Here is a 576,716-nt window from a genome sequence, read left to right on the forward strand (position 1 = left end):
GTTTTGGGTATGAATGATTTCGCAAAAGATGAAGTGCGGCAAATGATGCGTTTGATCTTGAAAGGATGGTCACGGCGTGGAAAGACCGCCGATGGTGATTGAAAGAAATCATCATGAAGCAAGGGATGATGGTAAATTTTGTGAAAAAGTGTTAAGCGAGCAAGTTTGCGACGATGGGAAAGGTTATCAAGACCAGCACGAGCCTTTAACACTGTGACACTAGTGAAACGTGAGTAATCTGAAAAAATGAAACGAGCAGCACGGTTCTGCAGGGATTCGATGTTATCTATGAGGTAGGCTTGATCCGGGTCCCATATGGCTAAAGCGTACTCGATTTTAGGTCGGATTAGGGTGGTATAAGCAAGTTTACGCACAGGCGCCGGAGCGTGTCGAAGGTTACGTTTTAAGAGGCCAAGAGAACGGTTAGCAGCTGCTGGAATCAGATCAATGTGATAATTCCAGGTTAAGTCGGACTGAAGGTGAACTCCTAAATATTTGTAAGTAGAAGCTGTCTCAACTGTTACGTGATTAATAGTGTATGCTGTTGGGATGCGGGAAGAGCTTCTTGTAAAGGAGACCAGCTTTGTCTTAAAGTGGTTTAGGATCATTAGCCACGATGAACACCAAGTGTTAATTGAATCGAGGTCAGTTTGTAAAAATTGGTGGTCAGTTTCACATTTAATGGCTCGGTACACAACACAGTCGTCCGCGAACAGTCTAATTTGGGAAGACACACAAGTGGGTAAATCATTAATAAATATTAGAAAGAGCAGGGGACCAAGCACGCTCCCCTGGGGTACACCGGATGTGACTTGAGCCATTGAAGAGTTAGAACCATTAACAGCTGTGAACTGACCGCGAGATGAGAGGAAGTCTTTAATCCATGCTAAAACCTGGGGGTGAACATTGAGATGAGATAACTTGAGTAGTAGTCTATGGTGGGGGACCCGATCAAAGGCCTTAGAAAAATCGAGAAACAAAGCGTCGACTTGAAACCCGGCGTCTACTAAAGTAAATAAGTTGTTAGTGAACCCAGCAAGCTGAGTGTCGCAAGAAAATCCCTTGCGAAAACCGTGCTGATATTTAAATATGATGTTGTGATCTTCAAGATAACTAATGATATGGGTGTGTATGACATGTTCAAGGAGCTTTGAGAAGGTGCAAGTCAATGAAATTGGTCTATAGTTTAGGGGATCAGAGCGGCTGCCAGATTTGAAAATTGGCATTACTTTAGCTACTCGCCAGTCATGAGGGATGCAGCCAGATGATAAAGACTGAGAAAAAAGTGCAGATAGGACTTGAAAACAACTCTGAGATATATTTCGAAGTATTTTGTAGTTAAAGCCAAGCGGGTCCGTGCTAGTAGTATCTTTAAGGTTTTTTAATAAAGAAAGAATACCATCATCACTTATGACTATAGAGGGCATGGAATAATCGTGAAGTGAGCTGAGTGCTAGAGAAGGGGTAATGACTTCATGAGTGAAAACAGACGAAAAAGCGTTGTTAAAGAGTTGAGCACAATGGGCATCGTCCAGCTGATCACCATTAGAATTTGTTAAGGATGAATCGGGACGTGAATGTGGGTTAATTACGCTCCAAAACCTTTGGGGATTATTAGATAGCATAGTGGGTAAGACGTCACTGTAAAATTGGTGCAGCTTTCAGCATTCTTTGATAATCCGTGTCGCTTTTCCTGTAGGTTTCCCACGTAATTAATAGGTTGTTATCAACTGCCTGCCTATACAAACGCTTTTTCTTTTTATTGGCTCTTCGCAGCCGCTCATTGAACCAAGGCGCTCTTTTACTGCACCTAATTGAGATAACCGGTATGAATTTTGTAATGAGGTTAAGTAGGGTTGTTATGAACAGCGTCCAGTTCTGTTCAATGGAGCGGAAAGTACATTCAGCTAAGAACCGCCCAGAAAAAGTGGTTAATTTGAGATTCATCTGGTCAAAATTAGCCCTGTTATAACACCTGATCAGCTTTGAGGTAGTTTTTTTGTCAAGCATACGGTGATTGATGCACCCGGTAATGATGTCATGGTCAGAAAGACCACCAAGGTGAAATATTTTAGAAACAGCATCGGGATTATTGGTTAGAATCAGGTCGAGAATGTTGGCAGTGGTACCTGCGGATCGCGTGGGCTTTGTAATGAGCTGAGTTAGGTGAAAATCTAGACAAGACTGCAGAAAAGCGTGCGCATCTTTATCACTTGATGAGACAGATAGAGTGTCCCAATTGATACTGGGGAAATTAAAATCACCAAAGATAATTAGGACGGAATTAGGAAAACGCGTACACACATCAGTCAGTAGGCGACAAAATTTGTCAGCAAAACCATCGTACAGGTCGGGTGGACGGTACAACACACCGGCAATATTTGTAGAAATGCACTTTATCGAGATGAATATACATTCCAGAAAAGAGGAAACAACAACTGGTACCGTAATCAGTTCTTGCTTCGTCGCAATAAGGACGCCACCTCCTCTCCTGTCCTTTCTGTCACATCGAAAAATATTGAAACCTGATTCGCATGAAAGGATGTTATCGTCGGCAATATAATCGTTCAGCCACGTTTCCGTCAGTGCTAATATCGAGGCCCCAGTGGAGTCGATAAGGGAGGAGAGGGCAACACTTTTCGCCGTAACGCTTCTGATGTTAGTGTATAGGAAACACATCTTATCTAAACACTTAGGTCCCGACAATGATGGTGTTGCACGATCGGAAGCATCATGATGACTTTGATAGTGTCATTCGGTAGACGACTCGGACACACGCACAGCCCGATTGCCAGTAGTATCCCAGAGATAAACATCATTGTTCACACGAAGTTTATTGAACGAAAGACGAATGCGGTCCCCCTCCCTCCTTATCGTTTTAGAATACTGCCACAGTCCACGGCGTTTCAGACGAACTGCATCAGAGTAATCGCGTGATATACTTAAATTGGTGTTCTTTAGTTTGTAGCCAAGACTAAGGACAGATTCTACTTCTTTTTCATTATAAAATTTTGCAATGATGGGTCGCTTCTTGTCTGTCGAAAAACGTCCTAAGCGGTGAGCTCTGGCAATGGAGGTAACAGCAATGCCAAGCTTTTGAGAGCGAAATTCCCTCACATGCCGCTCTGAGTTTTCTCAAGGCTCAGCTGCATCGCTGTCATTAATGCCAAAAAACAACACGTTTGAACGCATTGAGTGATTTTCCAGGTCGTCCACCTTGTCCTGAATTTTAGAGATGTCAGTATTTTCATTACAAACGGGCTGATTAGAAGGTAGAGTTTCAAGTTTGGATTCCAATTCCGCAACCCTCTTAGTTAACAGTTCAAGGTCGTTCTCGAGGGTGACGTGGATGTGCAGGACCTTATTTATAGACTCAGAAAGGCTTATGTTGTTCGCTTCAAGACGCTGAACTCTTGCTGCCACGGCATCAAGCTTGTCTCCTTGCGCCTTAGTCATAGGGCCCGGGTTTGCTCTCGCGTTCCACTTTTAAAGGCGAAACTTAAGCGCACTCCAAATATTTTCATGCAGGCTATTACGTCCGCAACCTCACATGGCAGCAACGTCAGCAGTCATTCTCGCTACGTGTCTTTCAGAAATCCAGCATTCTCACATGTACGCTTAAAGTTCACCAAGAAGAGGCCCACATTCTCTCCGATTCGGTATGACTGCATCAAGTCCTTCATTTTCCGCTCGCCTTCTCTCGAGATTGCAGCCGCTTCTCCGATATTTTGCGCCCTCAATACCTTAAGCTCAAGGCGCTTCGTTTCAAACGCTTGACGTGCTACACGTGCGCTTTCCTCTTTGGCCTACCGTGCTGAGCGCTCTTCTCTGGCCTGGCGTGCTACACGCTCGTGCTCCTCTTTTTATTGCGATAGCAAATGTAAGACGTCTCAGGCACATTTCTAGCGTCGGCGTCGCCGTCGCCATCACCGTGAGGTTCTGTATGAAGTCCAATGGCGATAAGACCGTCGCCAGGTGCCTTAGGACGTATGTCTTGCGAGGGTGAGCCAGGCGAACGCGATTTAATCTCGCCTGCGCGAGCGAGCAAGGCGGGCCGGAAGCGGGGCCTCTCCGGTCGCGCGCGAAGCACAGCGGTCAGGCGAAGGAGGAGGAGGCGTTGTTCTCTGGCGGTTGTTATAGGGTGCCTTGATGTCCTCCTCGCAAGCCACTTCGCAGAGAGTGGAGACAACCGTGGCGTCTTCTATGGCGTTGGCCACGCGAATTGCGGACACCTTAGTAGGCGCCTTTGGCCTACGCCGTAGGGACGCGTTGCCGGCGCTCGTGTGTCTTGAAAGCGGTCTGCAACGTGGTCAAAGTGCGCGCCTGTGCGGGCTTCACCTTCAATGCGATCTGCGATGTTTGCAGAGTGTGCGTAGTGCCAGTAGCTTCGTATGTGCTGTGCTTTCGACGTTTCGTTGGCGTTAAAGCTAGAGATTCACGAAGGTCAGTTTGTTGCCTGCTGCCGCGATTCCTCACTCCAGCATTTTGACAGCGAGTTTCCGCGAGATGTGTTCATCTTTGCCTGTATGTGCGTGACACCGTGCTTGTTAATTTAGTTAGAAACCGTTGTAGGGATAGTTGGTTTGTATTCATGGTGGAATGTGCAAGCGCGACTGCACAAAGACGTAGGAAGAAGCAAACACACAAAGGCAGCGCTGTCTCTGTGTGTCTGTTCCTTTCTACGTCCTCGTTCAGTCACGCTTACATATTCTAGCATTGTAAATTTATTTAGCAAGCAAATGTTTACAAGCTAATGCGGCCGGTAAAACTCCTATCCTTACTTCCTACAGCTATCTACTAATTAGCTATCGCAATCGGTGCTTCGCCTTTCAGGAGGAACTGCGACTTCTTGTTCTTCTTCCTTTTCTTCTTGTTCTTGTTCCTCGTCCTCTGCCCCGATTGCATCGACTGCCTCAATTATCTCTCTCTTTCTCTTTCTCTCTGAAATTTTTATGTTCATGCCACTGGCCAGATCCAGCAATTCCGGGGTCTTTAACGCCTTGATGTCCATGGCTGTCCCTAGTGCTTCTATTTATTCACTACTACACGGTCGTGACGTGCTCTAAGAACACTCCTCAGCGGTTACATACTATCACTGCTCTCTACTTCTCCCCCAAAAAACGCAAAGAGAGGTGATATCTCAGCGAGGAAAAGTCGTGTACTCACCAACTGCAGTCATGAATCCTGCGACAATCTTTCAGGAGTTGCTGTCCGGAGAAGTTGGTTCTTGCCAGGATAAAGCGTGGTCGATCCAATGATCTACAACCAATTGTTGCGACGCAGGTTACTTGCACCTCGATCGGCCTTATTACAGGGTAGCTTGGCGTTGTCGCCAGGCCGCAGGCGTCCGAAAGATCATCGCGACCAAGCAGGGGCGAAATTTGTTCTAGTGCGAAAGTTGCACTGTTTATTCCATGATAGCGAACTAGGAAAAAAAGAAGAGAATACAAAAAAGTTGCATTGCTAACGACTTAACTATGCCCGCTGAAATCGTAGGCGCGGATTTTCTTGAAATGGTATGTACTGAGTCCGGTCGGTGATTGGCGGCTGTTCTCTTTCTCCTAGGGGATGTTGCACGTGCTTGCCTCCGCTAGCGTTAACCCATGGGTCCCATTTGGTTCCAGGAAAGAGGGCTTCCCCGCCCCCTCCTTGTCCAACCTACACACACAGAGAGGGGCCCGTAATCACTGCGAGGCGCCAACCAGACCGAGAAGCATCTGAGACACCCACATGAGTGTGGGATACACCTGCGCTTTCTAATTACGCATGGTTTTTCGATAATTCTATTTGCACTCGGTGCTTCATGCCGACCGTAAGAGCGCTGATAATCCTAGTTGCACTGGTTGCTTCCCGCTATTCGTAAAAGTATGAATACAGTCCCATCGCGATGCATTTTGTAAAGCGAAAGATGGCTGAACGCGTCTTCTGCCAGGCTACGTACATTACAATAGCTTCCTTATTTAGAGGACCGCAGCTTTGACACTGTGGAGTGTTTGACATACAGTGGTAACTAAATAGGGGGTATAGTTGGCAAACCACTGTCATGTTGTCAAGGTTGCCATGCCAGTCGATGTTCAAAGCAAAATCTGCCTGTACTTCAAAATCTGCCAGTACGAAGTGTCTGGCAATATCTACCAGAAACTTCCACAGTGCGCCATCGTGGTCCTCTGTTGTTAAATGCCTGGATTCTAGCACCGAAACCACACACGAATACAAACGCACGCACATACACACGCATGCATACGCACACAAATGCACACTCATGTTTGTATGCGCGCGTGTGCGCGTGTGTACCTGCGCAGCCTACGTAATGGGCGCTTGTACACTTCACGGTGCCATGCATCGTGTGGTGGTTTTTGGCAAACTGGAAGTCCTACAGATCATTTTGCCCCGCATTGATTATAATATAAATGTCAAAGGCTCAGACAGGGATGACAAACACTACACAATACAACCAGCTAACGCTATTCAGCGTGTGGACGTGGGGGACTTGTTGACCAAGCCGTGACTATGGCCCAACCACAGAAGGACTACCGGGTGTGGTAAACAGCATGGTTCACGCAAGGGCGTGGTATGTTTTACAGCACTGGGACAGCAACAGCACGGGAATTTGTTTGTCCACTACATTAAACAAACAAATTTTTTGTACACCTTTGCTGAATGTGATGCATCCTGTGCTCACTAATTATATGGCGCTTAACGCAAACATCAAATCATAGAGCACTTGATGCGCCTGTCTTTCCTGCCTTTCGTTATAATATTTTTTTGCTTGACTATATGTGAGCACCTCAAAGAATACAGAAAGCCCAATGCAATGTCTGGCATTATTGGGTAACACGGTCGTAAGCACTAACTAAAGTATTTCGATTACTTGTTATTTCTGTGAAGAAACGCTGTCGTTTCTTTACGTTGGTGACAGCATTTGTGCTTTTCTATTAATATATTTTTAAATATTGCTCTAAGAAGCCAGCGGGAGCAAGTAAATAGCGCCTAAATTAATAGCCAAAGTTAACTAACGCACCATTTTCGGACAGCGAAACTTACGTCTGACATCCGGTATAATGGCCATATCATTATCGCCCAGGTCACCTTCTTTCGTGAAGGACCCAGTTTATTAAGACGCAATAAAGGCACGCCACTAGAAAATAAACATAACAAAATTGCCGTTGGGGCCATTACGACACCTCTGACAAGTAAAGATTGGCGTACACTGCAAAGCTTTATGAATACTTCTCCTTCATTTTCCTTTATAAGATTCTTGCGTGCACGAAGCCATCAAGATAGTGATGCCGATCGGTCCATTTGTGTCTGCGCGTAGGTCACGCCGCAGAAGGTCCAACTTGCGCATTTGTTTGTATTCCTACACTGACGTGGCTCTCTGGCGCTGTACGTCTGTTTGTCCTCGGCCACGTGTTTTTTGTTTAGTATTTTTTTTATTTCCGCCTTATACCGCCTTATTCTAAGCGTAAGTGTTCGCAACGTTTGTTAGCCGTGAAAGTCATTAGAGGAAACGAGATGAAGAATAGTGGCCGCAAAGCAAACAGGGTTTAGAGGAGAAAGAGTTGCATACGATGGAATAAAAGAGGGACTAGCGGAGGGAATCTGCGATATCGAGCAGGCGTAGAATGAGATCGAAAGGGCCGATGTGAGATGCGTTCTGAATGCGCGCGCGTTGTGCATGCAGCTTCGATTCTAAAGAGGGCGATGCAGTTGCGCCTTATATCGCCGGGAAAAGACACCGCGGACAAAGCGTAGAAACAGGGACAAACAAGAGTAAAACGACGTTACCTGCGTGCCAGGAGACGAGTGGAACGCGCTCCTCGGCAGCGTGTATCAGCACCATTAAGAACGGCGAATCACGTTAATGTTTGCTGCCGGACGCGCTGGCGTGCGCGCGCGCCCCGCTGTTTCGACGGCACCGCAGAAACAGTAGCAGAAAAGTGTTTCGCAGCTGCTCGACTATTTTGCGTCGTTTGGCCTCGACGGTCGCTCTCTGCGTCAACCAGCGTCGGCTCACGTCTGACGCTATCGCAAGGCAAACAAAAGGGGCAGGTCCGAAATACGCTAGCGTAAACGCTAGCATTGCAAGCGGAGAGGCGCCTAGTGCCTCGCTACGCGCATTGGAAGAATGCTGATGCCGCATCGAGGGTGCAGTTACTAAGCTCCGCTCTGGTCTTTTTCAGCCTCAACTACGGGGAACACGGTTGGTTCAACGCTAGAGCAGTCACTTTTACACGAAGCTGTATACCTCTACCATCTAAAGAAATTAAATAAATTTTCTCGTCGTTGGCGGGGTAAGCAAAAGAACTCCCCATACGTGGGCCTAAAACCCCTCCATCTACGCGCCACCGCCGCTCTTTTAAGTAGCGACAACCTTTATGTGCGCCGCCTTTTCCCCTCACACCAAATCCGGTTCCGGCATTTCCGGTTTCAAAATGTCCGGTTCCGGCGTTTCCGCTTCCTGAAGTTGCGCTGCGGGAATTTCCGCTTTGACTGCCGATGGTGAGACACCCGCGCGTGCTTAGCAGCCGGCGCTGATCTGAGTAGCTCGAGCTCTAGCCCATGGTCTTACACCATGCTCTAGCCACTCCACCGAGCGTCATCCGTGTGCATCTGCACGCTTGTGCATACGCTGCGCCCGCACGCTTTGCCTGTCGTCCCCTTTCGCTGTGCTTGCAGCTTCTAGAGCTGTGGCGGTCACCATAAGAAGAATGCAAAGGGGACAAGCTGTTGTATTCCGCTGAAGTAGTAGTTCGCGGTTGCTGTTTTCCAAATGCACGAAAAGCGGCAGTAGTCTCCGAGCACCCAGGCACTACATTCCACTGCACGTTGTCTCTCGTGGCAAAACCCGTCGCACGTTGACGCGAAGCAGCGAACACGACCAGATCGCCGTTTACGATAGGCGGTGGTTTTTGGATGGAATCGCATTAACAGTTTAAACCGCAGCTGGTGCAATTAAAGCCTCTCCATCGACGCGAAAGTAAACAACGCTAAAAAACAGCGTCACTTCCAATCGGAACAGGAAGCTGAAGGTACGTAAGTTCCGCTTGATGCCGGAAGCTAACGGGGTGAGTATATAGGAGAGAAGCGTGGCGCAGGAGGGTAGGTTGGCGGTACTTAACCTGGTCGGCGGTGGCGCGTGAATGGAGGGCCCATCCCGAAGATAGTACAATGGCGGCCCGGCGCGCGGCGGAGGTGAAGCAGGCGTTAAGCATTGCCCATACGTGGGCCAATCCCGAAGATAGTACAATGCTGGGCCGACCCGCGGCGGAGGTGCAGTTCGCCATTAAGGGGCCCAAATACACAGCTTCGCTGCTCATCCTTCTTCACAGAGCGGAAGGGCACTGAGTTTCTTTTACGCTAAGTTTTAGTTCTCTGTAAAAACTGCGGGGTTTAACCTTTCGAAACTGCACAATCCGTCATCAGGAATGACGTTGTGGAGAGCTCCGGAATTTGACGAGAGCTCCACGGTCAGAGTCGGTCTGAATCTTTTCGCGAGCACCACGATTCGAATTTGTTGCGTTGTGGGCTGCAAACGTAGCGACTGGCAGTATGTCAAGCTGCGACATCGTGTCCTTCTGCAAGGCAGCAGATGAGCGGACTGGCTGTAGCGCATTGGAATGCCGCTATCCGATCGGCACCAGGATTTACGCGTTTGAGGCTGTCACTTTACACCGGAGGATTACTACCGCAATAGCGTTTCGTGAGTCCGGTATTCGGGTAAAGGAAGGAAGGAAGGAAGGAAGGAAGGAAGGAAGGAAAAAGTGGAGAAGGGAAGGCAAGGAGGTTAACCAGTTTAGCTTAACCGGTTTGCTACCTTACACATGGGAGAGGGATGGGGCGATAAAAGATGGGGAAGGGAGAGAGAGAGAGAGAGAACATAGCACAGCACACACACATCGTCCGCTAGAGTCTATCAATCTGGCATGGTACGTGATATTACTGTCACAGCCGCTTGTCCAATCCCGTCTCTTTCAAAAACCGTAGTCCCTTCGTCGCCTTCACCTGCGATGTCTTCTGTCGGCGGCATGTGAAAATCGTGTCGAGGGACAATGGTCTAGTGTCAAGGTGCGCTAAAACGGATGCCAGGGACTGTCGCTGAGAATTATATTCAGGACAGTCGCACAGAATGTGTTCCAGCGTCTCCTCGCAAAGACAGGCATTGCAGAGAGCGTTGTCGGCAATTCCAATGCGGAATGAGTAAGATTTCGTGAAAGCCACCCCTAGCCATAAGCGATAAAGCAGAGTCGCCTCTCTTCGGCGGAGTCCAGTTGGCATATAGAGATGCATCAAAGAGGGCAGGTGGTATTGACGGTTGCTCCGGTTGGTCTGGCTGTTTGGTGTGCACCATAGAGAGAGCGTGATCTCCTGTGAAAGCACTCGAAGTCTGCTAGCTGCGTCGGATCGTGAAAGCAGGGCCTGGCCGTTTGACCGTGCCATTTCATGGGATGAGCAGAAGCGCAAATGTGAATGGTCTGCACGGTGCGGCCGCCTGGTGGCACAGAGCTCAACTACACACAGTAGCAGTAATGAAATGTATTCGTCTTTGCTGCTGGTGTAAAGTTTTCGCAGAAGTGTAATCGTTACCACGTTTTTGTAAATGTTTAAAATATTTTACACTTGGTTAGAGCAATATTAGTGCGTCGTTTGGCTGGTTGAGCTCTGCGCCAATAGGTGGCTGGACCGTGCAAGCCAATCAGGCCACTCACGTACGTCTACGCTAAAGTTCCTTCATCAGCTTGAGTTTATGCCTCCAGCCGTCCGTCGAAACGCCCAGCTCGCCTGGGGTTCTCGGAATACCAGACATGTTCGGCGCTGCGACAGAATATTGGCAGCGCACGCTGCTTCGATAGCCCTCGCTTGGGGTCGACTGCCAAGCAGCTGGCGGAGCGTTTCGAGAGGCTTGGCGCGCTCGTTCCTAGACAACCGGAAGTCGACGACACGACGTGCCATCATGAGGCAGAGCTAGTGTAGGCGGAGCTCAGCCCTGATCATTCGGCGAACGAGTTGAGCAGACAATGTATGACTATGGAGGAGGGTAAATTGTAATCGTCCGTAGCTTTGTTAACATGAGACGCTCCACACAAATTGTGGTGCAAAAGATGAGCTTTAGCTGTACCCTACGCGTCTACAAAACTTGTCCGAACCGTTTCAGGGGCCCTTTAACGCTCAGCAATAGTACGATGCAGGAACCTTTTTGGATTTCGGATCCATCTGAATACGACGGCTTTGACCGGCAATTGAACTCACGACCTCGATTTCAGCAGCGCAACGCCATAGCCGCTGATCCACCGCGGCGGGTGTCCATTGCCATTTCTGTATCACTATTCTTTTTGTTGCGTTTTGTATTTGTAGAAGCGTTATGTGCGTAGCTCTCTCTTTTTTATTTTTCTGAATTGGAGGTCCATAAATCGCCATCTTAGATTATATTACTCCGCAGGGATATCGAACCATTAGGCATATCAGCACTTGCCTGTTGAGCATGAGCAACAGAAAAAAATATTACTACAGAACCCATCTCACGATGACCATCGATGGTAAGGCGATTAGCAATTGAGCAATGTAGCGAGACAACGTATTGGTGAAGTCAAGTTTGTTTAAATCTGTGGTTAGTCATTCTGAGACTTCCGTTGCTTTGGTTATATGTGGCATGATCGGGCATCCTACCACGCTGCTGTGGCACTCGCTTACCATTGTAACAGTTGAGCATAGAGGTACGACGACGACGACTGTACGACGCGGAATCCCTAACGAGGAAGAAATGACAAAGAAGGAATGACGTCGATGTAACCACAAAGGCGAGCGAGATGACAACAACGGCACGGTTACAATAGGTGACCATTTTTGAATGATGTTTTTGCTATAACGACGACAGCGTCACGAAGTCGACATAAGCACAATTAGATGACGACGAGTGTGTGACCACAATGGCGTGATGACGACGGTATGATGACGATAGCACAACGAGGACAGCAGGGTGATTCCAGTATGACAATGGATGCAGGACAGCGAATGTCTGAAGACTACGCCACGACGATGATGACGTGACAACGGCGACATAATCACGGTTAAAAGACGACATCGTAATTACGATAGAATGACGAAGAACGACTTATATTGACAGAAGACGAAGCATTATGACGACGACAGCAGGATGACCATGGGATGACGATACTGAAGTGATGACAATGGTAAAGCGGCAGGCTGACGACGACTGCATGACGAGAGCTGGGCGACGAAGTTAGAATGAAGACAGAACGACTGCGACGGCACCACGAGAACGATCTGACGACGAATGCATGACAACTGTCTGACGACGACCGTCGGTCGATAACGGTATGGCAAGAGTTGGATGACGAAGTTGGATTGACGATGACAGAGCGACCGCGACGGCATCACGACTGTATTACGAGGATTGTATGACGACGACAGAATGACAGAGATGGCATGAAAACGGTATGAGCACAATCGTTTGACGACCAGTGTATGGAGACAATTTCCTAATGAGGATGAGGTGATGACGACGGCATGACGAGAGACCATCGACGAAGCGGTAATGACGATTTTGCAATGACCGCGACTCGCCACCACGAGCATATACCTAGTGACCCAAACCATTAGTTACCCAAACCAACTTGGCCCGCGGTGTCGGCTTAGAAGGCGTGACGACGACGGCATGACGAGAGACATGCGACAAAACTGAAATGACGACGACGAACAAACATGAAGGCATGACGATCATGAGTACATACCTAGTAGGCCAAGCTGGTAGACGACTTGGACAACTGTGTTGGTACAGGAGGAGGAGGAGGAGGAAAGAGTGGGAGAAGGCACCTCTACACAGATAGGATAGGAAGATCATGTCAAAACTCCTGAAGTAGGCAAATAATGCTAATCGCATTAAAATATATTCCAGACTGACACTCTTTTCTACCTTCAATTCTTGCTTTCTAGGTGTATGCATTGACAGGTTTGTACTCAAACCACGCCATATCGACCACTTGGCCGCGTTCTATAGCACAAAAAAGCTGCATAAATAGACCCATATTAACCAGGCATAGAAATGGTCAGTAGAGGTAGGAAAGAAAATAGCGTAGGACGGGGTTGTGCTGCCCTTTAGAAACCAACGCGCAAGCATCAGTACTTAGGATGGGAGATATGTTGTAATATTTGTCACATCACACTTGCTATTGAAATTTGTATACGAAAACTCTTCTTCTACCAGTGCAGTTGCAGGGCAATAGTTGTTAAACCAAAGCGCTATTGAAGTACTGGCTACAACACTTGATGAAACGAGCAATTATTCATTCAGGCATGCACTTGCGTTTGAGGATCACCTAACTTCTGCAGTTGTGCTTTCTAATATGCGACCGGAGCTGCCACTCAGAAACCAAAATGGCTGAAAGAGCATTCGCATCTGCTTCCTCAGTACCTCCCAGTAGAAACCGATCCTGATTTTCTCGGTAATAGAGCAAAATTATGAGTTCCTTTCTCTCTCAGGGATGGAGTTAAATATTGTGAACTGCTGAATTAAAATGAAGCGGCGCTGCTATCACTCATAATTCGCGCAAGGGACTTGAAGGATTCCAAATGGTACTGTCGCTTTCCTACCCTCTCCGCTAAGTCGTGGTGGAAGAGATGCACAATTGTAACATGCCGGTGACTCAGCGCCTACTAGCCACCATTCAATCAGGTCACATCATCACTTTTTCCAGTCAACGAAACGAGATGCTATACTGTGGGAATACGAAACATCTGGTGCAATATCTTCTGTGTGCATGTGTGTCTAGCCTGCACGAAACACACGTCTTCGGTGAGTGGAGAAGAGTGAACAGGAACGCCACTGTATTTCCCCTCTACTTTGCGGTTTCCTGCAGTTTGAGAGTTCCAGATGGGCTGTGTCGTGTCTTGAGCGCGCATTCGAGTTTTATTTGTTTTGTGTTTCTTTCCTCCTTTGGTGCGGTGGTCCTCGCTGAAATCTGAAAGCGACTGGGTAACTTTGTGGTCAGGCCGGGCGGACTTGTCAACAAAGTTGTTACCGACGATAGCACAGTGACCCATATGTCACAGAAATATGGTGCTGTGCCTATTTTATAGAAAATTTACAATTGATTTTAAAATCAACGTCACATCCTTATATCATCGGCCCCGAAACGCATTAAATGGCCAAAGCCGGTGTTTACTTTTCGCAGACCACGACTAATTTCCGCGATAGCTCATCGGCGACTTTGTTCACTGCACCGCGGAAAGCTGCAAGTCCTGTCGCTGAGGTCTATGTACGTATAATTTATATATAGGTTGAGTCAACTCGTTTCGCTTAAATTAAGATCGCAGCTGTAGTACTAGTACGCGAAAGTGAACCGTCGGCATTTTTATGCATGCTTTTTTTATCGTTTTCATACATCTGGAGCAATTGCAGTAGTGATCTTCGTCAGAGCCGGCGATGAGTGATCAGCCTTCTTTGTAACTACATAAACACTTGAGGCTGTTGTTGCACTTGAGGCTCACCAAAGCACCGCAGACAGAAAAAACCTTAAGATTTGGTTCATAATTTGAGGGCGTGGAGTCATGATAAGGGGCAGTGATCAGCCTGGAAAATGTACTTCGAGGTCTCTGCGCCAGCAGAGAAGGTAGGCGATATTCACGCACCATTAATATAGTGTATAACGTACACTCTGAGAGAGTGAGTGCAGCAAGAAGATTTGTATTCAGATTGTTTCCGGTGTTGGCAATTGTCGATGAAGTTCAGTGGGCGGGGCATGACCCTGTGTTTTCTCTCGAGAGTGTGAAAAGATGGTTTTGTATGTATTTAATAATATTGGCAGTCCGCATGAAACGCAGGAAACCCCGGAATAGCGTTATACAACTATTAGCCATGTGCATCCCATATATTCCTTTCGGAGGATTTCAGCACGTGAGCTATGGCAGAAAGATTCTTCTTGAAACAGGCGCAGTGGTTACTGCATGAGAGGCCGCGGTCAGTGACAACAGCCAGTGAGCGATGTGTCATAATGTAAGAAATACTTGAACTGTGTTAGAAAGTGGTGTACGGGGACATAGCCCTGCGTGTGGAGGTAACCAGCGAGCAGTTATCGATTGGTTCACTGAGGCCTCGCGCTTGAGGGTGGGATCCCATCATGGTTTCTCCTTGCTTAAACCACGCATGTACCTCAGGGCGAGTCACCGCACAGCCCCAAAGGCAAATGCCACTGGCATGTATTGGTAGGTGAATGATCCGGAGTAAGCAGACCCGGAGCAAGTCTGATGAGTGTGATGTTAAACAAAGTAGGACTCAAGTATCAACGCACCACCTTGCTAGACGAAGTGGGAACTATAGTACTGTTCTCAATCTTGGCCATCCTTATTCTGCACAGTCAAACACTGCTTATTTTAGTGGCGGTGTATCCCTTACTGTATCCGCAACACCTATTCCAAGACAATCTAGTTAACTTAAAGTATAGCTTCATAAAAGGCAATGTCGGATGTGAATGACGCCAAGCAAAAAATTTTAATAGCTAGCTTGTTCTTTGTTCTTAAACACACGTAGCGATTACATTAATGTTGTTGATAAAATAGTGATCTGGAAGCCTGCCATGGCTTCATAGCAGATGCTAAAAAGCTCAACAATGCTACAAGCGGCCTGCACATGTAGTGTCCAATGCTTCTCAGATCTCCCTCTCTAAGACATCAAATTTGTTGTTCGTTAAGCTGCATTTGCATCGCAGCACCGGGCAGGTGTCAATAACGAACGTGGTCTTTACATAATTCGCATTCACGCAATACGCAAACCGACTTGTGCGAGACGCCGGCGACAAACGACTTCGACGCCCCTTCGAATGGCGCATGTGTGCTTCAAGATCACTAAGGCGTTCCAAAGATGGATGAAGGCGTTTTCGTGCCAACAACCATTCTTTGAGCATTGAATTTTTTTTTCATGCGCCGCACCTCAGAAGACCCCACAAAAAACTCAATGAAGGAGTGCTCCAGAAGATTTCGCGAGCGTTGAGAATGCCAGCAATGAATGCAAATATATCACAATAAAACCTCCCTTGAGCGAACCCCAGCGCAAATTCTTTCTGTATATTTTTTTACTTTTTTCCCCAAGCAGTGAAGTGTATGCGCGCTTTCTCAAAGAACTCTTTCAGGCGGAATTTATCCTCGCACTTAATAGCCAACTTCGGGTCGTAATCAGTATTAGAATCACCGTCGAGCACAGCGGCAGTCGCCTGTGTCAAGTTCAGCGCGTGCACGGTCTCTCGAGGCAATATGTGAAAGCGGCTCTCGCTCTGCTCCAGTGTCGCAAGAACGCCTAATCTTCTTTAGAAAGAGTCGCAACAATGAGCTCTCCCAGCGGTTACAAAGAAAAACATGCAAAGGTTGGAACGGCAAGAAACCAGGAGCAAGGGAAAACAGGTAAGCAAGAGAAAGAAAAAAGAGCTGAGGAGAAGGGGGAGGAGGGGGATGCCCCGCAATGTTGAAGCTCTTCGAAGCAGCCCTGATAAATGATCGACCTGAATAGATAGGCCTCCGCAGTGCCCAGTGGAAAAATAAAAATCTGGAATGGGGAAATCATGAAGCCAGATTAATCCAAAGGACAAAATGTACAATATACAGCATGAACGAGGAGAAAAAAAAAGTAGTACATGTCTAGAACGTAGAGACAAGGGATTCGCGCTCTTGCAGGGCAGCGTATGTCGAAGGAACGGTGGGGGCTGAAAAGAAAAGAGAAATGCAAAGAAAGGAAGCATAATCGTGGCACAAATTGATCTCGGCCCGAAAACAGGCACCAACCGAAGTCCGCACAATTCGCGTAAACATGCGCCGGGCAGGGATCCAGACCCCCAGAGCCGCGGGGCAGGAGAAATATCTAATGGAAACGACACCGCTGCCTCCTCTCCAGCTCCTGCAGCCTCCTCACCACATCCCTACGTTCCCTAGTTGCGCGGGTGGTTTCCTTCGCACTGTTCTATTTTTTTGGATGTCGACTGAGAGCGGGGGTTGCCTGTGCTATTCGATGGCCCAGAGTGAGGGTCTCTGAGCTGGGTATGATAGCAAAAACAATCTTGAACCGGATGCTCCACATCTCGGAGGAAAAGCCTGCGCAAAGCGTCGGGGACCGGCGCTTGCAGACAGGACCCAACAAAATAGAGCGTGGATAAATAATTCCTAAGACCATCATCCTGCTTGAAAAAATAGCCACGAGTTTACCGTTGAACCCCGACCCCATTTATTGGTAGCGCCAATCACCTATCATGGCACCCCACTTTGTGGCAGTTCGCTTTTTTTTTTTCTTTTTGCTGTATATATTTTTGTTGCAGTATCTCTGTTGAACTTTTTTTTTTCAGTCTTTCTTGCTTTTTGAGGTCTCCTATGATGCCAGGGGTACTTTTTAAGGCGAATGCCTTAGATGGCTCATGGGTCGAAAAATCCTATGGTCGGCGTTATGGCTCCAAAATTCATGGCACCAAAACTCATAGGGAGTATAGCCCTCAACCTATGGTGGGAGTCGAACCCAGTGCCTGTGTCGTTAATTAAGGCGAAATTAATTAAGTTCATTAGGACCCCCCCATCCGCCTTTGGTGGGAGTCGAACCCTTGACCTTTGGTGGGCGTCGAATCTGGGACATTTGGTATTAATTAAGGCAATGTAATCAAAGCACTCGAATCCATGACCCAACAGGGAGATATGGGCGAACCGGCGATATGTCTCAGTTGGATTCCAATTGACATCGCGAAGGTCGATAGTCAAACCCACAATCTTTGGTGTTAATTAAGGCGAAGTTAACTAAGGCACTCGAACCTATGGCCTATGGTGGCAGGCTAACCCTCGACTTTTGGTAGGAGTCGAACCCGCGACCTTTGGTGTTAATTAGGGCGAAATTAATTAGGATATCGTTAATTTAGGGAGCGTTAATTACGGCACTGGAACACATGACCTTTGGTGAGAGAAAACAGGCAATAGGAAGTAACAACGCATTCGAATGAAAATGCGCGCACACTTCATCCTCTTGAGCGTATGCTAAAGTGACTCAACTTTTTTCATGCTCTGTTACGTGCTTTGGCACTTTCACCAGAAGCTTTGGACGAGTACTCATCTTACGTACCCGGCAAATTTATTGTTTTGTTAATGTGCTATATGACGCCACAGACCGATGCCACGTACCACAACACACTCCTTTAATACTTGGCACTAATCTGCATCGTCCACCTTTCGAGATTCATAGTTCGCTAGAACAGACACTTTTGTCACGTTTACGGGCTCCCAGTATTAAAAAGGCAAGTATCGCTTGCGTCAGAGAAGTTCACCGACATATCCCCCACTCGAATGCCACATCACACCTACTCCCGTTCATGAAGCTTCCAGAACGCATTAATCTGGTGTCGTTGTTGCCACCGGTACAAAGATCACTATTAAAAAGATTATATTAGTTATAATAAAGCAACCAATCTCCAAAGCATGCGGGTGAAGACAACTATAACTTAAGCGACGCTTACTGTTAGCTACATACCCAACGTAGGTTCGATTGAAGTAAACAATAACACAGTTAGGACATCCTCCCTATGCCTAATTTTTCAACAGTTGTGACAGAAAAAAGGAACAGTAAGTAACGTGCGACCCACGTCAACAAACAAAAAAGAAATACAGGAAAATTTCCGGTTTAGGGTTCAACCTTCGAAACAGCACGACTGGATATATTAAACGCAACCATTTCAGCGTGTAAAATAACTTTTAGTACAGTACAACAATGCACGAAAGAAGGAATGGCTTAAAAGATGTGCTTGCCGGACCCTTTCTTCCCGGGCACGTCCAGCCTTTCTTTATCTAGCTTTTCTGCGCTAATGCTGCGGATCCAGACGTTTAGAAAGCACAGAATCCAGGCATGTGAACGTTTAAGTAAACGATTTTATTTGCAAACGTCCCAGAGTTTGCGATATTGTGAGAACGACCGAGTTACAGAAATTGCAATGGAGTAACACACACAATAAAGGACCAAAACGCAAAAAAAATGAGAGAGAAAGAAACGAATAATCCAAAGATTCATCTTTTGGTCGCGCTTCATCGCGAGAGACGATTCAGTGGTGCGGGGAAACGCTGGCCCGTACGAGCGCATCTTGAGGCGTAGAAGCTGGCCGCTGCAGCAGCCGCTGCTGCTGCTGCTGCTGCTTCCGCTTTTGCAAACTGTGCATTCAGCAAGAGGTCGAGGAATCAAAGGAAAGGAGGGGGCTGAAAGAAAGAGGAGAAAGGAACAGAAATGCAGCGTGCGCGTGAATAAGATGGTGAATAAGATGGGATCAGAAGGTGTGCGGGGGGTAGGTGCCATGCTTTATGCTGTTCATATTTTCCTACAATGATCGCGCTTTTCAAACAGAGAACGCGAGAGTTGAAAATTCAGGCGTTCTGAAGAGTTACGCCGAAAAAAAAGGGAAGAAAATCGTTTCTGACCATCCCTCTAGTTTGTTGCGTTTTTGTCCCTTCTTTTTATTTCTTCCGTTTGAAGGCCGACGAAACCTGGCTATGAATGAGGAGGTTTTAGAAAGACGAGAACGAAGGAGGACCAGGTGTAGTATGTTTGCAAAAGAAGATGTGGTAGGGCAAAAAGGAAGGCGTGAGTGGGGGGGAGGGGGGAAGAGGAACGGTACGATGCAGAAAGCACTCACGGATAAGCCGGAAACGGCATCCCGAACGTCACACTCACACGAAACGTAAGCGGCTTATCGCTGGAACTGCGGATGAGGCGGAACGCGCCATAGGTAATTCGTTTTCAATAATCGCGTTTTAATAGCATCCACTTCTGCAGTCAGCAGCCCACGCCGTCTGCCTTTTTCCCGAGTTTGGATGATCAAGCAAAAAAATAAGAAAATAAAACTTTTAGAGAGGGATAAAGAAATGTACCGCATAACGCGATATATATATATATATATATATATATATATATATATATATATATATATATATTGCTTCTCGTGTGCAAGCGTCACCATATGTTTACTCTCATCAGAAGTGGTCTGAAGTGGATGGCGACAATGGAAATTCTTTTTCAGCAGGCGAAACCGGCCAGATGTTACGGCACAGATTGATAAGGAACCTTACAGAGACAGGCGGCCGCCGACGACATGAATCCCAATCCGCTTGCTCCTTAGAAGGTGCCGCATACTTCTGCGTGCTTTTCTACGTCCCGCTTGCTTCACAGAGGTAATCGCTTCACTGCCAAGCATGCCTAGAAATCATGGCCTCGAGCTGAAGTCATGGCTTCGAAAGAAAAGCCGAAAGGGTTTACTCGGGCTGTGGAAAACGAAATTACAGAGGGAGGAATAATGTGTTCTAAAAGATCACGGCAGAACTCATTTCATTATGGTTGTTGACGGTATAACGATTAGCATTCGAGCAATGTAGCGACAAACCATATTTCAGAAGTTGCGTTTAATTAACAACTGCAGTGGTGATTCTGAGATTTCTGTTACTTCGGCTATATACGACATACTTCCGTAGCGCCCCACATCGCTATGACATTCTCTCGCCAAGGTCACTCAAGGGCTGGCAGCATGACGACGGCTATAAGAGGCTGACGCAGTGACGGCGATGGAATTACGGAAAAGGAATGACGTCGATGGCATGACAAAGGTGGTATAACAATGGCGGCATGACGACAATGAGATGCCGATTCTTAACTGATGACGAGGACATAATGACAACAGCGTGACGACGCCTATATGAGGAACAATGGCATGACGACTATGGCAGGACGAAGCAGTGCTGGAAACTACGGCACGAGCATGACGGCATGACAACGACGGTATGACAGCGGATGCATGGTGCAGGGAGTGTCTGGTGACGACGCACTGATCATGGTGGCATCACAACGGTTGCATAATAACTTTTGTATAGCGGCAGAATAATTATGGTAGATTAACGAAGAACGAATGACGTCGATGAAACGGACGAGTGCAGAGAGGACTACGGCATGACGACAATGGGATGACGGTACTGAAGAGACGAAGGTGGTAAATCGACAGCGTGACTACGACGGCATGACGGCAATAGTATGAAGATGACTTTGGGATCATTCTCCTCTTTCAATCACCTTTACTTCTTTCCCAGCGCAGGGTAGCCTGCCGGGCTCAGCCTGGTTAACTCCCTGCCTTTTCCTTATGATTTCTCTCTCTTTCTCTTTGGGCGACAATGGCACGATGACTGCTCTATCACGAAGCATGTTTGGCGACCATGTTGTGACAACGATGGCGTGACGACGACGGTATGCCAATGGATAAATTATAGTGACTGTCCGACAACGACTCAGCGGTGACGATTGCGTGTCAATGGTGGCACAATCACGATTGAATGATGACCGGATGATTGCGATAGAAACACGAAGAAGGACTGACGGCGACGCAATGAAGAACACGGTGTGACGACTATGGAATGACGACAATGGAATGATGTTGTTACAGTGATCATAATGGTAAAACAACAACGTGATGACAATATCATGACGAAAAGCGCATAACGACGACATGACGAGTGTCATGTGAAGCTAAAATGACGATGATGGGACGACCGCGACGGCATCACTCACGACGGCATGAAGACGTAAGCAGGACGACAGCTGTATGACGACGATAGCGCGATCACGATGGCGTGACGATGGCAGTATGATGACAGTCGGATGACAAAGCTGGAATAACGGCGACGCAACAACCATGAAGGGATCACGACTACGAGCACTTTCCTGGTGGTCCAAGCTATTGCACAACTTGGGTCACTGGGTCGGCGTAAGAGACTAGATGAATGGACGGACAGACAGATGGACTGACTGACTGAGAACAGCTGAAAGAGGCAAAGAATGCTAGTCGCCTTAAAACTGAGATCCCTTCTATGCCCTACAGTTACGCACACACTTACGCACACACTTACGCTCCTGAGCATATGGAGAAAGAAAAGATGGTTGCGGGGATGAGCAGGTCCTCGCGCTCCCATGGCGCATAGCTGCTGACGTCAGAGCTGCAGACAAGCTGTAAATACCCCTACGCACATTGATAAAATGAGCGTGGCATGTTGAGGAGTTAAAGGGGACTGGTAAAATTTATGTTTAAATAAAACAGCAACTTTCAAAACAGAGGATATATATACTATACAGTTATATGGAAAACTTCAAGCATGCTGGCACGTGTTACGATTTCGAACAGAGCCACCCTCCCGGAGTTTTATTTAACTTCCAGGTACCTATGAGCTTGAAACGCTGTAAAAGATTACTCGTGAAAAACAGCAGCGCGAGTTTCAGTATTATAGAAAAAAGGAGGCTTTGCAGACATAGACACATGACGCAAAAGTAGCCAACTTTTCTGACTCATTGCTCACATTGTCAAGTTTTCCATGTAGACTTCTGCAGACTAAATATGTGCTAGCGTGACGAAATGCAAAATCGTATTGCTCACCTACACCGGAGTTTCAGTCTCCGACAGTGCTAAACTCAAACAGACTTATAGTCATACGCATATCTTTACAAAATAGGTCGAGTTCACGTTCCCATTATCTTTCCTTCAGTGAGCCGTCAATCCTCCTATTGGCTTACGTTAAAACGCAGTGACTCTCTTTGGGGTGAGCTATATAACGCACACGCGCACGCACGCACGCACGCTAAGTATTCGCTGCCCCCGGGCTTGTCTTCAGCCTTTTAGGGCATCTGATCACTCCCGAAGCAAATACTGCTCACAATATCTGTTGTGAAACGACGTGACTTGCTGCTGAGTCTAAAAAGCTGCGTTCTTTGAGCGTGTTTGTATGTAAGCGATTCCAGTACGTTCTTTCTTATTGAATGTTCTGAACGTGAAAGAAAAGTTGTTGCGTTCTTCTTGTTTTACGGCAGTGAAAAGCGAGATAATTTCAATTTTATGGGCACTCGCACTTTCGCAAGCGTTGCAGCTTTTGGCACGGCCCGCGTTTTCAGGCTCTCGCAAGCACTCTCACCGTTCTGCGCAGTCTAGCATTTGTTACGAAAGCAAAGCCGCTGCACAGGGCTACTTCGGCGAAGCAGCTCCGCTGCGGCCTGCGTGATCCGAGACCAGATTACATCGACAGAGTTTGGTCTGTGATGTTGCCCTCGTCTATCGGTGACTGCAAGCTACACAGCCGTGAAACGTTATTCTTTGTCTCGCACGTAAGCCCATCTTACGCCCGTTAAAGACTTTCTCTTGAGCAACGCGTGGACTTCAACAAAGTAGATATCTTTTTTTTATATGAAAGAAAAGAAACCGATAAAAAGAGCGCCGGGGACTTATAAGTGACAGGTTTGGCTCTGGTAGGCTAAAGCATTCTCAAGTACTCTCAGTGATACGACTCCCTTGCGCCCATTGTGTGCTATGTAAGCAGCTTGAAAGGATTAAAGTGCAACCTTTTGTCGTTCTTCTCTATCAACTAGGGTATTCTACTGTGACGAAGGCGTCGTAGTGTGTTCTTATATCAGTGATTCTTTCGCCTGTTATGCAGCACCACATAGAGAAACTTGATGTACTTTGCATAAAGGAAACAGTGTACCGTAAAGCCACGTCACCACTCCAGTACCACAAGTGCAACGAATGATGCCTACTGGGGGATTTCAAAGAAGTTGTGCGAATATTTGAAGGGGGAGATTCAAGGCGCTATGTGGATCAATATGCGTTTCAAGTGCTTTTCATTTGCAAAAGAACGACCCTCAACTAAGTTTTTGCTTGTCTCTCTCAGTGTACGTATCTATCTATGTCTTTGTGTGTGCGTCCGTTTGAGTGTGTGTGCGTACGTGCGTGAGAGAGAGGTTGTATGCGTCTTTGTGCGTTGTGTCTATGCGTGTGTGCGTGCGTGTGAGAGAGAGAGCGTATGTGCGTGTTTGTGCGGGTTTGTGCATGTTTGTGTGTTGTGCGTATACGTGCGTAAGACAACTAGAGTGCTTGTGTTAATGTATGTGTATGAGAGTGCGCGTGCATAAGGCAATATGAGTGTGTGTATGTGTGTGTTAATTTGTGCGCGCGTGCGTGCGCGCATCTGAGAGAGGGTGTTTTATGCGTGTGTATGCGTTCTGTGTATGTGCGCGATGCGTGAGAGCGAGGTAGTAGTGTATTTGTGCGTTGTGTTTTTGCGTGCGTGCGTGAGAGAGGGGCATGTGTATGTTTGTTCGTGTGTGTGTGTGTGTGTGTGTGTGTGTGTGTGTGTGTGTGTGTGTGTGTGTGTGTGTGTGTGTGTGTGTGTGTGTGTGTGCGTGTGCGCGCGCGCGTGCGTGCGCGTTACGTTTTTTCTGTGATCTGCTTGCAACATACTACTTACAGGATGATTGCGCGTTTCTGTATGCCTAAAAATGCAGCCCGAGATTGTTAATTCAATTCTAACTCGATTACTCCAGAAGACATACTTTCATAGCGCCATATTCTTACTAGTGGTTTTGCGAGCACACGGTGAGCTACTGTCACTCGTTTCTTGAACTTTACAATTATTAGTCATGCGTAGCACCAGTTCTTAAACAACACTGGCATTGTAACAAATGATGGACGCACGCTTGTTGCGCGTTGCCCTTTCTTCCACTGTTGATCTTGTTCTTGTTTCTCCTGACGTATAATAATGGTACACTTCGAGAACACTTTAGAATTAAACTGAAGGGTGCCCTGTAAATTGTGAAACGACGTCAGAATCGGCTCGATACAAGTACAAGACTAGACCAGTGCATCCGATACATCAACATGCAACGCTTTGTGTCAATGACAAGAAATCGCCCGCCTTGTTTTTGAGAAAGCAAACACAGAAACTAGGACGAGTGCTTAAAATATTGCATGCGTGAGCATGCGGATGCTCGCGACGTGCGGAAATCCGCTTACGTGATTGGACAGAGAGGGTATGGGAGCGCTTAGAAAAGCGTGCGTATGTAATACATACATGTGTGTGTGTGTGTGTGTGTGTGTGTGTGTGTGTGTGTGTGCGTGCGTGCGTGCGTGCGTGCGTGCGTGCGTGCGTGCGTGCGTGCGTGCGTGCGTGCGTGCGTGCGTGCGCGCGCGCGCTCCGGAACACCGTCAATGGCCCTTCGCTCCTGAACGCCCTTTACGATGTGGTGAACGCGGTTGAAAGCAGGGATACGCGATCTCAAAAATGTGCGAATGACGCTAACACATTTCTCTCGCATTTACCGCTAAATCTCGGCTGTATGTTACTGACACAGGATCAATAGAAGCTGTTTTCTTGTAGATTGCAGCAAAGCAATTTGAATGAACCCAGCAGCCATCCCGGTACAAGCGAAATATTACCGCGTTTATAGATTCATTATCCTACTGTCTTGATGAACCGTTGTTCCATCGCGGCTTCGTTACCCGTTTTCGCACTAACCACCTATTAGACTGGCCGCTTCCGTGCAGTCTAGAGCGCTCTCGCTGTGTAGTTAATATTCGTTTGGTGGAAGCGAAACGCTCGGAACAAGTCCACCTGGATCGTTGAGAGCGCAGCGCTCCAGTTCAGAGCGCTCAGAGGCGCTCTCACCAACCGATATCCTCTCGGCAACTCTCGGCAAACGATATCCGATAGAATCTCGATGATGTGCGTGTCTTCTGTGATTGGTCTGGCAACAGTTCAAGGTTCTGCTGGAACATACTTTTTCTGGCACCAATCTCGAGAGCTCCGCATTATCGTGAACCGAGTTAGAGTGCGGTAGCAACCAGTCGAATGTGACATAAGATGGAACGGTGCTCAGCAAGTTGAAGTCGGACTTGAAGCTGCAATTTCTGTGACGTATGTGGTGGTCGCGAATGCTGCGAATTTAGACAGACCGTCATTTTGTTACAGCGCCCACACAATTTCCATGGCACCAAGGGAACATTACAATAGAGTCAGTCATTCTATGACCGTTACCAGCAGTGAAAAGCACACTTCCCCAGGTCTCTGGTTAGGCGAACTGAAGGGACGAGTAGAATACCCTCTCGTCAAGTTGAAAACAGCATGAAATACAACCTATGTTTGCGGTTGTAAGCGCAGCTTTTGCTATTTTCACCAGCTTCGTTTCTTTATTATTATTAACAGTGAGCAGGGGAACCACTAGCATTCAATCTAAAGGGAATAGGGAGAAAGCCGTCTGATAGGCGTAATATAATATATGGCACAAGAGTGGGTTTGATTATTCAGAGGAGCTAAGTTAGCAGATCCGGTCAAGCTGATCGCCTGTTCAAGCCACGGCTACTTCTATTGTTCTCCTAATTATTTTCTTTCTATAATAGCTGCTGGCAGCGGTTGACGGCAGTTGTTCCACAGCCTTATACCTTGAAAGCAAGGTTACACGTTGCACATGTACAGTACTTGCATCCGTTCTATTCCTCATCCGCCTTCCGTTCTGCTTCGTTGTTCGGAACTCGTGGCCGGTCGCTTGATCGGTCACGCACATGCAACGTACGCATGCACGAACTCGCAACATCCACGCACAGCATACATAGGCACGCACGCACGCACGCACGCACGTGGAAGCAAAGTTAACGCTCGAACCCCTATAGGTTTATCAAGCACTAACATCACAAACATGGAACGTGGCTGGAACAGTTGTTGATGGCACGACGTTATGTCATGATATGGCTAGGCTTGCTGTAGAATGCATAATACAATAAATATACGACTACCCAAGCTGCTAACTGAAATACTTTTCTAATTCAATTTTCAAGGGCATCTGTTGTAAATCTCTTTAAAGAACACAATTGACTAAACCCCGTATTGATACGAACATACGCGTATCATATGTGCTTATTTTACTTGACCTATATTTCCTTACTTATATTTCATTAGTCATTAAAACAAGCGCACTGAGATACCACCGTAGTAAGATGGTGTAGCCTACATAAAAAAGCTGCCTTCCTCGCGATCGTTCAAAGCCGTTTTTCCAGGAGAAGGGAAAGAAGCGGCGAGGTCGCTGCACTGCACCTTAAGCAACAGCCACGCTGTTGCTCAACAACGGAGGATCGAAGACCAGCCAAGCGTCCTGGGGCATCGAAAGGCGGTGTTCACGCTGAGGACAGCAGTTCGCATTGCAGGGGTGCAAGCCCTCCGATGACACCTGTATACACAAAAGTGGATACCTTGGATAGACGGCTTTCAGCGAAGCCATAACAGCAGCGACGCCTCGGCAGAGCAACTGGTCCGCGATGGCGGACAACGTTTGCTGCGTCAGCTTAGCCGCGTCATTCCCGCAATGAGGTCGAGACGAGGCTGAAGAAAGGGGAAGGCTTGGATGGCTGAAGGATAGAGAGGGTGCGTCCTTTACGACGAGCAACGCTCTGATGCCAATCCGAGCTTCACTTGCGAGAAACGAGTGCGGCTTTGTCTGGGATTGTGCCGCTTCGTAAGTCTTCAGGGCCGAGACTGGAAAACCAAACAAAAGAGAAGTACTAACAGAAGGGAAAAATAACAAAGATGGCACCACCTTCGCTCAGATTGGATGATGTCCTTTGATCGCGCTGGATACGTAACGTGAAAGTACCGTTGCTTCACGTTTTTTTTCTCGCTATACTCGAAGGAAAGGATGAAGAAGACGGCACTCTGCCTTATTGGATACTTGCTAGGTGGCGGGACCCGGCGGGAGTTACGGCTCGGCGAGGCAGTAGTGACGCCTGCAGGATCTCTGGAGAGCACTTTGCATAAAATTCTGGCTCCATGAAGGTGTGTCTGACTCCCCTATTTTCTCTGTGCCTGATATGTGGGAAAGCAGCTGTCAATTGTCACCATTGTAACCAACTCGCGGTTTTAGTTTCACTTGAAGGAGTTATCGTCTTAAAGAAAGGTGCGCGCGACGAGCACTTGGAAAAGGAACGCGAAGAGATTATTTTAGCAATCCGTTTTTTCTTTCTTTCTTTCTTGAACGGCGAGATTAAAGGAATTTCTCTGAACTAACAATATGCAAACGTGTAACTAACGGCACAGACTGAGCATGCAATGAAGAAACCACAAGTGCTAACGCTAACTAACGACTATTTCGCTCAACGACAACCTGGAAATGATAGCCTGACCTACTTGAGATTTTTTTTTACCTTTTTTTTTTATTTGGGCAACATAAATACAAGGTCTGCCAGCAAGGTAAGGCAAAAGGAGGGCGTAATCCTCCTGACTAAGGCCTTTACCTCGCTGGAGCAGCAGAAGTAGCAGTCAACTGATAACAAAGTACAACTAATATGACACAAAACTTCAAAACTATTTACAGCAAAATTTTAAACACAATGAAAAGTATAAACCGTTTGCCAAATAGCAAGTAACTGAATAAATACAGCACAGGAAAAATAAGAACATTCTGTTATTAAAAAAAAATTTTACATTCAGAATAGAACATTAATAACATTACTATTGATATTAAACAAAGAAACTTTATTAACATTCGTTAAACACACAGTGATCAGACAATATTATGTTTTGTATTGCATGTTTAAATTTGTGAATTGTTCTAGAATTTATAGCTTCGTCAACAATGTTAGGGTACATATTACATAAAGAAATGGTTTCATATTCGATCGTTTGCGTGCCATATTTTGTCCTTGGTTTCTTTATTACTAATGATGTGTGACGTAGGTTGTATCCCGTGTCTCTACTCAGGTAAAGGGTTGAAAATAGTTCCCTGTTGCTGGAGATCTGCTTAAATAGCCGTATACAGATCTTTGTTTTGTAAGAGTCTCTAATATTAGGAATGTTGTAGCGCATCATTAGTATAGAAGATCCTATGTATTGTTTCGAGAAGTTCAGCAACCGGACAGCTCGCCGTTGCAAAACTGCCAATTTTTCTATATCTGTTTTATTACCGTTTCCCCATACTAAGAGGCAGTAGCTAAGATGCGAGTGCACAAACGAAAAGTACAATTGTATGAGAAGCCCGATAGGCACAATGCATCGTATCCGTTGTAGCAAGCCAACAGATCGTGCAACCTTAGTGCGTACCTTATTTATGTGTTCTGTCCAGCTTAGGTTTTTGTGAAATGTAACACCCAGAAACGAATGGCTTGAGACATGTTCAAGTTGCGATCCAGAATAAAAAAGCTTTACGTCGTAATCTGTTTGCTTATTCTTGGAATAAAAAACTGTGAATTTCGTTTTTTTTTTTTGCATTTAAGTCAAGTTTATTTAGATAGAACCACTCGCTAAGTTCTTGTAACCAATGGGTTGCGGTAACTTCTAGTTCGTGAAGGTTTGCTCCGGAAAAAAAGACATTAGTGTCATCAGCATACAGTATGATTTCCTCTGTCAATGGAATGTTAGTTAGGTCATTTATGTAAATAATAAATAATAATGGCCCTAAAATGGAGCCTTGTGGTACCCCATATTTAATCATGCTCTTTTCAGAACTGTAACCTTTCAAGGAAGTGTACTGAAATCTAGATTCAAGGTAGCTATGCATAAGTTCTAATGCTATGCCTCTAATGCCATAAACTTGGAGTTTCTCTAGTAATATATTATGTTTAATGCTATCAAAAGCCTTGCGAAAGTCTAGGAATATACCAATGGTAAAGTTTCTTTCTTCGATGTTATTTATTATTGTATCTCGAACTTTTAATAATGCCATTTCGGTCGATTTATTCTTCTGAAAACCATACTTCTTATCCGATATAACGCCTTTATCCAGAAAAAAACTATTTAGACGCTTATATATAATACGTTCAGCCACTTTGGAAAATACCGGCAATACCGAAATTGGTCTATAATTATTCAAGTCATTGTGTTTTCCACCCTTAAAGATTACAACGACACGAGCTATTTTAATTGTATTAGGAAAAATTCCACTTGATAATATACTGTTACAAATGTGTACCATGGGGCCACAGATTATGTGAGCAACTGCTTTAATAGGCTGGGCTTTAATGTCATCCTCGCCAGCAGCTGATTTGTTACTCAAGGAATTAAGAACAGAAAGAATCTCAGTTTCAGACGTAGGCATAAGAAATATGGTCTCTTTGACGCGATGTTTTATATAAGTTCGAATATTACGTTCAGTGCAAAAAGCAGACGTAGAAGTTGAAGCACCGGCATTAACAAAATGATTATTAAATAAATTAGCTGCATCGTTACCATAGTACGTGTCTCCATTTACAACAATTTCGTGTGGCACATTTGGTGAAGATGACCCTATTAGTTTGCGGTATATGTTCCACGTTTTATGACCATGACTCATAGAGGCTTCAAATCTATGCGCGTAATACTGCAATTTAGCTTTCTTGAGATCACTGCTCAGCTTGTTTCTAACTTGTTTAAACTCTTTAAGCATGTCAGGGTCGCGAGTCTTTAAGAAGTTATTGAATAATTTGTCTTTGTGTTGTATGCGCTTGTATAATTGTTGATTTACCCATTCCTTTCTAGCTTTTTTATGCTTGACGACAGGCACGGAGGGAAATGCTACATTGTATACTTGTTTCACTTTGGATGCAAATGCATCATAAGATGCTGTAGGATTTTCTTCAGCATAAACATCAGACCAATTTACACTGGAAAGTAACGTTTGAAATATCCCTATAGTGCGATTATTTATGACCCGCTTGAAGTGATGTTTGTTATCTGTGCGCACACGAAATAGCAATGTCGCCGTTCTTGCGACAGAGGTATTCCTGTGCAGGGAGCCCGGTGTCAAATAAAAAAAAATTAAGTAACAAACAGTAAATGCTGGAAAGAGATCACGAGAATGAAAATGTTTCGTTTATCAGAAGTAGAAATCATGTTCGAGACAGAGAAAGCTTTGCAGTGAAGTATCATGAAAATAGCTACATGCCGATGCGGTATGTAATTAACTCATGGTTTCGATGACAACATTGACGCTGATAATATTTCAAACATTTCATTTTGTTCCTGGCCAACGCAGAGCTTTCTGGCAAGGAAACAATCAGCTGAAAGGAAAGTTAACTGGAATATGGCTTGTATTTTAGTAATTCCGCTTTGGGAAGCATTCTTTGAAACACAGCTGTTTGATATCTAGTTCATTTGCTTTAGTGCAAACTGTACTTACCTAGAAACACTTTGTATTAGTAATTTATCTAGTAAGACGGACTTCCATTAAACACACCTCGTGATTTCCTTGGAGCTATATAGATTCAACCCCTCAATCTCTCTTATAGTTTGTTGATGCCTAAGAAAGAACTCGCTTGATCCAGAGATCTCACGTGCATAATTACGAATAATTTATTTTCACGTCACAACAGTCTCCCCTTTAACGTCAAACATGAACTTATTTAAACGCAAGCCACGTTCTCACGGCCGTTTGGGTGTGGCTTGAGCTCCTTAATGGATAATACAGGAAACGGCGAACCATCGGCTAGCGTCGCCTAGCTTTTGCGCCTTCTCGGTTTCCGCCCCACCTACTTGCACGCTAACCTACACGCTAACAATCAAGTAGGCTTAATTTGGACTTTGTGCTCGGCACTGGGAAAAACGGTGGTGGTAAGCATCGGAGGTGGTGACGTGAACTTTTGAAGCGAGGTTAAACATCCGGCTTCGGATACTATTGAGAGCTCCTAAAGGTCAACTCAGTCATTTCACTTTCACTACTTGAAACTGATAATTGTCAAGAGTTCACTGCTTTTTCGCGATAGGTAAGCATCAGCTGCTTAACACTGATGCTGATTTGCATCGGCACTATAGCCGCGCTTTCGTAACTGCATAGACGTTACGCAGACAAGCGAACCTACGTGAGACAAATCTACGTCAAACACATGTGATGACCACGAAGACTTACAGAGTGTTAGGATGAGGTGCGACAGGAAGGGCGAGTGAAGTAGCTTAATAGTATCTGTTGTCGATAGAGGTGTTTGTTTTCTTTCGTGAAAAGAGATGAGCTTCTTAACACACCAAAACATCTTTAACACACCAAAGAATTCTGCTCTTTCTTTCTTTCTTTCTTTTTATTTCTCTCTTTATTTATTTATTTATTTATTTATTTATTTATTTATTTATTTATTTATTTATTTATTTATTTATTTTTGCAGCTGCTGCACTACCTACCCTGGAAGACTTAACGTTATAACTTTGAGGTTTTTAGCGCACAAAAAGGGACAAGAGACTGGGGCCAGACGCGGACACAGCGCTAACTTCCTCCAATTGTTTTATTCTACAAAGAGAGAGAGAGAGAGGAAAGGGGAAAGGCAGGGAGGTTAACCAGAGAAAAAGATCCGGTTTGCTACCCTACGCTGGGGAGAGAGGGAAGGGGGAGGTAAAGTGGTAACAAAGTAGAGATAAGGAAAGGAAGGAGCATAGACACACAATCACAATCGGTCACTGTCACCGAGTACTGTCATCGCACAGCACAGTGACACTTGCAGCACTATCAACATCTGTTCAGGCTACAGCCGCTTGTCCAATTCTGTCGCCCTCAAAAACCGCAACAGTGCCCTCGTCGCCCTCTGCTGCGATGGCTTGTGATGGCGGTATTTTAATATAAGTTCCTCTGTGAGAGGTCTTCGGTCAAAGCGCGCTATCGCGATTGCGAGTGATTGTCTCTGTAAATTATAGCGAGGACAGTCACAAAGAAGGTGTTGAAAAGTCTCCTCGTTACCACAGTCCTCACACGAGGCGTCGTCGGCCCATCCAATTCGGTAAGCAAAAGACTTGGTGAAAGCCACCCCTAGCCATATTCGACAAAGCAGGGTAGCTTCGCGACGGCAGAGTCCAGGTGGAATACAGAGGCGTAGAGAGGAGTCAAGATTGTGGAGTCGGTAGTCGTGAAAACTTCCAGCGTTCCACAAGGAGAACGTGATGTCACGGCTGATCATTCGAAGTTTTCGAGCGGCATCTGTCCTTGATAACGGTACCGGCTCCTCTTCGTCCCCTTGAAGAGCCGACCGAGCAGCGTTATCAGCGTGTTCGTTCCATATGACTCCGCAGTGACTTGGAAGCCACTGAAATGTCACGTGGTGTCCTTTCTCAGTTAAGGTATGAATTAGTTCTCTAATCTCAAATACCAGTTGTTCGTGTGTTCCGCGCCGCAGGGCCGGTCGCAAAGATTGCAGTGCTGCCTTCTACAAAGCGCTACACATATATATAGGTAACTGACAACAGCGTACGCATGCGCATAGGTACTGGTATCTAATCAAATGAGAAAGCAACGAGACATGTGTAATGGAAAGTTAAGATGATATCGAAGATGAAAAAGCGACCATGCATAGGCAAAAAATTTTTTTTTTTTTGTAATTGCAAGATTAAAATGTCATCTCCATCAAGCCACCCTCTGTGTCACGTTTAAAAAACCGAATTCTTTTTTTTGAAAGATCGATTGAAGGCGCACTAACACACACACACACACAGACACACACACACACACACACACACACACACACACATATATATATATATATATATATGTGTGTGTACCGCTTTGTAGAATAAAACTATTGTTGGAAGTTAGCTCTGTGTCCGCGTCCTACCCCTGGCTCTTGTCCCTTTTGTGCTCTAAAAACCCCAAAGTTATGGAATACCAACACGCCCTAACCTACGCTCTTTCAAATTAACATTATAGGCAGAAAAAACAACGAATCTCATAAACGTAGATATTTCAGGGTTTACTTTTCTCGAAAAAGAATGGCATGCAATGTAATAATGTTTCTAACCCACGGAGGTCGAAGCTAATGCCTCAAGACGTAACCGGCAATGTTATCGTTCCCCGTTGTGTGATACACCGATCTTGCTGGAATGATATGACGCATACGTGAGGTTCAAATTATTTACAACGGCATTATCACATGTACGGTATAAGTTAAAACAGTTTAGCAAACGTATGAAGAAACGCATATATTTGCGAAATTAATACAACGAGAACAGATAAAATAAAGGAAATATACGAGTAAAGTCCATACTTACAGCAAGGTAGTTTACAGCTTTTATTTACAGCTTCCTTCGTCAGTGTTATGATGAAAAAGTTATTATTATTATTATTATTATTATTATTATTACTATTATTATTATTATTATTATTATTATTATTATTATTATTATTATTATTATTATTATTATTATTATTATTATTATTATTATACATTCTCACAAATTGCTCGGTTGGCTGGCGGCTGAACTCCACACTTGGTGCACCTTTTCATTCTCAGTATGGACTCACTGATTCATGTTCATATCTGAGGACAGCCGTCAAATCTTGAAGTTACCGTTGTTTTGTAAGCAGTCATGCGGCACCCGTCTAATATAATAACTATGGCATAAGCAATATACAGGGCGTACCAACTGAAACCCACCAAGATTTAAGAATATGCAAATGCCACGTAACGAGATCGATTCAAGGTAATGATGTTTGTCGTCGTTTCAAGATACTCAAATTATTTTTTTGCATGCCGCTAATTACACAATTAGTCGCATTTGATTAATGAACTTCTCAAATATTATAATTAGATACAATGTGTCAATGAAAAAAATTGTAGAGCAACATGAAAAACTCCCAATACAGCTCTCTGTTGCTCATTACGTGCTACATAAAAGTTTTTTTAAGCATTATATAAGCCCGCGAATAAGAGAAAAAATTACCGCGCCACTGGCCACTCGAGGCACTTTGGCAATGCGACCCTTTGGGCATTGGGCACCACTGCATGCCTTTTTGATTTGAGGACGCTCTCAGGTTTCTTTTTTTTTTTTTTACCCATTCAGCTTTTCAGGAAGGTCTCGGACATTATTGCGAATATTGAGCAGGGAAAACCAGTTGACTGGAGGTGCGCAATCTGGCCATTCAAACTAGCCTGCACCAAATAAACACAATACTTTACTAGCAACGATTCGAGGCACAAAGAAACAATCGCTCATGTCACAGTTTTGCGCGCAGTCAAAAGATAAAAAGCTTTTTATGAGCACATGCAGAGTACATCAAGCGAAATCGTTGCTGGATGGATAGACGTCCAGCAAATATGTCGGTGCAAGTCAAACATACGGAATGCTAAACCTTGTGTCAAACAAATCGCGCAGCCACGTGCTTTCTGGGGGCGCAGTTGCAGAGAATGCAGCTGCGTGACAGAGCAAATCCGCCGCAATGAAACCGTCGCTTGTCCCAGAATGAGGCAACACGCCAGTGATGAACGCAAAATGCCCACTTACACCATTAGTCTTGGCGGAGAAATGGCACCGTGCATAACAACCTGCACTGCTCGGAGTCGTAGATCACTCCACAGCGCTTCATGGTGTGTACGGGTGCGTCCCACAGGTCCTCTATACCACAAACCACCAGACTAAGGCGCGCGCCATACTGCAGTGGAGGCCAGGCCGGTTCGGCACTGCTGTTCGTGTTGCTTGGTTTATTCACTCGTCCCGCCCACTGGTCCTAATGTAGTGCAATGATGTGGCCGATTAAATATATGTACGGAGACTGCATAGGAGACTGCTTGCGGCAGCGGAGGTATAGCTACCGCTGGCAACGATTCTCGGCTTGTTCGTGGGCAAACACGCACCCAAAAGACCTTGGCAGTTGCACCATCCCGTGCTCGACCTGGAGAAAAACGAGCACCCGGTAATCGAGTCATCAGTCCGCGGGAAAGCTCTTTTCTCGCCGTAGCCACTTTTGCGACAGTCTCTCGGCTTAATATTTGGTTCGCGCGCTGTTTGCTTAGCTAAACAGTGAAACACGACACTCACTCTTTAACCTTCAATGTATAGAAAAATGGCATGGTAGGCCGCTTTAGGGCTGGCTATCTACAGAGAGAGGAGTGATAAGAGAACTACAAGGAGACTAACCACGCTGAGAGAGAGAGTCACCGTTTTTACTCCTCAGACACGGTTGGTTGCCCTTCAGGCCCTTGACACGGGCAATCTTCATGCATTTATGACACTGAAGTGACCTAGGAACGAATGATGAATAGCGTGCCGGAAATGTCCAACCTTGACATGCGAAGAGCTGGAATCATCCTTGAATATCAACTTTACGCAGCGGGTGTTACCAAGCAAAGCACATGCGTTATAATAATTCATTAGGTAGCTGGTTTCATGAGAATAGGCAAATCCGAGTTCATTATGGCCAAATCAATGTCGTAGGTGACGCCCACCATGCCGGCTCCGTCCAATGGTACCATCGCTCCCACTTTGATTCCGTCCAAATATGGTATTTTTCGAAGCTTGTCCAACGCACTACCCTTTGTTGCGTCCACAACGAGACTATTTTTGCGTGGGTTTAATCGGACTTCGCTTATTTTATTCGGCGCGACCTCCTCGAGAAACACGGAAAGAGTTTGCTTGTTCAGAGTTCGAAGGATGATGGAGGACTCCTCAGGTATGAAGAAGATGGTGTGTCCGGCGTTCAAATTTTGCCTTCGTAGCTATGTCATCGCTGGTGAAGACACGTCGAGGATCCTTCTGTTTGCCTTCCTGTTCATCACAGACTCAAAGCTGTCATTGACGAGTCGTCACCTGTGACCGACTGCAGTTCGGTGTGCTCGCTGGTGCTGGACCAGGTACTTCGTTTCCTGGACCGTCTCGCGATAGTTGACTTCTAGCCGGGCGGTACGGCAGCTGACTCCGGGACCATAGCCACAAGGCAGTGAGCCTTGCTGATGACCTCGCTGGTACTGGACCAGGTGAGCTGATTCCCCTGGGAGCTTGCCATAGCAGACCTCATGTTAGGTGGGCCTATGGAAGGCTCCACTTGGTCGCCATGAGGGAGGGAGCAGCATCCCCTAAAACGTGGAAAATTTGATCAAATTGCAAGGAACAAAGACAGCAGCTGTATGTAGATGTAGAGAGAGAGAGAAAAAATCATAAATGAAAGGTAGGGAGGTTAACCAGGACTGAGCCCGATTAGCTACCCTACACTATGGAAAGGGAAAGGGGGACGGAAAGACTAAAAGAAGATGATGTAAATGTAGATACTTGTCAAGCACGTACCCCAGGGGGGCGGGGGCGGGGGCCCTGCCCCCCACCCCCCCGAATTTAAGACGCATACCAGCACCCCTCCCCGCCCACGCAACCACTTCTCACACACATTCATAGAGCGTCGCCAAATAAATGTTGACACTTGACAGCTATTCGGCGGTCAACATTTTGCTGCCTTTTTCACTCCTTTTGGATGGCGGTAGTTATTGGCATCTCCTGGGATGTGAATTCCAGTTTCCTCATCGATTCGATGCCCGCGCGTATAACTCGAGATGCATTTAGTTGTCACCGTCTTTTCTATGGTCACGGGCAACGCTGTGGCTTCGTTAGTTCAACCTTCTTTGTTTTCAATGATCCAGGGACCAGGAAAGGGACTTGCATCGTGGTCAGCTGGTCTATATGCACGTGGAATGAGTTTCGGCCGGAGAAAACGCCAGTTGCGTTTAACTTTTTCTTTTGCTTCATTATTTCCTCGAGTAACAGCTCGCCGCGACGCTGACAGATCCTCGGAATCATATACCTGTGATATGGGTTAGATAAGGTATAAAATAAAATAATGCGAGATAGCATCCTTCATTGAACCCTGCAATAACCCTTAAACTCTTAGGCAACATGACTCTCACCCATTAACTCGTCTGATTTCTCCCTAATTGTACAGCTCTTTTCGTGGAAAATTGCCAGCTGGAAACAAAAGTCGCAAGGAGTTCAGAAATTAAGCGATATACTGAAGGAGAGAGCCAAGGCAACAGCCAAACAGGAACGAAAAGCAAAAATTAACAAATTGAACCATTGAGTATGAAAATATTTAAGGATCAACATCTTTTTATTTAAAAAGGAAGTAGACCAGAAAAAGGAAGGAAGAACAAGGAAGGAAAAAGGAAGAAAAATTCCGTGTGTTCTGAATGACGCTTCTACAGCTATCATTTGAGCCGTCTAACGTCGCCACTTTTCTGTTGTACTTACGTAGGTGTTTTTCTAACCTTCCGCGTTGGGCGCAGTACGTCTAGAATCGCAGCGTCTTGCACCCTACGCAGTAGTACGCGACTGGCTGCCACGCATCGTTACGTAACCTCCAACATAACGATACGAGTCGGTGGTGGTACTTGGTAGAGCAGTAAACGAGGGAACCATAAGAACCCCTGTGATAGTTCCGCAAGTATATATTTCTCTATAATTCTTCCAGAGCTAATTAAAAAAGAAACGCTACTATAGTCGGATACAAATTAAGTCTGCGGTGAAGCCCCGCCCATGCCTTCATAACCACCAGCCAGTGTTCCTTCACGAGGCTGAAAATAATTCGTACTTCAAACTTTTCCCGTTACCCAAATAAGGTGGTAACCACAAAAATAATATTATTAGCGCGTAATTTTTTACTTTTTCCCTCGCCTATTATAGTAGAATGGTGAAAGCCTAATTATTTATTGAACTGAAATAACATGCTTGCTTCGCTGCAACTATTTATTGTCAAGTTTCACTTCAGTTGGCAGTGAAGTTTCATTAGTAAAATGGCTTCAGCAGTGAAATGAACTGCACCGCAGACTTCTCTATAGTAAAATGCTCAGACTCCATACATTTTGTCCATGTCTGTTGCCCACCTCATTGCTTCCGCCGATGAAAAGACTCTTCAAGAACAGCAGACGCTGCGGAGGTATCAAGTACGACGCCATTTTGAAAAGGCCGCATGACGACGATTTTGTTTGCTTCTGTGATTGGTTGGCGGAGTAACACAACGCCGCACACGGAGGAAGGAAACTAAGGAGAGGCCCTGACGTCACTCTTTGTGAAGCAAAAGTGAAGCCGGAAGTTGGCGTTGCTCATGGCGATGCTCCGCCTTTTGTGCCACCCTCCTCTCTTGTTTACATCTTTCGCGAAACCATGCCGCGCTGCGCGTGGTTTCGCACGCGGAGCGCGCGCGCTCGCGCAACATCCGGCAGAGCACGGTGCAGGTAACACAGCGCAACAAGACACGGTGACTAACGCAAACCCGCCCACACAGCGCCTTTGCCACGGCACGAAACCTACCAGAGCAACACGTGTGCGCGCTCAAAAAATCAGAACAACGCCGCCATTGTGGCCCAAAAGGCGTGGCCGTGCAGCAAAAAAAATAAAAAAGCAGCAAAAGAAATGAGAACCTATACGTCATTTCCGCCACACTTTTCTCCTAGCGCGCGGAGGGGGTAGGGCCTCTCCTTAGTTTCCTTCCTCCGTGACGCCGCATGGTTTGTGTGCCTTGGTTGCCAACCGCTGTTTCTTTTTAAGTTGTATTCTACTAAAGTAAACTTTATTTTACACTTTGGCTTTTTTTCCTGTCCTTGACGGTGTTCTTCCTGCGCTTCGTTCCTGTGCAAGTTCATTTGACGTGGTTCCTTGTTTGTCAAGTAAAGGAGAGGTGTATCGCACAGGCGTACTTGTTAAAAACACCTTATTTCATTTCTCCTTTGTGGGTTTCCACGTTTTATTGGCGAATGGTGGACGTTATTCACATTTGTACTAGTAAAGGTACCCCTCCTCATTTGCATAGAAGTTACCTTGGGTTGCCCCCCCCCCTCGAAAGAATATCCTGGGTACGTGCCTGATACCTTGATATACTGGCACGTGCCTACTTTGGGGGATTGGCCAGGAATCGGGTAGATTATAGTAAAATGTAAAATAAGTCAAAATTTTAGAAGCGTTCTACAAAGAGGTACTTCATCATCTTCCATCAAGGAAAACAGCTGTGTTTGGAATTGAAATGTACAAAATAATGAAGAAGAAAATGGAAATGAAAGTGGACGAAAAGATAGCTAGTCGCCGGTGTCAACCGAGCCCGCAATCTTTCGCATTGCGCGTGCATTGCAATACCTATTCTATCTATCTATCTATCTATCTATCTATCTATCTATCTATCTATCTATCTATCTATCTATCTATCTATCTATCTATCTATCTATCTATCTATCTATCTATCTATCTATCTATCTATCTATCTATCTATCTATCTATCTATCTATCTATCTATCTATCTATCTATCTATCTATCTCATTTTCTTACCCCAAACTTTTGCCAAGTTGTCTAGTTCATTGGTCGCGATGCCGTCATGGTCGTTGTATCATTGTCATTCCAGCTTTGTGACCAGACACTCGCCACGCCATCGTCGTCATACGGTCATCATGCATTCCTTCTCTCAACGCCATCGTGATGCCATCGTGGTCGTTAAACGTCGTCATTTCAGTAATGTGGAAAGTTTGGCCAGTTGGTGATTAATCATCATACCTTGCTGGTGAAGCAGCGCCCTGGCACCATATGGTTCTATCGCACCATAAAGATCAGCTGTCCAGGGAAATAATCGAAGCTTTTCACATTCACAAGAGAGGAGAGGGTTGTATCAGTCAGCCATCTGTACTTCTAAGCCATGGTGAGGTTGCCTTTTCGGAAGAACGCTAAAGCACTAAAGAAAAAAATAATGTGTAATAAAAGAATGTTTGTTAGGGGGGCAACAAATAGGATAGGATTGCACGCCATGATAGACAGGTGCCTATCTTTGATGCCCGAGTATTCGCGGGCAAATGAATTTGAAAAATGCCTTTAATCTTGCCTTGATTATCTTTTACGCCTGAGAATGCGCTGGTATATACATGTGAAGTATGTGTTTTGAAATAAAATAGTTGCGAGTGCAGCGACTGTCGTGTATTCTTGTGTGTCTTCGCCGTGCCCAGGTCAGTGCGCTGCTTCACCAGCAAGGTGTGATAGTCGTCATTTCAGCTTTGTGATCCGACTCTCGTCAAGCTGTCGTCGTTATGATTCAACTCCAACCCAATGACACAAGTTGTCGAATTGCTCGGGCCCCTAGGTACGTGTTCGTGGCCATGATACCGTCGTGGTCATTGAAACTTCGTCATTCTAGCTTTGTCATTATACTCTCATCATGTAGTCGTCATCACACCATCATCGTTACACATTCGTCGTCATACCGTCGTTGTCACGATCTCGTTTTTTTATTGTAATCGCTTTTGTAACGTTATCCCACGGTCGTCATGCCATAGTCGTCATATATCACTTTCTTCGTTCCATTGACGTCAATATTTCTTCGTCATTCTATTGTAATCATGCTGCCATCATTCAATCGTGAATATGCCGCTCTTCTCATGCCGTCATCGTCAGACAGTCGCGATCATGCATCCGCTGTCAGACCCTCTTCGTGATGCCGTCATGGGCACGCAATCGTTGTCACACCAGCTTCATCATCCGTCATACTGGCTTCACGACATAGTCATCGTCATTGTCGTCATCCATTCGTCGTCATCCTATTCTCATCAAGCCTTTGTCACGCCATCGTCACCATACAGTCGTCATGATATAATTTCCTCATGATGTTTGGGTCACAATATTGTTAGACGATCGTCATAATTTAAAATTCGACATCTCATTGTTGTCATGCCGTGGTGGTTATACCCCCTTTGCCGTCCCATTGATATGATTCCTTCTTCGTCATTCCATCTTCAACGCAGCGGTGTCATACAGTTGTTTTCATGCCGCTATGCTAATGCGTGATCTTGGCAGGCGAGCGCCATAGCAAAGTGGGACGATATCGGAGTATGTGGCTATAGCCTAAGCAACGTAAGTCTCAGAATTATCACTACACGATTTAAATGAACGCCACTTCAGGGATATGGTCTCGCTCTACATTTCTCGAATGCTATTCGCATTACCACCGACATTCATTCGTAAGATGAATTTTGCCGTAATTTGTATGTATACAAGATTCAGCTCTGGAAGTCGTGTTAACCAGCACCCCTCAGAAGTAGGGCGGGCGGATTCAGAATACCAGTTTTTTTTTTCTTCCACCTAATGGCGTCAAGTAATATGAGGACTTGGGAGAGCGGGCACGTGGCTAATAAACCCTCGTTGGCTGCCTAATTGCATCAAGGCTGCCAGATTCGAGAACCTCGCTATGAATGAACGAGAAGAAAGGAAACAGAGGGGCTCGATTTTCCGTTAATCACAACCACATAAAGCCAACAGGCAATGAAATCAACGAAAACATAGCGGTAAATTAGCTGTGTTTAGAATTAAAATGTAGAACATAACGAAGAAGAAAAGGGAAATGAAAGCGGACGAAGAGATAACTTGTCGCTTTAGTTCCCACCTCCGACAAGTTATCTTTAGTCCACTTTCTTTTACCATGTGTTTTTCATTATTTTCGGCATTTCAATTCCAAACACAGCTAATTACCGCTTTGCTTTTGTTGATTTCATTGCTTGTTGGCTTTATATGGACACGATTTCTACAAAATTAGCTCCTTATATATATAGAAACAACTTTCTAGCGTTCTATAGACTTCTTGTATATAGCGGGATGATCTTCTGAGAAACTGATAGGAGACTAGCCGCAACAGCCCAAAGGGACATTCTTTGCAGATGTGGCGCATTGTGGGGCGCCCTAGAGACTCAACACGTTCGCTCTGAGCTCCAAATTATAACAACGCTGTTGGTGCTTTACAAGGTATGCTGAGGTGTCTTAGAGTTAGATTGCACTCTCCGTAGCAAACCTAGCATAGCACACCGAATACGGGCGAAACTGGAAACAGAGGCAGCAGTAGCAACAAAGATGGTCGGTAACTTTATTACAGCCAGATAGATATAGCGTATGTGTCAGCTGTTAGCGGTTGATCGGTTTTGACGGTTTTAACGATTGACTGACCGTTTAACATATTGTATCACAGCGAAGTGTTTTTTAACAAGATATAAGTGCATGATCAAAGAGATATAGTATGAAACGTAGTAGATTCTTTACAACAGTTTGCAGCGCTTCAATAGCGATGGCATATTAAACGAATTAAGTCACGGTAATGTTGAAAGCTAACGCATGCAATTAAGCATTGAATGTGAGATTTGCCCTTTGTTATAGCTGTGCCGAATTACGCTTTTTTGTGCGCGCGGCATGCATCTTTAGGTCGAGCGCAATCTGACGCAGCGTAAAATGCAATCAAACAAACCTACCTACTCCTGAAGCCGTGCCAGATCGAAACGTTCGCAGAAACAAACGTGCCATGGCCTCACAAAAGGTTCAATGCCACAATGAACGCATTTTCCTGAAAATTCACATAATTGGAGGAGCTTTTCCTTTTCTTTTCTTTTTTCACGGTTTTAAAGCACTCCCAGGCTTTCCTGGCCGTGGCTGCTGCTGCTGTATTGCCCGATGGTGGCATCTCACCTCGGTACGCCAGCATAATGTTATAATCACTAGGCCGCAGTCGCTCGCATACACTGCCATCGTGCCAACGCTATATAGCTATTTGAGATGATCGCGGCGTGTGTCACAATGCGTTGTACGGGTACCAGAGAGCGCATGTGCTGGTGCCAGTTTTCTTCACGCCAAAAGCCGCAGGAGTAAAATCGGCAATTTTATAGCATTTGATCGCTACCCATATTTTCTGAAATGTACGTTGATTTGAATAGTACAGTTCGTGACTTACCAACTTTACCATACTTCCACTAGGAATTCACGTTGCATTTGCATCGTCTATTCATTTGCGCGATATGTTTGCACCTTGAAGTAGCGCAGTTAATCGTGCGCTCCCAAGATTCCCATTACCTGATACAGTCTACGCTCGTTACAACGGACCCGTGTACAACAGACTTTCGGATAAAACGGACCATATTTCAACCTTAGTTTGCTCTACCTACCTTATTAATGCAACGAAGTTCGCTTTTAACGGAACGCACTACAACGGACTATCGGCTACAGCGGAGGAAATTCGCGGCAATTTTTGTCACAATGGGGCGTATAAAACGGACTTTCACCTTGTCTACACGAGCTGACAACTGACTTGCGAGGGTCAGCCTGCGATCCGGGCTCAAAATCACGCGCACGAGGGAGGGAGGCGGGGCGGCAGCGCGCCGTCTTCTTTCGCGCGTCAGGCACGGGGGGGGGGGGGGGGGAGCGAGGGGAAGTGGGGGGGTTCTACTCGGGTGGCTGCGGCCTCGCGGGCGCCGTATTTTGAAAGCGACCTGTGATGTGGACAAAGTGCGCCCAGTGCAGGTAGCTTAGCATGCGCTCGGCTTTCGACGCTTAGTTCGCGTTGAAACGAGAGACAGCACGAAGGTCAATTCGCTTGCTGTGCTACCGCGCTTCGTCACTCCAACGTTCTGACAGCAACTTTCCGCGGTCATCGAGCAAGATGTGGTCATGTTTACCTGTGCGTGCGTAGCACCGTGCTTGTTAACTTAGTTAGTAAATGAATGTTTACAACTTTGTACGGCCGATAAATCTACTATCCTTACTTCGCATAGCTGTCTACTAATTTTCTATCGCAATCGATGCTTCGGCTCTCGGGTGAAACTGCGACTCTTTTTTTTTTTACTTTAGACGTTCGTCACTCACTCTTTGCAATAACTTTGTTATACATCGCGACCAAAGTTTCGTAAGTGAGGCGTTTCGGATATTAAGGACTTCGGATAGAGCGGACATTTATTGGAGGATTATCAGGGTCTGTTGCAAGGAGAGTCGACTATACCTGGTATTTATGAAATTTCAACTGATTCAGTCATCTTGTTCCATTCCTAACACTTCGAATATATAACCCGTGGAGGCCCACTGCATTTCGCTCTCCTTCGCAAACATATGAAATGTAGCATGGCGTAGACAGCGGCAGTCAAAGCTTCGCTCCAGTACGTCATTGCTTGCCCTCGGTATGCTTCACCATCTAAATAGTTGAGTGATAAAGACTTGAGTGAGTTGAGTGAACTGCGTCAGTATTGAACAAAGAACAAGCCAAAGAACAAAGAACAAGTTTTGAATATAACACCGGTCCGACCAACTATGCCCGTGTGCACGGTAGCGTACGCACATCGCACGGGCAAATGGAAGTCCGCACACCCACTGTGCAACGTGCCGCGTGTTTCGAGCCCAAAGCGCATGCCGCCCTGGTGCAGACCAAATGCCCATATGACGTCGCGAATGTGGAGCGCTGCAACTTTTGTTATGCGTGTGCACGTCATCGACGCATTTTGTCGCATTTGAACTCGAGGCTTTATTCATGACGGGGAGCGTACGACTGCATAGACCTCCCTCCCCTACCTTAGTACAATGTGAAGGCGACGACCAATGTTCCATTCCAAGAATGAGAGCCGTCATCGAGACGAAGATCGGAAAAAAAAATAGGGGATCACCCAAGAAAATGATGCGGGCACGGCCACAGCATGACAAGGACGATGAACGGCGGAGGGAACAGGGATCAAGAATAGGGGGAAGCCTGTTATGTGCTTTTGTAAAGGTGCTGGCAGCCGAGGCTGCTGCTGGCCGCAATAAAGCGCGTTTTTCATGCTCGTTTACTCTTGACTCAGGATATATGCTGGCTTGGCTCGGGACAAGCGAAAAAAAAAGGGAGCGCGAAAAAGCGAGGACGAGATGAGGATACCGCGCAGGATATGGTCGCGAAATAGGCAGAAGGACAACAGAATCCGTGAGGGGGACGACGTGCCGCATGTGGCCCTTTGCTGTGTCAGAAAGAAGCCTTCCGGCAAAACAGAGGCAACGAGGGAGGACATTTTTGAGAGGACGAAAGTCTACAGATGCGTGCAGAGTTTGAGGGAAGAGCGAATGAAAGAAGGCCGCTAGCTCAATGTCCGAGCACCCAGGCGGCAGGCGGGCCGAGACCGGCGGACCTGCCGTTCCTTTTACGAGGTACGACAGGACGAATGTGGGCGATAAAAACCATGAAAAAAAGAAAACAAGCAAGTGAACGAACAGATCTATTTGTGTGGCGTACTACGTGTCAGAGTGGCGAGCACAAAATGAATGCAGCGGACGCTTTGAACCGCGGTCACTGTCCACCACTGCTGTTGCGAAAAAATATATATAAACGACGATCGCGCGTGAAGTACCTCGGCAGCGACGGCTGGGGTTACAAAGAGCCGCGGCTTATAAAGCTTACAGTAAAAGAATTTATAAACATCCACCGACGACGTTTTTGCCCTGTGTGTCACGCTTTATTCGTGAGCGCCTCTTCTTCGTCCCCTTCCACCATTCCTCTCTGCCTGCGCATTATTATAATATTTTTTCTTTTCAGTGTATCTTTGCTCTAACCAGAAATCTGTTACAGCCTTATGTCGCCGCTGTAAGAAGGCCGCGGGGGTACGTCGAAATATATAAAATCTACTCTTTGTCGTCAAAGTGGTGATTCGGGCGAATTGGTTATGCATTTGGAAATGTCTTTTTTTTTTTTTGCGCTAGAAGACGTGGACAAAATACTGAGGTACAGAGCACGCCAAGCGCCTTGTGCGTCCTGTACCCCCCATTTTCCTTGTCCGCATCTTCTAGCACACACACGCACACACAAAATAGAAACATTTGGAAATGTTCTTTCTTCTATACTTGCGGTTGTTCTGCTTTCTTATGAGTCATTCGCTCGTACTGAGAACAGTTATCCCACGTGCACGGGAATTTAAGAAAGAAGAAAACAAAACTGGAGAAAACCTTCGGCACTCTGGCACGTGCCTTTGACATAAGTATGGGTGCAGCTTTACATTGGGTCATAAGCGGTTAACTGAATGCCGGGGTTTTACGTGCCGAAACCACCATTTGATTATGAGGCATGCCGCAGGGGGGGGATGGGGGTTGTAGTCCGGAATAATTTTGACCACCAGGGGAACATTAACGTGCCCCCAATGCACGGGACGCGGATGGTTTGACAGTTCTACCCATCAAACGTGGCCGACTAGGCTGGGATTCGATCCCGTGACCTTGGCGTTGGGCTGCTGAGCACGAGGTCGCGGGATCGAATCCCGGCCATGGCCGCCGCGTTTCGATGGAGGCGAAATGCGAAAACACCCCTGTACTTAGATTTAGGTGCACGTTAAAGATCTCTAGGTGGTCAAAACTTCCGTAGTCCTCCACTACAGGGTGCCTCATGATGAGAAAGTAGTTTTGGCACGTAAAACTCCATTATTTCATTTTTGACCCCGTGGCCTCGTTGTTAGCGGCGCAACTCCACAGCCGCTAAGCCACCGTGGGAACCGTTTCCACATACCTATCGCAAGCCAGTTAACTATGTGCTGCGTAATGTAGACCACGTTGAGTTGAATGCAGCTATAGCACGCGCGCTCGTTTACTTTGACGTTTACTTTGCATGGCCGCAAGCATGCCCGCTGTGAGTGCGGGCGTGCTTGCGCGCGTGTATGTATTACTTCCTTGTAGTAGCATGCCTAGCGACCGAGTTTAAGAAAACCTCAAGATTGCAGTTTTTCCTATTCAACAATCGCGACAATATTTAAAGCAAAATATCTTAGCGACGGTTATGCCTACTGTACAGCCTAAATACTTTGACTACTTTCCTTCTTTTCTGCGTGAGAGCCTCAATGCGTGCGGCTGTACGTATTCCGCAACATTAATTAGCGCAGACATGCGAACTATTGGAAACCGCTAACGCGACAGGCGGAGAGCTTTCATTTTTCCGGGGGGGGGGGGGGGGGGGGCTACAAGCTCACGCACGCACGCACGCACGCACGCACGCACGCACGCACGCGCACACACACACACACACACACACACACACACACACACACACACACACACACACACACACACACACACACACACACGCACGCACGCTAGCATGAGGGTTTGAGGCCATAAATGTTAGAACATCCGTGCGTAGCCTAGGACTCAAAGGTGGAGACCTCCGCCGCTGTTTCTTGAAGCTGCCGGTTTGTCTCAGGTGTTCATAATTTCTGATGATAGTCGAAGCCTTTGGACTGCCTCCACACTTCCGAGACTGATATATATATTTGCGACCTTCCCCTTACTGCCATTTGCAGATCTCAAGGCAAAGATCATGTTTACCTTTTTCTCATTAGAGAAAGACATGGGGACTAAGACGAAAATAAACGCAACTTTAAACCTGTGCGTTGTCAATTCGCTTTCGTGGTGATAGATTTTGCGACAAAAAAAAAAACAACCGTGCACTTTATCTATGCTAAGGCAACAGCTATGACAGCTTGTCTCCAACTACTTCAGCCGGGACGCGGCAGATAGGGCACTACCTCGATCACGATGTTTTTTCTTTATTTCCTTTATTTCGTCCGGATAACTCAGAGGGAGCCTGTTCGAGGGCGCTGCTTTATGATACGGGTGGTAGCGCAGGCACCTGGTATTCTTCATATTTCGCGGGGCCTATTTCACAGTCAGAAAAAAAATTGTATGCAATTAGTACTTCGCTGAAAATACCGCAGTTAGATGTCCCTTGGCTGTGTTTTCAGATGCCTCTTTGACGCTTTGATAATCAAGATAGTACGTCTCGAGTTAGATAATGAAAATCTAATTAAATCTCATTAACAAAAAATTACTGGTAGCTACTCCACTGTACTGTAAACAATATCCACTAGGTTTTCTTCGAATAACGCATTGCTCCTTTCTTTTAAATCTTAGTGAATGATAGTTAATTGGGACACCCTGTATATATTTATGACCTTTGCATGCAAGTGACGATGTTTCCATCCTTAATAAATATTGTAAATTATTAAAAATATTTTTTTTTTCATGAGTCGTTAGCAATGTTTACTGGAAAGAGAAGCGATACTGAAACACACAACATTCACATGCATTTTACACGCTATTGATAAAACTCTGCAGAAGGGGTCACTGAAGTCTATTGGTTTCTTTCATGGTCAAAAATGCACGCAAAGCCATTTGAAGCGTGGTGAAGATAGAGCAACATATTCGTTCTCTAGGCATAGGCTATCCGTACTTTTAGAAATAATTTTTAATTGGCTGCCTTCATCTCTTTGAAAAATGTAATAAGCTTTGTCCTTTGTGTATATTTAAATATATTGTGTACGCGCATGGTGTCCACGTTGAAAATTTAAAACAATGTCGAAGTGAGAAAATACGGATGAGGCAGCCGCTTCTGGTGCTTCTAATGCGCGTGTCCTCCTATTGTCAGGATTTGCAGAAATAAAGCGAAAGTATGAATTAAAAGTCTTGCACGTCCGCGCCAATAATGATGCAGTGAGCTATAAATCCCAGTAAAATTTCAAGTGAGAAGGTCAAGGAAAGTCAAAAGAAACCTCAAATGATGTGACAAAGCTCTGGTAATGGCACTTCAGGTGTGTGTGTCTGGGGGGCGGCATCGCCCGGGGGAGTGGGGGGGAGGGGCCTCAGCCCCCCTTCCGGAAAACTCCGGAGGGGGCTCAGGCCCTGGAGCCTCCCCGTAGTCATTAATTATGACTGAAATTGTGGCCACCATCTAGAGCGTGAAGGAGAGAGTCCATCATGCTCTAGAAAGGGGCCATAGTGTTTTCTAGGCGAAACGGCACTGCTGTAAATTGGTAAAGCCGATGAGGACCAAGTGAGCAAAAGATGTAAAGTGCTGTGAAATAAAAGGCAAGGAGGTTATACCAGACTGAGCACCGGTTGGCTATACGAGGGAAGCAGAAGCAGAAGAAAAAGATAAATACATTTAAGTAGAGGAAAGAGCCTAATGAAGTACGCTGAAAGAGCAGACGAAATTACGTGTTTCTTCGCTGTCTCAAAACGGCCACTTTAGATAAGTCAGGTGTCATAAATGTTGTCTTTTCACGGCCCAAGTCATCCACGGTTCTGTTTCAGTAGCCGGCGGTAAGGCGAGTTCAAGGAGAGAAAGAGAGATAGCTTGCGTAGCGGAACAAGTCAAGTACATGATCAATTTGAAGTGAGATTCACCGTCAACTTTTGTCCGTCATTCAGTAAAACTACCGCAGAGGATATGCGTATGTTCTTTCTCTCTCTATTTATATATATATATATATATATATATATATATATATATATATATATATATATATATATATATATATATATATATATATATATATATATATATATATATATTGATATAGGCGCCGCTTCAAGCTCTCACACAGTAACGCAGCAGCTCTGCGCATTGCTAACCTCGCATAATTTTAAGACCTGACAAATGGTGTGAAATATACATGCACAAAATACCTATGAATATTGAAAGCAGCACATAGTAAATCGCAAATATCCATTAACCCAAGTTGGCGCCAAATCCTGGTTCACTAAACAGCGGCGCACACACAGCGGCACAATGCCAGTGCCCAAGGTGTGCCTGAAAGAGGATCATTGAAGACGAAGAGATATCTGGTAGAACGTGCACATTAACCCAAATTGGCATCGAAAAGATTGATTGAAGAGCACCGCATACCCAGAGTTAGGTACGCAGTGACCGAAGTTGGTCCTAACGGTTGGTTTTCAACCCGGTTCCCCAAGCACCGGAGCCCAATTCTCTGCCGATTAGACCATGGACTACCTGGTGACCCAAGTATAGGCGGGAAAGAGTGTAGGCGCGGACATACTGACATAGAGACGTAGATGTGTTCCGCAAACTGGGGTAAGTTCCCGAAGAGTGCAAATAGGATTAAAGAAGAAAAAAAGGAATCAGGCTGTAGACACAAGCCACTTTTTTACGCTATGGCTATTAAACAAGTCGACTGATGCGTCTGCCGCTCGCACAGTATTGCGCAGAACCGCCTTTATTACACTACTTAGAAAATTTTAAGAGCTACTTAGGGCATTGTTCTGGCTCTTCTCCTCCCCCTTATATGCGCTAATTATATGCACTGTTCGATCAACTGGTGACTCATTGCTTCAGGTGAGGCTTAACATGGCAAAGCGCTTACCATATATATTTGCATAGAGCTGTCGTGTTCTCGTAATGTAACGGTAAGTTGATTCAAGTGGCATGTAACACAGTTTATGACCTACTTTGAGATGCACTAACTGGCATTTAGCTTTGGATTAAGATATCGAAATCCCTACTTTCACGAAGGCAAGTGCAGTAACAAATGTCGGCACCACCATCTGGCTTCCTTAGCCTTTCTTCAATAATTTTACAACCACGAGCATATCTCGTCGTCCACATTACGAATCACATTATAGTGACCTGTTTCTAAGTGATCAATTTCGTACATGCTTAAGTGACAATCTGAAGGGTTGTTTGTAGCACGAAACCATGCCGAGAAACATTCATATTGCTTGTGCCAGTTTAACGGAATGGAAATGCACAGAGGCAGCGAAGAAGGTGAAGTCGAAAAGTGAGCAAATTAAAATGAAGTTTAACACGTATAGAACGCTGCCTTCAGCACTCTGGACTCGGCCGCAGCCTCGGCTCATCTAGTCAAATATGGGAAACTAAACTTTGAGTAGTAGCTAAGAAATTGTGACTAAGTGACCTTGAAGAGTTCAAACGGTTCAAATTGTCTTCGAAAGGGTGAATCGACCGCCGCACGCGAGAGAAGATTTTAAAAATCCATTAGTTGAACTCGAGTTTGAAGTGATGTGATTTTAAGATCGCTTCCGCATCGTGCACATATTGCGCTAGGATCGTTAGGAAACGCGGGAAGTTATGCGGAAACGATGTGCTCGTTACGCCTGCAGAGTTCGCACGCTAAAGGTGTGATTGATTGAAAACACGTTTTGTTGTCGCCCTAACAAAATTGTACGGTAACGGAAAGATTGCTCACTGTAATGTAACTTTGGAAAGAAAACCTCAGAGGTTCGCATTCACCGCACTGTTTAACAGTGGAAGACAGCGCACTGCCCACGTTAAGTTTGCGGCTAAATTTTAGGCGTATCGCGATACTGATAAACTTATTCGACGCAGTTTCAACTTCGTCATTGTAAGCATTAGGGGCAAGATTCATCTGCAACTTGAAGACACCGTCAATGTTATAGGCATACCTTCAATCCCAATAGACCACTGCTGCTGCAATCTGACTAAATAATCACTAGACAAAGTTGTCTAAAATTGTCTGAAGAAAATGTTATGACTCGATCATCTTAATTGGAACATGAATACTAAGTAAAAACCATTCGTGTTTATCACATCGAATCTATACATTAACTTGGAGAGTCCAGAAACTGCATGGCTCCTTTATAATTTTCATCTCCTGATTCTTCATGTTCTAGTAGATGCGCCTAGTTTTTCTTTTTCTTTCATCCCGTTTTCTTTTTCTTATTTACAGACTTCCATCGTTAGTGTTTCGGCTTGTTGTCTTCTGTCGTTGCTTGGTTCTATCAACATAGGAAAAAACTGCTCTTAATTCAACATCAAGACTGCCCATTGATCCGTAGCTAATAAATGATCCGCGACACCAATGTGCCATCATTTAGCGTAAGTTTGATTCTGTGTACACCGGCGTCCTTGAATTCCAAACATTGTAAACATCCCTCAGCTTAACTTCCATTACCAGTGATGCGATTTTAAAACCATTTCCGGGCTGTGTTTCGCGGCGGTCTTGAGGAACGCAGCAAGTTATCCGGAAACGATGTGCTCGTTACACTTGTAGAGTTGGCACTCTAACGGATTGATTGATTGAAAACACGTTTTCTTGTTGCACTACCGGAATTGTTCGGTAACGCAAAGATAATTGCTCACTGTCCTGCAGCTTCGCAAACAGGACGTCAGGGTCATCCTTCTTCGCCATTCTGAAGAATTGAAGACAGAGCACTGGCCACATTTTATTTGCCGATTGACGTTTTGGCCTATGGCGATTATTATCAGTTTATTCTACACAATCTGTTATCTGTTACACAATCTTTGCTGTTATCGGCATTAGGGGTGAAATTCGTCTGCAACTTGAAGAAAACGTCAAAGCTATACGCATGTCGCCATCCCTATACTAGCCCACGGCTGCAGCACTCTGACCAAATATTCTCCAAGTAAGATTATCTAAAATAGTCTAAATAAGGCATAATGGTGTTAATATCTTAATTGACAAATGAATAGTTAGTGATACATTCGTACCTATTGCCTTCAACCTATAGTTTTTTGTGCCCCCGCGTATCGATGAATTTTGAACTTCTGCATCTTTTATTTCTACTCGACGTTCGTAACTTTCTTCCCTTTTAAGCCCAGACCACACGTACGCTTGCGGACGCGCGCAAGCTCGCGTTCACGCGCCCACGCATGCGCAGACGGCCCGGCATGGCTCGTACGCTTCGAAACGCGGCGTGTTCTCGGGGAACAGCTCCTGTCTGTTATCGCGCGCTTCGGTTGCCTCGCGTCGGCGCGCCTGGTTACGCAGCTACGGCGCGGAACATTCAACTGTCAGTGAAGCAGATTTATATCATGCAAGAAAGTATTTCTTCTTTCTTTTTTGTGCTGAGCTAACAGCTATCACAATATAACAACTACGTTTATAGATATCGAAGCATTTTGAAACACTGTCGGTAACAAAGTACGAAGCAGTGCTTACCAAGGCGTCTGTGAGCGAGCCAAGTGAACGCGCGCTGTCGCGCGTCTTTGTGCATGCAAACCGCTATTACTCGCGAGGCGCGGCAGGCGCTAGGCGCGCGGGCGGGAGCTTGCGAACGTTCGCGAGCGTACGTGTGGTCTCGGCTTTAGAGTGCATCTCTTAGGGGCACCCGTTCCTGCTGCGGGTGGCGGCGTCGGCAGCGTCGGCGGTGTAACCGAGCGAACGAGCACAGCGAAAGGTGAAAGAGCGAACACAGAACGGGATAAGAAAGACGCGAGCGGCGAATGGCGGATACCAATGAGAGCGGCTCCTTCAGTGGCATGCGCGCGGGAAACTGGTGTCATGCGGATCCACCCAGCCTCTCGATGCGTACTCGTGACTGGTTTCAGCTGGACCGCTTGTTTCCTACTATCATCTGCTCGCGCCAGCGCTCGCTCGCGCTTGTCTGGTTTGCTTGATTTGGTCTCGTTCGCGTTTGTTTCGATTGTCATGGTTTGCGATTGTTTCATAATCTGATTGTATGCGCGACGCCAATTGTGAGTACTTGCTGGAAGCCACGCAGCATAAGTGATTGTACTGGAACCATCGACGAGTCATACAGCCGACGCGCTTGACCCGTCGATCAGATTTTCGACCGTCGCTCACTCTTCTGCATGCCGCTCTCAAATGACTTGCCTGAATATATCGCGAATTGCGAATGCGTATAGAGCTGCGTTCAAATTTCGCTTTATTGAGTATCGTAATTGTCAGTGAATTGTTGTTTCCATCCCATTCATTTTCTTGGTTTACAGGCTTATATTGTCAGTGTTTCACCTTGTTTTTCCATCATTGCTTGCGTCTCTCAACATAAAGAAAGCCCTCTCTTCAGCAGCGGGACAGCCCATTCATCTGACGCTAACAAACATCTCATGTCATCAACCGGCAGTGGTTTCGCGTGCATCTTAATCTGGATACGTCGGCGTCTATGAATTCCACAGTAGCCGGGGTGCAGTCCAATGAAGTCCCGGTAAATGATTTCTACCAATGCGTACTTCCTAGAAGGCATGAATATCATGCTCGACAATCTGAGGAGGCACAGTCAACCACGCCTCCTCACAGGAGGTGATTCTGGCTGGGCTGAACGAACTAAAGAAGGGGCTTTAGGAAACACGTGCGTTTCCTGTAATGTAATGTAATGCGTGTACATGTAATGTAATGACATGTAATGCATGTACAGTACCTGTAGACAAGGCGCTACTCATTAGCGAATGGTGGCCATAGTGCGAATGAGTACTGTGATTTATGCTTTCTGTTGGTAATGATTACGCATGTTGGATTGGTTTCCGTGGTTCGGATTGTTTGTCTAGGCTTTAGGTAAGGTTATGCGCTTTTGGCGCTATTGCAGGCCGCTCACGTCCTCACGCGCATGAACCAAGTTCACAGCATCTACCACATTTCGTATGTTGCTCGAATGCAGTCATTCCAGTGCTTATATCTAGCTTTGCCAGAGACCAAGCAAGGTTGTAGGTCCACCTCCAGCTAGCCGCCACTCATCTCATCTTCCTCCTCCACCTCATCCTCTTTCTTGTCTTTATTCGCTGCTGCGTTCGGGTGTTGCAGACGCCATGATTTCGATCCGTGTCGCCGGCGGGGAATTGACCAGTGAAAGTCATACGCTTGACTTAATCTAGCATAGGTTCCCAAACATGCCCCGATTCTTGAACTCCGTTGAAACGATTAAGAAGGAACGTTAATTTCAGCGGCGCACACACAGTATTTTGTTTGCGTATGTGTGTGCGCACGTGTGTGTGTTTAGTGCAGTGCATAGCATGGTTATGTAAAGCGGAGGCTATCCTTAAGTAATGCAAAAAAAAAAAAAAAAACACGGAATAGTTAGTGTCCTCGGAATGTGTTTCCCCGCTTGCAATAATGTACCACGTTTAAAATATCAGTAAGAGTTACAGCAGACAATGCTTTTTAGGGTTTTATAAACACCGGTATTCGTGATGCAGAATCTTTTGGAATGTCACAAATGCGGCATCATGCGCAACTCACACGACACACACACAAAAAAGACAGAAAAAATTGTGGCCGAGGACATCTAACGATAGATCTCGGCATTATTCAAATTAGCGTTGAAGCAATGTAGCGACACACCGTAATACCATCGCCTAAACGCATCATTATGTAATTTATTAGGCTTAAAATCACATCAGTAAAGTTTCACTTCTTTCCATATTGATTTTCTTTCGAACGTTGAGGAAACGGCCTCGGTGAGAGGAAAAACGAGACCAAGTATCACCTGACCAAGCTTCCTCTTCGCGCTGCTCTTCGGACAGGTACAGCAAAGCAGAACAGGAAACAAACAATATGCTATGTACAGACAAGATTTGGTACATCTAATAATCAACAGCAAAATAACTAATCCAGCCCACAAAGCATTTTTTTCTTAAGTAGCGCACAATGTATGCGTTAGTTATACATGTGTCAAAAGCCTGACTTATTTATATAAAAGCAAATAATGACCAAAAATAACGCAATCACCACATATTTGGCAATACGCATTAATAGTAAATTTGATACATACGTTATCAGAAAGTTCATTGTAGTACGCGTTCTATTTACATGCTGTGGCCATATCACTGTCATTCTGATAGCGCCCAGACTGTTAACATGTGACGCCTACGTCACCCCTTTCCAAGTGTACTTATATCGCTCCCTCCCACGAATAAACGCTTTTCGTTACCGGATCACCGGCTTGCCTACATGGTGGCAGCGGAGCCCAGTTGAGATGTCGACGACACCACCCCCGCCTACGACGCTGCCAGTTCCATCGACTCTACTACCGGCGCCGAAACCCCTGGATACGTCAGACGACGCCTGGCTTGGTTGGAGAACATGGAAGAGTGAGTTCGAACTGTTTGCCACTGCTACTCAATTGACTAAGCAGCCAACCGATGTGCAGGCAGCAACATTTCTCGTGAGCATAGGCGAAGAAGGCAGGAAAGCATTCAGCACTTTCAAGTTTGACGCGGACGAGGACAGAAATGACGTCAAAGTTTTGATCAAGAAATTCGAGGACTACTACAAGCCAGCAAACAACTTAACCCTCCACGAATTCCGCTTTGGTTCAAGGGACCAGAAAGAAGGCGAACCATTTAATGACTGGTTGATCGAACTGAAAATTTTAGCCAAGAACTGTGAATTCGGACTTCTAGAAGACCGTATGCTACGCAGCCGTATCGTTCTAGGCGTCCAAGACAAGCGTTTGCAGCAGAAACTATTAGCGGAAAACCCTTCTTACCAAAAAACGGTAGAAATTTGCCGCATTGAAGAGCAAGGGAAGCAGCACTTCCAAGAGATAAGCGCAGCAACAGGCGGAGCGCAAACTACGATAGTGAACTCGGTTGCGAGGGAAAAGAAGCTGTGCAGTAGGTGTGGCTACCAGATGCATCTTGGTGGAAATTGTCCAGCGAGAGGAAAGAATTGCAGGAAGTGCGGTGCACAGAACCATTTTGCCCAGGTTTGCAAATCAGTCGGCGCCACGCATAACGCCAGCCGTCCAGGAAAAGAGCTACGGGAGGTACGGGCCGAGACAGACTATTTTTTTTTCTTGCGGGGCTAGCGATAAACTCGCTTGAAGTTGATAAATGGACAGCAACAGTTTACATCGAAGGCCAACCTGTCACGTGCAAACTGGACACAGGAGCGAACTGTTGCGTTATCTCCAAAAACGAGCTGGAAAGGTTACCTGCTAAGCCAAAGGAAGCCTGCAAGGTGACTCTAACAGCGTTCTTTGGTCACAGGACTACGGCACAAGCAAAAGTCAAGCTTCTGCTTTACGCTAACAACAAAAAATGCGAAGAACAATTTTTCGTCGTCGAGCACGATGTTCCAGTCACGCTCAGCGGGGCAGTCGCAGAACGCCTGGGGTTTATATACCGCATACAGAAAGTCTCCAGTGAAGAACTATATCGCCCAGCCCAACCTTTCGCAGATGTTTTCAGCGGGCTAGGACAACTGAAAGGCGTGGAGTACTCGATGAAGCTGAAACCCGGCAGCGCGGGAACCGTCGTGCCTGCTAGGAGGGTCCCCATCGCCCTGCAAGACAAAGTTCTGGCAGAACTGCAGCGCATGGAGCAGCAGGGCGTCATTACAAAGGTAAATGAACCAACCGAATGGTCTAGCCACATGGTGACCGTGGTGAAAAAAGAAAGTGCGTATTTGCCTCGATCCAACCGCCCTAAACAAACAGTTGCTTCGAGAAAATTACCCCATGCCCACTTTAGAAGACATAGTTCCGCGGCTGTCCGGGGCAAGATTTTTTTCTACGCTTGATGCAGCATCGGGATTTTGGCAGATTAAGCTAACGGAAGAAAGTTCAAAAATCTGCACTATGAGTACGCCATACGGGCGCTATCGCTTCCTGCGAATGCCCTTTGGAATATCGTCAGCCCCAGAAATTTTTCAAGCTGCAATGCATCGCTTGTTAGACGGTCTACCCGGTGTCGCAGTTGTAATGGATGATATACTAGTCTGGGGCAAGACAAAGGATGAGCATGACTGCAACCTGACACTCGTACTGACGCGCTGCCGTGAGCACAATCTGCGACTCAACCTCAAAAAATGCACCTTCCTGCAGGCGGAGGTTCGCTACTTGGGACACATCCTCACTACGCAAGGCCTGCGGATCGACCCGGAGCGTGTTCAGGACATTCTGGAAATACCCGAGCCTAAGACCAGTAAGCAACTGCAAATTTTTCTCGGCACAATGAACTATGTACAGCGTTTCATTCCCAACATGTCTGTCTTGACGGAACCGCTAAGAGAACTACTGAGAAAAGATAACGCATGGGTCTGGACAGAAAAACAGGCACAGTTTTGAAGCACTGTGCCAGGCACTGATAACAGCGCCGATTCTTTCCTACTTCGACCCGAAGAAGGCAGTCACGCTTTCTGTCGATGCTAGCCAGTCGGGCGTAGGGGCTGTTTTGATGCAAGACGGCCATCCCGTAGCCTTCTCGTCCAGATCTCTAACAGAGGCACAACAGCGTTATGCGCAGATTGAAAAAGAAACGCTTGCGATAGTAGATGGGTGCACGAAGTTCCATGATTATATTTTCGGCCAAGCAGACGTGATCGTCGAAACGGATCACCGGCCTTTGATACCGATCTTCACCAAGCCCCTGCATCAGTGCCCGCTTCGTTTGCAGCGAATGCGCCTCAGCTTGCAGCGTTACGCAATAACTTTGCAATACAAACCGGGTAAAGAGCTATTCCTAGCGGACGCGTTATCGCGGTTTCCTAATAAGATGGCACTGCAAGAAGCCGAGCAGTTTCAAGTGAATGTGCTTGACTATGTTTCAGCGTCGGAACACCGCTTGAAAACCTTGCGGGATGCGACAAACGAGGATCCGGCACTGATCATCATCCGTGAATACGCAGAGACGGCGTGGCCGGAGCACAAGCATGGTGTCCCAGAGCCGGGAAGGCCATACTGGACCTACAGGGAAGAAGTTCACGCACAAGATGGGCTAGTCTTCCGAAGCAACAAGGTAATTATACCGAAATCGAAACGGGCAGAGATCATGCAGCTCCTCCACGCAGCGCATGCTGGAGCAGATAAGATGAAAGCGAGGGCCAGCAGTGTAATGTTTTGGCCAAATATGTCCGCAGATATTAATCAGTTTTGCAAGACCTGCAAGGTATGCCAAATGCACCAGCCACGAAACCAGAAAATGCCCCTTTTGGGGCATTTGTTCCGGCCATGATGTTCCGACCCTGCCATGGGAGTCCGTAGGCGTGGATCTGTTTCACTATGGCGGTCGGGAGTTCGCCGTCATGGTTGACTTCTATTCCTTCGAAGTCCGAGAACTTCGCCACACCACGTCTAATGCGCTCAAGACTTGGTGTGCACAAGTTTTTTCGGTGCATGGGCTGCCACAGAAGCTGTATAGTGACAATGGGCCCCCCTTCAGTAGCTCAGATTTCAAAGATTTTTTGAGAAAACTAGACGTTGTGCATGTCACGTCAAGTCCATATCACCCGCGTTCTAATGGCATGGCGGAAAGAGCTGTTCAGGAGGCCAAAAAGCTGCTCAAAAAGTGCTCTTTTCGCACACCAGATTTTGAAATTGCTCTGCTTCAGTGGCGTAATACCCCCAGGGACCCAGTTCTGAAGTCTCCTGTGCAGAGGCTCACGGGGCGGCGGACCCGGACCCTCCTGCCGGTACCAACAATTCACCTGGAGCCAGAGGCCATACCCAGCAAGGAGGTCCACGACAGTCTCCAGACGATCCGGCGCCGGCAAAAGATCCACTACGACCGCAGCGCCAGGAACCTTTCCCCGCTGACTCCGGGACAACGCGTAACGACGTACGACACTCTCCAGAGAACCTGGGCTCCAGCTATTGTTCTAAGGCCAGCCGCAACGCAAAGATCTACGATTGTGAAGACCGAAGACGGCCATGAAATCCGTCGCACAAGAGAACACCTGCGGGAGGCAGCACCTCAACCGGAGCCAGAATCAACCTCGCAGGGGCCTTCAGAAGACGACCTCCAGTCTGGACAACAGCAGTTACGCAGGAGCACAAGATTGCGTCGGGAACCCTGTCGATACCCGTTGCCAGATGAAACTTCTAGACCTTATCATCATTAAAGGGGAGATGTGGCCATATCACTGTCATTCTGATAGCGCCCAGACTGTTAACATGTGACGCCTACGTCACCCCTTTCCAAGTGTACTTATATCGCTCCCTCCCATGAATAAACGCTTTTCGTTACCGGATCACCGGCTTGCCTACACATGCAAATGATAGCTATATTTTAACACGTGGTCAAATTTCTTTCTAAATTTCAATATGTTAGTGATATCTGTACACTCTCGTTCCATCATTCGTTCATTTGCGCATAAATCTGGAACTGACATGTAAGACAGAGCTCATCACGCCTAATACACGTAAAAATGATATTATCGATGATAACATTGAAATAATTTGTAGAAACAATTTCCAACGACATGTGAAAAAGAAACTACGAGAGCAGTATTTTCATGCCCCGAAAATGGGGCGCGCTGCGGTGGTTCGTTTAATTGCCGCCCAGAAAAGAAGGAAAAAGTAAGGAAAAGCCACGCAATCACAATAAGCCTACACTTATTAACCCAGTTTCATTCAACTTCTTACAAATTAAATGGTTCAACAAGAAGTGGTCATGGCCCATAGGAGATAAAGGGTGCTGCGAAACTGTTAGCTGCAGATGTCGTCAGTGGAACAAATATGGAAAGGGAAAGAAAAGGGGTGTGGGGGAGAAAGAACTGTATTAGCAATAGCATCAAAGGAAAGTGGGCGGCATGAAAGATTTTAACCAATGGAAACAAAGCGCAGATGTAGGCTCATAATGACAAGGCCAGAAGTCGTGACCGCAGCTTTCTGCCCCAGCACCGGAAACCAGCACACACTTTCCTGGGAGTATAGGCAAGAAAAAAAAAAAGAAAAAAAAGAGGGGGGAGGTGCTGCAGGAGCCAGCCCTGTGCACCGCAGCGGCAGTGCCGAGTTCCGCGTCTTTCTATCTGCTCTTTTGTTTTCGCTTGTCGACGCCACTCCTGGAGGGCGCTAGGGAGGCGCGCGCGCCGTGCTCAATGCCGGCGGCCGGGGTTGAAGCGGCGGCGGACCAGCGCGCGCCCGCGAGTTGCTGTGTTGAGCGGGCGCTGATCCGGCCGCGCCTCTGCGCTCGTGCCGCTCCTCCTCATCTTCTTCTCGAGGATTTTTTCTCCCGTACCGCTCGCTTCGAGGCGCAAAGGAGCGGCCCCTGTACGGGAGCGTAGCCTGCCTGGGGTTCGGCTGAGCGCGAGTCGGCTTCGCACTGGCTCGACTCGCCAACAACAACCGTCGGCAAGGTCGCGGAAATGCCCTGACTGTCTTGTCTCTCTTTGGCTCCGAGCACACCGGATGAAGCCGCATGCGGTCGGGGCAACGACTTCGCAGTGCAGCCGACCTGCTTGCACAGTCATTTAGAAAGCCTCAAACGGCGCCAGCTGTGGTGTGAGGAAGCTGCGTTTAGAAACCGGAACACTTAAAGTGACTTCGTGTTCCGTACTAGGTGTCATCGCAGTCCTTAACCGTCGTTCGGGGTCTGGTTCCCTGAGGCCAACAGTGGGTGTGGACCAAGTTCCCGGCGAAGTTGTAGACTCGGCTTGAGCGAAATTCCGGCGCGGAAGTCGCTCCCGATGTGTTCGGCGGTTGGCCGTCGCGCCGTTTTCGTGGCCAGTGGAAGAGACTGGATTTCTGCTGCTTCTGTTGCTTCTACGGTTACTGTTCTTGCATCCCCTTCTGTTGACTCGCCTGTTGCTCTCCTGCGCCGTGACTTTGGTGCGGTGGCTGACCCCGACTTTGAGTCACGATGGTTCCTGGTCTGAGCGTGAATTCCGTTTCGCAGTCGACTTTAGCCGCTGACGTGCGACGAGGCATGTGTTTCGGTGGTGATGGACACGTGTGCGCGACCCGGCAGCCACGCCATCGGAGCGCCGTACTGTTTGGAGTAGTACTGCTGCTTGGATGCTGGTCCCGACAGGTCGGTGCCCGGTACCAGGCGGTCACAGGTCAGTGGCGAAGTTCAATGTTTCTAGTTTGTGAGGTAGATCGCCTTTCGCTTTCACATTCAGTCGTCGTTTTCTTTTTTTTTTTTGCGTGTAGTGGCTATTAGCCAAGGAATGGTCTGAATGTGTGCGTCTGTCAGTTTACGATAATTTCAAACATTTCTAATAAAAATAAAAAAATGCACGTTGATGTAGAGAATCGTACCATTGCGTATACAGTCTCAAAGCTGGCGCTCTCATCGTTATTTCATACCCACCTTCTACTGCGATCGGCCGTTATCAGCTAGAAGACGAGCTTAACGCCTCCGTGCCCGGCTGTGCAGATTTAGTGAGTTGCCCAGAATGATGCGCACTGGCAATGAAAAGGCTTCGGCAGGCTGGTTGTGAGAACGGTGATGATTGTTTTTTTTTTTTTAAGGAAATAGCCTTGATTGAGCAAGTTGAGCAAGATAAAAATACGTTCATTAAAATATTTTTCTGCATACTTGTCCGACGCGAAGTTGCTACGTGGGGTAATACGAAGAATCCTGTTCCACCTATTGCGAAGAGTTGCAACGGATGCAACGCATCTTTGGAACGTTTGCATCAAACTCAGGGAAAAGTTTTATATCGTGATGCTGGTAGTATTGGTGGTGAGTATGGTCCAGTGTTCGCAGCAACGGGCGCATTTTTCATTGGGTGTTTCATTAATAACCAGTTTGCGAGAGTGTGCGATGCTTGTCGTCGCCTTTGGCTCCAGAAAAGCGTGGCACCGGCTCCTAGCTGTTCACCGCAATCGCCTTAAGGGCACGTAGGCCTAGGGTCCAGCACTTTAATGGTGGTCTGCACCAGCTTCTATAGCGGAGATTTGTCAGTTCTTGGGGGCCGAGTGCTACTCGAGAGAATATTCTTAGAACCGCCAAGCTATGAAACAAGTCAAACAAGCAGTTATAGGCATTGGCTAATGGATGATTGGCTCGCTAAGTCCCTAGTAGAATTCGTGCATGAGGAAGGCCTCCACACTTTTCTTTAAATGTCTCACCCGCAGGGCAAGCTGCTCAACAAAAAAGGAAAAGAAAGAAAAAGGGAATGATATTGTAACTAAACTCAGTGGAGCGATTTTCTTGTTCTTTTATTATTTCATCCATCACCTCTTATATTCTTCAGCATTCCTGTTGCTTTTATATTTAATTATTATTTATTGTATTTCTCACTCGTTTTGCTAAGGAATCTGTTTGGACAAGCTCACCTCATGATTTCCTTTTCGTGTTTCCTTCATGTAATTCTTTTAAATAAGTAAGTACTTCTATGCCCACTTAAGGAGGAAACCTGTCCGTCCGTTTGTCACGTAAGACGAATTGCTATAATGAAATTAATGTATCCAACAAAATAAATTCGAAAGAAGGAACATTTTCGGCGTCTAGTTTCGAAAACTTAGAGCGCTACAAATACGAAGGATGAGTTCATGAGTCTTGAGAACTTTTTTTCTACCAAACGCAACTTTTCTTGTATTGCTGCGAAGGACCCATTACCGTTCCCCCATTCATGTTTAGCTCCACTGTATCTTTTGTAAGTCAGTATCTGGTCAGCCTTCTTTATTTCTTTATTAGTGCCTTAACGGTTAAATCAAGTGATTGGTATTTCAAATATGTTGTTACGGATGCAGAATAGATTTATTTGCAGTGAAAAGGGTAGAGAAGGCATGGGAACGTCCGAAACAGCCGATCACACAAAAACTTCGTGCCGCTTCGTCTTCCTCTTCTACGCTCCTCCGCTACGGCGTTACTATAAGAACATATGAAGCAGGGCTGGCATTAGTAAAGTCCACTGCTGATCAGTGTCGATAACCATAAGTGCACCACATTTCTATCGTGCGTCAATTGACTTCCGTCATATGCCTACAAGCATCCTAATGTGAACACTTAATGTAATCGATGTCTGCTATATAATCTAGACTTTCGAGCGGCTCACAGTAGCTTGATTACTAATTTCTGTTGTGCTATTTATGAATAAGTGACGTCTGAAAGTTGTCATTCTTTGCGTTGCGCATTAATTGGGGGGGGGGCTCTGCCAGTGAACCAACTACTTCTTCATACGCCTACACTCTTCTTGAAATCGTAACATCCTGAATATGTGAATGAAAAGTAGAAAACAAGAAGATATCTCTCTCAAAGCTGAATTCGGACACAGCACACATTTCTCTAAGTATGCTCATAATCCCGAAAACCATTACTGATGCAAATTTTGTGTAACGAAAAGGTGACATAAAGTAAGATGCATCGCGTTCGAATGCAAAAAAGAAAAAAACAACGATAAAAATAGAAATAAATAGAAAATTTAAGAAGAATAGGAGAGCGCGAAAGTTTTTTTATTGATGATTGTGCAGTCAGAAATTTACTTGTTTGTTGCTGATACAATTTATATAGGGGTGTCATACACCTTCTAAGCAAAAACAGTCTTCCGCCGTGTACAGTGGAAACAGGTGAGAAAGCTAGTCTCCGGACAACCTGTATGACAAATTACTCCATCGAGTTCGTGACGAAGTGAACAGTTAAAAATGCACAAGCTAACTACCATTTTGAGCCGAACTTGCTTGCAGGCAGTTCATGCAACGCTGAGGCCCCATCAATCCACCAGTATTCTTTTTCTGTTTCGTTTTCCAACGTTCCATTTACACAGTCCGCGCGCCCACTAAGGCTTGTAGAATGCACACACACTTCTATGTCCGTGGTTCTATCTAAACAAAGTGAGACGGTTATGTGATTATTCCAAAACACAAAACAAGAAAGTTATCTCAGGCAAATAAAAGGAACTAAATAGTTAATAATAGCTTCGACAGGGTGTACTATGGTGATCTGTGCGAGAGCTCATGGTAAAACGACAAATACGGCAGTGCAGGTAGACATAGGTTGGGCCTTTCTTGAAATCGGAGAAGCACAGACCAAAATTAGTCGTAAAGGACTCAGAAACATGAATCGAAAGAAATGGGCGGCTAAAGTACAGAAGTATCTGCACCTGAAAAGCGTGGACACAGAATGAAGGAAGAGGTCAAGAAAGTTGGCAACCATATACAGAGTAATTGAAAGTGTAAATAGAAATCAGGAATTCTCAGAAAGAAAGGGAGAGAAACGTATAATAATATATAAAGCATGGGGTTTTACGCGCCAAAACCAAGATCTGATTATGAAGCACGACGTAGTGAGGGACTTCGGAATATTTCGGACCACCTGGGGTTCCTTAACGTGCACCTAACTCTAAGAACACGGGCGCTTTCGCATTTGGCCCCCCATTGAAATGTGACCGCCGTGGCCGGGATTTGATCCTGCGAACCACAGCCACTAAGCTACCACGGCGGGTGTGAGAGAAAAAGAGACAGCGAGTTGGATGCAAAACATTGAAAAAAAAAAAAGGCCATGTATAGAACGGGAAGAAAAAAATTAGAAGGGTAAATCTGTACGATCACACAAATAGCAGTGCCTTGCTATAGGAGGCTCGAGCTGGTTGCCTGAGGACAAGAACATACCACAGCAAATATTTGCAACAACATGAGACATATGTGTTTGCTGCAGCAAGGATCATGAGACCACTCAGCACATCCTAATCAAATGCGAAGAGATTCACCCAGTGAGGCGCGTAGGTAACGTACACTGTCCAGACGCGCTTGGGTTTAAAGTGGGCGGAAGCATCAACAGGCCATCGGGCGAGGTAGGCAAGATACGTTTAGAGTATTGCCGCAAAAAATGCAGGCAAGAATTTCATACGATCGGATGCATTAAAAGCTAAGGTAGCGGTACAAGGTGGGTAGAGATATCTTGATGAAGAAAAAAATATTAACGAGATGCATACAAAGATGCTACAATTAAAAAAGTACATAGCGTACCTGCATAATTTAAGCGGGCTAGGTGAACGTTTGTTACCGCCCCGTTTCAAAGAGGATTCCGAGAAATCATCATTATCGTCATCATCATAATCATCATTGGCACAGCGCTTCATTGAAGTTTTTCGCGAATTGCGCGCTGCCGTTGATTCAACAGACTTATATGAACCGGTAGACGCAAGCATTGGTGTTCATTTTTGATCAGACGCTAGATTTCGCAATTTTCATGGCAGATGCTGACCAATGAAGAATCAAAGAGTAGGAGTCCTATTTTCCTGGGCGAGAAATGAAAACAAAACAAAAAAACAAAAAAAAAGCAAGATGAAACAAGTAAAATGCAAAACTAGGACACGGAGAGGAGTTGTGGCGGTTGTCTTAACGAGCGAACACAGTAAGGACGGATGAACGCTTATGAACATTAGGCAGCTATTCGCTGTCCTTATCACAGTTTTCATGCTTTCCCCTCATGAGCTTTTCACTCTTCTCTGTTTTTCATCAACTCGCCTGCGCATTGTACATTCTCCGAGGCGAGTCCGAGCCGCGACTACATCCGCGGCGTAATTGCGAATTATGCAACCCACCATTGGCTCCGACTCACTTTTATCTCGCAGTCAGCGCCACTGATGGCGTGCGCAGATGTCATTTATGGCTGCCGAACGGCAAATGATGCATGTTTGGGAAAGAAAAAAAAATGACAACCGCACTTTATTTCAGTCTTTCTTTTTTTTTCTGCTGCGCCTCAGACAGGTGGTGTGTTTCAAGAGTGTGTATTTATACATCATTCTCGGAAAACTTGCATGGAGGAATGCCTGCTTTCTGAACTTTGTGCCCGCGTGCAGCAGTAATGGGAAGCAACAAAAGAATTGGCAGGGACACAAGGGAGATGAGATGAAATAGAAATGCAGTGAAATAAGAAAGGGTGAACGCCGGAGAAATAATAAAAAAGAGTGAATCAAAAGGAAGGCCCCGATCGTCCCTCCCTTACTAAGACGTTCAGACGATGACGGCATTCTGGCGACATTAGTGACAGATGTCACGCTATCAACGGATGCTCGTTTCTGGATGGAAGAAAAAAAAGAAAAAAAGGAAGGAAGTGAGGAGTGGGGAGGGGGTGGAGGAACCAGAGAGAATGATCTTGTCGTCCAAGGCGACTTCATCCGCAGGGATCTTTCGGAGGTAGCTAGGAATGCCGAAGAGCGTCGCAAAGGCTTGTCAGTAAATGGCGAAGAGAAAAACCAGTTGTGAATGAAGTTTTCCCACATGACCAGCGCACATCGCTAAATCCTGTACACGCGTGTCACGCCTTGTCACCGTTCGTCGCCGGCGCGAAGTCGTCGACGGGGTATACAAGCCGGTTGGTCGTTCTGTAGTCAAGCGAACGCAGCGAAGGAGTCAGAGTCGGGAGAAAAAGAAAAAAAAATTATAGACTGACAACGACACACAATTTAGATGAAACACAAAAAAAGCACAAGAAAACTAGCACACATGCACTTAATCTAGATCAATGATGAAGGCAAAAGAAATAAAACGAACAGATAACAGTAAATATAGATATTAACACTACACAAAACATACTTAACGGTGGTCAACTAAACAAAGTTGAAAAGAAAAAGAATGATGACATATACGTGGCCGGGCAGCAGCAGCAAGTCCATAAAGCGTGGAGTCGACGGCAGTGCTTTCCCGAAGAATGCTGGCAAGCCGATCTCGTTGCGGTGGATGCGATTGCTGGGCAGGGTTTCCCGGAAGTCTAGGTCTGGCGTCTTCCCTCGAGCAGGTTGAGCAATCTTGAGGAGAACCACCGTGAGCTTCGTTGTAGACGTTGGTTTGTTGTCTCTTACGCCAACTAGTAACTAGCAGTTCAGACGTGGCTAGGCGGCCCAGGCGATACTGGATGGCACTAGCTCCTTGACGCTCCTCAGCAGATTGTAGGCTTAGCTTCTAGACTGCTTAGCTCAGTTTAAACCTGCGTTTAAAGAACTTCTCCTTTCTCTAATTCTCTGGGTTCGGGAACGGCATATATTGGTGATGATCCAATCATGTTCACCCAATCGTATCCCGGCTCCTCCCAAGGCCTTGGCCGTGCCCCTTTTAATTAGGGGCGAGGGAACAGGTGATTCCCCCTGCTTCTAGAGGTCTCGCACTTGTATTGCACCAGACACGCACACCTTCAAGTCCGTGGCGGGCCTCTATTGTTCATTCATAAACACAGGAGAAATGACGGCCGCCGGTCATATGGCGCTGTCGGCACACGTACGCCGTCAGCAATACGTGGACACAGGATTGCCCAGAGACACCACATATTTCGAAGTATTCGCATCGCTGCCTCCTTAGAAGGTTTTCAATGCACGCGATATGGGGCAGAGGATACACATGGATTCCTACAAAAAGCTGTCGGGGCGTCCCGGTCGCGCCGATGACAAAAAGACAATAACATTTAAACCTGCTTTCGTATTCTTTCGGCCGCTTGCCCGAGTGGCCGGCAGTAACCGTCTTGCTCGCCGGTCCATATTTCCACGAACTTCTGGCACCCGTTGATCGGTGCTTCGCCGAATCAAATAATGCCGCACCGTGACAATGTGCGTGGTTTCATGCTGACTCATGAAACGGTGTAATGCTATGAACTTTGGCCGCGAATCACACGATGGTGTCCTCAGATACATACTTACTGCTTTAGCTCATGAAAGTAATACTTCTGTCTCGCTTCTAGAGTGCTCTTCATAGACGCCATCTTTGAGGCATGGAAGCGAGGCGAGGAATGAAATGCGCTGGAGACGTGATAACGTAGTCGAGTTTCGAGCGTGGCTCATTCTCGTTTCACCGATATTCGTAATAGTTGGGAAACTTTCAAACAACTCGTTATTGTTGTTACTAGGTTTTGCCTGGTGGATAACATAAGGGCTATGATAGCTTCTAAGCCACTTTGCTGGCGTCATTATATATGCCGACTTGTAGTCGCTGTTGTTGTTGTTGTTGCTTCTATTTTACTAAATTAGGTATTAACTTGGCTTCCTGGATAAAGTGTCGACAACGGCATAGACTAGAAAGTTGCCCGTCTGCAGGAGAAGGAACTGGTACATGTTTGTTGTACAGCGTTTCTAAACGTTTCTCGTTGGTGAGACTGCTCAAACTGCACAGTGCTGTGACGTAACAAGTGAATGTTCGGCATTCCGTGGCGTTTTAACAATTGCGGCTGGTTAGCTGAAGCGTTTCACTAAAGTGCATGCGATTGTTATGGCCAAGCACTATGAAGTTTAAAATATCGTTGAGACTTTAGCGCTACCTTGATTGGTGCAGCAGTAGTGAGTGAGCGATTTGATGACTGCAGAGAACAGCCAAGAATATGAGCTTACTTACGAACTAACTATAGCTCGACAAAGGGATACATATGAGACAACAAATAATAAAACCACAAGATCTTCGTGTTGCCCACGACAATGAGGCCACGATAGGTGGTGAACGCTGCAGCCGTCGTACAACTGCGGCTCATGAAAATTACAAAGACTTACAAGGGCGGCACAAAGGCTGCACCCTTCTGAACAATATGTCCTCAAGACTATACCAGACGTTCTCTTCAACCTAATGCCGTCGAAATTTTAATATTTTTGCGTAGGTAAATTAGCGTACACCAATATCCTCTAAAGCGTACAGAATACGACAAGCGTTAAGACTCACCAGCGAATTTAGGCCAGGACTAGAGAAAGGAAGATAGATGAAAAAGCGGACAAAAAAAAACTGCTATCCAAGAACAGCTAGAGAGCCGGACAACGTTAGCACTAAGCTCTTAGCACACTTCGAGTTTGGTTGTTTTGTTGAGCGTTGAAACACTCTACCACGAGCTGCCTACGCGCACGCAAGGACACAGTTCACCGAAAGGCGTTCTCGGAAGCGAAAACAAAGTTTGAAAAGCCCAGGCACTGAGCAACACTACCAGGCAAGCGAAGGAGACGACGCGAAGAAAGCGAGCGAGCGAGAAACCATGTTTGCTTTCTACGTGTTAGAGTGAAAAAACAACGAAACCATCGTGGAAAACAAGACGATAATTACTAGGCTGGCTCAGCGCGACTTTAAGCTGGCTCTTGCATTTGTTTTTGTTTTTTTATTTTTACAGTTTTCTCCTAAAGGCTTACTTTTCTTCGCCCTTTTTATGCATCAGTCAGATCTCGTGTTCTCCCACTTTTCGAGTGTTGGCGGTGCGACAGCAATAGTAAGTGGCCGCCAGACGACGAAGGCGTACGTAACGCATGAACCGACGACTTCTGCTCTGCGTCGTCTGCGCGAGCGGAAACAAACACTCCCATGGAGGGCAGAACGGTGGAAAGGTTGTTGGGGCTGGCAATAATAAAACTAGGGAGAAAGTGGAGATTGTGAAAACCGGAGAAGCACTCTAAAAGCGGCCTGCCACCACCGTTCTCAGCCCTCTCCCATTTGGGAACAAATGCGCTTTCGGAAACAGGCTCCGAGATTCGAGCGCCTGCCGCGTCGCATTGATTTCTCTTTCCTGTCCTTTTCAGAATGATCTTTTCATTTCGTTGCAGTTTATGCTTTTTTTTTCTGCCTTCTTTTTCGCGGGTTCGTGATTATTCGCCATTCCCTTCTTCCGATATCCGTATTGCCTTCTCTCAGCCATTACACCTTCGCTTCTGTTTTCGTGTCCCCCGTTATTTTTACGTCCTTCGCGTGGACGTTGGCTGTCCAAAAGCAAAGTGGAAACACTAGACGACAACAAAATCCAAAAAGCGCGGCGCAAAAAGTGTTTCTGAATCCACTCACACAAGTGCAGCCGATGTATAAAAACAAGCCACAGCACAAAAGGAGACAGAAATTTACGTCGACTGGGGTCCTGTTTGGCGTTGAAGCTCTGCGCGACTGGTTTGACCCTAGCGGCAATTTCCCAGTCAACCCGTCTTTTAGTGATTCGCCACCGGCGTGCGACGCCGAGCTGGCTTTTCACGGACAACCTGCCGTCGATGCGGACGCGAACAAGCGAGGGCTCCAACAAAAAGCAATATGCTAGAGTAACTGGTACGAGGAATGTATGTGTGTGAGCGGGTGTGTCTGCTTAAGAGGGACAGAAAAGTAAGACGCAAAGAGCCACAACCAATGACGTCGTAAAAAAGTAGACCACTGCAGCTTTGCTTTTTGATTGTCTTTACGTGCGTTTATTTTTCTTCTTCCAGAGCCCTCGTAACTCTCGCGGTCGACAGGAGCAGTCGGCCGCTAAGAGACGTGGCAGCCGAGGGCTCGCTGTTTATGTATATGTATAGGATCAGCGACTGCTACCAGATTTTCCGGGTGTTCGTAGCGAATTCGTTTTATGTTCTTTTATACGCGGCTCTATCGGCGCCCACTGTTTTTATGGGTGCATCAGAAATCCCGTATAAGGTGTGCACTGGTGGCGGCAATTGATTCGGCAATAACCATTTTGAGGTCTCGAACTTTGGCTCGGCAGGTGACTTTTGCTTTGAAACTTTTATCAGTATGAGCTTACTGTCTCACCCTGAAATTTACGTTGCTAAATATTCTTTCTTTATGCGTATATTTTGAGTGTGTTGTGGGATAACTAGAATGTTCTTTTTATGTACGAACGTGATGCACATTATGATATAAGATTGAGCGTATGCATGCCATCTGTTATATACACACACACACATATATATATATATATATATATATATATACTATGCATGAGAATTAAAACCGTGCCATGAGACATTTGTTGTTCTTTTTTACCTCTGATTGCTCCTAACAAGCCAGACAATTTGCGCCAGGAAATATGCGGTTTCATGTAATTTCTACTATCAGAAAGAAGGAAAAATTCGTGTTGCTTGCTTGTGTTGCCCACGGAACGCTTCCCTTTCGATGGTAGTGTTTCTACGGAGGTATAATACTGCGAACACTGTCTTTTATTTTTTTTCTTGCGGCAGCGGCGATGAACGCGTGTGTGTGCATAAAATAGCTTTGTAAGAATAAATTGCACATAGTCAGTGAGGATCATACAGAGGTGATACCCGTATATGAGCAAATACTTCCGACTAACCTTAAAGGTTATTGGACAGTGTTTTGTTAAAGTTGGCTTCTCCCTAATAAGGGTCTTTTGAAGGAGAAGCCGCATCTGTGTTCGCCTGTTACAGCTTCTAGTCTTCCTGCGTGTGGGTGGGCGTGTATACGCGTATCTCTGTTTGTCCGGGAACGTCACTATAGCAACAGTTTTCCTGGTTAGATGGATGTTACACGAATGAAGGATTTTTTTAAATCTATGTGGTAGAGCTTGGCATCGAAAATGACATCAAAACCGAACAAAGAACAATAAATAAATAAATAAATAAATAAATAAATAAATAAATAAATAAATAAATAAATAAATAAATAAATACAAGGGAATCACTCAAATTGACCCATATCATCAGCAAAAAACAGTAGTTCCATCAACATTTAACCAAATTGTGTGGCTAAGGTAAAGTTGCTGTACTTAGCAAAACTGAACTCTTGTTCATGAACTTGAGTTAATAGACATAGGAACTGGACCTAAGAACAGCGCAGAGGCTAACGGTAAAAACGTATTTCAAAAAACATCAAATGGAACAAGAAGGAGTGGGTCACAAGCGCATTCTACGGAGGGGGCAGCGGGCCTCGTCAAGCTGCCTCTACTGGAGCAGCTTTTATTTGCAGCCTCCTCCATCAAGTAGATGGAAATAAAGCTATTCTATTCTATTCTATTCAAGTACTCTGGGGCCCGCTGCCAGCTTTCGCGAGAACACGCTTGCAACCCTGCAGAGTCTTCCTATTTGCTCACTCAAACTTCAAACTTCAAAGCAGCACTAACATTTTGTGCTGACCGATGGTGACTCTGATGCTTGGGCGATGAGGGTATCAATGTTTTGGGTAATTACGCCTAATTGCAGACGCCTGTGTAGTTTTGCTTATTTCGAAGGGAGCGCCTAGGACCTGCAAAAAAAATGCAAGAAAGAAAAAGAAATACTTGTTATTGCATATACCTATTTGAAGCTAGCCAAATAATTCAGCACGTTACTACGAATGTCGCATTCTTCTCATATTCTCGGAGGGATTTGTCTTACCTATAATCATGTGTGTCTTAATGCATATGGATGTACTTGTCGATGGTGAGAGCAAGCCTGTTCCCATCTGATGTCTGTAACTTCTGTAGGTTTCCTTTCTTGTATGACTGCCTTTGTTTGAGATAGGACACCGGACAAACCGGCAGACAAACCTCTCCAAGCTTCAATAAACAGCCTTTCTCTATTCCTCTCAATGCGTGTGTTTGTAAATATAGTCCCTTTTTGGTTTTGTGTACGTTACCTTATTAGTATTGGGTCTGCAGAGCCATACGTCTGTTTATACAGGTTGCTGTGCTTGAGCGGACTACCATTCGATAGTACACCGGCGCCTTTATATGTTGTTAAAATTTTCTGAACATGCATATATCTATAGCTAGTGCCTCCACCAGAGAGGTAATATCGTGCCTATATTCACATCTTTTTTACAGGATAACTCACGCCTTTTCTGCATCACTCTTTATTTGATTAATATCGGGCCAAGCGGACGCAAGTCTGATAGACTTCACGTATTCAGACGCAGAAGCTGACAGTTCTTCTCAAAATTCGTGCAAGAAAGCTGCGCTAGATCCACCATAAAAATGGTCTCGCGAGAATTGGCAGTTTTTAGTGAGCTTTGGAGAATATTCTGATGCAATGCGTGACTTAAGGTTTCAATACCGACTGAAAATTTAGATGTTAATTTCAAGCGAATTTTAGCGCATCTTTCGATGAAGTTCATGACCTAGGATTCGATGCCAACCGCAAGCGAACATCGGAGCACATTGGAATGAAATGCGTGACTTAGGTTTTGATACCAGCTGCACGAAATTACACTTGCGGTGAGTAGCGAAAAATTCGCCGACGATTACAATACTCACTAATGGAAAATTTCAAAAATTTGAAATTTGAGCTCAGCTGTATACGTGATTTCAGTTCGCGATACGTTGGCCGGCGCGGACAATCTGCGCAGTGCGGCACATTCCAAACGGAGCGAACTGTAGCGCGACTGCCTCGCTCATTACGAGATCGTGAAAGGCGGGGTGTGGGTGTCGCGTGGGCGCGATTCACAGTAGCCAACGCAGAATGACCTCAGCTCACGCAGCGATTAGTTTCCACACAGATGAACCGCGCTACTCTGGCGCCATCTCGTAGTCATCGATGCCGCAAAGCCCCGTCTTGCGCGGCTCTACATTTTTCTTCTCACGCGTTCGCCCTACCCTCCTCCTCCGCTTTCTGCCACATGGTTCCACTGCACTCTCCTCGCGCCCTCTTCGCTATCGCCGCCTTTCATCTCCCGCTGCGCTCCGCGTTCGCTTTCGTCCTTCGCTGTGTTTGTCTGCTCAGTTACGAGCGCTCGCTGCAGAAACGGGAGCCAAGCAGCTGCGCTATAAAACATTTTGCCTACTGAAAACGAGAATCTCGCGTGAAGCTTGACTCGCGGAGTGGGCCTCAGACACGAGTAGGCAGCAGAATTCACGAACGGAAAAAGGCCTGGTGCTAAAATAATCATAATAATAAATGAAACCGAGAATAAAGCTTCTGAAGCGAAGCGCTCCCCATTAGCAGCGTGCACTACGCAGGTTCAGAGAGCAGCTAGTGTATGCATCGATTGCCGTTGTCTCGTGGGAGCACATGCAGGGTGTCGATCAAAGGAGCAGATGTAAAAGCATAGAAAAAAAAAACCTTAGAAGCGAGATAAAATTAAAAAGAAAAAAGAACCCTTAAAATAAAGAATCTGGGTGGAGAGAAGAGAGCCGTCATTTCGGCAGTTTCTTCCCGATACGCTTCGCGAAGCGTAAGGACACTAATTAAAATAGTCTGACTATAGAGCAATAAGAGCCGCAGCAGCTGCGGTTTCCCTCTAAAAGCGTTCCTGGCCGGTGAGCTACAGTTCGCAACTTGTTTTGTTCTTTTTCCAACAAACCACCTGCAACGAGGACACCGCACTCGGTCGTTATTATAGTGCCGTGCGCAGCGCCCTCTCAACGCGTGGAAGGGTCCGTATTTTTACTGTGCGCTAGACTTATCAATCCGAAAATGGTGCCGTGACGTGACACTCGGCGCCCACGACTACCCATAAAACGCTGCAATCTTGGCAACAGCAATAAAAAAAAAGAAAGAAAGCAAAGAGGAAAGAGAAAAATAATGCCATTGAGAGAGAGTAATAGACAGTGACATTTACGGCAATGTTCTACACTTATGGAACAGCACGTGGGTCATTTCTGGAATATACGTAAAAACATTTATTTAATGCAACGTTTACATGTTCACGCTTTAGCTGGCTTTACGAACACTTTCGCTCTTTATGTGAATGAAAGATAAGGTCGACATCCAGCTGAACGTGTCACGGCGCTACAAGGAAAATAGCTATTGTATCTGCAATAACCAATGTTTTGCAATTGAACAAAATTTCACTCTGCTGCAGGGATCCAGCCCAGCTAAAGCGTCCTCCCTGTACACTCCCTATTACCATCACAACTCACAATAAAGCTAGCAAATGGCACTACGACGTCAAATAAATCGACAAGTCGAAGGCGTTCCTTGTCCTTCTTGTTTTATTTTTAAGTTATTGTTTGCTTTCTTGTTTTTTCTTTCTTTTCTTTTTCTTTCTTCTTTTCTTTTTTGCGCAACATAAAAGAATGTAGCTGCCGAGGGACGTTGCTTGAGGACGGCAAATAAAATTGAATTATTTACCTACCACTGAGAGTAAAAAAATAATACTTATCTAACTTTTACCATACGTATCCTCTTCCATTGATGAATTTCCACGGCAGAGATAGGGAAGAGAAAAATACGGTCGATATTGTGCACGAGGAATTATATCCTCAAGTAAAGCTTCTTCCTTTTAATTTTTATATAATACCATAACGCGAAGAAGATAAGCCCGACAGTGGCCGGGCTAGCGTCTAATTGCACAAGAAGCTGCTGTGAAATGCTAATCGCGCTGCAGAAAGCAGTGCCCGCATACGCGCCAAACACCACTACGTGGTCCAGATGCAGAGATATCGTGCTGGAACAACGGCGCATGCTGCAGCTCAACGCCGGGGGTGCCCAGACGTGGCGCTGCGGGAACAGGAGGCCCATTAAGCAGGCCTAGAGTTACTCTGTGTGGCTCCTACTCCCTGCGGGAGCCATACGGAGGAACTCTGAGGGGGCCGAGGCCACGCGACAACGCCGACAGAACCCTGCTGTTCAAAAGCGCGAATTGGACGCACATCGTGCCCGCCGTGAACGTGCCGCAGAACAGGAACGACAGGCCGACGCAAGGCGACAACGCCGACAAGACCCTGCAGCTCTAACCGATGCTGCTCGCGGTCATCGAGATCTTTCGGTCCGAACATGCCTGCTCGTGTCACTCTACGCGTGTTTACTTGAGCAGATTGTGCTTACTGCAGTTCCATAACGCCATTAAGGCATTACTTCGTGTAATATTCGAGCGTGTTGCTATCGCACCAACTGTTTCGCCATTGTGGAAACACGTTGTGATTGCTTAAATAATGAATTCCAATAAAATTGTCCAACAGCCGGATTCGACGAGAGGACGTCTAGCCCAGAAGCCTGATATTGTAAACCATCACACCACGGCCGCTGTTCCCCCCATAACAGCGTGCCTCGTAATCGGATCGTAGTTTTGGCACTTCAATTCCCGGAAATTGTTTAAAATTTATTGACACGTCCTCATGCATCAAAATGTCGGCTTATGCCGTAAAGATTGCGCAGTAAAGAAAATTTGAGTTCTAGACTCTCCTCCTGCTGCCCTCGCGCGATAGGGTGCGGCGAGCAGTGATGCTACCCCTATCTCCGCCCAAACTGGCTCAGCAAGACTTTGTCTTTCATCAACTTCAACTGGAGATAGGATCGCGTTATAACTTGTTAAAATTTTGTTTGTGTACTCACGCTTGCAACTCGTGAACTTTGGTGAGCCCTGGCGATTATATTTTTAATAGGTTTTACTCTCCTACAGAGGCAATAAAGTGGTGGTGGAATGCGCTACCCTCAGGCGAGCCGTGAATCACGCGGCAGTGATGGCGGCGGTTTGAAAACATTACGGAGCACTAAAGCACGCCATTAATTTAGCGTAGCCTATTAGCTCGAGGCATGCCTGGGTGCTCGTAGCTACAATGCTCTTCCCTCGTCCCTCGTGGCCCACAAGGGGCGCCACCATTTGCCCCGCAATAAAGGTCGAAGGCGAAGGGAGAGGAGGGTTTAGGACATAACGTTAGGACATACAGGGAAAGGACGCGGTGGCTTGGGAAAGCACAAAGAAACCATGAGCACGAAAATGTCGTTGCGTCGCGCGAGTTTAGGGACGAAGTATTAGCATCGTTTGTATTCGTTGGGACCTCGCTTCGTGGTGTCTTCGACAGAGACGTCATTCTGAGTGGTAAATTTTCGCTCCTCCCTTGTGTCCGCCTGTCGAAAATCGTTCACTGCCATTGCGGCGCTCGACCGTGTCGCCTTAGAGTTAGCGACCAAGCTTGCGCGTTATAGTGATAATGATAAGCGAGCATCGTTCGTCCCGTGAACGCCTAGCCGTAGAGAAGCTATAGTGCATTAGCATTGTGTAAGCGTGGATAAGGGCGGGAGCGTAATAAATTATGGCAATAATAGCAACATTGGTGCACGTTACGACAGAAAAGAGATGCAGTAAATGAGAAGACAGCGTAAACGAAATCCACAGCAACGAAACACTATCGTCATATTACTTTGGGGTTATGATTTCACCTGTCAAATAGGACAGGACAGTGAAACAAGGTTTTTCTCCATATTAACGCGCATTATTCAGCAGAACACAGCTAGAATAAACAGGTTTTTCTGAAATACAGCGTCATTAATCACCCTGTCTTTCAAGTGAACCGCGCCGCATGTTTAGAGCAATATTATTCAAATTATCTAGAAAGGAGTGGTTTCAAAGAAATTCCAAGAGCTCCGGTCTATTTTAGACCGATTGCTTATTGAATATAACATTTCATTGCCTTTAGATAAGAACAAAGAAAACCTTGTACATCGCCTATGGCGAAGCCCTGCCTGCACAAAACAGTTTTTACACACAATTGGTCGCGCTCAAATCCGTCAATGTGATTGCGAATTTGTTGACGAAGACATATATCAGCGTCTTCTAGAATGTCTACACCAAAACACACCAAGACGCGAACTTAAATCGTCATACATGGCATTAGGCTGTAGACCTCCCAGTTAGAAGAAATTATTAGAACCGTGGCAAACAAGAGCAAAGCAAGAGTGTTGTTCAATAGCATTAAAAAAATTCTGGAAGAGAGTGGTATTATTGGCCGTTATTAACGTAGGGAAAAACATTCTTATAAGACAATTCTTTATTTTTATTGTGAAGGTGTATAGGTGCATATGTGATACTGTTGTGGTTGGCATCGTTGCTTGAGTGATTATTTTTTATCTGACGGGGGGGGGGGGCGGGGGGGCGGAGAGGACCCGTGTGACGGCAGAGGGGCTTGGCCTCTCTGTCCCGACGTGGGAGGGGCCCGCATCAGTCCCAGACTGATCCCTCATGACCTAAATAAAGTACTTCATGCCATACCGTTGTTCACATCACCGCTTTAAGCACATCGATGTTCTCATCTTCGTATTTTGACTTAAGTGGCAAAGAAACTTTGTTGTAACTATGTTTTATATTGCAATATATCTTATGTCGCTACTGCATTTCGCATTTACCTATTATTCAAGAGCGAAGGAGCAGCCGGCGCCGAATTTGTGCGCCAAAAACACCTTATATCATTTCATTTAAAGAACGTCCAATCTGATAAAAGCAAACCTAAGGCGGCAAGTGCTTGGCGTAAATTAAGCGCTTTGATGATTACTTCTTATGTGGGGCAAGGCCAAGTTCTAATTCACAGATAATGTTAAGCGGCATATTGGGAAAACAACAGCTACGTCAGAGAAAGACACTTAGCGCTCAAGTAAAATATACAGCCAGATGCAAGGTGATACGAACAAATCAGTGCATCCTTATTTGCTTTTTCTCAAAAAGCACACTTCTAGAGAAACAGTATACTTTTCCTCTCCTTGAGGAAAAGTATACTCTCTCACCCTTCAAACATGTGCGCATACGTTGGTTCATCTTGTTGTCGCTCACGTTACTGTGACAGAAGTACACGGAAAGAGGCGGTGGATTGCGCCATGCTCGAGCTTCTCTTAGCTACGAGAGGGAATCCTCGAGCACAGGGGCTCTTTCCCCGCTGTCCCGTTCCCGCTCGTTCGCAGACGGCACACTCAAACACGACGCGCGGGTTCAGCGAGACGAGGGCGTTGCGTGCGGCATCGGGGCTTCGGCGAGCACGAACAACAGAGCCGCCAGGAGTGCAACACCGCTGTGCAGCCACTCGCGCCGGTGTCAGCGGCCAGGGCGCCGCTGCGAGCAATGAAATGAGACCGCACGCAGAGCGCTCTAGCGAACGCAAGCGTGCACGCGCGCGAGGGTTCAACACGACGTTTGCGTTGGCGGCGAAGTCGGAGCGACATGCTTTCGCATTGCCGGCACCGGTCATGCGCGATCGGTCGAGGGGAGCGTCCTTCTAGCCATCACTTTGCCCAGTGATTCGCGGCACGCGCTTGGCGTATGGAAAACCTCCGAGGAAAGGCTTTCATTGGACATGAGTAGGCGTCGCTAGTGGTTGCGCCGTACGCCACTTGCGTGTGTACTGCATACGCGCTGACGTGGCGGGCCTCCGTTGAGCCATTGCAATTAGGGATTATCTCCTACGTCTGATTGCCCTATTGATTGAACCTCCGCAGGAAGCCGCTGAAAAATTCGTTTGCAGCATGGGCTGAGGCACGGTCGCACTTGCTTGGCTCGGCACTTGGTTCTCTGATTCATTGGAAGAGTGGGAGGACAAGAGTTCTCTGGTAACTGCCGCCGGCGCCTTGTAGAAACACAGATCTCAGCTCCACAGTGTAGTTGAGACACCTGCATGCGAAAGCGATTAATTGCTGTCCCCTTTACGGGTGGCACAGTAGTGTGATCACGCCCACGCACTGTCAACTGATGCGATTCCGTAGAGCAGAAGTTGAGCTGTGACAGGTGAAATGCAGAGCCTCTGTTAAGACAATCGGTGTTGAACCTAGCTGTCAGGCCCTCCTCTTTCCTGTGCGAACCAAGGACCTCGAACACATGTGCAGGCATTCTTCTAATGAGAGAACAGTCGACATGGCGTGACGGGCAGTCATAGCAACGCTCAACCGTATATGTGACCGAATTATCCTACAGAGTTTAGCGTGTTGTCCTGTATTTCCGATGTGTTGTCCCTAAACGGCACAGACGTACCTATAAAATTACGCAGGTTACCATCAACGGTGGACAAGCGTACGTGAATTCACAGTAGTGTATTTATTGTTGAGCTCAAGATAGTCATCCCAACTCCTGGTGGCCAGCGCTAGGCAGTAGCTGAAGATGAAGAAAAGGAAGTGGAAGGTTGTGCACCTTTAAATGCGAACTCCTGGCCAGCACTGCAACTACAAAGGGGTGAGACAGAGACGATAACTCACTATATATATATATATATATATATATATATATATATACATCTTGATAAAGCACCACACGCGTAATGCGGAGACGTGGGCACGTTCCCCGCCTGCGGCAAGTTGTTTTTTCAACCGCTTTCATTTCCATTAATGTGTTGGGCTGCTAAGCACGAGGTCGCGGGATTGAATCCCGGCCACGGCGGCCGCATTTAGATGGGGGCGAAATGCGAAAACACCCGTGTACTTAGATTTAAGTGCACGTTAAAGAAGCCCAGGTGGTCGAAATTTACGGAGTCCCCCACTACGGCGTGCCTCATAATCAGAAAGTGGTTTTGGCACGTAAAACCCCATAATTTTTATTTTCATTTCCATTAGTGTCTCATTTCTTTAATTCACTTAGTAAGTGCAAGGTATTTCCCCTGTGTTGTCTTTGTTTGCTGGCTTCTTATGATATATATATATATATATATATATATATATATATATATATATATATATATATATATATATATATATATATATATATTTATATATATATATATATATATATATATATATATATATATATATATATATATATATATATCATAATGTGTATGTGTGAAAAGAGGTTTGCAGCCACTGACCAAATCAAACCAAAAGAAACACGTTTCAGAACCCATACGGGTTCCTTGTTCCCAATGAGGCGGACAAGACGAGTAGTGGCATAATAAAGGCTAAGTTTGTGACGTAATCACTGAGTGTAGATGATTGGCATGCCTCCTGCTGCTCGGATCATGGTCCCGGATATATATATACATAAATATATATATATATATATATATATATATATATATATATATATATATATATATATATATATATATATATATATTATTAAACAAATAGATGTCCGTTGCTCTAACCACCATGCCTGCAGAGGTCGAATTAGGCATCCTTATGAATATCCAGCAGGCAAGCGAGCCCGTGGAGACGTTTGGCACGTTTTTCGAACGCCGACGGTTTCCCGATATTTCCCGTCTTTGTCAGCTCGTGCACCATCGATATGCGACAGTGCAACAGCACTGGCGCCGCTCTTCATCGCGCCAACGTTGTCAGCCATTCTTTAGCTGACAGGGCGCTGTTAGTTCTATCCAGTAGGAGTCGCCTTAAGTGTGGCCTCGCGCCAAGATGTAGTACGTGCGTATATGCGCCGTCCGAGCAGCCCAAGCACAACGCTCAATCTTGCTATCGGTTGTTAGTGGTTCGCCCTACGAGCTAAAATGCCAGTTTCTTAAATAAATAAAATTGTCCGACGGCCAAACTCGAACAAAGAACCTCTGGCACAGAGGCCCCATGTTCTAACCATTACGCCACGGCTGCTACTCACGTACAACGGCGTACTTCACAATCATATCGTAGTTTTGACATGCCAGGCCCTGGAAGTTACTTTAAATTAATTTACAAGTTGTCCATCAAAATACAGGCTGGTCCGAAAATAGTGCAGTGTGAAATGGAAGCCGCTCCCACAAATCTAAAAATATGTGCCGATGCTTAAGATTGCTCAGTAAAAAAAAATTTATAGAGCTCGAGACTCCTTCTGCTACCATCATGAGAAGCGCGACGCCATAGGAGGCCCGTGCGCAGGGTCTCAGTCTCCTCTCACCCCCAACTCGGTCAGGAAGACTACCTTTCATCAACTTCAACTAGAGGTTAAATCGCCTTCCAATTTTTTACTCAACCTTGCGATGTTCTCGTTTGTTTCACAGCGACGGCGCATACCCAATACGAGTCATTGGACATTATTCAGGCGGTTTTAAAAGTGTTCCTAAATGTTGCTTGTGGGCGCTTTCATCCTCAGCGCACTTCTTTTTCTCCATCTTCAGCCACCACCTACGTGTTGCCACTACAAATGTTCTCTTCATGCCGAAGGAAGTCATCAGGTTTTCTTAGCTGTTTTTTTTTTTTTTTCGTGAGACACTGTTTTGATGTTTCCTCAAGGATTCCAGGCGGAAACTAGGTTGCTCAGCCTAGAAAAATAATAACAACGAAGCTCTCGCTCTAAGTGCCTCACTGAGAACTCTCCGCAACTTTTGAAGGAGTTCCCAATTCCTGATAGCATTAAAATTGTCGCTTTCCCGTTTGTGGTGCGTAAAATGCATGTATGTACATTGATACATGTAGATGAAAGAAAGCCTGTTCTAGACTTTCTGAAACTGGTACTTAGTTTTATCTTTCGTAAGGAGCATTTAGTACAGTCTTTAACGAATAAATGTGAATAAAACAAAATACTGGCGATGTCAATGTACCTTGGTCACTACTTTTACCATGAAAGTGAGCGTCTCTGAGTATTACTTAACATTGTTCTTTGAATCTCCATAAGAGAACAAGAAAGAAAGAAAAAGGTCAATATTTACTGTGGCGTTGCGATCGAAAGTTCAGAGGAAAAGAACACAGTATACTGCTATATACTTTCTTCGTTGTTTCGCATCTCATAATTTGGTGTACTGTATGGCGAGAAATTCACCGCAAACGGTGGACTTTCGCGCGCAAATGTGGCATCACAAGCGAGTAAGACCCCTAACTAAGCGGGCGCGAATGCGACCCAATTAAGCGACGTTAATGAATGCGACCCTCCATGGTGGCAAAATAGCGTTGTGCTACTGAGAAGCAGCTCGCGGGTGCGTATACCAGTCGCAGTAGCCGCATTCTGAAAGGAGATGGGGGTGGGGGGGGGGGGGGGGGTTCGATCAGAAAAACACACGTGTATTGTACTTCCCTCGCCGCTAACACAACGTCAGTCGTTAACTCGTCGACCCGCCTTACCTTCTTTCCCCTTTAGAAGAACTGTCCCTATATATACTGTGCCGAGGACAGTGTATACATCACGTTGAAAAGGGCAAGTCCACTTGTCGAAGCATTGACTCCTGCTTTAATCTTGTTCGCGCTTTGCTCATCGTCGTGAATTTCCATCTCCCGCATTTCCCATGTTTGCTTTGGATTTCTTAAATGTGAGTAATTTCGCCGTCCCTGACGGCACTGATGCGTACAACATACCCATGCGCGCGCGTACACACACAGGCACACACACACACACACACACACACACACACACACACACACACACACACACACACACACACACACACACACACACACACACACACACACACACACACACACGCACACGCACACGCACACGCACGAACACGCGCGCTTGTGCGCACGAACGCACAAAAGAAAACAAAGGAAGGCAGATAGCTAGAAGAAACACGAAAGCGCTGTCGAAACACCTTGCTCTCGCACCACCACGGAGAGAAAAGAAAGAAAAAAGAACTAAATGCAAAGAAAATTATTCATACCGAAACACAATGAAAGCTCCTTTTGACTGCTTTCGAGGATCGGGCGAGATGATTGATGACCGCGATATCCTTGTCTCACTGACGCAACAAGGCAGCGGCGCTTTCGCTTTGTGCGACACGTTTTAGCCATCTCCTCGGCCGATTCGCACTCGCCCTTGCGGCATGGTCAACGCTTTCTTTGTGTGAAGGTGGCCACCGATATTGGCGGGCGAGTCAGTGAGGCACGTTTGCGACAACGGATGGGACGCAGCAGACCAGCCGGTGATAGGTAGGTCGGGGTCTCTTTGAGGCGATAAATCGATGGGTATTTGGAAACGAGGCTGAGAAAACTGTCACCGCGTTCAGTGAGCGAAGAGGCCAAGAGGGCCAATGGTGCCGTGAGGAAAGTTGTGTAAGCTCACTGTCTCGCCGTTGAGAACTTCTTTTCGGCGCACTAATAAATTGCGGCCCTGTTATCTTTGTCTGCGGGTTATACTAGGACAGATCTACCAGATGAATCAGTGGTATATGAATTGCGTAATACTCGAACATTGCGTTAGTGGCCTCCAAAAACAAGAATTTTAGGTCTCGTGAGCCACGCCTTTGTGTTTGCCACTGTCGTAAAATGTGGAAACCAGCAGGCTTATACTGGATGCCTCGCCAGCGTTGCTAAAGGTTTGCGCACTGTCTGTGTTGCTGAAAGAGCACCGGATGTGTGCGACACTCAAGGGAGCTTCGCTAAGCAGCGATTCATTTACGGCTGGTTCTGACCATGAACACCACAATTGTTTATTTTTTGTGAATTCTTGTTTCACGTTCCTGGCACGCTTTGTTTTGAAGCATCGTTGACTTCGGTCGACTTCTTAGGTTCGTGTGTCGAGAGTTGATAATTTTCATAGAAAAGCACAGTCCTGCGTTCTGTCACTTGGAACGTAAGCTGGAAAATTCTGCACAATGCATTACAACTTACTTGTGACAGGAAGAAAAATGAGGTGCCGCAGCAACAATCCCGCATCAATATTCATGGGAGTTGAAACAGTGGTGTAACATAGCATAAAACACATTCATTGAATTCGTAATGATGTCAGTAATAGTTTTAAAAACATTAACAGGCTCTATTTGTCCCGCTATATGTTCGTTGCGACATTGTCTTGCTGCTCAAGTACAGCAAAAGAAGAGAAAATGTTGGCCTTTGTTTTCTATTTCAAACAATATTGAATCCTTCCCGTGCGAGGAGCCGGTTTATCGACATTGCTTTGCTGCGGACCAGGCTCTCGCGAGTGCAAGACACACTGCGACGTCCAGGAAAGCGACCCTCCATGGCGGCATAGCAACTATGGCGTTGTGCTTCTGAGACGCAGGTCGCAGGTTCGCTGTCGCGGCTGCCACATGATAAAGGGGTAAAGAGGGAGGGGGTGGTAGGGGATCAGATTACAAAAACGCACGTGTACCGTGCTATGGGTGCATGTTAAAAAAAAAAAAAAAAAAACTCAGGTAGTCAGAATGATTCTGAAGCGCTCCAGGAAGGCCATGCCGGAAAACCGACTATGCAGTTTCTGAGTGTTAAACCTCATAATTCTGCTGAGGAAGACATCTTAGCTTCAAGTGAACGCTTCAGCGGGGACTGTGTAATGTCCCCCGCTTGTTTGCTGGCCTAAGAGACACCCACAAAAACCGCTGCCGAATACGCTTAGCATCAAATCGGGGAAGGAACGTGGGCACGGAACGCTGTATGCCAGGAAGCTGCCTCGAAATCACTCATGAAGCACGTGGGCAGTTCCAGGAGCCGAAGCGTGTTTGTGCAGCATCGATTTGTTGCTGTAGGGCTATTTATTAACGCGGTAGTGTTAAGGGCCCTTTGTCGCAGAAAATCCGGGGTTGGCGTCGGCGAAGTTGTCCGTGAGCGAATATTTCCGCGTATATTTAGGTGTATGCATATGCCACGCGTTGCTATATAACGTGCGATATATGCTGGTTGTATTTCCACACCATTCTATCCCTAAAGTTGCTCATACCTTGTCTTGTATTCTTTACAGAGTGATTGTTGGCAATTTTGAGAATGACAGCCAGCAAACAAATCTCGTGAACCAAAACACCAACAGCGCATGCCTTTTGCATGAAATCTTCTCAGACCTAAATATTAAAATTGCGAAACAATGACAGAGAACTGAAAATTATGGAATTTGTTGGCGGGGCCGTGTACAACCTCCTGGATCGGCCCAAGCAGGAGGCCGAGTTTCTACAAGAAAGCTCCTCTTCGTGCATAGCGTTCACCGCCAGCATTTCCCGCTAAATATTGCGGTTACATAAACAGCAGTAACCGGGAAGCGTGAGAATCAATCAGGGATATTTAATGATATATCGTATTCCACCTCCGCCGCGGTTCGGCCTGGCATTTCAATATATTCGGGATCGGCCCACGTATGGGGAGTGCTTAACGTCTGCTTCACCACCGCCGCGGGTCGGGCTGCTTTTGCGCTATCTTCGGGATCGGCCCAAGTGTGGGGTGTGCTTAACGCCTTATTCACCTCCGCCGCGTGTCGGCCCGGCATTGTACTATCTCCGGGATCGGCCCACGTATGGGGAGGTATTTTCTTACCACGCCAACGACACGAAAATTACCTTGGACGGTATACGTATTCAGCTTCGCTGTCAAAATAATACTCTCAAGTGTATACCCAATAATCAGCAGTTACGTCCGGAACTATATACCGCTGCGCAAGGATATTGCCTGCGCACACCTTGTACCTTGGGCAATACTACAAACAGCTTCTGAGATAGGAGCGGTGAAGGAAAGTGCTGCATCCTGGCACTAACGAGCACCGACAGGGAGCGCTTCGGTAGTCATAGTGCAGCGAAGGCTCCAATGCGGCATAACCTGGTGTTGACACTTTGCCCACATGGTTTGTTTACTCGCGTCGGGTTAGCCTCTGACACCTCGTCGCCCACTGAATGCAGCTTCAACATGCTTCAGCAGTGCTTACACGCCGCCTTCCGCTTCGCTTGCGATGACACCAAAAGAAAACTGCTGCACTAAGCGGCACAGAAAGGCAACGGCTTCAACGGGCGAATATCACTTTGGTCCCGCGGGAGACACACCAGCTTGGAGCGGTACGTCAGTGTGAAGCACAACGCCTTCGCCAGTTCGCGGCGCACGCTACGAACTATTCCCCTCGCATTTCTGACGCTGAGCGCGTCGCAACTCAACCGGCTACCCAAGACACTACGGAGTCGGACCCAAATTGTGCATACCATCGCCGAAGCGATTGGCTAACAGGGCGCCGCACGCCAAGCAAGCCTGCAACACGGTCGCCAACCCGCAAATCGTGCACCTTTCGCTGCAGTCGACCGAGAGTACACGAAGCAAACAAGCAACAGCTTCTGTGAAGACACGTTTCACTTTCGCGTTCTATATCGATTCCTATTAAAGAGGGATCAACCAAATTTTCTTTTAATGCGTGCTAGCAGTGGGAAACGCTGCGGCGAAAAAGCGCCACGGCACGGCAACGCCTGTTACTGCAGCGCAGTGCAGTGCGGAACTGGTCAAATGTGTCTGCGAGTGGTATCTTCCTCGGCTTGCGAAACGAGCCGTGTCTACTCTGGGTCTGTTCACTCCACGCATCGACGACGTCTGCGCATTGTCCGTGAAGCCAGTCTTGTTCTGCGCTCATTTCTTCTATGGCAATTCTATGCTTTGAGTAACGGGACTCGCGATATCTGGTTGAGCAGTTTTTTGTTGCTCTAAGCACAGAAGAAAGGGATGAGACGGTACATTTGCTCTCTCACAGTGAAAGGACTTCGCTTTGACATTAGCTCCTCACTGAGAAGCGAAACCGAGGAGACTGTCTTTGATGCTTTTCAAAGGGAAACGAATGGCCGCAGTCGTTGTGAAATCAGTGTAGATTCGTTGTGAAAGTCATCCGGTGATAGAGAGAGCCACTAGGCCAACCCATGCTTTGTATTACACAAATGAATTAATTTCAACATTTTTTTCTATCAAGTAAGCATGCGTAGTGTACTTCGTCAAGTACACTACGCATGCGGTTACGACAGAAAATTGTAATACAACTTTTTGCGGCTATTCAACTTAGTATGGTTATATGTTATAGGGTGAAACGTGATATTTCTGACAATGTTATAGAGGTTGTATTATGGTTTACTTTTCCTTTTCTGGCAACTTTTGCATAAAGGAAAGCTTTTCAACATGTAATTTTTACTGATGAGTTGTAGTTTGGCTTCTTCGTAAACATTCTTTAAAGATTTGCGAATCATGAGAACCCGTCTAAGTTACACATGAACCGTGATCAAGATGAAGGATACACACAAAGAAAGTAAAATACGCTTTACAACATGAAACAATGCCATAAATAATAAATAGGAGCACAATTCACGAACTGGCTAGAACATTCTTATAACGAACTGGCAAGCAGATCATGCTGAGGTAGAAAATATCTATGGTGTGAGTAATTCATGTACAGTATCTGAGTATTTGTTTATATATTCGATATCTTTTCGATTGGGTATTGCGGGTTTTCTCCACACACCCTCTTTTTACGTTCATATACAAAATATTCTAAACGTTTGGTTTTCTTGTACTATGACCTTTATGTGCATTGAGGTAACTGAATACTTGTATTGTATATGAACATTGCTGCACTTCTCCTAAACGACACGAATTCAACGGCAGGAGGCTGAATAAACTGCCTGGCCTTGGGTGTTTGTTTTTTCTTCAGTTTGTTATAAATATTACAGACAGACAGGCGGACGGACGGACGGACGGACGGACGGACGGACGGACGGACAGACAGACAGACAGACAGACAGACAGACAGACAGACAGACAGACAGACAGACAGACGGACGGACGGACGGACGGACGGACGGACGGACGGACGGACGGACGGACGGACGGACGGACGGACGGACGGACGGACGGACGGACGGGCGGGCCGGCGGGCGGGCGGGCGGACGGACGGGCGGGCGGACGGACGGACGGTCGGACGGACGGACGGGCGGGAAACATTTGATGTGCGGCTTACAGGCGAAACAACCTTTGCGGGCACCGTCTGACAGCCGGCTATTAGCGGCTCCATTACCCCCAAGGCCGCAGCCCATAAGCCACGCACACCCGCAGCGAAGCGTGCGTTCCCTGTGGACGATCTGCGGTAATACCCTGGGGGGAAGCACGCAGCAAAGATGAAAGAAAGGAAATATGGGAGACCGCCGCACCATATCGGAGAAATGTGAACTTCCAAGACACGACTGAAATGATCGCTGAGTCAGTCACGCGCGTTGCGATGCAGCCTCACGTTTTCGTCGAAGCTTCTTTTTTTTCCCCCGCTTTGAGAACACGAACACGTCGGCTGGTCGGATGTTCTTGTTGTTTGGCGTGGGCTTTCACGTTGAAGCTGAGGTTGTATAACGTCTGAGAAGATTATCCGGCCTCTCATTTAGCTGCGGCGAGTTGCCAGGAGTAGCGTGTGCAAAAGAGGCGTGGGCTGCATTTATATAAATCCCGCTTCCATTTCTTCCGGTTTACTCTTCGGTTTTTATGTCTATGGTTATTTTCCAGAACACCTCATCGTAATTACTTCTCGGTTTGCTCGCGTCCTTTACGCGCACATTTTCTTCGACACGAGTGGCTAATGAAAAATATACAAGGTTCTCCGGCAGATTTTACGTGAATTGTACACACGGTACCGTTCCATATGCCTGTAGCCTTACAAATTATAAAAAAGAGAAATTGTCCTTTGGAAGAGCTGTGAGAGCCAGTTGGCGTCATAGTAAATAGAATTTCAGCGCCACATGAACCGTGAAAGTGCGCTTTTTTCGGTTTGGTGACGCGAAGCAGGCCTAGAAACCGAAAGTGTGTGACTCGCTTTAATAAGCCAGGAACAGTGTAACACGGAAGCTTTCCCGCATCCTCAAAATAATAGACAGTAAATCCTTGTCATTATCTTCACAGAAAGTGCGCCGCCTGTAAGAGACTTCACTCAATAGCGCTCGATATAATCGCAACATGTAAAGAAGCAATCTTGGATAACCCTTCGCACCAGCGCGATTCCCGTTCTAAACGCAAAAAGAACGCTGCTGCGGCCCAGCTTCAATATTTTGTACAGAGCTAGAAACAATTCAGTGAGAAAGAAAATAAAGCGAGGGAAGGGAAAGAGAACGAAAGCAGAGAAAAATAAAAGCTCGATTTAGGCTTACATTGTGTTTCGGTGCCTGCTATGGTTGCCACTCATAGATTAAAAGGAGAGAAAGTTTAGGCTATGAAGACAGAAAACTCGAGCCTGCTTGAACGTGCAAGATATTAGGATCGAAGGAGAAGAGAAAGAGAGATTTATGAGATAGAGTAGTATAGAGCTGAACTTTATTTGGAAAGCTAAATATTAAGGGCATTCAGGATACTCATAAGTAGGGCTACAGGACGGTGAGGGAAAATATTTAGAGGCATGGTAGACAGCCCATCTAGTGACCGTTTGCACCGCGTTGTCTTTTATGGCTGCCCAAGCAGGCGTGAGATTAAAAAAAAAGGATTCGTTTTCCAAAAAAAGACTGAAACGGCCATGCGGGCGTCCAGAGAGCCAGGCCTTCTGCCTGTGCTTTTGTGTCTTTGCAAGATAAAACCACGCTTGTTGAATATTTACACCATCTTCCTTTCAAACAGGCCCTCCAATGTCCTTTGCTGTCTCTCTCACCTCGTACATTTGCTTGTATTCTGACACTGCTGGGTTTTTCCAAACCTCTGGCTTTCCTTTATTTTTTTCTTTGCTTTCCTCTTCTGCCCAATAATGAGGTGGACGGGTAGCTTTTAGGAAAGCATCGGTATCCCACCTTTCATCGATGCTTCTATGACTCTACTCGTCTATCCGTTAATCTATCTAGAAGACGGAGTGCCCTAAATAGGCCTCGCTGCTGCATGCGTAAAAAAAGAACAAGCGTGTGACCATCTGAGCGCCGAAAAATAACCAAAGAGGAGATATGCCGGTATAGCGGAGGATGCAGCGAGTGTTCCTGTTATGTGAGCGAACGCTGAGAAAGTGAAAGATGTGCAGTTCGCTTTGATACCGATATGTAGGATGAAGCATGGAATCTATCCTCTCGTCTTCTCTTCAAAGCCGCTTTCCCTATCGATAGTATCAAAGATGTGCCTCCCTTCCTCTTTGTCAATCTGTCCATCTTTCATTCCCCATGGAAGCTAGTTTTCGATGAAGTTTCCGCTCCAGGGCAGCGTCCCTATTTCGCTTTTGAATGGACGGGATCGAGAGGATGAGGGGACGAGGTTCGGTAAGTCCCTGTGGACAGCGATAGATGGACGAAAAGTCTCATAGAAAGCGCGAAGGCGACGTTGGTAGCGTCGTTACTCTGTTTGGCTCAAGTCCTTTCCCCTGGAGATCTCTGTGATGAGGGCCGAAGGGGAAGGAGATATTTTCTTCTTTCCTTTTATGTCACCTAAGACCAGCTTTTCAGCTGCCTATAGCTCAATCACGCGCATTTTTCTGCTTTAATCTTGTCCTTGTGTGTTCTCCTTGAACGTTGCAAACTAATTGCGTTCGTTTTTTAATGCATAAAAATTTAACATATCCTCCTTCTTCATTGTCTTGCAACGCGAGTTGTTAAGTGAACGTAGCAATATCTGCTAGTGATATCTCAATGTTTGGAGAGTTAAATATGACGCCCAAATGTGTACGGCCCTTGCAAATGGCTATCTGATACAATGACACAGAGTGTTGCAATTACGCGCTCCCTGATAATTGATTTCTGCGTTTAGACGTTACCTGCCCATTGTCGCTTCACCAGTTCACGCCTTCATCAAGACCTCTCGATTTTGTAGCAACTTCTTCATCTTTTGTCATCCCCCGTTTATGACCGACTGATCCCATTCAGAACGCGCGCGAAGCGTTGTTGTGACTAGTGACGAAGCATGAAAAGGAATAGGATTGGAAGGAAATCGTTACATTATAGCCTTTCTTCGCATTTACAAAGCCTTTATTGTATAAGTGTGATTTTTAATAGCCTACAACAACATCAATTGTCTCACTGTGATGCAGCATGACGTACGGTGAGGAAACAGTTTTACATAAAATACGCTTTTTGAATATGCATCTCGCTTCGTTGGGACACTTTTTTTTGTTTCCCCTTTCTTACATGGAACAAGTAGGTACAAATTGCTTTTACAGAGTAATGACATAAAAAGAATGAAGTTAGATCTCATTTGCAAGTTACTTACGTCATTTGACGTTAACTTATTTAAAAAAAGATGATAACAATTTTTTCACCACCCGATTCGCAGCCGATTGGCCAGAGTGGGCTCCACCATTTCTCTAGGAGACAAAAACACGAAGTTAGTATATCTCAGTCTTCATCGAGCAAGCACAGCTTTCGCACACCTCCGCCTAGTGGCTGCTTTCCGCACTTTTCCTGCGCTTGATTTAATCGCAGTGGAGGCACACAGAATAGGCGCGCATCATTAACAGTCATCCGCAAGACAATTGACCCCACAGTGTTTAAGTTTATGGTTGTGATGGTGGTAATAAATTCTTCCTGTACACAGGGCTTATCACAGGGATCCTATCACCGGCTGGGTGGGAAAGGCAGCAAGCGGAAATGGTTACTAGGGGCTTAGAGGCGTAGAGACACGAGTACACGGACTTTTATTGGAGAGCAAGATTTTGAGACAAATAAAAAAACATGGAGGAGAACCAGAAGAAAATTCCGGTTGTCCATCCTGCACGACGAAATTGTGACGTGGCACACGCCACTATTAGCGCATATTTCACAGGCAGTTAGACGTGCGTGTGCGTGCGCGCGCGCGCGCGTGTGTGTGTGTGTGTGTGTGTGTGTGTGTGTGTGTGTGTGTGTGTGTGTGTGTGTGTGTGTGTGCGTGCGTGCGTGCGTGCGTGCGTGCGTGTGCGTGTGCGTGTGTGTGTGTGTGTTTGTGTGTGTGTGTGTGTGTGTGTGTGTGTGTGTGTGTGTGTGTCGAATCAATATCTGTTAAATTGAGTGATCACTGTTTTTCTGGTTCTTTTTGGGCTGCCTCTTTCACCTTCATCGAATTGATGCGATCTTTCTCACGTACTCCATTCATATCTAAAAACAAAGGTTACGTCACTAAGCGGACGAGGACGAAGTGAGACACAAACGACATATACGGGCGTCAGTATGTGTCCTTTGTGTCTCACTTCGTCCTCGTCTGATTAGCGCCGTGACTTTTGTTTTTAATTCATGAAACAACTAGCTCAGCCACTAGTTTTGTTAAGCCATGGAAATGTTTTTGCTGGTTTTGCGCTGCAGTGGTCAGTTACAGAGATAGCTTATTTATATTTGTGAATTCGTGCACGTGGCTTATAACGAAAAATGCCCTGAGCTGCTGAACGGAAGAGTGAGGAACTGTACATGGGTTGAGCTCGCGTATGCGTGACCTGCCCTTACTCAAAACTCGACACAGGTGAGCTGAAAGACATTGTATGATAGAGAGACGACATATGTTTACTTTTGTGAAAAGTTGGTCTACATAAAAAAACATAAACGTGTAATGTAGACATGCAGGTAAATAGGTATACATCCAATAAAATCTAAGAAAAAAACATAATAGAGACAGAACAGGCATTCCTGAATATACCGCAATTTTCGAATGCTCAATTGGGCTTCTGGCTCCTTCATATATGCAAAGTTTGATAATTTATGTGATAAACATGTTTATTTTTTTCCTTCTTTTTTCGTGCTTGTAGTGTGTAGCTTGTTAATTTACACTGCATTGCGACCCCTGCACCCATTCAGCAGCTCAATTTAATCTCAATATGTAACTGTGGAGAAGGAAGCGTTTTTGTTCTTGTACAGCTAACAATGTGTTCTTTTTTTACATCAAATCTTTTGTTTTACATCATAGAAAAACACGCCGGCCCGCAGTGGTGGAGAACAGAGATCAACCGACCACATACAACGAAATTGCGCAGCACTTTTATCTCGGCAGGAGAGACTTTCCCCTTCCACACAAGAAGTTAAACAGAGCGCAGGCATTGACCCTCAGATTATTGCAAACAGGCTCATATCCCAACCCGGCTTTATTTCACAAAATTTATCCCGACACCTATGCCACTAGTTCTTGCAGGCACTGCAATGACATCGCTAGCCTAGACCATATGCTCTGGCGTTGCCCCTCGTTACGAGGCACAGAACAAATCAATGAAGACAAGTGGCTCTCCGCTATCAAGAGCCCCGATGCCGGGGCGCAACTATGGGCTGTCCAGAGGGCCCACGATGCGGCGGTCGGGCAAGGCCTGACTGTCCCAACGTGGGAGCGGCCCGCAGCGCGCTGAGTCGCGTACCTCAGGACCTTATTAAAGTTCTGCATCCATCCATCCATAGAAAAACACACAAAATATCTCTGGACTTATAGCCAGAGGCTAGTATAGGGGTCAATTGCATGAAAGTTCTTTTAGTGGAACTAAGAAAAGCTATTTCAAGGCAGGTCTTTGTAGTGGAAAAAAATCCGATTACAATTATTTCATGATACCATAGATTCAACATGTGTTTTAGTAGCATATGAAAGAGAAAAAAAACAGCGCCTGTAAGCAAACTTCACGGCACAAAATATATAGAAACGGTTATTTTACCGTTCTAATTTTGCCGACGAACACGTACACACATTCTTTGTCACATTGCGGGTGCAGATATTTCATTTAGAAATCATTAGAAAAGTCAATCTGTCGAAACGTTACGCACGATATGCCTCCTTATGGCCGAGCGAAATTGAAAATCTATTTTGATCTGAAGCGCTCCAGTGACTGTTATAGGCTTTGGCTCATGAACGATAAGTTCGCTAAGCATTTGCTGCAACTACTGCACAAACATAACTTTCACGCTTTCATTTAAACACGCATATACAGTACAAGGCAAGCTGAACGCAAAATAAAGAGTAGCCCAGGTATCACACTTTTAGCTACCACATTTAAATACTTTGGCCATTGCCTAGTGCCGCCTATGCGTCCAGCGCTACAAAGGCGCCTTTAATTTTCATCCGAGACAGCCGCTTCAATGCCATCAGTGCTTCAGGCTAGGACACGTAAAGGGCGTGTGTCCCAACTCGCTTCTGTGTCCCCGTTGCGCTGAACCTCATGCAGAAGTGACCTGCGGTGCCACAGTTCTGAAAGGCGCCAACTGTAGCGGCCCTCACGCAGCCTCGTCGAAAGACTGTCCCCGCATCAAGAGGGAGCGCGCGGTTCTGAAGCAAATGGCCAGAGACAATTCGGCCCACAGGGAGGCAGCCGAAGTAGTCCGGCGTCGGCGTCGAAATCGGCACCGTCGTACGTCTTCAAAGAAGGCGCATGAGCGAAGCGATAGCACCCGCTCCACTACGCTACCACCTAGTCGCGACGCGAAAGGGCCCACCACTTCCACGAGGGCATCAGATAAGACTCTTTCTTTAGAGGAATGGCCTATGCTACCGAGCCGCTCCCTTGCTAAGGAACCTCAGAAGGTCATGGCGCCACCGGAGCCTTCTCCGGCCATTGATGATTCACCTAAAACAGATCAAGTCATCTCGGTGCTACGTTCCCTCATGGAGGCCATCCGCACGATTTTAGTTGAGATGGGGACACCGTCTGCTCGAAGCGCACTTAAAGTGCTGGACGCCTTAAGCCCAGTGCTTGAATCCCTCAACTAGAAAGATGGCTACCCATACCCCATCCTTCCGAAAAGAAGTCAAGGCAGCGTCCGTCATGCAGTGGAACGCCAGAGGGCTAAAATCACGAATTTCAGATTTCCGTCAGTATGTGTACACCAATGTGTTTCCACTCATCGTCATTTGTGAGCCCAACTTGTCGAAACCAATCAGACTGTCAGGGTACGAATGTTTCATGTCATCAACAAATAGTGCATGCAGCAAAATCATCATTTTTGTTCGTCGGGAACTCACCTATGTTTTGCAACCGATTGCGCCCCACGACGACAATCAGTATATATGCGTCGCAGTTAAAAAGAACAAACTCTTGTTTACTCTCATAGGCGTGTATATATCGCCTTCCAACAATTTCGACACTAAAAGATTAGCGGATATCTTGAGTGTTTGCCCCGCCCCATGGGCCATCATAGGAGATTTCAATGCACACCATCCAGCACGGGGAAGTACAAAGACAAATGCAAGAGGACGAAGATTATCAAGCATCGCCTACAACTATGGCCTTACTCTCTTGAACGATGGTAGCCCCACCTTTCTTCGAGGCGTGACATACGGCAGCTGCCTCGACCTTGCTTTTGTCTCCAACTGTCTCGCCAGATATGTGAAGTGGTTTCCAGATATTGAGACACATGGGAGTGATCACATTCCCACCTATCTGAACATCAAAGGCTTGTCGTCTAGATCTGGCCCACGGAATACCATTCGGACGATTCAATGGGCCAACTTCAAATCTGATATGGAAGATGCCTGCAGCGAGGGCCTACCCTCTGGGTTAGAACAAACAATTAAAAATACGATGCGGAACGCCACTCGCATACTGACCATCTCTCACACGCGAAACGACTTCGACATAGAATTAGAGCGACTTCGCGCACTTCGTCGCCGGGCGGAACGTCGATATCGGCGTACAAGATCAATCCATGACCTTAGGGCAGCCAGGAGGATACAAAAGAAGATTCAGCGTCGAATGGATAGATTAGCGTCGGAATTTTGGGCAACGTTTTGCCAGACACTCGACCCCCGCAAGCCGCTGTCTCACATTTGGAAAACGGTGCAACGTCTGCGTTGCCTTCCGGAACAGCGTTTTCCATTCAAGGCGCTCGCGCTTTTCCAAGGGCGGCAAGACATCGATGTCGCAGAAGACTTTTGTGCGCGAATGGCAGACCAAGCGACACGTCCAGATCCTCCAGCCCGAGATGATGTCCCCCATTCCCGAGATTGCCGCATGGACCTTCCTTTTACAATGGAGGAGCTCGAGGCGGCACTAGCTCTCTGCAGGCGCTCATCATCTCCGGGTCCAGATGGTATATCATACCGAGCCTTGTGCTATCTCGGAGAATCCGCACGGATAGCACTATTGAGTCTCTACAACACCTCATGGCAGGAGGGACATGTTCCTGACGAATGGAAAGTAAGCCGCTTGGAGCCAATCTTGAAGCAGGGCAAATCCCCGCTAGAGCTCACCTCTTACCGCCCTATAGCGTTGGCCAGCTGTGTAGGAAAGATAATGGAACGGATGATCCTTGGCCGCCTGGAATGGTATCTTGAACACTACAAGATTTATCCGAGTTCCATGGCTGGTTTCCGACGTGACCGCTCTTCCATCGACAATGTAGTTGATCTCGTTTCATATGTCCAGCACGAAAGGTCCCGTAAACGTTTATCTGCAGCTTTATTCTTAGATGTGAAAGGGGCATACGATAACGTATTACATGAGGCTATTCTCGACGCTCTTGTGACGGTTGGCCTAGGTGGTCGAGTATTTTTATGGATTGCAAGTTACCTATCTGCAAGATCATTCTATGTATTAACTGACGATGGCCCAACTACGCGACGCTATACCAGCAAGGGCGTTCCTCAAGGCGGTGCTCTCAGCCCGACGCTATTCAACCTCGCTCTTATTGGGCTTGCTGAACACTTGCCAACTACCACCAAAATTTCAGTATACGCAGACGACATCTGTCTCTGGACTTCGGCAGTCACACGTCCTCAGATACGTGCACGGCTTCAGAGAGCGGCTACTTTGACAGCGAGCTACTTGCGTGAACAAGGTCTCAGCATATCGCCAGAAAAATGCGCCCTAGTGGCGTTTACTCGCAAACCAATGACGCCTTATGTCATTTCAATCAATGGGCGGACCATTTCCTATGTCAGAACCTACAGATTTCTTGGCGTAATTATCGACCGAGACCTCTGTTGGAGCCCGCACGTGGCTTACATGAAACGACGCCTAACAGCAACCTCCCAGGTGTTTAAATACCTGACAGGGAAGACGTGGGGGATGTCAGTAGACGCAATGCTGAGACTCTACAGAGCTCTCTTTCTCGGTTTTTTAAGATACAGACTACCTGTACTGAACAACACCTGCAAGACAAATATTCGTGTTCTGCAAGCAGCGCAAGCTCAAGCACTCAGAGTTTGTCTTGGTTTGCCGAGATGCACCTCAACTGAGGCAACTATTGCGATTTCTCGGGACCATCCAATGCAGACTCACATCACGGTGGAAACCCTGAGAACGCATATCAGACATTTGGCACGGGCCCCCTATCACCACCTTGCAACACTACCTTCAGACAGGCACCAAGCATCATTCTCAACAACTATCGTCAAGTACAACGACAAACTTCCCTCGGGCTTCACCGCTGCATCTAAACCATCGATACCCCCTTGGTGCCTTGTCAGCCCCACAGTCCATCTCAGCGTACCAGGAATCGGGAAAAAGTCTGAGCTGTCGTCGCCTGTGCTGAAACAACTGTCTCTGCTTCTTCTGCACGAGAGGTACGCAGACAGTGCACATATTTATACTGACGGTTCCACAAACATCCAGTGTTCGTCCGGTGCTGTAGTTGTCCCAGAAAGAGGTATTACCATCAGCTTTAGGACTGACCACCCAACGACATCTACATCTGCGGAACAAGCTGCTCTTCGAGCTGCACTTTGTTTTGTCAATCGGGAACCACCTCGACAATGGTCAATTTTCAGCGACTCAAAGGCACCCTACAATCTGTACTATCAGCTCTGCGTCGCGGGCCATTCGAACAGCTCGTATTCGATATTAGATGCCTACTCCATACATCACATGAGAAAGGACATCACGTGACGTTTCAGTGGCTGCCAAGTCACTGCGGCGTCATCGGAAATGAAGACGCCGATAAAGCCGCTCGGACAGCTCTTGAAGACACACAGGAAGAGGCCATACCACTTTCACGGTCCGACGCAGCCAGCAGACTTCAAGTGCTTGCACGGGAGATCACGCTCTCTCTATGGTGCACACCAAGCAGCCAGACCAACCGCAGCAATCATCAACACGACCTGCCCTCCTTGATGCATCTGTGTATGCCAACTGGACTCCGCCGAAGTGAGGCCACCCTGCTTTATCGCTTATGGCTAGGGGTGGCCTTCACGAAATCGTACTCGTTTCGCATTGGAATGGCCGACAACGCTCTCCGCAATGCCTGTCTTTGCGAGGAGACGCTGGAACACATTCTGTGCGACTGTCCTGAATATAATGTTCAGAGACAGTCCATGGCGTCCGTTCTAGCGCACCTTGACAATAGACCATTGTCAGTTGCAACCATTTTCACATATCGCCGACTGAAGACATCGCAGCTGAAGGCGACGAAGGGACTACTTCGGTTTATGAAGGATACGGGCTTGGACAAGCGGCTGTGACAGTGATGTCACGTACCGCACAAGAGTGACAGACTGTAACCAACGATGTGTGTGCCGTATTATGTGCCCTCTATCTCTTCTCCCCCTCTTTCATCCCCTCCATCCCTTTCCCATGTGTAGGGTAGCAAACCGGTTAGGCTAAACTGGTTAACCTCCCTGCCTTCCTTCTCCACTTTTTCCTTCCTTCCTTCCTTCATCCGAGACAGTGGTTTCAACTAGATACTGTAATTCCTTTTGTGCATATAATGTGTCTGCCGTATGCCTTGTATGTATTTTTTTTATTTATCATCGCATTCAAATAAACTATCACGGTAGGCGTGCCTGGCACACGCATGGCTGAGTACTTTACATGGCAGGCGTGCCACTAGACGTGCCTATCATGTCATGCAACTGAATTCGCACCTGATGGACAGTTTCCTACCAAAATTTTCGGAATACATAAAGTGCAGAAAAAGCTTAAATGTATCGCGCCCTAAGCAGCAGCTTAAATTTGAGATTTGCGTTCAACACCCGTTTTCGGAGCATGCAAATTACACCTACTATTTCAAGGCGGTGAACTAATCCAATGTTCCTCTGGTTTTCATTTCCGACAGGTTTTGTGGGTAAGTAAGCATGGAGCACAAATACCTCGGGAGTGCACAGTGTACAGTGGTCGCTAGAGAGAGAGAGATAAAAGGAAGGCAGGGATATTAACCAATCAAGAGTCCGGTTGGTTACCTTGCGCCGGCGGAAAGGAGATGGGGAATAGAAAGAAGGGAGCGAAAGAGAGAGATGGGGTTGGAGAGATGTAGACGAACAGGAGTAGAGAGGTCGAAGGCGCTCGCACAAGTCAGACGTTCTCAGAAAGCACAAAAGTGTCTTTAGTGCCTTCTGAGCCGTTGATCTGTGGGGACGGTGTTCTAGTATTGTCTGTTCACTCAGACGACGATCATCTAGTTTCCTGAATGCGTTGGCCATAGATTGTCTTAGTGCTTCAAACTGAGGACAGTGGCACAATAGGTTGTCAATCTTTTCCTCGCAGCCACAGAGATCGTGTGCAGGACTGTCAGCCATTCAAATTACTGCTGAATAAGCTTTCGTGAAGGCAACTCCCAACCACAACTGACACAGAAGACACGCTTCGCGTCGGTGCAGTCCGGCTGGATGTCTGAGTTGCTGCGAAGGGTCTGTGCAGTCTGGTGCAACTTCTATGTGCGATGTTCCACTCAGCTAACGAGAGTGTGCGTGCTAGAAGACAAAGCTATGACTAAGTGTAGCCAAGTGGCAGTTTCTTGCTAATGAAGGTAAAATAATTGTGGACATGTTTTCTATGGCTGATTTGACTCGGGTGCTGCACGGAAAGAGAAGGTGTATTCAGAAAAGCATTTACTATACTTTTTTTTCTACTTCTGGCGCGGTGGAGCATATTTAGAGTATATTGTTCTGGCTGTTGTTACTAATGAGAGAAACGAAAACATAGAGCGGTAGCGATTACAAACGAAAGCATGTTATCTGAGGACAAGGGATGGTTATTTTTTTTACCACACGAAACCTTCTTGAAGGACGATCGACAAAAAATATTTTTAGAATGAATGAACAATGGAATTTTACCAGCGTTTGGCTGAGGAATGTACAGTCAAAAGTACTTCAAACGTAGAAATGTCTGTTCATGTTAGCATAAATGAACAAAAATACATCAAAAATTTGGCAGCAACGCCATACAATATCTCCACACTTTGGTGTTATGAGCTTCATTATATCAAACTAAGTGCAGCTAAAGCAATGCCAAATGAGGTTTTGAAAGTCCTAAAGGAAGCACTAAATAATAGTCCTATCTACATATCGACTAGCATGACTCATGTTCTTGAACTTCTAAGCTGTAACGAGGTTTAAAAGTTTATCCTTGTTAGAATTTAGTTTGACAACAAGTTTTGCGCAGAAGTTTTCTCGAATTCAAAGGGTCGCCTATATTTTTTCTTCGACACCACCTCCTCGCAACCCGCCGCGTTGTTTTGCTAAATATGGTATCTAAATTGTTGATTCGAGTTCCTCAATACCAGTGCACTCTATAGGTGTTTTATTTTCACTTCTTATGCTGCTCGCACGCCTATCCTTAGGATAGAATAACAACGCCAGTGCAGTGGAAATGCGACTAAACACCAGTTGTGTTAGGTAGATATAATACATATCTTTTTCTTCAGTAAACTCCACCATACGGCAAAGCGTTCACTCATTCTTGTTACGTGGAATCGTAAAAGCGTTGAATACACTTATCCACGGGAAATGCTATAGTATGAACTTCAACGTGTTGATGCAATATCTTCAAGACCTAAGAATACAAAGTGCCTCAAAAGTCTGGTCACCATATTCAATAACTTCCGGAAGGCGCTTCGTGTTTTTGATAGATGGTTTCCGAAGAAGCCGCTGAAGTCCGTGCTAAAAACGTCTGTAAAAGATTTCAGCTGCTCCTGACGTTATCGCAAATGCTGTAACTCTCACAAGCTGTCGGTCGTCCCGCAAGCTGCTCACATAGAACAACACGCACGCTAAGCTCTCCGTGCAGCTAAGAAACGCCTTCCCAAGAAAATAACACTCTACCATGGTGACTTCCTATATAAATGCCCTGGAAGCTTCGAGGCACGTTGTTCTTTTGTATGCTTAGTACTGCGAATTGTGTACTTTTGCTACTGTGCAAAGATGAAAGCGTGCGTACATCCAGTAACAAAAATGCTTTTTTATCAGCGACGCGCATACTTGTTTTTGTTTTCGGATCAGAATCTTTCATCCTTACTTTAAAGCCTTCCTCGCCTTGTATGCACGGTCGACGGAACATAAGTTTGCACGGTAAACATTGACGAGGCACTGGAGAGCGAAGGCCATGTTCTTCAGCTCGGGCCTTGCTTTTCTCACATCCTCTGCATTTTGTTTCTTCGTTTGCTATTATTAACGTAGATTTTCTGTTATCTCCGCATTTCTTTTTGCTTGTTCGCGAAATGGCTGTAGATTTTAGTCAAACTGCAGGGTGGCACGGCCTCGCAGAAGTTGTAGCTGGCTGCAGGACGATGACGGAGTTTAACTACGAGCTCGTGTAAGCACGTGAGGATCAAAAAGGGCTTGGTTTCGCCAGAAGGGTGGAGCATCGATTGCGATAGCAAACTAGCAGACAGCTATACGAAGTAAGGATAGTAGTTTGATCGTCTTTATAAGCTCGTAAACAATCACTTACTAACGAAATTACCAAGCTTGGTGCCACGCGTGCGCAGCCGAACATGAACGCATCTCACTAGATAAGCGCGGACATGCTGTCAAAACACTGGCGTGAGGAAGAGCGGCAGCAGCAGAGAGCGAATTGACCTTTGTGCTGCCTCTCGGCTTCAACGCGAACTAAGCTCCGACAACAAAGCGAACACAAAGCTATCAGCCTCGGCGCACACATCTGTACTCATCGCAGATCGCTTTCAAAATACGGCCCGCGCAGCAGCGCCCAGCCACGTCATACACAGCAACCGCCGGAGTGAACCCCACCTCCGATGTCTTGCGCGCGGTGGGAAACGGCACGCGTCCTCGCCGCCTTCCTCCCTTGCGCACGCGAAATCAAGCCACCAGCCTCGGCTCATCTTCAAACGCTTTCACTCGTGCCTACAGCATACGGCGTGCGGTCACGGTGTTGTTGCACTTAGGCTTTATACAGAAGATCACGGCGATGCCGACCGCGATATCGGTGGCGGAAATGCGCCTGGGGTGTCCATGCATTGCTATCGCAATAGAAAGAAAAAGAATGCTGTGCAGTTGCCGAGCTTTATAACGGTGTTTCTCTCCGTTCTTGTTTCTGGGCTCGACATTCATTGGTACATATTTTGTGTTTCGTTCACTATGACACTTCACGGTGAAATACAAGTTTCTTGTTTCCTTCTCTCTGACAATTCATACATGCCTTTTAATGAAACGTGCCGCAACTGTGGAAAGTAGGACTTGAATCAGATGCAGCCTTTCAGCTGTTATATTAATTGCGCGCAACGAATTGGTCGATGGGAGTAAAAAAAAGTTACAGTGACGTTCCACTTCGTGAACGTAGGGTATGCGCAAGCGTATGGACGCGGCGAACATGCAAGCGAGCACCACGGCGTTGAAGCAGAAACAGAAAGGGCACGAGCGCGGTCCCGGACGCTACATTGATATCCACGGTACGACGCCCGGTGTGCCACAAGGAAAGCTCAAGAGCTACACATGCAAAGAAGCGATACCGCGAACATGCACAGCATAGAGTTTCCTACAATAATTATTGTATGAAACTCTATGATGCACAGCGAGCACCGCAGCGTCAATGCACAAACGGTAAGAGCGCGAACGCGGCGATTCCGTTCTCCACTTTCAGGTAAGGCTCCTCAATACCTCCAGGCGCCTTCCTCCTCCGGCGCTTGCTTCCCTCGCGGCATCAAACATATTCTCACCGATTTCATAGACGGGCTACCTAGTGCTTACGCGTAAAATAATAGGCGTAGCATTAGGAGAAGGGAAACAGCTAAAACACTTGATGATCATAAATCAAAAAGTAGCCGGCATCATATTAGCATGTCAATATCTCCTTCCTATCCCGTGAAAAATATACACGCAGAATCTCCTGTGGAAATTATCTAAATAATCTGTAATGATTTGCTATATATCACTTTCTGTTTCGTCGTCGTATGCTGCTGTGTTTGCTATAATGGCGAGAACCTCCGTGAAAGAATCGGGAAATGGAGACGCGCGGTTGCAACACCAAAGTGTTAGCTCAGACCAGTATGAGACGATGGAGAAAAGGCGGGTAGTAACAATGTTCTCTCATGTTATATGATGGTGCGCTTGGATGATGCCGCTACTTCCTGGAAGGTAAGCACGAAGCTATCAGCGCTCAGCGAACTCTGTCCCCATCGCAGATAGCCTTCAAGATAGGGCTCGAGCCATCACCGAAGTACGGTTGATCACGACTGATAATGGTTCGCGTCGGCAGGAGCCAGGACCACGTCTACGTACGAGGTCAACCGAACGTGACGCGGTTCAATTACGGGAAGTACTTGAGCATGCATCGGCCACTGCTCACCTTCCACGTAGCAGCGGCCTCATCCAAAGGCACCATCATATTTATTTACAGGATACTGCCGGCCTTAGTCTTAGGCATTGGTCAGGAGCGGACAATGCGATATACAGATGAAAGAAAAAGTATAACAAAGTAAACAAAAATATAACATGACTGAACATTGCTAACACTCGCCTCCTCCTAGTCGCAAGCTGACCTCAGTTAAATTTTCCATGTTGCAACCGCGCTGCTTTGTTTCAAGAGTCTTTCGCGGTGTTTCTCGCCGTTATACTAAGCACATGCATGACGACGAAACAGCAGGTGATTCGTGGCTATTATTGATAACTCCCAGAGGCGATTCTGCATGCAATTTTTTGTTGTTGTTGAGATTAAGAGGAAGATGTTGACTTCGGCGAGTAATGCAATGCGTAGGGCAGACAACTTGTGATATTAGATTAATAAAATGAGTCCAAAAATAAAGGAAATGACACTGAGCTAGCCGGCTGTGTAAATTGAGGAATTTCTAGTTCTAAGATGCAGTTGATTGACGGAAGACAAGGGTAACTGTACATCGCTAGCAGAAGGCCTTGCTCTGCAGTTTTCAATAAATATTAAAATGATGATTCACGACGATGATGATCATTTTAGTCACCTTCATGTTAACGCGATATTTACCAACGAGAGGATTCTGAATAACTACGTGTCTCTTCTTTAGAAGCGTTTACTCTTTCGCTTCAATATGCATGCAGTATACACCTATCCCATTGGATACACCTATCTCACCAATACGCTTCGGCGATGAAAAAAAAACATAAATGTGTCCTGGTATTGAATGAAAATGTTTACAGTCGTATTTCGAGACTTATATACCATTGCCACGTACAAAGTAGGGGGCAAGCAGTATTCATCTAATACATACTACACAATACCGCGCGTGTGGTGTTCGTTTCTTTCTCTACAACCTTCATGTTTTTAGCACTCTAAGTTTTTATTAATAGGCGTTGCCAACTAGCCCACCTATCCATCCTTTTACAATACCGTAATACACCGGCACTGTTGCGCTGAAAAATAAAAAAAACACTGTTCCTTCATTGCAATCTTAACGTAACTCCAAAGTTCCTTGGAGAAAAATCGAAAAAAACTGAACCTAACTGAACATGAATTACTGTGAACTCATGCAACTGCTTCGCGTATTGCACATTTAGAGTCCGTGTTGTGAGTAATTTTTTTCGAATGAGAAGTGTCCCGAATTTTGCATCGTTTGTTTTCTGACGCAGATTTTGTTTTATCACTTTATTCTTACATCATCCGCCTTTCTAGCTTATCTTTTATTTTTGCGCGTCGTAAAAATTAATAAATTACGCTTTGCGAACACGAATTATAAAAAAGAATCCTTGCGAACCAACCAGTCGAGTCCCGACCTTTTGGCACCTGAGTACTAAATCTATCGAATTGTGAAGCTGTGCCGATTCAACTTCTGCCGTGTTTGACCCGTATTTCTCTGATTCAATTTTTTTCTTGAGGATAGGAATAGGCATGGAGAAAACATGTGTTTATTAATAATCTGAACATAGGATACCGTACCATCCACTAGTTTCTACCGTCTAGACGGAATGCCAGCTGCATGCAATGGCTAATGGTTGACGTGTAAGAACTGGGAAGCATGAACACCCGCAGAATCTTTCGCATTATGTATAAACCAAGTTAGTGCCTCGTGGGAATATGTGGGACACACATGCGATGCTTGAAAATACTCTTCCTGGATGCCGCCGCGAGGCAAGAGATTGAGAGAGGCAGAAGAGAGGAAACGAAAGGAACGTGCCCGTTTTTTTAAGCCTGCACTGGAGGAGAGCAATCAAGGAACGAAAAGAGAGGAAGAAGGGGGGAGATAGCACTATTAATATGGCGAGGCAAGTCACAAATTAGCGCAAGCGTGTGAAAAAGATGCTGCAATAGACATCAAGAATATCGTGTGATGGGGAGCTGGCAGAGACGAAGGAAAGGAAGGAAGGAAACAGGAAGGGTGCGATGGAACGAGTGGGGGAGGTCAGTTCTGACATAGTCGCTGCAGGCGGGAAAAGCGGGCTGCGACGGGAAGAATGGCTGGCGAGCTATCGTTTGAATTTCCGGCTGTCTTTGCGGGGTATTTGTGTGAAATACTTTCCAGACATAATCGTCGCTGCGTAATCTGTGCACCGCAGTACTCTATATGAAATGGCCGTACTTAGTGAAGGGCCCTTACAATGCAACCGCGAGGTCGAAGTTTCGTATAGGAATGAAAGAAAACAGACACTGAAATTTATTTGTAGGCTGCGGCAGCTATGCGTTCAAAGTATGTATGTATGTATTCGTCCTCTCAGACAGCGGTCAAGCTTGACAAGGGACGCTGAAATGGTGCTAAGGATAAAAACCTTACGCATAAAGAATAACACTCTGAACGAAATTAAATTTGTTCATATAGAACCTTCAGTTGCGACTGAAATGACTGAACTATGACTGAAATGAGTTGGTGAACCTGATGGTTTTTATTCGCATAGTCGCCTCAACACTTCAACTTCTTCAGAGTCCTTTAAGTATATCTTGGGTTTTTGTAATTTAGCCTTCTCTAACTATGAGAAGAAAAGAAACAACATGCTTTGAACATGACTTTTCAGTCAACAGCATCAAAACGTGACATTGGCATAAGATTTGACCATAGACACACAGGCATATATATATATATATATATATAGCACCCAGAAGGAGTGTTTATTTCGGCATACGCTGTTGTGTGCTTTATATTGTAATTCTAGGTTGTGCTCAACTTGAGTTGGGTGCGTGTGCTTCCTAGTAAAACATAGTACCCGTGGCTGTCCGGGAGACGAGCGGCTTCCATTGGAGAAGTTAAAACTGCGAAAGATGTCTAATGTTAATGCTACAGAGTAGACAGCTTTTAGGTACACAGTAATGCTTCCGTTTCCCGTCGCCGTAGCTTAGTGGTTACTACGTGGCGTTGCTGAGCTTGAGGATACGGGCTTGATCCCAACCACATCCGCATTTCGATAGGGGGACAAATACAAGGATGTTCGTGTAGGTAAATTTAGATATACATTAAGAAATCATCAAGTGATCAAAATTAAACTGCACTCTACTACTACGGCGTGCCTAAGGATCGGATCGTGGTTATAGCATGTCTAAAGCCGGACTGTTATTTTGTTGTTTGCGTTCTGAGAGCAGTTCTTTTACTTCATTCTTTTTCGTTTACAATTGCGTTTCTTTTATGTTACAACAGCTAAGATACAATTTTCCTCAGTTTCCCTACAACGCCCGTTTTACGACAAGGCAAATGCGACTACAGGGTGTCAGTACATTCCTTACAAATTAATTTTGTTTATCTCTCTAATGCGCATTAAATCGTTTAAGCTGAACGAAAAAAGTACGGTCGTAAGAAGATTTCCGCGCCATTTACATGCATATTGTCGCAAAGACCGATTTCCTAGAACGTCTTTACTTTATACTTTCCTTCGTCGTGATGGACTCGGTTATTATTTCACGGCTCAGAAATGTTTAGGATAGTTCAAAAGCTTCTGCTGCCGGGCTAGTTGGTACATGGCTTTAGAAAAGGTTTTAGCCGTAGAAAAAAAAAACAATATATATATATATATATATATATATATATATATATATATATATACATATATATATATATATATATATATATATATATATATATATATATATATATAACACACGTGTCTTGTTTTTTGCGCTTAAAACCATTTCTTAATGCTTAGAATAAAAGGGACCAACAGAAAAATGGCATGCGTGGTTATGGAAATGGAGCCAATAATTATTGCACAAGCAAGAAAACTTGCATTATGTACAGCGGTCTCTTTGTACGCATTTTAATTCTAGCTACAAAAAGGAAGATTCACCTGAACGCTACTTCCCTGCCACTGCGGATAGTCATTTAGGTGCACACTTTCTTCCGAAAGTTTCGCAAGCTGCAACTCTATTATTTCTATGTGTATACTTTCTCTATTTTTCTTTTTTCACTTTTATATATTATTTACTGTCCAAGGACAACAAAAGAAACCGTGTTCCATAAAAGAGACTGCCGCAGAAACTTCCATTGCGTCAGTTCCGAAACAAGGAAACTGTCGAAAAAGAACTGCAATAATGTAGAAAGAAAAAATGTTTCCGGAAACTGCACGACCACCTCGGCGCGGAAAACAGAATGGGGTGGGACTACTACCACGTAGCTAACCAACATTTTTCAGGAAAGATTGTGCAAACGCATATCAGTGAGATAGAAAGCGAGAGAAACAATTTGAAATGCAGAATATGATAAAATCAAACACTCTAAAGACGGAAAGAAACGCGTGCAGATGAGACCACTGTTTAGGGGGTGCGGGTGGGGGGGAGAGCGATGTTATGCTTTTATAGGCTTCGTTTGGTTCGCGTGACGGCATTCTATCCTCTTCGTCTTTGCTGCGGAGCCAATCAGGGCATTCCCCCAACCCCCCTCCAATGTGTCACATATGAAAACACAATTACACGGGGCAAAAACAGCTCCACGTAATACGGGAAGTATAGATAAGAGTAAAATAAAAAAGAAAGTAACAATGGCCAAGCAATGCTAACAGGAAAAAAAGGTGTGGGGCTCACCGCGCGAGACGAGACAGGCATTCAGGACCCATCTATCGTAGCACCGCGGGAACGTCGGCCGCGGTGGCGAGAAAAGGCCCTCGTCGCTGCTTTGCAATGCAGAGTGCCTTTCGACCGGACCACCGGAAAGTATTTGTGGCGTCCGCCTCCCTTCATTTCATGGAGATCGACGAAGACGAAGGATGGAAATTCCAGGACGGGGGAAAAAATCGGAAAGGAAGGAGTGTGTTCTGCGAGCACGATGTCGAAGGAAGGCGGCCGAACGCGAACATCAGCGGGATAAAGCAAACTATGAAACGACAGGAGGAGCTCGACAGAAATTGCGTTCGAGGGTGAACCGGGATGGACGACGCAGTGCCCCTGCCTTCTGCAGTGAGTGAGAAGCAGCCAGGGGTTTCTTAGAGGCACCGGTGTCGCGAAGCCGTCGCGGGTGTGGGGGACGAAGGACCGGCAGTTTTGAGGCAGAAGAAATTAGACCTAGCACCCAAGGCCACATGAACCCCGCGTTTGGAGTTAAGGGATTCGCGGTCCCTTTCCGAGGTTTCTCGTATCAGGGCACCGGCAGTATAACTTTAGAGATTTGGTCGGCGTGGACTGAGGCTTTAGGTTGAAATTGGAAGTAGCGGTGTGCGTACAAAGCTATCTATCGTTGTGCGAAAGCGGTGTAAGCACAAAGTTTGCCGAGTATTCAAGTAAGTGTTCCATTCGGGTTTGTCAACATTATTTTTCAGATTTGTTTGCCTGTTAGTAAGACAATATTAGTTGAACAAAAGCTGCCAAGAACAGGAAATGTAGTAGAACATGCGTCCCCTTATTGCTTTGCGTAAATGCTACCCAGACGCAACACCACTTTGCATTGTCGTTGCCAGCCTCGACGAAAATACCTTGCCGGCTCTGTAGGTGAGCCGAAAGGACAGGTCCTCTTGCCTCTCTCCAATGCTCAAGCATGATTTCTGTTAGCGATATGAGTTCAAGGATATACCATGTCACGGAGTTTGAGACACCTTCAACTAATTAACAAAACAATAAGCACAACAGAAGTTGTAGTCCGACGCGAACATTGCTCCGTGTTAGAGGTTTCCGTTTATAGAGATCTTCCAGATTGCGGGCATATTCTTAGCTACAGTGGAACGACCTGTAGACTCAGAAATTGATACTAGCCACGTGACGGTCGACCACGGTCACTGGACATCCCACTAAGACATACAGCGACCACAAGCTCTACTCGTGGCGTTTTCTTGAAAAAACCTTGTATTCCTATACAATCACAAAAGAAAGGGAAAAACAAAATATATACTGCAGTTCTAAAATACAAGAAAATCACGAACGAGGATGTATCAAACCTTTTAAAAATAAATATTATCAGTCTTTATTTATTTTGCACTCTTTCTGCCGCTTGCAAAATAGTGAAAACCCATGAACACCATGCCCAACGGGTTTTAAATGTGGAGCCTTCCGTGAATGGAGAATTTAGGTGACAGTTGCTGTTGGTTACTTTTGCCAGTTTTGTTGTTTTCTTTATACACCTTATGAGCATTCCGTCTTAAAGACATCTATACTCGTCCTTCATGAAAACTATACAGGTATATAACGAACTGCAGCGGCAAGCTTTGGAAAATTCATTATTCCATCTTCCGTGCAGCCTTTAGTGATTGCGATACTAGGCCCTTCCTATAACAGGGCGCGCTTCTTTCTCTTCAAGCATTCAAATATGTGAATATGTTTTACATTGTATTCTGCTGCAAAAATAACCCGGACACACTGCCAGCGAAATGATGGCTTTGTGGTTAAACGCAGGCACACAGGGCATATATTATTCACAGAAGCAAATCGACGATCGAGCGTCGTTGCGAAGTGTAATAAATGGTGCGGCCTAAACGTTTATTCAATAAAAATTACGCACCGATAGTTAGCAGAAAAAGTAGTTAAGGAAGTTAGAAAATATGCCGTAGTTTAGCCCAAAAGGCGAAGCAGCGATTGCGATAGCAAATTAGTAGAGATCTATACGAAGTAAGGATAGTAGTTTTATCGACCGTGTCAACTTATAAACATTCGCTTACTAACTAAATCAACAAGCATGGTGCCACCCGCGCACAAGCAAACATGAACACATCTCTTTCGATGACCGCGGGAACTCGCTGTCAAAACGCTGGAGTGAGGAAGCGGGGCAGCAGCAGCAAGCAAATTGGCATGCGTGCTGCATTTTGCATCAACGCGACCTAAGCGGCGAAAACACAGCACACGCGAACACAGCCTGCGCAGCCACGCGGGGCCGTGCTATACGCAACAGCTGCCAGAGTAGAACACTCCTCCTCCCTCCCCTCCTCCCGGTGCCTTGCGCGAGACGCAATGCGGCGCGCTTCCTTCCCACTTTCCTCCCTTGCGCGCGCGAGATTGAGCCGCCATCACTGGATCACCCTCGCACGCTTTTACTCGCACATACAGCATACGGCGCTAGGCGGCGATGTTATTGCACTTGAAATTCATACGGAACACCTACGGTGACGGCAACGGCGATGGCAAAAATACCGCTGGAGTGGTCATATAGCTGTTATCGCAATAAAACACAAGCAACATTAACACATCTCACTCGATGACCGCGGAAACTCGCTGTCACAACGCCGGGGTGAGGAAGCGCGGCAGCAGCAGTGATCCAATTGACCTTTGTGCTGCCTCTCTCTTCAACGCGTACTTAGCAGGGAAAACACAGCGCACATAATGTTATCAGCACTCGGCCCACTGTCGCCATCGCAGATCGCTTTGAAGATTAGGCCCGCGCCAGCGCGCGTGGCTGCACCATACGCAGCAGCCGCCAGACTAGAAAATCCCCTCCCTCCCCTCCGCCTGGTGCCTTGCGCGCGACTGAAGACGGTGCGCTTCCTCCCCACTTTCACTCGCGCATGCAGCATACGGCGTGCGGCGGCGAGATTATAGCCCTTCGACTTTATGTAGAACATCATGGTGACGCCGACGTTGCAGACTTCGGCAGAAATGCGCCTGGAGTCTCCATATAATTGTTATCGCAATAAAATATGTAAGCAGTTTCACACATCGTATCTGCGGTTCCAGCTACGCAGGAACCAAGACGAGACAGGCATTTGCATTTACTTTGCATTTACTTTGCATTAGACAATTATTGCATTTTATACGCAGATGACAAAACCATATCTTCATCTGACAAATATGTTACTACTCTTACTTCTAAGTTAAATATTGCATTAGGTAACATTATAAAATGGTGTATCAACAACTACTTAGTTCTTAATCCTCTAAAAACTAAATTTATGTTATTCAAATGTGCTCAAAGGGCTTTAACTTATATTCCTGAAGTAAAGCTTGGAATTCACTCAATTCCCGTTAGCACCGATGTCACTTTTCTTGGCATACATCTTGACCCTAACCTTACATTTCACTCTCACTTCCAACATCTCAAGCACAAGACTGCGTTTGGTATACGTGCATTAATCAAAGCTCGCTTTTTTTTTCTCGTGATGCTCTGCTAGCGTTGTATTATGCGTTCATTCATAGTAACATTAATTACGGCATTGTTTCATGGGGCAACACGTACGCTTGTCACTTATCATCAATTCAACATATCCAAAATCAGTCAGTACGCATTATCCTTCTAGCTCCATGCAATCCAATGTCTCTTTGCTACTTCGCGCGTATAATATCTTGCCTATTAATAATTTGTTCCAGTTTAACAGACTCGTCTTACTCCACAAGTTGCTTCATAATAACCTTACGTTTCCGTTCATTGCAGTTGGTCTTTTGCAGAATAAAAATGTGACGAGATTTGCAGCTAACAACAATTTCTTGTTACCCATGGTTCATACCAATTACGGCAAAAAAAAAAAAACATATTCCTTCGCTGCAATTTTTCTTTGGAATGAATTACCATCAGCTATAAAATTTTGCACTTCTCTTGGAATTTTAAAAAATTACCTTAAGCATCATTTCCTGCAATAACTTAACTACGATCTGGCGGTGTACCTTTGACTTTTCTCTCACATATCATTTCTTGTATTTCATCCATGCTTTTTCCCGATTTTCTTTTATAACATGCTTTTTCGTGTTTGAATGTAAATGACATGTCTAATGATGTATTTGATCTGTAGATTTTGTTTATAATAACGCTAATTTGATGGCTATTGATATCACCATCAATGTTGTTATTATTAACCAAGGGTGCCACTACAGTTCTTTCAGTTTGGGACCCTCGTAGGTATATTTGTCATGTTGTAATTGCTTCTTTTTTTGAAACCAATAAAATTGGATCTGACTCTGAATCTGAACATATACCTACACTCTTCAAAAAGTTTGCACTCGTTGGGGTTTATCGTCTCCCACAACAAGAATCGTCATGGCCTTGCATGCGTTTCCTTTCCTGTCAAGAATGCTATCTCACGCTGATAACGCGCATGTAGCTCGTGACCTGGACGTACCGGACTCTCACCTTTAAAGAAAGAAGACGCAAACAAGGCAGATGACGATTATTGTTAGACCACATACGCCACTAAAGGTGCAAATTTTTGAAAAGTGTGCCGTATAACCAATTATGCAGGATGGACCAGAACGTTCAACACTTTGTTAGTGCCGTATATTAATTTGCTTTGAATAATGATGCAGCAGTGGGCCGGTTAAGAGTGAGATGCCTGTAGGTCAAACCAACAAACCAACTTAGCGAGGTGGCTTCATTAACCATGCAACGATCGTTCCGGCATCCTCCATTAAATATATTCCGGGATATGCACGGACGTAATGGGATGATTGTTGAGCAATGATTCGCCAACAAAAACGCTACAAGAAACCAGAAAGAATGAAAACGAGGAAGGGCGACCAGCGAAGCAAACTAACGAGCTTGCAGGGCGAAACTGAGTATGTCTTACAGAACTGCCTCGTAAAAGCCAATTCCCAAATATGCACATCGTCTTCGGCACTCATTTGCTACTGGGAAGAAACGGCGAAAACGGTTCCCTTATGTTAACCATTTCTGGTCTTATTTTTATTTGATAAGTGAAACCTTTATATTATATGAATCTGAGCGACAAAAGTCTGAAAAAATTAAGCACAAATCACATTAGACTTTTGGCCAAGAACTTAAGGCTTTTCTCGTGAACTGGCCAAAAACACATTGTGTTTTAAGGAGCAAGTGGCTCTTCAAAATTCTCATTAATGATTATGCTATTATAATGGATGATCATAGATTATCTGAAGACCATTTTTGTGCTATCCTAGACTGGTATATACATTAGGTATCATACTCCAAACGTACACAGCAGTGGCATAACCTGAGCGTGATGTGACGCATCTGCGAAGTTTCAGAGAGTGTCATATATTTACGTGCACCAGAATGCCGACAAATTAAGCAATTAACATTGCTGACTCTACCTTTCTAAAAATAGTTTTGCTGCTGAATTGTTTCCTGCATTATATCGTCTCGCAAGAGAGAAGGACAAACAAATCGGTAAAGGTAGGGAGGTTAACCAAGTACGTAACCAGTTGGCTACCTTACACGGTGACAATGTTAGGAAAAGTTGCGCCTAAGAAAGAACAAACACAGGAAAAAAAATGGGGTACGCTTTCCGTGTTTCCGTCTACCTCGATTTTTTCCTGTGCCCAGCAAAATGTTCTTCTAAGCACTTGGGCAAGGGGAAAGAGAAGAATAGATAAGAAGGAAAGAGATGAATAATAAAGAGTCAGTCATTGTAAACACACTTGCAGAGAAATAGCCGCTGTCAGAATAGCTTGTGCAGTCCACTGGCCTTCAAAGAGTGAAGAATGGCTTTTGCGGCCTTTTGCATACAAGAATGCATTGTCCATGGTCCCAGGATCTTTTCCCCCGAGAGCGTTCTATTATCTAACAGGATGAGTCTAGCTTTTAGAGCACGTCGTTGAGGTTCCAAGGAAGGGCAGTGACACAGAAGGTACTCTAGAATCTCATCCCACGCGCAAAAATGGCACGCTGTACTGCTGGCCATTACTATTAGGAATTATTAGGCATTTAATAAATGCGACACCCAACCACGTGCGACACAATAAAATTGTTTCACGGCGGGAGAGTACAGTTGGCAGGCGAAATCGCTATTTAGGGTTTAGAGAGTTCAAGCGTGAGTAATAAAACCCGGTGAATTCCATCGCAGAAGTGTGACGTGGCGAGCAAGTGATTGACGTTGCCCTGCAGCATCGATTCTTGAGGGTGATATAGGCACCCTCTGATGTTTTTGATGAGGCCAGTGCCCAGCTTCATCTGCGCTTTGATTACCGCCAATTCCGCAGTGGCTTGGTAACCACCGAAATACGATGGCGTGTCCTTTCTCAGTCGCGCGGTGATGAGCACACCTTATTTCATGCACTAGCTGCTCGCGTAACCCATGGCGTAGGCCAAACTGCAGAGTAAGAATTTTTCTTACTTTATTTTTTTACTTGTATCTTCTATGGCCTTTTATTCTCTTTACCCCTTCACCTTGGACAGGGCAGCCAACCGATACTTACACTGGCTAACCTCCCTGTTTTTCCTTCCTTTATTTTTCTCTCTCTTGTAATGCCGTTCTCCAATTGCAGAGAATGACACAGTGATTTGGTGGCTGCTGGAGGACGTAATTGAGTACAGGTTGAAGAGCCGCAGGTTCTGTGGCTGTAGACATGGTATTGTGAGAGTACTTAAATTGCGTAGAGTCCGATGGAGCAGCCACAGCTCTGGTAGAGCTGTTAGAATTGGCGGAACCGACCGCATAAATGTGAGTATCTCACAGGAAACTCCGAAAAGAAAAAGTTAAGAGGCACAAGTTCATAGTCAATTTTTTTGAAGCCGCTCTGCAATTGAGAAATTATGTTTCTGGGCCCTGTTCCAGGGCTCCTGCACCATAAATTTTGGGGAAGGGATGTCCGCAGTACCTCCATATTTATACTGCCTTGATGCAATCGAAGTGTGAATTGGGCGCAATACGGGTTCGAACAACAGGCCATGTTGCGAATTCTGCTGTTTCTTTTGACAAAGACCGTGAATATGTTGGCATGTCGACAGCATGACTCCTGTACCGCAGCTGACCTACGTTATCACAGTTCACTGTTTTGTACATTTCAATCTGGAGGTGGTGTTGTGTGATAAGGTGAAATCGACGGGCGGTCGCGTGGCCGCGCAGGCTGTGTTCGCGTGTGCTGTGTTTCCGCCGCTTAGGTCGCGCTGATGCAAGAGGCAGCACGAAGGTCAATTCACTTGCTGCTGCTGCCACGCTTCCTCACTCCAACGTTTTGACAGCGAGTTCCCGCGGTCGTCGAGAGAGATGTGTTCATGTCTGTTTGTGCGCAGGTGGCACCATGCTTGTTTATTTAGTTAGTAAGCGAATGTTTATAAGTTGACACAGTCGATAAAACTACTATCCTTACTTCGTATAGTTGCCTACTAATTTGCAATCGCAATCGCTGCTTCGTTTTTTGGGAGAAACTACGGCTTTTTATAACTTCCTGAACTACCTTTTCTGCTAACTATTGGTGCGTAATTTTTTATCGAATAAACGTTTAGGCGCCACCATCTGAGGAGGTGAAGGGCCATGCCTCCTCCTGGTGTTTTGTTGTAGCAGCAAAACGCTCGGTTTCATAATCTCGCGCCCGGCGCTGTCAATAGATTTCATGGCTATTGCCAGAAGCAGCCAACAGCTTGTAGCCATTTATGTTTAGACCCTTAATTTACTGACAGCATCACAAGGCTTTCGTTGTACCGCCATTTAGGAGTTGGTTGCCAGAAGAGAGATATAGTCTGATGGTCTATGGTGTACTCAATAAAATGGCTATGGGTTTTGCATAACTTACAACTTTCACCTAACAATGTTTTTAACTTATCACTTATCAGTTTAAGCCTCATAGTTTGAACGCCAACAGTGTCTCACTTTTGGTGTTACATTGTAAGAGCAGATTACTGAGCATCGAGGTGAAGCAGAAGCGTTCTCCCTATTATTGAGACAGACATGACGACCAAAACTCTTTCCACAGAAAGACAGTTAAGCAGTGAAAAACAAAAGAAAGTAAGAGAAAGGTGAGGTAGGCTGAAAGAAATAAAGCCTTTTTCTATGTTTTCTTTTTTGGGTGCTTTTATTTATAGTATTCTTTTTCTGCGAATGTCATTCAACTTGACTTATAACGGATACTAACACATACTACCAACATTGTGAATTTTATGATCGATTGTTTTATGATCGAATAAACAATCGATTCCTCGCGGTTAGAATGAAACGTGATTTTTACGGAACGGTGCGAGCATTACAATTCCGACAATACCGGGGGTGCTGCTGAATCAAGCCGAGCATGAAGAAAGACAGAAGGAACAAGCATTCGTGAGGCGTCTGAGTCTCGCCACAAAGAAAGAAAAATAAATAAACGCTAGTAGAAAGAAAAAAGAAGAGGGAACACGGCATCATTGCAGTCGATACGACCGCAGGAGGTCACCTCTCTATTCAGACACAGAGCGCACTGCAATATGCTCGAGTCCAAAGGCAACGGGGACGAGAAGGAGGATATCCAACGGCTTTCCGATCTCGGGGCGTTGTGTTGCTGTTGCTTCGCCTGTTTGCGCCGGCACTGCGCGGTGGCTAGGCTAAGGCAATCGGCCGAGGAGAGCGCCTCGTGCAAATGAAGCGAACGAGATGGGAATACGAGGAGACCGCCGGTGGTGTGCGTTCGCCAGGAGTTGTGGGGGCAGAGCGGACAGCGGCTGAAGTCGGCTCGGCCATTTCTCTCCTCACCGAGCTATCCACGCCGACAGCGAGGAAGGCCGCAGGCCGTGTTTAGCAGCCATCCGGTCGAATTCGTTTGGTACCGTTGTTTCTCTTATCGTTGCTACGAGGCCGCCGTGTCCTGTGGCTCTCCTCGCCGTGCTGCGCGCTGAGTTGGTGCGCGCTTATCGCGCAGCTGTCTGTTACCGTGTAGGCTCGTGGTGTCTGGCACGTCGGCTGAAGGCGTGACAGGAGCGGTCTCAGCGTTCGTGATGCAGGGTCGAATGTAAAAGGAAGCAACAAAGAGGATAGGGTGACATAGAAAGTACTTCGCTATCGGACGAAACAAATGGACCGTGTAGGAGAAAATGAAAGGGCTCTCGGGATTTGTTGGAGGCGAGACGCTGCTTCTTTTCACAGAAGGTGCTGGGGTGAGATATTCGTAAGAGTCAGCTCTTTCTTTTTGTGTTCTTTTAGGGGTCAAAGATTGACGACGCCTCAACCAACCGGTGCAATAAATTTGGATCGTAGGCGGATTTCGTCAATTATCGAGGAGCTGTTGGCACGTCAGACAACGAGGTTGGGCAAATAACATAGTTAACGGTGGTGCTAAGCATTCTGTTCTCGCGTATACAGAGGTGCGGTATTAAACATGGATAACATTTGATTCCCTAGCTAAGTCTATCTCAACACAGTGAAACGCATAAGCAATTCTGTGGTAAAAAATGTTGCTAGATTTGACATCACAAAGCAACACACGGGATATATGATAATCGCTGTACTGGGGCGCTCGGAATGAGCTTTGACTACTTGGGTGTCTTTCTCAAGGTCCATCACAAACTACTTGTTCCGGAAAGAAGGAGCAAACATCCTGCTGATACCCCAGCCTAAGAAGCGACTTCACTTAACTAGAGTAAACGTCGCTTAAAGGTTTCTTAAGTACATGATTACCTAATCAGTTTTCTGTGACCAGCACATTTGTTAGCAAGAAATCCGATTGTAATTAAAAAGAAGGTCGTGCTGTATACGGGCATCGCTGCCTCTTCTCCTGCCGTCTATGCGGCTTCATTTAAATTAGGCGCTGCAGTTCACTTCACGTATGTAAAGTGTGCTCACTCTGTACATTCTGAAAAACGCAGTTCTGTTTCTCGTCTAGACACAGCTGATCCCGTGTCCAACTCGCTCCAGCAACAACACAACATAACAAGAAGGAGAGAAGAAACCCGTATGAAGGTTTGGACAACAGAAGGTGACTTTCCCAGTCGAGAATATTGCTGAAGCCGTTTTTAGAGTGCATGATATTGCGCTAGGAACATTGTTGCGATGCTAATCTCAGGTCGCTTTTGCATGCACGACTACGCTCTGTTTGACGTAGCGGCAGCATACTTGGGGTCGTTTGTTTTTACTGGGCTGTTTCTCCACGGCTCAACTACGTCGCAAGACCTGAACCACAGAATAGGAAATATACAAAGCTGTTTAACCAGATCAGTGAAACCAGTTCAATGAAACTGTTCAACAATTTAGAAGTAATATGAGCAGAATAAGCGATACGTGTTGTGCATAGATGTTTGCCTCGTTAAAGCGACTGAAAGGAGCGGAAGAGGCAAATAGTTTAACAGAGCCGGCACGGCAGTGTGACTCAATTGAATTTAGTTTCTTCTCGAGAACCTTCCCAGGAATGGGCGCATTGTATTTTTCTGTGGCAACATCAACACTGACCAAAGAAAAGTGGGAAAGTAAACTGAAGGAAAGAAAGGCGAGGGAGCAAGCAAATGAATTAGCGTCTGAAAAAAAAACAACAGAAAAACAAAAATAGGATTGCTGGACATAATACAGCACCATCGGGAAAAAAAAAGAGACACGCAAAAAGTAACCCCAATAGTGCGTGATGTCTCTTTCTCCATCTTGTTTGAGGAACAAAAATTTCTATGCGAGATGAAAGGCGTTTATCTTCCTTAAAGAATCGTATAAAGAGAAGCACATTCCGTGACCAGTTTTCGAGCATGGTGGATCCACGTATCCTGTACAAAGAACTTGCTTTCTCAGAAAGACAGGCGCAGGAATCGAGAAAGAAGAACTACAAATAAACTAACAGCGAAGGGAAAAGAAATAATCCAGTAGGCAGGTGACTGGAACAATGCTTGCAGTATACTTGATATAGAATGCCTGCTCCAGTCTCGCGTCCTGCGAGCTGTTTAGAACTCGAAAGTATAAAAACACACACGTGAAAAATATCGGAAAACGATGTTGGGTGGTAGTAACACGACGAGAACGTGCCGTAGGCAAGGCAGTGATTTGTAAAGCAGACTGTAGCTAAACCCACGAGGTCCTGCGTTCTTGTGGAAATGTTCAAATAATCTCTGTCGTTCCATGAAGTACGCTACGCAAGTCAATTATAAAGGAGGTATAGCAACGAAGTCCGACACGGCTGTGGACGACACGAAGGACGCGGACAAGAAGACGCAACAGCGTAGGCTTAGCCAGTCACACCAGGAACAGCATCTAGCCCGAGCCCCACTTCAGTAGCGCTGGCGATCCGACTGCGGAGCTCGGCACGGCGCACTTCTTCTTTCTTACAACTTCCCCCCTCGCTGAAGACGGAGCCGCACAGGAGGCCTAAGGCGTCGTGAGGACGAAGGGCTCGTGATACGGCTTGAGCCGATCTACGTGCACAATTTCGCGGCCTCGGCGACGCAGGTCCGTAGGGGGCGTCAGAGGTTCGATAACGTAGTTCACCGGGGAAGTCTGGCGTAAAACCCGGTAAGGTCCATGGTATCGGGATACAAACTTGGAGGAGACACCTTGTGTCGAAGTAGGAGGCACCCACAACCAAACAAGAGCGTCAGGCGAAAACTGGTGGTGTGGGCGCCCGTCGTCATGACGAAATTTCTGTAGCGCTTGGTCTTGCGTTGTAAGGGAGCGAGCTAGTTGCCGACATTCTTCTGCATACCGGGCGGCTTCGGAAACCGGTGTACCCTCTGATAAGTCGGGACGGTAAGGGAGAATAGTGTCAATGGGAAATGATGGTTCGCGGCCATATAGAAGAAAGAAGGGAGAAAAGCCCGTCGTTGACTGGGGTGCCGTGTTGTAGGCGTACGTGACATAGGGAAGGATGAGGTCCCAGTTGGTGTGGTTGGAGGCGACATACATCGAAAGCATGTCGCCAAGAGTTCGGTTAAAGCGCTCTGTCAATCCGTTTGTTTGCGGGTGATATGCGGTGGTACAACGATGAATAATTCGGCATTCAGCGAGAAGTTCTTGAATGACATCGGCGAGAAAGACGCGGCCACGGTCGCTCAGGAGTTCGCCGGGAGCGCCGTGACGTAGAACGAAGCGTTGAAGGAGGAAGGAGGCAACGTCACGAGCCGTCGCGGATGGCAGAGCGGCCGTTTCTGCATACCTCGTGAGATGGTCTACAGCTACAATGACCCAGCGATTGCCAGCAGCTGTGTATGGCAGGGGCCCGTAGAGGTCTATCCCAACCCGGTCGAAGGGGCGCGAAGGGCACGGCAAAGGTTGCATTGGTCCAGAAGGGCGGCAAGGATCAGGCTTCCGGCGTTGACATTCTGTGCAAGAGCGAATGTACTTTTGCACAAATGTGTACATACCACGCCAATAAAACCTATGACGTAGTCTGGTGTAGGTCTTGAAGAGACCAGCGTGTGCGCACTGAGGGTCAGCGTGGAAAGCGGCGCATACATCAGTGCGGAGCTGCCGAGGTATTACAATGAGCCATTTGCGGCCGTCGGAACTGTAGTTACGGCGATAGACAATTCCGTCGCGGATGGCGAAGTGCGAAGCTTGTCGGCGTAACGCTCGGGATGGTGGGCGTGTAGGTGAATTAGAGATGTAATCTATCAAAGATGAAATCCAGGAGTCTTTGCGCTGCTCCAAAGCCATGTCGACAGAAGCGAATGGGAGAAGTGGGTCGTCTAGGACGGACACACTGACAATGTCGGCGTGGACAGGCGAGCGCGAAAGAGCATCGGCATCGGCGTACTTCTTGCCTGAGTGGTAGACAACCCGGATATCGTACTCTTGGAGCCTCAGTGCCCACCGGGCTAGGCGGCCGCAGGGATCCTTGAGAGACGACAACCAACAAAGTGAGTGGTGATCGGTAACGACATCGAAGGACCGGCCGTACAGATATGGGCGAAATTTTGTGATGGCCCAGATGATCGCGAGACATTCTTTTTCCGTGACGGAATAGTTGGCTTCAGCTTTCGTCAGAGTGCGGCTCGCGTAAGCAACAACATATTCTTGGCAGCCGGGCTTTCGCTGGGCGAGCACAGCGCCAAGACCAACACCGCTAGCATCCGTGTGGATTTCCGTGGGAGCAGTTGGATCGAAATGGCGTAGTATCGGTGGTGTTGTGAGCAGGCGACGTAGCGTTGCAAAGGCATCATCGCAAGCCGGGGACCATGAGGAAAGATTGGGGTCTCCTCGAAGAAGCTCTGTCAGTGGTGCCATAATGGAAGCGAAATTTCGAACAAAGCGTCGGAAGTACGAGCAGAGGCCAATGAAACTGCGCAAGTCTTTTAGTGACGTTGGCCTAGGGAATTCTGTAACAGCACGGAGCTTAGCGGCATCAGGGAGAACGCCGTCCTTCGACGCGACATGTCCGAGAATTGTCAGCTTGCGTGCGCCAAAGTGACATTTTTTCAGGTTTAGTTGGAGGCCAGCGTCACTGAGACAGCGTAAAACCTGCTCCAAGCGATGAAGGTGAGTAGGAAAATCTGGTGCAAACACTACTACATCATCCAAATAACACAAGCACGTGTTCCATTTGAGGCCTCGGAGAATAGTGTCCATCATCCGCTCAAAAGCCGCGGGCGCGTTGCAAAGTCCGAATGGCATCACGCGAAATTCGTACAGGCCATCTGGTGTGGTGAAAGCAGTTTTAGGCTTATCGTCTGCAGCCATAGGTACCTGCCAATAACCAGAGCGCAGATCGAGGGAGGAAAAGAACTCTGCGCCTTGTAAGCAGTCTAGGGCGTCGTCGATCCGCGGCAATGGATAAACATCCTTTCGGGTTATCTTGTTTAGGCGACGGTAATCCACACAAAAGCGGATCGAGCCATCTTTCTTTTTAACTAAACCTACTAGCGATGCCCATGGGCTGTCGGATGGTTCAATGACACAACGCTTTAGCATGTCACCTACTTGCTCATCAATGACGCGCCGTTCGGTCGACGATACGCGGTATGGTCGCTGCCGTAGCGGTGAGTGAGAACCGGTGTCAATCAGGTGACATGCAGTCGTCGTTCGGCCCAGAGAAGAGGTATGGCTGTCAAAAGCAGGGCGAAATTTCTCGAGGAGACGAAGAAGGTCATGGCGTTGCTTGGGGTTTAAGGCACAGTCGATGACATGGTTGAAAACGTCTTCAGGCGATGTGGCGGTCACGGGACTACAGTAGAGGGTGTTGACCTCTGACGATCCAATAGGAAGTTGCAACGTGGGAATGGTGTCGTAAGGCTCCACAGTGCCGAGAGATTCACCGCGAAGCAACGTAATCGGGAATGGGAAGTAATTGTATACAGGAAGGTGAGTCGCGCCAGCTTGAAGGCCAAGCAGCGCAGTTGGCAGTGGTGAGAGGTGGCGATGAACGAAAGCAGTCGAAGGTGTGAAGAGTACGGTAGCGTCGGAGGCAACGGAACAGGATACAGGTGCCAGAACGGATGCGTGTGGAGGTATTTGGTTGTCGTCAGTGAGGGACAACTTGGTGCAGGAAAGCGAAACGTCATCAGATATGGCATTGCCAAGCGAAGAGAAGGCGACTTCTGCACAGCTTGGTGACGGGAGAGAAAATCCCAACCTAAAATAATATCGTGGGAACAGTGGGGAAGAACGACGAACTCGACTGCGTAGAGCACTCCTTGAATTTCAAGTCTGGCGGTGCACGCAGCCACCGGCTGAACGTGCTGTGCTGTGGCCATGCGGAGTAAAGGACCGAAGAAAGGCGTCGTGACTTTTCGTATTGAGCGGCAAAGTTTTTCGGCAATTACAGATATGGCGGCACCTGTGTCAATGAGGGCAAGCACCGAGACTCCTTCAACAGCGACATCAATAACGTTAGGCGGCGAAAGAAGAGGGCTTAAGCGTTGCGGCGATGACGCAGTTCTTGCCTCAGGAACTTCGCCACTTAGTTTTCCGTGTCAGCAGGAGAGGGACGTCGACGCTTCTTCTTCCTTACAGAGGGAACGGAGGACAAGTAGGCGACGGGAAAGCGATAAGTTAAAATCACGACTATCTAATCACGACCTCATTCTATTTAAATGTGTTTTCATGTAGCTGATGTTGCGCTATGTTTCGCTTTGTTTGCGTGCCTGTCTTAATCTTTGAGAAAGAAGAAAAGGTGTTGGCAAATTATAACATGGAATTTTAATTCTCTCTGTTTTTGCGTGTCCTGAAGGCCACAGGCGATATCTAGTTTGGTGTCAATGAAATGTCTAGCAATTTGTATCGATCGAGAAAAGAAGAATAAGCGCAATAAGACAACCGAAACTTTCTTTTGATTCTTATGAAGAAACCAAAATGTCGGTTGGCTTCTTTGAAACAATACCGAGAACCAGAAAGCTGAAGACCAAAATCGAATCATCGTCGAGAACCAACGGAGCCTTTCTGTTAGAAACACCGAGGAAAAGTGCGGAAAAAAACGACGATAGAAGAGAATGCCGAGACTTTCAAGAAGCAGAGTTAACTGCCTCACAGGCTAGGTAAAACTGAAGCTCTCAACGCAAGAAAAGAGTCACGCGAATTTGTCGTCGCCGTCTTTGCCGCAATGAACCAAGCCGCCCTTTTCATGTCCGACGCACGTGGCCGCTGGTGCTGGTGTCATTGTGAGCGCAGTCGAGCCCGAAGAGAATATACAAAGCGGCTGCTACTCCTGCAACTGCTGCTGCTCTTGCGGGTACACTGCTTGCACCAGGAGCTCGCGTCTTCCAGCTCCCCTACCTTCTATGTCCTCACGCTAGTGTCTCGAGTCGTCTAGTCGTTGCTGTATCGCGAGCTCGCTGCGCTGACGACATCTCCTTTTTCGAGAAACAATTCGGTTCGACTGTTTCTTTTTTGTTTTTATTCATCTGAGTGCGCGATGAACTCGGAAGTAGAAAGAAAAATGACCATGCGCGGAGAAAGCCGAGTGCGTATAGGCGTATGTCGAAAAACAGTATGGCCCAAAATAACCGAGCACGTGAGCGCAAGGTGCTCTGAGAAGCGGAACAGTACGAAACGCGCTCATGGGAGCTACCGCTGTTGAGAATCCGAGAACAGCTCCTGCTTTAAAGCGGGCTCAAAAAAAAAAAAAAAATAAAGCGATGCCGTCGGTAGGAGGTAAAGAAGCCTGAACAGGCGACGAGAAGAGTATTCAGGGAACCATTGCAGATTGTGCTATTGTTACTTCTTTCATTTCTTTCTGGCTGTTTGTGCATGGCACAGACTGCATCTTTTTGTGCTCCCTCCGCGAACATCTGAAGCATGAGAATAGACTACGCCGCTACCTGCGAAACGAGAAATCAATGCGCGAGCGAGCTTACCTTTCCAGCCTAAAATGCGTGAACGATGAGCTAAGTCTCGATGGCAGAAAAAGTAGAAAGAGGGGGGTTCGATTTTCATTGGGAACTAGATCTGGCATTCTCTGTGCAGCCTGTGGAAACGTCGTGATTGTATACATAGCTATGATTTCAGTAAAACTTAAGCAAGTTGGCGCATTCTTTTTTCGCGGCTTGTGAGTTCACTGAAGTTACCCCAGGAATGACAAGGAACGAGCACGAGTGCATGATTGCATAGTCACGTATTCATGATGTAATTGGAAAAGAATTGCAGTAAGCCGATTCACAGCGGTTAATAGAGACGCACATCAAAGCAATAGCAGCCTGATATAGCTGATGCCTGGTTGATGTGATCCTACATTTCAGTTAATATTACCATACCTAGCAAACTACCGCTCTCGAAGCGTGAATGGAATGCTTCACCAGGTCTGTGTGTTATGCAAGAAGTGGGCACTGTCCGATAGAACCGAAGCTTTAAGTTATTAAGAGCTAGAGAAACGTTTAGCTGTTTCTCAATCCCACCAAAAATCAGCGCCATGTTTAGAGCCTCGAATGAGAATACACAGCTGCATCCTTCCAGTCACAATGTGCGGATGAAAGGGGGTCGGTATACTTGAGCGCTGGACGCGAGCTGTCCATATTATTAGCGGTGCATTAGAATCGTGCTTCATCGCGAATTGCGTTGAGATTCGGAAGACTAATGGGCGCATCCAACCTCGCAGCCAAAGTGTGGGAACCATTAGTCAAAGCCCGCACGCCGAGGCCGACTGACTGAATAAAGTCAGCTCGGGAACACCCGATGGTGTGCATGCAAGGCAGTTTGCTTCCAAGAAGACCTCATTAGCACGTGTACGTTTTTGTACCAAATGAGAGTCTCTGCTCAGTCACGTGCTGCTGACATGCGCACCCCCCCCCCACTTCCCTCCCCAGAAAAAGATACACAAATCCGGAATGATGCGCGAACAATCGCGGATGAGAGGAAGTGCGCAACATGGCATACAAGGTACAGTAACTAGTTGATGAGCTAAAGGAGCAACGTTAGACATTCACAGGTGATACCAAAGCTTTTGTATTTTTATTTTGCAATTATCTTTATTGCAATATCAATTATAGGGACACTCCAAGTGAAATTTCGCCGTCTTTTCCGTGAGATTACAGATATATTTAGGCATCCGTGTGCTCTATGTTTACGCATTCCGTACACGCATGCCGTGTACGCAAGGTAGATGCTATACTACTCTATCGCTAAAGTTGCTCGAAATAGGTCTTATGTTCTTGACTGAATTATTCCTGATAATATTGAGAATGGCCGCCCCCAAACACCTGCCATGAAACTTAACACTCACAGCGCATGAAGTTTACCTTAAATCCTCTCAGGCTATAAAATACTGAAGCTGCAAACACTATCAGTGCACAAACCTGAAAGGGATGCAATAACACTGGTGCGGCTCTTTACGGGCAGCGTAGATACGCCTATGCGATGCGAATGCGGGTTCTACACGGTGTGTTAAAACTTTTATGGTTGCCAGAAATATTGGCGCACTCGCGTATCTCTCATCCGTGTTAGTCCGGCCCGAGTATAGTTAGAACACCGTCGGTAAAATCGAAGCGCAACACTAAGCCTCGCAATCGCAGTTGGTGATTCGCCCTTCGGGTGAAACGTACTTTTTTTCAGCTATTGTTCTAGGTTGCCTAAGGTGCGTAAGTAGATGTGTACAGAAGATTAGGGCAGTTACTTTTTCGGAGAGAAAAAGTTAAAATTTCCTATATGGTGTCCGTCTAGACACCACGTGGAGGTACGTGGAGCTTGTGTTGAAGAAAATGCGACATGCAATGTAAGAACCCAAAAAGAGTGAAAGCTTGTAACTAAAGTAGTAAAACGAACGATCCCGAGCTCGTAGAATTAACGTGCGAAATACTGCCGCTCACGAATTTGTACTCGCAAGTTTCTGGTTTCCTCAGGTGCGTTATGTACGATGACTGCCACACTTCAATTTTACTCAAATTGCGAGCTTCTTTTCCTTTTTGGGAAAGGGGGGGGGGGGGGCGGGCGGAGGGGGGGGGACGTGACGTACTGGGAAATGTTGGCGCCTACAGAAAGATATTGTCGCAGAATTTGCAACAAAATGCGGCACAACACTTTCGCGAAAGAACAGTTGGTCAGCCGAGTGCACTTACCGCATGTGAGCTTCCTGTTATTGGCTTCAAGTCCATCGATTCGACATTGCACACTATGTCGCATGTACTCTTTTTCTTTTTTTCACGGAAAGTAAACGAGAAGACGAAAAGAAATTGGACTTTTAAAATTAAGGAAAATAAACCAAGCCATGTTGATCAGCGTTTTGTTTTCTTTCCTAGCAATAGGAATCTACTTCTCAACCAGGTGATGCGTTGTCTAATTATCGATTTCATCCAGCGCATGGCTTTGCCGTAAAGGGGAACATAATAGATTTTTCCTCGTGATGGTCAAATTCGTTTTGCGAGCTCTGGTTTCACGTTGTATGTGATGGTGTAGTCGCTTTCAGATACGACTACGTACCTTGTACAGCGCGAGCGGACTTTCGGTGAAGAATACAACGAGTGCCATCGTCTTGGTTTATTGTTTGTATACGCCCTATGCGAGGTTACGTGATCATATCAAACCAACTAGCCAACCAACATATATTTATGAAGTGCAGCTCTTTGAGATAGTCGGTGCTTGCAAACTCCAGATACGTCTAATGTACAGCATGAAGACATGATTGACGTGCGCTCCAGAAATAGCACGGACGCTATGGCCGACGGCTGCTATCCCGTACAAAGCTAGGAGTAGAATAGTTTAAGCCCAGTTCATACAGAAATGGTGCGATTTATCGCTCGCGTCTTGCCTTCTTGTTTTTCATTAATTCACGGACATTTCGAGGACAGTTCTGCTCCCGCATAAAATGTGGGTATGGAAAGAAGCGTTGCAAAATTTCACTTTAAAAGATGGGCAAAAGAGCAATGGCTTGATGTATTGCGGCCTGTCCCGCACTGATTTGCTTAAATAAAGGTGCACTGCAGTCAAAGGTGGCAGACTGTACACGATGGCCGCTGGGGAATGGAGCAGGAAGCTTCCGGTTACCCCAAGCTGCAGTCGTAAACTGGAAGCCGGCTGCAGTGATCGCTACAACACGACGCAGGTGGCTCGGCACTTCATTATTCTGTCTTGTTTGCTTGGGTGTTTATTTGAGCCGGCTTTATCTTTGCTATGCACTGTTTGTGTTGCTTGTTTCAGCCGGCTCATATTCTCTATGTAGTTTTTGCCTAAGAGCCCCCTTGGTGTCTTATCAGCCCCACAGTACATCTCAGTGTACCAGGAATCGGAAAAAAGTCTGAACTGTCGTCGCCTGTCCTCAAACAACTGTCTCTGCTTCTTCTGCACGAGAGGTACGCGGACAGTGAACACATTTATACTGATGGTTCCACAAACACCCAGTGTTCGTCCGGTGCTGTGGTTGTCCCAGCAAAAGCTATTACCATCAGCTTCAGGACTGACCACCCGACAACGTCGACATCTGCTGAACTAGCTGCTCTTCGCGCTGCACTCCGTTTCGTCAGTCGGGAGCCACCTCGACAATGGTCCATCTTCAGCGACTCAAAGGCAGCCCTACAATCTGTACTATCAGCTCTGCGTCGCGGGCCATTCGAACAGCTCGTATTCGATATTAGATGCCTACTCCATACATCACAGGAGAAAGGACACCACGTGACGTTTCAGTGGCTGCCAAGTCACTGCGGCGTCACTGGAAACGAAGACGCCGATAATGCCGCTCGGGCAGCTCTTGAAGACGCACAAGAAGAGGCCATACCGCTTTCACGATCCGACGCAGCTAGCAGACTTCGAGTGCTTGCACAGGAGATGACGCTCTCTTCATGGTGCACACCAAACAGCCAGACCAACCAGAGCAACCGTCAATACCACCTGCCCTCTTTGATGCATCTCTATATGCCAACTGGACTCCGCCGAAGCGAGGCGACTCTGCTTTATCGCTTATGGTTAGGGGTGGCTTTCACGAAATCTTACTCATTCCGCATTGGAATGGCCGACAACGCTCTCTGCAATGCCTGTCTTTGCGAGGAGACGCTGCAACACATTCTGTGCGACTGTCCTGAATATAATGTTCAGCGACAGTCCCTGGCATCCGTTCTCGCGCACCTTGACACTAGACCATTGTCCCTCGACACGATTTTCACATGCCGCCGACAGAAGACATCGCAGGTGAAGGCGACGAAGGGACTACTTCAGTTTTTGAAAGAGACGGGATTGGACAAGCGGCTCTGACAGTGTTATCACGTACAATGCCAGATTGATGGACTCTACCGGACGAGAGAGAGAGAGAATGAAGAGGAAAGGCAGGGAGGTTAACCAGATATGAGTCTCCGGTTTGCTACCCTACACTGGGGATGGGGGATAGGGGTTAGAAAGATGACAGAGAGGAAAACGAAAAAAAAAGGAATAAAAAAAAAAAAGGGAACGCGCACACATGGAGACACACACACAAAAGGCGTTCCAGTTAAAGTCGTTCACACAGGCCGGTAGTTCGCAAGAAGCGCAAAAGCGCTTGCACGGCCTTCTTCTGTGAAGGTAGGTCCTTTCGATGTTTTAGAATTCTTTTTTCGGATAGCGGTCGATGTTTGTGTGCTGTGCTATGTGCTCTCTCTCTCTCTCTCCCCCTTCCCCATCTTTCATCGCCCCCATCCCTCTCCCATTTGTAGGGTAGCAAGCCGGTTGCGCTAAACTGGTTAACCTCCCTGCCTTTCCTTCTCTACTTTTTCCTTCCTTGCCTAAGAGAGCAGGAGCGGGTCATCACTTAATGTCATGCTCTGCTACACACACATTTAGTAATAAAAGACGTTTTCAATAACGCAACGGTAAGAAGTTAGAGGATAAACTAAAAGTACATAATAGCTCTGCGTCCTGTCTGCGCCTCAAGATGACACCAATAACGTGGCTGCTCAAGTAAACGCCTCCGCTAACCCAGTGTTCCTCAAAGACTTCCCCATTTACGGACGAGATAAATCTCACTATTACGCTCCTTATCTACGCGGCACTGTGTAGGTACGTCAAGAGCACATTAGCTTCAATGTGACAAGAACTTCAAACTGCTGGTACGAGAATAAAGGAAAACTGCTTTGCTGGTGAGAGCGCCAAAACCGCTGTCTTCTTCATTCTTTCAATCGCACCCAGTCGATACAGCTGACGCCGCATTTTCGCTCTATTTCGGCCACGAAGAACGAAAATTGGTATTAAAAAGATCTACTGCACTCTTGTGACGACATATGGATCTCAGTTACCGAAAGAAAAAAAATAAAGTTAACATGTTTGTTGTGAAAAAAATAACTGAACTTAGGTAACTGAAATTTGAATAAATCTGACAGCGAAGACAAAAACTTCAGAAGTAGCGGATTACGAAGGCGAAAAAAGACAAACAACCAGGAATAAGAACAAAATGTTCTTACTCCAATATTATTAAAAAAGAAAAACTAGATAATAGGGAAAATGTCGAGAGTTAAAAAGAGAAGACCGCCTGGTTCTCTTCAGGCGTGGTTTGTGCGGTAGCAGGGTGAGACACGATGCTAGGTCCGTGCGAGGAAGAGCACTGGCGGGGGAAGGAGATGGTGAAGAAAATAAAACGAGAAAAAAATAACGCAGTTTTTGCGGGGAACATAATCGCCGATCGAACGCGAAACCAGGGCGTCGCTGAGCTGCGATCAATGACGCGTGCGCAGCGCCGGGTCTCCGGCGCATTTACTCGGCGATGTGCCGTCGGGTACGCGAGATGGGTAAATCCCAACCGCACCACGCCTCCGAACTGTCTCCCTTCGCGCGCTTCCTTTTCCGCGCTTTCCTCAACTCCCACTACGCGTGCCGCTTCCTCCCTCACTTCCTTATTTCTTGCACCCTTTCTTTCCCATAGCGTCCCGATTACCCTAGCAAGCCTTTCATTTCTCTTGCACCCTCCCTTGTGGACATACTTTCCCTCGCCATTTTTTTCAGCGCCGGAGCTTGATTAAAATGGGTTCGGGTTTCAGGGAAGGGAAAGAAACACGCGAAACAAGGCGAATACACAGACAGAAGAACGTGGGATTGCCGCAAGCAGAGATTTGGCTCCGATCTTTGTGCAGCGCGCAGCAGCGTTCTTCCGTGCTCAAATTGCTCGGAAGTGCAATGGAAAGACTTGCAGAGAAAGAAGGCAGTGAGGGAAGGGGGGAAAGGAACAATTCTTCGAAAATAGGGGGTGCTCAGATAGATACTGAACTCCAACCAGCTTGTGCGCGTAGGTCTGAACAAGTAAGCGTGAGGGAAGTGCTCGGTTAATTGCTCGGGGCCTTGTTCACATGGAGCTAGCCGCGAGCTGCTCTAATGAAAGATTAGATGGATCAAGTGCTACGAGAGTGCGTCAAATGCGCGAAACAAAACATGGAAACCGGAAGCTTTTTTTCTTCTTTAGAACGCGCTCTGTTACAGAAAGACCCCTAACGCTGCACAGCCAATTTAGCGATTATACAGGCAGGTGTATTTGCTTATTTCAATCACGTTTGCAAAGCTCACCCTCCTATTGTATAAAAAGAAATAAAGGTAACACAACCAACAGTAGGTATAGAAACGACAAGAGTAAAATAAAAGCAAGGAAAAAAATCAAATAACGACAGTTTAAGCGTGCCGAACGATGCTAAATTGTTTAATCCTGTCCAAAAAAATACGCAACATAGTCACTCGCACTTTCAACTGAATAATAGTGGTGTCCTCTTATTTATTTTCATGGTAAGCATATTGCTTTGTGCAATCATAGTAAAGAAATTTTGGCAGCCATCCGAAACCGCGGTGATGGTCACATCGCGGTATTGACCGTACCCCTCACTTGCGTGCCTTCGGTAAATCATTGAGTTGGGATGGCGGTCAATTCTGAAACGCTTCACACGCTGTATATGCTAGGGACATGGGTCAGTTTCAATGTTTCATTTTTTTGTAAGGTTGAAAGCTTAAAACAGGAAAAATACTGATGTAATAAGGAAATCTATACATTAATTAATTAGTGACAAATTGACGTAATTGCGCTTCTACAAAATAATTATTTATGTGCCGACTGCGTGCTTCTTCTTCTGTTTCTTTTTTTTCCTGATCTCACACAAATATCTTTTTCTTATTGAGGACAAGCGAAGGGGCATTAATTAGTGCTAATAAATGACTGAAGTGACACCTGACATGCGATAGGAATAAAAATCAAAGAATTTAACCATGCGTTCAAAATAAAACCGTCGGCTACACGGCACCGCTTCTTGTAAGGGATGATTTATGAATGAAGCACTCCAGTACAATTTACGCAACCACTACTGTGAGCACAGGAAACTAAAATTGAGTGATATATGCGCAACTATAGTTAGGTGCGCACAAAGAAGTGCATGCTATGCTTTCGAGGACATCGAAATGGTTTCCTTTTGCTTTACTCTAACAGCTTCTTCGCAGTCACCGGCTTTTCGTGGGCGATTTCTTGGGCCTAATATATCTAGCAACGTAGATTCACAGTATGAAAAACGACTCTAAATGCGCAGGACCAAGCCATGCAAGTAGGAGCCAGAATTCTGGATGAATTGCCCGCTCACCATCCCTGAAGGTTCTTACAGTCATGTTAGCAGAGGGCAAAGCTCTGTCACCTCCATCCTCAAATTGGTAAGTCTCGCGTCAGCTGTTACAGCGTAAGCTGATATGGGCTCATTCTGACAGCCGTTTTGGTGGCGATGGTGTCCGCCACTGGTGTCTGGTGTCTGTAGCAGCTGTCGCCATGAATGAGGAAAAAATAAGACCCAATTCCTGGCGGGATTGAATCCGTGCTCGCTGCTTGTGAGTCAGCTATTCTACCACTGGGCCACGCCAGCTCTTGCTAGCATGCAGCATGAAAATGCCCTACAAACTCGTCCTAGCTAGCGAGGAGGGAGGGAAGAGAAAAGTAGAAGGCAGGGAGGTTAACCAGAATAACGTCCGGTTGGCTACCCTACACAGGGGGAATTGGAAAGGGGAAAACAAAGATCACCGGGAGAGAGAGGAGGGAAGGAAAGTGGGAAGGGAAGGAAATTGCGGCGAGTTCGCTGACGCGTGTGGTCTTACAGAAATTGCATTAAAAGTCACAGATGGTCGCACAAACCCGTCGTCCTTAAGAAACACAAAAGCGCCTTCACCGCTTTATGGGCCGACGGGCGATGGGGGCGGTGTTCCAGCAGCACTTGCACAGAAAGCGGCCGATTGTCCAGTTTTTGAAAAGCTTTGGCAAGTTCTTGTCTCTCAGGGGTGTATCGTGGACAATGGCACAGCAGGTGGTCGATGTTTTCTTCAGTGCCACAGACCTCGCATGCTCCACTGTCAGTCACTCCAATTAATGTAGAGTATGCCTTTGTGAAGGCAACCAAAGGCGACAGAGAAGCGTAGCTTCACGTCGAGGAAGTCCGAGTGGAGGTCGGAGTTGCAGGGAAGGGTTTAGTCGATGCTGTCGCGTAAGTCGTAAGTTTGGCGAGTTCCACTCGGTCAGTGTGAGACTGCGTGCCAGGTGTCTAAGCTGCCTTGCAGCGTCAGTCCTCGAAAGCGGAATTGGAACGCTGTGTTCTTCTTGATGTGCTGTGCGAGCAGCGTTATCGGCAGAATCATTGCCACTGATGCCACAATGACCAGGTACCCATTGAAAAACGACCTCGTGACCTTTTTGTTGGACATCATGGTAAAGTTTCACGACTTCGTATGTCAATTGGTCATGACATCCGTGTCGGAGAGCTGACTGCGTGCACTGTAATGCCGGTTTTGAATCGCAGAACACAGCCCATTTTCTAGGTCTTTCAGAATCAATGAATTCCAGTGCTCGACGCAGGGCTGTTAGTTCTGCCGCCGTTGAGGTCGTGACATGCGATGTCTTGAACCGCAGTGTCATTCCTCGCGTTGGTATAACCACGGCACCAGAAGAACTGCACGACGCAGTCGATCCATCGGTATAGATGTGCACGTGGTTGCTGTACTTTTTCATGCAGAAGAAGTAAGCTCAGCTGTTTTAGAGCAGGGGCCGGTAGATCTGTCTTCTTCTGTAGTCCCGGAATCATGATATGTACTTGTGGACAGCTCAAACACCACGGAGGAAACGCTGGCTTGGCCGCAGGTGCCTACCCTGAAGTAAACGACGCACGATGTGCGCTGACAATGCCACTAAATGTAGAGCAGGGCCTTGCAGCAGTGAGGCTCGCCAAGTGGTTGGAAGGGGTCCTAGCATAATGCCTGAGATGCATACGCATTGTCTCAACGGTAATGTGCGTCGTGATTGGGTAATCCTGCGCAAGGACAATGGTTTCAGCCATTGATGCACTGCGTGGTAAGCCAAGACATTTCTTAAGGGCTTGGGCTTGAATACTCTGAATCGTACGCAGGTTAGTCTTGCAGGTGTTGGATATTGCAGGCAGGCTGTATCGCAGGAATCCAACGAACAACGCCATGTACAGCTGTAACATAGCGTGTATAGATACTCCCCAACTTTTTCCTGCAAGGAACCTGAACAGGTGACAGGTAGCAGTCAGCCGCTTTTTCACGTAATTGACGTGCGGAGTCCAAGACAGATCTCTGTCAATTACGACTCCCAAGAATCTGTGACATCTGCTGTACGGTATAAGTTGTCCGTTAATAGATACGCCGTAACCAGACATTGGCTTCCTCGTGAATGCCACCATTGCGCACTTTCCGCATGAAATTTCAAGTCCTTGTTCACGAAGGTAGCAAGATGTCATTGTGGCTGCCTTCTGAAGCCGAGCACGAAGCTGAAGTCGTGTCACACCTGATGCCCAAATGCAGATGTCGTCCGCATAGATGGAAAGTCGTACGGTGCTTGGCAGGTTGTAAACTAATCCACTGAGGGTGAGATTGAAAAGAGTCGGGCTAAGCACTCCTCCTTGAGGGACTCTTCGGCTACCGTAATGCTCGGACGTCGGGCCATTTTCTGTGAGCACGTAGAATGGTCTCCTCTGTAAGTAGTTGCACACCCACATATGCATCTTACCACCAAGTCCGACGGCTTCTAACGTGCTAAGGATGGCTTCATGGGTGACATTATCATAAGCTCCTTTAACGTCTAGAAACAGAGCAGCAGATAGTCGCTTACAGGTCTTTTGGTGTTGCACAAATGTTATCAAGTCAACAACGCTGTCTGTTGACGAACGGCCCCGTCTAAATCCGGTCATAGCATGTGGATAGATTTCATAGTACTCCAAGTACCTAAGTACTCTAAGTACTAAGTGCCTAAGTACTCTAAGCTAGCGAGGAGAGACGCGACGTGACATGTGAGCTGCGTACCGTCGATACGTGCACATCTTGCAGTGCACTTGCATATTATTACTCCAAGTAGAACGCCATGTAGCAGATGCACACGTAGCGGTACAAGGCAGTTCAAGAAGATTTGAGGGAAAAAGACTCTTAGGAGTTGTATACAAGAATGCTAGATAAATATGCATCGTGTAGCCGAGTAAATCAAGCTGGCTAGGTGACTATGTCACCGCCGCGTTTCAAAGGGGATGCCTAACAAATCATCATCATCATTAGCATCTTATCGTGCCACATGCCTTGCAAGGTGGGATTCGCGCTGCGTAGCGTCTGTACGTGCGCCCTTTGCATTGCAGTTGCAGTTGCAGTTGCAGTTGCAGTTCAGATTGTTCTCCTTTGCATTACGGAGATATTTTGCATTGCGGACAGTTCAGGTTGTTCTCGTGAAAACGACTTGAAGAGCTGTACTGTGTGGCGTCGAAAATGCAGCTCCTATGCAGCCGCTCGTCCAGCTTACGCGGAGACTGTGCTGCGTGTACTGCGCAGGCCTACGACTTTTTTCTTTATTCTTTTTCAATTTAAGAGTTCGAATAAATGCACCTGCATCGCATACTTCTGCCCTTTTTTTATCCCTTGTTCACTTTCACATAATGTGAAAGTCATTGCTTCACAGTCTACTGTATCATTTGTTTCCCTTTTACGTCTTATTATCATCATTACTTCGTAGATTCTCCTACGATATTTTTTTTTCATAAAAAGTTATTTTTTCTTTTGTGTTCTGCGTGTAGAAAGTGACGCGTGTGTGTCCTCTTCTACTTTTCTTTTATTGGGGGGTTTTGTGCACTGAGATCGTATTACGTTCAGCATCAACAGCAATAAGCTCGCCCGTAATTTCTCGCCATTCGTTGTAGCCAGTGTAGCACGTTGGTAGCCTAAAGTGTTGCCAGCGCCGTCGGGACATGCAATCAAGAAGATTGAAGATGGCGGATCTTTTCTCACGCTGCATACCAGGGCTGGCAGAGCAGGTAGACAGATGGCGGGCATTCTCTAGGCTACATCCAGCGGCAGCTCCATGTAGAGAAAAAAGTTGTGCAATATAGAAACAAAAAAGAAAGAGCCACGCTGTAAAAGGAATAAAGGGGATCGAGTCTTGGTAGGGGCAGAAATAAACGATCGAGTCTAATTAAACCGACAGGCAGAAGCGAATCATGTGGCTCTTTGTTTCCCGTCTCGTTGACCCTAAACCGGTGACGTGAAAATTTGTCGTCCCACACCTCACTGCAGCGCCGTACAGACGCCCACTCACAAACACACACAATTCCGCACAGGCGCCAATTGAATCCGCACTGCACGTATGTTACGCCTGAGCTTCTTGATTTCCTTTCATTACCCGACCGGCAACAGTCGTTCGACTTTAATCTTGAGTGCGGCATCGTACGTTGGCTCCGGGAACGAGCAAGAGATGTCGGATTTTAATTGCGCCGACTTTAATTAGTGGATGCTGGCGGGGCTGCAGGCGTGGAAGGAAACAAGAAACAGAGAACTGAGGGCCAGTGCCACAACAAATGTCGAAGCCCAGAGATGAAAAAAATAAAAAGCATGGGCGAAGACGCGACAAAAACCGCGGCTCGTAATGAAAGCTGCGTATATTTATGCTGTGCATTCCTAATACTATTCAAATTTAAAACACACACACACACACAGTGGAGAACATTGTTGGCGAATGTTACTGACAGCTTACTGTACGCAAGTGTGGAGCCACTCAGAACTTTTTTTTTTAAATATGGGTTTGGCTGATTTCTTAGGGTCAATTGTTACACTGTTTTAGTGTTCGTTTTATGCGCATTCTGTATCCGTTCTATAAGAACGCGGCTGAGATTGTTGGTATCCAGGGGCACACGCTCAACGTGAAGATTGTTTTTTAAATCTGTATTGCGGGTTTTCTCCAGAGCCCATAGAAAGTAACCATATGAAGGATGAGATTATACAAGTGACCAGGTGTCTGTTTCTGAGCGCGGCCCTACGACTTAACAATTTTAAATTGTGCCCTGAAATAATGCGGAAAGTTTTAGGTAATTAAATTACCGCGTTAACAAAGCGCATTTCACAAACTGTCTGGGTAATTAAAGGCGACAAAGAACAATATGCCTTTGCTCACATTTGACTAAAATGCGTTGTCGCCATTTTCCTCCAAGAAAACTTTGCCAGGCTATACAGTCGTCAGAATTAGTATAAGAAAGGACCAAAATTGTAGTGCACATGTATTTTTCAGCAAATTTTTATAGGTATAAGAATGCTATCCGTAACAATTGCTGCAAGTTAATAGTGCGTTGACATTTCTGCACATTCACAACTTCATAAATAAAAATTTCGAGCAGTTGCCGGACACGAGATGTTATCTCAAGGATAATCAGACTGACCCCGTCACTGTTGGTAGACGCACTACAAATACGATGAACATTTTACTTCTCCGAACTTTATGGTCAAATATAGCTTCTACTTAACAACTGTGCAGTGACGTTGAAGACAACGTTTCTTTGAATTTGATCTATGCAGTATCAAAAAAAAGAGAAGAAAGGAAAAAGAAGGCGGAAATAAATCTCATACGATGAGATAAGCAAGTACCATAGAGTCTCAAACTTTGTCCTAATTTATCGCCTCCTCGTAGCCCAGCGCCGACGTTAATTGTCCACTTTATCACGGCGTCCTCGATGCATTGTTCGTTAGTGGTGTACACGTGCGCCCTGCTAAGTACGGGAACACAAATTAAAATATTTACCACGGGCCACACACTTAGTTACACGGCGTCTCATGCAGGCCTCCTAAACGGTTCCACACAGCAATGAGGCCAGCGAGGAAATCGTGAAACAACGCGGTGAGAGCGCGAAAGAGATACGTGGTGTGATGATAGCGTGGGCAGAACACGTAGCAACGCTGTCCCTCAGTAATTTGGGGCCCATGTACGAGCAGTCGCAAATTGGAACTGCATGCATCCAACGCAAAGCGAGAATAAAAGAGAAAGGAGTGGCTGCAATCATTTGAAGGATTTTTCGAGGAAAGAAAGAAAAGGGAAATGCTATTGAACGAGTATTTCGCCTTCGATTCCTGGCTGTCGTTCAACGTTTTCTTCGAGACGCATTAAACGAGATTAAGAAATAAAGAAAAAAAACTTAAGGTATATAGTTAATGCGCAGTGGAATGGAAAAAGAAAGGAAACAAGACTCCACATGGCAGAATATGAAGAAACAACTGTTCTTCTCGTGGAATCCATTTTCAAAGACAGGGGGGAAAATTATTCTGAGTGTCGCGTTTTTCGTGCGGCTCCGTTTTCCTTAACGACATGGCGGAAAATAAGAGAATGTGTGACCCAGAAATTTCCCCGCTGGCTCCCACGCATGCTAGCGCTGTGCTCACTGGGGCTCGGCCGGCTATGCAGCGGGGAAGCGGATAATGAGTGAAAATACGAATGACTGGCTGGGTAACGTTCGCAATTAAAGAACGCTAAGAAGGGAGGAATAATTTATGTTTCCTCTCTGTGCCTCGATCGTTAAGACGAATGGAATTACTACCAACGCCAGTCCATGATGCTGTCCGTATACGCGGGCGTGTGTGCGTGGGCGTGTGAATGTTTGTTCGCCTGGGAATGAACTAATCATGAGCGGATCTTGTCACTGGTAGTGGCAGTTCACGTTAGAATGCGGTAGCATCCCTAATTAAATTGGACGTTTCTGCTTTTCTGGTGTGTGTTTGCGTGTGCGTCTTGCTTTATTATGACGCTGTCTTTTACCCGTCACACAAAGTTTAAAAAAAAAGAATGATAGCTCGCTGCACAGTTCACAGCAAAATTTCGTCAGTTATCGCTAACATGGTTATCGCTAACCTTAGAGGGGCGTGCTCCAATAATTAGGCATTGTGGCATAGACATTAGGTGCTCTCTCCAGGTGTTCCGTAGAACGACGTCGAACGTTGCCGTAGGTGATCCTGTCCACCGACGCGTATCGCAATTAGTTCGCGGCTTTTGGAGCCGAAGATGCCACAAATCAAACATCAATTGAGATTGTTTCAACAATTCTTCATAATATTCTAGAGAATACGCGTTCAGTGTAAAGACAGGCAAGCAATGTTAATAAGTGAGATAAATAACACAGAGATAAGCACTGAAACTCTAGAAGTAGTCGGTACTCTTGCAAAGGAATATAAACTGCGTATATGGACAGTGCGTGGCAATGAAAATGTCCGGATGTTGTTTTTGTGCGCATTTTTTCCCATACGTGTTGCGTGTGGTGGTCACTGTCCGGGCCGGCCTATGTTGACTAGGAAACTATGGGCGTGCCTATGTTGCCTATGTTGCCTAGGAAAGCTTGCCACGGCATGTCACAGAGAGATGTGAATGTGCTCTCTATCCTCCTTAATAGGAGAGAACAAGTGAAACACATGCGAACAGGGTATGCGAGTTGAGTACTTCGTCTGTTTATGAAGCCACATGCATGCAATTCTGCTTCAGATGTGTTAGTCCCGCGTGCGAACCCTCAAGCGAGGATAACGTCCGACTAGGCGCACGCTTGCTGAAATCTCGATGTGACAACCCGATTTTCGTTTTTCCTGCCTGACATGCTAAGGTGGCGTGGTGTTTCTCCTACCCTTTCGCTCCTTGTTTTCTCTCTATTTCGCTCTGTCCCCTGCTTCCTGCTTTTATTGGAACAACGGCACAATACACATGTGCTGAGTAGCACCAGAATTTGCTTCATCTTTCTGAATCACCGAAAGTCGAGAATCAGACAGACAAAAATTCGTTTTCGTTTTCTTTTTCTTTTTTTTTTTGCTACCTGAAAACAATACATTTTTGACGGCGTTGCGTAATATGTGGTTCGCAATACACAGAATGCGAAGCGGAGGGCGAGAAGCGAAATTTACGACGGGAATTCTTGCGTCGTAGCCAGACGCCAGTATTCAAGACAAATGCGTTCAGTCCTTTCAGTAGCGCACGCTGTGCAATATCTTAGTCATTCTAGGAATCATTTGTTTTGCTTGAGGGGATCGCGAAAAGCTTACGCATTGATTTTTTTATTGATAAAAAAATACGAACGCGCGCCATTATTTACTGTCTACTTCATTCCACAGACTACCTCTGGAACAAAAGACAAACAAAAAACAATGAATCCTAAAGCTGCCACAGGCTCCGTGGCGTCCATTCGTTATCGCTCGTTTACAATTCAAAAAGCGAGCGAATTTCAACACAGCGCAAATCGCGTATATTATAGCACAACGAGCTGGATGAGCTTTGCAGGTCGTCCGCGTGCTACCAGATGTCGACGATGGCGCATGGCGATTGTCTGGCGCAACAGATCACGTTGACGACATGGCGCAAGTCTGCTCTGAATGTGAGCACTGTCTGAGCGTAAGAAACCAAGAATTCACGCAGTCTGCGTTCTTCAGTGACCTGGACTTCTGTGTGTTTTAATACTGCACCAAATAGCCTTTCAAATCAAGGCAACCTACGACAAAAATGCACTATTGTCGTGACGTTAAGCTAGCACTGTCTTCATTTGATTGCTCAATTATTTTCTGAGTGAGGATGAAACAACGATGGTTAAGGAGGCGAGAGAAGCCACCTGGCGATGATAAATACGCTTCTCCTATTGATGTTGTTTTGCAATTTAGCGTACGATGCGCGCAGAAATCTCAATTTGGCGAACAGTCGACGAGTGTTGCTCAACAGCCACTCCACACTCCGGAATTACCTCTCTGCGTCTCGCGAGGCACTTGTTTCTGCCAACGTTTATTCTCCTTGAGTTCGATCCCATCTAAAGGCAAACATCATATGAAAAACCAAGATTGTAGTTTCTTTCTGTAGCAGATGGCCGTATTTGTTCGGTGTACTCCAAGATAATAGTGACATACACACTGATGTCTTATGCATTGAGTCAAAGCATTGTCAAAAAAAAAAAAGGTGTTTGAGCATGAACTTGGCGTCCGCTTCAAGTAGCGAAGGAAGCGAGCAACGCTTGAGTGAGTTTCACGTAAGCGACAGCCAAGAGACCAGTAACACGATCTCCAGTGAAATAATTTGCCAGGTGTTCCAGATACACTTCAGTCACGGACGCCATCTGGCAACGTTGCTGCTTTTATCAGTATTGCGACTTCGGCACAGCAAGATTCTTCTAGGAGGTGGAAGAAACAAATTGCCTCGAGGCAATTCACGACCTCACTCCAAGGCGGCAGTCACTCCAAGGCGATTTTTACTCATTATTAAGGAATGACAGTGATCGGAAGGGTATATACTGGATAGATCGCCGACCGCCCTGGATGAAGCAATGTGTGGAGATCGAAAGACAGTCGACCTGCGTGGATATTTTTGTCCCCAGAATTGCTTTAATGTGTCTCGGCATTTATGGTAAGGTTTGCACCGTGCAATGAATTTCTTTACTGTGTAAAATGTTATCTAGGGAGAAATGGACTACTTTTAATCGGGTGAATGCAGCTGGACGTTCAAGATGTGCCAAAACTGAGGTCACAATTCACATTTACCAAGGCATTGACTGTCATTAACAACAGATGCGGGAGCGCCTAGGCTCAACTACTTGCCTGACGGATAAAGACTACTTTTTTATGTCCTCGTTCATGTCTTCGCCGTTATCGCTTTTTAGTTTCTGTCATTGTTGCTCAATATCTCACAGTATGAATGATCAACTATCATCCGACTATACTTTCTTCACTAAAAAAGAAGAACACTAAATAAATAAATAAATTAGGCAGAACCCCTGTCACGATGGATGTCAACGTTAATGAGATTAACACTGAACCAATGGAGCGATACACCTCATTGCCAACGCCGAAACGTGAATGCAGCCGGGCTTTTCTCATGTCTTCTTACTGCACACGTGGCACCATCTAGAGGCGCCCAGATAGCATTCTATTCCGCCGAGCATCACAGAAATTTAAAGGATCAATTTTTGCCAATGTAGAGTGGCAGATACACAGCTGTACAGTTACCCATGTTAACATCAAAGAGGTTCCTTGAAGAGCAGCATAGACCGAGTGACACATACTCCATGTCACGTACGAGTGCTTCAAGTTGGCATCAGGGAGGTTCATTGAAGAGTGGTACATAGCCAGGGCCACGTGCTAAGTGCTGCTTACCCAGTCGCCCATGTCGGCCTCAAAGAGGTTCGTTGCAGAGTGTACATAGGTAAACATTGCCACATACCCAGGAACTCAAGTTGGTCCAACAGTTGCTTTTGAACCCTGCTCCCTCTGCACAGCAGCCCGACGCGTTACCTATTCGACCATGGACTGCCTAGTGAACCAGGTTGACGGGAAAGTGGCTTGAGAGCGGTATAGGCAAACTGCGCAAAATCCGTGAAGCACCCTATGAATGCTAATCGCATTAATAAATAAATAAGTGGCAGGGTCAAAGAAAGCTCAGTTGGTTTCTATTGTTTCATGATACATTCTGCATGCATAAAATGGCTCGCAAATCGGGGCACTAACAAGTATACAAAGCTGCATACGCTTTCGTCTTCATATATGCTTTTCCATGCGTGGGGAAGCAAACCAAGTTAGCTCTCAGGTTAACATCCCTACGCTTTTCTGTTATCTCTCTAGGAAGCAAGCACATACCGCCCGAATAATTTATGCCAAAATATCAAGATAAGGCGTAAGAGCTATCTACCATTTTTGCGAATTCAAACGTAGTCTCGACAAAAGAAAAAAGCGGTCCGACTTTTCAACTTAGCGTGAATTCTTCACATAATTATTCGTCGCCTCTAAGCTCGGCAGTGAAGGACGTCTATGAACTCTTTCTTACTGTGGATGCCATAAAATTCGCTATAAAAAGACTGACCATTCAGTGCACTTAGTCTGGTAATTCACTCATTTGCATATGTTCTTAAACCGAAATTTTTGCAAGAAGATGAGAGAAACCAAGATGCTTTGTTAGGTGTTCATTTTGAAAGAACTTCATCCTCTGTATATGCTGTCCCCTGTCAGGATTGGGGGCTCAATCCCGTCGTCGTGATCCGTTGTCAAGATTGGAGTCCGGCATGAATTAAAAGGTAGCTGGCCCATGCCGTCGTCCAACGTATCCGCGCTGAGGACGTTGATGAAGGGAAGGACTGCTTCTCATCGAGAACGAGGAATATGGGTTTATTTACAATATTTATATCAGTCTAACATGACTGTTCGAGAAAGTACATCAGTCTAACATGACTGCTTGAGAGAAGTGTGTCGGTCGAACCTGACTGCTCGAGAGAAGTGTGTCGAGCGTCCGCACAACAGCAGTTTTTAAACACTCGGTCCTCCGGCGATACAAGGCGGCGAACGTTCGTTTCGTCGGCGCAAACTAACCACCTCCCGCAGGACGGCCTACGCACACAAAGGCACACACGTTCGAATGTCCGGAGCCGACGTCAGAGGGGCCCCGTAGCACTCGGAGCCGTTCCGAGTAGCGCGTCGGGGAGTTTAGGAGCAACAGTTGGCCCGCCGAACTCATTCCGTCACAAAGTCGATTTAGTCACGCTGTGGCTAGAAGTTGGCGGCGAAGCTCCCGGTATGTTGCCCTCATAGTCGTAAGCGGGTGGCAATCTTGCACGGCAGCTGGCCATTCTTAACAGCACCGGGAGGTTGCCTTCATAGTCGTAAGTGGGTGGCAATCCTGCACTGCAGCTGGCCATTCTTAACAGCGCCTCCATGGCCCGAAAAATCTCGACTGTCTAGCGCTGACAACCGCTGGGCAGGAAGAGAATGGCTGGTGGTCAGGGGGTGATTGACGCCTTGGCTTGCAACGACCACTTGTGTATTGATGTCACCGCCCCAAAACATCCAACAAGGACAGGCACCTGCAAAATGAACCTCACAACACGGCTCTGCGCCATAGATTACGTACATTGGCTCTCACTTTAGACCCACTAGGCTTCAAAAAAAAAAAAAAAAGCATAAGTGCAGAAACAAAAAAAAAATGCTGCATTTCGCTATGCCAATTTCTGAAGCAGTTTTGTGCTGACAAATTCAGCAATCATGGAGGGAATCCTGCTAAATGAGAGGAGATCTTCTTGGCTTAAAAAAAATTAACACTAGTAACCCTAAAATTTAGGCGGGACCCCCAAACGCAGAATTCAAATTAGCCTGCTCAAACCATCCGCATTGCTATGCAACTTTCCCTGCTTATATCTAACGGAGAAGTTGTACTCTTGGAGAGTGACGCTCCATCGGAGAAAGCGGCCATTTTTGTGCGACATTTGATTGAGCCACGTCAGAGGACAGTGGTCGGTCTCATTGATGAACTTCGCTCCGTACAAGTAACACGACAACTTCTGGGCGGCCCAAACTAAACAAGCGCATTCCTTCTCTGAAGCGATGTAGGCTTCCTCCCTTACATTTAGTTTACGGCTGGCATAGAGGATAGGATGCTGCTCGTTATCGTCGCCGACCTGACTAAGTACCACGCCCATACCTCTGTCGCTTGCGTCGCATTGAACTATGAATTCCTTTGTGTAGTCTGGCGCGCGAAGCACAGTACGAGAAACCAATAGCGTTCTCAAACTTTGGAAAGCGTTCTCTTTGTCCTTATCCCAGTGTACGTTACTCGGTGCTCCCTTTCGGAGGGCATCCGTTAATGGACTTGCCATTTGCGAGTAATTCGGAATGTACCGTTGATAGTACCCCACAAGTCTCAAAAATGAACGAAGGTCTGTTTTCGTGCGCGGCTGAGAAAATTCTCCAATCGTAGCTATTTTCAGCTCGGCCGGCCGTCTCATGCCCTGACCGACAACATGGCCCAGATAAGTAACCTGCGAACAACCAAACGTACACTTTTCCGCTTTCATCGTTAAGCCGGCTTCCCTCAACCGTGAGAACACCTGTTTGAGGTGCGATACGTGTTGTTCCCAGCTGTCCGAAAAAATTGCTACATCATCAAGATAGGGCAAGGCGAACTCCTGCAAGTCTTTTAGGAAAATATCCATTAACTTAGAGAAGCTAAACGGCGCGTTCTTCAGCCCGAAGCTGAGTGCGAGAGGGCGAAAAGTGCCTACAGGTGAGATGAATGCGGCATAGCGGCTGGCACTTTCTGAAAGGGGAACTTGCCAGTACCCCCGCACGAGATCTATAGTTGAAATGTATTTAGCAGCGCTAAATCTTTCAATTCGTTCCTCAATGTTGGGTATTGGGTGCAGCTGATCCCTAGTGATGGCATTTAACTTCCTGTAGTCAACACACGGACGAGGGTCCTTGTTAGGGGTTTCTACGAGTATTAGCGGTGACGTGTAGTCACTCTCAGCGGGCTCAATAACTCCCAACTCTAGCATGCGCTGTATCTCTGCCTCCATAATCTCTCTCTGTCTTGGAGACACCCTGTAAGGCTTTGATCTTACTGGTTCGGTTGATGTCAGCTCAATTTCAAGCGTTATTAGTTCGGTTCTGCCCGGCCGGTCGCTGAATCTGTCGAGATATTCCCCTAACACCTCTTTTAGCTCATCTAGCTGCTCGGGTCTTAGAGCGTGCGAGCTTACCGAGTGTTCTACTACTTCTTCTAGGCCGATTTAGGAGTTGGAGGTCGCCCTATACTCCTTAAACTTGGTACTAGTGCCATCCTGCTCTTTGATGGTATAGTTAACGACTCCGCTCCGCTCTATATACGGCTTCATCAAATTGCAGTTATATATCCTTACCTCCTTCCTGCGACCGGACATTTTCAGAGCATAGTTAGTATCTGAAAGTTTGTGCAACACTTTAACGGGCCCGTCCAAGTGAACTTCAAGCTTGTTCTTTTTTGAAGGTTTCAGGATCATTACCTGGTCTCCAGCGTTAAACGTACGAAGCCTCGCATTCTTGTCGTAATAGAATTTGGCGTTCTTTTGAGCTACTCCCACGTTCTTTCCGACTAGTTCTTGGGTTGCGCTTAGCCGTTCCAGCAGTTTTAGCACGTATTCAACCACTGTTGGACTCTCCCCTCTTTCCTCCCACATCTCTCTTAACATTCTTAGGGGAGAACGCAGTGTCCTCCCATACACTAGTTCTGCTGGCGAGAACCCTGTCGCTTCATGTGGAACCGTTCGCAAAGCGAACATAGTTGCCGGCAGACAGTTCTCCCAGTCCTCTTTTTGCTCGTAACAGAGCGCACGCAAAACTCGCTTAAGCACCGAATGCCACTCTCTACACTGTTTGACTGAGGGTGATAGACCGAACTGTGTATTAACTTTACTCCGCACTTCTGCAAGAATGTGGAAGTCAGTGCGCTCGTGAATACTGACCCTTGATCTGCCTGAATTTCGGCTGGAAACCCAACTCGTGCAAACACTGTCAAAAGCGCGTCTACTACTTCGGTGGAGCTGAGCTCTTTGAAAGGGATTGCTTCTGGAAACTTGGTAGCCGGACACAGCATGGTAAACAAGTACCTGTAGCCCGATTTTGTTTTTGGAAGAGGCCCTACCGTGTCTATTACAAGTCGTCTGAAAGGCTCTGTTATTAAGGGCACTATCTTCAGTGGAGCTTTCCATGTTTCTCCTGGTTTACCAGAACGCTGGCAGGCGTCGCATGATCTTACAAAGCTTTCTACGTCTTTGAAACAGCCTGGCCAGTACTATTCCATAAGCAATATTTCCTTTGATTTGTTTATGCCTAGGTGGCCGGACCACCCATTTCCATGACAGACACTCAAAAGGTCCTCCCTGTACTTAGTAGGTACGACTAACTGATCTAAAATTCTACCCTTTCGATCTCTGTAGTTCCGGTACAACAATCCTCCTCTCTCATGTATCGTCACGTTGCGCCTAGCAATGCCTTCTTTAGCTGTGTCATGTAATTTAGCTAAGCTCTCATCATTCTTTTGCTCGGCTGCCAGTGATTCTCTATCCACACGTAAGAGCTGATCAAAGTTCTTTGAGGCCGGTGATAATAACGACCCTGTCTCGCTTGTGAGTGCGTCAGCTTGCTCAATTCCTGCAGGCTAGAACTTTGACAGTCTAGTGCTACGCTCTCATTGAGCTGGTCAGCTGGCAGGCTCTCCTCAACTGTTCTTTTGTCCCTCGGGCCTAGCTCGGATTCGGGTATTGAAGTTATCCCCTTTTCTGCTTCCGCTGGAGGAGCTTGTGCATTTTCAGCCGAAAGCGCCGCGATCTTGCGAGCTTGGCCTCGGGTCAATGCTTGTACTATGTCCTCTCCGAGTTTGAGCCCTTTGTCACGCAGTAATTGATTCGAACCATTCGAAAAGATGTAAGGATACTGCAGCGACAAAAATTTGGAAACTGCAGCCTCAGTCTCTAGCTCCCCGAATGGTCCATTGATTTTGACTTTGGCCATGGGCAGACACACGCTGTGTTCTTCTACAACCTGTTTTATCCATGCTACTTATCCGGTGAAGTCATCTACCGTAACGTAAGATGGATGGACAATGTCCATCGTGGCGGCACTGTCTCTTAGCACTCGGCATGGTTTTCCATTAACTTGCTGGTCGTGAAGATATGGACTTAAAAGTTCCATATTCTCATATTTTTCCTCCACGTAGGAGAAAACTACGCTAGGCTTCCCGCAGTTTAAAGCTATATGTCCCAGTTTGTGGCATTTGTAACAGCGAATTGGTCTAAAAGATTCGAATTTTCTTTTCTGTTCTTTTTGTGCGGTTTCTCCGTTAAGCTTCTCCTCGCTCTTTTCTGCGGGCTTTTCCGCCATGTCTACAGGCTCCGATCGTCTAGTCTGCGCACTCCTTTTGAACGGAAATGGTTTCCGCGGTCCATTTCGACCGTCCAAGTTTCCGTCCTCGGCGTTCAACTTTCTACGGGTTGCGTACTCTTCGGCTAATTCGGCCGCCCTTTCCACAGTGTTTACATTCCCTCTGTCTTGCACCCACAGTTTCACAGCTTGGGGGATGGTTTTGTAAAACTGCTCTAGACACATGCATTCAATGATCATGTCTCTGCTGTCGTACGATTCCGCGCTTTTAAGCCACTCGACTAGGTTGGCCTTTAAGCTATATGCGAACTCCGGATATCCCTCGCTATCTTTCTAGCCTGTGCTCCTAAACCTTTGCCAAAAAGCTTCGGCTGAAAGGCGGTATTTCTTCAGAAGACTAGCCTTAACTTTTGCATAATCATATGCATCCTGTGCACTCAATCTGGCAATTACTTCCGCCGCCTCACACGGCAACATAGACAGCAACCGCTGTGGCCATGTACTCGGGCCGAAGTTCATCTTTTCGCAAGTCCTTTCAAAATTGCTTAGGAACAAGCCTATGTCGGTCCCGACCTCAAATGGCTTTAATAGCCTGTCCATGCGGTACGATTCTGCCTCACTTGATCATGCCAGAGCACCTTCACTTCATTGAGACAACTCCAAACGTTTGCTTTCAAGTTCAAGTTGCATTTTTCTTAACTCGCGATCTTTATCGCGTTCCTCTCTCTCTCTGTCCCGTTCTTCTCTTTCCCGTTCTTCTCTTTCTCTGTCCCGTTTCTCTCTTTTTTTTAGACGTTCAAACCCCATTTCAATTTCTTCCTCACTTGCCTTTTCGGAAATTAGCTCCAATAATTCCAATTTTAGCATTTCCTTGCGTACATCTAGGCCAAGTTCCTCACCAACAATCAACAATTCGTCTCTCAGCAGTGTCTTTAACTCCATGATTGCTGCTTTACTGCCTTGATCCTGCTCTCTAAATCTAGCTAGGAAAACACAACCTAGCTAACACTCAACAATCTAGCTTCCCTACTGTTCTAAACAGAACAACCACAAAATGAAGCCTAGAGAGTCAAAGCAAGAACCAAGCACTCACCGCAGTCACAGCACCACGTCGCAAAGTCCATCTCACCGCTGTCAGCCAGTTGTCAGGATTGGGGGCTCAATCCCGTCGCTCGTTATCCGTTGTCAAGATTGGAGTCTGGCATGAATTAGAAGGTAGCTGGCCCATGCCGTCGTCCAACGTATCCACGCTGAGGACGTTGATGAAGGGAAGGACTGCTTCTCATCGAGAACGAGGAATATGGGTTTATTTAGAATATTTATATCAGTCTAACATGACTGTTCGAGAAAGTACATCAGTCTAACATGACTGCTTGAGAGAAGTGTGTCGGTCGAACCTGACTGCTCGAGAGAAGTGTGTCGAGCATCCGCACAACAGCAGTTTTTAAACACTCGGTCCTCCGGCGATACAAGGCGGCGAACGTTCGTTTCGTCGGCGCAAACTAACCGCCTCCCGCAGGACGGCCTACGCACACAAAGGCACACACGTTCGAATGTCCGGAGCCGACGTCAGAGGGGCCTCGTAGCACTCGGAGCCGTTCCGAGTAGCGCGTTGGGGAGTTTGGGAACAATAGTTGGCCCGCCGAACTCATTCCGTCACAAAGTCGATTTAGTCACGCTGTGGCTAGAAGTTGGCGGCGAAGCTCCCGGTATGTTGCTCTCATAGTCGTAAGCGGGTGGCAATCTTGCACGGCAGCTGGCCATTCTTAACAGCACCGGGAGGTTGCTTTCATAGTCGTAAGTGGGTGGTGATCCTGCACGGCAGCTGGCCATTCTTAACAGCGCCGGGATGTTGCCTTCATAGTCGTAAGTGGGTGGCAATCCTGCACTGCAGCTGGCCATTCTTAACACCGCATACGTTGCTACATCTTCTTCCAGTCTCTTTCTTTCACTCACCCGTCCCCTCCCCACGTGTGACGTAGCAAACTGGACTCAGTCTGGTTAACCCCCCGGCCTTTCCTTCGCCCCTTCTCTCTCTCTCTCTTTCCTTTAATTTCTAGATATCCAATATGCCCTCATCCTAGACTCTTTTAACTGATTATATAAATTTGTTAGCGCAATGCAAATGTAATAAAACTCTTTACCTGGTGACGATAGGACGTATATATTACACCCAAAGCCTCCTGGGCATCGTACAAACTGCCGGCTTATCCGCCCTGTCCAAATCCTTCTGTATTCCTGAGCCTGCCCCCGCCCCGTGCCTATTAGGAATAAATAATAACAATTCTTGCATCGCTTTACATCGGGGCTCTTTTATGGACACGAGTTCGGTGGCCTATAACTCGCATTTGCTTCTCACCACTGCTCAGCCGTTATATGAGGCAACAGCTGGTTATAGGTAACGATAACTGGTTTCGTCTTAATGTTTTCTTACTATACCTCAGTTTTGTTTTAACTAAAAGAAGAAACGTTGCAGGTTCTAATGCCTCTCTAGTGTGACCGCAATGCGATAGCTTATCCAAACATTAGGTTATTATCCTTCCACGTCCACATAATTTTATAGGGTTAAGGGTATTGCATTACTACGGTTGCGAGGACTCATATCGACGCTTCCGTCATGACCGGACCATCCATTGCTTTCAATCCAAAGGATCCGGCGTAAGCCCACGCTAAATTCCCGAGGATACAACGAAGGCTCCGCTATTCTAATTTATGCGATGCTATCAGATTAAAGACGTATATTTTTGTTTACTGCAAACAGCTTTCTTTACCGTGTTCTCGAATAAGTTTTATATCTATATGTGCACTTAGAAAAAGAGAAACATCTTTTTTTATAGAGAAACGAATGAATTCTAAGCTTACGATGGCTCAGGTGTACAACTTGTTCCTTAGAAAGCACGCCTGTACCATTGCGCAAGACGCTTACTTAAAATACGCATTATGAAACAATGAGAAGGACACCATCAGAAAAAGGAGATGGAAAGCAAAATCGAATTTACAACCATGTTACGACCATGGCGACAAATAAAGGCATAGCGAAAAATTATGCGAAAAAAGAAAGAAAGGATGATAACCAAGTTGGGAGAGCGGAATTGCGGCTTCTTTGTAGCAACCACTCTGGCGCTGAGTCGCAGTGAGAAAGAATCGTCTCACTCGAGGGGTAAAATGAACAATAGTGAAAAGGAAGTGGAAGAGTAAAAAAGGTCCAGTAGTGAAGTAGAGTTGGAAAATAAAAATAAATTAGCAGATAGTCAGCCTTGGTGCAGCTAAAGGTTGTGGTTGACTAAACCTTAACTCAGGACAGAGAATTAGGTGGTCACGCAGAAGGTGTAGAAGAAAAATTATCACACACTGCGTCTTTTAGTTATGGTTGGGAACTGCGAGAACCAAATTTAATTTTTTTTTTCGTCAAGCGTAATCACATGAAGCATGGCGCGGGCAACAAAAGAATTTGAACACGTGGGAAGATGTAAGACGAAAATTAATATCACATGTGTAAAAGAGTGCAAAAGATAACAAAATGATGGGGAGGGGACGAACGAGGAGGTTCCAAAATTAAAAGCGAGGACAACCATGGGGTGAATAAACGGCCGAGGCGAGCAGGGAAATTAGCTAAAACCATTTATGCAGAGCCTAAGTACAAGTAGGTCGAATTTGCTCTTAACCTTTTATTTTGCGGGGGCTGCTGCAGGAACCTGCTTCTTCTGCAGAAGGAAGAGCGTGTACTGGGGTACTAATGGAGGCGCAATGACTCTCGATCCGGTGAAAGATAAACTGTCTGCGCGCGTCAAGAGGACTGTGTAGTTCTGCGTGGTAGAGTAGCAAACAGAAATCTGAATTCTACTTACATGGGTGAAATGCTGCGTTGAGCTACGTTACTGATTCTTTTCAGATCCTCATTTCTTTCATGCTTCTTTGGTCGTGTGAGTGCTCTACATACGTTATCAAAAATATAGGCCGGTCATTAGGGCCGGAAAATAAAAAATACAACGGAAATAAGTCAAAATATTTTTTTTTTACATTATAGCAGGCCAGGAATTGCATTCACTAAACGGTTTGTAACTCTCACCCGCGACTAAATTTTTCCACGGCGCTTCTCTTTTTATCCCATCTTGATTAGTATACCGTAGTAGGCTCCAAACGCTGGTAATGGTTTGCCGCTTTTCGGTGGTAAGAGAAGTTTCTAGAAAAGGAACCCATTAATAAAGCCCTTTAGTTTACTAACAACCTCTCTCTGTGTACCATAAGAGCATATCCTCATTTGCTGGTGTCCTGGCAGCTGCCACTGATGATTAGCGATCAGCGTGAAAACGAATCCAACCTATGATGGCCAATCGAGAAAGGCACTCAGGCTACGTTAACAGAAATTTGGCGAATACAAATTTCTGAAGCAGAACTTTTTCTCTTTAAGAACCTTCGTTCTTTCGATAACATTACGCTCGCGTACATGATTGGCCACTCCGCTTTCAGTGGCTATGTCTCGCGCAATTATTTTTTTCCGCGTTATAAAGAAAATGAGCGAAATATGAAAATAGCTGCATGATTACGCATCCGGAGCGGACACGATAAAGAATGGAAACGAAAGTGGAGCAAAAAATTTAGAGGACGCTAAAGCTTCGCCTTTAAGAGAGGAACGCGATAGCATTCAAAGATCGCTAATTGCTTCTCACGCTTCCCGGCAACTGGAGCCTTTGTTACCGTAATATTTACCGGGAAATGCTCGCGGCGAACGCTATGCACAAAGGCGGGTTTTCTGGTAGAAACGTGGCTTCTTGCGTGGGCCACGATGCGTCGGAAATGAACACCATCTTAAATGTTGGAAGGAAGCGGGCGCGCCGCTCCCTGGACTATGGCGGACGCCGTGGCTGGTCTGTGAATGCTACAAACGCTGGAAAAGGGGTTTGTTTGAGTTTTAGCGTAACAGAATTATGTTTTCTCGTATATTAAAATTACAATTCGACGCTATCATGTCTGACGATTGTGTGTAAGTCGTACTTTACGATATTTCTGCGTATTTTAGCTTGACAAGTACAATAATTCAGTAAATTTTGTGCGCCACGTGCAGGGTCTTGGTATGGGTGTTATGAACATGGTTTTGCCGAAACGACACCCGGCGCTGGACGCCGAGTGCCGACGCGCGATGCTGGTGCCGGATTTTCTAGGACACGGGGCCCTTAACGCTATCTCGTTAAAACGGACTGGCGGGTCACACATTGTGTCCCCGCGACCTGTCGGCTGTGGAAAAACAGCGCACCATGCTCCCTCTCTTGCCCGTTTCTTTTACGTTTTATTGCATCGTTGAATTTATTCACTATTGCAACATAAAAGCTTCCAGTGAAGCATTGCCAAGGCGAGGAAATCACAAATACAGAAGAAGCTATACGAAAGAGGGGAATAGCGGATAGACAGAATACAATTATTCCTTCTTTCTCGCCCATATTTAGTGCGTACTTCGTTATGCCTGAATAAATTTTTCATTTTATCTTTAATGGCCTATTTAGGTGGCGTACATCAGGCTTGAGAATGAAATGAGAGGATAATGAGCAGAAACGGCGCACTAGCTTTTGCAGCAGCCACGCGAAGTTGTTCACTCCAGTGCACTTACAAATCGTAATTGTATCCCGCTAAGTGCCAGTCGACTTTCGCGAAAGGAACAAAGCAGGAAAAAGAATGTCATAAAAAGGAGTAAAAAGGCAGGAAAGCAGTGAAAAATCTGTGGAAACTCGAAATCAACAAAATGCGTGGGGGAAACCGAGTCGTCGGTACGAGCAAAGCAGCCTTTGGAAACGAGGCCGTAATGAGGCGGCATCACGCCACGAGATAATGTAATTGCCTCATTTTAAGGAAACGGCCCCGCGTTTGCACTCTGTGCAGACCCATGTAGGGTGTGACCGGTCATCAAATACACGTCAGGTTTACCGCACGCATTCAACGCACGCGATGGCTAATAGCAGTCGTTCGTGGGTGGGCATTGTCCAAGAAATTATGTCCAATGATGAACATGAAACGCGTGGCTACAGCTAGGCAACGTCGTGCTCAGCAGACCGCTGTGCCCAGACCAGCACAAGTCGCAGTTCGCCGTCGACGCCGGGTGGACAGTTCAGTTCGTTCTCGTGAAAACGACGCATGGATGTCCTTTGCCACTTACTTTTTGGATTATATTGCAAAGCTGAGCGTGTTTCAATAAATGTGTGCAAATTAAAACACTACTTTCCGTACATTCAGTGCTTGCAGTTACCTTCTTCAAGGAGTACACGATGGTCTCCTATAGAAGCGCCCCTCGAGCTTACGCTGTGAGTGTGCTGCATGTGGCGTGCAGGCGTGGGAAATTTTTTTACATTTCTTTTTATTTACAGCTACAGAATAGAGACCGCATATAGAGTAACTCAGGTAAGTTTTTTTCGTCAACCTCTTCACGGCAAACTATTTATACCTCCCTCCCTCCACAAAAGAAGGAAACAAAAGCGGCTCTCTCCTCATGAATTGAGTTATTTTTGGTCATTGGGAAGCAAAAGACGTTGTCAACTCCTTTAGTGTGAGAAAGTTGGAGATGGCTGCTCGCAGGAGGCACAGCAAAAGTTGACTTGTCTTTGAAGTTTAGCATAAACATGAAGAAGTGTTTATTCGTTTATATACTGTCAACATTTCGTGTCTTTGAAAGTTGGTGTCCCTGCTGTGAGTTAGTTGCGCTGAGAAGCTCAGAAGTGTGTATTTTTATGAAACTGCGACTGTCTGCATGGTTACGGTGCTCCCGTGAATGCGTGTGCACACGCTTGCTTTCGTGTGTGTGTGTGTGTTTTCCTGACCCTTTCTTTCGGATTCTTCTTTCTTATATCCTCTACAACAGAAAACTCTGACTTTTCGTAGCTGCCATGTTCGGGATGCTTATCGCACCACCATGTGGGGATTAAAACATATCTTTTTCCGCAAGGACAGTGTTTCATCCCAACAAAATTTTCAAATCTTTCATTTTAACGCTATTAAAAACAATATTAGCGAGCTGCCACCACTTTTCCGTACCCACCGGGGTGGCTTAGCAGCTATGGTGTTGCGCTGCTAAGCACGAAGCCACGGGACCCAATCCAATCCCGGTCACGGCGGCCACGTTCCGATGTGGGCGAAGTGCAAGAATACTCGCGTCTCGTGCCTTGGGGGCAGGTTAATATCACTTGGTGGCCTCATAATAAAAGCTTCGTTCTGGCACTTAAAACCGCAGAATTCAATTCTACTTTTCCGTGTCGGGTTTCTCTCTAATCTCTTACAGAGGGCCGATCCCGGAGATTGTGCACCCTAATTATGTGGACCGAGATGTGCTGTGGGTATGTGCCCTTGGTCCCACTGGTCATGACCATGTTCCAGATATATATATATACACTCGTTCATTCTCCAATCCATCTAGAACCTCGACCTGGGCTCGTCCTTTCACTCCTTCGTCTGGTCCTTCCTGGAAGGGCGACGTGCCCTGCTCAAGGCCTGAGAGATCGAATCAGATCAGATCAAACTAAGCCAGAGGGGCACCCCGCAGGGGTCCGTTGTATCTCCGCTATTATTCAACATCGCGATGGTCGCATTGTCCGAGAATCGGACGAATATTCACAACAACGAACACACCATATATGCTGACGGTCTAACAATATGGTGCACTTGGGGCAGCAATGGGAAGGATGAAACTGCCTTCCGGGAGGCCATCGATTGCACAGAATCTTTACTAAACGCGACGGGCCTCAAATGCTAACTGAACAAATCGGAGTTACTTCTATACAGGCCCAACAGGTGGGGTCTCAAGCCAAAGAGCTGGGGACGCCTAGCAGAGAGCAGCATATTGCTGTACACAAAGAACGGTGACCCCCTTCCCAGGGTTGCGTCGATCCGCATCATCGGCGGGACCGTGGAGTCGTCTGGCTCAGACAAAAGGTCCTCCGGCTAACCAAGAAGACGGATAGCGCCATCGGCCTGATCAGAACCTGGTCAGGCTCATTCATGCCTTCCTACTCTGCTACTTTACATACGTCGCAGCAATGCATAACTGGCAAAGATTAGAACGAGCAAAACTGAATGGTTTAATTCGGACTAGTATCAAAAGCGCCCTGGGGCTCCCGCTCTTTACGCACACAAAGTGGCTCCTCCAGCTGGGTATGCACAACTCGATAAGGGAGATCGCGGACGCCGAAGAGATCGCGCAGACCACCAGACTCTCGAAAACGGCGGCTGGCCGCCAATTACTCGTTGACATGGGCATTCCACCAATGACTATCGAGAGCAACTTCCGCGCCCTCCCCAGGAATCAACCAGAACAAATTACCATCTCCCCCATTCCGCGCAATGTACACCCGCAGTGCAACATCGGAAGAAAACGAGCCGCAGCGCTGGCCCTTTTTCGCGAGGCCAAATAGAACCATAAAGAGAACTCTTTTGTCAATGCCGCCCGCTACGAAGACAATCAAAGACATGCGGCCCTTTCCGTTGACCACGCGGGAACAATCATCCACGCGGCCTCGGTCGAATGCGCCTCCTCAGGGGCGGCCGAGCAAGTTGCCGTAGCCATCGCGTTACTTGACGTACAAAATCCAAACGTGTTTAGCGACTTCCTAGCTGCCGTCCGAGCCGACCATAGGCTCCATCACGTAGAAAGCCCACTTTATTCTCAAGGGCAAAGTGATCACCCCACATACGCTAACGTGGTGTCCAGCCCACATCGGGTCTTTGAAGAGGGGCTCACCAACCTAAATGAGCTGGCACACTAAAGGCACGAGGTCTCACGTTCCGTGCCCATGGAGAATCCTCCCAGCCCGCGACACCCTATATTAGAGATTCTTCCACCATGTACAACGAGGTCACCAACACATTTAACTTATCCGCTCCCACACAAGGATTTAACCAAAGCGCAGACAATCACCCTCCGGCTTTTGCGGATGGGTATATACCCCAACCCATTTTTATTACACTCGATCTATCCAGACACGTATACTATCAATACCTACCCCTAGTGCGGCGATTCAGCTAACTTAAAACACACGCTTTGGCGATGCCTCTCGTTACGAGGTACAGATCAAGCAGACCAGTCAAAGTGGAATACTTCACTGCGAAGCCCCGATTACGGGGATCAAACCTAGGCCGTTCTCAGAGCCCACGATGCGGCGGCCAGCTCGGCCTGCCCGTCCCAACGTGTGAGTGGCCCGCTGCGCGAAAATCGCGTATCTCCGGACTCGCAATAAAGATTTTCAATATATATATATATATATATATAAATATATATATATATATATATGGCATGCTCGATTAGGAAGAATAGAGCAGCCGTAAACGTTTCCCGCGTGCTGGCCAGCATGTTAACGCGCCTTGTGCGTTTTATTGCAATATAAGTAATATAAAAACTTCATGCAATGTTTCACCATCATTGTTAATAACACGTAAAACTTTTATTTCTTCAGTTTTAATTCGTTTTCTGGAGAACATCACTCAAATTAACTTGCCGCTTTCCCTTTGTGTCAGAATTTGAACGTTAGGTTACGCAATATGTCTAGGCGTGTTCTTGTTTCAATTGCACATACTGGTGCAGAAAACCAGCTGTATTCTACGACATCAGGTTGGACAGCCTTGTTTGCTCGAATGAATTGTAACAACAGCTATGCAGACGCTGTCGGCTTGTACCATCGTTTTCCCACACGTAGTAGTCATGGCGGTACCTGTCGGTGCGGTTTTTTTTTTTTTTTTTGCAGCACAGCATCACGACCCTCACATCATGCAACTATGCCCCCGCGTGTTATTTGTGATAACGCCAGCCGAAGAAGCTCCTGTGAAACACTAAACGCACTGAAACAAGGAGGGCCCGCCTACCCACCAAGACAAATCCGTAGTCCAGACGCAAGAACCACCTGCTACTGCGTGTGCGGCGCACGGTACAGCTCAATGCCGGGAGCGCGCACAGAGACGGCGCTGGCGGAAACAAGAGGCCGAGACTAAGCGGCAACGTCGACAACAGCCTGAGTTAAAGAAATGCCGTGCGCCTGCCTGCAGCAGAGTTGCAACGCGAAGCCGACGCATGACGACAAAGCCGACGATGCCGTGTAGTTCTAGACGATGCATTCACAGTCATCGAGTTCCTTCTGTCCATGTGTTTCGGAGCACGTCACGACAAGCGGGTTTTCATGGCCACCTCACGTTTACTGCTATTCACACATCCACTAAAGCTGCGAGCCTTACTTCGTGTAATATTCTAACATGTTGCTATCGTACTCGTTGGTTCACTCTTAGGCAGAAATTGTGGTTTTTTGAAATAAGTGAATAAAATGGTTCAATAGCCAGATTTGAACAGAGGACATCTATCGCAGAAGCCTGATACTGTAATTATGATGGCACGGGCACTTTTTTCCCTAAACGGTGTACCTCATAATCATATCTTCGTTTTGACGTAGTAAATTCCAGAAATTATTTAAAATTAATTAACACGTCATCATACGCCAAAATGTGAGCCAATCATGAAAATATCGCAGGAAAGTTGACAGTCACTTAAGTATCGTTACGTGATTTGATGGCAAAGCATAATTACTTCTCTAACTTATCACTATTAGATGTGAACTATAGATTAATGCACCTTAATCCACCTTAATCCACCTCGCTCTATTTTGTAAAAACCGTAATCCACTTTAATTCATCTTAATCCATTTCTAGTCCACCTTAATCGAATTTGGGAATCGGCCAGGTCGGCTCTTTGAGTGACGACCAGGATATACATCCGACGCCATGCATGGCTGTTAACCGTGGCATTTTTCAGTGAGAGACGTAGCGCGGCCAACGCCGGGAACGGGACGTCATCGCTTGGTGACATGTGCCTTGGTATCATCGGATGATAACAATAGACGGCGCATTTTTTCCTTCATGGGGCGTGTAAGGCTTTCTCCATAATAAAAAATATGTGCGAATCCAACGCTCCTACTACTCCCCGATAAAGTGACGCGATAAAGTGCGACGCGCTGTGACCGCGCCCCTATCTAACGCACAAACATGAAGACTTTATCTTTTATCGACTTCAACTGGAGGTTGAGTCGCCTTACAAATTTTGTCACATCATGTCACGAAGGATGGTGTGGCTTCTGTTTGCACGATGTCGTTCTGGAGCGCCCGAAGGGCAGCGCGAGAAGTTCAAGTCACTGCAGCATAGAACTGTCCTTGCTCCGCAGCGGAGAGCCAGTTTCTCTCGCTTATCGTTTCCTCGCGAAGACAACGTCCTGTGGAAGTGATCGCTGCGTGAATCTGTGCACCCATCATACACGAACTTCCGGCGCCGAATGGGCGAGAAATCTGTCTCGTTTTGTGGAGATGCCATGCTTCCAAGACAACCTGGAGGGCCTGCATCGAGAGAAAGAGAGAGACAGTTGGAAGGGGGCTAAGTATAGAAAGGTGGCAGCAAGGAAGACGCTGAAAGGAAACACGCGCCGACAGTGTTAAATGGTCGCCGAGCAATGGCAATGCGCCACTCGGCTGAGGCCACTGGCGGAAAGGAAGCGTGTTTTCTCTGATTGGCGTCGACATTCCCATGGACTGTTGTCGCTGTAGAGTGGATTCGGTTTCTTTTGTTGCTACCGCGTCTTTGAGCGGCTTGCTGCCACTTCTGGGCAAACACTCTTAGCGGATGCTCCATTGCCAGCTAGCGGAGGAGCCCATTAGCAGCGCCGCCGGACCGGTAATTGCAGCCTATATCTGGCTTCTTCGTCGTTTTCGCCTTATCGCCTTCAGCCTCCGAAAGCGTCACTTTGCTTCCCTGTCCGTGTTTGTCATGTTTCGTTATTTCTTGTTACCGGCAACAGTAGCGGCTTCTGTTTCCGTCACACTGTGCTGCGCTTGCACCTCTTCGGCGCTCATCCGTGAACGGCGCGCACTTCAGCCTGTCCGGTCCAGGTTAGAATTTGTGAGCTCCCGGCTCAACGTCTTGCGACGGCGGGGACCCAGGCGCAATGGCTCCCGGTGTGAAAACTCGTCCCGTCGAGATAAATATAAAAAAAACAGGAAACATGTTGCTTCTGAGTGCGCAGCACACTCTTCCTGGCAGAGACAGTATCCACAAGTTTTTCTGACTGCTACACTAGGTCCATTACCCACCTCCCACCTCCGTTACACGATTCGCCGTTTTCAGCACTCACGCTTTCATTTCATTACGTCCATTACACGCACTACACCGATGTCAGCAAGAAAGAAAGAGGTGCATTTACTTACAAGTGGCGTGCAAGTTTGCGCCGGACCACCAGATTAGGAATTACGTGGCTTTATGTACTGCATAAATGCAAAGCTTGAATGTATATTTTTTATCTTCTAATGTTGTTGCTATACTTTGAATGTGATGTTACGTTATCGGAAACTTCAACATGGTGCTGGCCGATAGCCCAACAGGCGACTCCTGTAAAGGTGCGAGGAAGTCATCGAGCGCTTTTTGTGTATGTGTGCTCACTGCGAAGTCCAACGCCTCTCTCTCCGCACAACCGTTAACCGATTGGATTCGATACCATTCTCTCAGTCAAGGATATTCGGACTGTGGCCAATACATCAATGGCATAAAAAAGAACGGTTCATGCACTAGTAGTGTATTTGAAGTGCATGGGTTTGAGAGACCGTTTATAGTGCTCTTGTGCATCCTCTCCCGTCCACTTAGTGCTCACGCTCTTCTTCTTCTCCTCTTTCTATTCTCTATTTCCCTCACCCGAAGCGTAAGGCAGCAAACCATACGCTCGTACCTTTCTGTCTTTCCGCTCTTTGCTTTCTTTGTCTCTCCCAATATTGGATGCCCAAATTAAATGGAGTCGTGCTCGTCCTCCAGCCGTCGACGCACGAGTACTGGCAGTGTCCATATATACTTAGAATGCCTGGAACGATAGTCCGAACAAAGCGACATGCTGTCAGCGTCTTGCTTTAAGGAGTAGGAAAATGCCATAGCAGCAAAACAAAGCAAGCCTTTTTAGTTCACAGGTTGTGCTTCATATCCGTAAATCGCAAGGTTTGACCTCTAAACTGTCAAAGCAAGTGACATCAATAAATATTCGATGAAAAACCACAGATCGTGAGTTGGGAACACAAGTTGATACAGCCTGTTTCAAATGAAAACAAATTATAAGTTAACAAATACGCCGCTTAAGTAGAAAAAAAATGATTGAATAAAAAAATTAGAGTAGAGCGTAACACTTTTAGACCGTTTCGTCGAAGGTGCCGCCATTTCTCGATTGCAGCACCGTCTATTTTCCGGCACATTACACCGCCATGCTGGTATGTGGGATCACACTGGACACTGCGCACCGTACGTACTGTTGACAGTGAGTTCCAAGTTTCCGCGTCTGCCTGAGAGGTCTTTCCCCATCGCAAAAACCAACAGGTTTTTGCGATGGGGAAAGTTATTAGCCAGTCGTTGCTAAGCTGTGAGCTTCGTTTTTGTCCAATATCTAGCGGTGACGGGTCCCGAGGCCCTGCCCAAGCTCTGCCCATGACCCAAATAACAGGAGAGTCAAATCAGAACATTCTCGATACATACCATGTGTGCAAGGCGTTATTATCGTATTTCTGTCCTTGAACTCCATTATGGTCTCACTCAGGTGACAACAATCAGTGGTCTCTCCGTGTGTCATGATGTGTACCAGACCAGCGTACTTCCCATCCAGGCAACTAGCGAAGCTCCAAAAATAAATTTTTAGGGGATTTCGTGCTCCTGAAATTTTTGCGGTACGATTTGCTATGCGTTGTTCACCTGACACAGGGGCATTCAGCTCTTTATAAAAAAATAACTGTAACATAACTCCTCTGGAACTGCCGTTAACACGAAACACCATGAAACGGCCAGGTGACAGTGGCGGCGAACATGCCATGGTTAATCAGACGCACGCGAAGCGTTGAAAGAATTTACGCACTCTTACCCGAGCGGCACCTGTACAATAGCACCTCACCAACGCGGGAGAGCAGAAAAACAATCTATTTTCGACAACATCAACTTTATTCCCTTAATTATGAGGGCGAATCAGAAAGCGTTTGCCTCAATTTTTTTAGCCAAATCACGGCTGTAAATGTAAAGCCAACATATCCGTTCCCAGGGGCTGACCTTGCTTGGACCGGCCCGGTCATATCTGCCGGTAGCTCCGCGGCGCGGCGCTCCTGTCAGTTGTTTAATATGGATGTTGTGTTTCACACGTCCACTGCGTACGAGCAACTAAGTGTGATTCGTTTGCCATGGAGCAAGCGACGAACTCCCCTCGAAATTCATAACAAAATGTGGCCCACGTATGGGGAAAGACCTCTCGCTTTGAGAAGAATGTGGAGGTGATGTTGTGTGTTCGTAAAAGGCCGTGAAGGCTCGCATGACAATAGGCGTTATTAGAGGCTGCGTGCGTCGCTGACTTACGGCAGCATTTCACGCGTGGATGCAATGGAGAAAGCGGATGGGCGTGTACACCTCAAGGACATTTCTTGGGAGCTTGGCATATTGTATGGGAATGTTTACGACGTCGTTCACGGGTCCTTAGGGTACCGGGAGGTTCCATGTTGGTGGGTGTCTAAGCAGTTGGATGACTTGATAAAAGGCAAGCTAATGATTACTTTACGGAGTCATCTGCAACGGTATACCGAGGAGGATGAAAGATTCCTGGGCCGCATTGTCACGGGCGATGAAATGTGGATACTACATTTCACGCCGGAATCGAAGCAACAGAGCGTGGTGTGGAAACATGCGGATTCGCCTGTGACAAAAAAGAAATTCCGTTCAGTGCCATCTGATGGGAAGGTGATGTTGACCATCTTCTGGGTTCCCGAGGAACCACTCCTGCTAGATTTAATGCCACAAGGTGCAAGCATCAATGCCGACAGTTATTGTTCCACACTGTCACCTCTGCTGGCTGCCATCAGGAGAAAATGCCGAGGGATTCTCCATGTGCACAACGCGGTTATCCTCTACGACAATGCAAGGCCAAACATGGAAATAACAGCCACTGACAAGCTCCGGTAATTTCACTTGGAGAGTCCGGACCACCCACCATACAGTCCGGACCTAGCTCCTAGTGCTTTCCACGTTTTCGGTCCGCCGAAGAAGTTCTTGGCGGGAAAGCCATTCACGTGCAACTATGAAGCCAAAACAGCAGTTGGATGGTGGTTCCACAGTCAGCCGGATGAATTCTACGACAGCGGCATCTCAAATTTAATGCTGCGATGAGACTGATGTCTGAACCGGTGTGGGGACTATGTGGAAGAATGGTGTAATGGACGTAGAATAGTAGCTATATTTGTAATCACCGGTATGCGCCCTATTTTGGCTAATAAAAAAATCAGGGCAACGACGTTCTGATTCACCCTCGTAATACAGCTAGAGATGAGCGGTGTCGGCCAGGTGGCTTACCGGCGAGGTGCGGCAACACGGGAGAATCCAAGTGAACAATGGGTGGCCGGAACACGACAGCCATGGCTTTGCTTACAGAACGATAAAGAATACATTTCGTTTGCTTCGTCGGCACGTACTCTGTTTTCATAGCACGTCACCGGCCAACATCCACCAGAACGTTGGTTGCCTGGCGCGATAATATTAGAACACATTGGAACAGGTTTGCTTAAATGTGTGTGGGCGAAGAAATAGTTCGGCTCGGCCCATTCGCACTAGTTGAACGACTCGAATACACACCTCTCGCTCGTATTTCAGGCTGATCACGGGTGCCGCGTTCGTCGCCATGCGCTGACCAGAAACGAAATGTTCTGAACATACACGCAACAAAGCAGATGGCGTGAAGTGCTTTTCAATTTATGCTGGCATTTCAAAGCCGATGCTTGCCTGCCACCGCAGTGACGGAGACGAGCAGCCTTGGAACCAATAATAATTTTCAGAGGTAAAAGTGAAGGACTACAATCCATTCACATTTACCTCGTAAAGTCATTTTTTAACGAAATATGGTACATTGGTAGCCCGCTGAGCTTGAGTTATCTGACATCCCACCAATTACACACGAAAAACGTTAGCATCACTGTTATTAGCAGTCACACCGCTGAGGGTTCAAACTGCTGTTGAGAGTAACTGAACTTCGCACATACCAGTGTGAGGAGTAGAGTGGCGGTGCGGCGAAATTCTGCTTGCTTAACCTTATCCAGGTTTAGGATTCCTTAGGACAACTTTTAATTCTTGCGAGAATTCTAACGAAAGTGTCTATTTCTCAAAAAAAAAAAAAAAAAGAACGCTAGTACAAATGGGAATTGCATCACATATTAGAGGCTCGAGTGCGGAATATTTGAGCGACACACATGGAAGAGAAACACACACCACCAGAGCGCTACTTGCAACTATCGTTTTATTCCCTTGTCAATAGAATAAATACTGGGAGATACTAGGGGGGGGGGGTAACAACAAAAACAAAAAGATTTTTACAAACATGGCCATCCACCAATGCCAAGCAAGCTTTGTCATGTGATCATTTTTGACATCGCTAAAAAGGAACCACGACACAAAATTCCAGATTAGCGCGTGAGCAAATCTATTTTCTTTGCACTAAGGGAGACTGATGGCATGCTCACGCACATACTTCCCAAACATGCAATCTGCACGTGCAAAACTTGCACGTTTGGGAAGTATGTGCGTGAGCACGCCATCAGTCTCCCTTAGTGCAAAGGAAATATATTTCTCACGCGCTAATCTGGAATTTTGTATCGCGGTTCCTTTTTTGCGATGACAAAAATGATCACATGACAAAGCCGGCTTGGCATTGGTCGATGGCCATGTTTGTAACAATCTTTTTGTTTTTGTTGTTACCCCCCCCCCCTCCCCTAGTATCTCCCAGTATTTATTCTATTGACAAGGGAATAAAACGATAGTTGCAAGTAGCGCTCTGGTGGTGTGTGTTTCTCTTCTGTGTGTGTCGTCCAAATGTTGCGCAATCGAGCCTCTAATATGCTATACCAACACGCCCAGTCCTCAACCTTGGCCAATTACTTGACATTGTACAAATCTGCAGCAATTGGACCATTCTTGCTGCTTCATCACAAAATATTCGCAGGAACTACAACTATATGTGAACCTTGCAATAATCTGTGCTGCAATCTTCTCACGTATTCATTGAGAGCCGAGTGACAGCGGCGCTATAGCCTAAGCAACTCCATGCTGTTTATTTGACGCGATGTGAGAAAATCATCACGTTTCAGTGTCAGCAGGATGGCGGGAATATGGAGATGCAGGCGTTTACATCGTCTTCTCAAGTCATAAATCACGTCGGCTCGAGAAAATGGGCTGTCTTATCAGGCACACAAGAGAACTCGTGAAAAACTAAAAGGCTAGACAGAAGCTCGCAAAGAGAGAGAGAGAGAGTCGTAGCGAAAAAGTAAAGGCGAGGAAAGGTGTTAGACCTATTTAGTTCAACGTTCGCGGAAGTAACTTGGCTTCTTCGCCATCGCAAAGTATAAGGTCCGGTGGGCGAGGCCAGCCGCGGAGTTTCTACATTAGCGCAGCTGTTGGCTATCTCGTACGCCGGCCGTAGAGAGACAGGCCCTGGCGGGCCCGGCGGTGGCCGACAACATCTAGCGCTCTCCGGAACCTGGCAGTGGGAGGGAGCGGAGGGCTGAGGAAACCGGCGAGACCATTACCGTAACGACCCGCTCGGCAGCCATACCATCTTACCGGCCACTGGCACTAGAGCCGGTGGTCTGCGGATGCCTAGAAGGCGACACAAAGCAAGAAAAGTGGGGCAGAGAAGTTCCGAGAGAGAAGGAGCGAGTGAGGCGAGGAGTGCACGGAATCCCGCCCGCGCTTGGCGCTAGGGCTGGTCGCTGCACCGTTTACAACGGCGGTTGGTACTTGTTCGCAGCGAGAGAGGGGGGCATCAGAAGCTCGTTAGGCTGGAAACAAGCTTTCAAATCGGTGACATGCAATTAGCACGGCGCCTGTTCTTAGCTTGCCCAGCGGTTCTTCGTCGCTCGGTCCGTGCTTTGCGTCTTCCGCTTATCCATTCCTCTTAAACACGGGCTAAATGCGCGAACGAATGCGCTGAGAAGGAAAGGTTACGACGCGCAGAGTGAGTGTGTCTATCGGCGCTCAAGCAACGCCGTAGATCGGGGTGGACGCTGCGAGGGCCGTCAGCCACTTTATTGCGAGGTCGCCCGAAGGGATCGTCTACGGAATTCCAATAAAGGAGTGGCGAATAACAAAGTGCGCGTGTTCGATAGTGGAGATTTACTTGACGGTGTCCGCTGAGAGCTGAGAGCCCCACTGTGGACTGTGGGTGAACACTCACCACGTGACCCGCAAATGCTTTTGGCAAGCTCGTCTACGTGGCATGCACCTCCTGAACGGTTTTTCAACGTAAACAGATCTTGAGGCTACCCCAGAATTCGCACATAATTTATTTATTTATTTACTCATTTATTTATTTATTTGTTTATTTTGCGAACAGCAGTGGTTTCTGGCCTGGCGCTGCGTGAAATTTCAAAACTTCTCTTTAATTTCAGAGCACTTATGAGAGCTTTATTTGTAATATTACTTTTCGAGATCTCTGCCCTGATCTTTATTAACTAGGATTTCGTATTTCGTGAGGCAGATGAGTTGTTAACAAGAACGCACAAGATAATAATTATAGTACGAGCATAGCTGGTATTTGATTGGTTCTTTAAACATAAGCAGCGTGATACAGCGTGCAGGGTGATTGAATTATTAAGTGAGTGAATGTGTGATTGAGTGAGTGAGTGAACAGAAATAAAAATGTTGGTGTAGGAGATGCGTTACGACGCGAAGCATGTATGAGATGCGTTAGGTTATCCGTAGGTATATGGTTAGTTCTAGAGAATGCAGTTTGCTTTGGAAACGAGAATATTTTTTAAATTTTTTATATTTCGCTCAAGGTATCCTTTGATAAGCATGCGCCACTTTAAAGCCTTGTTGCACATTAACTGCTTGAAATGGACAATGCAGTGCACTGAAACACAGTTGTGCTGTCCAACCATAATTTTGTGGCCTTGGTAAGATACTTGCAGCTATTCGTGGAGCTTGAAAGTTTCCCCTTCGACATAAAGCGTGCAAAGCATTCAAGTTATTTGCACATGCATAATTTGCTGTGTTCGATGAAGTCCATGAGGGATCTATGGTGCGGACCACAATTCCACAGCTCGTAGTCGGCTGTTTTGCCATGCGTTCATACCAACTTGCCCATTTTTGACTTTTGAGTGAGTTGTTTCATTTTTTCGCCTCTGCTTGCACTGAAAGAAATTGCTTGATATAGAATCGAAGTAACGATCAACAGTGAGAACACGCTAGAGGTATTTAATACTTCTGTTTGACTATTTTCTTACTTGGTCGGTAGTTTCTTTCCATGGTATTTACACCTCTTCAAGTAAAAAGTTTATTCTCATTGATGACGAAATAGGAACAGACACATATGTGACCTAAAACGTGGTGTTTCTCTGCCTCTTTCGGTGCTCTGGAGTCATTCATAAACAAATTAAAGAAAACAACGAACCACCAAGATTGAGAAAGAAAGCAATGAATTCTCCAACGCACAGCAACAAACTTTGCATTCTTTCTCAATCGCTATTCCTCCTTTCTGCTATATCGAAAGAGATGCCGCAACATAGAAACAAAAGCGAAAGGGACTAAGTTCCACTAAATGTAGTCAGTGATCGCTGTTGAGATCGTAAGCCGCTTGTGTCTAACATTGGAGAAAAACAGTTACAGCGGATATCTCGTGGGAAGCGCCTTAATAAAAAAAAAAGCGTACGTTTGAGTATGTTTTCGAGGAGATATGGCAATGACCGAAATCACTACTGGTATTGACGGGACCAGAAGCAAGAAAAGAAGTATAAACATTGACGCCTTTCTCGTTTGCGCAGCTTCCGCTACTGAGCCAGTGCGTAAATTCGGCAAAGAAAAGATGGAGGGAGCTGTAAGCTCGATGAAAGAAAGGCTTTTGGTCTACTACAAGAACGTGTTTCATTGAAGAAACTTACTTATATGAAGAGTGTAAATAAGCAAAATAATACGATCACCTGGTTCTAGAACAAGGATGAAAGATTACTTCTGCCATCGTCATAGGTGGAGAGAAAAAATCATCTTGCAATACAGGGGTTACTGCGCTAAGACACACGGACAACACAAGGAGAAAAGGACAGGACGCGCGCGGTCCTGTCCTTTTCTTTTTCTGTTGTCCGTGTGTCTTAGCGCAGTTACTCCAATATTAGAAGCTGAGCTTCCACCAACTAGCCTAACTTGCCGCTTTACTGCGAGAGAAACGTGCTCAACACTCGTCAACATTTTTGTTGACGAAATAATGATAGCTATTGTTTTCATTGTTGGTCAAAGTGATCATAAACAATTTTGTCTAACTTTCAATGTAAAAAGAAAAAAAATTAAACGCGCTCCTTTGCAGTTTCTCCCAAAGGCGTACCATTGAAAGCAATTGCAAAATTCAGTCGCTGCGCGGAAGGCGTCTTGGAACGGTGGTGTGATGGGAAGCACCGCCAGTTACCTTGCGAGCGTCGCATCTCAAAACTGCATGAGACGGGGCCAAATGAGAACCGTGGGCGTTTGTCAGCTTTCAAAGACAGTATTACTTAGATGCATCTTGACGTTCACAGTTTTCTACGTTCAGACCGGTGTATTCGCATGGTGCGGTATGCTCACAGCGGCTCGGGAGGAACGCTTATGTAATAGCATACAACGCTCTAGCCAGCAGCAGAGCCAACTGAGCGCAGCGTGATGGTGGGGATCCAATCAAGTTCGTCGCTTTTGCAGCTAAACTTTACACTGCAGCTCTCTAGAGGCCTTCTAATCGATCACGCATGCCCCGCGCATGCGGGGTTGATAAAAGAACAGCACGACGAAGCCGACGGCGACGGCGTGAATGCGTCTCGAGCGTCCGTATGATTGCTTTCGCAAGAAACGGAAAGTAAACTCGCACCCAGGCGCGATAACAATTCTTCGGCAACGAACGCTCATCCTAGTCCTTAGTAAATGGTTGCGGTTCATGCCGAAGGACTGGGTATGTGCAATAAGACAAGCCGCATTTCCATTTGCAGTGTCATTTATTTACTGTCCGGTGCAGTTGCTTTGCAATTCGAGTTTTAAACCACACCTTCTCATTTCGACAGCTAATTCGTGCCTTCGCACGCCGTCGACATCGCATGCAGAGCCCGTTCAGGGGCTTTGCAATGGAAGTGGGAACCCCGCTAGCGCAAGACTTGAGCGTCATCCATTCCCAGCCGCATTGTTGGGTCCACTTTCCCAATGGGACTACAGATCCCCAGAAATGTGTGCACACCGGCATTCATCGCCGTAATTGAACGCACGGGGAGGCACGCGTGACGCCGAAACCACCAATACCCCTGCTTCTCACACGACCGCGCTGGAACGCTAGGAGTTTGTGCAAGCGTTCCAGCGCGGCCGTGCTTCTCGCCACCTTCGGACGCCAAGCCACTCCAGGAGTGCCCGGTGCAAGCTCGGTGCTTTGAACGAAAACGGTCTTAGCGACATCCTCTCCAACCGGCCCGCCGTAGCTATTAGTGCAACTCTCCTCCTCTGCCCCTTGCAACTGGAAAGCTCAGCCCTATAGTGGGGCGTTGGGCCGGCGAAATGGGGATGGCTGTTGTGCGTGGGCTGTCACGCGACGGGCAGGCAAGCAACTCTCGCGGGACGCAATTTATATGGAAATTTCGCAAATGAAAAACTGGGACATGCGTGACAGAGAGGAGAAAGGAGAGGAACGTGCCTGTGTGTTAGTTTGGCATATATTTGCCGTCATCCTCTTTTATGAGCCCAGCTACGGAATAATGCGCCGTGGCGGCCTTCTCCCATAACCAGGTGGGCAGCACCATCGATTTATTTCAGGTTTCTTGAGGGTCACCATGAAGCCGTATTGTTGCATGCTGGCATTGCGTTCGTTCTCCTCTCTCCTTTAGTAAAAAAAGTACAGGTGACAAACAAGTCTTGTTGGAGCCACCGTCGAATTTGACGCCGATTGTGGGGTAGAGGGGCAAAAGGGGCAAGGGCAGAAGACTGCCTTTTCTTCCAACACTCGTCTTGTGTGTGCTTCCTTCATAGCCTTTATTTCATCTTTGTTTATGTCCATTGTACAGCCCATTAACCATCGGCATAATTTTATCTTGTATAAGTTTTATGCACTTTAGAGCAAATGTTTTTAGGTCCCTTTACAGCCACCGTAACATCTGCCCTTCGTTATTCATAGCTCCATTGCGAACGCATTACCACCGGCCTGGCGCTCTTTGGCCACACTTGGCACTTGCGCCACAAAACACTACATTCATCATTGTTTACAAGCGTACGCGTAACAATATTCGCTTTCTTGAAAGGCCGGTGTGTCATGAAGGTGAGGCGGAGGCTGCTCAGATGGTGATTGTGTTATCGCACGCACGCTTAATATTTTCCATTTGTTCCCTAATATGCCACGGTGAAACCGACTGGAAAATACAATCAATTTGTGCAGGAGAGAATTAGTCCTGCGTGCTGTTGAATAATGCGAGCAGTTCGATTGCTCTCACTCTCTTTTCTTTTCCCGGATTTTGTATACGCATTCGTTTCCTTGGTCTTAGCTAAGCAAGCGCCGCAATAATTGCGTCACCTTTTCCAATGGTAAGGTTAATTTCATGTATGAGAGCGGATATACGGATAAATGATGAAATAAACAAACAATATAAACAAGCAAAAGCCAAACGAAGGTTTATCAACGCAGTTCTCGTTAGTATGTTTTTCGCCTCTTTGCTACCCCTACGAACAACTGCATGGCACCATCTAATGATATCGTTTTTCTCCCTGTGAGCGCGCCAGATCCAAATATATTTCTCTATTTCTATGAAGCGCCAGTGTTGAGTATGTCGATAGGTAAACTTGCTGCAATTTTACAATAGAGCTGTATATGTCTATCCTCCGATAGATTTATCAATGTTCGTGCCTCAGAACATCCACACCATCTATAAGGCAAAAAAAAAGTAAGGCATGTGCTGACACTTGGCGTAGCAGGAGGAAAACTAAGGAACCACCTAAAACTACATAACGCCGCCCAATATGAGGAGGCGGAGCAAACCGGTGAGGCATGAGTTGTAAGGTAGAAAGATGGCCTAGTTGGAAAGGGTGCATACTTATTAATCAGCGTGGAAACGACGGAAGACAGAGTTAGAACACAATGTTCGCCCTGCATCCATCTAACTTTGTGTCTTCCTTGTTTTTCCGCTGATTAATATCTAGGTATCTATTGAAACCTTGTGTAGCAAAAGAAAAGCTAGGAAACAAGTGGTGAGTATTAACGAAGATCATGCCCGAGTAGCTGTCCGTAAGAGGCGGGCTCGACAAGAAGACGGCTGCCGCGAAGCGAAGCCGTCTTCTTCGCCGGCGAAGCCGTCGCTTCGCCGCGAAGCGACGCAGGTACCACGCCAGAAAATTAGACGAGCACAAGGGTGCGTATGCGAAATTTAGGAGGAACTTTCTGAACAGGCATTTCGGATTCAGTCATGCGGTGTGCGACAGACTGTGGTTAAAGAACAATTTGATGGGGATTGGCAACCTTCGAGATGTCGTGAAGCGTGTGAGGCGGTTTTGACTGCTACGATGATGTAACCAGCGCAAGAGGGGACACAAAACACCAGAAAGGCGACAAGGACAAGCGCTTGTCCTTGTCCTTGTTGGTATAGGGACGCCACGTGTAGTGCGTACTGCCGAAGGACAAGCTGCTCACGAGGCCCAACTTTGGAACGGCAGACGTTAGCGAGAGCGGCGGGCGGCACGAACCAGTGAGGAGCGTGCCGAGGAGGCTGCCCGTAAGTGACGGGCTCGCACGGAATTCCCTCCAGATGGCAAAACGATTAATGCTACGCCACGACGGAGGTACCACAATCGGAAGTCTGATACAGTGGTGCGGATGCGCGATTGCGCCGAGACTTTGTGGACAGAGCGTTTGGCTTGAGTTGTGTGTGTGTGTGTGTGACCGATTGTGGTTTGAAAACGAACTATCGGTGATCGCAAACTTTTCTTACCGGTATGTTTACAGCTTCATTGGTCATTCACTTTCGCAGGATGGAACGGCCTTGAGCTTTTTCTTTATTTCTTGCATGCGTGTGAATATTGCAAGAAATACAAGATTCGCAGCACGATCAAACGTCCTACGGCTCAGGCCTAGCAAGGCGCGTGCTAGCCACGGCCTTGTTTCGTGAAGAGGCATGACCAGTATAATTAAAGTACAATGGTCCTCGTCAGTGCTATGAGACCTCTAAATTTGCCTCCTAGATTTTTAAATTTTTTTCTACATGCCAAGTTAGATGCGCCGTTGTCAATGCTACGTCAATAAACATGCGCTATTTCGTTGTAAGCACTAGCAACTATGTCGTGACGGGTGCTCGAAAGGCTACTGCCCATTCCACGTCACGTACTAAGAGAAAGAACAAAAAAGTAATTTGGCAGCAAACGGAGGGAGGGATCGTGATAGATGAGTTCGTAAATAAGGTTATCTTGTTTGCACTGGGGATCATGTTGGGACTTGGCCAAGCGAAGCCGAGTCTGTGTTCATATTAAGATTGCTGTTCTTCCTGGACCACTATAACGGAGATCACGCCTTGAGCGACGAGAGAAATCTCTTGTACAGAAACATGCATTGTCTGAATCGCGCTCTAGTCTACATATAGTAGGCAATATTTGTGAAGTTGGATTTCATCTGTGATGGAGCAGCGAAACACACGCGCGCGCCCATGCACGCACACACGCTCCCACACACGCTCACATGCACACACACACAAATGATAATGTGTGCACTTCCGCAAACACTGGCGTTCACCACACCTTGGTACTAAAAACAGCCTTCCTTCCTCATACATACAAACATAGACGTTTTGCCCCACTCCACCGGCATAAGAAAAGTTGTGGGAATGAGCATTAGGAAAACATTTCATTCGGTACTGCACGAGATAGCAAAATCGACAAGTTAAGGTAGAGTGGATTGGATTTACAATAAATTGATGTTATGTGACCCTCTGGAGCAACCTACCGAGCGTTACAGAACAAAAAATGCGCCTTCGAGAAGCCATCGACATAATCAACGCCCACCTTAGGAGGATTGGTTTGGAGATGCCGAGTCAGAAAACGTCTATGCGATTCGCCAGGAATAAGATTCGCATTCGCCCAGCCTCTTTATGAATGCAACGAATTGAAATGGTTAGGCGTTCCGCTCTCGTAAAATGGGGGTGCTATCCTGTGGGTTCAGCGAACAAGAGCATCATTTCTAAAGACCGTACACTTTACGAGGAGGATTTCTCCCATAGGTGGTGGTGCCCGAACAGCAGTAACAACTCGGTTAATCAAAGAAGTGAAGAACCACGCATAACCTATGAAATGCAGCACCTAAGGTTCACTCAAATGCGACACGGTTTACAGGAAAATATTAAAACAGAAACAATGAGAGCAATGACAAGTCTCCCTAGAATAACACGGATACCGGTCCCTCAGCAACAGGCCCAGACAAACATTCTTCATGAGCTCGTCGACTAGTCGAATCGCAACAGACATCACAGGTGGAAACTCACGAGGCATTACATGCGTGGAATGTAACAGACACCCGAAGAGACCACCTCATAGTGGCCGCACCTGCTTTGGAAATACAGCAATATAGGGAGCAAAATATCTACGTGCCGTCATAGGCCGTAAACTGGACCCCATCAATGTTTTACCATGAGAAGATTCCAAGAGGACATTCAGCGTATCCAGAGTACTTATCACGTCGTATCTGCAGATGTGACATGTACAGGGGACGCCATCGTCACAGCTTGGTGCCACTCAAGTGAACATGTTAATGGAACACTAGGACGTTGCCGACGACTAGACGACAATCAGGCCGTAGCAGATTTTTGTGCAATCCTGGATGCATTCCAGGCACTAAAGGAAGTCCCACCTGACAAGCGTCTCAACGTATGCGTCTACACGGACACCTAAAGGACACAGTTAATTAAGAAAGGTGCCTCACATGTTATTCCTAGCCAGGCGCAGAGTGTACGTTAACGTAAATTGGCAGTCCGAGGAAATAGTGGTACCTGGGAATGAACATGCTCGCAAGCTTGCTAATCACAGTCAAGAAAGGAAACAATACTGCACGAACATAAAAGGGACAAAAAAATATCACATTGTCCTTTAAGGTAGCGCGGGAGCGAGAAGAACGAGGAGCTTGCTGCCTAATTGCACCGTGTTCCGTCACCATGCCAGCCCCCTTGACGAGAAAGGAGGAAGTGAGTTTACGGCGCCTCCGACTTAGGGGTCGCATCCACATCGAACACAGTGGAACGTTAGCGAAAACGCCCCCACGACTCCGAGGAAAAAGACAGAATTGCCCAAAATGCCTCACTTAAGAAGCGGTGGATACGCTACATCTCATAAGTAAGTGCACTGCCACCGAAAAAAATCGAAGACGGCATCTTTGAGGTGAATAATATCACCTACAGACCCGCATGGCGTCCGGGCGTGGGTTCACGTACGGCCGCCATTTTGATTCACTCCTCTCCTACAGTAGGGATTCCGCCTTGGATTTGCTGATACTGGAGATGCGAGACCGACCTGGGTCCGGAGGCCGCTATGTTATTTTTAAAGTAAAGGTGTTTTCAGCAGCGATGGCTCCCTCGAGGCCAATGTAGAATACCATGCATTTGTGCACTGCGAGCGCCGGACACAAGTGCTGGAGCCGAAAACACGTCATAGCCGTCATGTTTCAGACGCCATCTATATGTATCTCAGTTACTTGCTTACTCGAGACGAATATGAATAGCTAAAGTTTCTCCTGCACCATTTAGACTGCAAATTTATGTTCCCTGCACACGCACGCACACCCCTTATAATGAGCCTTTAATTCCGATAATTATTTTTTGTAACTTAATTATTATGATTATTTTTTGTCTGCGAACGCCAATATTAAGTCCATGCGTTTCCCTGATAAGAAGCGCTTGGATGGAGAAGCCAACCAGTCGGAACGAAGAGAGGTGAAAGCGAATATGAGCGCTTCTAGAGTTTGCAAAGTTTTCAACGCCGATCACATGGCCGACTCGTACACAAAGGTGTGAGCCTATGTATTGTTTTTCCTGCAAACTCCCTTCTATCCTGAATATTACCCAAGCGAAAGGCTGTTTCGCAGACACAGAATCTATGGTGAGCTGGCTCGTTCCCTTTTCTTTCATTATGTTTGTCACGGCTTTCAGGCGCTCCAAGTTTCAAACAAGATCAGCAACGCGAGAAGGAAAATTCCAATGCGAAACAGGAGGAAATACAACACACATGCTGAGCGACGAAGAATGAGCGCAGCGTTTCGTCGGTGCGAGATTATCAAGAACGTGACGAGGAAAATTCAATTTGCATTTAAACCAGACGCCGCTGAGGTCAGCAGGTCGGGAATGTAAGGCAGAGAAAAAAAAATCTCTCAGCAAGAAGACGCAAACGCAATACCGGGAGAGAAAGCAAGAACCAAGTCATTTTCACTTACGCTGCCGCTTCTTTAATCTGCTCGTTTCTTTTTGAAACATCCTCTTCAATCCCGGCCTGATTTACATTTTATTTCCGTTTTTTTTTCCCCTGACGCAATCACGTCACATCTGCCGTTTATCATGGACAACAGCCTGATTATTGCATGAGTGTTCGTTGCTTTTGGACGGCGAGCCAAGTTTGCAGCTTAATTTACACGCCTCGTCTGCGCGCTTCTTCCTGCATCAATATTTCTGTACTCCCCTTTTTCCCAGTCATGCATACTGGGCCCCATACGCTTCCTAAAGTGCTGCTGTCTTGCTAAAAACAACACGCGAAGAGCGCGCTACTCTTTCATGACTCGCTGTATATAAGGAAGCGCCGTCTTAGATATCTTACGTCTTATTTCTTCTTAAGCTTTTTGCAGTCTGCACAGCAGATCTGTGGCGAATGCTCGCGTCCACACTTCATAGCGAATCCTTCACGGGCGAGTGAAGGTTGTTACCGGGTGAATCTGATTTCTGCGTTGTGAACACCGGCGCTTGTTGAAAAGGCAGCATGCAGTGACACGAGGGCATTCTTTCTTCAGCGTAAGGCCGCCGGAAGTGGCCGCAACTAAACCCTACGCATTTCAGAAGCTTCTTCAAGCCCACCTTTCCGTTCGTTCTGCCCGTGCGCTGTGCCACATCACAAACACGCCCTTTTTGAGAACATAGTGAGCGTCGCCGTGATTGCACGTCGGATACAGCTTGTGCATAGCAAGTGCTTCTGTTTAGAAGACGCCACAAGAAACGAGATTTGTTAGTGTCCTTTGTGTTCTCTTCTGCTCTTTGGTGTTTATTTAACAAAGCTTATTTAACACGAATAGTTCATTCATCCCATTCATTGGGATTCGCCTGAACGATGAATTCCTTCGGGGACAACAGGACGCCATCTGGACAGTGTCCCGTGTTTTCTGAATGCATAGCTATGCAGAGAAGACACGCGATAAACAAAACATTTCTATGTTATTGCAGCGCCCCTGCCTTGTACCGATGAGTGAGCAAATGGTGTTTACGCAAGGCTCTCCATGAAGCATGAACTTTCTTTCACGGATGGGTGCAAAGAACGTAATAGAAACAAACGTGTCGGTGGTACTTAATTTTTATGCTGAAATACAATAGAAGCCTTTTTAATTTAATCTTTATTTACCAGTAGTTTCTGTACTTCTTTTATGCGATGTCCATAGCTACGGGCCCTATGCTTGCTTATCTCGCCCGGGTTGCTTAGTTCAGATATTCTAGCGCTCAGCATCGGGGAGCTACTCCTTACACACGAGACCTTTCTAATTAAATTAAAATGCACTGCATGATATCCAGACTGTTAGAAAAATGTAGTAATTGCAACCTGTCGTATGTTTTTCGACGGTACGCTCGTTGACAGAGAGGACACAAACCATGATCAATGAATACTACTTGCTTAAGTAGCATAAACATTGAGCTTGAGGCTGTACACTATGCACGTGAGTAAATCTAATGCAGTAGAAATAGTATCAGACACCATTATGTTAGGCCCATTCTCAGAAGAAATTTATCAAAGTGGCCCGAATACTTCTGCATCCGTGAAGGAAAATAATGACTCAAGTGCTTTCTCTTACGGGACCATGTGCTTTAACTGCCCCATGAACACAAAAAAAAGTCACTAAGAGCGAAGGTGCCTCAAAACAACTTTTACTTCGTTGCCTGCGAAACGCGCAAGCAATCCTGTTTTCCGCAGTTACCGTGGTTTCCAATCTCCAGGAGAACTGAGGATGAAGAAGTCATGGGGAAGGACAAATATTTCTTGGTGGCGTATTCTCCTTTCTTGCAGAACACAGAACCGACTATTGCCTTTTGCTTTCGTAAAGCGAGTCGCACGCAACATTTCGCGGCGGGTGCAATCACTTATCACCAGCTGAAAGCCAGAGTGCCATAAATCAAACGGGCTTGTCGCGACTATGACCACAGCCTTGTGCCCAAGCCATCTCCTTCCGGCCTAGCGAACGCTACGAGGTTTTGAGCGCGGACACAGCGTAGCGACTAAAATATATATATATATATATATATATATAAGACATTAAGAAAACGAAATGCTTCCGCATGAGCGTATGCATTAGGTGGAACGCACCAGACCCTGGTACGTCCTGCCTGGTGTACACCAAGTTCGACGTACACCCTTGGGAGGAGGCGAAAAAGATGCAGTGCAGTGTTGCTAGAAAAGCACAGCAAGTGGCTCGAAACATCGGGTCATGCTGATGCGGAGTGGTGTAAGGGGTTGTTGAGGTTAAGCCGAGCCGAGGTGAATATGCTTGGGGTGCCCCCAGAGAAGCTCGGCGACACGTGCGAGTGAGTGCGGGCGAAATAACGATCACGTCGGCACTAGAGCACTGTTCTTCACCACTGTGTACGACCCACGAAGCGTTAGACTAATAAGGCAGCGAAAACCGCGACGAAGCGTGTGAGCTTCGACGGCCAAAGTAATGGCGCAGTGGGCAACGCGTAGAGAAACACGTTCTTATTTACTTCCCTCCTTTACTCTGCGTCCGGTTCAGCTCTTTCTCCTGACCGTCGCGGCAGCTTTTATGCCTCACGCACGCGTGCACGCTCTTTCGCGGTCGTTACTTGGCGTCAGTATTAGGGGCACCAAGCGTACCGTTTACCTGAGAGGAGACCTGTGAACTTGCAGCCTGTCCTTTTTTATGGCGACCGACTCACCTAGCTGCCCCGCCATCAATCTCTGTAGCACGTACCTTGCGAGCGCGTTGCGTTGGAGCACAGCGCGCCGCTGTTCAACTATGCGCACTCGTCCTCTACGCATGTCTTTTTTATGCGCAGAATATCATAAAGAACCCCCAAACAACTAAACCTACATCCATTATTCTCTCGGCACTCTCCCGCAGGTTTTTACGAGCGTCGAATCTATCCAATTACGTCGGATGGAGTGTGCAAGGTTTCGTTCTATTCTTCTTCCCGTTGTTTCCCTTGTTTTGCTGAATGCCGCGAAAAACGAACACATTGTTTCGAACCAGACAGCCGTATACGTCAGTGACCTCTCATGAATACGGCTTCTAGGCGACGCAAAATCGATCTATGATGGAGACTCCTAATAGCAAGCGCCCCGCCAATAGATTCTAGTGCTGTCCTCATGAAAACAGCCTACAACAGAAAAATGTGAGTGGAAGGGAAGTCACGTGCGCAGTTCTTGCGGGACCATGATGTTGTAACAAAGCGGATCACGCATTCGTATTACGAGCGAATTGCGGATACCGCTGCGTCACAGTGGATGCGCCTACGAGAATGTGCGTGGTCTATGCTCGACGTGTAGGCATGGAGCCCGTCCAGGCGGAGTAATGGCCGCTGTTTCCATTAGAATTGCTCATGCATTGCTTGTTCCTTGTCTTTACGACAATTCAAATCACAGCCCATTGCACTTCGGGCGTGTCGCGAAATTTTTTGCGGCATTCTTCTACAAGGCGGCTCCAACCCGAGTCCGTTTGTCAGGGACTGGGATTGGAAAAGGCGTGTGTTCTCGGTCGCTTACATACATACCCAATTTGCAGGAGAGGGACTCAAAGCTTCTTTTTGCTTTATCAGGCAGGCCTGGTTATGCTGATTGTATATGTGTATGTATGTATGTATGTATGTATGTATGTATGTATGTATGCATGCATGTATGTATGTATGTATGTATGTATGTATGTATGTATGTATGTATGTATGTATGTATGTATGTATGTATGTATGTATGCTACATACATGTGTATATACATGCACCATTTCCTCAAAGAAGAATTGCTTATCTGCTGCAACAGCTAACACAAATTTCTCGTTTATGATGGGAAACACTGAAAAGAAAGAAAATTGGTAAACAAGCCACGGACGCGAGATCTTATTTGTTTGTTTTTTATCTCCTTGGCAACGTTCGCAATTATTTAGCAGCAGGCTACTTGGCAAGCTGCATATTATCCATGGTTAGATGGCAGCAATGTGACGTGCAATGATAGAACTCCAGCAGCGAAGCAGTATTTTCAGACGTGTGTGACTACTTGATTGAGGATAGCCGAATAGTAAGAAAAAGACACATACCGCAGTTTGTGCGACGAGTCATAAGCCATTAAATTCACTCCCAATAGAAGGCAAAACACTTGAGGTTAACCATTCGTAGTCCTTACGCGAACGCCGTCTAATAGGTACGTCGCTTCTGCACTTTCCTGGTGCTCTACAGTGTTGCAAAATAGTTTGTTAACGGTATGTGTATAGCATCTTTTCTTCCTGAAATGGTGACAAGGCAATAGAAACTTATATACTTTTGCTGACCACTCTGCTGAGACCCTGATGATGATGACAAAATGTTTATTCAGAAGGCCCTTTAAAACTTTTGTCGTCGTCGTCATCATGCTATCAGCGTTGCCGACACCCGAATAATAGCGGTAATAACTGCCAAACTTGTGCCAGTGAATCACTGAACGTTTCAAAGCGCTGATAGCTTTCTACCAGAATTACAGTTCACTTCGGCAGCTGTTACCGAAAATCAGTCTTATCTTCTCTTCGGTGTGGCCGCCTAAAATAGAGAGTATCACATCTGATTCCGAATTGACTGCCCGAGCATCTCTCAAAAGAGAAGTTGAGTTAGGCAATGCGACCAAAGGTGATGGAGCACGAGCAATCGTGTTTGAGGGAGGCTTAACGAAATGTGTGCAACTTTGTGGAAGTCTCGAAGAAATCGCCGTAAGCTTAGCAGAGCGGCTGATAAAACGATTCCTCTTCTTTGTGGATGTATAGAGAGCACTTGTGTGAAGTCTCTTGCTCGAAGCACGTACTGAAATCACATGGTAAGCGAATCCGCCAAAAGGCAGTGCATGTCATGCAAATGATGGAAAACGAAGCGCATGTGATTGAATTAGCCTGATATCTATTATTTGTGTTTTCTGATTCACATATTTCTTTTCTGTAATATTTAGTTATTCTACTTTTGTGTCTGTAACAGTTATCATCATCATCATCATCATCATCACCATCATCTTCATCATCATCATCATCATTTATTGGTCCTTAAGGACCCCTGGAAGGGGCATTACATAAGGGGGGGGGAACATATGTTAATGTCACAATATTGGGACAATTTTTTTCCATTCATCTTGCCTAATATGTCTATTTTACGTAAAACATCCACCCGATTCACGAGTGACCCATCAGAGTGTGTTGGGCCCATTTCTCTGAACAATAGCAAGAACAACCGCAGCGAACACTACTTCCCGATTATTTCGGGCATTCTTATGCACCACTGCTACCGATGTCATGTGTTCATTGACCACACCTCAGTGTGCCAAGAGAGGTTTCTGATTGTGTAGCACTGTTCAGTTGGAGTTCACATCACATAGTTTTCCTCCGAAATGACGGACGCGCGAGCTTAAGGTTCATAGCGCACATCGTCAACGCTTTGCAGCTCCTCAAAATTATTCAGAGGATTGTGACGTCGCCCCCGGGTGCAGTCAAGTTGCAGTTAGAAAGCAGGAGGGATCGACGACCTAATTAGCACGCGCCATAACACATAGGCACAATAAATTTACGCGAGTGTGTGTGTGAGTGAATCAAGGAATCTACGGAGCACACACGATTGTCATTAAACAGACCATTGGCTTCTCCGATACTGCATGAGGCACTAGGATGATTTATGCCCGCTGTGGCACGACAATTATCACTGTCCCCGCTTGAAATTTCGGGCGAAACTTTGTTTTCTTTGTATTTTAGGCTACCAAAGTACCCGATTCATTCTAGCGCGTCGCTTGGGGCCCACCATTCCCTGACGAGCGTTAAGACTCCTCGTTGTCCACCGCCGTGCTTCCTGTTTCATTGGTTGGAGGTCAGTGCGACGCGGAGCTACGGCATGCGCACTTTGTCGGCGAAAAATGCTCGAGGTCGTTTCATAGTCCAATGAATTGTAATGGTTCCGGCGCCGTCGCCGCAAAGAACGCGGTTCCCCTCGACGGCACTCATTATTTTGAGCCGGAAGAAGGTAAAAATAATAAAAACGCAACAAATATACAATTTATTCTTGAGACACGAAATATGTGATAGTTACTGCAAGCACGAAGGAAGAGAAGAAACACAAAGAAAGGTCAGAGGAACAAAACCCTAAGAGGTCGTGCTATTTAGAGCGGCTGGGACAAACAAGAAACGGTTTACTTAAATTTTAACCAACTGATGACACACAAGCCAAAGTGTTCATTAAAATCAATATGGACTTTTCTTTTAAATGGAAGCAAAGAGAATGAAGAGTGATTAAAGGTCATGTCAGTTATCAAGTTCTTTAAAGCTTTTACATAGCGGTAAGCATAGTCGATGATGTTATGGTGATCACTTGGCTCTCAAACAGTTGAAAGCGTGATATCTCGAATAGGATAGATGCACATCCGTGGAATAATTGTATTCGCCGCATCAAAATAGTAGAAGTCGTGCAGTTTAAACTTCGCATCAGTTTCCTAGAGAAGAACGTGCAGTGGGATCCTGTCTTGATCTCACGTGTGCGCAAGATGAACTAGTAGAAACCGCGAAATGAAATAAATATTGCAAACAGAACAGAAATGTTGCAGCGGAAGTCTACTGTCAAATTTGCAACAAGACAACAAGGCCAAAATTAAGAAGAACGAAAGTATCCTGCTAGGATTTTCGTGGAGGGTGGGGTCTCTTTCTTTATCGTCCAGCTCTTTTAGTAAGCGTCATCTTGTGCGATTATAGAATCCCTCTCCATTGACAATGACTGCGCAAACACGCTTCTTAATGACTGCTTGGCAAGCGCTGTAGTTAACAGCGCTCAGAGGGAAATAATACTATTAGAAGTTCTAATGGAAGGGGGGGGGGGGGGGTAGGGGTGATGTTGTAATCACAATATCATGTGAGATATCCTCTGTAAGGGCGTGATATTGCAATCATAACATGCAAAATGTAAAGTAAACTTGTAAGTTCCTTGCACCCTATAAACTCATAGCTTCACTGGACAGCGTGAAAAAGGTGTTTTCACGGAGAAACACTACACAAGGCAGGACGGACGCTGTTTTGTGCTTTTGTCGTTTCCACAACGGTTTTTATTCCTAAGTATACTATTTGCCATTGGTCGACCGCCATCGGCGATATCATATCGAGCAACTGTATTGGCTAGAATGTTATCCTACGGATGACTCTATAGCGGAAGAACATTTTCGGAATATGGGCAGTGAAGTCGAACAAACTCTTCCGCATTTCTGCTCTCGTACACGGCTACTCTTTGTTATCATCTGCACAGACGCCTTTTTCTCATATTAGCGAACCTTTCGGAACATTTACAGCGTGTCGTTCAAAGAATATTGTTGTCGTTAAATGATAGCTTTCCGGAACAGTGCGCCCCATTGATGATGAATAAAGGAAACGAGATCTCCGGGAAAAGACGGAACGACGGAAATCCACAGATTAGCAGCGCGCCTGGAACGTCGGAGTAATCGCATGCCCACACTCAGGGCAGAATTCAGTATAATCGAGAGAGGGCGATAAAAAGAATCTCAGAAGTGCGACCAATTAAGGTTGTGCACTGAGCTCGACGGAGCGCAAAACGAGCCAGAACCAATCGACGCACAAATGGTAACGACGCCGACACAGGAAGTGTGCAAAGACAGCGGGCGTGCGGATTAAACCAGAGTCGTCATTGTCTCCCCGATATTAAACCATCGCTTGGTCTGCCCATCCGAGAGTCGAGTGTCCTCCTATGTACACACAGACACGAAGGCACTAAATTATGCTTCAGGACTCAGATTTGCCCCATTCTCTCCTTCGTGTTCCGGATACCCCTCTCCATTTCCGCGTTCTGCACTGAACAGACAGCGGGCGAGAACAGGTGCTATCGTCCAGCCGTCTCCCTCGTTCTCCCTAATCATCCGCTGATTCGTCTTCATTAGAAAGGCAGTCGGCAGCAAGCCCAGCAACTCTTCCACCCCCAACTCAGCTCTTTCGCTGGCGAAAGGAGAGAGAAAATACTCGCGTTCGGCGGTGGAATTGCTGGGAACGCTCGGCAGGCCCCATCTCATTTCGCTAAGCTAGGCACCAGGCATATCTTCTGGACCTTGGGCAGGAATCCGGGGCACCTGCTCCTTTCCCAAACCCCTCCCCAATTGCTTCCCCGTTCACGCGAAAGCACGCGTATTCATTCCGCGTCCAAGATTACCGGTAAAGAGAAGTGTGCGTGCACGAACGAAAAAATAAACACATAGAGAAAAGATACACGGGTTACTGAAGGAACTAGAATTAGTGCTGGCAAAACATGCGAGTTTGCGAGAACGCAAACACGTGAGCCAGCCAACAAACGTTCTATGGCAGTAATATGGCGTTCTCGATAAAACACAAGATTATTGCGCTGTTCGAAACGCGGAAAAAAGAGGGAGATTGAGTTAAGGGTTAGCAAGTATCGGTGCCTTTTTCTTTGTGTTTCTGTTTCCTACTTTGATAACAATGACCTGTTCCGATCGGTGGCTGACCAAGTTCACGAAGTATCAGCAGTTGAGTGCGATAAACACATATGGAGAGGGAAGCAATGGGGAGAAGAAGGCGGAACGGGTAAAATTTGGAATAAGGCTCTAGTGAAGAAAAAAAAACGACACATCATCGTGCAAGGCAATTAAAACGATTAATGAAAGGTAACAAGGGGGAAGCACAATAAGATGTTCAATCAGCGTTACGCACCACACAGAGTGGCAGGCCTATACGATCTGTTCCATTCGCCTTAGGTATCCTCTCCATTTTCCTTTCTCGTGCCCTGTGCAGTGTTTATTATTGCTTCTGTACTATCAATCGCGTTGTCCTGCGCCTGCGACGGACGTCTTACTTTGAGTTCTCATTGTTATCGGCACAATGCCCTCCCGTACCGGCCGTCGTGTCCATCGCTATTGTGCCAGTTCACTCTGCTCTTGTGAGACGAAGAAAAACCGAAGCAATGCAGAACTACAAAATATTACTTTGAGACATTCTTATAGGACAGTCACTTGTCTCCTGCTTTCCGTGAAGAAGATGTCTCCATATGCAAAAGAGAAACAACAAAGACAAGCACAAGCGTAAGACATTCAAGGAAACGAAAGAACAAACAGACGCCGATAATTAGGATTCCTTGGACGCGCTTAAGGAAGCCGCTAGGAGCGGGGACAAAAAATATATTAAACTTGGAAGAATATATATCTAAGCAGAAGTATTTTAGATTATGCTGTTGTTGGCGATGCGGAAAGCAATTCCTCTTCGAAGATCGGTTTTATTTTGTAGAATGAATTCGCTAGTGAGCGAGCGCATTGACCAGAAAAGGATGAGTGAGCTGAAAGGGGCGAAGGAGTACGGGCAGAAGTTGTAACGACTCTGGACTCAAACTGGCCGAGAACGCAAAACGGGACAATATTCCGCCACTAATAAGGGCGCTGTTGAGAGACGTTCTACGTTCACAAAGTTATGTGTTCGTAAGAACTGCTCGTGAACAATTGGCACTTTCGATAGAATTTATCACGCAGAATTGGCCTCGGGCTGTTTTATGAATTCACCCCCTACGGTATATTCCATTAAGAATGTACACATTTGACTAACCTGAATAAACTGAAGCTGAAGCTGAAACTGAACAGTCTATGTGGATGAAAAACGTAACGAAGTTGCGTGCAGTTTCAAACAATTGCACGGCTCCCTTTCAGGCATGCATTCGTGGTGCTTGACTAACGGAACTCAGAGTATTTGTTAGACCTGTCTCATTCGTGATAACACCCGAGAGAGAGAAAAAAGGAGGGTGGGAAAAGTAGAGGTTGACCGCAAGGGTTTCTGGTTTGCTACCCTGCATTGGGGAAAGTGTAAGGGGAAATGAACAACGTAAAGAATAGCGATAAAGCAAATACACGAAAAAAAAAAATAAAGGTGGTGGGGAACGTCCGTGAGAACCATGGTCTCTCTATAGGTCACTCGAACTCAAAAACTTCAAAAGTGCCTTGGCCGACTTTTGGTGGGACGACTGTATAGACCGGCTTTCCAGGACTGTCTGGTCCGAAAGCGGCCTGGTCCTAAAGCGGCCGGTCTTCAAGACTAGTGAACTGCCTGTGTGCGCTGTATCGGGGACAACGGCAAAGAACATGTTCAATAGTTTCCTTTCTGCCGCAGTAGTCACACGTAGCTCGGTCTTTCCTTCTGATGCGGAAAGCGAATGACCTGGTAAAAGTGAGGCCAAACCACAGTAAGCAAAATACTGTTGTCTCAGGTCGGAATAGTCCACTTGGAGGACCAAGTCGAAGGCAGAGGCCCAGTCGATGTAGACGTGTGTGCTGGAAGCTAAGTGTGTTCCACTACAATTGTGTGGCATCATTTGCTAGCACTCGAAGCTTCGGTGCTGCATCTGTTCTTGACAGCGGGATTGGTTCGTGCACGCCGTCTTCATGAGCAGATCGAGCAGCTTCATCGGCATGTTCGCGGCCCATTATACCACAGTGACTAGGCAGGCAGCGATATGGGACGTCGGGTCCTCGCTCGACGAGGTGATGAAAGAGCTCTCAGGTTTCTAGAACTAGTTGTCCTTAAGGTCCATGGCACAATGCGGAAAGCAAGAAATGTAGAGCTGCCTTGGCATCACTGAAAATATTCCATATTTGAGATGGTTCCTCACGAATAATGCGAAGTGCGTTACGAAGAGTAGCAAGCTCCATGGCTGTCGATGTCGCGTAGTTCGAAGTCTTCAACTTCAAGTTGGTGACTTCAGCAGGAAAAATAACTGATCCTGCAGACCCGCCCCCAGTGGTTGAGCCATGAGTGTGCAGATGGCTATGATGGTATGATCTACAATAGCTGCGAAAGTTTCTGGAGAGTTGTTGAGGAGAGTTGTGCCTTCGTTCGATTTCTTGATACAGGCAGTCGAACTTGTGGCTGAACCAAGCACCAAGGGGGAAACAGAGCTCTCGCTGCGTCTGTGTAATTTGATGGCGGGTATAGATGATAAAGCACTATAGTCTGACAGAGACGTATTGTCGGTCTTCTAGTAGTGGAAAGGGGAGCCAGCAAGACGCCGAACGTGTACTCTCTGAGCGCAACCATAACAATGTGAATCGTGGCTGGGCAGTCATGCGCAATAGCAATGGTTTCAGCCGTTGATGTACATCGTGGTAACCCTAGACAAACTCTAAGCGCCTGGGCCTGAATACTTTCGATTGTGTGGGTTTTAGTTCTGCAGGTATTGGTCAGCACTGGCAAGTTGTACCTAATATACCCGAGAAAGTGTGTCCTGTACAACTGAATCACCCCGCGTACTCAAGTACCCCAGGTTTTTCCGCCAAGAAACTTGAACAGGTGATAAATGGCTGTCAGCGTCTTTCTTTAGGTAGGCCATTTGAGTACTCCAACTCAGGTCACCGTCGATGATTGCCCCTAAGAATCCTTGCGTCCTAAGATAAGAGATATTTTGTCCATCGATATATACGGCGTACCAAGCTATTGGTTTCCGACTAAACGTGACCAATGCACATTTTTCTGGAGTAATCTTGAGGTTTTGTTCGCTAAAGTATGTCGATATCAATTTTGCATATTTATGGCTCCTTGCACGTACCTGAAGACGTGTGACGCCAAATCCCCAGACGCAGATGTCATTGGCATAGATTAACTTCACCGCATTCGGTAGATGTTCTTCGATACCACTGAGCACAAGGTTGAAGTGTGTGGAGCTCAAGACACCACCCTAGCGAATTCCAGGGTGCCTGAAGTACTGAGAGGTCGAGCCGTCTACTGTGTTCACAAAGAGAGACCGCTTATGTTAATAACTGCGTGTCCAACAATAGAGTCGACCGCAGAAGCCAACTATTTCCAGAGCTTCATATATAGGCTCATGAAAAGCATTGTCCCGTGCTCCTTTTATATTGAGGAACATGGCCACAGATAACTGCTTACACATCTTTTTATGGTGAAAGTGATGGTGAGCTTGACACAGCACTTGCGATAGCACCAGTCGCACGTTGCTGTTCGCAGAGAATAACACTCGAAGTAAATAACTGCGTTTTAACAGCACAATATCTGCGTGTAGCTGGCGGCAGACCCCATTGGTGCTTTACAAAATTATGAAATGCCAGGCCCAATACACCAACAAGCTTGCAGTCGAAACTGAATAATTAGGAAAAGAAAGTGAACCAAACGTTGAGGCACGTGCCGTTTTCCAAGTGGAGAACACATCGTGCTCTGTATTCTCTATAGCAAAAACTCGCCTTCCGCTCACTTTTACATTGAAAATCGTCGTGCCCCGTTCTACGTAATATGTCTTATGGCATAACGCTTTTAGAGCTTTCTCTTTACGAATCAACGCCTTCATTCTAAGCCTAGAGCATTTACAGACCATCCCAGTCCCTGCCATAACATCACATCGTGACCTTTTACGGCAGAGATATATTACTTCATTCACAGACGAGCTTTCTGCTTTTCCTTGTCTAAACACCGCTTCTGACTAAGAATAACCGGGAGATCGGGGTACAGCGCTGCGCTTCTGGCACTGATATCGAAAAGCTTTTTTCGCTAAGAAATCGCTGTCGCTGGCCGGCCACCTTTACAATAGCGTGTTAGGAATCTAAATTGGCCAGCGCACTTATTACCAGCCGCTATATAATCAAAAGCTTTGTGAATGTGGGCGCAAAGGTACGTTCCTCTCCGATTTAGCGTCGCTATTTTGTACGTATAAATAGTGGATGTTTTTTTTGTGCGTCCTCTAAACAATGAAACAGAACGTCCTCCAAATTACTGAATAGATGCTCTCTGATTTTCAAGCAAATAAGGAGCCATACTCTCCCACGACTGGCAGCGTCAAGCAGCGTTTTGGCATAACTGAACCGTAGGAGAAGCAAACAGACGATACTTGTGATATCTCAAAAATAACAAGACGCCCTTCGCTGGTACATGAGCCAAGAAAAATGGTTGGGCGAGTTTTATAGTGTGCTCAGGTAAGCAGTATAGCAAGAATAATACCCTCGAAAAGCCCGATGTATCATGATGTATTGGTGAGATTCGAGCCAGAAGTCAGCTAGAGCTTCGGGGAAGAGTACGTCAGCCAGCATAATGATTTCGAAGCGCGCGTGCTTCCTTCGGACTTTCTGGATTGGGACTTTTTTTGCACACATTTTTAGTGACTTCTTTTTAACGTGGTCATTCAGTGAAGCCACTATAAGTCCTTTCTGAGTGGATTTGTTATTCCGGCTCCTTGATCTCCGAGAGTACCTCGAGCATCTACACTTGCCTTTAGGGCTTTTTCCTAATCAGGCGGTGGCAGGACCTGGAAGCGCACCTTGTTCTCTTTCATCGACCGATTTTTTGAAGGGCCAGTTGAGAAAAATTTCATTGTTTAGCCTGGTCTCTGAAGTGTGCTAATCCGTTGGTGGGAAAGAGAATGGCGTGGTCATAATTGGCGGGTTCTTTTTCTTCCATGCGTGTTTGCGTATTACCGGGTAAAAAAAATAGCGACGATAAGAAAGTCGCAAGATGGGGAAGGAAGGGCCGAATTCACAACGTTTTTCCTTTGTAAGTGCACCTTGTCATTTGCTCACCGCCTTCACTAATCATTTGTCCAACATCAGGATTGGGTGGCATTTGCTCTTGCAAACAAATCAAGTGTGTAAAAGCTTTCTGGGAGCGTTGGTCCATGTTTTCGAATTTTCCAAACTTGGTGTACAAATCTGGGTGTATAAAACTATCTAGAGCAGCGGTGCATACGCATAGGAGGTACGGTTCGCGCAGCGCGGCAGCAACGTTAGCACTCTGTGCAATCGTCTACGCGACAAAATAGCCCAGACGGCCAGATTATGTAACCAATAGTAGAGCATTTTGTAAACGCAGATCGCTGGTTCATTCGTCTTTATAACTTATAAGTGGCCCTGTTAAGTTGCTTCAAAATGCTCCAACGCGTGTTTCTGTCCATGCAATGAAATCTAACCATTGTAATGTTGCCCGTTACCTATAAGTAAAATCTCGCTGGCAAGGATTGATCCCGCCCTTGAAAAGTATTTGTATGATCAGAGATTCGCGTAATCCGTAAGAAACCGCAGCCACAGAGTAAGCTTCATTTTTGGTGGTTACTTTTGGTTGAAGAAGTTACTGATGGCTTTCTGGAAATTTATTCCGTCTATGTCGTCAAGTATATACTTTCCGAATTTCAGGTAGATGCTTCCGGAATTCCTGAAATTTCACGCTAGCACTCAGTGTTCGTCGCAGAGAGCGTCTTTTCGAGTGCAAATGTATTCAGGGTCACGGAAAACCAGGATTCAACACGCCGGCTTCGCAATTGTGTGCCGCAGTCGTAATCTTCTTTAAATAAGCATCGTGTCGCCTCAGACATTCGCATTATTCATCGCCAGCCTAATAAAGCATGCAAACCTTCCCGAACACGAGTATTCTTCTTTTTTAGAATCTAGAAAAAAATTTAAGCCAACCTGTGGAAAACAAAGTACTAATCCTTGAACTGGATTACTCAAAGATACGGAAATTACCTACACGAGATATCAATATCAGTATACAACTAATGAATAAAAGTACACTAATTATACTTTACGGCAGTCATTTGAATTTACGAAATGTAGCCAGTGAGTGCCAAGGACGGCAGAAAACATATTCTCAGGAAGACACGTCTTGAGATGCGCATTTGCGTTTTGATATTTGCAGTGCCCGAAGAAATAAGTTCGCCTTTCAGTTACTTTTATGCTTAAATGTATACAACAGCGTCATCTTAAGAAAGTAAGTGGAACAACACTGCGTCTTTACCGCCAGTCTTACGGCGCATATTTCTAAACCAGTGCTATCCTCAGAATTCATCCTATGTCGATAAGGCTTGCAAACCTACTGGCTATAATTCTCGAATGGCAATATGTGCGACAAGTAGTAAGTATAAACTGAATCAGTGAAATTTTGCTATTAGCTGATTACATACTTTGACTTTTTGTGGATGTAACGACCGTTTCTTCCTGTAATTCAGTTCAAGCAGTAGAATTATGCTAGCTACCACAGGCTATTTTTTAAGATTCTGTAGAATGAAAATATGCTATAATGAATAAATTATGTTTGCAACTTTTCGAAAATTTGTGTCATGCGGCAATTAGAATAAAGCGTGATCGTGTAAATGAGAATCCGTGGTATTATAAACGATCGCAGGGTCCAAAAGAAAGAAGCTGCGGAGATAATTGTCTGACTACATTATATCCGATCATGACAGCCCATTTAGGAGTGCACAGACCGCCTGCTCATCCAGGTTTTCTCTGTGCTTCCATCTATGTTACTGTCCTTCACCCGCGCCGCATTGTATTACTTTTCTGCTTGTTGGCTTCGCACCAGGAATGTCTGAGCGCGCCTACGTTTATGTTGCCATCACTGTGTCTCTGGGCATGCCATTTCTCTGTCGCCGTAGCGTAGAAACGAAGAATAACTGCACTCGAATCGGGTTTCATAGGCCGCTGCGGGAACGCCACAATCGTCGACGCAGCGCGCGCACAAAAGGTGAAGACGGCAGCGAAAGCGACATCTTACACGACGGCGGAGGAAATGAAGTGGGCGCGAATGGAAAAAAACGATGGCCTCGTTGTCTGCGCAAACGACGTTGGGGCGTTATTTTGTACAACCTTCTTCTTTATGGCACCAAAAGAAATTGAAACCTAGGCTGCCGGAGCCGGGATTAGCTTGGGTGATATGTGACAGAGGCAATGACGGTATAAACAAGGTCCGCCACATTGTATTGCCAGTCGTATGACTTCTAGAATGGATGCGCGGTGTGTAGACAAAGAAACCGAAACGTTGTTGTCATAGTCGTTCTGCGAGAAAGCATTGCCCACAGTACCGGTAACAAGCAGTCCTTTTTAAGAGAAAAATACCCGGTTTCGCTTCGGTTCTTCTTTTTCCTCTTTTCGCCTCTTTTTGCTTCTTATTGTTTATTCTAACGTTGTTTCTTTTCTATCGTCCTCCAGTGCGGATCATTAGTGAGCATTACGTTCTGTCACCTACGTGGAATTTTTAAGAAGACACATATTCCCACGTTGTTCAATTTGCAAAAATGGAATTGTATGCTCAGCATAAAGTTTCAATAAAGCGGGGATATATAAATCCGTATAAATTAATTGTGAGAATATAAATAATACAGGTCAGTTAAATTGAATGTTAGGAGGAATAACGATGATGTTGCATTTTTTTGAATGCGAAATGGCATCAGAGCTCTTGTAGTATCATTAGAAGTGTTCGTGAGGAAGGCAGAGGAAGAAATGCAGGCTGATTAAGATGGCCAGGAAACAAAGTAAATGTGCAAGTACAATGTAGGGCAGTGGGATTTCGAGCCGGAATTTACAGACTCAATATAATCAGGAAATAAAGAGAAGGATTAAGAATACTTTCCGTGAGCGTTATTTTCGTGTCGGGTGTTAGAGGATGAAAGGACGGGAAAAAAAGAATGTCGTGACGTCAACGAAAGCCTCTTTCAGCCATGGGCCGTAGCGTTGGACATTGCTCCACGAGACCACAAGAGATGTCGTTCTTCAACTTGACTTCGACCTTTCATTATTTCTTGCTTGGTAGGATTATTTGATCTCCGGCACTGAATAGAAAGAAATTTACATCATTTCGGTCAGTGATTATTAGTGGAAAGAACACTATCTTCTGGTGTGTACTGATACCTTTGGTGATGCCGTGGCTTAGTGGGCTCTGAAGAACGAGCAAGGGTACGGCCACCGCCGCTCACAGCACGCGCAACCAAATGGGAGGTTCAGGACCCGCGCGCAAGGCGGTGGCCTTGTAGCAAGCCTTTAACGCAGCTGAGGCATAACTGATGCTACAGGAGTGCACCGGTGTCAAAAGGGGAGGGGAATTGGGACTTTCACAGAGACAGCTTTAGCACAACCAGGAGGCGAATGCTACGACTGCCACGTGACGCGGACGCGGAAAGGTCGCTGATGCATTGGCGAGGGGCCATCGGCCAAAGCGCTTGTCGTAAACTGCACTCTGCGTGCACATGCACCACCCGCGCTTCCCGATTCGCTCGCGCTCGCCGCAGCTGCCTGATCCGGGCGACATTTGCCTTTGCAAACCATTAATATGGGCGTAACAGCCTTCGCCTCGGTGGTTTGTTTTCATTGGGCTCCCAGTGAGAAGGGATGCAGAAGAAGGGGGAAGAGGTGGTTATAGCATACGCGTACCATAACAGAAGAGGAAGACTATAGAAGAGGTGCAAACATCGCAGAAGCGAGCGTGGCGCGGAGGATAACTGTTGTTAATAAATCGCCACGCCACACCCCTACCTGTTCCTCTGGAAGACTCATAACACGAGTGTTTTTGCATTCTGCCTTTCCATGATGCTACTGGTATGGACAGGAACCTTGATCTAACAAACAGACAACTACCGGACCTGTCTACCCCTCTTCCTCCCAAACCGACGTGTAGGAATATTTTACGAGCGCACAAATATTTTAATCAAAATATTGTAATAGGTTAGCATATATATGTTTCAGGGCAACATTGCCCATTCATGTGAGAATCTCATTACGTTTGCTGAAATGTATCGCGCGCACTTATAAACTAAATGTCAATTACCGACTGCTCCAAATAGAATGGGAACACTGAAGGAAGCATGTTAAAACAAAGAACATGGGCGGTACATAGAAAAAGTTTCTTTCGTAGGAACTTATTCCCACTGGCTAAGCCGTAGGCAAGTACGTTCACCTTTGTCATGTTTCTAAGACAAGTACATAAATTGAGGTGAACTTCGATACTTTTCTGGATGATTAAAATAAGGATGAAAAGGTAGGTCGTTTTATCAGCACTGAACTCATGCAACTGAATGTACCTGAAGAATAGCGTCAGTGGCGTTGCACATCACCAGTACACAAGCGTGGCTTCAATTAATTTCTACGCAGTGTTGGCGATGTCCGCTAATTTTCAGTCGGTAATGTCTGTAATTCTTGCTTCGACATATGCAACAGAAATTTCTGTATCTATTTAAGTATATGTATTTACCATGCCTTTCTGTATGACATGCGGTATATGCGGGTTATATTACAACATCATTATATCACTGAAAGTTGCTCACACCTTGTCTTAGATTCTTTACAAAGTTATTCCTCAGGATATTGAGGATGACAGCCCACAAGCAAATGTCATGAAACAAAACAACAACAGCGTCTGGATTTTATGTTAACCCTGCTAAGACTTTGATAGTAAAAGTGCGAAAGAATAACAGAAACCTCATACCGCCGTTGCTGGGAAGCATCAGAAACAGTCGGGGATTTTTGTGTGCTATAATGTTCCATTCTTAAAACGAAGCTTAAGCGTACTCCAATTTTCTTTTGTGTTCACCAATGTGGTCAAAGCACATAAAAATTGATGAACCGAATAATAATGTGCTACACTTAGTCATCCGTCAGTTAAGCCTTAAAAGAGGTAGCTAGATAGATATTAAGATCACGCTTTACGGTTGTGCCGTCACCTTCCCTTCAAATTACTCATTAAAAGGGAAGCACAAAGCCCTCAGACAGCAGTTCTTGTTCCTTCCTTCTTCTGTTCCTTCTGTTTTGCTTTGTTTTGGAATCGAAGCCATTCTTAAAGAATAACTGTAATGATAAGGGCAAAACGAACCCACGTCTACGTCATTCGTTGCCGAGCGATATTAACCTCTATCGACAGGCTTTAAGCCAAGGCGGTATTTTGGGCACTGTGACAGTTGTGATAGAGCTGACGTCTTTGTCGGCACGAGCTCATGTTACTACGCGGCGCTTAGCAATCCAGAAGATATCATCGTTGGACGGTATTTTCTACTTTATGAAGCATTTGGCTACTTTTTGAGATACCGTACCGAGGTTTTGGAAGGGACATCTATCTGCGTACTTCCGGGTTCAATTTTATTATGTGCCAACAGCCTCTGGAGCTTCAAATCTCGAACGGACAGTATGAGTCCTTTCTTTTCTTTGAGAGGAATGAAAGGACATTTTCTTCTTCAAAGCAGGTTTCTGCTTTTCGGCAATATGAGCTTCTCGAGGCTTCGACTGGTTGTGGAACAGCAGCTACCTCAGCATCCTTTCTTTTCAGTTATTTTCGATTGAGGTTTCTGAGAAAAGCCTCCCCGTATGAGTTCATCCTTCTTCACATATTAGCCCACCGAACCATTGCGTAGAGAGTAAATGAGGATGAGGAAAAATGGATGAGCAAATTACAGACTCTTTAAAGAGATGGATATTAGAGTGACCAACCAGCATCAAGTAATCTTGCTGCAGCTGTAGACTTCATAATCCGACTTGTCAAACAAGCAAGTCGGAAAACCATCCGCTGACATTCGTTCGAGAGCAAACTGATCAGCTGGACGTACTACACTTAAAAGGTTGGGCATGTTTGGGTGTTCGAATAGTACTGGTACAGAATTCTAGCTCGGGATGATTTGATACTTTTTTTCTCTACGCCTAGCAAAGCATTGGTTTGAGCAGAGAGCCATGCATTTTTTTTCCTGGAGAACTGACGGCATCAGAGGTTGAATTTATAGAGGCAAAGAAGTTTATCGGGTAATGTCCAGAGAAATTACAGGGATGCATTCAATGTCAACTGCTTCCGGAAACTGGTTACCTATAGTACCTGTTATGTGATGAAGAAAAAAAATGAGTGCAAGGTCATGATACAGAATAATGTGGACGATTGATATCCTTTTCATCTATTTTTCTTGCTGTACGCTCGTTACATAAACCGAGGAATGAAGAAAAAGTAAGAATTAAAAAGTAAAAAATGGCCATTAAGATTCTCTGCCTCAACTCCACAGGCACCCGCAACATTTCATACTAATTAACGGTGAAATTGCTTCTGCAGTCTGCTAAGTAAATGAGAGTGACGATGTATCCAGCTTGTTATTGGTGTGAAAGTAGGTTGTGATCGCGCGGCTTCTTCTTCATTGCTCATCCTACTGATTGTTGCTTCTATCTTAACATACCACAGTTCGCCTCACTCCGTCCACTTAGTTCGCGGTACTGTCGGTGACAGTGGCCCACCGGGCAAGTCTGCTTTTGCTGGTAAATAGTACTGCGCGCCTCCGCCAGCCATAAATCTAGCAAGCGTGAATGCCGAGTCAGTCAATTTTCCTCTTCTACGAGAACCGGAGGGGCACATAGCCCAGGGGCAAAATAGCTTTCACTCGAGTTCGTTCACTTAGGGCAACGACAGCAAATTTTTGAAAAAAGAAACAAACAGAAAAAAAAAGAAATGCTAAGAAGTAGCAGAAATCTCACTCAGGGGTGGTGGCAAAGGGATGTGGGTTTCATTTATCGTCGCCTGCGGGTGCGCGATTTCACTCGGGCTGTCTCTCACGTTCAAGTGTTGCGGAAGCCTGATGCTCAATCTCGAACATTGTTTGTTTGTTTGTTTTCTTTTTTGCTCTCCCATTCAGAGTGTGGAAATCACCTGCCTTGCAAAGGAGATCGGAGATCGCGGTTTGCAACTGTAAATTTGCGAGGAGCGAGGAGGACGATAAGGAACTTGACAAGATAAGAGAAAAGACGTGTAGCGAGGAATGAACAGACATCAGTTTTCATTTCGGTGGAAAGCTCTCCATGACCGTTCGACTCCTTAGTAAATTTTTCGGCACTCTCCTTCATAACAATGATCAAAACATATATAATCAAGTACAGAATCTCTTTCCGGTATACATGGAGGTAACTGGAGAGACTGACAGCAAATGAGTAAAGACAATGATAAAAAGAAAGTTCACGTATTGTGGTTTAATCTACATGTCATCGTGTCGTTTTAAACGTAAGGCTGTATTAGCGTATTGAAATCGCCTGCGTTGAGCTAAGAGGCGCAAAGAAAAAAAAAGAAAATGCAGCGGATCCAACCAGTCGCAAAGTATATGCAACAAAGCTTTGCGTCAGTGCATAAAGAGTCAAAACATGAGTATACGCACACACACACGCATGCACAGAAGCGCACGCGCACAAACACATGGACTGTTGCATGTAGCACACTTATCTCCTTCAATGAAAAAAGCACTTTTGTATATCTCTCTACGTGAATGTGAGGCATGCCATTCCTTTAGCTGCCTCGTTATATTAGTTGCGATAGTGCAACGGATACCTGAAAGCGGCCGTTTATACATGCAAGCTGCTTACTTGAGCATGACGTACAGTTGGAAATGGCATTACGAGCAGGTTCGAAATATAAACATAACCTGTTTTTCTGAGCAATAAGACTCCAAAATATATTCATTTTCTTTAAACCCCAAGAAAAAAGCCGAGGGACACAGCTACCATATTTTTATTGCGATAGCAACTATATGGGCACTCCGGGCGCATTTATGTCGTCACCGTCGCCGTCAGGTTCCGTATGAGTGAAAGCATAGTGAAAGCGTGTGAGGTTGAGCCGGCGAACGCGGTTCAATCCAGGGTGAGCGAGCGAGAAACGCGGCCCGGTTGCGCGCCGCGTTCTCCTGTGGCGCGCAAGGCAGGGGGGTGAGGCGAGGGAGGAGGGGTGTTCTTCTCCGGTGTTCTCCTCGCCCGCCGCTCCGTACAGAGTGGATAGAACCGCGGCGTCTACTACAGCGTTGGCCAGCCGAATCGCGGACGCCGTAGTAAGCACCTTTGGCGGACGCTGGAGGGACGCGTTGCCGGCGCTCGTGCGTCGTGAAGGCGGCGTGCGACGTGGCTAAAGTGCGCGCCCATGTGGGCCTCATCTCAAAGCGAACTGTGATGCTTGGAGGCTGCGCATAGTGCCGGTAGCTTCGTATGCGATGTGCTCTCGACGTTTCGTTCGTGCTGACGCGAGATAAACATGAAGGCCAATTCGCTTGCTGCTGCCGCGATTCCAAAACTCCAGAATTTTCACTGCGAGTTTCCGCCATCATCGAGCGAGATGTGTTCATGTTTATCTGTGCACGCGTGACACCGTGCTAGTTAATTTAGTTAAAACACGTTGACGGGCTAGTTGGTTTGAGTCCATAATAGAATGGGTGTAATCGCGACTGAACAAGGACGTAGAAAGAAGCAGACACACAAAGACAGCGCTGTGTCCGTGTGTCTGTGTCTTTCTACGTTCTCATTCAGTCACGCTTATACATTCTATCATTCTTAATTTAATTAGAAAGCGAATGTTTAAAAGGTTATAAGGCCGATAAAGCTACTATCCTTACTCCGTACAGCTATCTGTTAATTTGCTATCGCAATGGTGCTTTGCCTTTCGGGTGGAACTGCGACTTTTTTCGCATGAACTTGATTTGCCATGGAACGTGACACTCTAAACTTACGTCTCCATAACAGTTGATGTTGAGCAGAAACTATGATTGTTATTTTGTAACTAAACGAGTTCTGGGGTTTTACGTAGCAAAACAACGATATACGATTGTGAGGCACCCGCGGCATTTGAGTTTTCACTAAGGGTTCTTTAACATGCACCTGTATATAAGTACACGAGCATTCTTCCATTTCGTCACCATTGAATTCCGCTGCCTGGATTGAACCCATGAGCTCCAAATTAGGAGCCCAATGCCATAGCCACTATCGTCACTGATTAAGCTATCACGCCGGCTTCTTTTCTGTTAAGCATCGACTGGCAAAGAGAGAGAGAAAGACAGAGGAAAGGGGAAAGGCAGGGAGGTTAACCAGAGGAGAAGTTCCGGTTTGCTACCCTACGCTGGGGAGAGAAGGGAGGGGTAGGTAATGTGAACACAGCTTACGGGCCAACGGTGAGTACATATAATAGTTAAGTAAAACTATTTTCGGCACCGTTGGTCCTACCAAATAAAAGACCCCGTACCAATTACTCCACATTCTATTACTGCAGGAAGACGCAAAAACGAACGGAATATTGCACTGAATTTTTTTCCCTCTAAGTATACTTAACGTAAATCTGAGAACAGGGCACCGGGGTGCTGTATGAGGCCGATATATTTTATTTGTTAAAGCGGCAAGCAGCAAGCTTAGTTTCCTGCTTTTTTCTTCTGCATTTCGCAAGGACTACTTGTGGAAAACTATATGTGCAAGAATACACACCAGAGACACATGCTACTTGTAGAACAAGCAAAATAATTCTCCTCCAAGGCAGCTCAATAACATAGCGGAATGAAAGCCGGCACTGTGGCCGCAATGCACGCGCAATCACTGTACGGCATAAAACCTCAGAAAGGAATTTATATTTAAGACATAAAAGCACGTCACATGTAGTTACGAACACAATTTGAAGCTCCGATCGCAAACAGCAGCGCGCGAAGCAGTTCGAACGACCCTGCCGTGCAGAAGTGGCAGCAGTCTCTATCGGCGCGACCTTGATGCGGCCCAATCGACTTCGATCGCAGCGCCACTGCAGTATTTTTCGTCGTCGGGCTCCTCACTGCAAATCATGCGCTGCTCCGGCCACTCGCCCCCACTGAACCGTATTCTAGTACACTATAGCGCTGCCACTTCGTCGGATGCGTGGAGGGGAGTGCCATCTGGTGATGGTGCAAGGAGCCTAGCGGCGCGCGCAGCAAGCGGGCTCCACTGCCATTGGTTGGCCTACTCGCAATAGAACAGACGGACCGCAGCCATGGTCACGAAACCCGGCGAGGTTTGCTGCGCTTTGCTTCTCTACAGCTGCCTCTAATTGGCATGTAAGCAGAGAAACGAGGACCCTTGTCAGCTCCACTTGTTGGCCACACTGCTACGACTGAGGTAAGTAGCGTGAATAAGAGTACAGGGGAAGCGTGGAATGGCTATGCACGCATCGAATGTGTTGCCGTCGTCGTTGAGGAAGTAGGAGGCGGAGCTGGCGGCATCGGCGACTCGGGGAGCAGAGAGCGTCGCCATCGGAACGCCACTCGCACGCGCAACTTCGTTGCGTTCTGTATGTATCTGGCCAAACGGGTGTGCCAAGAAGGATACGAAGAAGAGAGGAACGGAAGAAGCAAGACGAGAAGGCCGAAGACAGGAAGCGAGAGAGTCGCTTGAATTGTTGGCATCCGCGTGCTACGCTTCTGCTTTGCTCTGCGTTCATGGATTATACAGTAAGCTTGGGATGCTTCTATACTTTACTCTGGAAAGCATCCCTTGCTGCCGGAATACGCTCAGTCGCTGGCTGCGTACGAGGCGGGGTTGGAGTATGGAGGTGGTGGAAGGGAAGTTCGAGCAAGATTGCTGAGTTAGGTGGGTGTCGGTGGCGATGGGGCGTCGGGCATGAGGAGAATGAAAGGAAGGGTAATACGAGAAGAACAGGGTGATTGTTATAAGGGCCGCAAAAAATGACGCCATCCGGCACCTCCGGAGTTTCCAATTCCGGCAGGCGCTCCCTCCAAAAGAAAGTACGCTAAAACGAGACACAAATCGCAAACGGGACAGAAACAGCAATGGAGAAAAACCGCAGGAAACCAGGAGAGAGCGAGAAAACAAACCCGCACGTGAATAGAACGGGAACGTATGAAATCGGGATCTACTACACATATGTGAGAGTAATAATGTGGAGTTATAATAGGTGCGGAAGTTAGGATGAAGAAATGCTTTACAGAAACGCAGTGGAAGGCCAGGCCAGATAAAAAAAAGATGCTCAATACATACATGATACAAAAGAGGACTTCTTTAAAATTTGTGTACCGGGCCAGGTATACCTTTGGGTATGACATATATGGTACTTGCAGTTACCCATAGTAGTCTCCTGTCATCGTTATCCGCGTGCGTGAAGGAAGACCACTACTTAAAGTTATTGTGCAGTAATTTATGCGGGATTTGCCTGTTCTGAATATTGCCTACCATGTTGCTGTTCCGCGTTTATAATGTAGCCGTAATGTAGACTAGCAGGTATCGAATGCCATAAAGGCCACCCGCATACTCAAAGGCCTCGCGCGCAACTCCTGACACTTGTACTCAAGAGTTCTGCGACTGCCAAGGACATCCTTAACGAACGTTACATAATAAATTATGGCATTTTACGAGCCAAAACCACGATCTGTTTATGAGGCACGCCGTAGTGGGGACTCCCGCATAATTTGAACACCGTGGAATTTTTTAACATGCGCCTCAATGTAAGTACACGGCTGTTTTCTTACTTCGGATTCGTTCCAGGATTCGATCCTGCGACCTCATGCTTAGCAGCCGAACGCCATAGCCACTAAGCAACCACGGCGTGTCTGGACTTTTTTGCATCTTCTTATATTATTTTGTTCTGGAGAATAAAATATATATATCAATGCCTCCACATGGCTAAATTATACGCTTGATACGCTCATGAACGTCTACACGAGACGCTGCGTATATAGATCTTTTTTGTGCATGAAATACGTTTCATAATCACCGTAGTACTTCTTGATGCTATGAGATTAATGAGCTTCCGTATGGTGAAGAAATGTGTGGAATTTTCTCACCAAGGTGTCGCCAGGTGTGAAAGCAAGGCGCAACATTTTCGCGATCATGTGAAAGCATGTCTTTGACAGGGGAATTATATACAGTTGCGGTTGTATTTTTCTTCCATGGTTGCACTGTCTGAAAAGAGACCTTTGGCGTTTGTTGGAGCAGGCATGTTACAACTGAAAAAAAAAATGAAATGCGTGATGAATTTGCCATGAAAAATGACAAGATGTGTGTTATTCAAAATGACTTGCATCCGCGAAACGAACTTGGAACACAACCAGCGCATTAAATTTGTGAGAACGAATAATATACAGAGCTCAGAGGAAACAGATACTCACCGCCAGCGAAGCTGAGCCAACACAGACGAAGTCGAGCCGGGTAATACCTAAGCATCTTCAACAAAGAATGATGGCGATGTGAGGAAAAGTCAAAAGAGATACTGAGAAGAAATGATAAAGGAAGGGGAATGTCAAACCCGTAGACAGGGCACGGCGGCAAACATAACAACAGTTTAGGAGAGCCCAAGAAAAAACGAACGAGGGAGAGCAGTTGGCCGATATAGCTGCCCAGGACCATGGCGTTGACGAGCGACACTCCAAGCCCGCCCGTTCTCACGCATGGTTCCGCAAAGAAGTGCCTTTTCCCGTTCATTCTCTTCGTCACCTGCTTTCTGATCGTCGTCTAGGTGCGCCAACGCGTGCACCATCCGATACGGTCCAGAGCACAGCAATCCCAAAACCCCCCGTCTGTGTGACTTGTCTTTCCAATCAGTGGGGCCGACCAGTGGGTCGTGAACGACAGACGTCCTGTGCGAGACAAACAAAAGCTTGGCACCGCTTTTCTCCCTGGAGAGATTTGTATCTAGTTGCGGAACTGCAAAACACCTTTGCTCCAAATTTCTTTTTTATTTGGCTGAGTAATTGTGACCACTTGCGCTTCTTAATGATCGGCATGGAGCGCGAAAAAAAGAACTCAGAGCAAAGGAGACGAGATAACTATGTAGAAAGGTTCAAAATAAAGGTATCTCATAACAACGAAGCGACTGCAACAAAAAACGCTGGATTAAAGGTGCAATGGTAAAGAGTGCGCTGCATGTAAATCATTGCAAGAAAGGGAAAAGAACGGAATAAGAGAAGCACATGATTAACACTGGACCTGCAGCATGGATGTGACGTCGTCGTCACAAAAATGAAGAAAAAACCAGGCGATAGCTGTGGCATCTGCAAGAATTAGGGCTATTTATGTTTCTTGAGCTGCCGCAACATAACGTGGATTGAGGGGAAAAACGTTGTGGAAAAATAGCCGCACCTTACAGAAAACAACGCATAAGGGATGAATACAAGGAAAGAATAAGAATGGTGAACAGGCACCCTTATCACAATACCAACCAGCCGCAAACCTTAGTTTTGTGTTGCCTCTTTTACGCCTGTTCGCACAGGATGCCATGAGTGAAGAACCACTCAGCCTTGATCACATGGCTGTCTGCATCTGAACGTTCACCTTCACTGTCTTGCAGGACTCTTCCAAACGCTCAAGAAAAAAAAGAAGGGGGAGAAGGAAGGAATTCCAAACATAATTTTTGTTCGTTTCTTTTGCTTTCTTTTTATATGTGAGCGTCAAGTATCCTTGCGCCTTACGATGTAGTCACAAGAGACGAGTGTTGCACCATTGCTCAGTGAAATACGAAAGCTGAAAACACATAGTCACAGCAGAAATAAAATTACAATTTAAAAAACTAAATATAAAACTAAGCACTCGAAGATCGAAAAGGAAAGCCGAATGCAGAAGACAGAAAACGACCGCTGGCGCTGACAGCCCGTTTCAAAGAGATAAAAGGGGAACCTTTCTGTGGCTCGAAACGCCGACAGTATGAAAAGGCGAGTGGAGGGTAAGGAGGAACGGAAGGAGAGAGGGGGGGCGCAGGATAGGGAACAAGAAATGGAAGAAAGGTGAGGGGAGAGATGGAAAAGAAGAGGGGTTAGTTGTAGTTTGAGGCACGCGCTGGCACGAGGAAAAAGCACCGTCGTTGTCGTGGTCGTCACCGCGGGTTCTGTAAAGAGGCCGTGAATACTGCGACATTTTCTTCACATTTACTTTAGTTGTATGGAATGTAGAAACTCTCGCAAAGCTTTTTTTCGAGAGGTAGCTCTCGTTTGCGAATGGAACGAAATTATTTTCTGTCGTTTACGTCCCACCATCCACACACCTTCCAAGAAACGTCGGAGAAATCACTGTGATGTGATCACAGTGGGAGAGAGGGAGCGTAGATTGTGCGTAACTATAGCATCAATATATATTTTAGAATTAAATACCTAAGGAACTATAGCGGTAATATAGCTATTCAAATCCCGCGACATCTTTTTTCTTTCGTCTTCTGGTCATGTTTTTCTATCTGTGCAGTGTAGTTTCAGTCTCGTCATTCAAGCCTTTAAGCACGGTTTACCAGAAGTTAAGTGGTCATTAAGTGTCTAGAGTGACACGAAAGAATTGCATGTACTGAGAATAGGTAGTTACCGAAGTGCGATATCCCGGCTTTGTGGTCACCAATGTCGCCCAAGTGCTGAAGGCAGCGAAGGTGCGAGGCTAAGCTGAATCTTGCCTCCCGGTAACACTGGCGTATTCTGCCTCGGAAATAAGGGTGTCCTGATCATAAATTAAATAAACATTCGACTGGAAATCGTCGATGCTCATGTGGCCAAAGAGGATCATCATTTGCGTGCATACTTGTGCCATGGAGACCCCTCTATAGTGATGTTGTCTTCAGCGCTGCCATAGTGTAAAAGGACGTTGAACATACGCCTCTTAACACTTGTAAGGGAAACAAGAAACACTGGTTATTTCATAGTCTTCGGGATGACAGTTCTTTATCAGAAATTTCCTTCCACATCAAGGCATTTTTGTCGGATAATTCGCTTTAGGGGAGCTAAACATACGCTGCGTGCGTGAAGGATGCGGTATCTCTAGCCGAGGATAAGCATCAAAAGTTGTAGCTTCTAGGTTATGAATAGCCTGATTTAGTCCACGTGTGATCACGAATTTGCTGAAAAATTATGGCCTTTGTCGTTCCTTGGAGTGACGTATTGGAATGAAAGGCAATGAGGAAGTGGATATGTTTGCGCGCGACGCTCTTTAATGTGCCCCAACACTGCGAGCCTCGAAAAACGCCCAGCACATGAAGCGCGCAATCTGCAAACATTTTCGGACGCTCCCAAAAGCTACGCATCAGACCTGTATCCTGAAAGTAGTTACTTGCGAGGAGGCAACCATGCTGTATCGCGCTAGAACTGGATCAGCATACACAAAGATATGGCTATTTAATACTGGACGATCCCCTTCCCCGTTCTGTACCTTATGTGGTTGCATTGGTGTTGCTGTAAACTTCGCCTAGGTAATGAGAATGAGAAACAACTTGAAACCATGCAGACTTAATATAAGCAGGACCACAACTGAAGAAGACCCAACTGTACTCGTTTGCTAAAACTATCTCTGTTGTTTAAAATTCAGCGTCCTTTCTTTTTATAAATTGGCAGCAGAACAATGCATTCCGCTGATTAAACAACCTAATATCCAACCAGTAAGTTGAAATTCTAACGTGAAAATGGCAATGGTAAAATTGTTTGATCATATGAGCTTTTCCATTGATTTCGTGAATCGCGTATCTATTACTTTGCCACGCAATTAAAAAAAAATATTGGTCTTATTGGTCTCCGTGGTTCTTGTCATATTTGCAATGTGCCGAAGACACTGACTTCTGGTGCTTGTAAAGCAGATCACATGCATTTCACTGATAACGGATCCGACTGGGGGATAGAAATATTCTTGCGAAAGAAAAATATTCAAACCGTACTAATTTGTTCTTTCCCATTATCGCAGCAATGACTCAGCGAACAATGAGCCTGCCGTCGTTTCTCATCTCGGTCGGCAGATCCCAGTCGAGACAAAGCCACTTCAGGCACTGCAGGCTCTACATAGTACACTAGGCTGCGACGCACCAGTGGTGTTTGTGGAGCAGATTGACTTCCCATTTCGCCACTGGTCAAGACTGTCCAAACAGTTGAAGTGAAACAAGCAAGATGGAGAAGATGGAGTTCTATCGGAATCGGTACACGTGGTTAACCCGAGGAGAGTTAGCGTGGTGTGGGGAGGAGTGTGGTTAGAGAGAAGTGATGGGGCATTTTTACCATTGGAAAAAATAGAAGGCAGCGTTTTAATGTTAACAGTGCAAGACACGAATTAAGTCTGAGGGTTTACGTGCCAAAACCACGATTTGATTATGAGGCACGCCGGGGTGAGACACTCCAGATTAATTTTGACCAGGAAATTTTTAACGTGCCCCCAATGCATGGCACACGGGCGTTTTTGCATTTCGCCTACATCAAAATGCGGCCGCTGCGGCCGGGGTTTGATTCTATTGCTTGACAGCGGAACACCATAGTCGCTAAGCCATAGTGTTGGGAGGCACTAAAAGGCAGCAAGTCCAAGAGGAGTCGCACGCTAGCTAGTTGAAGACATTTTGTTCGTAAGCGTATGTTTCCGACAAGCTTAAATTCAATACTGCGACCTAAAGATTGGGACAGGAAATGGCGCAGGCTGTCTCTGTTTTTTGTCTACCCGGGTCGTTTTCTTTTGAGTATAATCATCTAGCCCAGTGGGAGCTGCGAGACCACAGCAGTAAGTAGTATAGGAATCAATACACGCACTCTGACCAATAATGTTTGACAGTATGCTCACCAAACAGAACTGCTGTCGAGGACTCGAGTGATCAGCGATATCAGAAGAGGCGCGATGTGTCGGTGGCAGCGGTTGAGCTCAAGCGCAGATGTTCGGTCAATATGCTCGTCCTCGATGCAATAACCACGTCTGTACTTTAAGTGACTGCAGTGCACTGCTTTTCGAATCACCAATTGTGCCTGTGCATTGGTGCTTTGACCAAATTCTCCTGATAGCCAAGTCACTTCTGCAGCTTTCTTCTTCTGCTGTTGATGCTGCGGCTAAAAAGAAACAAGTAACAGATTCATCGTGATGCGCACCTTCTCAGTAGCGTTAGTTCTGGTCAGGACATGACAAAGATATATACTTAAACCTTACTATCTATAAAATCATAGAATTGCAGCGACAAATTGATCAATTGCGAATCATTTAACAATCTTGAGAAGCCCCCTAAACACTTGATGTAGGAGTACAACATAATATCGTTAGCTTTACCCCGCCTGCTTAGAGCTTTACATAATACGACTGCGTCAAACCTATTCGTCGTAGACATCTTGTTTCTAGTTACAGACATCTGTTAAGATACTGCAGTGCTCGCCCTAAAGTACTACTTTCGCAAGCATGGAGAAGGTAAAATGAAAACTATCAAATGTTGCTTTGTTGAGGACGGCATAACTGTCTGTAACTGATCTCCCCATTCTTGAACGGGAAAATTCAGTTATGTACGTAGCCGAATGGGGGATTCTATCAAGTGAATGTTTGTCGTGAGAAGAAAATACGTCTGCATGGTTAAAAAGTTTAATGCTCGTGGATGCACCATTTAATTACGCTAAATGTTGTGCCAATGAAACCAATACAAATTAGTGTTTTTATCAGCGCAAATACGGTATATATGTACATATATAGCATGTGCTCTTATGTCGCAGTTTAGGTGTACAACCCGGCGGCAGTAACGTGCGCACAGTGCAAACGCACAACTCGTTCTTTCTGAGCTATAAAGTCTCGCAACGTGAAATGCTCATGACGATTTCTATATTCTCTTTGCAGCCGAGGCTCAAACAGTGACGGCGCTGGAAGGCAGCCAGGTGCAATTGAGCTGCGACATAAGCGCTCCGGGCATCGGTGACTTCCCGGTGCGCATCCGCTGGTTCAAGGACTCCAGTGAAAACTCTGTGTATAGCGTAGATGTCAATCCGAGAACGGGGAGCCTGTCACAGATCCGCCAGAGCGCGCAGCGTAGCAGCTTGCAAGGTCGTGCGTACTTTTCGGTGATCCAGACACCCGCCGTGCTCAGCATCGACCGTCTTCGGCAGGCCGACAACGGATCCTACACGTGTGCGGTGGACTTCAAGAAAGACTGGACTCGAAAACTCACAACGCATCTCATAGTTATAGGTAAGTGAAGGCGGTCATCCTACGAGAGAGATGACTTATGAACCTATTAGGCACGAGAGAGAGATCAGCATATAAATCATAAGGGAAAGGTCAGGACGGTTAACCAGGCTGAGCTGCCCAGTAGGCCACCCTTCACTGCGGGAGGAGGAAGGGGGATTGAAAAAGGAGAAGGAAGAGATAAGCTCATAGTTTGCACTGTTACACACTCACTCGTTGATTACTGAGTCAGTCACAGGCGGTCATACAGGCTGGTGCACACATAGGCCAAGCGGAAGGATTCCGGATGAACTCGTGATTGTGAAGGATAAACTAAGGAATTAGAAGTTGAAGTTTATTTTTCACCACCGACAGTACAGTGTGTTTTACAGCAGAACGTATTGTGGCGTGGAAAGTGGGAAAAAAGCTGCGCTGATGCAGCTTGACTAGCCCCACCTCCCATTAAGCATTTATCTACGCTGAACATCCAATTATGTGAATAGCATTGTATCAGACCAAAATGAATTCGGAGAAATTTTAAAAAGCGTCACTGCGGCCTATCTCATGATAAAATTGTGGTTCTGGCACGCGTAGAATCCCTGAATTAGATTGAAATTTCTGAGGTGTGGTTTATGCGATGGCAAGCGACAGCGTCCGTATGTCTACATTTATGAAAGTGGGAGTTTCATGAGACGGCTCAAGCAGCTCGGACAAGATGACCGGTAACAACACGTGTCATCGAGCACACTTGTTCAACATTGTGTTTCGTCAGATCGCGATATGATATTAACTGGGGTCAGGCACGGGTAATTGCGAACGAATAAAAGAAAAAGAAATGAGTCATGCGTATTTATTCTGATTCGCATCCCATAAAAACTATAGCGTCCACATTGAACTGAAACGCTGGTAATTTGTCACCTGTATACCGTAGGTTTCTTCGTCATGCTGTAAGACACACTGAAGCGATTGCTTTATCCGATATTGTATCATAGTGAACAAGGCACGCCTGTTGGAACCGAAACGATAACTTTAGAAAATATCTTGTGGTGGGTGTGTGCCTTCGTTGGCCATTATGGCCCGTATTCAGAAAAGTCTCTCATGCTAGAATTGTTCGTAAGAGAAAATTCTAGCTAATTCTGATGCTATACTTATTATTAGCTAATGCGAATGACCAATGGCAAAGAACACTTACGAACGAACGGGTACGGGACTTTACGTAAATATGTTTATCCCTTCATTGCTCGTGCTTATATTAAAAAAGCTACTACTGACTATGAGAATAGACACAATGGCGATGCCTCATGTATAATATATGCGGTTCCTTAAAGGGCCCCTCACTAGGCCCCACATCAAATTTTGGTTATATGCTGGAAGTTGTTACATGCCCTCTAGGGAGCGTTCTGCCGCAAAAATTTTTCAGATTGGTCTGTAATAGCCGAGATAGAAATATTTCATTGCTGCGAACCCGTGATTTCAGCACGCTGGCTCCACGGCCAAGCAAGGCGTTCTCTCCACTCGCCCCGCCTAGCCTCCGCAAGTGAAATTCCTTTCCTGCGATCTACCATACCGCACCACGGTGATCGCGAGGTCCGGTGTGGGTCCAGTATGGGCTCGAGGGTTCATAGGGCCCATGTTCATTTTTTTTTCTTCTCGCTTTTTTTTTTCTGCCCGACGCACTTCTGCTGACAGCGTCACGCGCGAGCTGTTGTCTCGTTCGCGCAGGGTACGATTTTGCGCACTGTGCACAAGGAAACATGACTCGTGGCATAATTCAGTGCTTCACGTATACTGAGGCACAACAAGCGAATCGCAGAGCATGACCACGCGCAGGAACACGGTAGAAAATGGCATAGTTTCGGTACCTGTGCACGTGACCGCACGACCGTGGGAACAAGCCGACGAAGCGGAAGTACATCTCGCGCTTCGGTCCGAAATAAAACAAAAAACATGCAGACATTCCGTTTGTGTTTTTTATTATTTCTCTGAACTTCAATTCGTCGATTCGAGCAACAGACCACACAGATAAACATGTTGTCTGGAATAATTCTTGAAGTCGCATGTCACCACGAGCGACGTCATACTGGGACACCAGTACGTAGGCGCAGGCACACGAGTACGTCATCCTCCGGCTTGGAGCGCGGCGGCCCCGAGAAGAAGGAAAAACGGCGTTCGGTTTTAAATTTCAGATCGTTCTGCGGCCCGTAGCGATGTAACACTTTGCAGACACGATCGTTATCGCGCAATGTATGCTCTGCGCTTGTCAGCTCAAAATGACCAGACCTGGTGCGGGGCCCTTTAACAAGCTGCAAAACTCAGCAATATAGGCGAGTTTGCACTCAGGCTACATGAGAATGCAGCCGTTTTGGACAACAATCCGGGCTCGCATTCTATCTGTGTGATATTTTGAATGCCAACCAGAAATTTCTACATTTATTTGCATTTAGCACACAGTTAGGGGACTTCCGTATACAGTTAAGTAGGCACACTGCTCGTCGCAATACGTGACACACGAAAGAAGCAAGAAGAAATTAGGCAAGTTTTCTGCCAAGAATTGCGCTAAATTTAGGTTAGGAATGTTGCTAAAAGTATCCACACGTGATAAGCACTTACATAAAGTTTTTCCAATGGTATGCGAACATCATGCACAGGAAATATATAGCCCAGAGAGTTATGTACGACAGAATTACATGAGCAAGACGTAGTGATGACAAAATTCCTGTCGTACTGAGGCTAGTACTGATTTTTGCAGCGCATAAAAATAATATATCTGGACAACGCACAAAGAAAGAAAGGATTTTATACTGGAGACTGAGCAGCCCGTACTTTCATGTTATGCACATTTCATTGTATAAACGAGCTTACACAATAATCGTAAATATCACACATGTCTAATATAATAACGATTGTCTGTAGTAACGCACAATTTGAAAACCAGCTTTCAATTTGCCATAGAAAATTATAGAGATCAGAGAACAATTCACCAATGAGCAATTTATTAACCTATGTACCTGGGCAGAAACGAGACTTTTTTAATGAAGATACTTGCATATTCAGGAAGCAATGCTGCTCTTGACTGAACTCGTAAAAACTGTAATTTACGAGTTGCCTTTACACTACCAAACGCCTGCAATATTAACCACTTTCAGGTCTCTTTGAGTGCACATATAAAAACCAGGATTTGTTCAAAATGCACGATTACTATGTCGTCTCAAGCAGAATTACAAAACCCAAAGTGACAACATAAATGAAATGCTGCCATAGAAAAAATATGGCCGACGGTTACGCTTCTTGGTAGGTAATGCGATGTTTGAGCGCAGCTGCTGCCTTGCTTCAACAAGAGGCAATCACATACAGAACACGCAATGCCGTAGGGAGGCGGTTCTGCGTTGAGGATTGGGCAGCACACACCGTGATCCGCTGCTATCGAGCCAGCGCTCCGGTGACACGCCATCGTGCCATCTTACAGTGGGTCACCACCGCAGAGAGGGGGGGGGGGGGGTTTAGCAATTATTATTCAAAGTTTCTTCTGAGGTGGGATGAGTAAATGCGTGGAGAACAGGGGTATTGAGTAGACGTCACACACTCATTCCCTCACAGACAGGCCTCAATGTCGCCGCACAAGTTTGGGGTGGGAAGTAGAAGTAAGTAGACGAAACACTATACCTGTCTTTCGAGTCACCGCAACGGCATTGCGCCAGGTAAGGGGAGGTTAAGGCAAGAGTGGAGGCGGGAGGAGGACAGCTAGGCGCAAGTACTGCCAGAGGCACTGTCAGTACCAATGCCACTGAGGAACGCGCCCCGCAAACAGGGAAGCGAGAGACACGGCTAAGAGCCGTACGGCCACGCGACGCGGAGACGGAAGGGCGGAGAGCCGTGGATTAGGCGCGAGGCGGCAAGGAGCGCCCGCCGACGGCACAGCGGCAGAGCCGCGACAGCGGGAGAAGGGACGGCGAGGGCGGAGTGGACGGTAGCGGCGAGAGTCAATGCAACGACACTGCGCGGTGGAGAGGGGCAAGAGGATAGGCGAGAATACATGATCCGGCTTTGGAGAACAAGGGAAGAGCAAGGCTCGCGCCGGCAGCAGGAGCGCGCTGCTCCCGGCTACAGAGCTGGTTACGGCGAGGCACAACTATGAGGCCGACGGCAACGCAAAACGCGGGAACGGGCTCCAAAGAGCGGCGCTCTAAAATAAAAACGCTTTATGACAAACCTTATTGGTGCTGCAAAATCATACATATTCACTGCCATACGTCAGCCTGACGCAGAAAGGGGCATCTCACTTATATTTTGCGGTAGCCATATTAAACGTGGTAGAACTTGTAATGAAACTTTCATCTTGCAAAAAAAAAAAAGAAGAAAGAAAGAAACTGAAGAACAATATGAAATGAAAATTCAACGCACATTTTGGAATGGGAAGCGAAGCTTTCGGTATGCCGGTTAATGAAATGCTATAAATTTGCACATTTTATCCCTGCGTCCTTGGAGTAGGAGGAATCGGGGTGCGAGCATGTGCTCTCGAGCACGCGTGCTATCTCGTGTGACAACTGTTACGTTGGCTTGTAATTTTTTCATTTCTGCTTTTGATTTTATATGTACCACCTGCTTCTTGAACAATCTCCGTTGTGGATATGTGCCATAGTATGGACATAATCATTAACATAATTATTATCATAAGTAATGCATCGCGTACGTTCGATTGTGGCCTATTCCATTTTTTTCTTTCTGGAAGATATTCTTCGCGGCTCGGAGTGGTTGGGCGTATCTGTTTATCATTCTTGCTCTCCAGAGACAACATTCTAACAAGAAAGAAAATGAGATTGTATGGCTACGTTCTGTCTTTTGCCGCATCGAGGTACTTGGTGAAGAAAGGTAGTTTTTTTTAAGTATTTATTCAGTGTTCGCTATAGAACATAAAGAAATACAGCATCAGAACAGTAATGAAACAGTGATCGATAGTTCCTTTTCACACTATCACACTATCACACTTTTCACACTATCTGAAATTCGCGTCCCACGGAACAAATAATCCGTTAGTATTAGGCCATGTCTTCACAGGAAGCGTCAAGAAATGGGGTTAAAGTAAGTCATTGCTCCAAAAGACACGTACATTTTCTTTATGTGATTCAATACATCAATTAATTGACGATTGCGATATGTAGTACCGCATATCGGCATAGGTAAGTACACATCAATAACACTCCTACCAATGTCCTACTATTCGTGCTAAATTAATAGGCTGATGAAAATTTGGTATGGATAACTAAAACATCCTCTGCTGTGTGTGATATACGAGAATTCTAGTGTCTATATTAAGTAGATTCACCTCTCTTATTCATGTTTAAATCTGCCTGATCGTTCAGTTATGGTGTGTTCAGTGTAAGTGTTACGGTTCTGCTTTACTGTAATAAAAACACAAGAAAGTGCGATTGTGGCTTAGTGATTAGAGCATCGGGTGAGCTGGATAGCCTACGTTCAATTACAGCATGGAGCACGTAATTCCTTTTTTATTGCCACTGCAATTACATGAACAACATAGATGCATTTCCGGCGTCGTTGTCGGTGTCGCCGTGATGTTTCGTATCAAGCCCAAGTGCGATAACACTGTGGCCGTGTGCCGTATGCGTTAGGTGCGAGTGAAAGCGTGTAAGAGTGAGCCGAGGATGGTAGCTTCATCTCCCGCGCGTAAAGGAGGAAGCCGGAGAGGGTGCGCGCCGTCGTCCACCACGCGCAAGGCACTGTGGACTGGGAGGGGGGTGTAGCGTTTTACTCTGGTGGCGTCTGCGTATGGCACGACTGAGCGCGCCGCGCGGATCCTATATTGAAAGCGATCTGCAATGAGTACACAGACAGCCGCGCGACCACGCGGGCCCTATCTTGTAGCCGATCTGCGATGAGTACAGACTCCAAGTGCACCGTTCCGTGTGCGCTTTAGTTCTTGCTGCTTAGTTCGCGCTGAAGCAAGAGGCAGCGCAAAGATCAATTCGCTTGCTGCTGCTGCGGCTCTTCACGTCAGCGTTCCGACAGCAAGTGTCCGCGCACATCGAGTGAAATGCGTTGATGTTGTATGTGCGTGCGTGACACCTTGCTTGTTAATTTAGTTAGCAAGCGAATGTTTACGAGTTTATACAGCCGATAAAACTACTATCCTTATTTCGTATAGTTGTCTACTAAGTTGCCACCGCAATCGATGCTCCGCCTTTCGGGCGAAATTGCGACTTTTTTTAAGTGTATGAGCTACACGGCGATATATGAACAGCACGCACGCAGCCATCAGCCACGGTCTCGACTTGAATTTAAAAGCAGCAATGATTAGTAAATTGCAATAAGGATCAACTGGCTACATGAGCTGGGCTGCAATGCACCAGTTTTGCCTATAGAGGGTACATTTCTGTATGGGAGCTATGTGATACAACAGAGCCATTTTGTGAATAGAAATAACAGACAGAAAAACTTTATTTCATATCCAGCGTGTTTGTCGACTGGGCTCCCGCCTAGGCGTGGGCCAGGAGGACTTGCCTCCTAGCGGCTTCCTCGGCCCAATGTATTGCTCAGAGTTGCTCGTCCAGGGCTGAGCTGGGGAGCACGGCGTGCCAATGTGCACGGAGGCTGTCGGTAGAGACTGAATTCTCATTATTAATTTATTTTATTTATTTTTATTTATACATTCTGCAGCCTCAATAAGGTTATTAGAGGAGTGGTATGAACAACAAACATACAAATATTTATGAACAAGCTTGCGTGAATTGTTTCAGTGGTAGTGAACGGGTGTTGCCCGGTACTGAATTCCAGACTTCAATTATTGATGAAAAAAAAAAAGCTCTGTTTAAAGGAATCAGTGCGGGCGAAAAAGGTTGAGATATTTAGAGCATGGTGACTCCTCGTACATGAAGGTTTGGAAAAATTCAAATAGTTATATAGAGAGCACAGGCGAGGAGAATTGATTAACTTGTGAAGGAATTTTAGGCATTCAAGTTTGCGACTCTCTGCAAGGGGAGTGAGACGAAGTAGGGGAAGAGAGTTAGACGGCGAAAATTTCTTGTCATATCTCCTACAAACAAAACGCACTGCCTTTTTTGCACTGGCTCTAGTTTTTGACGTCACAGTCTTTGTATGGATTCCACACAACGGAGCCATATTCGAGGATGAGGCGAATGAGGGTTTTATATGTAAGAAGTTTAGTTCCTTGAGGAGCAAGACGCAGCGTACGATGTAAGTATGTTGTGTACCTGGCACTCCCATAGTCTGTGTTCTAAGGTTGCTCGTTCATTGCAATGTTTGCGTTTATCGGTCGTGGATATAGCTTGATATATAACATGTAGTAGTGCTGGACTCTTACATGACTTCGTTTGTAACTGTCGCCATTGGACAGACTGCGACCTATTGAGTTGTGGGTGAGGTGGTACGTAAATGCAAATTTGAAGTTTATAATTTTTAGTTATATTATTGAATCTTTTTGTGGGAGAAAGGAAATAAGAATGGAAACAATTTAGACGAGAGTTAGTGAGGGAGTGGGTGACTGTATGCTTGAATGAGGAACGTTGCCTCTTTCAATGTGCTTAGCACTCTTTGCCTGCTTCAGCCGTTCTGAGCCTGCTCGCCTATCTATCTATCTATCTATCTATCTATCTATCTATCTATCTATCTATCTATCTATCTATCTATCTATCTATCTATCTATCTATCTATCTATCTATCTATCTATCTATCTATCTATCTATCTATCTATCTATCTATCTATCTATCTATCTATCTATCTATCTATCTATCTATCTATCTATCTATCTATCTATCTATCTATCTATCTATCTATCTATCTATCTATCTATCTATCTATCTATCTATCTATCTATCTATCTATCCGTCCCTCCGTCCGTCCGTCTGTCTGTCTGTCTGTCTGTGTCGGTGGCGGTGGCAAGACGACACTACCACTACCATAATTTCAGTAACGTCATCCCATGATCATCGAGCCATCATCGTCATGCCCCTCATTCCATCGATGTTAATTCTTCGTCATTCTATCGTGATTGCGCCGCCTTTGTCACGCCGTTGTCATACCGTTGTGATGCCGTTGTCAAACAGTAACTATCATGCATCCATTGTCTTACTATCCTTGTCATACCGTCATGGTCATGCGATGGTCGTGACTCCTGCTTCTTCATCTGACTCTTGTCATGCTGCCGTCGTCACACCATAGCCTTCATTGTAGCTTCTTGATACAGTTGACTCGCCATTTTATTCATAATCTCGTTGTCACCTAATTGCCATTCTATTGTCATCTTTGCGTCGTCCCCATACAGTCCTCGTCATGCATTTGCTACAATACCATCATCGTCGTGCCCTCGCGCTCATTCCAGCGTCATAACAAAGCCATCCGACTCTTGTCATGCCGTCATAGTCATGCCGTAGTTTTACCACCGTCTTTACCTCGGTAATGTCACCCCGTTGTCGTCATGTCGCATTGTCACACAACCTTCGTCTTTCCATCGGTGTCATGTCTTCTTCGTCATTCTACGGTATTCATGAAGTCGACGTTAAATTATGATTATGCCACCGTCATCGTACCGTGGTCATTTTGCGTCATCGTCTGACAGTCGGTGTCATGCTTCCGTTGTCATACCATCGTCGTCATATGCCATCGTGCATTGTGCTATGGTCGTCATTCCAGCTTCGTCATACTGTCACCTCACGCCATCGTCACGAAACTCGTCATTTCCTAGTTCTCATTTCATCGTCGTCAAGCTATATCATCGTCATCATTTAGGATTGTCATCTCATTTTCATCATGCGTCGCCGCCATACAGCCCTTGTCGTTCTATCAAGGTGGAGGCCATTCCTTCTTCGTCATTGCATTGCAGTCTTTGCGTCAGCGCCGTATAGCCGTCGTCATGCCACAGTGCTGATTGGCGAGCTTGGCAAGCAAATGCATTAGCAAAGTGGGACAATACCGAAGAATGTGTAGGTAGGAGTTTACCTTGTTGTTATCTCGGCTTGACCCTCGTGTCCCCGCCGCAAAATTTTTTCAGTATGCCTTCAACCTAACTAGCCCAACTTTCTGCCCTCTATACAAGTTTGACAATCGGCTTCAAATATGTGACAAAACTTTAGAAATGTCTGGCCTCAACAGAAGCAGTCTTATTTGGCTCACAGTACTCAGCTGAATTCTGTCTTTGCAGATCACTACTCGAACAGTCAGGACGTGTGTCGAGTGAGTTCCTGATCACCTTACAATGTGGTCAACGCAGTTTGGAACATAGATATGGAACCTCAAAAAGCTGCGACGTTTTTCTAAAGCAATTCTCTTGCATTTACCGAGAAATCGCCACGGATCTTTGTTCGTACAGCGGTGCTAAGGCAATCACCGGGTAACGACGAATGGAACAATAAATGATACCGGCGCAAATTTAGTTGACAAGAAAGTGTGGATTAAAAAGCAAACTGGAGTTCACAATAATATAGCTGAGGTTAAGAAAAAGAAGTGGAGTGTGGCAGGCCATGTAATGCGTATAGCAATAACTCATGACCAATTAAGGTTATGAATTATGTTACAAAAGAAGAGAAGTGCAGTGGAGGACGGTAGAGGTCTCGGCGGTGGGATGAAATTTGAAAATAACGTGGAATAAGTTAGCGCAAGATGGAGTTGATAGAGGACGTTGGGAGAGGCTTTTGCGCTGCAGTAGAGTTAGAATAGGCTGATGATGATGAAACTTGTGCTAGTGCTCAGGCATTAGCCATGAGTCAGCATACGACATCATTATCGGCAAAGATGAAATCCTGTGTTGGGATACGCTCCTAAGGGGGCATGGATAGTATTCAGCTACAACTGCCCCTAACTTTAAAGATTTTTAGGTATTGTAGCTGAAAACCTTTAGACTGCATAATAAATGCCTTCTAACAGTTTGGTAAACTTCGTAGACAAATACTCATTTTTCAACATATTAAAACATACCTTTTTAATATTTTTTTCTTTCTTTAAAAAAGGTTATGAAACATTTTATCTAGGCACAGAGCTCCATATTTTCCTCCTAGCTCAATATGCGCTGGACATTGTTCTAGAGCCTAGGTATTCAGCTACAACTGCCCCTAACTTTAAAGATTTTTAGGTATTGTAGCTGGAAACTTTCAGACTGCATAATAAATGCCTTCTAACAGTTTGGTAAACTTTGTAGAATAATACTCATTTTTCAACATAATAAAACATACCTTTTTAATATTTTTTGCTTTCTTGAAAAAAGGTTATGAAACATTTTATGTAGGCAGAGAGCTCCATATTTTCCTCCTAGCTCAGTATGCGCTGCACATTGTTTTAGAGCCAAATAAAAGTTGTATATTTTACCATTGCATGGTCAAAGAAGCTTAAATTACAGAGACACGTATTTTAAGCCACTTTCCTAGCCAAAGCTGTTAATAAAAAGTGCTCGGTTGGAAACTCAATTTATTTTCTTCAGTAGGTGTCACAAGCTTTCAGGAACAATCCGCCAAAAATATACGTATGGAAAGTAAAGCAATTGCAGAGAAAATGTTCCTTTCGTCAGCAAAAGTGGTGTTTTGAGAAAACGTTGCATAAAGTTTTCATTCCCGATATGGCGACTTAAAACCCTCCTGGCGCGTAGTCTTCGCCATCAATTCCTTAGCATTTCCTTTTAATACCCTTTCTTTTTTTCGCTTTGATATGTACTAATTAACTGCACCAGAAACAGGGGAGTTTAGGCTTTTACTATAGATGCTCCAAGACACGTGGTTTTGGGTCCATAACATCAACTGAAGGTATCGCGCGGGAATGATCGCGACTATCATGACAGCTTTGGGAAAAATACTGAACTACTGAAAACGTTAAAGGAATTATAGAAATCATATGTTTAGACGATTATGGAAGCAAAGGTATTTATACATATTAAATCAAGAATAACAATGGAAACGCCACAGCGCATCGCCCAAACTTGCATAACGAGCAGGCAGATTCATGAGAGAGGGGCGTGTTTTGCGCCATCTTTAGATGCCCTCCGGTCCGCATCTGGGAATTCCATTTGGTGCAATTATTTGCCATGAATGGTGGCATATTTTGGCATTAAAATTAAAAAAAAATGCATTTCAAGTCGATTTTGCTATCCGTCCCCGCTTATATATGTGAACATTTTTGCTACTTTCTTGAAACCCACTTGTCTTTGCAGGAGTTATGCGACGTCCAACATCAAGCGCTTTAATATACCTGAAACCTGGCGTTAACAAATGGTTAAGCATCTTAAAAACTCTGCGTAGGTGATAGCTTTTAAGAACCGTATTTACAACAATATCCCTTTTGATACTGCACTGTTTCCATTTGGATTAGTTACATGTCTGTCGCAATCCAGTCATTTTTGTTACTAGGATATTTTGTTATTATCCAATGTCTCTTGAAGAATTCAGCCCAAACGTCATTTCCTATGTAAGATCCTTCATGCTCTACAATCATTTTCATTGCTATATTTGTCATGAAATAATAAAATATAAAATGGAGCCGTTCCTCCATGCTAACGACGCCTTGTTAACTGTTTATTCCGAACAGACAAGCACAATAAGGCCATGGATTCAACACTTTTGCGAAACGTTATTATATCGTTACGTAGGCGTCCAACAACGCACATCTGTTCCTAAATGCATCGCTGAATACGTTACGGGGAAATGAACACTTGGAACATTCATGCACACACGTCACCGTCGTCGAAGCTGAACGTATTAAAGATTTCGTGCTCAACTGCGCTTCCCTAACCCGACAGGAAGTAAACGCACACGACGTCGCGATACAAATTACAAAAGCACCTACTTACTCGCGACTTCGACCATCCAGCTGTGAAAATGAGAAGAAAAAGAGAGACAAATTAAAACCACAAATTTTCCATTGCGGCCAGTGCTCCCGGCTATACGGCCATAAATTTACAATTCCTTGTTTCTGAGCAGGCCTGCCAAATTAATCAAGCGGCTGGGGCCGCGCTGTTAATAATGATGTCCCCTGACATGATAAGCCTAGGTCTCCTTCGTGCTGCTGTTGAAGGCTTCTCTAAAATAACGTCGCTTCGAGTTTAGTACAATTTTTATTTTGTTCGTCCTAATTAAAATTTTAATAATTATGTCCCCCACCCCTTGTGTGTGTGTGTGTGGGTGTGTGTGTGTGTCAATAATGGTTCACATGCAATGTATGCACATGCATATGGAAGAGTAAATGTGTGCTTGCCGGCCCTTCCGTGGCTCTTGTGCTTGAAACTACCGAGTGTGTCGTGCAGTAGCGCTACCGGCTATGTTTGTTGCATGTTCTTTTGGCAATATTTCTTTTCCGCAAGCCGGAGCAGCTATTCTCTGTCGCCTGTGGTTCAGTGTGGCATTCACTAATGACTGTTCCTCCTGCATTATAATTGTCAAGGCCCTGCGTGGCAAAACTGTGGCCACCCGGAGTCTGTCAGGTATACCACTCGTGATCGTACTCGATGAAGTAAGCATCAAAAAAGAAACAACTCTAGAGCAAGATAGGCCGTCAATATAGTAACACCTTGTTATAGGGAAGCGTACTGGGACAGTGTTCAGCGCTTTGCCAGCGCAGCTAACGCGTTACAGCCACGCTTACTTAAAGAGTTTCAAACACAACTCATTACCTTGAAGTTCTTACAGTAGTAAAAAATTCCCTCAACTTGTCGCTTAAATAATGTAGCTTCTTGTGTGATTTACCTCAACCTAGGTATTCCTTGTAATATGTATATGTCATTACTTTCCATTGAAAAAGCATTGAAAGCTTCCCTGCCTTTAAACGAAGCGGCAGGCTCGGTTCCTTAGAAATAGCAGCTTGTCTCCATGCATCGGTCGTCCCATCAGCTTGGCCAACGGAAGCAAGAAAAAGTAGATGTTAGTGTGCTGCGCGCCACCTGCAAAACATTCCGCGATCGTGTGAAATGGAGTCGGCGTCGGCTTACGGTACCATGCATTATATTTCGCTAAATAAATGTTTCGGCCTTAGATACAAGGCCGCGTACGGGGCAGATGTATACACCTTAAATGAGGCACCAAGGTTATTCTCCGCCAGTTAAAAAAAAAAATCTATTGTATTCTTTTCACGTCGTTGGTCTGCCTCCGAACAGCCCGAAACATTATTGTGGCTTAGACTATCGCCCGGTTATATGACGCGAGAGCACGGGAGAACACGGTCTGCTTTTTCTGTTCTTTCTTTCCTTTTTTGCCCAAGTTCTGATCAATGACCGAGGGGCGTGATGGCTGAGCCACCCTGGCACAACCCCCGCCGGGGACTAAGATGAACGTGGGTGTAAGTGCGTGCATATGTGGCAGTGACTGCGCGCTACAGCTAAGCTGCATCAATTATTCAAGAAAACAACGCCGTAACAATTACAATGGGAGTCGAGTGGCGAAGTGGGAAATAAATTGGGTAGGCGGGTTGACGCAGAATGGCCTCCCCATACATTTACTCTTCCCCCTATGCTTATTTGCTTGTCACTCGTCACCTAAAGCTCTTACCCAGTGCGCGGCTACATAGTAAAAGGCGTCGGTGTTGTTTTCTTTCAATCCACGATACTGCCACGTCACGTTCAGCCAGAGACAATTTCCGCGGTACTCGCTTCGTGCGCTGAAAGGAGCGAGAAATGTAGGCGGGAAGTGAGGGTTAGAAGAGCACTTCATGCGAACTGAAGCCAGGAGGAAGCAGGAAAAAAAAAAGAAGAAACGAATGAACTGGGAGGCGCTTGAAGCTGTACTCGACAAAAAAAGGCTCCGTCGACGAATTGCTAATTGCTGCGGAAGGAAACTCGTCTGGGATGGAGAGTGGCGTGTCGTCGTGTGGGAGAGGCTAGAAAGTTCGAGCGCCAGGGCTGATAAAAAAAAAAAGCAATGTGGAAAGACTAAGTTCTGACGCTCTCTGGCTCCCTGGCCGCCTGGCGCGCGCGACGTCTCCGCTGCGCAACGTTTGCCGGCTTCTGTGGGAGTCGGTGCGCCCGAGTGAATGCGTATGCTGCGCGAGGGTGCGAGAGCGGTGGGGCGTGAGTGGCCCGTGAAGCAAGATGTGAGCTGCAAACATGTATACGCTCGGATGGAAGAACGGCAAAGTTTAATTACTCGACGTGTTACATGGCCCTTTCTAGTCGTGCGAGTAGTGGCGTCAACAAAGATAATATCGGCCTTGGTGGCTGGAACTATGCAATTCACTTTGGGGAAATAGGTATGTTGTGCATTGTTGCCCTCTGAGATCCAGCGCCTACTAGAGCACATGCAGTAGTTTGAGGATTTTTTTCATCCACGTCCAAGGTCACGCAAACACCACTGACCAAGCATGAGATAATTACGGCAGATACCACGAGACCAATTCGGAAAGAGCTTTATCGTGTGGCCTCAAAGAGGGTGAAGTAAAACAAAATAAGGTGAAGAAAATGCTCGAGGATGATGTGATACAGCCTTCGAAGAAACCTTGAGCGTACCCCATGTTGTTGCTCAAGAAAAAAAAGAAAGACCACAGCTTGCGCTTTTGTATTGACAACCGAACGGTAAATGAAGTAACCAAGAAAGATGTCTGCCCGTTACCACGCACAGACGATTCAGTACACATGTTGTGCCTCGAAACTTATTTGTCCTGCATGGATCTATGCAGCCGGTATTCGCAGATAGAATTCTATGAGAGAGATCGTAAAAAAATTGACTTAGTGACGCCCGACGGTCATTACGAATTTAAGGTGCTCTCTTTCGGTTTGTGTTCAGCCGCAGCCAGTTTTTTGCATCTAATGGACACCGTATTTTCGGGAGTAAAATGACGAACTTGCGTGGTGTACCTAGACGACGCGATCGTGTTTTCAGCTACATTAGAAGAGAACCTAAATTAGCTACTGGCAGTTGTTCAAACGGCAAGCTCGGCTGGCCTCCCGTTACAGCCAGAAAAATGTCCCCCTGGCTTAAGCGAACCTCAGTTTCTAGGCCACGTCGTTAGACACGAAAGTGTTCTACCTGACCCAGACAAAATACACGCCGTCACAAAGCTCCCCTCACCGTCTGACAAGAAGACAACGAGATGCTTCTTGGGTTTTCTTTTTTTTTTTTTGCCAATTGCCGACGGCTTATTGTGGACTTTTCATGTATTGCCTCACCGTGGACGTGACTAATACGAAATGATGTTCCCTATGTGAGAGGTGAAAGAGAGCAAATGGCATTTAGCGAGTGACGCCAACGTTTACAAACGTCCCCAGTTCTTGCACACTCTGACCAGAACGCCACGATAGCACTTCACACAGACGCGAGCAATGTACGCCTGGTGAAGTGCTGGTGCTGTGTGGCAAGACGCCGAAGACGGCTGCGAGAAAGTGATAGCCTACGCCAGCAGAACTCTCTTGCGCACTGAGGAAAACTACTCCACTGCGGAGAAGGAATACCTAGCATAATGTGGGCTGTCAACAAATTTCGCCCTTATTTACACTGCCGTTTATTCACCATCGTCAGCGACTACCCTTCTCTCTATTGACTGAGCAAGTTGAAAGACCCACCTCCACCCACCTGGCCGTTCGGCGCACTGGAGCCTGAGGCTCCAGGAGTTCGACTTCCACATGGCCGCCATGTACAAGTCAGAAAAAAATACACTGACGCCGACTGCCGCTCTCGGTCACCAATCGAGCCCTTTGTCATCGTGGATAAAGACACGGACGCTGCATTCTTGGGAGTCGCTGATATATTTACCATTTCAAGGTAGCAGCACGACGACCTAGAACCAACTCTACTGATTGATTTCTTGGAAGTCAAAGCTAAACACGTGCTGCGACGGTGTCCAAGAAGACTGGTGTCATTTTGTTTGAGGGGCATTGTTCTCTATAAGAAGGATTTTCCTCCTACGGGCAGTACCTACTTACTGGTCGTGCCTACTTCAGTTGACAACCAAATTACCACGGCGTGTCATGAGCAGGCCACCTCAGGAAATTTAGACAGCACAGGAACATTGTCTCTACTGTGACGAAAGTATTATTGACCGAAACTCCCAGCTGCTGTTAACATTACATACGCACTTGTCTTGACTGTCAAGACGCAAAGCGCCACCCGACAACATCCTGTTGAGGTGCCGGAAGCGTCATTCACCGAATTTGGCATAGATTTTCTAGGACCATTTCAGACTTCTACTACAGGGATCTGCTGGATTACTGTCGCTAGAAATTACCTCATTCGGTATGCGGAGACTAAAGCTACTCAGCGGGGCATAGCACCTGAAGAAGCTTGGTCTTTCTTTGGAAAAGTCGTCCTTAAACGCGATGCCCCAGCGGCAGTAATCACTGACAGGAGAAACGCGTTCATGTCTGACCTTCTAGAAGCAGTTCTAAGTGGTACCGCCCACCGGAAAACAGCAGCCCATCTTCACACAAATTGACTACCGGAGTGTGGGAACAAGCCACTCGCAGACATGTTTTGCATGTACGTCGACGTGGAACATAAAAAGTAAGAAGAGATCTTGCCGTATGAAACCTTCACACACGACACCGCTCGACAGGAAATGAATCGTATGACACCGTCCAGCTTGATTCACGGTCTCAAAAACTACGACAACGTTGTATGCAATGCTGCCACACGAGTGTGACGAGATCCATGAATATGCTGAAGAACTTGCTCAACATGCTGAAGGAGGCAGATAGCTTCCATCTGTACGCATTCGCCACCGACAAGACCAGGATGCAACGTGATACAATCACGAGCACAGATCTGCCGCCTCTATGACCAGCAAGAGAGAGTGGGTTTGAATATTATTGCGGCGTCGAGGACATTTAAGAAAAAGAACTGCTAAGGTTATATTTTGGGCCACACATAGTGATCTGATGGCGCAACAACGTGAACTATATATGTACGAGAGCTTGTCAGGTGGTGAAACTTGCTCGCGGCGTCAGGAGCACCTACGTGAAGGGGTGCTTGTGGCGCCTATGACGCCGTACCTATCCAAATTACTTACGTTTTAGTGTTTTATGCATGCATACGTTTAAGTTGCGCGTCTGGACGATCCGTCCTTTATAAGTGAGGCTAATTTCGCGTCTGTTGTGCGCCAAGTAAGCGTTGACAATAAGAGGATATTTCGGCATTTAAAGAAAACATAGACAAGAACAAGAAGATGAAGCGACATGCGCGCGGTGATATGTTTGAAGGTAACAACAACAAGAACGTTCAACAACTGTTCCTCCCGACTAGTGCTTTTGTTACTCGAGTTTCCGCCATTCCGACAATATGGACCCCTCCGTGTTTCGGAAGCGAACAATTTCGACGTGTCAGGTAAGCCCAAGACAAGTGTTAATGGTTCAGTTGAATTGCCTGAGCTGAAATCTTGTTTCGTAATTGTACGCAATGTGTGGGCACGTAAAAACCTGAACAACTGAACTCTCAGGATTTTATCTACGTACACTTTCATACACTCGACTGCGATAAGATACTGATATGCATAATACATTATAGCTTTTAAATGTCACGTTTGAATTGGGGGTGCGCCTGAAATAAAGAGAATGGGGGTGGGCGAGCGTAATATATACAGTGAGATCAGAGAGTGTCGAATATGTTTCATTACTCTGTTACTGCAGTTACTGTGCACAGGCCGATGAAGATAAACAGTGCGCACATATAGTACGTTTTTACGATATTGTATTAACGCTTTAACACTCTTCCGGCTCATCACACACCTTCCAACGCCTATGTATGCGTGTATGTATCTATCTGTTTTCCTATCCTACCTGGGTCACTGCGCAGTCTATCGTCAAATGGGCATCGCGTTGGGCATTCAGAGAGCCTGCGATGTGGCGGTTAGGTTAGGCTTAACTGTCCCCACGTGGGAGCGGCCCGCGGTGTCGCCCTAAGGGGTGGCGCTTTTCAGGATCGTTTTGATAAATTCTTCGTATCCGCATTCTTGGACGCCTACTTAGAGCATTGGGTCTCTGCCACTTGGTCTGTGCTGGTCTTCAATAAACCCTGTTGATGACAACTTCGGTCACTGAGTATGTGCCAGTAGCTGCGTGGCACTCTCCAGTGAAAGTATCGACGCCAACATGGGTAGCTGGGTAGCTCTACAACGACAGAAATTAACCCTTAAATTTCTCTGATCTAGCTGTATCGAACCCACGCCACAAGGGTTCGTCAAGGACAGCAACCCGACGCTTTTAAAGCTGAATTCACACGACGGACTAAATTCCACGGATGAGCATGACGTAGCGGAGGAGCGGCGAATCGCGCCGCCAGCCACTCATCAGCAATTGGTTCTTGCGTGCGGCGTGACTGGGTAGCACTGATCCACGTAATGATCTTCCGCGGATTTAGGTCCGTCGTGTGAATCGAGCGGGCTGTACCACAATTGCAATCGATGTCCACTACTGTTCATTGTACTTCACGCAAACGCTTTAACGAGCTATGCCATGAATGCATTGCGTATGTGCCGCTCGTCAATGAGACTCTCGCCAATTTGGATAACTAAGTGTATGCCTGACTGTTGGCCTGACAGTGCCAACGTGGGAGTGGCCCGTCTTGGCTAAAACGTCGAGCCTCCGGACCTCATTTCAATAGAAGTTTTCACACACATACTGGGTGTGCGGCAAGCGAGGAATCAATTCTGAGCATTCGTAGGCACCAGCGCGCTGCGCTTCTCGTCTCGCCGCTTCATTGGCAGTCTTGGAGGCCTTGCTGCCGGGTTCCTTTTGGATGTCGGAGGAAGCTGACGTGCATCTCGAACCCGAGGCCTGTGACTTATGCGGTGGCTGCTCCAGGGCAAGACTTTAACAGCGATCTCGTCTACGTCATCGCCAAGCTGACACAACAGCCCGAAGTTATGACGAACATCTACGCATCCGTCAGCGGTTGCGCCGTTGCACCTCACACTGAGACGGCGCTTCGGCCCCTCCGTCTTGCACCCGTCCTGGCTGGAAACGCCGTCCATGCTTCCCTTGCGAGGGAAGCGTGTTTGCACTGCGTGTGTTTTCATTGACGCCTTCCTTCCGCACATTCAGCTTTTCTTGCTGTCTTCGTGTACCCACGCAAGGGTTTTCCAATGGGAGTTCCTGTCCTCAGCGTCAGCTTTAATATCTTGCTGTCAGCGAATTATTCATATGATGGACACTGAATCTTCGTACTATGTCGATGCTCTCAGCGTGCGTTTCGTCACGTAATACCGACTATTCCATTCTCCTGGGCAATGAGCATATTCTAACTCTGACGTCCGAAGCCATTGTTAATGGTGATATGTTCCTTGCACCGAGTGGTCTCTGCATGTCCGGTAGGCTTAGCATTTCTCCTAGTTTGGTGCGGTTTCTCGACTATGGAGTGTTGATCGCTGTACTTGAACCTATTTTACGAACTTCGTACTTTAGTACAGACAATTTCAGAGTGCCAAATATTAATAAAAAGGCAGTGCATTAAAATAAATTTAATTACAGGATTCTAGATAGAAAGAAAAAGTTAATAATGACTGTGCTGTCATTCCATTATTGTTAAGCTGATTCCAATTTACTTTTGTACCTGAAAAACAAAAGAGCACTTGAATCTTTTGTTGCGTGTGCGAAAGGAAAGTTAGGCCTCTGTCTCGTGATGCGTACCGTAGAAAATGAAAATATTTTAGTTGCATCGAGCTTAAAATGTCCATTGATCAATTTATATGTAAACTTCACTCTGGAACAGCGATTTCTTTTTTCGAAAGACTGAAGATTGGCTTTTATTTAACCGATCCCTCACTGATGCCCCGGTGACATTATTAAGTTCAAAGCGCGCAGCTCTTTGTACTTTTTCTAGCTCATAATGTTACTTTTGGTGAAAAGGTCCCAAATTGTTACGGCGCAGTCCAAGATAGCCCGTATAAAAGATTACATTGCATAAAAATCGGACAGAAGAAACCGATAACTTTAGTGCTCGTCTCAGAAAAAAAAAAGAAAGCTTGCGGTTCGCATTTGCGACAACATAATTAGTAGTTAATGTAATTTTTCCAGCTAAGGTCTCTCGAGGTCTAAAGACTTAAGTATTTCTAATTAGTTACTTCGGATATTATGACATCTTGGAGGTCGTATTGAAAGTGCAGTGGTTTTATCCGCCGAGTTATTTTTATAAATACTGTTTTGTCGTAAATGACCATCGTTTGCCACTTTTCACACCACAAAGCAACTTTCTGCAAGCTTAATTAACTGCAACTGGTCGCACTTGCGATCAGTTTCCGAGTATAAAACGAAATCATCTGCACATAATTTTATTTCACCTGGAATGTTTTCCGCATTATCATTGATATATATTTATATAATGAAGAAAAGGGGCCCAAGAACTTGGGCCCCTTTTGGGGAATTTCGAACCTTGGGGAATACAGAAAAGGGCTTTCACTGGCCTGGAACAGTGACCTTGGAAATATACATACTGATGTCTTTGTGTCAGTTGGAAATCTTTTGAAATAATATGTCTAATTTAAAAATTCATTTATTGTGGGAGTTTTATCAAATGCATTTCTGAAATCCATAAAAGGTTAACTAACCTGTTTGCCATTATTGATTGCGTTTGCTAAATCATACGCTGTTTCAGCGAGGTGTATGCTGGAGGCCTTTTCTAAACCTATGGTGGTATTTTGTGAGAAAACTATTGCTGTCCAGAAATTCTATCATATGATTATGAATTATGTGCTCCAAAATATTGCAGGTTGTTGAAGTCAAAGAAATAGGTAGGCAATTGGTAACGCTATCTTTTTTCCTGTTTTATGAATTGTTCTAATTTTGGCTGTTAACAATTCTTTCGGAAGTTCGCCTTTATAAATTGACCGAGTAAATTAAATGTAAAGATACTTGGATACCTACTCAGGATATCTTTTCAGAAATGTATTGGGAATGCTGTCTGGGCCAGCTGTTTACACATGTAACACACTTACACATGTAAGTTTTCTGTTTGTTACATACTACGCTTCCATTTGCATTTGTCTGTTCATTCAGGGGTATGTACCCTAAATAAATCATTTGGGAGCACCATCACTGCATCATAAATGAGTTTTCCATTTTGTTTGTTTCTTCTTTGCGACAAATATTATTTTCAGCAAATTCCAACTAGGACAATAAATACTTTCCTGAGGGCTAGGTTAGTCGTGCGTAGGCAGTATTTTTCTTACCTTCTGCCCAATATAGTAATATTTTCTCACTTTTACAAGAGAAACCAATATCGAATCATGTTTTAGCACGCACAAACAGTTCAGGCTGAAACTATGCTCTCGACTAAACATACCGGCCTTAATGTCGTCGGCGGGATTTCGATTGCAGTGACGTCTGTTATTGCGAAAGTAGAATGTCGGCTGAAAGCAGAGCGTTTCGTTGTCGCAAGTACCGGCTTCTCGGTGTGAAGCCCATCAAACACATTTGATGGACGAGCGGGAGTGCGAGAAAGAAAAGCATGCACACAGAACTCCGGGCGTGTACGTATGTGTGGGCATGTGAACGAGCGGGGAAGAAGGAGTATGAGAAAGGGGGGTCAGTGCTTGGCTCGCAGTACGCCAATGCGGAAGCAACACGGGCAGCTTCGAGACGCGAGGGACAACAAATAGAGCGTGGCACAAGAAACGAGTCTTTGGGATGAAGACCGATGGTGCCAGACAGGGGAGAAGGCCTCAGGGTCAGCGCGATAGCGACCGATCGAGCAGTAAGCACGCAGATGGCGCAACGTCGCAAAGGAAAAAAAAAAAAGGTTGCCTGCTCAGGGAGCGAGTAGATAGGTGATAACGAAAAGACGATAAGCGAAAGCAGAAAGAAATGAAGGCATCCGTGCCGCACATAAAACGACACGCCGCAGCCACTATACAGACGTCATACGGCACCGGGAGCACAGATTGAAGACGCGAGCACGCGGGACAGATTCCGAGGCCCAAGCGCTTGCTCGCACCCGTCTGATTTCTGGCTTATTGAGATATGTTTCCTCGCGCATAAGCGGGTTCTCAATCCACTGGCAGGCGAACGCAGTGGGGCGCGACAAGACGAGACATTTCCCTCAGCCGCTGAATGGTACAATGGCGATGCTGCAACAGTATGTCCTGAAGCCCGCTGTTCCTTCCACGACCGTAACTTGTCGTTCTTTTTTTCCTCTGAGTGTACGAAGTTTTCTTGCTCCTGCGAGTTCTTCACCTTCATTTTGGACTCCATGAGGACCCTTGTAAGCGAACAAAAAATGAAAAAGAAATATGACAGAAACGGGATCTTTAAAAGACGTGGAGTAAGGTAAGCTTCAGTGAAAGCACATTCCTTTCACGTATTTATTATTTCCCCTGGTTTTGCACTGTGCAAGTAAGCTCCATCGACCGGAGGCCACTGCTGCGTCCTCTTAATGACTTAGAGGCTTTGCTTTAGCACGCAGCAAATTACTGGATGCTCTTAAACTTGAAGAGCAGCGAAGTTTATATCCGGTTTTAGGCTGTCACGATATGCATAGAGAAGAAAGTGCCCTCGTTTTCTTTTTTCTATTGTGCGCGCGCGCGCGTGTTTGTGTGTGTGTGTGTGTGTGCGTGTGTACGTGTGTGTGTGTGTGTGTGCGTGTGTACATGTGTGTGTGTGTGTGTGTGTGTGTGTGTTTGTGTGTTTGTGTGTGACACGGGCACTGGTTTTTTCATATGTAGGCTTTAATAAGCGTGGAGATGCTTGTCATCCTAGTTAAAAAGTAAGAAAAAGCATGGTTAATTTACATTGATAGAGCGAGGACAGAAAATTTCAGAGTAGTTATATATTTGCTGGACAACTTAAATGATTAATCTGGGGCTACTGTTACACTACACCTAACGCTGGAAAGTTTTAATCGAAGGCGTATTGTAGCGTGACTCGAATACTAACAACTAATATTCTTGAAGCTGTAAGCATTTGGGAGAGGCTCGTGATTAGCCGTGTGAAGACAGGGCACCATGATAGTGTCGCTGGCTCACGCAGCTTTCATAGTTTAAATCTGATTACTTGATTCATTACAAGATTGCTAAAGACTTCTTCGGAAACCGACCAGCTGAACCTTTACTGGAAACAAAGTTTTTCTTTAAGTTTCATGCAACATTCGGAAAACCGTAGAACGAGCCCAAATTCGTAACCTTTACCAAAAATTGGTAGAGTTGGCAGGTCTGGTGGCAACTGTACCGGATGATTCTAAGGCTTCGCAGTCGTGACCACCAGTTACTTTGTTTTCTTATTTATTTTCGCTCTACTATCTGTGATACTCATATAGATAACAAGTCAAACAGCACATCTGAAGAACACAGGAGCCAACTGTGAGTGCGGGGCACATTCTGCACTACAGGCAAGGCGCGCGGTGTCAAATGGAATCCGTAGCATGAGACGATTATAGATAATTTTCAGCGTCGCACCGAAACGCGATACTTCCGGGCCTTGGCGCTTGATTAAATCCAGCTGAAATGTAGCGGACGTGTGGGGACGGGACAAAAATTTTGAAACGGAGCACAATTATTTGAGAGAGGAGCGGAAATCAATTGGCACCCAGCAGCGAATGCTGACCAAACAGACAGCACTGCGCGAAACGCAGCGCCTACGTAGACGTTCGTGAACTTTTTATGCTTTCCCTCAAACTTCCGGGTGAAGAAAGGAGGTTAAGAGAATGTATTGCTGTCGAAGCAAGGAAAAGCAATAGTTAGGAGTAACTGTAGAATGCTCCCGAGTTGCAGGGCTCGCGTGGGGGTGAACGCTCCGCAGCAGGCGTAGTAGGGAGCGAGTGACAAATACCCAAATCGCCACTCTTGCAAAGTAAACGAAAGCGACAGAAATAAACAAAAACAAAAGCTAAGTAAAGGCTTGAGTCTCGATCAAGCTGTTGTCGAAAGCGCACTCTCGTCCGCCTTTTGTCACTCTTTTTTGTTGTTTTTGTTGGGGTTGCCGCCATTTCTTAATTTCAACTCGCCCGTCGGGTAGCGCGGCGCATTCCGAACAGACTGGGGGGGGCGATTCGTTTCCGGCATCCAGCGAGCGCGCCGTTGTTCTCGTTGGGACAAAGAAAACGGCCCGCACGCACGCCCGCCAAGCGCCAATCAAGCCCAGGAATGCGTCCAATTTCACTGGTATGCCCGTTTCGGCGCCGCTCCTCCTTTCCGCTACCAACGAGCACGTACACGCAATAGCCGGCAGTAGAGGTCGGGGAGGATCGTGTCCCTTGCTGGAGTCACTCTGCGGCATTGATCAGCCGCGTGTTGCAGGGCTCCTAGCGATAGGCGCTAGAGGCCCACGGTGCGGGATGGCAGCGTACGATGCCGAACAAACATAAAAGTGAGTGCAAAGTAGTGTTTGGGACAAACAATAGGTCTAAGTACAGAACAAAAGTGTGCTCACAGAAGTTCAGGTATCAGAAGCAGTTGTTGTAGAAAATAATAATAAATAAGAATAACATAAATAAGTGGGCAATGAACAGAGCGCAAGAGAGCGCAATCATACGGTGCAAATATGCAAGCTTACGTAAACAACGGTATTAACAGAAATATTTAATACCAAGTCACAACAAACAAACAAGAAACTGATAAAAAGGCAACTATTTAACAGTGTGTAACATGTGAAATTTTGTATGGTTATGTTCAGTGGCAATGTCAGAAGAGAAGCTGTTCCATTTAATGATGGTGCAGTGCACAAAACATCGTGAATATTCCAATGTGTGGCATGGTATGGGCTTGGTTTTGAAATGGTGATCCCAACGTGGAATGACGACAAACGGCGACTGAAATAAATTGTCATGAAGAGAAGTATGACGATAAAGCTTGTGAAGCAGGCAAAGACAAGCTGGCATTGGCCATTTTTATTCAACTGTGTCATGGCAGCCTTACCACACACACACACAAGCACACACGCACACGCACACGCACGCACGCACGCACGCACGCACAAAACCGTCTGGCATGCAGCATTCTTTGTACGCAGATGACATTTTCATATGGGCCCCAGGATCTCAATTACAAGACATTCAAACAACGCTGCGCGGGGTGTGGACCTTATCGACACCTTTTTAGAAGAAAGACGCATGAGTCTCTCATATGCAAAGACAGCCGTACTCCCTTTCACTAGAGGACAACTGAATAATTTCAAAGTTACGCTTCAAGCGCAAACTTTCATGTTCGTGAAAGAGCATAACTTTCGTGACGTTATTCCTGGCCGCCAGGCGACATCGGCATCACACATCTGCGCACTTGAAAATCAGGGCAATATTGTAATAAACGTACTTCGCTGACTTGCTGGCGCAACATGAGGAGGATTAGTATCTTCACTATCTAAAGTTCATAACGCTCTCTTAAAGAAAAATGCTGATTCGGCACCTATTTTCCATGCTTTACCGCAAACTTCTAAACAACGTCTTCAACGTCTACTGGCAAGGGGCTGCGAGTGTGTCCTTGGATTCCACAGGCTACCTCGAGTTCTCTAGTAATCGCTTAAGCTCGTCAACCACTATCTTTAGTCATACGAACAGTTGAAACACGCCGAGATATCTATGGCATCTTAACACATGAAACATTAATTGAAGTTCGCTCTTAGCGAACGAAACAAACGGAACATTACCGATGTTCTTAAGCATTATCAAGATTTTAATTATGCAAAGTGGATTGATTAGCCTTCTCGGATGCTAACAAGTCCTAATATATAATTATTGGTCAAAGGAATCATACATAAGAGAGACATGTTCAGGGTATCCGCACAGCAACTGGCACAATTCCAAATTTAGTCATTATATCTGCAGTGCATCTACGTGTATACAGATAGTTCATGTCATAAAGACTTCTCGGCTTGAACATCCGTCATTTCACACCTGGCGCTAATACAAACATTTAAATTATCCCGAGAGATATCTTGTATACCGTGGCAGAACTGTTTGCAATCCTGCGTGATCGCGTTTCATAACATCAATAAGAAATGCGCAAAAATGGGTTATATTGAGTGATTCGCAAGCCGCTCTCGCATTACTACAAAGCAAACAGAAAAATTGTCTGAACATTTTGCTATTGTATGAGACGCTAAAAAAGCACAAAAGCAAGCATAATATTCCTGGTAACGCGGCAGTGCACGCAGTTACGAATTTGGCGCACAATAACGCAGAGACAATTAATCTTCCTAATTTGTGCAGTGAAATCCGCCTGCTCCTAAGACAGATATCCTGTCGTCTCAGCAAAACTACCTGGTATAATGAGCAGGCTAAGAACTCAGGGTTACACTTTATTGAACCATGTATAAAACGATCAGTTCCGTCAAATGTGAAAGAAAACAGAAAATTCGAAACATTACTGCACCGCCTACGGTTTGGTACTGCATTTACGCGACACTACCGGCTATACCGGCATGAAGCTACCGGCACTACGCACAGTCTACAAACATCGCAGATCGCTTTAAGATGAGGCCCGCGCGGGCGCGCACTTTAATCACGTCGCAGATCGCTTTCACGACACACAAGCGCCAAAGGCGTCTACTACGGCGTCCGCGATTCGCGTGGCCAACGCTCTAGTTAACGCCGCAGTTGTGTCCACTCCGTACGGAGCGGCGGGCGAGGAGGACATCGAGGCACAGTAGCAGCCGCCTGAGAAGAACGCCCCTCCTCCCTCGCCTCAACCCCCTGCCTCGCGTGCCACAATAGAGGGCACGCATTCGGGCCATAGTGTTCGGGCCGCGTTCCTCGCTCGCACACGCGAGATTTAACCGCGTTCGCCGGCTCACCATCACAAGCTTTCACTCATGCGGAACTTTAGGGCAAGGGCGGCGGCGTCGCCGACGGCAGAAATTCGCCTGGAGTGTCCATATAATTGCTATCCCAATAAAAAATGACTTACGTGCCTCCGGTTGAAAAACTAGCGCTGCTTTTAGAGAAACGTTGTTCGATTGGCTGCTACCTGTGTCAGACCGCGTTCTTTTTCACTGGTATTAACTTGAAAAAGGCATCACAAAAAAAGAAGTTGCGTGATATACAGTTGTATGTCGGAGTCGGAATTTGTACATTCACTGAGCTTGTATTTTAAGCGAAGAGCAAGCTAAACGTTCTCTGCAGTGTTGTCCAAAAGCACAAGCAATCACGCTGCACCTCGACAGCTATGTTCCACCAAGCACACGCACAGATACGGGACACACGCCAACTACATGGTGTATAACATTCTGACCTGTAGGGCGTGTGCCATAGGGCAGATGAGAAGTTGCCTGAACAAACGTCTCAGCGAGCCTCGATGGTAAATCAAGCAACCACTCGCATATGGACGCTCATTGTAAGGACTGCACGTGCCACGCCAGTTTGATTGAACGTAAGTAGTACTTTTCCGTCACATATATGTGATAGTAAGGGAATTAGTGGCTGTATATATATATACATATATATATATATATATATATATATATATATATATATATATATATATATATATATATATATATATATATATATATATATATAAAGCGGAAGCGTGTGCTTGAGCCAGCCATCGTTGACCCCTCTGGACAATGAACTTGCTCTGTTAGACCTCTGATTGTTACATTATGTGGGTGGGATCCGGTGTGTTTTCTTAGTGATGCGATGGCAAGTCATTATGGCGAGCATGCTCGAGAAGAAGCTTGGTGTCTCTGGAATGGAAAAAAAATTACGCCAGTTCATATATCAACGCATGATCCTGTAATTTTGTGTCTGCCCTTCGTCTTCGTTGTTTGAGCTGTAGTAATTACGAAGGTGTCGTTTACGGCGAACTGGCGCTAGAGCGGTAAACGACGGTTTGGTGTTGCAGGAAAGATATTATTAACCGATCGCAAAGGTTTTTAGAGCACTTATGAGATATGAACAGCTGACATACTCTGGGATGCAGAAGGCACCTTGCGATCAAAAGAGATGAGTGAAGCATGCAACTTTTTACCTTTTATTGACAGAGTGTCTTTCGGAGCGCGTATAAGGAGAAGGATGCAATCTTATCATATTTAAAACTGAATTGTTTACAATAAAGTGAAATATTACAGTGACGGAAATAATATTTACGGGAATTTAAAAGTCGTTCTAAAATTATGACAGAAATTAAATTTTTTAGATTAGGCCGGTAGGACGAGAAGGAATTCGATGGTCGGTTGGGTTTCGCTCAAAAGATAATGGTACCTTTTTGCAGAGAAATAGGTAAGTGTATTAGCTTAACAGGGATTAAAATAAATCTTACAAATAAGTGATGCCGTTTGCTAACCAAATATTTTTTTAACATTGGCAGAGCCAAACTGTCCAGCCCCTAAAGCAGAACGGCTGTTAATCAAGGTTGCACGATTTCTCCAATGGTGAAAGGTACCTTGTCAGACGGATTGTGGTAAGCCATTAATCGCCGAGGCCGATTATAGTTAGTAAGCCTCGCCAGTGTATTTACAGAGATGTGTGCGGTTAACGAATAAGCGGAGTTTAATAGACTTGTGAAACTACCTTCCGGAAGTGGAACGACAAAATTTGTTGAGTGGAGGAATGTTTTCGATGAAGTGGAAGCTTGGGCAAGTTGGTGATTCAATATCGACATGTCTGCACAGCGCATGCTTTCCAAATGAGATGTCTAAAGGAAAGCTGAATATATTTCGCTGTCTTATGGATGTGTGAAGCCCTTTGCAGGCAGATGCTTTAGTAAGATCACTGCGCACTTATAAGTGGCGGAAGCGACGTAAAATTAAGGTTTCTGAAAGTCCACGAATTGGAGTGGTTCTTCGAAAACACCTGCGCATATTGCCCGATGTCTTTACGTTCAATCGTCTCATCTGGCATCCACCGGGAATCGCCGCCCTCTGGTTACGGAATCACTGATCACAAATGAGTTTTGTGCAAGGGCTTGAAACTAATATAGAATTTATGAATAAAAAACTCTGCAACTTCTTTAGAATGAAGGGGAGTTTGTTCAACCAAGTGGAATCAATCGGAATTGTAGAGCGATTCCAAATTTTGTTCAGTTCCGAAATTTGTAAAGGATTTCATTGAGGCTTTGGTTAGAAAGAGAAGAGAGAATTGAACATTTTCATGCTCAGACTTTCGGAATCGCTAATGAACAAGATGTAGCCACGCGAGGCGAGAGCAAGAGATGCTGACGTGCCAGCCAGCGTACTTTGAGCAACGTACGTTCGATTCAAATTTAGGTTGGGATCGATCGTTATCGAGTACTTCGAGACCATTGGCGGACGCGAATTGTGATGACTATGCGTATCTCGCACCTGCGGTCAACCGATCCCCGAGGTACATGACGTAGTAACGTAAAATTTAATTTTGTCGAGGAATGACTGAAGTGGAGCATAAAGCGGAGCATAAAAAACCACGAGTCACGCATTTCGCCATTACCCCCAGTTCTGATATATAAAGTATGAATATGTCGTATCCATTACCAACTTCGAAATAGGTCAAGCCAGTTGGCGCCGACAATGCGTGCAGTTTATTCAGCAGGTGAGATGACGGAGGCGAGCAACATGCTTGTTACATCGCTTGCTGCGATGAATAGACGCAAAAGACGTTGACTACTTTCGTCAGGACAACGGCGTGCATGGTAACAGAATATCAGCACGAACGACCTGGGCTAAAGCTGTGGTCTAACTGGTTCGGTAACATTCCTCCAGAAAAGTTCGGGTTTGGGTTAGGTTCCAAAACAGCGGAAAACATGTTCGTTCGGTGCGGTTCAGGTCCGACTGAAAACAATGGTCTAGCTCTGGTTTTTGGTTCAATACCGCTTTGTTTCAACATTCTGACTTCAACACATGGACGTTAGGAAATTATCTCTACTGCAGCACGTTTTAGAAGACTGGTTTCCTTTGTCTATTCTCGCCCCTTTATGCAACTGTTTCGTTTCTTTCGTTGCCTCAGAGAGTTGCAGCAGTGAGCAGAGTAGCGTGAAAGGGCCTCTGTGAATTCAAACAGGCGGCACTTCTCCGAGGCCGAAATTTAAGTAACCGTAAGAAGAAAACTTCCATGATTTATGCGTTCTCGATACAACATTGTGCGTCCTCTCTCGCCAGATCGCGCGTGAGGAACGTGCCGCAAGAACAAAAACCGGAAGAAGAAAAACGTTCCAGAAGCAAGGTGGTGTATTGAAAGCGAGTAGGTATGCCCATTAGTCTTCCACGAAACAGTGGAAGCATAGCGCGCGAAAAATAACCGCACTGCTCGGTTCGGCGCTGTTTATGAGCCGAAAGCGATGGATGTTAGAGCAGCGCGAGAAGAAGCGTATGCTGAACCTCACAACTCAGCCCTTGGCGAAAAACGAGCGGAATAAAAGCGACCAGCCGCGGAGAGAAGCGGATAACGGCTGCTTGGAGGCGCACAATGGTATAGCGTGCGAGATGCGGGTCAGGCCAAACACGAAAGCTAGGCTGACTGCCAGACACGCGCGTGCCAGGAGAGTTTACAAGACAAAAGTTGTTTGCAAGTGTGAAGAATTTGGGAACGGGGAACATGGGACCGACCTACGGGGCAGGTTTTATTTCGCGTTGCGCTGTTGTTTTTTTCTTCTCCAAGCTGCTTACATAAGCCTAGAGTGGGGCCCACAAATGAAGCGCACGGAAACCGATTCTTTACAAATTTCACACGCACGTCATGAAGCGCACACGTTCGCCGGTTCAAATCTGGCGCCAGATTGATAGCTTGCTGCGACTTGCAGCCCGCAAAGGGGGCGCGCAATTTAATATGTACATAAAGAACCAGTAAAATGAACAAAATGTTTGTTGTTCAAAAACATAGCTGTGCATTAAAGTTGTTTTAAAATGAAAATATCTAAGCATGAGAAATGGTTAAACAACTTTATATCTATGCTGCCGCCTCGCCAAGTACTGGGCGCAGCGTTGACAGGCAGGAAACGCTCGAGACGCTCGCGGTCCAGCAAAATATTTTTTTTATTTTTATTTATTTTGTGATACTGTCAATCCCATCAGGGATTTTTACAGGAGTGGGTTACAAAGGTCTGTAGACATAGTAGTACACGCATTTACATTAGAATACCAAAGGGCACTTGGCAAGAGTAGAGTTTCATGGAGCTATGTTAACAGCAATAAGTATGGCAAAAACATACCGCACAAAGAGCTTATTTCAATTACATATAATGTTTTGCAAAGAGACAAAAAGGAAGAAGGATAAGCATATGGTTATACAATTGATAGCATCATACATCATTTCACATCACACATTTCCAAAAACATTTGGTAATTAATACAACGATAAAGACAATGTTGATAACATCATTTAGTAGTGGTTGACAGTACTGTTGCGCCAACGATTTCAACAAATTTGTCAACAGTGGGCTGAGCGACTAGCGTCTGGTCTAAAACATTCCAATCGCGAACTGCTCGCGGGAAGAACGAAAAGGCGAATGTATTGTTAGTACAAGAATATTCTTGGAGTGTTAGGTGATGCTTGTGACGGGTTTCTCTGGATGTGTTATAGGAAATATAGGTGTTAGAATCCACATGTACCTTATTATGCAGGATGAGATACAAAAATTTGAGTCGGTGCAGCATCGCACGACTGCTTAGTGTGTGAAGGCCGATTTCGGATAGCATCTGAGTAGGCGAGTCGGTGCGCCGAAATCGGTTACAGATAAACCGCGCGGCTTTTCGCTGGACAGCCTCAAGAGTGGTGATTTGATTTTGGGCAAAGGACGGGCAAAGCAAAGATAGGACGTATGATTGTAACATAGGCCAAGAGCTTGGCCTCCTTCGTAGAGTATCGCAGGGCCCGTTTTAAGAACATAAGCTTTCGCATCGCTTTGCTTGCTACGTGCTCTACATGAGCCGACCAGCCTAAGTCTGATGATATGATAACGCCCAAGTACTTGTACTGAGTGACAGTGTTAAGTATAGTATTATCACAGCCGTATGAAAAAGTAAGCTTGGATTTCTTTTTTGTTACTGACATTGAAACCGTTTTATCGAAGTTGATGGCCATTTGCCAGTCTTCACACCATTGGACTTTCAAAGAAAAATCCTTGTTAAGGCTAATTTGGTCTTGCCGGTTTAGTACTTCTCTATACAGGACGCAATCGTCTGCAAATACCCTAATTTTGGATTTAATCTGATTAGTTATGTCATTTATGAACAGAAGAAACATTTTGCCTCCTTAGCAGTTAATACTTATGCTGCACGACTAGAAAGCTAGGGGAGCAGGAAGGGCTTGGCGTTGTGCCATTCAAAGAATGCTACAGCATCCTTTGGATATGGGCGCAATAACTTATCGATTAGCAGGTTGCGAGCCGTCTCATTGTATTGCCGCGTCATGCACAATAAACGGGCCAGAAAAAAAAGGAAGACAGAAAACAAGGATAACGGAGGTGTAAGCAGGATAAACCAGGCTTTATGGATGGTGTGAGGCAATGAAATGCGATGGGAGCCTGCACCGAGGCCTCTGTTTTTCGCACGCTGCATGCGAAAAACCAATCCGTGGCCTTGGCGACGAAGCATTAGCACGAGTGCATATGTACCAGACAATTCTAATACAACAGACTGTGTGCTTGCATGATCTCTTTGTAATTACTATGGGGTGTCATCTGATTCAACTTTCTCTCGTCATGTTTCTCTTGATTCAACTGTCGCATGTGCACGCTGGGTCAATGGCGGTTCTCTATAAATCCTCTAATCGCGTGTATTCTAAGCTTGTCTCCATTTGTTATTGCAATGGGACACTCCAGGCGAAGTTTCGCTGTCGTCGTCGCCGTGATGTATTACGTCAAGTCTAAGCGTAAAAAAAAAAAAAATTGAAGACCATCCTACCCTGCGAAGGTGGATGACCAGCGGAGCTGTAAGCGTAGTGGTAAGAGAATTTGTGGTAAAGACTTTATCGCATGACTCATTGTCACGTAGCAACTACGGTCACAATGGCTTTGTGGTCGCTGTGATATACACTGATCGGCATGCTCGCATACACATGCACACAGACACCGCTGGGTAGTCGGTCGGCCGGATCGGTGTGGCATCGCAAGCCAAATGTCACCAACACGAAACGAGTAAACCACTTCCTCTACGGTCCCGACACATCCACATTGAAATCACCAACAACGACCACTGGGGTAGTGTCATCGCAACTAACCCACGCAAAGTGAGTAGTAAAGACGTTTAGGGGGCTATGAGTCATTGTATTCATTGCTTGCTTACAGGGGTATGAAATACTGCTTGGTATGAGCCATTGACGGTGAAAGATTTCGACATGCATGATTCGAACGAATATAAACACTGTTCTTTTCACTTTGCTGAGTGCTTGTAGCCTCTGCCTTACAGGGTTATGAAGCGTTCCATTTTTGCTTGCTTACGAGAGTATGAATGCTTACGGGAGTAGGAGCCACTGATGATGACAGTCTCTGTTGATTGACAAGAAAATTCTATGGTACCCTAGTCATATACAGTTCCGCTGTAAAAAAATAAACCGATGATTACGATACTTCCAAATGCGAAATTTCAGCACCGTTGTACAAGTGTTTTCATTTCGTTATATATTGGCTGGTGCGGACGATGTGTCTCGTGAGCACGTTGCAACCAGAGAGAAGTGTGGCGCGACTGCCTCGCTAATCGGGAGATCGCGAGAGGCAGCGCGTGGGTGACGCGTGGGCGCGGTTCACATGAGCCGGCGCAGAAAGACCTCCGTTCATGCAGTGCTTTGTTTTCATATATGTTATCGGTGGCGATATCGATTAACGGACGACGGGCTCTACTCTTGCGCCATCTTGTAGCCATAGTCGCCGCAAAGCCCGTCTTAGGCGGCGCTATACTTTTCTTCTCACGCTTTCGCCATACCCTTCGTCCTCTTTCATCCGCGCTCCGCGCACTCCCAACGCTTCACAGGAACGCACGCCTAATTGAGGCGCTCTAACAGGATCGTGCCCCGCGCTCTGTATGCTGTGGGTGTGAGAGAAAGAGTGCGAGGGTGAGCTGAGAACGATGGTGGCCTTCAGGAACCAACTCACCTGCATAGAGGAGAGGGACTTCTCCCTATGCGTAGCAGAGGCGGCGCACGCTGCAACAATCCATTCGCTCGTGCCGGAAGACCATCCTGCTCCTGACCTTCGACATCTCAACACCGTGCCGCCAGGCACCGAGCAGAAAGACGAGCGATGAGAACAAAGCTGCCAGAACATCATTCTGAGTACAACCGCATCGATGCTGCCTGTCGGCGGCATGCCAACCACCGCCGACGACAGAGCTGGCAGGGAATCTGCAACTCTGTCAACCAGGCCAATGGTAGTCCTCGAGCATGGAGGCTCCTGCGGTCTCTGCTCTCTGGCCCAGGTGTACGTCAACCAGTATTCTCAGCGGCCATCTGACTAGGCATCAGCGAGGCATCCCTCGCAGAGCTCCTGGCGGACCGATTCACAGCCCACACAGTAACTCAGCCAGCAGCCACATTGCATTCCCCGTCCCCAAGGAAGCCTGGTGGCTTCCATCCAGCATGGACATCCAGCCAGATCGATTCCCTCTGCCATGATCCACTCCAGGAGCACGAGTTGACATCATCTCTGGCAAAATCCAAGCGCCGCGGCAACCCAGGAGCTGACGGCATCACATTCCAGATGCTGCTAAACTTGGACAAGGGGGTCAGATGTCAGCTCCTGGGAACCTTGAACGACATCTGGGAGACCGCCTCACTACCGGAGACTTGGCTGACCGCAGTGATGGTACGCCTCCGAAAACCTGGGTGACCAGCCACGGCTATTACCTCCTACAAGCCAGTATCACTGACTTCAACGGCCTGCAAGCTGATGGAGACCATAGCACTCGGACGGCTAAACTAGATTGTAGGGGCGGTAGGGTTCCTGCCGGAGCAACAAACAGGCTTCCGTCGTCACCGATGCGCTGCTGACTCGATTGCAGATGTGATCTCCACCCTGCAGGAGGCAAGAAGCAAGGGGAGGTGGCCCTCCTCATCCTGCTGGATGTCAAGAGTGCATTCGATGGACTGCCGCACGAAGTCATCGAGAACGCACTAGATGAACTTGGCATCGTGGGCTGCCTCCTGCAGTTCATCAGCTCATTCCTAACGGGGCGGACACTTCGCGTGAGAGTCGGCCGGACATTGAGTACCTCCCGCAGAGTGGCTACGGGCATCCCCCAGGGCTCCGTCCTAAGCCCATTGCTATTTAACGCGGCACTGGCTGGACTTCCGGCAGCCATCCCTGCGGACCCAAGGTTTCCGACGCAGTGCTCGGTGTATGCAGATGACGTTGCCATATGGACGCACGGACCCAGACGGAACCTGCAAGCCATCCCGTCATCATTGCAGCGCTCTCTGGATGCAGTAGTTGCATACTTTCTAAGCAACGGACTTCTGGTATACCTCACAAAGACAAAGGCTCTGCTCATCCATTCGTTAGCTGCCGCTCGTATCACCGTCGGAAGGCTGGTGCTGGGCGGCAAACCCATCCCATGGGCAAAGGAGGTCACATATCTGGGGCTCCAGGTGGACCACTGTCTCACATGGAAAGCCGCTGCTAAGGCTGCCACCATCAAGGCTCGCAGGGTGAGAACAGCTATCAGCCGGCTACTCCAGAGAGGAAAAGAGTGCACATCGCGATGAGCCTTACGTCTCTACCATGCTGCCGCCACCTCCATGTTCCTGTATGCACTGCCTATGACGAACCTAACACCGACCCGCAAGAAGCAACTTGCTCTGGAACATAGGACAGCCATACGAACAGCCATTCTTAGGACTTCCACACCATTCACCGGTGGCTGCTACACTGGCGAAGGCCCAGGCTTGGCCACTCTCGCTGCTAGTGCTGTGGCAGGGGCTGCTCCACAGAGTCCGCCTACACCACACTCTTGACGGTGATGCCCTGGTGCACAGACTGCGGAGCCATCCCTCCGCCCGGATGGATGGGCAGCATCTGCGCAATGTACGACGAGCTAAAAGCCAGTCCACCACAGCAGTGATACCACCGCCAACCAACCAAGGGCCATTGGAAGTCCATCTCCAGTTGGAGGGGAAGCACAAGAAGAGGTCTCCACCATGCGAACTGGCGCAGACAGCGTTGTCGAAGCTGCACGCACTAGGTGGGCATCTCCACATCTTCACGGATGGTTCTGTCCTCCCATCCAATGGCTCGGCGGCCGCGGCCTGCATAGTACCGGCAGCTGGAACGAACCTGCAGTGCCACCTCCCATTTGCTGCGAACTCCACAGCAGCAGAGCTGGCTGGCCTCCACCTGCCAGTTGACTTCCTTGCGGAGCACCCAACGCAGATGCTCGTAGCCATCTTCTCAGACTCTCGGCAGGCTCTTCAAGGACTACTCGAGCCCGATCGAGCTGGATTTACCGTCACCCTGCTCCTAGCTAAGCTCTTTGCTATTCAGAGGAGTGGCATCCCCCTCTCGCTCCACTGGCTGCCCTCACACGTAGGGATAGCTGGAAATGAAGAGGCAGCCAAAGCAGCCCACAATGCTCCTGTTGCGGTAACCACTGCGGTAGCCGCATCGGACTATACACGGCACCGGCTGCTCAAACTGCTGACCACAGCCCACCCGGACGCGTGAATGGCTAGCGGTAAGCCACCCCAGCCCCTCCCCGATAAGGGACTCACGAGAGGAGAACAGGTACTCCTCCTGCGCCTAAGGACAGGCAGCGTTTGGCCTGCTGCCCGGAAATTCAGCGTAGGGAGAATCGCATCACCTGCCTGTAGGAGGTGCGGCTCCCCTGAGACCCTGGAGCACATCCTATGCCACTGTCTAGGACTAGCCTCTCAACGACAGGAGACGACAGCCGCATACCACCGCCTCGGACTTCCAGCCAACATTGTAGAAGACCTTCTGTTCTCCCGCCTATCCCCGATCGCTGCACTGCAGGCCTTCCTCGAGTTTGCTGCTGCGGCCGGACATGCCGTCTTGTAGCTGATCCCTTGGCCACCTGCTCCTTGCGGTGTCCTGCCATGACACGTTGCGACAGCTGACCTTTCCCACATCCTACTTTCTTCCCTTCCTTACTTCTCTTTTTTGTCCATCTCTCCCCCTCCCGCCTGATGCTGAGCCGTGCTCCCTCACGGGTAGCAGAAAATAGCATCATTTTCTCCTTCCTCCGAATCAATATATATATATATGTGTGTATCTTCTCGAACGCCCCATATTGGAGCTCACGTGATGAAGCGCTCATAAGTGAGTAGAGTGCGGCTCCTCCCTTTAACCCGATCTGCATACTCATAGAGATAAAGTAAGTTTGGGATGGCTGTTGATAATGTGAACATCGCCGCCACACTATATATCTGTTCCTGATCAGTAAATTAACGCTGTACCAACCGATGCTTGAGCCTTTTCATCTGCTAACTTGGCTTCATGCCCGGAGCGTCTTGAGCAGATTGGAAGCTCGCCTTTTCACCAAAGTTAACGACCTGGGAGCCTGGCCTCACAGCTCATCGCCCAGAAACCGCACGATCTTTTCTGCAACAAAAAAGGCAACAGACTTGAGTGCCAGAATATACGGACGTGGCGTCCGGTCTAGTGCATGGCATGATGGATTTGAAATTTCTTCTGTCTCTTTCACTCTCGCTCTGCCTTCTAACGTATAGAGTTGCGAACCGTAGAGTCAACTTTGTAGCTCTCCTTCCTATCTTTCTCTATTGCTTCGCGCTGCAAACATAAGGACAATTTATCAGTCATGTTAGCTCCGTTGCTATGGCGTTGCGCTGCTGAGCGCCAAGTCAGGAACTCGATCCTGGGCGCGATGGCCGCATTTCATTGTGGTGCATGCCCTGCTTCCGTTGGTTTGCCATTGATGAAAAGAATGTGTTTGTTCCCCTTAGCCTCTACATGAAATACTGTTGGGACTAGGACTTAGAGTATATGTAGCAACGGCTGACAACCCACCATCATTAGATAGATTATGCTCGCACGTCAGCAGGCCACATGTGCGGACGCAGATAACGATGGTGAGCCAAGTGTGCGAGGCGTTCACAAGGCAGTGCCCTACAAGGCATACCGCTAGCGCATCACTTCAGCCATACGCTAAACTCGTCCGAGTGGTACCGCACCTAAGTGGTGACTGCCTTGCCTTAAGGTTGATTGCATCGTGCACGTTATGACATTATTATCTTCAGAACAGTGGCTAGCCGGCCTTGTTGGTACGAACACATAGCTTAGCAAGAGCGTAAAAGCTGGACACAGAAAATAGGCACATGACACAGGCGCTGTTAGCTACGTGTTAGTTACGCGTTAGCATTCACTGTTAGGCATGGAATGCTCAATGGCAGGGCCAATTTGGTTTCAGCTTCGGTGTCAGGTTTCTCAGGCCTAGCGTTTCCAAGTTTCTTAGTGACCTAGCTTTGCTAGGTCACTAAATGTTTTATAGAGCGGTGCCGATTGAGCTATCTCTCGTCAAGTGCCCTATTCCTGCAGCCTCAAGGCAATGGAAAAGCAAAGTGAAGAAAATGTCGCACCTCTACTCAGACCTGTATCAGACAACGAATTCCCACGAAAAGGAAAGAGCAAGTGTGGTATAATTTCGTGTCACCTACATATTCCTTCTAGACTTGCGCCAAAAGAAAGCGTCGATATTTCCTCGATAAATACTTTTAACGTAAGCTTTCAGAAAGAAGCGGCCAGTGTCCAATTCGGTACGGTTGATCATGCTGCTTTGCCCGGAACTTGTAGCGTAAAAGGTCTACAAGCTAACCACATCATACAGGACACACGTTTTACGAGATGCTGTCATATAAGGCCGGGCAAAAAATTGGCCAACCCATCAACGCGTAATTTTTTTTTAATCTGGTACGCCGGCGGGGGGCTCTGAGCTGCACTTCCGTGCCAACGTCAACCGCGAAGGGTCACTGGCTCCAGCGATTAATCCGCGCATCTCACAAGCTGAAGGCAAGCACACGAGTCCCTTAACGCCAGCCCTTGACACTCGGGGTCTTGCGTCAGCAACGCCTGGCTTATTTGTTGCTGGTGTATAGTAGCGAGTGCGAGAATATACAGATATACACAAAAAGCTAAAACACAAAAATATCAAAGCACGTTCTTCTCCTTCCTTGCCATTTCCCCAATCTGCTGGCAAGTTGAGCAAGCAGGTGGACAAGCTATCATCATCCGCGGTCAATTACAGTCGCGTTCAGCAAATACTTCTATGACCGGCTTGTTCACGGTACTAACAACAACAACAAAACTAGGCACCTTATGACATCGCCTACGTTGTCTCGCGAGGTGTCAAAGAAGACATCCAGCTCAGCTGTTTATGAATATTCAATCCACGATGCGTGCCGGCGCTCCAGTAGTGGCGACTGCCCCGACGCGGCCGCCAGAGCCCCTGCTGCGGATAACAACCTTGATGAAGCACGCTGAGCTCAAGTCGTTGATGCAAAGACCGATACGAGCCTACCGATGATCCCGCTATCCCCGTCCAGAGAGCCCCATCGGCTGTGCTTTGTCCCGCCTGTTCGGTGCACAGTGGTTAGAAAGCAGAAGCGTAGTTGTCCTGACAAGCGTGTCCTGACAATTCGTATCTACGATGTAGTCTTTAGGACTGTGTGTACTGTTCGTCTAGACCCATACAATCCAGCATGAGAGTTCATGCTTAAAAAGTTGTATGAAAGGTTACAACTTCCACTTTCTTTCGTGAAGCATGCGTTTCTTCACCTTGAGTACTCGAGGTCCCAAATATGCCACGCTCATTGCAGAAGCCTGCGACGCTGGGCTAGTTGTTTGAACACGCCTTCTCAGGGGTAAACAGATCAGAAAACAAATACAAACAGGCAGTCACGGCAAGCTATTTCTAACCTGTCAATAACCATAGTCTTACTTGGCTAGAAAAGAAACTGCATGCACCAGACGTTGTGCTTGGGTTACCCCGAATGAGGAAAAAAACGACGCTTTAAGAATAAAGAAAGAGCAAACGCAAGAACAATGTATTTATAAATTAAGAAAGACTGCATAATTATTTAGGGAATAATGGAATTACGCATTTAGGAGCCAGGGAAAAAGTGCAGTGAACTGGTCATCACCGTTGAGCTAATGCGACGCTGTACAGAACTGAAGGAACTAGGGCAAGTCTGCGGAGCCCCATGAGAGCGATACGAGGTCGGTCCGGGCTGAGTGATTCATTACGAAGGCGCGCGTGACCACCAGCGTGGAAGCGACGGGCTGCTGCTCACAGGATTAGCCTTGCCGGGAAATGAAACGGGCCGCTCGGCACGGTGCGCCACTCGATGCGTGTCCGGGTCTGCGGCCCGTCGCGTGCTCAGTTGTATTAGGCTCGTCATCTAATCCACGAATCCGTCTCGGTGTCGCCCGTTTGTCTTTGCTGAAGTCGTGGGACAAGTTTCATACCATTTTATTTGGTATATATAGGATGTCACAGTGTGATGAGCTGTAAAGCAAGACTAGTTACCTGTCATTCACCAAGAAAAAGTTAAAATAAATGTGGAACCGGTGGCACGCGGCCAAATACTGCTATGCAGGGTTGCTGGCATGCCACTTTGGAATACCAGGGTAGCGTAAACTGGACGGGGACACAAGAGCACATGAAGGGAGAGACGAGATGCCATGTCTATGTGCCAATGTGTCCGACGAGTTCCTTTTTTACCCCATTTAATTTTTGGTACACTAGAGCTGTAACTCTCGACGTGAACGTGCACAGAAGAGTAGCGTCCCCAGATTTTACCGCAGACGCGGTATTTGTCAAAATGGTTAGAATGTACACTACAGGCACCACAGGCTCTTGTGGCGTACATTCTATGTGCATTTTCGGAATCGTTAGTTTCGTCCTTGTTAGTCTCAGCACAACTTTAAGAGGCCTGAAGGCGCAGACATTGAACCTATAAACAATTCTCTACTTTTTTCGCAAGAGCCCTCGACTCGAAGTTATTAAAACACTCATTGACTTTCACATACACAAGAACGCGTTAGAACATTTCTGTAAACCTTTCTCTACTTCTAGTGGCACCATTGCCGATGGGCTCTGATGACGTAGGAACTAGAGAAACCACGAAGCTTCACTTTTGAGTGCTCATTCCTAAGTCATAGGGCGGCATCGGGATCAGCGGTGTTTCACATTCACCCGCCCTAAATGCATACTCAGAAAACGCTGCTTCGACGGTAAGCAGCTCAACGGACTGAGTGAGGGTAGCATCAGCAGAAGAGACACCAGGCTACAAAACGAGCAAGGAGCGCTCGTATAGGAAGGTCGCAGCAAGGAAAGGTACGGCCATGTTGCGTCGACGTCAAAGGGCGTATAGTGTGTGTCGTGAAGCTTTGCAAAATGATGCAAGAGAAAGTTATGCGTGTCATTTATCACCAATGCCTGAGGTTGGGTTATTCGTGTAATCGAAGCAGTCCATCTCGACATAATGTAGTACATTTTCTGTAACTTCTATATCGGTGGCTGAGCCTGTTCTTACAGCTACGCTTACGAAACTGTGACTTATTTCATCTGTGGTTGTTACAAACTAATTTGATCACGGTATTGTTGGCCAGTTATTCTTTAAAATGGAGTTTGTGCTGCGTAAAATAGACAGAACCTAATGGAACACTGCAGACCGTCTGGACTGTCTCTGTTCCTTTCTGTCCTTTCCATTTATGACACAAGAATTCAGTTTTCAAGAACTGTGGATGTCAAACTAGAGACTGCACTGTCTGCAGCTTCTGCTCTTGCTCTCGGTAACGCGCGCACTGGGGCAACGCCTCGTTACGCGGTCCATCACACAAGACGTCCGAAGTACCCACTGGACAACAATGTAAAAAATGAATATTGGTTATTTTTATTAATTGTATGGTTTTCCGAATTTTTGGCCTTTTATTTTCTTTAGAAGTGCGTGATACGATCATAGGTTGCGGGTTTTTAACATGAAGTTCTTCTTTCGTTAGTTATTTTTCATAATTTTTTATTATGCTGAGGGGCTGGGTAAAATCTTGTGATTGTCATGCTTTATATAGTGGATGTTGTCTTGAAATTAACTTCAGTTGATAACCAGTACCATGTTGTGTCCTCTCATTTCGCTCAGTCCGTGTCCACTAGCGCTGTCGGAACTTTGTCTTTAGGCCGCGTGTCGTGTCACTTAACGTGAAAGCCGCGGTTGGTCTGTCAGTCAGCTTGAACAGAGAGGACAGGCCATTGTCAACCTAGACGGCAAGTGAAAAAGAAAGAAGCACTGTAACGCTTCACTGCCCTGTCATTGCAAGTGTGCGCGTGCCGTGGAGGGACCACCTCTGCATGGTTCAATGCGCTCGCGATAACGACAGAAGCAAAGAGTCAGAGAGCAAGAATAAACAACTTCCACAACAGCTTTTCCAAATTAGTTTTCAAGTTATCGGCTGAAACTATAACACTATAAAGTTCCTCCAGCTTCGGAACTCTAACGTTATAGTTTGTTTCGTGCAAACGTTCGTGGTTTAGAAGCTCTCTGAACGTGATATTTTGTCAATTTAGCAGTGAGCAAGAACTTTAAGGCAGCGGGAGCATATAATAGAACATACAGATGTAAGGTAACAAATAATAGACGTATAAATTACTTATAGAAACAGGAAGTTATAGTTACTGAGGACGTTAAGCTGACCTCCGAAAAAAAAACGAGAAAGGAAACAAGCTCATATTTTATATTCAACATGCTATCGTCATTTAATCCAAATAATATATATTTGACAAAATGATATTTGAAGCGTCTCTTTAGCAGTCTTCAATTTAAGAAAACTTTTTCTTAGCAGTATTTGTGTTAATATGCAGTATTATGACGGTTCCAATCACCCTATCTGCATTGATAACATTCCCAAGAAAGGGTGACTTGGATTTCGTAATAATCTAAAAATTCGATGATTGATCGCTTCAGTTTTTGGCTTGAACATTTATTTTTAGCCATTTACAAAAGCCACCTTACCTTTATCATATTTCTTTTATAATCAAGTTTTCGTTCGTTTTACTGAGGCGTCTCAAATTTTGGTCCTTTTCGAGTGAGCCTATTTTGTAAGGTCGAAATGTAAAGATATAAATGTGATATGCAAAAATCTTTGTTTTTAGCACGTCTCTTTTAGCGAAGCTTCTAGTTTGCTTTCACGAAACCACTATTTTGTCAAGTAAGATGAATGTGCCAAGCTTAAGCACGGCTTTAGCTAAAGCTGCGGTGTCTATGCGTACATAGCACGTTCCTAGTTGCGCGAACTAGTGTTGTATATTTTTTTTTACCGTAGTCAGCGGACTTATGAAATAAACTGAGGTAGCCATGCGTGCTCTCTCTAATTTTGTGCGCTGTTCACTTTCCTCTAGAAACTCTTTCCTTTCATTTATCTTTAGATCGCCGGCCTGTATGTGCTAGTAATTGTTCATCACTGTATAGATCACAATCATCACCCAGCATCTGGAGTAGCATGTCAGGCGAGACGCCAGGCTAACATCTCCACTAGCTCGTTAAAGCTTGTTTCTCTCTCTTTCTCACCGGCCGTTAAATCAATAAACCGGATTATTTCCTAATTGCTCTTCCTGAAACCGAGCACGCCCGCTGCAGACGCATGCAACGTCAGGCAAATCAGGAAAGTTCATGAAAGGAAACATTCTGTCCACCCTTCCACAGCACGAAGCTACAAGTGAAATTCACATCGGGTTTCCCTGAAACATGTGTAGTTGGAAAAAAATCGTGCTGGTCCGGGGCGTCATGCGGCCAGCACAGAATCACCGTTCCACAAGTAAACTCGCTTTTCAATCGCTGTTACTCCGGACCTAAATCGCATCTATACGCAACTGCAATGTTCCAAATCTGTTTTTTTGACGCGCATATATGGCTGACAGACGTCTTTTCTTTTATTTCCTTCACCTGTACCAGGCGCGCCACTGCTATTTCTCACTTATTTATTCATTTATTGAATTTTATTATGTTATTCATTTATCTATTGTTAGGTATTTATTTATTTTGCCAGTCGTTGTTGCACGTTGTCTTCCTATACTTTCTTGTTACAAACTAATTGCGCAGTGCCGTGCAAGAACTCTTCCCTAAGCGTATGAAATGCCTTTCGTTACGTCCTGTACGACTATTCTTAATAAAAGCCGATTTCAGGACGAAATGTCGAAAATATAGGCGTTTTTTCTCAAAATGGATTTCTTTAATTTACACGGTTGCAGTTACTTATTCGTCAACTGTATGTATGTATGTATGTATGTATGTATGTATGTATGTATGTATGTATGTATGTATGTATGGATGTATGTATGTATGTATGTATGTATGTATGTATGTATGTATGTATGTATGTATGTATGTATGTATGTGTGTATGTATGCATGTATGTATATTTCTTTCTGATAAAATATTGCATGCCAAACAACGGCATTGTGCTATCACGCAAGATGGGAATTAAAGGTCTTGTTCACATAATCTTCTTCCGGAAAATTGTAACTGAATCAAAGAAACTGCACTGATGGCGTAACGGCTTTTGCATCGCGCTCTCAAGCCGGAGGGAGCCGGATGACATCTCGGCGTCGGCGGCGACATTTGGATGGAGTTGAAATGTGAAAGCGCCCGTGTACCGTGCATTGGGTGCACCTTAAGGAATACATGTTGGTGGAACTTATTCCGGAGTTCTCCACTACGGCCGGCCTCATTTTGTATCATGGTTTCAGCACGTAAAACTCCAGAGTGTTTTTTTAAATAACTGAACGAGAGAATATTAAACTTCAATCAACAACTGCGAAGGGACTTTCCTAGAAAAAGGATTAGTTTAAAAATTTATATATTTCGTAAAAGGAGCAACAGTGTCTGCAAAACGCAGATAATTTAAATACCTTTACCGCTAGTGTACACGTGAGCCAAGTTGCTTCTAGATTTGTAGCTGAGACTTCCAATGATAACTTCATTTGTACTTACTTTCTCTTTTTCCGTCACACATCACGCGGGAACTGTAGACAGAAAAAACTCATATTCATCTGACAATGATCTAGCGAGAAGTACCTTCGAGGCTAATATAGTGTAAGCAGATTACCACGACAATGCACTGCATAGCGAATTTTGATACGTTTGGATAAAAAATTTATTAAGAAAACCGAAGTACGATGGCCTAATATTAACTCACCTAGCCCGTTTCTTCCCATCGAAAAAATTTAAACGTTCAGTTATACGCGTGCACCTGAAAGAAATCGTATTTTAAGAGGTCATACTACCTACGCTAGTGAACTTCAATGACTGATGGCTGGAGAATTCCGTGCTTTACGAAGGCCTGCGCCATAGTGCACTTAAAAAAATGTCCGCTAGATCTACCAAAGCTTATCGCTGGGTTGAAGTTTTGTACAACGAATAAGGGTACATTTATTTTCGCTTTGGAGATAAAGTTCTGCACACATAATGGAACTAATACATATAGACAGCAGAAACAAACCCCACAAAAACTACACAATCACGGAGGGTGAAATGTAGCTCCAATATGCGTAAAGAGACACGCAGTAAAATAATACACCTTTTAGTGCGCCATAACGGCAAGAAATGCAATGCAAACACACATGAAACCTGGAGCTAAACCTCACCAAGAAGTGATACTAAATTTGCATGATGAGTAGAATGAACCGAAGAAGCTTGAAGTGTCAGCATAGCTTGCAGGAACATTATTCAGGTCCCGGTTGGTAAAGAACAAGGCAGAAGTGGTCAGAGGTGACGAAACATAGTCGCCATTGCCAACGTTTGGCAAACGCAGCCCTCCCTTTCTTTCGCGTTCAATCGGCTTTCTCATCTACGCGTATTCCTGTCGCTTCTCGCACTATCTGCGATCGAGACGTGACAGGCATGATATAGAATTTGGTGGACGCCGTCAAAATGATGCGACCGCACCAACTAAGCTTATGCTACCAGCCTTGCAGTCTCGCTCGTTATTCTCTGAATCAACATCATCATCATCAGCCTGGTTATGCCCACTGCAGAGCACAGGCCTCTCCCATACTTCTCCAACTACCTCGGTCATGTACTAATTGTGGCCATGTTGTCCTTACAAACTTCTTAATCTCATCCGCCCACCTAACTTTCTGCCGCCCTCTGCTACGCTTTCCTTCCCTTGGAATCCATTCCGTAACTCTTAATGACCATCGGTTATCTTCCCTCCTCATTACGTGTCCTGCCCATGCCCATTTCTTTTTCTTGATTTCAACTAAGATATCATTAACTCGCGTTTCTTCCCTCACCCAACCTGCTCTTTTCTTATCCCTTAAACGTTACACCTATCATTCTTCTTTCCATAGCTCGTTGCGTTGTCCTCAATTTAAGTAGAACCCTTTTCGTAAGCCTCCAGGTTTCTGCCCCGTACGTGAGTACTGGTAAGACACAGCTGTTATAAACTTTTCTCTTGAGGGATAATGGCAACCTGCTGTTCATGACCTGAGAATGCCTGCCAAACGCACCCCAGCCCATTCTTATTCTTCTGATTATTTCAGTCTCATGATCCGGATCCGCAGTCACTACCTGTCCCAAGCAGACGTATTCCCTTACCACTTCCAGTGCATCACTACCTATTGTAAACTGCTGTTCTCTTCCGAGTCTGTTAAACATTACTTTAATTTTCTGCAGATTAATTTTTAGACCCACCCTTCGGCTTTGCCTCTCCAGGTCAGTGAGCATGCATTGCAGTTGGTCCCCTGAGTTACTAAGCAAGGCAATGCCATCAGCGAATCGCAAGTTACTAAGGTATTCTCCATTAACTCTTATCCCCAATTCTTCCCAATCCAGGTCTCTGAATACCTCCTGTAAACACACTGTGAATAGCATCGGAGAGATCGTATCTCCCTGCCTCTGAATAGAATTAGCCAACCGGCGCCGCCAGGATTTCATATTGAAAGGGACATCTCTGAGTAGGACGTGGCACGTCAAACCAAGCGGTGGTCGACAAAAAAAAAAAAAAAAGAACAGAAATGATGCAATATAGCACGTTATATTTTTAAAAAATCTCCGACACCCTTTGGTCGATTTTCCACCCCATGAGTAGGATCAAGGTTTTTTTTTTTTTACTGCATTAACGGCTATTGTAACCGTGTTTCAATAGCTTAGTCTATTCTGAGAAAAAGGCTTGTTTGCCTTACTGTGCTGTTTTTGGAAGTTGATCAATCTGCCTTATGGAAATAAAAAGAAGATATTGTGCTGAAAGGAACTCCCCTCTTAACCCAATGTCTTCTGGCATCTCTTCGTCGCGGGTCATGTGAACAACTCGTGTCAGAGATACGAGAAATGCACCATCACATGATCGCCAAAGGACACGACGTCGTGTTTCAGTGGCTGCCTGGTCATTGCGGTATCTCCGGCAACGACCTTACTGACGAAGCTGCTAGAAAAACACACGAAGGAGCAACCCTTGTTTCAATACCTTTATCGCGGACTGACGCAGCCCAACACTTAGGCAAGCTAGCGCACTCTTTGACATTGGAGAAGTGGCACACACCTGAATTCACTCAACATCGCTTGCATTCCCTCGATTCCTCTATGCAACTGCGGCTGTTACCAGGTCTTCCGCGAAATGAGGAAACAGTGCTGTGCCGCTTACGTTTGGGCGTCGCATTCACCAATGCTTATGCATTTCTGATTGGAATGGCTGATAGCGCCGAGTGCAATGCCTGCGGTGTCGAGGAAACCATAGAACACATACTGTGCTACTGCCCATCTTTTGAAAATGAAAGGCAAGACCTCTGCACAGCTCTCAATCAACTAGATGGAAGGCCGTTCACCTTGAACAAGATCTTGGGACCATGGCCTCGCATATCGCAGCTACAAAAGGCCACAAAAGCGCTGCTGCGATATTTGAAAGCGACCGGATTGAGTCAGCGTCTGTGATCCGGACTGAGTGACCGACTGATATCTCCAGTGGACTTTCTCTTCTTTTAATCTTTCTGTCCCCCTTTCCCTTTCCCCAGTGTAGGGTAGCCAACCAGGCTCAGTCCTGGTTAACCTCCCTACCTTTCATTTATCATTTTCTCTCTCTCTCCTTATGTAGGTGCCTTGCTTGAAGTATCAAGATCTTATCTCTATCAAAGAAAAATTCTAATTAGTCAAGTCGGATAAAGTGGGTGTTAAAATAAACATCTTCACCGCTTCAGCGATTTATCGAGGAACATGATGCTTTCTTTGACGTATCTCTAAGGTAGTTGGGGTACCAGCGGCACATTATATGCATTGCCAAAAATGGTGCGACGCAGCACATTGTACTGTACCCTATACGAGGGCATCCATCCGCCACTTACCAAAAGCCCGAAAATGCAATCGTTCTGCCCAGCCATAGCATTGTGCATGAGGCCTCATGTAAGTTGAACGTGTGCCCATTGGCGGCAATTGAGATGGGAGTTCGTCCGAGCCGGACAATTTATTAGTGCCTAATTTCATTTATTTACGCCCATACGTCTCGTCGGGACAAGACGCGTTGGTTGTACAGATGGCTCTGGCGCCTGTGCACTAAAGAGCATAGAACCCTGCGTGTTCATTGCATGACAGGACCCCACATAGCAGTCTCGCTAATGCCATGTAACTCAGAGGTCACTCCAGAACGGAAAATCTCATTACCATCTCATCTTGGCGAACATTCGGTAGGCTTTGCGGCCTGTCTAGACGCATTCACCTACGGCACGGGCTACAGAAACTGCGCACTCCTAATATCAGGAGTTCTGGATATGCATATCCCTTGCCCGTAAGATAATATAAAGCTGTACTAGAGGGGCTGTTCCTCTAATTTCGTCTCGAGCGTGTGTCATAGTTTGGGGCGCGTTAGTAAAACAGGTGATTTAACTAGTTATTTGAGTATGCTAAGAGAAAGTTCCTACGCACTCGGACCGACTACTTGTAGCCGATTTCTTGTCCTAATATAGTATTTGCGCTCTTTCTCTTTCCGTTTTCTTTCTGTTTATTTTCTTTCGTAAAGCTGTATATTGAAAAAGAAAAGAACTGACGAGTTAAACTCAGGAACATACCAACTAAAAACGTTCTATACACTGGAAACTTAAATAGTCCGGCGTAGGTAAATAGAACAGAATATGCAATGCTAACAATAAAAGATTAGTCGCGCAAGATTTCTTGAGGCAGGCGTTCCTTACAAAATTAGGCTTGCGCATTTTGATTTGCAGCTTACAGAACACTACTTACCCTTTGTTTCGTCTTATGTTTTCGTCATGTTACTATACCCTATGTTGCTGCTTAGCCCACCTCTCGGCAGGACCAAGCTCTGCTTACGCCTTGCAGGCTGCCAGACCTCACTGGATTGATTGAAATCCGCAAGTTTGTGACACTGAGAAGGGAGTAAAAAGAAAGAACCTGTATATGTCTCCTGAAAGACAAAAAAAAAAAAAAAACGAAGTTCCAAAGTAGGATTGACACAACGAGCGTCGAGCTGGAGAGAAAACAAGCGAAACAGAGGGAAAGAGGACGGGCCTCACGAACAAGAGCGGGTACACGCGAACGTCTAAGTAGCAGCGGTTTAAAAGGATGAACGCGACGTGGCCCTTCCGGAGTGGAAGTTTGCGCGTCTAAGTGAATGTAACGCAGCGGCCCCTTTGAAAGTAGTGACATTCTTCATCATTAGACAATGTGGGGCTTCATTAGTACTATGCCATGTACAATCTCTATTTCATTGTTTGCCTGTTTAAGGAGGACTGGGACTTGTTACAGGTCAGAAGTAAGCTTTCGGTTTTCTGTGCGCTACGCACTCCATTATTTGTTACGTAGACAGGACGAATGCGATTTTTCAGAACGATAGTACAACGAGTCGGAACAACCTAATTGAAAACAAAGCTACGGTCCTTTTCCACTGTTAAAAAGGAAGCCCAAAATGTGTGAGCAGGGTCCATGTGATGAGGGAGGGAGGAGACCCAGACGATGCAATGTTTCTCCGAGACTGGCTTACCACCCGTCTTCTATTCCTATTACACGGATCACAGAATTATGTTGGTCCTTTACTGCCCTGTGTCGCCGCTTAACGACATACAAGATAACCATCCACAGTGCATTAGCGTACGATTATCACGGTCTAAGTATGGTCCTTGTTTGGTCTTCTTCGTCAAACATTTCTTGTTGCGACTTCCGGGCAATAATCTGGATGAGAAGCAAACGCACATTTAGACAACTGTACTGTAGTCGAGCACGCACAATTAGATGTTTTGCGTGTGTGTGTGTGTGTGTGTGTGTGTGTGTGTGTGTGTGTGTGTGTGTGTGTGTGTGTGTGTGTGTGTGTGTGTGTGTTAGACGGATATGTAGAATGAGGCTGGTTGTAAAATAATATTGATTTTTGTTCTCATGCACTTGAAAGTTTAAGCTTACCGCTATAAACCCTCAAGAATGTGAATTTGGCCTTGGAAGAGCTGGATTGTTTTTATGTCGCGAATTCGCGACACTCGGCATTTGCTTCTTTAGGGGTACTCCCGCGGTTGGGTGCGAATGAACCACGCGATAAGTAAACAAAGAGAACTGTAACCTGATTTAGCAGTGCTAGCCAAACGATGTGGGCAGGCACACCGTTGACGCCTGTTGTTGGGACAGCGGTGGTGCTTTCAATCCTCACTTCCATGCGCCCTGCAGCAGTGACTCACTCAGGGTGCCGCTGTGTATGACGCTGGCGTCCTTTCTTTTTTTTTTTAGCGTGGGTTTATGGATTGTAAAAGGGCTTCAGCTATATACAATATTTTCATAAGCAGGAAAAGCGCTCATTTCATTCAATGGATGCACACTCTCTTGATCAAGCAAGCCTACTGAGCACCCGTCTTTCACCGGAAGGCGACAGTCGCGGCACGAATCTCATCGACGAGTTTTGCGAGGACTATGTTCGGGCAGACTTTTCTAATTACCGGCACGACGAGTGAGGACAAGAAAGACAAAAACTGCAGATGGTGAAAAAGTGAAGATTGTGATATAGCGCAGTGGCAGGGTTCTACGGGAGAGTGAGAGGGTGAAAACTCCGGTTGGATTTCTCAATTTTTTTTAAATGAAGGAGCATGCTGTATAACCGGCAAACGACACTCATCCAAAGCAAAGTGGCAGATTGTCATCGTCCGTGAAAACGTGCTTAGTGATGCAGAGGAGGGGCCTCGTGCAGCCAGTGCAAATTGCGGGCTTTTATTTTTTTGTTAGCTCACTCCATTCTGTACAGCAACCTTGCTGTACCGCTTGTGGCTGAGAGTAGCGTTCAAGAACTCATACTCTTGTCGTTTGGGAATGGCCGAGAGCCCGATGTGCGATTCCTGTGGGTGCGAGCACTTATTGTGTACTTGCCCCCGCTGCGATGTACAACGCCTCTCTCTGTGGGAAACTTTACATCGACTGGACTTAAGACCGTTCAACGAGTCAAAGATACTCGGACCGTGGCCACACCCGTCACTGGCACGAAAAGCGAATCGTGCATTAGTGCAATACTTGAAGTGCATCGGCTTACGAGACCGCTTATAGTGTCTCTGTGCATAGTGTCCCGCCCACACGCACTCAGTGCTCACTTTCTACCCTTTTCCTCTTTCTATTCCCCTTTCCCCCACCCCCAGTGTAGGGTAGCAAACCGGATGCTCTCCTGGTTGACCTCCCTGCCTTTCCTATCTTTGCTTTTTTCTCTCTCTCTCAACCACAGTGGGTATGAGCCGCCTTTGAGAGAGAAAGAGAGAGAGAAAAGGATGCATAGAAAGGCAGGGAGGTTAACCAGAGGCAGTTCCGGTTGGCTACCCTGCACGGGGGGAAGGGTGAAGGGGGATAAAAAGAGAAAGAGAGCTCAAGGGGGAGACAGAAAGAAATAGAGACGAAGACGACCAAACCGCGCACGCTACAGAGCGGTAAGGGGTGGCGTTCTTGCAGTCTATCGTGAAGCCCCACAGACCGCAAGAACCTTAATAACGCGAGTAAGGCATTTAGCATGGATGTCCTGTGGGTGTACTGACCTAAAGCTTTCAGTTCTGATAGTGGAAAACTTTACTGAAGGTCCTGAGGTACGCGACTCAGCGCGCTGCGGGCCACTCCCACGTTGGGACAGTCAGGCCATGCCCGACCGCCGCATCGTGGGCCCTCTGGACATCCCATAGTTGCACCCCGGCATCGGGGCTCTTGACAGCGGAGAGCCACTTGTCCTCATTGATTTGTTCTGCGCCTCGTAACGAGGGGCAACGCCAGAGCACATGGTCTAGGCTAGCGAAGTCATTACACTGCCTGCAAGAACTAGCGGCATAAGCGTCAGGATAAAGCTTGTGGAATAAAGCCGGGCTCAGATACGAGCCTGTTTGCAATAATCTGACGGTCAATGCCTGCCCTCTATTTAACTTCTTCTGGGGAAGGGGAAAGTCTCTCCTACAGAGATAAAAGTGCTGCGTAATTTCGTTGTATGTGGTCGGTTGATCTCTGTTCTCCACCACCGCGGGCCGGTGGTGGAGTTCTCCATGGTCAAGGATGGACACATGTTTTGCGATTTTCGGAGTTTCAAATGGCGCAGCATTTGCGCCTGTTGTTGTGGCTTGTATATTTTTTACTTCAGTGAAAAAAAACGCGCAGAGAACCAACTCGAAAACATGTTTGGTGCCTACCCTTGGCTGGGTGAAAAGCGCTGGTCTCTCACTCTATGCACTTACGCATCTCCTCTGCTCTCAGATGGCTCTCGGCGGCTGAGGGGGCGCATTGCAACGGAAAGTGCCTTCGAGAGCTCGTAGCAAGCGCCCAATTAGGCAAAGGCGTGGTTTCCGCGTGAGGCTAACGCGCTCTTTATCTCAACATATATATGTACTTTTGTGCATTCATTTTATTTAGGTTTCGGAATAAAAGGGAAACTGATTGGAGCTTTTCCGAGAGCAGGACGTTTTTCGTCCTCGCCGAGCCTCTCACAGGATGGTTTCTTTTTTTTCCTTTAAGAAGCAAAGGAAAAAGCTAGCGACTTTGACAAACCTGTTTTCAGTGTTCGAATCGTCGCGGCACGTTTCAGCAATGATTAATCTCCGTTACCTGAGACACGCGCGGAAGAAATTTCAGTTCCGCTCGGCCAATTGCGGACATTACTGGGGATATTTTTCTCGCTCAGGTATACAGATTTGCACACGTATATACAAGGCGTGCAAAAAAAGAAAGAACTACAGTAGCGCTGGTATTGCGAGCTAGTGCGCATAACAATAGTAATTCGACCAGCTTCACTGGTTCAAGGACATTGACTTTCCAAGCAGCCTTATAATATTTCATAATTTCTAAGGCTTGAAAATGACCACTTTGATGCAGATCACAAGAGTATCCTTTGTTAGATGTCTGTCGTTTATGCATTTAACGTATTACATCATAAGTATTTGTTTTACTAAGTTGACTAACGGTAAAAATGATCCTGCTTTGGCAGGCTTTAAACAAAACATAAAAGAAAGGCGCGTGCATTAAAAGTTCTGAGATGATATTTTTCCAAGAGAGGAAATCACATTCAAGAGAGTACTTTATTTTCACATCACAATATATTTCGCATGAAACTTTTTTAAAGTAAATAATTAAAGACCTGAGCACTCAGGTAACGTGATATTCAGTTTTTGTTTCATTCCTTGATTTCGTGACTGAGGGTTAGGGTTGGACGGACCATTATGAAATAAGCATAAAATGTAGTGGTGTAGCCACATTGAAGCATAGACCTGAAATAAGACCTTCGAACTAACCTCTCACGCAGCTCTCTGTAAACACGAACGTGCAAACCTCCGACATCCACCCACCTCCCAACCTGTAAACCTTAAAATTCTTTAAAAAATCAGCCGACACAATTCGCCTACTCCTACCCTCCCAGCCCTCGAAATGGGACGGGGGGCTGTGTCTGCAATATTTAGATTTCTGTTTCATTTCTTTTTTTTATGTTTACACGCAGTAGGCAGGTGTTGTGTATAATGACATTATTAACCATGATTTACTTTCAAACACAGCACAGAAGCCGCAAGAAACTTGCGAGAGGAGAGGCTGACAAGCAGCACATTGTTTTGAGATTAACAGTGACTTCTGCAGCGACTTTGCTGTTGCCGATTTAGCCTCCTGTGGGAACACGTCTCAATAAACTTGCTGGAAGTATATATCTCTTGTGTGCCTTTACCAGCATAACATTTACAAGAATTTCTTCGGAGCTTCACCCGACCAGCGAAACTTATGCCAGAGCTTTTCGCAAAACTTTATGCAACGTTCGTAAAATCACAGTAGCAGCCCACATTCGTAAGCTTTACGAGAAATTGTGGAAATTTGGCAGGTATGCATCCATATAGCCTACATAATTGTAGAATAGTCAGCCTTCAGTATATGAGTAGAGGACACCTTCTAATGAACGGTGGCTTTCAAGACCGGCAAAGCTACGACGACCAAAGAAGAAATGTAATATGGTCCGGGCACAGGAAGCAGTTCACTTGAGAAATTAATTTCTGCATTGCTCGCGTTGTATCACAGTCTCTACTGCTTGACGGAAACTTATATGCAGCATACAAACACTCTGTTGCGATGCCAGATGGCGTGGTGCTTCCTCCATGTGAAGAGCGCCAAGAAGCGATTCCTCTTTTATTGAGTAGTAGTAGTGATTTTAAGATGAAAGGAAGAGAAAAGTGCAGTGCCGTAACTGTCTCTCAAGGGAGCGCACATCAACAGCACTGCACGGGGTAAGGGGAGTGGGGCGAAAAAGATTAGAGAGAGAATGAAATAGAGCGGAAAAAACAAAAAAAAAAACAAGAAGGTTAAAGAAAAAGCAAAGCGGGGCTTACAGCCGCGCTCTCAGCTGAGTCTTGTCACAAAAGCCAAGGATGGCAGCAAGCGCTCTCTTGGCGATGGAGGCGGGGGCTGCGGGAAATAGGAGATCACCTTCCGTGCTGCACGGTAGTCCGACTCGGCGATATGAAGCACAGAGCGCGGTGCGCTCAACGTCGAAGGATGGGCAACGCAGGAGAAAGTGTTCCAGTGTCTCATCCTCGCCGCATTCCGTACACGCGGGGCTGCCTGTTCCGTGCAGTCTGTGCAATCGGGCGGCCGTGCTGTAGCAGCCGACGCGCAGCCGCAGGAGAAAGGAGCGATCCCAGCGGGAGCCTCTTTTATTGAGAGAGTACTTATATGTAGACTCAAGGTGTGTTCGCAGTGCTGTCACCCGGCGGTCCGGGTATCGACCATGCAAAAGCACCGCACGCACGGAACGTTGAAAAGTCTCCGGAGACATGAGAAACGCGCAGTGCATTTGCGTGCAGAAAGGATGAAGATAAGTGGACGCACCCTCAGTCGTGTGCATACCACACGTGTAGTGTATACCGTGGTATGAAAGGAAGTAGTATTTGTGGTTAATGTGGGAAATGACGCTTATTTCTTCAGCCCAATAGCAAGCACGGCGCAGCGTCAGAGGAAAGAGAAGTGGGAAATAAAGACGAAAGGAAGGAAGAGAGGGATAAGCAGCAGGAGTCTCGTCCGTTCACGGAGGAGGCCCATGGTAAAGACAGTTGCTCGCGGGGTGCGGGCACTTATCGGTAGGCTGTGATCCCGTTCACTTTCACATACACCAAGAAGCTGTAGAGAGCTCGGAGAGGAGGAGGGGGGTGGTCGACAGGAACAGGACGTCGCTGGATGTTGCAGCAGGTAGGCCCTGTTGCCTGTAGACAGTGATGACCCTTGAGCGTTCCTGTGCCAGCGCTGCATGGGCAGGCACAGAGAGGGTGCTCAAGGGTCTCGAGGTCACCGCAACGTCCGCAGGCCGGTCAGGTGGAGTTATGAAGGGAACGGACCGTAAATTTGCAGCTACAAAGGCTGGTGGTTTTCCTTCTGTCTCACCTCGTGCACCAGTGAGGTACGATGCCTACAACTCCACTGACGACGGTCCTCATCACGCCAGCGTTATGAAAAACCCAACAGCTGCCAAGGCGATGTTTCTCCTGAGCAGAAGTTCGTCCGCGCGCCGTGATATTGCCGCCGCGTATCCTGAGAACATGTATGAGGAGCTTCGGCGCAACGCTAAACCTTGCCATAGCTTTCGACGCTTCGCTGTTTGGGTGAAACTGCCCAATTTTTTTTTGGTGTTAAAAAGGCGCTGAGCGCTCACCGAGGTGCTCCGAGGGATTCTGCGATACTTATTACTGTTACAATAGCTATCAGACAATTAGCAATTAGGATTATACACAACAGGCACGAAACAGAGAAATGAAAGGTGATCGTCAGGACGATTAAGGAGAATAAATGAGTAGTTGGCTACTCTATGAATGCATAATGTCCACGCTCGCGATATCAGACGCTGGGCATGCTCTACAGCCATTCCTTGGCGGCAATTCTTGAACCCTGCTTCCTACCGTCGTCGGGTGAGCATAATCATTAGCTCAGGACGAATTCCTATTACGATGTTCAAGTGGAGTAGAAACGCAGAACTGCTCTCTAATGAAACGTCCAACCAATATGAATAAAATTTGTTGCGTGTAAAAGAAACACCCAAATTAAGGGACTGCAGCCTGAGAATTATAATTTAGAGCATTGGTGGCTCTACAGAAATTGCTAAGACTTGCTAAATTGAAGCAATGCTGAAGCGAAAGATTACAGGTGCTTAATTCAGAACCAAAATTCAAGTACTTACCACCATTCTGCAAACTTTGTCCCTTATGTCCCCGAAGTTCGACAAGTATGGTTACTTCCTTATTAGTTTAGGTGAAACTATTACATATTTCACTTAATAGTTCTGCGGAAACCCTGAAGGGGGAGAGAAGTAATTAATAAAGGGAGAATGAGACCAACCCAAACGTGGCAAATTGCTACAAAGGAAACCATACGGGTTCCTTGAAAGAGAGAGCCTCGCAGTTGAAGAAAAATGCAACAGTGACCACCCTGGAAAAGTAGTGGTCTCAGGTTCGAGTCGCGAACCAGGACAAATTTTTCTTCAACTGCGAGGGTTTTTCTTTCGAGGAACCCGTATGAATATCCTTTGTAGCAATTTGCTACGTTTGGGTGGATGTCTGATTTTCCCTTCATTTATTACATATTTACGGAAATTCCACGTATGTTCTACTTAATAACTTGTGGCACATATCTCGCAGTGATTAAAGTAAAAATATTTTCCGCCTTATGTGTTCTGATAGATACATTTTACATGAGTTTGCAATTGTTTTTTATGAATGAGCTGACTGTTGGTAGATATAGAAAAGGTAGTTTGCTCTCGGTGTCCTATATGTGTGCGCTCGCTTCACGCTGTCGATTCGTTATTCTCGCCCATTAGCTCTAGTAATGTTTGTCAACATATCATGAATATAATTCGCTTCATTTTCTATGACTGACTTCTTTGGAGCGAACAATTTTGGCGATAACAAGAGACTATCGGAAAGCACGCGAAGAAGTAGATTAGGACATGATTATATCATTATGCCATCCTATGATGGTATATTATTATTCTACTTCTTTTACTGATATAATTTCATTTCATTGCAGCCTGAAATTTACTGCAACTTTTCGGTGAGCTGAAAAAATTCACTTTTAGGACGCAATGAAATTCAGTATGTCTTTGTGACTTCTCTATTCTGAAACATTTTTTTGAATACTTACACCAGCGTTCCAGTACCTTGACTGTTCTATTGATGTTTCTGGTAACAAACGCACGCGCGAGATTTATGGGGTTCACTTCTCTGGGACAACGTGCGGAGCGCGACCAAAAGCACCATCTCCTTCCTCTGGAGAAAATTGCTCCGGGAAAATGGTCAATTGCAGTGTACAGATTATGCGACAAAAGACGTAACAAACATGCGCTGTCTCCTTTCCAGTCAGCGGAAAGAAGGCACATGGCTGTCGTCCTCTTTCCAAAGGGTCGTACGTGCCTTTTGTGCTACGCTGTATAATGCGTGTGATGGACTAAGTTTCCCAAAGGAAACTCCAATAGCGACATCGATGTGTCTTCCTCGATAGTGCGTGGCAAGAGTACGCGTGGTATTAGTTCCCAAGGCTCCAATTTAAGCGGGAAAATGGCAAAATTAAAGCCGTGACAACTCTCTTTCTCGCATCCGCTCCCGGAGTGTTGATTTATGAACACAATTTCTTTTCCCTTCTTTTCTTGCTTTCTCGCACTTTCCCTTTCGTCAAAACAGATTCCTCTCTCAATATGTGGAAATAAGGACCAACAATAAATCGCTGCTCGTGTTTATGCAGTGCTAATAGGACGTCGCCTTCGCTAGTCACTCCTGGAACGCACCCTCTGCTCCGGCGAACAGCAATGAGGGGTCGTTAAACAAGCCTCGAGGGAGATAGCCTCGGCGTGAAGAAACAAGCAAATTCGTTGCCTGAGGCAATCTGCAGCAGCGTCTTAAATGGAAGCACACGCTTTGTTTTCACTGCTGGGCGTGTCCGCCCCTTCGCGTCTCTTATTTAAACTGGCCGCACTTTCTTTTTGCCTGTTCATGTCTTTGCCATTCGCACAGCGCTCCCTGGGTAGAAGGCTTTGGTTAAGAAGCTCCCGTTGAGGTAATTTAATGCAGCTATAAATAATGGTGTTTAACTAGAGGAGTTGAACCGCCAACTTGAATTGGTTGATTGAAAGAGAGCAAGATCTGTTAAGCAATTTCCTCCCTCTTGCACTGTAAGTGGATTGAACAACACGTATGAATTCTTAAATCCATGGAAAGAAGTCCTACAGAAATGATGTCTTCCTACAATTCCCTGACATGCTGCAACATTGTAATATGATCAAAATAGAGAAAAAATTCAAAAAGTCAATAATTTGGAACCTAAAGCTAGCAACACCTTGGAAAAGCCGCAGTTTTACATCAGATGAGAGCAACAGCAGTGTCAAAGATATTTCGCCACGCAGCAAAGTTCACAGAGAGGTACAAATTCATAAGCATTGATCCTGCTTGAATGCTCTTCTTCTGGTGCAAGGGTAATGGATAACATTGCGGCACACTTAAGCAGTACCTGCAGCGATCTGCGAATAATTGCAGCTAGGAGAAAGGAAAACCAGAGGTCATAAAGCAACACCATTTAAACAATCCTTCAATATTTTTCGAAGTACTATTTCTTTGCTGGTGTTATCATGGCTCTTTTATGTAAGTTCATGAAAACTGCAGCACCGAGTACTATATTTAAAGAGGGAAACCATGCTTTTGTCGCGTTTCGTGATTGAGACGCAGTTTGATTCCACCACTTCATGTCATTCTGTTATCAGTCGGTTTTAGGTTAAGTCAAATTATACCATGTCAGTCGTCTTTTGTCAATCATTTTCTCAAATATGTCAACCATCGTCTCTCGAGCCTAAAGAAAACTAATTGTTTTGTACCTCAAGCGCTGGAAGAGCTTTGTTGTAATATAAAAAGTATGTTCTACGAGGGCGATGGCTGTATGGTCTTTTCATGATACATGGTGTGTTCTTCGTTTTCATAAAGTAAAAATGAAATTACAGCAATTACAAAAGTATCGTTCAATCTACCTTTTTTTTCCTTGCTCACAGTACCTCCCAAGCGGCCCGTCATAATGGACGAAAATGGCACGAAGATTGACAACATCACCAGGCCGTACCTCGAGGGCGAAGACCTCACTCTGACCTGTGACGTCTACGACGGTGGGTTTCTTTCCCACACTAACCGACCCTGTTATTCGCTCAACTTTTGAACAGTTTGCATTAATATTGCTTTCAGGATACTTTTGCACACGATATAACTTGCTCTATTAAATATTGTGTCCCACTTAACATGTGTTAATATTTAAAAATGTGCAAGTGTCACGTGGCTAAACGAAACCAATGTACTGTTGTTTACCGTCGCTTGAAGTAAGTCTGACAATTTCTTTATTTCATCTTATTGCATAATTAGTCATTTTTATGGATTCGATCAACTTCTCAACTATTATGCTCAGAGCAAAAGTGTGATTGCCTTGGTTCTGCTCAGCTACGTGACGCTTGCGTTTTTGTCTAATTTAGCACAACTTACATGGGGCACCTAGTATATAGCCGAGCAAGTTGTGCCTTTTCGTGTACAACTTATTCTTCCAGAACATAAATATATGACTGCAATATGGCCGATTGGGATACCACTTGAATTTCCATGGCGAATGCCAAGAAAATTCGTTTACTAATGAAACTCAGTTTTGCGGAGTGGTTCCGACTTCGTCTTGAATGAATTATTAAGCTGCAGAAGCATTTTGTAGAGGCTCTGTGCGACCGCTTCTGTGGATTCTGATGGGTGTGCGACCTTGAGAAGACTATGCATGCTTGCAACCAGATGAAAATTCTCCCGATGACTCGTTCAGTGTCCGAAAGATGGCTCTAATGTTCTGCAACTCTGGTTCATCTACACCAAAAAATCGGTAGAAAATATCTAAAGATGGTTTAGTGTTGACGGACGGTTATCGTGGCATCTTCATGATGGGATACCGTCGTGGCAGTAGACCATCGTTTGGTACTTTCCTACCGACTTACATGTAGGGTCATCGTGAAGTCTCCTACTGCAAAAAAAAAAGAACATCGTCAGTTTTATACCGTATTGATTGAAAGCTGCCACGGTTTCCCCAAGTCGGTGCGTTTGAAGGAGCTGGAGTAACTCCAAAACATGTGGTCGTATTCCGCTTCGTTGGTTGATGTTTGCGTAAATGGTCTTACTCCTTTACCGGAGCAATTTTTCTGGGCTACGTAATTACATGACCTATTCAGTTTCTAATATGAAAAGTAACTCTTGAATACCCATGTAGGACCAGTGGTTGAGTTTCGCTTCCAGGGTTTGAAAAAATGATTTGAATTCTTTTCTGCAGACGTCTTGGCGGTTGCGGTAATTTACAAACTATTTAGTGAGAACTTGGAATGTTGCAAAGTTAATCACTTTGGTGTGCCGTGTGTATATGACAAAGGCTGTAGAAAGGTTCCGTATTCAATATGAAACACAACAACAATAGGAATAATATCAATATTAGTAAAGCATTAGACTGTCCAAATTACGCTGCTACGCACGCACTTGTGGCGACGTCGAATGATCGTATCGACGCACAAAAAATGAAGCAAGAACTGTTTCTCCAGAAGTGAACAGAGCGAGTCCATTCAACTGCATTCAAATGGCCATGTGTATAGACGTCGCTTGAGAGAGGCAGCGGGCAGAAAAGGTCGTCCGGCTCAAAGAATATTGCGCATATGCAATCTTTTCGTCTCTGTGCACCTAGGCCTCGAGAGCTACTTTACGAGTGATGACAGCGGAAAGCATTGCGTATTGCATTTTTATCACCCCTAACGAACTTGCGATAGGTTTTCCACTCTGTTACCATGCATTGACCATTGAATACAATTCAAGCAGACAGTTTGGGCAACGGTCTGCGGTATTAAAGTGCGATGGCGCCGATGCAACGAACTAAAGGCAAAAGGATAGCCTGCTCCTCGCTATAGACAACAACGGTCTTCGCTTGGAAAGTGCGTCCTTTCAAGTTATGCTTTTACTATCCTCTTAGGTGCATTTTTATACTTCAGAGCAGATAAAGGACCGCAGCTCTGTACTTTCCATGCCATGCAGCAGCAGCTATAGCCGACCGTGGTTATGAAATGTGTAACGTCAGTCGAAGTAAGCGCGTTTGTTCTTTGCAATGTAGTTGTTGATCGGCCATTTGATTCTGACATTCCGAAAATCAAGAAGAAGATATTTTTTAAACTAAAGCCGCACTGTTGATGTTATCGTAGTTGCATGGTTCGTCCGTGTTTAGCGCTAATTGTAGTGTCTAACAAAATTTAAAGCAAACAAAAACGACAAGTGAGTTCAGCGGAAGCCCGCAAGGTGGAGGAAAGTACATGAAAAGGAAAAACTGGCATCCACCTGAACTGTAGCACGAGGCCACAATGGAAACATATACGGGTTTTCCAGAAAGAAAGCCTCACAATTGAAGAAACATTAGTCCTGGTCCGGGAAGCGAGCCCGGGACCAACACCTTTCCGGGGCGGTCGCTGTATACCATGTAGACTAGCCAGAATGCTAGCCGATAGCAGAGCGAGGGCGAGTTAATCGACATCTCGAGGCGCTGGAACACTGACTTTGGCGAATGAGTTCTGCTGATGCCCTCAAGGTGGAGGAAAGTACATAAAAGGGAAAAAATGGCATCGACTGGAATTACCCGCCGTGGTTGCTCAGTGGCTATGGTGTTGAGCTGCTGAGCACGATGTCGCGGACTTGAATCCCGGCCATGGCGGCCGCATTTCGATGGGGGCGAAATGCGAAAACACCCGTGTGCTTAGATTAAGGTGTACGTTAAAGAACCCCAGGTGTTCCAAATTTGTGGAGTGCTCCACTATGGCGTGTCTCATAATCAGAAAATGGTTTTGGCACGTAAAACACCATAATTTTTTTTCCATCGGAATTGTAGCATGAAGCTACAATGGCTTCGTGCTACAATTCGGGCGGATGACAATGTTTCCCTTTAAAAAAAAAAAGAATTTTCCAGCGTAGTACGTGGATTGAAACTCATTTTTCTCATTTTTCATAATCATTTCATCGGGGATCGCTGCTGAGAATGCCGTTGAAAAAAAATGTATCTCTAGTTCAATGAACACATGCCTTCAGCAGTTTATTCTCCCCAATCAATGTTATTCTTAGATGAACAACCTACGTGACGTGGAAGTAGTATCTAGCCTTTTCCTACAAGATAATTCCTGGCCCTTTCCATACAACGGTGATCCCCCGCACATGTTGCTGCACATTACTGTAATTTTCAATAAATTAGATTCCGGAACGGAACGTGCCAAAAGCACGATGTGATTAAAATGGTGCGCCGTAGAAGAGGGCTCCGGATTAATTTTCACCACCTAGGGCTAATAACGCACACCAAAATGTAAGTTCACGATCCTGTTTACATTTTGCCTAGATCGAAATGGAGCCACCGTGACCGCGATCAAACGTCCGACATCACCAGCGCAACCATATCAGCTGCCGCAGTGGGTAACATTTTAATTGTCGCAATTTGTTACTTAGTGCTTCTCGGAATTATCTTCGTGATCCACTTGTTCACAAAAACGTATTGAAAAACCCACGAGAAGCATAATACTATTATTAAACGTATCGTCATGGTCTTTGTCTCGACAACCACGGTGTTACATTCTGTCCGACACACCTTTCACGCGACATAGCTGAAATCACTTGCGCTAGTATCTGCGAACCTTCCGAAAGAAAGAGGAGCAAAGCAAACCGCCTGATTCTTGTTTGTTCCCCTTCACATCGTCTCTTGCATGGCTACCCGAGACGACATCAAGTATAAGCTCGATCTCGCATAACGCCGGAGTAAAAGCGCAACTATAGGAAGCTGCGGCGCCTGCAGTGTAGGAGATGCCCGAGTAAACAGCTAAACAAAAAATACAGATGGCACCCTATTCTCTCCCCAGAACCGAATTGGGGAAAACAAGCGAAGGCATTACGGGCCTCCCACTGCGCGGAGCGAAAAGTTATGATCCACAGAGACGCCGACGAGGTCTCGCAGCCGCCGCCACTGCGCACTCCTCAAGCGGCGCAGACTGAGCGGGTGGAAAGCATTGTTTCCAAGCATGCGATTTCTGGCGCTGACGGCTTCGCACGAAGAAGAATGTGCGGGTCTCGCATTTGTCTTGGTTGTTCGCGAAGTGGGAGGAGGGGAAGGGGGGGGGGAGGGGCATTGCAGGCGCGCTTGCCGTTCGGAGGATACTGCTTTTCCGCGTTGTAGAGTGGCGCAGAGCAGTGCGTAAGAAACAAAACGCTGCCGTATTCGGGTGAAGCAACCCTGTCATTTTCTTTTCCCCTTTTTTGCTTACACTCAACTACTGCCTGTCCGAATGTGCCGCAGATTTGGCCTGCCGCTATATTCCGTATAGGGTTCGCCTGTCAGCCACCATGCGCAGTTTTCAAAGAAAATGCAGCCCAGGGGCAAAAGGAAGAGATAGATCGAGACAGTTATGAGGAGATATGAAGACAGGGCGCAGAATATGGCCTCTCCGTTGTCTAGTGGCCGCGTGCTCTGTTGGTTTGGCACTGCTGTTATTGATCCATTCCTCCCCTATTTTTCCGGCTTTATTCGGGCTTGCAAGTGACAGTCCTATTGGAACCAATAACTTTCCGAGCATCTCTACTGCTCGATCCGGCAGCGGCGTGTACTGCTGACGCGGGCTGCATTATAAATGACCGGAACTTTTCTCGGCGAAGCCAGTGTACTGAATCGCGAATATTGGATTCGCCGCAAGCGTTTTAGGGAACCGCGATATAGTTGCTGCTCGTCCACGCCAAAAGCGGTGGCAGAGGCACCAGGCACTCTGGCCGCCTGAGCAACGTTATTGAAGCAAGCAGCACGCAACGTCCGTAGCTATGGTCTCGGCCGCCTCTTGTTTCACCACGCTTGACTCATTTCTTTTGAGTTAACAGCGCTTGCTCTCTGTGCCAATGTCGGCTGGTGACCTCCAGATTACTTTTCTTTTGTATGTTTTGCCTGTTTCGAGTCAGCTGTGCGCTCTCTTGTGCAGCGAAGCGTGAAAACATTTAGTTCCACTCGGAATCGTCCTAAACTCGGAGAAACACAGCTGATTCCATATGAGCTTGTCTTTCTTCTTTGAGGCTTTTGGAATGTTTAGTGTTTGGTAGTGCTGAATAGACGCCGCTGTATGACATGGAAAAAGAGGCGAGAGCTTTGATGTTTTATCGTAATGTCGGTAAATATCTGTCATGCAGTGTTAAAGCAGCGCAAATAGAAAGCAGTGCAGACAAGCAATCGAATTCTGACTAAATGAAAACACAGGGATCGAAAACGTAGGCGAAATCAAAAGCCAAACGTTCTATATATATATAAAATAAGGACTATCTACCAGCCAAATAATATCGAAACAAGATAACTAGTATATCATGAACGGAAGATTTGGCTCAAACAAGGCATAGACGCCAAGAATAACAGATAGAAGCAACAGCAGATTGCTGACTCAACTTCACTTTACACCGGCAATAACCACGCCAAATTTATTCGTTTATCTAGTTTTGTGGTCATTTATTCTTCTACTTTCACGTTCAGGACTGCCACTTGAAGTTTACCGAGCGATAACCTTTCGTCAAGTAAAGGAATGCCATGGAACTGCGTGCGTTGAATGAGAGGTGTGCTTTCCATTAATTTTGTACAGTGAACCAACGCTGTCGCGCAGTCTCACTGAAGCATGTGCCCGCATGGCTTTAGTATCACTCTGCGCAAAGCACCACTTATTCCTTTAAAATGCACTGTTGAACTGGTCCTCGGCCACGTTATACTGAATTTGCTTGTCGTCGGGTCCCCGAAGCTAAGCTTGTACCTTCCTCGAGAACCGCTCTAGTTGATTGAAACTTCCTCCGCCTCTCGAGCCTTCGCCTACGAATTCCCTGCCTTTCCATGAAGATCCAGTGGCTCCAAAGCCTTGAACGCTGCTATACAACATTATTGTGTGACCCGTGGCTTGGTGCGGCCTCCACTAAGAGCTATTAGTTTATCAATGGGATAAGTGAAACACCTTCCTACGGCATGTTAAGGTGCGAAGAATCTATGGAATATCTCCTCTGACCTTGTCCCTGCAATGAAAACCAACGCTTTCTATGCAGCTCCATGTTCGTTCACCCGGATTCTATATGATTCCTGGTGACAACTGTACTGCGCTGTGGCCACATTTCTCGCAAGCCCGGAAAGCGATACGTGTATTACTGCAGTTCCTAAAGTCAATGAACCTGAGTAAGCAATTGTTGTTTCGACATGCACCTGTGGAAGAAGCGACACCCTTAGTATTTTCTCTCCTTGCTTGGTCTCTGTGTTTTTCATCATCTAGTCCCTTTTCGCTGCCTCGGGCAAAAAACCGAACGTGCGTCTGGTTCACGTCCCTGTCTTTCTTTACAGTTTGTCTCACTCTCTCTTTCGCAATTTGGAGACTGCCGCAAAGTAGCGAAAACTGAGGCACATTTCTTTATCCTCCCACATTACGTCGGAATGGATTATTTTGCCTTGAGCGAACGAGTTTGCCACTTAGTCAGTTCCGATGTCTACGGCAAGCAGTGCATCCCCCTCCCTTAGTAAAAATCTTTGTGTATGGAACCACGTGGCAGCCCTCCCTTCCTTTTCTTTCATTTTTTACTCGTCCTTGGTGATGATGATTTTCATTCACCCTGGTAAAATGCGCGGGAAGAAAGACATCGATAGAGCGTTTATGCGTTGCCTTCTTTAGCTTTTTTAGACCTTGTGCTACAGGAGAACGCTTGCACGTTCGCCTTTACGATACGATACCATTATTTCGTCCCTCGTATTATTTGTACATAGAAAAGAAAGCAGTGAAATATGTAGTATTGTAAATATGTAAATTGTAGTACGTAAATTGTTGCACTGTAGTGACACATCGTAGCACCGGTTGTTTATGTACAAATGATATCGAAGTACATTTGCCAATGTTGGTTCCTTAAACGACATTTCTTTGTAGGTCTAGCTGCGCATGCTCTGCTGCGAAGTTAACGTTGCAGCATCTAGTAGTAGCAGTAACGTAATGTGAATTTCAGCGGCCGCATACACGTAAATGTGGCTTAAAACGACAGCCATAATTTATCGCGACTGCATACGACCCGCCAGTCTAATAAAGTGACACAGGCATTTCTTTTACAAAATATTGGCTGTCTAATAACATCAAGTTTACGCGATAAATCACGTTCGGTTTCGCGCACATTGCTCGCAGGCCAACCAGAGCCCGTGGTGACATGGTGGCGTGGCTCGGAGCTCCTGCAGCAAGCGCTGAGCCGCAATTCCGGTGGCCATCCACGCGCCACGCTGTTGCGCCTGCGGCTCACGCGAGCCGACTACCAGGCGCGGCTGACATGTCGCGCAACCAACAGCAACATTACGCTGCCCGTGGCCACAACCATCGTCGTCAACATGCACTGTAAGTACGCGCTGCTTTAGACGCGACTTGCGTGGCGCGTTCACTCAGACGCTGGAACACAATGCCATCGAACATTGCTGAAACATTTTCTCGTTTTATGCGAAGCATATTACTAGAGCTCAACCCAGCTCCTCAGGCGCGGCGGTGTCGCCTTCAATGCCACGTGACACCGTGACGTCACGACAGAGGAGAAACGGGGCTCCAACTCGCGCCGTCGCTCGCGGCGTCGCGAGCGGTATATAAGCAGCTGCGCTTGTTTCTAGGTGGCTTTGGCTCAACTCTTGCAAGATGGCCTGGGTGGGAATCGAACCAGCGTCTCCGGAGTGTGAGACGGAGACGCTACCACTGAGCCATGAGTACGATGCTTCAAAGCGGTACAAAAGCGCCTCTAGTGAATGCGGTGTTGCCTTAGAAACGAGCTGTTTCTAAGGCTCAGGCGTGCGTCGCTTGCTCAGGCGCACATTTCGTTGCCGCGCCGAACGCTGCGTTGCTCGACGCTCACCGCGTCCAATGCGGGGCGCGTAGTCGCTGCGCCGTAGCCCATTGTCTTACACCCCTTGGCGGGTCGACGGGAACGCTGTCGCGTTCCACTCTTGAAGGCGAAGCAGAGTAACGCATGAGTTGTTTCTTCGTCTAGCCGAACCAAATATAGCCAAGCAACAGCAGTTCACCAGGCTAAACAGTGGTTCAACAACTAAAATAAAGGCTAGTATGCTTCGCATCCTGGGCTTAACCTTAGCTAAGCCACAGCCATTTTTTAGAATGTCTCACGCCCATAATAGTGAGAACAACTTATTGCTAGAATTAAAACAAGGACATAAAAAACGGAACAGGTTTTTGTGGAGATATCGCATGTTAGTTACGCAGTTTGTTTTACTGTAAAAGCGACGGTACGTGGCGCCTTAGACAGCGGGCGGCAGAATACCATGTCTCAGCCCAAACCACAATATTCAAAGATTACTGCTGTGATTTGAACATCGCTCATCAGTTTTCATTGGAGCACAACAGCACGGTTCCCTCCTGGCTGGCGCATCGCAGCAGAATTCGTAAAGAGGCGTAACTGAAACATCCATTCCCCATGCGCGGAAAGACAACTCATGTTCAATGGTGTGTTCTAATATATATATATATATATATATATATATATATATATATATATATATATATATATATATATATATATATATATATATATAAAGAGCGAACAGAAGGATTATATTCGAAAAGAAGGTTTTACGCTAAGACTACGTAACACCTAGTGCCAGACACCCATGACGCTGGATATATTACTAGCGAAGGCGGCCTGTGAGTGACCAAGAGCTCTTACAAATGAAGAGCAAGAGTTTTGCGAATTACCCGCCGTGGTTGCTTAGTGGCTATGGTATTTGGCTGCTAAGCACGAGGTCGCAGGATCGAATGCCGGCCACGGCGGCCGCATTTCGATGGGGCCGAAATGCGAAAACACCCGTGTACTTAGATTGAGGAGCACGTTAAAGAACCCCAGGTGGGATAAATTTCCGGAGTCCCCCACTACGGCGTTCCTCATAATCAGAAAGTGGTTCTCTCACGTAAAACCCCATAATTAAAATTTTTTTAGCTTTGCGAATTCAGCTCCTCATTACCTGAGGGTTAAGAAGGTGGATGAGAGAGCGAAGTAGAAGACAATAATACAGACCTATTACAGAAATGAGCAGCAACTGATAGAATATACTTCTCTATATGCCGATACCCATCTGAGTGATGCAAAAAAGTTGTTGCTACGTAAATTATAACATTAGAATTCACGCTTGAATTCCCTTGCGTATTATTTCGCTGAATTTCATAAAATAAACCTTAGAACACTATAGACAGAGCACATGCTAACTAATAATTGCATTTCGTTGCGACGGCGTTACTCCTAGCTTGATAAACATAGAGTGTTGGTTGACACATCTCTTATGAATCCACTAAAAAAGATTTGCCCAGAAAGAGAATTTTCTCCGATGAACAGAACGATCTGTGAGTGTGCATCAGTTGTTAGACAAGAATATAGAATGTGTTTTGCAAATGGTATCCTTAGAAACGCCAGATTAAAAACAGTTTGATTAAATACATTGTCCCCAAGGATCGATGTCAGATCTCTGCTTCATCCTATGAAACCAATCACGAAAGCACGTGTGATTTGTAAGTGATTTATTGTAATTTTAAGATCTTGTGATGCAAATATTATTTCGTGCCAGCATTTTTTGGTGACATGATGTAACGATGACGGGAGCAGTGAGAGAGAAAGCTGCATATTACATTGGTTCATCGGCAGGTGTATGAGTGATAGTGCGTGAAAGCTCAGCACGGTAAAGACAAGGAGCGAGGCATCTATTTTCTTTGTCAATATCTTATCTGCGTTACTATTTCTTTGTAAGCGCAGAGATTACCGCAACGGCCTTTCACGATGTGGACCGCCGTTATGGTAAAAAGAGATAACACAGTTCACCAAACGGAAATTAATGATCAATCGAGCAGAGGTTGCTACCTAGGAGATAAGGGAGAAGGTAGACATCTTAACCAGAAGGGCGACTGGTTGGTTAACCTACTCCGAGTGACGGCAAACCTGGAATAGAAAGATGAGAGAGAGAGTGAGAGAGAGAAAGTAAAGAGGAGGTAAAGAAGCGCATGTAGCTATGAAAGTCACCAAATCACCGTAAATTACTAACGTTAACTTTTCGTTGAACCACAAATAAAAAAAAAATTGAACGCTTGACTACTTATTTCGAAAACTAGCCATTCGTTAGGCCCAAGTGAAACAAGCATCTTCTAAAAACAATTAAAGTAAAATGCGAGACTGGCAATATAATTTGTGCTTTCTTGTTTGTTCTCCAACCACTAAGACTAAAATGTACACTATCAGTGTACTATATACTACGTCATCTACATGCTTGCGCACGTGTAAGGACTGAAGCGCAGCCTTAGCGATCCATATGCCAAGTGCTTGTATCCGTGGCTTATTTTTTTATACAAACTCAATGCATATAGCCCGAAAAATGACGGGAGAGTGAGAGGGCGTCGCGGAATGAGCCCATAAAATAATTCCTCTGCGTGAATTTACGAACACTATTGCTTTTTCGTCCAGAAACCCGTCATTTCTGACCGACGAAAAGTTTGGCTTCGTTACGTGGTACGCAGAGTGGGAGTCATAAAACCTCAGTAAGATTGCCAGCCCGCCTACTCCTTTTCTGGCCCAGCTAACTTCGGTGCTAGCCAAACTGACTTCGAGCGAGGTATTTGGTGCAAACGAGGTTTATTTTGCTGAATGAATAGCACCACTTGCAGCTATTCATATGACGGAGCATATCACGTGACGGCGAAAACGTTCGTCTGCTTTGATCATTGAGTTCTTTTCCCGGAGTGGTCCGCATGCATCGCACATTTGGGAAAGAAAGTTTCTCGAAGGCAGCCTACTCTATGATTAACGTTGTACATATCAGAGCGAAGCAAACAAGCAAGGTTGCATAAGAAGAGCAATGGCGTAGGAAACAACTTGATATATTAGCTCCCTTCATTAGTTCTCTTGAGATTTCATTTCTTTTATTTATCTGTAAAGAAACAAGCGAAATTTCCTTCCGTGTGGTCTCTTCTTTCTTTTCGGGCAGCCGCTTTTCTTATTATCGTTCTGGCTGTAAAAGAAGGACGGTTCTGATTTACTCACGAAACAGTTGTTATTTGCCAAAGAAAAGACAGAGAAGGGATACGGCATGGGGCAACTTGCTCCACGAACGAGTTAAGACGATTGAGTAAATAGCGAAGTCACCAATGGGACTGCCATGGCCGAATATACGTAATTATTTTTCATCAGAAGGATGGTTGCGAGGCAAGTCGGAACACCGATGGTGAAGTCATCCCAGACAGTAGAAATTCGCGGCTACTTTAAGCTCCGAAACGACCCATTTCTTCAACTTACGCTTCGATTGAATGGCACGGTAAATTTCGCTATGAGTGGGAAGGCATTAGTTTGAATCGAGACCGAAGGCAGTAGTGGCACTGCACGGCAATGTCACTGACAGAGCCAACGTAGAGATTAATGACAATCAGGGTTCTCTTAAAATGTACGGCTCGTCGTTGCTTTAGCGTCATTTTTTCTTATTTCTTTTCTTCGTGTTTCTCTTTACGTCTCATGGGAGTTTAAGTTCGCCTTGTCGCACATTATAGCAGTCGTTGACGCGTCCCAAATGGGCACACAAATTTTCTTCTTGCTTGAACGTCATTAAAAAGAATTGAGCAACTGTAAATGCAATATGTGTCCAATAGCACGTATTCACCACTGCTATAGCTAGAAAAAGTAAAGCTCTAGTAGCAACAACAGATCTTTCTTTAGGAAAGTGCGCACTTTGTCAAGGTTATCAATAGTCAAAGCTCCCTGCTCATTGCTATAGTGCGTAATCTCAGGTAGAGAAAAAAAAAACGCATTTGATTTCGTGAAAGCGGAATTGCGTTCCTGCAAATTAAAGTGGCGCGGGGTTATGCTATATTGGGTAAAAGCGTACTTTGTTTTTGTCTTACTTAACGCCAATAAGTAATTATTTTTAAATTCTACTGAAATGTCATTGTAGCTTTCACTCGCTTTTCCCCTTCAAATTGTAAAGGTAAATGTTAACCCAATTACTGTCTTCATCAGGTTTAACCCTTTAATGTATACTACAAATGCATAAGGAAAACGTATGCGCGTAGAATAACCTCTTGGCGAATCTTGCATCCCATAGATCTTAGGTGTACTTAAACTGGCCTGCGCACCCTTTTCTTTCTTCTGATTCATTTTCTTCAAAAATAACTAATGTTGTGCATCGTGGTATAGAGAATATAAACAGAGATAAGGTGCCTCACAAAGGTGCCCTGCTCTGTCGCCCCCATTCTCGACAATCTTGGGCAGATATTTTTTTTCAAGAAGTTTTAAATTTAGCCTACACCATACTGGAATATCAGTATATGCTCCTTGTATTTTACAGGGAAATTTCGCATGCCAGCACTTCTTAGCTATACTAGTTGCAGTCAAACTAGCTGCAACCCAGGAATGAGCACTTTCTCGTAGTCTCGCCCTATCTGTCAGGTGCGGCTGCACACCAATCCTTCCCAGCACCCCTGGCCCCCCATATCCAATCTTCTTCTTTCCTTCCCTCGAGTTGTGTGTGTGTGACGATTGGTCATGCTATGGGGCGCAGCGATTAGAGGTGGTTGCCTCATTTGCGCCCGGCCTTTTCTAGCAAGCCTGCCGCCGTCACACTCCTGGCCCCAGGCCAGATCTTCGGCTGAAGCAGCAGGGCTCCGTTAAAGCTCGGCATTCAATCTGGACGCGCAGCCCTTGCCCCTCTAATGACGATGGGTGTACCCGTGCCTCTAATAGATTCCGTGCCACCTTTTACACGCCTGAGATTGTCGGATGGGCGCGGAACTCACAAACGTAGCCTGCTAGCGAACATCGCTCTCCATGATGTGTGCAGGTGAGGAGCACGAATTACTGAAAGGGAGGAAGGATGCTTCACAGGGCAGAGAGCCGCTCTGGGGAAAGGGTTGGATGTAACACATCGAGGGCTCCAATTCGAGCGGAGTCTCGGGTGTTTCACCTCTTCCATCTGCTGGTTGAGGACGGCGGAGAGAGAGAGAGAGATAGATGGGGGTTAACGAGGAAGTGGCCTCTTCAAAGGCGGCGACAATTGTTTTGAAACTAATTTCGCCAGCTCTACGCAGAGGACGCGATGAGGAAACGGCTGCGAACATAGCCAGGAAAGCGGCAGGAACGATCAGAGCATGAAAGTGGTGGCGTGCAAAACTTTAGGCAGGGATTGCCGTTCGCGTTACGTCTGCTCGCCTTTATAGTAGTGTGGAACCACAGGCGTTTTCGGAGCTATTGGTTACCGAAGGTAGGAATGCGGGTCTCTTGGTACGTGTACTTTGACTGACCCCAGACATGTGTCAGAACGGGCACGTGACGAGTTTGTTTATTTGCGTGCGTGTGTATGTTTGTGTGCGCATGTGTATGTGTAAGTGTGTTCGTGTGTGCGTGCGTGTTTGTGCAGGACGAGGTTTGGCGCAATGAAGATGATGACATGAAAGCGGCATGAAGATAATGCGATGGCGACGAGTGTGTGAGGACCACGGCGTAACGACTATTCTATCACGAAGAGTGACAATGATAGTGTGACGACGATAGCTTGATGACAACGGCATGATGACAGTCAGATTAGTAAGCGGGAGGGACGTAGTTACAATGAACACGATGGCGTCACAACGACGGTACGACCGGCAGTGCCTCATGACTCTATGGCGAGAATGGCGTGGCGAAGATGGCATGATGAAGATGGGATGACAAAGCTAAAATAATGGCGACGCAACGACCGCACAACGACCAGAACAGCATCCTGACCTCAAACACACAATTAGTGACCCAATCTTTTAGACAACTTCGGTCACTTTGTTGGTGTACAAGGCATGACGACGACGGTATAACGGGTGTCAGATGACAAAGCTGGAACGGCATCGAATCACGACTGCATCACGACTACATAGTGCGTCAAGCTAGAAGGCAATATGAGCCACTGGGTTGGCTAAGAGGACGGACGGACGGACGGACGGATGGATGGATGGATGGATGGATGGATGGATGGATGGATGGATTAATGGATGGATGTATGGATGGATGGATGGATGGATGGATGGATGGATGGATGGATGGATGGATGGATGGATGGATGTATGGATGGATGGATGGATGGATGGATGGATGGATGGATGGATGGATGGATGGATGGATGGATGGATGGATGGATGGATGGATGGATTAATGGATGGATGTATGGATGGATGGATGGATGGATGGATGGATGGATGGATGGATGGATGGATGGATGGATGGATGGATGGATGGATGGATGGATGGATGGATGGATGCGGCGATCGACATTGCCAGATTGCTTGCTTGCTTGCTCCTCACTGGTGGCGCTTACGCACTGCGGGAGATTGGTCAATAACACGGCAGTTAAAGGTTAAAAGTTAAAGGGAAGGGGAAAGAGAAAATCCTAAACAGAAACTTCAATCAGGGTGAAGTATAATCGTTCATCTTCGTTAAGAAATAGATTTACTTGGCAGATATAGAAATATAATATTTGTAATTATATATACACAAGAAATATTGTGTTCTTTGTTGGGTGGTTTTGGAATAATTTCGAATACACAATCAGTGATTTAGTTGTCTGTCCAATTATTGATTTCGAAAATTAACATGATAACCTTCTTTTGTCACAGCGATAGTCGCAAATGGCCACGCAGATGTTCCTGTGACTAAAGCCCAAAGAAGAAGCCCCGAAGGCGAGGATATTTTGAGTAATTAAAGAAATACCCAATTTCCGGCATAAAAATTTTAATTTGTTCCTCTGTATTCTAAATAGATGCCATGCTATCAGAAAGTGATCAATGTTTTCGGGTTTCTGGCAGGCAAGACATGGAGGGGACGGTGCCAGACCGGACCTGTATGGGTAAATATTTAAGGGTGGGATGTGGCATCGTAATTTTATTTTGGAGATTTGTAATGTGCGTGTGGGACACCATTTATTGTCCTATGAAAAGGACAAATGATTAAAATCCGACGTTGGGATTTTCAGTTTTGTAGAGCTTTAGAAAAGAGAAAGTTTCTAATCCTAGCCGCAGTGGTATAAGCCTAAGTAGGCATAACGTACATAGCTGGTCCATCAAGAGACATCCGCGCAAGTGTGTCTGCTATTTCATTTAAGAATATACCATGATGGCCTGGATCCCATATCAACTGCACCAGGCTTAAGTTTGGGGGGATTAATGATTTAAATATATTCGCTACAGTAGTGTCTGAAGATGAAAAGAGTGATATGCATACTGACTGTGAATCAGTCACTATAACATCGCCAGCATGGTAATGAACAAAAGAAGAAGACGATGTTAGCAGGAAGAACGTGTCAATAAATGGGTCAATAAAGTCAATAAATCTCCAGCGAAAGCGTTCTTCTTAGTCGCCTGCCCCCTGGGCGGTGTGATCAAGTATAGGGCGGCGGTATTATACTGTTCGTTTCGCATTTTCGTTGTTCTTTTGACTTGTATATCGTTTGTCGTGTATACCTCGTCTCTCTTTCTTTTCCCGGTCAAGGGCATTCCCCTTGGCTAGCTTCTATCCCTGCCCGAGAGTGGCCGATAGACACATTTTTACGCAATGGCCTCAATAATGTCCCTAAGGCCCTAGTGCCTACTAATGGGGGAGCCATACAGATGAAAAACCCGAAAATTATTCAGGTGGAGCTTCGGAAGGCCACTGAGGTTCATAAATTTGGTCGCGCTGGTATTCTGTGCTGTTCGTCAGACCAGGAGTGCGTTGGAGACCTCCTCAACTGTTCCGAGTTTGCATCGAATCCGGTGAGCCCGTTTATTCCAGCACACCTTGCTTGCTCGAAAGGCTTAGTTTGCGGGGCACACGTGGTCCTCGACCCCTCAGTAGTATAAGACTTATTTTCAGTCGCGGGTGCTGTTTCTCTATACCGATGTAGCCGAATTATTGAGAACAAGAATTCACCTACGGTATCGGTGATCGTTAAACTCGCGGGAATAGTAATTCCCACGTAATTTGAGCCAAGAATATAAAAATGAAACGCGCGTCGCAAGCGAATTGAACCGAACGCATACTATTCGCAATAGTCTATAGCAAGTCAGACAATTTCTTGTTCTCCCCATGTCTCACTAATTAAGTTTAATTACCTAACTTTTGAATTATTGTCTGAGGACCCCAAATATGATAGGCGGATTTGTAGAGCACATCTCACGAAGTCCCTTTTTCCAGGTTGCAAAGAAATCCTGCGAAATATGAAAAAAAGAAAAACACGTCACGGAGCGCTTGCGCAGTGGTATTGTGCTGCTGTCAAGCGTGCGTTCAGTGAACAAGGTACAGAAAATTTTCTTTGCAGAATTATGTAGGTAAATCATCACTGATACCATCTCCAGCCTGTCAGCTTCTCGGTTTTTTCTGGAATAAACAGTGGTGTTTTTCTCGGCATCTGGAAGTTACATACACCAGACTACGCTCTCGCTTCCTGCAATTTAATTTCTATTTACATAGAGCTCGTCTGACGATGTCCCCTCTATGTCACAGCTGCATAGAAATTGAATCAATACTTTTTATCATGCAGACTATATTCGCGCCAGAGCAAGATATAACTGGATGCGTAACTCTGCAAAATTGGATTGTGGTTAAGTATAGCAGTATTATTACATTTTGGAGCCTCAACACTAGGCTATAGTCACAGAAACGTTTGTTTTGCAGTATTCGATTTTTTAACTGAAACAGAACGATTGCCCTCCTAATTATCATTTTTTTTATTCTAGATATCAAATCTGCATTCATTTCACCGAAATTTCTTTCTCTAAATTCTTTATTAGCATTAATTTCTCCTTCATTGTACCCTCTTTTAACATTCACCTCTAAGTTAGTCTGACTGCTCACTCGTATATTAGTCTAGTTATTGCATCATCTCCTTTTCTTTGTATTACTTTTACTTTGCATTTATCGTCTTCAAAGAAGAATTTTGCTTAGCGGTGTTACTTGATGAAAATTCTACTGGTGTACATGCCTGGCTTCAGTTTTATCAGCACGCTTGCTTCAGGAACCAATGGTTGACTGACGAGGATCGTATACAGAACATGCGGGTATTTCCGTGTGGCAACGCGCAGAAATGGTAGAGCCTTCGGTTAAGCTTACAGTTGAATGAATCGTGGAACGAGTGGAAGGAGAGTTTCTCTCGAGGATTCAAAAAGAATTCCGTGGAATTTCGGAATAACGCTATATTCTACATACAGAAAGCAATGAACGTCCGAGAATATGTGCTGGAAAAGTAGAATTTAATTTGTACAACCCAGCCAAAACTTCCAGAATCGTCTGTTATTGAGCTCATTGTACAGGGTATGACAAGAGAGTGTCAGAAATGAGTTCTAGCTAGGTCACTAAGCACAATGGACCAACTGCTTCAATCAATGGCTTACGTTATTACCCCAGATTTTAATGTGACATCAAAAAAGACAAGGGTCACAACCCTAGACCAAGTGACAAATACACTCCAGGCTCGGTACTTCATAACCAGCGATACCTCCAATGGTGAGAGCACCACATAATCTCACCAATGTGCTGAAGAAATGGCGCTCCTTAAATGAGGCGTTCTGGCGGTGCGATGCTTGTAGACAACCGAAACATGTCAGCATTGATTGACACTGGTGCTTCCGTGAGCCTAGTTAATGAAACTGTAATGGACTCAACCAGCGTCATTTCCGGGAAGCTTATTCGTGTGTGTAGCTACTATGGTTCATCTAGGGTTTACCATAAATGGACAACAGCAGATCTTGAGTTCCAAGGTCAGACATTCAACGTGGAAGTGCTTGTCGTATCAGCGGTGAACTTCGCCTTTCTTTAATCGTGACCTGAAATGAAGAACGTGAAGGTAACGAACTATGGAATGACGAGGTGACCAGTGGACAACCCGAGCAAGATATGTGTTTGAGCGAAAGACCTGAAGAACAAAAGGCGTCATGTGCGGAAGGCGTGCCGTTGATGCCCCCGAGCTAATCTTTATTGAGCCATATCCCGAAGCCGCAACAGCGATTGAGGTACGGTTCTGTTGCGCGACAGCACAGTCGTCATAAAAAAAAAAAGCCGTATAGCCTCATCCACGAAAAGAAAGTATGCCTAAGGCAAGAACTTCAAGGCATGTTAGAATCAGGGATCATTGGGCTATCGACATCATGTTTTGCTTCCCCTATTACAACTGTACCGAAGGAAGATGGATCATTCCGAATGCGCGCTCATTACCGGAAGATAAACAATCAGACCGATCTTTTACATACCCGATGCCTAAGATAGACGATATCATTCACGAGACTGGAGGATGCGAATGCTTTTCACGTATAAACTTATGCAAGGGGTATTGGCAAGAAGGAACAAGAAGGTTTGCGGCGTTTGTCGCGCCGTTCAACATCTACGAGTATAATCGGTTACCGCTTGCCTGGAAGAATTCTGGGTCGTGGTTCCAAAAGATAATGAACGAAACAGTGAGCGAATTCATTGGAAAATTTTACAGTGTATATGTATATTATGTCATTGTCTACTCTAAGACAAAGGAAAACCACGAGAAGCATTTGTGTGAAGTACTTCAGGCACTAAGCGCCGCACGACGTCAGATTAACATGAAGAAAATTGAGTTTATTTGCAATAAGGTGGCTTTCCTCGGAAGGGTGTTTAACGATAAAATGAAAAGCACCAAGCAAGAAAGTGTTCAATGCACCAAGAAAATGGCGAAACCGTATGATATTCATTCCCTCCGGCTGTTTTGGGGACTGGCGGGCCATTTCCGTGCAATCGTAAGAGACTATGCCAGAAAGACAAAATCTCTCACCACACTGGTCGAAAAGGGCGTGCCATTTACGTGGTCAAAAGAATGTGAGAATAGTTACACCGAGCTTGTACGCATCATTTCGTCGGAGTCTGTATTACCGCTCCCCTACTTCAAGCTGCCCTTTTATCTCTATGCCAACGCATCTCATTATGAAGTAAGTGTCATACTCTACCAGCGTGATGCTTCTAAATACCGACGAATGGAACTGAGCGTAATAGGTTACTGCGCTTTCACTTTTGCGAAGAAACAAAAAAATTATGCAACAGCGGAGAAGGAGGCACTGGTGGTGGTTTTATCCTTCAGATACTTTGGAAGCTACTCGGAAGGAAACCCCTTCAAGCTGGTCACAGACAACCAGGGGTCGATGTACCCGTTAAAGCTATCGCAGTTAAGGGCAGAATAACTGGATGCGTTAGCGAAAGACAGTTTAGCCTTGACCTCATACATCGCCTGGGAAAGAAACACCAAGATGCGGATGCGCTATCTCGATTCCACGTGCCGGATGAAACCCCAACTATAAACATGTAAACCTCTTACAGCTTTCGGAAGGAACAAAGGAGATGGAAGGAAAGAAAGGCAAATTGTTCGTTTCGGAGACCAAAGTGTCGACAGTCCTGAAGCTTTATCACACCAGTCCAGAGTTAGGAGGGCATGGCGAATTTTGCAAGACATTCCACAAAATATCGCAGTGTTTCACTTGGAAAAACATTGAAGCAAGACATCATAAATACTGTAAAAACTTGCCATCAGCGTCAGCTCCTTAAGCCAAGTACAAGTCTTAGATAAACAGGATGGTCTTACCAGAGTATTCCGATATTCCTTTCGAGATTGTTCGTCTTAATTGTGCTGACATCAAAAATAACGGGCAGGGAGCAAGGATGACGCAAGCATTCCTTGTCACCAAAGACAAGTGCGCGCGTTTTGTCGCCGCCAAAGCTGGACAGAAGGACGCAAATTGTGTGATATCATTGCTGGAACGAGAACACTTCAAGAACGTGCGAGTCGTTGTCGCAGACAATGGCCCAGCCTTTAAAAGCGGAAAACTGCGACTTTGGGCTGAGAAAAGAAATATCACCCTTCGTTTCCCAGCACCTTACCATCTGCAAGCGAATTCTCTTGCAGAGCGAATGATAAGTAACTCGAAGATGTACATACGATTATATCCCGAACTCGAAGGCGGTTGGAAATGCACCTTATAAGGAGACGTTGCGCATCACAGCAGATCATATACAGCCGGCCTGGGATCCAGCCCACATGTTGCAGCATTTCGCACGGGCTAATGAATGCCATCGGAATACGAATTGGGCTTAATGAAAGAAATTGATGTGAAGGACCATCCCAAAACTCCTCATCAGCGACAAAAAGCGCAGTGCATATATAGACAAGTACACTCAACTATGGGCCGTCCAGCAGGCCCGGGGTGCGCTCGAATAGCACAAGCCTCACGACCCACCACAAACGGGCCGAACTAGCTAGTGCAAAGTAGGGCATAACCACAGGTCGACGCTTGGCCTGCGTCGGGACGCGTTAAACCATCGGTTGCTGGCATTAAAAAAAAAGTTATTCCTACCCTATCCTATATAAAGCGACAATGAAAACGAATTTTGAACGCAGACACGGCACAAAAATCCCGGATATCGAAGCAGATTTATGGATTCTGGTCCGAAAGAGACTTGATTCCAAAACTCCCTTTACAGGACTTTACTATGTCATGAGTACAGCGAGGAAGCAAGGATTTCTTAAGACAATATACTACCAAGGACCCACTGAAAAAGTTGAAAAGGCTTCACGGAATATGCTGCCATATCCTCGTGGGAGTCAAGGCAGCCGATTGGTAGTGTGTGGCGATCCACATCAACAAGCGTGGCAATGAATGACGGAGAGAGGTTAAACCTTTACAATAGATAGATAGATAGATAGATAGATAGATAGATAGATAGATAGATAGATAGATAGATAGATAGATAGATAGATAGATAGATAGATAGATAGATAGATAGATAGATAGATAGATAGATAGATAGATAGATAGATAGATAGATAGATAGATAGATAGATAGATAGATAGATAGATAGATAGATAGATAGATAGATAGATAGATAGATAGATAGATAGATAGATAGATAGATAGATAGATAGATAGATAGATAGATAGATAGATAGATAGATAGATAGATAGATAGATAGATAGATAGATAGATAGATAGATAGATAGATAGATAGATAGATAGATAGATAGATAGATAGATAGATAGATAGATAGATAGATAGATAGATAGATAGATAGATAGATAGATAGATAGATAGATAGATAGATAGATAGATAGATAGATAGATAGATAGATAGATAGATAGATAGATAGATAGATAGATAGATAGATAGATAGATAGATAGATAGATAGATAGATAGATAGATAGATAGATAGATAGATAGATAGATAGATAGATAGATAGATAGATAGATAGATAGATAGATAGATAGATAGATAGATAGATAGATAGCCAGGCAGGCTCAAAACGTCTGACGTGGCGAAAGAATACTAATCTGGAGTGAAACAAGAAAGACTGCTGAACATCATGTCGAGATTGAGATAGATCATGTTCAGGAGAATAAAAATTTACTCGCCATCGCGGCCCTCCGAAAGTGGACGTCCAGGGAAGCTGTTAAATACCTCCATTACGACTATTGAGGGGGATATCAAATGCTTCATTTTGTTAGAGTACTGGCAATAATGCTATTCTAGAGCAATGGTAGTAATGGGCGTAATGATAACTTTGACAGTATGTCGCCGCTCATATCGGTGCTGCAACAACGTTGAAATAAGTTGCTAGGCTGGTTATTTTATGTACGAACGGCTAGGGAAGTCACTCCCGATGTCACGAGCTGCCGTCACCACGGCAGCCTGCGCAACTGTAATCCTCACTGCGAAACGTGTGCGGGGAATGCTACGTGCTTCCCATTGTTATCAGGACCACCTTATCACCAAATATGCGGTTCGAATGCTTGTTTTGAGCTTGTTTCTTTATTGAAACGTGTACTGTGATGTATGTTGTATGCGTGATCCCCAACAATGTATGCACCAATCTCTTCACTCTGCTGAGTGTTTGTAGCGTCTGCCTTACGGAGGTATGACCATTGCTCGGCCATGCACTGTTTCCTGGATAGGCCCACATTGTTTTCTATCGACGCTCCGTCAAGAAGAAATCCCGGGATCCTAGCCGTAGGCAGCTTCGCTGTAAAAATAAAGTGAAACAAAAATTGCAGTGCATCTGTTACTAAATATAACGGGCAAAATCCAATATAGCTTCAACAAACTGGACTTGCGCGCAAGAAATAATGATGCATAAAACGGTAATGAAGGAAAATAAAATTACACATAAGAACGCTAGAAGATAAAATATATATATATATATATATATATGTAGAATCAGCATCAGCTAAACAAGCACTGAGGAACGGACTGAGCGTATCAGCCTTTGTGCATATGGGTGCACCCAGGCTAATACATATGCACCTATGTGCATATGAATTATGCTTATGTGCATATGAATTATGTTTATTACAGAGTTTCGCTCCTGTTTCTCTCTTTAAGCTCCTTTGGGGCCCCATAATGTAAAACTATTCCAATCTGCTTTAATTCCAATCTCGTGACGTCAAATTTGCGTAACCGCCGGCGCAAGCATCGGGCAGTGACCAGCAGCGTTGCCTCAACAGCCCAATCAAACGCCTTCTCAGTTTATAGGAGGTCACCTTTCTTTGCTTTCAAAACAAATAACATTGCCTAGATTCAGCGGTTTTTCGTTTGTAATTGGCTGCCAGGAGGCCAGGAGCAGATGGTTTCGATGGGGCCGAACGAGTGCACTGAAAGTAGAGAACGGGATGAAGAGGGTGGTGCCGGCATCTACGATTTATCCGCTTTCCCTGGCTTAGTTTGCGGTGGCTGGTCGAAAATTGTGGTGGCGTGTAACGGAAGGTTAAGAATGCCGCTAAAACGGATTCTCAACAAGGGAGAGTTGGCAGAGCGAGGTCATAAACCGCAGAAAACTTTATTATACGCTAATAAACCCAAGCTCGCCAGCAGGTGCGAGTAGACAGTGCATGAGTGATCGGCGGCAGCCATCTTTTATTTCTTTCGCAACGCGGCAGCCTGCGGCTATTCAGAAAGAAATTCATTTTTGATCAGTATCTTAATGCAGCTTTAACGCGTACATGTTATTTTGCCACGGTGAGTTTTCGTGCTTTTGCGACGTCGCGTGACAGGTAGGTGAAATGGCTGCAGCCTGAAAGCTTTTGAACAATAGCCGTGGGTAATGGCGAAAAGGTGTCGAGTGAGAAATAGCTATTTTTCTTTTGTTCGGTCCACTCATGCATAATGAGTGTGTACACGTCATATCAGATGGGGAGCTATCGCAGTCCTCATGACGTCGTCTGACAGACCGGCGAAGTGGGGGTGGTCCAAAAACGTCTTAGACTAATTGCGGAGTGCTGGTTGCAGAATTGGAATACATAAGTTTGAAGCAGCTTTTCGTTATAACGCCCCTGTTCTTGTTTCTGCCTTGCCTTCTACTGTCGTTTGGTTGTCCGTCGTTGTCGGTCAGTCGCAGAAACAGAGCACTTCAATACAAAAACTTCGTCTAAAAGGCCTTTGTTCAAGATATTGACCTTGTAGTCCAATGCTCGGCTGTTGAAGAACAGACGTATACTTGCAAACGAGTGGATTCATCGTTCATCGCCTGATCTCCTCGCGTTTGTTACTGCCTTTTGGGGCAAATAAATGCAGTTCAGCCAACTTCATTCGTTAGCGGCCCTGTAATTAACTCCTAAATGCACGCAGTAATATATCTTGAAGAAACTATAAATTTCTAGATATTTTTCAAGTCAGTATATTTTGGCATGTCTGTCGTCACTAAAGAAGCCTATAGCACAGCACGTCCAGTGCGCTCGAGGGAAGCATGTACTGTAAGTACAGCTGACCGCTTTAGGTCAGCTTTACTTACAGGAATGCATAAGAACAAGTTATGAATATTTTTTTCCTTGTGTGCCTCTTGCAAGAGTCAGTTATCAAACTGCAGAATGCATAATGTGAGATAAAGTTGCCACTCGGCACTATTTCCGATATTGTTGGGGGGCCCTTTAATAATTTTGTTGGATCTAGGGGGGTGCCTAAAGTGCATTGTCCTATTCATGAAATTCTGCAGTAAGCTTCGAACTTTTAAGTTTAAATTTCCTGCTACAAAAACCAGTAGTGCTATGAAACCGTTTCTTTTTTTGTGTCATCAAGCTTTAAAGGGATCGCAGAAAGGGAAAGTTGTTGAAACGACTGTGTCGCATTTCTACAAATGGCGATTGTACGAGTTCTTGAAAAGTAATGCTTGTTTAGTTGTTACATAGTTGCTTGTCACGTGTCAAATGAACCCACGACCCCTGCCTTGCCAAGATGATTGCTCTATACCGTCTGACCTGACCAGTGGGCTGGGAGTTCACGAAACGCGAGCTCAAAATTGTCATCTCAGAGCGGTGGAAGCCAAAAGAATGTGGAATAGGCTTCACGAGAAATGTGCCTAGTGGAACTAGATTTATGAAACCAAATTTTGATTTGTTTCACATTCACCTGTTAGGCAAAAGTTTGAGGCAACGTTTACGTGGCAACCTGTCTCACGTGAACTTCGCAATTTCTCCTGCTATGAGGTTGCTGGTGACAAGCGGAGTATTCTGAAAATAAGCGAGGCCCTGTAAGACCAGCGATGCTCTACAGTTGCTCCGAATTGAGCCTAATACTGTTTGTGAACTTCCCGAACAAACAAATTTACGTTTGGTGATGGAGATGCGATTCCCACCTTCGGTTACATTTAGTTGGCCTTTTGAAGTGCCCGATAACTGGCTTGTGGATATCTTGGTGCTCATACTGGTAGCTACCAATTACCGCAATCTTTGTCAAGCTTCTTTTAACCGAAGGGGCTGTAGACGTGCAGACCTGCGGCGTAGTGTGGCCGCAGACGGGTTGGTTGAAGTGGCTAAAAACACACAAAACGACTGCCCGTTTTCAATGACACCGCAGAAAATGCGCAGCAAAACTTATGTAACGTGATGGAATAAAATGTAAGTGCGTGGTCCATTATTGCGTTTCTTTTTCTTCGAATAACTGGAAGCTACTACCTAAAATTCAGGAACTAGCTCGGGGGCAAACACTATGGCTCTCTGCTTTCCAGCGTTTTTGGTAACGGGAGATTTTGTTCACCAAGGAACTCTGCGAAGAGAAAATACCAAAAGAAAAAAAATGACTAGGGCGTTTTCGAGAGACTGCTTTGGAAATCGATCACCACCGCTTTTCCTCAGGGATCACAAGAATTCCGAATGGGGTCTTGGGAAGAAATGCAGTTCGAATTGCCGTCGGGTTACAATAAAATTTTGCGCTGCTTCAAGAAATACAGTCGCGGCTTTTTCTCGGCAAGAAACTCGCAAAGAAAGTTGCTACAAAAATCGTCTCAGCGCACGTTTTAGCGTGACGTTGCTCCCGAAGAGGGATATACTTTTTGTGCTCGAAGACAATTCTGCTGCCCAACGGAGTGAAAACACGGCATCCTTTGCATTACAAACACTTACGGCGATGTTCATGGCTTCGTATAAGAGAAGAAGTTGAAACAGAGGCCGACATGCCGTTAGTGCTCGCAGACTTCGTCGGACAACTGAGCAACTCGTTTGTCTCCGCAGCTATCGAATGCGTACCTTTCTACGTTGGCTTCTGAGAAAGCACCATTACGATGCGAACGCACTCCGCACGGCTTATCTGATTTCAGTCATCATTTCTTTATTTTTATTATTACTCTGATACGAGCTACGACGTGGCTCGAGGAACTTGGCCGTCTCGTGGTATGTCCGAAGATCGCAGTGTGTGCTCTTCTCGCGAATTGTGAAAACGTCATAGCACTATTTGCCCCCTTCTTCAAATAATCGTCTGGATTATATCTGTTTCTTCCTCTCTCTCTTTCGCCATATAATTGTGCGATGCCGCACGACACTCCAAATGTCCCTGTATGATTGTGGGTATACTTGAGCGCAAGTGGATAGGCGACCAAGAGCTGGATATTATAATAGCTGTATGCTACGGAGACTTGCAACAAAAAAAATGCAGCTGATCCAACGCCCTGGCAGCTATATACAGCGAAGCTTCATCTGAGTGCAGCCGTCGTAATTGCTTAGTGGCAGTGGTGTTGGGCTGCTAAGCACGAGGTTGCGGGTTAGAATCCCGGCCATGGCGGTCACATTTCGATGGAGGCGAAATACGAAGACACCAGTGTATTTAGATTTAGGGGCATGTTAAAGAACCCGAGGTGGTCTAAATTTCCGCAGTCCCCCACTACGGCGTGCCTGATAATCACATCGTAGTTTTGGCGCGTAAAACCCCATAATGTTTTTTTTTTTTGTCTGAGTGCATATGGGAGTAAAAAGACGAGTTTGGTTATTGAATGTCTGAGCAAAGGGACACGGAAAGCTTTATTCAGGCACTGTAGACCGGCTAATTCAATGGCACCACCGCTGCCGCGGATGCGTGAAGGCGAGCTTTCGGGTTCCTTTTTTTTTTTTTTTTAACGCCACCGCCGCTGCTGCCGCGGATGCCCGGGGGCGAGCGCCATTTGTTGGTGGTGGTGCAAGGAACCCAGGGATGGTGTCGCGTGAGTCCTCCGCTGTGACTGGTTGGCCTATTCGGATAAAGAACAGCCACGCAGCACCCACGCTGGCGAAACAAAAACCCAGCGAGGGTCGCAAAGAAAACCTTCGCTTTCAAGACATTTCTGCGAGGGATGAGAGCACGTGCCGAAACACGTCGCTAGAACGCGCTCACGTTGCCGAAATGGTGCGTTTGTCTGGCACATTTTGTGCGTCATTCGCCACCCAATGCGATATGAATCTTTTAACAATACAGAAGGAAAAAGGAGGCCAGTAGAGATGAAGAATACCCGAGGAGACCGAAGAGCGGACGCAAAAGAAGACGAGTGCCACTTTGCTGGTGGAAGCAAAATAGACCAGTCTAAAGGGAGGGGAGGGGATGCTGGCAGAGTTGATGGGAAGACATCGCCTCGCTTTTACGCGTCCTCGGAAAAAGATGATGCGTTTCTTTCACCGCAGCGCCAAAGATATCTTGCCGCCGCTGCCGGGACCACCAGGTAGCGGTGTGCTTAATGTCTGAATGGCGTGGTCGTAAAAGCGGTCGTTGCGAGTCGCTTTCTTGGTCCCGGCGTCAACGTGTCTGCAGACCAACGCGCGGATGCTCTCTCGCTGTGGGCGCAGCAGCGTGCTCGAGGAGAGAGACGACGCTGCTTGACAATATGACGATGCTCTTTGAGATCTACAGACAGGCGCGTTTCTCTGGACACGAAGATGGGATGGGATGCTTTCGTGTTCCACACGGAGTAAGTGCGCTAGCTACATGCGCATAAGACATCTGGCCGCAGCATGAACCTTTAGATGGTCTTTTTTATTACTGACATATAGAAATGCTGTTCACAGTGAACAGGCACACCTTAGCTCGAGTATTATGTGCTAGCGACAGCGTGTGCTTTCAGCAACATCACGCACGTCTTACGGTGCAAAAGCAGTGGCACCCGAGCGAAGGCTATTATTTCTATGTAGCAGTTGTTTGCTATAATTAAACCTAAAGCAGTATCCTTTTTTCTCATCTGTTGACCGTATTGCTTCACGAAGGTATGAAGCAACAAAACTATAATTGAAAGTGCCTCGTTTGTGTTACCGTATCGTTTTACAGGCATGCCGTAACTTTACTGTGTATTTTGAAATCTGACAAATAGCCGTAATAACAATTTTGAAGAGTAACGTTCCGAAACTGCACAGTGGATAATGTGGAACGCCGTAGTTGGAGGCTCTAGATTGGTTTTTACCACCTGCTATGCTTTAACGTGCACTCAGCGCATGGTACACGAGCACAAGCGTTTTTGCATTCCACCCCCATCGGAATGCTTACTGTTTCCGAGGTTGAACTTGTAACCACTTGCTCACCAGGGCAACGCTAAAGCGGTTGAGCTATTTGGAAGGGCTTGGAAAGGCTGCTGCGGATCATAGCAGCAGCGGCCACTAGGAGACGCTATTATTTCTAAATCTGCTATCTCATCCTAACTTTTTTGTCGTTTTAAATGCGCGAACTGGAGTTGCCTGTCCATACACCTTCAAGAAGACTAGAAAGTGTCCAGGCCTGGGACATATTCTCAGTCTCTGTTGTAACTTTTGATTCTAAAGCACGTTTATCTACCTAAATTTTCTGCATTCAACTTCGTGATGCAGTGAAGCCAGTCTCGGTTGATATCAAAGGACCCCGGGGACCACTGTCGGCGGAGCTACCTGCGCAGGTGATCTGCCAGGTGAACGGCTCAAGGCCAGAGGCACTGGTACGCTGGTTTCTGGGACCGTACCAGCTGAACGACACCGAGACGCACGTCATCTCGCCTAACACCACGCTGGGAGTGCTGAACTTCGTGCCGGGAGACCGCGACCATGGCGCGCGGCTGCGTTGTCTCGCCTCCAACTCGGCGATAGGTGGAGCGCCGGGCAGCACATCCGAGCCGCTGGAAGACTCCTGGATACTGGACGTCCACTGTAAGACCACATCCAAAGTCGTTTCGAGAAGTATTCGCTGTTGCTGCAGCTAGCTGTAGTTGCGAGCTATGGAAATCTGAAAATTTGCAGTAAAGGTCTCGTAGCTGTTTGGGTAGAATAACTAACCACAAGGTTTATCTTCAGTAAGATGGGTGTTGTACGTCATTTCAGCTTATTCTTTGCTATCAAGGCAGAAAGCTATGCTAGTCGGTGTGTCATCATTATTCAAAAAACTAGCGCAAAATAACAGGGACACAGACAGAGAAGACGACAGGACGAGCGCTTGTCCTGTCGTTTTCTCTGTCTCTGTCCCTGTTATATTGCGCTAGTTTTTTGAATAATTATTCTTTGCTGATCCCTCTTCTTCTTCTCCCTCCTTCTCTGCTTCCGCTTCTCTTACTTCGCAGACGCAGTCTGCTTCATCCTACCCAGCTTCTTTTGTTGACACCGCCTGGTGCAATATTTGAACACGTTTCATAATGAGGCGCACTTTATTTGTTTGACCGCTGGCTCCCTGGTACCAAACAGTCTTTCTTCAATAAACCCTGCTGTGGTGCCGTTTTGACAACGCGGAAGTGTCCGTTATAAGTAGCGTTGGTACTTCCAGTTACTTTTATGACTAGGACGCTCTTTTCCACTTCTACATCTAGTATGTCGCTGTTTCGCTTCATGTCGAATTTCTTCATGCGCTTCCTGTAAGCGTCTTCTTGTCTACCGCTTTTCTTGACCTCACTGAGAGAGTGAGCTTCCCCAGGCTGCCGAGTTCGCAATCCGCAGGGAAAATAGGCACCATTCCAGAGGCGGCAAAGAGAGAACTGCCGCCTAAACCACTCGTATATGATTGGTTGAGGTGCCTGGTAGCAGCCTCCAGGCAGCACTTCCAGCCACTTCGGATTCCGGTACATCTTCATGTATTGCTTGATGACTTTTAGAGCACGTTCAGTAAGGCTGTTTTGCAGGATGGTATGGTGAGCAAGCTTTTACTGTAATCCCATGATTTCGTGTGCAATTGACTTTGCTCCGTAAGGCCAGGCCATTGTCACACACTACCGTCTTTATATTTTGGAAGCATTTAGCTTGAAGAAGTGCAATGACACTGTTAGCGTCTTCTTTTTCTGCCTTGACTGTGAGAATTCTTGTGCACTTGTCGATACTGAGTAAAAGCGCTTCGAGTTTTCCTTGTGCCTTGTTTTTTAAGTTCTGCGAAGTCTGAGTGGATGACGTCAAACGGTATGCTTGATTGCTTTAGAGTTATCATCACATCTGTTGCCTTCTTGACTTTCACTTTAGTCATTACACATAGGTGGCACGTGCAAGTAGTTTCTGATGTCGTCCTTCATACTTTACCAAGTAAACATTTTTAGCACTTTGTTGTAAATGCGCCAGAAGCCATCATTTCCCCTTGACTCTGGACAGTCGTGGTACAGTTGAAGTATCATGGGAACCATTGTCGGTGGCACGTGGTATCTTACGTCGACAAACTTCATTTCCTCAGTGCTTTTTCGCAACTTGATTCAATTCTTCTGGGTGTTCCCTTGACTCGTGGACAAGTAATCTAGACATGGCGTCCGCATCTGTATGTAGTGGACCAGACCGATGTGATACATCAAAGTCGAACTGCTATAGGTAATTAACCCATCTCGAAATATCAGTTGGACTAATTTGCCATAGGCCCTTGCACACTCCGGATCCCATTGGAAAGGCACTTCCTTTTGCATCAAACGTCTAAGGCACTTGGTCTTAACCACATAGTCTTTTACAAAGGACCCGAAATGTACAGCAAGGCTTAGAAACACTTCAAGAGAGTAGACATTCTATGGTTTCCATAACTTTGAAATGCGCTCAGCAGAATCTTGCTTGCTGCTTTTAGTAGACCCGTCGTAGACCCTTTGTCAAGGAACACTACTTTCTTTTTAAAAAACGCTATTTTCTTGAAATTGATTTTAAGGTGGGCGCGGCTGAGGTCACTCAGGACTTGACACAGATGATTCTGCTGTTCTTCTTTAGCCTCAAAAAACGATGATGTCATCTATGTGGACATTACTAAAAGTACCTAGGTGCAGTTTCAATGTGTCATTCATAATCTTTTTAAACCAAGCCGGAGAGTTCCTCCAGCCGAGCGGCAGGCGATTATGCTCAAATAATTCGAAAGGCATAACAAATTCAGTGGGCTTCCTTGTGCACCCAGTGAGGGAAATTAGCCAAAACCTCTTACAAACAGCAATACGAGAAAGCCAGTGGCGTCCTTCAGTTTCGTCTATAATGGTATATAACTTTGGCATTGGGAAAGGTATAGGTTCCTTTTGCTTGTCAACGGCCCTAACGTCAGTGCAAAGAGGGATAGTGCCATCTTCTTCGAGTGCAATAGTTACAGGTGAGGCAAGCAGTGAGTCGGAAGGTCGAATAATATAAGCCTCTAACACAGCTTGCAATTCCTTTTTATCCATATCTTCTTTTCTCTTGACATCATGTAAGGAGCTTTTCGCACTACCTTTTTATCAGCAAATGGAATTCGAACAGCATGTGACTTCATTGCTTGCGAGTAGTTCCCTTACTAACGAGCTATGGATGTACAGCTCTAATGTCTCCCTCGCACAGAATTACTCGTAGTGGTCTAGGTATCTCAGTATTTGCCTTCACTGCTGTTTCTTCTTCAATGAGCACTTTGTCATCCCAATAAAGATTTATCTTGATTTTCTTCACTTAAGGGTGAGACAGCAGAAAGTCATATTTAACATATCGAAGCAGGGTTTGGGTGCGAGCTAGTTGGTATTCCATTGCAAACATCACTCTCAGCGCGTACATAGAAAGGGACCACAGGAACGATGAAGACAAGCGCTGTCTTCGTTGCAAACACGGGGCTGGTGACTGAATGACCTTGAAATTCAATTGCTACGAACGCCCACTCGTTGTGTAAGCTCACCGAACCATCGCATCCTTGTAGCTGAAGAGCTTTACCAGTGTGAAAACGATTGATGTTTAATCGATTCTTGTTAATAATTGATGCTGAAGCTCCACTGTCTACCCAGGCTTTCATTTCGAAATTGTCGATTTTGAAAGGTACCTGTAGTAAACTGGACGACAATACGCACGCCGTTTCATGGTGATCGTTATGGTGGTGCCGATTACTTTAATAAGTTTGGTTGTAGTTGGTAGGGAGCTTGATACTGTGTCAGAATGGTGCCTGCGCTGTCAGAATGGTGTTCGATGCTACCTCACTCACTATCAGCAGATTGGCACAAACTGTGCATATAGTTACGTGCACATGTATATGGGGATAGGAACTCCTTAGAGTAACTCAACTTATTCATGTCCTGCTTGCTAAAAGCCAGTTGTCTACTCCTCGCTGAGCTTTCCTGTTCCACTCCTGTTCCTGGTAGCAAATTCTGGAGGCATTGCAAGAGCTCCTCTAGGGTTCTTGGGGCTCTCATCTGGACTTCATTCCGAAGGTCCCCACAGAGACTGGGGGTCACCAAGGCAAGAACTGCCGTTGAAGTGAGTGTAGGTTCAGCGGTGTGCAGCAAACGGCGCTTCTCGAGGGTATACTCTAGAAGGCAGCCTCATGTGTACTGGTAACCTAGAGCAGCGTCCAATCTCTTTACAGCTCTGCCTTCGAAACTAGCTAGGAAACACACTATGCACTTCTCCCATCATGATGCTGACTTGTCAAGAAGCTGCCAGTTATACCATTACCTCGTGGTGGCATAAAAATAACCTCGCATGTTCTGCATTTTTTCATCATCGGAGATCCACTTATTCTTTTCTGATGCGTACTCATAAAGGGATAGCCATCGTTGAGGGCTTTGGGGGTTTTCTTAAAAAATGTCCGGCTCCACAAGCTTCCGCACTGGTTTGTCTAGGCTAAGTGACTCAACTAGATTTTTCATTATTTGACAGTGCTGCGCCATTTGTCGCTACTGCTCTTCAGTAATTTTCATAACGATGCTCATCTACACAGTGGTTTCTTGCATGAAACGTCCAGATTGCATTGGCTCCAGGATCAGTTCTTCCAGTGCTGCTAGTTGCAGATTCACCTTCACCGACTCCATTTGAATAAGTTGCTCGCTTTCTATCGAGACTTCTTTCATAACTGTGTCGATGAGGTCTGCTGAGCTAATATGACGTGGAAGGTCAGTTGATGGCTGACCTTGTACTTGGTAACCTTTGAAGACAACATGCTGCGAAGATGGCTGGTCGATACAGAGCGTAACCCGCATGTTCGTCGTCGGCTGTGCCAAAATATGTGTCGGTCCGGGTAAATCAACTAACCACAACAGAGAACTTAAGTAAGACGGATATTGTCCGCCATTTAATCTCAATCTTCACTGACCCCTCTTCTTCTCACCCCGTTCTCTGCTTCCTCTTCTTTCACATTCTAGACGAAGCGTGCTTGAATTCCAACATGAAATCTCCCACATCCAAGGTCGTCTCGAGGAGCATTTGTTGTTTCTGCAACTATTACAGTCGCGAGCCATAGAAATCTGAATATTTGCAGTATAAGCCTAACATTGATTCTACAATTTGCAAGCTTGCTGCATTTATTGTTTTTGTTGTTTTTGTTGTTGTTGTTACCCGTAATGCACAGCCATTATATTTGAGAACAACGAGCCCCAGTCGTGACTAACTCTGTAACTGTGGGGGACAGAAGGAACAAGGTGGTCACGAAAGCATTGTATTGGTGGCTTAAACAGTGGTACTCAATGAACTAAGAAAACTTTGCCTATGTGGTATATTATTCTCTTCGAGAAAAGCCCGTTGCATATATTTTTCAAATTGATAAAGGCAAGAGGAAGCAACGTGGGCGCCTTGAGAAGTAAAATAAAGGAGTTTTCATTGTGCCACATATAATGATCTCAAAATACGCTAGAAATCCGGCTGAGCCAAAGAAATTAGATGTGAAGGCAAAGGTGGATTTTAGGATGCCGAGGATTCTGCATTGCCCTAGAAAGCCATAAATTCTGTCACAAAGTACGTCAATGTGCGTCTTGGAATCTGAAGTGGCTCAACACTTCATCTCTTACATGTGTCTTTTTCTATTATCAAAATATCTTGGCTAACAAGGAAAATGTCAGCCAGCTGCACCTTATCTTCTTCCCGCATAAGCTCTCGCGCATGCTGCGATTGTGACAGGGCTCTCTCACCGAAACTGGCAAAGCGCAAGCGTTGAGCAAAGAAATGACAAATGTAAAGGCACTTAATAGAAACTAAAAGTGTCCCTTGTTATCCACCCACACAATTTTTGGTGCAGTATGCAAAGGGCATAGATAAACAAAATTCTAAACTTGAAACGGTCTGTGGATGCGGGTGCTTAGACCTGACTCAATACAGCTGACGAGTAACGCGTGCTTCATCAAAACACTCTTAATGAAGCACACACAAAAGAGCGGTTTACTTCAACATATCTCTCATATGGTGCTCAATACGGTGCCCGCTGTTGTGACTTCGGGGTGGAGGACGAAAGACGGACTCGTTCCATAGACGAAGAGGAAACGAAAAGCTTTATACAATATTTACAGATAGTCGATGATAGCCTACAGGTAGTAGTAGGAGCGCATCAGATCGACTGGGTGGTTGTAAGCGACTCTCTCTTCTCACAATGGGCCAGTTCTCCCTTAAATCCCTTCCGTCACCCCTCATCGGCAGGAACCGGTTTGGGTGAGTTCTCGTCGGCAGGAACCAGGCAGCGCAGGGTGATGACCTCGCCCGCGTCGAATTCGTCGAGGAGATAGCTGGGCGCCGCGGAGATGGCTCGGCGCTTCTTTTAGTCGCCTTTCGTGTCGAATTCTCGATTCGTCGCGGAGAAGTGGGAGCACTCGTCAACTCGTGGTAGCCACGTGGTGCGTGTAGTAGGGCAGCATCCGTCGCCACGTGGTCGCTAGCTGGTGCTCGTAGTATGGCACAACAACGTACATGTTATGTTTCGAAGGGTAGCACGGCTGGCCCCACTTTTTTTTCACGTGGAAAATTTTTATACCTGTTCTCACATGCTCAAATTTAAGAATACTGGAACCAGGCCCACTCAAGTGGAACGTACGGGATGTGCAACTCAGCAAACTCCGTGAAAAGTGAATTTTCGCTCCTTAATCACTATAACAACCATAAGCCCTGCTTTAGCTCAATACCTAGAATATTCATGGGAACCGGTTGGTAACATAGAGCCTCAGTCAGGACCGTACCACTGAGAACTACATGGGTATGCGTCGAGAGCTTTCGTGAAGTGCTCTTTGACAAACCAATTGCTGTACATTCACACAATGAATATCGCTGAAGTGCTGACTGAGAAAGGGTATCCGATGAAGCATTCTCTCTCTTGCCAAGATGTTAAATTCTGCATTGGTATAAATCATAAGCTGAAGTACTTTATAGGCATCCTGCAAGTTTGAAATTAACCTGGCGCGAGATCGCACAAGCAATTCCCTATCCAATCGTTCGCATACGCTCTCGTGATTCGCCGGCGCTGAGCTTTCATCAGCAGTCGTCTACACGGCGAGGCGAGAGCGCCAATTCAACACCTCTCACTCGTTGACGTAGGAGGCAAAGCCAACGGTGAAAAGTGAGGTTTTTCCACAATCTCGCCCTTGAGAAACGCAAGAGGCCTTTAGAAGCCCTAAGTTTTGAAGAGTATTCTATCAAGCATAAACCGAAGATTTATTTCTCCGAAAATAAAATGTCATATCAGCTCCGGAAAAGTAGATAGAGCAGATGCCTGCAATATTAGTAAAATATACAGAGTTGTCGTTTTCTTTTCTCAGGACCCCTCGAACGCATTAGGAGTTATAACTTGGAGAGTGCAAGGCTTTCACGTTTCAGATGTGTTCTGCGTCAACCAAATTTTTTTGTTTTCGCCATGAAAATACCAAGCGCGCAATGTATGCGCACAGAAGGAAGAATATTTCAAATCTAATTAATAATAATAATAATAATAATAATAATAATAATAATAATAATAATAATAATAATAATAATTAAAAGCTTTACTGGTGAAGTGCTTAACCTCGAGGACCCCAGCACGAGGAGCCATTTAGTCTCCCTTATTTATTATGTTACCTCTAAAACGTACATTTTCCCGCAACACTGTGATCATTCGTCATTATCAGCCTAACTTATGCTAACTGCAGTATACAGAAGCTGTGTAAGGCACCACTGAACACTGTCATCGGTACAGTTTGCTATAGCGCTGTGGTTTACAGATTAATATGAGCGTACATCTATCGGCTACGAACTTATGTGCTAATTTGCCCTGTCACAGCTAAATATTTGCAGAAATTTGAATGATTCCATAATACTTAACTATGCGCAGGCAGCGCACAAAAAACCACAATGTAGTAACAGCATCACGAACATGGTAGTCTTCATATGTTCTAGTGCTACGGTTATTGAGACCCGCTAAAGCGGTTATGCGAACTAGAACCGTTAATTTACAATGCAGCCATTCTCCGGTCCTTGGAATCTTATCGTGGAGTAGTGATGGAGCACCCATTTAAATGGCATCGTTAGAACACAGTCAAGAGTACTTTTAAAGCGAAGCTTGTGTTGCCTCTTCCCCGGTGTTTGACGTTCATCATCGCTTCCTCGATATATATATATATATATACCACATTTTCTAGTATACTTAGTAGGCTTAGTAAATAGGGTATGCCTGGCCGAACAAACAACTTTGGCACTGGGTATGTGAAACTCGGTATGTGTAACTGGGTGTGTGTAAATGGGTATGTGCCCGTTCTTGGCGGATCCCTCAGAAAGGGATGTGCCGCTGTAAATCACGGAATGTGAAGTCCTAAGTACATTTAGACATGTGTCTCTTTGAATACAACTCTCATCGGCATTCTTTCTTCGACGAACAGCTAACAGCAGCGCGTTACGAGGCTTGGCTCGTGCCGTCCACCACTCTTGCTACCTCACTAACTCAAACAAGCTTCGCATCATTTAGATTCCGCCATTCCGCTGGATCTGCGTTTTCTTTTACCTAATATTTTCCGAAGCCCAGGTGCCTCTGCGTGAGATCACGTTGTATTAACACTGATAGATCGATGGCGAACTTATAGGCGCTCATCGCAATAAGGGGAATAGGAAATCAGTCCGTCTTGCCTACTGAGACTTGCTCAGGCGATAACGTGCTTAGGCTATGTGTTGGATGACAGCACGCCTGCTCCTCTCTAATCCACTTATTTTACAGGAGCTCATCAATGTGGTTAACTTGCTGTTAAACTTCCGTGTCGGCGCGCAGACAAACCGGTGGTGCAGCTGCGGCTGGGAAGCGGCCTCAGTCCGTCCAACATCCACGAGGGCATCGACATCTACTTCGAGTGCAGTGTGCGCTCCAACCCACCAGTGAGCGAGGTCTCGTGGACCTTCGATGGTCGGGACCTCCACACGGATGGCGCCCGAGGCATTATCGTCAGCAACCAGTCACTCGCGCTGCGCTCTGTCAACCGTACCAATAGTGGGTTCTACGCCTGCCACGCTGCCAACTCGGAAGGTGAAGCCGAGAGCAACCGTCTACGGCTCAGGGTTCTGCGTGAGTTTTGATGTTCAGCATCACGCCACTCTTGATGAAGTCCCCTTGGGCAATTCTTACATTGTGCTTAGCAGCTGTTTATAAGTAGGGTGATTTAGTTATGATGGAATAGTTGCTATGCGGGTGTAAGTAAGCTTTAGGTATGAAAATATAGGAAACAATATTTTTTTAACTCAAATAGAATAAAGGGAACAGTTCTCTTCGAAACCAACATGTACGAATATAGTCTGTAGGAATTTTCTGATGTCCTTGGTTTGATTTTTGTACGTTTAGACAATGCAAATAAATGCTGGGAAAATTGCATTTATCCTCAGATGAAAGCGCATGGATTTGTGAATAAAAATGTCATATTTAAAACAAGCGTTGCTCATTTCGATCAAAATATTGTAGTAACATAATTTTTCTTGATTTGGAGTGAACATTTTGGTTTTATTTACTATTTTCGGAGATGCAACAAAAACTGCGACTAGACTGGCAACTTTCTCCTCTAGGCATGGAAGAGGGCACTGGTGTGAGCGCACGAGCGTTTGGACGCGCGTGCGTACGCGCACCCTGCCCAGCGAAGTCTGCTTCCCCTGTAAAGCGTGCAGTGCAACACATAGACTGCTGCTGCAACAAAGCCATCTTTTTGGCTAAATGCTTCATGGATAATGAAACATCTGAAACCGAAATCATTCTTCATATTTTCTCCACTCACCCCGTGAGTGTACACTCGACTGCTTCCCTCTAAATGATCATCTTGTTGTCCTTTTCTACTTTCTTCTTGCCCTCTTTGACGCTTATTGTCCCGACTGGGTCGTTGTGCGATTTACTTGCAGATTCACCAGTGTGCCAGTTGGGCCACCGACAGCATTCGCACTCGGTAGCGAAGCACGAGACGGTAGACGTGGAATGCGATGTGGAGGCGGACCCGAACAACGTGACCTTCTCGTGGACCTTCCACCAGGCGCACCGCTCCGCTCCACTGTCTCCGAACGCCAGCTTCTTGACACCCCCGGGGGCACCGCTGCGCTCGGTGCTGCGCTACACACCGCGCTCGGACACCGACTACGGCACGCTCTACTGTCGTGCACGCAATGCCGTCGGCGAGAGCCTCGAGCCTTGCATCTTCCAGATACACCCCGTCGGTGAGTTTCCTTTCTTGCGCTCACGAGCAGTATTCTTGAGTGAGGTAAGCTGGCTTTCATAACATAGACAGCACATACGGCATGCACTCTCCAGCCATGAAGGACGGCTTACCGATATTCTTGAAAAAAAAGGGCATTTCATTAATAAATCATACGGGCACTAAAGTATAGGGCATAAACTTGGAAAATAACAACGCTGTTTGAGAAAAGCTAAAAAGTGGACAATTGGACAAGTAAGTGTTGATTCGTCTTATAATGGGGGGGGGGGGCGCTGAATACAACTCAGTAAAACTAATAACACAATAGAACGCACTTGACAATGGCATCAGTCATCCTTGTCTGGTGTGTCCTATGGTGTCAATGATTTTACACCGTTGCTCTCAGCGCATTACAAGGCGAAAATAGGAATAACTTAAGCAACAAACAGTCAACAATGAAGAAAAATATGTCAGGCGTATTTGAAAGGACAAAAAGGCAGTCCTGCGGATTAGAGAGTAAACGCGCATAGCTGATTTCCAGTTAAAATTAAGAACAAGAAGTAAAGTTGAGCTGGTCAGGTAATACGTAGAGAAGAAAACCGGTGGTGTAGTAGAGTGACAGAATGAGTCTCAAAGGAAGGGAAAGGTAGTCGAGGACGGCAGGGGGTTCACTGATGCGGTTGGATTAAAAATTAATGGGACCGGACAAGGTCAGATGACGAAAATTGTGGAAAATTGGAGGTCACTTCACGAGCGACGAATTCGCCCTGCCAGAGACTTTCATGATTACTAAAAAAAAAAGACATGTAATAACCATCCTCTTCTGTTGGGGTTAGTTAGCCTGAGCATGGGAAGCAAATCCAAACACATAGCTTCCCTGTTCGTTTTTATTTCGAAAAGAATGCATTCTGGTTCTATATTTATTTTATTACCCGACAACACACGGTGCAATAAGATAATTGAGGGCGTTTAGCAACAAAGTCACATACACTTAGCATTACTGACGAGTCCTACATCCCTTTAGAGGTTATGCGCCATATCCACAATAATATCCAGGGAAGTCACTAGTGTTCTTACTATTACTACTTACTACGCTTACTATTTTCCCAAAATGTCTAGCACGTGCACATTGGCGCAAAAGTAACTGGAACACCAATGCATTTAGTCACTCAATTCGGTGAAGTAAATATCGAAATTGGTGCTCTTTCAAGGGTTTATACTTTGTGGACTAGGCGTCAATACTGCTTCAATTTATTACGGGAAAAGTATTCCCGTGTACGACTGCTTTTGAAGTGAACCACATGACATGACTGTTTCCACGTGGGCTGCAACATTGAAGCTGCAGAAAGACTGTCCTAGGAGTAGTGAATGTTCCAGAGACACTCCCTGAGTACTAATACAAATGACTACACCATTACTGTAGTATTTTGCTGTAAATGTTGACGCCCACAATACTCGTTCATTTTCACATATCATCGAAAACTTTTGATTTCCAATGAACGTGGTCTCCACACCGCTTTTGCATAGCGCCGAGTATACAAAAATATTCTGTGGTTCAAGCTACCATCTCAGGTTCGATTCGCTTTTCATTTCTTCTTCGCAATTGAAGCCATATGTCACTAGGAACAAGAACGTGAGTGCGTTATTACGTCAAAAATAGTCTGACGCTTGTATAACTTATCATGCGATAAATTTAAGGTTTCTTCAACTTCGCGCTACTTCTTATCCAAGGTGTTCCACATAACTTGAGCCAAGAATTTAAGTATGAAAGGTGCGTCGGAAGTGAATTGAACCGAACGCATACTATTCGCAATAGCCTATAGTGACACAGCCAATTTTTTGTTTTCCCCATAACTCACTAATTATTTAAGTTCAATTACCCACATTTTTAATTATTGATTGAGGACCCCAAGTATGATATGCAGATTTGTAGAACCGCTTCAGAAACCACAGATTGAGTTGTTTCCTTTACGATACGTCTCACGTAGTCATTTATTTCCGGGTTGCGAAGAAAGCCCGCGAAATATGAAAATGCCATGTAGCCGAGCGCTTGCGCAGTGGTATTGTGCTGCTCTCAAGCGCGCGTTCGGGAAATATTTCGATCACGTTGCATGCGAATTGCACGAGGACGTTCCCTTTCTTACTTTACATACAGGTTACGAGATTTGATTCAATTCATCGAAGTGTTTTCGCATACCTCGGAACGGCGTAATGTCTGTGTTGCTATACAGCTCTCACAATTACCAACGTATATTAAATTGCATGTCGACGTTCACTTTCCTTACCTTCAAATTAAATATACAAACAGTGCAATCCATCAAGTGTTTCCATTCAGGCGAATCTCCTGAAGGCTGCAGTATGCTAACTGCACTAATAAAGAATGCATTCGCACAACGTAATGCTTTGCCATTAATGTCGTCCAAAATGACGCTACTAGTACCAGATTTTAGTATGCTGCCGTCGCAATAAAATGCAACAAACTCTCCTCAGGCCTAACGTCTTCACTGCGCAAGTCGCGCATTCTGTATTCCGAGCTCGGCTAGGGATGGAATGAAGCAAGCTACGTTCTCCTCCGCAGTACCTAAGCGAAGGAAGATCTGAAGGACCAAAAGTCCCCCCATTTCTCTCTCGCTACCACTGCTCCTCACACATGCGCAGAAAGGGCGGTGAAATTCAATTTTGATGTTCCCGTCGTTGCCTACGACTCCGCTCTCTCCCAACACTCTGCCCTTCACTCTCCTCCCGCTCACAAGGGGAAGAATTGGGCGAAGGCTAATGCGTACACGTTTTGCGTGTTCGTTCTATCTGATAGGCTAGGGATCGAATACGCAACCCTTAAAGTGGTGCGGCGGCAGGCGCTAGCGCTTTTACAATCTCTCCCATATTTACTTCGGCAGCAGGTGGCCCCCGAAGTGACCTGTTTTTTCCCGCTTGTCGCGCAAGCACGCAGAAGCCGATGTGCGTTTTTTTTGTTGTTGTTACGATTGACTGATCGAACTGTGCTTAAGTTTTTCACCCAATAGAGACCACGTACCAGTGTCTCCTCGCAAGCTCAGAATGAGACAACATCAGGCGCACAAGAATAGGGCGAAAAAGTGTAATAGCTGGTGTTGAAGGCTTTCGATGCAGTAGTCTTGGCGTCGAGGCCGACGGTTATTTGGTGTCCTGGCTGATTCGCGTTGCAAAGAGGACAGACTATAAAGAATACGCAGAAGGAAAGAGGCAAAGTAATATAATATGATCGGGCTGAAGGGATCTGGGTGAATGTGCAGTCCTTGGAATCTCATTCCGCATGTGCCTATGTAGCGCCAGCTTGCTTAGTTTTGCCATTAGATGCCGCGTAATCTATAGGAGCATTAGATAACTCGAACAAAGCTGGACTATGGTCCGTGTATATTTTATTTATTTATTTCGGCAGAGTGTACCTTTTTTCGTGTCCCGAATTATGACATTCGTAAACAATGGTATACAATACACAAGACGTTTATCTGCCAGATGATATGAGGCAAGAAGTATCTGTATGACTCCTGACTAGGCTACACAACGAAACAGAACACACAGTTATGCAGACAGTTTGCAGTGCAACCTGAAACATTCTGTGTATTGCATTTATAGCTAGCATAACACACAAGCACAAACAGTATACAAGAAATGACCGGCAGTCTACAAGGAATATGACGAAACGGCAATCAAGTTGATGCGGATAGAAGTGTTGGAAGAATACCAAATACGATAAAAGAGAAAAGCAAACAGGCATATAATGGTGCAAATTTGCAGAGCCCCGCATTATTCAACCCATTTTCGGTTGTTTATGAAAAAGCATCAAATGGTCCACTGAGTAGAAAAGCCGGCAGCTGTAGCAGTGAAACAGACCTAAATTCACAACACCTGTGACGCCACGTCACTAGCGCGTCTCGACGGATCAGTGCGGGCGAAGGGGTACACCTGTTGCTGCACTGACGCACTAGGTGTTGCGTGAGGGGAGAAGGTTTCGCCGCGAAGCCACGTCACCTCGCTCCTACTCTCGGAAGCCTGTGTTATCTACGCGCTCCTTGTCCGCGCAAGCTCGCCTCTGTTCTAACTTCGCCTCGGTAATCACTATAAAAGAATTACTCTATAAAAAAAAGAGAAAACATTAGGAAGGAAGAACGTTGGCGGTAGTGAGTTTCGAACCTAGACTCACACGCTCGGAAGCCGAGCGCTTTACCCACTGGGCTAAACCAGCGCCTGCTGGATGGCCGGCCTGGGCATTCTGCTTTATGACACGAAGCTACGTGGACGATTGCCGAGCCCGACGTGACAAAACCGGGTACGTCCAAATAACCGCGGCTTAGTCGGGAGCGTCCCCACTAGATTGCATGACAGATGGGCAAGGTAGCGTGACGTCACGGATCGAAGTGCGCCGCCCTTGTGTTATCTAGGAGGCGTTGGCCAAGCGTGTCAACGCGCTCCCTTGCCAGCGAGTAGCTCATAACTCGAAGGACCGCTCAGCGGTGTTTAATTGGACATTAATGCTTTCGCATTCAGAAATCATAAGAAGTGCTTAGATGTCCTCGGATTTTTCACCCGGTTCCTGGCCTTACAAATTATTGGCCTATGGCCTCACAACTTATTCTGCAATGACAAGCCCTCAATTGGCCGTCCAAGAGCAACATCAATTGCACAGTACCTAAATCGCCGAGTATTTCGGATGCGCAGGCGATTAAATAAATTTTGTTTGCCCCGTTCCGTGGTCGCAATTCCAAACAGTCTACTTGAGATTCAGTGCTTCTGAACGTGAGAGTTGGTTGCCATAAAGTTATTCTATTTCAGACATAATCAGGCAAATAGAGTATGTCTGAAATAAAAAATGTATGCAGCAGAGGATGTCTGCTTTCTTTACGTGAATAATAGATCTTTATTATACACTCGGCGCTTTAACTCTATAACTGTAAACGATCGCATTTGATGGGTCCAAGATGCAGGACAAGGTCGCAAAATACTCAAGAATAAATATTTCCCAGAAAGGCCATCATCTAAAAAGCTGCGTGAACGTAATGAGTGGCTCCCAGTGTACAACCGCTTCGGTTGCAAAATTTGTCAGAACAAATTATGAAGTTATTCCAGAGAAATTGCGATAAATGTAGAGTGTTGCTGCGCGAATCATGGAATTATGTCAGAAGAATACGTGCAGGAAGCCCATTAGCGCTCTCCCATATGCAAACTTAGATGCAAAATGCAAGTAAGAAGAAAAGTGCATTGTGAGAATCGCAAACAGAAGAAATATTCACTTTATAACCTGGGATGCTTTGTGTGGAGTAGGGATTAGGATAATTAATGTTACACTTTTTATTCTCAGGAAAATTGGTCAGAGAAGAACTAATGTCCTGGCACCCCACTAGTAGTGTCATAATCGCTGTCACGATAATGATATTTGATCCTTATAATGACTGTGCGATGTGGAAGGTTCAAAACTTAACACTCGAGATGCTGGCGGTCTAAATTAAGGCAAATTTTAGAACAACCATGTGTTTTGTCTCACAAGTTTTCATACACTATGTAATGATAAAAGGCAATGAGTTTTTGTTTTGACTCACAAAAGAAGCTTCATCTTCGCTTTAGGTCCTCCAGTGACACCATACAACTGCAGCGTCGAGGAAGTGACGTCAGAAGGCGTGCACGTTGTGTGCCAGCGCAGCGGGGAAGGACAGCAGCAGACTTTTTTGTTAGAGCTCCAGGATGGCCAGACCACGCCTATCATGACAAACTTCACCTCCGGCCAACCCAGTTTCCGCGTCCACTCACTGAGGCCAGCCACGCGGTACCAGATGGCGCTGTACGGTATCAACGCCAACGGCCGCAGCGAGCCCGTCCATTTGACCGTGTTCACACTGCCTGTGGGCAGGGGACTGGTCAACAAAGGTGAGGACAAGTGCGAGTTTTTTCATAAGCTTGCACTGCTGAATCGAGAACCTGTTTCTAAGAGCTACTGAATTAACACGTAGGTCGTCATGCTACTAAGAGATGTGGGAAATTGCATGACCCCTGTAGTTAACTGCATATTATATTGGTAGGCGCCATGTTCAATACTACCGTTTTTTTTTTTTCGAAAGCGCAGATGTACGAACGGTTCGCTCGCAGGACGTTATTGCAAAAACTGTCTGTAATATGCCTCGCTCTTTTCCTTCGCTCTTCCATATACTGTATAAATTCTACTGTTGCCGAAGTTTTCTTGTCACTGCCCAACAAGCTTTTGCAATCAGACATGGTGCTTGGCCAAAACGAGCCATTGGTTGAGAGCTGTTCGAGTACATTCTATTGTGTACCTACAGGTGATGGGGGTGATTTCTGTACAGTGAAAATACACCACATGCAGGACTACAAACTTGGTGAGATTGAATGGTGAGCAAAGATTATGAACGCAAAGAGGTAATAAAAAAAGAATAGAAAAAGCCAGGCTCACTGTTTATTTTTTTTTGCAATGAACCAGTACAAGAGGGCCTAACCCTGCTTTTGTATTATCCTTTCACTTGATACATGGTAAGAGAAATGTCAAGCAAATTGTAATTGCTTCTTCAGTAATGCATTATTTAGCGGCACAAATAGACATAGACAGCGCGCTAATCTTCTGTTCCCGAGACGTGACCATAAAGTAAGGTCACAATACAAATAAAGTAAAACTCCATCACCAGGCTTGCGCAATCACAAGGTTTCTGTCAGGAGTGCGGATTATGTGAAATAAAACATTTAAAGCAGAAACAATCCTTCAATTATCCTGTGATGCGAGACACTCATGAACGGTATATAAGATGAAAATGGCAAATGTGAGGGAAAGCATTTTATTTCTTAAGTTATATTCTCAAATCCTATTCATAGGTTCTATTTTATTTTTATTTTACTTCTTCGGGTGCATGGGTGCCATTCGTTATAGAAAGTAGTGGCCTATGCGCACTGAAGTAGGAGATGTACTTGCGTAAGGCTGGACCAACCCCTCTGGTGGACAGGCGGTCGATGGCACTGCCACGTCAGTTAATCGGCACTCGGTACATGGGGATCAGGGTGACGCCAAACAGTTACCCCATGCATGTAACGGGGAAACCACTGGTTGGCCGGCTTCGTGAAGTCCACGTAGAAATCTCCCATGAAGATCTTGGGGAGTTTCCTATCTCTCGAGGAGTGCGATTACGTCGCGTGCGGCCGCCTAGAACGGCCAGGAACGAGGAAGTCTTCTTGGTCACGTCCGCTGCAATATGCCCCTAGCGCATGTATGAGCTTTCGGAATGCCGAGTCACGCTGTAATTGTTCTGGCGCGCGCCTCCCTAGCGGCGAGCGGAGCAAGGCGATGAAAGGTGCAACATCTCCGGGAGCAGCCCAAATTTTTCAGAGAAACAATTGCGACATCCTTGATCGTGACCTTGCTCTGACCTTGGCTCTAACTAGGCAAATAAATGTTTTCAAATTAAGATTAGGAGCACATTGCCTCAGCCTTGTTACTCCATAGCAGGAAAATAACTCAGGATGGTATTGCTAGCCCGCCTCTGAATCCCGGCCCTCGCTGGTTCTTCTTACATTGCACGCAGCTGACACAAAGTGGTCCCTAGGGTCTACCACGCTGTGGGCAGCCACACTGAGCGCCGTAGCAGCCTTTCTCATCGTATTCATCGCACTTACGCTGGGAAAATTCAGGCGGAAGATCCTCTTCAACCGAGGTGAGGTTTAGCTGCTCTGGGCTTGAATCTTACGCGATCATGATTCGGTGGATCGGTTCTGCGCAAACACTAGTTTTCATGCTGTGATTTTGATATACAAAGATGCACGTTCGAGCGCCAATCTTTGACATTCTTTCAGTTAAGAGAATAGGTGACATAATGAAACATAATACCTCGTTATTTCGTCCACAGCCACACGTTTTTCCGTGCTTCATTCACGAAAATCTACACTCTGCCACAAATTTTAGAGCTTTCCAAGCGACGGAAGTAATTGCCACTGATTAATGCAAACACAAAAAGAAATAATAGTTCACATGGGGGAAGAAAATGGCACCACGTATTTGGTTTTTTTAACCATGAAAAAGAAAAAGAGATACATCTGGAGGAAATTTCGCATGTAATAATACAACGATCTAGCCCAACAGCCGACTAGTTTCACTATAAAGGGCTGGTAGCCGCGGCTTCCATAAGCTAGTAAGGAATGCTCCAGAAACACTTATTGTTCACACTGACTGGCTGGCTATTAAATCAGTTCTCATGTTGTGTCATCTTGCGCACTTAAATAGAGGGAGGACAATAAGACACGAAAAACCACTCGAGGGGATTCGATAAACTAAGAGGCACACGTACTGTTTTTGCATATTTGAATGCAAAAGCTGATGTTTCCTCATTTTAGGGTAAATCTGTTATCTGACGTTCTTTTATTGTATTCTTTCGTTGTATTCTTTCTTTAGAAACGTTAGTGAGCTCTAACGAGCAAAAGAGCGTTCATGTTCATGTTTTTATCCCTTGTGCACGCAGCTCAGAATGTTTGGAACAGGAATGAAAGGTGAGTGCATCCGTTTGAGTCTTGAGGCTGAGTGTGTCTTGTCATAATAGTAAGCTGGAGAAGTATAGGAATGTCGACAAGTGCTTCTAGAAGCACAAGTAATTTTTGCAACCGCCAGCATCTGAGGCTCTGGACATGTTCGCTCCTGTTATGGGGTTGCGAATATACCAGCATGACTTTGGTTCCAGCATGACCACCAGCATGACTTTCTCAACATCAAGCGCAAGTTTATTCTTCGGTTCTTGCTCACATGCGTTAGTGCTGATCAACTTGAAAAGAGTGATGGCGCAGTGGGCCTAAGATTCTTTTTAACTGCAGAAATGCATTGCACAAAAATGGAGGGGGGGGGGGGGAGGAAAAATACGAAGGCACCGTTTACGCCGTATTCCTTCACGAGGAGGAACTTGGATGAGTAATAAAGATGAGACACAATGAAATAACAGACCACGGGTATTAACAATTGAGAGTTTTACTGACTCGTCCTTCAAGTCAGCAGAACATCTACTGTTCTTGTAGTTTATATTTCACTGCGAGTGCTGACAAATTCTCTTTTCCCGAAAGTAAAAAGAAAGCATCCGTTTTTCTTCGTTTTTTTCGTTTTATTATTACTCTCAAGAGCATTCACACCGGTCTCGCGTGCACAACTGCGGCTGACGCTCGTTCCCTTTTCTAGCATTTCTAAGTGCTCAAACATACCACAATTTCTGTAGGTGCAGACACAATCAGCAGAGTGGGTTTTGGCACCTTTTGACGTGGTATTGTGTGAACGCAAGTAATACTTGTATTGCAATGCGCAAGTGTACTTCATTCGCCTGGTAACGAAGCAGCTTTGAAGCAAAAGGGTTCGTCAGGTAGTAATCTTCCGGCCTTTTGTTTCCAAAAAAAAGAATGTCGTTCAGCCCAAGAACGCTTGATTTGTGGTTTGATTGACCACTGGTTCATAAGACATGTTGCTAGCAGCACTCCTGTTATCGGACGCCCGATTTGATATTCCGGTATTGGGGACACGATAGCATGTTTCCACCATGCCGAAACTCGCCGGTGAAGCCAAGCTAAAATGTGTAATTTAGTGGTGATGAGAATGAGGCAAAGCAAGCGATGACAAACGGCAGCACACACTGTAGTCCCCGTGTTCCGCATGTCAATGCTCAAACGAATACATCAAAGAGCCTTGCATATTATACTGGAAAATGTAGTAGCGCTACGAGGAAGAGCCAGTGCCACAGTACACATGCAAACAACACAGGGGGCAGAAAATGAGCGTGTGCAAATGACCGATATTATTAACAACACCATTCCTCTTAGACTAAGAAGACCGTGACGTAACGTAGTGGTCATCTCGCCAGAAATCGTAATGCGTAGTGTCACATGCTTCAGGAAATATGCTTCCAAGAAACAGACCTGTATTGACACTGCAATATACAGACACATATTTCTACTGATAGCCCAAAAGCGACAGCCGTTGAAAGGGGCCTGATCGGAAGCACCTACGAGGGACACTCGCTTTCCTCCTCAGTTGTTCGCTGGCGTTTGTGCCTAATCACTGCTTGAAACAGTATTATAGGTTATCTGTAATAATGAGAGGCACTAAGCTCCCCAAAGCACAACTCTATAGGTTTCCAACAGTGTCCTCTTGCAAGTGAGATTTATAAGGCAAAATCTTAGAGAAAGTGCACAACAAGTTCGATGAAAGCAGCAAGCAGCTGCTGGTTTAAGCGTGGCAGATGCTGACAAGCAGAATAAATTGCCACAGGCAGCACACATCTAGAGACGCTACAAAAATAGAAAGGACTACAGAGAAATAGAGGAGGCATTTACAATCTCGTAACTGCTAGAATGGCTGCGGCAACGACGATGCCCCACAGGACGTGGAGGTCCGGAACGGACCAGCAGCCAGGAGGCAACGTTTCCGAGCCGCATCGGGTTTTGGAGAGCAATATACACACGCGTGAGACAGTTAGAGAAACGCGTCACACAGACGACTCGTGCGGCAGGGCCAACGCGATAGTGCCGCGGTGTCCACGCGTCTGCGAGTCATTAGGCTCACGAGCGGTCATTTGAAGCGTCGAGGCTCTGACGTCTGTACAAGAAAGGCGTCGATGGGCGCGGCTCGAAGCTTAAATGGGCCGGATCAGAGCAAAGCGAACCTGCAGGGCGACCCTGGGACCTCAGAGGAAAGTGAAAATCGAGGGAGGGAATAGAGGCGAATGAGAGAAAGGGAGTGGATTACCACGCTCTTCTTGCGCCACTGGCGGCTGTGGTGCAAAAGCCCCAGGGACACGCCTGTTATGCCGACGTTCTGCGGAGAAAAGAGAAGATGTGGTAGGAACTTCTGGATCACCCACTGTTCAGCACCACCTTTTTATTCCTTTCTCTATTATTAAGTAACATCTGCCTCTTAGTGTCGCTTCGATGACGGGAAGTGGAGAGATGACAAGACAGATTGGCCCTCTCATTGGCAGTTTCAGTGGAATTAAGAGGAACCAGTAGGTTGAATCAATAAATACCGTTGCGGCAAAGGAGCCAAAGAATTAAGTTTTCCACGTTGGAGACAAGGCTCGCGGGTACTTGCACTCTTCTTGCGTTGCCAACTTCGCTTTCAGAACAGCGTGTTGAACATAAGTGGTCCAAACTGCGAGAGACATATAAAAGGTCGAAACTATGCTTGCTGTTTCCGTCCCTCCGTCCTCTCTAAAAGAGTACGTCATTGTCATCTTCATCATGTCATCGTCATCTCTTCGTTATGAGCTTCACGCTCACCACATTATGGAAAAAATGAAAACTATGCTAACTATTAAAGATTGAACTCTTGGCCCTGCGAGGATAAGTAGGTCGGAGTTGTGCCATGCACTGCGCAGCTGCGCACTACTAGGGCTCGGCGCACTGTGTGGTGTTTTGTGCGCCATGCAGGCTCTTAGAGTAATGTACAGCAGGCAATACTACAGTGGACAAAGCCGTCGATTTGTGCATCTCATAGATGCTGCTGAGAAGAATTTAATAGTTTCCTATTTTAGCCCCCATAACTGTGGCGTTGTGTTGCTGAGCTCGAGGTCACTGGTTCGTTCCCAGCCGTGGCTGCCGCAGTGCAAACACGCCGGTTCATGTTAGAGAACCAAAGGTGGCCGAAATATCACAGAGTGCCTACTATATAGTGTGCCTCCCAATGATATTGTAGTTTCGGGGCCCTATAACATAAATCTATTCCAATATGTTTTTATTTCATTCTCCTGGCGTCAACCTTGCGTAACCGCCGACGCAAGCATCGGGAGGTGACCCGCAGGGTTGTCTGAACAGAACAATAAAACGCTCTCCTCGTTCATAGGAGGTCACTTTCGTTTGCTTTAGAAATGAATAACATCGCCTACACTGTGCGGCTTGTCTTATCTAATTGGCTGACAAGAGGCGAGGAGCATGCTCCAGTGGAGAGGGATTTGATGGGTCCGAGCCGGTGCAGTGAAAATGGATAACCGGATGAAGAGGATGGTGCCGGTGTCTGTGATTGGTCCACTTTCCTTTACTAGGTTTGCGGTAGCTGGTCGAAAATTGCGGCGGCATGCAACGGAAGGTTAAGAATTCTGCTAAAACGAATCCTCAGCAAAGAAGTGTTGGCAGAGCGAGGTAGACAATGTGGCTAAAGTGCACGAAACCATTACACGGGCCACACGAACAGTTTTGCTATTCGCACATAAACCCATGCTCTCCGGCAGGTGGGAGTAGCCAGTGCCTGAGCGATCAGTGGCAGCCATCTATTATTCCTTTCAGAATGGGGCAGCCTGCGGCTGTTCAGAAGAAAATTCAGTTTTGTTCGGCATAGTAATGCATGTTTACCGCGTACACGTCACTTTGACGCGGTGAGTTTTCGCGGTTTTGTGACGTCGCATGACAGGCAGGTGAAGTGGGCGCGGCCCGAAAACTTTTGACCAATAGCCGACGTCTCATGGCAAAAAGGCGCCGAATCAGAAGTAACTATTTTCTTTTGTTCCGTCCAATAATGCATATTCGGTGTGTACAAGTCATATCAGATGGGGAGCTATCGCGGTTTTCGTGACGCCGCGTTACAGAGAGGCGAAGTGAGGGTGGTCCAAAAAAGTTTTTGACCAATCACGGAGGGCGGATAGCAGAATTGCAATAGCAAAGTTTGGAATAGCTTTAAGATATAGCGCCGTTGGTATGCACTTGAACAGAAGTTAGTTTTTTAATAGTTATCTATATTGTTCCATCACTTTTCTTCCCTTTGCAGCAAGTTACTAGAATTTCCGTCAGGAGAAGTAAGCTAAACGCGATCGTCTGTATTATCTTGTATGGTAAATTTAATAGGAGTGCCAGTGACGGTACTGTTCTGGAAATCAGCTGTACAGGAGTTGATTCATGCGATCGAAAATCACTGCTAGGGGTGTCGACAGCACTGTGCTATGAAATCACGCTCTATGCTCATAGTCTCTTCTAGCGTTCTCTTTCTGTTTTTTTTTTATTTCGTGCTCGGTGAGTGTATTATCTCCTTCTTCCAGAATTCCTGAAGGACTCTGTTGAACCATTGCTGCACCCTCATAAGAGCCACATTCTGAGGCTACAACAAGAACGCAGGTGTCCTCAGGGAGCCTACTGGTGTCGCAGTGAACGCATTCACTATCCCCGTATATGTATACAATAGTATAATATATATAGGTAGCCACGTATGTGTATATTATAGCCGGATAGTTGATCTGCAAAGGCATACTCCATATTTAACTTCTGACTTCAGCAAACCTACTGAGGATGCGTCGATAGGCTGCGGAGGGGGTCAGTGAAATATATATATTTTTAACTTTCTGGTTAAAGCAATTGGGCTAAGTCATACTGTGTAGTTTTATTCGATCATGTGACGCTTAAGATGTTCAACAAAAACAGAGATAAGCAAAAATGACTTGGCTTGGTAATATTACACTCTCGAAGAAATGTACACCATTTGGGGCTTATCTTGCGACATGACGAAAATCGCCATCTGTCTTGTCCGCATTTCTTTCCTTTAACCCCGTGAGCCCGCCACTTCCAAGTCACGAATGACATGCGCGTTATCAGGATGACAGGGCATTCTCGACAGGAAAGTAGCGAGCGCAACGTTTTCAAAAAAGGCAACACAAGCAAGTCAGATGACGATTATTGTAATGTGGCAAGATAATCCCCAATAATGTAAATTTGTTTAACAATGTAGCCGGAACTTGCCATGTCCCTCATTTTTGTTGCACCCAAATAACAAGCTTTCTTTTTCTTGCTTTTTTTTTTCATTGGTGATATAGCAGAATCCCTCACGTTAAAGCCTTTTCATTGACAGCCATCTGCTTGGAAAACACTACACGCCAGTCTGATCTTTATCATCCCAACGATTGGAACCGCCGTTTTCTTCGGACAGTGCACCACGGCACCATCATCGAAGAAAAATGAACGTCTTCGTATAAAAAGCATAGGGAAAGCAGACATAAACAACAATATAAAGAAAAGTAGTAGCCGTCACCTAACATTACCGCAGTGCGGCCGCGCGAGAGCGTTTCTTGTGGCTGCGCTTTTCTGTGCCACGGGGATATCTAGGAGCCGCAGGTACGCCCGCACATTCATTCGTCATGTATGCATGCCAAAGAAAAAATGCACTCTTGGCTGTTTCACTGAGGCACTCAGGAAATGTGTTTCGCGTGACGGCGTGCTTTCTCTTCTGCAAGCCGGGCATCCTGGTGCGATGGTTGTGGTTGCATATTTATGAGTTTGATGGTGAAGGCTTTGTTTTCAAGATGTAGACTCTGCACCAGAAGAAATATAAATACTTACACTGTGTTCGAAAATCGATTCCAGCAAACCTGCAAACTAGAGCCTCGTTCACGCCCATTTCGGGTATCTGCAGGGCGTGGGTCAACACAGTGACAAATTAATCACAACACGAAACACCTTTTGTTGTGTTTCGTTCTTGTTTTTTTTTTTCGTTTTGTTAATTCTGCAGTACGAACCTCGAAGATTATGAACAAGCCCCATTTTTAATCTTTCACGCTTATAGTTGACACGGCAGACTGTCCACCTGATGAAACCGTTCTTTTTCACTTGGCGCACGAACATGGAAAGCTACCGGCTTTGAACAGCTACAGTCAAAGTTGAACGTTACGCGTTGGATGAGTATAAAACCCAAGTTAAGGTGGCTAGCCAAGTTGACAACCAGTGTAGCAGTTACAGCCGTGATGCTGCTTTGTCTTCCAGTACATTCCTCAAGCTTTTCATAGTAACAAAAATATTTATAAGTGTTCAAAAAAGAAACAAAAAGCACGAAAGAACCAGCGCTGTGTCTGCAATCTACACTCCCCTCAAGCACTGCGCAAAGCCCGCTTTTATAGTAGATTAGAGTATTGCGCATACGCTTGTGTAATTATGACGCAGTGCAGCATGTTGATCAATATTCCGCTGCGCGCATTAAAGTCTGAGAATCTCCTGAATCCTTCAGATTATACATATTATAGCTGGGGAGAGGTAACGAATGTTTAAAAGAGCCAGGTTCTTCAGCGCCTGGAAGGCGTTTGTTGCGACGCTATATTTATGAAGCGGTCCAATGAGCACATACTCGGAATGTCTAAGCGATTTGCTATGATTTAAAGAATAAAATGCTAATAGAAGCATTTTGTCGGGCAAAAAGAGCGTGCCGGTAATTAGAACCAGTTTGAATCGAGGTACAAGCAGTTGATCGCAATCTTATCCTTTGGCATGACGGTATAGTTCTGCGGAAACCCGCAAGGTGGAGAAAAGGAAATAATTAACGGAAAATGAGATCCACCCAATCGTAGTAATTGGTACAAAGGAAACCCATACGGGTTCATCGAAAGAAAAGCTTTGCAGTTTAAGAAAAATTCGTCCTGGTCCGGGACTCGAACCGGGACCACCGCATTACGTCGAACTCTTGCCATTGCTTCGAGTTGCTGACAAATTCGACTTCGCCCTGCCATCTGCTAGCCGCCTGGTTAGCTCAGATGGTAGAGCGGCTGCTCCGGAAAGGTGGTGGTTCTGGGTTTGAGTCCCTGACCAGGACAAATTTTTCTTTAACTGCGAAGCTTTCCTTACGACGAACCCGTATGGCTTTCCGCTTTCCTTTCTAGCAATTACTACGATTGGGTGGATGTCACATTTTCCCTTAGTTATCCCTTGGTACTGCGAAGTCGTGCTCGCTCTTCCAAGGCAAGCGCGAAGGCGTGACTATACGCACATGCAAAAGGCATTATCCTGTACAGGCGCTGAAGAATGACACAACTGCTGCCAAGGCAACAGTCGTGCAATGGCATAGTATAGCAGCAAATCTAACGTTGCCTAAAGTGAATAAAAACTCAGCTGCGAATAATTGATACGGTCTCGGAATCGCTGTTGATTCGAAAGCATCCACATATCTCCGCGGTTGTGGCACGCTGTCGTTGCTCGCAGACAGATGTCGGAGGCAGACGGGAGAAAAAAAAATAGGAAAGAGATGCTGGTGGGTGCGAAATGCACACTTGACCATTATCGCCCTCATAGCCAGCCCCACAGGCGGCTCTCGCGCGTCGTTTGCGACTTCTCCGTATAGGCGTCATAACGAGTTCATTAGTCGACGTAACTGCTCGCAACTGCTGTAAGCCGCAGAGATCACTTATGCAGCAGCCGCAACGGCTATCTCAACGCGCGGTACGCTTTCTCCACGCATTACGCGAAGGCTCTCAGTTGCAGCTTATGACGATAAGTACACGCCACGTAGGCACACATTGCGGTATTCATGAACGTGTGCCTAAGTCAAGTGCAGCTTTGGTGGAGCTTCGTGGTGCAAAAACTTGCGGTCCGTACTTCTCTTTCACCGAGACCATTTATCTCCCAACAATTATCCTTCACAGCATCTTACACGTCTTGGCATGCCTCCTAGGTGGCAGCTGCCGCTGGGTGACGTTGTACAGACTGCGCTGTAGCCTGGTCATCGCGCCTAGATGTAGTTCGCCCCGCCATCACCGGCTAGTTGGGGTGCCGCCCACGTGAGGGTCATGAAGCAGGGGAAAAAAGGAGTTAAACTTTGTTGACGTAAGATAAGAGATACGTAAAGCTTGCGAAAGATCCCAGTGCTTCCGTGCACATATTCATATTAATCTCCTGAATGCTGTAAGTGGGGCCTGCACAGCATGGAGCGCTAACGTGAAAACGCTACTACAAGTGCAGAGCGGGAATTGAAAAAGTGAGAGCGGGAATGTACCACCACTGCCGCTGAATCAGAAGTGGTGCAGGAGGCCGAGCCACTTCGGCTTGAACGGGTGAGCGAGCAGCGAATGAGTGGCACATGTATAATAGTTATATTGCTGCCCACCCACCGTCTGTGAGAGCCTGACCAGCCACGGCTAACGAAAAGAAAATTAGCTCAGCGGAGATTGATTATTTAAGGCATTTTACAACTTTCTAATCGGCATGTTTGCTATTCAAACAATAATTGAAACGTTCACAAATAAAAGCAATTAATTAATACATCGTAGGGAAAAACGTACTGGCTGTAAGTACACACGACTGCCGCTACTATGCAATCGGTACGATTTCTCTAGAGCTCTTTCTTTTTTCCTTCTTTTGAATCTTGCGCCAAGTTAACTGGGACACCCGGTATGTGCATTTCTTTATGTCCGGCTTTCATTAAATACAGTTCCCTTATTTGCTGTCAAATCCGCAGTGTACAAAAGTATTTATGCCACTGCTCTCTTGCAGCAGACGAACAAACCGAATATCGTCACTGTGAGGTCTCCATCTTGTAAAATAATAGGAGCTTGCCGGACAAGAAGCTGCTACTAAACGCATCATCATAATCTGGGGATACTTATCCTGCAGAATTAAAACACGTCTCTTGTGGTTAATCTCATTTGCAGTGCAGGCAATTGCTGTCAAAATCAAGAGAAACAGAGGCCTTCTTTCCACGACGATGTGAACACTGGTATGTATTTATCCATTTTCTTGTGTTATAAAGCGTCAATTTTAGTCAGCTTAAATCCGAATGGGTTCGGTTACCTAGGTTATTACCTGGATTTTAGTTAATGCATAAAACATGACTAATTGTCCCTCACACACTTCCACGTTTCAACAGCTGTCGTATTTGACATACCCAAACCAGCATATCCCCTAGATTTCATTATGGAAGCTCCAATATACGTGTTCCTCCCCCTTTGCAGTGGATATTGTCAACCACATCGGGTTACGGTATTGCGGCAAAAAGTACAGAGGGCTACGCGCAATGAAGAAGTCGCCGTTTCGCCCGCTGGTCGAAACATTCATTGCGATCGCAAATCATTAGACGGCTATACGACGTAAAGTTAGTCGTTTTATCAGCTGCATCAAGTGCTGCAAACATTCGCTTACAACGCTTACAACATTCGCTTACAAGCATTCGCTTACGCGCGCAAAGCCAAACACGAACAGAGCTCACTCGATCACAGCAAACACTCGCTTTCAGAACACTGCCGCGATAACTACCGGCAGCAGCGGCGTGCGAATTGCCTTTCCTGCTGCCTCTCGCTTAACACGAACTAGGCGCGTGAAAACATAGCTCACACAAGGCCATCAGGTATATGTAGCTATATGCAGCCGTCTAGCCTTCGAACCCTGCACAAGCTAACTGCAAGATAGGACGCGCGCGGCCGCGTTCAGCCACCGCAGCTCGAGCAGAAAAGGGTATGCGCACTAAAACCCCTTAAACTTCTTAAAGCAGCGACACGCTTTGAAGAAATGCCGCCTCCTCCTCGCGTGCTCTGGCCGAGGCCGACGCCGCCTTGCTATTGGCCTAATAGCATCGCGTGGGCTCTCGCGCCGTGCGTTAGCGCTACTTTTGCTCGAGAAGCGTCTACGGAGTGGCGAGGAGCGCATGTTGGCGCCGTTGCTAGGCTCGAGCAGTGTAGGCGACGCCATGGTCGAGGAGGGAGCGCGATAGAGAGGAGAAACGAGGAGGAGTGAAGGGGGAGGAGGAGAGTGTCGCTCGCTACTTTACGCAGTTTAAGGAGCTTTAATGTGCACTAGTCTGTCCTCCCCTCACCACCTCCTGGCGGACGCACATCTCTCCGCTCCCCGTTTGTGCGCATGAGTAAACGGCGCTCACGTTCTTGACCTTCCTTTCTGGAGAGCGCGAGAAGACACGTGCACCGCCGCATCAAGCGGCCATCCTTCCCGTACCACCATTGCAAGATTTCGCTCGTACCTACAGCATACGGCGTGCGGCATTTGGAACATCACGGCGATGCCGACGCAGACGACGAAAATTTCGCTATAGTGTTCATATCATTGTTATCGCCATAAAAGAGCGATCGCTCAAAGCAAATCAAACAGTTCTGGAAACTTCAGCGAGGCCTAGGTCAAGGTTCTCCCGTTGTTCCCATAGTGCTCGTAAATTTTCCCCGGATCACCGGCCAGCTTAGCGGTGCATACCGTCTCCCAGCCTCCTACGGCCATGATTGCCCGGCCCCGCCCAGCGTCAAGCGTAAGGCATTACCGAAGTAAAACGCAATCTATAGAACCGCTGCTCTTGTGACCATTATCGTGATGAACGATTGTTCATTTTTCTCGTCGCCTTTTCTTATTCTGTTCTACGTGTGCTTTTGGGACCGGTTGCCCGCTGTGGAGGTCGCAGTTCTTGTACTTGTGTGCTGTAAAAAGGAGCAGCAATGTTACCGTGACAGCGTTAAGAAGCCCAATGTCGGTGGCGGCCTCCCGCGTCGACGTGCAGCATGCGGCGTCATACGTCACATCGGAGAAAGAATCATTTTCAAACCACATATAGTTAAGCCGTTCGTGTGACGCAAGTAATTTCCTGAATTGAATTTCTCAAGTTAAATACCGGAAAAATGGTAAACTACGACTTACACACGACCTACAGACATGATAGCTCTCCCATTGTAATTTGAATGTACGAGAAAACATAATTCCATAACGCGAAAACTCAAACAAACCCCTTTTTGATCGTTTCTACAAAGCACAGACCGGAGACGGCGTTTCCGATTTGCGAACGCCGGCGCGTAAATATCTCAGAGTCCGTGGAGCAGCGCGCCCGCATCGTTGAAAACATCAAGATGGCGCTCACCTCCATTGCATGGCTACATCGGAGAATGTTGAGGTATCTGTACAGGAAAAAAACATTGATTCACAGTGGAGGAAAAGAACTAGGAAGCTTACCAGCAAGTATGCGGTCTGTAGGATGGGCAACACAGCAACAAAGAACGTCAAGCGGAAAGTCAGAGAGGCTGAAATAATCTCATGGATGGCGGCAATGGAAAAGAAACCTGCCATGAGTAACTACTTAAGAAGAAAAAACGAAATCAGGAAAGAAACGATTTATGATAACTCAAACGGAAGCTCATTAGTTTTCGAAGCGAGATCGGGACACCTTAGAACACGCACCTAAAAAGCGAGATATAAGGAAGAAGAAGCATGTGCTTGCTGAGGTAAAGCTGGGCAAACTATGGAGCATGTTTTATTAGAATGTGAAGGCGTCTGCCCAGTGGTGAATTTAGGCACCACTGGCCTCCTTAAAGCCCTTGGGTTCAGCGAGAGCAGTGGAAAAGTAAACATGTCCGCAATAGGGATTAGTAAGAGGCGATAGGAGGATTGGTGGAAGAAAAGTAGGGAAACGACAAAAAAAAACGGAGACGTACAAAAACACAGTTCGCAATAGGGGATCAGAAAATTTGATTGTGGGAGGTCATGGTTGGTTTTTTTTCTTTTTTTCTTTAACCTAGGTAGGACATTATGCAGTATAATAACAAGAGCTTTGTGGCGCAACCCACCGCCCCGTTCCATAGGGGACGCTCATTCCGTCCGTCCGTCCGTCCGTCCTTCTGTCCGTCCACCCATCCATCCATCCATCCATCCATCCATCCATCCATCCATCCGTCCACCCGCCCGCCCGCCCGCCCGCCCGCTTGTCCGTCCGTCCGTCCGTCCGTCCGTCCGTCCGTCCGTCCGTCCGTCCGTCCGTCCGTCCATCCATCCATCCATCCATCCATCCGTCCATCCGTCCATCCGTCCATCCGTCCATCCATCCATCCATCCATCCATCCATCCATCCATCCATCCATCCATCCATCCATCCATCCATTCATCGCGACCCATGCAAGATCCGCGTTTCCACCAGAAAGCCCGCCTTCGTGCAGAGTGTTTGCTGCGAGCGTTTCCCGGTAACAATTACGGTTACATACGCTGCAGTTGCCCAGAAGCGTGGAAAGCAGTCTAGGATATCTGAATGCTATCGCGTTCCACTCTTAAAGGGGAAGTTTCAGCGTCTTCCAAATTCTTTTTTTCCGCTTTGAAGATTTCCGCCTTGAACATTTTTTTTAAACCGAAGCTTTCTTTACAAATCCTCCCAGGCTTTTTTGAACAAGGCTGCTGGGTGCTACTGTCGTGCCGAATAGCTCATCTATTTAAAGAAATGTTTTACGTGCCCCTGTGGTGGGATCATACCTCCGTCCCCGAGCACAGCAGACTAATGATCTAAGCATTATGCCAGAATTGCAGTACACAGCTGACCTATCATGCTAACGCCAACTACCTCTTTGAGATTATCGCCACCTGTGTCACACTGCGCAGCCCAGGTGCGCGAGCGCATATGCGTGCACGCCAGTTTCCTTTACGCCATTGACGCCGAGATAAATTGGGCAAACTTACAGCATTTAGTTAACCGCTTCACATAGATTACTAGATGTGCATTGAAGCTGCATAATTGTGTTCTTCGCGTTGGCTGCGTGTACAGTGTACAGACATAGTCTCCCTTAGCGCTATAGTTGAGGATGGCGCCCATACTCGCCCTCTATGTATATGTGCCAGTACTTCCCGTCTTCCTGAAAGCGATGACACCGCAACCCGATGCCTGTTCGCGTCTGCTTTCACGCCTCATTCTCCCTCGCAGAAGCGTTGTTGCATATGTGTTGCATAAGTCTCGGGCAGTGTGTTTAAGACATGTCCCCATATTTTATTTTCTTGCTTCACGGAGCTCTGTTCGGTGCTGAAGTAAGAAGGCACGGAATTATGCACAACGTACTTGGCGTACAGGCCTTCAAAATCACTCATCAGTCGACTCATTTCGACTCAGACCAACGTTGGAGTTTGAGTCGGAGTAAGGCCGGCTGAGTAGAATTTCGATGAATCTGAATGCTAGGCAGTACGGCAGCGTATAATTTAAGTTAGGTTTAGGTCGAGAATTCTCTAAGCTAAGCTAAGAATATATTTTGTGAGTGTGCCTGAGTGAAATTTCTTTATTTTGCCAATCTGTGGGTGAAAGGATAAGGAAACTGGAAATTTCTCTCGCTAAATTTTGGAACAGTTTTATGCTGCAGATACGCAGCCAGCCAGATAATTAGCGTGAGAGTGAATGCATTTCATTTGACACTTCTCCATACCTCTAAGAGATACGTCAGCGGAGCGGAACAAGGATGAGGACATGAGTAATAGGAGGAGTGTTTCTATTAAAGTGATGAACCAACTAGCCCAGACTAATGCTTTGATCGAACATATTTCTTCCCAATTGTGATCTATCCGTGTTTCTATTTGCTGCCTTACACCTCTGGTTTCTCCGACACGAAGCATTGCTGAAATCGGCAATCCAGTGCAAACTTCGATAGCTATTTAGACATTTATGAATGGGAAACTAGCTGTAAACAAATGGCCATGTCCGTGTGCCGCGTGGAACAGCAAGGCCTCTTAACCAAGCAACATAGCTGAATATTTTGAGTTGCACTTCTTTTCATACGTAGTCAGTCTCTGAAAATGAATGTTGGGCTTTTTGTAAAATTGGTAAGGAAGTGTATGGCCTCTTCTTTAGAAATAAAGGTCGCTCCAACAAATATGTGCTTTAGAAGAGTAGTGTTCTGGATTTTTTGCTATATCAGTATTGTTATATCGAGTAAAGCTGTACAAGTGCGAACCCAAATTAGATACCTGTATACTGTGGTTCAACATCCCGAAATATCGCAGCGCGTTTTAAGGGTCATAGTAGTGCAGGTCCACTTAACAATCTAGACCACATTGGGTTATTTAACGTGCAACTAAGCCGATGTAGTCAAGAATTTTTACAGTTCTCCGCCATCGAAATGGGCCCACTGAGGCTGGAAACCGAAACCGCCACCTCGTTCGGCACCGAGCCACTTCGTCAAGATCAATGAGAACCTGAAGAGAAACTTTAATGATTAGCAAAATAGTCGCCAATGGAGCACGACAGCTTCCTCGTTCTTATAATTTATTTCTAGCTGCCAAACATCAAAAGCCTAAATCTTTGCTGAATGATCCCATACAATGCCAGATTACAACAGGTAGAACCACGTATTCATGAGAGTTCGTGGAATAAAGTCCTGGAATCTTAATACGATGCAATTTTTGTCCAGAGCAATTAGCACCACCTTGACTCGTTCACATTTCTTTCCTTTAACATGTAAGTGACATGAAATTCAACGCGAAGTTACGTATCAGCTGACCCTCTTCTATTCACTAGGCCATCTGCCAGATGGAGCGATCTCAACCACCGGTGTCGATGTGCTGGCTATTGGCATCCAGGGAGCTGACCGTCTACGCCATGCGGGCAACCTCGGTTAGGACCTTGCTCAGGTTGCTCAGCTTCGTCGCGAGCGCCTGACACCATGGCGAGCGCCTCCGGTGCTTGGCATCCAACATGTTTTGTAACAGGCAGCCGGAGACGCCCATGGAATATTTGTGGACACTGGACATACACTGTGGGTGACATTCTCAGTATTCTTTCATACTTAAACAGACCAGTTATGGGTACTGTAAAATGAAGGCATCAAGGGAGATAATGCTTGCTAAACACGAAAGGAACAGACAAATAGAAGCCGCATTCTGGCTGCGTTACTTGCTGACATACTTTAACTTTCGAATTGACTTCGGCTAACCTCCCTGTCTTTCCTTCTTTATATCTCTCTTTCTCTCACTTTTGAATAACGTTACATACAGCCAGATATCTCGACGTTTTAACTGCGGACGCTCTGTTAGTGCAGTGGACAGCCAAGTGAATGAGAATAACGGCAATATCAAGTTAGTGCACCAATAATATACCTTCGACTCACTCCGTTATCACGGGTTCATTTCATCGGCATACTGTCGGCAACCATCGATTAGAGGTCGCAACACTTGCAGCAGGAATATGAACATAGTTGCAAGGAGGTCAGAGGCATGGCCAACGAGTGAGATACAGGCGATCTTTAATTAACAGTATGGCTAGCGACTGTCGAATCGTATGCCCCTGTGTCGACACGGCACGTCTTGTCCAGGGCTTCATGTTCCTCAGGAAGTCAAAAAAAAAAAAAGAAAGAAACGAACAGTGTGCACTAGAAGCTTTCGAGTGACAACACTGCGCACATTTTAAAGCCAAGAAAGTATTGCAGTAATTATGCCTATGACGATGCTCTACTGGATGAAGAGTTGCCCAATAATGCCCGTAAATCTTGTTTTGCACCGTGAAGAAAAATGTAAAATTGCTGACCTCTTCTTTTGCGAATATAACTCAAAGCAAGGCGGTGTTCTTGGCTTAACGTGCTCAGCGACATAATTTCTGATTAATTCAAGTAACTATTATAGATAACATTTGTAGTCTACTTACATAACATAAAATCATCTTTGCAGAACCCATACTGGAAACTGAACCGCTTCTATAAAAAGTCTAGAGAAATCTAGGGATTGTTTTTGGCCGAGTTAGGAGAAAAGTGCCTTAATAGGTTAGCAGCACTGCCTGAACCTTGCGACAAATTGAGCACTGCGACAAAATTTGAGCTTGATTTCAGTAGCTTAATATGTAGATATTTAAAATGGAGCTTAGAAATAAATTTGAACATATAATTTGCACTCTATTCAGATAACATAAGACAGTTATTTTTACAGGAACAATATTGCTTGACTGAGCGACCGCGAGAAATGCTTAAAGAAATCCAATGATTTTTATATCTTAGATAAGGGAAAACTAGCTTCGGAGGTTGGCGGTACTCGTACAACGCAAGGTTTCACAGGCCTTCTATGATACACACACATACCCAGAAAAGGAGATCAGAAATCGCCTAATACAGATAAAGGAACCTATTAGCGCATTGTTGCTGCAATAAATCCTCTCGACATTGTTTTCCACCATTATGCAGTGACGCCAACAACAACGAAAAAGACTCGTTACGTCTGGGCACTCACTTGCACCCATGTAACGACATGACTATATTGTTTATCAATATGTCGCTTATACCCTGTGCCTTTGTGGAATTATGGTTTGTGGGAATGTGTGTTCCACATATATTTGTGTGCTTTTTTAACAAAATTGATACTCATAGCCTGAATGTGCACGTTTTATTATTGACGTACAATTGAATGATGGCAAGGTAGCATCAAACAACATCACCGTTGGAGGCTATTCATGAGGCTTTGCACACCCATTGATATATGCATCTGTATTCTGCTGACCACTTGGCGTAAAGGCTTTTCAAGGCATACCATTGCCTTTTCTCTCTATAAGAAAAGTTGTGTAACACAAGACTTTTATAGAGCTTAATTGGAGAACCAGCATCACCTTCTGTTCTCGCCGCCGTACAAGTAACACTAAAATGGCTAATAGACTGACATCTCCAGAACATGTCTTTTTTTTCGGTTGTTCGTGTGAATGAGTGTCGGTGTGATATTCTTGATTTTTGTGCAGTGGCCAGCATGCCAAACATGATCACAACGAGGGAAGCTGTCTTGTCAAAACCTGGCTCTGATGCCACGCCGAAGATTTCCCGATCCAAACTGCGCTTCTCTTCGCCGTCCTAACCTGGGCCGTCCGCGTTGTCATGTGAAGGAACTTCTCACACCACAGCGAGTTTGTTGGACCACCTTTGCGGTTCTTCAAGGCTCGCTTTCATCGTCACCATCGGTCGTCGACAATGCTCAGCCTTGTGTCGTGCCTTAAAGCCGCTTCTCATTCGTGTCGACATGTTGAAGAACAATTCGGCAGCCATGGACACTCGTCCTGTTGCCTATCTCTCGTTGGTGTAAATAAAGTTAACCCGTCAGAACAGCAGATGTTCCTTCTCTTATTTACTTATGATTCTTTATGCTTACGAGAGAAATATACATACGGTGTGTAGAATGAATAAATTCCACTGGCGGATCTCGGCTCCATAAGGAGAAGCGTAAAAATGGTTTGCGATACATTGGCGCCTGAATGATTCTCCAAGGGCTTTTCAATACGCCAGTTAGTGAAAGGGAGTTGCAGAAAGAAGAGTAAGAACCAAGGTGCGTACCCACCGGTGTTGTGTCTGCGTTTCTCTGCGTTGGGTCTCCAGCGGTTTTGAGCCATGCAGTTTCAGCGGGTGACCTGCTGCTCCCAGAAAATGACTATGGGTGCAGTATGTCGTGTACACGATTGGTACCAGGTTTGACAGAATAAATTAGGGATGGGGTGACTCCATAGAAGTAAACTTTGTACAAACGTTCTGAGTCGTTAGGGAGATCATTCTGATCATAAAATGACATATTCGAGTCCTCCGCGTAAAGCGTGTAATTTATTATAAGATTTTAAAGATGTATGTTCCTCACTACCGAGCGCAGCGACGCCGCTCCCTTATTTTGGAGCCGCCCCACCCCCATTGGCGTTGTTTGACCCAATTGACGTCAGTTGGGCGAGCTATCCGATTGACTACCGAGGTCTCGTCATCAATAATTTTTCCGACGCTATGGTGAACAAACGTTGTCCGTAATAGTTCGAATTTGGGTGAATTTGTTTCTATAACAATATTTAACAGAAAGGGAATACACAACGACAATGTCTCACTAGACTGAAACACTTCCGGCACACAAGTGTCGTCTGCTTGTGCTTAAAGTTCTCCATCCGGATGCCAGCAGCTTGGTCAGTCTTCGTTTCGAGCTTTCTTTTTGCTAGCACATTGGATCGCCCTTGTGGCGTTGTGGGCTGCAAATTTAACAATCGTCGACGTGTCAAGTCACGGCATCGTGTCCCTCTATAAGGCAACATGCGAATAGAGTAGCTGTATCCGATCGGCACCAGCATCTACACGTTTGCAGCTGTCACTTCACGGCGAAGTATTACTACCACAATAGAGAGCTTTAGCGTGTCCGGTATTCGGGTAAACGCCGGCGCTAGTTCGGATGAGCGGAGGCGCAAACGTGAACTGCCTGCACGGTGCAGGCATCTGGTGGCACATAGCTCAACCAAACACAGGGTTAATATAGAAGCAACGAATTGTTTTCTACTTTGTTGCTGATGTAAGATTTCGGCAGGAGCGTAATCATGAGGAATTTCTTTTTTTAAACAATTTATATGTTTTACACTTTATTACAGTACTATTAGCTCTGTGTTTGGCTGGTTAAGTTCTGCGCCACCGAGATTGCTGGGCCATGTACGCCCATCAGTCCGCTCAAGTACGCCTACGCTCAAGTATCTAAAGCTCCTTAATCATTACGGTAGTAGTATGGAGGAGCTTTACTTTACGCCTCCGCCCATCCGTCAAAACGCCCAGCTCGCTTGTTGTTACTGGAATACTGCCTACGATCGGCGCTGTAACAGAATGCTCGCAACGCACGCTGCTTGGATAGTTCTCGCTGGGGATCGACGGCCAGACAACCGGTAGTAGACAACACGACGTCGCATCATGACGCAGAGCCAGTGAAGATGGAGCTTAGCCCCGATCACTCGGCGAACGAGTTGAGGGGAAAAAGCATGGCTATGGAGGAGGGTAACTTGTAATCGTCCGTAGCTGTCTTAATATGAGACGTTTCATTCAAATTCATATCATGAGAAGTCAACAAACACTGACATCAAAGACAACATAGAGGAAGTTACTTGTGCTTAATAAATGAAGTAAAGAAACGATAAATTATTGGAAATTAAAGTGGATGAGAAAACTTGCGGCAGGTGGGGAATGATCCTACAACCTTTGCATTACGCGTGCGATGCTCTACCAGCTCAGCTACAGCGGCGCCGTTTTGCCGTCCACTTTCTTGGGTATTTACGTTTCCTAGTAGAACCATGGGAGTGTTAGCCAGCGCCACCACTCACAAACCTTGGCGCCGGATGTGGGAGATCCTTTCTGCCGCAGACGTCGAGCGAACGTGATCTTTTTCGGTGAAGGCAACCAGTCAATAAACCCGCACATGCTACTTGAAGGCATCAATGTTGCTGGATCGAGACCCTCGTTATGTAATAAACGCGAAGAAAGGGGGTACAACTACGGGGCCCGATTTTTATTAGTCATATAATGAGAAGCCAACAAACACTGACACAAAGGAGACCATAAGGGAAATTACTTATGCTTAATAAATGGAACAAAGAAACTGGTAAATGAATGGCAGTGAAAGTGGATGAAATAAAGAACTTGCCGCAGGTGGGGAACGATTCCACAACCTTCGCAATACGCGTGGGATCGTTGTGGTATCGGTTGTGCGATCGTTTCCCATCTGCGGCAAGTTTTCTTTTTCATCCCCTTTCATTTCCATTTATTTATCGTTTCTTTATTTCATTTATAAGTACAAGTAATTTCCTCTATGTTGTTCTTGTTGTCAGCGTTGGCTCCTCATGATATGCCTAATAAATATCGGGCCCCTCGGTTAACCCTCTTTCTTTACTTAAATTGTAGGACGAATGTTTTACCGTAGCTCTACCCTACGAGGCTTAAAAATTTGTCCGAACCGTTGCAGGTACTCTTTAAACGAAACTTTCCGTCATTTTTCTGTTTTCCAACGTAAAGTTTGTTTCATGCGAGGCGACACCCTTCATGTTCCGCTAGTTAACATTCATGGGACTGCAGATCAAGCCTACGTTATTGAAACGACGTGGTGATACCAGCAGCCCCGCGCTCTCACTAATCTCGTCTCCGCGTGCTGCCCCGAATTCCAAGGGCAACGCAGCGAGCTGTCGAGCTGACGAAACACAAGCTCGTAGAGGAGTATAGATGACCCCAAAACTTTTTACATGTTTTACGACACATGGAGGGATCAAAGCAAAAGGCAGCTAGGGGCCATTAGACGGAGTCATAAACACTATTTTTCTAATGTTTTGTATGTGCACTTTATTCCAATAATTAAGGCTCGACGTCTGGCAGAAAATCGCCTCATGTATCTCATCGAGTGCCCACAGTATGAAAATCAAGCGTCGAGTGAAGGCACGTACCTCGCGAGAAAAGCAATTTCCGCAGGCTGTGACTGATAGTAATAAAGGAACGCGGTTATGGTAGAAGAAGAGGAAAGAGAAGAAGAACGCCGCCATACTTGTGAAAGGTTCCGCATTTGCGCTTGCTTGAAGTCGTCGATGTATCAAGCTGCTGATAACCTGCGCAGTTCTGAGGCGCTTCAAGCCGCCACAAGCCCACAAGGTTCGTATGTGGCTCATTTTAGTGTTGAACCTGCTGATGTTATCGAGTTGCAACCTGTATACTACGCTACAGTATATTGCTCAGCTGTGTATCCATCACTAGAGCTTGAAAGAACTGTTTGTTGTCTTGTAGGAATGTTTTATGTAAGTATTTTTTCTCATGGGAGAAAGTAATTCAAACTCAGAGCTCATTATCTATGCGTGCAGTTTTCTTCATCCTCTTATTTTCACCTGTAAAATTCCGGACCTAGGCTTCGCGGTTCAATGGTGGTTACCGGCTTAACCGGAAACGAAAAGGCAGTGGGGGTTGCCCAGCATGTAACACCGAAATACCGAAGTAATAGCTCATATGCTACCTGTGTTTCATCCTGTTCCGTATAGACTTTGTAACACTATATTGAAGCCTGACAAAAGCAGAGAGTTTTGCCCCACTTCACACAGTCGCATTATTAGTAGGGATTAACGGCCATAAAGTCGAACAGTGGGCCATGAAGTACGGCCACACGCTAAGACTCCGGAATTATTCTGACCACCTTCGGTTCTTTAAAGCCCATCAAAAGCACGGTACACCAGTCTTTTTACATTCTATTAATGTCAGAATGTGGTGGCTGTGGCCGCCAGTCGAACCCGTGACCTCAGGCTCACCAGCGCAAGGCCATAGCCACTGCGCTACCACGGGGAGTTTTCAGTAAAACATGAAAAGCGGGCAGTGTGTAGACAAATAAGGGCGTATTCCATAGCGCAAGCTCTTAAAAAGGACCATACTAAATGAAGGAATGCACGAATGAAAGGACACGCATTTATCAGCCTATACGCTGCTTCATTTACAAGATACAGCGCAGAACTCTACGCTCTTGCTTAAACTACTAACCCACCCAGTTTTATGTGCAAACAGAAATGGAGCCTAGAGTTAAGCATATGCTGAATACATTTGCGCCGCACTCCTGTTGTGCGAATATTTATAATAATAAGAGAAGTTACGCGATAGTTGTTTATTTACGCAGCTTAATGACAGTTGTCAAGCGTCGATAACAGAACACTACCGAGTTATGGCACTTGCCGCTGAGAAATTGCGGCGCAGTAAAAGAGTGCGTGTGGTACAGCGAAGCTATCAAAAGTGTGTTTCGACGCTGTTGCCGTGCGGCGGGGGTGCACTTGGTATCCCTTAGCAACGTAACTTGCTTCGGAGTCCCTAACTTTTGCTTTCAAATGCAATGATCAATAATTACAAAAGAAAAGTTACCTTCAGCATGTCTGCCACAAATAGAAAACAACTTTATCGCGCGTTTTTTTTTTTTTTTTTTTTTTAGCAAGTAATCCATAATTTGTGTTTCTCATGACATGCTTCACCGGCTCCACCTTGGCGGTTAGCTATATGAGTTTGTACGACTGCGGTGGTGAAAGCTGACGGCGCGGTCAGTATCAAATATCAAATTGCATATTGTTAGATGAAAGTTGTTATTCGGCCTTCCTGGTTTTGCTAGGCGAATGCACCAGTTTTTATTGGCAACAATTGCGCGTATACGCATTGAATGTACATAATCACGACTAAGTTCTGCGTATGCTGCTAAAGCATTGAATGTATACATATGTGAGCCCACCTGTCGCACACTTATTGTACACGTCTTGAGCTTTGGAACACGTCACTGTACGTGTTGTTAATATGTAAATCTATGTAAGTCAGACTTGACTACTGTTTAGTGACTGTTGTGGAACTACAGTGCACCGGACTTGCATCTTCCGGCTCCCGTACGTATAGTGTACAGCGTACTGTAATTGGATTTCATTCGCCAATGTAGTAATAAACTTTTTCTTAACGCATAACGTTGATGAAAAGTGGTGATCAATTAAGAGCATGAAAGTTTTAAATGTGCTATTGGACACAATAAGCTTCCACTTTGAGCAGCCAGTATACCGTATCCCCAAGGAATCGGTGGGAACGCACAGGCGGCGTCGGTCATGGATCATTACCATAAGAACAACCAGAAAATAGACACGTTGTACTTCCAGCAATGGCGTAACTACTCACCTATACAGCTTCTTTGCCGTTGATGTATTAGTGTTTCAGATTGGCACGCCTCTGCGAAGGATGTTATGGAACCCTTTTTCGAATAATAGTACGGTGATACATATCAAGAAAGCAGACATTTTGGCCTTGGTACTGCAAGAGCAGTTATGGGTTACTAACATGTCGATTGATTTGTTGGAAAACTGTAGTGTGCAATACATGACGACCTTGACATTATTTTAACTCGTGTAGTCGCTTACCATGCTCGCAGTATACAAGAGATCGAGATCGGCTTCCGCTACCGCGAGAGAACCGTCACCGGTGTTGCGATTTAGACACCACTTCTAACCACCAGCTGGGCCTCCGCGCCGAGGCTTGTAAAGAACGAAGTGCGCCGCTGAAAGCTAAGGATATTTCCCTGCTGCGCAGAAAAATGTGCAGTGGTGGTCGCAAAAGGGAAATCATTGAGGTGGATAACAGATTGCAAGGGTCACACATAAAGCGGGTTTCAAAACGACGGCACAGAAGAAGGCGCAATCACGAAAGGAAGCGGTAATTATGAACTAGAAAATGTTTGAATGTGTCCCCCCGGAAGAGGGTTAAAGATTACGTTCTCTTTTTAATCCTGAGGAGTTGAAGAGCAAGTATTTATGCTCACACAGTCTGCTCGAACGAGTATGAGACTTCTTTGTTCAGAAGCTGTGTCAAGAGAGCGAGAATGTCATTGGAGTCTTGTATTTATCGAGTTCTCGGTCGCGCTATCGCAGAAAGTGTTTGCTAAAAACGAGCGGCGTCTCCTGTCACGTGCAGGTGCAAAAGAGGGCGACGTCGCCGGGACCAAGGCTCCTTTTACGTCGCCTGCTTTTTCCAACAGCGCGGTAGCGAACACGGAGTGTGTTGAACTCCAGCGGGACAAGAAGTGCTCTACGGGTCAAAACGAACAGGTGTCTACACCTACGGAAACTAACAGTACTGTAGCAACCTCTAGGCACTATCAAAGCGTACATCCTAGCAACATTTTATTATTACTAAAACGTCCCCCGCAAGGCGTATAGCCGTCTTATTAGGCCGAGTAAGAGCGAGATTGGTGATAGTACGCACAAGCGCGTAAATAACACATCGGCGATAGCATCATCTCCCACAGTGTTCCCGTCACGAGGACCGACAGGTGATCTGCGAGCTCCTGGCGAGAGAAAAAAGGCGTGAAGCAGAACACGCGTACAGCTAAGATGTATGACCTGCAAAACGTCCATATTTATTTCATATTACTGGACTCAGGCATGTACCACAAAGTTTAAAAGAGAAAAAGAAAGAAAAAACGAATTAATTCGCGCAGTCGAGTTGTCTGTGAACGACGAGGCGTCGCGGTAAGACAGAGCACGTATATTGCTAAAGTGAATAGCCTAGCACACGGCGCTCGCACTGCAGAGTGCTTTGTGCGTTTGAATTTATTATGGCCGATCTCGCCACTTGTCGCCATCATAGGGCAGTGACATTCTGTTCGATCGGCGCTTGCGCTATATTAAAAATTGCAGGCGTTTACGTTAATGTCATGTACTGCAATGAAACTCCTTTACGCGGGAATAACTGCCTGCGCCATATTCGGCTTTGAAGCAGTTCTACTCGCGCTCTCCGAATGAATGCATTAAGACTCCCTGTGCACAATCTGAGCGAACGTGTCCTGTAGGGAGATTTACAAGAAAAATTGGCCATATAGTTAAAAATGTGTACCGCCCTTATTCTCGCATGAAGGAGATGTGAACACTATAGCTTCGTTCTAACAGTCTATGTTCCTTAAGTTATAGAGAATAACTTGAAAGCGTTACACCATGACGGTGCGTATGCAACTGCGGTAGGGCTGCCGTAAGTTTTGCCGCAAGCCAAAGAGATTTGCCGGGATTAAGCTGTGCGGCCATGGGGTTTCTCGACAAATGCAAATACTTGGCTACAAGACTTCCAATGTAGTTAGCAGACTATTATTGTTCAAAACCGTTGCAGGTGTTAGTAAATACACACGTAGCTCTTCATAATACTTCATCGATAATATATGTTTATAGAGGCCAGGGCCAAAGGGCCTAAACCATCCTTTGAACATCTTTAGACTCATGATCTGTGCTGAAAATATTCGGCACAGAACCTGGAGAACGTATGTAGTATTAAAAAAAACAACAGTATTGAAACACGTCGATAAGGAGTTCATGCACTCTGGCAATTTGTAATCAAAGGGAGCAAAAGGCCCCCAGTGCACTTGATATGGACGGTGTTATATCAGAGTTTTGCGAAAGAGAAGCAAGGTAGTCTAATGCATAGGGCATTTTTGTTTAGAAACTGTCCCGGCGATGAGATGTACACCAGAATTTTACGGTACTTTCATTAAGTTTTAAGCTTTAAATCGAGGGTAAGCATTAAGCTCGGGCCAGAAGTAGTGCGGTTTGGTCGTCGCTGAATAAGTTCTTAATAAATTTGTAGTAGTTAAACCAGTAAGTGAAGCACTGCTGATACAGTAAAACCCGAATCTTAGTTGCTGAAGTTGAACCCATTCCTCTTGAAAGCTAGGTGTCAACAGGATTGTATCGACCATGCACCGCAACCAACGGCGTCCATTTGCCTGAAAGATGTTACCAGGTTAACGAAGGGGCTTACACTTTCCTCCCTTTTATAGGTTCCCACATCGTTATACACAACATCGATGCCAGTGTCGCGATGGCGGGTGTTCGCCACCACGTCGGGAAAGTCGAGCTCGATTGCGCCTACAATGTCGGACAGAGTGGGACAGCAGGGGAGCTCCTCCAGATTGAGCACATTTGCCAGGAAGTTAAAAGTGAGGTGTAAGTGGTTCTGATCACGTAACTACTACTTTAAAAATTTTGAGTGCAATATCGGGCTGGCTGGCTGGAAATCTGGCTGGCTGTTTGGCTGGCTGGTTGGCTGGCTGGTTGGCTGGTGGGCTCGCGGGCCGGCTGGCTGGCTGGCTGGCTGGCTGGCTGGCTGGCTGGCTGGCTGGCTGGCTGGCTGGCTGGCTGGCTGGCTATGGCTGGCTATGGCTGGCTATGGCTGGCTATGGCTGGCTGTGCCTGTGGCTGGCTGTGCCTGTGGCTGGCTGGGTATCTATCATTAAGAGAGTGCGATTTGGCTGATTGGCTGTTTAACAAAGAAGTAACATTTACATTTTTATGATTGCACGGTAATACATCAGACTAGCACCCTCTTAATGTGCTGCTTCAAGTAATTTCATGGCTTAATTATGTAGATAGGACTGTGGTAGACAAACCATTTCAAGACTACTGCAGTACTCTTGTTGTCAATCACTATGCGTGTTTATAGGCCTTAGGTAAACGGTGTAAAGATCACCGCAGCTGCAGCAAAATTTTCACGAATTCCGCGGCATTTTCAGGCGACAGAAACAACGAAACAGGCACGGTCTTTCATGGTGAAGCTTCTTTTATGTGCCTTGATATTTTAGCACCATATAGTTTTAGACAAATAATTTCAACGTACCCTCTCCGCAATAACGCTAGACATCTCAACTTTCCCTGCCACCCCTAAAATGCCAAATGAAAAAAAATTCTCAATGCAGCAAGTATTGCTATCTTTGACGGACAGTTTGCGAAGTATTTTAATCAGTGCTGCTGCAAAAAAAAAAAAAAAAGCTCAGGACAGTGCCGCAATTCAACTAGCTCGCTTCGGTTGTGTTACCGCAAAATTATATCTGTGGTAGCTTAAATCACTCGAGCACATGCATTGCGGCAATTTTTACGAATGAGCTATTCTACAGTGACGGTGTTAGCCTCTCGGTGGTCGGCATTTTTCGTGTCTGTCTAGGAACAAAAATTGTCATCATCAGTAACGGCTCTCAACCCTCTAAGCAACCAAAAATGCACTGGCTCATCCCCCTCGTATTGAAGAGACTACAAACACAAGTAAAGCAAAGAGCACATATATTCGTTGGAATCACGCGTAAACCGTAAAGAACCGCTTGCCGCGTAACATTGATTTACACATTTTGATTCCCCGGCTGTTTTCTTTAGCAATTAGCGAAAAGGGAGCGTTCGCTTGCTTCTTTATCGATCATTATTGCGCGAGCCACTAGTTGTTCATCCGCACTATTTTTACCACTGTTGCTACTTGTTGTTTTGTGCTAATTTCTTACGAAGACGTGCTGGTGACGCTGTCATACCGGATACCTCGTCGCTGCATATGAGACGTGTCCTTATAGCAGCATTGTACAAATTATCACTGTCACGCGCAGTCGGCAACGTCAGCTTCCGCGAGTACACGGCATCGCTGACCTCGGCGGTGATCCAAAAGAATAGCCTCATAATCGCGACGTGCATGGTGGTGGTCGTACTAGTGGTCGGGGCTTTCATGCTGTTCCTGCTGCTCAATCCCGGGGACGAGAGAAGCTCGGGCAGCATGCAGATCTGCGACTCGGACGAGTGCCAGCGTGCCTTCTACTACCTCGACCGGGCCGGCGACCTCTTGGCGGATCCATGCCAAGACTTTCATAGGCGAGGCTGCGTGCAAAGCAAAACCAAAGAAAAAAATACATTTGAAAATGAAAAAAAAGGAAATAAGAAATATATCCAGCGCATATATCTCGGAATATATGTGAAGCGGCTAAATAACTGCTTAAAAAATGTTAATTTTACGCAATGCGTTTTGCAGCAGAGCAAGTACGTGTCTGCCCGGCAGATCAGCCAGACGTAACAACAACAACAACAAAAAAAAAAACCATCCAACCCACGTGACAAACGCGACGGCCAATTACACTGCCTCCGAGATCAGTCCACAATTGAGCACACAATCTTCGTGATCAGCACAGTTTACAACCCCACGATCTCCATCATATAGGAAGGGCAATACGAAAAACCACTGACGAGGAAGACGTGAACAGGACGGGCACTGCACGAGTCACTTCTTTTTTCCTCGCCGGCAAAACGCTTTACGTTTGCTGCTCGGAAAAAGAAATGTTTTTATCACTAGCATTATTTTGAATATTTGCCACTCAACTCAATGATAGCAGCTGCTCGAATGGGCAAATATCATTTTGGATCACCTACCACCCTCATACATGTAGCAGCTACAGATAGAGCTTCCTGTATTTCCTATTTCTTATAAATAAATGCTTTTCTTGAATATCTATAGACAAAATAACAAAACTGCAGCTTGGAACAGTTTGAAATAATTCATTATGAAAAATTGGAAACCATAAAAGACTAAGTATTATTTCTTTCCTGCCTAGGGTTTTCAATGTTTGCGCCTTCTTCAAAATGCATAGCGAAATTGGTAGTTTTTCAGTTGGTGAGGTGATATCGGTCAAACCAACTGGCTTTTCGATTCCGCGGAAGTCTCATTAGTCTAATGGCTTCACTTCTCATCTCAGGTACGTCTGCTACCATTGGCGGGACAACGATGACTTAGAGCAAATGTCCGTGAGGAACTTCTACTCCAGGCTCGACAATAACCTGCGCTTCGACAGCACTCTGGAGCTTGGAAGTGAACCCGGAGGTCTACTATTTGCTCGCGCTTACAGGTAGTCTTGGCGCTTGTGCACAACACGCAGTGTTATTGCATTGTTACTTTACGGTATTTCTTGCTCGAATATTGCTCCAACGTTTGATCAACGATCGCCGCAATGCGTTCACCTGAAGAATGACAGCGAACCTAACGAATCTTTTTCACTTGAAGGAATAGCGGCCCGCTTTTGATTCACGACATGTTGGTACAATGATGGAAGTGCGTATGCAACATATTTTAATACATTGCGATAAATATATGCTTTGTCTCAGCCTTTAAGCAAGGTGCAACTACGCAAGATTATGCAAATTTTCCGCAGATGTTTACGTGAACGCCCAATCGTAGTGAAAAGTCTAATTTTATTTTGTGTATTCTTCGGGAAATATTCTGGAAAGCTTCCTCAATCAGGAACATATTTTACCATGCGAACGTAAGATCTTCTAACGTCATTTCGTCACATAATAGAATGTTGGCTTCTTGCGCACAATTGCGCACAGGACTTGAAGCAATGGGATACACCTTGTTTGCTAGGGAATTCGAGTAGTCGTTTCCTCGAACTTGAACAGCTGTCTCTATTCATGTTTGCAATTCATTGAAATATTCATAATATTATTTCATCTAGGCTTGCAAATTAAACATACTATATTGATTTCTGTATAGAGGACTAAATTGACAGAACAAGTTCACTGATAGAGCAACAACACAAGTAAAATGCGCACTTTTTCGCTTTCAGCAACTAATAAGAGAACTGTGTTTCATGAAATTTACCTCATATTTAACGAAATTTAAGAACTTTCTTTTAACACAATCGTTCGACCTTCTTGCAGGTCATGCCATCAATTCCTGAGCTCCTCAGGGGACACTAACATCGCGCCGAAAGTAGCTGAGCATCTCAAGGCCTTGGTTCAGCGCTTCTCTGCATACTTAACCACGGAAAACTTGATCAAAGAAATCGTGCGCACTTCAATTACCCAAGGCATTGACGTGATCTTTGGCGTCAGCCTCGCTATTGACGGTCTCAAAAAGTATCCGAGTATAACGAGAGGAAAATCCCTTCGTGAGAAGCTGGGCCGTCAATTTGGAGTCTACCTCAACGAAGATATAGTGAAGTCATTTGTCTCGCTTCCCGCCAGTACGGTCTCGGAGCTCGTAAAAATTGACGACTCTGTAAACAAAGCCTTCTACGGCAACAAGCCCACAACGGAGCTGCGCGATCTGAATACCCTTTCTAATCTTGCACTAGCTGTACCACCACCAGTCTGGTCGTCATTGTTTCAGGAATACTTGAACTTGTCCGAAGCCGTCAAGGTACTGGTAACTGACTTCAACAAAATCCGAGACGTTCTGAGCCTGCTTAGCGCGGTCACCAAGAAAGAGCTACTGGAAGCGTACCTGTCACTTCAAGCTGTCGCTGACGTGCTCTTTCTTTTCATTCAAAAGAAGTACTTCTTCTTCGAGAATGTCGTCGTCACAAGAAACTGCCTCCAGGTCACTTGTATTGTCATGGGACACTTCTGCGAACAAGTCACGTCACACGTATTCGGCTGGTCCAATGAGACCAGGAGGACCATCCAGAAGCTCTATGATGCTATCTTGAGGCAGTACGTTCTTTCAGGCCCTTCGCTATGGTCGGCTGCCGGCAACTGGCTACAGATCGCCGAAGGCTTAGACGCCAGTGCACTCGTCCAGCTCCCGAGTGTGACCACAGACATCGCCGAAGCCGCAATCGCTCACTACGAAACTTCGCTCAAGGACTGGCCTGACAACTATCCGGAGGTATATTCTTCTCTTTCCGCTACGCACAAGTTGGTTTCCATAAAGCTGCCCTTGCATAACAAGCATCAGTACCTCATCGAAGCGTACCTGAGAGGCTTCGTTTTGTATAGTGACCTGCTACATGGATTGCTGGTGCCCACGGCGCTGACCACGGCCCACATGACCTATTCATCCCGCGCGCCCATGTGAGTTCACTACCTTGGCTTAGCATTGCTCACGTTGGGTGCAATAGAGGTTATTATTTCCGATCTTTATTGTATCCGAGAAATATAATGTACCCGTTGCGGTGGCTTAGCGGCTATGGTGTCGCACTGCTAATCACGAGGTCGCGGGATGAAATCCTGGGTGCAGCGGCGGCATTTAGATGGGGGCGAAATGCAAAAACGCCTGTGGCCTGTGCTTTGAGGGCACGTTAAAGGTCTCCTCGTGGTCAAAATGAATCCAGAGTCCCCCAGTACGGCGTACCTCATAATTAAATCGTGGTTTTGGCGCGTCAAACCCCAGAATTGAATTCAGTTCAGAAATGTAGTGTAAACCATTGTAATACTGTAAATAACAAACAGACTAGTACTAATAGCGGACCGAAAGCACTTAGCCCTCCTTTTTTTATGTCACTCTGCGTCTCTACGTCGCACGCATGTATTGATTTTTTTTCATCTAAAAAGCGATATTTTTAATGTATGGCCATGAACTCATCAAGAACAACATGTTGTAATGTGATGGAATGTGCAATACAATCACAAGAGCTCACTAGCGATGGAGTATGCTAGTTTGTGAGGGTATAATTTTATACTGATAGTCAAATTGCAAGTTAATTGTTTGAAAATTGCAGAAAATTTGAATCCATTCAATTATCTACTGGCACTATCCGTTTCGTATTAGATTCGATCTGGAAAATTTCAATTCGCACGCCTCTAGTTCGAAGTGCACTTTGCTTGGCTACTTATATTTGTGGTCTACGAGAAGAAAATAGCAAACAAATACGAATATGGGGACCGAAAACACTTAGCCCTTCTGTTGTTCAGGTATTAAACAGGAACAAAGCTTTTATTTATTTCTTCGACTGTGCAGTTGTCATCAGTGCAAGCTTTAATCAGCCGCGATATTTATCTTTAGATCGATCATCTATTTCCCTTAGCTGTACTTACGACGCGCATCCACTATTAGAAAGATCGCGAAATATTAATGCCTACGCACTTCGGGAACAACGGCAGTCGACTGACTCTACACATGATTAGACTTCACTTACCTCTTGTGCTGTGTTGACGTCCTTGTGTGAATAACTGAACGAAAAAAAAGAATTACACTTTTCGACGCAAGGACAAGCACAGAAGAAAATGAAATAAGAAAAACAATATTTTCGAAGTATTTATTTTAAACAGCAGAATTTGATGTATTGTGCAACTGGAAATAGAAATAAATTCCATTCTTTCCAACCTTTTGACTGCGCAGTGAACTGAACCTGGGAACTATGGGCGCACTAATGGCCAAGACACTGGTGCTAGCGAGCACTCCTGAGGAAAATGGCAGCTTTTGGAACAACGCCACGCGTAGCAAATTCAAGCAAGGAACCATGTGCATCTTCAACGCACACAGGTTCGTAGCAGTGTGAATGGCACTACCGGTACTTAACCAGTGGCGTGGTGAGACACATTATATGAGATAAATATGAAAATGTCACGCAGTGACTTTTCTCTTTAGCTACTATACGCGTGAGGCTGTCGTTGGATTACGAATACATTTCCCTATAGCACCACCACTGTGGATAAAGCCAGTTCCGTGACGCCAAACACATGGACGTTTAGAGGGCGAGTGCTGAGCGCTTGGGGCATTAACTCTCTTTCGGGGGAGGGGGGGGGGGGTTCTGAAAGCACAATGATTTGACGTAGCTAGCAGATACAAGAAAATGTCCGATCATGTTCTATATGTTGTATGTGCGCATTATATAAGCTCTGTGCAGGACATCGCACATACACGTAGCGAGAAGGAAATGGGATATGTGGAAAATTATGAGGGAAAGCTAGGCGATGGAGCGGGGAATAATAGTGTCGGCATGGATACGCCTAAAGACAAGTGTAGACAGAAGCAAGCTATAAGTGCGCTACTGGAGCAGGAAGGCACGAAGAACCATGTGGTTGGAGATTCTATGGAGCGGGTTACACAATGTGTTTAGTATTGTGTAAAATAACAAGTAGTGAACTGTATATATATATTAATACATATATATATGCATACATATATCTAGATATATACCTTCACAAGTTATATCTCTTGCTAACAAGTTTCCAAGTCACAGAGAGTTCGAAAACATGTCTGATTCAGAACTTTTCAGCCTCCCACATAATTATTCGCGTGTCATGAAGATGGTCCGCCAACCACGCACCGTGGCACCCTCAAACGTGTGGCGCATGAGTAGCGCATTTTACCTTATGTGCTGCAAATGAGAGAGCAGAAGGAAAGCGATGAAAGCTTCGGTTTCGCAACTCTCACGAATAACAAGTCTCGTGTACGCGGCTGAGAGCAACAGCCACGGTGTTTCATGATGGCGATAGGTAGGCTGGAGAGCCAGATATTTTCTCTGATGTGTACACGTACTATACGCATACGGGTGGCAGAATGCTGGTAGCATGTTCCATGTGATCTACGTACGCTTTGAACGATCTCTCTTTACAAATTGTTATAACAGATCGGATGCTTGCTCAACAATGCAGCAAGATGGTGAACGACACGGCCGCCGAATGGGACGAGACGACGGCGTCGACGCTCTTTGCCTGGAGCCTGTCCGTGCAGCTGGCGCTGGGGTCCTTGCTGGCAGTCCACCACCAGCGGGCGCTTATAGGAGACAGCAGCCAAAGAAAGGCCGCCCAGCGAACCCTGATGCGGCGCTTCTGTCTGCTTTCGTGCGGGGCTGCTCAGGAGAGCGAGCAAATGGCTGCTCGCGCCCGGTGTCTCGTGCCTCTGGTCGGCCTCTACGAGTTCACCGAGGCCTTTAGCTGCGCAAAGGGCTCTGCCATGAATCCGATGGTCAGCTGCCACAGTGACAACCCACTGACTACAGACCATGCCACCTAGTCCTGGAGGAGTGTGCACTTCACGTTAGCCCCATCATTTAACAGCGGATTTCAGTTAATTGAGGAGTGCCTCGTTGCATCTAGTATACAAGAGCCAAGGTTCATTGATGACTAAGACTTCAGGACAGTTGATATCCGAGCATACTTAATATGCTTTAAATGCGATTGTTAAGCGGGCTCTGAGAAATCGTGTTGCGTCGAAGTGTAAACCAATCGATTACGGTGCTTTAACACGATGTGCCAAACATTGTTCTTCTTTACGAGACTGGTTTCTTCTCTACAATACCTTTTGGGAAATATATATTCTGGTGGTTCTTGTTATGAACTACATTTGTGGATTAGAAAAAATTTTACTTTAACATATTATGGGATTTTACGCGCCAAAACCACGATCTGATGCTGAGGTGCGCCGCAGTGGGGGGCCGCGGAATAATTTGGACAATCTGGGATTCTTTAACGTGCACCTAAATGGGAGTGCACGGATATTTCTGCATTTCACCCCCGTCGAAACGCGGCCACCATGGCCATGAGAAAAAATATTAGTGCTTTATTTTAGGGTTTTATGTATTCCTCCGTTGGTTACTCCTTCAGATGTTTTGTTTTCAGCACTTTGTAAGAATAAACAATGTTTACTTCTGATGTGTACGAGTACCTACATGTCTTACAGAGCTTCTCGTGCATAAGTAGCAGTCTGCGCTTCAGTCTTCACCTTTACTTTTGCGTTAGTTGGGAAAAATGTCGTTTCTAATTAAGCACGTTTTTCAGGCACGTGCCTACGTTTAGAATTGGAAGGAATAATGTCTGTGCCGTCGAGTAATATCCAATTACGGTTTTGGATATTTTTATCAGGACAGTATGTAATCTATGATGCATTTTTCTTCATATAGTACAAACATTTCTTGCCTGAACATCATGTGCGCTTCAGCCGGTCAAATTACGCAAAATTGAGGACATTTTTGATGCCTTTGTCATTCATCAAGCATTGGTGCATTTTCTATTTCTCCTTTGCAAGCCATTCTCACCATAAAAAACCTTTCCTTTGTCTTCGAAGTTGTAAACAAAGCACCAAAAGTAGATATATAACCGGTACTTAGTTTTTATTGCCTTAATGGTTACTTCCTGTCTCTACTGTGTAAAAGAAAACTTCTATTGGCGGTTCTTATGAACACCTGTGAACCCTCCTTTATTATCGACTTCGGGGGAAGCTGCTGAAGTGTGAAACATGTTGATGTTGTGAAACATGCGAAACGCTTAGCGATGCGTGCTGAAATGAACAATCATTCAGAAGCGGCCAGTTTTCAAGGTAATCACAGAGTTACTAAAGTGACGGGAGGGGCCTGCAATGGGGTTTTAAGCTAATGGCGAGTAAACGTTTAGAATGGTCGTAGCATCTCGTACCATTACTTCCTATCGGACCCATTTACCACTAGGAAACTTTCCTGCGAAAATGTGTACCGTTACCTGTGCGACACTCTAACCTTCCCCGCTGCAGAATATTTTATGCTAGGGTTCTGTAAAAGCATGTTCTTGGACGCGAGAATGACGCGGAACACTGACTTTCGCTGTGTGAAGTTTTTAGTTTGAGAAGGCTGTTGAAATTCGCTAAAGTGCCTGTGCACTACACACGTCTAGTTTGTAAACACTTGCGAAAATAGTGGGCAGCAAAGCTGCGACGATATATCATGATCCATTACGCGCTGAAATGAGCAACACGCGTCGACATGCAGCCCTCCGAAGCGACTTCAACGCAAATGCAGTGTGCGGACGTCAGCTTTCGTCGTTCCACGTTAAGCTCTTCAAATAGAAAAACTTAGCTCGTAGCACTAATGCGAAGCTGAAGGCCCGATTCATGTAGCCTTTAAATGCACCGTCATGACGCTGGTGCTTGTCAAGATAGAGGGTTTCCTTGCCGTTTCTCTGAAAACATGGGACACCGGCGTCGTTTAGAGCATCGGCTGAGGTCACCGGCGTGCCATTATTGAGGAAAGACCGGTGAGAAAACGCTGTTTCATGAGACGGAAGCCAGAGTGGCGATGGGACCTGGCGCATGAAATATAGAGTTTCATAGAAAAACTTTATGGTTTGACGGCTTTGCCAACTAAAAAAGGTGAGAGTGACTGTATATGGCTCCCGTAGGGAGCCATATACAGTCACATTATAGGGGAGGGAGGGGTATTCTCTAGTGTCCATCTAGTGGACTTGTTCATTTCGTCTGCTGCTGAAGTTCTGATTGGCTAGGCTGGGGTACGTGAGAGAAGGAGACAGGCGCCTTCAGTCAATCAGCATTTCATCAGCAGACGAAATGGGCATATCCACAAGGTGGACATTTAAAGAATACCGCCACCAAGGGCTAAGAGAGAACCGTAATCGAGGTTTCCTTTTAAAATTGTGTCATGGCGGTGTTGATGTAGTCGAGGCGAAAAAACTGACATACAATGCAAATAAAGAAAACAAAAGCTACAGAAGTATGAATAATGCTGCAGGAGATTATAATATTTATTCTTTTCACTATGTAACAGTGGTTGAATAATAGTGGCTTGAATAAAGCTGCAGATGCATAAGGGAGCCTATGAGCTGGAATGTTATCAAATTTACAGCAAATTTATCGTAGTGAAGGGTGCGCTTTACTAAGAAGGGCAGTCCTATGAAACTGAACATTCAAGGCACAACTCAAGGTGTTCCTATGGCTAGAAACCAGTACTTACGCTCTGAGGCAAACTATCCTCTTTGATGAGCGCAAGGATGGCTTGATTTGCAGGAGTGGTTCCCTCTTCACGGGAAACCGTGCGCCGTCTTGGCTGCGAGCGCCCTCTAAGCCAACATGATCTGGTCCGAGAGGCGGGAGCTCGCTGCACACCAGCGTCTCCCACAGCTCTTGGGGGTGAGGGGGTAGGGGGTAGAGAAGGCAAGTCTGTATTTTGTCTGTAATCTATGACAATGTGCCGGAGGGTTCCTATCTGTTCGCAGTATTTACATTGTTCGTCATACTGAATTGTGAACATGAGATGAAGCCTCCTTGGGTGCGGGAACGTGTTCGTTTGCGACACTCCGAGTGTCGCCTTGAGTCTTCGTGAGCTGTGGACGCGGGGCGGGAGTGTTCGTCAGTTAAGTCTATAGTGTTGAGTGATTTCGTCGTATGATGTCAGTCTAGTTAGCTCTTCCGTGTCCTCCGGCGCCTGGCCGATAAGTTCTCAGGCTTTGGAGTGGGCGAGTTCGTTGCTCTCTAGGGAGGCCTGGACGGGTGTATACGCTATTTTAACATTGGGAATGCAACAGCTACCAGAAATAAAGCAATCAGGAACCATATAGTGGAGTTGAATCGTATTATCTCCATAAATGCAGCCTAGTGTGACCTATTACCTCTACCTAGGGAAAGTAGCCTCCGATGGCTTATGTAGAATGCTGTTTTAGATGACTGGGGCAAAATATGGTCACGTGGTAGTGACCTAAGCTACTGGCACCAGTGTACATTTCAGTATCGGCGTCCTCGTCGAAGTGCACAAATACCGGTGGCGACTGCATACGTCGTTTGAGTTCTTTAAATGGGTGGGCCTGCGGCGTTTGCCAGTTGAACTCGGCATCACAATTAGTTAGATGTATCAGCGGCTCAGCGATGCGTGAAAAGTCCTTGACAAAGCGCCTTTAGTAGGCACGCATGCCAAGGAATCTACGCAATGCCTTCTTATCGATGGGCTGCTGGAACTTTGCGATGGCAGCTGTTTTCTGCAGGTCGGGGTGGACTCCAGATTTGGCGACGACGTGGCCCAGGAACAGAAGCTCATCGTAAGCGAAGCGGCACTTTTCCGATTTCAGTGCCAGCCTTGATGACTTCATGGCCTCTAGTACTGTCGCAAGCCGCGCAAGGTGATCGTTGAAATTACCAGCGACGACGGCGTCTTCCAAGTAAACAGGACAAGTCTGCCACTTTGATCCTGCTAACACCGTGTCCATGACGCGCCGGAACGTTGCAGGCGCCGAGCACAGTCCGAATGGCATGACCTTGAACTCATAGAGGCCGTCTGGCATGATGAAGGCGGTCTTTTCGTGATCTCTTTCGCCGACTTCTATTTGCCAGTAGCCGGACTTGAGATCCATCGACGAGAAATATTTGGCGTTGCAGAGCCGATCCTATCCGTCGTCTCCGTCGCAGGGGGTATACGTCCTTCTTAGTGATCTTGTTCAGTCGACATTAATCGACGCAGAAACGTAGGGTTCTGGCCTTTATCTTCACCAAGACAACAAGGGATAACCACGGGCTTTTCTACGGCTGAATGATGTTATTGCACAGCATTTTGTCGACTTGTCTTATATCTTCACGTTCTCGCGTCGAAATTCGGTAAGGGCTCTGGCGGAGTGGTCAAGCGCACTCTTCGGGTAATATGCGACGCTTTGCGACTGGTGTTTGTCGAATCCTCAATGACGTCGAAGCAGTCTTTATATCGTCAGAGCAGACTTCTGAGCTTCTGCCGCTTAATCATGGGGAGCAACACATCGAGGTTGGTGGCTCTGTTTTGCGTTGCAGTTAGGTCTTGGCGTCGGATCACGGCTGCGTCGCGTTGACGTGTGGCTTGTACCTCGCATCGTCAGGTCCTTGGTCGGTGCATTGTTTGCTTGCAGGCTCCATCAGGATGGCGGCGTGTCGTTGTTATGTCGTCTAGATAGTGTCTTCAGTGTCTTCGTTGGCGGCGGAGGATCTTCGTCATTTCGACGAACAGCAACCGCAACTTCATCGGTTGCTGCTTTTAGTTTTCCGGATACGGGCTGACGGACCGGCCCCGAGCTGGGCCAATGTATGGTCGGCGCTGTGGCGACAGAGAGCGGCCTAGTGACGGCGAACGGGATGGTCATCGAGGGCTCCACTCAGTGGCGGCGAAGTAGTCGGCTATATCGCGAGAGCGCTCACCTTGCTGCGTGCGCGGAGTGGTAATGGCGAACCTTCGCAGTCCTAAGTCGCGGTATGGCCATCGGGGTAGATGTGGCCAGCTTCTCCGCAGTGATAGCAGATCGGGGGGTGGCCGGGGTGCGCCAAATATACGTCTGCCTCGGGGAGCACTGGCTGACGGGTGGGCGAGCTGGTGGCGGCGGCGGAACTCCGTAGCTACAGCACCCTGGCGCGGTCGTGGAGGGTTAATTTGACGGTGGGCGACGGCGGCGTAGGTCATCGCTTCAGGCTGAGCCTGTGGCGATTCCGGCTGCGCTTCGGGAAGTTCCAGTGACCACTGGGTTCGTCAGTGATCGAGGCAACCTGAGGGTAGGATCTCGGGAACATCCTCTGAAGTTCCTCTCGCACGACCGCTCTGATGGCCTCACGTAGGTATTCGGCGCCTAATGAATGAACTTCGGCATAGTTTGCTGTGATTATGTAGGCGAACTTTCTTCTCCTCGGGTATTTCTGGGTTGGCGTGGTGGAATAGATGGCTCATTTCTTGTGTAGAGATGGCAAAGTAGCTGCACTCGGGCATCCAATAGAACTTCGGCCCTTTCTTCCCGGACAACGCTTGTGAAGGTCCTAAGGAAGTTACTGGGGAACAAGTCCCATGTTGTTGTCGGAAGGTCGTTGTCAAAATACTGGAGTTTGGAAGCGCCGCAGTAGCAGCGAGAAAACTTACCTTCGTGCTGCTTCTCGCTTTAACGAGAACTTAGTGGCTAAAACACAGCCTGCACGAAGCCATCAGCACTCGGCGCACTCTGTCTACATCGCAGATCGCTTTCGAAGTAGGGCCCCCGCGGCTATGGGCGGCCACGCCATACGTAGCAGCCGCCGAAGTAGAACGCCACCTTGCCTTCTCCGCCCCTCGGTGCCATGCGCGCCACGGAAGACGTCACGCTTCCTCCCCGCTTTCCTCCCTTGCGCACGCGAGATGGAGCCGCCATTGTCCGCTCACCCTCGCACGCTTTCACTCCACATAGAGCGTACGGCAAAGATGTTATCGCCGTTGGCCTTTATACGGAACATCACGGCGCCGGCGACGACAACGGCAGAAGTTCGCCTGAAATGGCCATATAGTTGTGGTAATATAGACATGCTTGTATATCTTCTTTCTACTGAAGCATCTTTCTTCAAGTGTAAAAATTAAAATGAATTGTGGTGTTATTCGCATTGTATAGCGCATTGTATTGCGTATCTATAGCGCATTGCGCAAAAAATTTTCATGCCTTGGAATTTATCCTCTGTGTTAATTTTCTGCTTCTAAGCTCAAGTGAAAGCCTCCTGGCATCTTCCTGCGTAGACTTTACCAATATTGAAACTGTATTGCCAATATTGAAACTGTAGCGCATGAGAAACAGGACAAATGAAGAACACAGACGACGCGCACGTGTGTGTCATCTGTGTTCTTTTGTCCTGTTCTGATGCACTACGCCTTTTGGTTCCCTCATGATATACCAACAGGCCCAACGTGCACCTGTAGCCCCAAATGTCTTTATTCTGCAGCTATTCCCGTAAACATATTTTGCGCAATAACCGAGTTGCTTTCTACCTTCTCATTTTTACCATAGTAGTTTGTCAGTAACATTTCTGTCAATGCAAACGTCACCCGTCTGTGTTTCAAGATCAGGCGCTTGTTAAAGCTTTCAATGCAGTTACTATGAAGGGTACACATACAGAAACCTTGCTGTCCACTTTTCTTCATGTGAATATTGTAAATTCCAAATAATGAAAACTTACAGCTAAGAAATAGCAATTAGCTGAAACATTTTGGTATGACATCATTTCGGTTTATTGCTAAACACATTACACATGGTTCTGAAGGGATACTCGGACACCTTTTTCAATCAGAGATATCGGTATATATAGGTGAACTGCAGTGGGATACCAGACAGTTACACTGGCTCAATATTTTTTATCAAATTCCCTCGTTTATTTCTTAGATTGCGTCCCCTCTTCTTTCTTGAGCTACAGGGACCTGAATTTACTTTAAATAAGTGCTAAAGTACTTTCATGTTGGTACCAGTCGTTGCTTTGGTTTTATTGCCAGCCAGCTTTTTCCGAGTGTTTCCAAGTGTTCTTCATTGAGATGCCATGTATAACAAGCAAAATGCGAAGTAACTTGCACCTAGTAAAGCAAGATGACGTGGAACAAGGGTAATAAATGACACTTTTCTAGTAAATAGGATCTTCTACTAATGATGAATAATAAACGTAGCAGGTCCGTTCTCATCGCAAAGCACAGTTCAAGAATTTACAGCAGAAATACTAAATATGAGAGCATCGTAGTGCCATGCAAAGAAATTACCCAAGCCAGTATTTTTTACGGGCAATTGCTATAAATGTCATGGGCTGTAACAGCGGTGCCATTGAATAAAATTACCACCTTCGATATTTTTTACGCTAAATTCCTGTATATGTGACGGCCTGTTTTTGTGGGGCTGTGAAATTAAAACAAAGAACAGGCGTCTGCACTTTTTACGAAATGTTCGCGTAAATAAAACTGCGCGTCATCGTAGCGCTGGCGAATGAAATTACGGACGCCTGTATATGTAACAGAAAATAGTTGGCAGCCGTTGCTGCCGGGAGAAGTCCAGTAGAAAGAACGGCACGTTTTTTTTACGTGGCTGGTAGAGCGCATCACTGTATGGGAGTTCTCGTCGGGGCGACTCTATTCGTGTTCTGGCTAGACCTGACAGGCCTAATCTAAACCCAGTGACGAGAACGCTATCTTACGACAGAATACATATGGGTACAATGGCGAACTCTGTTTGCATTCCTTCATATGACACGAACATTCGTCCTCTGGGGCACGGATAAAAATGACTCGGAATTTTTTTCAGTTTGCATGAGTGCGCTTTGACTGCTGTGGCTCTAGTTGGCTCTAGTTGGCTCTAGTTGAGCAAGGCAGTCAAATTCAGCTGAAGTACGACGTTTATCTCTGCACGCATTAGTAGTAATACAATTATTTTGTGCAAAAGCAACTTGAGCCTAGTGCTCTGCTACGAGAACAAGCGAGACAGCCCTCGCGAATTACGACTGTCGCACGGTGCGTACGTCGGCTACTGTATAACGGTGATCATTTAGCGACATCTCTCGAAGCTTTCAAGTCAGAACAGGAAAGATGAGAGCACAGTGTCTTTCAGGTACTGAAACGAGCTCTTTTTTTTTAGAAAGGACGAGTCAACTATGCGGAATTGGATCCCATGTGCTCGTTATTCAGCGCGAAACCGATAGGGACCCCTTCGAGACGCGGTCATGTGCCTGGAAAAAAAGATTAACGAAGTGTCGAGTAAGTTTTGTGAGCAGAAATGCGAGAACGTTCCTAGCCATGGCGAGCCAAAGTGTGCTGTAGCCGACATGAACAAAAATCAACTTTTCAGGAGAGCAGAGCACCAATGTTTCTTCTGAAGAATTTCAAGCGGAGGTTCGTTAGAGGCGCGTTTCAAACACAAGCAAGCGCAAATGTTTGCGACAATAGCGGTAATTGTGCGATGCTAGCAGATGCAGAAGCCGCTTTTACTCTAAATCCTGTTCCAGCCAATGTCACGGATTAAATTCTGAATAAGTGTTGTCCAAAGCAAAATCTCCTTGTTATATATGGGTAGGATCTGCTTTTTATATATAAAGTTGTAGGAAGGTAGAGCTGCTGTGTCTCCTCCGAAGAATTTCGAGCGAAACTTTTCTCCAATTAAACGTAAGAATACAACTATATACTTTGAGGATACCACAAAAGGCTCCTTGCTTAGTAGCGTGGCCCCGATGAGCTTGCAAAAGTTATGGCTCCCCAACATAATTCTGCGAAATGGGCAGAGGGACATAACGATAGATCGTTGCCAGGTCAACAAAATAATAATAACTATCATGTTTTCAATTGTTACGATGGAATGAAATGAACTATGAAAGAAACTTAAGAAAATATAGGATCTGCGCTAGTACACACCTTAGGGCCCCCTGCTGTTAAAAGGGTGGAGACATTCTCACAATCGAACACGCCGGCACCATATGATCTACATTTTCACTTATATAAGAGTAAATTATGGATGTTAGAGCACAAGATCTTTGCTGTTGCGTGACCCTTCATCACGTGCGTTTGTAATAACGGAATGTCGAGCACTCATACAATAAATATATTGTCCACTTTACCTCTTCCGTCACGAATCATTATGAACTTTCGATGTATCTGCCAAATTTACAAAATTTGATTCTTAGGTGCTTTAGGCTCCAATGAAATGAAGTCGAATTGGCAGGAAGATGCTTCGTGCCTTTTGTTATAATCTTTCATAACGAGAGTGCAATTAAACATTTGCCTAAAGTCAGTTTTATTGCGCCTTCCCATAAAAAAGAATTGAATCATCAGCTTAATGCACATACACCAGTTCATTATTGGCTGCCAGCGTAAACGTCGAAAAATAATTATCTATCGCTGTTTCGACCATCCCGTCAAACACGGTAGAGGCTTCAATAAAGTGGTCGTCTGTAGCGGCACTCAGTCATATGAAGACACACAGAGCACGCTGGCAGGTGAACTTACCCGAAGCACGATATGCATGTTTTTTTCTTACCATAACATGACTGAACTGGAAAAAGAAGGCGAGTAAGTACAGTATAATGTTTACATTGTGACTGGAGTGTGGTCTTCGTTTCGTCTGGGCACCATTGAAGGTTTATGCTCTTACACTGGAAGCTTTAGTGATTTTCGGAGAAGCACAGTAAGGATCGACGAAGGTGGCGATAGGGGCTTGTTTATTGGTCATCATGGAGTGGTATCTGAATAGCGCAGCAAAACACGGACACAAAAAAAAACTGAGATGCAGACAAGCGTTTCCTCTTGTGTCCGTGTTTTGCTGCGCCATCCGGAGGCCTTATAGCGTAAAACTTACCCAATCTATTCCTATTCCAATCTTCTGACGTCAAATTTACGCAACCTTCAACGTAACCATCCGACAGCGACCCGCAACGTTGTCTGAACAGCCCAATCAAAAGCTCTCCTCGTTTATAGAAGGTCACATTTGTTTGGTTCCAAAACGAATAACATCGCCTGCATTGAGCAATTTTTCTTACCTAATTGGCTGACAAGGAACGAGGAGCAGGCTAAAGGGGACACTTTCGATGGTGCCGAGCCAGCGCAGTGAAAATAGATAGCCGGATGAAGAGGGTGGTGCCGGAGTCTGCGATTGGTCCGGTTAATTAGCTTGCGGTGGCTGGTTGAAAATCGCGGCGGCGAGCAATGGGAGCTTAAGATGCCGCTAAGGCGGACTATCAACAAAGAGTTGGCAGAGTTATCTCGTAAACGAGCCGAAAGTGCTCGATAACACTATGCTGCAACGCAAACAGATTTATTACACGCAAATAAATCCATGCTCTCCGGCAGGTGCTAGTAGCCAGTGCCTGAGCGATTGGCGGGCAGCCGTCTTCTGTTCCTTTTGTAACGGGGCCGTCTCCGGCTATCCAGAAAAAAATTCATTTCTGTTCGGCATATTACTGCATCTTTAACACGTACACGCCACTTTGACACGTTGAGTTTTCGCAGCTTTGTGATGTCGCCTGACAGACAGGCGAAGTGGGCGCAGCCTGATAACTTTTGACCAATAGCAGAGAGCTAATGGCAAAAAGTCGTCGAATTAGAAATAATTATATTTCTTTTGTTCGGTCTACTCATGCATAATCAGTCTCCACGTCATATCAGATGGGGAGCTATCGCAGTGTTTCTGACGCCATGTGACAGACAGGCGAAGTGGGGGTGGCTCGAAAATTTTTTCGCCAGTCATAAAGGGTTGATTGCAAAATTGTAATCGAAAGGTTTAGAATAGCCTTGTGTTATAGTGCCCCAGATACCATTCAATAACTGTAGAGATATTTGCTTGTAATAGATAGGTGCAACTGAAGTTGTACTTCATTGCTTCTAGAAATGTTGGTTCGGAGCTGAGGCTTTTCTCCTTCGTCCAGCCTTAAGCAGAAACTAAAGAGAAAAATTAGTTCAGGATTATTAGTGAGATACTTTAGCGTGATACCAAGAATGCCTCTCTTTCCGTGAGAATAGGCATGGTAACTCAGAAAAAACGGGAAAATGAAAAATGGTTACGCTCTCCTGAATTTCCCGCCCACTTTGACCTGATAGTCTTGAATTTTGATAGCGACTGCGCGAGCACATTTTTTCGTAATCAGTAGAGTTGGACGAAATTTTACTGTAATAGCGCTAAACACTGAACTTAATTCGAATATTTTAAGAACATTTAGTAAGCCAAAACGGCCAAAATACGCGAAAACAATGGTTTAATAGCCATGACTTCACAATGACGTAGAGGCGCTTGCGTCTTGGCGCGAAATTAAACAAGAAACAGTTTAGCCAGAAGGCAGAGCATTGAAAACGATAACAAGATATAGTGTTGCGGTTTAGTTGATTTCAAAGCGCTGGCGGGAAGAGGAGCGCCGCCAGCGACGTCGCACCTCGATGATGCACGAAATGAGACGGATGGAAAACCGCGTGGGTTTGCCAGCGTCCAAAGCAAGGACCAGACGAATTTAGCTTTGCGTTTGCTTTCCGCTTCCCTCGTACTAGTATATGTAAAACGGTGTTATTTGTTGTTCCTCTTATATGTCGCTTTTTTTAATTTCAATATCATACCTTCCTTCGACCTCGTCGTCTTGATTTGTGGGGTTGTTTCAGCGTACTTTATCAAAAACACAACTTTTTAAATGCGAGTATGCTTTTGACAAACACGTAATAACGTATTCTGCAGAAGACACCCACAATAAGGCTGCAAATGCTGAAGCGCTGTATAGCTAGACGACTACATGTACACGAATGCTGCGAGAAAGAAGGGAACGAAACAACCTACAAAAGATGAAATAACGATGTATTACGAGAAACAAAATCGAATTTAAATCGTGCTGAATCTCTTAAACGGTCCACACACATTGTCAGCAGCACATTGTTACAGTTTTGGGCCACATTCCGATTAACGGTTATGTTAATCCTATAGAATGCGATAGGTTACGTCCAACCAGGAAATCCTTCTCAAAAACGCAACGACTTTGGGATTACTCTTAAACTTCACTTCAGAATTCTTGCTCCGCGGTTAACATTACTATGTAGTCGCCCTAGGTGAAACATTTCATCTTTTATTACTTTTGTTCTTGAAAACTGCCGTGATTAGCTGTACTTGAGAAGCTTTTTGACCTAGTAGAAACCTAAAACTGCACAGGGTAAACATTTCGCGCATGTTCATCGCCATGTTCATCTCTTTGAGTCAAATACTAGTACAGATGATTTATGGGACTATTACTTTGCAACGGTCATGGATTGTATTAAAAACTACATACCAAAGTGCTATAAAAGAATTAAAAGGAAAAATCCTTGGATTACAATGGAAGTTATACATCTAAAGAGAAGATTAAGGCGAAAACGTGGGGACTGTTCGAGGAATCCAACCCCCGATAAGAAGATCTCAATTCAACACATGAGCCATGACCTGAAATGCCTTGAATCTAAAGACAAATTTTATAATGTGACACTTACGAAGTTCCTTAAAGAGGCGTCGCAGAAGTTCTGGCGGTATGTCAACCCATCCACAAAACCGTTATCCTCAGAATCCTGCAGTACTGCTGCAATGCAAGCTGATAATTTTAATGCTTACTTTGCATCCGTTTTTACTAAAGATAATGGTCATACACCTCATGTAGCCTACACAGCTGCTAGACCACCCATTGCAGACATTGAAATCAATGAACAAGGCGTTTTTAATCTTCTGCTGAATATTGATGTTAAGAAGAGCCCTGGTCCTGACGGCATTCCAAATGAATTTTTACGTAGATATGCAGAATGGAACTCTAAATGCCTAACTAAAATTTTTCAGTCCTCTGTTGATAGGGGTTGTTTCCCGGTAGCATGGAAACGCGCAAAAATTATACCCATACACAAAAGTGGCAGTACAGCGGAAGTGGCAAATTACAGACCAATTTTTATTACAAGCGCGTGTTCTAAGCTCCTCGAGCACATTGTTAATAAACAATTAGTTTCTTACTTGGACAAATACAACCTGTTTTTTCCTGGACAGCATGGTTTCCGAAAACAGCTCTCAACAACCACCCAACTCATTGAAATTGTAAATGACCTCTCTGAAACGTTAAACTCCCGTGGTCAAACAGACATAATCTTCCTCGATTTTGCGAAAGCATTCGACAAAGTGTCCCATCCGAAGTTAATCATAAAAATTAATTCTGTATTTCTGAGCCCCGCAATCACTCAGTGGTTTTCATCTTACCTTTCTTCTAGAGAACAATACGTTGATTTCGGGGGGTGCACATCACGCCCTTCCCGTGTTGTGTCCGGAGTTCCGCAAGGAAGTGTCCTAGGTCCTCTTTTATTTCTGATCTTTATAAATGACTTGCCCAGTAATATTAGTGTCCCTGTCAGACTGTTTGCTGATGATTGTGTGATGTATAATAATATTGGAGATAGTAATGATCAGGCCAATTTACAGTCTAGTCTGCAAATAATTAAAAAATGGTGTGACGACTGGCAGATGGAACTAAATGCAGCTAAGTCTTTTGTTATGTCCATAACGAGAAAGAAAAAAATTTTACATTACCTTTACAATATAAATAGTATGACTATTAGCAGAGTCGATAACCATAAGTATCTTGGAGTAACGTTCACTTCTGACCTGAGATGGAATCAACACATAGATGCTGTATGTGGTAAGGCCAGCAAAGCGCTCTGGAGCCTAAGACGGAATATAATTGCGTCGACACCTGAGGTCAAAATTTTAGCCTATAAATCCTTAATTCGTCCTATCTTGGAGTATGCTAAAGCTGTATGGGATCCCTACACTAAATCCAACCAACAAAAGATTGACAGAATCCAGAGGTTAGCATCAAGGTTCATATTTAACAAGTATCGCTACTGCCAATCCCCCCCTGAACTTTGTCAGCTTGCCGACCTACCTCCGCTAGACTTACGTACCAGGTATGAGCGACTGAAACTAATTTACCTTATCATTAATGGTCACTTGCTTGTCGACAAACACAACTTCTTCAAAATCTCGACAAATGAAATATCGAGACATCGTCATAGCCAGTACATCACACCCCCTCAAGTCAGAAATGACTGTTTTAAGTACAGCTTTGTCCCGAGAGGTATTACGGAATGGAATGCGCTCCCCGACTCTGTCATGTCGGCCTCATGCGTTGAGGAATTTTTGCAATGTGTACACGTTATTCTTTTTGCCGCTAAGTAATATGTAATCATAACTTTGCCAAAGGTGTATCTGTTCATATTGTTTCTTGTTTTTGGGGGGAAGTTTGTAAGGTGCATGGAATCTAAACTGATTCGCGTCCCTGCTGAAATGTCTGCAGTTGTTCATTTACTTCCTTTTGTTGTCATACTGTATCCTTGTATGTGTTTGTATTTCCCACTCCTGTAATGGCCCTTCATGGGCTGACAGTATTATTAAATAAATAAAATAAATAATATTTTGCTCACAGAAAAGGCCGAGAGGTCAAAACTTTGAATAAAGTGCCTATTTTCTTTTCTTATTCTGTTTTCTCTATAGGGGACTCGATACCACTGTTGAGATGGAGCGCTTACCCTGTCTGCTGTTCCAGGTTGCCTTGCTTCTCATCGCGTTCTTGGCATTCCGTGCCGACGAAGGGCCACCGGGCTGGCTTCGTCCAGACGCACCCGAAGCTTGAACGCACACGCCATGGCCAACCAATCGTTCTTGGACCCGATCTTGACTATCAGGACCACCTACCGGAAGAGGTACGGCTATCAGTATGGAACGGACGCTATATAAAGCGTTTCACAAGCAGGTCCCACCGTGGCTCGATATCACTGTTGGGATGGAGCACTTACCCTCTCCGCTGTTCCAGGTTAGTTACTTGGATTGTTGCTCATGTCTCCAAAGCTCAAATAGGTTTCTTTCAGTGGTATTGTGCCCCGGAGATAGGTGTTGTGTTTTTTATCGATCCATATATCGCCTTACGTATTATTTATCTGACCTGCTCCAAATCCTCTCAGGCGAGGTTGAAGCTAACCCTGGACCCGACACGAGTTCAACACTTTCTAAGGTTCTAGATACTGTTCAACGAATTGAAGCCGGTCAAAACGCCATTTCAAAAGACTAAAGCGCTTGAGCACTGGCAAGCTTCCGCTTAACTTAAACAGCTCTCGGCCAGAGTACGCGCCATAGAAGCCGACGCCATTGCCTTGAAAACGAACCCCGTGGCTACATCGTTCGAATCAGCTGATAGTAAACATAACTTTTTTTTGGCACACTGAAATCTATCGAACAACGTTGTGACGATGTCAAAAACAGACTACGTCATTCAAGTTTGTTATTCTTTGGAATTCCAGATATCCAGTCAGAATTTTAGTCCACGCCTCAGGGCCATCTAATCGATTTATGCTCGATATACCTTGGCATCTGGTTAGCGTCTCCCCAAATTGACTGAGCGCACCACCTGGGTCGATACCACGGCCAAAAATGCAGACCTCTCATGGTAAAGTTCGCATTTTTCAAAAATAAACAGCGCGCGATAGAAAAGGATTTCAAGCCAAAAGATAGCCCATATGCCATACGCAAGGATTTCTCTCTGCAAACACGTGTGGCTAGAAAGAAGCTACTGGAGTTTGCAAGATAAAAAAACGCCACGTGCAAACTCACTGTTGATCGAATGCGAATGGACAATTAAGTGTATATGTACGATGCCGCAACCAATACAGTAAGGCAACTACCCTCATAGCTAGGGCGGCCCTCTAAACAACATCCACCCGTTAAAACCTTAACCTTACGCGCAGCCACAGTAACAAAGTGATTCGTATCATTTACTAATGCACGAAGCCTCATTCCAAAGCGGATAGAACGATGCTCCCACTGCGATAATAGTGACTGTGACATTCTACTATTAACAGAAATTTGGCTTCATACAGATGTTGTCAACTGTGAAGTATACTAGGGGACACAGATGAATATATCATATATCGGAAAGACCGAGATAGTAGAAGAGGTAGAGGCGTGCTAATCGCTGTAAAAAAAGATTTCTCCAGTTTCCTTGTTTCGAACAGCCCACTGCAATTTTTACGATTCTGCATTGCATCATCTGCTTTTCAATCTCTCTCGGTGTGTGCTACCGACCACCGGATAATTCTGTTTCCATTGGTTCCGATCTTTACAATAACCTTCCCTCTATCCGACATAAATTCCCCAAAGCTACAATCAACTTTTCTGGCGACTCCAATTATCCTAACGTGGATTGAACCAACCTAATGTCACGCTCAAGTACAACTCGCGATTTCATTCTATTGACACTTCGCTTCCATATGGTGACCTTAGGTGTGACTATGTGTAGTGTAGTTGTGAGGTCTGTGTCTGATTTATATGATTTATGTATTTTAAGTGTCGCTACGGTGGAGCAATTGCCGGCAGCTACTGCAAGGCTAATCCCACCAGTAGCCTACAACCACTCAACTCAACTCAACTCAACTCAACTTCGCTTCTCACTTACTCAACATGTTTACGAAGCCACACGTCAAGCGAACACTTTAGATATTATTTTCACGTCTGCACCCAAAAACTTAACCTGTTTACAGTTCAGCACTGGGTTTAGTGACAATTTGCTTATGTCTGCTGTACTCGAGATATCTGCCTGTTCGCGTAACGTTGTGCAAAAACATATTCCTAACTATGACAAAGCAAACTTTGATGCTATTAACTAGGGCCTTGAATTTTTTTTGCAAAGCCTTCCATCAATCGTTCTCCTCTCGCTCAGTCACGGAAAACGTGTCTCTTTTCCAGCAAAAAGGAACAAATTTTATTCAAGCGCACATACCATGTATCTCGTTTAAAACAAAGTTATCTAAACCATGTTTCCACAGATTGCTATACGTGCAATGAAAAATCAAAAGAAACGGCTCTTTCATACGGTAAAACTCAGGGGCGCGCCGCTTTCTTGGATGAGTGTGAGTGAGTGAAAAACTTTATCAGCTCTAGATTCGCTGGTCTTCTGCGGTCTTCAGATGGAATCGTCCATCTTTTAGCCCAACGGTCGGTTGCCCTTAGTCCAGGGCTCCGCTGGATGCTGCTGCCAGTTGTGCTCGCCGAATCAGACCTTCTTGGTCGACCTGGCGATCGCTGGAGAGCACTCCCTCCCATTGCTCCGCACTCGGGTTTGGTATGACAGTTACCACGTCTATCTTCTGGCATGCCCACGTTATGTGGTACAGCGTGGGTGTTTCGTGGCACCAGGGGCATGTGTCATTGTATAGTGTGGGATAAATCTTGCTGAGTACGTGTAGGTTCGGGTACGAGCCCGTTTGTAGCTGCCTCCACGCGACAGAGTCCTCTCTGCTAAGGGAGTTGTGCGGTGGTGGATACCGCTTTCTGCAGCCCTTGTAGTAATTTGTTATTGCCGAATAGTCTTGGGGTACAGGTTCGGTCTCCTCGAGGTCGCCTACGTTGGATGCTCGGTAATAAGTGTACCCTCGAGCTATCCTGTCCGCCTCTTGGTTCCCTGCCACTCACGTGTGTCCCGGCGTCCATACTACCGTATGCCTAATTGGTTCTTCTTTTGTTTGTCGTTCTGTTATGTGGTCTCCGGAGCGGAGTATGTGGAGTGCTCCGTGCCCTATTCTGCCGCGTAGGTAGTTGCGGCACGCTGTTTGCGAGTCTGTAAGGATTGTTAAAGACCGTTTAGACCGATAGCCCTCCGCTGCCGCTAGAGCGACGGCCGCTTCTTCAGCCTCGACTATCGTACAGCCTTGTAGTGATGCGCTGGTGATCTCGCGTAGGTTCGAATCGATCACCGTTGCTACCGCGTTGCTGTTGCTCTGACGCGCTGCTCTGGCGTATGTGGCTGCGTCCACATATACCGTCGTTTCTTGGGGTGCTAGGGTCTTTTGTAGGTATTCAGCCCTCGCTTCTCTGCGTGCTTTGTGTAGGTTGGGATCCATGTTCCGGGGTATGGGTGCTACATTTAGTGTGTTGCGATACTCATCCGGAATTGTTTCGGTCCTCTGTATCTCTTGAAGTTGATCGGCGCAGCCTAGTTTCTTCAGGAGCTCCCTGCCAGATGGGGTCTGCTGTAGTCTGCGTTGTTGGGAGACTAGTTGCGCCTCTTTCAATTCGTCGAAGGTGTTGTGTAGTCCTAAGGCTAGGAGCTTTTCGGTTGAGGTGTTGTGGGGAAGGTGGAGTGCGGTTTTGTAGGCTTTGCGTAGAATCGCGTCCACCTGTTGTACCTCACTCTTGATGGGATTGTAGTATGGGAGGCTGTATGCCACTCGGCTGACGACCAAGCTTGTGACCAGCTTGAGTGTGTCCTCCTCTCGCATGCCGTGGCGTCTGTGTGAGATGCGCGTGATCATGCGGGCCACTTGTAGGGTGGATGCCTTGAGTAGGGCGAGGGTGTGGGTGCAGCGTTGGTTTGACTGTATCCACATCCCCAGGATTCTGATGAGCGTCTTTTCCGGTATCGGCTTCCCATGGAGGTAGACGTTGAGCTTTAACTCGTCGCTGGTGGGGACTGTGCGGTTTTGCTTTCCTCTCCAAACTCTCAGGAGATCGGACTTCTCAGTGGAGCAGGCTAGCCCTCTTGCTCTGACGTAGTCCTCTACGCAGGTGGCTGCTTCTTGTAACTTCTCTTCTTTCTGTCTGAGCGAGCCTGTGTTAACCCAGATGGTGATGTCGTCGGCATACATGGCATTGTGTATGTCGTCGATTTCATTTAATTGTTTTGCCAAGCCAATCATTGCTATGTTGAAAAGCGTGGGGGAGATGACCGACCCTTGAGGCGTCCCTTTGTTTGGAGTAAGGAACTTCTCTGATCGGAGCCCTCCGAGGCCAATCGTTGCCGTTCTGTTTGAAAGGAAGGCTTTGACGTAGCCGTAGACTCTCCTCCCGCAGTTCATGTCGTTCAAGCCCGTGAGGATAGCCTCGTGGCTTACATTGTCAAAAGCCCCCTTGATATCCAATGCCATTTTTATATTCTCCCCGCTCCTGGGGACGTTCCTGAGTACTTCTTCTTTGATTTGAAGCAGTACGTCTTGGGTGGATAATTTTGCTCTGAATCCAAACATGTTGTGGGGATACAGTTCGTTGTCCTCCATGTAATGTTGTAGTCTCAGCGTCACCACTCGCTCGTACAGTTTACCTAGGCACGATGTGAGCGAGATCGGTCTGAGGTTCTTAATTTGAAGTTTCTTGCCCGGTTTAGGAATCATCACTACCTCTGCATGCTTCCACTCCTCGGGGACGGTCTCAGCTTCCCAGTGTTTGTTGAGAAAGTCGGTTAATTCTGCGACTAACTCTTCACTGAGGTTGCGGATGAGTGCGTTATTTATCTTGTCTGCACCCACGGCCGTGTTTCTGGTTGTGCTTCGAATCGCGGCGTAGACCTCTTTTCGCGTGATGGGTCTGTCCAGGTTATCGTTTTCTCTTCCTCGGTAGCGCTCTGCGTAAGCTGCTGGGTTTGTGTCCCCGAAGCATTTAACGCGTACCTTATCCAGGAGTTCCGAGTCTTGTCCCTCGAACTGGTGGATGAACCAGTAGATGGCTTTCTTGTTTTCTGTCTTGGTCTTGGTCGGATCTATGAGAGCCTTGAGGATATGCCACGTCCTCGCTGTGTTCAAAGTTCCGTTGAGGGAGTCGCTGAATTGCTGCCAATTTTGCCTTGCCGATTGCGCAGCGTACTCCTCTGCTTTCGCTGTGACTTCTGCGATCTTTATCTTTAGCTTCCTGTTGTGTTTTTGTTTCTTCCACCTCTTCGTGAGCCCGCGTCTAGCTTCCCACAGCTTGAGCAGTCTGGCGTCTACCTCGGGCGTCTGCGTCGTTCGCGCGATTTCTTTGGTGTACTTGCGCTGTTTTTCAATAAGCATTTTCCCCCACTCTTCTATCGATTGGATCCCGTTCTCGGCGAGATTCCTATCGCATGCGTCTCGAAAAGCGCTCCAGTCCGTAATTTTTGCCGATCCCAGCTGACGCCTTAGCCTGTCCGAAACATCAGGTTGTAGAAGAAGAGCAATTTCGTGCTCTTTGAACCACCAAACACAAATATATGTCATGTAACCTACAATCGCTTATTAAAAATAACCCTAGAAAGTTTTGGAAATCAATTTCTTCCACAAACATTGCCATTAACATCATTTCACTGGTGGATGATAACGGGACAAACGTTAAACCGGACGATTGCGCTGCTTTATTCAATAATTAATTTACGAGTGTTTTTACAAACGGCTATTCCAGGAGGCTATTCCAGCATCCCATCTACGGAAGAAGTCGCTTATAGGTATATGGATCCCATAGTCATAGCTACTGCTGGAATTGCAGCATTGATTAACAACCTCAAAGCATCGACATGCGCAGGAATTAACGATAAGAATACTAAAATCCTTAAATACTTAGTCACAGTATCTAGTATCACACTTGCCCACATTTTTCAACAATCATTGTCACCGAGATAAATACCACACGAATGGAAAATCGGGAAAATCATACCAATTTTCAAATCAGGCAAGAAATCTATAGTTAGTGATTATCGTCGGCTATCTTTAACGAGTGTCGCATGCAACTTACTTGAACATGCTATTGCTTCCAACATCGCTCAGCACCTAGAAGCTAAATTTTTTTTACCCAAACCAGTACGGTTTTAGAAAAGGTTTCTCACGTGACACACAATCTTAGAATTTACCACTGATTTACTCATACACATGGATTATAACCTACAAATACACTGCATATTAATCAAATTTTCTGAAGATCTCGATCGCCTTCCGCATTTTCGTCTAATATGTAAACTTTTATCCTTTAATTTAGATTCCTTAACTATATGCTGGGTGAGAAATTTTCTTTCCTTCCCTAAACAATACATCGTTGCTAATTCCTTCTCATCTCCTCTATTTTTTATTGAAATGAAACTAAAAGAAGGAGACGTAGTCACCTTACAATGGTGACGGCTAATCCTTTTCTCATAGCAGAAACAATAATATAAAAAAAATATGTAGGAAAATGAAAAAAAAAGAAAAAAAAAATCGCTTCATAGGGTGAGAAAGCCACAGCACAGTCCAACACGCCTATGAAAATCAAAGTGTAAAAGTCAAATGCAAGTTGCACCACAATGAGTTCGTAAACAGACACAAACACGCACAAACGGCCATGATGTTGACCTCGATGAGCATATAAACAGATGAGGAATTACAGTGTTAAAATAATTCACGTACAACAACAAAAAATGTTTAACGCGTAATGTACGAGCACTAATATTTACAAATAATAGAAGAATGTTTTAGTGACATCGTGTGATTATTCAATGCAATACCTAGTATTTGTTGAGGATGCCTGTGTCTTCATAAAAATATTCAATTGCGTTCAGTGCTTTTTGCTGAGCTATTGTCGATGGCCATGGGCCCAGCAATTTGGCGAGTGACAAAGGCCGGTGAGGATCGATGGAGTGTAGCTCGTATTCTAGCTGCTGTCTTTGTATCTAGTATATGGGGCATTCAAGGAGTAGATGGCGAACATCCTCATCGTCGTGGCCACAGGAGCAAGCCGGGGAAGGAGCACGTTTGATGCGATGCAGGAAATGTTTGGTGTATGCTGTCCCAAGGCGCAGTCGGTGAATTAGTGTCTCGGTACTTTTAGAAAGTTGTACATCCAGCTGGTATTCGAGGTGAAGGTCTACTTCGTAAAGTATTGATTCCTTAGTGTTTTCATTAAACCATGCTGACATACACAAGTCTTTCTTTAGTACTCTCAATATCCGTTTTGTGTCCATTGGTGATAAAGGGATGAGTTCAATTTCTGCATCTTTATGCGCTGATTTTGCCAATGAGTCCGCTAGTTGGTTGTCTGCTATACCAGCATGGCCCGGGACCCACTGTAATATCACTTCATGTTTCCTTTCATTAGCCTGAGTTAAACTGTTCAGTATTGCGTATGTTATTCGTCCATGTGGTTCGCTGTCATCAGTATTATCAAGACATGCTAAAGCCGATAAGGAGTCCGTGCAAATTACCCACTTCGTTGGTGTCTCATATCTTTTGATAAAATCAGTGGCTTGGACAATTGCCACTAATTGCGCTATTGTTGGTGACGACGTGTCTCAGTCGACAAGCGTACTCTACCTCTAAGGATGGTATAACATAAGCTGCAGTCGCCCTTTCTTTGACTCCAGAACCGTCCGTGTAGACGTGAATGGATTCCTGGTACTTGTGAAATAGGTGATGTAACGCTAATTGTTTTGCTGCTAATGTGGAAACATCGCTTTTATTTTTAAGGCCTTCGATTGACGTTTCTATTTTCGGCGCTTGCAGAAGCCATGGTGGGTAGCAGAGGTCGGAGTTCCAAAAAGTGATCGTGGGAGTCGTGATTTATGTTCTTGAAACAAGGCGTCTATCTGTGCACCCGGACGGTTCTCTACCAGAGAGAGAAGGGGGTGTGCAGAATGCTGAGTAGAAATTCTGAAGAGATGTCGGCAGGTTTCCAGGCTCCGAATCACCGTGAAATGCGGTTCCCACGCTTCTGCAATAGTGAGGTGACTGGACGTGGCTTGTGGGACTCCTAGGCGCACTTGTAAACTCCGAGCCTGTAATAGTTGCAGCCGATGGAGGGACGTCGCAGATAATTTGTGGAATATAGGGACGGAGTAAGCAATTCTCTGATGCACAAGTGCTGAGTGGTCGTGAAGCAGGGATGCAGTTGTTCCACCCCACTTCGTGCCTACGATCTTGCGGATAACATTTATAACACAACTAATTTGGTCCTCCATGGCGGTCAAATGATGAGTCCATCAAAGCTGGTGGTCTAAAATCACGCCGAGAAAACGATGTTTCCGAACCAGCTGCATCACATGGCCATCTGTTGAAAAACCAAAATTTCTAACCTTTTTTCTTGTGAAAGGCAGAACCGCTGATTTGGGATAAGATATCTTCATGCCCCGTTCTCTTAAATAATCACCTATTGCGTTCAAAGCTTCCTGCAACCTATGCTTGACAACTTCTAGAGACTTGTTCGATGTCTATATGCAAATGTCATCAGCAACATAGATATGTTTATGTCTGTTGGAAATAGTGCTGGTAAACCTGCTATTGCTGCATTGAAGGGAAGTGGACTTAATACACTTCCTTGCGGAACTCCTTTATTTATGGTGTATACATACGTTTTCTTGCGCTCTGCTGGTTGTCACGGAGTACCTGCTTTCACTGGGTTGACAGCATCTATGTTCGGAGGAGGCGAGCTTTGCTTCGGGGTCCGACCATGTAATATTTCTTGCTGCCTGAGTAATGAAGCCGCTTGATGCTTGGGACATCTAGCGTATGAAGCTGTGTGGTCTCCGTTGCAGTTGGTGCATTTGGGTTGATTTCTAGAGGTGCAGGCTTTATAATCATGCGCTCCCGCACAGATCTTGCATCGCAATAGGCCATGGCAGGACTTAGCAACATGGCCAAATCGCTGGCAATGGTAGCACGGACTTGCAGGTTCTAAATATTCTTCCACTAGATGACCCGTGAATCCAAGTAGGACGCGTGTTGGCAATGGCTTGTCAGGCAAGAATTGCAGGATGACGTTCCGAAGTGCATGTGGTTCCACTGTTCCATCTTCTCGCCGGAGCCATCTGGTCTGCCTCTAGACGGAAATGACGCCGCTATATTGTAGGTACTCAAGTAATTGGTCTTCAGTGTATTGAATTGGAACATGTCTTATATTTCCTAGATTTTGCATGTACGATGATGGCACGTATGGTTCCACTGAAGGCCAGCAACATGAGTTAACTCAAGTACTCTCGTAGAGGCAGCGAGAGAAGACACATTGACGGAAAAGTTATCGTCCCTCGTTACACGAAATGATTGTACCTTCTCTTTTGCCGTGGTAATAATCTCACTGTCAAACTTGTTTGGATTCACTTTACAAAACGACGCTTCCGGGTCGGTGAGCTTGAAAATCACTGGTGTTCCCGCTTGGCGTGATTTCTTGCACGTCGCCGTGGTGAAAGATCTGTCTTCCGCTTCCATGTGGGTGGTTTCAACTATTATGGCACCGCTGTACGGCGCATGATCATCACTACGTACCCTCTTGGGAGAGTTCGCCTCGAGGTCAGCATCCGTTGTCGCACTTGGGTTGACGTAGTCACTGCCAGCCGGTTGCACAGTGGGCGCTCGTTGTTCTGCAGTAGCGTTCATCTCTCCACTTGCATCAGACAAGCGCTGGGAAGAACGGAGTCCCTTCTTTGCAAACTCCTTCGGTTGCCGTGGGAGTCGCTGGTACGGCTTGGAGGCCAAAAAGCCCTCCCGCCTGGTGAGGCGGGAAGTCGTCGACCGAATTTTGGCAATTGAGTGCTGAGATCAAGTGAGAAAACTCACAAATTAAGACGAAAAAGCGGGTCCCTGAGGAGCTCACGTCCGTTGGTGGCACACTTCGTCATCTTCCACTTAGTGATGTCACCACAAGCGTCCCCCTAGAGTAGAGTTCTGGGTCCTTTGTTATCTTTAATGTACGTTAATCATCTGCCAGCGGGCATCTCCGCTAACATCCGACTTTTCGCAGACGATTGCGCAATCTACCGTAAAATTTCTTCTTCAGCTGATCATCTTGCTCTCCAACAGGACCTGGATCTCGTAACTAATGGCGGCTCACGCTGGCAAATGACTCATAATACCAATAAATGTAAAGAAATGACATTCACTCGCAGGAAATCAGCTTCAGCATCTAACAGTACTATTAATAACAGCCACGTAGCACGCACAACGTCTTACAAGTACCTTGGCGTGCACGCAGGCTTGCACGGCGTGGCGTGCACCCTTCGCTATGACTGACTGAGAAGGGGTGCCGCCGTTGGCGTGAGACTGGCGACATAAAAGGTGATGGAACTATAAGTTTACAAACAGCGAGCTATCACGATGCGGGAAGCCGTAAGGAAAATGTACTAACCAGAAAGATTCTGTGATTATAATTGCGCGTACGCGTGTTTTACGGCACTATTGAAGTTGGACTACTTGTAAATTGTGCATTCTAGCTTTCTTTTTTTTTCTGGCCGCCGTGGTTACCTAGTGGATATATGGCATTGCACTGCTAAGTACGAAGCCGCGGGTGATATTCGCGGCCTCAGCAGCCCCACTTCGATGTGGGAGAGATGAAAAAAAATAAATGTCCATGCACCCTGCATTGGCGGCACGGTAAAGAACGCCAGGTGGTTGAAATTAATCCAGAGTTCCCCAATATGGCGTCCGTCACTTTACGATCGTGGTTCTCGCACGCATAACTCCATAATTTATTGAAACTTGTTCATTCTAGCATTCTGAAGTATTTAGATTAATGTTGCAGTCATTGAAATAATTTTTCCAAATTAATGGGGCTCGAAATTGTGTAGCCTAGTAAATAGGAGAGCAAAGGAGCCATCATTGCGTGACTGTATTCCATACGTAGCAGTCAACGCTGTGGAACGCACGAAGTTCGGGCAATAAAAGTTATCGCTCCGCACCTTCCCTCTATGCTGATTTCGTCCATGCCTCGCTGCGAGTCAACAGCGTTTGCTCCCACGAGCATGCACGTGAGGCTCCTCGCGACGGGTTGAATATAAAAAAAAATAAACCGAAAAAACAACAAAAATAAGGATTATCTAAAATAATGCGTTAGCACCCGTATACCACAGTGTGTTTGTTTCTAAGGATGAAAACTTGTTTCATTCAATACTGAGCCTATATAAAATAACAGTTGCGCACAAATGCGGTAAAGAAAAAAACATCAATCTATATACAAGTGCGAACGAAGTCGCTGGAAGAAGTCTCCCTAGCCTTCACAGAGTTGACTGCTATGCATGGAACAGAGTATAGCGCATATATAGACGGCAGCAGCAACCGAAGACGCAACGCGGGGACGCTATGGTCGGCGCTCTCAGCCGGCTGCAAAAGAAAAAAAAAGTATAGTTGGGTGGCGCGTGGTCGATGCGCAAGCAGGGCAAGCGCACTGCTGTTCTAGAAGCCTGCAGCACTGGTCGACGTGATCGGGCGCTCCGCGGCGACCCCTCGGCACCCAACAACACAGTCCGTTAATATACTTCGCCGCAGCACTTCAGAATAGATCCATCGAAGGCCGGTAATGAAATACCGAAACGTTTCAGGTTTTTCTTGTTACCATACCGGTGGGGAACAAGCAGGGAAATTACCAGCACGGTGTAATGAAAAATTGCTTTACTAATTAATATACTTACGCAACAACCGATGGTGTCAACTCAAATTCTTCGTACACTTCCGTATTGTAATACAGCCCAATGAAAAAGTACACGGGTGCCCTGATTTTCTTCGACGACAAGAACCTCAGTGCAGGTTGTTATTGGAAATTTTCTAGTTGCCAGAACTCGTGAAAAAAGTAAATTCTGCGACACGCGCTTTGTTGTATGGCGTTGACACGGAAATTACTAAAAGGTTACCTTTAAATTGGTGAAATACTACACTTCCGCCCCATGAAGCACCTGAAACCTACATGCAGTATTCTTTTACTCGCAAGCTGAGAGAACTGAAAGCGATGCGTTCACATTCACGTAAACAAGTCCAGCCGTTCCAATTTTTAGGCCTGTTGACGGTCGATGTGTGTTATTATCCACTTGCTGGATTAGATATACCACCATAAAGCTTATTGCAGTAGATCCGGCATATTATTTGCTGCTATGCTTGCGAACGCTCGTCAATTGATTGTATTTTGAGAAACTCTTGAACCACTGCGTTAATACCTATTCAGAATGGGTCTCGTACAAAGTAAAAATAACTATGCTTTTGTGTGTGCGCCTGCGCAAGCAGAGCAAGCAGGGCAAGCAGGGCAAGCGCACTGTTGTTCCAGAAGCCTGCAGCACTGGTCGTCTTGATCAGGCGCTCCGCGGCGACCCCTCGGCACCCAGCAACACTGCCCATCGAAGGCCGTTAATGAAATATCGAAACGTTTCACATTTGTCTGGTTACCATGCCGGTAACCATGTGTAACATGCGTGCGTGCGTGCGTGCGTGCGTGTGCGTGTGCGTGCGTGTGTGTGTGTACGTGTGTGTGTGTGTGTGTGCGTGTGCGTGCGTGTGTGTGTGTGTGTGTGTGTGTGTGTGTGCGTGCGTGCGTGCGTGCGTGCGTGCGTGTGTGTGTGTGTGTGTGTGTATGTGTGTGTGTGTATGTGTGCGTACGTGCGTGCGCGTGTGCATGTGTGTTGCCGGCCAAGGCCCCAGCGCTGTGGAGTACTGTGACAATGTGAAAACCACCGCCTGTGACAATGTGAAAACCACCGCCTTGAATGTAACTATTTCTGTCAGGGTCACAGAGCCCACGCATCGCACAGGTGCAAATATCAATCCAATGGGTCATATATTTGTCAGCAGAGCTAGTGGGACACAGTGGTCTGCTGTAGAAGTGAATTCTAAACTAATCGTGTTCAGTACAAGCAACGTTCAGACGAAGACGATATGGTCATGCATGTACGATGGATGTATCGAGGTCATATCGAACGTGAAAGTCATAGTTAAGGGTGCAACTAATATTTCGCCTATATGTGTTTCCCCATTTTTATAACTACACTTTGGTGTGGTTATAACCAAAACTAGACCCCTACTTTTTTTTTTCAATGTGCATTTGCGAGTTTTCGTACGACAGGATGCACTGGTCACATTGTTCTTTAATTTGCCTGTCACTGTTGTGGCCACCTACAACTACACCACCTAGCTTCCATTCCGTCTCGTAAGAAGCTAGCTTCATTCGTAAAGCCCCATCTGTTCTCAAAACCGTCTCTGTAGTTGCTCTTAAATGTTTCTCTGTCTACCTTGCTAGGGATTAGCGTGCCCGGTGCTGTACCACTGATTAAATTGGGTCAATCCTGTATTAGTGCAATAGTAAACTGGGCTGATGTCGGAGAAAGTGCACTCAAAGGTGGTGACTTTGTGGCTGGGCATAGACGCCAGAGCACTATTCATCGCACGTATTGCAACAGCGAAAAGCACGACCACACTTGCGCTGACTCAGAACAATCACAACAGCGATTTGTGACCGTCACTTGCGAGTCAGTGAGATGTAGTCAAGTTTTTATTCCTTTTTTTTGTGTGTATCTGTTTTGTTGTTGCAAAACGTACGAAAAATCCTAGCCAACTCGTCCACCTTGCTATCTTGCTCCAGAGCACAGTATGTGCCCTCGCAAGTGGTTTTACGAGGTTTCTAGCGCGGGCTGAGCTTGGAGGCAATGCACTCAGAACGGCGGCTTGGTCGATAATGATAAAGCGTCACAATACAGGCCCTCGTATGTAGTATCTGGATCTACCTGCTTGCTTTTTTCTTGTTTCTGTGGGTTTGGCGTCGGCATCTCTCCCAGTAGATGCAATGGGGGTGGATTTCTCACACAGTTGAGGTGTAAAGAGGGCAAGCACAAAAGCTGGTTGTGATGTTAGCGCAGAGGAGTTCGGAGTAAAATTTGCGTGGAGGTGCTGGTTTAGACCTCACAAATGGTGTTTGCATAATTCAGTGCGACAACAAAGGCCATTTGCGAACTTCTCGCTGGGGAGGTGCAGCGGGGTCCTTGAATGTGAAGCAGGGTGTGCAGTGAATATAATTCACTCTGTTCAAGGAATAAAGAGCCGACTTAATGTAATATCGTGCATTGATTTTAAGGCAAGCAACGTCATTTCATGTATGGAATCAACGCAACATCTACGTGAGGGAGGATGGCACCCACACAAAGTAGCATTATTTACGATGATGTAAGATCACAGGATTTCAACTCATTTAACATTAAGAAGAGCATTTACATCAGAGGAGCTCCGTGACTAGAAACTTCCAGAGTGCGTGAGATCTGCATGCGTTCTTTCTTTTCAAGATTCATTCCTCTGAAACAATTTATTGCAATAGCAATTACACAGACGCCCCAGGCGCTTTTGCGCCGTCACCATTCGCGCTCTCAGGCTTTCTCGTAATCACACTGCCCAGTTATCACCCTGCCCCGGTGCCCCAGCTTGGAGGGCTAGAAGGTCCCTATAGAGACGTCCAGTGGGTTTGGCGGCAAAAGCGAAGAATCCAAGGGGAAGCGCCGTCGCGCTGCGCTCAAGCGGCTCTGGCGGAGTCAAAGCAGCGTTCTGGTTTTCGCTGCTTGGACGAGCCTTGTGCCTGCCCGCACCTATTAGCGTTCCGGCTGAGCAGCGGTGTGCGTGCAGTTTCCGGCAATATTACCCAAAAGGAAAAGCGGCACTGCAATGCTGTTGCGTGCATGGGAATGCCAGGTTACGGTGATTTCAGATTGGCATCGTTCTCGGAGGGCCAGGGCAGCTTCAAGACGCGCTTGGCTAGCGCCGTTCTGTTTGTCATAGCGGTTGATTTCCTACTAAAACCACACGCAAAATTTTGTTTTAACTTTGATTGCACAGAAAAATGTTTTATTCAATCATGAAAACCTGTGCTTAGATCTACAATTATATGAAAAGTAAAAAACGTTTTGACATGCCACTAAAATTAGAAGACAGACGACAAGGTCCGCACTTGCTTTGAAACAGTTTGTCGTCTGTCTTGCTTTGCTGCGCCTAACTAGGCACTAAAGGTGAATACGCTTCATTGACAGATGTAACAGCGACAAATGAATACATTTTATGAAGCTTTACTACAAGAAAGCTTTATCTGGGCAGCCATATTGACGATTTAGGCGAAGCCTCGCTCAACAAAAAACAACAAGGTACTCGCGCACCTATATACCGCCATTTACGTGACGCCATAGTGCCCACTAGGAAACTTGCATAGACGGTGACACTAGATTTCGCTCTAGGTAGCATTGTGAGAAATTCTATGGCTGTAAGAAAGCGCAGACTCAGTGCAAACAAAGGTCTGCGCGGAATCGACGCTAAACGTCGAGCTAAGTCAATCTAATCGCTTCTTTTGCCGCTGACGAACGTAAATGCTTTTCGTTCGTCCTCCATCTAGAACCGACGCCTTCGACACCATTGGTGGCGCTCCTTATCACACCACCTTTCATAGAGACATTTAACGTAACGCTAAACCTTGTCATCGCTTTCAATGTTTGGCGTTCAGGTAAAACTGTCTTTTCTTTTTTTTTTTTCTTAGGGATATAGTGGCTTCCAAGAAATCTTTCGAAAAAGCCCTCTAGTTTTCCAATATGAATGTACATATCCCACACTTATTTTGTAACCTTCAGCGGGCATCATCTAGAAATAAAAATGAACACACAAGTGCGTTGAGCTCACTAACTGAATGGATCAATAATGAGCCATCGCGACAACCTCCTTGCGTCATATATGACTTTTCTGGACCATACAGCAAGAGCCCTTTTTTAAGAGCATTACAGCAACCACATGAAGTAACTATAGATATTTATGCCAACACTCATGAGCCAAAAAAATAAAATTGGAAATAGAAATGGGCAACAAAAGCCGAAAGTCTCAAAATTTGTAGGAGATAGGAGACGTCATCGTCAAAGTCTCGGCGACAAATCTAGCCGTAGAATGTGCTCACTTCTCTTGTGGTCTCGTCTGTGGCTCTGCATCAACTGCAAATGCACCTGCCACCGTCACAGTAGAGTTGAAGATTAGTTACCGAAGCAATCTAGTGACAACGGCAGCCTTACTGTCGGTTCCATTTGCCCGGCCCTGGCCGAGGTCTCTACAAAGCCACAGCCTAAGGGAACTACATAGCATACGGCACGATCGAAAATAAACAAACAGAGCGCGGATCAAATACCCTTAGCCCTTTGTTGGTTTGTTTGTTTCACCTCTCGTGAAAGAGGAAAAAAATAAGTAGGGACGCCCTTCTTTGGCCAGCAATATATCAGAAATACGGATCAGTGCGCACTCTGGACTTCCGTCAGAGACTCGGGCGCCACCACGCCTCCTCCGTCCTTCGTCTTATGCTATCCTTCTTTTTTGGCAATACAGGACAAAACTCGGCTCGCCCTGCTGTTTTCTGAGTACACTCTCACTGGCACGCCTCTGCATCGAATATCCAGCCGCAAACAGAGGCAAGCTTTCTCTCTATATTCCATCCGTACGAGTGTTTGTACCTGTATGTGCATCTTCGCGTATACATAAGACCGACTCACCCGGCTAGGTGACGGCTTTCGCAGCGCCTTGGGTATGCATCGTATAGCACGAATGGTGAGTCCTCCTGTTGCGTAGGCATTGAATATAGTTTTGTTTCTCGCTTGCAGGAAACACAAAAGGAATCGGTGAAATCAGGCTTTTGTGTTAAAGCTGAAACTACTCTAGAGTTTGTTCTGCTGGGTATATTATGGAAGTGTGAAATAATAAGAACTTTGTGATATTCCATGCTGACGTTTTTTTAAGTGTTATGAGGTAATCAAAGGTAAACACATATAAGCAGATATCTGCCTGGTTAGAGACAAATGAATTAAATAGCAATAAAACTCCAACAAAAGATATTTTAAAAGTCCGCCTACATTGTATTCTGTGAAACTGGATGTTCAGCGAATCTGTTGCCGACGTTAGACAATCGCACCGTTGTTAGACAAATGCCACCACACCAAAGACGTCAGACTATGGTATATAAGCACAACCACCACAAGCGACACTGGACAACCCCAAGCTGCCGTTTGTGGTGTTTATTTTCCTTCTGCCGTTGTTTGTGCTGACGACGCTCTTCGGCGAAACTACGTATATCTGGTCTACCCATAGTGCAGCCGCAACGGCACTGAAATTCGTTGCTAGGTTACATGTCCTTGAAAAGGCCCCGGCCATCTGCCATTGGAAAACGTCCATTGCCGTCAATCTACACACCGCCAACTGCAGGTGCGTTCTATAGACCTCAGACTCTGCCCAGGCGGCGCTGCGAAAAAACCCGTCACCAGCGTCTCCATCGGAGCCTCGGCACGAACTGAGTAGTGCAAGGTGAGGTGTCCGCAAGCGAAGGTGCATAGGCCACAATGGACCATTCTCTTTCGTTTGTGTTGAGGCACGGTTTCCTAAAAATCAAGGACCTGGAAAGCTTCTTCCGCCGATCCACGCTTCGGAAAGGAAGCTCAGCAGGGCGAAGTACGTGTACAATATAAAATAAAGTCTCAAGTGTTATTTCGGCGTGCTGCAACTCGCAAGTACAGAGAGCGTCAGGTTTATCTATAGGCATATCAGCATAAAAATCTAAGCATTTCAAATTGAATACAAGACTTATAAGTATCTCCTATATTTTTATGTATTTTATCGTAATGTTTTGTCTCGCAATTATTAACAGAGAGTAAGTCCTTTCATAGCATTTTCCAGGGCAGCAAACAGAAAACGTTTTCCAAGGCAGCAAATAGCGTGCGATCATAACGAAAGTGAGCTTCCTACAGTGCCTACGCGCTGCGTTTTTCTTTCTCGCAGGAGCTACAGCATCGCTCAGTACCTTAATTTGAACTTTTTGCAGACGCTTCGAGCAGCAAGCGTGCACACATAAATGTAAATAAACGCTACATTTTTTTTCACACGTGCGTTATTTCGCAATTACTCATCCAGTGCTCCTACAGCAACTTTATTGCTCACATTTGAAAAACGCAGTCGAGCGGGCTCAGCACATTGCGAAGCGTGCTTGTTGTATCGGCGCAGGACATACAAAATACCGAAAGTAGAAATGAGCTCGCGATACAACGATGCTCCAGAACGGGATTTTGAATTCATAAACGAACCAAAATGTTTGGTTAAGCTGACCTGCTAAATGTCTCCGTTGCACTTGTTGAGTCAAGCGGAGGCGGACGTCTGTTAAAAGGCGGAGATATCGATGGCACATAAGCAGGATGGTTCGCAACGTTGTTTTTTTCTGTTACCAACGAAGTGGCGGCTGCAGATTCTTGAGTTTTCACTTGGTTACCACGCTCCTCCGTCAGGGCTACGCAACACAATTACAGAAGAACAATATTGTCGCACTTTCTCATGCAAGCCGCTGTGTGGTGGGGAATGCAAGTAATCAGATTACCCAACAGGTTGAACGGCCCGTATCCAGCGCTCTCGCCTTTCCCCTTCATACGATCACGGTGGCAATCGGTAAAACTGAACGTTGTTATTCACGTTCATGGCAATTTACAACACAACAGTAGTGTCGATTGCGGCGTTTCTTCGTGCGCGCGGAGCTATCGCGGTTGCCGTTGTTTCCGTCATCAGTCTGATGAGTGAGCCAGCAAGCGCTTTATGGCAGTTCGGCGGCGCGTCCGACTAGAGTAGAAATTCACAGCTCTCTGTCTGGGTGTTAAATGCGCAAAACAGTCGCCATATGGACCAAAATCTAGTTAAATCGTTGTTTCGCAGTCGCTAGCGGCATAGGCAACTTAGCAAGGGAGTCGGGCTTCGCACTACTCAAATATTCTCTCTTCGCACCGGAAGGTGGCGCTACGCGTCTTGCAAAACTCCAGAGTCTGACGTCCATCTAGTGGCGTCAGCCCACAGGTCCCCTTTTCCCGCAGCCGTTCGAGACCTATCTTAGTGGCCGCGTCCGCTAGGTGTCGGTACACTTTTTGGACAGTGTTTGTCATAATGTCGATTACGGTCGCAGCAGTCTCTGTACGACAGATTCAACGTGTAGAGCGTCCACACATTAGGGACAGGTACATTGTCAAGCGCGCACGCTCGTACGCGGAAGTGCAACGTATGTCCTTATTCTGCTAGACTGTTGCCGAGCGCAAGTACCTTATTGAACTAATTGAATGTTTCATAATATATTGCGTCAAAAAATTTCTAAAGTGTGACTTACACTCAAGCTGTAGAGATGATAGCTTCGGAGTGCAATTCGAATATACGAGAAAACATAATTCTGTTACGCGGAAGCTCAAAGACAAAGCCCTTTTGCAGCGGCCGTTTGAGGTCTGCCTGAATGGCCGTGGCCGCTCTGTGGCAGTACTGTTTTTGGATGACAACGAGCCGACGGAAAAATTCCAACCAGCTAGATGCTCACAGCTACGTTGTAAAACCAGGCATTCCCGAGCCCGACCGGCTCCTTCTTCAGGGGGGAAAACGAGTGAGACGTAGCAGTGCTTATACGCGTTTTTGGCGCTTTCAGAGGCGCGCACACGTTTAGTATACCTTGAGAGTAAACGGCGTGAAATGTTCCTGGCGAACGAAAGATGTGCCAGGATTGCAAAAGAAACTGCCGCCAGTGGTTGTTTTCTCTTTCTAGAGAACGCAGAATGCGGTGCTATGGAAGAACACTGCGAGCTTTTTAATAACAAGACAAGCTCCTACGGCGCTGTCATCTTATCTACATGTGAAACAATAAATCTGGCATAGCCTGCACGTAGCTCTCAAGACATCGAGCTGGTAAATTATTTGTACAAAAGTGGTTAAACAGATCACTCAGAGCTTAAAATGCAAAGCTGGAGTAGTGATAGCTTTAATTTTCTAAAAACCAGAACGCTCAATGACTGATGATAGCTCTAGGAGGACTGTTGAGCGCACCCAGCAAACCGTCACTCTTTTCTGACACATGACTCTGCGTCGCCTGAAACAAAGTCAATGGAACGCTATCGTTCAATGAAACTCGCTTATTTACTAAAGAATACAGAATGAAGAATGTGAAAATGCTTACCGCGCTAAGCAATTATGAACCCCCTATAGGAATATCTCTGTAATATCACTATACTCACCGAAACCTAACATTCACGTACTGGGAAACAAAAAGTAACGTAAGAAAAATCAATTGACAAGGGTTTGAACCAAGAAACCCGTGGCTCTGATTCGGGTGCTACAGATCCACCCAAAAGGCAACTTTGGTTTAGATTACCTGATTCCAGGCGCGCCAAGTGACAACACTTATCGTACTCGGCAGTACACTGTGTCGTTTAAGAGCAATATTGAGCGTAGCTTCCGCAAACATATATAGCAAATGCTATGTAAAGCAGAGCAATGCGGTAGTGTAGTCAAACATCACAACATCGACTCCATCACCGCCTTGTCACTCGACCATTGAAAGTCGTCCCAAATGTAAACTACAGACACAAAAGCAACGAGGAATGCGTCAGAGAGCGCCGGGAGCTCTCAAAAGGTTTCGCTTTGTGTCATCCCTGCCTGACTTAAATCCCTATGCTAGCAGCGCCGGGCGCCACTCAGTAAATATTCCCGTTTTTTTTTAATACAGTGGACCATTTTAGTAACAGTGGAAGAATTTGCAGAATGTTGTGCATATGCGAAAATATTTCTAAGCATACAGTCATAAAAAGCTATAAACTGTAAGAGCTGCTACTCGCTTCCACTAGCTTCACTTTGGCGGCAGCGACAGCAGCGCGCGCTCACGCTTACGCTGTGATTACTGCGCAGGTTGTTGCGTTGGATCCTGTTTCCAGTATACTTGTTGCTGCGGTTGCTGCCTAAATGCGAAAAGTGTGCTTGTCTGTTGTCTCTTGCCGTCTTGCCTCCAGAAATTGCGAAATTCATCAAGGATATTAGAAAGGAAATGCGTGAAACGCGATCCTTGCTTGAAAAAGAGCTAGGGAAATAAATGAAAGAACTAAAGTTGTCTATCGACTTCTTCAGCCATCAGTTAAACGCCATGGCCACGCTCGGCAACCAAATTGAAAAAGAAAACTCTGCAATAAAGAAAGAAAATGCCGCGCTGGCTTCTCAGTGTGAATCGCTCACACAACTCGCACGCATCTCATAACAAAAGATAACAAGTATCGAACAGTACTCTAGAAATAAGAACATCGAGTTGAAGGGTGTACTGCCCACAGAAAATGAAATCGTTACAGACTTGGTAGAGCAAATCGGGTAAGAAGACATCAGGGAAAGCGACACTGAAATTTGTCACCGCGTCTCCAGGAAACATGGAAGGTGCCCAGACATAGTTGTGCAGCTCCGGCCACGTGCCAAACGCGATGCACTTCTTGCAAAAGCGCGAAGTAAGCAAATCCTCACTTCTGATTACGTATATCTAGGTTTATGCAATGCTAGTTTAGAGGGTTCGAATTTTTCCATGAATCTGCTTTAAGGTTGACTGCTTGCTGTAACGTTGTACCTACATACTGCGATGCTCCTGAGAAAGTATGCACAGCTCCGGAAGTTAGTTAGCTGGTGTTTAATGACGCAAAGGCTACTCAGGCCATACTGCGTCAATCATAAGTCCGCAACGCAACGCAACGTTAAAGCGGGTAAACCTGTCTTGCATTAGAGTTGATGCAAATATAAAAAGCAAACAAGTAAGTATGTGGCACGAGCGGGTCATCTGCCAATAATAGGGCAGGGTGTAAAGGTATATGTAAATTATGTAGGTTGTGTAAAAGCTCCTGTCTCTGTGTTTGAAAGTGCGGACATGTCATAAGGATATGTATTACTAAGAGGTCCATTGTACGTTTCGCAAGTCGGGGGGTTTGGTTTTCGGAGGAGAAAATTGTGTGTTAGATGTGTGTGTCCAATCCAAAGTCCACACAGGATCACCTCATAGAACCGTTGCTGGTGGCTGCACGACTTCCATTTGTCAATTGCGGGTTTAGTAAGATGTAGCTTGTTACTTAAACAATGGTCCCATTCGTGTTGCCATTTTGACATCAAGGCATTCCTAATCGCATTGATACAATCTTTATATGGAAGCGTTGTGTTTGTTATGTCTTTGTGCGCTGCCATTGATGCACATCTATCCGCTGCTACATTACCCGGTCTACCAACATATATTGGTACCCAGCAAAAGCTAATTGATCTGCCGTATTTTTTCGATGTTACCATGTTTAATATAGCCCCTAACAGGAATTCACATTCTGATTTCATGTGAAGAGCCGTCAGCGTGCCTAATAAATCAGTGTATATGATTGCGTTTTCGTGTTTTTCAGTGATGATCTTTTTAACCACAGTCCATATTGCGTAAACTTCGGCTGTGTAGACAGAGACATGCTTTGGCAATCGAATACTTCTTTCCCAGTTTTTTATCACGCCCCCACACCCAGGTTGTCTTTTGTTTATAGCCATCAGTGTAATGTTTCGTACAATGTTGATATTTGGCTTGAGCGTGGAATTCTTGTTTTGTATGCTCTTGCGGGGTGTAATTTTTCTTTAGAGGTACCAATGCTTCAATCACATAACTGTATGAATTCGCACCACCGAGGTAGTCGTTGTGGCCGTTCAGCAACCTGAAGGAGCTCGTCAGGAATGTCGTAATCATGACAGTATTCCTCATATCGCAGAAGAAGGGGTCTAACCACGTTCGGTTTATTTGTGTAGTGTAAGCGTGAGTTGCACTGTGTGCCAATGCTGCAGCATGCGCGTTGTGGTGAGGACTGCATTCTGAGTATATAGGAAAAAGTTTGTAGTAGCGCTCTGCGATGCTGTAAAGGAGGCTCATGTAACGTGTAAGCCCTGGACAGGTGATGTTTTGTAAGCACCACTTGCCATCCGTAGTCCTAGGTTATGAACTGAATCAAGTAGTCGGACGTAAGGCTGTCTGGCTGAACCATATATGATGCTACCATAGTCTAATATGTCACGTACCAAAGTGTGGCAGACGCGTAGCAGGCATTTACGGTCAGAGCCCGAGTGCTTCCAGGACAGGACTTTGAGGATGTTAAGTGCATTGTTCCCTTTTTTAAGGCTTTTTATGTGCGCGAGAAAGTTCAGCTTTTTATCAAACACCCACAAACTTGTGTTCTTGTTTTACCGGTAGTGCGGCTTCCTGTAGCTTAAGGATAGGGTCTGGTTGTAGGCCTCTTTTTTTGTGAATTCACAACACTAGTGGTTTTTTCAATTGAGAAGCGAAAACCGTTTTCAGATGCTCACTGCATGAGTTTGTTTAATGTAATTTGAATTTGCCGTTCGCAGGTGTCCAAGTTTCTTGCACGATACGCAATTTGTAGATCATCCACATATAATGAGTGCATTACAGAGGATGGAATTACATTACTGACTGAGTTCATTTTCACCAAAAAGAGTGTTGCGCTTATACACATCCATGTGGCACACCATTTTCCTGGATGAATACGCGTGACAGCCTCGTTCCTAAACGCACTTGAAATATTCGGTCGGGCATGAAATCGGCAAGATATTTGAGCATTCTGCCGTGGATCCCTAAATCCGCTAAGTCCCTCAGAATACCAAACCACCATGTTGTGTCGTATGCCTTTTCTAGATCGAAGAAAACAGTGTGAGAGTATTGCTTGTGCAGAAAGGCCGCTCGTATGTCGTGTACTAGCCGGACCAGGGGATCCGCTGTAGACTAACCTTTCTTGTACCCACGCTGATAATGATCTAGCAGGTTCTCGCTTTCAAGGACGTATGTCAATCTTATGTTTATAATGGCTTCATAAGACTTTGAAAGACAACTTGTCGGATCTATAGGTCCGTAGCTGGTTGCTGTTGTGCGTGGTTTCCCAGCTTTCAAAAAAGGAATTATGATGGCTTTCTTCCACTCATTCGGCATTTTCCCGTTTTCCAGATTACATGAAAAAAACTAAGCAAGGTTTCAACTGCTTCAGGGGATATGTTGCATAGGAGCATTGTACAATGTACTCTGTCGGGACCAGGTGCTGTTTTTTGGTCAGTAGTGAGTATTCTATTGACTTCCGGGAGTGCTAAGGGGGCATATACGATCTTCTGAATTTTCTGCCGTCGGAAGCTGTAGTTTTTCTACTGATTGCTTATATTTTTGAAATGTAGCAGACTAAATTACTGAGCTTTATATGTCATGGAAATACTGCCCTAACGTACCTGCTTGTTCTTCTAAATTTGTTTGCGTGCCTGGGTGTGAGAGTGTGGGGACAGTGTAAGAGCCGTAGTCACCTCTAAACTTACGAAGCTGATCCCAGATTCATTTGGATGTGATCGAGCTATTTATTGACGATACATAGTTTTTCCAAGACTGCTTTCGGCTTGTCTGCGTGCGTACCTGGTTTTCGCTTTTGCTTTCTTGAAAGACAGTGGGTTATATTGTGTATGGTATTGCCAAAAGGTACCCCACGTTTTGTAATTTTTTTAGTTTTTTTTACATTCACTTGTCCACCCTGGTTTTAATTTTTTTCCCAAGTAGACGGTGGATTGCCGGATCATCTATTCTGCTGCAGCAAGTATAGAGGAAGTAATATTTCATTCATTTCATCTATTGTTAGATCAGTGGATGAGTCATCCAGACTGGCCTTTTCGTTGAAGAGAGGCCAGTCTGCTAGATGGAGTTTCCAACGAGGTGATCTCGACGATATTGTCTGGAGAGGAGATAATTTTTAAATGATACCAGGCATATGGTCCCTGCCTTAGGGATTGTCGATAACACTCCATTTAAAATCGATAAAGCGAGATGGAGAGCCCACAGCGCCAGATCTAGACAGCTCATAGCTCCGGTGCTTGGGGAGCAGTAAGTTGCAGCACCAGTGTTTAGAAGGCATCTGTCATTTGTTAGGATAAAATCTTCAAGTATTTGTCCCCTGGTGTCGGTTATTGTGCTACCCCATAATGTGTTATGTGCGTTAAAATCACCCACTATTAAAAAAGATTCAGGCAGCTGGTTTAAAGTTAACTCCAGATTTCTTACAATAAAATGCGAAAGTGGTGGAATGTATATCGAACAAATGGTGATGGTTTTTTGTGTTAAAACAGCGACAGTAGCGGCTTCTATGTGACTATTAATGGCAACTTCTCTAGCTGCAATGCCGCTCGGCAGAACAACGGCTACACCACCCGAAAGCCGGTTCACCTGAGTATGGTGGCGCCGTACTCATGAATGAGAATGAGTGATTGAGAATAAGAAAGATGTTAAATGACACAGATCTAAAGAATGCTAATACGAAGGAGCGATAACCTTTAGGTTATCGCTTTTTATTTGGCGTGTTTATTGGGATCTTTCCGCGCTCGAGAGAGCGCTTGTCCTTCGGCGTCAGTGATACCGGGGTTTTTGGGTCGACCTCCGTCGCTTTCTCTGAGACGCTGGAGAATCGAGGATCGGGCGCCGAAACACGTGTCTCGGGCCTTGGAGTTCGGTTGAATTTAGGGCTATACATAACTGGCGTCTGCAGGCCCTTCGAAGAGGATGCAGCACTGGCTGCTTCTACCACTGAGGCAGTAGGGGTTGTTGCAGCACCACTTCAGGTGGGCTCGGAGGACTCCTGGGACCTCTGTGATGCTGCCCCCGCCTGCATCACATCGGAATAATTTCCGCGAAAAGTACGTTAGTCGCTTTCTGGCTTCAAAGAACTAGATTTTTTTTCTTTCGCAGTTAATGCAATTACTTCTTTTTTCCTTTTTCCAGCAAGGGGAACACCACGAGTAAGCTGGATGGTCTCCTTTGCAGTTAGTGCAATGTGGGGAAGAAGTCTAGTTGTCAGATTGATAATAATCGGAGCGGCATTTAGCACAGGTTGTTTGGCCTCGGCATGCATGTGAAGCACGTTCGAACCTTTGGCATATGAAACACCATCTGGGGCTCAGAATATATGGTCTGATGGTTATTACTATTACGTACCCTGCATCCAGCAAGGTAGGCATTGCGTTTGTGGCAAAGGTAAGTATGACACGTTTTGTCGGGATTTGTTGGTCCTTTCTGCGGATGACAATTCTTTGTACTTTGGTGACGTTTTCTTCCTGGAAACCCTCAAGCAGTTCCTCATCACTCAGGCCAATAAAGTCTTCGTCTGTTATCACACCACTGCTTGCATTTAGTGTTCTCTGTCGTGAAATTGTCGCTGTCGCGTTGCCAATAATGAGAAGTTCCGAGATGTTTTGCGCGTAATCTTTGTCATTTAGTTCTCGGAGAAGGTCCCCGCTAGACATTTTCGAGGCTCTGTATGTCTGTCCGATTTTGTCTTTCAGACAATTCGCCACTAGGAATGGAGAGAGCTTTCTTACTGGTATTTCGTGTTCACTGTGGAATACATAGTACTTGGGAAATGATGGAGCGTTGCTCCAAAAGGAGAATTGGAATGGTGCTTCGGTGCAGCATCTTTTTAGACGCCGATAATAGACGACAGAAGTTTGCGCTTCCATAAGATGTGTGTGTTCGGCAACAGCGCCGCCCGCCCGCCACGGAGCCCAACGAGGGGACGCGGCAGAGCTTGTGTACAAGTCTGCACGACGCCAGTCGTACGCCGTCACTATAACCAAATATGGTGCACCCAAGGTAGGATAGCCACATAGCCTTGCCGCCAAGGAGAAAGGAAGTAAATGGAAGAGAGAAGACAGCAAAGGTCAAAAAGTGAGATAGAAGATTTGGGGAGACAGAGAGAGAGGAAAAGGCGACTGCCGATTTTCCCCGGATGGGTCAGTCCGGGGATGCCGTCTATGTTAAGCAGAGGCCAAAGAGCTGTGTTGCCTCCACCGGGGGGCCTTAAAGGTCCGAACACCCGGCATCGGCTCAACCACCTGGATCCCCCTTTTCCCGGGCGCGGCTAAGCCGCGCACGGCTACACGCGGAAGGCTCCAACCCTCATGTGGGGTTGTAACGCACCAAACGCCTGCTGACACAGACGTCCCTGCGGGGTCAGCTCCGGAAGCTGTGCTAGGCATCGAATAAAGAACCAAACAGAGGCAGGTCATGAAGACTGGTAACCAAGGCCTGGCTAAATATGCCAAATATAGTTTCTCTGGAGGGCGTTTGTTGCTTTACAACAGAGATATAAAGTATCCAGAACAAAATAGGAAAACGTCAACAATGAAAGCTCAACAAGACAGAGTAAGAAAAACAAGTCAACCAATCGTCGGTCGGTACTCTCGCGAATTGAAGCAAAACCCGCAATCCTGAAGCATCCATCATTACTACGGGCGAAGTGGCACGGCGGCGCTTCACTGATGCACCTCTTTGACCGCTACGGCCTCGGTCGGTTTTAGCAAAAGAAAAAGGCGATACATAGAGAAAGGCGAGCGTGCTGTTCGCGCACCGCAAACCTAACGGAATGGTCATCGACGCGTCTGAAAGCAGCCGTGACATTTGGCATCCGCCTAGCATTTGACATTAGCCAAACGGTGACAGATCGAATTGACTTTCTAGTCTGGCTTATAGTTTCGTTCCCCGGCAAACTTTGTATGCGCGCATTCTTTTTGTCGAGGCTACAAACTGACGTCGAGAAAAACCATATCGGGGAAGATTTGTGAGGTCACATGAGGTTGACCTTGTAAACGCATTGCTGCGAAAAATACAACCTTCACGGAAAATAGCAGCAGAATGTTTCGGCAGCATCACTGGAAGACGCGGCTATAAGTCTTGCATCACCATGAGTTTTGTGTGTGTTGGGGTAGATAGGAAGGAAATATCAGAACACGGCCTGCCTTCCAAATGAAACACTGGCGTTCAGCAGCTGGCAGTTGCGATAACTTGCAAAGAACAGGAGCAACTTCGTGCTTTTAAGTAATATAGTGTGCGGTTAAGCCCAGACCTAAACAATGTTCATAGAAGGAAAGCTAAAGCCTGCATCATTTCGATCTACGAGTCGAAGATTTAGGAATCAAAAGTTTTGAGGAAGGTGCCTGATTTAATATTCCTTGTAGATAAATCAGTGGTTTGTTGGGTGTTATATAAATATTGCTTCTCTATTGCACTTCAAGTGGGCAAAACCCATTACACTAGAATGAAGAAACACGATATCTACAAATCCTAATGATTGACAGGTGTTTACGAGGACATCATTTAGGTAATAAATATTTCCATCGATATGGCAGCCGCAGGTGAACTACTTGCAGATAATACAGAAAACAAATTCAGAAATGCAAATTACTCATTACAGATTACATAAGAACAAATTTAGGACTTGGAAAAACTAAAATCCTGTTTATCAAACAGGCAGCGAGACATAGCATTCACGACTCCCAGCTTAGCCAGAAAACATGCATAGCAAATTGAAAGCTGTCTCGTTTTATTGCTATAGGTAATATATGAACACTACAGGCGCATCTCTGCCGTCCTCGTCGGCTATAACATTGTCCACGCGCGCCGTATGCTGTGTGTGGAGTGAAAGCGTGCGAGGGCGAACCGACGATGGTGGCTGAATCTCGCCCTCGCAAGGGAGGAAAGCGGGGAGGAAGCTCGCCGTCTTCCGTCGCGCGTAATGCACAGGGCGGGGGGGGGGGGGGGGTTACTCCTGTGGGCCTTAAATTGCAAGCGATTGGCGATCGATGCTGAGTCCAGCTGTGCCGTGGACTCACAGCTTCGTGGGCGCTATGTTCTGGCCGTTTAGTTCACGCTGAAGCGATAGGCAGCAGGAAGGTCGAATCGCTCGTGGCTGCAGCCATGCTTTAACAGCGAGTTTCCGCAGTCGTCGAGTGAGATGCGCTCATGTTTGCTTGTGCGCGCATGCATGCTTGTTAATTTAGTTAGTAGGCGAATGTTTACAATTTTTCACGGTTGATACAACTAGTATCCTTATTTCGTATAGTTGGCTACTTATTGGCTACTACTGGCGCAATGACTGCTTCGTCTTTCGTGCGAAACCGACTATTTTTGCAACAGGAAGTGGCATACCGGAATTCAATCAATATAATAGGATATAACAAACTCGACATACGCCCGTTTCTGAGTGCAGTGTACAAGAAAGACGAAGTGTAGGTAACTGACCAAAGCAAATATGAAAGGCGGATCTGGATACGATCGAATAACTTATTGTACCGACCCTTGTCCTTTATAAAAAATGCTGGTTTGTTTTGGTTATTAAGGACAGCATCTCTGCTTATCCTGGATATCTGTATGACACCAATATTGAGTGCATTCACTAGTCCACAGATGCGAAAACTACATGAGAAAGAATTGAGTTTTTGTATGTCGCCGCTGATTTGCTTAATTCCATAAGTAACTTTATTTTTTACTTCAACTTCCCTTTTTTTTCTTGTTAGTGGGTTCGTCAATGATGCTCGTTATCTTTTGAAATGATACCGCAAAGTGTTCTAACCCGAATGCCTCGCCTGCTTCACGAAGCTCGGCCTTTTCCTAGTACTTGTAGACCTACGGAAAAGCATGCAAAAAGAAGGGCACATCATTGACGGTACAGTAAGTGCATATGTCACTGCGAATATTGACTGAAAGTGAAGAATAACATGACGATGATGAAGAAAAAATTCAAAGGTGCCACAATTCTCGAGAAATGTCACCCAGCAGTCTGAACACTTCATTCACTCCCCCGTGCGTCGCAAGTGAAATAAAGAAGTGCACTGCACCTATTTGCGAAATTAATCAATGGCTCGAAACTTTTAAAACAGGCGGCGCATGCTTCCTCATAAATTTGGCTCACTCCTCGAAATGATACCTAGTGCCTTTCTTCGAGGAAAGTAAAAATCACAATCACAATCTGCAAGCGACCATAGGCGCTTATATCAGCGTTAGCCTTCCGATCGCGAGATTGCATTCTTCAAGCGTGCCGGACATTCCCCTTTGCAGCCTTCTTTCCATCTCACGCAGTTGCGCCTTTCTTTCTCGCCTCCATCTCTGCTTCGTCTGCCCGCCTTCTGAGAGCTTAGCGTTACAAAAGCCTTTTTTTCGCCTACAGACGTTGTTGTAACTCGCGAATAAGTGCGCGCCGCGCTTCTAAAATCTAGGTTGGTCTCAAAGTGCGCCAAAGAGCGTTGCTTCAGACAAAAAACAATCAGCCGCTTGTCGTGCGCGTTGGTTCGTGGTGCGTAAAGGAATTTTTCCAATTTCAAGGCAATGCTCGCTGAGGCTTCCCTATTCGCGTTCCAATGAACAATTGTTAATATACGCTGAAAGCGTTCTAGCGTTCAAGCTTCCTAACCCCGACGCATTTGCCACTCAATGTGATCACTGAGACTCTGAGCGTGATAAACCTTCGCACTTCGGAACAGTGAGTCAATTTCCTTGGGGAAGTTCGGAGCATCTGCAAACTGCCTGCTCAGAAATACAAATAAATTGAAAATGGACGTGACAGCCATCCCCGTATACTTGTCTTTGAAAATATAATTTTATTGTAAACATTCTTTGGCACAAGGGTTATGGAAATACATCGGGGAATTATATCACGCCATAGCTCGGCGGAGAATGAAAGAACATGCACCATATTTCACTGGAACGAATTATCCATTTCATCATTGACTCATGTACTTATCCACCTGTACTCCATCAAGCCTATTGCACTTAGTTAACCCATAGGACATTTTTTTAAAATTTAAGCGAACTTATTTCATGACTCCACAGTTCTCGACGGGGCATCTTTCTGTACCGTGCACCCGATGTACCGTACATGGACGTTCTTGAATTTCGCCCCATCTAAAAGCGGCTGCCGCGGCCGCGATACAATCCCCCGTTCGACCTTAACAACGCAACGCCAAAACTCTAAACCACCGCGGGAGATTAAGAGGCACTTGAAGTTTGTAATTAGTATCAATCATCGGAGCATGGATTTTTTCCCTTTTATTTTCCCCTGAAGGCCACACATACAAGATGAGCGCTTCTATATTTTTATTAAAGTTTATTTCATCATCATCATCATCATCATCCTTCGGCTGTAGAAAGGCCCAAAAGTTGGTATCTGTAATTATATAATTAATTCTTATTTACTGCCACGACACCGAGAGAGACCGTTAATGGATGCTGGTGATTTTTGCTTGGCCAGTGATGTCGAGGGAATTGCTTCGTTATCTCATAATTCAAATTAGAAAGAAATTTTGAACATATTTACCGCAACAGCTTCCATGGTACCTGAAAACGGAATGTTGCGTGCAGTGTACCACGTATGTTTCTTGACAAAAAAAATAAAACAATATAAGAGGTGGACGAATAATAACTGCAACATTTATTCAATTTGAGGCACATGGTATGCAAGAAATAAAATCAAAGAGACAACAAATACATTATGTGTCTATGTTGCAGTCGTAGAGAAGCATGTATACACGTTTTCATTGCTGCCAGAGACTGTCTCGCGTACGCTCTCCTCTACAAATTATAAGGCCATCACATCATCTCTGAGACGGAAAAACACGTATGCATTTTGAGAGCAGAGCGCTGAAAGATTCTTCCGTGGCTTGCGCTTTGCATTCGAGCTCAAGATGAGGAAATGTGACACGAGCTTATCAGAATTAGGGGCCGTGCCTGCACATAACTCCTCTCCCTCCTAAAAAAAATAGTAAAAGAAAAAAGTTTTATGTGAAGTATATAACAACGAAGAAGAGTTCTTCCGCCGACAGAAAAGCGTAAATATTTTACTACGACTGGCTGGTAAAATTCATGCGCTTTTATCTCGGGCTGGCAGTTGCAGGTCGAGGTCCACCTTCGCTGCATGCATGGTCAGATCGCGAGTTCCCTTGAGTTCTCTTCAACGTTAGCCAGTTTACTCGACTAAACGACCTTCGACGATAAGTTTGCGTTTGTTCCTGCGTCCTGTGTATGCGTGTGTGGGCAGAAGTGTTGTGATTCGAAACACCAAAATGAAATTGCACCGAAGCCATTTTGATGTCCTTGCCTTGTCGCCTACGAAATGGTTTTACCATTGGCTAATTTTACAGCGAACTGCAAATGTCCTTGCACCCCGATAAATATGGCACGAAGAGCAATGGGGGGTGGGGGGTATGACGATCACGTATTGTGGCCCTTTATCGCAGCGGCAGAGTAAGATGCATGGTATGCGTAGCACCGAGCGCATATAAGGGACTAAAAACAATTTGAAGGCGTAGGTGCAGTTAAAAGTTCCGTATGGCATGGCGTTATCCAGGGCTTCATTTTTATGGCGCACTTTCATATCTTATCGAGCAAGGCTCATTTCGATGGCTTTCACATGCATATTCGCGCTAAATATAATATTACAATGCACAAGCAATCTAAAAAGTAATAAAACTGCTGCTTTATTTGAAATGTTTTCTTTCACTCCGCAATGTGGTCATAAAAAATGAAGTCCGTTTCCCTCCTCATCTCAAATATTTAATACAGTTATGCCTCAGATACTTTCTTGTATTTCTTTTATTGTTCATATTTTCCTATATGATAAATGTTAGAATTTATCTTCCTCCAGCATGTTATTTTTTTTTTTTTCATTTGCGCTTGAACTCACTATGGGAGTATATGTAAGGGTATGTAAGTATAAGAGTATATATATATAGGAGTATATATGTATATATATATATATATATATATATATATATATATATATAGTCACGTGGTGGTGACGTTCAAGAACACAGTAGCAATACTGTGATTAACGAAACGAGCGTTTTATTGGGCGAACATGGGCCCACAAAAACAGGCTACACTTATAGCACAACGATAGCGGCGAACACGGCCGGCGATCGTCGAAAATCTGATCAGCGGGTCAAGCGCGTCGGCTTTTATACAGCAGTCGTCGAATGTTCCAGACTAATCGTTCGGACCCGCGTGCCTTCCACAAAGTTCTACACCATTCGTGTCACGCGTTGAAATCAGATAACACAAGGTTGGGCGACAACAGACAGCCGGGTAGAAGCATGGATAACTTTCCAGAAACTTCGGATACATGCAGGCGCGTCCCGCGCTGTGCGATTACATTTGTTAGGCGGCGAAACGGGGTCGCCCGATAAAGATAAGTCCACGTGTTAATATATATATATATATATATATATATATATATATATATATATATATATATATATATATATATATATATATATATATATTCATACGTTTGAGTACCGATATGAATCTGACTCGTGATGAAATGGCGGTGAAGGCTATGCTCACGATGCGTGCTTCACGAGATGGTCCATCTGTCCTTCCACAATAATATCAGAGCTGCCAGGACACGAGATACTTTCACGGCAGTACACCATCACCTGCACGCAGCTAATTGAGAGTGGGCAATGATTAACCTAACGGCACCAGAAATAGAACATAATATAGAAATTAAAATCGTGTGGATAAAAACCCGAAGGCAGATAAGAATGTGCGAAAACATCATGAAGTAAAGCAAAGTGCTAACAAGAAGTAATGAAAAGAAATGATCACGTCATTAAATTAAAGATAAAATATGACAGGCGCACTGTTGTAAAGAACAAACTGTCATGACAACAAAAACTTCATTTAGGTGCAGAGTGAGAAGAGCTCAATATAAAATGCCGTATCTAGAACTTCGACTGACATAGGAGGCTTTTTAATAAATCCTGGACGGGTTTGCATGCCAACATGCCTATCATTCTCCAAATGAGTGGGATGAAAAATTAAATAAAATGAGCAGTGCACGTCACAGGTACATTAGATACACACACAAAAAAAACACCCCAACGTATAACAAAATGAAATATTTATTTCATACATCCTGGGCTCTCTCCCTGCCAAACGCTGTGCAAAAGATCGCCTTAGCAAGATAGAAAAAGGCAATGAATAGAGAACAAGAACCGTAATCTATAGATTAGAAGCACCATCTATCTAGAGCTAAAGTCTTAGAAGGGTCACCAGGACATGGCGCTGCTGCGCTTTTTGGCATTCCTAACGATTTCAGGCGCCTGTAGTCATAATCGTAGCTGATAGTGCGTGGAGTTCCGAGCACGGCTAAAAGGGCTTGTGGGAACAGTGCAGGAGCTACTGGAGGCACGCGCACCTGGTCGGCATTCTATGTTCCAGAATATTCTGCCTGTGTCTTTGCTATAGGGCGTGTCGCCCAGGGACTCGGCATTAAGGTCGACCACCCCTTCAGCCATATCTAATGGCAGAGATGATAAGAGGTGCTAGTACCGTAGTGTCTCCGAGGTAATGCGGTTAAGATGGGGTTAAGAGTGGCTCGCTCAGCCATGCTTCCGCGGGGTTTCGGCAAAACAGCTGCACACGGGCCTGGACCATCGCCACGTCCGGCTGGCTACTACGGGTGATAGGTAGATGTAGTGTTCCTGTATATGCTCCCGGAGGGAGCAGAGTTGCGCATAACTTTTCCGGCGCCGCTCACACCGCTATTGGCCGAGCGCGAACAATGACGTCAAATGATCCGCGCCGCTGCGAAGCCAACTTTACGGGCGCATCGCCGACTCATGCGAACTCGTCGTTTCGGTCAGTACCATCGCCATTGCAATCAGTGAACCGTCGATCGTGCGTTCCGAGGAGCAGCTAGAAGCTCTTGCATCTTGAATCTTTTTCTACTTGCAGATTTGCTGCTACTAAATAGTAAGCACTACTAAATAGTAAGTACTACTAAATAGTAATAGTAAATAAAAGTAAGCTTTGCTTAAAATGTGCGCATGTCAACATTTGAAATGCGCTTAAATCTGTGTCTGCACAGCATGTATCGAAAACGTGCAGCTGTTGTGAACGATGGTTAGTGATAAATGGCGCTCTGTTAACGGTCACTGACATAACTGCAGGCACGATAGCTCTCTTGGCGACGGTCATTAATCGGCTGGTTTCGGCAGCCAAAATGCGCTAAGTGTCCACCTTACGTGTGTGAAGTTTTAAACACTCTCTAAAACATTTCTTGCCTTCTGACCATGATAAGACAACTTCATATGCATGCTGAAAATCATTGCACAGCTTTTTGTGGCAACGTACTGCGCGTTTGCGGGCGAACTTTGGAGCTGTTCGAGCCGCGGGAGTATGTTATTTCGGGGAATCGAAGGCGGTCCTACCCCCTATTTGTACGTTCGTATGCGTGTTTACATAGGTACATACAAAGTTTCGGTTGGTTGGAAGCCCAGCCCCTCCGGCTGCACGAATGACTCGTTCGAGCGTAGCCTGTATTAAGAAGTGCCCTTCGCTAAGCGCCTGCGAACAATTGGCGCTTGTAGCTCGCGACCACTAGAGAAAAAGGCGGAACACCGCGCGGCATTTGGCTCCTGCGCGCGCGAGGAGTGGCTTCGCTGCAGAGCTGGATCACGGCGGCGGACCTATGCGCAACTCTGCTCCCTGCGGGAGCATATACAGGAACACTAGGTTGAAGGATGTCTGCTGGTGTGAGGTCGGGTGAGTTCATATCTCCGTCCGGGTCACCAATGCAGGAACGGGCAAACCAGGACACCACGTCTAGCTCTGAAAAATACCTGCCATCTGTGTCGTGCTCGCGCGCAGACCAGATAACCTGTATTTTTATCTTCTTCTTCCTCTTATGCTTGCTTGTTGTGCAAGCCTCCTTAAGCTGTCACAAGATGATGCTACCGGCTGAATAATTTAAAAGAAGCTTGGATAATCATGTCCCATTTCAGAAAACTCTTATAGAAAGTGTTCATTTGATGACGCATTCGAATGGTCTAATACAGAGACAAGTTCAGATAAATCGCAAATCGGTAACCCCGTTAAGCGAGTGAGTTTCAGATGAAGGCAATAATTTCATGTTTAACAATAAATTCAAGAGAAATAAATGGTGGCGTTGTAATCCAACGGTTCTTGCTATGTGCAACATTTTTACCATGCAATCAACATAAATTCGACCACGATGAAGCCGGAAACAAGAGTATTGCTGTGTTTCCAGGTCCGCCTCCATTTTTAACTGTACCTTCATTTAAGCCATGGCTACAACTTAAAGAATACGTCCCTGACTCACAACAAGCTAAGAAATCTGCTACAGAGTCATTGCACGCCAGACTACGATTCCGCGCAACAGGTGTTCCGATCAATTTGAGCTTGTTCGCATTTCAGTTTAGCCGGATAGTAGATGAACGGGTTACGTCTTATGTATTAGCTAAAACCATGGCACCTGTGTTGTTTAATACATGCAGATTGACTGCGGATATACATTGCGGTTCACTGTTAAAGAGAATGCTCTAACGTGTGACTCTGACTATACTGGTGCTTTAGCCGCAAGTGCTGGCTGAAGCTGTATGTCAACGCACTGCACAGGTGTGTAGAAAAGTGCGAACACCCCCAATTACAACTCATCTCCTGTAAATTAAGTCAAGTGTACACTTTCGAGATCGACAATTTCACAAGTGGCTTCCTCTGATGTCTTCCGCTTCAAAAAAGACAGCATATTCCTATGGCCGAATTATTCATTTTCCTGCGATATAGAAGGTGACTCCAACCTTGTTCTAGTGTCCGACACTCTAATCATAGAATTGCAAATTGTACCTTTCAGGCGGAACCGTTTTAAAGTCTAGATTTAGGTTCATTTTACATGGTTTTCTACTTCAGAGGAAAAAATAACAGCTCGCGCAAAATAAGTAATTCAAGTGCACTTCAAAGAAAGGTGCCACATGTAGTACGGATAGTTTTACCATTCTACCTTTGGGTTATGGAACCAGCACAACAATGGCAGCGTTGCTCATGTTTCTGCTGTTTGTATAGGTTGGTTATGACCACTCATGTGGCAGACTTGTCCATATGTCTTGACAGTTCTGCCCACTTTACTGTTCATGTATTTTTGTAATAACTTTAACGTCAACGTACCAGTGTTATTTAGTAAATGTCGCTTTAGGCTTGTTAGTCATGACGCGCATTATTTGTTGCTAATAAATTTAAGCAGGGATTTGGAGCTTAATACTGAGCACTCGGGTGACATTGTTCTGGGGCAACCTCAGGTTGGCCAAACACGAATTTATGGACTGGTTAATCACAACTGTAAACTGTTATGTTGAAAATAAGGCCACTATGGAGAATGCGCGCTTGAAAATGTTAAAGTTAACGTTGCAAGCCTTGACCAGCTGCAGATCAATATAGCGATGCAGCACGACTCAGTGGAGCCTTGGAATAGGGGCCCACCCTTGCTGAAGAGGAGTCTCAAGTCGCCAGCGCCAAGAAGATGAAGACGACGGAGACCTCGTAACCGCGAAACTCTTGAAAGACTCAAAAGTTTTCACTCACTCACTCACTCACTCACTCACTCCAGATAGCCACAGTTTGGTGATCTTCAGCAAGGATTGACCTGCCGATAATATAAAGCGAAGTTGGACGAATATGTACAAAAGCCCAAGTGAGCGCCACCATTTAATATTCTTTCAGATTTAAGAAAGCAAAGAGCGTTACCTATATACGACAGCCGAAATAACCGCGTTATGAATATTTGCAGTTCGCATTTGGAAGCTATCAGTGTATGAGTTGCTATCATGCGTGACTTTCTAAAATGTTTTGTTCAATGTGTTTCGGTGATTGAGAGATCAAAATTGGCGATTGACTCATGAAGCACGATTTAATGACAACGCACGAATACGCACGACAAAATAATTGCTTTAATACATTTTGTTCTACTTTTATATAGAGTACTGCGGTTAGTTATCAATGAAGGCATCATTGTTGTGACACTGATGCACGCAGACTCCCGAAAGAACTGTAGCATTTGGTGATCCCTCCTGTGCCTAGCTGGATTCACTGTTTATAGCTTTTTCTGTATCCCTGCTTGCCCACTCAGTGTGCACGAGGCCGTGCACGTCAGCACTGTAGCAGACGCCTAGAAGAAGGTGTGAAGCTGCAGCGTCAAGTGATTTGATCTGTTGCACAGTCCAGGCGCCAAATGCGTACAAGGCCAGCGAAACGCCATGTGACAGCACTTCTTTTTTTGCTTATCGTTTGTACACACTTGCCTTTGCCCATCGTTCTCAAACGCCAGGCATGCGTGAGGTGCATCAGTGCTATCGCACTGTCTTCTACACACGATAAACTGGTAGCTAAGAACAGAATATTGACACGTTAAGTTGTTTATCTTTTTTTTTCCATATACCGCATTTCACCCGCTAACAACTTAAAGTTATCGCTCAGTGCGAAACACGCTTGCATGTTCGAAATGGCTGGAATGTTATCGTTGATTCTACCTGTTATCTATGTTCGCGCAATATTGTGTGTAATCATATTGTGTGGTCGACGCGAATGGTGGCCTACTTTCTCAAAGTTATGCGAGCACCAGCGAACACGCTGGCACCTTCAACGAGTAATGTATAAAAGCCGACATTCTGACCCGCCGATCAGATTTCGACGATCACCGACTGCGACCGCTGCTATCGTTGTGCGTTGTGTCATTTGTTTTTATGGGTGCAGGTGCTCGCACTAGACAGTTTTCGTTGCTCACAGTTTTCACTACTGTCTGCTCCTTCACCGTCACTACAACGTGACAACGTAAAAGAGAAAACTTCATCAACACGGCCACAAACTTGTGCAAGAATTATTTTCGGATTATCAGATATACATCAAAGAGCGCAATAAATGGTCAAATGTCGCGCTTATTACCTCAAAGGGGTTATTTGTGTCATCACCGAGATGTTCCTGTGTTTTACGACTGATACTGTTTGCCCCAGCTGCTTCGGTTGCTTTTGTCGAGCTTGTGTTCGTCAGTCATGGCTCCCATTATCATCCATTGCTGCGGCACACTATGGAACTGACTAAATAAAAGAATAAAAATAAATATAATCACCATTCCGAAGTAGATACAAACTGATCGCAGCAGAAATGCGGTTAAATACGGCACAATTGACACTTTTTTCATCTTGCGCAGCAAGATTCAAATCATTTCGTCCCAGACACACAAACTGCACAGCCAGCGTTACACGAGACGTGTATCGAGAATGGAGCATTCTCCAGAACTCTCTTACGCTAGGTTGGTCAAGTTTAAGCACTAGCATGCTGTGACTTTAGTTCCAGCTGAAGAATAGGTAAATTATTTTTGCACTTCTTAGTTTAACTACATTATATTCTCATACCTTGCAACAAAGTTGGAGGCTGTCCTTTCACAAAATTTGAAGTTTTCATTATCAAGCAGGCTCCACTAATTGATGTCATTCTTACCATTGGATTATAGAACAGTCCGTTGGAATGCCTTGGCCTGCGTGAGACACCAAGCTATCCAAGAGGTAAATATTCAAGCTCTCGTGATATTTTTTTTTGACACCTGTGCAAAGCGCGACGAAGCATTAGAAAGCGCACATTTGCAGTTGTGAAACTAGCAATCCAAGTGAGCTGATGTGATGATTTTTCTTTCTTTCTCCTTCTTTTTTTGCCCGGCTTGGAATGTTCACTTTTGCAGATAGCTTTGTAGCACCCTGCTGCCGCTAACTGGCTTTGTGCATGATCCCAAAATCTCACAGGTGCTTTCCCCGACTTCTTCCTGCTCTTCTTATCGTGCGGCTTCTACCAACGCTCCGCTGCGCTTTTCCATGGTGTACTATTCATTTTACCTTTGTTTCTTTAATTTCTTTCTCTAGCTTCACGCCTCTTAGGCTCAGTTTTTCAAGTTTACGCACTAGCAAGCTGCGACTTAACTTCCTGACGAACTGAGTCGGGCTTTTCGCAGTTTTATTTACAGACTATCGTATATGGCTTTCGCTAGCCGCCCAAGAAAAACATACTGCGGTAAAAGAAGCGTAATTCTTTATGGCCGCTTTAATTGTTTTCCTGTGGAAGAGGATGAGCGAACGCAGTATTTTCCTTTACCTGACTTCTCCGTTGCTGCACTCTGTTGCCGGCCTGTTTAGCGTAAACTCGTTTTCGCTCAAACTTGTGCGTTTGTATCAGTGCGTGCGAGTGTTAGAGAGTGCAGCGGAGCGAACCAGGCAAAGCGAGGCTACAGTAACAAAAAGCGGCAGCGTGAGACGTGGTTACAGCAATAAACACTCCACGGGAAGGGTTGATGTGACTCGCTGGGCGCATTTGTGTGTGGCTTTGGTGTCGCGGCCCCGCAAACTCCCACACGGATTTTCCTTTCCGGTAAGCCATTTGCATCATAAAGTAAGGTGACTTTAAGATCTAAATTTTGTGAACTTCCAAGGCTCTGACAAACTTCACGGCCTATTCTCATTGTAACTAAGTTTTTTCGCTCTCCTACTTCTGTTTGTTCTAGTAACTTAACGCTGCTTGGGAGTGAATCACAGAAATAGGAGACTAACTTGAGTTGACAACATGGTGAATGAGCAAGAATAAGTTGGTGGATTTGCTTTTCTTTTTTTCTCGTATAGAAACACTTCCACGATTGCATGCCGTGAAGGCAGTCCACTGTCAGCGGTTGTTTTGGCATTGGTTATTTTTGAAACTATACTTCATAACTTAACGTAACCACAAGCCAAGCCCCGTCAGGAGTGATTCTCAACCCTGCTTCCAGAAAGGAAACGGCATGGTGGAAACTCGTGCAGTTTGCTTTCAGTCAAACATCATCTAATGTACAGGCTTGCAGGTTTATAAATGGGAACAAGGATACAGAAAAAAGATCGAAGTGGAACTTAGTTTTTATAACCTTTACATGTGGTTTGCATACTGATTTCGCATCTTCCCTTCTTTGTCTTCTACAGCCGCATAAGAAGCATGTATGCGATGGAAAAAAAATGAACAAGGCCTCTTTGTGGTAGGTAAAGTGGGGCAGAACAGGCAACGTATGTCTGAAGGTGCATAATAAGTTGCGATGTGTGCATTTCGGGCTCGTGTCACTATGGATAGGTTTTCAGTGCCGTAGACACATAAAAAGCCCGGCGCACTCCAAGAACGGACAGCGCTAGCGGTTCTATTCCCTCGTTTAACAGATTCTACCGTGCCTAAATACGTTCTGAGTTGTACAATTGAGTACTCCAAGGCCGAGCAGGTTCAGCCTGATTAGAGCAACCTTAATCAATCGTGGAGCACGAGCACCCTTTAAAGGGGAGGCAAATACGGAAAAACAGGCCAACCCGAATATGAAGTGTCTCATGCTTTTTCTTGCCAATACAGAGTTGAACCACGTGTTATTGCGAAATCAGAGTTCAGAAACTTCCTGTTCTTCTTTATTAGTTTTTACACAGTGCACTCTGCCTTGTAGGAGACTCATTGGACAGTGGGCATCGAATAACGTTTCTTTAGAAACATGAACTGTAACTCTATATTGGCCCGACAGTCACCAGGATAAGGCTGTTCCACCGATATCAACCCATAAGAGCAATCAATTCGTCTCTAAAGGCTCTGAGATATATCGACTGACTGATGTATTTGATTATCATATTGTTACGGGGTTAAAAGCAGTCAGACGTGTATTTACAGGATATTTACAATAATGATATCAGCTGACAAGATGGTAGCCAGCGCGCGAAGCCCAGAACATCGTCTTCTTCCGACGATCAGTAAAACATCTTCTTCGTGAGCGTGTCACATGACCCCCGGCGGCTGATGCACCGGCTCGGTGCTGGTTAGGAGGCGGGCGAGTTACACGACTTAAGACGCGCGACGTGGACCACGTGGGAGCGATGCTGAGCCACGGTTGGCTCAAGAGGGGCGATTTCGTACGTGACGTCAGTTCCTTGACGCAAGACATGGTAAGGGCTGGACTAGCGTGAAACTAACTTTTCCGAGAGGCCAACGCGTCGAGACGGCGACCAAAGGAGAACCAGGGCACCCGGTGTGTAATGGTCGTCACGATGGCGGGCGCCATATAAGCGCCGCTGATTGTCCTGCGACTCCACAAGTCGCCATCGAGCAATATGGCGTGCTTCTTGTGCTTTGGGGATCGCTTCATGGGCGTACTCGCATGTGGAATTCAGACTAGCAGGCAGAACGGTGTCGAAAGGTAACGTAGGGTCACGGAGAAACAAGAGGAAGAATGGAGAGAAGCCTGCGGTATCATGGCGAGACGAATTAAAGGCGAAAGTAACGAACGGCAGCGCGATGGGTCCCAGTCGCGATGGTCATCGGAGAGATACATGGACAGCATGTCAGTAAGGCTGCGGTTAAGGCGCTTGGTTAGACCGTTCGTTTGTAGATGGTAAGCAGTAGCAAGTTTCTGTTTATTCACGCACGAGTGTAGAATCTCATTGACAACTTTAGAAAGAAAGTAGTGGCCTCGGTCGGTGAGGAGCTGTCGCGCGGCGCCGTGGTGAAGGATGACGTTCTCTAGGAGGAAGTCGGCGACATCGGTTGCACAGCATGTCGGAAGAGCCCGTGTGATTGCATATCGGGTTGCGTAGTCTGTTGCTACAGCAATCCCCTTGTTTCCCGAAGCAGACGTAGGGAAAGGGCCTAAAAGATCAACGCCTACACGGAAGAATGGTTCTTATGATACGCCAAATGGTTGAAGGCGACCAGCAGGGAGTGTGGTCGGCTTTTTGCGTCGTCGACAGAGAGCACACGCAGCGACATAACGGCAGACGTCACGGCATAGACCAGGCCAAAAGAAGCGCCGACGAACGCGGTCATAAGTCCGTGACATGTCAAGCTGACCTGCAGTCGGTGGTGGTGACCTGCAAGCTGGGCGAGAACAGTCTGACGCAGATGCCGAGGCACAACGAAGAGTCGGGCAAGGCCGTCCGGGCGCATGTTAGAGCGGTACAATATACCATCTTGAAGTTCAAACATGCGAAGGGAAGGATCGGGCGTCATTGAAGTGAGCCGTTGAATAAGGTGTTGCAAGGAGGGGTCCCGACTTTCGGCTCCAATGTCACGAAAAGCAGCCAGAGAGAGAACGGTGACAGGTATGCCGGCCGCAGAAACGTCAGGAGGGTCGACAGGATGGCGCGAGAGGCAGTCCGCATCTTGATGTAACCGGTCGGTCTTGTATACAACGGAATAGTTGTATTCTTGGAGGCGCAGAGCTCAGCGGCCAAGGCGCCCTGTAGGATCTTCGAGGGACGAAAGCCAGCACAGAGCGTGGTGATCAGTCACGACTGTGAATAGGTGGCCGTACAAATAGGGGCGGAATTTACCCACTGCCCAAACGAGAGCCAGGCACTCGCGTTCGGTGATAGAATAATTGCCCTCAGCAGAGGAAAGAAGGCGGCTGGCGTAGGCAATAACACGTTCTCGCCCTTGTTGTTTCTGTGCCAAGATTGCTCCAATACCGTTTCCACTGGCATCGGTACGGACTTCTGTTGGAGCTGACGCGTCAAAGTGAGCGAGAATGGGCGGGGACGTAAGCAGCCCAATCAGCTCGGTGAAAGCACCAGCTTGCTCAGGGCCCCAAATGAATGCAGAATCTTTCTTGAGGAGCTGATTGAGAGGGCGCGCAACATTCGCAAGATTTCGGGCAAACCGACGGAAGTAGGAGCAAAGGCCCAAGAAGCTGCGAACATCCTTGGCACATGTTGGCATGGGAAAGTCTTTGACTGCCCGTATTTTATCGTGATCAGGACGTACACCAGAAGAATCAACGAGATGCCCAAACACAGAAATTTCACGACGACCGAAGTTTCACTTGGACGAATTTAGTTGTAGCCCCGCCTGACGGAAAACAGCATCGTCGACAGACGCTCGAGGTGTGTCGCAAAGTCGGAGAAAAAACGATCCCGTCGTTTAGGTAACAGAGGCAGATGGACCACTTGAAACTGTGTAGGAGGGCGTCCATCATTTGTTCAAATATGGCCGGTGCATTACATAAACCGAAAGGCACCACTTTGAACTGATACAGGCCATCGGGAGTAATAAAAGCTGTCGTCTCGCGGTGCATGTCATCGACGGCAATTTGCCAGTAGTCGGAGCGAAGGTCGATGGACGAAAAATATTGTGCTCCATGCAGGCAATCCAGGACATCGTCAATGCGTGGTAGCGGATAGACGTCTTTCTTTGTTACATTGTTGAGGTGTCGATAATCGAAGCAAAATCGCCAACTGTTGTCCTCCTTTTTAACTGGTACAACAGGGGATGCCCAAGAGCTGCAAGAAGGTTCGATGATGTCTCGTGAAAGCATTTTGTCAACTTCGTGTTGGATGATATGTCGCTCAGTAGGCGAGACGCGGTAGGGTCGCCGATGGATCGGGCTCGCATCACCGGTGTTTATTCGATGTTTTGTGACAGATGTTTGTCCTTGAGGGCGTTTTCCAAGGTCGAATATGTCCCAGTATGAGGCAAGGAGGCAACGTAGTTCTTGAGCACGCTGGGGAGGAAGGTCGCGAGCAATCATTTTTGTTAGGGCATTCAAATATGAAGAGACGGGGGCGAAGCAAGCGTTGAACACGAGGAGCTGTCACAAGTTAAAGCCGAAATGTGGTAGTGTCTGGCGGGCGTTATTTGCGCCAGGGATATTCCGCGCGGGAGTATTTGTGTACAGAGTCCAAAGTTCACAAGCGGAAGGCAGGATGTGTTGTCTGAAATTGTAACGACGGTGTAAGGGAAGGCGACGTTATGCGAGAGCAGGACATCCGGATTAGGAGATACGATGTAGTCACCGTCTGGGACAGGTGGAACGGGGGAGACACCCATGTAGGTAACGGCACTGTGAGGGAGGCGATTATGCTCTGTGGAACATAGCCGTATCGGAGCACTATCGGGAGGGTCAAGAGCAGCAGGTAGAGCGAGTTGCACAACACCAGCAGAACAGTCTATCAAAGGGGAATGTGTAGCCAGAAAGTCAAGGCCCAGGATAAGGTCGTGAGGGCAGTGCTCCAGTACATAAAATAAAACAGAAGTATGATGTCCGGCGACACTCACGCGAGCCGGACACATGCCAATAACGGCTGGTGTTCCACCGTCGGCGACTTGGACCACAGGCGAAGGGGCAGGAGTGAGGACTTTCTTGAGACGATTCCGAAGCTGAGCATTCTTCACAAATACGTGAGCGCCAGTGTGAATTAGAGCCATAACAGGTACACCATCCACGTTCCCGTTAATGAGGTTCCGATGTGTGGGCAAGGTCAAAAGAGGATTTTTGCGTCGGGTCGGTTTGGCGGCATCACCTCCAGGTGCTGCACCCGTTAGTTTTCCGGAAGGGTGCGCCGGAAGGAACTAGGGGACGGTGATCGGCGAGATGGGGGCGATCGGGAGAAGCGGCGACGTGGCGAAGGAGAGCGGCTAGAGCGGGTAGGACGAGAAGTGTCGCCAGAGTTTGGGGGCTGCGTTTGCGGGGCGAACCGGGGAGCAGCATGAAGGCCGTGGGATGGGTGGTAGGACCAGGGGGTCGAATTCCACGAAGACCGGCAGTGACGTGAAATACGGCCGATACGGCCACAAGTGAAGCATATAGGTCTTTCATCTGGAGTACGCCATTTGGCCGGGTGGCGACACCGCGTTGGGGCATTCAGGCTACGGGTGCCTTTGACAGTGCTGGACGGAGTGCAGTCAGGCCAAATAACTCAGAAGACGTTGGTCAAGTCAACGTTGGCCAATTCTTGGCGCACGAAGGACTGTATCAATGAGACGGTCGCCTGGCAATTGTCGGGGCCATGGGTCGGGGTAGTGACAGGAGATGCGGCTTCTATTTCACGTCGGATGACATGGACGATGTCATCAGAGCGATTGGGTGTGGGCGGACTGCGGAGGTCTTCGCAGGTGGACGTAGCAGCCGTGTTGGGAAGGCGGGGAAATGGCTGGGCAATGCGGCGACTCTTGGCTTCTTCAAACCGCCGGCATTCGGTAATGATGGCTTGCACAGTGGTAGAATTCTTGAAGACAAGGAGATGGAAGGCATCATCTGCTATGCCTTTAATGACATGTGCAACCTTATCTTGTTCGGACATCTTCGGATCCACTTTGCGGCACAGAGCGAGCATGTGCTGGATGTAAGTGAGATAGGATTCTGTGCACGTCTGGATACGCGAAGCGAGGCCTTTTTGGGCGGCGCGCTGACGTCCAACTGGCTTGCCAAACAAATATTTGAGTTTCTGTTTACAGGTGTCCCAGTTGGTAAGTTCCCCCTCGTGGGTCTGAAACCAGACGCGTGCCGTGCCCACGAGGTAAAATATCAGATTCGCGAGCATGATGGTCTGGTCCCAGTGGTTGCTGGCGCTCAGCCGCTCATATAGTTGAAAGCCAGTCTTCAACATCAGTGTCGTCGGTGCCAGAAAAGGTTCCTGGGTCGCGGGGTTGTGCTAGAATAACGGTGGGCGTGGGTGCCGACGTGCCCGAAGCATCCTCGCCTTGAGCTGTCACTGTAGATGCAGCCAAGGAGTGCCCGCTGCGTAAATTCATCTTGATAATGATCCCGCAACCTCCACCAAAATTGTCACGGGGTTAAATGAGTCAGACGTGGATTTACAGAATATTTACAATAATTACATCATACATCATACATTTCAAAAAAAAAAAGAAAAGAAGGCATGTACGGACAATGAAGATAGCTCGGCGTAATCATGGTGTAATCATGGGTTAAACGAAAAGAATTTAGCTTCTGCAGGAACCTATAGCAGTTTGACTTGTTTCGTCCCTCACTCACTCACTCACTCACTCACTCACTCACTCACTCACTCACTCACTCACTCACTCACTCACTCACTCACTCACTCACTCACTCACTCACTCACTCACTGTTTATTCTAGATTCGGAGACGTTGTATGCATCATATTTCGGCTGATCTGAGTGCGGCTGTTTCATTCCGAGGAAACGGGAAGTATCATTACTAGTAACATCAGCAACGCCAATATGGGAAACATGTCAACGTCCGCGAAATTCTCTTTACGGGACTATCGAGACGGGAAAGAAAAAAAAAACAATAGACAGGGCTACTACAGGAAACACTGAGGCTGAGTGACGTCCAGTATTTGTCTCTCACGGCTGTTTTCCCGCACCAGCCAAACAACACAGCCACATTAGACGACGCACTGGCTTTCTTGTTGCGGTGGCACAGGTTTTGCATCTCCATTCAAAATACATAAAGGCAGGAATAAGAAAAATGAATAAATAAATAAATAAAATCGAGCAAGAAATGTATTCGCGTGGTCTATCACAATGAATGCCAAGCACGGAGATCTCTCTTTCGATTGCTGGTGCACAATCTGTCACAATCTGTATTTGAGCCTCTCGTATTTCGAGCCAATACTTCTTTTCTCGTTTTTTTTTTTGTCACAAAAGGCCCCGTGATGCTCTGCAGCTTTGTTTATTCTGTCGTTTGCATGATTCCAGCTCCTTGTGCTCCGACACAGCTTTCATTGCTGGTCAGCTCCCTTTCCCCCTGCATAGAACAAATGTGTCAGATTCCTCCCTAGAGTGTTTGAATCAGCGTCAGTCGATCCTATCGGAGGATAAATAATCTAGCATCGTTGTTTCCTGTACTCGCTTCCAGCAGGCATCAGCTTGTTCAGTGATGCGTGGAAGGAAGTGAAATGGTTTTATGCGAGACACGCAGGAGGGCATGGGCAATGTCGTAGGAGGGACTGGAGGGGGAGGAGTATGAAATAGTTGTACTTGAGGAACTTGTGTCCGTAAACAAAAATGAATGCACCCTATCGAAAAGCTCCTCACCATTATTTGTTTTTGGTTTGACGTTCAAGAGGCACGAGACATTTCTTTATTGTGGCCGAGTATTTCTCCGTTCTGTTTGCCAGCGGTTTTGTGCCAAGAAATGAACGCATGAGCACTTAGGACCACTTCTTAGCAGTCGTGAACAATCGGAGCGCCACAAAACAGAAAGAAAAAAACAAGAACGATTGTTGCGAATGTGGTGTCTAGTGCTACTGACATGAAAGTGGGCTTCTGACAAAGTTGGATATAGGTTTCTTGCTTTGTTTATATTTTTGAAATCGTTTTCTCATGCCTTCTTCTTCTTTGTTTGAAATGTGAACTTTTTAAATTGTTCGCGTGCTTACATGTAAGTTTGCAGTAAGTCTTAATAGATCTTCATATGTCTCTGTAAGTCCTTGAAAGTTGAAGGCGGTTCATTCTGTTGAATTTATATAGATATATAAAAGCTGGAACAATGGCAAGCTTGTTGGCTGTGGTGGCTGCAGTATGCGACACATAGCACTTTAGGTAGGTGCCCGACATTCACCTTACAATCCTCCGTATTGTTTTTTGGTCATTGCGTTCTGTTCTATACATCTTAAAGTGCCTAATACTCTCTATCACGCTTTTGCCGCGCACCCGATGTTTTGCGCTAGACATACAATGTTTCTCCGTTTCTACAAGCCAATAGCAAATGTCGCAGGAAAGAACTGGAGGATTCGCACAAGATGAGTTTGAAGTATGATTCTTTTTCAGCATTCTTTTTCTTCTTATTTATGATATCCTCAGGACTTCTGTATGAAGCATTATAGAGGGGAGGAGCTAAAACTTATTGCTACAAGTAGAAAATATAGTAGTACACAATGTATATAGGTACTAAATGACTCATTTCGCAGCATTGTTAAAAAATTGGAAAGTAACATAAAGTAGCTGCAGCGGCAAAAAAAAAAAGCAAATGCATATAAGTGTTACAAAAATGAATAATAAGAATATTTATGACACTCAAAAGACTGCTATAGAATCAAGGAAAAAAATAATTTTGTATAACAAGCTAATAAAATAAATTGGCCTGAGAGACTAGGTGTACTGCATCATAAAATTCTGACAATTACTGCTTGGCTAAAATGGTTTAAATGTGTGCCGTTTCTGATTCGGCAGGCAAGTGATAGCAGTAGTGAGTTGTTTTTGACAGAAATGAGTGAGAGTAGGTGGCTGTGTTGTTTTGCGGTATGTCAACCTACCATCGGTATGTATGTACCGTCGGTATGTCAACCTACAACCATCGAGTAACAATTATCTACTCGATGTGAGATGTGAGGACCAGGTCTAATCCAAAGTGACCTAAGGTAGTGATTATGACTATATATTTTGAGGAATATACATAATCGTTATATTTTCTTACGAGTGGCCAGTTTAGGAATCTCTACAGTAACTCTAATGCCAGTACCACTGCCGAAGCGATCAAAATTATTTTAAATAAAACGCGCTGACTCATTCTGAATATTTTCAAGACGATGGGTTAGCGTGATGTGACCGGGAACCCATATCGAAGATGCGTATTCTCAGTTAGATAGGACGTAAGTAATGTGCATTTGTATTTTCATGGCGGGGATGTGAGGGAAAAGTAATGCTTTATGTCCAAGTATCCGATTAGCCTTGCACGTCGCCTGATCGATATGTAGTTTCCATGAGAGGTAGTTATAAATACGCACACCAATATATTTGTAGGACGTCGTGGAATCAAGTGGGACGTTGGTAAGCGAGGACTCATGAGAAGAAGGACGGTGTAGTGAGATCTCCATCATCTTAAGTTTAGTAAGGCTCACTTCAATGTGCCATCGCCCACAGTAAGCTGCAATATTATTAAGGTCTGTTTCAAGCAATGCGCTGTCTGATTCGTTATAATTTTACGGTACACAACAGTCATCAACCTAAAGAAAAATAGAACTGGAGACATGTGTGGGTAAGTTATTAATGTAAATCAAGAAAAATGAGCAAGTTAGGGCAGAGCCTTGAGGTATCCCTGAAGCAAGTGGTACTTCGGGAGAGTACGGAAACATATAGAGTACGTTTACAGAGAAATTCAACAATCCATAGGAAGACAAATGGGTTAATGTTAAGGTGGCAAATTTTTAGTACAAAAAGCAGGTTGTTGATTTTATCAAAAGCTTTCGAAAAATCTACGAACACGTAGTTTGCTGCAAAACCAAAATCAAGGAATAAGCGTGAGTCATTCATAATTGTAAATGGCTGAGTTTCACAGGAAAAATATTTGCGAAATTCAAGTTGCGAGTGGTAGAAAAGTATTATGCAGAAACTCCACTGGAATTGTCTCAGTATGCGTAAGCATTGTGCCAATTCCTGATCTCTCCGCATGCGACGCGACATGTGTTGTTTACCGCGACAGACGAAGCAGTAGATGGTTGATTAAATGTATGCTTTATTGGCCTTGTAATATTTTCGGCGCTTGGTCTAAACAGCATAAACCCTTATCAACCCTTATCGTTCGGTATAAGCTTAGGGGAATCGATCCAACTCTTATCGACTCTTATATAACCTCATTCGTCATTATCAACCTTATCAGACTCGATACAACCTTTGACAACCCTTTGCGGTCGTGTCAACCGCATCGGAATTGCTCAGACCCTTATCAACCCTTATCTCTCCTTATCAGCCTTACCTGACGTGATCCGACTCTTATAAGCTATTATGGGTCGTTATCAACCTTATCGGACATCATTCGACCTTTATCAACCACTATCAACTGTTATCTGTCCTTATCAACCTTATTGGAATCAATCCAACCCTTATCATATCTTATGGGAGTTTATTAACCTTATCAGAATTTCTCCGTCTATTGCAAGCCCATATTCCTCTTTCGACTTAGAACATGATCTATCCGCGTCGAACCATTATCAACCGCGATCGACCGATATAAGCCCTCATCGCGCCTTATCTTAAGCAATTCACTAACTGCTTATCCGTCGCCGGGCGCGACAACACAGACAACGCGTTACGGCGCATTCATATGGTTCGGATACATTCGCCTCCTGCAAGCACGGGTGTTCAGCGTGGTGGGTAAGGGACTTGGCTTTTGAGCGTAGTGTCGTAGGCACTAAATTCACCACCGCCAAAGGATTTCATCGAAATTTTCATTTCTAATCAATTCTGTGTTTCGCTATGGGGCCCATCATGTCAGGCGTTACTAATGGAACGACGGACCGACCGACATATTTCCTGGGTTAGTCGCCCAAGAAGGCTTACGCATTAAAAATGTTTTACTGCAAAAAGTTTATCATCTCATTCACCGCCAGTTATCTCGCATGGAAAAAAAAATTCGGCATTATTCATGAACATCACTGACACTTCTGAACATGCTGCTTCAGTTACGTATACGCCTCCAAAAGATATCACCAAACATTTATTACCCATTTACCTCACAATCAGTGACATGCACAAGTGTCTGATGTGCCTGTTCCGACAATATTCCAATTGGCTTAGTCTCCCATGTTCGAAAGATTTAGAGATTATTTTCAAGTATTCAGAGATGTATCTGTACACAGCGTCATTCAAGGTGGCTCGGCACTTTTTTGCCCTTCGACTCAAGTACGATGTAACTTTCAAATACCTCATCCAACTTCGTCAACAACTGCTGAGCTAGCAACGATTATAGTTGCACAGAAAAACGTGCAAGAGTAGTTAACCACATCGAAGATTGCCATCTTTACGAACTCCTGCGCTGCCCTTAGCAGGTTACAAAACAGTCACATTAATCGCCTAGTCGTGCGCAGCATTGCTTACTCTGGAAGCAAAATTTCGTCCCGTGGGGTATCTCTCGTTGCTTGATGGATACCTTCACACGTAGGCATCGCCGGAAATGAAGAGGCTGATCGACTGGCTTGAACTAGCTTTAATAACAACTATGTTTGCCCTGAAATTTTGTGCAAGCTTGATGAAGCTCGTCTGCTGATTTCTTTCCCCCTACACAAGCAGCATCAAGACCAGCGTGTCGCAAATGAAACGCTCCCGCCCCGTGTGCGCGTTCGAGATTGGCCTGATCGCGCTAGAGCGCAACAACTTAAGCTGACGGTTGGCTGTGAGAACGTGTGCGAACCTTTATACAGACAAGGACGTGTGACCGGTCCATCGTGTCCGTCTTGCGGGCGCTGCGAGACACTTTAGCACCTGATATTTTAGTGTCCCGCTCTCAGTGCTCAGTGCACGTCACAAGCGCGGGACTATTATCTCCTTGGCTTGCGGTGTACGACACTCGACGAATGTTTGTACCCGAGTGGTTGCGCGTCTCGACGCGATCAGGCTCATTGCACTCTACTTACTTTTCTAGAATTAACAAAACTTAGGTTCACGTTTGGAGCTCAGGCACTATTTCTTCTATTTAACATTCTGTAGTAGCCTGACCTCCAGTGACCTGTGTGTTACCTGTACTGCATGTTTCACTACAATCTCTAAGATGTCTCCTGTTGCTCTTTCTTTCTTTCTTTATTCTTTCGCTCCCTCCTCGCCACCTTCTATTTTTGTGTTTGTGTCACATCCTTTCTGTAGAGTAGGCAGGCGTTGTGCCCCTTCCGGTGCGAGTTGTCAGCCTGCTCCTCGCTTTCCCTTTCCTGTCAAATGTAGATATGAGTTCAAAACAAATAACAATAATGATAAAACGTTAACCAGGTTCGAGTAGATAATTATGCTCCAGTATATCAAATGAAAAATAAGTTAACGAATTGGGACAATGATGTACACCAAGTTATGTTGAGTGCATTATTAAGAATGAGATAAAGTTTACTGCTGATATCGCTGACGTATTGACAGTTCTTGGTTCCCTTTTACAGAGGGTCGCTCAATCCAGTTGCTCTCAGCAGCGCTATTCTGACTTTTTACAGATGTCACGGTGTAAAGCTCTTGTCCAATGAGAAAGAGCGTCTGTGTGGCTGGTTTGGAGCTGTGCAGAGGACAAGTATTAATTTCAAAGTACGGGCAGTTAGCCCGAGGTGTGTTGTATGGCCTCCTCGACACCGCCTGCATTGCACTCGATAATATTGGTCTTTAAAATCAAAAATAAGTATGCACTGGTGAATTCAACGCTCAGGCTCAAGCGGCACATCACTGTTTCATAACTTAGGAGAAGACCACGCAACAGGAGCTGTTGCACTTTTGTTTTGGCCCAGAGCACTCCGATCAGCATGGAAAATACTTGTGTCAAAAGCAGCTAAGATAAGAAGCGTGATGATCTGAACATTTCTGTCGATAATCACAATAAAGCTGCAAGACAAGTCATCAGCTTCAAATCAGCCAGCAAATGTGCTGGCTTTGTTGTCGCAACTCAGACAGAAACCTGCACGAAATTTTATCCCTGCTTTTTCAAAACTTCCTTATTCGCCTTGGAAATCCCTCTATAGTATGCTAACCAAAGCAGCATAACTAGAGGTTAATAACGAACCAAATGTATACAATGCTTGCACCGCGCAACTCAATACACAGAAAAACAACGAAAAAACTGGAAGCGAGGAGCCGCTCAATACTGAACATGTGACTGCTCTGTATATTCATTCGAAAGTGTGCGACGAAATACACAGGTGTTCCAGTGAGTTTTATGCTTCAGTGCAAAAAGGGCGGTTTGTTAAAAATGTAAGTTGTAAATAATGCAGTATTACTGCGATTTACGTGGAGCACATCTTGAGACCCGTGCAATCCTTAAAAGTTGTTTCAAGTAGCTATGCCTTGCAAACTCTTCGGTTACACTTCGTAAATTGCAATAAGTACCGTAAATGAAGTACTTCTTTAGAATTTAGTTGTTCAACAGAAGCACACGTTGTAGTTGGTTTTAGCACGCTCCTGCTTGTGTATGCCCTTAAAATTATCTGCCTTCTCTTCTCAGTCTAGAGAGGAAGCAACGCAGATACACTAGTACAGGCGCAAGCTTTGCATTCCAGCTACTTATCTTCCCCACACGTAGTCAGTGGCATGTTTTCTGGCGACAAATAGCGTGGCTTGCAAGGCTTAGTTGGACACTTCCAGCGCAGTAATCTCTCACTGTGTCGTGCACTCTCTTTTAACCTACACTTTCTGCTGGCAGGGATGCCTGAACACGAGCTCGGCATCAGTCCGATGACCTCAATGGAACACGCCCCAGTGTCTCGTGCTCAGCTTCGTAAAGCGTGACCGCCACTTCGCTTAGCACAATTAACCGAGAGCCGGAATCCCTCGTGTCTTGAGACAAACGCTTCGTCGTCAAGGGTGCACTGGGAGTTTTCTGTTGTCAAGATTGCCAACTGGCGCTCTTGGAGAGGCTATTCTGTGCACTTCACATGCATATTGTCTGTTACATGGTTGGTAGTTTTACCACTGTGCGGATATAGGTGCTTGCTATGTATGCATTAAGTGCAGCGAACATGAGTGTGAAGATGGTGGGTGAGAGATACAGGGGTCGTTTTCGGCTTAGCGCACTCGCGACGATGCCGATCACTAATGAATTCACGACGGCTGCTATGGACCTAGTCAAGAATAACACCCGAGGGCTGATGCACGCTACTTGTACAGATACGAAGAGTGGTTGGGTACACTTTTCTGCATGGCTCGTGGTTTCTTGGCTATCTCAGAGTGGACGTGTACGGCGTGGCGCGAGCTTAGCCAGCGCTAGATGGCTATACACAGACGAGTACACGTTATCGTGTGATGTGATGTAGGTACCTTGATGAATTTTATATTACAAATAAATTATCTCTCTTGTTTTATCCACAGTAGACCATTTATGTAGTTCCAGTTCTTGCCTTTGCTAAAGCAAAGTGTCGGGAGTTTAGTTGCAAGGAACGTTTTTCTGTTTCGCGGGATTTCTTTAAGGCTAGGAAAAAACATTTAAGTAGTGCGTATTGAGCAGCAAAAGGCTTGATCGGGAATTGTCACGATGGTCTGCACATTTCTCATTTAGACTTTTGTGCGGAGTACAATATTTTAGACTTGAATCAATAATAATACCCAAATATTTAATAAAGAGAAGTAGAATATAATTATCTCACTTTCTTGAAACGACTGCAAATAACATTAAATTGGTTCTCTCCACCTACGTGACACTTGCTCATCTTAAAATTTTGCCGCAAGTTACATGGACAGATCAAATGCAACACATAAAGAGCTCAAGCACCGAACATTGTAGTGCAAACGTAACAATTTTATTTCCACGCATACCTTGATAAAGCACAGAACTCGCGCAAATTTTTAAGAACCTAGCACCTTGATGAAGTAACACGGCTACGGATAAAAAGGTTTTGCATGCAGAGAAAGGATTCTCACACTAAAACGGAAATGCACAAACAGAAATGACGCTCGGCATGGCTACAATTTCTGACTGTAGTGATGGCGTGGCTTTTCGCCGCACTCTTGAATTTGCGGAACGGCGTTCGCAAATTTGAGTATTTCCTTTCGGCCTTTCTCTATTGGCTTTTTTTATAGGTCTGCAGTGAATGCACAAGAACAGCAGGTGCAATTAAAGTATTATCAAAGTTTAGATGAAACGTGACTTTAGTCCCAGCCATTTTAACAATTCAATCCAATGGTGCAAGCTCACAGATATAGTATGAATGTGTAATTCATTGCAGGCTACACTGGAGTGCAGAAACAATTCCACTTCGCAGTGGAATGGCCGCGAAATAAGATAATGTCCGTTTTTTCAGCATTTGGCACTGTTCAGGCAACCGTTCTAAGATAACTAGCTTATTGTAACTTAAGTTGGGCCAGGGAGTTCACCAAACTAAACGACCTTTTCGTCCGACCGCTGTCATACAGGTGTAGTCAATGAGGCTTTTGTACGTGACAGAAGTACCTAGCACCAACGCCGATTCAACCAACAGATAAGAAGACATGCGCTTGCATATTAGTAAGCAAGAGTAGCCCATTCATGTAACCGATAAGTTATTTAAATCTTGAGAAATCTCTGAAGGCCACTTTCTCGATATTCTATTATATATTTGGATGTTCTGCATCGCAGCTGGACACTATTACATTTTTTGACGGACGCTTGCATTTCAATCTTCAAACACTCTGTTCTCACTTTGCATAAGTCGGTATTTGCACTTGCAACTAACATAGGTCTGCTCTACTATTGCTACACTAGGGTTGACAAGCATATCGGTATATCGCCAGAAATGTGTTTTGCTTGTAGAAAATAAATACCAGAGGTTCGCAATTTATTTCACATTGAGTAGATCGGCATGATGTATGTGACAGAATGCAAATGAAAGAGTAATTTGCCTCGTCATGCAAATATTGCAGAAGTGACTTATTTGTGTTGCCCTTCATAAACCGTTCTTCTTTCCATGTTCATAATATTATCATATGCAGCCTTCCTACACGGGAAATATGCATCATTACACTGCTCCTTCTTCCATTTCTCCACTGATACAGTCAACACATGATGTAGGCTGTCCCTCCTCGTGTAAATATAGTAGCAGTGTCTAATATAGCTTACCATTATATAACTATTTAGATTGTCATATCAATCCTATATGCAATGCTCTGCGGCAAATATGTATCAGTTGACATTACAGGTTTCATTTCTCCACTGCCGCTTGATTATACGCCGTAAAGTGCATATATTAGTGCGAGACATAACGAAGAATCGCAAGACATGGCAAAAATAAAGGACCTTGTCATGGTGCGTACTGCGTCCGCACTGTAGGCCGATCATAGTCATGTGTAGTGAATAGTGTGCACGTTAAATATCCCCCAGGTTGCGAAAATCAACACTGAATTCTCGATTGCAGCGTGCCTCATAGTGAGACCTTGTTGTCGCACGAAAAACCCCACAATTTATTTTTTATTAGCCATTGGATATATGTTCACTTCTGGGTCGACCTAAGGTCTAACGCAATGCTTCGTTGTGGCGACTGAAAACCGGTCCACTTGTTTATCCAAGGAGTTTGCGCAAGTGGTATCCGCGGAAAGGATTGAAAAAAAAGATACTGCGCCTCATTTCTTCCAGTCAGTTAATGGCTACTGGTTATCGTTATGCCTGTGTTTTTTATATACCATGCAGCAAATGTCGGCATTCGCAAATCGAGGAGAAAAGCATGGAGCGAGCAAATTCTGTAACGTGCTACGGGTGGTTGAGCCTTTTCTACGAATGCGCATATCGGAATGCCAAGGAATTGTATTTTCGCGTTTGCAATAATAGCTCTTGCGGTAGTACTTCTTCATGACCGAAAAAGGGTACACCGGAATTCGACTTTTTTTGTCCAGAACCGCATGGCAAAAGAAAGCTGTTCGAAGAAAAATAATTTGGGGTGTTACAAGCCTGTGCGAATGGTACCACACTATGAACCCAAAGGTCAAGCGTATGTTAGTGCCAGTGTTTGTTCCCATAAAACGCTTTTATGCATCAAAACGCACCAAACAAACCCTATTTTAGCAGTCCTTCAGAAAAACTGGGCGATAAAAAAATACAAAGAGCGCGAACATTTCTAGTGGCGCCGCAACAAGAAGCAACAAGATGCTTGTTGCTTCTTGCAGCGAAGGGTTTTGTAGGCGTCGTGATCAGAATGCAATCTTCTCGGTGCCTACGGCTTAAGGAATGGCCAGCAAGGCATGCTGGCAGGTTGTGGGTGTATGCACTGACCCTGCATACCATATTGAGGGCGTTAATTATTCTACCGTCGTTACCATGGCGGTCACGTATAGACAGCGGAGTGCGTGGTAGTTTCGATAAGGCTGCTCGAAGCTATGCACGCAGCATGTTTGTCGGCGAAAGACAAAATCACAGCTATGGGAACACCCTGCAAACTCTCCTCTGTGCTACAATAACCAAACTCCCGCTTTCTATCGCTACCAGGGTGTCGAATAACTTTAAGATGTTCCTAACGAGAAGAAAGATGGTTAACCGAGGGGACCTATTTTTATTAGTCATGTCATAAACCAAGAAACGGTGACACCTAGAACAATATAGGGGAAGTTACTTGTGCTTAATAAATAAAATAAAGAAACGATAAGTTACTGCAACTGAAAGTGGATGGAGGGGAAATTATTTGCGCTCAATTAATGAAATAAATAAACGATAAATTTATGGAAAGGAAAGTCGATGAAAAAACAACTTGCCGCCGGTGGGAACGGAACGATGCGACGCGAACGATGCGAGAACGGGAACGATGCGAAGGTTGTGGGATCATTCCCCACCTGCGGCAAGTTGTTTTTTCATCCACTTTCCTTTCCATTAATTTATCGTTTCGTTACTTCATTAATTAAGCACAATTAATTTCCCCTATGTTGTCCTTGGTTTCGGTGTTCGTTGGCTTCTTATGATAAAATGTTCCTGTCTCCTGGATGGACACTGCAGGCTGCCTCGGTACCGTTTGCTCAATATGCAAATTCAGTTTAAAAATTGATGTGGGCGTTCTTTTCTTTCAGAGATACTCTTTATGGCGCTCATTAAGTATGACGCTCATCAGGTAAACTTTATAACGCTTCTTTTGACACTAGGCCCAGAATTACTGGTCTATCAGCGTGATGATAGCAAGCGACTAAAGCTCAGTTGCTGTCTCGAAGCTCTTCAGGCTAAAGTCTTGCTTTCTTGGGTGCGCATGCTTATCCGTATCTAACTTAAGTCGATGCCCTCTTAGCGTGACACTGATTATTTAGTTTTAGAACTGAAGGTTCGGCTTAAGAACGTGATAACTGTTCCCGAATAAAAACTGAGGCGTCCTTGAAATAAAACGATGACTTATTTACGGCAGCTTCACAGCGTTCACGATGCCAATATTTTTTTAGACTAGCAAACAAGTCAAAGAGGTGTGGTTTGACGCTACTCTTAAAGGTTTACATCAGGCGTTCCAGGATCAACATTAAACAGTGCATTTGTGGATTTTATACAATGTACGCAAGTCGGTACAATAAGTCGAAGTTAGCGAATTTTCGAAGCGAGTACTCTCTATACATTGGAGGATCTTAATTCCGCCATTCTGAAGCACAATTTTTGATGACGACCATTCTCGTCATCGATGACACAAGACCACTATTTTTGTCGTCGTAACACCGCCACGTCATCATTAGCACTGGCATTGCTTTGGGATTGCCTTCAGCCTTCGTTATTGCCACAGCGTGAAGAAAAGAGAACTTCTCCACAGCCGCTTCCACTGGAATTTGAACTCATGTCAGTGAAGCAATCGTAACGAAGCAGACGCACGTCATGTTTTCTGTGAAAACTCGAAGACGACGACGATGGCCCGTGCGGTGATTGCAAGATAGCTCGACCTGTTCCCTGTTGCTAGGCTGCTGCTAGATTGATTATCTCCTGTGTAACTAAATCTCTTTATATTTGGGGGAGGTTGCTGGAATACCTCAAGTCACCATGGGGCTTTGCACTCGTACGTTGCCCGCCAATACCATGACTAATGCGACCAACACGGCGCCTGAACCCATGGCTATCGCTGTCACTTGCGCGGCCCTAGCCGTCAATGCAGCCTGGCCACCTTCCGCAGGACCGGAGAACATGGCATTGAAGAACGGTTGTGCTCTTATGAACGTGTAAGTGCTTATAATAAGCGGGACGACCAGACAAAGCTAAAGAACGTCATGTTTTATCTTGCTGACGACGCAAACCTGTGGATTAAGAATCGCGAATATGATATCTTCACCCCTCCCCCCCCCCCCCCGAATCGGTCTGCATCGAATACGCATTTCACTGCAGTATTTGACCGCCCCGCAGTCCAGAATCTACGCGCCGAGCAGCGTTTACGCCAGCGAGCACAGCAGCCATGCGAGACTTTTTCCCAGCTATATTGAAGAAATACTGGATCTCTGCAGCCGTGTTAATCCAATCATGACGGAGCAAGAGAAGATAAAACATATTCTGAAAGGTACTGAGGACGACGCGTTTCAAACGCTGTTTGTCAAGTGTCCAACTAGTGTCGCCGTTTTCTTCTCTGATAGTTTCGACGAATTGCGCCGCCAATCCAATATCGCGCGTAAAAAAGTCCCACAGGCTGACTCCGTCTCGGCCATTGCAGTTACCGCTGGCCATGAGGATCATTCTGCTCTTGTGATTCAGCTGAAGTATTTCATTCGAGAGGAAGGGGCCCGTCAGTTATTGCTCCTCCCTAATAGCCAGGAACATGCCCAAACACTGACTCCGGCAGTGCAACAAGACATGCGTGTCCAGAATTTGATGCCCTTCCACCATTCGCCCGCTACCTTCTGTGACGACAGCACTCTCCCACTCCGAATACCCGTCCCTGGTCACACCTCCACCGCTCAACTAAGCTGCCGCATTTGGGGGTAGAACTCACTAACCCGGAGGTATCGGAAACAACAGTGCTTGACAATTAGTGCATGACTATGCGACATACAGGCACCGACAGCAGCGGCGTCTGTGCAAGTGTATTGGAGACCGGAACGAGCAATACTGTAGTGGATGATGGTTATTTTGTGTGCACCACTCGCACATAAGTCTCCTGTTTGATTGTGTTGAACTACCGCGAACCGGAAAAGTCAACACTCGTTATAAGGGAGGGGGGTGATTATTGATATTAAAATGTGTTATGGTAAATTAAAATGTGTTATGGTAAAAGAAGAAACTGAAAAAAGACGTTCTGCAGTCCACAATTATCACATTGCACAGTGCACAAAACTCGGTCTTTACAGGATGGCGATCTGTTTCCGTGCAAAGAGGTGTGCGCGGCAACGAAGATGATAAGCCTCAAACATGGCATATACCCACAATAGAGGACGCGTTGAAGATAAGGTGTGTAGTAAAAAATAACGACGATATAACTGATCATTTCGGAGCCAACTAGCGACGTCGCAGCGAAGATGCCACATATTTACGCAGTAGCTCACAGGATTGACAGCCGCCAAGTGCTTATATAGCAGCAATGGAATTGCAAAACAAAAACGAAATCACTCAACCCTTGTAGATGACACAGTGTCATTTCGCTCCTGGCGTCACCTGTAGCATACATTGTGTCCTCAGAATTAATCAATCCCGAGGGAGCGCCATGAAAACGAGTAGTCGAGTCTGAAAAAAAAGAAGCATTTAATACAGGAGCTGCCGCTTCACCTCCAGCCTAAATATTGGTTAAAAAAACTCAATTTATAAATAGTCAAATGAGACTCGAAGCTTCAAATTCACTCGAATATTATGCTACAGTCACGTCGGTAACAAAGGTGAGTTTACATTGTCCTACTGTAAGAAGGAAACGAAAAAATATGAGTGTTTCCCATAACTTAACAAAATTTCCTACATTAGACTTAACGGTACCTCACCTTGATAAAACACAAAAGAAACGAAAATAAAAATGATGCACCAAGATTATGTGAATGAAAGTTGATCAATCAGGTAAATGTAGAACCACCTCGAACTAAAAATAAAACAAGGATTACCATAAACGTTTGTGTAAACGGATGCGAATAAAATGCTCCGTAAAGCTATATATTTTAACTATATGAATCGCCTACATAGACAGAGTGAGTCCAAGACTGTTAAAGTCTGCCCCTGTGCGTATTGAAATTTCTACAACGTATATTGCTATATCATATTGTCACGTGGTAGTGACGTTAAAGAACAGCCCTGCGAGAGGTACTGGGATCGATACCCAGCACCTCCACCAGATGTCACGTGGTAGTGACGTTAAAGAACACAGTAGCAGTACTGTGAAAGACAAAACTAGCTTTTATTGGGCGAACCTGTGCCCACAAAACAGGCTACACTTAAAGCACAACGATAGCGGCGAACACAGTCGGCGATCGTCGAAAATCTGATCAGCGGGTCAAGCGCGTCGGCTTTTATAGAGCAGTCATCGAATGTTCCAGACTAATCGTTGGGACCCGCGTACCTTCCACAAAGTTCTACACCATTCGCGTCACGCGATGAAATCAGATAACATAAGGTTCGGCGACAACAGGCAGCGGATAGAAGCATCGATAACTTTCCAGAAACTTCGGATACATGCAGGCGCGTCCCGCGCTGTGCGATAACATTTGTTAGGCGGCGAAACGTGGTCGGCCGATAAAGATAAGTACACGTGTCAATATCGAAAAAAATTGAAGAACGAGAGCGTGGCTTTTACAGTAAATGCGTTCAAAGCTGAAAGAATTATTGAAGTGTGCTGACATTTTATTTTTTTTTCCAAGTCAAGACATGGGCGTTGGTAACGCCGATGATGAAGTATTAAAGCAAAAGAAAGCATAACGCTAAAGGTGCGGTGTAATGCGGAGCTGCAGCTCACCTATCAGCTTATTCTGAAGCATTACGTAGCACTTGTAATCAGGTGCCATTTCTTTCCTGGTGTTCAGTTCTTCTCATGTTTGTGTTATCATGAAGAAAAACGAAATAAAGAAAGCTAAAACAAAAATAAAACATAAAAGGCCATAACCGTCATGGTCATGGTCCAGGTAGTCACGATGGCTCTCAAAGTCAGTTCCGCTAACCGTCATATGGTCGGAAAAATATTATTGAAACAGCACGGAGAAAAACAGATGGGCATTTGAAAATGAATAGTAATGACTATACTTCGGAAGGGCATTGCAGTCATCAACACTATGCAAGAGCACGTGCTGAAGGCGCTGTTCATCAGAGAAGTAGGCCGTAAAGTAAAGGACGCGTTTAGGTTCGCAAGGAAAAGACGTTTAGTGGTATACATTATGGTGGCAGCAAAGTACGTAGAGCGCGATAGCACGTCGTTGCGTTAGAAGAACAGACGATAATCTAGGCTTGAAAAAGGCGGAAATGGGCCGGCAGTAACCGAATATTTAATGCAATCGCCAGCGGCTTATGCGAGAAAACGAAAGAAAATTCAAGCAAGAGGAGACGCATATTTATGAAACATGCACTCTCCCCCTGTACTCCATTCATAATATTCACTTCAGCTCGTTTTAATAGACACTGCTCTGTCCTGTTTTTTCTTTTTTTTTTCCTTTTTTCCATTCGTAAGAAATATCCATCAGATCAAGGGACGAGATTTCTCAGTTACAGAAACTGTGGTGTTCATGGAAGTTGCCGACCATCGGGCGCCCACGTCTACTCTGACCGAAAACGGTCGTCAGTTGCCGTTCTCGCTGGAAGAGAGAGATGGAGGTAAGGAAGACAGGGATGTCAGCGAGTCAAGAGTCCGGTTGGCTACCTTACGCGGGGGAAGGATAAGGGGAAGAGAGAGAAGGAAGAGAAAGGGCATAGAGACGTGCACGGACAGTACTTTAGTCAAAGCCGCTAGTGCCATCGAGACATGCTGAGAAAGCCCAAAAGTGCCTTCACTGCCTTCTGAGCCGATGACCGGCGGGGACGGTGCTCTAGTACTTACTGTCTGTTCACTCAGGGTACGATCATCTAGTTTCCTCAATGCGTTGGACAAAGGTTGTATTGGTCCTTGAATTTGAGGACAGTGTCAAAATAAGTGGTCAGCGTTCTCCTAGCACTCGCAAACATCACATGCAGGACTATCAGCTATTCGAATTAGTCCTGAATAAGCTTTCGTAAAGGTAACTCATAGCCATAACCGACAGAGAAGAGACGCTTCGCGTCGGTGCAGTCCGGCCGGAGGTCTTAGTTGCAATGAAGGGTTTAGTCTGCGCAGTTCGGTGTGCCTTGTATGTGCGGTATTCCACTCTGCTAAGGAGAGCATGCGTGCTAAAGTGCGAAGTTATCTACCAGCGTCAATCCTTGATACAGGAATGCGGACGTAGCGGTCTTCTTTGTTTGACGTCCGAACTGCCTTATCTGCGTCATCATTTCCAATGTATTGCAATGACCTGGTATCCATTGAAAAGAGACATCATGGCCTTTTTCTCTCAAGTGATGGACAAGTTCCACCGTTTCGCACTTGAGCTGATCGTGAGTTTCGTGATGGAGAAATGACTGCACACATCGGAAGGGGTGCCTTTAATCGCGGAAGACTGCCGTTTTTCGAGGACTTTCAGCATTTATACCATGAAACGCGTCACGGAGAGCCGCGAGCTCTCCAGCTGTAGACTTAGTAATATGGGAAGTTCTCAACTGCTGGAGCACTGGCCGATGTAGTTGAGTCATCAGTATACACGTGTGTGTAGTCGCTGTATTTCTCGTGCATGAGGAGTAAACTAAGTTGTTTGATTGCAGATGCCGGTAAGACCTACTTTTTCTTAAATCCTGGGATGTTTAGGTTTACTTGAGTACAGCTCACGCCCCATAGAGGAATCGAAGGTCATGCCGCAGGTGCGTAAGCTGACCAGGCATGGTGCGTGAAGACAGTTGCATTAAATGTCATGTGCGACCTTTCTAGTTGGAGACTTGCGAGGTGGTGGGTAGGGGTCCGGGCGAAGTGTCTTAAGTGCACACGCATTACTTCAATGGTAATGTGCGTTCTTATAGTGTAAATCTTGAGCGACTGCAATAACTTCAGTCGTTGACACACTCCACGGTAGCCCGAGGCATATCTTCAGGGCTTGAGCTTGAAAGATCTAGATTGTATTCAAGTTATTTCTGCAGGTGTTGTAGATGACCGGTAGACTGTACCACAGGAATCCAATGAACAGGACTCTGTACATTTGCAGCATAGATTGTATTGACACTGCCCAAATTTTTCCTGCTAGGAACTTAAACATATGGTAAATTCCGGTCAGGTATTTTTTAACATAATTCACATGAGGAGTCGAGGAGAGATTTCTGTGAAGGACCACCCCCAAGAACCTGGGATTTGTGCTGTACGAGATCAACGGCCCGTCGACGGATATCACGTATGGAGTCACTGATTTCCTGTAAATGCCCCCACTGTACACTTTTCACAAGATATTTGCCTTGTTCAGATGATATTGCGTCATTGTTTTCGAAGGTGGAATGGTGGTAAAGTAGTTGCTTTCTGAAGCATCTCTCGAAGCTGCAGTCGCATCCCATGCGTCGTCCAAACGCAAATGTCGTCGGCATAGATGGAGAGCCTAACGGTACATGGAGAGGTGTCGGTGAGTCAAATGAGTGTTAGATTGATAAGCGTTAGGCTCAGAACTCCGCCCTGAGGCACCCCACGGTCACTGTAATGCTGGGAGGCTGGGTAATTCTCGGAAAGTATGAAAAAGTATCTCCTATGTAGATAGCTACTAATGCAAAATTAGATCTTGCCGCTAAGTCTTACTGCCTCGAACACGTTGAAAATCGCTTTGTGCGTTACATTATCGTACGCTCCTTTAACATCCAGAAACAGGGCAGCAGATAATCTTTTGCAGGACTTCTGGTGCTCAACGTACGTCACCAAGTCGATAACGCTGTCTATGGAAGAACGGCCACGCCTGAAACCGGCCATTTCATCTGGATATACCTGGTAATGTTCTATGTACCATTCTAGCTGTGCTAGAACCATGCTATCCGTTAGTTTTCCGACGCAAATGGCAAGCGCAGTTGGTCGGCATGATGCAATGTGTGCAGACGAATTGCCAAGCTTGAGCAGTGGAATTAGATGACTGGTCTTCCATTCCAGAGAACCGTACCTCTCTGGCAAGAACTGTTGAACAAAAACAAGTGCAATTTCCGAGCCTCTTCAGCAAGATTACATAAGGCATGGTAGGTTATACCATCGCGTCCTGGTGATGATGAACGTTTGCACAAGGCAAGTGCAGCTTCGAGTTCATTCATGGTGAAAGGACTGCCCATGTGGGTGTTGTGTGAAATCGGTGAGTGGTCGAGCTCAGTGTTCCAGCGGATCTAGGTTCGCCAGCGATCTTCCTGTAAAAAGCTTCAGCGACGTCAATCTGGCTGCATTGTTGGTGAAGCGCCAAAGACTTAAAATGGTGGCGCTGCTGAGGGTTTCCACGGAGACCACGAACAATCTCCATATGTGAGACAAAGATTTTCGTGGATCGAAACACCCGCAAAATAGCATCCACCTTTCCACTGCATCTTTGTCGATGAGACGCTGAATTTCCTCTTGAGTTCTTATGGCCAACAGACAAATACGCTGCATCTTCGCTCTGCACGGCGACAAATTGCACAAAGCTTCTCCATCTCAATGTCGTATTCAATGTGGCTCATGGCAACACTGTTTTGATCCCCTGAATGCCGTTTCCTCCTACTTTCGCGTGCACAGTGATTACTTTGGAGGCTGGGGCAACGATTATTCATTGGTCTGGGACGAAAGATTAGAGAAATCTTACCGAAGAAACTGAGTGGGTCCTGGAATATTGAATAAACTATCATATCGATATTCTAATTGAGATTGAGAGAAAGAAATGGAGCTGGGCATGTCTTGTAATGCGTAGGCTAGATAATCGGCGGACCATTAGGGTTACGGAATGGGTGCCAAGAAAAGGGAAACGCAGTCGAGAATGCCAGAAGACTAGGGGGGTGATGAAATTAAGAAATTCGCAGGCGCAAGTTGGAAATGGTTCGCGCAGGACAAGGGCGATTGGATATCTCAGGGAGAGGCCTTCGTCCTGCAGTGGACATAAAATAGGCTGTTGCTGCTACTGATGATGATTATGATGCGAATCTGTAGACGCGGTCAAATCTCTCCTTGCTTCCGGCATTACTCAAGACAAAATGCCGTCTCTTACCTCGCGAAGCAATCCACGTTGGGATCTCTCGCTCTTTGTCGTCTTTGCAACCCTTAAATCCTTCTCTCCCCTCCCCCCCCCCCCAGTGCAGGTAGCAAACCTGAAACTCGCCTCTGGGTAAACTCCCTGCTTTTCCTCTCCCTCTTTCTTATTGGTGATGTCCCTTCTTCACGTGTCTATCAAAAGCTTACTTGTGCATACGCGCGTTGCGTAGGTGTGTTATGCCTCAGCTAGAAATTCGGTTTTAATTAATTTTTGTAGAACCCTTGGTTGGTCCGGTTTTTGGGGTATATGTTGCAGATATCATCATCGCCTGTATGATAATAATTATAACTTTGCGGGAAAAAAATATTATCATGAGCCTATTCTTTTTCTCCACCACAACACGAAGGCCTCTCCCAGTGATCTCGAATTATCTACACCTTGCGCTAGTTTATTCTAGCTTGCGCCATCATATTTACTAATTTCATTACCCCAAATAATTATCTCCTGTCTTCGGCTGCATTTCCTTCCCCTTGGTACCCATCTTGTAATTATAATCGTCCACCATTTATGCGCCCTACGCATAACATGGCCTACCCAGCTGAACTTTTTTCTTAATACCAACTATATCATTGGCTACCACCTTTTTTTCTCTTATCCACACCACTTTCTTTTCGTCTCTTAACCATACTCCGAGCATTTTTCATTCTATCGCTCGTTGTGCGGTGCTTAACTTCTCAAGATTCTTTGTTAACCTCCAAATTTGTCTCACATGTTATTACCGGCAGAATACAATATGTGTACACTTTTTTTTAAGTATAGCGCGAAGCTCGCGGTCATGACTTGGCAACGCCCGCCGTATGCGCTCCACGCCATTTTACTTCTGTAGATTATTTTTCTCATCTTCAGGGCAGCTGTGAGTAATTGACGCAAATACACGTACTTTATAAAAATCTATTTGTGAACTAAACGAGAACTCCAGTCAAGGTCGTCATCGTGCAATTATGATCACTTGTTGCCATTAACACCGTGTTCTTGCTGCCTTTCACCGCAGTCATTAAAAGAATTGTCGCAATTTCATTCGTTTATTTTTATTTTCATACTTCAAGTGATACACTCTGGGCCAGTGTAGTGGAAGGATTATTCTCGCTCCGTATATTTTCTTTTTTTTTGTTATCACCCAACTTTCACGGCTGGCCGATCACAGTGGTAACATTGGTAATTGCGTCACTCGGATAATTGACGAAGCGTGACAAGGAATAGCACTGGAATAGAATCACGGTCCCACTTTACGTACAAGGTATACTATAGTTGCAAACCTCTACGCGTGAGAAGGTGCAAAGAAAACTCCAATTAAAAAAACAAGATGTACTGCTTCGATAAGCCTACAAGATGCTCGTAACTATCTTGACTATATCATCATCGCACCAGTTGTATATATATAGCCACCGAGTGATAAAGTCCTGCGCTAAGCTTTTGTTATGGCCGACAGAGGCAGGTAGAAGAAGCCCCTTATTGTTTCTAAACAGATGCCAGAATGCGCGTTGTGACTTTCCTCACCTCGTTCCTCTTGAAAAGTGGAGCATAGATTTGAATAGGGAGCTGCCAAGGATTCATTACGGCCCGCATTCCTTTTATCATGCTTCGGGGAGTACTTCTGAATCACTTTCCTGAAGGACAACCAATGTACGAGTTTGCAAATATAAAAAAAATTAAGTAAGGAACAACAGACAAAGAAATTTCCGAGATGAAAGATCTTAAGTGACTACTGAAAATCTGAGCTAAAAGGCACGTCTAGTGATTTCAAGTGGCTCTTCCGAATCAAAACCCGAAATAAGAACGCTCTAAAGAGTCTGGCAAAGGAAGCTGCCCGGAATGGCCCCCCCAAAAAAGAAATAAAGAGGAGAACGAAACTTGTTCAAGAAGGGCAGAACAAGGAAGAATTAAAGAATAAAGAACAAGGAAGAGCCCTAGTGCCGGTCGGTCGCGCATAGCAGCCATCCAGGGAACGGACAGCACAAGGAACCAAGGAACCACGTGCAGGTCGATATTGATATGTCACCTGGCGCGCTTCCCTATGGAGCCACGGCTGGCTCTTGGCTCGAATCCCAATAACTCTTCTTGGGGAGCTCTTCCCGCCTTTTTCTCCGCCGAGCGTCAAGGCGAAGCGCCCTCCGTGCACTCCCCAACGATCAGCTTGCCATCGCTGTCGCTGAGTTGTTCTCCCCACCGACCTCGCCGCGAAGGACAACTCGTTATTTCTTAGGCTTACGTGCGGCATGTGCCGAGTTCTCGGGTGGGTCCCTTCTGCGCTGTGCTGCCGCTCTGGGCGCTGCCAGCACACTGAGAAGCGAAAGTTCCTTCTTACTCGACGAAGCTATAGGAAGTGGCTTATTTCTTTCGTCTTGGTCTCGGCTCACCACGAAGGAACGCCGCGCTTTGCAAACAGGACAACTAACTGAAGTTTGTCTTAACCGAAAGGAGGAATTCGCACAAAATGTCAAAGCGTACCCGTTTAGTCATCTTTTTCAACCAAACCGCTAACATATAAAATAGAGCCATTGGATGCGCAAAACACTTTCTGTGTTCTTGTGCTTGCTATGTGGGAATAGAAAGAACAGAAGTCGGCGTTGACAGATTCTGAAAGTAATCCTCACCACAAAATGCCTCTTTACTTGAGTCGCCAAAGAAGCACGTACATTGTACATTGTACGTGTCTAAGATATGTCTCGCAAACCAGTATATCGATGCAGGATGGCAGCTTGAAGAGAAACGGTCGAAACAACATCTACATGCATCTTGCGCAATATCACTATCGTTGCTAGTGCGGATTGTCATTTATTCAACCACCTTCCCCATCCCGTGCAGTTGTTTTCGCGTTGCAATTGTGGGGAGAGCATCACCAGACTATATTCGTTCTCAGTGGCTATTTTATTTCTATCGTAGTATTTTTTTTTCTGCTGAGGGAGTCCCAAACATGCGGAGGAGTTATCCCATTCACGCAGTCCACTACAACCAAACACGTTCTTATATTAAGCATACAACCGGCACTTCTTGGCTAACAGGACATCATTTCAGCATTGTCGGTGGGTCAACGTATTGTCAGTGGATCGACGGTGAATCGATTAAGGATCGACGGTGAATATCTCAGCAACCTTCGGTTTGCAGATGACGTTGTTCTGTTCAGCAACACTGGAGACGAATTACAACAAATGATTGAGCTCCTTAACAGAGATAGTATAAGAGTGTGGTAGAAGATTATTATGCAAAAGATAATAATGAATAGCCGGGCAAGAGAACAAGAGTTAAGGATTGCCAGTCAGCCTCTAGAGTCTGTGAAAGAGTACGTTTACCCAGCACAATTAATCACAAGGAACCCTGATAGTGAGAACAAAATTCACAGAAGAATAGTTTAAATAAATTCAAAATAATAAATAAATGAGAATAATAACAATAAATTGTCAGCTCCTGATTGGACGTTTACCATTATCATTGAAAAGGAAGGTGTACGATCAGTGCATTTTACCAGTGCTGGCATATGCAGCAGAAGCTTGGAGACTGACAAAGAAGCTTGCGAACAAGTTAAGGAAGACGCAAAGAGCGATGGAGTGAAGAATGCTAGGCATAACGTTAAAAAACAGAAAGAGAGCGGTTTCGATCAGAGAGCAAACGGCTGTAGCTGATATTCTAAGTGACATTAAGAGAAAAAAATGGAGTTGGGGAGTTCATGTAATGCGCAGATTAGATAACCAGTGGACGATTATGGTTACAGAATGCATGCCAACAGGAAGGAAGCGCAATCGAGGACTACAGTAGAAGAGGTGGGTCGAGGAAATTAGGAAATTCGCTGGCGCTAGTTGGAACCGGTTGGCGCAGGACAGAGGTAATTGGACATCGCAGGGAGAGGTCTTCGTCATGCAGTGGACATAAAATATGCTGATGATGATAATGATTGTCTGTGTAGCCTCTTTCATTTTTTTTTGTATATTTTTGTGCCAGCTTCCTGATTTAACACGCTGTCTCTCAACACAATAATTCCAAATCCAATGGACAAGTGAACCTTGCCAGGCTCCATCGGAAATATTACGCAGAGAACGGCATGATGGAAGAGGTATAAGGAATAAAGGGGTAATTTAAATTATGAGGTTTTACGTGCCAAAACCACTTTCTGATTATGAGGCGCGCCGTAGTGGGGGACTCCTGAAATTTCGGCCAACTGGAGTTCTTTAACGTGCACCTCAATCTAAGTACACGGGTGTTTTCGCATTTCGCCCCCACCGATATGCGGCCGTCGTGGCCGGGATTCGATCGCAGGACTTCGTGCCCAGCCGCCTAATATATAGCATAGCCACTGAGCAACCACGGTGGGTATAAAGGGGTAATGAAACAAGGCATTAAGTTTTAAACAGCCGTCAAGGGAGCGTGTTTGCCAAATAACTTTTAACAGAGTGTAGCGATAGCGGAAAAGAGCAAATAACATGCTCTGAAACAATGGTGCGAGAACGCGAGCTGTTCTCTCAGCAGGGACATTTGCCCATTCTGTCGACCAGTGCCTGCACAAACGACACTTCTTCCTGCCTTCTCTCATACCGGTGCCTCGGGCCCACGTGAGATTAACGCCGGGATCCTGACAATATTTTGTTTCTTTTCTCCCCTTCTCTGCTTGTGGCGCCGCGTATTTTTGATGGCAGCTCTGGAATTTCCAAAGTGGCGTTGCTCCTAGTTCTAATTTAACTCTGCAAGCAGTGCGACGCGGAGGCGACTACTTTGACGTCGTCGGATTTGATGAGGACAGTTGCTTCTCCGGAAAGGAGGGCGCGTGGGATTAAAACATAATTTTTGAGCTGTTTCTGCACGTCGCTGCAATTGTTTGCAGACACGTCCATTACCATTTTACCTTCCCACTACGTTTGCCTGTTTGCAGTGCGCAAAACCTGGTGAGAGACCAATTAAAGCAGATAAATAACTACCATGCAATCAAACAAAAGTATCTAATCAAGTGCACCTGGTTACCATGTAGTCTAGTGCCGTGTGTACATCCATCAAGCTGTTTTCTCATAATTTATAGAGCAATTCCGGCAAACTTCTCGTATAGTCATCGCGTCATCATGGCAAATTATATTTCATTAGGGTATTGTTCTTATAAACTCACGTGCTTTCAGTCACCAAAGCTGTTTTATTTGCACACCTAATTTCTTGGGCAATTAAGTTTTTGTTTAATAATATCCTATCAATATTTATCCCAGTTGTTTCAAGCTACTTCATTTCAGGCGGTAATGACAACGTTGGCATTGCTATTCGTGCACCTTCTTCTAGTGGGACTCTTTGAATTCTTTTTCTATTACTACTTCCTTACTTGATAAAAATATTTGTAACAGCATAAGTTTAAGTAACAAAGCCTGTCGCCAATTTATGCAAATCGGCATATAGTGCTACAAATCACAGAGGTTATCTTCTATCGCGCTACCATTTTCCTGTGTAATCGCAACCTGTCAAGAGGGAACCCTTCAGCTGTCTCGTATGCGTACAGCTATATTTTTAGGCGTGGTGAAAAGATGAGGGGGCTCCAGTCGTACTTTACTGCGTTAGGCCACCCCCAGCCACCCTCTGACTCACTTTAATGAACGTAGTGCAGGAGTAAGGACATTGTTTTCAACGACGAGAGCGGAAACATTATTCTTTATTTGCCTAACGAACGACGCCGGGAGTTTTTCGCTGACAAAGTGCGCATACGGAAGACCCCTACCCAGTTTTCTTCGCCACACGAAAAAGGGGTGCACTGAGGCAGATAAAAGGAAGCCATATGATCCTTGTTGGATGGCAGGCCCCAAAATAACCGCTCGAACGAATCTGTTACGTTATAACTAAGGAATAGCATCAGTAATGCTATGTCGCGCGCTTTGAGGTTCAGAAAAATGGCAACATTTCCGAGGGTGTTGAGCCCACGTGTCTTCTTTCTGCGACAGCCAACCCTGTAGTCCAACTACTTGAGCTGAAGGGGCGAAAAATTACATAGTGTGTTAGCTACTTCTACTGGAGCAACTCCCAATAAGAAAGACGTTGTGACATACAGCGATATTTTGGTAACGGTACAGCGGCAGAGGTAATTGCATCACAATTTAATTTGAGACGTCCTTAGTTCAATGGAATACTAAATCGTTATTTATCCCCTCCAGTTATGCCATTCATTTTTATGGTTCGTCCCGTGGCACCAGTTAAAGCAAGTTGAATAATGCACTGATTCATTTGTGCATCCGAAAACATCGCAAACTCTAGTAAAAGTGTCTTAGTAGCGAGCGCGTCATTTCTTCTGGCTGTCTTCGTTTCAGTGAAGTGCAACTGGTGCAGGAGCACTCCCAAATTGTGCTATCTAGATTTCACCGCTATGACACGGTATTACGGCGACGACCTGGTGCTCAGCCAAAGAAATCCACAGATAATTAGCTACCGGGAAGCATTTCAACTATAACAAACGGCGTTCGTCAATCAAAGCTATGTTCGCTATAGGCACGTCTGAACCTCACTTACAGTGGCGCGGGAACAGCTGGCATGATAAGATCGTTTAACATGACACGATAACTGCCTCTTGTTCCTCTCATCGAGAAGGCAGGCGGGTATTTAAAATACTACATACATTGTGAACTGTAATTCAACTTAGTTGAGAAGATGCGGTTCGCGCCCAGCACGACCAGCTATCGCGAATTACGCCTATCTCTGATTGATGTGGGCCCGCTTGACACCTGCACCGAACGGTGGTTACGCAAAAATTCTATTTGACGCGCATGCACTCTTATGCAAAGGTATTTTCAGGCTCCTGCATTCACCTTGTTCACGTTTTGCTCATCGTCTTCAGTGCGCTTGTAATATGGATGTGGTAAGCACTCTTTCAATCGATCTCGGCCCCACAAGAGCAGACGTATCTGGAATACTAACACCCCTGGTATCCTCATCTAAGCCCTTGGTCCGGGGAAAGTACACTGGCAGTTTGATTCTCAGAGAAGGTGTTGCAGGCCCGTGATGCACAGGATGGCAGGCATGCCTGCAAACCGCACGCACGAGTTTTGCTGTAAAAGGAAACAATTTATTGGCACCCCGGGTGCGTCTTCAGCAGTTCAAGGAAAAATATATAAGGTTCCATGGCTTCATCTGGGCAATGCGAGAAATTCAGTACCTGTAAAACTCCGAGAGGATACGCAATAGAGCTGAGTTGAGTGGTAGGGTACGGCCGTTCCCGATATCCCAGATACACAGTAATACGGTGGCACAAGGTTGAACAACAATAATGTGCACGGCTTTAACAGCATCTGACTACGCAAGCCTGCTGCGTATATCGATGGCTTCGCTAGTGGGCAGAGCAGCATAAGAGGAGGATACCCTGCGGCGACAAAGAAAAGTGCATGTGTGTAATGAGGTCGAGAGAGGGGTCACCTCGCATGTGTGGCAACCACATAATGCGCCAGAGGGCGTCTGGGACATAATTGGTGCAGTCAGCTGTTTTTTTTTTTACAACGTATTGATTTTATTACACCAGCTTCGAGGCACAATATATTGACCGTTTAGAGTAAATGTACATTTAAAATATACATGTAAGAAGGACTAAGTATAGTGGCACTTGCAAAATAACATAGCGAAATGCGAAGGTTGTGGGCTCGGTTCCCACCTGCGGCAAGTTGTTTTTTCATCCACTTTAATTTCCAATAATTTATCGTTTCTTTATTTCATTTATTAAGCACAAGTAATTTTCCCTATGTTGTCCTTGGCGTCAGTGTTTGTTGGCTTCTTATGATATAACTAATAAAAATCGGGCCCCTCGGTTAACCCCCTTTCTTCTCGTTTATTACATAACGAGGGTCTCGAATCCGGCAACATTGATGCCTTCAGCTAGCATATGCGGGTTTATTGACCAATTGCCTTCACTCAAAAAGATCACGTTCTCGTGACGCCTGCGGCAGAAAGGACGTTCCATGTTCGCCGCCAAGGTCTGTGAGTGGTGGCGCTGGCTAACACTCCCAGGGTTCTACTAGGACACACAAATACCCAAGAAAGTGGATGGGAAAACGGCGCCGCGGTAGCTCAATTGGTAGAGCATCGCACGCGAAATGCGAAGGTTGTGGGTTTGGTTTCCACCTGCGGCAAGTTGTTTTTTCATCCATTTTAATTTCCATTAATTTATCGTTTCTTTATTTCATTTATTAAGCACAAGTAATTTCCCCTATGTTGTCTTTGGTGTCAGCGTTTGTTGGCTTCTTATGATATGACCGATGGCTCAGTTATTTAAGATGTTCTACACAATTTCTTTTCTTTAGGATGTTCTGGCTGGATTCGTAAAGTAACACTGATAGGCTAATTATTGTTATCTCGAATCACAAGAATAAGCCATCATAAATAACCTTTCGAAGCCAGGTCAATATCTGGGCAAATCTGCGTATTGCGCAATAATCCTGCCCGTTCGACCGCCATATATCGATGGCGAATGCTGACTGCCGACAATTCTTCCTAGATATCCTCCGAGAAATCAAGGAACAAAAGTCCTATCTGGAAGGGTTTAATCATTTTCCGGGCATGATAGCTTCGAATGTCAGCGGTTAGCGGGAAAGAAAAAGATGGAAATCAAAGATCGAGGGCAGAGAGGACGACCACGTTGATTTTCCTGGCGGCCAATCCATGTGAAGTACAAATACGCGTACATTCCGTTCAGAGCAGCTACGTGATGAATAAAGATGACTAAAGGTGAATAAAGAATAAAAATTGATGGGCAAAACAATAGTGTAAGATTGGTGCTGGAAGATGATGAATCTATTATTTCTGTGAGCTTCAAAAAGAAGAAACTAATTTGATTTAGGTTTGCAATTTCGTTCCAAATTGTGATCGTAGACATACGCTTTTATTATTCTGTATGTGAGGGGCCTGTTTCTGGGCCTGTTCTTTTTCTTCGTTAGGCAAGGATTTTTTTCGTAGCAATCTTTTTCCAAGGCTGCGCTTCTCCTTTCCAAAAATCTGAAGTTCACGACGCTCGGTTCAAGTGGAAATGGAAATGTCTTTGCCGCGTCGGCGATTATCACGTTGCCGGTGGCCGTTCGTTTTTTTTTCTTTTTTTTTTTTGCGGTTCTGTTGAAAGGAACTGTGTTACTTTTAGTTTTTTAGCCACCTTTTGTGGATTTGTTTTGACGATGTTTTTCTTGCTCGAAGGGCAACAGTGCTACACTGCGGCGCGAAAAAGCAATGTCTGCACGATGGATGCTCTTTTTGGGGACAGCACATCGTGACCTGAAAATTTCGGTGTCCACGGGCATTTTTAAATGTAGAGATACACGCTTGAACCAAGCGTGTACCATACCAGCCACTTTAAAAACCCAGTCTTCAAGTTCCTCGTTCACCAAGTCACATCCTTGTCTGTATTTTCCGAATGTCTTCTCATTACTCTGGTGCAGAATACTCTATTCTCATTTTTGTACACGGCACGCTCCTTCGTGATATGCTCTTTATTCACCATCTTCATTAGACTGCATTCCAATCATGTGACTGTAATACGCATTCACGTGCCTTCAACGACCAAAGGAAAACAAGCAAGTGCGCGAGGAATACAACAGATCTTACAATAATAAAAAAGTGATTGGCAGTCGAAAAGGTGCTTTGTTTTTACAATATGTTCTACGTGGGAGTACTTTCCTTAATACTAAGCGTGACCGATAATATCACGGAGCGTAAGAAGAAGTAAGCTCCCTCACATTCAGTGTGAGCTAAAACAAGAAGGACAGCTGCATTTATATTCGCCATATGAATGGCAAACTAAACCAAACCAACTCAATCCACGCAGACACAAATATATCGCGACGAATGTCATTGCTTACTGAGAAGACGACGGGGAATACACATTATGCCATATTTACTGGTGTCTTTCATTTTTCTGCCTATATAGAAAAGAAGCAATTGTTTGGCGTTTTTGCTCATCCTCGCTCCTATGTTTTCCCTCGTCGTCGTTATAAACGACGATGATGTGTAGAAAGCAGAAAGGAAACTACGGCGCATGCTGCTGATGGCTCCTTCATGAAAGCAAGTTTTGCAGTGCGTCAAACAGGCAAGTTAGGCCGCGAATGCAAGCACAGCTGCCAACTTTTGGTGCGCGAACTGTCATTCTCATGCAACAGGTGCGGCTCTTTATTCGCTTCCATGCTTATCTTTGCTGATAGCATCTCCGGACGAGGAAGACCCGCGAATTGGTCGTGCCCAAAGATTTCAGAAAATGTGTGTAGCCCACGCATTGGTGGAAAGCCGCGCTTTCCGTCTCACGCTTCCTGCGCTAAAATGAGGATTCGCGTTGCGCGTCGATGGGCTCAAAGCTCTCCGCAGAAATACTTGTTTCCTTTTACTATGATGTTGCGTTATTGGTTACCGTTATGGAAGAAGTTCGGGACAATTATTTCTACTTTGAACTGGTAGTCGATGGCTTTCAGAATGTGTGGTATAGGCAGACACGAACACGTTCGCATATGTTAGATCGATTCGGCTTCCCACGGGCAAGCGAGGTATCGTTCGAAGTTCGGCGTTGCGCAGCTGGGCTGATCCCGCAGGTGAGGTGCTCAAGTATGGAGGCATTCCAGTATTCTAGGCAGAGAGAGGCTGATACGTTTTGGCAGGTTGTCAATGAACGGCGAGTGCGAGCTTGAACAGAACGGGTCGGCGGGGTTTTTCGCATAGATTATATTGTGCAGAACTATTTCCAGGGAATCGATGCCAGGCGTGCTGAAATCTTTCGGCGAACTGGTGTACGCCAAACGTTAAAAAAATGTTGTTCGAAAGTTTGACGAGTAAGTGTCTTCAGTAAAAAAAAGCTGGATCAGGGACGCAACTGTTCCGCAACTTGTTGTATCGCTGGCTTAGAAGGCGGCGTTCTACTCAACAGATTTAAAGCCGATGTTCTTAGTAATAAAGGCCTGTTCTAAGAATGATGAAGCGTGGTCTTCGATGCATATTCATGGAGAAAAAATATATTTTCTTATGCATTTGTTTTAAGAGGAAGCTTTAGCTCGGGTGCTCCTATCCAAATACATGTAAAAGGAGAATTCGTTTTTCTCGGCAACCACTGCACCAAATTTGACGAGGTTTGTTGCATTTAAAAGAAAAACTTAAAATCTAGTGACTGTTGGTTTCGAATTTTTGAGTTAAGACGTCAATTTTTTATTGAAAATTGGCAAAAATTGACAATTTTGCAAAAACGAAACTATCAAGTTTACAACGCTGTAACTCAACAACGAAAAATGATAATACAATTCTGTGGATTGCATCTAATAGTACATCTAAAGCGGACAAAATTGATATGTTACACATGAATATAAAAAAAATTTAGTAATAAGGAAATAATACTTTTGCAAAACCCTTGTAACCAACGTAACAAATTAACGTAAGATGTAAAATGACATATTGAATTTGTCCGCTTTCAATGATCTAATGGATGCTCTTTACAGAACCGCGATATCAGTTCTTGATGCAGAGCTATGAATTTGTAATCTTCGTGCTTCTATTTTTTTCAAACGGTTATATATTTGAAAATCGTTTTGAGAAAATTCAAGCCCTAAATAGAAATTCCAACAGTCACTAGAATTTAACTTTCTCTTTCAAATGCAACAAGTTTCAATAAAATCGGTCCAGGGGTTATCTCATAAAAACGTTTTTGCGGTTTACATGTATTTGAATAGGCCGCGTCGGAGTTGGGCCCGAGCTAAAGCTTCCTCTTAAGTTCAAACTGTGGCTCTTTCTTTGCAGCACGATACTTAAAACTTATGAGTGTTTCCTCACGTAATTCGCTCTTACACTGAATTTCAACCTCTCTAATGCTCAGGTTGAAACAACACAGGACATATTTTAACGAGTGTATACGCAGAAAAAAGTCGCAGTTTCGCACGAAATGCGATGCATCGATTGCAATAGCAAATTAGCAGACGAAGTAAGGGTAGTACCTTCATCGGCCGTATCAGCTTGTAAACATTCACTTGCTGACTAAATTGACAAGCATGGCGTGGCGTTCTTCTTTCACACTGGGAAATGCTTAGTACGTTTTGAGCACCAGAAAGCAGTACCGGGAGTTTTACAGCGAAGCTGTATGTGGCTAGCCGATTCGTCCGTCCAGCCGTCCGTTCGTCTGTCGGACGCCGGTACGCCGAAAACTCCTCCGGCGCAAGGCCATGTGCAGGCGCGAAAAGAAAGAGAGAAACAGAGTCGCACCATCTAGATTGCACACCACCTAGATACCACAAGGCCTGTTTACTACGATACAAGACGTCACGCTATCTGGTCATTTCCACTGATGACGTCAAAATCGCTATTGCCTGCTCGGGTGCATCCCTATTAGATCCTATGGCAGTCGGGCCAGGTAACACGGCACCATGAATCGGAGTGAAAAGGCCTTGTTTGATTAGCTGTGCCAGTAGTGACGTCGTTGCTCTCCGTCTCAGCCGAAAGCACGCGCAGCAGTTTCTCTCTCGCTCCGAAAAGGGTAGGCCATGCGTTATGCGTACACCTGCGGAGCAGGCAGCTTTCAAACAGCAACGCCGTGAGCAGAACCGCGAACCAGCTCTTGTACGCCATGTCGATGCTGCAGCCCGGGCAGAAGAACAAACTTGCGCAGCCGACCGCAAGCAACAACTGTGTACCGAGGATCCTGTAGGCCTACCAAGCAGTCGTTAAATGAACCGTCAGCTTCGCTGGTAAGCCATCTGTATGGAGCGCTTGGGCGGTGATTTTTTAACGTTGCTCTACTTTAGTTATTGACAATTCTCACGTAATAGTAATATTTGACAAGTTGCTTAATTAATTAAGACACATTATGTAATTAGGTGGAAATTAAAAAAAGTAAAGTAAACGTTATCTCTTCTAATCTAACCGCATGTCTCGAAAAAAACTTCTGTCACAACAGTCAGCATGGTTTTAAGAAACACTACTCATGCGTAACTCAACTACGTCTCTTTACTAAGACCTATTTTCTGCATCTGAGAGTGATTCTATTATCGACTGTATCTTTCTTGATTTCCAAGAACCCTTGGGCACCGTTTCTCACCGTTTGCTTTTGCTAAAAAAAGTATGCTAAATACTGACTGGAATTTATCGCAGTGGATTAAATATTTCTTGTCAAACAGAACCCGTCCTGTAACTGCTAACGTCGATAACTCGTGCATTTGTTCTGCTACATGCGATATACCGCAAGGCTCCGTCCTCAGACCGCTATTGTGCCTAATTTACATTAACAGCCTTCCCACCTGCATTATATCAACAATCAGACTATTTGCCGATGATTGTGTGCTCTTTTGCGTAATAACTAACTGTCATGATTCTTCTCAACTTCAATCTGATCTTGACAGCATTACTTCTTTTTATTCACTCTGGTCCATGAAATTGAATGTTAATGAATGCAGAATAATGAGGATTTCCCGAAGAACTGCTGACTGTACTATCCCTTTTTATTCCATTACTAATTGTCAGTTGTCACCTGTCAATACTTATGAACACCTAGGTGTCCACATGGACAACAATTTATCCTGGAATACTCATATTAACTACAACGCTAACGATGCGGATCGCGCACTTGGTTTTTTCCAACGTAACTATGCTTTGGCTCCTGTTTCCTTAAAACTTCTTCTTTATAAAACTGCACAGGTCGAAACTCGAGTAAGATTCTTCAATCTGGCATCCTTTCTCCTCTACATTCGTAAACGCACCAGAAACCACCAAAGATCGTTTGGCTCGATTCATTGTTGCTCATCATTCTCGCACCGCCAGTGTTACCTCAATACAAGTTTCTCCAGACCTTCCTAACCTTTCTATCGGAAGGAAGCAGGCCCGCCTATGTCTCTTTCATAATATCGTCTTTACGAATCCTGAACTGAGACGCACATTGTTCTCGTCACCTTGTTACGTTTCATCCTGTGTCGACCATAACCTCAAAGTTCAAGTGCCGTTTTGCCAGACCAGCATGCCACACCTACGGGCCGCAGACATCATTCGAATGGAATTACCTTCCCGCCTCCATCGCCAGCAACCCTGAGCATGCATCTTTCAATAGTGCCATTTTGAGCTTGTAACAACACTCTCTCTGTAACGCCGCAATGTCAATGAGAGTATTTAAATAAATAAATAAATAAATAAATAAATAAATAATCTCCAAGCGACGGCAAACAACATTACCTTGCTTCTGTCCAGCTACGTGGCATCTGCATATCTTTTATATCTTGTTGCATGATAGCTGGGACCCCTTGTATATCACTTCCAGACAATTGTTGCTTAAGTACCACACTAAAAGCTATTGTCAACGATATCGAGCAAGCCAAAAGAAATATTAGTATCAAATAAGTTCGACATACTTTCCGCCTCGGTAACGCAAATCTTCAGCTATATTGCATGAGTGCTTCATTTCCCAGCTGACTGCAATACGCACTTTCGTACTGTCAAAGATGTGTTTTATGCACAGGCGCGATGGCCGAGTTGCAAAATTTAGTTAAAGAAGACAATTGCACTAATTACCACGCGGGTGTCGCTCCTGCAGAAACACGTTTGTGCAGCCCACTTGATCTATGCGACACACGCAAAGGTCTGCGAATTCATTTAGTTCGAATACGAGCACGGAAGTCATCGCCATCAATTAAGAGCCCATGGCGTCAGCCATGCAGCGAGCGCCCTTTAGTAAAATTCCGCACTTGATCGCAGCGTTCAGGCTTATCTCTGCGCGCAATAAATGTACCGTGGCTGGCTCGGGCACTGTCACTGATTCCGCGCAATTAGACCCACACGATTAATGCACGCGTTCAAAGCGTTCAGTGTGTTCAAGCATTATTTTGTTTGGCATTATTCTTTCCAGTCCCCAGACAAGCAATTGCAATGGTCAGGTATGGCAGGCGTAGGATGCCAGAAAGAAATAAAAACAAACTATGCCAAATAATTGAGCGGTAATTGTGAGCTACCAAAAATTAAACTTTTCCTTCCGTTCTGCCATAGAAGAACGAGCGTTTGTCAACTTGCTCCTATAGTTTCTAACAGCTATCCACTGCGTCCTCAACTCAGAGGTTCAGCCATTGCAACGTTTTCATAGCTCTCTTTCTTAGATAGAGATTCAGAAAAAAAGGTTTACTGAGAGGAAAAGCGGAGAGGTTTGCCAGAGGAGCGTGTGTCTGATCTGTTACTTCGCAAAAGGGTAAAGGGGAAGTAGAAAAACTGGAAAGCAGAGAAAGATGAGGAGTGACGAAGAAAAACAACTAGTACCTGATATGCTCCTTCTGTGCCCTCCGTCAAACATGATCAGTGTACCTGAAAAGTTCACCCGATGCCACACACTACATGTATACTTACACACTACCTATACATACGACTCTAACTCTATCTACATGCTGTTGTATACAAATTGTATAAATCATAACAATTGATGGCAGACAGCCCATTCATTAAGAGCCGCCTCTCCAGACTTCATGACTTGATTCAAAAAGTTTAATACTGCTCTTGCTACTCGTAGCCCTTTTTCGGCATCTTTCTAGGCTCCTAGAACCGGTTCATCTGAAAATTGCCGGGAGTTACTGTATACTACCGCCTTCTCATAGCTGCAAATGAATTTTTTTATATAGTTACCAGCATATGCATGCATAAGTCATATAGAGACGTTAGTTGACTACGCAGTAGTTGAGATATATGAAGAGTACAACCAACTTCTCTATATGCCTTTCATAAATTACCAAAAAGCAGTTATTTTAGCTTCTACTCATCCCACCCATCAAAGCGATTCTCCTCCGTATGGGATACCTCGCTTTTGCACCGGCAGGGTCAATGCCCACCATTCCACAAGCCACCTGAGATAGCATACTAGCTGCCCCCAACCCCGTAACATGCATCCAGTGTGCAACGAGGGGAAACAGAAAGCACGTGTTACACCCCCAAAACGGGCCCACACCAACAGCCAAGGTACAGTCATTTACATGAGTGCAGTCAGCTAATCCCAATCGTGCATATTAAGAAGTCAGGGTTCTTAATCAGAATGACCGATTATTCGCTGCTGGGAAAATACGCAGACTGAACGCTATAACCCCTGAAGAAGCTGCCCCAGCGCTCGCTATTCCTTCCACGCAAACCCACAATGGTACTCACTGACTTGCAAGCTCCTTGTCGGTGCTTTCAAGTCGGTATGCTCCCAAACCCGGCACTTCGCATACTAGAAAACAAAATCCTCCCAGACATACACCTCTCCTAGACACCTGGACACGCATCTCTGAAAGGCAAAACGCTGGCACAAGCCTCAACCCGTTTGCCCGCGCACCGGGCTGGCCACATCCGTGCAGATCTGCTAGTCCCGGTACCACAGCGCTACGTTGATATCCCAAGTCACTACCGTCTAAACTGCAGACGATACCTGTTACCAATCCTGACCGTAACGCGAGAGGAAACAGTTACGCTAAGGCAACTGCTAACCAACACATTTCCACACGGAAAGCTCCTGCACACGTCTCCCACACAAAATATGACTACCAATGTAAACCCTGCACAACACCCTGTACACTACCACATATGGTGCGGTAAACCAAACCAAACCCCTACCACCGAACTCCCAATACGACTCAGTAGTGAGAGCACCAGCTGACCATCACTTTATTTTTTTCGTCTAGCGCCACCAGTACAGGGACGCCGAGAGGAAAAGGCAACTATACAGCGCTCTCTGTGTGTGTTTTGCTCCTTGTTTGCCCTCATGTGCTTGCGCTACATTAAAATATCCTCTCATGATGTACCAACGAGCCGAAATTCCAAAGCTAATCGAAGATCACCCACCAGGATGACCAGCTGGCGCTGGTCAGACCGGGTGACAGGGACGGCTCGGTGCCAACACTTCCTGAACTAGGAGGCCTCTTATCATAGGATGAAAACAACCATCTGCTACATAAACGTTGATTCGTCATTTAGCAGAGATACCAGCAGTCATGTAGGTATTGCGTCGAAGAGTACAGAAAACACAAGTGAACATCTTACCGAATATCTAACTTAATGTACCCCTCCCCTAACTAAAAGAGAAATAAGGAGCAAAAAAGGGATCAGAAAAGGAGACGCCATTATCCAATGATGTTCACTGCAATGCTTGAATGAGTTTGGCTATTAGACTGAAAAGGAGTAGGAGTGAGGATGCACGGTGAATATGAGCAACCTACGGCTTTCATATGACATCATTCCTCGCCAGTAACGCTGTTGATGACTTGCAACAAATGATTGAGAACCTTACCCGATAAAGTGGAAGAGTACGGTTTGAAGATTAATTTGACAGAATCCAATGGTAATGTTCAATAGCCTGACGAAAGAACAAATAATTGATTGGACGTCAGCCTCTAGATTCTTTGTAAGTGTACGTTTACCTAGGCCAAATATCATGGGCCGCCCCCCCCCTCCCCCCCCCCCCCCGTCACGAGAAAAAAATTACAGAAAAAAATGTGCTGGGGCACATAAATAAAAATAAAAAAAGAGAAAATACGGCTGGCAATACCAAATCATGACCGGCAGCTTACCGCCACCCTAGAAAAAGAAAGAAGTGAATAATGATTTTATACTGCCAATAATACCACATGAACCTGAAACATGAAGGTTTACAGGGAAGTATGAGATTAATTTTAGGACGAAGCAAGAAGCAATGCAACGAAAATTGGTAAAATAAGGTGTTTACGTGCCAAAACCACTTTCTGATTATGAGGCATGGCATAGTGGGGGACTCCGGAAATTCAGACCATCTGGGGTTCTTTAACGTGCACCTAAATCTAAGTACACGGGTGTATTGGCAATTTGCCCCCATCGAAATGCAGCCGACGTGGCCAGGATTAGGTCCCGCGACCTCGTGCTTAGCAGCCCAACCCTATAACCATTAAGCAACCACGGCGGGTGAATGAAAACTGTTAGGCGGAATGTTAAGAGACAAGAGCAAAGTCGTGGGGATAAGAGAGGAAACTGGTTCAGCCAAAGTGCAAGTTAAAAAAAAAGAGTTGGCCAGACTATGTATGCGTAGGGCGGATAACCAATGGTTCATTATACAAATTCTCGCTGTATGCCGATTCCATCCCGCGTCCACATATTTGTGACGTTTCAGTGACACAACATAAACAAAGAAGTAAACACGTTTATTTCCATTGTTAAGAACCAAGTACTTATTGGTGAATCGTTCTTGCTGAATTTGTGCCGTGGGCTGCCAGGAATATCTGTTCTTGCCTTCTACCAAAGGCCTGATAAAAGGGTTTGCCTGGAAGCAGCAAGTGGCCCGGAGCGGCCCAGAAACGACAGTGCTTTTCGCGGCGAAAATGGGATTGTCCTCGCCACTTAGGACAAACACGCTTTGCTTTCACCTGCTCTCTCGTGGATCGTACATTGCGTGTTCGTTGCTAAACGTCCATTTACTGTTGTGGGAGCATTTATCATTGGCAATGCCCTCTTCTCTGCGTCCTTGTGCCTATATATTTTCTCTCAATTCCTTGCACTTTAATGCACTCAACGAGCTGTCTTAGAAATCACGGTGGAGGGCCATCTTCACAAGATATGACGTGTACTTCTCGCCCATCTGATGCTGCAGTCAGCAGCGTCGACGGCGATTCTACCGATTGTTTCTGCTCAACATAAACTGTGAAGGAGACGCAAGTTTAGGTGGTCTTGTACCTTGCCAAATCAAGTTCATGCCAAGAAGGCTAGAAGGTCATGGCAACAGGGCTTTGCGCCGGGTTTCTGGCTTTCCAAACACCTCTGATTCCGGCACACCAACCGAGCCAACTACGACTGTTCGTAGCCTTCTGTTCGCTGGTATCTTAATGTATGCTTATTGTATTCGGGACTTACGATGCGTCCGAAATGGTATAGCTTGCTGGTGGTAACCACATCACTTAATTAGTAACAACGTACTCAATATTTGTCGTCGTAAAGAATAGCATGCGTGAAGTTGGCATCTACATTGCCTTTTCCCCGTATATCCATTTGTTTTCTAACATGTAGTTGCTTGTTGTGTCTGTCATTATTTCCTTTACATTACCGAACTCTTTTTTCTTTAATAAAGCCATGTGGTGCAGAGTAGACCGGTTAAATATCTCCATGCTTGAAACGTTGTGAAACACGTGAGTGTTGACTTTTCACTGATAGTACACACGTTCAATTACCTGCAACACATCATAACACACACGCACAAAAGCACTACGAATGCAGACACTGTAGAAAAAAAAAAGGTGTAAATTTTTGTTTTCTGCACATGACTGGGCAAAACCGTATCTCTCATTTGAGTTCAGGTTGAGGGCGCAGGTCGAAAAACAACGTTTCTTTTTTGTAATGCTGAATCATTCTTTTTATTGAAATGAAAATAAACGAGAGACATAGTCCCCTCATAATGGTGACAGCTACTGTATTTCACATATCGGAAACAACTATTTAAACTTTTGTGTAAGAAAATGAAAAGAAACCATGTCATAGGGTCAGAAATCCACAGCACACAGTCCTATACACCCATGAACATATCAATATAAATATAAAATGCAAGTCGCACCACAATGAGTTTGAATCATAGTTGCTTTTATGTGTATATTTAAACAGCTGCCTTCCGCATACTGCTACTTGCTTCGTTAAAGGCACTGGACATTGTGGTCGCTCTGTTGAACATACCATTAATTTAGGCTTACCATCACTAATAATCCTTCGTGAAGTCCTCTCCATCGTTATCTGCAAGGTTAATCCTTTTTGCTTATCCTGTCCCTCACTCATGTGAACAAGACTATTTATTTAATCTCACTTCGTACTTTGCCGCCCACTGGAGTTGCGCCCTATTTGCTTGACTTTGCCTGCGGGGAATATAAATTCGACGTCGATGTTTATAACGACGTAGCACTTCGTTCCTATCTGCGAGTATTGAACTGCCGCTGTGTGCCTCTTCTCTCCGTATGTACTTCATCGCCAACGATGCTTACATAAGCTACAGTGCTCAAGAAATCGGCTCTTTTCCCTTTAAGTATGCTTCTTCTGTCTTTTTTTTTTTCACTAGTTCCTCAGTTCTTAAAAAGCACGTTGGGTTTCTAGCAGCGGCCACTCACCCGGGAAGTGATCGTTAAAGACATTGGTGCTTCAACTGTCTCTGCAGTGCACTATTCCTCCTCGGTTTTGTCTTTTACCAAGTTTAGCTTTCTGCTTATATCTTCAGTTAGGCGTCGTTCTGAGCTCAGGGCCTATTGGTACACGTCGTATTTCTTTTTCTTTCCGCAGCCGAGCGCTCGTTCCTGACTACTTCGTTACTCGGCTTTCAGGAAGTTGTTACAGTAAACAGAAAGTTCGGCCTTTCGTGTCCTAGGAACTGACAGAGCTGTAAAATCTTTGCAACCTTTATTTCTGATTTTGCGTCGAAGACGATTGTTCACTTTCCTGAACTTGTTTGTTTACATAAACTACTTAGTCCATGATGTCAGGTTTAGTGAACGGTGTGTCAGCTGCGGCCAACAGCTGCTACGCAACATTGATAACTCAGCTAGACTAACCAATCAATAACTGGGTCTTATGGAAACCGCTGAATGCTGAAGTGGAGCAGTGCGGCCAGATTCTGATTGTGCTAGTCGAGTAGCGTTGTGGTCAATGAAGAAACTCGGTTGGAATATTTGTCAAATTATGCGGATTTGTGGCAGTTTTGGTGGCAGAAAAAAGAAAGAAATGAAGTAATTCGGTGTCACAGCTGCGAATAGCCATAGCTGCGCATAATATGCGCGTAACTAAAAAAAAAAAACTGCACTGGCTCTCCTTGGCGTATCACGCCTTGGACGCTTCGAGTTCACCAGAAACATGGTGAGCACTGCTACAGAAGATGGGCCATTCCTCAATGCTCTAGAGAACCATTGTGAAGATAGGACGAAAAGAAACAAAATGTAGCCTTCAGTCTCGCTTCTCTGCGCATAAACTTGGAAACGAAGGTATGAATCCTAGGTTGACCCTTCGTACATAGAAAGAAGTACCGCTTGACGCTCACTTTAATTATTAGGTTTTGCGTAACACAAGACATCCTTCAAATTACTTCATTTGTGATGGTATTGTATTCTTATCTTTCGGCGATACAGTCATATAAGAAGTTTGGAGGTAGCCTTTGAGCCTTTAACAACTCGAAATTACTATAAGCGAGAAACCGAACACAAGAACTGGCGTTCACCGTTGACTCCGAGCCGCCTAAAATTCTGTGTTGGCTTGCAACTTTTTTGTGCATTGTAATTTCCCTCTAACTACTGAGGTGGCACAATGTATACATTCGAAAAAAGAATGTTCAAAAGGACTCTTTAACTAATAATGTTGCGCTAAAGGTGAACTAAAAACGACAAGATTGGATCCTCACCATTGGTAATAGTTATAGAGCGTGAAAGTATTGCTGTAGTTCTCCGAGGGGAGAATTCAGAGTCCCACTCCAGTTTCAGAAAGAGCTCCCCATTGGTTCCTAGATGCCTTCTGCAGCTAGTCACGTCCCTTCATTCCCAAATTCTTTTGTCCAAGCAGTCATAGCTAAGGGGCGCGTAAATTCGGGAGGGCATAAACGGGCGACTGCTCAAAGAGCAATCTGTTTCTGGGGTGCCCCTGGGGTCTTGTTTCGTCGGCGTCACACAATTGGCGAAAATGACGGCAGCAGTATAAAACGGTGGCAACGACTACGGAATAGTCGTAACAGGGCGAACTGTGCAACTAGGGCCGCCTTTCGTTTTGTTGCTACCAGCTACAGACAAAGAATTACTCTGCCAGTGAGAGTTCGTCTCTGTGGGGCAGGCAGATGGTTGGCCGTACACGGCCATCCTGAGAGAAACTTGGGCAACTTCTGACACGGGCTGATCTCTAAACACTGCGCTCACGTCATTGTATACAAGAATTAAATAGAGCGCAGTCTGAATGAGTAGTTCGTCCTTACTTTCATTTTTCTCACTTGAGGATACTTAGTATTGGCAAAGAGGGCACCACTGGAAGCGCCAGCGTTCCAATCGTTCTTGCATCGAAAATGGGATTACATGGCAACGCCTCACCCCAGCGAAACCCAACGCGAGGATTTTGTCTAACAATTTACAAGGTTTATGTTATGCTAGTCGTTCATAAACGTTTCTCCTTGACGCTGAATAGTACTGATTATCGCGTAGGAATAAAAAGAAGTTGCTCGAGGCCTTCCAATTGCTCTTTAATATGCTTATCGGGCAACATGTGGAACCTAAGCCAGGATTTGATCCTCTTTTGGCCGGATTGTTTGCAGCGACAAGTTGGGGCCTATCCAAAAGTAAACTGGTCACATGTTTTTTTTTTTTTTCGGCAACCGTAGTGCATTATAAATCACTCCTCGAAATTCTGTTATCAGTGAGCTAAGTTGTTGTCTAAGCTTTTCAGCGTTTGATACGCGGCCGGGTTTCAATTTGTGATAACGTTTGGAGTTAGTTAAAAGAAAATTTGTTTTACAAGTTTTTTTTCGTCTTTTTTGTCAGCAGCACAAAGAAAGAAAATTATGGTAGACCTCATATAATGATGACTGTCGATAGTAATGCGATTGGCATTCCAACAATGGAGCGACACATCGTACTTCTGCGGTCACGTTTATTTGACATATCTAGTGGAGATTCCGAGACTTCAACTGGTTGAGCTATATGCGTCATACTCCGGTATCATAGCACTTTGCTGAGGCACTCGCTTAAAAATTTCACCCATGAGCGTGGTGGCATGATGACGATTGCATGACGCCGACGCAGTAATGACGATGGAATGGCGACAGAGTGACGTCAATAGAACGCCAAAGCGCTATGAAGACGACTGCATGGCGACAATGAGATGACGGTGCGTAAACGATGACAATGGCATAAAGACGACAGGACGACCACGACATGAGCACAATGGGATGTAGATGAGCGTGTGACGACGATGGCGAGACGACAACGGCACGAAGACGACCGGAGGACGAAGCTCGAAATAACGGCGATGGCACTACCACGACGCCATGAGGACTACGGCCTAATTATGACGATGACTTGACAACGGCGCCATTATCAAAATTGAATGACGACAGCATGATTACTACAGAATGACAAACATGAAGTAAGGTCGATAGATCGGCGAAGGCGGTATGACGACGACGGCAGGATGACAATGGCATAGCATTGCTGAAGTGACGACAATGGTAAAACTACTACGTGACAGCGGCGCCATGACGACAATTTATGACGACGATGGCGAGAGTCAAAGTTGCAATGACGACGAGGCACTGACCACGAAGTCTTCACGACAACGAGCGGATGTCTAGTAGCCCAAGGTGTTAGACAACTTTAACCATTGGATCGGACTAGAAGGCATGACGAAGACGTCATAACGGGAGTGAGATCATGAAGCTTGAATGGCCATTGTGGAACGAACATGAAGGCATCGCTCTCATGAGCCCGTGCCTACTGACCCAAAGTAGTAGGACACTTGGGCCACTGTATCGGCGTAGAGGGTAGACGGACGGACGGACGGACAGACAGACATCGACGGATAGATAGATAGATAGATAGAAAGATTAGATAGATAGATAGATAGATAGATAGATAGATAGATAGATAGATAGATAGATAGATAGATAGATAGATAGATAGATAGATAGATAGATAGATAGATAGATAGATAGATAGATAGATAGATAGATAGATAGATAGATAGATAGATAGATAGATAGATAGATAGATAGATAGAACGGCTGAAGTAGGCAAAAAATGGTAATGAAAATATTAATACGTAAATTTATGCAAAACTCCCGTCTACTTTGGGCAGTTGTGTACCGAGTGTCCCGAGTGCTCGGGACAGAATAAGTCAGTAAAATTGTGCACCGAGTAACACGCGATGGAAAAATTGGCGCCTAGATTATATAGTTCAGACCAAGCGGAAATTAGAACTTCTTGCACTGGTGTGTGCAGACCTTCCTCTCCGTCTTTTCGCGCTGTTCCCCTGTCGAGTATGTACCGGCCAGCCCAAGCCGCCATGGTGTTTCTTACACTAGAATGGTTCGCGAGGGAAAAGAGAGAGAGATTCACATTATTCACAACATTTTATTCTACAAACTAGAGAAATATGGGATTAGAGGCATTCCACTTCAATTATTAAAATCTTATCTTAATAACAGACGCCAGTTTGTTTCTCCAGGCCACAATTCATCGGTAACCAAAGAAATACTTTGTGGCGTCCCACAGGGTAGCATTTTGGGCCCGTTGCTGTTTAACTTATATGCTAACGATATTACTTCCATCTACGAAAAGGCGAAATTTATAATTTACGCAGATGACACAAGTGTTTTCATCTCGTCCGGTTCTTGTACCAATAATTAGTATGGCAAATGACCTCTTGCGCAGCCTATCCTATTGGTCCACTGAGAACTGTCTAAAAGTAAATACGGCGAAAACAAAGGCCGTAATTTTTCATACCAAAGGCATGAGTCTGCTTCCTCCAGATCTAACATTAGTGTATAGATCCACAAATATAGAACTCACTCTTTCTGCAAAGGTTTTAGGGGTACACTTCACGAGTGCCATGCAATGGGACGATCATGTAAGCTTTGTACTCCAAAAACTTAGCCGCATAACAGGTGTTTTGAATCGCTACAGATATACTTCACCCGTCTCTGTAAAATTATTAATTTGTAATGCCTTATTCGTGTCTCACATACATTATGGGCATCTTGTATGGGGCACCACAACTGAATGTAACTTGTGTAAATTATTTCGTATGCAGAAGAAAATAATACGTGTCATCGCTAATGTACCGTTTGTCGCCCATACTAAAAACCTGTTCAAGAAATACAACATTGCGACAGCCCATAACATCTATAACTGCAGACTATTACGCGAGTATGACTTTAATACCAAACGTAACAATACTTTACTTGTAGAACTTGCAAATCTATCCGTCAATTCATACCGTTATTCAACTCGTACACCTGAAGTCTGGAAGGTTCCGCGTTCTAGAACTAACTACGGTTGTCAAATGTTGTGTAACAACCTTCCAAGATTACTGAATTTATACGACAGAGCAGGCTTCAATTTACAGGATTTATCACTGTCAGAATTTAAAACTCTATTGCTTTCACTTCTCTAGAGCATGTTTGTTAATGATTAATAATGTGTGTTATGTTCCTCTTTTTTTTGTGTATGTTACCAAATGTATATCATTTATTTATTTCAATGCCGCAGTGTGTTTTGCATTGTTATTGTGGAAATATTTCACTGTTCTTTCATATATTGTATAACTGCAATGTTTTATGGCCACTAGATAAATGTAATTTATATGGCACTTGATGTGTTACCCCATGCAGCCATATTGTACCTAAGGGGGTGAGGTTACCTCAAGCCGCGTCTGTGCGGCTTTTTTCCCTCATTCACCTCCATTTACCACTCCTCTGTACATGTGTGTGTGTAAATGGAAATCAATAAATCAAAATCAAAATCAGGTAATCAAGAGGAAAGGCAGGGAGGTTAACCGGATATGAGTCTCCGGTTTGCTACCCTACACTGGGGATGGGGGATAGGGGTTAGAAAGATGACAGAGAGGAAAACGCTAAAAAAAGAAAAGAAAGAAAAACGCGCACACGTGGAGACACACACACAAAAGGCGTTCCAGTTAAAGTCGTTCACACAGGCCGGTAGATCGCAAAAAGCGCAATAGCGCTTGCACGGCCTTCTTCTGTGACGGTAGGTCCTTTCGATGTTGTAGAATTCTTGTTTCGGATAGCGGTTGGTCGTCTAGTTGGTCAAGTTCGTGGCGAAGGAATGCCCTCTATGGACTGTACTGCGGGTAGGCGCACAGAATATGGCCAATTGATTCTTCATGGCCGCAGTAGTCACAGGTTGGGCTTTCGGTCATCCCTCTGCGGAATGCATAGGCTTTGGTTAAGGCAACGCCCAACCAAAGTCGATATAAAAGCATGGCGTCTCTACGGCGAAGCTGTGATGGCGCTCGAAGACTTAGTGTGGGATCAAGTGAGTACAGTTGCGTATTTCTTAAATGTGGCTCGTTCCATTGCGGCGCGGTGCACTGCCGAGCAAGTAGCTCGCGAGGGAAAATTTCAGCTAATCCTGATGCAGTAAACATTATAAGTGAAGGTGGCGGCCCACCAACAAAAAGCCCTGACGAATGAGAAGCTTTGGATTCAGCTCCAATTTATTATTATCCTAATATCGCTTTGTATTTTTATTACGTAATTCTAGTGTGTCTGTGTTCTTGAGATCCATGCCTTGGTCACTGACTTTACTCCAGCACACTGACAATGAACATTCTGATGAGAATTTCAATGAACTTTGAGCATATATTTTTTACATATTTAGGACTGCTGGCCTGTCTTATGGCTAACACCCTTGGTCTATATTCGCAGAAAAGTTCTTACGCTGGCATTGTTCGTATGAAAAAACGTCAGCCAATTCTGGCGCTGGACGTGCCATTATCGAATGCTGCCATCCAATGGCAAAGAAGAGCTGTTAGGAAGTAAAAGCTCTGTCAAATCGACCCTTTAACCTTACGTATGCGTAAATTTTTGACTGTGCACGACAGCGAGGCTAAACTAGACTTTCCGAGAGAGACGTCGTAGTGGAGAACTCCGTACGAACTCTGTCCCTCAGGCAGTACTCCTGAGAAGCACCAAAATGTCTGACACTATAGTTGACAGCGATGCCTATGGAAGTTAATTTATACAGCTTTCGTGACGTCATGTTCACTTACGCTAAAATGCCGCCGAAACAGCAAACCTTATTTGTTCCCATGAAAGATTCAATCTGACCATTTCAGGCCAAGAGTGCTAGTAATGAAGTAAATAAGCGCCCTTAAATCTGCGAGCCTCACTATGTATACCGCGGATGAGCTAAAAGTGCGCCTCCTTCCTTTTGCATATTCAAACTGAATTAACAAAAGGTACAAAAGAAAAGGAGGAAAGCACTGGCATATTTTTTTTCGTTTTTGTTCATGCTACGCATCATTTGCCATTCAGCAGCTGTAAATGATATATGTGCACGTCATCCGTCGCAGTGGCTTGGAAATAAATGACCCGCTGAGTCAATCGTAGATTGCATAATCTGTAATTATACAGTGCATGCCACTAGCTCGCACAGGTCGCACCAGCGTGACTTTTCCGAGGAACTGAAAAATGAAGGAATGTGAATGGCTGAGGAGAACAAGAAAAACGATTGTGATAATAGTGAATGGCGCCCTAATGTTCTTGATCAGTCTTTGTCCTCATTAAGAAGGCTCATTAGGAAAACAGCTAAGTTGCCAGCTCTCATTTCTTTGGCAATGTCTCTGCATGGTTTATGTTTTGTTTCACGTATCAAGTTTCGATGAAATTATTTTTGCTGGATTCGTTATTCATTGAGGACTTTACAATAATAATCTCTTAAGTGGCCTTGGAAGCAGGTACTCTATAATACCCATCGATTGCGTATCTCTATGAACGAAACGAAAGAAGAAGAGGAAATTATGAGGTCGAACATTTTGCATGCGGTTACCTGTGGTAATATATTCACCTCAAGTGAAACGGACCGAATTTGTGTGCTGGTATTGTTACGTTTCGCCTACAACGCGCGGTAATGCCGGCGCGGATGCAACGGACGCCGGGGCTTCGTTCAAAGCGGCGGACATTTTGGCCCGTTCGACGCCGCCGCAACGCCTCCCCGCCAAGCGTGTCCAGGCGTGTTTCAGTGCCACGTGTCTTCGTATGTGCGTGTGTGTGTGTGTGCCCACGCTTGTCAAAGCGCGGCAGCCGGGGAGCGGAGCTCCCCAAGTGAGGTGCCAGGAGGTCTGTCCGTCGGCGGGTTGGCGATGCGTCACTACACTCGGCTCACCATGTCTCTCGGCTCGACCGTGCGCGCCGTCGTGGGCTCATGCTCCGCCGTCGCGTGGGCTCATCCCGTGACCTTCCTTCTGGCCCGCGACGCCGAGAGTATAAGAGCAGCTGCCCCCGGACGCCAGGAGAGAGGCTCCGATTTCTTCTGTTGAGTTACGTGCTCTCCCGTCTCTCCACTTCGGTCGACCTGACCGGCCGCTCTTTTGCTATGTTAGAATAAACAAGTTGTTCTGTTACCAGTCTACTCTTGCTTTGCCGGGACCTTCGGATGCTTCCAGTGCCCCAGGCCGCCAGGCCAACGCTACCCTTGGGGCTTGCGACCCATTTGCAATAACGGGCGTCAGCACCGAGACCCCAACAGCTGGTTGCCAGCGGTGAGATCGCGACAACGGAGGCCAGCAGCGAAGAGATGCGGTTGAATGTATGCTGAGCAGCACAACGACCATCCGGGAGCAGTGCAACGAGCCCTGTGTGATGACTGGTTGCCTGCAGCGGAACGACTGCGCTGAATTCTTGGCTGCGAGGTTTGGTGAGTGCGGGACTTTCTTTTTCTGAGTTTTGCCAGGCTTTTGTTAGTGTCAGAAACAGAGCTGGTAAATTGTGGTTGTCGTTGCTGCCGGGTTAGTTTGCGGCAAGACAATAGTAGGCAGTAGAGAAAGCAGCATTCAGAGCAGCCATGGATTTGAAGTCGTTGCGCAAACCGAAATTGCTGGAGCTTGCAAGAGAGTTGGGTCTGGATGCCTCAGACAAACTCAGAAAACCAGAACTGCTAAGGGCTATTCTTGAGTTAGAAGCTGAGGATGACGAGCTGTCGGAATGCCTTGAGACCATTGAGGAGAGGGAGACGGCAAAAAGACAGGAGCGCGAACTTAAAGAGCAAAAAGAGAAACAGGAGCGCGAACTTAAAGAGCAAAAAGAGAAAGAAAAAGAAGAGCGCGACCGTCAACACGCTTTGGAAATGAAGCGTCTCGAGCTAGAGATGGAACGCGCTCGTAATGGAAGTCAGGCACACGGTGCAGGAGAACGAGTATTGTTCAAAATGACTGACCTGATGCGGCCGTTTAAGCTTGGAGAGGACATTGGTTTGTTCCTGGTTAACTTTGAGCGAACGTGCGAGAAGCAGGGGTTCTCTCGGGAAACGTGGCCACAGCGCTTGCTCACTTTGCTACCCGGCGAGGCGGCCGACGTAGTCGCTCGCTTGAATAGAGAGGAGGCAGAGGATTTCGACAAAGTGAAATCGAGTCTGCTAAAAAAGTACAGGCTGTCAGCGGAGGCGTTCCGTCGGAAGTTTCGGGAAAACGAGAAAGGCAGAAGTGAGTCATATACAGAGTTTGCGTACAGGCTTATGTCAAACATGCAGGAGTGGCTCAAAGAAGAGAAAGCGTTTGGTGACCACGAGAAAGTTCTGCAGTGTTTCGGGCTAGAACAGTTTTATAGTCGGTTACCTGAGAACGTGCGGTACTGGGTCTTGGATAGGCCAGACGTTAGTACGGTGGCTAGAGCCGCTGAGTTAGCCGAGGAGTTTGTGACGCGTCGGGCTCGCGGAGCTAAGGACGGTCAAAAGGGTGAATTTGGCTCCAAGTTTGAGAGGCCGAAGTTCACACCCATGAGAGCAAAGGGGGACACACGTAGTTCGGATGCAAGTGAAAGCAGTCCGACCGAACGTACGGAGACGGCGGCAACCGAAGCCGAACGCAGAAAGCGGTTCGAGACGAGGCAAGCGCGCGTTTGTTATACGTGCCAGAAGCCGGGTCACTTTTCGGCGCAGTGTCCAGAAACAAAAACAAAAGTCGTGTTTTTGTCTTTATGCAGCACTGACGAGAACATGAAGCTTCTCGAGCCTTACATGTGAGACCTCCTCGTGAACGGGAAAGAGTGCCGAGTGCTTCGCGATTCCGCAGCTACAATGGATGTAGTTCACCCCTCTTACGTAGAACCCGATATGTTCACGGGCGAGTGCGCATGGATCAAGCAAGCAGTGGAAGCTCATAGCGTGTGTCTGCCGGAAGCAAAAGTGCTTATTGAAGGACCTTTCGGAGCACTTGAGACGGAGGCCGCAGTGTCATCTATGCTGCCCCCCCAGTACCCGTACCTATTTTCGAACAGGTCCGATCACCTCCTGCGCGAGAAGGGGCTTTTGTTTGGTGAGGCTAGCGTTCAGGCCTTAACCAGATCGAAGGTTCGGGAGCTCGCTGCAAAGGCGGTAGTTGCGGGACCGACGTTGTTGAACGATGAGAAAGGGTCAGAGGCGCAGCAAGCTGGTATTCAGAGCACGCCCGAACGGAATAAAATTGAGCCTGTAGCGTTAAAGGCACCAGATACTGGAGAGGAAAATCCCGACACGGGAAAGTTAGAAGAGCTGTCTCCAGACTTGCTCATCGCGCCTACGTCAGACGGACTTAACAGGTTGCTAAAAGTCAGCCGGTCGGCTTTGATAGCCGAGCAAAAGAAGGATGGCAGCCTAGAAAACATACGCTGCATTATCAAGGAAGGTATCGCCAAGAAAAATGCTCGCTTTGTGGAAAGAGGTGGGGTCCTGTACCGGAAGTATCTAGACCGCAGGGGAGTGGAGTTCGATCAGCTGATCGTGCCTCAATGCTATCGTCAGGATCTGTTGCGCTTGTCGCATGGGGGTTCGTGGTCCGGACACCTAGGAGTTAAGAAAACTAAGGACCGTCTCTTGCAAGAGTACTATTGGCCAGGGTGTTTTCGGGACGCAGACCACTTTGTGAAGACATGCGACACCTGTCAGCGGGTGGGCAAGCCAGGGGACAAATCGAGGGCGCCGTTGAAGTTGGTACCTATCATTACGGAGCCTTTTAGACGGCTCGTTATTGATACAGTGGGACCTCTGCCGGTAACAGCCACGGGGTACCGACACATTTTGACTGTGATCTGCCCAGCGACAAAGTTCCCTGAAGCAGTGCCGCTTAAAGAACTCAGCTCAGTTGAGATAGTCAATGCACTACTGTCCATATTTGCGCGAGTTGGTTTTCCTGCAGAAATCCAGTCAGATCAGGGCACAGTGTTTACTAGCGCTTTGACGACAGCCTTTCTCGAAAGGTGCGGGGTAAGGCTGTTACACAGCTCAGTGCACCACCCCCAGTCGAATTCCGTTGAGAAGCTCCACTCCGTCATGAAGCGCGTGTTGAGAGCATTGTGTTTTGAACATCAAACTGACTGGGAGCTGTGTCTGCCTGGAGTGATGTTTGCATTAAGGACCGCGCCGCATGCGGCTACGGGGTTTTCGCCAGCTGAGCTGGTGTACGGTCGCTCGCTGCGATCTCCGCTTCGCATGCTTCGAGAATCATGGGAAGGCAGGGGCGACGACCCAGTCGTGGTAGAGTACGTGCTTAAGCTCCTCGAACGCTTAAGAAGGGCACAGGAGTTGTCAGGTGAAGCAATGGCAGAGGCCCAGCAGAGGGCCAAGGTTTATTATGATCGGACAGCCAGGGCCCGTCGTTTTGAGGTGGGCGATGAGGTCATGATATTGCGGACATCGCTAAAGAACAAACTCGACGTGCAGTGGGAGGGCCCAGCACGGATTGTTCAAAAACTGTCGGACGTTAACTACGTGGTGAGTCTGCCAGGAAAGCGGAAAGCACAGCAAGTTTACCACTGTAATCTGCTCAAACCCTATAAGCAACGGGAAGCAGTGGTGTGCATGATGGTAAACGTTCCCGAAGAGCTTCCGGTCGAGCTTCCGGGACTAGGCTCAGTGACGAACAGGAAAGACACCGATCAAGTCATTAGTGACTTAATAAGTAAAGCATCGCTGTCGCCTGAGCAGAAAACCGAACTACACCAGCTCTTACAAGAGTTTCAAGGTCTGTTCTCTGAGAGGCCTGGTAGGACTTCTGTCCTTACTCATGACATAGAACTTACCTCCCCAGAGCCAGTACGATCCAAGGCGTACCGGGTGTCACCCCGCCAGAGCGATATTATGGCGGCTGAGGTAAAGAAAATGCTACAGCTCGGTGTTATTGAAGCGGGTGAGAGTGATTATACCTCCCCTTTGATTTTAGTTGAGGTACCGGGCAAGGAACCTCGTCCTTGCGTCGACTACCGCAGGCTTAATTCCATCACTAAGGATCAAATTTATCCGATCCCTAACATCGAGGAGCGCCTTGAGAGAGTGAGTAGCGCTCAGTTTATTTCCACCCTAGATCTTGTCAGGGGTTATTGGCAGGTTCCACTTACAGAAGAGGCTAGTAGGTATGCGGCGTTCATTTCACCAATGGGGACATTCCGTCCTAAAGTTTTGAGTTTTGGTTTGAAGAACGCGCCATACTGCTTTTCAAGCCTCATGGATAAAGTGTTGCGGGGACAGCAAGAATTCGCTTTACCGTATCTAGACGACGTAGCGATATTCTCCGCATCCTGGCCTGAGCATATGGCGCACTTGCGGGCAGTGCTAACCCGCCTGCGCGATGCGGGCTTGACAGTCAAGGCTCCCAAGTGCCAGTTAGCACAGGCCGAGGTTGTCTACCTCGGATACGTGATTGGTCGGGGTCGTCGCCGCCCCTCTGAAATAAAGGTGGCCGCTGTGCGAGACTTCCCGCAACCGCGCACGAAGACCGATATTCGGTCGTTCTTAGGTGTCGCCGGCTACTATCAGAGGTACATCCCCAGGTACTCTGATATCGCGGCTCCCCTAACGGATGCTCTAAGAAAGACAGAGCCGCAAACAGTCGTCTGGGACGAGGCAAAGGAAAGAGCTTTTAGCGCCCTAAAGAGCGCCCTAACAAGCCAGCCTGTGCTACGATCGCCTGACTACACAAAAGGGTTCGTTGTTCAGTGTGATGCTAGTGAGCGAGGCATGGGCGTTGTACTGTGCCAACGGGAAAATGGAGAAGTAGAACACCCCGTCCTGTATGCTAGTCGTAAGCTGACGAGTCGTGAGCAGGCGTATAGCGCCACCGAGAAAGAGTGTGCGTGTATCGTGTGGGCCGTTCAGAAATTGTCATGTTACCTAGCCGGCTCGAGGTTTATTATTGAAACGGATCACTGCCCTCTCCAATGGCTGCAGACCATCTCTCCCAAAAATGGCCGCCTCCTGCGCTGGAGCCTCGCTTTGCAACAATATTCCTTTGAGGTGCGTTACAAAAAGGGGAGTCTCAACGGTAACGCCGATGGCTTAAGTCGAAGCCCCTAACGTGGGAATCAGCCTCAAAATTGCTTGTTACTGATGTTTTTCTTCCTGAGGCAGGATTTTTAACCTATTGCTTTTGTGTAGTGTTTCAAAGTGATGATGTGCTTTCTAGTGCAATTTTCCGATTTGTGGACGCGTTCTGAGTGCTGCTAAACTACTGTAAGGAACTAGGCAGCAGTATAAAAGGGGAAAGAGCCTGGCAGGGCTTAGTGAGGGTTGTGCCGTGCTTGCTGACTGAGCGGTTGACTTTCGGCGTAGTTCTAACGCTTGCCGGAAACGAGAACAAATATGTCAACTCTCCCGAAGTCACTTTGCAGTGTCCTGTGTGCACCTGAACGTGAGAACGAGGCCTTCTCTGTGCGCTGCGCTCAAGAAACGCCAAAGGACGCCCGACTTCGGTTATGAGCATCATCGAGCGACATCCCTCCGGACAGCGGATGCAGTCCCCTGTCCATCGGGATCTCCTTCCCCCGGCGGGGCGGTCTGTTACGTTTCGCCTACAACGCGCGGTAATGCCGGCGCGGATGCAACGGACGCCGGGGCTTCGTTCAAAGCGGCGGACATTTTGGCCCGTTCGACGCCGCCGCAACGCCTCCCCGCCAAGCGTGTCCAGGCGTGTTTCAGTGCCACGTGTCTTCGTATGTGCGTGTGTGTGTGTGTGCCCACGCTTGTCAAAGCGCGGCAGCCGGGGAGCGGAGCTCCCCAAGTGAGGTGCCAGGAGGTCTGTCCGTCGGCGGGTTGGCGATGCGTCACTACACTCGGCTCACCATGTCTCTCGGCTCGACCGTGCGCGCCGTCGTGGGCTCATGCTCCGCCGTCGCGTGGGCTCATCCCGTGACCTTCCTTCTGGCCCGCGACGCCGAGAGTATAAGAGCAGCTGCCCCCGGACGCCAGGAGAGAGGCTCCGATTTCTTCTGTTGAGTTACGTGCTCTCCCGTCTCTCCACTTCGGTCGACCTGACCGGCCGCTCTTTTGCTATGTTAGAATAAACAAGTTGTTCTGTTACCAGTCTACTCTTGCTTTGCCGGGACCTTCGGATGCTTCCAGTGCCCCAGGCCGCCAGGCCAACGCTACCCTTGGGGCTTGCGACCCATTTGCAATAATGGGCGTCAGCACCGAGACCCCAACAGTATTTAACCAAGAGCTCTAGACAGTGGTGATGATATAGTCTGGCAACACGTGAGGTTAATCATATAAAATATTATGCACAAATAAGGAAGCCTTGTATGAATGACTCTTCGTCTCAAGCGCTGGCTCCTTCGCACTCGAACTTCGCACACAGATGGCATTTTTCGGTGCAAACCGCGGGCCCTTGTCTGAAAAGCCCTAATGCCTGTGTCAGATTTCAGCCTGGGTATTTGCCACAGGAAAATTGGCACACAATATTAAGCGCATGCGCTTTTTTAAGAACAAAATTCAGATTATGTGGATGATGATAATTTATTGGAGGCCCCTTTCAAGCGGGACGGTGACGAATAGTCATCTAGCCCACATGCTTTAATCAGGTATGCTATATATGCTTTCAATTCTAGCATTTTTTTTGCATACATCTGCTTATTCTTTCTTTTTTCTTCCTTAGATATCTACCTTATGCCAACAACGCATCCGTTCATATCAAGTCCTTCCCCGATATTTTCCACCAATACTCTCAACGTCTCTTGCTTATCTCGACTGCTGGCCGGTTGAGATTCCCATCCACTTTAAATCCAAGCGCTTCTGAAAAGTGCACGTTACCTCCAGGGCTCACTGGGTGAATTCCTTCGCATTCCATTAGGATGTTCTGGGTAGTCTCCGCATTTTCGCTACAGCCATACACAAGGCTCTTAAAATGCATTGCCCCTTTTGCTATCATTCAGATTTCCCTTTCTAATTTATGTCTTCTCATTCTTGTAAGTTTTCATAGTGTATTTTTTTTGTTTCCATTCATTGCTTCCGATTCCCTGTCTCTGTTTCTCTCCTTTTTATTTTGATGATTCCTGGTTGTCTATGTACACTTTCAATTACCACGTACTTGGTTGGCAACTTTCTTGGCCACTTCTACCGTTCTATCTCCACGTTTCTTGTGTACACGTAGCTGTGAACTTTACCCGCTCATTTAGTTCGATCCATGTTTGCGCGTCCTTATACTAAGCCAATTTCGTTCAGCGCTTCTCCAACTTCAAAACAGGCCCATGTCACCCAGCACTGCCTCACTTGCGACAGTGCAACTTAAGGTGTAGATGTGTTGTTACATTGCCACACATACAAGTTCGTAAATCTCTTCCATTGTCCGCTAAGACCGGGGACCTTCTTTAGCATCCTTTGGACTATATGCCTGTACGATAAATCCAGTCCTAATTTACTATTTTCCAGTCGTCTTTCTCAACCCTTAACACAAAGCGTAAAAAGCAGCGGACACAGAGGACAGCCTTACTTCAGTCTTTGGTGAACGTCCGCCACTTGACAACAATTTCAGCCTTCCCATACAATATTATACTCGGTTCTCTCTACACATATTCCTTAGCAACTCCATGAAATCGTTAATTATGCCTTCGTGTTTGAAATTATCCCATAAAAATTACCTGTCGATGTTGTCCTAGGATCCCTGAATATATAAAGATGCTAATATTATCTGTATTACGTGGCAAATAAACGACTATGTTTAGCAACTGAGGTCTCTATGGACTGAATTAGTACAAGCATATTACCTTCTAGATACCTGCCTTGTCGGAACCCATTCTGTAGCTACTCAGTGCATCATTTTTCTTCACCCACTTCGACAAGCAGGGCGCTCACACTGCTCCACAAACATGGGCTTGCACTCACCAGGAATCGAAATTCAGCTATTTACGATGTCTGCCTCATAGTAGTGTGCCGAAGCAACTTTGTCTTGTTTATTGGAAGATTTTCAGCGCGAGAAAGCGCACATGACTCTTTGTCCCTGTACCATTTTATAGCGTTGGTGCTGTCTTTACACATATACAAAGAGATGGGGGACTCTTTAATACCCCCTTCGTCCTAAAGTGACTGATACGACAAATCAAATAAAAAACGTGAATGACGGAAACGAAACATTTATTTGCCTTGACGTGTGGTCGTTCGTAGAAAAGCCGAGGAAGCAATGTTGTTGAGAGCATAAACAAAGAAGGAAAACAAAGCGAGGTGTGGCCGACGTGTGTCTCGTGCTAAAAGCCGTGTACAGGAAAAGTTGGCTTGTGGTTATTATATACAAGGTGTCCCAGCTAAGTTTAGCCAGAGTTTAAAAATATGCGAATGCCACGTACCTAGACAGAAACAAGGTAATGTTGTTTGCCGTCGGTAGGAGATACTCAAACTATTTTTTTTTCATTCCGTCTAATTAGATAATTAGTCGTAATTAATTATTCACTTTCTTAAACATTATAGTAAGATGAAACATATGAATGAGAAAATTGTAGAGGCAAAATGATAAGCTCCCGATACAACTTTCTGTTCCTCATACGTGCTACATAGAAGTGCTTTCCCGAGCGTGAAAGAAGCACACAAATGCGCGCAAAGTGCCTCTAGCGGCCAATGGTGCGGGAACTTTGCGTGAAACGTGTACGTTCACTTATTCGACACTGATGGGCTAGCTGGTGAGCCATCACACTGATGAAATAGCGCACTTAAGACAGATGCACACACGAAAAACGACATACACAGGCGCTTGACTGCAACTACTGCTTTATTGCTCAAGGACCCGCCTTTTTGTAGTGTTATTGCAGTGTTACTGCAGTGGGGCTGCTTCATCAATGTCGTAACGTATATATGCTTTTTCATTAGGGCTCGTAATTTTGGGGCAATGAATTTCTGTACGAGCCAGTGAAAACTCAACTCGTCCCGGTGCTCGGGAAACTAGCACATGACATGTGCAAGTTTCGCTGCCACTCTGTGCGATTGCGTCATAATGAGATGGGTAAAAGGGCGAGATCCGTCGCTTGGCAACCGTCGATAGCTTCGTGTCACTGGGCTTTATTTGAATAAAGTGCCTCCACTGTCGTTTAATCCTTCATCGTCTTTTATTCACGTGATGAACTCTGCGTGCCAAAGATAATGTCTTCTCTGCGTTCAAGAGGTGCGTTGAACCTTAAGACTATTTTCCTTGCACTTAACGGACGGTTAATTGCAGCTTTAAAGGCTTATCTACTTACGACAGGACTTAAGGGGGACATAAAGAAAGTGCGCGAAGGGCTTCGACAATACTGTTTTTTTCTGGTGAGGAGTGTTACAGATAAATTTAGCCGTTCACTGTCTGGAGATGGTGTGATTGGTGTACCTTAATAAAGCTAAGTGTTCTCTTAGGTTTTTATATATTCCAAACCCATGAGCTCTATAAGTACAAATAAAAACTAATCTGTTATGTTAATACTACCTTTTAATGAAAGAAAGCGGCTGGCATAATGAAATAATTAGGTGTAAATGCTAAGAAGTAAAATCAATGCGAAAGTTGTGTCTGATCTGGCAAACGTTGCGATGCACTCAGTCCTGCGTAAAGGGATTAATTAACAGGAAGAAAGAGCACTAGAAAAAGTAAATGTCACAATGTCACACGTGCACTGAAACTCCTACGTAAGATGTATGTATGTATGTATGTATGTATGTATGTATGTATGTATGTATGTATGTATGTATGTATGTATGTATGTATGTATGTATGTATGTATGTATGTATGTATGTATGTATGTATGTATGTATGTATGTATGTATGTATGCATGTATGTATGTATGTATGTATGCATGTATTCACTGTAGCTTTTGAAGGAGGTCGGTCCACCGACCGAACTTTCGGGCAAGTAAACAGAAGATAACGGCGAAGTTGTGCTTCTCATCCTTCTAAATTTTATTTATTTATTTATTTATTTATTTATACTGTCAGCCCTCATAGAGGGTCATAACAGAGAGGACAATACAATTACATCCATCAAATAAGGACAATATCATTGTACGTAAAGTTGCTTAACACTTGTCAATTCACAGTGAATAAGATGTTGACTTGAATTCTGTTCAGCACACTTCTGACACTTATCAAAATACGTACAATGAAGATCAAGTCGCACATATCACTTGGCACTTCCAAACTAAACTGAAAACTCCCGTAAATACGCCTCAGCGGCATTTCCAAGGTTGGTGACATCTTTTAGGCTAACAGTAGCGCTTGGCAATTGGTTCCACATTTATATCGCATCCGGGAAGCAGCAAATACCTTTAGCCTAAGGAAAAATCTAGTCACATAATATATATATATATATATATATATATATCATGGCAATACGCACGCGTGCGCTACATTTCCCCCTGTTCTCGTAAGCCCGCTTGCGGTAACATGGCTAGGGTAATATCCTGGCGCGAACTCGGCGACAAGCCCGGTATAATCACCTAATAATCCGCTTGCCGTGCAGGTTTGTGGATGAATATGACCGCGGATTTACTACCGCGAGCCACACGGCGGCTATACGTTGCGAAGACCGGTGACATGTGCACCCACTGACAACAGTAATCAGCCAGCTTTTCCTTCTTTTCCATATCTTCTTTTATTGCGCCTGTGTTGCAACTTGTTTTTCTAGTCAGGATATCCTATATATCTGTTCTTAAAGTTATAATTGAATGAAACTTCTTTTAACAGATTCTTAATTGCTTCCTAGTCAACTAGATCAAACAGTCCTTTTTTATTCATATAGTTCAGCCACACTAAACTTCATAACTTTACTAAACACTAACTTACTAAAAGTTCTTACTAAACGGTTGCGACTGCTATACGCACTTAGTCGCACTTGTCATTCTTAGTGAAATATGCTCTGCACCTAAACCTACAATATCCAGTATTAAGTGCATCTATTGCCCTATGCCCACTTTCTATATCAATACTCTTAAATTGAATGAGGACGCTAGATTTAGAAGATAACGTCTTAATATACGCTGCCAGATCGAAAATGCAATTCTTTGGTTTGTTTTCGAAATTGACCAATATAAATAATTGCCCATTATTAACACGACACAGATTCAGGCACAAGAATTCAGACATAACTTTTTCTCAGCCTTCTGCGTACCCTAATCTACTCAGTGCACGCGTCTGCATCGGGTCTACTTGCGTGGTGGTGTCGGTGCAATACATCCAGCGAGAGTACTGTGACTCCGAGCGCGAAGAGCATAAAGCACTTAGCGAGGCCGAGGCCACCACGTCTGCTTACACCATACTGTCGCCAACGCGTATTCGGATTGGTTGCTCTCAGTGAGTGCTGCGAATATAGTCGCGACCCGAATATCCATCGAAACTAGCGCAGTCGACTCAACCCACGCTGCTGTGACTTCCCGAGTGTCCTATAGGAATGGAAGGCCAATCATCCGAGGTCAAGTAAGCTGAATGTGCGAACATCGAAAGCTCACATACCACCCCGGGAAAAACAAGCCTGGTCAGAAGAGCCTAAGAGCAGAAGTGGATAATGAACCCAAGATGTAATTGAACAAAAGAAAGGGGCGCATAGATAACTGAGTTATGGCGAGAAAGACAGCGCCACTTGGAAAATTATACTTAAATCGTGTATTTAGAAAGACCGAGAACGACTGATGAGGAACTCCAGTACACAGAGTGGTTCGGTTCTCTAGTGTAGTGTGCTACCGCCTCTTACCGCCTATGGCCGTCTATGTTAGTATCTTGTTGGCATAATTTACAAGCTGTAGCCTGTTTACTTCAATGCCATCACCTTGGTCTTACAAGCTTCATTCTGTGCGTGTGCGTGCATACTGTCAACCTCTTTTCTCTACTCCTTCTCATCTTTCAGTCCGTTTTCAATCTTTCCCAGTGCAAGGTAGCCAACCGAGCTCTGCCTGGTTAAGGTTCCGGCCTTTCCTTTATCACTTGCCTCTCTTAATATGCGGGGAGATCCTATATTTTTTTGCCTTTTGCCCCCTTCGTCTTCTATCTCGGTCCTTTCTGTCCACGGTTTTATTTTCCCTATGAAGAGCAGCTTGCACGAGGCTACATACACAAGACGCTGCCTACACACCAGCAAAGGGCTCTAAATTTTATTAAAGAAATTTCTCTCTCTCTCTCTCTCTCTCTCTCTCTCTTTCTCTCTCGAAGTATCCTTGTCCTTTAATCCATCCATCGTGTTGAGTGGCATATCGTCGAGGAGCCGCTGTGTGCTGGCGACCGAAAGATGAGGAAGGGCTAAAAGAACGGGTCTAGATTGAAAAAAACGCAGCCGCCAGATATGAGCTCCCATTAGTGATGCAACGGCCCGATGGCAACCCGTCTACATCAGTACATACTATGTCCATGGGTGGGCTCACATGAAAGCACGACTAACTAGTGACCTATGTCACCTTTAACTGTACACCACGCGCCTCTGATTCTTCGGCAGCTTCGACAGCGGAGGATATATAATGATCACGCTCTTTTTTTCCTCTCTACAAAGTTCGGGTAGTGCTGCCTGTACAGATCCGCGTCCACATTATCTTAAAGCCAGGGCGCCTCTCAGCATGACATCGTCCCTATTGTCGGACACAGCCCTGAGTGACGTAGCACTCTTATTTGACGTTATTTTGTCGATGTCTCATTAACTTCCTTAGCCGCACCAACTACCTTCCCCTCCTCGCCATGTCATGCACATCGTTAAGTGTCCCGGAAGTAAACTTTCCTGCTTGCCATCTCATTTCTGTCTGGTGTCGGCGAAATTCAAGAAAGAGCCCGTTTGATCCATGAAGCATATGTGATGTACCTTTTAGGATTGTTTATAGCTGTTACAATGCTCGCATGCAGTCACTGATATTATGCAAAGCGCCGTGAACAGGATAACAACGGGAGGAGGCAGAAGAAATAGGAATGACCTAGGGCATGGCAGGCAGGAGCACAGACTGCAAAACGCTCCGTGACACAGGAAAGGCTTCCTATTGAACAGGCATTAGCAGCAACCAGCTTCCAACAGTAGGCGATGTTTAAAACATGGACGACATGAGGTGTTTGCAGACATGAGGCAGTTACTATTGCTTCCGGTTCCTAGAGCCAGCAAAGACAAAGCCTTTGAGATTCGCTTTTGTTACAAACACAGAGCTTTCGCTGGGACAACGATTTACAAGTTACCTGTTCAGTGGCAATACATTCGTTGAATTTCATCTAGATATCGTTTATGCTGGTTAAGGACGCGCGCATGATGTCACATATTCATGGTGCGCCACCGTCTGTTTACTTTGGTAATCTACGAGTCAGCCACGGAGTATACATTCATACGCGCCAAAGTGGGAAAAATATTTCAAGTCCTCTTCCTTTGGCCGCTCAATGCAAAAAAAAAATATTATATAAAACAATTCACTTACGTTCAATAATAATGTTCTGATGCTATCTCAATTTATTTATAAGCGTCTTATAACAATCGTCTAACATGTCGTAAACACGATTATAGTTGATGCAAGTTCATTACACTGGGGCTGAGGCAATTAGGCAATCGTAAGAGTTCAGGACCCGTTTGAGAACTCAAGTTCGAAAAAGTAATTTCTCGAACGGCTCATCGGGTACAAGGACGACATGGTACCGCCAGGCAAAGACTAATGGGTGATGGAATTTTATTAGACGGCAGAACGTTCACTATAACAACATACGTTGCTCATCGCTAACAAAAGGGCAACAAAAGCGGGCACTTATGGCTTTTCGAGTGTTCTTAGAAAAAGAATACTAGCCTCAGACTAAACTTTGTGGTTAAACCCAGGTCAATATATGGATGTTGACACATATATATATATATATGTATATATATATATATATATTATTAGAGCATCGCACGCGAAATGCGAAGGTTGTGGCTTCGGTTCCCACCTGTGGCAAGTAGTTTTTTCATCCACATTAATTACCATTAATTTATCGTTTCTTTACTTAATTTATTAAGCACAAGCAATTCCCCTACGTTGTCCTCGGTGTCAGTGTTTGTTGGCTTCTGGTGTTATGACTATATATATATATATGTGTGTGTGTGTGTGTGTGTGTGTGTGTTAAGCATTCACCTTATATGCAAGAGAGTCGTTTTGTGGGCTTCCCTCATTATCGGATTTATTTGTAAAACAAGTCGAGCTGCAAAGACGTTGTTATGAATGGTGTAGCGCCATGCTTGTACTACACCCATGGGGAGGCAATAAAGAAAAACAGGATGCATCGCTTTAAAAATATGTGTTTTAGTCATTTGCGACAACACAAATACATGCAAGTAAATGTATAATGACTGAAACCCTAGTCCTTGCAAAATGATTGGCTCTGTCGACCTTCCTGTGCAGAAAGTGGGACGTAAAAAGCCTTCTAGGGCTCTTCTCGGCCCAGCGCCCGTGAATCCCCAGACGAAACCAATGAGAGTGCTTGTTTATGGTGTGGAAATCACCATTAAAAAATACACATACGCGGAAAGCATATGCGTTTCTTGACGAGACGTACATTAGGACCCGGAGAGAGGAACACGAACGCTCAGTGAGAGCTAAACATGAGCGTTCCTTTTTTGAATTGTAGTTCGCGTTTGTTTGCCTTGCCTGCGAGCCACTTTCAGCCCCAATGTTTCGCAAAAACTATTTATTCTACGGAAGCCTGACCTCCTAGAAAAGTACCGTGCTTTGTGTAGGCATGGAGAAATGGTGCTGAGGTCTCACTACAGCAATACAGAGACGGACGGATAGACGGATGGGCAGGTAGACAGACAGAGATGGATAGGCGGACAAGTGAGACTTTGCGTCAGAGCAAACTTAATGCAGCCTAGAATTTTTTTTTTTCATGTCCAGAGAGATCAATTTATCTTGAATGATAATAACCCAAAAGCACCCCAAAAAGCAGTCTATCTATCCACAAACATTCGGTCGTTAGGGCAATCTGTATCTGCGTCAGCTTTTCTTCCGAAAATTTTGGAGGGTGATCTGGAAGAAATTATTTACAGTTCATGTCCGAACAAGCCCACTAGATATGACTGAATATCTGTACACACCATCAGAAGGAATTTGAATGCGCTGTCAGATATTATCTTGCATAAACTGAATGGTTTATAGGAAGGTGACGAAATTCCAGAGTGTCTAAGAACTGCAGTTGTTTCACCCCTGCACAAGTCGGGGAAGATGGATAGTATTGAAAACTATCGGCCAATTTCTATATTGCCGGTTATTGCTCAGGTCTTAGAAAAATTTCTTTTCGACACTATGTCTTCTTTTCGTAACAAATTTTCATTATTGTCTGATGTACAGTTTGGCTTTGTTTCAGGGCGTGGTACTGTGGCACTGCTCGAGGAATTTTCAGATGAACTGTTCTCGGCATTCGATCAGAATCTTTTCGCGTGTGTGCTGTTCTTAGATGTAGCGAAAGCGTATGAATCCCTGAATAATGAAATCTTGTTAAGTAAACTGCATTTTGGGGATTTCGCGGGCCTTTTTATAACATTCTCGAAGATTACTCGAGCAAAAGATTTCAAGTGGTCGCTACCGATGACAAGGACGTTTTTAGTTCTAAGCTGTCGTTGAAAGCTGGAGGTCCTCAGGGGTTCATTTTATCACCTTTGTTGTTTAATATCTTCGTTAATGGCTTTCCATTGGCATTTTCCAAATGTTCTGTGTTCTAGTATTCGCATGACACTGTGTTACTGGCAAAACACCTTTCTTACAAGATGTCCACTGAAATGTTGCAAAATGACGTGTACAAGGCAATGCTTTGCTTCACTAATAAGGAAAATGTAGTTAATGCCTAAAAATGCAACTTGTTTGCTTTCGCTCTCCACTCAGGACTACTGTAATTAACATGCCTCTCTACTTAAATGAGGCACAATGTGTTTCTTGTAAGTGGGCGCCTACCCTATACGTGGACTCTGTGAAATATCTGGGAATATATTTCGATAGTAACTTATCGTGGCAACATCACTTATCGCTTGTTTGTTCTAAACTGAGGTCATTAGCTTGGCTGTTTAATATCAAAAGTTTCCCACCCTTGTTTGTAAAAAAGATTATAGTACATGCTCTGGGTTACAGTGTGTTGAGATAGGGTATCACAGTCATCGGCTTCTGTTCGTATCATTGGAGATGCAGGGTAGACAGTATTGTAAAAAGTATTCCTAAACATGTTGCCTACAATTCCCCAACACTAACAGTTCCAAATACCTTCCGTGCACTTGATCTACCAAATTTTCATTCATTGCTTATAGAAACAGTTGTCGTCAAATATTGTTGGAATTCCTCCTTTAAACAAAAAAGTGCCGCCACAAGAGGACTTAGAAAACACGTTAGGTATGCCGTTCCTCGTTCAACCACAAGGTATGGTGCCGCCAGACGCTGTGCATATGTGTCGGACATATTTAACAAATTACAGATGAAATTTTTAATGCGACATTGAAAATTACGCTGAAAGAAATATTAAAGCAGAGATGGAGAAATTAAGCTCCACAACGTTTTTTGCATAATAGTTACTTCAACTTCCTTCGTTTTAAGTAGTGTAAAGAAATGCTACCTTGTTCTTCATTTTTTCCGTTCATTTTTCATTCTACATGTCTCATCAAATTGTTTTTTTTTTTTTCTAGTGCGCCTTGTGTATCAAATTCATAGGCACGGTCCTACAAGCCAACGGAGGCTCAGACCAGCCTGTTTATGTTGCTTTGTGTTTTTACGGCAATAGACGTCATAATAATAATAATAATCATCATCATCATCATCATCATCATAATTATCATTATCATTATTATAATGATAATGCTCTAATGCCCAAGAGCACTATAATGATAGTGCTCTTGGGTCATTGACATTACCTTCACTTCGATGCCGATGTAATCGCGCTGACCTTCTCTCTCTTTTCAAGCTCCTCCATGGTACCCTCACCTGCCCCGAACTTCTCAGTTGTATCATGTTTCGTATTCCGCGCAAGAGAACCAGAGAACATAGGCCTTTCCATGTTTCTGTCTGTCATCCCCAACATTCAACCACCCACAGCATACTGAGTCGTCATAACACTTATCGTCATGATCTCGATATTTCTGATAACTCGCCGCCATTGTTCTTTTCCGAGCTTTGCGTTGTTGTGCCGTAGTTTCAGATATTGTTCAACTGTCCTTGCCCTCCTTTTCTTCTTGTATCACCTTTAGCATTGTAGGCACAGTCTTCTTCTCAAGATTGTTGCGTTTATTCATTATGCCTTTTTACTTATATTCCCGTGCCGTTTTCTTTTATAATGTATACATACGCGCCAGCACTTAGACGTTGTGGTTGTTCCGGGGCACGGTAAATAAATGATTGAGTGTTTACTATTATAATTATAAGATAGCATTATACTAATGAATGAAAGCGCATGAACATCGAACAACAAAAAATATCAATGAGAGCGCGACTCGTGATACAGACGCATGGCTCACCTGATAAAAGGTGTATGAAAAGAAAACATACAGGCGTTTGCATCTTAAGCTTACGTTCCTTTATTAATTCCCATTCGGAATCTAAGATATATCTGGGAAGAAACGCGCCTGAGACTCCTCCTAGCCGTCTTCGCAAGAACGGCCCCTGCTATAGAGGGAAAACGTCGCCCTATATATATATATATATATATATATATATATATATATATATATATATATATATATATATATATTGTCACAAGCTGTCATGAACCACGCCTGCCGCGGAGACAACGAGAAGAAAGAAGAGAACGACGTCGGCCAAGCTGCCGCGAGACCGCTCTTCAACAACCGCGCCTATCAACCAGATTCATCTGGTTCTGCGTTAAACACCTCGTGTGTAACATTTGGTGGAGCTGTGCGGGGTAACTCCCACGACTTACAACGGAACCACCAGCACTAGAGCTACGCCGAAGCCGTCGCCTCGCCGGACTTTCGCCGTCGCGCTCAATCATGGCTACAGAGCAAAATACCCTCACCAGCAGTGCCTCGGCAAGCCCAGTCCCTATCCAGCACTACCGAGAGCCACGCATGTTCTCGGCGAAGGCAGAGGAAGATGTGGATGAGTGGCTAACTTATTACGAAAGGGTAAGCCAATACAATAACTGGAATGCTGCCAGTCAGCTTAGGAACGTTGTTTTCTTCTTGGCTGGCACGGCGCTGGTATGGTATGACAACCACGCGGACATGCTAACTACATGGACACGCTTCGTTGAGGAGATCAAAAAGTGTTTCGATGACTCGGACGCAAAGAGGAAACGTGCGGAACTCACATTAGCCCAGAGAGCTCAGGTACCCGGCGAAACTTGCACTACCTATATCGAAGAAATTTTGAAGCTGTGCCGAACCGTGAACCTTCACATGACAGAGGAAGATAAAGTGGGACACGTGGTAAAAGGAATAGCGGAAGACGTGTACAACTTCCTCATTGGTAAAGAGAACTTGCACACTGTATCAGAACTGATACGGCACTGCCGTACGTTCGAGGCGCTGAAGACTCGCCGAATTACACCAAAGTTTGGACGGCTGGCCAATGTAACAACTGTAGCAAGTGTTGACACGAGACCTCCGCTCCCAGACCTATCGTCCGCCATCCGCCAGATAGTCCGCGAGGAGCTACAGCGACATGACGAACAGGCACGTTATGCGGCGCCACGTTACAGCTCCTCCGTTTTCCGAGACACTCTTTGGGAACCCCCTTCGGCTACTTGGAACCACTCGGTGAACGTCGCGGATCTTGACTGCTCCAGAGACGAACCGCATTACATTACGGCCGAACCACCACGCAATGATTCGCCCCCTCAACGTTTTGATCCACGCCCACGCAACTTTCGTCCACGAAGACTCGCCGCTACCTACGACTTTCAAGGGGAAGAGCCTCGTTACCCTCAACCGATGTCTTCGGCAGAATACTTCAACCCGCATTCTGAAGTTCGCCCTTCGCCAGTGTGTTACTGCTGCGGCATGCCTGGCCATATAGCTAGGTACTGCAGCCGACGCCGAGCATCGAACTACGGATCGTCAGCGCCGACTATGCGGTCTAGCGGTCGTACACTGCGCACTCAGTGGCCAGGAGACTCCACTTCAGGAAGCCACTTTCGAGAGGACCGATGCAGCGCCCAGGAGACTTACCTTGGAGAAGAAAGAACCCGGAACCGCTACCGCTCCCCTGCCTCCGACCGTACTCTGACGCCACCACCAGCCTTCCGAGCCTCCCGATCACCATCCCCTCGGCCGCGATTCACGTCACCATCGCCTCGGCGCCGTTTCGTGTCGCCCCCGCCGGGAAACTAGCCAGCGCGGCCGATGGAGGTGAGGTCGCTGGAAAATGTGTGCTGCCGACTCAACTGCCTCCAACTATTTTCATGCTAAAGAGTAAGGTTCATGTACTGATTGATGGGGTCTCTACAATGGCTTTAGTCGACACGGGAGCAACTGTCTCGGTCATGAGTGTGGGGTTTAAAGGCCTTCTGGGACGCAAGGTTATGTTTCGTTGGGACCAGTGCACAAGTTTCCGTGGAGTCAGTGGTGAATCATTATACCCGGTTGGTGTGTGTAACGTGGATGTGTCATTGGGTGGGAAAGTTTTTAATGCAGAGTTTACTGTTCTTCCTCGCTCCTCGCATGACGTGATTCTGGGGATTGACTTTTTGCAATTGTGTGGTGCGAATGTTGACTGCCGGACGGGAGAACTCAGTGTCGACACCAGTGTTTCACCTGTGCTCTTTGAAGGTGAAGCTTGCCCGGAGAGTGTGCTGTGCGTGTCTGAGGATACAGTTGTGCCCGCCTTATCCGCGATGCGTGTTGCCGTCGCCTGTTCATCTCCGGCTCCTATCTCGTTCGACGCTGCAGTGGAACCTGTACATCGGAACTGCCTCAAGAAAAACGTGTTAGTTCCGCACTGCGTAGTCTCAGTGACCAATGGATGCGCGGGGCTGTGGGCGCTAAACTGTTCCACTGAAGCGGCACTGCTACCTCAAGGCCTAAAGATTGCCACGTTTCAGGAAGACTCGCCCGTATCGGTGGCAGTACTTACAGAGCTCCCCGATGGAGGAGCAACCAGTGTCTCGAGCCCCGGGAGCTCGAAGATACTTTCCATGATTGACAAGTCACTCAGCGATCACGAGCGTCGAGTTTTGATGGCCTTGCTTACGAAACATACCTCGGTATTCGACTTTGCGCAGCACGATGGCCCGCCATCAATTCCTGCGTCCAGAACTCGTCACCGCATCAACACAGGAGCCGCCCAGCCAATCCGACAAAAACCCTATCGTGTATCTCCGTCAGAACGCAAGATAATCAGTGATCAGGTCCAAGAAATGCTATGCAAAGGCGTCATTCGAGAATCATCTAGTCCTTGGGCAGCACCCGTGATATTGGTGAAGAAGAAAGACGGTACGTGGCGGTTCTGTGTTGATTACCGTCGCCTAAACGCCGTCACTAAGAAAGATGTATATCCGCTCCCACGAATTGACGATGCCATCGACTGTCTCTTTGCGGCATCTTACTTTTCCTCAATCGATTTACGGTCAGGTTACTTGCAAATTCCTATACACAAGGACGACAGAGAAAAGACAGCATTTGTAACACCCGACGGACTATTCGAGTTTAACGTGATGCCTTTCGGGTTGTGTAACGCACCTGCAACGTTCCAAAGGTTCATGGACACGATATTACGCGGCTTCAAATGGCAAGTTTGCATGTGCTACTTAGACGACCTTGTGATCTTCGGGCGAACGTTTAGTGAGCACAACAAACGTTTGGATTTGGTCTTGAACTGCTTGGAGAAAGCGGGCCTTGTGCTCAATTCAAAAAAATGCCGTTTTGGGGAACGACAAACTCTTGTGCTAGGCCATCTCGTCGCTAAAGAAGGCATCCGACCAGATCCACAAAAGACTGCGGCCGTAGAAGCATTTAGAGTACCCAACTCTGTCAAGCAGTTAAGAAGTTTCTTGGGCTTGTGCTCCTATTTTCGCCGATTCATTCCCCGGTTGGCTGACATGGCTCATCCCCTTACACGCCTTCTCCAAAATGGCGTTCCCTTTAAGTGGACTGCAGATTGCGACTCATCGTTTCGCCAGCTCAAGTTCCTGTTGACATCCCAACCAATTCTTCGGCACTTTGATCTTTCATCACCAACTGAAATTCACACCGATGCCAGCGGCGTAGGCATCGGTGCTGTGCTAGTTCAGCGTGTTGACGACAGTGAGCACGTGATCTCTTACGCTAGCCGGTCCTTGAGCCGCTCCGAGCGCAACTACACAGTCACCGAACAAGAGTGTCTGGCGGTCATCTTCGCCGTGCAACGGTTTCGTTCGTATCTCTATGGGCACCCCTTCACTGCGATAACAGATCATCATTCGCTATGCTGGCTTGTGAATCTGCGGGATCCCTCAGGACGACTAGCGCGCTGGGCCCTCCGTCTACAGGAATACGATTTCGTTATTTGCTACAAAAGTGGCAGGCGACATGCTGACGCTGATTGTCCCTCTCGGATGCCACTTCAAACAACTGAATGTGATGCGGACAATTTTGATGAATACATCGCTTTTGTGTCCCCAGAATTTCCGGATATGGATACCATCATATCCGAGCAGCACAAGGACGAGAGCTTACAACCGCTCTTCGCGGCAGCACAGGAGTCACCTGCAGGCAGTCGCTTTCGCCTACGTGATGGTGGCGCGCTGTATAAGAAGAGCTACTCGACCACCGGTGCACGCTGCCTTTTAGTTGTCCCCAAGAACCTTCGCCACCAAGTATTACACGCCATGCACGATGACCCAACTTCCGGTCATCTTGGTTCCACACGTACACTCTACCGGGCTCAAGAACGTTTTTACTGGCCTAAGATGCGGAAAGATATCGAACGGTACGTCGCCAGCTGCTCTCAATGCCAGCGCTACAAGCGTCCGCCACAAGCGCCACATGGCCTGCTTCAACCAGTTCCCCCTTCTAGCGTCCCCTTTGAGCAAGTTGGTATAGATCTTCTGGGCCCTTTCCCGCGATCCTCCAAGGGTAATCGTTGGGTTATCGTTTGCGTAGATCACCTTACCCGCTATTGTGAGACCGCCGCATTGCCATCGGCCACAGCTACAGAAGTTTCTATCTTCTTGCTGGCTAACGTTATACTCCGACATGGACCTCCTCGCATAGTAATCAGCGATCGTGGGCGACAGTTTACCGCGGACGTGGTTGAAGAAACCCTTCGTCTGTGTTCATGTAGCTTCCGCCATTCTACGCCCTACCATCCACAAACTAATGGTCTGGTCGAGCGCACAAACAGAACGCTTGCCAACATGCTATCCATGTACGTCGATTCAGCACACAAGAATTGGGACAGTATCTTGCCTTTCATTACCTATGCCTTCAATACCGCGAGACACGAGACCACTGGTTACTCACCATTTTTCCTTCTGTATGCTCGTCCGCCGCGCTACACCCTCGACACCATATTTCCCTACTTCGCTCATGACAACGAATCAATTGATGAGATCCTATGTCGAGCAGAAGAAGCGCGACGCCTCGCTAGGCTACGCACCCTAGCATCGCAGGACCGGTCCAAGATCTGCTATGACGGGCGTCACCGCCACGTTTCCTTCGATCCTGGGGACCTTGTGTGGCTCTGGACGCCGTTGCGGAAGCGTGGCTTGTGCCAGAAGTTTCTCGCCCACTACGTTGGCCCTTACGTTATTCTGGAGCGCCTCAGCGAAGTAAACTACCGCATTGCGCGTCTCACGAGCAGTGGACGACGCTCGGCCAAGGCTGAAGTGACGCACGTCGCGCGTCTGAGGCGTTACAACCCACGATATGACTGACTCGCCCGGCGGGCTTCGTCTGCCAGAGGGGAAATGTCACAAGCTGTCATGAACCACGCCTGCCGCGGAGACAACGAGAAGAAAGAAGAGAACGACGTTGGCCAAGCTGCCGCGAGACCGCTCTTCAACGACCGCGCCTATCAACCAGATTCATCTGGTTCTGCGTTAAACACCTCGTGTGTAACAATATATATATATATATATATATATATATATATATATATATATATATATATATATATATATATATATATATATATATATATATATATATATATATATATGTATATATATATATATGCTAGGAAAGCGCTACGCCAAACTTGCAGCCGGAAACCCAATTACCCAGCACGAGCGCTCTCTTTTAGCACGTGCATATACCTTTAGCACAGCCGAACGAAGAGTGAATTCCAGCTAAGGGTTTTATGAAGGCCGGAAACAATCACGCATGCATTATGCATTAGGATTACGTGCAGCCAAAGGCAAGCGCTGGTCGAAACAAATCGAATGTTTCTTGGCATCAAACTAAAAAAGAATTCCGTACTTATTAGAGTGGCAAGTTAGGTACTGCTCATTGTCTTCGTAATCAAAGTGAAATTATTTCATGCATCTAATTAAACAAAAAATATGTTTCTCAAATTGTGAATCTTTCTCGGCACATACAGACACACATGCGCGCACACACATGAGGTATTGATTTCTATACAAAAACGCGTTAACTTTAGTCCCTTTAATTAATTTTTATATCGCTCCTTAGACAAGGGGCAATGAAGTTTCATGAAGCATTACTCCCGACAAATAGTTACATGAGCACGGTAGAAAATTGCGCTTTTCGCTAGAAAGTCTTAGTGCTTTTCGCAAGTGAGTCATACCGCAAAGTATTGATATGTTTATCAGTTACTTAGTTATTTTTTTATTCTCTAATGTATACTCTTGCAAAATGCACACATGTTTCGTTCTGTTTTGTTGGAAGTGCATTTTTATCACCGTGTTCACTTCGATAGTGTTTTTATAGTTTTGTTTGGTATTGCAAATAGCGGTTGGAGCCTGATACCAATGTTGCTTTCATAAAAAATTACCGCTCCCTTTGTTCAAGAAGATTACGTTTTCTTTAATGGTGTCGGCAATGTTTATGTATTATTATAAACATCCACTGAACCTGTTAAATGTTAATTATTATGTCTATTTTCTTCTATACGAATATCTATATCTCATTTTAAGAGTTTTTCTTGGGAGGCTGCTTGCCCCATCTCCCGTACAAAGATTGCTGTTCTCTACTGTACAAAGCTTTTTCCCTGCTTTGCTTATTGCAGTCATAGGTTGCCTAAATCTAATTTTTATTACGCATTTCTTGGGAGTTGCCTGCCTGCTTGACGCGTGACCTGAAAGCGACAAAGGAAATGCAGAGATCGCCTTGGGCACGCTTAAACCAGGCGTCATTTAGATCAAATCAAGCATGAGCTTAAAGTTAAAAGGCATTTCTGGATACGGGGGTAACGTTGTGACGAGTGTGACAAACTGCGAGAGGGTGCGCTACATGCGACCTAGCACACTATCATTTATCGAAGTAACGTCTAATTATATAACTCGTGTCCCTTATAAACTTGCAGTTTCGTGCACACTGTGACGCACCCGTGTACACTCAACACACTTCGAGTTTACTGTGAGATACCTCCACAATGGGCGAAGCCCGCCTGTAATGATATAAAACAATGCATGACCCGCAGTGGGATGAAACCCCGGTCTTCCATCACAGGAGCCAATGTCCTAACCTTAAGGCCACGATCACATGCATGGTTTTCCCGTGCCGCAGTCTCTCTTTAAAGGTAGTCGTCACGTGCTAGTGCCTCGAATTCTTCGCTCGCGAAAGCTAGCGCTTTGAGACTCACTGTTTGACTGGACCGCCTTCGGAATCGGCCTATATATTCTGTTAGATACCTCCAAAGTAGATAAAGATCGCCTATAATGCTATCGCAAAAAAAAAATGTATATCACAGCCCCTTCCAGTCGTGAAGATGGTCGAACCGCGAAGAGCTGTGTTAGTTACACCGAGTGTTACTCCATGCAAGTCAAACATCGCAAGCAGTCTATATTGTAAATCTCTGGTAAACCCCGCAAATAAGTGCATTAAAGAACAAGTGCAAGAGTGAACATTTATTGATATATGTGGTGTTTCCACGGGTGCTTTCCTAGAAATTCTTTCGACGTCTTTCTAGAATTCTTTCGAGCATGCGCAGATGAGTGGTGTGTCTTCTTTATTTTTTCCCCTCCGTGCTTCATTCAGTTGATACTCAGTGTTCGTGTTGTCCACTTCCCTTTTCTTTTGTCCGTGTCTGCACATCTTACTCTTTCTTTGCATTATGAAAAACGAGCTGTTGTGCTAGGCTTGTGTGATAGAGATCTTTTGTTAGAGTCTTGCCGTCGAACCATTTTTTTAATCTTTATATGATTATTTAGAGCACCGTACTTTGTTGAAAATTATAATTATGCAAAGCCACAAAGCCGTTCGAAGCTAAATGTACAAAATTTAGGCGAATCCATTTATTAACGACCGATCCCATGCTGGCTGAGTCACCCTGCTTGCAGCTCCCGTAGACGCTAGAAACACAGTTACCTCTAGTAATTATTCTATGGAACTGTATGCTTGAAACTTTAAACTCATAAACTACTTTTTCGCTGCGCCGTACCGAGATGGCACCATCCCGTTAAACGCGTACAGTGACAGAAGCCAGATACGTACGAAAAAGTGCCTGAAAGTCCGCAAGAAAGCTTCGATTTCAAAAAAAGAAAAGAAAAAAAAAAGCGTTAAGCAGATCCTATACGCTGTGGGAATCAACATTATACAAAGCACTTGGCTGGTAGCCAACTATACAGCATCAATTGGGATTCTGCAAATCATTTCCAGATTGACCGACGTTTTTGCCTACGTCAAGGAATCGCGTCTATGTGAGTGACGCGGGCGCGTGCGTCCAGACGGCAGCGAGAAGGCGACGACGATGTCGATATTGGTATCACGGCGATGGCATGACGACTAATCTTTCGGTTACAACCTGTTTCGTTGCGACTTGGATCGATCCCTAGGGCGGTGCAGTATAAGCCACAGTATCGAAGAGCTAGCAGCCACTAGGAAAGAATGCTATAAACTGGTACACTTTCGCGTTTACTTATTGTTCTTTTTAAGCAAGGTAATTAAAAATAAAAAATCGCACCTTTATCCAAGCTGTGGAAAAGCCATGTGACGCAAGCGAAAAAGAGGGGTAAGAAGTTGTGCTACCCTGACGAATGACAGTTGCAGATTGATCACTCTCGGAGGCGGCGGCCATATTTCGATGGAGGCGAGGTGCGAAAGCACTCGTGTACGTTGAAATAGGGGCACGTAAATAACCACAGCTGCTCAACGTATTCGGGATTCCCCACTACCGCGTGCCTCACCATCATACTGTGCGTTTTGTGCGTAAAATCTCAGTACTTATTCTTTATTTCTTTAGCTTGAAAATTCGTTTAAAGCAAAGTTCGGTAAATCTGCAACGTGCTCAAATTTAGCGCGTGGAAGGGGAAGAATGCACTGCCATTCTCAAGCAGGTTGGGCAGACAATTAACTGTCCTATTTCGCCTGATGACATTGACTGTGTTCACCACGTTGCTGCAAAGTCTGGTGAAAAAAATATCATTGCTCGTTTTGTTTGCCGCGAGAAGAAAAATTATTTTGTTAAGAAGGCACGCAAAGCACGTATTCACACATACCGGATTGGTTTCAGTGGCGCATCAGATCGCGCCGTTGATGTGAATGATCACTTGACCCTTGAGAACAAACTGTTTTCTGGGGCCCTTGAGTTGAAGAAAAAAGAAAAGGTGGTCCTTTATCTGGGCAGAAAACTGCCAAAATAAAGGCACGAAATACTAAAGGCAGCAGGGTGTTTCTCGCATTCTGACGTAATCAGATCTGCACATTTACAGCATATAAAGGAGACATGGCTTCTCTGTCACCTACGGAAGTTACATCTTTGGTATCAAACAATAATCACTGCCTTGTCCACTTCCACGCAAGAAGCTTTCGGCGTAATCACGATAATATGAGTAGCTTTCTTACTTCCCTTTCTGTACCATTTTCTTTCATATGCATCACGGAAATATGGCTTTGTGATGATGACGCTAACATGTCTGGATTTTCGTCTTATCATTCAGAATACTGCTCTCGTTCAAATGATTATGAGGGAGGATCAGCTATATTCATTTCCGATAATATCACTTACATAACAGGCGTGACATTTCTCTACCTATTGCGCTGTGTGAATCAGTAGGGATTGAACTAGATCATTCGTTTTTGTTCATTGACTCTAAAAAATTTGTTCTGGGGTGCATATACCACTCGCTGTCAACCTGTTCATGTGAATGAATTATTCATCTCGATAACATTTTCAACATTTAAGCTGCGGAAAATAAGCATGTTCTCATAGTGGGTGTTATTACCAGCAATTGGTTAAATATTGACAGTAAGCTGTGTAGCCAACACTGAATGTTTTAGTGGAATCGGGTATGAGCTACTCATAACATCACCAACAAGATGCACTACTCATGGATCAGAAATAGTTCTAAATCAATATTAACTAACATAACTCCTACACCTAATTCAGGTGTGATTAAAACTGACATTAGTGATAATTATCCTATTTTTGCCATCTTTAACTCGTTGAATGGCTCGGACAATTCACTGTACTTAGCCAAAGTATTCAATAAGAATAAATTTATAGAAGACGTAAGTAATATTGATTGGTCCGAAATTAATCAGGTGCGAGAAATTGAGAGCGCACTTGAAACGTTTTGTAATTTATTGCGGGAAGTCGTCTCTCTTAACACTATACTATCAAATGTACAGGGCAGTACCGTTCTCCTCGATGTCCATTGGTAGCCAAGGGGCTTCTTGAAAGTATGCGTAAAAAAGATAACATAAAAAAACAGTCATTCAATCTAACTTTGGCATTAAGATACAAAAGATACTGCAACATTCTAAATTCGTTGCTGAAGAAAGCTAAGAGAAGTTATTATGATAAGGAATTTGTAAGCTGCCAGAAAAACTCTAAAAAGAAACAGGAGTTGCTCAACGCATTCTTAAACCGAACAACATGTCAGACTCCAATCTCTAAAATTAATTGTAATGATATTACACATGAAGACGAACTTCAAATTGCTGATGCTTCTAGCGGATTCTTTTTCGAAATTTACAATCAGCATCATGCGGGTGCTGAATGTAGCATGGATCGCGTTAATTTCTCGTTTTTTATTTTCCCTGTAATTCCAGAAGAAATTTTTACCGCGATTATGAACATTAAGGATACCTCGCCCGGATTAGATGATATTCAAGCACGCAACTTAAAATTGGTAAGGCATTTAATCTCTCAAATGTTGGCGAACATAATTAACAGCACCTTCAAAACTGGAATTTTCCGTGCACCTTTAAGAACACAAAAGGCATACCCATTTTTAAGAAACACGATAGGTCTATTATATCTAATTACCGGCCTATTTTTATATTATCCTCTGTTAGCAAAATAATTGAGAAGCTATTTGTTAGGCGCTTGAATAATTATTTGAAAAGTTTAATCTCTTGAATAACTCCCAATTTGGTTTTCGTTCAAGTAACTCAACTGACTTGGCGGTAATCTCATTAACAGACTACATTAGGAATTCTATTGACAAAGGACTTCTCATTGGTTCTGTATTTTTTAGATTTCTCGAAAGCTGTTGAAACAATTATTCACGACATGTTACTAAAGAAATTAGAAGCCTATGAAATAACTGGTCCAGCGTTAATCTTTTTGTGAAACTGCTTGAGTAACAGAAAACTTACAGTTTACTTATCGGGCACGTTTTCAGACAACAAAACAATCAATGAGGAAGTGCCGCAGGGCTCCATATTGGGCCCACTATTATTCATTCTCTGCATAAATGACCTTCCGCAACACTCTTCACCTTCGCAATGCAAGTTATAGGCTTATGACACAACTATCTCGGACTCAGATATATCTTAACATCCTTAACTCATAAATTAAACAGGGCGCAGTAGTCGCAGTAGTCACGATTTTTAACCCAAACAAAACTAAAGTCATGGTATTTCGCTCCGATCAAACGAGACTACCATTTTCACCTCAGGATTTCCTTGACTCGCACTTTATTTCTACTAGCGACTGTGTATCATTTCTTGCTATCTACCTCGATCAACTATAATTTCACAAACACATTGCACAAGTTAATAAATAACTTCTTTCGGTATACAAGCCCTCATAAAAGCTAGATTTTGTCTGCCTACTCCTGCTCTCTTTCACTTCATTATGCATTCATCCGTAGTCATATCAATTACAATATTGCTTCCCATGGCAACACGCATCAGTGTCCCTTAACATCTGTTCAGCACATACAAAACCAAGCTCTGCGCATTATTTCTAACTTTAGACGAGATAATATTAATATCACACGCATGGAGAATAAATTGCTGACAACTACTGATTTATTCGCACTCAACTTAATTATTATGCTTTCCAGATGGATTAATAGAGATCTCGCACACAATTTTATTTCCTTGAATTCCTTGAAGAATATTAACCCTACTCGTCTTGCTCAGAAAAATAATTTCTTGCTGCCTAAAGCTCTTACTAAATACAATAAAATGACAGCATCATTCTGTGCTTTTCAAATGTGGATCCCTTTCCCATCAAAACATCATGATATTTTACTGTATAAAAACACTTAAAATGCTTCTTTTAAATAAATCATTCTGTTATGATTTATTTATTATATTTACTCTGCTCTCTTGTTCATTTATTTATTTATTTATTTATTTCAAAGTACCTTACAGGCCCCAAGGGGAGCATTGAGTAAGGGGGGCGTCATTGAACAAATGACAAGAGAAAACAGATATATGAGCGCTAAAAAATGTGAGAGCTAAAAATGTTTGTAATGATCGCAAGCTTCCAAAACAGTGTTAAAAAAACGCTAAATCAATACAAAGAGTTATCGGGAAAGGAATGAAAAGTACATTTCACCCTAACATAAAAGGCGATGTAACACTTGCGCAAAATAACGTACATAGCGCGAGTACATAAAGCAAACAAAATGAAACCACAATAACTTTCTTCTTTCTAAATTATCTTTGTAATTATTTTACGTGATAACAATGCACTGTTACTGTTCCCATTAACTTCACATGCATATTTTCAGTGTTAGTATCAATCTGTATTTCTTTATCAAATATTTATGGTAGCACAAAGCAGATTTATGTCTATATAAACCTTGTGTTGTTTTCACCCGTTTCTACTGTTCTCATAGTTAATTCTATATTTATCTGCTAATTTCGTAATTTGTATTCGATAATCATGTACAGGGGGTCCCGGTACGGTCTTGTGACCTTGGGACTCTCTTCTACATATCCTTTTTGTAATCATGCGTTGAAAAATAAATAAATAATTGCTTGATTTGGTTTGTTTGACAGCGAGGTGCCTGCGGCATTTTACCAATGAGTTTCAGCTTTTGCTCGGCAAAAACTGAACTGGCGAAGACTTTGGGAATAGTAGAAAAAGGGGAGGGTAAAGGGGGCAGAGGGGGAGGGTTATTGTGAGTGCTGTTGTACAAAGCGTGCGTTTCGCAAGCCCCCGCTGCTTCCTTCTCCAGGGTGAGTAGAGGTGTAGCTGAACTGCACCCAAGGTGGAATTAGTAAAATGGTGAAACAGTGCGAGTGCAAGCGAATGCAGAGGGCATAAGAACGATAAAGACGGCCACAATGACTCAATGTTGAGCGCGTGGAACCAGACACGTGGTTGCTGGACATGTCTTGTCAGGCGTAATCTAAAAATTAGCACGTGGTAGAATGCAGGGGGTGAGGAAAGCTAATAAATTTCGCAACAAGGCAGCGCCTGCACGGCGCTGTCATGTTTTGGCATTGTGTCCAACTTGCTCGTTGTTCTGCTTCTTCTTGATCTCTCTTGCTGGATTATCAATGAGTTAGATCTTGGAGAAAGCGGGAGATGTGCACCGTTGATGAAGGCTTTTCCACCATGCATGTTGTTAAACACTAGTCACGAATTCTTCATTTTCTTTGGTTTTTTATTCTGCCTACAGCATGCCTTCGCCATCAACTATTGGCGGTGGATATGCCTGCTGACATACGCCCATGCATTCGTTCTTAAAAGATTCGAAGTGCGCAGCCTTGCCATCCTGTACTCAGGGAAGTTTTCAATATAAAACGAAGAAGCAATAAACAAGGTTGGTCTGATGTTAGGGCGCTTTAGGTCGCTTTAGGTCGCCCTCCCTTGAGGTTTGGTTTCATTTTATGCCATGGTGGAGATTGTGCAAGCTATGGCAACATTTTAAGAATACGAAGTTTAACGCACAGCCGCAACAGACGAGATATGAGCAACATTGGGAGATATGAGCAACATGGGCCTTTAGGTGAACTTCGAGCACGTGGTTTTTGTCAACGTGCACGTCGACGTGCACGAGCGTTTTCGCATTCCACACCCATTACACCTGACAACTCGTGACACCTCGTTATCAGCAGCTGAACATTTTCATCTTTTCAAACTCAGCTTGATCGTTTAGATTTTTTTTTGTAGACGAAATAAATCATGTTGTAAAGCGACTGCTTCGCGCAGCGACAAGACTTCGGGTTCGCACTGTGCATGTTTGCACCGTAAGGTTGCCCCAGCGCTTCATGTGGTTTCGCAACGCTCCTGTCAACAATAGAACTATGCGCATGCTCTCCTACAGCTGCACCCACGGATCTCTACTATGTTTCGTATTAGAGCACTGGGGCAGTACTCAAGACCTAGAACCATAACACGGCGTGTTCTAGCTAACAAATGGAGCTACTCGCGCTATACGATTTCATAAGGCGGGCGGACAAAGACGAGAAATGTGAAGAATTCGTAAATTATGTGAAACTCTTACGTCGATTCCGTGTCTGTTGCGAGGCCCCTGTTCACAAAATAGCATCGTTTCTATAGTCATACAACAAGGCCAGCAAACTTTCTCTACCCTAACGCTCTTATAAATCGATTTTGCAGAATAATAGCATAGCTTTCCTGGCACAGTAATAGATTTACACCTGCTGTTGTGATTTGTCTGTAAATTTACCATTGCTTGACTCAATCGAAAAAAGAAGAAGGAGAAAGCCTCCGACAGTCGCGGAAATTCAACAATTTTTAATATGCAAGTGGTTTCTCTGAAGTTGTTTTAATGCTTGTTTCACGATAGCATTCCTGCATTTCACATCCACCTGAATGCAAAGTACTAGAGATGAAATTCGTTATTAATTCAAACCCTTTCCCTTCGACATCTTTCTTATTCCATGTGTGACTTCATGACACGAAAGACTATCAGCTATTATTATTAGAAGTCAGAGAAAGAAGGCCACATAGCTCTAAAGTAACAGCCAAATTCTTCGCTACAAACAAGTCACCAGTTAGCTCTAGACTGTAGCGGTAGCGCTGGGTAAATTGCGAGAAGTGTGCAGTTTGGAATGGCGGACCCGTAGCGATGCTCCCCGACAGCGGTATCAGAGTGCTGCAGATGACAGCGTATTGTGATTGCAACCAGCATCGACAAATCGACGTTAGTCCATTGGACAGTTCGTTACGTTTTTTAGTTCGGCAAAAGAACCAGCTCCCTTCCGAGTCAAAAATTTTCGTTAATTCATTTTCATCACTCCAGTCTCGCGCAAGAGCTTTCCAAACGCATGTTATGGCCGCGTCTGCCGCGCGCGTGCGATTACGTGCAAAGCGGTAAAGGCCACCAGAAATAACTGTCAAACTTTGTTCCCGACGCGAATTAGAGAAGCGGTGAGTGCGCCAGGAAACAGCTTCCACCCGAAAACGCGTAATCTGCACAGAAAGGGATTAACTCGAATGACTTGTTGGGCATTCCCTTCTCCCGGGCTGCTCTGGCCTCGGAACTTCGGTTCTCTGTTGTGCACGGCGACACAATTTGGCACCGGCGCTTAGAAGCGCCGGTGCGAAATCGCAAGCGGTCGGCGAAGGGGCAGCCGATGCTGAACTTCTGTGAGCGAGCTCTTTGAGTGTGTTGCCTTTCGGTGCATAGGCAGCAGGGTGGCTGAAACGTTTGCTTGGGATGCAGGAGCTTGTGTTTAGCACTCGCATATTTTTTTTCTTATTCGTTAAACAACGTCTCGGCTTCCGGGGTTCAGCGTTGGCGAGCTGCCATGTTCTCGTTTCGTAATGCGGCCAGTAACTGTGCAGGCATTTGAAGACGGCCTCCCATTTTTAGCAGCTTCTTTGTCAAAGCTTCCTTTGAACGTCCATGTCAAGCTTTTGAAGCGAAGTAGGTGGCGCATGTGACAGTTTAACGCCGTTTAAAACTAAAGCGAAGGTAACGATGCACATACCATGCTACTGAGGAATGTATCAAGTAATTTTTTAAATGTTTATTCTGTGCTCTCTCCGTTGCCCTTCCGATTTCTTTTGTTCTAAAAATTGCGTCAAGTCTAGATGACTGAGGTATGATCGCGTCAGTTGTGAATTATGTCCTCGGCCTTTATGCGCCAACAAAATTTTACACTATTTCTATAGATTCAGCTGTGTGGCAAAAAAAAAAAAAGGAGACAGCACTACGCATTATACATCTAAACGCCACATATTACCATATTATTACTAACTACCACATAGTAAGCGGTAGTCAAGACATTGCAGACCTCTAAATCTTAATTAAGGAATGACTCTGAGCATAGACTGCTCTATTGAGTCTCAGTCTCTGGATCTGTCGTAGCGGCCTCTCGTGTGACACACTTCCTAGTCTGTCTCCACCCCACTGCATCCTCGTTTGAGAAGTATGCACGAATATTTACGCTATGTGCTGCTTTCGCTGCACATGACGTCCCAGTCTTTAAGAGAGGTGGTGCATTGTCAGTATACAACATAAAGTCATTGGTGGTGGCCTATGAGCGATGGTATAGCAGTGTGGCTATGGCCATGTACAGCAGACTGCCACGTTCGCAAAGGCAGCCAGACGAGTGAGAGTAAGCAAAGATGCACTTGCGAAATTAATTTTGTTTTACTCTGTTGATCACCATAGCAGCCCATACTCAAACAGCCCAATTTATTTTATTTATTTATTTACACAGTACCTACATCGCCATAACGGTATTACATAGGGGGAGCAAAATATAACCAGTAATACAGAAAAGCTTTCGGACAGATATACTCACAAACAGAAGCACTAAAATAGCATTTAGAGAAAAACATACAAGTAATGTGAAACAATCAGGTTTCAAGCTATATAACACATACATTTGTTTTACAAGAGCACCGTCACAGCATAGAACTGTACCTACACTTCCTTGTACCTGCGCTTTCACTGTACCTACAATTGTTTCTGCAGAATCGCGAAGATCATCGTTACTTAGACACGAGGCGCGTAAACGATACTTTAAGCGCGTATTCTAACGGGCATAAAACTGTACTGCATAGTACTATACTCTGATGAAGGCTGGTCCACCAGCCGAAAACGTTAAGTAAATACGTCTTCCAAAAGGTTCGTCATCTCTTGCCTGCGTATGTTACGTTGGGTCCTGCGTGCTGAACTTTGAAGAAACTCCCTATACATATAGTGACTGGGTTTTTCAGTGGGACAAGCATATTTACAAAGACAGCTTTTGAAAGGTAGGCTTAAGAGAGGTCGGTTCAAAAAAAAATGTTTGGCAAATAAACCGAACAATACCGCTAAGTAGTGCTTCTGATCTACAAGTAGTATATACTGGGTCTGTCAGAGACCGCCTAAATTTTTTTTTAAATTTTCTGTGGCGGATAGCCCAGTTCTAGTCCATGAACTGGTCTCTTTAAAGCGGTGGACATCACTTGCAGAAAAAATTGAAATGCATAATGGATTAGGTTATAAAAATTCCCCAATCAAGTTTTAAACTGAATTGTGACCCATATTGCACTTCTAGCCGGGGAGTTAGCAAGGCGTATTCACTTGGAATGAATTAACGGGCGATATATGGAAGAAAAAAAACGCTTTGTTGATTTTGCGATTTTCCACGCTTTACCATATATTGTCAAGAGTTGCGGAGTACTTCCGCGGTAACCTTGCCAAACTAAGGTTGCATGCATAGAAAGCAGATAAATGTATGACAGCGCGTTTGTCGAAACGCTCTTGTTGTTGAATATTCACCGTGCTTGCACAATTAAATTATGAGCACGTGAAGTAAATAAAAGACCTATTTAGGGGTTCAGAGATTTGACCAGTTTTTTGTAGAACATGACTATGTATTAGAAGCCCCTAAACACAACTAGGATACTTTCTACCGTTGTAAGTGAATATTATGCGCAATAACCTAATTGCTTTAAGAATAGTTGGTAAAGTATGACGGAATAGAATATTTGAATAAGAAAGCCTGAACTTGCTACAGTGAAATAACGAGGCGTGAAACAACAGGCGTTGCCACTAGAGCACTCCAGCATATCCGGTGAATATGGCACGTCACTTTCTCCGACTTACCAAACTCCTTCAACGAGGTATTCTAGTTCATGCTCTGCGTCATATTTCCAAAACTTCGATCACACGACTTTCTGTGGCGCCTCGTTCACGATTATAGTTTTTTTGTAAAAACAGTAACTATATATCCCTTTTCACCCATCTTGAGGTGAAGGTGATTCTTATTGTTCGCCTTATTTGGCGTTCCCGTTCTAGCTCTCTTTGATCGCGATGAAGAAGTGGCACAACACTGCTTCTCTCACTCACGTTCTGTTTGCTCGCTGATTGGCCAAAAAACACGCATGAGACCAAACCAACTTGCTGAGGTAGCTCTCTCCAGTGCTAACACCAATTTAGGCGTGACCAAAGGAATGACTCTCGTAAACTCCACTCGAAGTGCATACATTGTGCGCGCTTCGTCCGAAACAAGCGAGGGGAAGAAGCTGCAGAATCACTGGCCAGTTGCATCATTAAAAGGAAGGTTGGACGAGGTCCTATAAGCAAGCTTGAACTTAGCTTGAATGCCTCAGATTGGCTTTATTTTGGCGTTTCCAGGTCAGGTTACAGCCTCCGGAATGTTTGCAGTGCGATCAAAGAACTCATTGATACCCATCGGCTGTTTTCATTAAAGAAAATGCGGCAGAACCCACTTCACGATGGCTGTCTACGGCAATGCGTTTAGCATTGAATCAATATAGTGACACGACGTACTGCCACTATCGAGACGAGTCATGTATGAGGCGTGTACTCAGATGGACTCCTCTTTCGTGTTTCCCTAAGAACACTAGGCGCCATCTAGCGCCACCTCTGCGAAGCCTGCGCCTTGACACCGGAATAAGGTGTGCGAACGCTGAGAAACGCGTCACGAGGCAACCGAGTTCCTTTCTCGCGCTTCTTTCTCCTCAAGCTGTGCCATCTAGTGGCACTGCCAAGAAGTCCGCGCGTGGCTTCCGAGACGAGAAACGTGGTGCAGCGGTGCGGGAAACGCTGACAATTGTCCTCTCGTTTGCCGCCCACTCCGTGGCACATATTCAGGGACCCAAGTTGGCGAGAGGCTCATTGAAGAGCGGTCCATAGCTAGTGCATTCATGTCCCAGCTGGCTAATGCACAAACGTAAAAGGTGGTAATCGAAAAGCGGCAGGTACTCAGTGTACTTGTGGCTCAGCCTACTAATGCGTCGTGCTGATGACCTTGAGGAACCCTTGTTCCAAGCTGACGTGAGTGCGATTCTGTTCAACATCGGATAAATGTAAGGGACTTTTTTGCCACTGTAGAGCGGCCCATTCCCAGTGGCACATTACCTGGACACCCGAGTTGCTGTCAAAGACGTTCATTGAATAATGGCACACACGTACTGGCGCGTATACCCAGTGCTCCAAATCAGCGCCAAAGAGTTTCTTCGAACAGTGGTACCTACCCAGTACCGCATTTGCAATGACCCATGTCGACGTGAAAGACCTTTATTCCAGAACGGCACGTATGTACACATTGCCACATACTCAGAGACCCAAGTTGGTCGATTTGTTGGTTTGGAACCCTGTTACCTCAGCACATCAGCCCGATGCGCTAATAATTCGCCAATGAACTACCCAGTGACCCAGATACGTGAGAAAATGTTTACACAGAAGCACACACAGTTAGATACCAACATGGGTACAGGCATAGATAGTCGGCCCCGGAAAGTCTTTGAAGTACCCTAAGAATGCTAACCCAACAAAAAGTAAATTTTTCCCAATTATTTATCTATTTATTTCATTGGTTCTAGTATGATGACCATACCACTTCGAACATCATGCAGCATTACCTTTCTGTCCTGCGTAATAGATATTTTTTTTTCTTTAAAAGTCTATTCGTTGTGAGCACACCTAACAATTTTCGGCCAATCCCCAACAGTGGATATGTGTCGCTTGTGCACAGGAACAATCATAAAAATAATAATAACTCGCAGGCTCGCTGTACTCCGTGGATTTGTACTTCCATCTCGTTGGAATGATAGGGCTTCAGACTGAAGCCTTAAATGGCCGGCACTGTGATGTCTTGGCAAGATGATTACTGGTTATGGAACTGCGCCTCCAGGAATTGCTTTCAGTCTTGCTCGTGACCCTTCCTACACCCAATGCACTTCTTCTTCCTTAGTCGCAAACAACCTTAGTATGTTGTCGCGGTTGTTCTTATGCTTGGCCGAAATTCACTTACATGCTTTGTTTGGAATTGGTATTGAACATCACATATCGCCCACGCTTTCCCATTGAGAATTAATTTTATTTTTGTTTCTCACTGATGGCCATACCTCGAAGTTGGGCGCGAAAAAAAAATTAAAAGAAATCTAGTGTCTCTCAGTCAGGAGTTAGCTACAGCAGGCCTACAAGCGACATCATATACTAGAGATGCTCAACAGCATGGACGAGTTCTGTTTAATCAGTGTGACATTCAAGAAAACATGCGGGCCTTTAAAACCCAAATTGGTGCGATTTTTTTATCACATTTATTATTTGAAACACTGTGAAGGCCAAACGAGAAGGTATGACAACGCGCGCTACATGCAAGTGAAGAAAACTTCAGAACAAGCAGTGTGAAGTTGATATAAAAACCTAAATAAACCAAACTTCTCCACACCAACAGATGAAATATTACCGGAGCCCAGATTGTCAGTATTCTCCGATCATACAACACTTAATAGCGTACACTCAGAAACGTTAGCTCATTTGAAAGTGTGCCAAGAATATAAATTCCCGGTTTAATGATCTACCGCAATTCTACATTTTGATTCACAATGTGTTCTACAAATAATTTTACATTTTTATAAAGTATTAACCTTGGTGAGGAAGCTTAACTAACATTTACTGCTATAGAATATCGCAGTCACTCCGGAAACAGAGATAACTGAGGCGACGAGATATCCTTTATTATTCGACTTTTAGCTCCGAGCTTAGTGGCTGTTCTGACCGCATGATGGATCCTGGGGCCGCTTGCCCTAATCATTTTAGCCCTGTGCAAACTTACCCGCGCTGCGAAAGTTTTACACAGCTGACCGTAAGTTGCTGTGTTAGGTACGAAAGTATATAGCAATACTTGCACCATACGTTTCGTTTTTCTAACTGGACAACTTACTGTCATGCAACTTTCTGTAATTTTCATGGTTGTATTTAGGTCTGTGCATTTCTACCCAAGGATAAAATTCTGCGCGTAAGACCGCGGATTTTTTTTTCGCAAGTGCACACGAACTAAGAATATATCTAGGTAGCAAACACCGGTATAATTACCATATTGTAATAGTGTTTAATAAGGCCGAAGTGTTGGCACATGAGCATTTATTTCAAAAAGTGTTTTTCTTAACGTGTTTATTTTTGCGGATGTACTACACATGACCGGGATTTTAGAACGCAGCGTCGGGCTGAGGTATCCTTTCTATGAAGTAGAGTAGTTGCTCTTGGCTAGCTGGGACGACTGGCGTATGTTATTACGTGCTCAACATGGCCTTGTCGTTGTACTGGGACAGCCCAAGCCCAACGTCGCCAGCATCTGTGCGGACCTCTGTATCTGCTTCCTTATCAAAATTGGCGAGTACAGCCACTGTGTGCATGCGCTGCCGTAGCTCTGCGAAAGCTGCCTCTTGCTCTGGGGTCCAGGCTAAAGCTACATCTTCTCAGGTGAGCCAACTTCTCAGGAGAAGTTGGCAATAAATGCGCAATAGTAAGCGCACAAGGCAAGGAAACGTCGCACTGCTTTTTTGTCTGACGGAACAGGAAAAGCGGCGACGGCTGCAGTTCAGTCTGGGCGGGGACGAACTGCATCTGCACTCACGGCATGTGCGCGGAATTTCAGCTCTTCATAGCCGAAATTTTTGAGGTTTCAGCATGAGCTCAGTTGAGCGAGTGGCTTCCAGGATCGCTCTTAGGCGCTTCAGATGTTCTTCGAGATGACCTTCAAGTAGCCGTGCGTTGAGCAGAGAAGCTCGGTGGCAATGACCCTCCCGTCACAGCGGCAGGAACCCACTTTGTTTCGAATGAGTTATTTGTGTGCGTGTACTATCTGCACCCATTGTGTGTTGTTCTGCTACGGTCACCGCGCTTACTTTTTTTTATTATTCACTCATTGAGCGTTTGTCAGCGTAAGCACGTTTGGTGTGAAAACCAGTAGATCAATGTATGATGCGAAAATGGCATTTACTTATTTCGACTTAACGATAAAAAGTAATGCGAGTGTTTATATAGCAGCATAGTGTATTTCGTAGGTGTACCTACTTTTGTGAATGACGTAGAGGAGTGTTCTTTCAACGAGGGAAATCTCAATTTCATAGGCATCGTATGTGTGTCTAACCTATCTGCATGTGCTCTGGGGAATATGCTCGTTGGTGTGCCTGCGATTTGTAGTCTTGTTGCCTTGGTGTGACATCCACGCAGGATTGGAATGGTGAATAACTGTTTTTCTCGTTTTTATCAAATCAAACCTTATGCCACTGCCGTCGCCCTCATACTATCATCGTGGTTTTGCTGCTGTCGTCACGCACGTGCTCGCGTCACACACACAGTTGCTCTACTTAAACAAACACGTTGGTCAATGTGGCCCACAAAGTTTCCTGAGATCATTCAGCCACCATGGGAGTGATGGTTAGCACATGTATTTAAAGAAATTAAATTATGGGGTTTAACTTGCCAAAACCACTTTCTGATTATGAGGCACGCCGTAGTGGAGGACTCCGGAAGTTTCGACCACCTGGGGTTCTCTAACGTGCACCTATATCTAAGTACACGAGTGTTTCCGCATTTCGCCCCCATCCAAATGCGGTCGCCGAGGATGAGATTCGATCCCGCGATCTCGTGCTCAGCAGCCCAACACCATAGCCACTAAGCAACCACGGCGAGCAGTACATGTATTTGTCTGATCTTCGCACTTGTGGCTCCAGGAGCTCTCATATCTTCCTTTATTACGCTCAATCACGGCATAAGTTGGCCTAGATTTTCAAGCAATTTTCACAACATTTCTTTTTTAGCGCAGAATGCACTAAGACGCTTTGAAAATGCTTAACCGCTGCTGATTGCAGGGTTTCCGCTTGTCCATTCGTCCGTGGCGTAATGGTTTCAATACCACTCTTATGCGTTAGAGGTTCCGTGTTTGAATACTGCCGTCGTACTTTTAGTTAATTATCTGCAACACAGTAATATTTTGAAAATGGTTAGTTTGCACAGTTATGAAACCGTCTGAAGGCAGGAGGCCGAAGTTTAAGCAAAGCAATGTACTAACCATCATCACCATGCTGGCTGAACCGCCCTGCTTGCTGCTCCCGTACATGATGATGATGATCATTTATTGGCATTCTCTTTGAATTGGGGTGGTGACAAATAGTCGCATAGCCTGCTTGATTTAATCAGGCATTCCATATATGCGTTTCCTTCTGGCACTTTTGTATACCTCTTCGTAATCTTTTTCTCTTGATGAAAACTTCTCTAGCTATGTCGTACCGCTACCTACACCTGTAGCACTTCCAATCGTATCAATCTATTTACTGTGTTTTTTCTGCTAATGCTCTAAACGTATTTTACTTGTCTCGATTGCTGATCGGTTGATACTTCCATCTATTTTAAATACAAGTACTTCTAGAAGATGTGCATTACTAATGAGTCCCAGTGGGTGAATCCCTTCGCGTTCGGTTAGGGTGTTCTTAGTGGTCTCCGGATTTTTGCTGCAGCATACACATGCCTCATTTTGTTGGAAGTATTTGCTCTGGTATGCTTTTGTCCTTAGACATCCAGCTCGAGCCTCAAATAGCAAGGCACTAGCCTTTTTGTTACCGCAGAGATTATCCCTTGCAATTTCCTTCTTCTGATACTTGTAAATATCTACGGTCGTTTTTGCTTGCTTCCATTCTTTGTTTCCAATTTACGATCTCTGTTAGTCTCACTTTTTTTTCACGACTCCTGGTTGTCTATTTGTACCTTCATTTATGCTGTGCTTGGTTGCCAACTTTATTGACCTCTTTCGCTATTCGGTGTCCACACTTTTAAGTTACAGATACTTGTGCACTTTAGCCACGCATTTATTTTCATCTCTTTTCCTAAGTGTTTCTTCAAAAGTAATTTTTCTCTGCTCGTCTCTGACTTCGAGAGAGGTCCAACCAATGGCACCCTGCACTGCGTCATTTATGGCTTTACCGTCGGCTTCCAAAACCAACCGTCCTACCCATCTTTCGCTAACTTCCAAACCCGACTAGGCACAAGTGTACAGCTTCCTCTAGAAAGTATTGTATAAAGCTCTATTATGGTGGCCCACGAAAAATATAAAAAAGCAACGGACATGCCCGCTTGTGCGCCGCAACTGCAGTGTTCTCAAATTAGCCGCGTACGCCGCCTATGAATGAAGAGCACACTTAGCCTGGTGTGCTGCCCTTTACAAAGTGACAGGACAGCGACGGAGATGTTGTCTGTGTGGTTTGCGCAAGTATACGCCTCGTGCACCGCCTATAGAGGCGCCACTGATAGCCACCTAGCGGGCGATTCCAACAGTACGCGCGGGAGCAGTGGCAGATGACAACACTTTGCAGCATGGATGGCTGACGTTCACGGCTGCGATTTCTGCTTTGTTCGGGCGTCAGACTGCTTCTTCTGCGGTGACAGCTGTAGGGAAGAAGCTGACCTCTGTGAGGGTGGGTATGAACACGATGTTACCGGTGTTTGGGGCAACATGGTCCACATACGTGCCAGGTGCGTCCCACAGACAAACGCCATGACCCCCATTTACGTGAAGTGGAGCTCATGTTAAATAGTCGATAAATTTTGTTGAGTAATGCGATGTCTCGATCGTTCTTTTTAGATTATACCCTTGCCGTAATGCTCCTTCTATACCTCAATAATAAGCACCCGTCATTAGTGCAGACTTATATCAAACAAATCCGCACGGTGCGATGTCTGCATATGCCGTTGTGATTTTTATGCCGATGAATACATGTGACATCGCCGAATAAGTTCAAAGTCGCCTCAAGAAGAGTAATTGCGAATTTATTGATGGAAACGCGTACGCTAGTCAAGGAAGTCACCAAACGCACGGGTACATAAAAGCGCGTGTTAGCGCTGTACCGCCGATGTAATTCTGCTGCATACGCCGATGAACTGCCGTTCCCGCTGCAGTTTTTGCAATTTTAAATTCCGCAAGGAAGCCGGTGGGAAACGTGCAAAGGTGAAGTCTGACTAACTTTTCAGTACCCTTTTCTACGTTACTAAAGAGAGGTGCCACATGATATATTTAAAGGCAGGGCAGCGCCAGCCAAAGTCGATGAGCGCTGGCGGCAAGGCCGGGTTTAGTCCTCTGCGGTATAAGCAAAATAAGAAAGAATTCGGTTGAGTACAAAATTCACATGCAAAAAGGGACTACGTTGTGAAACAAACAAATCACTTGGAGTGGCAAGTCTGCTCTTTTCAGCGAAAATGGAACAAAAATGCCATATGCAGCAACTATTAGCAATTTTCTCCCCCCGGAACTACCTATTTTCTCAACACATTTCCCGAAAAACCACACTATCTAAGATGCCCTCGGGCGAAAAGAATAAAGCTGTTAAAGAAGCACTTCCTTGGTATCATTTCGATAAGACACCGCGTGATTTAAAGCCTTTACAAACGAGGCAGGACGAAAACCTCGCAGCTCAAAAGAATCGACAAGAGTTATGCATGAAGCAAGTAGCAACAGTTAAACATGTGCGAAGCCACGCATAAAATAGATGTGAAAATATGAAGTGCACGACATCTTGTACGAGGATTTACCGGGCCACATAAAACCAACAATTTCAGTTCTTCAAACTTCAGTAGCTTTAACATACAACACAATGCGCTCGTGCAGTCCTGCTGCCTAGCTAGCGCAACGCGGTAAAGAAGCGGAAAACAGCATAAGCGGCAAACAGCATTCCGAACTTTAGCGAAATGCCATTAAACCGCATGCTGCACTGCAGACGAACTTCGTCGCTTACGTGTCTAACTATGATCGAGTGCAAAAAAACACCGACGCGCCAAAGGAAAGAATGAGAACAAGAAATTTCCCGCCGAAGCGACGATCCATTGCTACCGTTGCTCCCGCTGATGAGGCTTTGCGGGGAATGATCAGAACCGTATAGCCGGCACGTTTTCGCCGCCATTTGAGCCCCCCATCAGGCAACAATTCTTCTCCGACATTCCTTGAAGCTTTGGCCACCCCACACATGCGAAGGGCGTTGCCCATTTTGCTCTAAAAACGTGAATAAGACAGAGAAGCACTGTCAATGACACAACAAACTACAGCGCGCGGCTGGCTCCTCTCCCGTGTGTTCTGCGCAAGGCCGCCACCATTGGCGCATCCATCGGCGCGCACTACGCGTATAGTCTGCTTTTCTTGCAGCTGTTTACGATAGCCATGAGCAGACCATGCAGTACACCAGACTAAATGCCCTGTTTGTTCAGAATCAGCAGATTTGAGAAGGTTGCAATCGTGGGCTGTTAGCGGGAATATCAAGTGTGTTTTGTTTTTCGTATTGCACGGGCTTTCTTAGGACGCTGATAGATATGGTTGCGTAAGATGAAGGAAGTTCGAAGCTGCTGAACAAGATTTTTCTTGAAAGCTCTACAACTTTCTTTATGAAAGTTTAGCCCTAAAACGAGAGCTTAATTGCTAAGTTGGCTACCTTTATTAATTTTGCAATTATGCGGAATACAGAAATATAGTGTGACTTACTCCATGCAATAGCCAAAAACGTGCATTTGGTCGCGTGCTCCACCAGTGTTTCGCCGCATTTTTAAGTCTTGGCTCAAATTATCTGGATAACATTATGCAAGACAATCCATAACATTCAATTCAGCACACCTACAATACGGAGCCGCTCAGTAGAAACGACAATTTGTCGACTTCGTGCTGGCACATCCCATAGTGAATTGTAAATCCTTGTACAAGATAAAAAGAACACACAGAGCTGTCTGTTCATGTAAATAGGCTGAACAAGAGCGAACATTTTTCTTTTAGACTGCAAAAATGATTATGCTCGGCTAAAAAAACTTTTAGCGCTGTTACATGCTTTCTATAGGAATCCAATATCACTATTATGAATGCATTGCCATCAGAGAACATTTAACGCAGGGCAACATGTACTAAAATACAGTTTCTTGTAAAATCAAGTGTATCTACAAATTTCTAAATCTAAACATTGCAATTAGATCGTGATTGCAACTCATTAGTATCAACACTTGCACATATTCGTATTCCTGTAATCACCTTTGTTACCATGTTCCCGTGGCTTTTCTGTGCGTGTTTGAGAGTGATCTCCACAAACGCCAAAAATATTCGTAGTTTACCACGAACATTTGAATTTTTCTAACGACTCAGGAACAATTTTTTCCGTGCATGTGACGTATGTGAGTTTTGCAATTGTTGTCGATCTAGTGTATTCTCTATTTCTTGTTTGGAGTTTTGTTTGAGAACGTGTAGAATTCAGACGATTTTCCGACGCCGTCGAGCAGGCACCAACATCTGTTTGAACACCGATAATAAGAAAAAAGAAAGGGGTTACGGAAATCAAAGACGAAATCAAGTATGAAAGGCGGAGATGCCAAATATTAGCCCAAGTTTACAGTCTGATTTGGCACATCCGTGCATAGTTCTCATTTCTTGTGTAATAAATAGCCATCATTAAAAACTAGTACAAATGAAGTAAGAAAGAATAAGCAAGTCACATATTGTATTGCAGGTGTTTATACGGCGGGAACGTGTCACAAAGCCCGATATGCAAATTGTTATACATTCACCGAAGAGGCAATGGCAGCAATAGTTAGCAGAAGCGCCTGTCAATGCAGGTCGCTTGTAAGTTGCGTCTCTTTCTTTGGTAGCTCTCTCCGTGATCATCCTGGCCACGGAGTGCTCATACACTTGTCAATCTTTTTCAGTACACAAAAACAGACAAGAGAAGTGACTAGTGGACTTCAAACCATGAATCAGTGCATTAAATTCTCAGCCAACACCCACGAAAAAAATTTGTATTTTCATTCTCGATTCGCTATACAATGCAGTGAATGCTTTGGATATCGCTGAATGTCGCGAAAACTAATAAATGTATTCTCAGATAGCTCTGCCTTAATCCGAATTCACATTCGCTGCACTTGTTTCGTATATACGAAAGTTGGCACCCACGCTCACAAGCAAGTGTATTACCGAAAAATAATTGATGACTTCAAGCATTTATATATTATCTGCAGCATGAAGGATTCTGAGGCGAAGACAGGTTTGAACATCAGAGTACACTTAGGACCTCATGCACTGAAAGTGTACAATACAGTTAATATTAGCGTAAGGACGAGCCTTTGGCAAAGACGGCCAGACTACAATGAAAATAAAATAAAAAAACGGCGACAGGAGTGATAACAATTTGATAGGGTAGAGCAAAGAACACCGAAATGTCTGCGCTCTTTATAACCCTAAAAACAACATCAGCATTCCCTTTAGCGGCTCGACATCTATTGCACATGTGGGGTGCCGTAGTTTTGCAGGGCCACCAAAGGTTAGTTGCCGAAGCCAACAGTTGCCGACAACAGCCGCGCCACTCTCAGTTATTGGGTTGATCGCTGCTCGCGTAGGAGTCGTGCAAACGCGGGCAGACGCAGAAAACAAACGCAGACTGCCATGTGATGATCCCTTCACCTTTCTTTCACTGCGTGTGCGAAGTAAACGGTCAACATAGACACACGCTCTTTGCAGCGGCTCGAAACAAATATATCGGCTATTGTGTACCCTTTATTTCTATCAGTCGAATAGGCACTACAGCACCTCGCACCTCTTTGTTTTTCTCTCAAGAAGCGTGTCCCTTTATTAGTGAATCAAATAACTCGTACTGCGCACCCGGTCCCTTTTTGATATAACGCTCAAGCAGAAGCACGATACTTCGTGTGCTTTGCTACTCATGTGTAAAGAGACTTGCCCTATCACTGTGATCTGTCTGTCAGTGCTTCACGCAGTGTCGAAAGCAATCTATTCGTTTACTCTAAGCATCATACCATAACATGATATGATGAATAACACAGACCTCTCATTGTAAGAAACGTGAGCCCAGGGCAGAGAGTTTCTTTATTCCCATCCGGGGCGGAATAAAAGTGAACTTTGTCAACTAGAATGAAGGGCGAAATAAGAGCAACTAATCGCACATGCTACATGGGATCGTCGTTGGGAACAGCGCTTCGGCGATTAACTAGAACTAACTGCTTAAAAACTGCTTAAAAATCGCCAAAGTTATTCCTGTTTTCAAAAAGGGTAGCACGAACTCGTTATTAAACTACCGCCCTATATCTATTTTATCATTTTTCAGAAAGATAATTGAAAAGTTATTCGTAGTACGTTTAACTAGCTATTTCACAAAGCTCAGTACTTTGTCCTCTAATGAATTTGGCTTTCGATCTGGTTATTCAACTGAATTAGCGCTAATTACTTTAACTCACCATCTTAAAACAGCCATTGACACAGGTAAATTGGCTGGTACCTTGTTTATTGACTTTTCTATAGCATTCGATTCATTAAATCATGACATACGTTTTGCTAAACTAAACGCTGTTGGCGTGTGTGGTCCAGCACTTTCCCTAATTCGCAGTTATTTACATGATCGAAAACATATCGTCTCTATTTCTCATACTCATTCGCGTGCCAAATTAACTAACATAGGGGTTCCACAAGGCTCAATACTAGGACCAATTTTATTCCTCGTGTACATCAATGACCTTTCAGATACATTACACATTCCAGTTGTATTTTATATGCTGACGAGACAACAATTTATTCTTCTAACACTTCCTTCCTTGAAATCGCTAATATCTTACCTTAATGCTGACGTGGCTAAAATCGTTAATTGGTGCCGAGATAATATGCTCAATATTAATGCTACTAAATCGAAATTTGTAAATTTTTCATCCCCGCAAAAGAGTGTACAGGAGAAGCCATGCATTAACATTGGTCCGACTTCGCTTCAGGCTGTTGACCATGCAACATTTCTTGGAGTTGAACTCGACAATAATTTGAAATTTACAACTCACATATCCTTATTAACCCGTAAAGCAGCATATGGTATCAGAAGACTAATTAAAGACCACAGCCACATCTCTTATTGCATTTCTTCTTGGGGCAATACTTATGCAACTAACTTGGCACCCCTGCAACACACACAGAACCAAGCTTTGAGAATAATCAGTTACAGCCATTTTTCATGTAGTGCTCTGCCATTACTCCGCACATATAACATTTTGTCCGTAGTCGATTTAAATAAATGTTGTCTTAGTGTCCTGACGTATAAATTTTGTCGAGGAGAATTACCAATTTCGTTGATATCAAAAGACCAAACCCCCCATTTCACTGGCACTCGATTTTCACACATAATAACTGCCTCCTACCGAAACCAAGGACTAACTACGGCAAACTTACTGCGAACTTTTTGGCAACATCAATATGGAATTCACTACCACCCTCCAATAAATCGTCTCCTTCCATTGATTTATTTAAGAGGAAAATTTGTCACCACTTCTTGGGAAAGTGATAGCGTTGTATATATTTTTACGCTTCTGTATGTCGAATAATACTCCTAGGATCTGCTTTTCGTGTTTATACTTTATTGTTATTACTATGACTCGACTTTGTTTGTTAATACTTTCTGTTCCTAGGATTGCTACTGCTGTTGTTAACCGCATTAAGTATATTTTTTCTATGTATTTATTGTTGGAGGTCCCTCCCCAGTCTTTGACTATGGGACCTCCTAGAGTTACTTTTTCTGTAAAACCTTTCAAGCGCATCAATAAACTGAAACTGAAACTTAAAAGTGCAAAACATGCTGACATAGCTTTAAGTATAAATAAAATATTCAGTACATAACAATCTATTTGGTTTATGGAAGCGAAAATTATTTTCTCCATAAGACAATAACTCCTAGTAATTGATAAAGTAATTCAAGTTTGTTGTTTTCGGTGAAGAGCCGATATTATTTTATATTAGTTTAAGAATTTAGCTCAGTTAATAAAAGAAGATCATCGTGCAAAATAAATATCTTTATATTTCATAACATAAGAACTGTGCAAAATATTACAAGCGACATGTAAGGATGACACTAGAGTCACCTACAACTATTGTATAGCTGAACAATGTCTTCCACTTCGAGTACTAGAATATTAAGATATACAACATAACCCACTTTCAGGGGCTTCTGTTAAGTTCACCATAAGGGTAAGTTGCGAGCTCCTTCTGGACAATATTGAATATGCGGGAAATTAAATGTTAAAACTTCATATGAAACATCTCTTTGGCTGACCGTCCATAACTATGATGATCTCAAGTTTTATTGCTAGCAGTAAAAGAAGTAATAATTATTTAATTAAATAAACAATAATTAAATAATGATTTCTATTTATTCGTTCAATTATTTATTCATTTATTTGTGCTGTCGATCTCATTGTGCATTATAGTTGTAACGGAACGTATAATGTAACCGTAGATTATTAAACAACCTACCTCGACAATTAGGATGAGTTTAGGTAGACCTCAAACTAACAGAATGGTGCTGCAAATGGCAGATTCAAATTAATAAAGAAAAGACCAAACACTTCGAGTTCACTTCTGTATAAAAGCCTCAGCCAAATACTAACACCTTAAACGACAGCATAGTAGAATCTTTAACATCGGTGAAATACCTCGGAGTCTTCATAAAGTCTAGCTTAACATGGGCTGACGATGTAGAATATATTACATCTAAGGCGCAAAAGAGACTTGGCATCCTGAAGCGACGCTTATATGTGATCGACAGGGACGCCAGACTTCAAGCGTGCAATTTCCGCGTGCGTTCTTCCCTGGTGTATGGATCAATCATGTGACATCCCTACCGGATCAGCCTTGTCCGTCTGCTCTAAACCGTTGCGAACAAAGCAGCGCGAGTCATCTTCTCACCCTATTTACGATTTCAAAGTGTTTCATCTCTAGAGGAAACGCTCAACAAGCTACCACGTGTAATGCCATAGAAGATTCGCTAGATTATGTCTTTTTTTTTTTATTCCCGCACTTTATCCCAGCAACACACCATTGGCGGGTCGCACATTTTGCTGCCACCGCCTACTTCACATCGCCGCGATCATGCCAACAAAGTTATTACCCTCGCCCGAACCGAAAAGTACAATAATTCGCCTTTAACCTGGCCAATAAAAGAATGGAATGAGTTAGCCTCCGGAATTACCAGGACAACACATCTTTATTTTATTTCGGTCAGCATTGCCAACATATCTAGAATCTTAGCACTTTAAACGTAACTAAATTTTCTCTCACAGAGCATTTATTCGGATCAGTCATTTGTTCTTTCTATATTGATTGTGCATTTTTGTAAGAATATTTACCTTGTTACTATGTGTATTAACCACCTGCCATGATCCTTCGTTTGAGAAAATTGGGTTCAGCTTTATGTCCGTCCCTCTCCCCTATGCAATATGCGCCTTGTGGGCCCTTAAGGTGTTTAAATAAATAAATACACAATAAATAACGCGCGAGTAACATAGAAAACGACACATGGTAATATAGCTAAGAATAACAACATGGTAATGCACCATAAGGTTCGGTATATCTGTCAGTAGTACAAATAAGGATTATGTAGTCGAGAGTTCGTCGGAATACTGCCTGGTCAGGCAAAATCCCTGTTAGGAAATAAGAAGGCCACTGACCATCATTAAAACAAAATTACTTGATTTAGTTTGGTTGTTCATCTTCTTTTTTTGCAAGAAATAAGGAATATGTAAACAATAAGGTGTAAAGGAAATAACGCAGGTAGGTCCTAACTATGAGAAATGTAGTTCTTTTTTTAGGGAAGGATAAAACAATAGGTATTGATTGATGGTTAGAAATAGAACTTTCCGGCTTCTTCGATTCATGCGTCACTAAAGGAAAAATGGAATATTTGGAACTGAAAATGAATATTTGAAGTAAAAGTTGGTTTAACGCTCCATATTTTAAGTTGTGGGACCAGCCAACAAGTGAGCTGGCGATCCTATGATAAATTATTGCTCCTTGCTCTGAACACAAAGAATTTCAGGCGAAAGAAACTAAAGAATAAAAAAAAACTTTTCAACGTAGTTTGCCCTATCGTTCCCAGTGCTACTCTGCCTCATAACTTGATTGCACAATTGAAACATTTGTCTCCCTTGTAGGGTTAAGCTCTCGACACCAATGCTATGAACTGACCAAATGCTAATACGCCAGACTGGCAAATTTTATAATATAATATTCTTTTACAGCAGAATAGGAATGGACAAACGTTCGAGTGTGTTTTATCGTTGCCAACATTTGAACACAGTCAGAGGTTTCTTATAAATTTACCACACAATATAATCCCTCAAAGTACAGTACGGAGTACGGTCGTGCACCCCAGTTAATCTGCAGTGTCGCGAGCTTTAATGGCGTCCAACCATTTCCTAGAAGGGGAAGCTGAAGGGCTGCTCTGGAGAAGGGGTCGGGTCATCGCACTCGCTCGCCTCAAAGGACAGGACGGTTCGATAACCTCAACGTTTGCAACTGGCGACAGTGAAGCCGCTTGGCGTAGAAACAGACCCTGCCGCGTTGCAACTGTGGGAACCGGGCGGCCGCTATTGGCTGTGCAGAAGCGCCGGGGTAACCACCCTCACTCTTGACGATGTGTCGCAGGAGTACACCATTGTTAGTAAATCGGCCATGAGAATCCATTGGTGAAGGAGCTAAGAAGAGGAAAAGAATGGTCAGTCATGTGTGCACTGGCTTGAAAGACAGAAAAAAATTGCGAGGCACAATTTTGTCGAGAAACGGAAAAGGCTAACAGACTTTTAAGAGCTATCTAAAAAGATAATGAGATCTATAGTTTGCTATGGAGAAACAAGAGGATGCACAAATAGCTTGTAAAAGAGGTTCACGATGTATCCTGCCGGTAGGGAATGTTCGTGAGCAAACCAAAAGCACACAATTCAGTTTGTTTTAACGGCGATAGCTGTTATAGGCTCACTCCCCTCGTCGGTTTGATGCCCACCGGTGTTTGTCGCTGGAATCACTTAACTTATATATATATAATGATTTATTTCCATCACCATTACATTGATGGAGGGGATGGGAATAAAAGCGATTGACGCTTGACTAAGTTCCCACCCCCCGTACAGCAGGTGAGCAGTGGCATGCGACGGCACCTCTGTCACGACAGCAAATACAAAGTCAAAGAAAGCATTAGTATAAAAACAAGTATGCAAAATACACAATCACCTGTGTGTGTGAAAAAAAAAATATAAACCGACTCAAAAGAAATACAAGTACAGCAACTGAGAGCAAAAACGCTTACGAAACAGCGAAAGAACAGCAACCAAAAATGCGCTTGTAACACAATTAGACACAAAAACGTTCACAGATGTCTAAATGTTGGACAATCAAAAGGACGCGTTCATGAGAAAGTAGTTGCGAAGGTTAGAGCAGCTAATACTTCCCAAGTCTATATTTTCATCAATTAATTTGTTAAGTAAGAATGGAAGTTGAAATGCTACCATTTGGCGCCCATAGTTTGTTCTTACTTTTGGTAATACCCAGTGTGGTTTATGCCGGCGTGGATATGTGCAATGAAATAATTCAATCGGGGCTAAGTCAGATTGCGCTAGCCGGCCTAGGCAAGAAACTCGATCAAATAGAGAACGTCAAATACACGATATACGCCGATGACGTGACGCTCTGGGTCCCCGGAGGTAGCCTGGGATCAATTGAAAGCGCTCTGCAGGAAGCGATCGACGTGATCGAGGAATACCTCGCTCCCACCGGCCTGCGATGTTCGCCTGCGAAGTCGGAGCTCCTCGTCTACAAACCGTCGAGGAGCGGTCCCAAACCAAAGAACGAAATCAGAGACACACACGTCATTACTCTCAGAACAAAAGACGGAGGAACCATTCCACACGTCAGCAAAATCAGAGTCCTTGGGATGTTCATTGAGAGCAACGGCTCTAATGCCGCGACAGTGGAGAAGATCGTGACAAAGTCGAATAATGCCTTGAATCTCATACGACGCGTAGCCAACAGACAACACGGCCTTAAGGAAGAAAATCTCCTCAAGCTAACACACGCCTTTGCGCTATGCCACTTCACCTACGAGGCGGCCATGCACAGATGGAAGGTAGCGGAGAAGGACAAACTCAATGTACAACTGAGGAAGCTAGTCAAACTGGCGCTGGGAATCCCCAAGAATACCGAGACAGAGCTCCTGCTGCAACTGGGGGTACACAACACACTAGAAGAAATCGCCGAAGCTCAAGAACGGGCTCAATGGACAAGACTCTCTGGAACCAAACCGGGTAGAGAAATCCTAGCCAAACTAGGTCATGACACCACAGTAATCGAGAATCTATATCAAAGCGTTCCGACAAACACACGCAACTCCTACACGGTTCGCCCACTGCCACGGAACATGAACCCCGCGCACCATCAACCCAGAAGGCTGGCACGCGGATCGTTCATCCTGCGCGAAATACGTGATAAGAAGATCCTAGCCTGTTTCGTTGACGCGGCACAGTACCCGACCAGGAAGGCCTTCGTTGCCACCACGATCAATAAGCAAGGTCAAGTCAGAAACGCTCTCACAGTCAAGACCCACAAGTCCGAGATAGCAGAACAGGTTGCCATCGCACTCGCGCTCACAGACCCGACCATCACCCACGTCTACAGCGATTCACGCTCGGCCGTCAAAGCTTTTCAGAAAGGAGCAGTTGCAAGCCAAGCACTACAAATAATAAATAGATCCGCACCGCTGCAGCATCACACCATCTGCTGGTTCCCGGCACACCTCGGAGAGATCGAGGACGCCCCTCGCAATCTTAATGAGATGGCTCACAGGAGCGCGCGAGACCTAACCCTCCGCGACGCCACCTATTCTGGTCGTGACCATCCCAGCGAGAATCGGGACCCTCCCTCCACATATAACGAGATCATAAAGCACTTTTATCTAGACCGCAGAATATTCAGCACACCTCACAATAAGCTCACCAGGCCTCAAGCCCTGACGTTCAGAATGCTTCAAACAAACACGTACCCTACGCAGAACAGACTACATCACTACATGCCTGACCTATACAAAACATCATATTGCGAAAATTGCCATAGCACACTAGACGTCCATCACTTGCTCTGGCCGTGTGGTCGGACCCACGCAAACAAGGATCAAGAGTCCGCCAGGCTACAAGACGCATTACGCAGCACGGATCTGGCGGAGCAGCTCTGGGCTGTCCAGCGAGCCCACGATGCGTCCAGGGAGTTACAACTCCCGGTCCCAACGTGGGAGTAGCCCGCTCTATGGGACCTTGCGCCCCGTAGCTCGCAGGACCTTTCAATAAAGTTACTCCATCCATCCATCCATCCAAGTCAGATATATTACTTATGCATCTTCTTTGTTCTAGTTTGTAGGTGCGTAGTAGTCTATAGGCATAGAGGCTGAAAACGTTAATGATCTTGTTCTTGAAAAATAAGTTTTTTGTTGAGTGTCTACTTGGCAGGCTATGAACTAATCTGAGGGCCCGTTTTTTGAGAGTTCTTAGATTTTTCAGACCGGTTTGTGTAGCAGTACCCCATACTAATGAGCAGTAGTTTAGATGTGAGCGAAATAGGGCATGATATAGAGAGAGCTTTACCTTTTGTGGGAGATAATTTTTGGAACGCGTTATAAATCCTATGGCTCTAGATGCCTTTAATGCTACATCGTCTATGTGGTCGTCCCACAGCATGTTTTCGGTGAATGTTACGCCAAGTGATTTGAATGACCTTACTAACTCAATCTGGTCTCTGTTATAAAATAACTCACCGAAATTACCGCATTTTTTATTTTTGGGACGAAAAAGTACTGCCTTTGACTTTGCAGTATTAACAGACAAAAGATTTTTATCGGACCATACATGTATTTTTTCCAGGAGCACATTTGCATTTGTCCTTAGCTTACTACTGCTATCGTCAGATAAAAACAAACTAGTATCATCGGCGTAGATTATGAAACGAACATTAGTATCCACACTGACGATATCATTAATGTACAGGTTAAAAAGCAATGGTCCTAAGATACTCCCTTGGGGTACCCCGCACGAAACTGTTCGTAAAGTTGACTTATATTCGTTTATCTGGACATACTGTCTTCTGTGCTATAGGTAAGATTTAATTAAGAGTAATGCTGCGCCTCTAATTCCATAACATTCAAGTTTCTGAAACAAGATGCTATGATTTATGCAATCAAAGGCTTTGCTGCAATCTAAGAAAATTCCCAAGACGAGGTTCCTATGTTCAAAGTTCCTTAGGATATATTCCTTCTGGTGTAAAAGGGCAAGTTCCGTCGATCGGTTTTTTCTGAAGCCATACTGGTTGTCAGAAAGTATACTGTGTTTATTTAAAAAACTTTCAACTCGCTTAAGAATGAGCTTCTCGAACACTTTTGAGAAGACGGGCAGAATACTGATTGGTCTATAGTTCCCAAAGTCATTTTTGCTACCTTTTTTATATATGACTGCTACTCTAGCAATCTGCAATCTCGGGGGAAAAGTGGCCGTTTCTAAGCATAAGTTGTATATGTGCTCCAATGGCGCAGCAATGATATCAATGACGTGCCTAACTGGACGTATCTGTATATTTTCCGCATCACACGATGTACTGTTCTTTAGGCCTCTGAACGTAGACAAAATTTCACTTGTAGAGACAGGTTCTAGAAACAAAGACGAGGGACATCTATCAATAGTTACGTGAGTTGTGTCTGCTGAGGACTTCGGTGCGGCCGTAAAAAAGTTGTTAAATTTTTCAGCAAGAGAATTACCTGAGTATTCTATGCCATCGCTTGTAATTTTATCTGGAGTTGTAAGGGATAGAATTTGAAGCAGAGAAGAAAAAAATATTGCAGTGATGAGCAAGGATTCGAACTTCGGATCTACACATTGCGAGTCGTAGATTCGACCTCTTAGACGCTCTGAGATTGGTGTCATTGTTTTTTTTTTTTTTACTGCATGCATGGAAGAAGAAATGGTAGCCCCCTATAAGCGGTATGGTTCAAGCCCACTTGTGGCTTACTCTGGCAGGTAAACACATGCACCTAACAAATTTTGGCTGCGGTACTTTATCCGCGTGCCCACTGCGTTCAGCGATCATAAATTCAAATGCCGAACCATTCCTAAACTACACCACTGAATACTTTCACTCCCAGTTGTCACAGTGGCTTAATTCGGACTCGAAAACGTACACTGTGGGCTATTCCATGCTTAGAGACCGATTACCAAGCGTCTACTCATCAAGCTTCCACGTAATTACGCGTAAAAGGCATTCGTGGCTGTTCGCATGATCATTTTAGAGCACTGTAAGTATTCCACAGTTAACCGCAAAAGCAACTTAGTAGATCGCAGGCTTTTAGCAAGCTTACATTAACCACATTTGGCCGTTTGCGAAAAGCATTCTCATAGTTTCCAACGGTAATTACGTTAACTCCTGCATACTTGAGTGGCCCATGTGATTACTCATACATCAGCTAACGATTTCATTTCAAAATTAATATACGTGCTAGAGCTTCGTTTTTAAAAGCTCATGCCGTTCTTGTTCCTCGCCTTTTTTTTGCACTGATGTATTGAAGGGCCCTTTTTAATTTTTTGGTTTCGCCACGCACGTACCATTTTCTATTGTATTGCAGCGAACGGGAAGAGAGCCATGGTTGTCTCCAGAGTACGGACTGTATATTATTACAATGAATAGCTTACAAGCTCGTTCACAACTTTATTGTGACAGAACGTAAACTACGTTCACGCACAAATGTCGTCAAGTATCTGTTTATTTATATGAAGACATGTCATTTATCGCGTTTCCGGATATTGCCAAAACGGTGCAGCGCTGCAGGGACGACGGAAAGGTCGCATTTCGGTTTTCTGGGATCATCAATTCTGAGATGCTAACAGCAGGACAAAGTGAGACTATTGTTATAGAGAAAGTTCTAGGGATTAGCCTGCGTATGAACACTACGCCTTTGTTTCATCTTGTGTCTTATTACTAAAGCTGCTCGCACGGTACATCAAGAGGCGTACTAACGCGGCAAACTTTCGTGGAAGACGGTTCTTGCAGTAAAGTGTTAATCATGAAAAGAGGACTTGTTAGGCGCTACTTTCCCCTTTATCGTGTGCGCGTGTAGAAAAAAATCCGAAATACAGCTCAATGCCGGGCCAATCCGCGGCAAAAGGGCAGTTCGCCCTTAAGGGGCCCACATACACAACGCTGGTCATCCTTGTTCACAGAGTGGAAGGGCACTGAGTTTTTTCCAACAACTTGTAATACTCATGCGCTGGTACAGTCGTGCCGAGAGGACAATACAACTGTGCGCATGCGCAAGAGCATGTATTCCTGCGCGTCGCTGTTTTTAGAAAACGTAGGGTAAGGACGATGAGGATGTCAGTGAAGTTTTTACGACATGCGTCTATGAGTTATATTGGACGAAGGCAAGAAACAGTCGCTGCGGAAACGCCGCCAATAAATAGTGAGCAGTGTAAAAATACGTATCTTGTATCTTGTGTGGTTGCCAGCAATGGGAAACCTACAAGATTTGCGAATCCCCTAGGCGAGATAAAAAAAAACTGCGGCTTTACGCCAAGGTTATGGCTGGCACTCACGAGGTTGATTGACTTTGACAGCGTAGGAGAACGAAACCCTGGAGAAAAAGTTATTTGCGCCAGGCCTAACTGAATCGCCGTCGACGTTCGCCAGGATGTGTCCGCCGTTATATATATATATATATATATATATATATACAGAGAGAGAGAGAGAGTCTAATAAACAAGAATCAACTTTTAACCTTTTTGTCGCAGTGGGCTTATCATTATTGGAAAATTGAAGCGGGTTCTCCATACAAGCCAAATAAACTTTCGCATCTGGAAAAGTACGGTTACCCGCGTAACTATGGCACGACGAAATTCGACTGTCAGAGCGCGCGAAACAGAAACTGAGATGCTGCAGTGAGCGCAAAGCCACGCCACTCAGGGCGACGTTCTGCTTACGTCACCCGGCAGCGGGCAAAAAACACGCTGCGGCGCCCTGCTCTTCACTATAGCAAGACTATACGCGACTGCACCGCGTGATTGAGATCATTCGATGACTGCAAATCTGATTGTCTAGTTCGCTTGGATTCACGTTAAAAAACTCCAAGCCAACAACAAAGCTAAACCGGAGCTCCAAACTATACGGTGTCTCTCATAGCGCTTTACTTCGTTTAAGGGATGTTAAAGCTCCTAACATGACGCAACTTCATGAACCATAAATGTCGTTGAAGGGTTGTAATGACGATGGACAGTGATATATTTTTTTATACAGAGCTAAATGTACTCCAATCTCTACAGCAGCTAGAAATAAATTTAGCGTGAATGCTTACTATTTTTTCGGTAAAGTCAACTTTTGCTGAAGGCGATGCTTGCAGTCTTTTGCCTTGATATAATGACCATTAACGCAGTTTTCCCAATTTTACTTCGTTATCTTTGTTAGGACCAACGCCAACGTTCTGGTGTCAAGCTTACGCCCTCACCTGTGACAATTTTCTGCTCTCGTTCTTGTTGGACTGAGTAGTTTGCGCGCTCGTCTTGATATCTCAGTAAGTTAATGCTGTGAGAGAACTTCCTGGTGGTGCGATAAGAACGTCTTCGGATCCAATGCATATCATATTTATTTAGTGGTGGTAGTAAGTTAGCGCGTGTTCCATACTCACGGTTGTATGCCCATAAAGACGAAGCCTGTTAGAATACAAACTACAGTCAAAACTTCCGTATGTATATAAATATTTCTATCACTGCGGTGTAGGATAGCAAACTGAAAACTCTTCTGGTTGGCTTCCCTACCTTTTCTATCGCTCCTCTACTTTTATTCCTTTGTATATGAACACAGGAACTACATTTTTAGGCTAATTTTACGGCCCAGATTTGTGTCATCGCCAGGGAAGCTGATTGCAAATACAATGCGCAATGAATAAAACGGCGATATTGATGAAGAAAGTGTAACATCATCTGGGAATGTTTCAATAAAACTGCGAAAGGAACAAATCAGTTTGAACATTTGAAGACATTTCTTTCGCCCATTTTCGGCTGCTTACCAAAATAGACCGTATTGGATTCCAAGCGGATCTTTCCGCATAGATGACGATAGCCAAACAATCCGGGATTTCAGGTCGGGAATAACTTAGAAGGAAAAATGAAAACGCTGTGCGTTCTGTTTATATTTGTTCACGTTAAGTGCTACAATATATGATAAATGGTAAATGTTAGATGTTAAATACTAAAGATATGTGTGGAAAGTGCCGTAGCATACTTTCACAGCTGATTAAGGGGTCAAACTGTTGAGTGATGTCCATTGCTTCTTATCAGCAAAAAGCTAGAGGTACCAGAATAATCCTGAGCACCTGGTGTTATTTAACTAGTTTTATAAGCACGGCACACAGGCGTGCCTTCTTTTATGCCGCTTCCCTTGGAATATGGCCGTCGCGGCCAGTAACCGCACCCACGACGTTGTTTATTTGCACCACGACACTACAGCGGTTGAGTTACGACGGTGGTTCTATGATCAGGTTACTTGCATTCCTACTGGGCCCCACGCCTGCTATAAGCGACATGTTTAGGCCCGATGACACTTCAGCAGCAGTCTCCAGCCTTTTTTCATCCGCCCTCTAGGCGTGCATCCCAGCTGCACAAGAACCTCTGTTTCTAGCTCTTCTCCTTATAGTGCACTTCCTTCGCATCGTCATTTTCTTCTTTTAACTTTAGGCTCGTGCCGCGAAGCCTTCAGGTTTTAGGTGCCTATCTTTGTTCTCTCGAGCTTTATATAAACAGTCGTCGGTTGGCACACTTTCGCTACTTTGTCAAGACAAACAAACAAACAAGCAAACAACAAATACACCCAAAAAGGTGCATAAATTTGAACAAATGTTTTAGCTGATCATTTAGTTCAAAAAGAAAGAAAAACAGGCAGAATGTTTGTGCGTGGCCTCCGTGCATTCGCACACAATTACTTCTTTGTCGTTGCTTTTATTTGGCGCATTTGCGGCATCCAGCGCACATTTTTTTTTCTTTTTTTAGTGTCCGCCCGGAACGACATAGAAATGTCAAATTCCTTGGTTTAGGCAGCCATATACTACGACATCTAAGCGTTTTCCAGCTCCATTTATATTAAGCAGAAAGACGGTCATGTTAGCTGCAAGGCTCATTTCTCTGAGCATTCAGCCCGACTCCTCTGCTTTTGCGCGCCGAGCCCAGTGGACCATGTTTTATTTTGAGTCCATGAGGTTGCGTTGAATGGAAGCCATTTGCACCCTGAAGTTAGACACAGGCGTCTCTAAAATATCTTCAACTTTGCACCTTGCTTAGTTTGTGTAAGCAGAGTTCCACCACCTAGCTTCACAGCATGTGGTATTTCCTTCAGTAATACCTTTATTTCGCCGTCGTATTCCTGTGTTTTGCATTCTAGCGGCCATTTCTAGAACTGTAAGAGACACTACGTTCACAAATCTCAGTGATATAGAGTGATCTGGTAGACCTATTCATATTGAATAGCTTTATTGCATATGTACAGTCGCGACCAAATGTTTGGAGACCATGGCATCAGCAAAATATTGAAATCTATATAAGCACAGCTCAGCGGCCTGTTATTGGTTTAATACATTGCGTTGGTCAATCAAGGGCACGTGTATGCCTGCGCTCTTGATTTCAACCGCAATGCCCAGGCTACGAAAAAAAAAAAATCGCGGCACCTTCGGTTCTCAAACCTTTGCTCGCGACTTTACGTGTCTGAGTGTCTATGTGTTGCTAGTGTGTTTGTGTACCGTTCGCCACCAGCTCGTCGACCATCGTCCCTATGGCCGCAGGCTCGTCGCCCACCGTCTCGAAGGCAGCCCCGACGCCGGGCTCCAGAAAACTAAGCGATGCAGCTCGTGGAGGTGACGCTGCATTGACGACTCGGCCGCAAAACCCCCTGATCAGTTTGCCGATGAAGCAGAACTTTAAGGACGATTTCGTTGATGGCGTCAGTGTGCCAGCCGTCATTGACACTGGCACCCACGTATCCGTGATGAGTGCCCAATTGCGCCGACGCCTGATTAAAGTCCTCACGTCCGCTGCATCACGCTCCCTTCGAGTCGCCGACGGAGGAACGCCTGCCGTGCTTGGTATCTGCACCGCTCGCATCGGCATCACGGTGGGCCTAACTGTTTTGTTTGCCTTTTGGAGCAATTCCCTTACGACGTTATACTCAGATTAAACTTTTTATCGTCCCATTCAGCCCTCTTTGATTGCGTGTCTAGTGTCATTTAGCTTGAACTGCTCCATGGCATCTATAGTCCACTAGTCACACTACTACGGTTGTGCTCTCCTGAAGAGATCCCCCTGTCGCCTCAATCCACTACGTACGTCACTCTACTGTCGGTCCCGTCTGTTCCTGACCGCGTCTATGTGCTACGTCCCACCGCTGGCATACTGCTTGAAAGAAGTTTCACTGTTCTTCATACCGTGCTCACTGTTACAGCCTTCCTCTGTTACAGACTTCGCTCCTTCTCCTTAATTTTAGCTGCTCGACTGAAATTCTTCCCAGAGGCATGTCTTCGGGCGATATCTCGCCTGTGAACGATTGCAAGATATCGGCTCTTGGCGCCGGAATTCCGTCACCCTCTACAGGAACCTCCGATTCACTGACTCTCACAGACGAATTTAGGAAGATGATTGCAGCTGAACTTTTCCGACACAAGTTGCTGACTTCCGGCGTCTCTTGAAAATTACCGTGACGTTTTTTTTTTTTTACTTTATTGACCGCCCTTTAGCCCAGACATCGGCAGTCACCCATCGTATTTACAGGGGAGACGCTAATCTGATACATTGCCGGCCGTACCATGTTTCACATGCTGAACGGCTAGTGATACAATGAGGAGTCGACAAGATGTTGACTAAAGCCGCTATCGAGCCATCTTGCGTCTCCTGTTGTCCTTGTCAAGAAGGATGGCAGTTGGCGCTTTTGTGTGGATTACATATAGCTCAACAAAATCACAAGCAAGAATGTCTACCCCTTGCCGTGTATTGATGACGCCTTGGACTGCTTGCATGGGGCCAAATACTTTCATCGATAGACCTCCGATCAGGCTATTGACAAATCTCGATAGATTACATGCACGTGATAAAACTGCCTTCGTAACATCTGGCGGCTTCTACCAATTCAAGGTTATGCCTTTCGGCCTTTGTAATGCCCCAGCAAACTTCGTAAGAATGATGAACTCCTTACTTCACGGCTATAAATGGTCCACGTGTCTGTGATATCTAGACATTGACATAGTCTTTTCACCAAATTTCATGAGTAATCTAACGCGTGTATCGGCTATTCTTGCTGTTTTCTGACGCGCCGCCCTGCAACTGAACTCATTGAAGTGCCACTTTGGAGGTCTTCAAATTACCGTTCTTGGCCATGTCGTTCGCGCCGCTGGCGTTAAGCCAGGCCCTGACAAGATTCGCGCTGTCCAGAACTTTCCTGTGCCGTCTTCCGCAGCTTGAATATGATGCGCATGACACCGACTCTTACGCCTTGGTCATTTCTGATCTGTACGACATCCGCACTTAACAACGGCGTGATGTCTGCTTACGTGTTATCATCAATCGTCTCAATTCTCGAGATTCGGAGCCCACGCTGCGTATGTTCGTGCTCCGCGACGACATTCTCTACCGTCGCAGCTTACGCCGTGGAGGACCAGAATTTTTACTCGTTGTACCACGCCAACTCCGAAGATTCTTTCTTGAGCAGTTGCATGACGCCCCTACTGCAGGCCACCTCGGCGTTTCGCGTACTTGCGACTGCGTACGGCACCCCTTCTACTGAGCAGGCCTGTGCCGCTGAGTACACCGCTACGTTACAGACTGTGCGCTCTGTCAGCGCCGCAAAAAAACCTGCTGTGCTGCCCCCTGGACGCCTTCATCCCGTCGATATGTGCCCTCAGAATCATTCTCTTGTGTCGGTCTCGATATTCGCGGCCCTTTTCCGGCGTCGAAATCTGGCAATAGGTGGGTCGTTGTCATGACTGATCACGTAACCCGGTACCTGATCACGCGGACAAGCTATGCAACTGAGGTGGCAGATTTACTCTTAAATGACGTCATGATCCATCACCGCGGATCCCGACAACTACACACTGATCGCAACTGCACCTTTTTGCCCCGAGTAGTTAAAGACCTACTTCGCTCCTGTTCTGCCGCGCACAAGCTTTCCACCGCCTACCACCCGCAGACAAACGGACTGAATCGGACGTTGACAGAAATGCTATCTATGTACATTTCCGACGACCACAGTGATTGGGACAGCACGCTACCCTTCGTGACCTTCGCCGATAATTCGTGCCTTCACAAGACCGCTGCCTTCTTACTCCTCTACCTTCTGTTTGGCCGCCACCCTTCTCTGCTCTTTGACACAATGCTTCTTTCCGCGACGAACACTCCCACAGAATACGCTCAAGATGTTTTCGCCCGGTCTCGCACGGCACGCCATATTGCTGGCTCCCGGCTCACTGAGTCTCAAGCCGCGCAGAAGATCCGGTACCACAGCCGACACCGGGACGTTCGATTTCCTTCTGGCTCCGTTGTCCTCCTATGGACACCATGTCGCCACGTCGGCTTGTCTGAAAAGCTGCTGCGCGCTACACAAGGCCCTACACAATATTGCGTCAGCTTGACGATGCTAACTACGAATTCGCTCTGCTGGACTCGCGTATCCCCACGGACATTGTGCAGATCTCCTGCCTGAAGCCTTACTTTGCCGCGAGTTCACCTCCCTTACAGTTAGCTGCGAGACGGTGACTTTTTACAGGCGGGGGTAATGTTGCGGGGCCACCAAGAGTGGAGCCAGTCATAAGAAGACAATTTGACGTGTAGAAGTGGAATAGCTCTCGATAGGAGTGTTGTCTCTCTGCATGTGACTAACTTCGCTTTACTCCCTAGAAGCACCGCAACATATGGAGTTTTCATTGAGCGATTGCGTGTAAGGGTGTAAGTATTGTAAATACAGCTTGATATGTTACTTCTGCAACGTAACAACATATATATATATATATATATATATATATATATATATATATATATGACTTTCCTGGTCTTATTCCATTTTAACCGTTTCCACACTTTCATCACCTTCACTCCCTCAAAACTCTATCACGGGGATGCTTAGAAAAGACCTGGCGGCAGGTAATCTCAGGTAAAAATTGATCGCCTGTCGTGGTCATCACCGAGACAAGTAAAAAGGGAGGAGAAAAGAAACACAACAAAAGCTTATCCTTTTTTTCAGCGTGTACTAGCAACAAGCTAATCTCGCCTGGTACCATGAACTCTGTAAAACCCATATGCGTTTCCTGTGTAGCATCACGCTACAATTCGGGTGGATGCCATTTTTTTCCCTTTCATGCATTTTTCGATTTGTTATACAATGAATTCCGTTCACTTACTCACTTTTCGCAGCTTACTTATTGTGCCAAGCAGACATGTTCTTTTTATTTCATCCTGCTATTGACGTTTCTAGTTGATGCTGAGAAATTGTAATCTTGTGTAAGAACATATGTACAGAGTTACTTCCATGATGAGGCTTCTGAGAAACTTCAAGTCCAGCAGCCTCAAGAGGCTGGTAATGCGCGAGAAAATTCATTTTGGCGGCAACGCGTCAAAAATGGCAACACACAAAAAGCGAGAGAAAATAGGATTATTGTTGTACAAGGCGATCGAAAGAAAGAGAAAGTTTCATGCACAGAAGTGAGGGAGGGCAGCCATCTGTTTCAGTACATTAGCAGTCGTAGGAATGCAGCGGCTTCTCTTTCTGGACTTGTCATCTGCAAGGAAAACAGGAGCAAAAAAAAAAAGAAAAGAAAGGCGAGGGCCGTCGTCCTGTACAGTGCAGAGTCCCTTCCTAATGAAGATGAAATAATTACTGATTAGTGAGAACGCGCCGAGTAAGACCCGGACGAAATCACCGCTTCGCGTGTCTCCACTTCCGAGTGCGATATCGAAGGGAACTCGAGCGAGTTGGGGGACCAATTAGCAGCATAATTTATCAGCTTGTTGCCCGCGCGAGTAATTGTCGGCAACATGACAGGCTGCATGGGCTAAGGCAGTCAGCAATGGTTCGATATCTGCTCTCTGTGAACTGTCTGTCGGTGTTACGCTTTAGCGGGAAGTTTGTTGCACCCCCACTGGCCCTGCCGCCCAGTGCGCGAAACCGATCGTAAGTGGCAACGATCACGGTTTCTTTTTTGTTAATAATGTAGCGTTGGTGATATCCTAAATTTCATTTCCCTCAAGTTTAGGATGTTCTATGTTAGGAGTCACGGATCTCTGCTATTGCCACAGAAGTCAAAAATATGCATCATTCGAGAGATATACTATTCATAGGTAAAGACTGCCTTCGCGAGTTTCGTGCGAAATAGGTGTTGTGCCTTGAGGCTACAATATTTCGAAACGCTGCACTTGCTGACTAGGCGTCAAGGACATGTCTAAACTTCGATATAGTGCTTGCAATTATATTTTCCATCTTTTGAACATAGTGTCAATGAGTATCAAGCTTCTACTAGAATGTACGACAATGTCTATACAAGAATGTATGACCACGAAGGCGAGAGAAAAATAGGGGACAAAGTGACAATAGACGTTGAAATGCAGACGAAAAAAAATTGTTCGACAAAGTTTACACTTTCATTCCAGGTGGTTTTGATTGAGTGAGATGGTTTAACGTATAAAAGCAGCAAAAATGCTGTGTTGATAGTCATAGCGTAGAGCTTCTCATTAGCTTACATATCATCGTGCTCGTTAACGCACACTACAGTCGGCCTTCTCTGGAATGCGGCTGTCGCAGCCGGGATTCGAGCCAGCCCGGTGTCCATAACCAGAACGTGTTCATATCCACTGATTAACTTTCAGGGAAGAAGAAGAAGTCCCTCCGAGCGGCCGCTGCTTCCTCGGTGAGATATTGTTTTCCGTTTTCTTCTAGAATCAGTGCTGTGTTGAGACTTCACTGTTGTCCAGAGAGAACGGACATACCGTGGGATACCTGTGTGCTGGAGATCGCTGACAGTATCCCGTGGTTTTGCTGTGCTCCGCAGCGCATCGACGCCTGCCACGGCGGTGGGCAGCAAAGAACACCGGCACGACCCATATGTCCGACAGCGGGTTCCTAGGCGCCTGAATGCCGCAGAATCGGCGCCGCACTCAGAAGTGCCACAACACGCACCTAATGTCATCAAGCCGGCGACGCTAGTTTTCAACGTTGCCCTACCTTACAGCACACCTTCAGTGAATATGGCTGAGATAAACGAAAGTCAAGCCAAGATACCACGAGTTGATGACGACAGGACATTTACCTATGAGCTAAGTGAAGATGAAGACATAGACTGCGATGAAACGCCGTTCTCCTTGGTAACGTATAAAAAGAAGCGGCCTGAGGGAATTCCAGTTGTTTTTCGACCCTCATAGGAAGGAGGCAACTTCTGGCAAGCGAATCCAAACCGCGCTGCGTCGGAAATTGTCTCCGCGGCAAAGGAAAAAGTACAGTCATTCCGCGTGAATAGAGGTGGAAGGTTCTCTGTCAACGTTACTTCAGTCTCATCTGCAAGACATCTACTGTCGGTGAGCGAAGTGGCTGGTTTGGGAGTCAAACCATTGATTCCGGTATCTTATACCAAGAATGTTGGCAAGATACGCCATGTGCCAGTTGAGCATACTGAAGAACAACAGGTTGACTTCCTGAAGGACTTTGGCGTGACTTCTGCCCCTCGTCAGGCACGCTACAATCGCCAAGAAGACGGAGCGGTAGAATTACGCCCTCTGAGAACTGTCATTCTCCATTTCAGAGAAGACAAACCAATGCCGCAACGAGTGCATTTAGGTTTCACGAGTCATCCCGTAGAAGAATATCACGGCCCTGCACTGAGATGCTACAACTGCCAGAGATTTGGACATTTATCGAAGAACTGCCGCACTCCACGTCGCTGCAAGATATGCTCAGAAGACCACGACCATTCAAAGTGCAACTCTGTGTGTCAGCCAAAGTGTGCCAACTGCGGCGGAAACCATACAGCCTCCTTCTCCGGGTGCCCTCAGAGCAGGGCTGCCTCAAGGTTGCGCAGACGTGAGTTGAAATACGGAAGGCTGCCTCCTCGTAATGCGCCCCCACCCAACCTTGATGCTGTAAGGTGCGCCCCTCCAACTACCAACAAAGAAAAAGAACAAGTGGTAAACATGAACTATTCTGCAGCTCTAAAGCACAAAGCTCGACAATGCTCTGACAGCGAGCGACACGATCCACCTCCAGAGAACACTACTCATCTTGCCCAGGCTTCGAGTGAACTTCGCTGACCTAACGTCACCTAACATATGAGCGACTACCTCAACATTCGCCTCAACCACACCAGTCATCCCAGCGACCATATCAATCAGCTCTTCAGCGAACTGCTTCAAGCACACATGGAGCTTCAGCCTCGTTTGGTGATTACGCGTCTTTACCCGTGGCACAGATGATCCTGCCCATGCTATTCACAGCTCTGCGTGCAATTCTCAGTGCCATTCCACATTCCACACGGAAACAACCTTCCAGAGGTAAAAGCACTGCTTTCTATGGAATCGTTGGCGCTTCCACAACCACCAACAGCTCCACTGCAGGCTTACAATGAATAATCGTTATAACAATGTTTTCATATTTCAGTGGAATACTAATAGCGTTCGAAACGAGTCAGCTGATTTTCGCAAACTACTAGCTCAACATAACTTTCCTATTTTATGTATACAGGAGGCAAGCGTACGAGATGACTTTCGTCTTTCGAACTATATTATATATAAATCATCGCGCATGGCTGGAAGTAGCAGAGCGATGTTATGCGTGAGAAAAGACCTGCCGTCCTATTTAATACAGTCGAGCGATTTAAATGTACCGGAGTTCGTAGCATGCAAGATATCTTTTAGAAATACAAACGTCACACTGATCAGTCTTTATCTACAATGTTCTAGCAAATTATCAGTAGACAGCTTGGTGAAAGTGTTTGGTATCGCAAACTCACATGGGCAGGTTTGTGGGGACCTCAACGCACAAAACGTCATCTGGGGCAGTGAATATAATGATTCCCGTGGAAGCATTATAGAGTCTGCCGCAGGAAAAAGTAATGAGATCGTGTTAAATGACAGCTCGCCAACATTCTTGCGGGGGTTTCGTTACTCTAGCTGTATCGATGTTACGCTCTGCTCACAAGACCTGCTTGATGGCGTTGAATGGTGAACGGACTGTCAGGATTGGGGGCTCAATCCCATCGCTCGTAATCAGGTGTCAAAATTGGAGTCGGGCATGAATTAGAAGGTAGCTGGCCCATACCGCCGTTCAACTTATCCACGCCGAGGACGTTATTGAAGGGAAGGACTGCTTCTCATCGAGAACGAGGAATATGGGTTTATTCACAGTATCTACATCACGATGTTGCAGTTCATCGGTCTAGCATGACTGCGAGAAAAAAGTGCACTGAGCAGCCGCACAACAGCGGTTTATAAACACTCGGTCCTCCCTCGATCCCAAGGTGAGGAAAACGTTCGACCCGGAGACGAGCCGCCTCTTCGCGAGGGATTACACGCACACACACACACACACACACACACACACACACACACACACACACACACACACACACACACACACACACACACACACACACACACACACCCGCACAGGTTCACGGTCCCCCCCCCCTCCCGAGGGCAGAGGGCCTTCGCAGAACTCGGAGCTGACCCCCTCAGCGCGGCTGCCGTGGTGTCCATTGTCTTGCGTCTTGAACGGCGCATGGGAAGGGGTCTCCGTAGACGTTCCCGCGGCAACTCCCCCGCTCATAGCAGATCAGGTCCGCGATGGCGGGTTCAGGCACAGAGCCTGCTTCGTCAAACTCGGCTCCAGCGGACAGAGAGTCGAGGATGGGCGTATTGTTCTCCACAAACAGTCGACTTAGTAACGCCGTGGCTACATGTTTGCGGTGGCGTTCCAAGAAAAGTTTGCCACCACTGTCGTAACTGGCTGGCAAGACTTGCACGTTGCCACGTCGGCAGGACATTCCTGACAGCTAAAACTTGCATGTCAGTGGGCCGTTCTTAATAGGACATAGAAACGCACGGTAGTGATCATTTTACGATCCTGGTAAAAACATCGCCTTATACGGAGTGAGGGGACCCGACCCTACTCAAAACATACTAATTGGCAAAGTTTTCGGCACCATTTAAGTAACTCATTGGGCGAAAATCCGAACTTTCAAAATTTTTGCAAATATGTTGTGTGAGTCTTACAAGATCAGCACAAAGCAAGTCATTGTTCCAAATGAATACGCTGCAGTCGACGGCGAATCTGAATGTCTAAGAGCAATTAGAAGACGCGCAGAACGGGCTTACCGCCGCAGTGAAAAGCTGGATGACTACAAGATGGCACCGAAAGTTCAGTCAACTTTGTGCAGACGCTTACAAAAATTAGGTACGAGAAGATGGCGAGAATACTGCGCGTCGTTGTCTCCGTTTACTCCGTTTCCCAGAATACGGTCCGTTGTCCGATCCTTTAGTAGTCGAGTTACCCAGAGCCATCCCTTCCGAACCCTTGCCGTAGCTCGAAGCACTCCGGAAACATCTGTTGCTGACGAATTCTGTCAACTTATATCCAGACCAGGAATTCCGTTTACTTGCCTACAATTTGCAAGTTCGACAACACTAACAGAACAGAAGGTTCGTGCGTGCTTTATGTCACAGCATCCTCAACTTGACTGTGAGTTTAGTTTAAATGAATTGAAAAATGCTCTTTCGTCATGCCCAACAGTGACAACGCAGGCCCAGATGGTGTTACGTATGTGATGTTAAAGAACCTAGGTCTACTAGGAAGAATGACTCTTTTGGAAATATTTATTGATATCTGGATAAGAGAGACCCTTCCGGATTCATAGAAATTAGCTTGGGTAATTCCAGTGGCAAAACCAGGAAAGACTCCACTTTGTCTTGACTCCTACCGACCCGTCAGTCTCCGAAGCTGTTTTTCCAAACTAATGGAGAAGATGATAGACAGTCGACTGCAATGGTGGTGTGAACACACAAATGTGTTGTCCGACCACATGACCAGTTTTCGACAAAATCGGTGTACGATTGATGCGGTATTAGACATTGCCACATGCGTCGAACATGAACTAATTTGCGGAAATGTGACAGTAGCAGTATTCTTAGACATTCAAAGAGCATTCGACACTCGAAGTCACATACACGTCCTTACTGATATGTTAGAGCTTGGCCTACACGGTCGAACGCTGCGATGGGTATCAAATTTCTTGAAAGATAGAAAAATATTTATGGAAACAATTGAAGGAGAAAGTAATTATCACAGCATTACGCAGGGCGTTCCGCAGGGCAGTGTTCTCAGTCCGTTTTTATTCAACTGTGTCATGGAAGCCGGAGCCACAAAAACTCCCGTCTGGTCTACAGTATTCTCTGTACGCAGATGACATCTACATATGGGCCTCTGGATCTAATATACAAGACATTCAAACAACTCTGCAAGAGGGTCCTGATAGTATCGACACCTTTTTACGAGAAAGAGGAATGAGTCTTTCATACGCAAAGACAGCCGTACTTCGTTTCTCTAGACGACAGTTGATTAATTTCCAACTTAGGCTTAAGGGGCAAACTTGTCTGTGAAAGAGCATAAATTTCTTGGAGTTATTCTTGACCGCCAGCTAACATAGGCTTCACACATCCGAACAATTGAAAAGCAGACCAATGCAGTAATAAACGTAATTCGGCGACTCGCATGCACAACGGGGGGGATCAGTCTCTTCACTACTACAAGTTCATAACGCACTCATAAAACAAGAAATTGCTTACACGGTACCTATTCTCCATGGTTTATCGCAAACTTCTGAGGAACGTCTACAACGTTTACTAGCAAGGGGGCTACGAGTGTGTCTTGGGGTTCCCCAGGCTACCTCGAGTTCTTTAGTAATTGCTGAAGCTCGTCACCCCCCATTTCCAGTCATACGAACGGTTGAAACATGCCGACATATTTATCGCATCTTAACCCAACACGAGAAGCATCCATTAAACCTCGCGCTCACCGAAAGAAACAAAACCAAAATTCACGATGTTGTTCGAGAACATAAAGCATTATTACCAAGATTTGAATTATGCAAAGTCGATGTTAGTTACCCTCCCTGAATGTTAACATGCCCTAAAATAGAATTATCGGTTGACGGGATTATATCAAAGAGAGACATGCTCAAAGTAGCCGCACAGCAACTGGCACTCTTCCACATTTACTCATTATATCCCCAGTACATCCATGTTTATAGAGATGGTTCTCCTCATAAAAATTCCTCCGCTTCAGCATTCGTCATTCCACATTTAGCGCTAGAGCAAACATTCAAATTATCCCGAGAGACATCTTCCACCATGGCAGAACTGTTTGCAATCCTGTGTGCTTTGCGTTTCATAACATCAGAAAAACATTCGCAAAAATGGTTTATCTTTAGCGATTCGCAAGCCGCTCTCACATTACTACATTACTACTTCGCTATTGTATGAGACGCTCAAACAACTTACAAAAGCACGCGCAATGAACCACGTAATTGCATTTCAGTGGATACCTGGGCACTGCAATATTCCTGGTAATACTGCAGCGGACGCAGCTGCGAATCGAGCGCACAATAACGCAAAGACAACCAATCTTCCCCTATTGCGTAGTGAAGTCCGCCTGATCCTGAGACAGATTTCTTGTCGCCTCAACAAAACTGCCTGGTTTGACCAGCAAACTAAAAACTCGGAGTTATAGTTTATAGACCCATGTACAAAATTATCAATGCCGGAAACTCTAAGAGACAGCAGAAAATTTGAAACACTGGTACACCGGCTGCGTCTTGGTACTACATTTACGAAACAATTCTTGTACAGGATAAAACGTGTCTCTAGTCCGCAGTGTTCTTGTGGCCATCCAGACAAAGATGTGCATCATCTTCTTCTCGAATGCACGAAATACGATACACAAAGAACGGTACTGCAAGCTCATTTGTTTATATTAGACAGAAGACCATTCACTCTAAAAAAACTACTTGGCCCCTGGCCAACTGCGGGCCTTCAAAAAAGAGCACTTGTTGCTCTGAAAACGTTTTTAGAGGACACCAACATTTCGGGAAAATATTAAGTATCATATGATCCAAATACGCTAAATGAGTTACTTAAACGTTGTTCGTTGTTAATAATTGGCTTATGTGGTGATCGCGACTTGTACGCAATACGTATAATTCTGTCCTGTACTTACAGTGTATTACATGTGTTGTGAGTTTTGGCTGTTCAAAACATCTGACTTTATATATGCGTACGTGGACTGAACTAATGCACAGAACTTTGCGACTCATGTACTGTTGGACTGTATACTTTTTATTGATCCGGTGTTCTACTGAGTTATATTTTGTGTTGCTATTCTCTCTTTTTACGCAAATTTGTTTCGTTTGCCAAGTGACAAGGAGTAGCCGGTGCCACCATAACGGCGCCAAGCTCTCCTAACATTCACTTCAATAAAAAAAAAAAAAACTTTTAGGGATCCTCGTGTAATGCGAAACAGGAACAGCGACAACTAACAAACTGCAACGCGCAGCGAGGTTCACTGGGCTTCATGAAATATTGGCAAGTACAGAAGGCCTAACAATGCGTGCGGTACTTTCCAAGACCTTTATTTCGCATTTTTTTACGTTGCTTTGCAGATCGTTTTTGACTTTATTGTTCTGCTAAAAGTATCCAACGCACTGCTGTGAGAGAGAAAGACAATTCCACAATGCGGAATAACATCATGGTTTGGGAGAACACTAAAAATTCTACCGAATTCTTTTAAAAAAATGTATGGTGCCTGCTCGTCACACAATGTGCAAAATATTCGTGAATAAACAAGTGTTTTTTCGCAATTTGTACATTTTGGAATCCCTACAAAGTACCGGAGTGTTTGTCTAGTGTTTGTTAGTCTACTGTGCTGCTTTTGTGTTGCAAAAGTAATAATTGCTGTATCATGTATAATACAGCATGCAGCTATTAGTTAATTTGTTTTGTGGAGAACAGCAAATATACGCTTGCTCGTAAAAGAACACATTTTATGACAAAAGATCATATTTATACGGGCTCCGAGGTTTCTTAGCACCATCATAGGTGATCAATAGTTCAGAAAATGAAAACGTGAGCAGTGTTCAGAATGAAGATACCATGGAGGTGGCCTTGTTCCTATAGCGACTAACATCAATAAGAAAAAGAAATCCGAAGTTTTACGTGCCACAACCATGGTCTGATTATGAGGCACAACATATTCGTGGACTCTGCATAAATTTTACCTAGCTGGGACTCTTACTTTCGTTCGCCCACAACTTGAGTTTGCTTCCTCCATTTGGTCTCGTTATCATAACAACGTGATCACCACTTTAGAATCCATCCAAAATAGAGCCGCACGATTCATCTCAAGAAACTGTAACTACCATTCAAGCGTCACTCAGATTTCAGAAGTATGTACATTCCAATAGATGATGTTCCTTTCACCTCGATGTCCCATCCCACACGTCCCATCCCGCATTTAAGTCTTACACGGATCTATGGTGACGCTTTAACTTTTAATTCATCAGCACTTCCACGAGCCGTCAGATTATGAAATAATCTACCAGACAGCATCGCATCTCTGTCTAATTCTGATACATTCCATCACCAACTTATTACACATTTCACTAGCCGTCGTTTAGCATGTTTCATATTCATGTTTCAGGTCATACTATGAAGCTAAGCATTTCGTTCCCCTCCCCCCCCTTTTTTCTTTGTCTTTTACATTCGTTGTAACAGCTTGATGAATTGCGCACTTATTCATGCGCCAATGGCGTTTTATGTTATCGTGTGCTTTTAAACTCTGTACCACATTTCTTCTCGTTATTTCCGCATTGCTTAGTCCCCTCTTCTTTACTGCTAATATGTGCACAAATTTTATTTACCATATATTGTACTTTTTTCTTCTGGTTGCGTATGTAATGTTGGGATTTTTCGCACCCCCCCCCCCCTTACACAATGCCCTACAGGCCTGCAAGGTACTTCAAATAAATAAATAAATAACGCACACCCGATGCATGGTACACGAGCGTTTTTGCATTTATCATTTGCCAAAATGCGACCGCCGTGATCGGGGAGCGAACCAGTGGCATCGTCCATAGCAGCGCAACGCCATAACCTCTAAGCCACCTTGGCGGGTAAACCGTATCAACACAAAACTCTCGAAGGAAAAGGAAGAAGGTGTTCTTTTGACTGGCGTGGTGGTGGTGGTGGTGAATTGTAGCAACAGGCGCGTTTAGCCTGGCGATCAAGGCCGGCAATTGCTCCGCCCGAGCGTCTCGCACAATAACGCTGAAAGGTTTCAAGCTTCATAAGATATACAAAATTTCGCAAAAAAAGTTAGTTTAAATGATCTGACCCATATAATGAAGCTATCAATTATTCATTGAGGTATCACCTCAGTTACCTTAACTCAAGCTTGAACTAGCTGAAGCTTTCTGCAATCTAATGTCATGCTGGCAGTGAAAATTGTAATTTGGTAATAGCAGTCTACATGGTTACGACATATACCCGTAAGTGCAAGGTGTAACATAGTTTGAATCCGCGACAAATTGGGCTCTAAAAATTACAACTATATGCGTCTTCATACAATTCAGGTTGTTTAGCCAATCAAATGCTCGTCTGATATTTCTTTTTAAGAATGAGCATTCACGCACTAAGGAGTTAGGTTCATTCTAACATTTTTATTTGCACATTTGACATTAAGCAAGCCACTATCGCAGTGATCAGAATCAAGTCCTCCACTGCAGTGGAGACCTCGTAAGAGTAGATTCGCTTTTCATTCGCCATGCACGCTAGTGGTGCGAGTCAACCTATTCTCCCGGGAGACTCTCCCAGTTTACTTCGGTGATTCCGAAAGCGTTACCTCGGCCAGCCCGTGCTTATAACGGCAGTGGGTACTTGAACTCGCATTTCCCTCTAGTCTTCTCCCTCATTGCTTCGACAAACTTGTTTTGTCCTCCAAAGAGTCCCTATGGGGGCGTAAATTCACTACCGGAAAAAAAAAACTCGCGCCTTCACTCCGGGAATTCTGTTTCTATCGTATCTCAGGGGACCTGTTGTGCCGGCATCGCACAATAAACTACAGCTGTGGTGGTGGTACGAAGCAGCATCCCTAAGCAAGGAATAGCAGGAGTTCACTACTGTGCAGGCCTCGATACTGCTTGCTTCGTTGCTCTCGCGGTTAACGTCCTCCAGCGCCAGCGGCCGGTTTCACAATCTGCGTGCCCGAATTCCTGGGCACACACAGTCACCAAGCAAACATCTGGTCTCCTTCGAGCGATCGCCATTCGTTGAACTCAATACTGTTCATCAGTGAAAGCCATTAACTAGCGGGTCGTCTCACTGGGCGAACTGTACCACTGCGCTCGCAGTTCTAACGATTGCGGTCACTTGCCTCCCATATACTGCCCTGTTGTTTGGTTCCGCTTTCTTTTGGCTACACCATTCGCTGTGACGATGTCACATGCAAGTCATCAGGTACTGGCGCTACGAAGGCTATTGAAGACTAGTTAACACCAATGACGTTGTTGAACAAGGTGCATAAATGGTTCGGCTTTAAATAGCGACCGTTTTTTCAGTACAGTTGCGGGTAGAATGGATTCTAATAGCACTACGTATGTAGGAGCATGATCCCTCTGAAATAATTATGTGCTGAATGCGGACATCGCACTCGCTAGTAGTAAGCAAGTCCGCTTAACAAAGGCTCGGTATAATTTGTGTGCTCCTGTGCTTGTGCGTTCGTGTGTGTGCGCGCGTGTATTGTGTTTGGACTCATTATGCACTCGCACAAAACTTCGCTTTATATAGATTTGAACTCATGGGATCTCTTGCATTTTTTTTCTATTCAAGAAAAATTGAAGCAGTTTGGAAAAAAAAATATGCCGCTGTTCACTAAAGTACTAGGTGGGTTGCAGCCACCCGCCATGAACTCAAACAACTCGTCAGGCTTCCGATCCTCGATTGGCCTGTATATGTTTCTCTCTGTACGTCTCCATTAATGTGTCTTTTTCCATTGAGCTGTTTCTTTAACCTCTCCAAACTTTTTTTTTGTTGCATGTCAATTACTTTCTTTCTGTCCCTTCTCTTCCTCCGCCTGTCTCTCCGTAGCCTCTCACGCTTTTCTTTTCTTCCTAACCCCTTCTCTCACTCACTCACTCAATACCTCTCTACGTCGTTCGACTTGTGTGAATGAAGATGTTTTTTTTTCTATTTATGTCTCTTAGCCTGTACAACTCTTTATGTTTTCCCGTAGCCACCTTCCAGTTCCCACGGCTTTCATATCGCTCCTTAGCCGCTACCTCATTTTCCTCTTTATTTCCTTAGCCTTTCCATATTTGTTTATTTCGCTCACCGCTACCTAACACCTCTTCTACATGTTCTGTCTTATCGAGAACGACGACTACTTGTGTCCGTCATGACGACGGCTATCAACATTTTAGCTTCCGTGTTTTTACGACCTTTCACTCTCTCTCCCCCTCTCCCTGTCAACTGTCTTCATTACGGACGCTATTATAGGAAAGGTATTTCTTTCGTTGCGCCTTTTTTCCTCGCAACCCTGTTTGCTCTGCTTCGCTCATAGCCTGCGCGCATGGAAGCGGCCTAGCGAACGAGGAGCAGAACGATTTGAACAGCGAGCCGATATTTCCAGTGGTGCCTTATAGTGTGACCGTGCTGCCAGATGTTGCCATTCCCGTGTTCCGCCTCCTGGGCTATGTTCGCTGATATCTATTTTCGGCGCCCCCGTAACGACGCTCGTGGGACTCGATAAAGCACTCCTCGCGTGCTGGCGTATACATCTTGTTCAAAAGGAGGCGAAAAACAATATGCGCTGTGAGCAATGCCAGTAGGGTTGGCTTGGCTCAGAAGAGAACTCTTGTTCTTTTTTTTTTATGAGAATACGCTTGCGACTGAACGGCATGGCTACTCGTAGATTGTCAACAGGAATAATACAATAAACACGCTAGTGGAAGAAAAACATTAGTATGACAGAAGTTCGTTGAAACCGCCATAAGTTTTCAAGAGGAAACAATTAATGAAGATGACTAATTAGTTTACTGCCAAAGGTAGGGCAGTATTTTTAACTTGAGCAACGGTGTGGCTCTTCTTTACAATTCTTTTTAAATGACTGAAAATGGTTCCTGAACGTGCGCCCACGGTGCAGTTCTGTATTGCTTTAACTTCTGAAACCTTGGCCTTTGTTGTTCATGGGTGTTTGTACGAAGGCAATGATTTCGCAACCTCGTATGATGTTGTTTGATGGCACCCCTTTCTTACACCGTTTCAATGGTTACAAGGGTAATATGTATAACTTTAAAGAACTTGGCGTAATAATTCTGCGGAAACCCGCAACGTGGAGAGAAGTAATTAGTACAGGGAAAATGAGGCATCCGCCCAACCGAAGAAGTCACATGGGAAACCCATACAGTTTCTTCGAAAGAAAAACCTCGCAGTTGAAGAAAGAAGTGCCGGACCAGGACGACTTTTTCTTCAACTTCGACGCTTTTCTTTCGAGGAACGTGTGTGGGTTTCCCTTGTAGCAATTGCTACGATTGTTACGCCCAACTCGTGTCTTTGAATCTAATTGTTTAGCAGTTTGACTTCGCCCTGCCATCTGCTAACCGCTTGGTTAGCTCAGATGGCAAAGTGGCTGCCCTGGAAAGGCGGTGGTCCCGGGTTCCGGTCCCGGACCAGGACAAATGTTTTTCAGCTGCGAGGCTTTTCTTTCGAGGAACCCGTAAGGGCTTCCTTTGCAGCAATTGCTACGACTGGATGCATCTCTCATTTTCCTTTTATTAAGTTTAAAGAGCGTACGTTTGGGAAACTATACTTGATATTACACCAATTTTACTGACACTGCAGGCAAAGCAGGTACACGGGAAGCACAACCGCTACCTCTCCAAGTGCTTCTTGTATTCAAAGGAATTCTGACTACGCTTGTCAGATAAATAGTTATGTGAGAGAAACGAATGCGAAGATAAAAATAGCTTAATGACGAGGCTAAATAGGTGTAACAAATTATGACGACACTTGTAAATGCAATTTATTTGTATTTCGGTAGTATTACGGGGCGAAATTGATAAAACGTTACATGGAGTTCATCAGTATCATAGAGTCTTTACAAGCGGAAAATAAATGTAGTAATAGTAGGACATGCAGCAGCGCTAAGGCCGCAAAATAGCAAGAATCCAGGTCACAAGATATTTTATAAACAAATACAACTCGTCACTGCGACAATAAAGAAGGCTGATGAAAATGTTGTCATTCTTATTTGCTTAAGCTTTGAGTCCCAACTGAACTGCGCTTCTCTGCATTTGTAGGTCTTATTTCTTTGTAGTTTCAGCAACTTATCTGCACTGGTCTTAAGCGTAAAGGAATGAAATGAACCAACACGTTTATATTATCTATCAACGTGGTTAAAATCTGTTCAAGTCAATCAAGTCAATTTTGTTTTTATCCTTTGATTTCACATATAAATGCAAGATTGTGGCCGAACCTCACGTATTCAGCGCTCATTACACCGTTGACATCAGCGCACGCGTCCCGGGGGTTTTTCACGCATGCGCGTTTATGTCTTATTCGCTAAAAGATTTAGCGGCTTACGGAAGTTGGTATTATTTCGATAAGTTAGAAATATTTTGATTTTGACATTCTAATAATAGGCAGGAGGTTACGGATTCAATTTCCGCATTCTCGGCAACATTTCAGTGACAGCAGATTGCAGAGTGTGTAAGGACAAGAGCACCTCGTTTCCAATATTCGTCCGCAGAGGGATTGTCAACTGGGCCAGTTGGTAAAATGTCATTGTGGAAAAAAAATAGGAGAGCGCGAACTAGTCGGATGCACAAAGCTCACGTCAACATCCTGTTTCCTTTTTCTTTTTGTATTTGTGTGTGTTTACCTGTCTCATTCGCGACCTCTCCTTTTCTGACTGTGACAATATTAGTCCCAAGCCATTAACTGGCGGCTTCCCTCTTAGCACCTGGCTGTGCTTCTGCGGGTAGTTAAAACGCATTGTTCGGTGAATCTTCCAATTGCGGCTGCTTGTTGTACTTCAAGGCGTTTGTTTCTTCAGAGCTTCGAATGGGGCGCCTTTGGTGCGAGCGGTGAGAACGGTGCGCATCTCCGGTCAACATAATACTTTATATTCAGTGTTCTCACTGCTAGATGGGCGCAAAGGCAAAAACGCTCGCGTACCTAAACACAGGTGCACGTTAAAGAGCGCCAGGGCTCTCTCTCTCTCTCTCTCTCTCACACACACACACACACACACACACACTCCTAATACCAGCAGCCATACATGTAACTATTCCACGGACTACAGCAAACTCTCAGATGTACGAACGTAGGCATAATAAATATTTCAAAAAAACGAACTCTTAAAAAATCCCCGGCGGTTTTCCGATGGATTCTTTCAATATTCATCTTTCCCTCTTCATGTTCGTCTTTCAGTCTTTCAATTCTTTCAGTTAAACAAATTTTTGAATCGCGAATGTTTCAGTTGAACGAACTTGATTAGTAGACCCTGGCAACACTTCGAAGCAACACTTTCTTTGAAGACTTTGCAGTGCGACAGTGAGCTGGTTACCGGTGCTGAACTATCAGATCTCGAAATTGTTTCCAATACTCATCCCGAAGAAGTGTGCGACGAGGAAGATGCGATGTCAGAGGCAGATTCAAATCCTTTACTCTAGCCGAGACTGTACGATGCCTTGGAAACTTGCGAGACCTTGTGTCTCGGCAACAAGCTGTGCCAAAGGAAGTGCGCAAGAATATAGAATATTTGGACAGCTTTGTTACTTCTTGTGCTTTAAGAGCACCAGTGCAAATAAATATTGCAGTTTCTTTTTTGGAAATGAGATAGGCAGCAACGTAATTGTTATGCACTTCGCATATATTGATGTGCAAAATTCCATAAATTGCATTTTACACTGTTGACTCGACATCGCCTGCTGCCCATATTCAATATTCGAGTGAATATTCAGTTTAGTGAACTTTCAGTAAAATGAACTATTTCCTTGGGTCCCTTGAAGTTCCCTCAATTGAAAGTTCACTGTACTGACCGAAGGCGTGTAGCAGCGAAGAAATGCTAATAGTTCATGAACACATAGTCCGTGAAGCAAAGAGTTGAACGTAGAAAAGTAATTAAAAAGTAGAACAGAAAAAAGCAGCCACTTGAGCGCCAGTTATAGAAACAAAGGAAATGATTAAAGTCGGGAGGAAAAAGCCTGACACAAGTAGCACAGAAACAGAGCGAGATTTGTAGTGTAACAGAGCGAGATTGTAATGCGAGATTTGAAAGAGAAAAAAGAAAAGGAAAACGTCATGCCGTTGACAGTCGTTATGCAAGAAAATAGGAGGTCATGTGCTGGCGGATTTTAAATACATTTACTTCTGTGGCGATCAACACAGGCCAGGTCGTTCCGTTATTCGGAGTGCGTGGAGGAAGTGCCCATCAAATGAACACGTCTGTGGTTTTGTGGATGCGCATTAACTTATTGTACCATTACACGACGTGCAACACGATGTTCAAGTCGTTAGCGACATGATCTAGTAGTGTGAACGTACTTGTGAAGTCCATGTAAAAGTGCACCATCAGAACGGCTACTTCGGGGGGGGGGGGGGGTAGTAAAAGATGGCATTGTAGGAGTATGATACTAGTATTGAAATTGTGGTTATTGAGGCAAACAGAACGACTGCGTTTAATAGCTTGCAACAACTTGATCAGTTTGATATAAGGACGATTGAAAGGGAGGCAGATGCTAACTAAAGCTGCCGGCGAACTCTCAAACCGTCGGAACAAACGTTACAGCAAACGTTATAGCGAACCTGACGATAATTATGAGGATGATAGCCCTCACCTAGCTCACTTAGTCAATGCAAATAAAACTCGTACGCGCATGGCTCTTCCTATGTTCTTGATCTCTTTCTTTAACTACACATTGAAATACGTTCCTTTTATGACGATCAAAGTCAAGATGTTCTTTATGTGCGGTGAAGTCCAGCAACCGTGGGAAAGATACATATGAAACAAAGAGAAATTTTATAACTCTGAGTTTGTTTTTCAGGGAAAACAGGGGGAAGTCAGAAGATGGAAATTCAAGACGATGAGCAAAAGGAGAACAAGGTGAAGAAGAAGAACAAAACTTTATTAGTAGAAAGAACTTCGTAGCCCCTAAAACGGGGGTAACGCCGTGTGGTCGGGCCCCTATTCCAAGGCACCGCTGGCCCTCGCCATCCTTTCTGCCCTCCGGACGAGCCTGAGCTGATCCCCGAGGGTGGAGCTGGATAGCAATGCCTCCCACCTCGCTCTCGTGTTATTATCTTCTTGTTCTTCTGTGTGAACTGCGCACTCCTATGTGATGTGGTAGAGCGTTTGTGTGCTCCCACACCACGGGCATATGTCCTTGTATGCTGTTGGGTAGTATATGTGCAATTTATGTAGGTTTATGTATGTGTCCGTTTGGAGCCTGCGTAACGTCGCTGAGTCCACGGCTGAAAGGTTCCTATGCGGGGCTGGGTAGAGCCTTCGGAATTCCCTGTAGTGTTGCAAGATCGCTTTATAATTTGGATCGATGGGTGTCGGGTCCTCCACGATGTTGCCATGGGCAGCTCGGCAATTAGTGAAACCTCGAGCCGCCTCATCTGCATGGAGGTTCCCAGTAACACCCTCGTGTCCCGGGGCCCATGTTATCGTTTGGGTATACCTGATGTCAAGGTCTCTGTTGATTTCGGTAAGTATCCGGCGTGCCTTCGGGCCGACTTGTCCCCTCTGATAGTTCCTACATGCGGCCTGAGAATCTGTGACTATTATTAGTGGAGCATTGCGCTCTATGCCTTCTCTTATAGCTAAGGCGATGGCTATCTCTTCGGCTTCTAAAATGGTTGCTCGGGAAACCGAAGCACTGGCCGTGATTTTCCCTTTACGGTTTACGACAACTGCCACCATGTTCTTTGCGTTGGCCTGATATGGTGAAGCATCCGTGAATCGTGCAGTGTCCAAGTATTTTGTAGTTTTGTCTATGTATTCTGCTCTAGCTTTTCTCCTTCCTGCGTGTAATGTCGGATCCATGTTTTGTGGTATTGGTGATACCCGATATAAAGCTCTAATCTGGCAGGGTAGACCTTTGGCGTTTTGATATATTTGTATGCATTCTCCAAGGCCGATTCTTTGAAGAAGAGCTCTGCCGACTGTCGTTTGCGCCAATCGACTCCTCTGCGCTATGAGTTGGGCTTCAGCCAGCTCATCAAATGTATTGTGGAGGCCGAGGGCTAGAAGTTTCTCATTTGAAGTGTTGCGTGGCAACCTCAGGGCTGTCTTATATGCCATCCTTATTATTTTATCAGCCTTTTCTTCTTCCTCCCTGTTCATGGTATGGTAAGGTAGGGAGTACATTAGTCTGCTAATGACCAGGCTTTTCACAAGTCTGAGGGTGTCTTGTTCCCCCATTCCTGTCCGATTATGAGCCACACGGGCTATCATCCGGTTAATTTGCTGCGTTGTTTTTCTGATCGTGTTTAAAGTGTTTAAACATCTGACATTAGACTGCAGCCACATCCCCAACACTCTTACTTTTGACCTCTCAGGTATAATTTTCCCTTCCAGCCTGATCTCGAGTTTGAGCCTCGGGTCAGTTCTTTGTTTTTTGGTTTTTGTGAGGCGAATGAGTTCTGACTTCTCCGCAGAACACTGCAGTCCTCTTTGTTGCGTATAGTTTTCTATTATATTGGCTGCCCGTTGGAGCTTTTCCTCCTTCTCTCCCAAGTTGCCCTTGGTTATCCATATCGTTATATCATCCGCGTACAGGGAATGACGGACGTCGGGGATTTCTTGGAGTTTTTTAGCTAGTCCAATCATGGCTATGTTGAAGAGTGTAGGCGAAATCGCTGCACCCTGTGGCGTTCCTTTGTTAGGAGGATGGATGACTTCAGATTCATCGTTTCCTACTTTGATAACTGCTGTTCTCTGGTTGAGGAAGCTTCGGATGTACTGGTACGTCCTTTGACCGCAGCTGGTCTCTGCAAGTCCATCCAGTATCCCTTTGTGACTTACGTTGTCGAAGGCCCCTTTTATGTCGACAGCCATGACAATGTGTTCTCCTGCCTTGGGGACGTTCGTCAATACTTCCTCTTTTAAAAGCAGGAGTATGTCCTGTGTTCACAGATGTGGTCTGAAGCCAAACATGGAGTCAGGCATTAAGTTGTTTTCTTCAAGATGACGTTGGAGTCTAGTGTTTACTAATCTTTCGAACACCTTTCCTAGACATGATGTAAGAGAAATGGGCCTAAGGTTGTCTAAAGTAAATTTCTTCCCTGGTTTCGGAATCATGATTATCACAGCGTGTTTCCATTGCTGTGGTATCGTTCCTTTGACCCAATGGTCATTTATAAAGTTCGTAAGGGCTGTTATGGCTTCATCATTCATGTTTCTAATCATGGTATTTGATATTTGGTCCGCCCCTGCCGTTGTGTTCCGTTTTGTACTAGCGATCGCTGCTCTAACTTCTGCCACCGTGAAGAGTTCATCCATTTCTGGGTTTGGGTGTCCGGTGTAATCAGCTTGGTATGGGGGTATTGGGGCTTTGTTACCGAAGCATTTTCTATGGACTGCCTGATGGAGTTCTTCTTTTGTGCCTGGGTACGAGTGTAGCAATCTCTCCAAGTTCTTTTGTCCTTCGCGTCTGGTTTTGAGCGGGTCAATCATTCCTCTGAGGATGTTCTACGTTTTTGCCGTCCCTAGGGTTCCATTAAGTGATCCGCAGAAGCTTTCCCAGTTGGCCGTTGTAAGTTGATTAGCGTATTCCTCGGCCTTCTGGGTTATTTCTTTCATTTTCATTTTGAGTTTGCGGTTGCATTTCTGTCGCTTCCATCTTTTGGTCAGGCTTCGTCTTGCATCCCACAGATGCAATAGGTGAGGGTCCACTTCAGGTGTTTTATCCGTCCTGGTGATCGTTTTGGTATGTTTCTGCTTTATATTTCGTATGCGTTCGCACCAATTATCTAAATCGTTTATGTCCGTGGTTTGTTCTTTAAGCGATTCTCTGTACGCCCGCCAGTCTGTTATTTTAGCTGTACCTATTTGTTTGCGGATTTGAGCTGTGCGGATTGTGGTGCTTATAATGCAATGGTCACTTCCTAGATTTTCGAGGGTGTTGCACCACTCCGCATTTGGACAATTTTTGGTTATTGTTAGGTACGGACTTGTGTCTGCGGAGATACTATTCCCTGTTCTTGTTGGCATTGCAGGGTCTGTTAGAAGTGTCATTCCGAGTGCTTCTATTTGTCCCATAATATTTTTGCCTTTATTGTTCTGGGTTGGATACCCCCAGCTTGAGTGCCTGGCATTAAAATCCCCAACTATCACTAGAGGTCTCCCCTTCGCCATTTTTGCTGTCTCTTGAAATAGTTTGTCGAACGTTGCTCTTTTCTGACTCGGCGGGCTGTAGACATTAATTATGAAGGCACTCTTTCCTCTGGTGCCTTTATATGTGATTTCTGTTATTATATGCGGAATGTCCGTTCCTTCTATGGATTTGTGACATATTGCTGTGACTTTCTTGTCCACCAATGTTGCGACCTTCCAGTTTTCACCTTCGGTATTGAAGGTTTCGTATCCCTGTAATTTTGGGTTTGTTCCGGGTTCTTGCAATGCAATGATAGCTGGTGACCTTTTTTGTGTCATCACCAGCTACGACAGTTGTCCCATTTTACGCCGGAACCCGCGGCAGTTCCACTGCCATACTTCGCACTCTTCGGAAGCGTGCTTTTGATGTTTAGGCATTGTGTGTCGCCTGGGTCATGGCCGACAGGCCTGGCCTGTTGTATACTTTCTCTGCTTTTTCTCTTATGCTGCTGCCTGTGGCATGTTTTCTCAATGCTTTCGTAAATTCTATTTGTTGTGCCTGGATTTTCTTGTCCAGAGCTTCTAGTTTTCGATCTACCTGAATCATCACCTGCTCTATGATTGTGGGTATAACTTCTTTTATGGTTTCTTTCAATATTGACAAGGTAATTACGGTGTCGCCTTCTAAATTCGGTAGTTTTTGTCCTTTCTGTCCTGTCTGGACTGGTTTAGGTTCTTGTTGTGGGTGCTGCATTTGTTGCTTTTTTAATTGCCTATTTTCTCGTTCTAGGTCTCCTATTCGCACTCGCATTAGCTCTAGTTCGCGTTCTAGGCGTGTGAGTTGTGTTGTTTGGTGTGGGGGTTGGGAGGCGATTGCTGCCCAGCTCACCTTGGTTTTGCCTTCCTTGTTCAGCGTCTTCTTGCTCTTCTGCTGTTGTTTTGTTGTTTGGCCCCTCTCTTGGCAACTGTCCCTGGAGTTGGAGTGGTCTCGGGAGCTGGACCTGGATCGGGAACTGGATCGGGACCTGGAACGGGCCCCGTCTGGTGATGCAGAGCCCTCACGGTCCGTGCTGAACCAGCGTCTCTTGAGGATTCCGTTGGCTTGTGGTCGGCGTAGACGTTGCGACAGTGGTGGCCTGCCCCTTTGGGGGACCCGTTTGAGTTTCTTGGTGCACTCCGATGCCGCCGTGGGATGAGCCCCCCCGCACAGGGCACACTCTGGCTCACAGGTGTGGTCCTCAGGAGGGTCCCTTAGCCAACAATTGCTGCACGCCTTTGCCGTGGGCGTTGGACAAACGTCCGTTCTATGTCCCTTGCTTTTGCACAGTTTCCAGTATTGTCTCGTGGGCTGATAAGGCACACATGGCATTTCGCCACCGTAATAGTAGACGAAGCGAGGCACTATCGGTCCATCGAACGTTATCATTGCGGTTTCAGACTTGCCGAGCATCCGGGCTTGGACGATTCTCACTCCTTGAGTGCGCACTCGGAGATGACTTAAAAGTTCATCTTCTGGGGTTTCGCGTTCCAGACCGTGTACCACTCCTTTAAGGTACCCTTCAGGGGTGGTTATATAGGTGTTCATCGGACGTTTAGTGCCATTGAGCTCCAGCGCTTTGATCTTCACGATCTTCTCCGCCACTTGTTCGTATGGGGTACTTACAATGGTTATGTTTGACCCGTTGCGGAGGCGAAGCAGAAATTTATCGCTCCTGCAGGTCTCCGGGTCGCCGCTTGCACGTTCTATCGCTCGCGCAACATCGTAGATTTTAAGTTCTTTTACAACTAGCCCTGGCTTGGGACGCATGATAATTTTCATGACATTTCTGGGAAGCGGCGCCGCGCGCGTTCGACGTCGGGCTCTTATAGACGCTACGCCGCGTTTAGCTCGCTCTCCCGCAGGCGCCTTGGCGTTGCAGCTGCTGTTGCCTTCACCGCCGCCTCGAGCTCCGCTGTCATCAGAGGCTGCTCGCACTTGTTTTCTTAAACCTTTTCGTGCTCGCAAAGATAGTGCAAGTTGCCACTGACAGTTCTTGGCTTCGTCGTCTTCCCTTGCTGAGTCTTTCTCCTCGTTCTCGTCGGCGTCGCTGGTTGATTCCCCCTGACAGCTGGAGCCAATGTTTCGACAAGTGAAACGTTGGCTTGTCTTGCGAAAGCTGGAACCAATGTTTCGACTTGTCGAAAAATGACTCCAGCTTTCATCTTGTTCTCGTTTTGCTCATCGCCCTAATTTTGTTTTTGTCATTGTTTCACTCATCAATTTCTTTGCTACTCTAACTCTATAACAATGGCTGATAGCGTTATGTTGGCATAAGTGAATGTGCATTTGACTCATTACCGTACACGTTGCTCTGTCATGGCAATAAATGTCAGCACCATGTGTTAACAAGTATGATAAGTATGCCAGCTACATCGATGAAATCAGAAAAGGAGGTTTTACTAATTGGCGCACTACATATTCTTTTTATTCTAAATTCAGTACATAACAAAGTGCTTGGAATACACCAAATTTTGTAGTATAAAAGTTACAAGCAGGGATAAGGTGCTTCAGACAGGCTGGCCTACGTTTCGCTGGGTGGACCGACCTTTGTCCAAGGCGGCCTTTTAATTCCCGGCCAGTTTGTCTTAATAGGTTAGTTAAACCTAACCTTTTTAACCTTGTTAAATCTTACCTGCCGAGTATGACAAAGCCGCCTTTGACAAAGATAGGTTCACCTATGAAAAAGGTGGGCAGCCTATCTGAGGCACCTTATCCCTGGCTGTAACTTTTATACCAAAGTATGCTACTCCGTCTACCGGCCCTTTCATGTGTACTAAGAAATATTAAATTTTTTTTTATTTTTTACTGGCGGTGAATCAATGCATTCTGGAATTCTTTCGTAATACTCTTTTTTTTTTTACAATGGCTTAATTGGGCAGGGCAAAATTCCCATGCTGGTCATACAGGTCTTGTGAAGAAAAAAGATAATTCTGCCCCGGTGATAGGATTATGAGCGGTAATTAGACGACAGGATTAGGCACCTGTTTAGCGTTTGGTCAGAAGACTGGGATGCCTATGTTTGAAAGGTTAAAATGTCGAAGCTCACGCATGCGTGTGAGTAGAGCGAGCTTGAAATACTTGCTCTTGCTGTTCTTGTTCTTTCTCTACGTTTTCCCTCGTTCTCAGTATAGATATAATCAGAGACGCAGCACATAATTTCGACTGCTTGGTACATCACACAGGGAACTATCTTATTATGTTTTCGGCCATATCGTTATTAATGCATGTGTACATTTATTTCTTTATTTAAATGGACCTATTGAGTGTTGTGCCTAGAAAGCAAGCCACGAACTGTTTTCGTTGCAAACTATATGACACCCAGAAGAACCAAACGTACACGCGGCCTATATAAAATATTATACAGAGGGTGGTATTTAACGTTATTGCATGTAAGATTCACTTTTTTTAAGTTTTATGCATCGATGAAATGCTACAAACACTTACCACTATTGCACAAGTAGGTTAATTGTGGAAAAGGTAACGGATTATAGGTGTCTTGGAATTCACTTTACTCGTGTTGTTTCTTGAGAGACACACATTATTTACGTTGTCGGCAATGCTAATCGGGCTTCAGATTATATGTATATAAAGCGAAAGTTCTCCTACGAAGCCGTCACTACTAAAATTATTACTTCATAAGACATTCGCTCGGCCAGATGCAAGCTGTCTGCGAGATACACATCATGATCATGTTAACAATATCCCGAAATCAGTTCAGAATTGTAGCGCTCACGGTATTTAGCTAATTATCATCACACGTCTGGTGCATCATTTGTGAAACTAAGACTAAGCTTTTCATTGCTCTCACTGCGTTGAAAAGATTGCGACCATCTTTCTTCCTTTAAAATTTATCATCTCAACCAACAATTGAAAGCTGAACTTATTTCCGAACCATTTCATGCCTCATCTTGCGTAAACTGACGATACAAAATGGACGTTACCTTGTGTACAATTAATAAGTGTTTCCTACTCAATTGTTTTTTCAGACAAGTAAATATTGGAAAGTATTGACCGCTTCCATAGTATTGTAAACCAACGTGATGTATTTATAATCGCATTTGAAGAATATATGCTGTAATGCTTATGGTTACGTCTTACTAAATATTTAAAGCTGCACGTGAACATTTGCTGCTCTCTGTCGTTTATTCATGCATTCTTGCAGTACTTCGAGTCATGGCATCCGTGTCGGAGAACTGACTGCGTGCACTGTAATGCCGATTTTGAATCACAGAACACAGCCCATTTTATAGGTCTTTCAGAATCAATGAATTCCAGTGCTCGACGGAGGGCCGTTAGTTCTGCCGCCATGACCGATTGACATACGAAATCGCGAAACTTTACCATCATGTCCAACAAAAAGGTCACGAGATCGTTTTTCAATAGGTACCTGGCCATTGCGGAATCAGTGGCAATGATTACGCCGATAACGCTGCTCGCACTGCACATCAAGAAGAGCACTGCGTTCCAATTCCGCTTTCAAGGACAGACGCCACAATGCAGCTTCGACACCTGGCACGCAGTCAGGTGTCGAAGCTGCATGTCGAAGTCAGCACGCAGTCACACTAACCGAGTGGAACTCGCCAAACTTACGACTTACAAGACTGCGTCGACTAAACCCTTCCCTGCAACTCCGACCTCCACTGGGACTTCCTCGACGTGAAGCTACGTTTCTCTGTCGCCTTTGGTTAGGAGTTGCCTTCACAAAGGCATACTCTACATTAATTGGAGTGTCTGACCGTGCAGCATGCGAAGTCTGTGGCACCGAAGAAAACATCGACCACCAGCTGTGCCACTGTCCAAGATATGCCCTCGAGAGACAAGAACTTGCCAAAGCTTTCCAAAAACTGGACAATCGGCCGCTTTCTCTGCAGGTGCTCCTGGAACACCGCCCCCATCGCCCGTCAGCCCATAAAGCGGTGAAGGCACTTTTGTGCTTCTTAAGGACGACGGGCTTGTGCGACCATCTGTGACTATTAATGCAATTTCTGTAAGACCGCACACGTCAGCGAACTCACCGCAATTTCCTTCTTTCCTTCCCTCCTCTCTCTCTCTCTGCTATCTTTGTTTTCCCCCTTTCCCATTCCCTCGATGTAGGGTAGCCAACCGGACGTTATTCTGGTTAACCTGCCTGCCTTCTACGTATCCCTTTCCCCAATACTTCCAGTTACATGATTTTGTATATGTTTTCTTCTGTAATGTTTTATGAGCCTTGAAGGAATTTCAATAAATAGAGTAATAAATAAATATTCTTATAACAATAATCCAGCTTTCCTATTAGTCTGATTATTCTGGCCCTCTTTGCCCCTGCAGTGCCACCTGAAGATTACAACGTCGGCTTTTAATTGTTCATCCCAGCTTGCGGATCAGGAACAGCTGTGATGCATTCCGGGGAAGTGTGTTCGTAAAATGAGCTTTTATGTTCTTGAGGCCCAGGTATTTAGATGCTTTTAGTCTTCGAACTATTACACATTAACAAAAAGAGCGTTTTACACTGTCATCAGGCTCCGCTTTTACATAATCTGATTAAACCAATAACTGACTACGTTATAGCGTTCGCTAAATAAGACGGCGTGTGCTTCTGCTCACATCACGTCATTGAATTTCGAAACATTTATTCCAGTAAAGCTGCTATGCGAAGCGCGTCTCTTGTATGGACTCGAATTGCTTGAGTAGCTGCCTTCGTGCAGTCTACTGAGCTGCCAAAAACGCACGGGCTTACTGCTGGGAGAGACTATATACCGTAAAGTTAAGCGCGAATAAAGATTTAGAAGGAACTTCGGGGTTTCGATGTAGTTGAACGGTGCTTTGAGCTGCTATAAACGTTGAGAATTAACACCAGATGTCAACACTTTCTGATTTCAAAAAAAGCAAACGTGCCCAGTCACGTGGGAGAATGTTGCTAAACGACATGAGGTGTCACCTGCCGCCCGTGGCTTGCGCCAGTGCTCTGTTGGAAGCCTGCATTGTTCAACATAAGCTAACCTCTCGACCTGCTATGAAATAAAGATGGCATAAGCATGGTGTTATAACGCACCATTTATGAAATAAATGGTTTTAGAGCTGAAACATTTAGTGTACGGCTACTGGAAACGAAATCAAGTGCTGTGGAGCATAACATAGCTGGTGATGCATCGTATAAAACATGATGTGTGTGCGCGCTGTTTCGGCATCATTCACGTTTTCTTTACTGGTGAAAGCACCATAGGGCACTCAAGGAGGCTACCACGGCAGGATTTATACGGCAAATAAACACTGGTGCAGATGAAGAAAAAAAATTTTTTTCGCGTCCCTCGAATGCACCCTCGAATCGAAAGTGCCATGTACATTATTTGAATTTTGAATTTTCTTGCTAAGCGGGGGACGTTTGAATCAGCAGCTTGTTGCTTTGACACGTGATGCATGCGAAAGCCCGTCGTGCGGTTAGCCATTTTGCACGTTTTGTTTCTACTCTGTCTGCGGCTTAATGAAAATTGGCAAACCCAGTCGTGCCCAAGCTGGCACGTGCTACGTAATGGAATAAAATTGCCAACATTGAACGGTTTTCCTTATCTAATTTGCTTACAAGAGGCGAGGAGCACGCTCGAGGGGAGAGGGTTTTGATATGGCCGAGCCAAAGCAGTGAAAACAGATAAGTCGACGATGAGAGTGATGCCGGCGTCTACGGTCGGTCCACTTATCCTTACTTAGCTTGCGGTGGCTGGTTTAAAATAGTGGTGGTGTGCAACGGAAGGTGAAGACTACCGCTAAACAGATCCTCTGAAAAGAAGAGTTGTCAAAGTGATCTACACTGTTAAAAATATTTACACCGTTTGAGGCTTAGCTTGTCCCACAACAATTATCGTAATCTGTCTTGCCCGCATTTCCTTTCTTTGACCCTGTGAGCCTGGCACTGCTAGGTCACGAACGCCTTGCGCGTTATCGGCGCGACACAGCATTCTCGACAAGAAAGTAGAGAGCACTGAGTTTTGAAGAAAGGAAACGCAAGCAAGGCAGATGACGATTATCCCTGTGGGACAAATATACACACCAAAAGGTGCAACCATTTGAAGAGTGCATACGTACCGAAAGGGCAAGATAAAGTTATATTGCACCGCAAAAAGCTTATTATATAGAAATAAATCGATGTTCTATACCGCAGGTGCCAAAAGCCAGTGGCTCAGCGATCGGCGGGCAGCCATCTTCTATTTCCTTCGGGATGAGGCAGTCTCCGGCTATTCAGAAAAATATTCCGTTTTGTTATGCATATTAATGTATTTTTAACGCGTACACGTCACTTTGACGCGGTAAGTTTTCGCAGTTTTGTGAAGTCGCATGACAGACAGGCGAAGTGAGAGCAGCCCGAGAACTGTTGACCAATAGCAGAGGGCGAATGGCAAAAAGGGGCCGAATCAGAAATTATTATTTTCATTTTGTTCGGTCTATTCATGCATAATCAGTGTGTATAGGGCATATTAGATGAGGAGCTATCGCGGTTTTCGTGACGACGCGTGGCAGACAAGTGAAGGGGGATGGATGGATGGATACAACTTTCTTGTATGTCCGGCAAGGTTTAACGCGACCCGCGCTCAGGTCTCCCACGGAGGAACGTCAAGGCCCTGCCTCAACGCCGCTTCACGGGCTTGCTGGACTGCCCACATCTGAATTCCGAGGTCTGAGCTGCGCAGAGCGGCGGCCCACCTCGACGACAGGGTCTCCGGAGTAACTGCCATCCCTTCTATAACTACATTGCACTCCCACAGCATGTGTTTGAGTGTTGCTGGTCCTTCCAGGCACAATTTGCACGTGTCGTCCTGATGCTTATCTGGGAAGATACGTTTGAGACGGAATAGATTAGGGAACGTGTTTGTCTGTAGTTGTCGCCAGGCTACGGCCTGCCTCCTGTTCAATTTGGGACTCGGCGGTGGGTATATCCTTCTGGCGTTCAAATATGCACTGGTGATGTCGTTGTATCTGGTGAGCCTGTCCCGTTCTGCTCGAGAAGCGTTCGCTATCGTGCGAGAGGCGTTGCCCTGTTCGGCGCGGCGGGTCATGTCTCGCGCCGTCCGGTGCGCCGTCTCGTTTAGGTTCGGGAGCGCGTCGCCTTCCGTGGTGACGTGCGCGGGGAACCATATGATCCTCGAGCTCGCGGTTTTGGATCTGCCCGCTTTGGCCAGAATGGACAGGGCTTCCTTGGAAATTCGACCTTTGGCATAATTCTTTATTGCCGTTTGCGAGTCACTGAGTACAACTTCGCATTCCTGTTCTGTGAGGGCCAGCGCAATCGCTACTTCCTCCGCTATTTCCGAGTGTTTGGTGTATACACTGCATGCGGTTCTGATTTTTGACTCTGCGTCTATGACTACGGCGGCGTATGTTTGGCCGTTCACATATTCGGCTGCGTCGACAAAGCGCGCGTTTCTCTCCCTGCCGAATGAACGGAGCAGAGCCTCGGCTCTTGCCTTTCTTCTACCTCGGTTGTAATCGGGGTGCACGTTTCTTGGGATGGTTGCCACCGTAATGGTCTCTCTGATTTTGTTGGGGATTTGTATTTTCTGGCCGTGCTGGTTGTGGTACGTTATGCCGAGCGTGTTCATAATGTGTCTTCCCGTCGTGGTGGTCGACAGGCGTTCGAGCTGCGAGATGCGTTGTGCTTCGGCTATTTCTTCTATGGTGTTGTATATGCCCAGCTGAGTCAGGAGCTCGGTACTTGTCGATTCCGGTAGGCCCAGGGCTATCTTGTACGTTTTCCTTATGAGCATGTTAATCTTGTTCTTTTCCGCGACGTACCAGTTGTGGTAGGCGGCTACATAGGCGATGTGGCTGATAACGAATGAGTGGATCAGTCGAATGACGTTGTCTTCCTTCATGCCCGCGTGTCTATTGGTTATTCTCTTTATGAGTCTCGTGGCGCTGATGACTTTGCCGTTGATCTTCCTCACGGTTTCACCGTTAGCTCCGTTGGCCTCAATGACCATTCCGAGGATTTTAATCTTGTTTACTTTGGGGATTGCGTTTCCTTCTTGGGTGTACAGGCCGATTTCCTCGTACTCCCGGGGTCCTGTGTAGCTCTTTGGTGGCATGCCTCTGCGCGTGGGCCGGTAAAGGAGTAGTTCGGACTTGCTCGGGGAGCATTTGAGGCCCGTACCTTCGAGGTACTCTTCCACTTTGTGAATGGCCGTTTGTAGTGCGTGTTCAATTTGCCCATCACTGCCGCGGTCTGCCCATATCGTTATATCATCTGCGTATATAGCGTGGTGGATTCCTTCGATTTCACGTAGTTTGCTGGGGAGACCCAGCATGACTAAGTTGAAAAGGAGCGGAGATATAACTGAGCCCTGGGGGGTACCTGCACTTCCCTGGGTTCGTTCTTCGGACTCGAGGTCGCCAACCGTGAGGGTGGCTTTGCGATCGTTCAGAAAGTCCCTCACGTAGTTGTAGGACCTTTCCCCCAGGTTCAGATTAGACACTTGTTTAAGGATCGACTCGTGAGCGACGTTGTCGAATGCTTTCTCCAGGTCTAGTCCTAGGATGGCTCTGGTGTTTCTTGTCTTGTCGTCAAGGATCTGGTTCTTTAGTTGTAACATGACGTCCTGCGTGGACAGGCGGGATCGGAAGCCTATCATGGTGTGGGGGTAGGCTTCCGTCTCTTCTAGATAGCTGTTGATACGGTTCAGGAAGGCGTGTTCCAAGACCTTACCCACGTGAGAGATATTGGGCGTAGGTTCTCCAAACTCAACGGCTTTCCGTGCTTGGGTATGAGGATAGCCTTGGACCTCTTCCACTGCTCCGGGATGCGGCCTTCTTTCCAGCACTTGTTCATATAGCCCGTGAGTTTGGTAACAGATTTGTCGTCCAGGTTTTTGAGCGTTTTGTTGTTAACCCTATCCGGTCCTGGGGCTGACTTACTGTTGAGTCCTTGGAGTGCCGTTCTGATTTCCGCCTCACTGAAGTCTTCATCTAACTTGGGACTAGGACTGCCAGTGTACCGGCCGTGCTCGACCGTCGGTCGTTGCGGGAGGTATTTGTCGCAGAGTTTCATGACGATTTGCTTCTCGCTCGCCGCCCCTTTTTCTTTGTGCAGAAGTCTCTGCATGTCGGCTCTTTGCTTGGATTTGCACTGGGTTTCGCCCAGCAGGTGCCTCAGCAGTCGCCACGTATTTCCGTTGTGGAGTTGGCCAAACCCAAACTTCTCGATCTATCATGGAGGGCTGATTGCAGAATTGGAATAGAAAACCTCGGAATAGCTTCGTGTTATAGCGTCCCTAGTAGCGCAATTGTTTTGGAATTGAAAGTATTTCAGTGTTGCACATTTGAGATAACAAAATTTAAGGGATCTAGTAATAACCATGGATGAGCAGATACTTGTGAATGGCGATTTTGGACATAGTAGTGAAGGCGACTGGCGAGTAGGAACGATTGCTTCGGGCCCTTCGACCTCTCCAAAAAGACATTGCAAGCTCATTAACGTTACACCTTTGAAAAATAATAAGTGGGAAGATGAAGCTGTTCAAATAGCGTACCGTTGTTCACACGGAGGACCCTGCCGTCAACCAATCTGTGCTGACATCAACTACTGGATGGACGAGAGTTTCGAAGAAAGCAATGCGAAAGGTGGTCCTATCCAGGGAAGTGAGCGATCTTGCTTCACCATCTCTATGGTTTATTGAAGTCGTTCGATAAGTTGGGTGGCGTGGGCATTCACGCTAATAGCACTTCGTGACACAATCCTGATGACGCAAGCCTGTCCTGTTGCGCCTGAAGCACGTGGACCAGCCACCATTGATTCTAACCGGCCAATAGGGCGATCACCTCGATGCCCAAAAATCCGCGGGAGGATTACGTTCTTCTTGGGAAAGTGGGTGCGCGAATCGCTCTTTGAGAAGGGAGAAAAATGAAGAAAAAATACGATGACCGACAGAGGGTTTAGACGGCAAGCTAAACGGCCCAGATACAAAAAAAAGACTGGTGGTCTTCATGGCCGGGAGATCTAAATCGATGGGTCGGGCCAAAACCGACAAAACACAAGCATGCACAGAAAGATGAGGAGCCCAAAAGGAAATCGGAGATTTGTCCGGGAGTCAGCGAAAGCCTCACATTGTATCACTCGCCGGCTTAAGTCCTGTAGTTGTAAGACTGTGAGGCTTTCAATGCGATTAACCTTTTGGCCTACTTTAGACGTTTTGAGCCTATCTATCTATCTATCTATCTATCTATCTATCTATCTATCTATCTATCTATCTATCTATCTATCTATCTATCTATCTATCTATCTATCTATCTATCTATCCTCTACCCAGTAGTTCAAGTTGTCTACTAGCTTGGGCCCCAAGCTATGTGCCCGTGGTTGTGGTGTCGCCGTGGACTTGTGTCGTCGACGTCCAAGCTTTATAATGTGACTCCCATCATGCCTCCCGTCGTGATGCCGTCGTGGCCGCTCCATCGTAATCACTCCCGCTTCGTCATCCGACTTTGGTCATGCCGTCGTCGTCACACCATCATCGTCTTACAGGCTTTGTAATACAGTTGTTCTCACGCCTTTGTCGTAATACACTCGTCGCCATCCTATTGTCCTCATGCCGTTGTCATGTCATCGTCATCATCACGTCGTCGTTATACACTAGGCTTAAAGCATTCGCTCTCATACCGTGGTCGTCACATAGTCTTCGTTACATTGTAATTTTACCATTGTCATTATCCATTCAATAACATTATTCTAATGCTGTCATGTTGTCATCGTTGTGCCACCGTTGTTCCATCGAAACCAATCATTCCTCGTCATTACATCGTAATTGTGCTGTCGTTATGCAGTGATGATTGCGCAGCCGTTGTCATGCCATCGTCAGCATTGCTTCGTCAGACAGTAGCGGTCATGAATTTGTTATGTCATCGTAATCATGCTGTCCTGATTGTGCCATCATCATTACTCCAGCTTCGTCGTCCGAATGTTGTTCAGCCATTGTCGCCATGCCATCATCGTCATACAGGCTTCGTAATACAGTCGTTGTCACGACATTGTCGTCGTACATAAGCCGTTATCCCATTTCACTCTTACTGTTGTCATGTTATCGTTGTCATACAGTCATCGTCATGCATTTATTATGATACTATTGTTGTGATGTCGCGTCGCGGTCATTCCAATATCAAGCTTCATCATCGGGCTCTCGTCATGCCGCCGGCGTCACGCGGTCATTTTGCCATCGTCATCACATAAGTAACGTCATTCTATTGTCGCCATACCGTCGTGGCCGTACCACATTCATAAATCCATCAACGACACTCTATCATTTTTTTCGTAATAATGCTGTCGTCAGTCAACCGTGATTACGCCACCGTTCTCATTCCATCGCTGTCATGATATCATCGTCAGACAGTCGCTATCATGCATACGTTGTCATACCATTGTTGTCATACCATTGCTCGAATGTTAATTACTTGACCATCGACAGTCATCATGAGATGAATGCTGCCGTAATTTCTTTAATCTGCCTCTTTATGATGCGAAAGCGTCAAATGTCTCATTGAGCAAAAAAGCCGGCGTCACGCACCTGCAGCAGCGAAACAGCACCTAATTTTGCTTGGTTGCGACGCCCCGGCATCAGCACTCCTGGACGGAGCAGAGCTGGCGAAACGGTGCACATGCTTCGGCAGTAGCGAACCAAGTGTTTTAGGTGAGGGGAGAGTGCATGGCCGCGACGCCAAATCCCCCTCGCTCTCGGAAGCCTGCCATATTTGCCCATTCCCTGTCCGCGCATGCTCTCTCCTACGTTTTATCCGCGTCTCGGTAAAGCCAATTCAAAAATGGCAAGCGTCTCGACACGCTGGTTTGCCCGCGAGGAGTTCATAACTCGAAGGGCCGCTCAACGGCTTTGAATTGGACATGAATGCTTTCGCATTCACAATTCATAAGAATTGTTTCGGTGTCCTCGGTATCTTTAAAGACATGTTCGTTCTGAATACTGAAGCGGTAAACGTGCATTACTAGGTTTTATACTTCTCTATACTTACACACGTGCTCATAACGCTTCCTTTACCACTCGAAAAACGACGTCATTAGCCTGCAAGCTGATGCTGCATCCCCCTCGCATACAATACGATGTCATGTCAAATTGTGCTTCGTTTAAACAGAAGGGGAAAGCAATACCCTCACCCGCCGTGGTTACTCAGTGGCTATGGTGTTGGGCTGCTAAGCACGAGGTCGTGCGATCGAATCCCGGCCATGGCGGCCGCATTTCGATGGGGGCGAAACAATTTGAAAGAAAGTGGAATGACACGCGTTATTTTCTTCGCATAGCATTTTATAGAAATTGTTCAGCCAGCTTGCACGACGTGGATACCGGCAAGTACGCTGGCTCCCGTTTAATTTGATATTCATCTACTTAATCTTTTTTTTTATAGCGATAGCAATTATTTGTGCACTCCAGGCGCGTTTTTGCCGTCGCCGTAATGTTCCGTATAAAGTCCAATGGCGAGAACACCGTCGCCGCGCGCCGTATGCTCTATGTGCGAGTGTATGTGCGGCACGCGAGGGGAGCCGACGATCGCGCCTCAATCTGGCGCGCGCGAGCGAGTTAGATGGAGAGCTAACGCGCCGCGCCGTCTTCCGTCGCGCGAAAGGCCGTGGGGAGATGGGATGGAGGGAGGCGGGGGGGAGGGGCGGCGTTGGGCTCCGGCAGCCACTGCGTATTTCGCTACCGGGCGCAAGGGGAACTGACGATCGCCGGTCAATCTCGCGCGCGAAACAGAGCAAAGTGGCGAGGCAGCGCGGAATGGAGGGGGAGGGGCGGCTTCTACTTTGCCAGCAACTGCGCTCTTCCAACGGCAGCGCGCGGTCGGGCGAGCCGTATCTTGAAAGCGATCTACAGGTGGCTCGTAGAACGACAGAAAGCTGACCTAGTTGGTTAGGGTTCATTATGCAAAAAAGGTGAGGCGTGCAGACAGGACACAAGAGAAGTGGACAACACGAACGCGGCTCATACCTACCTATGTGCGTGCTGTTTCCTCTCTGCTCTTTGCGTTGAAGCGATAGACGCCACGAAGGTCAGTTCACTCGCCGCTGATGTCGCGCTTGCTCAGGCCACTGTTTTGACAGCGAGTGTCCGCGGTCATCGAGCGTGATGCGTTCATGTTTGCCTGTGCACGCCGACACCATGCTTGTTATTTAAGTAAGCGAATGTTTCCAAGTTTTCACGGCCGATAAAAGTACTGTCCTTAAATCGTATAACTGTCCACTAATTTTCTATCGCAATCGATGCTCCGCTTCTCGGAAGGAACGGACACTTTTTGTTTCTACCGAATATCAAAGAAGAAGCGGCATTAGGCGCAGCGCAGCTACATCTGTACATTAGTCAATCTGGATGCAGTTGAGCTAAAGTAAAAGGAAAATTACCGCTTCGCTTGTATAGCGCGAAACAGTGACATGATAGCAGGCGCATTGTAACGTGCAGCAAGCTTTAGATTGTTTTGTGCGCTTCTTGTTGGTGGGAAAATCTGCAGGTGCGAGCGACTAATTTCGTTTTGAGAAGTAAAAGAAGTATGAGTCATATTTGTTTATGGAAGTTGCGCCTCCCGGTGGTGAAGTGAGAAGACTCGGATTTTATTCCTCCTCTTATCCCGACTTATCCACTGGTCTCCACTAAACTAACGCTTAAGCTCCTTATTGCTGGATTCATGTGATTTTTCACTGCATTGTACTCGGGTTACTTTATTATATAGCTTCACACTATCCCTGAAGAAAGGAAGACGATGTCAGTGACATCCAGTAAACAGGACAAGCCGAGCCCTATAAGAAGAATAATGAGGACAAACAAGACAAGCTATGTCATTGTCATTACATTTGGAAGGAAAGAGTTTGGGACCCCGTACCTCCGCAACTCGGAAGATAGGGGGCTTGAACTCGAGGAAGGCGCCCACGCCTGATGTATCTAACACAGAGATGTTGAGTGAGATCTTGGCAGCTGCTGGAGCGTTCATGCGCTCTAGAATAAGTGCACTTTTGGAGCATCGGTATAATGGATGGGAGGTAGAATCCTGGACTGCCTATTTGTTACTCGTGAGTTCGAGTCCTTGCGGCACGACAGAAATCGTCCTTTGTTTTTAAATTTCTTGAGAGGGAATTTATGATTTCAGTGACGGACGGTGGTGGAGGCCCGCGGATATATATATAAAAAGAAACAGGTGAGTCAGTTCACTGCATGCATCACTGTAAAATGTCAAACAAAGGAAAAATGTTGCCTTTAAATCATAGCCTTGTTCTCCATCCAGTTAGAAAAACTGTTAAAAGCAATTGAGCGCACTGCGCCATTTTTGGGGGAATAGCAATTATATGGATACCCCAAGCCAATTTACGCCGTCTTCGTCACCGTCGGCGTTGTCGTGAGGCTCCGCATATATTTACGTATATGTATGCTATATGCCATGTCTTGCGATATACCCGCCGTGGTTGCTCAGTGGCTATGGTGTTGGGCTGCTGAGCACGGGGTCGCGGGATTGAATCCCTGCCACGGTGGATGCATTTCGATGGGGGCGGAATGCGAAAACACCCGTGTACTTAGATTTAGGTGCACGTTAAAGAGTCCCAGGTGGTCGGAATTTCCGGAGTCCTCCACTACGGCGTGGCTCGTAATCAGAAAGTGGTTTTGGCACGTAAAACCCAATAATTCATGCGATATGCTATGCTGTATACGCGGGTTATATTGCTACACTATATATTCTACCTCGAAAGTTGCTCATACCAGGTCTTACGTTCTTGACTAAATTATTCCAAAGAATTTTGAGAATGTCAGCCCGCAAACTAATGTCATGAAACGTAACACTCACAGCTAAGGCCTTTAATCTTTTCAGTCTATTAAAATATTAAAAGTGCATAACACTATCATTGCTCCAAACTTAAAGTGATGTAAATTAATTGGCGTGGGCGACTCTTTGCGGGCAGTTTAGGGGCGCCTGTGCGATGTCACTGCAGACCCAACACGGTGTGGTAAAGCGCTTAAGGGTGCCAGAATTTTGGCGCATTCGGCTATATTGCGTGCGCTTTAGCTGAGCCTGCGTATAGTTAGAAAACCATCTGAAATGTTGAGAAGGAACGCCAAACCTTGCCATTGCAGTCAGTGCTTCGCCCTTCGGGTGAAACTACCATTTTTTTTTGTATAAGCTGTGTGCCTATCTACATTTCCCAATTCTCCCTTTTATGGTAGCCGATGCGTTTTTGTGAAACGAGAGGCTGCAGTTTTCCACGCAACTATGCATATTTATCGATGGAGATCGTGAGAATTATATATGTTATCTTTATGTCGCCGTTTTCCTACTAAAGAATGATTAGATGCGCGTTGAATGTTGTTTTCTGTTTAAAGTTTAGAAAAATCAGTAAGTTCTGAAGTTTTACAGGCCGAAGCCACGATGTGATTATGAGGCGCGCCATAGCGGAGAACGCGGGAACAAATTTGGATGGCTTTAACGTTCACCGACGGCACGGTGCGTTGGCCCTTATCAATATGTATTGTTCTCTGCCCTTCTTTTCATCAGGTGCGTCACTGTGTTTCCAGACAAACTAAACATTTGCGTCTACCAGTTCTTGGTTTCCAAGTAAATGCGGGCACTCGACATGTTCCGCTTTAACAGTTGACATGGAAGCACGCCTGGTATTCCAGAAATAAATGAGACGGCTTGACCAGTTTCCCAACGTTGAGTTTGTTTACGCATCTGTGCCGAGTGGCACAACCGTGGGCTTTCTCTGCTGCGCTGCGCACATATACTAGAGATAATTCATCGACAGGCGAAACAGGTCTCAAAAGACGGGCAAGGAAGAATTGCCAGCGGTGTGCGCCGCACGTCAGCGGGCTTGATCTCCAATAATGCGAAAAACCTGGTAAACATGGCCGAATGCACAGTTCTGAAGCGGGAGATGCGACGGCAACGCGTACCATATAGCACACATTGTTTATTGTCGAGGTAGTTAATGGCCTGATCTGACAGGCATTCTTCCCGCTCTATGCGGGAATCCGTGTAACGCTTTTTGAAAAAGAAAGAAAAAAAAACTGCCATGAAACACAAAAGCGACTGTGAAATACGCCACAATACGTCGGCGAACAACCACAAAGGTGTACGTATAGAAGCAGCAGTAATACGCTGTTCGCCTCTTATTTCACATTAATCACAGGGCAAAGAAATTAAATATCGCCTTCTTTTTAAATAAACTGTGACAGATATTGTATGTGGGTTAAAGTAACGTGCACAATTTATTCACGAACAGAGCATGTTTCCGCTCGGATTACACAAGTCTGATCATGAAGACAAAGTGTGGATTTTCAGCCCTGTGCAACTCACAAGTTGCAACTCAGCGCTGTAAATCTCAATTTTGGAGCTATTCTGCACACTCTCTGAAGGGCGTTCATTTTAAATTCAATAGCTATCCATTTGGGCACGGTAAAGCTATACCAAAGCTTTAGTTACTAGGTGGGTTAAAATACCCAAGAGTTATTCTTTTATCCCCACTGCAGTTGCTGGTCGGCGGTTGCAGTCATGCTTCTTGAGCGGTAAAAATAGCAAACATTTCCGTGCATATTTGTTCCGACCAGACTAAAGGTAAGATATATGAGAGCGATCTGTCTGTGAACTCATTTGATGATTTTAATAAAACATTACCAACACGATATATTATTTTATAAGCTCCATCAAGACTCTTTCGACGAACGAAGTCAGTGGTGCTCTTGGAGCAGTGCAGCTCTCAGAAAAAAATTTTGAAGTGTCTTTAGATGCAGAAGATTTAAAAAAAGAACTACTTTGATAATCCTTGGAAACCCATGAGGATGGCGAACCTAATGAATAAAGTGCGAGGCAAACAGCATTTTTGTCTATTTCACAATACACATGGAAAGCTGATGGTAACTCCAGTATGAGAGCCAATGCAAACTATAACCGTACAAAACCCTTTAGAAATAAGCTTGCTATGCGTGCACTAATTAGCAATGGCTACAGGCTGTACCACGCGTAACTTACCGGCTCGAAAGTGGCCGCTATAGGAAGGCTCGCATTCAGACACCAACATTATTTTAAATATCGCAATCTTTCTTCGCATTTCATCCAGATATTTCACGAGTTCCCAAGAACTGCCTCAATAAATTGCAGGAAATACGAGGAGAGAGCAAAGCTGGAGAGAGCGACTAGACAGGCGTCCTATTTGATACTCTACGCAGAGAACGGAGATTAAGGAAAGAAAACAAAGAACAGAAAGGGAGGAAAGCATTAGCAGTGGGAACAAAGGGGGAGAGGGGGGGGGGGGGGCTTACCGTCATATCTACAATTGGTGGCGGAGGTGAGTCGATTTCATAAAACGCAATAACAGATTCTATTGAGGGCTGGCGCTGTTTAGTGCTAGCGATGAAAGTCTTTGCAGACCTATTATTGCATTCCTGAAAACTTGATTGCGGTGTGAACACCACAATTATACACATGCCATTCGTTGGTCGCAGGAAGACACAAGAAATACGCACTGGTCGGCAACACAGACAATATTGAGGAAACAGTTGATAAGTATCGTGGGACACAATTTTTAATATTTGAATATATAATGTTAATATATAATATTTGAAGTATTTAAAAACTGCAGTTCGTTCATTTTAACCCTGGAATGCATTGTACAGACGGTAATTGCGAACGTTTTTACGCGGGTTCCCTTTCACAACAGCCGCCACAACACCTTCTGTAACATCTTTGCCCCGATGTGCGCTATAATTGTATGTGCTGTAGTAAACTCCCTGCATGACGAGGCATTTCATCCTCTCTGAGCATGCAGACAAAGAAAATATTTATGCTGCAGCAAGTTGATAACCCGGTGTGTTTGCTCACGTGGTAGAAATTACTACACACTCCAGTCAGCTATCCAACAAAGTTATTGGGAACACATGCGTCAACCAAATTGGTAACCCCTTCTAAATATAATGCAGTCGCTACATGAGTTCTCACGTTCAACCTGCCGCTACATCAATTACTACGATCGACAAGTTCGCATCTCGAGTTGCTTTCTGGTAACCGGTCTCCGCTAATGAAGCTGTTAGATCGCTGGGATCGATTGCTAGCGGCGACGAGTTTTGTCGGCACCAACAAGGTCTCGGCGCTGACAGCCTGTCAAAATCGCTACGGGAAGAAAAAGAAGCAAGACAATGCAGGGAGGTTAACCATGCGCACGTACGGTTTGCTACACGGCCCTGCGAGAAGGTGACGATGGTGCAAAAATACAGAAAGAAGGGAAGCAAGAGAGAGCGCAAGTTTTGTGCACAACGTGCCCGCCAAATTTATAAATGGTCGAAGAGACCTTTAGCTTACACGTGCTGTAACAACACCCTAGTTACTTTCAGTGCCTGCGACGCATTTATACCGCAATGGTCCAACGGTCTTCGCTTCTGAGAATGGTCTTGAGTCTAGCCGGTGTAATGCTGTCTTGAGAGGACGGCGATAAACGTGACAGCCGTAACAAAGACACAGGTAGAGTTCGATATTTATAGGAAACTGATTTCAGCCTTTCCTATACTGCTGCCACAGGCGCTGCGGCATCTGAAGTGTGCTGCCTTGATGCTCGTGACATCATAGCAACTTTTCGCAATGATGGTCTATTTTAGGGCACTGTTGCTCTGAGCTCCAAGAAACGAAAGTACATACATAAACTCTGTTTGAGAAAAAGGACGTTGTCGAAGTTACTTCTTAATGTAAACAACCAAGTTTCTCCAAGCGAGTCCGTTCAGTCACACTACAGTTTTCCGCAAGTACAATCAAGACTAATCTAGTACTGATAGCAACACTTGGAGGCGTAAGGTCCATTTGAAAAATTCCGCAAGATTCGTGGTTCTAAGCTGGGGCTTCAGAAGGTGGAAGAGTGCCGAGGGATGCTAAATTCTATTAGGTGTCGAAGAGACTGGATACCCGTAAAAAAGTGACAGCAACGCGCTGTTTATTTTCGTTGGTGCGAAGCGCAGCAATGTTTCTGAAAGCACGAAGCATTCCGACACAGGCGGTAGCGTTTGATCTTACACTTTTATTTTGTGGTTCTCAAGCCATTCTTAGCGTTTGGCGCGCGTGCACAGGTGTATACTGTCTTGATTCCTCGAAAACACTTCAACAGAACAATGAAACGCTTCTCCCACGCATCCTGTAGATTTTGCGTGGCTTCCATTTGCGAAGGAGTACAGGCAGATTTCTTTACTCTTGACACAGCTTTCCATGCCTCGCACTTCTTTTATGCGAAGCATATTACTAGAGAGCTCAACCCAGCTCCTCAGGCGCGGCGGCGTCGCCTTCAATACCACGTGACACCGCGACGTCACGACAGAGGAGAAACGGGGCTCCAACTCGCGCCGTCGCTCGCGGCGTCGCCTTCAAGGCTGACCACGTGACACCGTGACGTCACGACAGAGGAGAAACGGGGCTCCAACTCGCGCCGTCGCTCGCGGCGTCGCGGCGGTATATAAGCAGCTGCGCTTGTTTCTAGGTGGCTTTGGCTCAACTCTTGCAAGATGGGCTGGGTGGGAATCGAACCAGGGTCTCCGGAGTGTGAGACGGAGACGCTACCACTGAGCCACGAGTACGATGCTGCAAAGCGGTACAAAAGCGCCTCTAGTGAATGCGGTGTTGCCTTAGAAACTAGCTGTTTCTAAGGCTCAGGCGTGCGTCGCTTGCTCAGGCGCACATTTCGTTGCCGCGCCGAACGCTGCGTTGCTCGACGCTCACCGCGTCCAATGCGGGGCGCGTAGTCGCTGCGCCGTAGCCCATTGTCTTACACCCCTTGGCGGGTCGACGGGAACGCTGTCGCGTTCCACTCTTGAAGGCGAAGCAGAGTAACGCATGAGTTGTTTCTTCGTCTAGCCGAACCAAATATAGCCAAGCAACAGCAGTTCACCAGGCTAAACAGTGGTTCAACAACTAAAATAAAGGCTAGTATGCTTCGCATCCTGGGCTTAACCTTAGCTAAGCCACAGCCATTTTTTTCTTCTAAAGGTTGTAAAATTTCGACATTTGACCAACTTAGTTTTTGTGTTGTCATTTGTATTTTATAATCACCTTAATAATAAGCTTACCAATACCATACCTATTGCGAGAAGTTCTCAATGGCAAACGAAAAAAATATTTACAGATAGTTTTGATTTGGCTTTGGGTATAGAGATGCGCTGGCGCTGTTTTTATCCTGTTTGTGTTGGACGGGTGCATACGTGTCTCGCAGGGCTTATTTTTTTTTGAAGAAAATTACTTCTGCTACCTTTACCTATATCATGCACGCCACCATGTGGACGCTTTATTAAGCGTGTCTGAGTGAACTTGGACTGAGGATGCCACCTGGAAGACACTTGAACATTTTTTCTCCTTCGGTTAATAAAGTTTAATACTAAGTCTCGCAAGCCAGAGTTCGGCAAGTTGCTGGGACTATAACGATGAGCCGAAAAAGAAATAATTCAGCACCGAGGTAAACGAGCATAAAGAAGAGGATGTCTAACAAGAGTAAAACGACCAAAAATTAAAGAGGCTTGGTACTGTTTGCCACGCGTATTTCTTTGAGCTACGGTGTCTGTGTTTAAGTGCCACAGGCACAAAGCTTTACCTTCACCGATGCCATTTATGGTGCTAGCTAGTCATCTGCATGATAATGTTATTCTTGGTGCTTCCATGCTTGTCAAAGTTCAACATTCTGTGATAATTTTTGCAAGCGGTGGCGCTAATACTGTGTTGTTGCTGCAGGTGGTGCTAGCTTGGCAGTAATTTCCAGCAATCGATTGCCGGTCATTGCCGACAATTGGCTATCCAGCGCTGGTTGTTCAGCTTGCTGTGTTTGTGGTCGCCTTGCGAAAAAGTGTGCATGACGAATGGTCGCAAACATAGGCACTCCTTCTGCAGCTGAGGCGGATGAAGCTCGCACACAGTTTCATTACACACCTTCAAGTCCCTGTCGCAGTCCTTCCTGTGCACGGCTCAGCACATCTACCTTCTGCTCATCCACATTTTAAATAGATAGTACTGATTGAGCCATGATCCTAAGGTGGAACGTTGTTAGAGCTGCCGGCAGCGGCTCATGTCTGCTCGCTCCCGATTCAGTAGACAACCGAAATTAATTTAGCTTGTGCAGGCTGGTCGAAGATCGTGACTGCGTGTACCGGAAGCTAAAAAAATGCCGTAAAAACGAATCCTCAGCGAATAATAGTAGGCAGAGCCATTTTGTCTGCGTGCCGAAAGGGCTCGACATTGTTTTACTGCCAAGCAAAAATAAAGAAAATTGATTGCTCCAGCCAGTGCTGGAGCGATCTGGGACCAGCTAACTTTTACTCCTTTCGGAATGGAGCAGTTTCCCTCTATTTCCAAAAGAATTCGCTTTTGTTCAGCATAGCATTAAATCTACAGCGTACACGTCATTTACGCGTGGTATGTTTTCGAGATTTCGAGACGTCGGGTGAGAGACAGGCGAAGTGAACGCAACCTGAATAATTTTACCAATGGCGGAAGGCTAATAGCGAAAAAGGCGTTGAATCAGAAAGCATTTTTTATTCGTTTTTTCGGCCAAATCATGCATAACGAATGTGTACACCATCGTATGAGATTAGACATTGTCAGGGTATTTAGGACGTCGCATGACATACAGGTGAATTCAGGGTGGCCCGCGTTTTAAAGCGCAGCTCTTAGGTGCCCGTTCCTGCGTTGACCGTCGGCCTCGGAGCCAGTGTAACCGGCACAACGAACGCGGAGCGCAGCGAGGGATGAAAGATGGCAATATCGAAGAGAGCGCGAAGAGGAAAGCACTGGAGGAGGGTACAGCGAAAGCATGGGGAGGAAGGTGGAGGAGGAGAGCATCAAAATAGGGTGGGGAGGAAATCGGAGTGCCGCACGAGACGCCGCACTCCACGGCGGCGACCCGCTGTGAGGTGGCGCCATAGTGGCGTGCGCCGTTATCCGATCACCGATGATGTCATCACTAAGGCAAGCTTGCGAGTGCGTCCGCCGATACCACATATGGAAACAAAGCATTGGCGTGGGCTTTAGAACCACTGCGCATGTGCTACTTCACCTATGCCGCCGCCACTAGAGAATGCATTGCGCACGAGCCACGTGTTCCCGCGCTCACGCTTTCTTTCTGATCAATGGGCCACGCAACCGGTTAAAAGGTTGAGGTGCTTCGTCTGCCGCTGCTGCTAAACGAGCTGCCTGAGCAGAGGCTCAGTGCCACCGCCGGGAGGACCTTGTTATTCAGATTCAAATATTTTGCCTCAATATATCGCGAATTCAAAACACCTAAACGGCTGCGCTGAAATTTACGGTTAGGCCATATCGTAATCGCCGGTGATATTTTTTACCAATCTTGGAGGGCTATCAATGCCATAAAAACATATTGAAATACTTTACATTATAGCAACCCTGAATTACAATTTTTCAGACGCAAGCCATCGCTGCACTAGGTTCTCGTAGTTATAGACGTATTCGTGAAGAGTTGTTGTTTCCTTGCGTCGCCACTGAGAGGGAGAACAGAGGAAAGAAAAAAAGGACGTCAGAACATAAACATAAAAACAAAGAAAGAAAAGGGGAACGAGACACAACGCTGGTGACGAGCTCCGGTATGGGAACACAGAGCTGCACGACGAACGCAAAACAAATGAATCAAGCTGAGCAAAGAGACAGGCGCCCGAGACCAAGACTTCAGAGTCTTGTCATGCATCTGGCTTCAGTATATCGTCGCTCGCATGGCCAGAGTACTGACGCGCTTTACACGTCTACGGGATCGGCAACGTCAAATGCATATACGGGTACATGTCGACATGCATCACCGCTCAAGTAAACAATTTCGGCGACTTATTTATTCCCTGGCTACTACATCAGTCTCGCAAAAAAATGTCGCAATAATATATAATAGAGGCTGCGCCTAAACTCGGCGGTAGCTGGATTCAGCGCCGAATGCCAAGGGAAGTCATTGGTTCAAGGCTGAAACTCGCAAACAGTTTAAACAAACCTGTTTTAAAACAGAGCCATGAGGACAACGGTGGTGCAACAGCGTCGCACCAACACAGCTGAGGGCCGCCAAATAACAAACTGAGCTTATACTCGGAGCTTGTTTTTATGCGTCTGCTGATAATCCTGTATTTTTGTCACAGCTCAATGCACCACGGACCTAATGAACAACTCGCCTCAGAAATTCGAGACATATATCATCGTAGCCATGACAAGGGACCCAACATAACCTTTGTACGGCTTCTAGGACATTGCAACATCAGCGACAATGACCATGCTGATGAAGCAGCCCGATCTGCACATGAAAGTGGTCAATGTGTCTTGATTGCGCTTTGGCGAACAGACACTGCGGCTGGGCTGCGATTGACGCCCTGTGAATGTACTTTGCCCTTTTTGGAACTCGAACGTTTTCACCATGTGTCGTTTGTGTTCGCTGTCTCCGGTCATACGGATGCACCTACCACCTGGGTTACCACGACGTGAACAGACCATAGTGTACCACCTGTGGCTATGCGTTGCATTTACGAACTCATATTCTTTCCTTATTGGAATGGCCAACAGCCCCACGTGCGCCACATGGAACATCGATGAGACGCTAGCACATATTATCTGTGTGCCCGCGATATAGTGCCCAGAGACAAGGGATGTCCAGAGTACTGGACCAGTTGGACAGTCGTCCACTATCAGAACTCAAAGCTTTAGGCCGGTGCGCCCAAAGAACATCCTCGCTGAAGGCCTACTCGCGTTATTAAGGTTCCTGCGGTCTAAGGTGCTTCACGATTGACTTTTAAGAACGCCGCCTCCTACCGCTCTATAGTGTACGCGGTTTGTTCTTGCTCATCTTTCTCTCTTTATGCCCCCCTTCCACTCTCTTTCTATATTTATCCCCTTTTACCCTTCCCCCCATGCAAGGTAGCCAACCGTAACTAGCTCTGGTCAACCTCCCTGCCTTTCTATGCATCCTTCTTTCTCCATCACTTCTCATGCTCCGTATTTTCCTCAATTTCTTCAATACCATTTCTTTCGTTTTTTTGGAAAATGAGCTTCGCACGAACTGCACAAATCAAAGCGTGGATGGAGATGGGGAATTGCACGTAACGAAACGAAATAGAAATAAATAAATAATAGAAGACAAGTGCTCTTTATAACTCGAGTGCGTGGCGTATTTAATTTTTTCTCGTGGAGCACTACATCGCGAAATTTTACTACGAGGGCAGGCCGGCTCCACAAGGCAGCCTCCTCCGGCGCCCCCGCCAGTAACGAAGACAAATGAGAGATCTCGGCGTTATTCACGGGGGCATGCCGTCAGCGCCAGAGATGGCATGCTTCAAAGCAATGCTTTCTACCGCTCATTTTGCACCGCTGGAAGATACGCTACGGCGGCGAAACCTTGGCATCTCTCCGGATCATAACTTCTCGTTCTGCGCTGTAGGAGACCAGGGTTGGCGGGTAGATAGCAGCGCTTGTTCTCGCTCATGTGCTTCCGAAAGAATCCTAGCCGGCGTGGTTGCCGCTCTAAACTTTTCTTTACATTTTTTTTTGTTTGTTTGTCTGCTTTTATCAAAGCAGACGACGCCCTTTTTTGTTGTGGTTTTTGAACATTCGCAAAACGCGAGCTGATCGACCGAAGAAGGATGATGTACTCTGTGATTGCAAGACGATAAGAAGGTTGCGGCATAAGCTCGTTGTTTCTTTTCTCGTGCTAACCGTCTCACTTCACACATAAAAAGGAAAGAAAAAGAGCAAGCACAGCGTCGTGTATATCTGTCACTCATATTGTTTGGGGTGTCACACACGAATATTCTGTCTGAGAGAGCATAACACTAAATTTGGTAATGCATCCCTGCAAACTGAAGTGGGATACTACTCATTGTAGATCCTCTAATTGTATTATATGAAGAAAATCATTTTTGCCGGGTTTTTCCGTTAAAATTCATCAAAGCCTGAAAGATGCATTAGAAGAACACTTGTGAAGCAGGCACCGTAGAGGGAGAGAGGTTGGTACCATTAGCGGTGTGGCATGAGCAGTGGAAAGCCTTGTATTAAAGTACGCAGTCTCTAACGCTGAAGGCGTCGCTCGAGACCAACACGCAGAATGCAGGCGAGATTCTCGTTTAGTTTTGACTCTAGGTCTGTATACAATTGCACTGCCTGAAACAATAAACTTGGAATATCAGTTCCATAGGACCCTACTAAAGCTACACGAAGTTCAGAGTCCAATGATATACATGCGGTATTCTTCGTAGGAATTTTCACATGCCGCGTGGGGTCTCGCATATCGCGTGAGAAAGGTCAAGGAGATTTCTGCGCTCGCATTTCCTGTGCTTGTTTGCTGCTAAAGCTTTCGGCAAAGCCCAACAATTTTGAAAGGATGGTTATAAACCAATAGCTTTGTTATTCTGGGCGGGGATTGGGAGAGCGACTATTACTTGAACAACTGCTCATATCTTTATTGTCGAGGAAGAACGTTACTTACTGTTTCTGAAAGAAAACTGATCAAGCAGTGGCTTACATACAACATAGCATGATTGCTTGAGTTATTTCTTTCGCCTCAGCATTTATCACAGGTTAGGTAGCAAGGAGAAGAGCACTGTGACTAAAGCTATATTACGTTTTTCATTATCTATCGCCTTTCGCCATTTACGTTTTTTTTTTCTCACGCCTCCGCTTCGCGCGCATCTTTATAGAGGGTTTTTCAGCAAGCACTTTCAATTTTTCTCAATTTGCCTGTGGGAGGTAGCATAATTCTAGTAGATGAGTTAGCTTACCTGAAGAGACGGACATAGCTTGCACAAGATATTGAAATGCACAATCTACTTGAAAAGAATTTTGGAGATGACACCATTTACGAGATATGCGCCGTCCAACTTGCAGCAAAAATGCACTGTCGTTCTACTTGCTTCCTTAAGAAGAAGCTTTGATTTATGCACTTAAGCACAAAACTAACTCGAACGCCATTGCATTTCTTCGCAAAGCTAGGGAATTAATATCTCAACAATGGTGTCATCGTGGTAATTCGTTCCAACTGGATCCGCCTTGCAAACTCCCAAGCTAGAGTGTGTAAGTTGCAATATTTGTCATAAGCTACACAGTGAAAAAACCTAATCAGTCAACTTTTGCCAATTAGTCGACTATGCATTTCAGTTTTTGTCCAAGCGATGTCCGTCTCCTCAAGTAGATCATCAGCCCATGGACTAGAATTGTGCTGTCTACCATGGGAAACGCTAAAAATATCTGAAAGTGTTAGATGAAGCACCCGGTATGTGCTCCGTCTGATAACCTATTCGCAAAGAACGTAGATTTCTGCAGCAAGTGCTATGAGAATACAAGCATCATGGAGAAGGATAAGTCCCTTTCTACATTAGAGGCAAGAATACGGAGTGACGCGAAACACCGAAAAGAATACGACCAGATCCTTCGACATCGCCTGGACACATCGCCCCTGAGGATACATTTTCTTTCCCGTCGAACCATATCCGTCTCCCTGGAGGCTTGTTTAACAGCTCTTTATTGTTAGCGGCCGAGCCTGGCAGTTGCGAATACCACTCTACTATTACGGTATAAACATGAGACCCGATATGTCGTCCATTCTTATTTCCGCAATGCGAAGACAGTAGTGTTGTGCTGCCAGACGGAAGAAAAGAACAGTCAAAGGGAAAAAAAAAAAAAACGAAAAAGACAGTGCCAGAAAATTATCGTTGCGTTTCTCTCTAGCTTTAATTTGTGTGCTAATCTGGGAACATTGAGTAGTTCTATAAGACATCCTCTGGAAGGCATTTCATAGGAACACACGTACAATCGTGTGCCGAGTCTCTTTAGGAGCGCGAGTGCAAGCGCACACACACGCACACACTAACGCGGGGAGACACAGAGAGAGGCACGCTCTCTTGCAAGGTTCTTCCAGCGTTCCCCTGCGATCGATTCCCACAAACGCGCCCGAAAACCTGCCGGTGAGGCCGGAGGCTTGTTTCATCACCAGAAGCGGCCATGCGTGATCCGTTGGCACTCGCTTTCTTTGCGGACAGATTGGAGGAGTGAAGAGGGGTGTACGTATACAGCTCAGGTGGTTCTTTCGTGAGGTCCCTTCGGAGGCGCGTGTGCGTGCAGCGGAAATCCACAAAGTCGTCAGCGAAGCAGTGGCCGTGGCCGTGGCCGTGACAAGGGCCGTGTCTTTGGATCGGCCGTCGGTTTCGATTGCGAACGGTGCGGGCGATGCCGATCGATTTCAGGTTGTTCTGTTCATTGGCACGGGACGTGGTGGCCGCAGCTGACATATAGCTTGTATCCTTCCATAGAGAGAGAATCAGCAGCCCTGTATTGATTCATGCGAGTGTATATCTCCCTGCTCTGCTGGGTGGTCCCTGTCTCCATGGATCGAAGCTGTCGACTTGTTCCCGTGTCTGCCAACGCATCCATACAAAGTTTGCACCGTAGCCTTCCTCACAATGGGTGGGCTGGTGACAGCAAATATCTTATTTGGTGGGTGAGGAATTTTCTCACGGAACATATGCTACAAGTCCATAGTTTTCGGCCTATCGAGGCTAGGGTGATCTTGGTGCCTACTGTTTTTACTAGTCAGTGTGCGGCATTAAAAAACATCGGAGTGTGTTACCAGTGACTTATACCTTAAAGACGGAGCCCTGCCTCCGTGACGTCACGAGGTTGTGGTGAACGCATGCCGGAGATTTAGCGCCGTGCTAGAGGAGATACATGGTTTTGCGGTCGCGGTAACTGGTTCAGGAAGCATACTCATGCTATTTGCATTTCCTGATGCGAACAAATTTTCGGGAAATACTTCAAGAAAATCTCGCAAATGAGAGTGGAAGGGTGTACACGACATTACCATTCGTGTTTTCAGCAGATGACCTTTCTCGAGGATAAGTATTGCACAGACATTATACACATGGGATGGATGGGTGGGTGGATACAACTTTCTCGTACGTCCACCAAGGTTTAACGCGACCCGGGCTCAGGTCTCCCACGGGGGAACACATGGGACGTCACAATTTTATTGGTTATGTTTCTCGCTGTTGACAGTGGTGAATTTTTTCAACATCTTATGCTTTCTTTTCTTAGATTTAGCAGCGGCATGCAGAGTTTTTCGTTCGTTTGTGAATAATTTTTTTTTAACAGTGAATTCATACTATATCACAACAAATAGGTTTGAGAACCACTTCGCTTGTATGCCCGTCATCACAGAGGTCAAAATTATAAGAATCGTCGCTGGTAAGGTGAGCATTGTCCATACCTTACGCTGACTGGGCAGATTTACAAAGTGCTTTCTTTAATAACTATTCAAAAACAGCGTAGTTATTGCTACAACAGTGACGACAGGCGTCGATGCGTTTACCAGCCCAACTCGGTCCAGTGCTCTGGTGAGATGATATTGCTTTCAGCAGTGGAGACGCTTATTTCTTGGTCCTTATTTCTTGCCTCCCCGCATGTTTCACATATAAACTTCTTCAATGTAGCCTAGATGGTGTATCAGGTGATGTAGACCAAAACTGGTACGATGTCTTTGGTCTTCTAAAGCCGATCCTGAGTCACCACTGCGTTGCTGCGACTCGAGTAAGTTGTTTTGTTTGTTTCATGTAAGACACTTGCTTGCTTGATGATGTTGCGATGTCATACGCCTCCGGAATGATGCACTCAGGTACGAAGTAATCCTCGGAAACCTACAAAGAATATATATTATCGGCAGAATATATGAACGAGAAGAAAGCGGGTTAACCGAAGTGCGCGATGTTTATTAAGTATATCTTACGAAGTCAACAAACAAACACACCAAGGACAACACAGGGGAAATTACTTGTACAATTACTAATTGAATTAAAGAAATTATAAGGTAATCGAAACGAAAGTGGATGAAAAACAACTTGCTGCAGTTGGGGAACGATCCCACGCCTTCGCATTACGCGTGCGATACTCTACCATTTGAACTACCGCGGCGTCGTTATCCATCCGCGTTCTTGGGTATTTTTGTTTTACTACTAGAACTTATGCACAATTGCTCTGCCTGCAGTTGCCCACATGGCCGTTGTGCACACAAAAACTAGCGTTCCTTCTCAGCAGCTGCGCGCATACCCCGCCATGGTGAATACAGTTGTGCGAGCTGAACGGTCACTACATGTCAAGCTAGAAACTACGGTCTCATCTCACGCAGCATTAAGGTGAGGCGCCTGCAATGCGAACCTTGCTATCGCTTTCAATATTTAGCCATTCGGGCGAGACTGCAAAATTTCTTCATAACCAGCACATTTATTTTCCGTATAATCTTCCGCCTCCTCGGAAGCAAAAAAAAAAAAACTTTAGAAAGATCACTTTTATTGCGTGTATACATTTCATGGTACCCGGTCGATCTGCATTCAGCTGACTTGCTTCTCTGTTGCTCCGTGACATTGGCGATCGGGGACAGGCTTTCCGGCTTTGTTTATTTCGCGCTTAAGTAAAGTAAGCTACCTTTATGTATGTAACCCTAACCACCACACAAAAAGCTGCAATGATTCACATAATTAGCGAAATGGCCTTGTAATTTTCTGCTACCATATATCAATTATGTATAACAGTTCAGTTAGAGGAATTATAGCTTTATAAAGTGAGCTTAAAATAGCTAAAATTTCTTAACAAAAATAGCAAGCATTATATTCTTACCTTGAAGTAACCTGTTACAAAATGGTAATTTTGCTACTTTTGAAAGCATACTTTCATCAATTCCTGCTTTGCGAAACAGGAGCGTATAATACAAGCAAGCATAACACAACGAGGAAATCCTTGTGTATGCCGACGAAAGCAGCGAAGAATAGCGCCTCAGACTGATTCGGTCTCGCCACGAGTGCTCGAATACACTATGCATTGCCGTGCATTTCGGTACAGTCTCTTCAGCTGCTGCGACCCTTCCTAAGAGACGGATGCAGCAAGCGCTGACGAAGAGGAAGATTGGCAACTTTCACAAGGAGGGAAGAGCAGCCGCTGCCCTTTGAGCTCTACTGCAGTCCTATAAGCTGCCCAGAAGGGAAAGTTGATAGTGACTTAGCATAAGCAAAAGAGGATGAATGCGAAAGCCTGCGCGCTCACGAGACATTCATTCCATTACTTGACAATTTCAGTCGAATGAGTTGTTACTTCCTATTACTTATTTTCTGCCACCAAAAGTTGTGTGGTCGAATGTCTTAATTAGCTATACCTTAATTAACAGTACTTTAATTAACTTCGCCCTAATTAACACCGCAGGCCGAGGGTTTGCGTCCCACCAAAGGTCATGGGTTCGAGTGGCTTAATCAGCTCTATCTCAGTTAAATATACGCCTTAGGTCACTTCGCCTTAATTAATATCAAAGGTAGTGGGTTCGACCCTCGACCTTCATGATGTCAATTGAAATCCAACTTGGAGGGGCCGGCTTGCCCATATCTCCATGTTGGGTCGTGGGTTCGAGTGCTTTAATTACCTTCATCTCAATTAACACCAAAGGTCTGGGTTCACCTCCCACCAAAGGTCGAAGGATCGACTCTCATCAAAGGTTGTTCGTTCGACTCTCGACCTTCGCGACGTCAATTGGAATCCAACTAGGAAATATGGCCGGTTCGCCGATACCTCATAGTGGGTTTGACTCCCGCCAGAGGTCGCGTGTTCTAGTGCTGTAATTACCGGTGCCTTAATTACATTAGCCTAAATTAACACCACAGGTCGTGGTTTCAGCTTCCACTAAACGTCGAGGGTTCGACTCCCTATGAAGTTTGGTGCCATAACGCCGGGCATCGGATTTTTGTACCCGTCATCCGTCTAATTAGGGCTTTCGCCTTAGTGAAAAAACTAACGATAGTGTTCGCGCCCTAACTCTCCCCGATTTGGCGAGACAGACAGACATACACATATATTTTATTTAATGTGAAGGCGTTGGCTACGGTGTGTTTGTGGGTGTATGAGTAGCATGCTAGTGATGTGGCTCCAGTTTCGGTAGCATCCAAGGCTGTAAAGGTTGTAAAAACATTGCGCTGTGCGTCGTATTATTGAAATTTAAAATTTTGCAGATTGGGTAAAAACCACGACAAGGCAAAGGACTTCGCTTTTGGTGCATTGCGTACACTGTAGGGCCTAGGTAATAGGACGTAGATTTATTCCTGTACTACAACCGTGTTCAGCTTTGCCATGTTTATTTGTTTCTATATTTTTTACTCGGCTATTCGTGCGACTTACACAAACTCCTTGACAGCTTCTCTACAATTTGGCTAGCCGGAGATGGTGTGTTCCCTTCAAGCACATTTCGGTAACGTCTCCACAGAAACACGGTAGCTGTAGTGACCGAATGGAAGGACACGTTAAGTATAGCCCTGCAAAAAACCGCTTTTACGGTACGGTGGCTGTAATTACCGGCATTTTTGGGGAAATTAACGGCGACATGCTCGATGCACGCTATGTGGTCGAAATGGTTTGTTGCGAAAATATGGCAGGCAGGTTTACGCGCATGTGCAGAGAAGACTGACGCATGCAAGAGCAGAGAGGTAGCGTGCACAGCCCAGACACCGACAAAGTTTTGAGCTTAACGCGCTTAGTCCTCACCTCGGGAGATATTGCATGCAGACTCGCTTCTTACCGTATACTTTTGACCTTCGTCAAGCAGGTCGCTCGAGTGACACACAAAGCCCGGCTCCTCCCGATGCAAGCTTAAGCTAAAAATTGAAAGTTTAATGAACGCGAAAAGACGAGGACAAAGGACAACTGTACACGGAAGCGGCGATGTTGGTCTTCAGTGCGACAGCTCACGCGACGGCCAATTAGGTATTAGGCATTATATTTATTTTTCGACTTGAAGAAGTCCACTTCGTGGTAGAAGCACGTTATTAACTTGGCTGCAATGCGCCCCATTTGTTTCTTTTTCTTACAGAGGAGGTTTATATTATCGTCAACAGAACTTGAAAAAAATCACCCGTGAAATTTGTAGCACAATTCTTTTTGAGCTTTCGAGCTGCTTTAATCTTATACACAGCAGATAGAAACAGCGATAACACTCGAGTATGGTCCAATCCATGAAGCGGCATCTTGTGCTGATCGATAGAGCTGATCTGAGATAGAGCGCCTTTGACGAAGATAGGTCCTCCTATCGAAACGTTGGCCAGCCTTTCTGAGGCACCTTATCCCTGTTTACAAACTTTATACCACAGTTTAACCTGTTAGCGTGTGACATGGAGTCCCCGGAAAAAGGATAAACAAGTACACGTGTTAGTATCTTCCTATAATGTTGCTACTCACTGAAACTTGAAGCGTGAGCGTGAGCGCTTACTTGTTTAGAAAGCTAGGCATTTGTGTTCTCTTTCTTTTGCCTTTGTGGCTTCCAGCTGTCTGCTGTCTATTTCTCTTCTTGTCCTCACTTCCGCCTTCGCTATCGTTCAGCCCGCCTGTCTCTAATTTACCGCTTCCTCATTTGCTTGCGCCGAGAGCCCGCGGTGTACACGGAGTAAAAGTTTGACTTTGACACTCCATCGCACGTGCTGTTCTTTTTGTTTTTCCTTCATCGAGTCGGAGCGTGGCAAATCACAATCGATTGTGACGCCGCCGGTTGGGTGAAAGGAGCAAGCAACGTTCGCACGCAGTTAAGGACATTAGAACCAAGAAGAACAATAGCATTGCTAAAAAAATATAACAAACACAAAAGAAAATGAAGTCAGACGGTGCTCAGTGACTTTCGACTGCAGTTGCTCACGCCTGATTCCGGTAGGGATTCCTACTTCAGCACAGATTCCGCAAGGAAGCTCCTTGTTCTTGAAGCTGTACTCTTTCTTCTTTTATTCAATGCTACCGCTCGCGTGAAGTAACTGAAGGGTGTTTGTGTGCGTCATTTTCAATCTTTTGCTTGCTTTTCTTCTTAGTATGAGCCTTGTCGTTTGCAAGGAGAGGGTTAAAAAAATCACGCAGGAACTTTGTCTAAGCATGCGTAAGCATAGCGCCACTGGCTCATCTCCACGCAGTCCGGTATCATCATCAGTGTTATTTAACTTGATCAGGCCAATAGAAACGACAGCGCTGCAGCGAGACGAACTGGTGCCGACTGCGGTGCAAGTAGCATTGATGACGCAAGCAAAGTTCTACAGGTGGCGGTGCCAGGTGCGCAGATGACGTTGCGATCTTTACAAACCGTCATCGCGCTTTATCACCTTATCCATCCGCGTCGAAACAAATTGAACCGTGACCAAATGTACTCAGATGGCGGCTTCGTATGGCACCGCAGAGTGGGCCGCACCTTTAAAATTATAGGGTTTTAAGTGCCAAAACCACGTTCTGATTATGAGGTACGCCGCAGTGGAGGACTCCGGACACTTTGACCACCTGGGGTTCTTTAACGTGCACCCAAAGCCAAGTACACGGGCGTTTTCCCATTTCGCCTTCATCGAAATGCGGCCGCCGTGGCCGGGATTCGATAGCGCGACCACGTGCTCAGCAGCCCAACACCATAGCCACTGAGCTACCACCACGGCGGGTACGCGGGCCGTACCATGAAAGCGATCTGCGATGCCGACAGAGTGCCAACCAGTGATAGCTTCACGCGCTGGGCTCTCGCCGCTGACTTGGCGTTGAAGAGAGACATGCGGGCCCGTATCTTGAAAGAGATCTGCGAAAGTGGCAGAGTGAGGCGTGAGCTGAGAGCTCCGTGTGCGTTGTGTTTACACCGCTTCGTTGTCGCTGAAGCGAGAGGCAGTGTGGAGGTGAATTCGAAGCTCCAAAGCGTTTGTCTTACGGGACGGGGACGGACGAAAGTAAGGACGATTTTCTCGTTGGGTAAGCACAGAAATACTTAATCACTCAAAAAATTGATGCTAAGAGGAAAGCTTGAAAGAAACACTTGTAAGTGAAAAGCATCAATAGTCGCACGACCTTGCGCCACTTTTCTGTAGTAATTGCTTTAATTGCTTTGTTGTTGTTTATTTTACATGTCAATCCGAACAATATAAAGATTTAAAGTATCGCTCTGCCACCTGGCACTGCCTCGTTATACAGTAATTGCTCTATTTAGGTTGTTGCACCGAAATTCAATACCGCAAAATTTTCACCCAAGTTACGTGGATTTCTACCGCTCTTCGTAAAAGCAAGAAAAACGGGTGAGGCAGCTGAGATTGTGTCATTATCCTTCATTTTATGTTCGCTCGTACTATTATGTGTCCTTGTCTATAGCCGGATGCAACTTTAGAAAAAAGGGGGCGTTTACTCCTCCGAGGCGGAGACACACGAGCACCCGCCGATGGGCGCGCACTCTGGACCGACGTCATCAGCCGGACGGCCGGTGAGCCCGACGACAGAGAAGATGGCCGCCCGCGCTTCGAACTGGGCCAGGTCGCGTCAGCTGTGTGCTTCAGCACCTCGTCAGAGTGAATTCCAGAACTGTTTCTGATGGTCTGTTATGCCGGAAATATTACTACGAGCTTACGATGCGGCATTTGTGCGGCATACGTTTATTTTGAGCCGTGAGGAACATTACAGCGAGCATCGCTGGCGCTGCGCTACGATTTGCCTGAAAACAGGATCCCGTGGCCACCGCTACGAACACACATCCTGCGTGTTTGTTCCATGTTGTTTTATTTCGCTCCCGAGTGAAGTTACGACGATAAAGCTTTTCCAAAGACTGGTGCCTACTGTTAGCGGAGGGTGTGTTTGTGTACTGTGTCGCTGCGTTTTTCGTCGGACGGGGTGAAGTGATGGAGCAAAACCATTCTCAGGAGAAATCAGAAAAGTGTGCGCGCATGGAACAAACCTACGAATGTCTTCATCATCATCATCAGCCTGGTTATGCCCACTGCAGGGAAAAAGGCCTCTCCCATACTTCGCCAACTACCCGGTCATGTACTAATTGTGGCCATGTTGTCCCTGCAAACTTCCTAATCTCATCCACCCACCTAACTTTCTGCCGCCCTCTGCTACGCTTTCCTTCCCTTGGAATCCATTCCGTAACTCTTAATGACCATCGGTTATCTTCCCTCCTCATTACGTGTCCTGCCCATGCGCATTTCTTTTTCTTGATTTCAACTAAGATATCATTAACTCGCGTTTGTTCCCTCACCCAATCTGCTCTTTTCTTGTCCCTTAACGTTATACCAATCATTCTTCTTTCCATAGCTCGTTGCGTCGTCCTCAATTTAAGTAGAACCCTTTTCGTAAGCCTCCAGGTTTTTGCCCCGTACGTGAGTACTGGTAAGACACAGCTGTTATAAACTTTTCTCTTGAGGGATAATGGCAACCTGCTGTTCATGATCTGAGAATGCCTGCCAAACACACCCCAGCCCATTCTTATTCTTCTGATTATTTCAGTCTCATGATCCGGATCCGCAGTCACTACCTGTCCTAAGTAGATGTATTCCCTTACCACTTCCAGTGCCTCACTACCTATTCTAAACTGCTGTTCCCTTCCGAGACTGTTAAACATTACTTTAGTTTTCTGCAGATTAATTTTTAGACCCACCCTTCGGCTTTGCCTCTCCAGGTCAGTGAGCATGCATTGCAGTTGGTCCCCTGAGTTACTAAGCAAGGCAATATCATCAGCGAATCGCAAGTTACTGAGGTATTCTCAATTAACTCTTATCCCCAATTCTTCCCAATCCAGGCCTCTGAATACCTCCTGTAAGCACGCTCTGAATAGCATCGGAGAGATCGTATCTCCCTTCCTGACGCCTTTCTTTATTGGGATTTTGTTGCTTTCTTAATGGAGGACTACGGTGGCTGTGGAGCCGCTATATATATCTTTCAGTATTTTTACATACGGCTCGTCTACACCCTGGTTACGCAATGCCTCCATGACTGCTGAGGTTTCGACTGAATCAAACGCTTTCTCGTAATCATTGAAAGCTATATATAAAGGTTGGTTATATTCCACACATTTTTCTATCACCTGATTGATTGTGTGAATGTAGTCTATTGTTGAGTAGCCTTTACGGAATCCTGCCTGGTCCTTCGGTTGACGGAAGTCTAAGGTGTTCCTGATTCTATTTGCAATTACCTTAGTAAATACTTTGTAGGCAACGGACAGTAAACTGATCGGTCTATAATTTTTCAAGTCTTTAGCGTCCCCTTTCTTATGGATTAGGATTATGTTAGCGTTTTTCCAAGATTCCGGTACGCTCGAAGTCATGAGGCATTGCGTATACAGGGTGGCCAGTTTCTCTAGAACAATCTGCCCACCATCCTTCAACAAATCTGCTGTTACCTGATCCTCCCCAGCTGCCTTCCCCCTTTGCATAGCTCCCAAGGCTTTCTTTACTTCTTCCGGTGTTACCTGTGGGATGTCGAATTCCTCTAGACTATTCTCTCTTCCATTATCGTCGTGGGTGCCACTGGTACTGTATAAACCTCTATAGAACTCCTCAGCCACTTCAACTATCTCATCCATATTAGTATTGATATTGCCGGCTTTGTCTCTTAACGCATACATCTGATTCTTGCCAATTCCTAGTTTCTTCTTCATTGCTTTTAGGCTTCCTCCGTTCCTGAGAGCATGTTCAATTCTATCCATATTATACTTCCTTATGTCAGCTGTCTTACGCTTGTTGATTAACTTCGAAAGTGCTGCCAGTTCTATTATAGCTGTAGGGTTAGAGGCTTTCATACATTGGCGTTTCTTGATCAGATCTTTCGTCTCCTGCGATAGCGTACTGGTATCCTGTCTAACGGAGTTACCACCGACTTCTATTGCACACTCCTTAATGATGCCCACAAGATTGCCGTTCATTGCTTCAACACTAAGGTACTCTTCCTGAGTTAAAGCCGAATACCTGTTCTGTAGCTTGATCTGGAATTCCTCTATTTTCCCTCTTACCGCTAACTCATTGATCGACTTCTTATGTACCAGTTGCTTCCGTTTCCTCCTGAGGTCTAGGCTAATTCGAGTTCTTACCATGCTATGGTTACTGCAGCGAGCCTTGCTGAGCACGTCCACATCTTGTATGATGCCAGGGTTAGTGCAGAGTATGAAGTCTATTTCATCTCTAGTCTCGCCGTTCGGGCTCCTCCACGTCTACTTTCGGCTATCTCGCTTGCGGAAGAAGGTATTCATTATCCGCATATTATTCTGTTCCGCAAACTTTACTAATAACTCTTCCCTGCTATTCCTAGTGCCTATGCCATATTCCCCCATGCACTGCCTTGTCTGCAGCCTGCTTCTTGCCTACCTTGGCATTGAAGTTGCCCATCAGTATACTGTATTTTCTTTTGGCTTTACCCAACGCCGATTCCACGTCTTCATAGAAGCTTCCGACTTTCTGGTCATCATGACTTGACGAGTGTCTTAACAGAAAATATTTGCAGAAGAAGCCTCCAACGCAAATATTTGTCGCCGTCAACTTAGCGTGAACGATCGTTGTCAGCAGTGAGATAGCCGAGCGTCTAGCGACGGTGTTCGAGCGTTGTGTGTCACCGTCGATTGATTGCTGTTCATCAGTGCCCACTGCACGTGCAAGCTGTAGAATGCGTGCTGTGAAATTGTGAGAATACAAACCAAAAAAAGTAAATTGTATGCTATTTACAACCGAGTGTATTTATTTAAAACGACGAATGAAGCATTTTGTACCTTCCTGCCTCGACCATATTCTCGCCCCAGGTTTGTAATGGTTGCATTAAATGCATTGTTTTGTATAAGTACTTTTTCAATACCAACTGATTCATTTTAAGCTTGGAAAACGAGTAATAGGTACGCCGTGTACATGTAAACACGCGCAAAAGCCATGCAGAGCTGCTCTTTCTACTTTTGTTACTTGCAATGAAGCTAAAGAGCAGACGACGGGCACCGTTGTAGAAGGCACGGGGTTATTTTTCTGTCGCTATCTGGCATGTGCTGTAGCACGTGAGAGCTCTACTAAACCAGTAATCAAAATACAAAAGTATTTATTTATGCCGAGAATTTGGCGTTTCAGGAGCACGATTTTTCGAGCGGGACTATTTTAGTCGCGGAGGCAATCGGCTGTCGCGCTTCGGTCATCTGGGCGAGGTCTCCCCTTTTTTCTAAAGGTGTATCCGACTATAGTTCTGAAAAGTTGACGAATACCTTTATAAGAAGGTTAGGCTAGATCCTCCCTTACAAGTCATTGAAGTGAATTTGTTTCATGTATGACAATCTTCTTTTCACAAGATCCAAGCTTATGGAGTGCATTGCAGCATTCCACAAAAAACATTAGTCCAATAGGACTGTTGTCTCTGTTGCGATTGAACTGATCGTGCGAGAACTCATGGGAACGTTAAACCGTCGCAAACATAGCCGATCATTCTCTTTTGATTCGTGATGAACAGAATAGAGAACGAAAGAAAAAGTAGCGACACATGGAAGTAAAAGCACTTTTTCCTACGTCATCGTCCCAGCGAAACATAGAGAAAGAAGCATGAAAAAAAATTGACACATGTGAGCAATACTGCCGGCTCAGTGAGTAAGGAAACGTAATTTAGAAAAGAAAGGCATCTAGATGACGTAAAGTAGGCACCGCCTCCCAATTCTTTTTCTTGTAAAAAAAGAAACTCCAACGAAGTGCAATATTTTTTATTGACATGAATAAATAAAGAGATGATAGCAGGAACCGATGGTGTGGCTGCTCCTTTTCACATGAGTAACATGAAAATGTGAGAAGTGTTATCTTCTTTTCTTTTCCAAGTGAGTTAAATCCTTCAGAACAGAACTGCTGAAAAGCACGAATATTTCACATTGAAGCCGCCGAATACCCCCCCCCCCCCCCCTCCCAATGGCCTATAACTTATTGACAACAACATGGTTCTTGTTCAGATTCAAAAGTGGGAGCAATAATATAAAATCTGAAGTGTCATTAGTTCCATTGAACAATGTTCTTTTACTGTAGCGCGCATATGTGTCTCGTAAAATGCAACGTATTTCAGATCTAAATGCATAAAATGGGGCGGTCGTACTCTCTTGATGCACCTGTGACGCTGCTGCA

General features: G+C 45.6%; 3 protein-coding genes across 5 annotated transcripts; all 3 read left to right on the top strand.

Moving 5' to 3' along the window:
- The first annotated feature begins 55,658 nt into the window (after positions 1-55,658).
- On the top strand, positions 55,659-59,858 carry LOC126542589 (uncharacterized). The gene is made up of 3 exons (XM_055077081.2): positions 55,659-57,758; positions 58,462-58,571; positions 59,209-59,858. Exons 1-3 carry the CDS (start codon positions 57,293-57,295, stop codon positions 59,671-59,673), a joined length of 1,041 nt encoding a protein of 346 aa, XP_054933056.1. The 5' UTR covers positions 55,659-57,292; the 3' UTR covers positions 59,674-59,858.
- A 295-nt stretch (positions 59,859-60,153) lies between these two features.
- On the top strand, positions 60,154-329,270 carry LOC126542588 (synaptogenesis protein syg-2-like). 3 transcript variants are annotated; one of them, XM_050189725.3, is made up of 13 exons: positions 60,698-61,611; positions 206,133-206,480; positions 265,666-265,776; positions 272,869-273,072; positions 293,796-294,107; positions 302,335-302,625; positions 303,444-303,752; positions 309,332-309,631; positions 311,290-311,418; positions 312,220-312,247; positions 321,118-321,182; positions 326,715-326,952; positions 328,911-329,270. In XM_050189725.3, exons 1-12 carry the CDS (start codon positions 61,413-61,415, stop codon positions 326,813-326,815), a joined length of 2,397 nt encoding a protein of 798 aa, XP_050045682.1. In that variant the 5' UTR covers positions 60,698-61,412; the 3' UTR covers positions 326,816-326,952; positions 328,911-329,270. The 3 variants fall into 3 exon arrangements, with proteins under 3 accessions (XP_054933054.1, XP_054933055.1, XP_050045682.1); XM_055077079.2 differs by lacking the exon at positions 321,118-321,182 and having other exon boundaries at positions 60,154-61,611; XM_055077080.2 differs by lacking the exons at positions 312,220-312,247; positions 328,911-329,270 and having other exon boundaries at positions 60,154-61,611; positions 326,715-326,804.
- A 13,953-nt stretch (positions 329,271-343,223) lies between these two features.
- LOC129387779 (uncharacterized) lies at positions 343,224-345,322 on the top strand. The gene is made up of 2 exons (XM_055077353.2): positions 343,224-343,479; positions 344,595-345,322. Exons 1-2 carry the CDS (start codon positions 343,355-343,357, stop codon positions 344,953-344,955), a joined length of 486 nt encoding a protein of 161 aa, XP_054933328.1. The 5' UTR covers positions 343,224-343,354; the 3' UTR covers positions 344,956-345,322.
- Positions 345,323-576,716: the final 231,394 nt, after the last annotated feature.

The sequence above is a fragment of the Dermacentor andersoni genome, chromosome 2, assembly GCF_023375885.2.
Source record: "Dermacentor andersoni chromosome 2, qqDerAnde1_hic_scaffold, whole genome shotgun sequence".
Lineage (NCBI taxonomy): Eukaryota > Metazoa > Arthropoda > Arachnida > Ixodida > Ixodidae > Dermacentor > Dermacentor andersoni.

Bases quoted from the DNA above. Each gene is read 5' to 3' on its own strand.
- LOC126542589 (XM_055077081.2), top strand. From the start codon at position 57,293: ATGCCCACTTTAGAAGACATAGTTCCGCGGCTGTCCGGGGCAAGATTT. The intron at 57,759-58,461 runs GTAAGCAACTGC...GTGAATACGCAG, and splicing joins AATACCCGAGCCTAAGACCA to AGACGGCGTGGCCGGAGCAC. The intron at 58,572-59,208 runs GTAATTATACCG...TCTCCTGTGCAG, and splicing joins TAGTCTTCCGAAGCAACAAG to AGGCTCACGGGGCGGCGGAC.
- LOC126542588 (XM_050189725.3), top strand. From the start codon at position 61,413: ATGGTTCCTGGTCTGAGCGTGAATTCCGTTTCGCAGTCGACTTTAGCC. The intron at 312,248-321,117 runs GTGAGTGCATCC...TCTCATTTGCAG, and splicing joins GTTTGGAACAGGAATGAAAG to TGCAGGCAATTGCTGTCAAA. The intron at 321,183-326,714 runs GTATGTATTTAT...TCTATTCACTAG, and splicing joins CCACGACGATGTGAACACTG to GCCATCTGCCAGATGGAGCG.
- LOC129387779 (XM_055077353.2), top strand. From the start codon at position 343,355: ATGGGCGCACTAATGGCCAAGACACTGGTGCTAGCGAGCACTCCTGAG. The intron at 343,480-344,594 runs GTTCGTAGCAGT...TCAACAATGCAG, and splicing joins TGCATCTTCAACGCACACAG to CAAGATGGTGAACGACACGG.